This window comes from Drosophila persimilis, unplaced genomic scaffold (assembly GCF_003286085.1).
Source record: "Drosophila persimilis strain 14011-0111.01,24,50 unplaced genomic scaffold, DperRS2 tig00000124-arrow-pilon, whole genome shotgun sequence".
Taxonomy (NCBI): domain Eukaryota; kingdom Metazoa; phylum Arthropoda; class Insecta; order Diptera; family Drosophilidae; genus Drosophila; species Drosophila persimilis.
In genome coordinates, this window is record NW_020825294.1 from 14,820,507 (window position 1) to 15,285,545 (window position 465,039).

The 465,039-nt window shown below is 44.8% G+C and overlaps 1 protein-coding gene and 1 long non-coding RNA gene across 2 annotated transcripts; both read left to right on the forward strand.

Annotated features, from left to right (window-relative positions):
- The first annotated feature begins 53,885 nt into the window (after window positions 1-53,885).
- Window positions 53,886-121,682, forward strand: LOC113565504. The gene is made up of 3 exons (XR_003408631.1): window positions 53,886-53,929; window positions 55,476-55,539; window positions 121,582-121,682. It is a non-coding gene; the product is annotated as an uncharacterized LOC113565504 (long non-coding RNA).
- On the forward strand, window positions 121,680-311,596 carry LOC113565547 (mitochondrial basic amino acids transporter). The gene is made up of 3 exons (XM_026987857.1): window positions 121,680-121,686; window positions 238,152-238,613; window positions 311,003-311,596. The coding sequence occupies exons 1-3, from the start codon at window positions 121,680-121,682 to the stop codon at window positions 311,572-311,574; spliced, it is 1,041 nt and encodes a 346-aa protein (XP_026843658.1). The 3' UTR covers window positions 311,575-311,596.
- Window positions 311,597-465,039: the final 153,443 nt, after the last annotated feature.

The window sequence follows — 465,039 nt, forward strand, 5'->3', positions numbered from 1 at the left end:
TGCACGATGATTCTACTGCTGTCAATAATGGCAATTGTTTACAGTGCGAAGAAATGCGAATTCGGTGGTGTAATCATTTGTGGTTCATTCCTTAGCTGTTGGCTGTGCGACAATTTTGCCCACATAAAATGTGCTGGTGGCGGAAATTTCAGCCGGCTAAACGATCTGATCTCGAAACGTATGGTCCTGTCTTGGTCATGTCTGGCTTGTCGGGAGATTGAGGCCGAAATGCGACATGAGACAGACTCGAACTGGGTTTCTGGATGTTCGGAAACATTTTGTGGATCTCAATGAGAAATTTCTAGCCCTTGAAATCACAGTTTCTTGGGCTCAAACTCTTGAGCGAATCGCCTAGACGGAAAATTCCGTATAATGATACCAATCTCTTGTACCCTAATCCGATTGGTACGCCTGCCTCCCACCTTCATCCATCGGAAGCATTTGTTACTCCGTGTAGTCATACCACGCCGTTATCTGTAAATCCGCCAACGGTGGCTCCGGTGTTCTTTACACCGAGCAATTGCTTCCTTCGAGCATCCAAGTTCCCAACAGCATCAATCCCATCCCTGCAGTTTCTGTTGCCGTCACTTCTGACGCGGTGAGTGCTCCTAGTGCGGGTGTGTTGGTTGCTGGTGATGTCTTGCCAATTCCTGATCCAGCCGTTGCTGCCAATTCTTCTGCCCCAGGACCGATATCTCTTTTAGGAGTGGCTCCACCATCACGATCTCGCTCGAGACTTCAACTTATAGCAGTGGCCCCTCGGAAAGCAATATTTGTTTCTCGTCTTATTCCTGAGGCTTCAACGAAGGACGTTAAATAACATATTTCTTCTAAACTTAACGCTTCGCCTGATAATATAGTTGTGACTAAATTTACATTTAAACATAAGCGCAACATATCATCTTTTAAAATTCTTCTCCCTGATTCTTTACTATCCAATTCTCTAGAACCGTCAATATGGCCGGAGCATACAATTATGCATGAGTTCCATCTCAAAGATTCGAACTCAAATCCCAGAATTACCGAACCTGCTGCAGCAAAAAACAGATGTACCTATGTACATAGATGTATCTATGCACTATCAGAACGTTCGCAGTTTGTTGGGCGAATTCCGTCAAATTCATACTAATAGTGAGTCTTTTGATTTCGATGCCATCGCGTTTACCGAAACCTAGCTTAACTCCCCTGTCAATGATCATGAAATTTTCATTGATAGTTACACTATTTATAGAATGGACCGCCCATCTTTTGCAGGTGGGGTTCTGATAGTAGTTAAATCTGTTTTCTCATCTGAGTTATTCCCCATTCAATAACATCCATGGAATTGAATTTCTTGCAGTCAAAGTTCGTGTAGGCTCCGCATTTTTCTATTTAACCTGCTCTTACATTCCTCCCAGGTCTGATGCTGAGCTTTACTTACACCACCTCTCAGCAATTAATACTGTCGTATCTTCATTAGGGTGCAATGATCGAATTATTGTCATGGGGGACTTTAACCTCCCATTTCTTTCTTGGCTGCCTTGTGATGACGCTAACCTGTTGTTTCCCAATTGCCATAATGACTTTATCAATGGGCTAACGGATATTTCCCTTGGCCAAAAAAATGCCGTTAAAAACATTAGGGACAGACTTCTTGACCTCGTTTTTGTTAACGATGCTTCTCTTGCTACGGTATCTAGAGCAAGCCCAATATCAATCCCTGAAGATCCTTACCATCCAACTTTGTTGATATCCATGGAGTGTACACAATCTGGAGGTGCTGACAGTTCCATGGCTCCTTGTCACATAAAGTGTTTTCGCAAAACAAACTTTATCGGTTTAGATCTACATCTCTCGCGTGTTTATTGGTCGTTTCTTTATTCATTACCGAACATAGATGCAACTGTTAACTCGTTTTATAGTTCTATTTACTCCGCCCTTAATACTTTTGTTCCAGATATCACTGTACCTGTATCGTCCAAGCCTCCCTGGTTCTCCAAGTATTTGTCATACTTAAAAAATAATAAATCCCGGCTCTATAAAAAGTACCAGAAGTCGGGCTCCACGTCGGCCTTAGCTCTATACTCCTCCGCTCGCTCTCTGTTCCTTGCCGTCAATAGTCAGTGTTATAATCATTACCTTTCACAATGTAGTAGTAACTTTCGTAGTGATCCTAAAAAATTCGTTCGTTAACTCTAAGCGCAAGTCAAACGCTTTTCCTTCGTCCCTTCATTACCAGAACAAAACAGAAGCTTCTGCGGATGGTATTGCAAATTTATTCGCTACCTTTTTCCAAACAACGTACTCGTCTCAAATTTACAACGCATCCACTCCGTATCCGTACCAGCTACCTCAAGCATTTTTCTGCCTTTTTTCGAGGAAAACGTTGTTCTGGAAGGTTTGTCATCTATGGACATATCGTTTTTTGCGGGTCCAGATAAGGTGCCAAGTTGCATTTTAAAACACTGTGCCCAGTACCTTTGCAAACCCTTGACCTTTCTCTTCAACCTCTCCTTGGAACAGTCTTGTCTCCCGGTAATTTGGAATGAGTCCTACATCATTCCGCTTCACAAAAAAGGTTCAAGATCAAACATTGAAAACTATTGTGGTATCGCAAAGCTTTCCGCCATCCCGAAGCTTCTTGAGTTCCTGGTAACCCGGCAAGTGCAACATCTTTGTTGCAGCTTGATATCTCCGTCGCAACACTGTTTTTTCAGACATCGTTCAACATCGACTAACCTTCTTGAGTTTTCTAACCTAATCCACCGTGGTTTTCAAATTGGTTTGCAGACGGATGTAGTTTTTACGGACTTCAGCAAGACATTCGATTCTGTGAACCATGCTCTGCTTATTCACAAGCTCTCTTTATTAGGCTTCCCAACGAATCTTCTAGATTGGATTTTGTCCTATCTCTCTAACCGTACTCAACGTGTTTTGTTTTCTAACCTGTTGTCAAATACTGTTAATGTTACTTCAGGTGTGCCACAGGGAAGTCATCTGGGCCCGCTTCTGTTTATTTTATTTGTGAATGACCTTCCTCAAGTTACACTACAAGTTACAAGTTACACTACTCTACTACACTAATGTATGCTGATGATGTTAAAATCTGTCTGTCTTACTCTGATTGGTATTTGCACACACGCCTTCAACTTGATCTAAGTGAACTACTATTGTGGTGTTCAACTAATCTTTTTTTTCTGAACCTTTCCAAATGCAAACTTATGACATTTTACCGTCGTGCTCCTCATATTCGCTTCTAGCTCTTGCTTAAGCCGGTTGTGTTTTTTTTCTTGCTCCCGCATTCTCCGCCCTTTGCCTAAATATCATACAACATTGTTGTGACTTTGTTTTGATATATTATCGCATCTCTTTAATTTGATTCTACTTTGTGTTAACCACCAGTGTTTTGTTAGTAAACAAGTGTTTAATATAAATTCAATATTGCAATCGTAACGCATCGGACTCGTGCAGGCAATTTGTTATAGTTTTTTTTGCTCAGTCTGCTTTTCGTTATCGCTTCTTCGGTGTGCACTGTTCTCGCGCATCAGCGTTTGCATCGCCCACACTCTCTCGTGAGCATAAACGGGACTGCTCGCATTGTTGCTCTCACTCTCTCTGGATTGCTTATACTCTCCCTCTCTGTGGACTTTTCTTTTGTGTCTCTGCTTTGGTGAGTTTACTGCTCGTTTTCTGCACTTCGTTGGATCATCTGCTTTGAATTATTGCTGCTGCAGCTGATTGTCTGGCTCGCTCTGCTGTCTGCTCTCCTACTTTACCTGCGATCTAACTCCGCTCTTTTATTATTCGTGCACAGTGATTCTACTTGCTGTCAATAATGGCAATCGTTTGTAGTGCAAAGAAATGTGAATTCGGTGGTGTTATCATTGGTGATTCATTTCTTAGCTGCTGGCTGTGCGACAATTTTGCCCACATAAAATGTGCTGGTGGTGGAAATTTTGGCCGGCTGAATGATCTAATCTCGAAACGCATGGGCCTGTCTTGGTCATGTCTGGCTTGTCGGGAGATTGAGGCCGAAATGCGCACAATTATGAGACAGACTCGAACTGGGTTTCTGGATGTCCGGAAACAATTTGTTGCTCTCAACGAGAATTTTCTTGCCCTTGAATCACAGTTTCTTGGGCTCAAACTCTTGAGCGAATCGCCTAGACGGAAAATTCCGCATAATGATACCAATCTCTTGCAATCTAATCCGATTGGTACGCCTGCCTCCCACCTTAATCCATCGGCAGCATTTCCGTGTAGTCATGCCACGCCGTTGTCTGTAAATCCGCCAACGGTGGCTCCGGAGTTCTTTACACCGAGCAATGTGGCCGTCACTTCTGACGCGGTGAGTGCTCCTAGTGCGGGTGTGCTGGTTGCTGACGACGTCTTGCCAACTCCTGCTCCAATTCCTGCTCCAATTCCTGTTCCAATTCCTGCTCCAATTCCTGCTCCAATTCCTGCTCCAATTTCTGCTCCAATTCCTGCTACAACCATTGCTGCCAATTCCTCTGCCCTTGGACCGAGATCTCTTTTAGGAGTGGCTCCACCATCTCGATCTCGCTCGGGACTTCAACTTAGAGCTGTGGTCCCTCGGAAAGCAATATTTGTTTCTCGTCTTATTCCTGAGGCTACAACAGAGGATGTTAAACAACATCTCTCCTCTAAACTTAACACTTCGCCTGTTGATATAGTTGTGACTAAATTTACATTTAAACATAAGCGCAACATATCATCATTTAAAATTCTTCTCCCTGATTCTTTACTATCCAGTTCTCTAAAACCGTCAATATGGCCTGAGCATACAATTGTGCATGAGTTCCTTCTCAAAGATTCGAACTCGAATCCAAGAATAACCGAACATGCTCCAAAAAACTGATGTACTATTTTTCCATGCACTATCAGAACGTTCGCAGTTTGCTGGGAAAACTGCGTCAAATTCATACTAATAGCGCGTCCTTTGATTTCGATGCCATCGCGTTTACCGAAACCTGGCTTAACTCCTCTGTCAATGATCATGAAATTTTCATTGATAGTTACACTATTTATAGAACCGCCCATCTTTTGCATTATTAACAGATAATTTGTTAATTTAATAAAAAAATAAAATAAAAAAAAATTTGTGACCATTCTTTCCAAATGTAACATCGTCATCAAAAAGTGAGACTACCGATATTTCATCATATAGATACCATAAATGATTACAAAATATCTTTAAAGCTGCTTTTGCTATAGCTTCATCAAAAGTTTCATATTTTTCTTTTTAATTTTAATTATTTTTTTAAAATCCTGACACGGTGCTTTCACAGCCGAGGAACTTTCAAGCCATGGTTTCACGTAGGTAGAGACTATGAACAATGACAGGTCGTATATTGCTGCGATTTCTTTTTTAGTGAGCTTCAGCTGAGAGCTTAAAATTGCCAGTTTTAAAGTGTAAATGGCTCGTGCCATCCAAAGAGCTTGAGGCATCGCGCCAGGAGGTCTTACTCTCTGTTCCCGTCCAATGTCGCCACCTAGGAATATTATGGAGAGTTCAATTAACTCCCAAAAGTCTCCTCTAGCATAATTTTTTTTCAGTTTCGTTTGAAAAAACTCCATCCACTCATTATATTTAGAACGGCTAAAGTGCGCTTCCACAGTTTGTAGACCAGATTGTATTTTTGAAAGGTCCAGATTTTTCCAAGTGTCCCCCTTTTTAAAAAGGGGAATATCTGGACTTCTTGCTATTTCCGCAATACTCTTTTTTGTACAAGCTCGTTGATGTGAGGGCAACATGCAAAATATAGCAAATCTCTATAAAATTTTTGCTGTAACAATAAGCACGTGCCGTTAAACCGACCTGTGTTTGAAGCTGTTGTATCAAAACAAAGAATTTGTACGCAATCTTCAGGATTTCATTTGAGAACCGCATTCCAAACATCTTGTGCTTTCACTTTACCTGTCGAATTTTGCAGATGTGGCACTGCAATGAGTTGTTCGTTACTTTCATATGCGATTACAATTGGAAGACGTTCCTCCTTACAGCTTCGAGCATCTAGAGCTGGTAAAAGCTTTCCATCCCAGTGCAGACTTACAACTTGTGGAATATTATTGTTGAAATCCTCTTTTATCGCTAACGTGCATTTCTTCCGACTTTCTGTACGAATTCGTTGAATGGTAGAATTGTTAATAATAAGCTCATCAAAATTGTAACCAAGTGCCTTTACAGCTTAGCTTGAAGAACGTAAACAGAGTACCTTACACTAAGCTGGCACCTATCTAAGGCAGCCACGAGCTTCGGAGTGATTAAGTTTTTGCTACCACGTCTTTTTATGTTTTGACCACTTTCGATTATCATGGAGTTATGAGAGCTTTCTGCTATATCTTCCAAGCTTGACAGTGAATCATCCTACAAAGTTAAATAGTAAAGTTCTAAAAATCATGAAGAATAATTTCATATAAATTTCAGGTCATTGATATTTGCGGTCTTCTGTTTCCGGCTTTCGCAATGTTGCAATTTGGCGATGGGAAACTTTGGACCAGGTAGGGGCCGTTGAACTTCAGGGCTAGCTTTGCTGCAAAGCCCTCGGCGGTGTTTGAGAGGTGGTGTTGTCGTAGTAGTACCATAGTCGCCGGCGGCGGTTATAATGTCTCCCTTGCTCTTGACTGGCTCCCTGGATGTTGTTCCGGAGGCCTGCGAGTGTTGGCAGTTCCTCATGTAGAAATTCCCGTATTTTCGGCACGATGTCGGGAGGCCATGGGTCGGAGATTCGTTCCGAATCGTCCTCGGGTGGGACGTCGATTCCTGGGTCGCAAGTGTGTTCGGGGTTCTCGGGGAGGATTGTTGTGTCGAATGCGCTTGGTGGTTCGACTTCGCGAGTGTATTCGCTTATGCTGGCGACGACGGCGGGCGCTTTAATCATGAGTAGGGGCTCGTGTGTGTCCTGGGGGGTGCTTGCGCGACGTTGTACTTAGCGTGATGTACGAACGTGCGGGTCTCGATGGCGATCGTAGCGTTTGACGAACGGCTAGTTTGGGCGATGAAGGTCACCGACATGGCATGCCGGCGCCGTACGAGGTGTTGCCCGGAAGGCGTTCCATGATGTCGGGGACGATCGATAGTGCGTCGGCTCCAGGTACGTCGGGGTTCCGATGGGTGCCTCGTGTGGCAGTGATCGCCTTTCCCGGTTCCTGTCTGAGAGGATGCGGGAGTAGCGGGTCGGTCGGTGTCGTAGGGGTCGTTTTCGCTTCGAGGGCGGTGTCGACGCGGTCGTGGGCCATGGTGGCGGTCGGAGGTGGTACCTCGAGAGCCTGGCTGCTGCGTGGCGGCCGTCGTTGCTGGGGCCGGGTTATCTTCTAGAGGGGCGTCCTGGGTTCCTTTTCCTTCGTTGGTAGAACCGCGTCAGTGCCCTCGGGAGACCGGCTCGCTTTCTTCGCTGCTTTGCTTAGTTTTGGTTTTCTCGGTGTGGGCCTGGGGCTAGTGTGCCTCGTCGTGGGTTCTGTGTTCCTTGTTCCTTGTGCTCTTATCTCGTGTCGTGGCGAGTTCGTGGGTCCAGGGCGTGTACTTGGGCGGTGATCATCGGCATGTTTGGGATGGGGCGTCGGGAGTCTTGGAGTTGGAGGCGTGTGGTGCCACATTGTATTGTGGTTTCAATGGCGCACAGGAAATCCATCCCTATGATGGCTGGCTCTACCATGTTGGGTAGTACCAAGAGCGGCATCTGTACCTCTTGCTCGTCTAGTTTGACGCGCGCTAGCAAGATCTGAGTTATCTCGCGTGCCGAGCCGTCGGCTAGGCGTATCGGGACGCACGCATCGCGCAGGTCGTTCTCGTGGCCGAGTTGGCGGGCGAGGTCGGCGTTGATGAAACTTCGGGACGCCCCGGTGTCGACCGTGGCTTCCGTGCGCCGCCCTCCGATGGTCACTCTCGCTACTATCCGGCCGTCGTGTACTTGTAGCGGGTTTCTTAGTTTTCTTAGTCTTAGTCTGAGGAAGCGTCGTGCCCGGCTGTTCCCGTGTCAGCTGGGGACGCGAGTCGTTTCCCGACGGGTCCTGGCGGCAACAGCCCTCGGTGCGCGTTCCGCGCTTGCCGCATTCCCAACAGAAGAGGATCGATGGGTTGGTGCAGTCGCGAGATACATGTCCCGCTTCTCCGTAGCGTCGACAGACAGCGTGCGGGTTGGCGATGGGGGGTGGTGATCATTCGATGTGTCGCTTCCTGTGCTGAAGCGCCGGCTTGGTGCGGCTTCCTTGCGGGTTCCGAGGTGTTCCAGTGGGGCTTTCGGAATTGGGTCCGATTCACCCCGTTTTCGTTATGCACTTGTTGTGCCGCTGGCCGTGTGTACCTAGGTGGTTGTCGAGGGGGGATGAGGGTCGCCGGTATGTTCCGTTCCTGGATGCTCTCGAACTCTGTGGCCAACATCGTTAATTGCGTCAGACTTCTCAGTTCGTGTCTTCGCACGTACAGCTGGTATGCCGGGAGGGTGTTGTCATAGATCCGGCTAAGTTCTTTGGCTTCGTCGTACCCGGCGTGGTGCATGAGCAACCGGAGCTCGATGACGAAGTCCTTGAATGGTTCGCCCACCGCTTGTTTGCGGTCCCTGATCTGGTCTTCCAATTGCTCGAAGTACCGGGGAGGCAGGAAAAAGGCTAGGAATTCCTGGCGGAAATCGGCCCATGAGGCGCTCTGGAGTCGGCTGGTGCAGAACCAACGGTTGGCTCGGTCGGTGAGGAGCTCTGCCATGGTTCGCGGCACGTAGTTCACGTCTACCCCGTACGAGAGGGCACGCTCTTCCAGTAGTTCGACGAACAACAGTGGGTCGTCCTGCCCGTCAAACTGGATTCCCCACTTTCGGATCCGTTCCGCCATCTGTGCGGCGTGACTGTAGTAATGGCCGTCTGTGGGGCCATTCCTTCCTGCTGTTGGCAAGATCCTTCTCATGGGCGAAGGCCTTGGCTCCGGGGGCGGGGGCTTCGGTAGATCTTCGGCGGTTATCGATGTCGGTGAGGTGCTGGCTTTGCCTTCCATGATTCCTGGAACTTGTAGGCTGAGGTGTCGGGCTGGGGCGATCTGGCTCGTCCTGGCGATCTGGCGTACTGCCGCTCGAGCTCCGCCAACCTGACCCAGGCATCGTGTTCGAGGGGCCCGGCGACTAGTTCGGCGAAATTTCTCCGCAAATCTTCCACGTTACCCTCTCGGCTGAATCCGAATTCCTCCGCGAAGGACTCCAGCTCGTCTCGGCGACGAATTCTCCAGGGTAATACCCACTGGGCTGTTCCTCTGTATGGGATTCCATCGCTCCGATTGTTGCTCGAGTTGGCTGTTTCGATGGGCTTGCGATTTTCCTTCGCGGCTGACGCTTCGAATTTCTTCTCGGGGTGACTTCACTGTTCGCGTTTCTCTGTCGCTGTGTCGCGCTTTCGTCCGCTCGTTGCGCAACTCTTGCCGTTTATATTGCGCGAGGTCGGGGTTTTCTTTGGGTTGTTCTCTTGTGGTCTTCTTCAAACCCTCGCTGACGTTCCTTTGGGTCCCTGCTCGAGCGCCACTTGTGATGTACCTATTTCAGGCTGAGGTAAGCTCAGTCACGTCCAGGGGTCAATCCACAAGAAATTTGTAGAAATGGATGGAACCTTAAGGGCGGAATCGGGGGGTGGCCTATCGTAGAGAGGTGGATCGGGGCTGGAGTGAACGTCGCTCGTCGTGCATACGAAACGGCGTGCGTGGACTCGGCTAGTTGGAGTGAACTTACGCAATCGGGTGTTACTTTGATAATTCGGCACTTTAAATGAACTTAGTTTAATTGATCGCCGGTGTTTCTTGTAAGTTCCGGGTACAACGTCTGTACTCCGAACCAAGTTTCTGCGCAAGTCTCTGGTACAACATCTGTACTCTGAGCCGGGTTTCCGCGTAAACTGCTTTTTGGTTCTCGTCGTCGTCTTTTTATAGGCCCGTATTGCTGGGTCCGCGGGTTTGAAAGTTCTCTTCCGCGTCGGGGTGCACTTTGCCGTTCTTGGTGATCGTCGCAGATTTTCGCGGCGTCATCTTTCCGCAGTTGATGAACCCGGAAGACCGCACTTGGCCGATGGCTTGGCCTGGAGTGGGGGATGTCCGCTTGGCCTGAAGTCTTTGGTCAGCGTTATAGAGTCGGCGCGTGTTGATCGGTAGCTGCGTGTGGAGAGGGGGCGTTGGTTGCGGGGTGTGATGCGATACATTATATTCTATGTGATTAGTGTATTGGGTTCTATAAAGTTTATTTGAAAGTTTTGAAAAGTTTTTGAATATGGACATTTAGTGGGAGTTTGCATTAAAATTCCTTTTATACAATTGTCATTGGTTTTCAGTTTAGTTTCTTTAACAAATACTTCTTCATTTTGTATGTAGTACTTGTCGTATGTCATATCTGTTAACATGTAATTTAATTCGTCTGGATACGGAACGATTTTATAGATTGGTACTTTTGTAATGTCTTTGGGAAAGTTGGAAATTATTAAAATTTCGTAAGTATCGGTTTTTAGCCATCTGCAGGTTCCTACTATATTGATTAGGCCTCTTTTATTTCTTTTGGTTATTTTTAGCCCGTTCATTTCTCTGTGCAATTTGTTTACTAGATATTTTATTTGGATTATGTCCTGGAATTTAGTGACTTGAAATAACAAATTTTGGTATAGTTCTTCAGTTTTAGTTACATTAACAGTTAGATAATGGTATTCATAATTGATAGGTATGTTTATCGATCCAGTTTATCGATGGTTATTATAAGTAAGATGAGGATTTTAACTGTGTTGAGGTTGGCCGGTTCCATTAGCTTCCTCAGTTTCTCCGGAATTATTATATTAGCTTGTATTAGATTTCTTCTTTTTGTTGAACTTTGATTTATAATGAGTTATTTTCCTACCCCTATTCTTTTCTTCATAATGTTTTTCGTCTACCTGTCTAATTTCGCCCGTCCTTTTGAAAGGATTTGTTACCTTAGACTTAACTAGAGGTGATAGTTTATAGCGGGTATCTACTTCATACTCTATGCGGTTTTTATTTAATTGAGTGATTTTATTCACTTTATTTAGTTGTGTGTCATAATCAGGTGAGCCTGCATAAATGAATATATCAGCTGGAGTCCTGTTTGTGGTATTATGTTTGGTTTTATGATTATACGTGTAAAGAATTAATTCAAATTTCGTGAATCTATCTGCTGGGTTATCCTCGATATTAAATTATATTATATCCTCGATATTATTCGTAATTTTTCATTTATTGTTTTATGAAATCTTTCTACGTCGGATATTCCATTTTTGCTGGAAGTGATCTCTATTTTGACGTTTTCCGCATTCAGCCATGCTTGCGCACATAAAAGCTGAATCCTTGTCGACTTTGATTTCAATAGTTTTGTCCATCTCGTTAAAAACTTTCATGATGGCTCTTTTTGCTTCTAACCAGTCACGACTTTTTATACCCGAAACTCAAAATGAGTATTGGGGTATATTAGATTTGTGGTGAAAATGGATGTGTGTAACGTCCAGAAGCAATCGTTTCCGACCCTATAAAGTACATATATATATTCTTCATCATCATCAATAGCCGACTCGATTGAGCCCTGTCTGTCTGTCCGTCCCTATCAGCGCCCAGTGCTCAAAGACTACAAGAGCTAGAGCAACGACATTTTATATACGGACTTCTGTGATATGTCACTGTTACAAGAATGTTTCAAAACTTTGCCCAGCCCACTTCCGCCCCCACAAGGGGCGAAAATCTGGGGCATCCACAAATCTCAGAGACTATTAAGGCTAGAGTAACCAAATTTGGTATCCACACTCTTGTTTGATCTCACTATAAAACGTATATCTCAAAATTTGGCCCTGCCCCTTTCCGCCCCCTTAAAGGACGAAAATCTGTGGCATACACAATATTGAAGATTCGAGAAAACTAAAAACGCACGATGATAGAGAATGACAATATTACAAGATTGCCGAATCTGGATCAAATCGGATCATTTATATAGCCAAAAGGAACAAATCTATTTGCAGTGGTTACGCAGCGCCCGACGACACGTTCAGACTGATTTTCTGTCTTTCTCGCACGCACTCTTTGTCGTGTCGTTCAATATTAGCGGCGTCTGCCGAAGGAGAGCCATACTGACTAAGTATCGGGTATTAATGTACCAACGTTCCCCTTCGTTAAATTTAGTATTACATTTTTTTCTTATATATATATTAGCTTTTTTTCTGTTACCTATCCATTGTTTTATCTTTTTGATACACCAAACACCTTGATACGGGTTACGGTATAATTGAAAACCTTCTACATCTTTTAACAAAAAATCTGTAATTTTTTAAATTTTAAATTGAAAGATCAGGCGATGCGACGGTACAATGAAAAACGGTACACATCGTTGTATGCGTGTGCAGCTGCGGGCTTTAGCTATACGTGTGATAACATTAGATCTATGTTTTGGACACGAGCAATACCAACACAGCTATGCGCGAACTTTGTGTTAGCAGGTGGCCAAGTGCGATGTGATTGGGAAAGCCACGGTGGTCCATTCCACCACAGTTGATGTTCTACCAGATCCTTTGGTAGAAGTCCGCGTGATGCACGGCATTGTCCTCAGTGCGAATGTGTTGCCAGCAGCTACGTGGGCAAGCTTCCAGAATCCCAGCAGTGCGATTGCCAAACTAAGTGTTCCAGGTCCGTGGGGGTGATGAGAGCCAATGCAGTCCAATTTCTGAGTCGGACCAACACGATATACTGGAAATAGCAAGAGTTAGAGCTTACGGCAATGTGGGCCCCATCGGCGGAGCACAATCCTTTCTCTGATGTTGGACGATGTACACGCCATCGTTTCTGCGGGTGTGCGTATGAACGAAGTATTTCTCAGCGTGCTCACTAGCATCGATGGTAGCGTTACTTGGTTTAACTTGTTCCTTATCCATGATCGTTCGAACTAAAGAGTCCAGATCCTCGTGAGCTTGATATGCTAGTGCGTGGGTGTAAGCATCACTACTGAAATGGTAGCTGCCTGTAATGACCCAACCAAAATTAGTATGAAGTGCAATAGCATATTCTAGGCCAAACTCTTTGCGTTGTCCAGTGTAAATGTTCCAAAGCTGATCAGCTCCTAAAATCACGTCGATTTCGCCTGGTTTACCAAACGTAGGGTCCGCTAAGAGTAGATCACGAATCCTTTTCCACATCGGTGTGTTCGACTCGATCCGCTAGGCTGGAATCGAGGAGGTTAAAGTGTTCATAATCAGACCTGTGACCACCACTGAGGCTGAGCTTGTGTGGGAGAGCAACGTGAATGTGGCGCGACCTCCCTGTAACCCCAGCAGGGTTTTGCGCCTAGACCAACCACTGGTATATGAGCATGCGTGCGCGGCAATCCGATTCGTTGAATAAATGATTCGGCGACCATCGTTATAGTTGAACCAGTATCCAGCAGTATCCTGCAGGTTGTCTCGTTGCCCCTGGAGTCGACTATAGTGGCCAAAATCGTTGGCAATATAGCGTAACCATTGGCACCGAATTCCCTCTCCAATGTATGGTGGCTGACCACGGCAGGATCAGCATTCGCAGCGAACTTGGACGAGCGGAAGGTTGAGTCAGCGGATGTATTGACAGCAGCGGAAACCGGGACAGAGCGTATATCCTCAGGATGGACAAGACTGTGGTTCCTCAACTTACACAGACGGCACATGTTTATGGAATTACACCTATTTAATTGATGAGATCGGCTTAGACAATTGAAGCTCAAATTATTATCCATTGCGAACGTGCGGCGATCCACAACATCAAGAGCCTTGAATTGAGTACACGCATAAATAATGTGTTGCCCGTGACAATATACACAATCGCGAACATGCGTCTTTGGCTATACATACATAAAAAGTCCCAATCCATTATGGATATTTCCAATGGATCGCGCTACCCAAGTTCAGCGGAGACTAGACATTCCATGTTCACAGCTGTTATTGATAGTGAAGCTGAGCTGACTTCTATCGAGAAGTTACAGCATTTGCGGGTGCCATCTCACATCTTCGCGCGTTGTAAACGCTGGCTACTAAGGAGGTAATATTTGATTGCATCATTGTCCACGCACTCTGGAAGAATTTGGACAGGCAGAGATGTCGTACCCTTGAAGGAATTCATCACTCCATGCAATGGCAAGATGGTCAGGTTGGAAAGTCAAGGAAAACCGTGAGTACGCATCATCGAAAATCGTTTGTATCGTTCCTGCGCTCGTGTTTCCTGTGTGTTGTGTGAGGGCACCAATCATATTATTACCAATAATCAACGGTTCAAAACTCTATCGCCGAATGATCGTCACAAGGAAGCGAAGAGGCTCTTGTTATGCGTCAATTGCCAACGAAAGGGTCATCACGTGAAAGATTCTAAATCAGGTCTCTGCATTACTTGCAAATCGAAGCACCACACTCTTCTGCATTTCCTGCGTACTGTTTCTTCAATTGAGCCGCAGCCAAATCATACCGCCATGGTTGCATTGTCGCCCTCCTCGCAGCAAGCTAGTATATTCCAGCATCCATCTGATCATGTTCTGTTAGCCACCGTCGTCGTTCTCGTACTCTCGACGTATCATGCTCCACTCCGACAGCATGCGTTCCCAAAACTCATCCAATCGCTCTGGAGCAGACTCGTACTTTTTCAATGTTTTTTTTTAGATCTGCGCTATTGAGACGATTTTTCACGATTTTAGCCGTGAGCTTCGGGTTACCGTCTTGCTTGAAAGTATTCTCCAATATGGGTCAACAATATTACATATTTGTCTATAAAATTTGACAAATTGTTTTCCAAAATATGAAGACAATATTCTTTCATCATTATACCATCGATTTAACCAATTGGACAACGTTCCATGAGTGGACGCTCTGCACACTACCGGTCTGACAGCGGCTGTTAACCAGAAAAAACCTACCCTGTCTGACAGAAATTGCTGCGTGTCTTAAATTTAGCGAGGGGCACAGCAACTGGACTAGGGAAGATTGGAAGAAGGTAATTTGGTCAGATGATACCAAAAGAAACCGTTTCCAGCCTGATAGAAATGAATACCACTGGAACCGCCCAAGTGGAAAGCTAAAATATCATCAGTTCAAGGAAACAATAAAGCACTAGGTGGAAGCCCGACAGTGTTTGGCTGCTCCAATTGGTGGAAAGTTGAACATGTATCTATACGTGCTCGCCACTGTATATATAGGCGGACCATAGGAGATATTTCGGATCAAATTGAGCTTTTAGGAGGCCACAACAGTTGGCAGAAACAAATATTATTTAATTCGGATCTAGAGGTAGAGCTTGGAGGCGACCACTCGCACAAATAACTGCACACAAGTTGGCACACCGAAGAGTCGTACTTATCTATGGAAATTGGACTGAGGTTGACTTCTCCTTTTTATACCCGATACTCAAAATGAGCATTTGGGTATATTAGTTTTGTGGTGTAAATGGAAGAAGGAATCGTTTCTGACCCCATAATGTATATATATTCTTGATCAGCATCAATAGCCGAGTCGATTGAGCCCTGTCTGTCTGTCCGTCCCTATCAGCGCACAGTGCTCAAAGACTACAAGAGCTAGAGCAACGACATTTTATATCCGGACTTCTGTGATATGTCACTGTTACAGGTATATTTCAAAAACTTTGCCCCGCCCACTTCCGCACCCACAAAGTGCGAAAATCTGTAGCATCCACAATTTTAAAGATACGAGAAAACAGAAGACGCAGAATAGTAGAGGTTGACTATATCTTCTAGAATGCAAAATCTGAACCAGATCGTATAATTATAATAGCCAGAATCGAGAAAAAAATTTCATTCTCCCTCGCTCTGTCTCTCTTTATTGCAAAATATGAGTTCAAGGATCTCAGAGACTATAAAAGCTAGAGCAACCAAATTTGGTATCCACACTCCTGTGATATCGGACCTTGACCGTTTTGTGTCCAAATTTCGCCACACCCCCTTCCGCCCCCGCGAAGGACGAAAATCTGAGGCATCCACAAATCTCAGAGACTATTAAGGCTAGAGTAACCAAATTTGGTATCCACACTCTTGTTTGATCTCACTATAAAACGTATATCTCAAAATTTGGCCCTGCCCCTTTCCGCCCCCTTAAAGGACGAAAATCTGTGGCATACACAATATTGAAGATTCGAGAAAACTAAAAACGCACAATCGACCAGAGAACGACCATATCTACCAGATTGCCCAATCTGGATCAGATCGGATAATTTTTATACCCAAACGAAACAAATAAATTTTCAGTGGCTACGCAGCGCCCGACGACACGTTCAGACACGTTTTCTGTCTCTCTCCCACGCACTCTTTGTCGCTCAATGTAGCCACGCTGACTATGTATCGGGTATAAATGTAGAGTTGCGGTGGCAGCAGCAACTCACAACATTTTCCCTCGTTACTTCTACAAGAGTGGCAAACTTCGAGTATACGTCAATACATGATAGGAACTGTTGGTTACCAATCATATAGAAGTCCATGACGTATTTCTCTCTGATGTTCAGTATTTCAAGTGTGGTTTCGAATGCCAACTTTGTATTTCTATGCTCTGTTTTGTTGTTTACTTGTTTACAAGTCTTACTTCGTTTATGATGTTTAGTTTTTGATAGTCCGGGTAATAGTATTTTCCCCTAAACCAATTGACGGTTTTCTCCATCCCTGGGTGGAGTAAGCATTTATGATTTTTTAAAATGGATTCTTTAAATTCAGCGTTATTTTGAATATCTAGAAGATTCGTGCTTGATTTGACGGCTTTGGTTATATTGTTAGCATTAATGATTTCTAAATAGGATTTTTGGAATGGAGGAAAATCTATTTCGTTATGGAAATATAATGCACCAAAAAGAGTGCATAGATATTCCTTTATTAAATCCTTCGCTAAGGTGTTAGTCATTTCTTTATACGTAATCTTGATGATAAGCTTGTGAAAGTAACGAATTGTTTCTACCTTATCTTCAGTGCCCTTTATTAACTCGATTTGCCGGTTGTAATAGTTAATCGGTCTTTCCGTGATGGCAATGTGATTGAGATTGTCTTCCTGTGCGCTATGTACAGTTGCACCAACGCTATTGGAAGCTTCTCCAAGGAGATTTTCGTTAATCTTTACCCTTGATAAGGCATCCGCTACATGATTTTCTTTGCCTGGTAGATATTTTATCTTAAAGTCGAACTCATTCAGTTTTATTTTCCATCTTTGTAATTTCATATTTGGCTCCTTGAGGTTGTTCAACCAAATCAAGGGTTTATGATCGCTTTGTATCTCGAATGTTCTACCGAACAGGTATGAACGAAAATACTTGGTTGCCCATACGATCGCCAATAATTCCTTTTCGATGGCTGAATAGTTTATTTCGTGTTCCGATCGGTTTGTGTTCTTGTGACAAAACCGCTCCCAATGCTATATTACTAGCGTCGGTTGTAACCGTGAAAATTTTGTCGAAGTCTGGGAATGCAAGGATAGGGTCTGAGGTGATGAGTACTTTTAGTCTCTCAAATGCCTCGACGTACTTTTCTTCCTTGGGGTCTATGACAGCTCCTTTCTTTAGTTTGAGTGTCATGGGTTTTGCTATGTTTGCAAAATTAGGAATGAATTTCCTGTAGAGCCCGCACAGACCTAAGAATGACTTTATTTGCTTAGTCGTTTCCGGTATTGGAAATTTGACGATGGCAGAGATCTTGCCTGGATTTGGTACTATTCCTTCAGTAGTGACTACATGACCTAGGAATTCAGTTTCCTTTTTCATGAATTCACATTTATCCATTTGTAGCTTCAAGTTGGCGTCTCTCAACTTTCCAAATACTCTCCTTAGTGACAACAAGTGTTCTTCCAATGAGGTGGAAAATATAATGATGTCATCTAAGTATACAAAGCAATCTTTGAAGATTAACTCTTCTAGCAGATTGTTCATACATCTTTGAAATGTGGCGGGGGCAGTGGTTAGCCCAAAAGGCATACGAGTGAACTCGTAATGTCCATGCTTAGTGGAGAACGCAGTTTTGGGGATTACGCTAGGTTCCATGGGTATTTGATGGAAACCTTCTGCTAAATCGATTGTCGTAAAATACTGACATTTACCTAGTTTGTCTATGATTTCATCCATTCGTGGAGTTGGGAATTTGTCCTTAACTGTTATTTCATTTAGACTTCTATAGTCTACTACCATTCGATATTTTTGCTTTCCTGAAGCATCTATCTTCTTCGGAATCATAGATATGGGCGAGCAGTAAGGAGAATTCGACTTTCGAATTATTCCCTGCCTGATCATATCCCTGATTTGCTGGTTTACCTCCTGATCATGTATCTGGGCATATTTGTATGGTCGTCTGTAGACCGGGTCTTCTTGTTGAGTTTTGATCTCGTGCTTGATTGTACTTGTGAAAATCAAATTGTCACCTCCTCTGTACTGCACATCCTTAAACTCATATAAGACCTTCTTTAACTCTTCCCTCTCTTCGTCGTTTAAGTGTTCCAATCTTAATTGACTACATTCCCTTAATTCACTGTCTAGAGCGGAAGCGAAGTATTGATCTCCCCCTGGAGATGGGTCAAGGCACTTAGGTGCGATCTTCTCTTCTTTTGTAGAGGGATCAGTGCACTTCTGTGCGGTCTTGCCGGCTTCAATAGCTTCTCCACTCTGAATGATTGGGTACGACCTAGCTCCTAGTGTTACAGTGTCATTTCTGTAATTGATGACGGCTTTACTTGCCATCAAGTATTCTCTTCCTAATAAAATATCATAATTTTCGGAAAACTTATGTATGTAGAACTTTTGTTCGGACGGACATGTTTTGTTCGCATTCCTCATTATACTCTTAGTTAAACGGACAGGTCCATTGATGGTATGGACCGTAAGGTTATCGTCTTTTATCTCGGAATCTGTATAATTTTCTTTCATGATGTTGATCGATGATCCCGAGTCAGCGATACACCTTAATATTTTTTTATTAATGGTAATGTTTATATAGGGTCCTCCTCGGTTTGTTCCGAGGCGGCTTGATGAAAATTTACGTCCATCTTCGTTTGGCCACTCTGGCTCTCCCTCCCTCTTTTAGTAGGTTGGTTGGGTCCACTCCCACTAGCTTGGTTTTGAGATATTTGCTGATTGAATGGATTCTAAGCCCTACCTTGATTCAAGGCATTTTTGAACTCATTGTATAATCCAGGATTTTGGGAATTTTGATTTTGATTTGTTCGATTAGTCTGACCTGTTCCAGATGAACTCTGAGTTTCATTGTGATAGTTAGTAGTATTATAATTTGGATAATAGTTTCCAACATTCTTTCGATTTGATTGAGACGATTTCGATTGATCTTTATTTGTACCTGAATCTGTTGTACTAGCTTCGTACAATCCTTCTTCTTGTGCTGCCTTCTTAAGATTAGACAATGTGGTAATATCTTTTCTTGCTAAGGTCATGAACATTCTGTCAGGAAGTTTTCGAGTAATGACATCTTTAATTGTGTTGATCAAAGCGTTTTTATAAATGACATTATTTTCTGGTATGTTTTCTAAGTTTAGCTTATTGTTTATTAATAATTCTTTTATCTCTAATTCTTCTATAAACTTACGAAAACTGCCGTTGAATCTGGTGGTGTATAGTTGTCGTAAGAGTTCTTCATATGGTGTGTGATTTTTGAACTCGTTGATCAGCGCCGTCTTCAGTTCGAGCCACGTGTTGGGTTGTATCATTTGCGATATGCGTTGTGCCTCTCCTGACAGTTGGATCTCGGTCGCTCCAAATAGGATCCTTTGTTGGCGAAGATCTTCAGTTGGATATAATCCGCATACATATTCGATTCGTTTGATAAATGAGCTTAGCTGTCCAGATGAACCGTCATAGGCAGGTATTTGTCGGATCGACAGCAGTGCCTGGTTCAAGTGGATTTCGCTCAATGATAGTGGTGGTAACGCCATGTTGTTGGTGTTGATTGGGTTTTGTTTTGTTGTAGTTTTTAACTTTATTTTGGTTCACTTGTAAGTTTTTTTGATTTTGTATTAAGTGTTTCACTGTCCTTGGTGATTCACTATCTCCGCTTACTTCAGTTCACTTAAATTAGTTTTGCAAATCGTATGTGCTTGCAGCACATAGGTTCTTTGGCGGATTTCACAATTTTATTAACGATTCCGGGATTACATGATCACAGTAATTATAAATTACACAAGCTGACCATTACCGAAATATAGGTGTTAATTTTAAACGAAATCCTACCGACTTCGCCAGTTAAATATCCGCAACTCGATTTTAAGTTTTTAAAAAAGACTTTTATTTTACAAACTTAAATATCTTTATGTCACAAGATTTAAATGAATTCCCCGACTTGACTTTGGGTCTACTTGTCTCAAACGGAACTGATCTCTCTGCTGCTGGCTAGTTTCCATGAGCCCTTCTCTTGGAACTCCCGACTCTGGCTTCGGGCATTGCTTTCCTCGGCTGCATCTTCGTGTCGGTGGCGTACGTGCCTGGATCGATATTTGGGGATGCGTCGGCTTTGATGAAAGGCATCCACTGCTGGCGATCGGTGTTGCATTACATGACGGAGCTAGGAATGTGATACTCCTTGGTTTTATGTCTAGCTTTGATTGGTCCTCATGAGTGGCGTGATTCTAAAGAATCGATTTCTCGAGAGAGGCGTGATTCTAATGTTGATGAAACAATGGGGTCCATTGTTTATATTATGGGGGGCCCTAGCTTGGAGTATGGGAAGAAACAGTTATTGATTCTTGAGTGGGGTCCTGTTACTTGTGTGGATGGGGTGGATGAATTGTACATAAACATAATGTGTATGGGATGTGGGGAATTATGGATATGTCACTATATATATGTCGGAGATTATGAAATAATTCCAGTATTTTGAAATAAAATAGGTAATCGACTTACAATAAAATTAGTTACTACGATAGCTGTATCGATATATTCAATGATATTAAATGTTGCTGAGAGCATAGTCTAGCGTCTCATCTGAGCACTTTCTGTGCTACAGCGGTGAAACAAAATGGCGGATGAAAGTCAAGAGAACGATGTGCCGCATCAGGGTCTTCATGCTCCGACATCAGAAGTGGGATCGGCCTCGCCACCAGACCACTCTGACAAATACTGGCGTACACTTCTCGAGGCCCAGAACCGAAATTTCATGGAGCTTATTAAATCAATGCAGGCCTCAAAAAATTCGGAGGAAAAAGCCAAAGTTGTAACCTTGCCAAAGTACAACGCCGACGCTGTAGGTGCAGATTCCGCTGCTTGGTGCAAAACGGTGTATATAATCATGGCAGAGGATCCGCTAGAGGGCAGCGCACTTGTGATGGCACTCAGTGACTCGCTGGAGGGAGGAGCATCACAGTGGCTATCACAGATCTGTTACACTGGAATCAAATGGCCTGCGTTTCGAGATCTATTTGTTCAGCGCTAGGAAGGAATAGAGACGCCGGCAGCCATTTTGCTATACATAAAAGCAGCCCGAAGCCGAGCGAGTGTTTGTCGGTATATGGCAGCCGCTTGGTGACGTCACTACTATCAAAATGGAAAATGATGACTCTGGAGGAAATAGCAGTGTCTGATGTGCTCGCTCATACGTCTAAAATAGACAACAGATTGCAGCGCTTGATATTCACCACCAATATCAGAACACGTAGCGAATTGGAGCAGTAGTTACGAGCGTTTGCGTTTGGTAAACGGAGTGATCAGTATACGGCAGATCAAGGTCATGGCACTGAACGAAAGAAGCAAAAATTGACATCGCATATACGGTGCCATTCTTGTAGCAAAGTTGGACACAAAATTGCAGAGTGCCGAAACAGGAGAGCTGGAGAGTGGAATGCGTTCAAGGGTCATCAGACGCACGGCAACACGTCACAGGGCAAGGAACGAGCAGCAGTGACATGTTTTAAGTGTGGCAACCCTGGACATATTGCGTCTGTATGTACCTCAGCGTCAAGTAGGAGCAGCACATACGTGAAGCTGTTAGATGTCTGTACCGTGATGGAGCCGAGAGGAACCCTGTATCAGTTTGATGAGCCCGTTCCATTCTTCTTTGACTCAGGTGCTGAGTGTTCATTATTGAAAGAAAAACTGGCTGAAAAGTTTGCAGGCAAGAGATTGAACAATAAGGTAGTTTTAAAAGGAATTGGGGAAAATTCTATATCATGTAATTTGCAAATCTTATCAACAGTCCAAATTTGTGAATATTCCGTAGAAATCTTATTTCACGCGGTAATGAATGAATGTATAAAGCATGATGTGTTAATCGGCCGCGAGATTCTGAGTCAGGGTTTTAATGTTTCCATAGATGTCAACAAATTTGAGATATATAAGATCAAAACTGTCAACACGCTGTCCGACATTGCCAAAGTGGATTTTGCAATGCTCATAAATAATGATCCAGAGTTGCATGACTCAGACAAGGCCAAACTAGTCAAATTATTGGAGCCATACGCGCACAGATTCATAAAGGGTATCCCAAATAGTCGAGTAACAACTGGTGAGCTAGAATTCCGTTTGATGGATGCAAATAAAACTGTAATGAGGCGTCCGTATAGACTTAGCTCAGAAGAGAAAACGTTAGTGAGAGGCAAAATACAGGAACTCATAGCGACTGATGCCATCCGCCCGAGCTGTTCCCCATTTGCCAGTCCAATGCTGCTAGTAAAGAAGAAAGACGGAAATGATCGACTGTGTGTAGATTATAGAGAATTGAACGCGAATACGATTGCGGATAAGTACCCGCTGCCCTTGATATCTGACCAGATCAACAGACTGCGTTGCAGCAAATGCTTTTCAAGCTTGGATATGGCGAGTGGTTTCTATCAGGTACCCATACATTCGGACTCGATAGAACGCACAGCAGTTGTAACACCTGAGGGTCAGTACGAGCTTCTGTATGGACAGAAACCGTTTGGCTTGAAAAACGCATCATCTGTTTTTCAACGAGCAATAACACGAGCTTTGGGAGAACTGGCCTATTCGTATGCCATAGTTTACATCGATGATGTTCTGGTTGTTGCCGGCACGAGGGAGGAGGCGTATGAAAGACTTGAAAAGGTGTTGAACGTACTAATTGATGCCGGATTCTCATTTAATATGGCCAAGTGTACATTTCTGAAAACAAGCATAGAATATCTGGGGTTCCAAGTTGAAAATGGCGAATTAAGGCCGAATCCGCGTAAGATAGAAGCGTTGGCTGCTCTGTCACCACCACAATCTGTGACCCAAGTGAGACAGTTTATAGGGCTGTCATCCTACTTTCGGCAATTTGTTCCCAGATTCCCCGAGGAAATGAAGCCATTATATTTTCTTACCACTAAGAACAGCAAATTTGAGTGGGAACCAAAACATGACCAGGTGCGACAGAAAATTATATCAACGCTAGTTAGCGACTCCGTTCTGATAGTCTTCGATCCACAATACCCTGTTGAGTTGCATACCGATGCTAGTTCGATTGGCTATGACGCCATATTGATGCACAAGGTAAATGGCAAACCGAAAGTGATTGAATATTACAGCAAATGCACTACAGCAGCCGAATCAAAATACCACTCGTATGAGCTGGAAACACTAGCCGTGTTTAATGCCGTGAAACATTTTTGCCATTACCTACATGGCCGTGCTTTTGTAGTGTACACCGATTGCAATTCCGTAAAAGCTAGCCGCCATAAGATAGATTTGTTGCCTCAGGTACATCGCTGGTGGGCTTATCTGCAATCATTTGATTTTAGTGTGGAAAGGAAACATATGGCACATGCTGACTTTCTTTCACGCAATCCATTGTCGATTGAAAAACATGCGAATGCTGCGAATATAAATGAATTTCGTGTAGAACGAGCGGCAATAACGGATAATTGGCTCTTAGCAGAACAGCAGCGAGATCAAGAGTTAGCAGACGTAGTTTCGAAATTGCAAAATAATGAATAATGAGATTACAAGGACATATGAATTGAGAGCGGGTATGCTGTATAGGAAAATATAAAGAGATGGTCGAGCCAGATGCCTACCTGTAATACCTAGGGCGTTCAGATGATCAGCCATCAATCACGTACACGACGCTATAATGCATTTGGGCTGGGAGAAGACTTTAGATAAGGTTTACACACAGTATTGGTGCGAAAATATGTCAAAATATGTGAGAAAGTTTGTGGAAAATTGCATTACATGTAAATTGTCAAAACCGGCAACGGACAAAACACAAATAGAACTGCATTCCATACCTAAGATCAATATACCATGGCATACGGTACACATAGATATCAGCGGCAAGCTCAGTGGCAAGAGTGACCCAAAGAATACGTGATAGTGCAAGTCGATGCATTCACCAAGTACGTGTATTTTTATCACACTTTGAATCTCGATGCAGGCAGCTGCATTGAGGCAGTGAAATCTGCCATATCCTTATTTGGTGTTCCCGTAGTTTTGCGAGTAGTGATTTCCGACAGTTTTGCTTTGCACAAAAGATTGATTTTCATCTAATAGCAACTGGCGCGAATGGACAGGTAGAGCGCGTTATGAGTACCATGAAGGCAATGTTGACGGCTGTGGAAACAAGTAAACGATCTTGGCAGGATGCGTTGAAAGATGTTCAGTTGGCTTTGAATTGTACAACGAATCGAGTCACTAAGGCTAGTCCATTGAAAATGTTGATTGGGAAAGAGGCAAGGCCATTGGGTATGATGCCATTGATAGAAGAAGAAAATGTAGATGTAGAAGGTGTTAGAACTCGAGCGCGACGAAACACGATAGAAAATGTAGAATGTGACAAACAAAGATTTGATAAAAATAAGGCCAAAATTGTGAGATTTGGCGTAGGCGACCATGTCTTGCTCAAGTCTGAGGAACGTCACCAAACGAAGTTGGATCCTAAATTTAAAGGTCCATTTGCGATAATTGAAGTTCTTGAAGGTGATCGTTATATGTAAAAATCTTTATCAAGTAAGAGAACATTTAAGTATGCTCATTAACAGTTACGAGCTATGCCAAGTGAGCTAGTTGCGGCTGAAGTGGATTACCTGCTAGAGGGCATGGATGATGAAGAAGTACCATACACTTCGGCACCAGTGGGTGTGTTGAGATGAATCATACACGAAGGCTACGACTGCACCACGATAGTCAACCGATGGAACAAGTGTGGGCTAAGAGAGAGTCCAACATGGCGTGCGGCGCGGTTGATGTCGCGTGGCGGGGGTCATGAGGGTCTAGAGAGAGACCAGGACGCAAAATGTGCGTGAGAGCATTGTATTGAGACAGGAAGAGCCTGAGAACGTGGTATGAAGGATATGTGATTGAGAATCATGAGAGAATAGTGAGAGAAAGATGGTACGATGGTACAATAGCACAATGGTACTATAGATGTAAACGAAGCAAAAATTTAAGAGCACAATTGAAAAGAAGAGAATGTGGCTTTGGTATATTGTAAAAATTAAAAGATAAAGATTGAAGAATAAATTTAAATTTAAATGAGGAATTGAAAATTGCAATTGATTGGAAAATAAGTTTAAGTTGAAATAAGCAATTGATTAAAAACAAATAAAAGCGAATCTAAATAAAATGTTAAGTTACTTGAGCAAGGCAGGGACTACTATGTTTTTTTTTCGTTAATTGGTATGGCCAGGCCCACGAGGACGTGTGAGCGTCAGAAGGCCGTGTCGGAGATTATGAAATAATTCCAGTATTTTTAAATAAAATAATTATATAATAAAATAAAATTAGTTACTGCGATAGCTGTATCGATATATTCAATGATATTCAATGTTGCTTAGATCATAGTCTAAGCGAGAGAGAGTGCGTCTCAGATGAGCATATTGCTAGTGTTGTTGTGGTTGAAAGTCAGTCGAGATTGGACTACGAAAATAACGCGACGCAAGTGACTTGCTGTGCTACAGCGGTGAAACAAAATGGCGGATGAAAATCAAGAGAACGATGTGCCGCATCAGGGTCTTCATGCTCCGACATATACTAACTAGAATTAAGGAAATATAACCCACAAATTAGAACCTACGTCAATTGTTGTGTTTCTACAACTGCAACGTAATGAATATTGAAATTGAAGTCTCGCCTTATATTAAAATATTAATCGTTTTGAATTGAAATGAATCTTTAAAATCATAATAATGGTCTGTCGAGTATCCGTGCCAGGATCTTATAAAATGTGGTAAATCTTAGTAAATGATTGATCAAGGGACAATGCAAGAACTAGAACGCATTTTCATGGTAGGGTGAGTACAGAAGAGAGGGACAACCAACATCTAGGTTTCCTCCAAATAGACTTTCCTTAGACTTAGGAAATGGTGCTCCAGTCACCAGGAAGTACTTGAGGGAACCCCTGAAGATGACATAGAGAAGTTCCTAAAGTTTAATGATGGAAGCGACATAGCCAAAACTCTCGGCTTAGCGTGGGACCCTGCTTCGGATCAGCTGCTTTTTGCCTTGTCCGCACTGGACACAAACTCAAAGCCATCAAAGCGGTCGGTTTTATCTACGATTGCGCGGTTTTACGACCCTCTTGGATTGATAAATCCAGTTATTGTCAGGTGCAAAATCTTCCTTCAGCAGCTTTGGAGAGAAAATTTGGATTGGGATGAAAGCCTACCCTCAGCGTTGCATTCAACTTGGATGGACTTGAGAAATAGTTTGGCAAGCATTTCTCGGATCTCATTTCGTTCTTCGTTCTAGTGTGGCTACAGAAGTTCACGGATTCTGTGATGCCAGCTTAGAAGCATATGGCGCTTGCGTGTATGTCGTACCCAGGGAAGCCCAGTCTTCGAGCCACGTTTTGTGCTCAAAGTCGCGAGTGGCGCCGCTAAAGACTATATCGATTCCTAAGCTGGAATTAAGTGGAGCCCATTTGCTTGCGAAAATCATGCAGAATGTAAAGGACATGGGAATCTTTACAGGTCAGTTCTATTGCTGGTCGGATTCGTCAACAGCATTATCTTGGATTAGGGACGAGCCAGCTAAATTTCAAGTTTTCGTGGCAAATCGAGTGGCATCAATTCAGGAGTTGACGGCAGCCATGGAATGGCGCTATGTTCCCACATCTTTAAATCCTGCTGATATTCTCTCGAGAGGCTCGCTTCCCAACCATCTTATCCAGTCAGAGCTATGGTTTCACGGCCCATCCTTTTTGCTAGGCTCCAAGGATAAGTGGCCTGTATCTCCTGCTAACAACATAGCAACTTTGGAGCTTCGCAAGAGCTTCATGTCTCCACATCCCGATCTCACGTCCGGATGCAAATTTCCGAATTCATTCTTTCGCATGCAGCGCGCAATTCGACACATTCAGCTGGCAAATTTGTGGATGGAGATAAAGGAGATTCGGCGCAATGGTCAAGTCATGAAATCCAGTTCTATTAGCTCGCTCAACCCGTTCATCGATCATTCTGGACTACTTAGAGTTGGAGGTCGTCTTGGAAACTCATCACTAGGATTTGACGCTCAGCACCCGCTCATTCTGCCAAAGGGACATTCCATTACCTTTGCGCTGATAAGATATTATCACGAAAGAAACCTCCATGCCGGACCTCGCGCCTTGCTATCCAAAATTCGGCTGGAATATTGGCCCATTGGAGGTGTTAAAGCAGTGTCAAGGGTCGTCAGCAAGTGTGTGAGATGCTTCAGGACTAGGCCGCGCATGGTTGAACACATCATAGGAGCCCTACCTAAGGAACGTTTGGAAGGATCTCGAGCTCTTGAAGTCACTGGAGTAGACCTTCTTTCTACCGATCAGAAATCCGCACGAGGCCTCCGATGAAGTGTTACATTAGCGTATTCATCTGCTTCCCTTCTTAGGCTATACACATGGAGCTCGTTCAGGATTTGACCACCGCATCGTTTCTAGGCGAACTAAAGCGTTTTACTTTCCCTCGAGGAAGGCCAAGTCAAATTTGGTCGGACAATGCGACAAACTTCGTTGGGGCCAAGAACGAGCTTCTGGAGCTAAAGAAGCTTTGTCTGAGCGAACCGCATATGAAGGAGGTCCACGAATCCTGCTTGGCTGACTCGATCGACTGGCGTTTCATCCCACCTCGCTCTCCGCATTTTGGCGGGTTGTGGGAAGCGGCCGTGAAGACCGCAAAATATCACCTGTACCGCTCAGTTGGACCATCTGTGCTTAGCTTCGACGAGCTGCGCAATCTGATCTGTCAGATCACTGCAATTGTTAACTCTCACCCTTTGCTCTCGCTTTCAGAAAATCCTGATGATTTAGACGTTTTGACTCCTGCTCATCTGCTTTTAGGCGGCCCCCATGAGCAAATCCTCGAGCCTGACCTAACGAAGCTGAACTACAATCGTCTGGATGGCTGGCAGCGGGTCACCCAACTACAACAAATATTTTGGAGCCGTTGGCGCGAAGAGTATCTCACTCTTTTGCAAGAGCGCGCGAAGTGGCGTACCCCCGCGCAAAACATCTGCAAGAACGACCTCGTTCTGGTGAAGGACGAAAATCTTCCGCCAATGCGTTGGCCACTGGCTAGAATGGTCGATGTCGTTATGGGCAAGGACGGAGTGTGTCGCGTCGCTGACCTGAAGACATCCTCAGGAAACATCAGGAGGGCCGTCACTCGGCTATGTTTGCTGCCCCTTAAGGAATCTGTTGAGAGACTAGCTCCCAACGGGGGGAGTATGTTCGGGCCAGCCGCTGAAGAATAACCGTAACTTTAACATTATTATTGTATGAGCAGAGAGAGCCGCCTATGTTGTAAAATGTAGACTTTCTGCAGAGCTGCTGCGCTCTCCCGCTAAAGGGGCTCTCTGCCGCCGCCACTTCGGCAATTACTTTGATCTGCTGCCGCCACTTCGGCAGTCACTTTGATCTGCCGTCGTCTATAGTTTAGTTCTATGCTAACCCCTCTGCGCATTGGTTGCATATCGATCTCGCATAAAGTTTATCTGGCAATAGCAAGCAATCGGCTTCCGCTAAGCCACCAAGATTAAATACGAATTATAAAGTTTAACCCAAATTCTCTTTTCATTTTTGAAACACATAGGTGCCAAAAAAGCTTGGCATCTCAAACAATCATTATGAGGAGAAAAATTGAGGCAGGAAAATAACACATTATCAGGCAGGCTCCGTTTTTTATTTACTTTTGCGGATTACGTTTTCAGCCAAAACGTTTCGTTTTCGTTTTAAGGTGTTCCATTTTTCACATATTTTTTTTTATCGATATGTTACATTTTGAAGTCCGAATTAAATTGGGCGGGAAACAGCTGTGCTCACCCAGATGTTCTGTTAAGCGCATGTTACAGGCACAGTCTGAGCTGTTACATGCACATTTGTGCTGTTATACGCAAAAATTTAATAATTGCCAACGTTCCGATAACCAAATCGGAATGCGTCAGCTGCTTACACCAAAACGAAATTTGTTGTTGCTGTGGCCAGTTTTTTCCGAGCCAAATTTTAGGTTGGGTTAAAATAAAATTATTTATAAAGAAAGCACAAGTTAAATTACCCTGATATAGGTATCAAGTTTATGTTAATGCATCAATAAGTCATCTATTTTTTTCCTTTTGCAATTAAGGTTCGTTTTGTTGTATAAAAAGCCGTTTACTTTTCATTTCGTCAACGAAAATGTTTTCGTTTTGAAAACGATGAAATCTTGCGGAATGGGAAAAAGAGAGCCCCAATTTATGTGATTTCAAAAGTAAATCGGAAAACTTTTGTGAATGTGAAAAACGGAGCCTGGCTGTATAAATCAAAATTCAAAAAGAACGAGGGGGAACGTTGTGAGTTGCTGCGGACACCGCAACTCTACGGTTATACCCGATACTAAGTCAGTATGGCTCTCCTCCGGCAGACGCCGCTAATATTAAACGACACGACAAAGAGTGCGTGCGAGAGAGACAGAAAATCAGTCTGAGCGTGACGTCGGGCGCTGCGTAGCCACTGCAAATTGATTTGTTCCTTTTGGCTATAAAAATGATCTGATCTGATCCAGATTCAGCAATCTAATAGATATGGTCATTATCTATGATTCTGCGTTTTTAGTTTTCTCAAATCTGCAATATTGTGGATGCAACAGATTTTCGTCCTTTGTGGGGGCGGATGGGGGTGGGGCGAAATTCTGAGATATACGTTTTATAGTGACATCTTAAAGGAGTGTGTGCACCAAATTTGGTTACTCTAGCCTTAATAGTCTCTGAGATTTGTGGTTGCCTCAGATTTTCGTCCTTTGCGGGGACGGAAGGGGGTGTGGCGAAATTTGGACAGGAAACGGTCAAGGTCCGATATCACAGGAGTGTGGATACCAAATTTGGTTGCTCTGGCTCTTATAGGTTCTGAGATCCTTGAACTCATATTTTGCAATTGGCAAAACCGACCATGAAACCTGTGTGTTAGAGTGAGACAGAGCGAGAAAGAGTGAAATTGTTTTCGTGATTCTGGCTGTAATAATTATACGATCTGGTTCAGATTTTGCACTCTAGAAGATATTTTTGGAGCAGTGACATATCACAGAAGTCTGGATCCAAAACATCGTTGCTCTAGCTCTTATAGTCTTTGAGCACTAGGCGCTGAAGGGGACGGACAGACGGACAGACGGACGGACGGACAGACAGACAGGGCTCAATCGACTCGGCTATTGATGCTGATCAAGAATATATATACTTTATAGGGTCGGAAACGATTCCTTCTGGACGTTACACACATCCACTTTTACCACAAATCTAATATACCCCAATACTCATTTTGAGTATCGGGTATAAAAAAAGAAAACTAATAATAGTAAATACAATAATTACAGAGAATCGAAAGATAATGACAGGATTAATGAACCGCAACCTGATTAGATCAATGATCATCATGTTCGTGATTCTATTGGCAAGTGGACAAAATATTGAGGCCATAAATAATTTAAAAAAAAAAGAAATAAAAACGAAAAATTAGAAATTTTGATATTTAACCTCTAGCACTTTACAGAATACGTTGAGGATATAGAGTTGGGTATGCAGCTATCTAGACTTAGTATATTTAACCCAAAATTATTAAAGCAAGAAAATTTGAAACATGTAAATTCTGAGAAAATACTACACATTAAAACATCGACATGGCTAAAAGTAGATTCTAATGAAATATTAATAGTTTCCAGTATTCCAAGCAAAAGCATTAGCACCCCAATATTCAAGATAATTCCCTATCCAGATGAGAACAATAATATCTCAACAGAAATAACATCCTAAGAATATTATGTTGTTGAAGATAAAGTGTTCAAAAAGGACACTAGACAAGTAACAAATGACGAATGCATAAATGGCATCATACAACAAAAACCTACAAAATGCACCTATACAAAAACATATAAGAACATTCAAGTAAATTATACAGAACCAAACATTTTAATAACATGGAACCTCCCGAGTACCAAATTAAACCAAAACTGTCTAAATAAAGAGATCATTATAGAAAGAAATAATATCATCAAAATTTATAATTGCTCAATCCAAGTAAATGAGTTAATAGTAACCAATTCAATGCTTGATTTTACACAGAATGTCTACATTAGTAATAAAATAACTAGATTAAAGCCATTGTCCTATGTACAGGCAAAAGAAATAATCATAGAACACACAAAATTTTATACTGTGGTACAAACAATAATTATAATTGCATTTATTATAACAATAATAATTATAGTTGCATATTTAACCATTAAATTTAGAAAAATACCCAAAAACATAATTATTAATCATGTAAAACCCCAAAAGGTAGAAGAAAGAGTAGAAATATTAGACTCCCCAATCGTTATAGCAGAAACTCTATCCCTATACCCAAAGGTAGACGCCTGGTGACAGGCTAATGAGAAATGCCGAGGGAGTAACATATCCATAATACCCTACACCCACATACATATTATGTATACGTTAAACCCTGGACATATGCCCAGCACTAACCTTACCAAGTTAGAATAAACAAATAATAAGATCCCCAAAACTAGAGATCATAAGCTGTTCACAGGAAATCACACAAATTCCAAGATAATAGAATAAACAATTTTATTCCTACAACCAAATTGAGTCATAGATACCCAAGTAAACAAATTCGGCTCCCACACTCCGATCATATAAACAAGTGACCAGCCCAGATGAAAGATGATACAGATCACCAGCTGCAGCAACCCTTTAATCGAAGCCGACAATTTCCATACGTTGGCCAACTCACGTAGGTCAGCGCACCGAGAGCCAAAGCCGCGATCAGCCAAAGTGCAGCCGAAGAAGAAAGCTGCAGCCTAAGATAACTCGTTAAACATCCATTGTATTAAATATAAGTTTGGCTTAATTAAAAACCTCTTTTTTTTAAACCAAACTTCAACATTGGAATTGTTATTATATATATGTAAGAAGGAGTGGGCCAGCTGGCCTATTGAGGGGGCAGCGGTGATAAGCAACAGCAGTAATAACAGCAGCAGAGGAACAGCTGATGAGCAGCAACAGCAGCAGCAACAGCAGCAGCAACAGCAGTAGTAACAGCAGCAGATTAACAGCGGGCAGAGAAGAAGAGGAACCGAGCGAAGCAGTGAAAAGGAGAGAACAGCAGCATACGGACGCGACTCAAGCAGCAAAAGAAAATCAGCAGAAATAAGCCGTAACATTAAGAACTTTTGTAAGCACACATACCAGGCCACCGCGATAATAATACGAATAAACAATACTCTAAATAATATCTTACATTTGGGGGCTCAACCAGCCGTATTGCCTGTGTAAAATGGAAAAAATCAAAAATTGTGTGTCTCATGTCTCAGAAGCCGGCAGCAGACGAAGCGAGACGGAAAAGCAAAAATTCGGTGCAAAAAAACTGCGCATTAGACTCTCAGAAGCCGCAAGCAGAGGAAGCGAGACAGCGAGTGGGTGAAAAGAAGAACCGAGAAAAAGGGTTGTTTCAAGCCGACTGACCACAGGAGTATTGCGCAGTATAATTATAATGGAAAATACAAGTGGACCACCAGCCGGCAATATGCAGCAAAACGAAGGCCCAAGTGGATCAGAAGCAAACAGGATCAATCGCCAGAAAAACGAGGAAGCGATGAGGTCAACACTCCTAGAAGAAAACACACAGACGCTCCAACAGCTGGTTCAACTGCTCTCGATGAAAATAAATGCTGATGAAATAGACAAGAAAAATGATGCAAGGCTGGTAGTGGAAAATTTTGCCAAAATTATTCCAGAATTCAACGGAGAAAATATGTCGGTACAGCAGTGGTTTATTAACTTCGAGCTAAACGCTGAAGCATACGGACTAAATGACAAACAAAAATACGTGCAAGCCCGAGCAAAAATGACAGGTACAGCCGCTCTTTTTCTCGAGTCCACAGCAGTGTATGAGTACGGCCAATTGCGTCACCAACTTTTACAGGAGTTCGAGTGTGAGCGTTTATGCAGTGCGCAAATTCACAATAAATTGTCTATGCGAGTGAAGATTGCCGGCGAAAGTTTTCACGAATATATACTACAGATGAAACGCATTGCTGCACGTGGGACAACAGACACGGAGTCGGTGATTCGATACATTGTCGACGGACTGAATTTAAAAACGGATTATAAGAGTCCTCTTCAAAAACTCCCTCTCTTTACCAGTAAAGGTTTCTTCGGGAGTACCACAGGGCAGCCATCTAGGCCCCTTACTCTTCACACTCTTTATTAATGACTTGCCTTCAGTATTAACATACTCTCGAGTACTTATGTATGCGGATGATGTTAAACTCTGTGTCCAGTACAAGGACATTTCATTTCATTCTCGCTTGCAATCCGATCTCAATAGCTTTCAGTCATGGTGTTGTGCAAACTTGTTACACCTTAATGCCTCGAAATGCAAAGTTATGACATTTCATCGTTCTAGCCCTTTGTTGGCTCCCTACACCCTATTTGGGGGTTCTCTTGAGAGAATTACCCTGGTGGATGATCTGGGTGTTATGTTAGACCCCAAGTTAAAGTTTTCCGAACACATTTCTACCATGGTAAATAAGGCCATGGCCAATAAGATCGTCCGATCTCAGAGTACGGCTCCTGTGTATGGTGCCCTCAGTACAAAGTACACCAGGACCGTATAGAATCAGTACAGAAAAACTTTTTACTCTTTGCTCTGCGGGGCCTTAACTGGGATGCGGGTGTAAGACTCCCATCTTACTCTAGTAAACTATTATTAGTAAACCTCCCATCCTTAGTTAACCGTAGAAAAATGCTTGATGTGATATTTATGCACAACTTGATCAGGGGTGACATAGACAGCCCTGATCTGTTGAGCCGCATAAACTTCACAATTCCTATTAGACTGACTAGAAACTTTATACCGTTGTTCCTTCCACTTTGTAGATCGAATTATTCCTTGCATGAACCGTTTAGGGTCTTATGCTCGGATTATAATTCCCTCTACCATATTATATCAAACACTAATTCTCTTCCTCTTATTAAATTACTAATCCTTACACACCTTTCTAGTAATTAGTAATTGTAGTGGTTTTTGTATTTTGTATTTTATTGCATGCTTAATTTCTTAAAAAGTTTAGTGCTAATTTTCCTCGAATGTTAGTCTAATATCTATCTTTCTTGCATGCTCGCGTTTGGTTCGGCTACGCACCGCGCGTCATGCGGCAGCGCCCCTCGGTCGGTTGGGCGGGAGGAGGGCTGCGTTTTGCCTGGGATCCGCGCGTAACAGCCTTCTGCTGGTGTCACACGGGCCACTTGACGGTGCAGTAATTGCATCGCCTCTTGATAGATGCAGTCATTGCATGTCAACGTCCATAAGTACACCTTGTATGGATGCAGCTCATACAAGCAGCTGCGAGAGAAATACGAAATCTACGAAAGAACGCTCGCGGTTGATGGGGGTTTCGCCCCGAAACAAAAAGACTCACAGCCGTTCGGAAAGAAGTCCAATTTCACCAAATATGAAAGGAAGCAGCACTGCTACAATTGTGGATCCCAGGAGCATCTACGCAAGGATTGCCGATCTGCATTAAAGTGTTTTCGCTGCAATCAAACTGGACACATGTCTAAGGATTGCCCGAGTGCCGCTGCCGTAAACGTTGCATACGAGGAAAAACGCCTGAAGTCTCTAAAAATTAACGACGTGAAAGTCAAGCGGCTCATAGACACCGGTGCAGATGTTTCCCTATTAAAGATGTCAGTGTTCGGCAAAATGAGTGGTATCCATCTGCAAGCCAGTTCGTCAACTCTGAGGGGACTTGGAAACAACATCACATGCTCCGCTGGGCAGTTTACGGCAGAAGTGGAGATCGACGGAATGCGACTGGCACATAAATTCCTTGTGGTGGCCGATCATGCCGTCGGATGCGAATTGTTGCTTGGACACGTCTTTATATCCAAGTTCACAATGACAACAACGCCAGGAGGATATAAGTTTTCTCCCCTGCCGGGGCAGGAAACTGAGGACACCAAACAGATAAGTATTTACAACGTGGTGGAAGCAAATACTGACATAAACATTCCATCGCAGTTCAGAGATGCCGTCCAATCAATGATTCAGGACTGAAAAGAAGCAGACTGCAGTGTGCCCGATCATGCTGAAGATCGTACCGGACGAGAAAATAGCGCCGTTTTGACGTTCGCCAAGTCGAGTGGCCATCAGCGAAGCCGACGTTGTCAAGCAGCAGATCGATGAATGGGCCAACGCTGGGATAATACGACGCTCATCATCAAATTTCGCCAGTCGGACTGTAATTTTCAAGAAAAAGGATGGGAGCAGCCGGGTCTGCGCGGACTATCGTCAGTTGAACAAGATGGTCTTGAAAGATTGCTTTCCCATTCCAATCGTTGAAGAGGTGCTGGAAAAACTGGAAAATGCTAAGGTGTTCACCATCATGGACTTAGAAAATGGGTTTTTCCACGTTCCTGTGGAAAAAAGCAGCAAAAAATATACGGCGTTCATAACGAAGGAAGGCCTCTTTGAGTTCTACCGTGCGCCTTTCGGTTTACACGCTGAAACCGCCGACGAATGCCTGGGAAAGCTGAAGGTTTTTGATTCTGCAGCTGAATACGGGCTGAAGATGAAGTGGAAAAAGTGCCGATTTCTGAAGTCGACCATTACATTTTTGGGTCATCAAGTTGGAGGAGGTGAAATCAAGCCTGGATTGGAGAAAACCAAAGCCGTCAGCCAGTTCCCGATGCCGAAAAACAAAAAGGCTGTGCAGTCGTTTTTAGGACTAACTGGGTTTTTCCGTAAATTCATAAGAAACTATTCGCTAATCGCCAAACCACTGACCAATCTGCTGCAAAAAGATGTCCCATTTAAAATTAGTCTGGAGGAGCAGCAGGCGGTCGCTACATTAAAGGAAGCATTGGTGAAAGAGCCGGTCTTGAAACTTTATCGCAGGAATGCAAAAACCGAGGTACACACTGATGCGTCAAAGGACGGGTTTGCAGCGGCGTTGTTACAATGGCACGAAGGACAATTGCATCCGATCTTATTCTGGAGTAAGAAAACCTCGGTTCAGACTCCGAGGTCTAGGTCGAGGTCTAGGTCTCCGAACACGACAGCATAGCTATATACAGGAAGCCAAAGCAATTTTCCTAGCGTGCAAAAAATTTCGTCAGTACATACTCGTCAACCAACTTTAAGCTCGTAACGGATTGCGCTGCTTTCAAGCAAACGTTAAGCAAGAAGGACGTTCCGCGGGAGGACCAATGGGTCCTGTACTTGCAGGACTACGACTTTGAAGTGGAACACAGACCAGGAGAACGGCTGAAGCATGTGGATTGCCTGAGTAGGTACCCAATTGATGTCATGATGGTATCTTCGGAAGTCACAGAAAGAATTAAGAAAGCCCAGCAGGAGGATACGATGATCAAAGCAGTTTCCGAAATTTTGAGAAGTAAACCATATGACAACTTTAAGTTGAAAGCTGGTCTCGTATACAAAGTGGTGCAAGGCACGGACTTGCTGGCAATACCGAAGTCATTAGAAAAAGAAATAATAACCGACGCTCACAACTCAGGACACTTTGCCGCTCAAAAAACAATGCATACCGTACAGCAGAGCTATTGGATTCCACATCTGGAAGGAAAAGTAATGCAGATCATAGGAAACTGTATGAAATGTATAATCTACTACAAAAAGATTGGCAAAAAAGAGGGATTTCTGCATCAATTCGACAAAGGATCACAGCCGCTGTATACTATACACGTGGATCACCTTGGGCCTATGGATGCTACTTCAAAGCAGTACAAGTACATCTTCGCAATGGTTGATAGCTTCAGTATGATCATATGGATGTATCCCACAAAAACAATAGGAGAAGACGAAGGGAGTGGTCTGATGTATTTGGTAATCCGGCACGCATAGTAAGCGATCATGGAGCAGCATTTACATCTTCAAGCTTTGAGGAGTTTGTCAAGGAAAAGAACATCGAACACATATGGAGAACCACAGGGGTACCAAGAGGAAACGGACAAATTGAACGCGTAAGCCGATCTATTCTGAGCATCATTTCCAAATTGTCGTCGGAGGAACCTTGAAGTTGGTATAAGTTCGTACCGCGAGTTCAGAGGGCACTGTTCATCTGTCTACAAAGCGTTGTCCATTTGAGCTTATGATCGGGGTAAAAATGCGTTGTGGACCGGATAGCGACATACTTCAGCTAATAAAAAAAGAGATGGTTGATAATTTTGAAGACGAGAGACAAAAGATGCGACAAGAGGCAAATGAAAATATTCAGCAGGCCCAGGACAGATACAAGGAACAATTCGATAAAAAGCGGAAATGCGAATACGGATACAAGGTCGGAGATCTCGTAGCCATACGTAGAACACAATTTGTAACCGGAAGAAAGATGGCCAGCGAATTCTTAGGACCATACGAAATGACCAACGTGAAACGAGGCGGACGCTATAATGTTCGGAAGGCAACAGACGTCGAAGGACCAAGCAATACGACGACAAGCAATGATAACATGAAACTATGGAGCTTTTCTGAAGAAAACGAGGACGCATGGTCATCAAGGACTGATGACTAATCAGGATGACCGAGTGTAAGAATGAGTGGGCCAGCTGGCCTATTGAGGGAGCAGCGGTGATAAGCAACAGCAGTAATAACAGCAGCAGAGGTTCCTCTGATGAGCAGCAACAGCAGCAGCAACAGCAGTAGTAACAGCAGCAGATCAACAGCGGACAGAGAAGAAGAGGAAACGAGCGAAGCAGTGAAAAGGAGAGAACAGCATACGGACGGGACTCAAGCAGCAGCAGAAAATCAGCAGAAATAAGCCGTAACATTAAGAGCTTTTGTAAGCACACATACCAGGCCACCGCGATAATAATACGAATAAACAATACTCTAAATAATATCTTACATATATATAGTTAAATATGCGACACTGCAGTTTACGTTTTAAAAAAGATTTTATTCTTTCACTTAAACTTAGTGCACATTGATTAGTTATTTCCCCGACGATGACTGATGTCCGATGTCTTGAATGGAATTAACTTTTGTTGAATTCTCCGACGGTGTCGCGATTGACGTTTATCTTGAACAGAACTGACTTGCCTTCTTAGATGCAGACTATTTATATTATGATGCTCGGATTGGGATTCGGATTTGGAGTACGAGACTCGATCGATTCGAAGCTGATGGTGTCGGATTGTTTATAGTATTGTGGGTGCAGGGTAATAGACATAGACAAGGGTTTGCGGAGCATGGACTATAGATATGTCACTTCCCAATTGTTAGATTTAAGCCTGTCCTCAGGCGATTATCCTTGGATATAGTTCAGGTGCGTCTAAAACTGTGCCTGCTGGGGATTCGGTTTTAGGCTTATTGCTTTTACTTATATTAAACAATTTGTAGCTTAGTCCTATTATGATTATGACAAATAGTAGTATTAAGCTTCCATGTAATACATTATCGCGCATTTTCTATTACGATTTCTTTGGTTTGCAAATAAGACAGTGGTTTAATTTTTGTTACGTTATTGTTGATGTATATGCTTTGTGCAAATTCTGGTATTGAGTTGGATATTAAGAATTCATTTAATTGTACACTGCAATTATGTATTTTTATTAATGCGTTACCTTCTACTTTTATTTCTTGGTTTAGGCAATTTTGGCTTAATATGGTTTTTGGTAATTTCCAAGTTAACAATATATTGGGTTCTATGAAACCTATTTGAAAGTTTTGGTGTGCTTTGGTGTATGGACATTTTGCTTCTATTTATCATTTATATTTCGTTTTGATTCTTTTTCATATACCTCGTTTTCTAGAACGTAATAATTGTTTTGCGTTAGGTCAGTGAGGATGTTATTATCTTCATCTGGATATGGGACAATTATAAGTATAGGAATATTTCTGATCTCTCGTGGGATGTTGGAAATTATTAGTATTTCGTTAGTGTCTGATTTCAACCAGGTAGATGTTTTGATATTTAATAATTTCTCTGAATCGATGTGTTTCAGGTAATCCTGCTTCAATAATTTTAGATTAAAGATCCCTAAAGATCCTAATCTTGTTAGCTGCATGCCTTATTCAATATCCTCTATGTACTCAGTAAAATGTTGAAGGTTAAATAGTAATATTTCTAGTTGCTTATTTCTGTCATTATCCTTGTTTAATTTATTCTATGCCAGAATTTACTGCTTGAATTACTAAGTTTAATTCGTTAGCTTGAACACTGTGGCTAGCCAGATTGTCTATTTTCCCTTCTAGTTCGACCTTATCATCTTGATCTAACGTTCCAAATAGATATTTATATATTGTGCCTACTGCATTTATAAGGCGTCTTTTGTTTCTTTTGGCTATTTTTATGCCGTTGAATTCACGTTGCAATTTCTCGACTAAATATTGAACTTGGATTTCGTTATTAAATTGGGTTGCCTGTTCTAGTAAACTCTGATATGTTTCATCTGTTCTTTATATATTTATTGTTAGATAATGGTACTCATAATTAATGGGTATGTTAATGGTATTTGTTTTGAATATGAGACATCCATTCCTTGAGTTGATGGGATCTATCTCTATATTCTGTCCGGTAGACTGTAGGACGGTGAACATTAGTAAGATTATAATCTTAATCATGTTGTAGCTCCGGATTCCCAGTACTTTCTTCGGGTACTCTGCAATTATCGTATTTACTTTTATTAGATTTTTTCTTTCTTTTGAATTTCGTTTTATAGTGGGTGATTTTCCTCCCTCTATTTTTCTCTTCAAAGTGTTTTTCGTCTACCTGCCTAATTTCCCCTGTTCTTTTGAACGGGTTGGTTGTTTTTGTTTTAACTAGGGGTGCATTCTTGTAGCGTGTGTCTACTTCAAAGTCAATTCGATCGTTATTCAAATGATTGATCTTCCTAACTTTATTCAGTTGGGTGCTATAATCTGGTAGTCCGGCGTACAGGAAGATATCAGCTGGGGATCTTTTTGTAGTATTATTAACCGTTTTATGGTTATAAGTGTATAGAATTAACTCGAATTTTGGGAGCTTCTTTTCTATGTTATCCTCGCTTGAAATGATCCTTAATTTTTCATTGATCGTTTTATGTAGCCGTTCTACATCAGAAACTCCGTTCTTACTGGTAGTGATTTCGATTTTCACATTTTCCGCATTCAACCATGCTTGCAATGCTGCGCACATAAAGGCTGAATCTTTGTCGGCTTTAATTCCCTGTGGCTTGCCCATTTCGTTAAAGACTTTTATGATGGCTCTCTTTGTTTCTAACCAGTCACGACTCTTAACTTCTACAAGGGTAGCGAATTTAGAATATACATCAATGCATGATAGGAATTGTTGATTGCCTACCAAATAGAAATCCATGACATACTTTTCTCTGATATTTTTTATTTCAGGGGTGATTTCGAAGGTTAGATTGGTGTTACGATGCTCTGTTTTAGCAACGTTGCACGTAGGACATTCATTGATGATATTTTGGATTAACTTTTGATAATTGGGGTAGTAGAATTTTCCAAAAGAATTAGTGGTCTTTTCGATACCTGGGTGAAGTAGCTCTTTATGATTCTTAATATTTGTTCTTTGAATTCGGAGTAGTTCTGAATATCTATGAGTTTGGTACTGGATTTAATCAGTTTAGTGAAGTGATTTGGACTGATTATCTCCAGGAATGCCCTTTGGAACAGTGGGAAGTCTACTTCATTATGGAAATATAGTGCACTCTTTTTGGTACACACATATTCCTTTATTATATCTTTTGCTAATGACTCTGTCATTTCAGTATATGTGATTTTTATCAGTATCTTGTGAAAATAGTGGGATGTTTCTACCTTATCCTCTTTTCCTTTAATCAGTTCTATTTGCCTATTATAGTAATTGATTGGTCGCTCTGAAAGTGGAATATAATTTGTATTATCTTCTTGCGCGCTATGGACCGTTGCACAATCACTATTAATGGTTTCCCCGAGTAGGTTTTCGTTAATCTTTACTCTTGATAGCGCATCGGCTACATGGTTCTTTCCTGGTAAATATTTTATCTTGAAGTCAAATTCATTTAATTTGATCTTCCATCGTTGTAGCTTCATATTTGGTTCCTTGAGGTTATTCAACCAAATCAAGGGTTTATGATCACTTAATATCTCAAACGTTCTACCAAACAGGTATGATCTGAAATACTTAGTTGCCCAAACTATAGCTAGTAATTCCTTTTCTATTGCTGAATAATTGATTTCATGTTCGTTTAAGGTTCTACTTGCATAGCAAATTGGTTTGTGGTCTTGCAACAACACTGCTCCTAATGCAACTTGAATCGGTTGTTACCGTGAACATTTTGTTGAAATCTGGGAATGCGAGGATGGGGTCTAAGGTGATAAGAACTTTACACTTTTCGAAGGCCTCGACGTATTTTTCCTCGGTTGGGTCTATGACTGCTCGTTTCTTTAATTTGAGTGTCATTGGTTTTGCTATATTAGCGAAATTGGGAATTTATTTCCTATAAAATCCACATAAACCTATAAATGATTTTATTTTTGTGGTTGTATTGGGTATTGGGAAGTTTATTATGGCGGATATTTTCTTCGGATTAGGAACTATGCCGTTAGTTTTTACTACATGGCCTAGGAATTCCGTTTCTTTCTTCAGGAATTCACACTTATCCATTTGAAGTTTGAGGTTTGCATCTCACAACTTTCCAAAGACCCTTTTAAGAGACAACAGATGTTCTTCCAATGATGTGAAATAGATAATGATGTCGTCTAGATACACAAGGAAATCTTTGAAAATTAAATCTTCTAACAGATTTTTCATGCATCTTTGAAATGTGGCGGGGGCTGTGGTTAGCCCAAAAGGCATACGAGTGAACTCGTAATGACCATGCTTAGTGGAGAAAGCTGTTTTTGGGATTGAGCTAGGTTCCATAGGAATTTGATGGAATCCCTTAGCTAAATCGATTGTTGTGAAATATTGGCACCTACCTAGTTTATCTAGTATTTCGTCCATTCTGGGTGTAGGAAATTTATCCTTGATGGTCACCTCGTTTAGACTTCTATAATCTACTACCATACGATATTTCTGCTTTCCTGAAGCATCTATTTTCTTTGGTATCATAGCAATGGGTTCACAATAGGGAGAATTCGACTTACGAATCTGTCTAATCATATCTTTGATTTGTTGAGTCACTTCTTGATCGTGTATTTGAGCATATTTATATGGTCGACGATATACAGGATCTTCGTGATGGGTTTTAATTTGGTGCTTTATAGTACTAGTGAAGGTCAAAATGTCACCTTCTTTATACTGCACGTCCTTAAATTCATAGAGAACTTTCTTTAGTTTCTCCTTTTTTAAATGTTCCATCATCGTCATTTAAATGTTCCAACCTTAGCTGGTTACATTCCCTTAATTCATTCTCTAACGCGGAAGCGAAGTATTGCTCTCCTTCAAGAGATGGGTCAAGGCACTTAGGTGTAGTTTTATCTTCCTTTGAAGATGGCTTATCACCTTTGTGTGCGGTCTTGCCGTCGGCAATTGCTTCTCCACTTTGGATGATTGGGTATGACCTTTCTCCCAACGTTACCGTTTCATTTCGGTAATCGATGACGGCTTTGCTGGCTATCCAATATTCTCTGCCTAAGAGTATGTCATAATTTTCAGAAAAATTATGAATATACAATTTTTGTTTTGTCGGACAGATTTGGTTGCATTACGTGTAATGCTCTGAGTCAGACGGACGGGTCCATTGATGGTATGGACGGTGAGGTTGTCGCTATCGACTTTGGAATCTGTATAGTTTTCTTTTATTATATTTATTGACGATCCCGAGTCCGCGATACCTCTTAATTTTTTATTATTTACGATTATTTCTATACTACACTCTGCTGAAAATTTACATCCATTTTCATATGTCCACTTTGGCTTTCCCTAGATCGTTTGACTGGCTGATTCGGTGCACTACTACGTGCCTGAGTCTGATTGATTTTATAGTTAGGGATTCTGTACTCTGCCCTGGTTTAAGGAATTTCTAAATTCGTTAAATAATCCTTTATTATTTACGGCATTATTTCCTGAACTATTTCGATTCGATCCATGATTATTTCTAGAAGTACTTGGGTTTTGATTGTTATAATCGTTACTACTATAGCGAGGGTAATAAGTTCCAACGTTCCTACGATTGTTATTTCCGTTTCTTGAGTGTTCGGGATTCTTGTTATCATTTACGAAATTTTCGTAGATTCCTAACTCTTGAGCTGATTTTTCTAGTTTAGCCATAGTAGAAATGTCTTTCTTTGCTAAAATGATGAACAGTCTATTGGGTAGAGCATCTTCTATGGTATGTCTGGTGGTATTTTCCAGAGCGTTTTTAAAGATTGTCTTATTTTCTGCGCTAGTTTCCAGATTTAGTTTACTTACTATAACATTTGACTTAATTTCTAGTTCTTCTATGAACTTACGAATACTCCCAGTGAATTTGGTATCGTGTAATTGTTGTAGTAGCGTCTCGTATGGAGTGTGGTTGTTGAATTTACTGATTAGGGCTATTAGGGCTATTATTACATATGTAAATCTTTGAGTGTGACTTGGTTAATGACAAAATTTTCAAATATTATTTCAGACACACATACTTTAAGGCAAAAAAAAAAAAAAATAAGAGGGTATGTGTGATTAAATTCGAAAAAAAATGTTCCCCCATATAAGGGACACTCTAGTGTATATGCAGCTGTTTGAATGAGCCGTTATGGTTAGGAAGTGGGAGGGGGGCCAGCGAATGCAAGTGTTAAAGTGTTATAAATGCCCATAGAAAGAATGAGAATTGTCTCTCAGACAAGTGTTCTCTCAACAGAGCAAATGTCCATACATACTTCATTTGCAAATGTCTAACAAGGTGACGTCGTCACCACAGCTGCTCTCTTTCAACGATTATCATACGGCACCTTATTGGTGAATTCACCTTGTATGTCTATTTTGAGAACATGAGTTGAATTGTCCGTTTGTTCCGCATGCTTCTCTGCCCCACTCAGACAAGAGTTCTCTCAACTGTCTGTTTACATCCTTACACATTTACATATGGTTACAAATGGCTTTATTAACAAGATGACGTCATCACCACACTTGCTGTCTTTCGGCGATTATCATACGCAATCTTATTGGTGAATTCACCTTGTAAGTCTCTTTCCGCATGCTTTGACTTCGTTCGTTCTCCCTTGCACCAAATTCTTTCGTAAAAAAAAACGGGTCCAGTGGGACCAGTCGATATCTAGCCAGCGAGAGCGATAGAGACTTTTTGATAAGCGATTTATATTAATCCCATTCAAGTTGTGCTTGCTTAGTTCGTTAGTTAGTTAGAAACTAATAACAGTTGCTAACTTTCGTCGTTGCTTCGCGCGGTTTTCGATGCCTCTGCTGGTGTCGCTGGAGGCTGAGGCGGGCGTCGCTGCTGCGCTCGGCAGGGACGTCGCTGCCTGCATAGCGGCAGAGGACGGACGTCGCTACTGCTCTCGCTCTCATCGTTGCCACCGATTGCTGACGCTTTGGGGAGTAATAATTTAATTTACTTTAATATTATATTATTATATTATATACATATGTATGTAAAATATGCGACACTTGAGTTTAAGTTTTAAAAAAGGTTTTATTCTTTCACTTAAACTTAGCGTACAATGGTTAGTTAGTTCCCCGAAGATGACTGAGGCCCGATGTCTTGAATGGAATATCTTGGGTGAATTCTCCGACGGTGTCGCGATTGACGTTTGTCTTGAACAGAACTGACTTGCCTTCTTAGATGCAGACTATTTATATTATGATGCTCGGATTGGGATTCGGATTTGGATTCGGAGGATTCGTATAGTCGGTGTTGCATTACTTGGGGGTGGCTGAGAATAGGGCCTCTGATTGGTGAGTTAGGATGGTGCGGTTCTTGAGAATCGATTAGTAATTGATCTCTGGAGAGTGGCGTAATTCTAGTGCGGCTGGATACGCGGCATCTATTGTTTTATGTTTAACTTCTAGCTTAGGGTGTTTGTTTACATTACCTGCTATCGGCTACGCGTGATCCACTTCGAGCGTGAGATTGTTTATGGGGGTTCGAAGCTGAGGGTGTCGGATTGTGAATAGTATTGTGGGTGCAGGGTAATAGACATAGACAAGGGTATACGGAGCATGGACTATAGATATGTCACTCCGCCATTGTTAGATTTAAGCCTGTCCTCAGGCGATTATCCTTGGATATAGTTCAGATGCGTCAAAAACTGTGCCTGCTGGGGATTCCTCGTCTTCGTCTAAGGATGTTTCTATATGCGGGTCGGTTTTAGGCTTATTGCTTTTACTTAGATTAAACAATTTGTAGCTTAATCCTATTATGATTATGACAAATAGTAGTATTAAGCTTACATGTAATACATTATTTAATCGCGTATTTTCTATTACGATTTCTTTGGTTTGCAAATAAGACAGTGGTTTAATTTTTGTTACGTTATTGTTGATGTATATGCTTTGTGCAAATTCTGGTATTGAGTTGGATATTAAGAATTCATTTAATTGTACACTGCAATTATGTATTTTTATTAATGCGTTACCTTCTACTTTTATTTCTTGGTTTAGGCAATCTTGGCTTAATATGGTTTTTGGTAATTTCCAAGTTAACAATATATTGGGTTCTATGAAACCTATTTGAAAGTTTTGGTGTGCTTTGGTGTATGGACATTTTGCTTCTATTTATCATTTATATTTCGTTTTGATTCTTTTTCATATACCTCGTTTTCTAGAACGTAATAATTGTTTTGCGTTAGGTCAGTGAGGATGTTATTATCTTCATCTGGATATGGGACAATTATAAGTATAGGAATATTTCTGATCTCTCGTGGGATGTTGGAAATTATTAGTATTTCGTTAGTGTCTGACCTTATCATCTTGATCTAACGTTCCAAATAGATATTTATATATTGTGCCTACTGCATTTATAAGGCGTCTTTTGTTTCTTTTGGCTATTTTTATGCCGTTGAATTCACGTTGCAATTTCTCGACTAAATATTGAACTTGGATTTCGTTATTAAATTGGGTTGCCTGTTCTAGTAAACTCTGATATGTTTCATCTGTTCTTTATATATTTATTGTTAGATAATGGTACTCATAATTAATGGGTATGTTAATGGTATTTGTTTTGAATATGAGACATCCATTCCTTGAGTTGATGGGATCTATCTCTATATTCTGTCCGGTAGACTGTAGGACGGTGAACATTAGTAAGATTATAATCTTAATCATGTTGTAGCTCCGGATTCCCAGTACTCTCTTCGGGTACTCTGCAATTATCGTATTTACTTTTATTAGATTTTTTCTTTCTTTTGAATTTCGTTTTATAGTGGGTGATTTTCCTCCCTCTATTTTTCTCTTCAAAGTGTTTTTCGTCTACCTGCCTAATTTCCCCTGTTCTTTTGAACGGGTTGGTTGTTTTTGTTTTAACTAGGGGTGAATTCTTGTAGCGTGTGTCTACTTCAAAGTCAATTCGATCGTTATTCAAATGATTGATCTTCCTAACTTTATTCAGTTGGGTGTTATAATCTGGTAGTCCGGCGTACAGGAAGATATCAGCTGGGGATCTTTTTGTAGTATTATTAACCGTTTTATGGTTATAAGTGTATAGAATTAACTCGAATTTTGGGAGCTTCTTTTCTATGTTATCCTCGCTTGAAATGATCCTTAATTTTTCATTGATCGTTTTATGTAGCCGTTCTACATCAGAAACTCCGTTCTTACTGGTAGTGATTTCGATTTTCACATTTTCCGCATTCAACCATGCTTGCAATGCTGCGCACATAAAGGCTGAATCTTTGTCGGCTTTAATTCCCTGTGGCTTGCCCATTTCGTTAAAGACTTTTATGATGGCTCTCTTTGTTTCTAACCAGTCACGACTCTTAACTTCTACAAGGGTAGCGAATTTAGAATATACATCAATGCATGATAGGAATTGTTGATTGCCTACCAAATAGAAATCCATGACATACTTTTCTCTTTTTATTTCAGGGGTGATTTCGAAGGTTAGATTGGTGTTACGATGCTCTGTTTTAGCAACGTTGCACGTAGGACATTCATTGATGATATTTTGGATTAACTTTTGATAATTGGGGTAGTAGAATTTTCCAAAAGAATTAGTGGTCTTTTCGATACCTGGGTGAAGTAGCTCTTTATGATTCTTAATATTTGTTCTTTGAATTCGGAGTAGTTCTGAATATCTATGAGTTTGGTACTGGATTTAATCAGTTTAGTGAAGTGATTTGGACTGATTATCTCCAGGAATGCCCTTTGGAACAGTGGGAAGTCTACTTCATTATGGAAATATAGTGCACTCTTTTTGGTACACACATATTCCTTTATTATATCTTTTGCTAATGACTCTGTCATTTCAGTATATGTGATTTTTATCAGTATCTTGTGGAAATAGTGGGATGTTTCTACCTTATCCTCATTTCCTTTAATCAGTTCTATTTGCCTATTATAGTAATTGATTGGTCGCTCTGAAAGTGGAATATAATTTGTATTATCTTCTTGTGCGCTATGGACCGTTGCACAATCACTATTAATGGTTTCCCCGAGTAGGTTTTCGTTAATCTTTACTCTTGATAGCGCATCGGCTACATGGTTCTTTCCTGGTAAATATTTTATTTTGAAGTCAAATTCATTTAATTTGATCTTCCATCGTTGTAGCTTCATATTTGGTTCCTTGAGGTTATTCAACCAAATCAAGGGTTTATGATCACTTAATATCTCAAACGTTCTACCAAACAGGTATGATCTGAAATACTTAGTTGCCCAAACTATAGCTAGTAATTCCTTTTCTATTGCTGAATAATTGATTTCATGTTCGTTTAAGGTTCTACTTGCATAGCAAATTGGTTTGTGGTCTTGCGACAACACTGCTCCTAATGCAACTTGAATCGGTTGTTACCGTGAACATTTTGTTGAAATCTGGGAATGCGAGGATGGGGTCTAAGGTGATAAGTACTTTACACTTTTCGAAGGCCTCGACGTATTTTTCCTCGGTTGGGTCTATGACTGCTCGTTTCTTTAATTTGAGTGTCATTGGTTTTGCTATATTAGCGAAATTGGGAATTTATTTCCTATAAAATCCACATAGACCCATGAATGATTTTATTTTTGTGGTTGTATTGGGTATTGGGAAGTTTATTATGGCGGATATTTTCTTCGGATTAGGAACTATGCCGTTAGTTTTTACTACATGGCCTAGGAATTCCGTTTCTTTCTTCAGGAATTCACACTTATCCATTTGAAGTTTGAGGTTTGCATCTCACAACTTTCCAAAGACCCTTTTAAGAGGCAACAGATGTTCTTCCAATGATGTGGAATAGATAATGATGTCGTCTAGATACACAAGGCAATCTTTGAAAATTAAATCTTCTAACTGATTGTTCATGCATCTTTGAAATGTGGCGGGGGCAGTGGTTAGCCCAAAAGGCATACGAGTGAACTCGTAATGACCATGCTTAGTGGAGAACGCAGTTTTGGGGATTGAGCTAGGTTCCATGGGTATTGGATGGAAACCCTTTGCTAAATCGATTGTCGTGAAATACTGACATTTACCTAGTTTATCTAGGATTTCATCCATTCGTGGAGTTGGGAATTTGTCCTTAACTGTTATTTCGTTTAGACTTCTATAGTCTACTACCATTCGATATTTCTGCTTTCCTGAAGCATCTATCTTCTTCGGAATCATAGATATGGGCGAGCAGTAAGGAGAATTCGACTTTAATTGTGTTATTCAAAGCATTTTTATAAATGACATTATTTTCTGGTATGTTTTCTAAGTTTTGATTATTGTTTATTAATAATGCTTTTATTTCTAATTCTTCTATAAACTTACGAAGACTGCCGTTGAATCTGGTGGTGTATAGTTGTCGTAAGAGTTCTTCATATGGTGTTTTATTTTTGAACTCGTTGATTAGCGCCGTCTTCAGTTCGTGCCATGTGTTGGGTTGTATCATCTGCGATATGCGTTGTGCCTCTCCTGTCAGTTGGATCTCGGTCGCTCCAAATAGGATCCTTTGTTGTCGAAGATCTTCAGTTGGATATAAACTGCATACATATTCGATTCGGTTGATGAACGAACTCAACTGTCCAGATGAACCATCAAAAGCAGGTATTTGTCGGATCGACAGCAGTGCCTGGTTCAAGTGGAGTTCGCTCAATGTTGGTGATGGTAACGCCATGTTGTATTTGTTGGTGTTGATTGGGTTTTGTTTTGTTGTAGTTTTGAACTTTATTTTGGTTCACTTGTAAGTTTTTATACCCGATACTCAAAATGAGTATTGGGGTATATTAGATTTGTGGTAAAAGTGGATGTGTGTAACGTCCAGAAGGAATCGTTTCCGACCCCATAAAGTATATATATTCTTGATCAGCATCAATAGCCGAGTCGATTGAGCCATGTCTGTCTGTCCGTCTGTCCGTCTGTCCGTCCGTCCGTCTGTCCGTCTGTCCGTCTGTCCGTCCCCTTCAGCGCCTAATGCTCAAAGACTATAAGAGCTAGAGCAACGATGTTTTGGATCCAGACTTCTGTGATATGTCACTGCTACAAAAATATTTCAAAACTTTGCCCCGCCCACTTCCGCCCCCACAAAGGGCGAAAATCTGTGGCATCCACAATTTTAAAGATATGAGAAAACAAAAAACGCAGAATCGTAGAGAATGACCATATCTTTTGGACTGCAGAATCTGAATTGGATCGTATTACTATTATAGCCAGCATCAAGAAAACAATTTCATTTTTTCTCGCCCTGTCTCTCTCTAACACACAGGTAGCATAGGCGGCTTTGCTTAGAGTAAAACATTAGCGCCTAGATCTCAGAGACTATAAAAGCTAGAGCAACCAAATTTGGTATCCACACTCCTAATATATCAGACCGAGACGAGTTTGTTTCAAAATTTCGCCACACCCCCTTCCGCCCCCGCAAAGGATGCAAATCTGGGGATATTCACAAATCTCAAAGACTATTAACGCTAGAGTAACCAAATTTGGAATCCGCACTTCTCTTAGATCTCACTATAAAACGTGTATCTCAAAATTTCGCCCCACCCCCTTCCGCCCACACAAAGGACGAAAATCTGTTGCATCCACAATATTGCAGATTCGAGAAAACTAAAAACGGGGAATCATAGATAACGACCATATCTATCAGATTGCCAAAAGGAACAAATCAATTTGCAGTGGCTACGCAGCGCGTGACATCACGCTCAGACTGATTTTCTGTCTCTCTCGCACGCACTCTTTGTCGTGTCGTTTAATATTAGCGGCGTCTGCCGGAGGAAAGCCATACTGACTTAGTATCGGGTATAACTGTAGAGTTGCGGTGTCCGCAGCAACTCACAACGTTCCCCCTCGTTTGATTTTGTATTTAGTGTTTCACTGTCCTTGGTGATTCACTATCTCCTCTTACTTTAGTTCGCTTAAATTTAGTTTTGCAAATCGTATGTGCTCGTAACACATACATAGGTTCTTTGGCGGATTTCACAATTTTATTAACGATTCCGGGATAACGTGATCACAGTAATTATAAATTACACAAGCTGACCATTACCGAAATATAGGTGTTAATTTTAAACGAAATCCTAACGACTGCGCCAGTTAAAAATCCGCAACTCGAAATTTAATTTTTAAAAAAAGGTTTATTTTTACTACTTAATTTCTTTATGTCACAAGATTGGTTGAATTCCCCGACCTAACTTTACGTCTGCTTGTCTCAAACGGAACAGACTTCTCTATTGTTTGCTAGTTTCCATGAGCCCTTCTCTCGACTCTGGCTTCGGGTGCTGCTTTCCTTGGCTGCATCTTCGTGTCGGTGGCGTACGTGCCTGGACCGATGTTTGGGGATGCGTCGGCTTTTGATCAAAGGCATCCGCTGCTAGCGATCGGTGTTGCATTACATGAGTGAGCTAGGTATGTGATACTCCTTGGTTTTATGACTAGCTCTGATTGGTCCTCATGAGTGGCATGATTCTAACGGATCAATTTCTTGAGGGTGGCGTGATTCTGGCGTTGATGAATCAATAGGGTCCATTGTTTAGATTAGTGGACTCTAGCTGGAGTGTGGGAAGAATCAGTTATTGATTCTTCAGTGGTGTCCTGTTACTTGTGAGGATGGGGTACTTGTGTGGATGAATTGGACATAAACATAATGAGTATGGGATGTGGAGAATTATGGATATGTCACTATATGTATGTTATATATATTTAAAATATATACTTTTAAATGTATATATATGTTTTATATATTTTATTTAGTCAAATAAGGAATACAAATTAAATTTGACGCGAGTAACAAACAGGTTGTCAGAAACATATATACATATACACATGTATAAATTATAAATTTTATACATACTATATAATGTTTATTTATTTACATATTTATGATTATTATTTTACATTTACATCCATATATATGTATGCACATAGCTCTTGTCGTAACGGGCGGTGTGCGGTAATCGTTTTGTTTTGGACAAGTGATATTTCTGGGCATGCTGTGTCTCTCTCTCTATTTGGTCTCTTTGTAGACAAATTATTTGTTAATGTGGGAGGGGGTGAAAGAGGGGGTAGAAAGCGCGAACGCATAGCTGCGCAGCCACTGCCAATTGTTTTGCTCCTTTTGGCTATAAAAATGATCCGATCTGATCCAGATTCAGCAATCTCATAGATAGAGTCATTCTCTATGATTGTGAGTTTTTAGTTTTCTTGTATCTCCAAATTGTGGATGCCACAGAATTTCGTCCTTTGTGAGGCGGAAGGGGGTGAGGCGAAATTTTTAGATATACATTTTATAGTGAGATTTAACAGGAGTGTGGATACCAAATTTGGTTGCTCTAGCTTTTATAGTCTCTGAGATCCTTCAACTCATATTTTGCAATAGGCAAAACTGACCATGAAACCTGTGTGTTAGAGAGAGACAGAGCGAGAGAGAACGAAATTGTTTTCTTGATTCTGGCTATAATAATTATACGATCTAGATCAGATTTTGCATTCTAGAAGATTTAATCATCCTCTACGATTCAGCGTTTTCTGTTTTCTCGTATCCTTGAAATTTTGAATGTCAGAGACTTGCGCACTTTGTGGGGGCGAAAGTGGGCGGGGCAAAGTTTTGAAACATACTTGTAAGAGTAACATATCAAAGAACTCCGGACATAAAATGTCGTTGCTCTAGCTTTTATAGTCTTTGAGCACTATGCTCTCATATAGACGGACAGACAGACAGGGCTCAATCAACTCGGCTATTGATGCTGATTAAGAATATATATACTTTATGGGGTCGAAAACGATTCCATCTGGACGTTACACACATCCATTATTACCACTAATCAATATACCAATATACTCTTCGAGTACAGAGTATAAAAACGAGGTGGAACGTTATGCTCTACATTTATACCCGATACATAGGTAGTATGGCTACATTGAGCGATAAAGAGTTCGTGCGGGAGAGACACGTAGACTGCGTAGAAAATTGATTTGTTCCTTTTGGCTATAAAAATGATCCGATCTGATCCAGATTCGGCAATCTGGTAGATATGATATGATATTTTCTATGATTGTGCGTTTTTAGTTTTCTCGTATCTTCAATATTGTGGATGCCACAGATTTCCGCCCTTTGGCACGGCTATTGATGCTGATCAAGAATATATATACTTTATGGGGTCGAAAACACTTCCCTCTGGACGTTACACACATCCAATGTCACCACAAATCTAATATACCACAATACTCATTTTGAGTATCGGGTGTAATAAGTATTTTGTGTCTCGAATTGGTAGAATCTTTAATCCAAGATCGTTTGTTAGACATTGCCTTAACAAGAATGTATAGTATTTATATTCAATTAATGATTCGCACCAGACGGAATAAATGGCTAGGTCAGCTTTTGGTGATCAAAAAGATAGAATTTTCTTTCTTTTTTTTTATATAAAATACAAATACCCTTTGGTATCAAAGTAAATATATACTTTTCGAAAATAATGCATACTGTGTATATTAAAACATTCTAGATTCGAGGATTAATTTTAACGTTGACGAATAACAAACAACGGTATATTTTTGACAGACTTAGCTAGGTATCCCTAATAATGTCATATTTAAAGAGACAAAATTAATTAAGACTAACTAAAATTAAGAAGAGGAGAATAGTGCGCTTTAGTTCAACCCAAAGTAAAAACCCATCGAACTGACAATGTGCAATATGTGTTTTAAATGTTTTCATAGCAAAAATAGTTAACAGGGTATGAATTCCTCGGCTACTCCTCAACTATATTTTCTCGCTCATTAATTGATAAATCGTAGGCTTTGATACATATGTACATATGTAAACCTGTACATAGACGCTTATCAGCGCTTACGAAATCGTTTTAAATATAGACATTGAATGTGGCTTTGCAACGACGGGAATGTTTTTTAAAAAAGTGAAAAGAAGTTAAAGAAGCGATAAGTGAAGTAAAGTAAAATAATAGTCAATATTGTATTTCTCTTCTTTATTTTATAGAAGACGTTTAAGTGTCATCGATCTTTATCGAAAAAGACGATAATATCGTGCGTCAGGTTATAAAATTGCACTTGAAATTTATACAAATTTTTTAATTTAATACGTACGTAGTAAATACATTCCGTGCCAGACAAAAGTGTTAGCACAGCAACAACTTTTCAGTAAACTTCTGACTTAAAAGCTTTTTCATCGCGAATTTTAAAGGAAAGATAATGTTTTTCGATAAACTAAATAATTTTCTGTTATATGGCTTTTTTTAGACTTGTGGTGGAACTGTGTAAATGTGTAAAACACCCACAATGAATGTTTTTCGACCCCATAAAATATACATATTCTTGATCAGCTTCAATAGCCGTGTCGATATAGCCATGTTTGTCTGCCCGTCCCGATGAGAGAGACTATAAGAGCTAGAGCAACCAAATTTTGTATATACAAGCAGGCTCCGGGTCGCTTACTTTTTGCGATTTACGTTTTCAGCCAAAAAGCTTAGTTTCAAGGTGCTCCAGCTTTCACAAATGTTTGTTATTGACGTCTTGTTTGACACCTAGTTCTCAGAAACTATAAAAACTAGAGCAACCAAATTAGGTGTAGAGATTCCTGTGGTATCACACTGAAACAAGTTTGTTCAAAATTTTTCCACGACCTTTCCGCCCTTATAAAAGACGAAAACCTGTTGCACCCACAGTTTTAAAGATACAATAAAATCGAAAACACAGATCACTGGAAAAATATTATATCTGCCAGAATGCAGTATCTGGTTTAGATCAGCTTATTTTTGTAGCCAGAAGGAACAAATTAAACTTCAGTGGCTACGTTTACTCATTCTATTTCTCTGACACAGGCCCACTAGCGGAGGGGAGTGAGATTCAATCAATAATAGCTGAGTATCGGGAATAAATGTGGAGCCGCGGCCCTTACGCCCTTTCTTTGTACGAAAAAAGTTATAAAACGAGGGAGAACGTCGTAAGTCGCCGCTACGGTCAGGGCTCTACATTTATACCCGATACTCAGTCAGTATGCTTCTCCTCCGTCAGAGTCCGTACACTAAACGAAATAGAGTGTGTGTGAGAGATAGAAAGATAGAGTATAAGTAATCGCGTGGAAGGCGTTGCGTAACCACTGGAGATTCATTGGTTGCTTCTGGCTATAATAATAATCCGATATTATCTAGATCAAGCAACATGATAGACATTCGCATTCTCTATATTTCTGCGTTTATAGATTTTTCGTACCTTCAAAGAGGTCCCAGATTTTCATCTTTTGTGGAGGTTGAAGGGTTACTTGTTACTTGTAACAATGTGATATCACAGGAATCTGAATAAAATATTTATTTTCTCTTGCTCTTATGGTCTCCGACATCTAGGCGCTCATTTGGACCGACGAAAGACAAAGAGACAGACATGGCTACACCGACTTGGCTATTGATGCTGATCTAGAATAGACATACACTATGGGGTCGGAAACGCTTCCTTCTGGGCGTTACACACATCCACTTTCCCCACATAACTAATATACCCCTGTTTTATATCATGTATATATATCAAAATTGGAAGATAAGATTAGTTGTTATATTACATCATTCTAATTAAATCTGGCCCATAGGACGAACTATTTGTCAGACGGGTATAAACGGCAGATGGTGATTTGGATGCACATATTTACAAATGTAAGTACATAAGATTGATTTGCATATAAAAATTACTCGACTTAAAATCTAGCCCTTGCGTTCTAGGGTCATAATGTTGTCATAAATATATAACCTATCAGCGCTTAAAATGTTTTGAATTTTCTTAGACGTTGACATGCAATGACTGCATCTTGCAAGAGGCGATGCAATTACTGCACCGTCAAGTGGCCCGTCTCAAACCAGCAGAATGCTGTTACGCGAGCATGCAGGCAAGATAGCTGTTAGACAAATTTTCGAGGAAAATTAGCACTAAGCTTGGCATGCATTTAAAATACAAATGCCACTAAAATTACTAATTACTAGAAAGGTGTGTAAGGATTAGTAATTTAATAAGAGGAAAAGAATTAGTGGTAGATATAATATGGTAGAGGGAATTATAATCCGAGCATAAGACCCTAAACGGTTCATGCAAGGAATAATTCGATCTACAAAATGGAAGGAACAACGGTATTAAATTTCTAGTAACTCTTATGGGAATCGTGAAGTTTATGCGGCTCAACAGATCAGGGTTGTCTATGTGTATTGGTACGGATGAAAAATTTGGCAAAAATTTGGAAAAATTGGGCAAAAAGATCGGCAATTGCCTGATCATTATTTTCCTGCGTATTACAAAATCATGGGGAGGATGTGTATGCGCTCGTTCTACGCTTACTGTTTATGAAGCAGTAAAACTGTTTAGGGTCCTGGGAAAAACGTATCCTGCATCGAGATATGTAGTTGTTATAGCATTGAGCATTAAGAACTGAAAAGTTTGACCGTGCTATTATATAGCGAGAGTGAGAAGTAGGAAAACGAACTTCTTAAACATCTTTATAGTCTTGATTTTACATTTTTAAGACTGGATAACTCTTTGGTAAAGCAAGGGGGTTTTCCAGTTCCAGTTGGCCAAGTGCATTGTACAAATCGTTTGTGCCTCTTATAACATCAGTGCACAAGTACAAGGCGTACCAATCAAAATCCCTAATGAAGTTATTAAGCTTCGCAAACTCGGCTTTACGAAAGCAGCGTTCAGGTAGCCTACTCGACCGATCCAATACCGTTGGTCCTATATCTAGCGACAGTAGGATGGTGTCTTCAGGTATAGTGAGCGGAAGGGCTCGGGTTAAAAACACTATGGTCGGATCCGATACAAAGCATAGATCAAGCAATCGACCCAAGGAATTTTTCACATGATTGACTTGAGACAGGGATAGCTCAATCAAGCCGTCAACAAAGTCATGTCCTGTCATGGCCACTAGGATACTAGACTCTTTTACCGAAGACCAAACAGCTCCTGGCAAGTCACCTAGTTCTTGGATCATACGATCTTTATCTGATAGCGAGGAAGAAACAGCGGTTAAAGCGGACAAATTCTGCTCATAAATTGAGATTTCCGAAGAAGGTTGAATATACGAGCAAGTAATGAATATAGCGAAAGCGGGAAGAATCAGTTTTATTACAATAAATTTGAAGTACGATTCTTTTTTATTTTATTGTAAACTTTAAATTGACAATATTCTTAATCAAAATTGTCCGTCCGTCTCGATGAGCTCCTAGATGTTACGGACTACAATAGCTAGAGAAAACAAATTGTGTATCCGAACTCTTCTGACATCACACTGTTACAAGATTATTTCGGAATTATGCCCTGCCCACTCCACAAAAGACGAAAATCTGTGGCATCCACAATTTGGAAGATACAAAACATCCAGAATCATAGAAAATTACAATATGCACCAGATTGCCGAAACAAGATCAGATCGGATTCTTATTATACGCAATTGCGTAGCCAATTCGAATTATGAATTATATTAAATTAAATAGAATACTTTATTTTAACCAATGTTAATTTTACCAGTTAGTAATGCCCATTAAATATTACCATGGCCGTCAATATATTTCATTAATGATTCTTAATCAAAGAATTACAAAGAAACATTATTGTGTTTGTGTGACAAAATTAAATTTGACTGGTCTTTGTATTTTTTAATATTTGAGAACATAAAATAAATTCTATCGGAACAGAGTGAGCTCTACTATAATAGGACAATCATAGAAAAATTGTATTTTTAACTTTCAGCTAAAATATATAACTTTATATTTTATTGTTTTATACTACTTTCGAGCCAAGAAAAATCCAAATCCTAATATATACATATATTTTTTTTTATTCTAGAATATTTATCCATCAGATTCATGAGGGAGTTTCGAACAAAAATTTTCTTTCGCAAGATTATATAATTAAAACTAAAAAAGTTGTTTATTATTATGTTTTTTTTTTTTATTTTAGTTACGCGTATTTTACCTAAATATGTATTATTTTTTAATAATATTAATAAAAATATATGTCATAGCCTGAACAAATTCGGCCACCGAATATAAGGTTATTCAGTGTAAAGTTCATATACATAAGCCTGACAAATCAAATTTTAATTAAAAATAAAGCGTACAAAGCAACATCGACAAACATAGTAAGGCTGTTACGGCAGAAACCGCATAGGCAGCTCTAAATATCACTGCGGCTAAGAGCACAGACATTAATAGCACTCAGAAAAGTGTTAATCAGCGCGAATGGCAGACATAAGAAGGGCAAGGAAGAACAAGAACGAAAAGAAAGACAGCGGCGAAAAGTAAAACTGAAGCGGAAAAAGTTTTTTAGCCCCTTAATCGAATACCCTGCCCCGATCTTTGTAACTGAAAACACCTGAATAAAAGCAAAAATTGAAAAATAAACCACGGCAGGCCTATTAAAAGTGGGAGACTTGACAAACGTACGGCCCCAGATTTGGAGGCGTTGCCTGGTAATTTTAAAGGTAATTTTATCTATATTGGAAGATTTGATAAGTTATTCAGGCAGGCTCCGGGATTTCTTTACTTTTGCGGATTACGTTTCAGCCAAAATGTTTCGTTTTCGTTTTTAGGTGCTCCCGTTTTCACAAAATTTTTGTATTGATATGTTGTATTTTCTCATCAATTTTGGCAAACAAAAATAGCTGACCTTATTGCTTCGTCAACAAACAGCGTGATAAAACCTTTTCTTTATTCAGTTTAATTTATTTTGTATTTTTTTCTATTACGCGATTTAAGAAGATCTAGACCTTTTAGATGCAACACCTGTGTATTTAAAATGTCTAACCAAGTGTGAATAACAGTATGTATATTGAAAATAAAATTGCAAATGGTCAAAAATATAATTTGAAATTCTCAGTCTAATTTTTTTTCTTCATAAATGCCAAAAATTTTGAATAGGAACTGGATTTTACGTGAACTTGGACTGCAAATTTTTCAAGTGCTACTTAGCTGGCAAGTAAGAATCGCCCAACGACTCCAAACTCCGACTCCAGACTCCGACTCCGACGCGGCTTATGGTACGAACGGTCAGCAAGCTAATCAAGACGCACGATAGATTGTCTGTATTCTCTGGGCAACGCCGGCACTGATTCTAGTGCTGAAATCTGAAATCCGCGATTTTTGAACGAGAACCAATGAGATTTTTTTAACGCTTTGGATACAATTACGCAAACCGTTTTTCGAGCGAGATTGTAGCAGATAAATCAGTATAGAAGCCAAACGGCTCGGAGCGCCGAATGCGCTTGTAGACTTTGGTATTAAATAGTTCAAAGAACATATAGAAAAAAAATCTCGGAAAAATTTAGGGATATATTTTTGTAAAGTCCAGTCAAAATTGAAAAACTGCACAAAAGTTAGGTACGAATGAATCAATTTCACGCCACCTCAATTATGTTGTTGGATTTTGGATGAATATGCAGGCTAATAACCTTAACCTGTCTTTTTGACCAGGTTTTGCATGCAAGAATTAGATGTATGGAGCTGATTTTAAACCACATACCATTCCGGGAGAGGCAGAATCTTTTGAACACGCCAGTCAAGGAAATGCAAAAGACTAGGAAAAAAATCGTTCAAGAAAAATTCGTATGCAAACTATTACTGAAGGTGGACTGCCCTAAATAAGTATTTGGAAACACAATCGATGGAAACTCATCACGGACATTCTTCGAAAAAAACTAAATTAGTGCAGAGATAACCAGGGTATCAAAATATTAGGTGTCATTTTTAATGTTTTACACTGCAAAGAAAACATAAATACCCGCAAGTTTGGTGAATATGCCTCGAAGACTGCAAAGCTGTTACTGGGTACATTTTTTTAGATTAGTTGTAGTGGCGCCTGTCCAACCAAAAATATCGGAAAACCGTTCACGGTTTCCCCTTCCCTTAGACATGCACCTTGCACCTTTTGGGAAGTTACGCGCAGGAAAAAAAAAATGACATAAGTTAACAGCGGCTACTGTCAAGGTGTGGTGAGAAAAGGGGAATGAGAGAACCAAGGGCTCAAGCGGAAGGAGAGTGGCTTGGACATGTTCTTTCCAATTGTACTCGCGATCCCAGACGGACGTCTGAAGAAAATACTCAAGTTAGTGCAGTGAAAGAAACAATTCTAACCTCGACCGTAATTACCGCGTGTCCATCTTGGCTAAGATCTAGTCAAAAGATCAGCCGACCATTCCTACGTTTATTAAGCGAAGGCCGAACCCATCGGGTGAGTGAAATTGTACGAGTGCAGTGACATACATATGTACATATGTGTGAAGTTGACTATTCCCTCTTCAGTGACTTTCGTCATTGCTAAGTCGCTTACGCCGCCCGCATACGAACAGTAACGCCGTTTTTCTCAGGACCCTAAACAGTTTTACTGCTTCGTAAACAGTAAGCGTAGAACGTCCGCACACCCATTCTCGCTATCAGTTTTCACCGGGTCCAGACGGATTTCCAGGTTGTGTACTCAGGTACTGCGCCGAGGCGCTGTGTGGACCCTTGCTCAAACTATTCACCCTGTTCTTTGATTCTCTTGCTTCCCCCCGATCTGGAAGGAATCGTTTATAATTCCTCGCCATAAAAAAGGTAGCAAGTCTGAAGCAAAAAATTATAGAGGTATAGCGAAGTTATCCGCTATTCCCAAAATGTTTGAGAAGGTATTGACTCCGCACTTATAACATCTCTGTAAGAGTTGCCTTTTAAAGTTGCCGCCCAACATCCTGAGATGGATTTCTAGCTATCTTTGATACAGGTCTCAAAGAGTCGACTTCAAAAACTCACTCTTCACCAGTAAAACAGGTTGAGTACGGTTAGAGAGATAGGACAGAATACAATCTAGAAGATTCGTCGGGAACCCTAATAAAGAGTGCTTGTGAATAAGCAGAGCATAGTTCACAGAATCGAATGCCTTGCTGAAGTCCGTAAAAACTACATCCGTCTGCAAACCAATTTGAAAACCACGGTGGATTAGGTTAGAAAACTCAAGAAGGTTAGTCGATGTTAAACGATTTCTGAAAAAACCGTGTTGCGACGGAGATATCAAGCTGAAACAAAGATGTTGCAGTTGCCGGGTGGCCAGGAACTCAAGAAGCTTCGGGATGGCGGAAAGCTTTGCGATACCACGATAGTTTTCAATATTTGATCTTGAACCTTTTTTGTGAAGCGGAATGATGTAGGACTCATTCCAAATTACTGGGAAACAAGACTGTTCCAAAGAGAGGTTGAAGAGAAAGGTCAAGGGTTGCAAAGGTACTGGGCACAGTGTTTTAAAATGCAACTTGGTACCTTATCTGGACCCGCAGAAAAACGATATGTCCATAGATGACAAACCTTTCAGAACAACGCTTTCCTCGAAAATGGGCAGAAAAATGCTGCTAGCTTGAGGTAGCTGGTACGGCTACGGAGTGGATACGTTGTAAATATGAGACGAGTACGTTGTTTGGAAAAAGGTAGCGAATAAATTTGCAATACCATCCGCAGAAGCTTCTGTTTTGTTCTGGTGATGAAGAGACGAAGGAAAAGCGTTTGACTTGCGCTTAGAGTTAACGAACGAATTTTTTAGGATCACTACGAAAGTTACTACTACATTGTGAAAGGTAATGATTATAACACTGACTATTGACGGCAAGGAACAGAGAGCGAGCGGAGGAGTATAGAGCGACGTGGAGCCCGACTTCTGGTACTTTTTATAGAGCCGGGATTTATTATTTTTTAAGTAGGGAGAACAGGGGAGGCTTGGACGATACAGGTACAGTGATGTCTGGAACAAATGTGTTAAAGGCGAAGTAAATAGAGCTATAAAACGAGCTAACAGTAACATCTATGCTCGGTAATGAAGAAAAAAACGACCAATCAACACGCGAGAGATGTAGATCTAAATCGATAAAGTTTGTTTTGCGAAAACACTTTATGTGGCAAGGACCCATGGAACTGTCAACACAACCAGATCGGGTATCGACAAATATATTGGGCTTGCTCTGGGTACCGTAGCAAGAGAAGCGTCGTTAACAAACATGAGGTCAAGAAGTCTGTCCCTAATGTTTTTAACGGCATTAATTTGGATAAGGGAAATATGGGCTAACACATTGATAAAGTCATTGTGGCAATTGGGAAACAACAGGTTAGCATCATCGCAAGGCAGCCAAGATAGAAATGGGAGGTTAAAGTCCCCCATGACAATAATTTGATCATTGCAACCTAATGCAGATAGGACAGTATTAATTGCTTTGAGGTGGTTTAAGTAAATCTTAGCATCAGACGTGGGAGGAATGTAGGAGCAGGTTAAATAGAAAATGTCGAACTAATACGAACTTTGACTGCAACAAATTCAATTCCATGGATATTATTGAATGGGAGTAACTCAGATGAGAAAACAGATCGTAAAAGATGTTGGGAAAGTTTGGGGGAAAGTTTGCGGTCCATTCTATAAATAGTGTAACTATCAATGAAAATTTCATGATCATTGATAGAAGAGTTAAGCCAGGTTTCGGTAAACGCGATGGCATCGAAATCAAAAGTCTCACTATTAGTATAAATTTGGTAATTCGGTAATTCTGGGATTCGAGTTCGAATCTTTGAGAAGGAACTCATGCATAATTGTTTGCTCCGGCCATATGGACGGTTCTAGAGAATTGGATAGTAAAGAATCAGGAAGAAGAATTTGAAAAGATGATATGTTGCGCTTATGTTTAAATGTAAATTTAATCACAACTATATCATCAGGCGAAGCGTTAAGTTTAGAGGAAATATGTTATTTAACGCCCTTCGTTGAAGCCTCAGGAATCAGACGAGAAACAAATTAAGTCCCGAGCGAGATCGTGATGGTGGGGCCTCTCCTAAAAGAGATCTCGGTCCTGGGGCAGAAGACTTGGCAACAACGGCTGGAGCAGGAATTGGCAAGACATCAGCAGCAACCAACTGTTGGGAACTTGGATGCTTGAAGGAAGCACATTGCTCAGTGTAAAGAACACCGGAGCCACCGTTGGCGGATTTCCAGATAACGGCGAGGCATGACCACACGGAGTACCAAATACTTCCGATGGATGAAGGTGGGAGGCAGGCGTACCAATCGGATTAGGGTACAAGAGATTGGTAACATTATACGGAATTTTCCGTCTAGGCGATTCGCTCAAGAGTTTGAGCCCAAGAAACTGTGATTCCAAGGGCTAGAAATTTCTCATTGAGAGCCACAAATTCCTTCCGGACATCCAGAAACCCAGTTCGAGTCTGTCTCATGAATGTGCGCATTTCGGCGTCAATCTCCCGACAAGTCAGACAAGACAAAGACAGGCCCATACGTTTCGAGATCAGATCGTTTAGCCGGCTGAAATTTCCGCCACCAGCACATTTTATGTGGGCAAAATTGTCGCACAGCCAACAGCTAAGGAATGAATCACAAATGATTACACCACCGAATTCGCATTTCTTCGCACTGTAAACAATTGCCATTATTGACAGCAGTACAATCACTGTGCACGAATAATAAAAGTACAGAGTGAGAGCGCAGGTAAAATGGGAGAGCAGACAGCAGAGCGAGCCAGACAATCAGCTGCAGCGGCAATAATTCAAAGCTGATGATCCAACGAAGTGCAGAAAACGAGCAGTAAACTCAACAAAGCAGAGACACAAAAGAAATGAGAGTGAGAGCAACAATGCGAGCAGCCCGCTAATGCTCACGAGAGAGTGTGGGCGATGCAAACGCTGATGCGCGAGAACAGTGCACACCGAAGAAGCGATGACGAAAAGCAGACTGGGCAAAAAACAATAACAAATTGCCTGCACGAGTCCAATGCGTTACGTTGCGAATATTGAATTAATATTAAACACTTGTTTACAATCGAAACACTGGAGATTAATACATAGTAAACTCAAAGTAAAGAGATCCGATGATATATCAAAACCAACTGACGGCAATGTTGTATGTTATTTAAGCAAAGTGCGGAGAATGCAGGACCAAGAAAAAACACATCCGGCTTAAGCAAGAGCTAGAAGCAACCTGGGATGCCATTTGGATTGGGAAGACTTGACTTTGGATGTTGTTAAACTCTGTGTACAGTATAAGGACATTTTATTTCATTCTCGCTTTCAATCCGTTCTCAATAACTTTCAGTCATGGTGTTGTTACACCTTTTTTCTTTTCTTGGACGTTGACATGCAATGACTGCGTCTTTCAAGAGGCGATGCAATTACTGCACCGTCAAGTGGCCCGTGTGAAACCAGCAAAAGGCTGTTACGCGCGGATTCCAGGCAAAACGCAGCCCTCCTCCCGCCCAACCGACCGAGTGGCGCTGCCGCACGACGCACGGTGCGTAGCCGAACCGAACGCGAACATGAAAGAAAGATAGTTATTAGACTAACATTTGAGGAAAATTAGCACTAAACTTACTAAGAAACTAAGCATGCAATAACAATTCAAATACCACTACAATTACTAATTACTAGAAAGGTGTGTAAGGATTAGTAATTCAATTAGAGGAAGAGAATTAGTGGTGGATATAATATGGTAGAGGGAAATATAATCCGAGCATAAGATTCAAAACGGTTCAAGCAAGGAATAATTCGATCTACAAAATGGAAGGAACAACGGTATTAAATTTCTAGTAAGTCTTATGGGAATCGTGAAGTTTATGCGGCTCAATAGATCAGGGTTGTCTATGTCACCCCTGATCAAGTTGTGCATAAAAATCACACCAAGCATTTTCTACGGTTAACTAAGGATGGGAGGTTTACTAATATCAGTCTACTAGAGTAAGATGGGAGTCTCACACCCTCATCCCAGTTAAGGCCCCGCAGAGCAAAGAGTAAGAAGTTTTTCTGTACTGATTCTATACGGTCCTGGTGTACTTTGTACTGAGGGCACCGTATACAGGAGCCGTACTCTAAGATTGGACGAACAAGCGAGGTATAGAGAGTCTTTGTTATTTATATTTATTTATAAACCTATTTATAAACCAAAGCACACCCATGGCCCTATTTACCATGGGAGAAATGTATTCGTAAAACTTTAACTTGGGGTCTAACATAACACCTATATCATCCACCAGGGTAATTCTCTCAAGAGAACCACCAAATAGGGTATAGGGAGCCAACAAGAGCTAGAACGATGAAATGTCATAACTTTGCATTTCGAGGCATTAAGGTGTAACAAGTTTGCACAACACCATGACTGAAAGCTATTGAGATCGGATTGCAAGCGAGAATGAAATGAAATGTCCTTGTACTGGACATACAGTTTAGCATCATCCGCATACATAAGTACTCGAGAGTATTGTAATATGTCACTTGTTCAATTATAACAAGGGCACTTCTGTGCCGTTTGACTTCGGTTTTTAGAATATCTTTATTGAATTTTTTCTTATAACTCAAACCGCATAGCTGCGCTGCCGGTTACGCCAACAGCGGAGCGGCTTCATACATATTTGTCTTATCAGCAAAATCGAGAGGGCAAGAGTCGTATGTACACATGTATGTGTATATATATAGTTAAATATCCGCAACTCGATTTTAAGTTTTTTAACAAATACTTTTATTTTACAACTTAAATATCTTTATGTCACAAGATTTAAATGAATTCCCCGACTTGACTTTCGGTCTGCTTGTCTCAAACGGAACTGATCTCTCTGCTGCTGGCTAGTTTCCATGAGCCCTTCTCTTGGAACTCCCGACTCTGGCTTCGGGCGTTGCTTTCCTCGGCTGCATCTTCGTGTCGGTGGCGTACGTGCCTGAATCGATATTTGGGGATGCGTCGGCTTTGATGAAAGGCATCCACTGCTGGCGATCGGTGTTGCATTACATGACGGAGCTAGTAATGTGATACTCCTTGGTTTTATGTCTAGCTTTGATTGGTCCTCATGAGTGGCGTGATTCTAAAGAAACGATTTCTCGAGAGTGGCGTGATTCTAATGTTGCTGAAACAATGTGGTCCATTGTTTATATTATGGGGGGCCCTAGCTTGGAGTATGGGAAGAAACAGTTATTGATTCTTGAGTGGGGTCCTGTTACTTGTGTGGATGGGGTGGATGAATTGTACATAAACATAATGTGTATGGGATGTGGGGAATTATGGATATGTCACTCCCCCAACGTTTGTTATTAGCCTGTCCCTAGGCGATTACCCTCGGGTATAGTGACGGGGTGTCAAGTGCGGTGGCTGAGGTTGGTTCCTCTTCTGCTTCTATTATAGGGTTAATACATTTAACCGTGACTCTTTTAGAAGTTTTCGTAAATTTAACAGCTACATAACTTAGTAGTACTAATATAATTATGACAAATGAAATTAGTAGACTTATTTGTAATAGGTTACTATATGTGGTGTATTGCATAATTATTTCATTTGTTTGGACATACGACAGTGGTTTTATTTTAGTTATGTTGTTGTTGACATAAACATTCTGGGCAAAATCTAACATTGTGTTTGATATTGTAAATTCATTTAATTGGATTGAACAGTTGTAGATTTTTATAATGGTATTTCCTTCCGCTATGATTTCTTGGTTTACACAATTCTGATTTAGCGTTGTTTTTGGAAGATTCCACGTGATTAGTATATTGGGTTCAATAAAGTTTATTTGAAAGTTTTGAAAAGTTTTGGAATATGGACATTTAGTGGGAGTTTGCATTAAAATTCCTTTTATACAATTGTCATTGGTTTTCAATCTAGTTTCTTTAACAAATACTTCTTCATTTTTTATGTAGTACTTGTCGTATGTCATATCTGTTAACATGTTATTTAATTCGTCTGGATACGGAACGATTTTATAGATTGGTACTTTTGTAATGTCTTTGGGAATGTTGGAAATTATTAGAACTTCGTTGGTATCGGATTTTAGCCATTTATTTGTTCCAGGTAGTCTTGTTTTAATAATTTTGGATTAAATATACCGAGCCTAGTTAATTGCATACCTAGTTCTATATCTTCGATATATTCTGTAAAATGTTGTAGATTGAATATCAAAATTTCTATTTGCTGATTCCATTAACTTCCTCGGTTTCTCTGGAATTATTATATTTGCTTGTATTAGATTTCTTCTTTTTCTTGAATTTTGATTTATAATGAGTTATTTTCCTACCCCTATTCTTTCTTTTGAAAGGATTTGTTACCTTAGACTTAACTAGAGGTGATAGTTTATAGCGGGTATCTACTTCATACTCTATGCGGTTTTTATTTAATTGAGTGATTTTATTCACTTTATTTAGTTGTGTGTCATAATCAGGTGAGCCTGCATAAATGAATATATCAGCTGGTGTCCTATTCGTAGTATTATGTTTGGTTTTATGATTATAAGTATAAAGAATTAATTCAAACTTCGTGAATCTATCTTCTGTGTTATCCTCGCTAGATATTATTCTTAATTTTTCATTTACTGTTTTATGAAATTTTTCTACGTCAGATATTCCATTTTTGCTGGAAGTGATCTCTATTTTGACGTTTTCCGCATTCAGCCATGCTTGCAATGCTGTGCACATAAAAGCTGAATCTTTATCGGCTTTGATTTCAATTGGTTTGCCCATCTCGTTAAAAACTTTCATGATGGCTCTTTTTGCTTCTAACCAGTCACAACTTTTTACTTCTACAAGAGTGGCAAACTTCGAGTATACGTCAATACATGATAGGAACTGTTGGTTACCAACCAGAAATCCATGACGTATTTCTCTCTGATGTTCAGTATTTCCGGTGTAGTTTCGAATGCCAACTTCGTATTTCTATGCTCTGTTTTGGCAATATTACAAGTAGGACATTCGTTTATGATGTTTTGGATTAGTTTTTGATAATCCGGGTAATAGTATTTTCCCCTAAACCAATTGACGGTTTTCTCTATCCCTGGATGGAGTAAGCCTTTATGATTCTTTAATATGGTTTCTTTAAATTCAGCGTAATTCTGAATATCTAGGAGTTTCGTGCTTGATTTATTAGCTTTGGTTATATTGTTAGAATTAATGATTTCTAAATAGGCTTTTTGGAATGGAGGAAAATCTGTTTCGTTATGGAAATATAATGCGCTCTTTTTGGTGCATAGATATTCCTTTATTATATCCTTCGCTAAGGTGTTAGTCATTTCCTTATACGTGATCTTGATGATTAGCTTGTGAAAATAACGAATTGTTTCTACCTTATCTTCATTGCCTTTTATTAGCTCAATTTGCCGATTGTAATAGTTAATTGGTCTTTCCGTGATATCAATGTGATTTAGATTGTCTTCCTGTGCGCTATGTACAGTTGCACCAACGCTCTTGGAAGCTTCTCCAAGGAGATTTTCATTAATCTTTACCCTTGATAAGGCATCAGCTACATGATTTTCTTTTCCTGGTAGATATTTCATTTTAAAATCAAACTCATTCAGTTTTATTTTCCACCTTTGTAATTTCATGTTTGGCTCCTTGAGGTTGTTCAACCAAATCAAGGGTTTATGATCGCTTTGTATCTCGAATGTTCTACCGAACAGGTATGAACGGAAATACTTGGTTGCCCATACGATCGCTAATAATTCCTTTTCGATGGCTGAATAGTTTATTTCATGTTCATTTAGGGTTCTGCTAGCGTAGCAGATCGGTTTGTGTTCTTGTGACAAAACCGCTCCCAATGCTATGTTACTAGCGTCGGTTGTTACCGTGAACATTTTGTCAAAGTCTGGGAACGCTAGGATAGGGTCTGAGGGGATTGAGCTAAGTTCCATGGGTATTTGATGGAATTTGCTAAATCGATTGTCGTAAAATACTGACATTTACCTAGTTTGTCTAGGATTTCATCCATTCGTGGAGTTGGGAATTTGTCCTTAACTGTTATTTCATTTAGACTTCAATAGTCTACTACCATTCGATATTTTTGCTTTCCTGAAGCATCTATCTTCTTCGGAATCATAGATATGGGCGAGCAGTAAGCAGAATTCGACTTTCGAATTATTCCCTGCCTGATCATATCCCTGATTTGCTGGTTTACCTCCTGATCATGTATCTGGGCATATTTGTATGGTCGTCTGTAGACCGGGTCTTCATGTTGAGTTTTGATCTCGTGCTTGATTGTACTTGTGAAAATCAAATTGTCACCTTCTCTGTACTGCACATCCTTAAACTCATATAAGACCTTCTTTAACTCTTCCCTCTCTTCGTCGTTTAAGTGTTCCAATCTTAATTGATTACATTCCCTTAATTCACTGTCTAGAGCGGAAGCGAAGTATTGATCTCCCTCTGGAGATGGGTCAAGGCACTTAGGTGCGATCTTCTCTTCTTTTGTAGAGGGATCAGTGCACTTCTGTGCGGTCTTGCCGGCTTCAATAGCTTCTCCACTCTGAATGATTGGGTACGACCTAGCTCCTAGTGTTACAGTGTCATTTCTGTAATTGATGACGGCTTTACTTGCCATCAAGTATTCTCTTCCTAATAAAATATCATAATTTTCGGAAAACTTATGTATGTAGAACTTTTGTTCGGACGGACATGTTTTGTTCGCATTCCTCATTATACTCTTAGTTAAACGGACAGGTCCATTGATGGTATGCACCGTAAGGTTATCGTCTTTTATCTCGGAATCTGTATAATTTTCTTTCATGATGTTGATCGATGATCCCGAGTCAGCGATACACCTTAATATTCTTTTATTAATGGTAATGTTTATATAGGGTCCTCCTCGGTTTGTTCCGAGGCGGCTTGATGAAAATTTACGTCCATCTTCGTTTGGCCACTCTGGCTCTCCCTCCCTCTTTTAGTAGGTTGGTTGGGTCCACTCCCACTAGCTTGGTTTTGAGATATTTGCTGATTGAATGGGTTCTGAGCCCTACCTTGATTCAATGCATTTTTGAACTCATTGTATAATCCAGGATTTTGGAAATTTTGATTTTGATTTGTTCGATTAGTCTGACCTGTTCCAGATGAACTCTGAGTTTCATTGTGATAGTTAGTAGTATTATAATTTGGATAATAGAGTCCAACATTCTTTCGATTTGATTGAGACGATTTCGATTGATCTTTATTTGTACCTGAATCTGTTGTACTAGCTTCGTACAATCCTTCTTCTTGTGCTGCCTTCTTAAGATTAGACAATGTGGTAATATCTTTTCTTGCTAAGGTCATGAACATTCTGTCAGGAAGTTTTCGAGTAATGACATCTTTAATTGTGTTGTTCAAAGCGTTTTTATAAATGACATTATTTTCTGGTATGTTTTCTAAGTTTAGCTTATTGTTTATTAATAATGCTTTTGTCTCTAATTCTTCTATAAACTTACGAAGACTGCCGTTGAATCTGGTGGTGTATAGTTGTCGTAAGAGTTCTTCATATGGTGTGTGATGTTTGAACTCGTTGATCAGCGCCGTCTTCAGTTCGAGCCACGTGTTGGGTTGTATCATTTGCGATATGCGTTGTGCCTCTCCTGACAGTTGGATCTCGGTCGCTCCAAATAGGATCCTTTGTTGGCGAAGATCTTCAGTTGGATATAATCCGCATACATATTCGATTCGTTTGATAAATGAGCTTAGCTGTCCAGATGAACCGTCATAGGCAGGTATTTGTCGGATCGACAGCAGTGCCTGGTTCAAGTGGATTTCGCTCAATGATAGTTGTGGTAACGCCATGTTGTTGGTGTTGATTGGGTTTTGTTTTGTTGTAGTTTTTAACTTTATTTTGGTTCACTTGTAAGTTTTTTTTGATTTTGTATTAAGTGTTTCACTGTCCTTGGTGATTCACTATCTCCGCTTACTTCAGTTCACTTAAATTAGTTTTGCAAATCGTATGTGCTTGCAGCACATAGGTTCTTTGGCGGATTTCACAATTTTATTAACGATTCCGGGATTACGTGATCACAGTAATTATAAATTACACAAGCTGACCATTACCGAAATATAGGTGTTAATTTTAAACGAAATCCTACCGACTGCGCCAGTTAAATATCCGCAACTCGATTTTAAGTTTTTAACAAAGACTTTTATTTTACAACTTAAATATCTTTATGTCACAAGATTTAAATGAATTCCCCGACTTGACTTTCGGTCTGCTTGTCTCAAACGGAACTGATCTCCCTGCTGCTGGCTAGTTTCCATGAGCCCTTCTCTTGGAACTCCCTACTCTGGCTTCGGGCGTTGCTTTCCTCGTTTATATTATGGGGGGCCCTAGCTTGGAGTATGGGAAGAAACAGTTATTGATTCTTGAGTGGGGTCCTGTTACTTGTGTGGATGGGGTGGATGAATTGTACATAAACATAATGTGTATGGGATGTGGGGAATTATGGATATGTCACTATATATATGCTTCAAGTGTGAATGCTGACTTAGCTTAGCGCATAAACGGCGATCATATTGCACGCTTACTTGAAATGGTTTTGTTTATGTACAGCAACAATGTTTATTGTTAACGATTGGGTACAGTGTACACTCAATATATGCACATACTACATCTCCCTCCTTTTGAAAAATAACGTAATTAAATGGAGTTATTTTACTTAAATTTATTTTATATATATAAAAAATTTTATTTTTATTTTTTTTTACACTATTTTGTGTATTTTATGAATTACAAATTTTTAACCTATCTTTATGAACTGTTTGTTTTTTATTCTTATTTCCGGAAATAACTATATTATCATTATCTTCGATTTTTCAACTATATAGGGCCCTGTGTATTTAAGATCTAGCTTATGGCCTACTTCATTTTTTAGTACAACTTTATCTCCTATTGATAGCGTTATGTTCCTAGTTTTTAAATCAAATAATTCCTTATTTTTCTGTTTATTTAACTCGAGCATATTTCTTGCTCCTTTGTATGCTACTTCTAATCTATATCTACTTTCTTTAGCGTAGTCTTCTATGTTATATATAGGTTCTATATTACTTATGCTGTCAAAATACTTTGGTAGATTATTAGACTTACCAAATACTAACTCATATGGACAATAATTATGTGCCATAGAGGGGGTTGTATTGAAACAATAAACAAAATATGGAAGCCAGTGTGCAGTTTCTGTTATATTTTTTATTTTTAAATATTTGCACAAATCGTTTATAATTGAATTTTTATATTCCGTTCCCATGTCCGAAATGAACGTCTTCATTGGACCGTACTTGAGAATAAATGATTCAAATATTGCCGTTGCAACAGTTGCTGAGCTTTTATTTCCGACAGGTATAGCAACTAGATATTTAGTCAAGTCACATATGAGCGTGACTGCATATTCATTGCCTTTTTCTGACTATGGTAGTGGACCAATTGTATCCACTATCACTCTGTCAAAAGCCTTCATCGGGGTTTCAGTAATTGTTAAAGGGGTCTTTATTTTTGTTGTTGTTTTTGTTTTTGACATTCCTGACATTTCCGGATGTGCTCTGTTATATGTATCACGAGTCATACCTTTCCAGTAATAATGTCTTTTGACCTTGGCCAAGGTTTTTGCAATGCCTGTGTGACCTCCTTGTACTGGATCATCATGTAGTGTAGACAATATAGCTTCTTTCTCTTTAACATTTGTTAATGTGGTCACCGGGTTGAGTAGCGCTACTATCAATGTTTTCAATATTTTATTGCCCATCATTTTGAAATTATCTATTGAAACTTTCTCAAAGATATTTTCCCACGGTGCCATTTTCAATTGGCTGATTTTTAATATACCGGCTTCTTTTTCTAGCCTTGGAAATAGTTGTCCTAAGTCAATATTTCCATTATTAGTATATAAATCTCCAATATCAATTCTTGCTATAATTTTCTTACCATGTTTAAAGAAACATAGCATATCTTTTATATGCAAGGTCACTACTTAACGTACTTCATCATTATTAATGACTTCGTATACGTTGGGCTGAGAAGCTGTTTCGGTAGATTGATTTGGCATCTCTACTTTGTTGTTTTCTGCGCAGAATTTTTTACTACTTTGATACCTGGTAGTGACTTTCAGGACTTTATTTTGTATGTCTTTTAGTTCAGATATTGTTATCCGTGACAATGCATCGGCTACAAAATTATCTTTGCCTCTTAGGTACTCTACAGTAAAATTATACTCTTCTAATTCAAGTCTCATACGCGTTAATTTAGAACTGGGGTTTGTCGTTGAAAACAAAAATGTTAGTGGTCTATGGTCTGTTTTTACTATGAAATGAGTTCCGTAGACATACGGTCTAAATTTGGTGATTGCCCAATAAATACCTGTTAACTCTTGTTCCGTCGTACTTTTGTCAATTTCTCCTTTGGTAAATGCTCTCGATGCGTAAGCTATTGGGAGTTGAGTTCCTTTGGGGGCTTGTGTAAGCACCTTGCTTACTATCATCTGTTAATATACAACATTCTTTAGTAAAATCTCGATATTGTAACAGAGTAGGCTTTATTAATTGAGCTTTAAGGTGTTCAAATGCATTTTGACATTCATCAGTCCATTCAAATGGAACATTCTTTTTATTTAATCTTGTTATATGCCTAGAATAATCGGCGAAATTTTTGATGAATCGTCTGTTGTAATTACAAAATGCTATAAAACGTCTAACGCTATCAGAATCATGTGGAACTGGATAATTTAATATGACGTCAACCTTTTTTTCATCTGGTAAGATTCCCTTATCTGTGCATTTGTGGACCAAAAATGTGACTTCATGCATGAAAAATTAACATTTTTTAGGATGTAGCTTCAAGTTGTGTTTCCTACACATGTCAAAAACACTAATTAAATTGTTAAGCATGTGTTTTTCGGAACAACCGATTACTATTAAGTTATCCATATAGAGGAATGCTTGTGATGGTTCAAGTCCAGAGAATGCGATAGTCATCATTCTTTGGAATGAATTGGGAGCTATTTTCAAACCAAATGGTAATCGCGTGAAGCGATAAGAGCCATTGCTCGTTGAAAAGGATGTTATATCTCTAGAGTTTTCGTCTAGCTCAATCTGATGGAATCCTGACATTAAGTCAAGGCAAGAGAAATATTTTGCTCTTCCTAGTTGATCCAAGATATCATCGATCTTAGGAAGTGGAAATTTATCGGATAGTAATTTTTTATTAATTTGGCGATAGTCAACTACTAATCGCCTTTTTTTCTTTTTGTTATCTATGGATTTCTGTGGTACTAGTAAAAGTGGACTGTTGTATTCTGAGGCTGACGGTTCAACTATTCTATCTTTGATTAGTTTATCGACTTGAGCTTGGATCTCGTCTTTTTGACTATGAGGATTTCTATAATTTTTTATATATACAGGTTCATTATCTTTTAATCTTAGTTTCTGCTTGTAAAAATTATTAGTTGTTATTGATTCGGTATCAAGTCCGAATATGTCTGCGTAGTTACAACAAAGTTCTTTTAATTGTTTATTAAATAGATTTGGAAAGTTTTTAGATAACTTTGATATAACATCGTTCGTTCTAGTTTCATTATTTATTTCGGATATATCATAATTTGCTAATGGTTCATAATTCAACTTATTTATATTAATAATTTTGGCGGTACTATTTGTATTAAGTAAATGGACGAATGCATTTGCAGTTGTTACGGCTGTGTTTGCTGCATATATACCAGGTTGAATTTCCTGGTTCGGAATTAAAATGCTATCTTCATTTGAAGTTAACTCAATTTTACGGACAACTTCAGATCGTGCTGGTAACACTATTGTATTGTTACCAGAGCTGTAATTGATGGGGACATGAATAGGATAGGTTAGATTGTCTGGTCTTATTATGAGCAGATCTTTTGAATGTGTGAAATCTAGTTCACACGGTATAGACAAAGTTGATTCGACAATATGGAAGTTGTGTGGAATTATATATTTAGTTGTTTGTATTTCTAAGGATGTCATTCCTTTAGATTGAATTAATCCTTGATTGATTCCCTGAATATTTATTTTGTTGTCCATGTTTATGTCATTAAAAGTGTCTGAATTGTCTTTTAACAGAGATATGTCTGCACCAGTATCTATCAAAAATATTAATTTCTTGCCTGTAGCTACGTTTGTGAATGTTACGAATATATTTACACTAAGATTAATCGAATGAACCGTTTTACTGTCTATTGCTGTGTACCTAAGGGCTGTTGTGAGTTTCCCGATGCATTCTGGGAAATTCTCACATTGTTGTTATTGCCATTATTATTGTTGTGGCCTCTGTATGAGTTACCGCGGCCTCTATAGTTTCCTCTATATTGGCCTCTATCTCTATTGCTGCCATAATTATTATTGTTGTTATACCTATTACCATTATTTTGGTAATTTCCACGGTAGTTTCCGCGGTTATACGCTCGGTTAGTGTTATATCTTTGTTGCGCAGCATATAGGACTGTATTAGGGTGTCCGAATGCGTCTGTGCAACTATCGACGAATACAGTTGTAATCTCACTCATTGTATTGAAATTTCGTGATTTCATTACAGACCTAACTTCGTCAATTGTGCTGTTTACTATGATTGATTTTACAGCAACTTGTAGGCTTAGTTCTTCAGCATATTCTTGCGATACACCGTTTATCATATGTGCCGATTGCAAAGCCCTTGTCAACTGTTCAACTTCTTGAATATATTGACTTGCTGTCTTTTGCTTTTGGCTGATTCGCATTTTATACCGCTTTTTAGTTTGTCTATTATGGACACTATTGTTTGTTCAGTGCTGATTAAGTTTCGAATATGGCCTTTGAGTTTAGTTTTTATTAGGTTTACTGCTGTAGTTTCATGTGTTCCTTTAAGTGAATCCACTAAGCTAAGAGCATCAATGAAACTTTGTAGATTCTCAGGCTTTCTACTAAACTCAGGTATGAGTGAAGCGGTTAGCTTAAGAAATTCTAGTTGTGACATGGCCATTTTTAGAGTTTTTACTTTAGTAATAGACTCTGATTCAGAATCAAATAGATTGGCCAGTGTGATTACCGCTGGTATAGTAAGTGATTACCGCTTGCGATTCACTCTCTAAATCTGTGTTTGTGTCTTCCTCGATTAATACTGGAGTATTCAAAATCGAAGGTATAGTTATGTCTAGTGAATATTTTGATTTAATGCTATTTAAATTTGTTTTTAATCTATTCAAAAATCTTGATACATACGACCAATGCTGAGTATTTAACTTTTCTTTACTGTCGTGAATCAGGGAACGAGCTTGGTTAAAATATGCAACTAATATTGTCGCGTGCCTACTTATAGTTTCGTTTGAAATATTCCTATTTTGTGCTAGACACTTGTATGATTTATCAAAATTTTCTTTTATTTTAACTAATGCGGCATTAATATTTTGCCATTCCATTTCATTTTAAAATAAATTATTAATACTGAAGGCAAGTAATTAATAAAGAGTGTGAAGAGTAAGGGGCTGCCCTGTGGTGCTCCCGAAGACACTTTTACTGGTAAAGAGAGGGAGTTTTTGAAGAGGACTCTTTGAGACCTACAACAGAGATAGCTAGAAATCCAGCTCAGGAGGTTGGGCGGAAACCCTATAAGGTCAAGTTTATGTGCTAAAAGGGAATGGTTTACAGAGTCGAATGCTTTATTGAAGTCGGTGTAAATAACATCCGTCTGTAAGTTACCTTGAAAGCCTTTAATAATGAAAGAGGTAAACTCTAACACGTTCTTGGTGGTTGATCGCCGCCTTCTAAGTCCATGCTGAGTTGGGGACTTGAAGAGATGTTGCAAGTGCGGAGTTAAAACCTTCTCATACATTTTCGGAATAGCGGATAACTTTGCTATACCTCTACAATTTTTTGCATCACACTTGCTACCTTTTTTATGGAGAGGAATTATAAACGATTCCTTCCAGATCGGGCGGAAGCAAGAAGAATCAATGGACAGGGTGAATAGTTTAAGCAAGGGTCCACATAGAACCTCGGTGCAGTACCTGAGTACACAACCTGGAACCCCGTCTGGACCCGGTGAAAACACCGGCTTAACTAGTCGAAGATCATGAAGTAGGGAACATTCACTTAACAAGGGCCTGAAAATGCCGTTCGACCTCGGAAAACCATATGGGTACGGATAACCAGAGTAGGTTTCCTCAGAATAGGTGGCTTTGAAAAATTGGGCAAAAAGATCGGCAATTGCCTGATCATTATTTGCCGACGTATTACAAAATGATAGCGAGGATGGGTGTGCGCACGTTCTACGCTTACTGTTTACGAAGCAGTAAAACTATTTATGGTCCTGAGAAAAACGTATCCTGCATCGAGATACGTAGTTCTTATAACATTGAGCATTAAGAACTGAAAAGTTTGTCCGAGCTATTACATGGCGAGAGTGAGAAGTAGGAGAACCCACTTCTTGACATTTTTTATAAAGTCTTGATTTTAAGTTTTTTAGACTGGATAACTCTTTGGTAAGCCAAGGGGTTTTTCCAATGCCAAGAGCATTGTAAAAAATGTTTGTGCATTTTATGAAATCTGTAACGAACCCAAAAGGGTTCGCTACAACGCCTCTCCCAACGCCCAATAAAAACCCGGCTACTAAATTGCGACACCTCGCCCAACGTACTACACGAACACCCCCCCTCCACACATAACCACCGATTGACACGCGCCGTCTTCACAACGCTGACCAAACACACCAGATCGCGCGGACTTCCACCACTCCAGACCAAGCAACCGGCCAGGCGCAGTCTTCCGGCTTCATCAACTACAAAACGATGACACCGCGGAAGCCCACGACAAGCACCCAACGGCAAACCCGCAAGCTCGCCAAAAACACGAAGGGACGGAACTAGGTCAACCCGCTATCGCCAGAACGGCGAAGTACACCCCGACGCGGAAGTGCACTTCCGAACCCGCTGACACAGCGCCCATTGGCGTATAAATAGACGCCGACTGAGAACCAGAAAGAAACTTACGCAGAGATCCGGCTCGCAGTACGGTCGTTGAACCAAAACTTACGCAGAGACCCAGTCCGGAGTACAGACGCGGTACCCGGAACTCACCAGAAGACATCGGTGCCCAATTAAAAATAAGTCATTTAAACCGCTAAGAAATACAATAAAGTGTCAAACTTGCAAAGTAAAAACACTCGATTGCGTAAGTTCACCCCAATCAGCCGATGCACCGACGTCACCCCACTCCAAGCCCCCACGGTCGTTTCGTATACACGACGAGCGACCCCCATTCTAGCCCCGATCCACCTCTTTACGACAGGCCGACCCCTGACGCCGCCCTTAAGGTTCCATCACATTTCTAAAAATTTCTTGTGAATTGACCCCTGGACATGACTGAGCTTACCTCAGCCTGAAATAGGTCCATCACAAGTGGCGCCCGAGCAGGGACCCAAGGGAACGTCAGCGAGGGTTTGTGGAATAAAACCCCTCGGCCACTAGACCAAGAACACAAGAGAACAACCCAAAGAAAACCCCGACCTAGCGCAATATCAACGGCGAGAGTTGCGCAACGAGCAGACGAAAGCGCGACACAGCGACAGAGAAACGCGAACAGTGCCGTCACCCCGAGAAGAAATTCGAAGCGTCAGCCGCGAAGCTCGACACAGTGCCCTAGTGAAGGAAAAGCGCAAGCTCAGCGAAACAGCCAACTCAAGTAACGATCGGAGCGATGGAATCCCACACGGAGGAACAGGCCAGCGGGTATTACCCTGGAGAATTCATGGCCAACCCAGGGGTGAGTACCGGCTGGATACACAAACGTCGCCGAGAGGAGCTGGAGTCCTTCGCGGAGGAATTCGGATTCAGCCGCGAGGGGAACGTGGAAGATTTGCGGAGGAGTTTCGCCGAACTAGTCGCCGGGCCCCTCGAACACGATGCCTGGGTCAGGTTGGCGGAGCTCGAGCGGCAGTACGCCAGATCGCCAGGACGAGCCAGATCGCCCCAGCCCGACACCTCAGCCTACAAGTTCCAGGAATCATGGAAGGCAAAGCCAGCACCTCACCGACATCGATAACCGCCGAAGATCTACCGAAGCCCCCGCCCCCGGAGCCAAGGCCTGCGCCCATGAGAAGGATCTTGCCGACAGCAGTAGGAAATGGCCCCACAGACGGCCATTACTACAGTCACGCCGCACAGATGGCGGAACGGATCCGAAAGTGGGGAATCCAGTTTGACGGGCAGGACGACCCACTGTCGTTCGTCGAACTACTGGAAGAGCGTGCCCTCTCGTACGGGGTAGACGTGAACTACGTGCCGCGAACCATGGCAGAGCTCCTCACCGACCGAGCCAACCGTTGGTTCTGCACCAGCCGACTCCAGAGCGCCTCATGGGCCGATTTCCGCCAGGAATTCCTAGCCTTTTTCCTGCCTCCCCGGTACTTCGAGTAATTGGAAGACCAGATCAGGGACCGCAAACAAGCGGTGGGCGAACCGTTCAAGGACTTCGTCATCGAGCTCCGGTTGCTCATGCACCACGCCGGGTACGACGAAGCCAAAGAACTTAGCCGGATCTATGACAACACCCTCCCGGCGTACCAGCTGTATGTGCGAAGGCACGAACTGAGAAGTCTGACGCAACTGACAATGTTGGCCACAGAATTCGAGAGTATCCAGAGCATACCAGCGACCCTCATCCCCCCTCGACAACCACCCAGGTACACGCGGCCAACACTACCCCCAGGCCCACTCCGAGGAACACAAAACCAAGCAAAGCAACGAAGAAAGCGAGCCGGTCTCCCGAGGGCACCGACGCGGTTCCACCAACAATGGGAAAGGAACCCAGGACACCCCTCCAGAAGACATCCCGGCCCCAGCAACGACAGCCGCCACGCAGCAGCCAGGCGCTCGAGGTACCACCTCCGACCGCCACCTTGGCCCACGAACGTGACGACACCGCCCTCGACGCGAAAACTACCCCCACGACACCGACCGACCCGCTACTCCCGCGTCCTCTCAGGCAGGAACCGGGAGGGGCGATCACCGCCGCACGAGGCATCAATCGGAACCCCGCCGCACCTGGAGCCGACACACCATCGATCGTCACCGACATCATGGAACGCCTCCCGGGCAACACCTCGTACGGCGCCGGCATGCGGCCCAGCACCACGCCTAGAGCCATGTCGGTAACCTTCATCGCCCAAACTAGCCGTCGGTCAAACGCTACGACCGCAATCGAGACCCGCACGTTCGTACATCACGCTGAGTACAACGTCGCGCAAGCACCCCCCAGGACACACACGAGCACCCCACACCTGAGCGACGCACCCGCCGTCGTCGACGGCATAAGCGAATACACTCGCGAAGTCGAACCACCAAGCGCATTCGACACAACGATCCTCCCCGAGAACCCCGACTACACTTGCGACCCAGGAATCGACGAACCACCGGAGGACGATTCGGAACGAATCTCAGACCCATGGCCTCCCGACATCGCGCCGAGAATACAGGAATTTCTAGACGAAGAACTGCCGACACTCGCAGGCCTCCGAGGGACGACGGATCTAACAGAACACACCATCGTCATGAGAGACAACCGACCCATAAAACAGCGGTACTACCCGAAAAATCCAGCCATGCGGCGGATCATCGATGAACAGGTCGACCAGCTGATAGCAGAGGACCTAATCGAACCATCCCGGAGCTCCCACAGCGCGCCAATCGTCCTGGTCCGCAAAAAGGACAGGAGATGGCGCATGTGTGTAGATTATCGGCAGCTTAACGAGCGTTCTCTCCCGGACGCGTACCCGCTACCCAGGATCAACTACATACTAGAGCGACTCCGAAATGCCCACTTCATCACGACCCTGGACCTGAAAAACGGGTACTGGCAGATACCAATGGCCCGGGACAGCCGGGAAGCCACGGCATTCACGATACCCGGCCGAGGATAATACCAATGGAAAGTAATGCCTTTCAACGGACCCTCGACGCCGTTATCGGCGCAGAGATGGAACCATTCGCGTTCGCATATCTCGACGACATCGTCATCGTCGGGAAAAGCTTCCAGGAACACCTGAACAACGTAAAAGAAGTTTTCGCACGACTGCGAAAGGCAAACCTACGGGTCAACACGGACAAGTGTGCCTTCTTCCAGCGCCGGATAAAATACCTGGGCCACGTGATCAGCGAAGAAGGTATCCACACGGACCCCGAAAAAATCGCAGCCGTACAGGATCTGAGGCCGCCGTCCAACCTGAAGGAGCTACGACAATGCGTAGGCATAGCCGGTTGGTACCGCAGATTTGTCCCAAACTTTGCCACCGTAGTCCAACCAATGTCACTGCTGCTGAAGAAAGGGAAAGCATGGATATGGGGTCAAGAACAACAAGACGCCTTCGACGAGCTGAAAACACTGCTCACCACCGCACCAGTACTCGCCTGCCCAGAATTTAACGTAAAATTTTCCCTGCAGACGGACGCAAGCAACCTTGGAGTAGGCACGGTCCTCACCCAAGAGATCGAATCGCATACGTCAGTCGACGCCTCAACAAGGCAGAAGAAAATTACTCGGCCACCGACAAGGAATGCCTCGCCGTCATCTGGGCGATCCGAAAACTGCGATGCTATCTCGAAGGCTACCGATTCGACGTCATAACCGATCATCTCGCACTAAAGTGGCTGAATACCCTCGAGAGCCCTTACGGTAGAGTAGCAAGATGGGCGCTCGAACTACAGCAATACCAATACGACGTGCAGTATCGGGCCGGCAACCAGAACGTAGTCGCTGACGCGCTGTCAAGACAACCATTGGAGACCCTCTCCCGCATCGAGGATGAAGACAACACAGCATGCACCTGGCTTAAACAAAGGATCCAGCAAGTCCAAGACGAACCCCAGAAATACCCGGACTACACGCACGAAAACGGGCAGCTATACCGCTATCTAGGACACGGAGCCGACGACGACGACCACATACCGTGGAAACTATGCGTGCCTAAAAACGGCCGAACGAGAGTACTCCGCGAATGCCATGACGAACCAACAGCAGGACACCTCGGCGTCCGGAAAACCATCCTGAGGACAACGCAATGATATTACTGGCCAGGACTACACCGAGACGTACGACGGTACGTGCAGGGCTGCATAAGCTGCCAGAAGCTCGAGGCCACACAGCGCAAGGCCGTGGGCAGGATGCTCACGCGCAAAGCCGAAGAACCCTTCGCCACCCTGTGTGCCGATTTCGTCGGACCATTACCACGGTCCAAGCACGGGAACACCATCTTACTGGTATTCTTCGTCAATTTCTCCAAGTCGGTCGAACTGGTACCCCTCAAGAAAGCGACAACAGCAAACCTCGAACGAGCCTTCAGAGAACGAATACTGAGCAGCTTCGGCGTGCCGAAACTATTCGTGTGCGACAACGGAACCCAGTTCACCAGCCGATCGTTTAAAACATTCCTGCGAACCGCAGGCGTGGACCTACAACACACAGCCCCGTATTGCCCCCAAGAAAACCCGACGGAGAGAGCCAATCGGACTGTGAAAACGATGATCGCACAGTTCGTCGACGACCACCAGAACACGTGGGACGAACTCCTACCCGAGATGACATTGGCGATCAACTCCAGCGTCTCCGAGACGACCGGATTCAGCCCCGCTTTCCTCCTGCAGGGAAGAGAACCCCGACTCCCCGGCACCCTTTACGAGGAAGTCACGCCCGGGACAGGGAGTACATAAGAGACGGCCAGCAGCAAAGCGACGAGACTAAAAGAAGTATTCGCCATCGTCCGAAACAACATCCAGAGAGCCAGCCAAGAGCAAGGGAGACATAACAACCTCCGCCGTCGACTATGGCGCCCCGCCATCGGATCATTGGTACTACTACGCCAACACCACCTCTCAAACGCCGCCGAGGGCTTCGCGGCAAAGTTAGCTCCGAAGTTCGACGGCCCCTACCGAATCAACCGTTTTCCATCGCCAAATTACAGCATTGCGAAAGCCGGATACAGAAGACCGCGAATATCAACGACCTGAGAGAGTTCCACGACCACGAGCCCGACGAGCCCACTGGCCTACACAGGAATGCCGACATCGCGGAAGAAACCAATGAAACAGCAACCCGTGCACTCTCACCAGAAGAAGGCGAAGCCATCCGAGCCAACAACCCACCGCCGCACGCCTCACGCACGGGTCTTCGTAACTCTCGTCGGGGAAGAAAGGGGAGGGTGTAACGAACCCAAAAGGGTTCGCTACAACGCCTCTCCCAACGCCCAATAAAAACCCGGCTACTAAATTGCGACACCTCGCCCAACGTACTACACGAACACCCCCCCTCCACACATAACCACCGATTGACACGCGCCGTCTTCATAACGCTGACCAAACACACCAGGTCGCGCGGACTTCCACCACTCCAGACTAAGCAACCGGCCAGGCGCAGTCTTCCGGGTTCATCAACTACAAAACGATGACACCGCGGAAGCCCACGACAAGCACCCAACGGCAAACCCGCCAGCTCGCCAAAAACACGAAGGGACGGAACTAGGTCAACCCGCGATCGCCAGAACGGCGAAGTGCACCCCGACGCGGAAGTGCACTTCCGAACCCGCTGACACAGCGCCCATTGGTGTATAAATAGACTCCGACTGAAAACCAGAAGGCAACTTACGCAGAGATCCGGCTCGCAGTACGGTCGTTGTACCAAAACTTACGCAGAGACCCAGTCCGGAGTACAGACGCGGTACCCGGAACTCACCAGAAGACATCGGTGCCCAATTAAAAATAAGTCATTTAAACCGCTAAGAAATACAATAAAGTGTCAAACTTGCAAAGTAAAAACACTCGATTGCGTAAGTTCACCCCAATCAGCCGATGCACCGACGTCACCCCACTCCAAGCCCCCACGGTCGTTTCGTATACACGACGAGCGACCCCCATTCTAGCCCCGATCCACCTCTTTACGACAGGCCGACCCCTGACGCCGCCCTTAAGGTTCCATCACATTTCTAAAAATTTCTTGTGAATTGACCCCTGGACATGACTGAGCTTACCTCAGCCTGAAATAGGCCCATCACACATCAGTACACAAGTACAAAGCGGACCAATCAAAATCCCTAATGAGGTTATTACGAAAGCAGCGGACACGTTCAGGTAGTCCACTCGACCGATCCAATACTGTTGGTCCTATATCTAGCGAAACGTCGAAAGTATGGTGGTAGGCGTCTTCAGGTATAGTGCGTGGAAGGGTTCGGGTTAACAACACTATGGTCGGATCCGATAAAAAGCACAGATCAAGCAATCGACCCAAGGAATTTTTCACATGATTGACTTGAGACAGGGACAGGTCAAGCAAGCCGTCAACAAAGTCATGTCGTGATATGGGCACTAGGATACTAGAAGACCTTTACCGAAGACCAAACAGTTCCTGGCAAGTTGAAGTCACCAAAAACTATCATGCGATCTTTATCAGATAGCGAGGAAGAAACAGCGGTTAAAGCGGACAAGTGCTGCTCATAAATTGAAATATCCGAAGAAGGTGGGATATACGAGCAAGTAATGAATTTAGCGAAAGCGGGAAGAATCAGATTTACACACAGGAATTCCAGTTCCTGTTGAACTTGGACTGTGATGTGTTCCGACGTGAAGTAAGAGTCCACTGCAATTAGAACCCCCCTGCACGTCGAGACGAACGGTCCTTTCTAAAAGTTGTATACCGACCTGCCAAAACCTCGGAACTAAGAATGTCTGGCTTTAACCAGGTTTCAGTAAACACAATAACGTGGGAAGCAAATGCAACACTATCCCGGTAAAGAATGCTGAGCTTACTACGCAAGCCTCTTACATTCTGATAGGTTACTAAGAGAAGTTAGTTTTTGGGAAGGGTGGAAGCAGGACGGGAAGATGAGGATGGCGCATTGGGATGATTTGTAAGTGTTATGGGGGGCCTATTTTTTTTCTTGGCCTTGAACTTCTGCACCACCAAATGCTCTGGCCAAAATTTGGCGGAGCAAATGGTGTCAAATTGAGTTGAGGAGATGCTTATCTTAAACGAGGCTATCTCCCTGGCATAAGAGAAGTTGAATTTCCCCACCTTTAAACACACAGCTTTTATTTTGCTTTGAATAAAAGCAATTACATCATTAGATGTGAGGTCAGGGGCCAGCCGTGAAACAAAAACTTGTCGTTTTGGTGTTACTCCCACCAGTGGTTTAGTCACCACAGGTCTAGTACCTGTGGTGGCAATATCCGGAGGTCCGGAACGTCTATTTACTAGTGGGATCGGGATAGAAGGGACAACTAGCGAACTTGCGGACTCCACGGACACGGACGCTGCAGACGTACTTGGCTGCACGGTCTCGGCTACCGAATCTGCATCGCCAGAAGCTGTCGTTGCCCTTGGAGTGGCAAACGAGATCAACTGCTGCACACTTGGAGTGGTCGAAGTCAGTTTTTCGGCGGCGCACGGCTTAGTGACGGTTGGCACTTGCAGATCCCGCGGAGTGACCTTTTTACGCCTCGGAGACTCATTCAGCCAACGGTCGGCTCCTTAAAGCCCTTCCGCGTCTGCCTCATAAAAGCCACCATGTCACTCTCCACCGCACGGCATGCCTCGCAACTGTAATGCAACCCATTACATTTAGCTGTAGCATCACTCACGAGGCCAGAAAATCCAGCGCATTTTGTGTGCACTACGCTGTCGCAGAGCCAGCAGGGCACATTCGGCTGATCGTGAGTGATCGGCTTCTTACAGGTTTTTTTTGGCACAGACCACAGCGTATTCCATTTTTATTATTTATTGGCTCAAGAAAATTTACGAAAAAAAAGAAAATTTCCAAAACAAATTGGTATCAGACCAATGTGCCAGACAACGCTCAAAGTGGAATTGGTAAAAAATGAGAGCAGAGTGGAGAGCGGTTATAGCGAGCGGTACTGAGTAGAGAGCGCTATTGCTCAGAGAGAAAGAACACTTATTGAAGTTGAGGTGATAGCGAGAGAGTGATAAAACAACAAAAGCTACAAGACGAAAGACGAGAGCTGTAATGCAATGTAATTTACTCACGTCAACAACACAAACACAATAACCTGACGCCGAACAATTTTAAGTTCAATAAATACTAATTAAACACAAATCAAAAGGCATGCACTCGCGGAATAGAATAGGTTTCCAGATAGTAGGTGGATTAGGAAGGTATTTAATGTTTATTTAAGAAAACACCGGTTGTTTATGTAAAACAAAGGGAAAATATGCGGAGCGCAAAACAAAAACGCGTCTGATCTACGAAAGAGAACGAACGATTTTGTAATACAAAGTGCGAACTTTGTGCCTCGAAATGCAAAGTAATATCATTTCATCGTTCTAGCCCCTTGTTGGTTCCAAATGTGGTGGTTCTCTTGAGAGGATTACCGTGGTGGATGATCTTGGTGCTATATTAGACGGCAAGTTAAAGTTTTCTGAGCACATTTCTACCACGGCAAAAAACGTCATGGGCGTGCTTGGGTTAATAAAGTAGTGGCTAAAGAAACTTGACGACCTCTATATAACAAAGACTCTCTATACCTCGCTAGTTCGTCCGATCTAGGAATTCGGCTCCTGTGTATGGTGCCCTCAGTACAAAGTAGACATATACATTATGGGGTCAGAAACGCTTCATTTTTGACGTTACACACATCCGTTTTCACCACATATCTTATATACCCCTTTACTTATTTTGAGTATCGAGTATAATAATATTAATCTTCTCCTTGCCAAAACAGCGGGAACTGTAACGTGTTATATAAACGATATGTTTCAGATATTATTTGAAGTTGACCAGTATCGCGACGTGCATTCACTATATCACGTCTTCCCATGTTTTCATGGAATTTCACGCAACTTCATCTATTGTTGGAGAGTTAAATGTGCGCTCGTGTGTTTCAAATGGTCATTTATCCGCTTTGATCACTGCTTTGTAGTCATCATTTGGCATACGCTCCTATGCACTCTTGAACATCCTGACCAAAGCATGATGCTCATAAGTAGTTGCTGCAGATCTTTTAAAATTTATCTTTTTATTGCTGCATTTATCTCTTGACATCGATTAAGTTTTTCTTCCATGTTTCTCATGAAGTAGTATATTGCAATGATCCAATTCGATAGTGAATCTGTCCTTGTAAACTACCATTGTATTTTTCAGTATTTCGAGTGTTTTGAGTGCTGTTTCGCCTGAAAGAAATGATCGCAGTGGCTCAGGTGGCGAAGTCAATAATGCAAATTTCACTTCAATGTTCCACAATATTCCCAAACAACATCCATTTTCCCAATGCCAACGTTAGGATGCAAGCAATAGCAGCAATTGTTGCAATTGCTGCAATTGTATCGAACCGCTGTTCGATTCAAATCAGCCCATGATAAATCGCTTCTTATGCGGCGAAAATTATCTACTTGTTGATTTCTGTTCTTCGCTCGACGATTTCGCATTGCCAACCAAGGCGTTGCAAGGGCTCCCTTTGCTCTTGTGTTTGAGAAGCACGATTTCGAGCCATACCAACTCTGCGCTCTGCGGTCAATTTGTTTTTCTTCAGTAGTTTCATTCGCTATATATCGTAATCTTCTTGAATTGCGACCTTTTCGGTAAAGATTTGATCGTCTTGGTAGTGGCATTTTTAAAGATGAATTTAAAAAAATACAAATTACTTACACAGCTAAAACAAAAAGTATATTTATTTGACGCGTACACGTCTCAGTGTCAAAAAATAAAAACAACAAATGACATGTTTTAGTTTTGATTCAAAATCAATTCAAAACAATTTTATGAATTTTTGAGATGGTTCCGTATCTGTGACTTGTGACACACAGCTTACTGTGCTGACGTTTATGTCATGCCACACAAGAACGTGATCGAATGGGATGAAAAGCAGTCTACTGAATCTAATCTAGTTACCCACCAATTTTCAGTCAAATCGGTTCAGCCTCTCTTGAGTTATAAATGGTGTAACTTACTACAAAATATGATTTTTTTAACCTTGCTTGTATCGTATTCTTATTGTTTATTCTCCCATGAATTTAATGTAAGGATTGTGAGTTTTAGAAATAGCAAATAGCTGATTTCAAAATTTTAAGGTTCATTTATTATTACTTAATTTTTAGATGTATGTATAAACACTGGAAATTTATTGGAATGTCATGAAATATCATGGAAAAACTACCACTAGTTAATGTACATTGTTTTAATTTTACGGAAAAATCGTACTGATTTGATACAAAATCAGCTATTGAAAAAACACTGCTGGACACGTTGAACGTGGTACGAAAACTAGCAGTGAGACAAATGTTAGGAAGAAGATTCAAAAATTTAAAAAAGTGTATAAAAAGGAGACGATATAAAGATAAGACGATAAGCGCGGATGGATTCGTTGCAGGTGTGTGCATATTTAAATTATGAGTCTTAGCACTAACCATACAGTATATAAGTGTGCCAGTTCATACAGCGAACATGTCTCAAACAAACTTTCTGGATTAGATCCGAGGGTAATCGGCTCTGGCATTCGTATTCATGGGCCGCCGCGTCATCATGGGCCAGCCAGCCCGTTTTGCATGTGTTTGTTCTCACAAAAACATGTGATTGTATCTTTTTATACCCGATACTCAAAATGAGTATTGGGGTATATTAGATTTGTGGTAAAAGTGGATGTGTGTAACGTCCAGAAGGAATCGTTTCCGACCCCATAAAGTATATATATTCTTGATCAGCATCAATAGCCGAGTCGATTGAGCCATGTCTGTCTGTCCGTCTGTCCGTCCGTCCGTCTGTCCGTCTGTCCGTCTGTCCGTCTGTCCGTCCCCTTCAGCGCCTAATGCTCAAAGACTATAAGAGCTAGAGCAACGATGTTTTGGATCCAGACTTCTGTGATATGTCACTGCTCCAAAAATATTTCAAAACTTTGCCCCGCCCACTTCCGCCCCCACAAAGGGCGAAAATCTGTGGCATCCACAATTTTGACGATACGAGAAAACTAAAAACGCAGAATCGTAGAAGATGACTATATCTTCTAGAGTGCAAAATCTGAACAAGATCGTATAATTATTACAGCCAGAATCACGAAAACAATTTCACTCTTTCTCGCTCTGTCTCACTCTAACACACAGGTTTCATGGTCGGTTTTGCCAATTGCAAAATATGAGTTCAAGGATCTCAGAACCTATAAAAGCCAGAGCAACCAAATTTGGTATCCACACTCCTGTGATATCGGACCTTGACCGTTTCCTGTCCAAATTTCGCCACACCCCCTTCCGCCCCCGCAAAGGACGAAAATCTGAGGCAACCACAAATCTCAGAGACTATTAAGGCTAGAGTAACCAAATTTGGTGCACACACTCCTTTAAGATGTCACTATAAAACGTATATCTCAGAATTTCGCCCCACCCCCTTCCGCCCCCACAAAGGACGAAAATCTGTTGCATCCACAATATTGCAGATTTGAGAAAACTAAAAACGCAGAATCATAGATAATAACCATATCTATCAGGTTGCTGAATCTGGATCAGATCAGATCATTTTCATAGCCAAAAGGAGCAAATCAATTTGCACTGGCTACGCAGCGCCCGACGTCACGCTCAGACTGATTTTCTGTCTCTCTCGCACGCACTCTTTGTCGTGTCGTTAAATATTAGCGGCGTCTGCCGGAGGAGAGCCATACTGACTTAGTATCGGGTATAACCGTAGAGTTGCGGTGTCCGCAGCAACTCACAACGTTCCCCCTCGTTTTTGTTTTTGTTGTTGGCGAGAAAATTACCGTGTGCTTAAGCACGTCTAATCCAGTTGCTCTCACACCCACCCACGATATAGTATATAAGCCACTGGATTCTCACAGAGGTTATCAGATCTTTTTGTCGATGCTCTTTCTTGATATCTAGGTATTGATGCTCTTAGGACTTTTTGCTTCAGTCCACTTTCTGTATTACGTCTTGAAACTCCTGAGTAGGACTTCTTATTCCTCGTTGATAATTCTTCCATCGCTTGCTTGGCGATCTTAAAGAATTCCTTGGGGTTTTTAATTTGGAGAGATATGTAGGTCCCGGATCAATCAGAGTGTGTTTATCTTATTTTTTGATCTCGTGGGTGAATAAGATGCGTGGTAAGCGTCCTGTATTTTTTTTGGATAGAGTCTCTAGGGAAGTCTATATATCTTTCGTGTATTTCTCGTCTTCGCCTGACAGGCGGCCAAATATGGCCCGCGTTGCCGCTTGCTCGCTTGAGAATCTTTTGCAGCACTCTCGGTCGAGACTTTCCTTTTGGTGGCCAGCATTTCCGCTACCTTATTGGCGGATCTGCCGTTTATTTTATTTATTTATTTAAGTCAAGTCTAAGGCTAAGTCGACGATGGCGTCCGTGCTGCTTAACTTGCAATCAAAAATTTTCATTTTAGTATATTAGGTAGATTAGATTTGTGGTGAAAGGGGATGTGTGTAAAACCCAGAAGGAAGCGTTTCCAACCCCGTAAAGTATATATATTCTTGACCAGCATCAAGATATAGCAACGTCTGCCTGTCCGCCTGCCCGGCCGTCCATCCCGATGAGCATTAGATCTCAGAGACTACAAGAGCAACCAAATTTTATATCCAGACTCCTGTCATTCTAAACTATTATACGTGTATGTAAGTATATTTCGAAATTTCGCCCCACCCGCTTACCCCACAAAAACCGTTTAACTGTGTCACCCATAATTTTGAAGATAAGAGAAAACAAAGAACGTGGAATCGTAAAGAACAACCTTATCTACCATATTGGGCTTTTGCAAGAAGCTAGAAAATTGGTGCCTGCGGCACTCTTCTTTTACAGAAAAATAAATCAAGTCGTTGTTTCTTTGGATCTGTGGGCCAATATGTAGGCTTAATCGGGGAAAAAAAGTATAGCTTGTGGGATCATGATGTGATTATAGCATAATATAGTGTAACGAACCTAAAAAGGTTCGATACAATCCTTCCCCCGAAGTATTATATGCATAAAACCGGCTACTAAATTACAGCGCCCCGCCAAACGTAAATTGATTGCATGTATTATATACCACACGAACACCGCCCTTCCACACATAACTACTCGACACCCGACGAACGCCAACACAAGAAGCGAAACCGGGTCAAACCACGATCGCCAAACTGGCAAAAAGCAAGCCCTACGCGGAAATGCATTTTCGTGACCTCCGCTGACACAGCAACGACAGGCATATATATAGGTGCCAGCCAGAACCAGAAGAGCGGCTTGCGCAGAAACCCGGCCTCGAGTGCAGACGTTGTACAAAAAACCATCGTACTAATCTATGAATTAAAAAGTGCTGAAATATCCGTAATAAAGTGGCTAATGATCAGAACAATATCCAACTGCGTAAGTTCAATACAACTAGCCGAGACACCGACACTACCCCGCTCCACGTCTACACACACCACTTAATACACACGACGAGCAGCACTCGCCCTAGCCCCGAACCACCCTCTCTTCGATAAGCCAACCCCGACGTCTCCCTCAAAGTTCCATCTACTTCCACAAATTTCTTGTGGGTTGACCTCTGGACGTGACTGAGCTTATCTCAGCCTGAAATAGGTCCACAATTTTCCTGGGTTGCTGAGTCGAGATCACCAATGGGTCTGCTTGGCATTTAATTTTTGTTTTTGAGGTGAGTCTCGTATATGGCTTCAATGTCATGTCGATTGAGGAACTGCAACTGTGAAATGCGGATGGCATTTCAGAAAGATGTTATGCGAAAAACCAGTTAAGCAGATTTCTGTTTGATTAGGAGCTCCAAGAGGAGATTTTGATTGGGCATAAGTTTCTGTATCGTTTGTTGTATTGCTACCCATTTTATTTGTTATAGTTACCAGCATTGATTCAATTCCAATTAGCCACTGTTGGTTTATAGACTGAGGCGTAGGCTCGCTTGTATAGCTTAACGTCTTAGCAGAAGAAACTCCTGGGGTCGTAGTTGATGGTATACACGGTTTGGTATACAAGTTTTGTTGGAAGACTGTTGGTTTGGCGTTTTTTTACCCACTTTATAGACAGGGAAATCTCTACAGTTGCCAGTGTGGTATTCCCCAAAATTGCCACATTTTTTGTTTGTTTTCTTCATTCCGGCTATAATAATAATACGCTCTGGTTCGGTTTTTGGTTTTCTTGTATCTTTGAAACTGTGGATGCCACAGATTTTCTTCCTTTGTGGGGGCGGGGCGAACATATCATAGAAGTCTGTATAAAAAATGTCGTTGCTCTAGCTCTTATAGTCTTTGAGCACTAGGCGCTGATAGGGACGGACAGACAGACAGGGCTCAATCTACTCGGCTATTGATGCTGATTAAGAATATATATACTGTATGGGGTCGGAAATGCTTCTTTCTGGAAGTTACACAAAACCACTTTCACCACAAATCTATTATACCTCTATACTCATTTTGAGTATCGGGTATAACAAGTCTGCCGTTGATGATCGTTTTCGGTTCGAATCTTAATGGAGGAGATGTTGCGCTAATGTCTAAATGCAAATTGGGTAACAATTGTTTAGATCAGGCTAATCTAGGAGAGTGTAGAATGAGAAAGGGAAAAATTGAGTTCCTCAGTAAAAAACTGAGCTCAAAAATTGAGGAGCTATGAAACAAACGACACCTTCGACTAGTTAGGATGCAAACCGTAGCTGAGGAAAAAAATAAATGAGGCAATACATGTAATCAAATTAAAGTCACATGTCGCGCATGCAGTGTTGAACAAATTTAATAAAGATGCCTTACATTTGTATACAAGTCATAAAAAAAGGACAAAAGAGATCAGTACTTGGATGTACTTACCAGATGTAATGGAATTTTTAGAATAACGGTACTTCTCTTTACACCTCGCAGGATAAAGAGGGAAAACCGTAGAAAAAGTAGTGCAATATGTCGGCATAAAAGAAAATTGTCAGGTATATAAAATGGCAGGACGTACCATAATTCACTGCTATAAGTTTAAGAGAACAAGTCCGATAGATAGAGGCCAGTTTGCAAAAAATGCTGTAGGCGTGATATGTATTAGAAATGCTCAACTAAAATTTTTTTCGGATTTGTAAAAAACCTCATATGGATTCCCTACAAAATGAGGGAAAATGTGAATACTTGCTTGACAAAAGAAAAGCCAAGGCACTTATAAAAGTAAGGGCAAGGAATGGTGGCTTAGGGCTCTAATTGATTGTGTGTCACAATGTACCACAATTTCAGAGGAATCTGCGCAAATATTAAACTTAGAAAGAAAGCTCAGCAATAATAACATTTTAAAAGAAAAGTACATAAAGTTTGAATTCAAAAATTTAGGACACATGCTAGAGTCCAAAGAAGATAGGAAAGATTATTGCCCAATCAAGGAGTCATAAAAGATTCCAGTCTAACGACAAAGCTGAGGGTGGTTTTCGGTGCTTCAGCAAAAACTACAGAGCAAACAAAATTAAAAATGATATCATGTGACCAAGAGTCCAAAAAGATATCTTCGGCCATTTGTAATATCTGCGGACATTGAAAAAATGTACCCGCAAATTAATATTGATAAAGACGATCAACCATATTTGTGTAAGAGTATAAACGCACAACTGTTGCGTACGACACAGCCAGCTTCAGCCCTCTACTTAGCAAAAATCACGCAATTATGAAAATCATAAAGAATGACTTTTATATGGACGACATGTAAAGGAAGTTACCCGGGAGCTTTCTAGGGTTGGTGGCTATGAATGAGGTATACATATTACTAGGTTTTATTTAATATATTTAATGATTATATAATATCGGCGATTAGTTATGTGTGAATAGCGGGAATTGATTTGCGGCGGTACAGCGATATGCGAGCAGTTGATTATGATTATATTTTCCTACTAACTTCCACTCCACAAAAAAAGTCGAGGAAAAGGGAATTGAAAGATCATGCGATGTGACAGTCCAATGTAAAACGGTACACATCGATGTATGCGTGTGCAGCTGCGGGCTTTAGCTATACGTGTGAGAACGTTACAGCTATGTTTTGGACACAAGCAATAACAACACAGCTATGCCCGTAAAAATAATTACTTAAGTGGTGCAATACAATCATGAGCATATGAATAGGGCAGTTGTAATATAAATGAACATTGCACTAAAACGTGACTAATTTCTCAACATACCGACCCCCCTGAACGACTGTTCAGAGCAAGGGAAACACAGAAAGTTTGGTAATAGGTCTTCTCTAAACTCCTCGGGCTGTTTTTATGGTGACCACTCGAACCCTCTCGTCTTGGCCAGGATGAACTTCGGTGATTCGTCCAAGCAGCCACTTGGTAGGCGGTTGATAAGGCTCCTTCACCACAAGAGTGTCCACAGTTATGTTGTTGGACTCCTGCTGTCATTTCGTGGGATTTTGCAAGGAAGCAAGGTATTCAAGACTCCAAAGTTTCCAGTATCCTTGAACCTTGGCTTGCAAGGGGCGGATCGAAGCTCAACTCTCCCACAACGCAATTGATGTAGCCGTCATAAGAAATGAAAACCGTTATGTTTCGTGGTATATATATAATTATGAGTGTGTATTTGGTTGGACGGTCGCGCGGTAGATCGGCCGTCTGAAGCGGGTGTGAAATCGTAACTGCTTAACTCTATGCCTTATGGTGCTTTTTCTGCCGTGAGCGCCGTGTGGATCCGAGCGGCCCTCCGAGCGCGCGAGAGCGAGTTGGGACCGGGGCGCACGGAGTTGGCACAGTGCGCGGAAATTGTTTACGGCTAGCCTGAACAGTCTCCAACGCTGCAGTCTGTAAATGTTGACGCTTAACAATGACGGCTCCGGCACCGACATGTGAGGTTGACCTGTAAGAAAATGAGCAGGGGTAAGGGGATCCAAGCGAAAGTCAACGCACTGCTACCAATTACTCGGCAAGGTGGAGCTTGATAGATCATACGCCGGTCTCCCAAATACTTCCAAAATGCGGGGCAGACGGCGGAATGAAGTGCCAGTGGATTTCCTGACTCGTAAAGAAAATTAGCAATTTCCTCGTTCTGACTTTGAGATACAGCTCACCGTTGCTTCTCCGTTAGTTCCTTTCTGGATCCATGGAATGTTGTGCCATTGTCTGAGTACAAGTCGGATATAGGGCCACGTCGAGACCAAAACCGCTTGAAAGCGGTGATAAATGCAGGGGTCGTCAAATCACTGACGAGCTCGAGATGAATTGCTTTGGTGGACAGACAAACAAAGAGGGCAAACCAAGCTTTGCCAAACTTCGGTGTCCGACCTGCTGATGTCTTGATGGTAACTGGTCCAGCGTAGTCCAATCCAGTATGTAGAAACCAGCGGGTGGGCAAAAGGTGCGCGAAAGGCGGGAAGATCAGCTATGAGTTGTGTGCTCGTAACTTTGCGCTGGAGGAAACATCTTGCGGTTGAATACAATTTTGCGGACTATGTAACGGACTCCAAGGATCCAATACTTCTGTCTCAGCGTGTAGCTATGTGACGTGCTGGTGTCTGGCTAGTAAAATGGCGACTGGTGATTCCCTTGGAAGGAGTTTGGGCATTGCCCATGCGTCCTCCTACGCGCATAAATCCTGGGTCGTCAACAAATAGAGTGTAGAGAATCCACTTGAATTTTTTGAAAGTGGTTGTCCAGTGCTCAGCTGCTTTTACTCCACTTAGAATAGAACAGCATCTGGAAATGTTTGATTACCCTAGAGCGGGCTTATTGAAGCTCCCATTACGATAAAAACGATGACAGGCGGTCTTTCCAACGAAGTCGATGTACAAAGCGAAAGCAAAAGCTAATTGTCCGCAAAAGATGTGACCAGGGGGACCAGGGCCTTATTGCTTTCTGTAAGTACGCTCAAGCTGAGTTTAGCCCGCTCTTATCCCGTAGCTTGTGCTGTAGCTATCACTCTCTCCCTATTATCTCTCCCTAACTCAAACAACTGTTCTTTCTCTCTCTCTCTTGAAACTTTCTGAGCAATAGCACTCTCTGTTTAGTAGCTCTCGCTATAACCGCTCTCCAACCTGCTCTCTTTTTTAACTAATTCCGCTTTGAGCGTTGCCTGGCACATTGGTCTGATACCAATTTGTTTGAAATTTTTTGTTGCAAATTTTAAACTAAATAAATAATAAAAATGAAATACGCTTTGGTCTGCTCCAAAAAAAAAAAACTTGTACGAAGCAGATCTCCCACGATCAGCCGAATGTCCCCTGCTGGCTCTGCGACAGCGTAGTGCACGCAAAATGCGCTGGATTTGCTGGCCTCGTGTGTGATGCTATAGCCAAACGTAATGGCTTGCATTACAGTTGCGAGGCATGCCGTGCGGTGGAGAAAGACATGGTAGATTTTATGAGGCAGACGCGGAGTGGCTTTAAGGATCTGACCGTTGGTTTTAAAAACCAATACGATCGGCTCCTAGCCATGGAGGCTCAGTTAAGTGGTTTAAAACTGCTGAATGAGTCTCCGAGGCGCAAAAAGATCACTCCGCGGGATCTGCAAGTGCCAACCGTCACTCAGCCGTGCGCCGCCGAAAAACTGACTCCGACCACTCCAAGTGTGCAGCAGTTGATCTCGTTTGCCACTCCAAGGGCAATGACAGCTGCTGGCGATGCAGATTCGGTAGCCGAATTCATCGCTTCGGAGAATGTGCAGCCAAGTACGTCTGCAGCGTCCGTGCCGTGGTGTCCGCAAGTTCGCTAGTTGTCCCGTCTATCCCGATCACACCAGTAAATAGACGTTCCGGACCTCCGGATATTGCCACCACAGGTACTAGACCTGTGGTGACTAAACCACTGGTGGGAGTCCCACCAAAACGACAAGTTTTTGTTTCACGGCTGGCCCCTGACCTCACATCTAATGATGTAATTGCTTTTATTCAAAGCAAAATAAAAGCCGTGGGTTTAAAGGTGGAGAAATTTAACTTCTCTAATGCCAGGGAGATAGCCTCGTTTAAGATAAGCATCTCCCCAACTCAATTTGACACCATTTGCTCCGCCAAATTTTGGCCGGAGCATTTGGTGGTGAAGGAGTTTAAGGCTAAGAAGAAGAATATGCCCCCCATATCCCTTCCAAATCTTTCCAGTGTGCCACCCTCAACCTCAACTTCCTCTTCCTCAACTTCCCGTCTTGCTTCCACCTTTCCAAAAAACTAACTTCTCTTTTAGTAACCTATCAGAATGTAAGAGGCTTGCGTAGTAAGCTCAGTATTTTTTCCGGGATAGTGTTGCATTTGCTTCCCACGTTATTGTGTTTACTGAAAGCTGGTTAAAGCTTCCTGGTTCCGAGGTTTTGGCAGGTCGGTACACAACTTTTAGAAAGGACCGTTCGTCTCGACGTGCAGGAGGGGTTCTAATTGCAGTGGACTCTTACTTCACGTCAGAACACTTCACAGTCCAAGTTCAACAGGAACTGGAATTCCTGTGTGTAAATCTGATTCTTCCCGCTTTCGCTATATTCATTACTTGCTCGTATATCCCACTTTCTTCGGATATTTCAATTTATGAGCAGCACTTGTCCGCTTTAACCGCTGTTTCTTCCTCGCTATCTGATAAAGATCGTATGATAGTTTTTGGTGACTTCAACTTGCTAGGAACTGTTTGGTCTTCGGTAAACGAGTCTAGTATCCTAGGGCCCATATCACGACATGACTTTGTTGACGGCTTGATTGACCTGTCCCTGTCTCAAGTCAATCATGTGAAAAATTCCTTGGGTCGATTGCTTGATCTGTGCTTTTTATCGGATCCGACCATAGTGTTGTTAACCCGAACCCTTCCGCTCACTATACCTGAAGACGCCTACCACCCTACTTTCGACGTTTCGCTAGATATAGGACCAACAGTATTGGATCGGTCGAGTGGACTACCTGAACGTGTCCGCTGCTTTCGTAATAACCTCATTAGGGATTTTGATTGGTCCGCTTTGTACTTGTGCACTGATGTCATAAAAGGCACAAACATTTTTTACAATGCTCTTGGCATTGGAAAAACCCCTTGGCTTACCAAAGAGTTATCCAGTCTAAAAAATGTAAAATCAATACTTTATAAAAAATGTCAAGAAGTGGGGTCTCCTACTTCTCACTCTCGCTATGTAATAGCTCGGTCAAACTTTTCAGTTCTTAACGCTCAATGTTATAAGAACTACGTATCTCGATGCAGGATACGTTTTTCTCAGGACCCTAAACATTTTTACTGCTTCGTAAACAGTAAGCGTAGAGCGTCCGCACACCCATCCTCGCTATCATTTTGTAATACGCAGGAAAATAATGATCAGGCAATTGCCGATCTTTTTACCCAATTTTTCATCCGTACCCATACGGTTTACCGAGGTCGAACGGAATTTTCAGTCCCTTTTTAAGTGTTTGTTTTTTACTTCATGATCTTCGACTAGGTAAGCCGGTGTTTTCAGGGGGTCCAGACGGGGTTCCAGGTTTTGCACTCAGGTACTGCGCCGAGGCGCTGTGTGGTCCCTTGCTTAAACTATTCACCCTGTTCATTGATTCTTCTTGCTTCTCCCCGATCTGGAAGGAATCGTTTGTAATTCCTCGCCATAAAAAAGGTAGCAAGTCTGAAGCAAAAAATTATAGAGGTATGGCGAAGCTATCCGCTATTCCTAAAATGTTTGAGAAGGTTTTAACTCCGCACTTGCAACATCTCTGCAAGTCACTTATATCTCCAACTCAGCATGGATTTATAAGGCGGCGATCAACCACCACGAACTGGTTCGAGTTTACCTCTTTCATTATTAAAGGCTTTCAAGATAACTTGAAGACAGATGTTATTTACACCGACTTTAGTAAAGCATTCGACTCTGTAAACCATTTCCATTTAGCGCACAAACTTGACCTCTTACAGTTTCCGCCCAACCTCCTGAGATGGATTTCTAGCTATTTTTATTCCAGGTCCAAAGAGTCATCTTCAAAAACTCCCTCTCTATACCAGTAAAAGTTTCTTCGGGAGTACTACAGGGCAGCCATCTAGGCCCCTTAATCTTCACACTTTTTATTAATGACTTGCCTTCAGTATTAACATACTCTCGAGTACTTATGTATGCGGATGATGTTAAACTCTGTGTCCAGTACAAGGACATTTCATTTCATTCTCGCTTGCAATCCGATCTCAATAGCTTTGAGTCATGGAGTTGTGCAAACTTGTTACACCTTAATGCCTCGAAATGCAAAGTTATGACATTTCATCGTTCTAGCTCTTGTTGGCTCCCTATATTCCATTTGGCGGTTCTCTTGAGAGAATTACCCTGGTGGATGATCTGGGTGTTATGTTAGACCCCAAATTAAAGTTTTCCGAACACATTTCTCCCATGGTAAATAAGGCCATGGGTGTGTTGGGTTTATAAATAGGTGGTCAAAGGAAATTGACGACCCCTATATAACAAAGACTCTCTATACCTCGCTTGTTCGTCCGATCTCAGAGTACGGCTCCTGTATACGGTGCCCTCAGTACAAAGTACACCAGGACCGTATAGAATCAGTACAGAAAAACTTTTTACTCTTTGCTCTGCGGGGCCTTAGCTGTGATGAAGGTGTGAGACTCCCATCTTACTCTAGTAGACTACCATTAGTAAACCTCCCATCCTTAGTCAACCGTAGAAAAATGCTTGGTGTGATTTTTATGCACAACTTTATCAGGGGTGACATAGACCGCTCTGATCTGTTGAGCCGCATAAACTTCACGATTAGACTTACTTTAAACTTTATACCGTTGTTCCTTCCACTTTGTAGATCGAATTATTCCTTGCATGAACCGTTTAGGGCCTTATGCTCGGATTATAATTCCCTCTACCATATTATATCAAACACTAATTCTCTTCCTCTTATTAAATTATTAATCCTTACACACCTTTCTATTAATTAGTAACGGTAGTGGTATTTGTATTTTGATTGCATGCTTAGTTTCTTAGTAAGTTTAGTGCTAATTTTCCTCGAATGTTAGTCTAATAGCTATCTTTCTTGTATGTTCGCGTTTGGTTCGGCTACGCACGGCACGTCATGCGGCAGCGCCCCTCGGTCGGTTGGGTGGGAGGAGGGCTGCGTTTTGCCTGGGATCCGAGCGTAACAGCCTTCTGCTGGTTTCACACGGGCCACTTGACGGTGCAGTAACTCCATCGCCTCTTGAAAGATGCAGTCATTGCATGTCAACGTCCAAGAATAAATTTCTCAACAGTTGGGTTTAACCTAAAAAAGTGGATAACAAATATCCCAGAAATTATAGAAGGCGTTAGAGACCAAGAAACTAAAGAATTAATCATTGAGGAGAATGAATCCGTCAAAACAAGAGGACTCCAATGGGAATCGGTTAGAGACTACTTTAGATTCAATATTGAACCAATAAAGAACGAGGGGGAACGTTGTGAGTTGCTGCGGAGACCGCAACTCTACATTTATACCCGATACTTAGTCAGTATGGCTCTCCTCCGGCAGACGCCGCTAATATTAAGCGACACGACAAAGAGTGCGTGCGAGAGAGACAGAAAATCAGTCTGAGCGTGACGTCGGGAACTGCGTAGCCAGTGCACATTGATTTGTTTCCTTTGGCTATAAAAATGATCTGATCTGATCCAGATTCCGCAACCTAATAGATATGATCATTATCTATGATTCTGCGTTTTTAGTTTTCTCGTATCTTCAAAATTGTGGATGCCACAGATTTTCGTTCTTTGTGGGGGCGGAAGGGGGCGTGGCGAAATTCTGAAATACAGTTGTGACAGTGACATATTAAAGAAGCTTGAATACAAAATGTCGTTGCTCTAGCTTTTATAGTCTCTGAGAAATAGTGTCATTGAATGTGTATTGAGGTTTCGAAATCAAAACCAAAAAGATAGAGTTTCCCCATTTTTGAGAGTGAAGGATATTAAAAACGCCAAAGTGTTACATGTAAAAAAAGAACAAGCTATCCATTCAGTTTTCAAATAGCTAGCTTAATTAATAAAAAGCACATAGAAACAGAAAATAAACTATTAAGCTTAAATCCGTTCTAAGATAAAGACGGATTGTTACGAGTTGGAGGTAGATTGCAAAACTCCAACGCGGAATTTGAGGTTAAACATCCCTTGATTTTAGATAAGTGTCACTTGACGTCTTCAATTATCAAGAATGCACATAAAGAAACATTGCACGGTGGAATTAATCTGATGCGAAACTATATCCAGCGAAAGTTTTGGATATGTGGGATAAGAAATTGCTTAAAGAAAAAACTTAAAGAGTGTGCTAGGCATCGACAGAATACTGCAGTACAAATTATGGGAAATCTGCCGAAACACAGAGCTACAATGGCGTTGGAAGTCGTCAACGATATCACTTCAAATGCATTTCCACCTGCACTTAGAAGATTTGGCTCAAGAAGAGGAAAATGTGCAAAAATCTTTTCCGATAATGGAACCAACTTTATGTGTGGGGGTGTGGGAGCTTCGCACAAATTAGACGAGGAATACCAGACAGCCCTTAAGGACAACATAAAAGTGGTGTCAATATTAGAAAGAGAACAGATCGAGTGGCATTTCATTCCCCGGCAGTACCTCATTTCGTAGGTATTTGGGAAGCTGGGGTAAAATCAGTAAATTACCACTTAAAAAGAGTAATTGGGGACAATAATTTAACATATGAGGAAATGGCAACTCTATTATGTCAAATTGAAGCGGTACTAAATTCACGGCCTTTGTAAACAGTTGAAGATATTGACGATCTGGATGTATTAACACCAGGTAATTTTATTATTGGATGGCCACTATTTGGCCCGATTGAGACAATTTCAGAGGAACAAATGGGGAATCTGGATAGTTGAAGATTAATTCAGAAAACAAAAAGAGAATTTTGGATCAAATGGAAAGATTAATTACACACTCTGAAACAACGAAATAAATGGATAATAGGAATGCAGAATATTAAAAAGCGACAGATTGTATTAATAAAAGATGAAACCTGTCACCCATCTAGATGGCCCACAGGAAAAATATAAGAAATACATAATGGTAGGGACGGTAGAGTCCGAGTAGTAACCAAAAAAACATCAAAAGGGGGTGATAAAACGACCTATAACTAAAATTTGTCCATTAGCTGGAATTGAGTCAGAAGAGCAAGACTCAGAAATGACTCCAAAAGATACAATGACTGTAATGATAATGCAATGACTGCATCTTCCAAGTGGCGATGAAATTACTGCACCATCAAGTGGCCCATGTGACACCAGCAGAAGGCTGTTACGCTCGGATCCCAGGCAAAACGCAGCCCTCCTCCCGCTCAGCCGACCAAGGAACGCTGAGGCATGACGGGCAGCGCGTAGCCGAACCAAACCGAACCAACGCGAACATGCAGGAAAGTTAGCTATTATTCTTATATGCGAGGAAAATTTACACAAAACTTACTAAGAGAACTTAGCATGCACTCCAAATACAAACACCACTACAATTACTAATTACGAAAAAGGTATGTGAGTATTAGTAATTTATCAGCAGGAAGGGAATTTGTGGTGTATATAATATGGTAGAGGGAATTATAATCCGAGCATAAGATCCTAAACGGTTCATGCAAGGAATTATCTCAGATCGGACGAATTAGCGAGGTAAAGAGAGTCTTTGTTATAAAGGGGTCGTCACCTCTTGACCACCTCTTTATAAAACCAAAGCACGCCCATGGCCTTATTTAAAATGGTAGAAATGTGTTCAGAAAACTTTAACTTGGGGTCTAACATAGCACCCAGATCATCCACCAGGGTATTTCTGTCAAGAGAACCATCACATAGGGTATATGGAGCCAACAAAGGGCTAGAACGATGAAATGTCATAACTTTGCATTTCGAGGTATTAAGGTGTGACAAGTTTGCTCAACATCATGACTGAAAGTTATTGAAATCTGATTCCAAGCGAAAATGAAATGAAATGTCCTTATACTGGACACAGATTTTAAAATCATCCGCATATATGAGTACTCGAGAGTATGATAATACCGGAGGCAAGTCATTAATATAGAGTGTGAAAAGCAAGGGGCCTGTTGGCTGTCCTGTAGTACTCCCGAAGAAACCTTTACTGGCGAGCAGAGGGAGTTTTTGAAGACGCCTCATTGAGACCTGTAGCATTTTGAATAAATCTTGATTTTAAATTTTTAGACTGGATAACTCTTTGGTAAGCTAAGGAGGTTTTCTAGATTTAGAATTAATTAAGAAACTAACATCAGTGGTAAAGAACTACCAGTTAGCTCTTCAAATTTCATGTATACACTAATGCTAGAATTCAATGTATTAGCTCAATCAAAGACTAATTGATATTCATAAACAAGGAATTTTAACAATAATACATGGTTTTACTGTGCAAACCGATGGTAAAATACTAGTACCTGATCACAGTATTCCAAAACAAAGCCACGAGCCAATTTCATCATTTTATATAAGTAAATTACTAATTTAATTTAAATTAGTAATTTAACTCTACCAATAATTATGAAACGATTTCAAATTATTAAAAGAAGGTCATCATGATTTAAATGGACTTAAGTTCCATTATATATGTGGACATGCGGCCTTTATTATCGGAATCATAAAAATAATAATATTAATAATCTATGCCATAGGAATGGAAATTTTAGAATAGTTTTTCTAAATATGAAAAGACCGAAAACTTGGGTGGCTGAAAATTATTGTAGTTAACGACGAAAAAAGAATGGTGCGTGCGTTCGTTTTCAATAGATTTGTTTGACTCCCTCCAATGTATTCAAACAATTTCTTCTTAGCCTAGCTTACCTACACTGGCAAAGCGGGCGAATTCGCCAAGAGCGAGAGAGCGAGCTTTTATTGCGCTCCCGCTTTGCTATAGCCTAACTTAAACTAGACTTCATAATATTCAACCCTAATAAAAATTAGAATCCAGATCGGACGCCAAATGGCGCTACAGGAATAATAAAAGTAGCTCGTTGCTTTCCTATCCACTGTAATTGACTGTAAATGATTTTCCGTACTTGTAATTATAGCTATAAGAAAATGTACATAAAAAGATTCAGAATATTCTAAATACAAAACCATACCACTTTCGGCCCCTTGCAAAGTGTTCAAATATGAACATATTATCGTCGAAACCATGCTACTTTCGGCCCACTTCCAGAATTTTCGAACATGAACATATAATTGTACTCGAACCATGGAATCTCAGGGAACCAAAAAAAAAAACCGATCTCTTAAGTATTCAAATAAAGTAGATAAGCTATGACTGCTCAGCCTTAAGCAGAGATCTTAAAAAGCATTACAAAATACGTCAACAAATACAAGTGGAAACGAGAGGGAACGTTGTGAGTTGCTGCGGACACCGCAACTCTACATTTATACCCGATACTTAGTCAGTATGGCTCTCCTCCGGCAGACGCAGCTAATATTAAGCGACACGACAAAGAGAGCGTGACTTCGGGCGCTGCGTAGCCAGTGCAAGTTGATTTGCTCCTTTTGGCCATACAAATTATCCGATCTCATAGAGATTCCGCAACCGGATAGATATGGTCATTTTCTATGATTGTGCGTTTTTAGTTTTCTCGAATCTGCAATATTGTGGATGCAACAGATTCTCGTCTTTTGTGGGGGCGGAAGGGGGTGGGGCAAAATTCTGAGATATACGTTTTATAGTGAGATCTAACAGGAGTGCGGATACCAAATTTAGTTGCTCTGGCTCTTAGAGGTTCTGAGATCCTTGAACTCATATTTTGCAATTGGAAAAACCGACCATGAAACCTATGTGTTAGAGAGAGACAGAGCGAGAAAGAATGAAATTATTTTCTTGATTCTGGCTATAATAATTATACGATATGATTCAGATTTTTCACTCTAGAACATATAGTCATCTTCTACGATTCTGCGTTTTTAGTTTTCTCGTATCGTCGAAATTGTGGATGCCACAGATTTTCGCCCTTTTTGTGGCCGGAGTGGACGTAAAGTTCTGAAATATACTTGTAGCAGTGACATAGCACAGAAGTCCGGATATAAATAGTCGTTGCTCTAGCTCTTATAGTCTTTGAGCACTAGGCGCTGATATGTACAGACGGACGGACGGACGGACAGACAGACGGACAGACAGACAGGGCTCAATCGACTCGGCTATTGATGCTGATCAAGAATATATATACTTCATGGGGTCGGAAACGATACCTTCTGGACGTTACACACATCCACTTTTACCACAAATCTAATATACCCCAATACTCATTTTGAGTATCGGGTATAAAAATACTTAACCAGTGCAGTCCTAAAATATCACTAATGTAAACATGCACTCAAATTGCCGCCCGCAGTAAAAATGTATCCTTTATGCAGGTCTAACGATAATAATAGAATAGAATTGTATCGCATGTCTCACTGTCAAATCACATATAAGGTTCTGATTTTAATAATAACATTTTGGTCCGAATTTACAATTCAATTCGCAAATGTCTAGATTTTTCTTTAAGGTCTTAACAGAATCAACATATTATTTTCACTGACAGTTTTCTAAGACCTCTAGTTTTTAAGTCCTACACATATGTTTCCATAATAGGCATATATGTTATGAGGCAAAAGAAAAACAGCGTCACAGCGGAACACTTGCTCCACATATATAATGACTGATTATTGCGTATATGGATAAGTAGAGCTTTAATTCTTGCCTAAAAAAGTACACCAGGACTGTATAGAATCAGTCCACAAAATATATTTTATATATTACTTTATATTTCTTTATTGCTCTGCGAGGACTTAGGTTAGGTTAGGTTAGGTTGAGGTGGCTGCCGGGCTCGCGCAGTCATTAAGTCGCATAGTGTTTGGGGGTATTTCCCTGAGAAGATAATCGCAACGTCGTCCGCATAGGCCACGACTTTGCAGCCCCCCCCCCTCTAGGTCACATAGAATCTTGTTGACTGCCATGTTCCCCAGAAGAGGAGACAGGACACCACTTTGCGGGGTGCCTCTGTTGACATACCTTGACTGGGCGGACGATGATGTCACCGTCCTGCATGTGAATTGCTCAATGAGCATCACATGCTCAATGACGGTCCACCCCCAGGTCAGTCAGGGCTTCTGTAATGGCACCCGGTACAACGTTGTTGAAAGCTCCCTCAATATCGAGAAAGGCTATGAGTGAGTACTCTTTGTGATGCAGAGATTTCTCTACCGCTGAGATCAATTCATGAAGAGCCGTTTCCGTAGATTTTCCTTTCCGGTAAGCATGCTGTGCGCCTGACAGCAACTGAGGGTGTATAGTTGTCCTCAGTTGCAGCCCGACGAGTCTCTCAAAGGTTTTGAGGAGGAAGGACGATAGGGTGATTGGGGTAAAGTCTTTTGCAGTTGAGTGCGAGGCTTTCCCTGCTTTGGGAATGAAGACTGTCTTTGCCTTAAGCCATGCTCGCGGGATTGTACCCACAGCCAGTATCTTCCTGAAGGTACCTTGTAGCCAGTTGTTGGCCGTATCCCCGGCCTTCTGAAGTTGGGCCGGGATTACATGGTCTGGGCCTGGCGATTTGAACGGGTTGAAGCTGTTTATTGCCCAGCTTATGTTACGTTTTGTGAGGATGTGATCGATCGAGGTTACCGGTCCCTCTTCTGGGAGATGTTACCGTCTCGATGGTTGTGCACCCTGGAAAATGTGTGTCTAGTAGAATGTGCAGGGACTCCTCACTGGAGTTAGTCCACGTGCCGTCATTCCTTTTAAGATACCCTACCGAGGGGTTAGTTTTAGAGAGAATCTTGTGAAGCCTTGCGGCCTCTGATGTTTCCTCAATTTCCGAGCAATATTTTTGCCAAGAGGCCCTTTTTGCTTTCCTTGTTTCCTTTTTATATAGTGACAGACTGATTTTGAAGTCTGCCCAGTGGTTCTCCTCGTTCGCGCTTTTGGCCCTGTTGAAGAGGGTCCTGCAGATTTTACGTAGGATGTCTATTTGTTTTGACCACAAGGGGGGTTTCTTTTTCCTCCTAAGTTTGCTAGAGGGGCATGCTGCCGCGAAGGCTTTGTTGCATGTATCTGTTAACCTGTTAACGATCTAGGTCGTCTTTTGTGTCCGGGCATGTTGGTGCTTTGGAGGGGTGTAGGCCCTCCAGGGCTGAGATATATCTTTCCCCGTTGGCTTTCCTGGGATTAATATAGTCCTTATGTTTTGGACACTCGAGGGATAGTGTGGTCTCGATGTACCTGTGGTCAGAGAAAGAGTGGTCATCAAGGACTTGCCAACTCTTGACTATGTCCAACAGTTTGTGAGACACTAAGGTGAGGACAATAACCTCCTGTCGATTTTTAATTATAAAAGAGGGGTCGTTGCCCCGATTACAAATAATTAGATTTGAGTTAAGGATGAAGTTGAAAAGTGACTCACCCCTTACATTTGTGTTCGAGCTCCCCCATTGAGTGTGGTGAGCGTTGGCGTCGCAATCTATTAGTAGGTCTATGTCCAACTTATCGCTGTCGCTGACTAGTTTGCGAACAAGGTCGTTGGAAGGATCGTTTTCCTCATGGGCCATGTAGGACGACACCAGCCTTAGATGTGTCCCTTTCAGCTCTAGGCTTGCCGCCGTGTTATCGCTATCGCTATAATTATGGAGCAGAAAGATATTAAGGTGCTTTCTGGCCAGAATGCAGGTGCGGGTTTCCAGACAGCTTTTCCAGCCGCTCGAAGCACCGGTCGGCCAATTCCGCTTCCACCCACTTCCACTGGTTCTTGGGAATTCGGGAGTCCGCGCTGCCTTTGTCCAGGACGCCAATCAGCGTGCTTTCTCTGGCAATCTGCGCGAACGATGTATTCGGCAGTACTCCGGAGCGCTTCGGTGTTGGTCCAGGAGTCTCCTGCGAGCGCTGCCTCTTTGGCTGAGGGGCTTCCTTTTTCGGTGCTTCCTTGCCAAAGTTCGGCAGCACCTTCGAGGCCCACTCCACCTTCTTTAGCCATTTATGCGTAGGGTTGGACATCTGGCTTGCGTTCTGCCGACGGAGTATGTTGCCAGCACTCCTTCTGTCGGTATATGTGAATGTCTTGGCTTGGACGCTTGTAGATGGTCACTCGTCCCCCGCCACTTTACCAGCAGGCAGAGCAGCCGCAGCAATGTATAGCCACTCTGCCAAGATATCGGTTTTGGGAGCTGATTCACCACCCACCCCGAATCCGGGATGGAACCTTTTTGGGCTCTCACTAGCGACTTCCGCAGTGCATGATTTCCCTGCCGATTTGCGGGTTGGGCCAGGCCTTTGGGCCGCTGCCTTCCCCTGTTTGAGATTGCTCCCTGTTGGCATTTGGGTAGTGCCAGACTCATTTTGATTTTTATACCTGGTACTCAAAATGAGTATTGGGGTATTTTAGATTTGTGGTAAAAGTGGATGTGTGTAACGTCCAGAAGGAATCGTTTCCGACCCCATAAAGTATATATATTCTTGATCAATAGCCGAATCGATTGAGCCATGTCTGTTTGTCCGTCTGTCCGTCCCCTTCAGTGCGTAGTGCTCAAAAACTATAAGAGCTAGAGCAACGATGTTTTGGATCCAGACTTCTGTGATATGTCACTGCTACAAGTATTTCAAAACTTTGCCCAGCCCACTTCCGTCCCCACAAAGGGCGAAAATCTGTAGCATCCACAATTTCGACGATACGAGAAAACTAAAAACGCAGAATCGTAGAAGATGACTATATGTTCTAGAGTGCAAAATCTGAATCAGATCGTATAATTATTATGGCCAGAATCAAGAAAACAATTTCATTCTTTCTCGCTCTGTCTCTGTCTAACACACTGGTTTCATGGTCGGTGTTAAGCTAATAAGCGTTTTTAACAACTGTTGCAATTTGAAGTTAATGAAAGTCTAGAGGCTGTTTATAATTCACAATTTATTTGTGTATATATAAACCAACTTATCGCGTATGTACATATGGGAATGATTGGGGCGAACGATTGATGCGAGGATGTTAGTCTAATAGCTGCGACGATTAGCTCAAGACTGCCCATGCAAGGGCTGACGGGCCAAATTGCCGGGCCCTATGCAGCAAGCTTAGACGCGAGCGAGAGCGTATGATAGCTCGAGAGCGTTAGAGCTGCTCGGGGACGCTGTTAAGCCGAGTACGAGAGATTGCGACATAAGGAGACGAAAGAATTCCGCTGCATGCGCATATGCGGTACCAAATGATCTTTGCAGTGGGGGCATTGGAAACGACAACACCAAAATGCATTTCCTTTGGGCCGCACCACTGGCAATAATTTAAAATATTTAAGCTGCTTGACCCGACATACTCCCCCCGTTGGAAGCCTGACTTTCAACAGCATCTTTAAGGGGCAGCAGGCACAGCTTGTTAACGGCGCGCTTGGTGATTCCAGATGACGTCTTCAGCACAGCAACTCGGGAAACGCCATCTCGTCCAGGCAAAAGCTCGACCACTCTCGCCAGTGGCCACTTCATGGGAGGAAGATTCTCATCCTTGACAAGAACCAAATCTGCGACAGCTAAACTAGGCTTCGCAGTGCCCCACTTTGAGCGCTGCTGCAGTGAAGTTATGTACTCCTCCTCCCACCGGGACCAAAAGAGCTGCTGCAGGTACGAAACGCGCTGCCAGCCGTCCAGGCGATCGAAGTTTAGCTGCGTGACGTCAGGCTCAGCGAACGAAGCAGGAGGGCCACCATTCAAGAAATGCGCTGGAGTTAGAACATCTAGATCGGCAGGGCTCTCTGAAATTGAAACTAAAGGTCTTGAATTAATCACTGCCGTGATGTGGCACAACAGCGTCCGCAGCTCGTCAAATCCAAGAACCGAGTTGCCTATCGCACGGTAGAAGTGGTACTTGGCCGTCTTCACTGCAGCCTCCCATAGAACACCAAAATGAGGGGAGCGCGGAGGAATGAAATGCCAGTCTATAGCCTCGACCAAGCAAAAATTCAGCAGCACCTTCTGATGGTCATCGCTGAGGACCAGGCGCTTTAATTCCATCAGCTCATTCTTAGCGCCGACAAAATTGGTTGCGTTGTCTGACCAAATTTGCCGAGGCTTTCGTCTGGTACATATGAAGCGCTTTAGTCCATGTAGAAAAGCAACTGTGTATTAGTCCTGTGATGGACCTATTTCAGGCTGAGGTAAGCTCAGTCACGTCCAGGGGTCAGTTCACAAGAAATTTGTAGAAAGGTGATGGAACCTTAAGGGCGGCGTCAGGGGGGCGGCCTGTCGTAGAGAGGTGGATCGGGGCTAGAATGGGGGTAGCTCGTCGTGTATACGAAACGACCGTGTGGACTCGGGATGGGGCGACGTCGGTGCCTCTGCTGATTGGGGTGAACTTACGCAATCGGGTGTTTTTACTTTGCAAATTTGACACTTTATTGTATTTCTTAGCGGTTTAAATGACTTATTTTTAATTGGGCGCCGATGTCTTCTGGTGGGTTCCAGGTACCGCGTCTGTACTCCGGACTGGGTCTCTGCGTAAGTTGTGGTACAACGACCGTACTGTGAGCCGGATCTCTGCGTAAGTTGCCTTCTGGTTTTCAGTCGGCATCTATTTATGCGCCAATGGGCGCTGTGTCAGCGGGTTCAGAAGTGCACTTCCGCGTCGTGGAACTCTCTCAGGTCGTTGATATTCGCGGTCTTCCCTTTCCGGCTTTCGCAATGTTGTAATTTGGCGATGTTTGGCGATGGAAAACTGTTGACTCGGTAGGGGCCGTCGAACTTCGGAGCTAACTTTGCCGCGAAGCCCTCGGCGGCGTTTGAGAGGTAGTGTTGGCGTAGTAGTACCAATGATCCGATGGCGGGGCGCCATAGTCGACGGCGGAGGTTGTTATGTCTCCCTTGCTCTTGGCTGGCTCTCTGGATGTTGTTTCGGACGATGGCGAATACTTCTTTTAGTCTCGTCGCTCCGACGAAATCGGCACACAGGGTGGCGAAGGGTTCTTCGGCTTTGCGCGTGAGCATCCTGCCCACGGCCTTGCGCTGTGTAGCCTTGAACTTCTGGCAGCTTATGCAGCCCTGCACGTACCGTCGTACGTCTCGGTGTAGTCCTGGCCAGTGATATCGTTGCGTTGTCCTCAGGATGGTTTTCCGGACGCCGAGGTGTCCTGCTGTTGGTTCGTCATGGCATTCGCGGAGTACTCTCGTTCGGCCGTTTTTATGCACGCATAGTTTCCACGGTATGTGGTCGTCGTCGTCGGCTCCGTGTCCTAGATAGCGGTATAGCTGCCCGTTTTCGTGCGTGTAGTCCGGGTATTTCTGGGGTTCGTCTTGGACTTGCTGGATCCTTTGTTTAAGCCAGGTGCATGCTGTGTTGTCTTCCTCCTCGATGCGGGAGAGGGTCTCCAATGGTTGTCTTGACAGCGCGTCAGCGACTACGTTCTGGTTGCCGGCCCGATAGTGCACGTCGTATTGGTATTGCTGTAGTTCGAGCGCCCATCTTGCTACTCTACCGTAAGGGCTCTCGAGGGTATTCAGCCACTTTAGTGCGAGATGATCGGTTATGACGTCGAATCGGTAGCCTTCGAGATAGCATCGCAGTTTTCGGATCGCCCAGATGACGGCGAGGCATTCCTTGTCGGTGGCCGAGTAGTTTTCTTCTGCCTTCTTGAGGCGTCGACTGACGTATGCGATGACCCGCTCTTTCCCTTCGATCTCTTGGGTGAGGACCGCGCCTACTCCAAGGTTGCTTGCGTCCGTCTGCAGGGAAAATTTGACGTTAAAGTCTGGGCAGGCGAGTACCGGTGCGGTGGTGAGCAGTGTTTTCAGCTCGTCGAAGGCGTCTTGTTGTTCTTGACCCCATGTCCGTGCTTTCCCTTTCTTCAGCAGCAGTGACATTGGTTGGACTACGGTGGCAAAGTTTGGGACAAATCTGCGGTACCAACCGGCCATGCCTACGCATTGTCGTAGCTCCTTCAGGTTGGACGGCGGCCTCAGATCCTTTACGGCTGCGATTTTGTCGGGGTCCGTGTGGATACCTTCTTCGCTGATCACGTGGCCCAGGTATTTTATCCGGCGCTGGAAGAAGGCACACTTGTCCGTGTTGACCCGTAGGTTTGCCTTTCGCAGTCGTGCGAAAACTTCTTTTACGTTGTTCAGGTGTTCCTGGAAGCTTTTCCCGACGATTAAGATGTCGTCGAGATATGCGAATGCGAATGGTTCCATGTCTGCGCCGATAACGGCGTCGAGGGTCCGTTGAAACGTGGCTCCCGCGGAGTGTAAACCGAAAGGCATTACTTTCCATTGGTATAATCCTCGGCCGGGTATCGTGAATGCCGTGGCTTCCCGGCTGTCCCGGGCCATTGGTATCTGCCAGTACCCGTTTTTCAGGTCCAGGGTCATAATGAAGTGGGCATTTCGGAGTCGCTCTAGTATGTAGTTGATCCTGGGTATCGGGTACGCGTCCGGGATAGAACGCTCGTTTAGCTGCTGATAATCTACACACATGCGCCATCTCCCGTCCTTTTTGCGGACCAGGACGATTGGCGCGCTGTGGGGGCTCCGGGATGGTTCGATTAGGTCCTCTGCTATCAGTTGGTCGACCTGTTCATCGATGATCCGCCGCATGGCTGGATTTTTCGGGTAGTACCGCTGTTTTATGGGTCGGTTGTCTCTCATGACGATGGTGTGTTCCGTTAGATCCGTCGTCCCTCGGAGGCCTGCGAGTGTCGGCAGTTCTTCGTCTAGAAATTCCTGTATTTTCGGCGCGATGTCGGGAGGCCATGGGTCTGAGACTCGTTCCGAATCGTCCTCCGGTGGTTCGTCGATTCCTGGGTCGCAAGTGTAGTCGGGGTTCTCGGGGAGGATCGTTGTGTCGAATGCGCTTGGTGGTTCGACTTCGCGAGTGTATTCGCTTATGCCGGCGACGACGGCGGGTGCGTCGCTCAGGTGTGGGGTGCTCGTGTGTGTCCTGGGGGGTGCTTGCGCGACGTTGTACTCAGCGAGATGTACGAACGTGCGGGTCTCGATGCTAGCGTTTGACCAACGGCTAGTTTGGGCGATGAAGGTTACCGACATGGCTCTAGGCGTGGTGCTGGGCCGCATGCCGGCGCCGTACGAGGTGTTGCCCGGGAGGCGTTCCATGATGTCGGTGACGATCGATGGTGTGTCGGCTCCAGGTGCAGCGGGGTTCCGATTGATGCCTCGTGCGGCGGTGATCGCCCCTCCCGGTTCCTGCCTGAGAGGACGCGGGAGTAGCGGGTCGGTCGGTGTCGTGGGGGTAGTTTTCGCGTCGAGGGCGGCATCGACACGTTCGTGGGCCAGGGTGGCGGGTGGAGGTGGTACCTCGAGCGCCTGGCTGCTGCGTGGCGGCTGTCGTTGCTGGGGCCGGGTTGTCTTCTGGAAGGGCGTCCTGGGTTCCTTTCCCGTTGTTGCTGGAACCGCGTCGGTGCCCTCGGGAGACCGGTTCGCTTTCTTCGTTGCTTTGCTTGGTTTTGGGTTTCTCGGAGTGAGCCTGGGGCTGGTGTGCCTCGTTGTGGCCATAGGTTCTGTGTTCCTTGTTCCTTGTGCTCGTGTCTCGTGTCGTGGCGGAGGGTTCGTTGGCGGCGGGGGTTTCAAGTTCTGGGGTCCGTGGGCGTGTACTTGACTGGCGGTGATCATCGGCGGGTTTGGGAGGGGGCGTCGGGACCCTTGAAGATGGAGGCGTGTGGCGCCACATTTTATTGTGGTTTCGATGCCGCACAGGAAATCCATCCCTATGATGGCTTGCTCTAACATGTTGGGTAGTACCAAGAGTGGCATCTGTACCTCTTGCTCGTCTAGTTTGACGCGCGCTAGCAAGATCTGAGTTATCTCGCGTGCCGAGCCGTCGGCTAGGCGTATCGGAACGCACGCGTCGCGCAGGTCGTTGTCGTGGCCGAGTTGGCGGGCGAGGTCGGCGTTGATGAAACTTCGGGACGCCCCGGTGTCGACCGTGGCTTCCGTGCGCCGCCCTCCGATGGTCACTCTCGCCACTATCCGGCCGTCGTGTACTTGTAGCGGGTTTCTTAGTTTTCTTAGTCTTAGTCTGAGGAAGCGTCGTGCCCGGCTGTTCCCGTGTCAGCTGGGGACGCGAGTCGTTTCCCGACGGGTCCTGGCGGCAACAGCCCACGGTGCGCGTTCCGCGCTTGCCGCATTCCCAACAGAAGAGGATCGATGGGTTGGTGCAGTCGCGAGATACATGTCCCGCTTCTCCGTAGCGTCGACAGACAGCGTGCGGGTTGGCGATGGGGGGTGGTGATCATTCGATGTGTCGCTTCCTGTGCTGAAGCGCCGGCTTGGTGCGGCTTCCTTGCGGGTTCCGAGGTGTTCCAGTGGGGCTTTCGGAATTGGGCCCGATTCACCCCGTTTTCATTATGCACTTGTTGTGCCGCTGGCCGTGTGAACATAGGTGGTTGTCGAGGGCGGATGAGGGTCGCCGGTATGTTCCGTTCCTGGATGCTCTAGAACTCTGTGGCCAACATCGTTAATTGCGTCAGACTTCTCAGTTCGTGCCTTCGCACATACAGCTGCTACGCCGGGAGGGTGTTGTCATAGATCCGGCTAAGTTCCTTGGCTTCGTCGTACCCGGCGTGGTGCATGAGCAACCGGAGCTCGATGACGAAGTCCTTGAATGGTTCGCCCACCGCTTGTTTGCGGTCCCTGATCTGGTCTTCCAATTGCTCGAAGTACCGGGGAGGCAGGAAAAAGGCTAGGAATTCCTGGCGGAAATCGGCCCATGAGGCGCTCTGGAGTCGGCTGGTGCAGAACCAACGGTTGGCTCGGTCGGTGAGGAGCTCTGCCATGGTTCGCGGCACGTAGTTCACGTCTACCCCGTACGAGAGGGCACGCTCTTCCAGTAGTTCGACGAACGACAGTGGGTCGTCCTGCCCGTCAAACTGGATTCCCCACTTTCGGATCCGTTCCGCCATCTGTGCGGCGTGACTGTAGTAATGGCCGTCTGTGGGGCCATTTCCTACTGCTGTCGGCAAGATCCTTCTCATGGGCGAAGGCCTTGGCTCCGGGGGCGGGGGCTTCGGTAGATCTTCGGCGGTTATCGATGTCGGTGAGGTGCTGGCTTTGCCTTCCATGATTCCTGGAACTCGTCCTGGCGATCTGGCGTACTGCCGCTCGAGCTCCGCCAACCTGACCCAGGCATCGTGTTCGAGGGGCCCGGCGACTAGTTCGGCGAAACTCCTCCGCAAATCTTCCACGTTCCCCTCGCGGCTGAATCCGAATTCCTCCGCGAAGGACTCCAGCTCCTCTCGGCGATGTTTGTGTATCCAGCCGGTACTCACCCCAGGGTTGGCGATGTATTCTCTAGGGAAATACCCGCTGGCCTGTTCCTCTGTGTGGGATTCCATCGCTCCGATCGTTACTTGAGTTGGCTGTTTCGCTGAGCTTGCGCTTTTCCTTCACTAGGGCACTGTGTCGAGCTTCGCGGCTGACGCTTCGAATTTCTTCTCGGGGTGACGGCACTGTTCGCGTTTCTCTGTCGCTGTGTCGCGCTTTCGTCTGCTCGTTGCGCAACTCTTGCCGTTGATAAACCCTCGCTGACGTTCCCTTGGGTCCCTGCTCGGGCGCCACTTGTGATGGACCTATTTCAGGCTGAGGTAAGCTCAGTCACGTCCAGGGGTCAGTTCACAAGAAATTTGCAGAAAGGTGATGGAACCTCAAGGGCGGCGTCAGGGGGGCGGCCTGTCGTAGAGAGGTGGATCGGGGCTAGAATGGGCGTCGCTCGTCGTGTATACGAAACGACCGTGTGGACTCGGGGTGGGGCGACGTCGGTGCCTCGGCTGATTGGAGTGAACTTACGCAATCGGGTGTTTTTACTTTGCAAATTTGACACTTTATTGTATTTCTTAGCGGTTTAAATGACTTATTTTTAATTGGGCGCCGATGTCTTCTGGTGGGTTCCGGGTACCGCGTCTGTACTCCGGACTGGGTCTCTGCGTAAGTTTTGGTACAACGACCGTACTGTGAGCCGGATCTCTGCGTAAGTTGCCTTCTGGTTTTCAGTCGGCGTCTATTTATACGCCAATGGGCGCTGTGTCAGCGGGTTCAGAAGTGCACTTCCGCGTCGGGGTGCACTTCGCCGTTCTGGCGATCGCGGGTTGAACTAGTTCTGTCTCTTCGTGTTTTTGGCGAGCCGGCGGGTTTGCCGTTGGGGGCTTGTCGTGGGCTTCCGCGGTGTCATCGTTTTGTAGTTGATGAAGCCGGAAGACTGCGCCTGGCCGGTTGCTTGGTCTGGAGTGGTGGAAGTCCGCGTGACCTGGTGTGTTTGGTCAGCGTTATGAAGACGGCGCGTGTCAATCGGCGGCTATGTGTGGAGGGGGGGGGGGGGGGGGGGGGGGGGGTGTTCGTGGAGTAAATCAATTTACGTTGGGAGAGGTGTTGCAATTTAGTAGACGGGTTTTTATGTTTGGCGTTGAGAGGCGTTGTAGCGAACCCTTTTGGGTTCGTTACAGTCCTTTATAAGCTCCAGATGAACAGCCTTGGTAGCGAAACAAATGAAGATGCAGACGTAGCACTTGATTGGAGCCTTGTTGCGTGCCTCCGGTTTGTAGAAAAACGGCCCACAGAAGTCCACGCCTGTGATCTCAAAGGCATGAGAACCATCGAGCCGCTCCTTTGAAATATTCGCCATAATATGCTCCAATACCCTGGGCTTCAGTCGAAAGCATCTTACGCACCTGTTTACTGCCTTGTTTACCGTCTTCCTCCCCCCAATAGGCCAATATTGGGATCGAATTAGTCCAAGCAAAGCTCAAGGACCAGCGTGCAGATTCCGCTCATGAAAATGGGAGATTATTGCAAGAGTAAGTGGATGGCTGCTGGGCAAGATGATTGGATGACGGCCATCAAAATTCAACGAAGAGTTTTTCAGTCGACCATCTACCCTGAGAAGTCCAAACTGATCCATGAATGGCGATAACGATGCGATTGAGCTCGATGAGCAGACTGCTCCCCTTGCCCGCAGTGACTTCATGTCCTCCCATAGCTGAGTACGCTGGACTAGTCGTAGCAATACCTGGGTTCCATGTTCAATGTCTGAGACAGTGAGTCCGGGGCGCCGAGTTCGGTTGCAAAACTTGTGAATGTATCCGAAAACGCGTTGCAAAGAAGCAAATGAATTCGCATACTTGGGATCAGCAATAATGTCCATGTAGGGCGATTTGACCAGAAGAGCCTTCCGACGCAGTTCAAGGGCTGGCTTATCAGATAGCACAGTGGGTGGCCAGTCATCTGAGGAGCCGCAAAGAAATGGAGGACCATGAGCCGAAAGAGGTGACTCATTCAGCTCAGTCGGATGAGCCCCTCGAGACAGAATGTCGGCTGGGTTTAAAGCTGTGGGAACATAGCGCCATTCCATTTTTTCGGTCATTTCCGGAATCGTTGACACTCTATTTGCAACAAAAATATTAAATCTTGACGGCTCGTCCCGAATCCAAGAGAGCGCAACGGCAGAATCACACCAACAGTAACACCTTCCCTTGAAGATATTCATTCCAGCTATCTCAGATATGAGCCTAGCCAGCAACTCCGCTCCACAAAGCTCCAACTTTGGTACTGTAAGTGTTTTCAAAGGAGCCACACAAGATTTGGCACAAATTAAGTGACTGCTGGAATGCTGACCCTTGGGCACCACATAAATGCATGCACCATAAGCCTCGATGTACCTCGAGTACCTCGAGTACCCGCCGAGGAAATTCAAGTCGACGAATCTGACCAAAACTGGTGCATATTTCTTGCCACTCGGTGTTCAGTGCGACTGGAAGGCTTTCATCCCAGGACAACTTCTCTTGGCACAAACGCTGGAGAAAGATTTTGGATTTAGTAATTACGGGACCAGCTAGTCCGAGAGGATCGTAGAATCGCGCTATGGATGACAAAACAGAGCGCCTGCAAGAATTCAAAGAAGATTGAAGGGCCGACAACGAAAATAATAGTAGATCAGAAACCGGATCCCACGCAAGTCCTAAAGTTTTAGTGACATGGCTGCCATCGTCGAACTTCAAAAATGTTTCCTTGTTCTCTTCCGGAACTCCATCCAGCACAGCAGGGACGTTCGAACACCATTTCCTCAATCTGAACTGACCTCTAGACAAAATTCCAGTAGTTTGCTCACGAATTCGGATAGCCTCCTCCTGCGAGCTGGCTCCAGATATCAAGTAATCCACGTAGAAGTCAGAAGAAGTCACGGCGAAGGATTTCAGCTCTAACTGGAAACGCCATCTGCTCGTCCATTGCCAACTGATGCATTGCTCGCACAGATAAATAGGAGGCAGGCTTCGTCCCATAAGTAACGGTGTCTAATTGAAACACACGCAAGTCTTCTTCCCTGGAGTTTCTCCACAGAATACACTGCAAGTTTCTATCCTCGGTCAAGACTCTTACACAACGATACATCTTACAGATATCTCCCGTAACCGCAACGGCGTATGACCGAAATCGAGCAAGAATATGAAACAGTTTGGGTTGGATTACGGAACCAGCCATTAAAACGTCGTTCAGGGAATATCCAGATGAAGTTGAAGCGGATCCATCAAAAACGACGCGAAGCTTGGTCGTAGAACTATCTTCCTTCATGACGCAATGGTGTGGCAAAAAATATCGGCAGTTGCTGATTGACTGGGTAGGAACCTGAGACATATGGCCTAAATCAAGGTACTCCTTTATAAATGCTGCATACTGAGATTTAACATCAGGGCGACGATCTAACTTTCTCTCAAGGGTCAGGAATCTACGAAGCGCTTGATTGTAAGATTCTCCAAAGATATCCAAATTATATTTTGCTGGCAGCCGAACACAATAATCGCCTTTTTGTAGTCGACGGAAATGCTGCACAAAGTGTGCTTCACAATCTAGCCCTTCTTTGGTAGACTTTATTATTGGTTCGATGCAATTTTCTACCTCCCAAAACCTACGAAGTAGCACCTCAAGCCAATCCTCTGGACTATTATCCTCAGCAGCTACGGCCCGAGCGCGAGAGGCCATCAACGAGGAACCTTTTTAACGCGAACAACTTCCAGACACGACCCATCCCAAGCGCGTTTTCTGAATTGAAGGCAATCTTGGCAGTAGCTTGACCTGACCAACACACAGGATCTCGAAAAACAGACTTGCGCCAATTAGCAGATCGACGCGCTGCGGCTTATAAAACTCCGGATCAGCTAGTGGTATGTTAGATGGAATGTTCCAGTTTTGAGTGTAAATTCCAAAGCTTGGCTGTCGATCGGTTATGCTAGAGGCTACACTGGCAGTGATGAGAGTTGAGATAATCCGATGAGCGAGAGTGCAGGCTAACGTTGACCGAAAATCCATCCGTGACGAAGCTAGAGTCGCCTTTTCCCGAGACTGCAGTCGATGATTTCATTTTTCGAAGCTGAAGCTGATTCGCGAAACGAGAAGTTATTAGATGCAACTGGGAGCCGGAATCCAGCAACGCTCGGCAGGGAACTAAAACTCCGGAACGATTTTTGACTAAGACCGTGGCCGTGGCAAGTAGAACAACACCATTCCTGAGATCTTGGGCAATAAGGGCAGACGAGGTAGCCGCTGAAGTAGAGGGCTCAGTGGTATGCTCAGACGGCGTAGACTCAGACAGCGCAGACTGACATGGAGTATACGGCGCTGATTTCCCTTAGACTGCGGTATCTTCAGGGCTATCAAAATGAAGGAGGTTATGGTGTCTACCCCCGCAGGTACGACAGTTGCTCGAGGTGCACTGAAGTAATCAATGCCCTGTTCTGAGACAATTTATACACAACGAAAGCCGCTTGGCTTCTTTATGGCGATTTGTGGGCGCTTTAAACTTCTGACAGTGCTGGACCTCGTGAGCACCATCGTTGCACAGCGCGCAGCGTGCTACGGTTTGGTTCGTTGTAACCAATGTGGACCTAGAATTATTATGCTTTCTACTTCTGCCCACCTGATTGCTCAACGCATAGCTTGCCATAGAAAAGTCCATCGTCTCCAATGATCTGCATCGCTGCTCCAAGAACGAGGCCATAGATTCCCACGACGGAATTAAGTTGGCGAATGCGGGGTCGTTGAATCGTTCCTCCCACTTCTCTTCGCTCGCTGGATCCAGTTTTCGGAGAAGCTCCTGCACGATGATGCATCCTGCGATCTGCTCAGTGGTGCCCAAACCCAAGTGCCCAAATTCCGCTGCATGCGCATATGCGGTACCAAATGATCTTTGCAGTGGGGGCATTGGAAACGACAACACCAAAATGCATTTCCTTTGGGCCGCACCACTGGCAATAATTTAAAATATTTAAGCTGCTTGACCCGACAGTCGGCTTTGCCAATTGCAAAATATGAGTTCAAGGATCTCAGAACCTATATTAGCCAGAGCAACCAAATTTGGTATCCACACTCGTGTGATATCGGACCTTCACCGTTTTATGTCAGAATTTCGCCACACCCCCTTCCGCCCGCGTAAAGGACGAAAATCTGGGGTATCCACAAATCTCAGAGACTATTAACGCTAGAGTAACCAAATTTAGTATCCGCACTCCTGTTAGATCTCACTGTAAAACGCATATCTCAAAATTTCGCCCCACCCCCTTCCGCCCCCACAAAGGACAAAAAACTGTTGCATCCATAATATTGAGGATACAAGAAAACTAAAAACGCAGAATCATGGATAATGATCATATCTATCAGATTGCTGAATCTGAATCAGATCAGATCATTTTTATAGCCAAAAGGAACAAATCAATTTGCAGTGGCTACGCAGCGCCCGACGTCTCGCTCGTCGTTTAATATTAGCGGCGTCTGCCGGAGAAGAGCCATACTGACTTAGTATCGGGTATAACTGTATAGTTGCGGTGTCCGCAGCAACTCACAACGTTCCCCCTCGTTTGTTTTGTTTTTAAAATCTTCCATTCTTTCCCACGAGCTGCAGAGAAGGGGTACGGTCCGTCCGGGCAGAGATCCGCGTTGCCCGGATAAGGCATACTTAGAACAGGTGGCTGCCAAGTCCCTGAGCTCTCCGTTATCGACTGGGCTAGTTTTATATACCGGGCCCCCAGCCAGGCTGACTCTCGGCACGGGTCGAATAACACTTTTAGTCCGGCCCGGTGTGAGCTGAATGTGGGGGCTGGGATGTGGGTAGGTAGTGTGTAAGCGGCACCACAATCGCATCGTCAGTGTTGCTACTTCGCGAACACCCGTGGCTGTCCGGGTCTGCTTGTTTTCGATACTCTCCCTAGGGATGTCCACTTATTCGCAGCTGACCTACCTATATGATCTATATAAGTATAGGTAGGTCGTTCGCTATCCGCAACCTGCGACCCGTCCGGTGGCCTCTGCTAGGCCCCCTTTGAGCCACCTCACCAGCTCATCAAACCGGATGCGGGGACTCAACTGGGATGCATGTGTGAGATTGACATCTTACTCTAGTAGATTGCTATTAATAAACCTTGAATCCTTAGTTAATCGTAAAGTTAATCTTAAAATTTTTCGTGCGATTTTTGTGCAAAACTTTATCAAAGTAACGTAGATAGCCTTAGTTTCTTGATCCGCATTAACGAATCGATTTCATTTAGATACGATTGAAACTACAAATCACTGTCACTTCCTTTTTCTAGATCGAATTATTCCTTCCATGAACCTTTAGGGTCTTATGATCTGGTTATAATTCTCTCTGCCATATTATATCCACCACTAATTCCATTCCTTTTCTTAAATTCCTAATACTCAAATTTCTCGCAATTAGTAATTGTATTTGTACTTTGAATGCGCTCTTAGTTATTTTTGTAATGTTAGTTTTAACTTTACTCGAATATTAGTCTAGCACCTATCTTCCCTGCATGTTCGCATTTGATTCGCTTAATGCCTGGCGCGTCATGCAGAGCGCCACTCGGTCGGTTGGGCGGGAGGAGTGCGGCGTTTTTGCCTAGGTCGAAATTAATTTTAAACAAAACACATTATCAGACAAATCAGAGAAATCGATTATGTACAACTTTTCACAATAGCCAGTAGTTAAAAATGTGATAATTTTTTTGATCTGATTACTATGCCACACAATGTACCAACTCGTTTTGGTGTCGTAATCTGAATACTTATTATTATGTCACTCGTTAAATTATTTATTGGGCTGATTAAAACAAAATATTTTTCAACAAATTTTCAGAATATATTTAACAAAAAACCCCCGAGGACTGATAATAAATTCAATCTTTGGTTGAAGTCTGGACACAAAGAATGTTTGTGGATTTTATTGCTGGCCTCATGGGAGGTAAGTATTCACTTGTTTGTATAAATTTAATTCTTAATGTTATGGAAATTTTGTGTGGCCCTTTTCGGCTCGATTCAATCAATTTATAATGTTTCCTCGGCGACAATTAAGTACACGGTCGTGGTTAACTGCACATTTATTCGTATCATCAGATTGCTAAGGATTGCTTGCGTTGATCCAAACTTGCCAAACTTGGAAAGGCTCCGTGATCGTTTCCTCACTCAATTAGTGTGCTAGGATGGGTTGATCAATGGCCTTTTGCTGCTCCTTTCAATCTTAGCGCCTTAGCGCTGCGCTAGCCTTCCATGCCTTCGGAACTTCGAGCAAACGCCCAGGATTCCGCCGACTAGACCCGCCCACATGCTTTCACGGACCTGACCGCTCAACAGACCTATGATCCGTCGATACTCCTTGCTTTTGACCGAGAGCATCCGCTCTCCTCTCATCGGTAATCGTCGCTAAGCTTCGTTGCTGGCGTCGCGCATATGCTCGCTGTCTCCTCTAACACCTCTGCCAGCGTTTTTTGCCTCCGAAGCCTTAGTTTGCCTCCCTGTTGCCCAAAAATTTGGACAGATCTTTGTTTTCTCACAACAGGGAATTGTAAGGGAAATAATTTCAGTTTCGAATTAACGTAGTTACGTAGAATTTCGAAACATAGTTAGAGAGAAAAGATTTGCAAATCGTCATTATTAGTAATAGATATGAATATACAATAAAGTCATAGATAACGTAGAATAATAAAATTACATTACAGAGCTTAGTACAATCCGTTAAGTAAGATTTGTATATTTCGCTTTAAGCTTTATAGTTTCGATCGCATGGCTACTGCTATACAAAATTTCGGGATCATAGCCTTGGCCATGTCCTCTCCACTCTCTCTCTTCTCCGAAGAGAGAAATTAAAGCAGACACCCTGAGAACAATTGCATAGATAAGCATTAATCCAAAAAAGTAGTTTAGTCGGAAACTAAAGAAGAGATAGTTTATGGATATGATGATTATGGGTTAAGCTTTACTAAAATCTAAAAAATGTACTTTATCAGGTTTACACTGTTTTAGGAATCCAGAAGTTAAAAGGATGGAAAAGTCAACCAGGTGTGTAGAGACAGAGGGACGTTTCACAAATACGGGCTAAAATTGCGAAAAGAATGAACTACGGAAGTTATGAAGATTAGAAGTAATAATTATTTCAAAAAGTTTAGGAATGACAGATATGTATGTTGGAAACACAACGGCAATATGAAACATCCGATAGCTCCCTTTGATTATGTACAATTTTCTGATAGGAGTTTCTCCAAATGTTATCCGATTCGTCTAAGTCTACTTTTTGGTCATTTGAAATACACTTGTGCAGGTCCGATATCACAGGAGTGTGCATAACAAATTTGGTTGCTCTAGCTCTTATAGGTTCTGAGTTCCTTGAACTCACATTTTGCAATTGGCAAAACCGACCATGAAACCTGTGTGTAAGAGAGAGACAGAGCGAGAAAGAATGAAATTGTTTTCTTGGTTCTGGCTATAATAATTAAACGATCTGATTCAGATTTTTCACTCCAGAACATATAGTCATCCTCTACGATTCTGCGTTTTTAGTTTTCTCGTATCGTCGAAATTGTGGATGCCACAGATTTTCGCCCTTTGTGGGGGCGGAAGTGGGCGGGCAAAGTTTGAAATATTCTCGTAATAGTGTCACGACCGGACGGAGGGACGGACGGACAGAGAGACAGGGCTCAATCGACTCGGCTATTGATGCTGATCAAGAATATATGTATATACTTTATGGGGTCGGAAACGATTCCTTCTGGACGTTACACACATCCACATCGGTGCTCGACTGCGCCCATCTGGCTTATAGTAGAAGGGACCGCCGAATGCAGACGAATCCTGTACTCGATCCTTCAGTAGGTCAGCAATGATGTGTTCCACAAGACGCGGTCTGGACCGGCAGCAGATGACGCTTTTTCGCAGGGCGCGAGCCACAGTTTTATGCCACCGTTGGGCCAAAACTGTAAGGGAATCGCTCCAAGTAGCGACTGCGGACCAGTATAGTGATGATTTCGATGAAAGTGCGTAATGATGGCGAACGTCATTGGATGATCCTTGGCCAAAATTATTGAGAGATCCGGTGACTTCGTCCTACTGATGAACTTCTGAACGTAACCAAAAATTTGCATCATGACTCCAAATGAGTTGATGTGCTTAAACGAAATTGAGATGTCGCTCATACGAAAGCAATACCCGATGTCGAATTTCCGAAAGATTGACTTGGTCTAACGAAACACCAGATGTGGTTGCTGCAGAGCCGGCGAATACAACCCTCAGCTTTATTGTGTCAGCTGTCCTCTTTGCAGACGCAATGATGTGGCAAGAAATATTTGCACTTGTGCCTATCTTCCTAGGGCACCAGAAACATATGATCGAGGGACAGGTACTCCTTCATTAATGCCGAATATTTTTCATGAAGAGCACGAGCAGATTACGCACGAACTTGCGCTCCAAGTTTTCCAAGCGCCGCTTTGCTTGCAAATAGGAATGTCCCAAGGACTTTAAACTTCGCTTCAATGGCAAGCGGACAGAGGGTAAGCGAGTGTGATGGTTGACGAAAAGTTCCTCCTTTGTTGCCCTGAAAACGGCTCAAAGATGTGCTCCACTTCCCAAAATTGACGAGCCAAGTCATCGAGCTGAGTGCTGCGATTGGTGTTATCCGAAGATTGGGGTGCGATAAACGACGAGCAGTTGGAGGCCGAGTGCGCACCACCAGATAGAATCCATCCGAGATGTGTCTTCTGCAGCAAGGGCAATCCAGCTGAATTTGTCCCACACAGAGCAACTCAAAGAAAAGTCCGTCTCCGATGAGCAGATCTATTCGCTCCGGCTTATGGAACGACGGGTCAGCAAGCTGGATATTCAAAGATATACGCCATTTAGCAATACTAATTGAGACGCGAGGTTGACTGTCCGTAACTTTTTGGGCGACGGACGGCAGTGATGCTAGTGCCGCGATTTCAGAACGAGATCCACCGAGATACCTTCAGTTGAGAAGCTAGCATCTCTTGGTTGGTTTTTCGCAGTTAAAGCTGATTAGCTAGACGAGTAGTTACGAAATGCAATTGCGAGCCCGAGTCCAACAATGCGCGACATGGCATGAAAGTTCCAGCGCTCTTATTGACGGGAACGACTACGGTGGCTAATAGAACAGGCTCAGACGGACGCTGGGATATATGAGATGGCGTCGAGGAGGGCGACAATGTTACCATGGCGGTATGATTTGGCTACGGCTCAATTGAAGATATAGTATGGAAGGGCTCTGTTGGACGAAGGAAATGCAGAAGAGTGTGGTGCTTCGATTGGCTAGTACGGCAGGGACTTGATTTACAATCTTTCAAGTGATGACCATTTTCGTAGGCAATTGACGCATAACAAGAGCACCCTTGCTTCCTTGTAACGAACATTCAGCGATAGAGTTTTGAACCGTTGACAATTGGCAATCATATGGTTCGCGTCCTCACAAAACACACAGGAAACAGGAGCACACGATGCTACAAACGACTTTCGATGATGCGTACTCACGGTTTTCCCTGACTTGCCAACCTGACCATCTTGCCCTTGCATGGAGTGGTGAATGCCTTCAAGGGTACGACATCTTTGTTCCAGAAATGCAGATAATTTCTCCCAGGATGGAAGATTGTGATTCGACGAAGCCGCTGCCCATTTAACTTGAGTCTGCGTATCCAAATTCTTCCAGAGTGCGTGGACGATGATGCAATAAGGTTTTTCCTCCTTAGTTGCCAGCGCATCCAACGCGCGAAGATGTGAGGCCCGCAGCGAAACAACAGATGAGTCCCCACGCGCCAGCCCAAATATTTCTCTAATGTGTGCCTATAGAATGAGACTGTTCGGGCCAGCCGCTGAATAATAAACGTAACTTTAACATTATTATTGTATGAGCAGAGAGAGCCGCCTATGTTGTAAAACGTTGACGTTCTGCAGAGCTGCTGCGCTCTCCCGCTAAAGGGGCTCTCTGCCGCCGCCAATTCGGCAACTACTTTGATCTGCTGCCGCCACTTCGGCAATCACTTTGATCTAACGGCGTCGTCTATAGTTTAGTTCTATGCTAACCCCTCTGCGCATTGGTTGCATATCGATCTCGCATAAAGTTTATCTGGCAATAGCAAGCAATCAGCTTCCGCTAAGCCACTAAGATTAAATACGAATTATAAACTTTAGCCAAAAATCTCTTTTCATTTTTGAAACACATAGGTGCCAAAAAAGCTTGGCTTGTCAAACAGAGACGTTTATTAGCAAATCGTTTTTTGAAAATATCTAATATTTTAATTAGCCTCGCTCATCTCCAACGAACTAATTGTGTACAACGCCGTTCCGCTCAAACAAGACCGCAAATGCTGTAACTCTCGATGGAAGTCAGCTCAGCTTCACTATCAATCACAGCTGTGAACATGGAATAGAAGCTTGTCCATTCTGTATAGGCTCCGCTAAACTTGGGCAGCTGCAGCTGTCACTGTATCACTGCCATAGCCAACGTTCCACTCCTTCTATTATTTTTCGTTTTTCCCATGGTTTTGGCTATAAATTGTTGACGCGAAGTCTGTGAGTCGATCACAGTTGAATAAAAATGATGCAATGCGAGATTTCAGAGAAGTTCAAAATGTTTTTGCAATCACTTTTGCCGCACTTTTGTGTATTTGTGTATTTGTGTATGTCCAAAATGTATGCGCCGGCAAAGCAATGAAGCGACGACCGAATAAGAACCAAAAGTTATGCACAAGAGAACGACCGAGATGATTTGCACTGTTTCAAGTTCGAATTCGAGAGCTGGCTGAAGCAAAACGACGAAAGAGGAGGCGAAGAAAACTAACGGACCACGCTTGGAACTCTATGCTGCAAGTCTTGACAGTGGGTCGCTAGAACTGTCGGCGACAACGCTCTTTGGTTCACTACTTTTCGACAAATGTTACGTTAAACCTTCGAATTTGATTTAACGAACTATTTGAAACACTACTAACACACGACAAGTCCACGGCGAGCACGTCGGGGTCACCAAAATGTTGGAAGCTGCCGAGCTTTTTCGGCAACTCTGACTCCAAAATTTACAAGAAAAAAATTGCTCCGTTTTTAAGGTTACAATTTGGCGTTTATTGTTTGATATTGTTTGTGTGTTTTTTGTTCGAGGCAGTGGCCGTGGACTTAGATTTAGGTGTTAGGCGTTTTGGGCGACAAAGAGTACTGCTGACCGACTGCGTCGAAGAGGAACGACCGACTAGAGAGAAGAAAGGGTCGAAGCACTGGCTTATAACAAGTAATAACTTTACATAGGTGTGTGCGTGTATGCACTGAGAGCGTACATAGGATGAACGCGATAACAGAAATCTTAAGAGAGACGTGACTTAAGAGTTATTAACGGCTGCTTCTCCGAACAATGGGTTTTAGATATTTTTTGCAGTGGCCCATTATCACGACGTGCAATTACAATATCGCGTCTTTCCATGTTTTCACCAACAGTCAGGATGGCAACTTCATCTATTGTTGGAGCGTTAAATATGCGTTCGTGTGTTGCGATCGGCTGAGCTTAGACCGACGAAGAAGAGGAAGAAAGCACAATGGAGAAAAATTTAGGAAGAAACTGCTGTAAGCAAGAGCTCTAAACCGAGCTCTACAGTAATCACATAAAGAAGGCTGTTCGGGTAGGATACAATTTTCTGGTAGCTTTCCATTTGAATGCTGTGATGAGGTTCTAGTATTTTATCATCGGTTCGCACAGTAAACCATGTATTATTGTTAAAATTCTTTGTTGCGGAAGATCAATTAGTTCTTTATTTGAGTTACTACATTGAATTCTAGCGTTAGTGTTTAGAAGAACTTTGAAGGCCTAACTACCCTGCCTTTCTAATTCGACTCTGTCTCTGCTATCTTTCTATTAACGCAATTTGAAATACTTCCCATTATCCCAAACGATTTCCTTTCACTTTCTTATCATTTAAAAGCACGGGTCCATGTTCTAATAAACAATTAGATCTCAAGATGAGACACGACTATCTCAACGTCGCCCATCGGATCCAAATATATCGAAGTGGAACTGTTCATGTTTTCGATTGACCACTTCGCTTGTCCTCTGGAGCCAACGGAATCAAAAAATCCTTATCTGGCTAGACTAACTTATTTCAAACTTAAGAGAACAGAAAACAGAGAACTTAAGTAACAGAAAATAACAAAATTAATTAAAGAAAAGGAAGAAATCTACAAACAACCGTCTGACGGCTCCCTTTCCCTGGCATCCCAGCTGGCAGCGCATTGTGCCGCCGAAGCGCCCTACAAATGGGGTCGTCAAGGCCATAATTGGTCCGATGGAGATCACCCTTTAAAGGGTGCTTGGATCCTTAGGCTCCTGCTAGCCGCTCTGAAGCTAATCCTACTTGGCAGGTCGGGACAATCGATACCTACTAGAAGGTCATTAATAAAGATCTGAGCCGCAATGGTCCTTCGAACCTCGAGAGAGGAGAGATGCAACGGAATAGAAGAGGTTAAAGTCTGAAGTGCATTGGCCTAATCCTCGACAGAAAGCTCGATTAGAAACTAAACATAGAGTAAAGAAGGCCACAGTGGCCCTCTATATATGCAAGAAAGCAATCGGACTAAAATGGGGAATGAATATAGTTCGGTGTCTATACACCGCCATCATACGACCAATCATGCTCTATGGAGTGGTAGTATGGTGGCCAGCCCTATTGAACTTGTCTGAACAGACTCTAGTGTTGTGTTGCTCATTAGTGAGTGAACAAAAAAGAGTTGTTCACTTAAGTGAGCAACTGAACATGTTCCTTCCAAGCTGTTCTTTTTTGTTCACTTGTTCTTTGTTGTTCACTTGTTCTTTGTTGTTCACTTGTTCTTTTTTGCTCACTTGTTCTTTGTTGTTCACTTGTTCATTTTTGTTCACTTGTTCTCTACTCACTTTTTGCGCAATTTCACTCCTCAAAGGTCATTTTGCGATCTGGCAGCTGTTGCTCATATTTGCAACTGAGTAGATTAAGTAGATTTCAACGCTTGGCAGAGCTATGCATAACTGGCGGGCTACGACTACTCCAGGGGATGCCCTGCATACCGTGCTGGACCTCCTCCCCGTGGATGTCATCGGAAAGAAGGTGGCAACACTTTCCGCCCTTAGAATGAGAGAGGCCAAACTGTGGAAAGCGTCCGCGCTTTGGCACTCGGGAATCCTGACGAGACTCCCGCAACTACCGCAGAGGACATTTTATTGTATCCCTAGTGATCACCTCTCGTCACCACTCCACTCTAGTATGCTCATATTAAATTAAATATAATATACACATTCACGTAAAGTATTCATTATTTCGAATACCCACGGTACCGACGGTACTTAAAGAATACACACTGTAACACTTTGTTTCAGTGTTTACGTAACAATAAAGTCCCAGACATTCTGGGTGATCGTATTACGATTCACTCAAGAATGCCTCGAGCGACCCAAGTGCAGCGTCAGCATGTTCCCATGACTTGACGGCACTAATATACATGCATACACACATATATCTTCCCTCGCGCTCTCGCTGCCAACAGCGCTGAGCATATTCACACATATACATACTAACATATAAGAGATAAGAACACATAGTTCTGCCGCTCCGCTGCCGGCGTCACTGGCAGCGCAGCTCCGCGGCTTTTGGCTTACAAAAGCCCAAAACACAATTGTCAAATTCAGAATATAAAAACCAATAAAACAGATCGGAGGGTTGACTCCCAAAGATCAGAGAAAGGATTGTACGTTGATTACATGGCGACCGTGACAGGACCTACGCGATGGATCGATTTCAGGATTGCTAAAAAATACTAAAATGTGTTAAAAATAATAAAAAACGAGGGGGAACGTTGTGAGTTGCTGCGGATACCGCAACTCTACGGTTATACCCGATACTAAGTCAGTATGGCTCTCCTCCGGCAGACGCCGCTAATATTTAACGACACGACAAAGAGTGCGTGCGAGAGAGACAGAAAATCAGTCTGAGCGTGACGTCGGGCGCTGCGTAGCCACTGCAAATTGATTTGTTCCTTTTGGCTATAAAAATGATCTGATCTGATTCAGATTCAGCAATCTAATAGATATGGTCATTATCTATGATTCTGCGTTTTTAGTTTTCTCAAATCTGCAATATTGTGGATGCAACAGATTTTCGTCCTTTGTGGGAGCGGATGGGGGTGGGGCGAAATTCTGAGATACACGTTTTATAGTGACATTTTAAAGGAGTGTGTGTACCAAATTTGGTTACTCTAGCCTTAATAGTCTCTGAGATTTGTGGTTGCCTCAGATTTTCGTCCTTTTCGGTGGCGGAAAGGGGGGGGGGGAGCGAAATTTTGACACAAAACGGTCAAGGTCCGATATCACAGGAGTGTGGATACCAAATTTGGTTGCTCTAGCTCTTATGGGTTCTGAGATCCTTGAACTCATATTTTGCAATTGGCAAAACCGACCATGAAACCTGTGTGTTAGAGTGAGACAGAGCGAGAAAGAGTGAAATTGTTTTCGTGATTCTGGCTGTAATAATTATACGATCTGGTTCAGATTTTGCACTCTAGAAGATATAGTCATCTTCTACGATTCTGCGTTTTTAGTTTTCTCGTATCGTCGAAATTGTGGATGCCACAGATTTTCGCCCTTTGTGGGGGCGGAAGTGGGCGGGGCAAAGTTTTGAAATATTTTTGGAGCAGTGACATATCACAGAAGTCTGGATCCAAAACATCGTTGCTCTAGCTCTTATAGTCTTTGAGCATTAGGCGCTGAAGGGGACGGACAGACGGACGGACGGACAGACAGACAGGGCTCAATCGACTCGGCTATTGATGCTGATCAAGAATATATATACTTTATAGGGTCGGAAACGATTCCTTCTGGACGTTACACACATCCACTTTTACCACAAATCTAATATACCCCAATACTCATTTTGAGTATCGGGTATAAAAAGGTCGACATTTAAAAAAAAAAACATTATAATGATAAAAGTTATAAAAGTGATATATCTGCATGTGTACACCGAGCCGAATTACAGCAGAAACAAATCTGTTAATGTGACAATCAAACCAAATGCCACAACAGATATAATGGATTATAATGTATACCCTTCAATTTGAGGACTACAATGCAGCCAGAAATATACACTACCCAAGAAAATTAAACAGCCTGTGCGAAGACCAGCAAGGGCCAATAATAAAAGTGCGAGTGGCATAGGACCGCCCCTTGCACCGTCGATGGACAGTAACACGAAAACACCAGCAGCAGAAAATGTACACGACTTCGCCGACGCTGCTCCTACCGAGCAAAGGGACGCACTCAGCCTACAAGAGGCCTTAGAAGTGTATCCAAACGATGGACCACGCCCACTCACAATAGCTGAGTACAGGGCAAGACGAGAAAAAAGGCCAAGGAAGAAAACAAAGAGGGGCGGCCGGATCAAACGGCTGCTTCAACAACGACATCTGGAGCGGGACCTGGAAAAAACCTGTAAAAATGAAGAGGACCGACAACGCTGCCAAGAGCGCATCAAGGAAATTAATAAACAACTTCGCCAATAAAAGAGCGAAGTAACGCAAATGAGCTGCAGAAATGCCATGCCTCATATTGCCAATAATTATAATTTTCTAACTCAAGTTGAAGCACCCTTAAAGTGCAACTTGAAAATACTAACCTCTGTTAGGCTATTACTAAAACCATGTGATCGATGTTGAATTATATAATGAAAAACCTGTAAATCGATCACATGTCCCTTAACATTTTTTTTCCTTCCTTCATTTTGGTCAAATATTAAAAAAAAAAAATATATATAGTGACATATCCATAATTCCCCACATCCCATACACATTATGTTTATGTACAATTCATCCACCCCATCCACACAAGTAACAGGACCCCACTCAAGAATCAATAACTGTTTCTTCCCATACTCCAAGCTAGGGCCCCCCATAATATAAACAATGGACATCATTGTTTCAGCAACATTAGAATCACGCCACTCTCGAGAAATCGATTCTTTAGAATCACGCCACTCATGAGGACCAATCAAAGCTAGACATAAAACCAAGGAGTATCACATTCCTAGCTCCGTCATGTAATGCAACACCGATCGCCAGCAGTGGATGCCTTTCATCAAAGCCGACGCATCCCCAAATATCGATCCAGGCACGTACGCCACCGACACGAAGATGCAGCCGAGGAAAGCAACGCCCGAAGCCAGAGTCGGGAGTTCCAAGAGAAGGGCTCATGGAAACTAGCCAGCAGCAGAGAGATCAGTTCCGTTTGAGACAAGCAGACCGAAAGTCAAGTCGGGGAATTCATTTAAATCTTGTGACATAAAGATATTTAAGTTTGTAAAATAAAAGTATTTTTTTAAAAACTTAAAATCGAGTTGCGGATATTTAACTGGCGCAGTCGGTAGGATTTCGTTTAAAATTAACACCTATATTTCGGTAATGGTCAGCTTGTGTAATTTATAATTACTGTGATCACGTAATCCCGGAATTGTTAATAAAATTGTGAAATCCGCCAAAGAACCTATGTGCTGCAAGCACATACGATTTGCAAAACTAATTTAAGTGAACTGAAGTAAGCGGAGATAGTGAATCACCAAGGACAGTGAAACACTTAATACAAAATCAAAAAAACTTACAAGTGAACCAAAATAAAGTTAAAAACTACAACAAAACAAAACCCAATCAACACCAACAACATGGCGTTACCACCACTATCATTGAGCGAAATCCACTTGAACCAGGCACTGCTGTCGATCCGACAAATACCTGCCTATGACGGTTCATCTGGACAGCTAAGCTCATTTATCAAACGAATCGAATATGTATGCGGATTATATCCAACTGAAGATCTTCGCCAACAAAGGATCCTATTTGGAGCGACCGAGATCCAACTGTCAGGAGAGGCACAACGCATATCGCAAATGATACAACCCAACACGTGGCTCGAACTGAAGACGGCGCTGATCAACGAGTTCAAAAATCACACACCATATGAAGAACTCTTACGACAACTATACACCACCAGATTCAACGGCAGTCTTCGTAAGTTTATAGAAGAATTAGAGATAAAAGCATTATTAATAAACAATAAGCTAAACTTAGAAAACATACCAGAAAATAATGTCATTTATAAAAACGCTTTGAACAACACAATTAAAGATGTCATTACTCGAAAACTTCCTGACAGAATGTTCATGACCTTAGCAAGAAAAGATATTACCACATTGTCTAATCTTAAGAAGGCAGCACAAGAAGAAGGATTGTACGAAGCTAGTACAACAGATTCAGGTACAAATAAAGATCAATCGAAATCGTCTCAATCAAATCGAAAGAATGTTGGAAACTATTATCCAAATTATAATACTACTAACTATCACAATCAAACTCAGAGTTCATCTGGAACAGGTCAGACGAATCGAACAAATCAAAATCAAAATTCCCAAAATCCTGGATTATACAATGAGTTCAAAAATTCCTTGAATCAAGGTAGGGCTCAGAATCCATTCAATCAGCAAATATTTCAAAACCAAGCTAGTGGGAGTGGACCCAACCAACCTACTAAAAGAGGGAGGGAGAGCCAGAGTGGCCAAACGAAGATGGACGTAAATTTTCATCAAGCCGCCTCGGAAGAAACCGAGGAGGACCCTATATAAACATTACCATTAATAAAAGAATATTAAGGTGTATCGCTGACTCGGGATCATCGATCAACATCATGAAAGAAAATTACACAGATTCCGAGATAAAAGACGATAACCTTACGGTCCATACCATCAATGGACCTGTCCGTTTAACTAAGAGTATAATGAGGAATGCGAACAAAACATGTCCGTCCGAACAAAAGTTCTACATACATAACTTTTCCGAAAATTATGATATTTTATTAGGAAGAGAATACTTGATGGCAAGTAAAGCCGTCATCGATTACAGAAATGACACTGTAACACTAGCAGCTAGGTCGTACCCAATCATTCAGAGTGGAGAAGCTATTGAAGCCGGCAAGACCGCACAGAAGTGCACTGATCCCTCTACAAAAGAAGAGAAGATCGCACCTAAGTGCCTTGACCCATCTCCAGAGGGAGATCAATACTTCGCTTCCGCTCTAGACAGTGAATTAAGGGAATGTAATCAATTAAGATTGGAACACTTAAACGACGAAGAGAGGGAAGAGTTAAAGAAGGTCTTATATGAGTTTAAGGATGTGCAGTACAGAGAAGGTGACAATTTGACTTTCACAAGTACAATCAAGCACGAGATCAAAACTCAACATGAAGACCCGGTCTACAGACGACCATACAAATATGCCCAGATACATGATCAGGAGGTAAACCAGCAAATCAAAGATATGATCAGGCAGGGAATAATTCGAAAGTCGAATTCTCCTTACTGCTCGCCCATATCTATGATTCCGAAGAAGATAGATGCTTCAGGAAAGCAAAAATATCGAATGGTAGTAGACTATAGAAGTCTAAATGAAATAACAGTTAAGGACAAATTCCCAACTCCAAGAATGGATGAAATCCTAGACAAACTAGGTAAATGTCAGTATTTTACGACAATCGATTTAGCAAAAGGTTTCCATCAAATACCCATGGAACCTAGCTCAATCCCCAAAACTGCGTTCTCCACTAAGCATGGACATTACGAGTTCACTCGTATGCCCTTTGGGCTAACCACTGCCCCAGCTACCTTCCAAAGATGTATGAACAATCTGCTAGAAGAGTTAATCTTCAAAGATTGCTTTGTATACTTAGATGACATCATTATATTTTCCACTTCATTGGAAGAACACTTGTTGTCACTAAGGAGAGTATTTGGAAAGTTGAGAGACGCCAACTTGAAGCTACAAATGGATAAATGTGAATTCATGAAAAAGGAAACTGAATTCCTAGGTCATGTAGTCACTACTGAAGGAATAGTACCAAATCCAGGCAAAATCTCTGCCATTGTCAAATTTCCAATACCAGAAACGACTAAACAAATAAAGTCATTCTTAGGTCTGTGCGGGTTCTACAGGAAATTCATTCCTAATTTTGCAAACATAGCAAAACCCATGACACTCAAACTAAAGAAAGGAGCTGTCATAGACCCCAAGGAAGAAAAGTACGTCGAGGCATTTGAGAGACTAAAAGTACTCATCACCTCAGACCCTATCCTTGCGTTCCCAGACTTTGACAAAATGTTCACGGTAACAACCGACGCTAGTAACATAGCATTGGGAGCGGTTTTGTCACAAGAACACAAACCGATCTGCTACGCTAGCAGAACCCTAAATGAACATGAAATAAACTATTCAGCCATCGAAAAGGAATTATTAGCGATCGTATGGGCAACCAAGTATTTCCGTTCATACCTGTTCGGTAGAACATTCGAGATACAAAGCGATCATAAACCCTTGATTTGGTTGAACAACCTCAAGGAGCCAAATATGAAATTACAAAGGTGGAAAATAAAACTGAATGAGTTTGATTTTAAAATGAAATATCTACCAGGCAAAGAAAATCATGTAGCTGATGCCTTATCAAGGGTAAGGATTAATGAAAATCTCCTGGGAGAAGCTTCCAATAGCGTTGGTGCAACTGTACATAGCGCACAGGAAGACAATCTAAATCACATTGCTATCACGGAAAGACCAATTAACTATTACAATCGGCAAATTGAGCTAATAAAAGGCAATGAAGATAAGGTAGAAACAATTCGTTATTTTCACAAGCTAATCATCAAGATCACGTATAAGGAAATGACTAACACCTTAGCGAAGGATATAATAAAGGAATATCTATGCACCAAAAAGAGCGCATTATATTTCCATAACGAAACAGATTTTCCTCCATTCCAAAAAGCCTACTTAGAAATCATTAATTCTAACAATATAACCAAAGCTATTAAATCAAGCACGAAACTCCTAGATATTCAGAATTACGCTGAATTTAAAGAAACCATATTAAAGAATCATAAAGGCTTACTCCATCCAGGGATAGAGAAAACCGTCAATTGGTTTAGGGGAAAATACTATTACCCGGATTATCAAAAACTAATCCAAAACATCATAAACGAATGTCCTACTTGTAATATTGCCAAAACAGAGCATAGAAATACGAAGTTGGCATTCGAAACTACACCGGAAATACTGAACATCAGAGAGAAATACGTCATGGATTTCTATATGGTTGGTAACCAACAGTTCCTATCATGTATTGACGTATACTCGAAGTTTGCCACTCTTGTAGAAGTAAAAAGTCGTGACTGGTTAGAAGCAAAAAGAGCCATCATGAAAGTTTTTAACGAGATGGGCAAACCAATTGAAATCAAAGCCGATAAAGATTCAGCTTTTATGTGCACAGCATTGCAAGCATGGCTGAATGCGGAAAACGTCAAAATAGAGATCACTTCCAGCAAGAATGGAATATCTGACGTAGAAAGATTTCATAAAACAGTAAATGAAAAATTAAGAATAATATCTAGCGAGGATAACACAGAAGATAGATTCACGAAGTTTGAATTAATTCTTTATACTTATAATCATAAAACCAAACATAATACCACAAATAGGACACCAGCTGATATATTCATTTATGCAGGCTCACCTGATTATGACACACAACTAAATAAAGTGAATAAAATCACTCAATTAAATAAAAACCGCATAGAGTATGAAGTAGATACCCGCTATAAACTATCACCTCTAGTTAAGTCTAAGGTAACAAATCCTTTCAAAAGGACGGGTGAAATTAGACAGGTAGACGAAAAACATTATGAAGAAAAGAATAGGGGTAGGAAAATAACTCATTATAAATCAAAATTCAAGAAAAAGAAGAAATCTAATAGAAGCAAATATAATAATTCCAGAGAAACCGAGGAAGTTAACGGAATCAACAAATAGAAATTTTGATATTCAATCTACAACATTTCACAGAATATATCGAAGATATAGAACTAGGTATGCAATTAACTAGGCTCGGTATATTTAATCCAAAATTATTAAAACAAGACTACCTGGAACAAATAAATTCTGAGCAAATACTAAATATAAAAACCTCCACATGGCTAAAATCCGATACCAACGAAATTCTAATAATTTCCAACATTCCCAAAGACATTACAAAAGTACCAATCTATAAAATCGTTCCGTATCCAGACGAATTAAATAACATGTTAACAGATATGACATACGACAAGTACTACATAAAAAATGAAGAAGTATTTGTTAAAGAAACTAGATTGAAAACCAATGACAATTGTATAAAAGGAATTTTAATGCAAACTCCCACTAAATGTCCATATTCCAAAACATTTCAAAACTTTCAAATAAACTTTATTGAACCCAATATACTAATCACGTGGAATCTTCCAAAAACAACGCTAAATCAGAATTGTGTAAACCAAGAAATCATAGCGGAAGGAAATACCATTATAAAAATCTACAACTGTTCAATCCAATTAAATGAATTTACAATATCAAACACAATGTTAGATTTTGCCCAGAATGTTTATGTCAACAACAACATAACTAAAATAAAACCACTGTCGTATGTCCAAACTAATGAAATAATTATGCAATACACCACATATAGTAACCTATTACAAATAAGTCTACTAATTTCATTTGTCATAATTATATTAGTACTACTAAGTTATGTAGCTGTTAAATTTACGAAAACTTCTAAAAGAGTCACGGTTAAATGTATAAACCCTATAATAGAAGAATAGAAGAGGAACCAACCTCAGCCACCGCACTTGACACCCCGTCACTATACCCGAGGGTAATCGCCTAGGGACAGGCTAATAACAAACGTTGGGGGAGTGACATATCCATAATTCCCCACATCCCATACACATTATGTTTATGTACAATTCATCCACCCCATCCACACAAGTAACAGGACCCCACTCAAGAATCAATAACTGTTTCTTCCCATACTCCAAGCTAGGGCCCCCCATAATATAAACAATGGACATCATTGTTTCAGCAACATTAGAATCACGCCACTCTCGAGAAATCGATTCTTTAGAATCACGCCACTCATGAGGACCAATCAAAGCTAGACATAAAACCAAGGAGTATCACATTCCTAGCTCCGTCATGTAATGCAACACCGATCGCCAGCAGTGGATGCCTTTCATCAAAGCCGACGCATCCCCAAATATCGATCCAGGCACGTACGCCACCGACACGAAGATGCAGCCGAGGAAAGCAACGCCCGAAGCCAGAGTCGGGAGTTCCAAGAGAAGGGCTCATGGAAACTAGCCAGCAGCAGAGAGATCAGTTCCGTTTGAGACAAGCAGACCGAAAGTCAAGTCGGGGAATTCATTTAAATCTTGTGACATAAAGATATTTAAGTTTGTAAAATAAAAGTATTTTTTTAAAAACTTAAAATCGAGTTGCGGATATTTAACTATATATATATATATATATATATATATATATATATATATATATAAATTATATTGATAAAATTTTAAAGAGTATAAAAAAAAAGAAAGGGTATATAGATATGAGTGTTCATGAAAAGAAAATTTTTAATAATTTTTTTTATTATTGAAAAGAATAAACGAATAGCAGATAATTTAAAAAAAAAAACCCCCAATATTGTAGAAACCAATTTTTGAGAGAAAATCATCACCATGGGTTGGTTCGGCTCTGACGATAGTCAGACCAAAGACAATACGGCCAATGTGGTCAATAATGTCAAAATAATAGACCACAGGGATGATCTCAATGCACTCTGGTTATTACTTCTGATTTTAACCATTGTCAGTGTTTTACAATTTCTTTTAACATTGTATGTAAAACATAATAAAATAATTAAAAAGAGATATATGAGTAGGGCAAACAATTTAGATAAAGTCTAAAAAATTGGTCTCAACGACCCCTAGGAGCATAATAGAGCTCGAATACATGTACATGGGTACATTTCAGGTAGAATTCCCGCCTTTAATATACTGTTACAAAGCCAAAATAAAATGTCTCGTAGAACATCAGCAGCCATTAGGGCTACCCACGATAGAAATGAAAATTTCGAATATAGAGCTAAAGCAATCTTAGCCGTATTCCCAAATCCAATTAGCATATACAAGTTCGAATACTCATATATGAACGAATATAATTTACCTTTTTCACCACTAATTCATTGTGATGCCACACTAAAGCGTATCGTATTATCAACCATACCCGGCATCCTCGTAAACAGACAAATAATAGAAAATGAAATTCTAGGAAGAATTGTGATTGCTAATGTTAGATTGTCTTCCAATCGGAATGGACAACTTTAAAAAACACATATGGACTGGCTTACGATCTGAGCTAAAGTTTGCACTCTAAGAGCAGAATTCGATAAGTCATATAAACGCTTAACGCAGAACAAACCTACTCAAAATAGTACGGTCATTAAACATACAACTAATTTTGTAAACAAATATAATGAGGTCAGAGAACTTTTTCTAGAGAACAAACAAAGACTTACTGATATACATTGGTTTCAAGCTACAGACGTTTTCAAACGTCTAAGGGAACGATTAGTATTCGTTAGAGAAAAATTTAATCTTGACATACACATACCAAATCTTCTAAACACAGCAGCGACATATATACCAGCTGTAGAATCGTAATCAAGGCCAATAAGTCCCAGGCCCCCGAATGTAAAAAATATTATCATCATATCGGAAGACGATTCTCGATCAAATAGATCGAACCATCCGGTAAACGACGACAAACCGTCGACTAGTTCAGCGAACCAACCACAATGGCAGACGAAAAAATTGCCAAACGGGCATATATCAAAGATATTTCGCACGCCATTACGGAATTTAATGGACAAAAACTCCATTTACAAAGATTCATTACGGCAGTCAAATTGGTCAATCTAACGAAAGGACCATACGAAAATTTAGCTATAGAAGTAATTAAATCAAAAGTAATAGGAACTACATTGTATAAAATACAAGATGAAACCACCATTAACGCAATAATAAAGAAATTGCAAGACACTATTGTCGAAGAGTCATCAGATGTTATAAAGGCTAAAATGGCAAAAGTATGCCAAAAAGGCAAAACAGCCGCCCAATTCACAACAGAGATTGATGATATGAGAAAACTTCTAGAAGCATCATACATTGATGAGGGTTTGCCAGCGGAACACGCTGATAAGTTCAGCTGCAAAGAGGCCATTAGTACAATGGTTAAAAATTGCGAGCACGGCAGACTAAAAACAATACTAGAAGCAGGCACATTCCCAACAATGAATGATGCCGCAACAAAATATATACAGTGTTGTACAGAGATGACTGGTAGTGCAAGTTCAATATTGTACACCAGACAAGGACAAGTCTACCGCGGTAGTAACTTTCGAGGTAACTATCGTGGTAGAGGAAATGGTCGTGGTTACAACCACAACCATATTTACAACAACAATAATTATAATAACAATAGAGGTCGTGTTGGCTATAGGTGAAATAACCGTAATAACGGTGGAACCTATAACAAGCAAAGATACAATAGCAATGGAAACACACGACAGAACAATGTTCGTGTTATCCAGACCGCTTCGGGAAACTCCCAAGATCCTTTAGATATACTAAATTAAAAAATCCAGCGGTTCACACAATCAACCTCAATCTCAATATATTCGTGGCATTCCTCAATTCTAAAACAGGAAAACAACTTGCATTCCTTATAGATACAGGTGTCAATATATCACTATTAAAAGAAAATTCAGATGTCTTTAACGACATTAAAAAAAACGAGGGGGAACGTTGTGAGTTGCTGCGGACACCGCAACTCTACAGTTATACCCGATACTAAGTCAGTATGGCTCTCCTCCGGCAGTCGCCGCTAATATTAAGCGACACCACAAAGAGTGCGTGCGAGAGAGACAGAAAATCAGTCTGAGCGTGACGTCGGGCGCTGCGTAGCCACTGCAAATTGATTTCTTGCTTTTGGATACAAAAATGATCCGATCTGATCCAGATTCAGCAACCGGATAGATATGGTCATTCTCTATGATTCTGCGTTTTCAGTTTTCTCGAATCTGCAATATTGTGGATGCAACAGATTTTCGTCCTTTGTGTGGTCGGAAGGGGGTGGGGCGAAATTTTGAGATATACGTTTTATAGTGAGATCTAACAGAAGTGCGGATACCAAATTTGGTAAGCCTTAATAGTCTCTGAGATTTATGAATATCGCCAGATTTTCATCCTTTGCGGGGGCGGAAGGGGGTGTGGCGAAATTTTGAAACAAACTCGTCTCGGTCCGATATATTAGGAGTGTGGATACCAAATTTGGTTGCTCTAGCTTTTATAGTCTCTGAGATCTAGGCGCTAAGCAAAGCCGCCTATGCTACCTGTGTGTTAGAGAGAGACAGGGCGAGAAAAAATGAAATTGTTTTCTTGATGCTGGCTATAATAATAATACGATCCAATTCAGATTCTGCAGTCTAAAAGAAATGGTCATTCTCTACGATTCTGGTTTTCTCGTATCTTTAAAATTGTGGATGCCACAGATTTTCGTCCTTTGTGGGGGCGGAAGTGAGCGGGGCAAAGTTTTGAAATATTTTTGTAGCAGTGACATATCACAGAAGTCTGGATCCAAAACATCGTTGCTCTAGCTCTTATAGTCTTTGAGCACTAGGCGCTGAAGGGGACGGACAGACGGACGGACGGACGGACGGACGGACGGACGGACGGACGGACGGACGGACAGACAGACATGGCTCAATCGACTCGGCTATTGATGCTGATCAAGAATATATATACTTTATGGGGTCGGAAACGATTCCTTCTGGACGTTACACACATCCACTTTTACCACAAATCTAATATACCCCAATACTCATTTTGAGTATCGGGTATAAAAATAAAATAGATATTCAAGGAATAGGGGAAGGTATAATAACATCCCAAGGCCTTGCCCTAATAGAGCTACAGACAGATAAGTTCATAATTCCACACAATTTCCATTTAGTTAATCAGAATTTTGCAATTCCGTGTGATGGAATAATAGGCATTGATTTCATAAAAGAATTAAACTGCCTAATAGACTTAAAACCTTCAGAGGATTGGGTAATAATACGACCAAATAATATAAAAATTAAAATTTATGTTCCAATAACATACAGTTCTGGTAACAATACAATTCTTCTACCAGCAAGATCCCAAGTTGTCAGAAAAATAGAATTAACGTCCGATATAGAAACCATATTAATCCCAAACCAGGAAATTCAACCTGGTATTTATGTAGCAAATACAATAACTTCAAAATAACATACAATATGAATCACTTTCGAATTACAAGGTAATTCAAACAACTCAAAAAATCCGAGAAAAAACTGCCATAGCTGAATTAAGCAAACATTTCCCAGTACAATTCAAGAAGCAATTAACTAAACTATGCACCAATTTCAGTGCCGTATTCGGGCTTGAAACCGAATCAATCACAACAAATAATTTTTATAAACAGAAATTGAGATTGAGGGATGACGAACCTATATATATAAAGAACTATAGAAGCCCGCATAGCCAAGTTGAGGAAATTAAAAAACAAGTAGGAAAATTAATCAACGACAATATTGTCGAACCATCTGTATCAGAATACAACCGCCCACTTCTACTCGTCCCAAAGAAAGCCCTTCCGGGTTCAGAACAAAAGAAATGGCGATTAGTAGTTGACTATCGTCAAATAAACAAAAAACTCCTGGCCGACAAATTTCCACTACCTAGAATTGATGACATTTTGGATCAACTAGGTAGAGCAAAGTATTTCTCATGCCTTGACTTAATGTCAGGTTTTCATCAAATCGAACTAGAAGAAAGTTCGGGAAATATAAAGTATTTTTCAACGAGCAATGGCTCATATCGCTTCACGCGACTACCATTTGGTTTAAAAATTCTCTGGACTTGAAGCTTCGCAAGCCTTCCTGTATATGGACGATCTAATAATCATGGGTTGTTCCGAAAAACATATGCTTAAAAACTTAACAGATATTTTTGAGATATGTAGGAAACACAACCTAAAATTACATCCACAAAACTGTTCATTTTTTATGCATGAAGTGACCTTTCTTGGTCATAAATGCACAGATAAAGGAATCTTGCCAGATGACAAGAAATATGACGTCATCAAAAACTATCCAGTCCCACATGATGCGGACAGCGCTAGACGATTTATTGCATTTTGCAATTATTATAGACGTTTTATTAAAAACTTCGCCGACTATTCCCGGCACATAACTAGATTATGTAAAAAGAATGTCCCCTTTGAGTGGTCAACTGAATGTCAAAATGCATTCCAATATTTAAAAGATAAACTTATGGTACCCAGATTTTCAGAAATAATTTTGCATAATCACCGATGCTAGTAAACAAGCATGTGGAGCGGTTTTAACTCAAAACCATAACGGACTCCAACTCCCATTAGCATATGCATCACGTTCATTCACAAAAGGTGAAAGTAACAAAAGTACTACAGAACAGGAATTAGCAGCAATTCATTGGGCAATTACCCATTTTCGACCATATATCTATGGTAAACACTTTACAGTAAAAACGGATCACAGACCACTAACATACCTATTTTCAATGGTCAATCCCAGCTCAAAACTCACACGCATGCGGCTCGAATTAGAAGAATACGACTTTACAGTCGAGTATCTAAAGGGTAAAGATAATCATGTAGCAGATGCGTTATCAAGAATAACCATCACAGACCTGAAAAACATACAAAATACGAATAAAGTCCTGCAAGTCACTACCAGGCAACAGAGTAGACAGAAATCCTGCGCAGGAAAAGAACAAATAGAATTGCCTAGGCAATCTCTAACAAAAGCTTCAAAGCCCAACGTATATGAAGTCATCAACAATGACGAAGTACGTAAAGTAGTGACCTTGCATGTAAATAATAATTTATGTTTTTTCAAACATGGAAAAAAAATTACTGCAAGATATGATGTTAGCGATTTTTATACTAATGGAACCCTTGACCTAGGTCAGTTTTTCCAAAGGCTTGAAACGCAAGCCGGTAAACAAAAAATCAGCCAACTCAAAGTGGCACCGTGGGAAAATATCTTTGAATACATTTCAATAGATAATTTTAAAAATATGGGCAATAAAATATTACGAACAATTAAAATTGAATTAATTAATTAAAAATGAATTAAAATTAAAAATGAAAAAGAAAAAGAAGCAATACTGTCTACATTACATGATGATCCCATACAAGGAGGACATACAGGCATAACAAAAACCTTGGCCAAGGTCAAAAGACATTATTTTTGGAAAGGTATGACTAAAGAAATAACCAATTACATACGAAAATGTCCAAAATGCCAAAAAGCTAAAGTAACCAAGCACACAATAACCCCATTGACTATTACAGAAACACCATACATGGCTTTTGATAGGGTAATAGTGGATACGATCGGTCCACTTCCTAAATCAGAACAAGGAAATGAATATGCAGTCACCTTAATATGTGACCTGACAAAATACCTTGTCGCCATACCCATTAGAAACAAAAGTGCAAATACAGTAGCTAAAGCTATTTTTGAAAATTTTATTCTAAAGTACGGTCCAATGAAGACGTTCAGTTTTCTAGTTTTCTGTAAGACTTCAAACTTACCAGTTCAATTTAACACTATAGATAGAATAGCACCTCTATATAACATAGATGATTACTCTAAAGAGAGTAAATATAGATTAGAAATAGCATATAAACGAGCAAGGATTATGCTCGAGGGGCATAAAATTAAAAGGTTAAAGATTTGCAATTCTTAATAATTTTTAGTATGGCCATACATAAATATAAACCATAAAAATATATTATTCTGCATTTATATTCAAATAACTTTTAAATTTTATCAATATTAATTCAAGTTAAATACTCTAATAATTGACTAAAAAAAAAAACAAAAATATATATATATATATATATACATTTTCTTTTTATACCCGATACTCAAAATGAGTATTGGGGTATATTAGATTTGTGGTAAAAGTGTATGTGTGTAACGTCCAGAAGGAATCGTTTCCGACCCCATAAAGTATATATATTCTTGATCAGCATCAATAGCCGAGTCGATTGAGCCATGTCTGTCTGTCCGTCCATCCGTCTGTCCGTCCCCTTCAGCGCCTAATGCTCAAAGACTATAAGAGCTAGAGCAACGATGTTTTTGATCCAGACTTCTGTGATATGTCACTGCTACAAAAATATTTCAAAACTTTGCCCCGCCCACTTCCGTCCCCACAAAGGGCGAAAATCTGTGGCATCCACAATTTCGACGATACTAGAAAACTAAAAACGCAGAATCGTAGAAGATGACTATATCTTCTAGAGTGCAAAATCTGAACCAGATCGTATAATTATTACAGCCAGAATCACGAAAACAATTTCACTCTTTCTCGCTCTGTCTCACTCTAACACACAGGTTTCATGGTCGGTTTTGCCAATTGCAAAATATGAGTTCAAGGATCTCAGAACCCATAAGAGCTAGAGCAACCAAATTTGGTATCCACACTCCTGTGATATCGGACCTTGACCGTTTTGTGTCAAAATTTCGCTCCCCCCCCCTTTCCGCCACCGCAAAGGACGAAAATCTGAGGCAACCACAAATCTCAGAGACTATTAAGGCTAGAGTAACCAAATTTGGTACACACACTCCTTTAAGATGTCACTATAAAACGTATATCTCAGAATTTCTTCCCACCCCCATCCGCCCCCACAAAGGACGAAAATCTGTTGCATCCACAATATTGCAGATTCGAAAAAACTAAAAACGCAGAATCATAGAGAATGACTATATCTATCTGGTTGCTGAATTTGGATCAGATCAGATAATTTTTGTAGCCAAAAGGAACAAATCAATTTACATTGGCTACGCAGCGTCCGACGTCACGCACAGACTGATTTTCTGTCTCTCTCGCATGCATTCTTTGTCGTGTCGTTTAATATTAGCGGCGTCTGCCGGAGGAGAGCCATACTGACTTAGTATCGGGTATAACTGTAGAGTTGCGGTGTCCGCAGCAACTCACAACGTTCCCCCTCGCTAAGAATACATAACTACATATATAGTAAAAGCTAAAAATAAAATAACTTCATTAGATTACGTTATTTTTCAAAAGGAGGGAGATGTAGTATGCTCATATTAAATTAAATATAATATACACATTCACGTAAAGTATTCATTGTTTCGAATACCCACGGTACCGACGGTACTTAAAGAATACACACTGTAACACTTTATGTCAGTGTTTACGTAACAATAAAGTCCCAGACATTTTGGGTGATCGTATTACGATTCACTCAAGAATGCCTCGAGCGACCCAAGTGCAGCGTCAGCATGTTCCCATGACTTGACGGCACTAATATACATACATGCATACACACATATATCTTCCCTCGCGCTCTCGCTGCCAACAGCGCTGAGCATATTCACACATATACATACTAACATATAAGAGATAAGAACACATAGTTCTGCCGCTCCGCTGCCGGCGTCACTGGCAGCGTAGCTCCGCGGCTTTTGGCTTACAAAAGCCCAAAACACAATTGTCAAATTCAGAATATAAAAACCAATAAAACAGATCGGAGGGTTGACTCCCAAAGATCAGAGAAAGGATTGTACGTTGATTACACCACGTATCAATCCCACCTAGAAAGCACTGGGAGATGGGCGAACCAGGACCTGCAAATGCGGTCCACTTCTACACTGATGGCTCAAAGTTAGACGGCCACTTGGGGGGCGGAGTGTGTAGCGAGCTGAACAGCAGTCATTGCTTCAGGCTCCCGAATCACTATAATGTGTTCCAAGCGGAGGTTGTGGCCATCAAGGAGGCCATTTATATTGTCTCCAAACAACTTCGTAGCTCGCCAGTTATGCATAGCTCTGCCAAGCGTTGAACTATACTGACTCTGTTGAGACAAGTTCAATAGGGCTGGCCAAAGTACTACCACTCCATAGAGCATGATTGGTCGTATGAAGGCGGTGTATAGCCACCGAACTATATTCATTCCCAATTCATAACTGAGGGAAGAAAGCTCGTCGACCTTTCAGAATTTACGAAATACTAAAACAACCTGGGATTGATTTTAAGTCCCCTTTCTACGTCGGCAAAGACTGGTTATACAAAAACTTGCTTAAAAAAGCAAACTCCCTCGCAGCATAAGAGGAACCTGGGTAGCTTGAGCGCTAATACGGATAGTGGTATAGCAAACCTTTTTGCTTCTTTTTAGCTCAAATTTTGATCCATACGCAGCTTGGCATAGTATCGTTGTCCTAAACGTTATTCCCTCGGTGATCAATATTTGCAGACTATATGTATCGGAGGTGGATATTTTGGGACAACTGATGAGTTCGTTAATTCTAATAAACCTAATGACTACGCGCGGCTCGCAAGCAAATCGCAGCCCAGCTCCCGCCCAACCAACCTGGGGGTCGCTGCCGAATGACGCGCGGCGCGTAGCCGAACCCAACGCGAACATGCAGGAAAGATAGCTTTTAGACTAATATGCGAGGAAAATGAGCACTAACTTTATTAAGGAACTAAGCATGCATTCAAAATACAAATACCACTACAATTACTAATTACTTGAAAGGTGCGGAAGCGCACTAATTAGTAACTTAATAAGAGGAAGAGAATTAGTGGTGGATATAACATGTGTAAGGAAGTTCTCAGGCCGAGGTACAGCTTCTCAGTCTGTCCAGGGCCCGGTCCTTCCACACAGCAAAATTTGTTGGGTGAGGACCTAAGGGGAGAGCCGTTCGTGGCGAAAGCGCACCCGTGGGGTGGATCGAGGCGTGGGTGAACCCGTGCTTGGGGAGCTGCAGGGACGCGCGTTGGGGTTCATGCGTGGCGGGAGGAGGGGGTTTGGGTCAGGGGTCGGAAGGGTACGGGAGAGGGGAGCCCAGCTTAGCAGATGCCGCATGATCCACGACTCACATCTGCGTCGCCGGGTCCCCAGGGCGAGGGTGTAGGAGAGGGAACCCAGTTTTGCGGATGCCGCGTGAATCCACGACTCACATCCAGCATCGCCGGGTCTCCAGGGGAGAAAGGTATGGGAGAGGGAAGCCCAGCTTGGTGGATGCCGCATGATCCACGACTCACATCCACTTCGCCGGGCCCCCAGGGAATAGGGAAGAGAGGGGGAGGGGGTGAGGGACTCCTACGGGCGAAAGTTCGGAAACCGGTGGGTTGAGGTGGGTGTCTTTATTCTGAGGGAATACGTCAAAAATATCCTAAAAACCATGTGGATATCGCTTTCATTTAACATTTTGGGAAACTTCTGCACCGATCTATCCCCCCCAGAGCTCACATACGGGAGGTGGCTCACCCTTGTTTTCCCTTCTTTGGGTCCTGCGGCGGGTCCTCGTCACGGTGGTCACGACTTATTTTTTCCACTTCTCGCGGGGTCGGGGCACTGTTTATTTTGTACAACCGTTCTGGCTCAGCGCTCGGAGATCACTCCCGAGCCTGGCCCGCGCTGGACCGTGCCAGGCCTCTGCTTTTCGTTTTCGCAGCTTCTCTGCCGCTTCGATGCTGCGCAGCTTTCGGCTGCCGGCCTCGGATCGGGAGTGTCTGCATGGTTCGCCGTCGGCTCTCTCCCTCGGCTGCGTGGGCGTAAGACCGATCGACGGCTTCTCTGCCGATTCGCTCTCTTCCATGCTGGCTCTCTTTGCTGCGTAGTATGCGTCTCTCTTTCGTGTTGGTTCTCTTAACTCTACTACTAAGAAAAAAGGCCTCACTATTTGGGGTTCTCTTAGCCTATTTCTTACTTTAATTTGGGGAAAATAAAGATTTTCAGCGTTGTCTTTGTTATAATGATAATCATAGTAGTACTAAAAATGAAGTAATAATGAGATAATAAGCCCCCCGGGGCTGTCCCTTCAGGGGAAGGTGTTGTGGTCAGGTTTTTCTTTTGTGGAGGCTTATGCCTTCAAACTCCCTTCCTACTTCGGGGTGGGCGCGGTGAAATGCGCACCAAATTTCCGCTAATGGATACGCGGAAGCGTTGGCCGTCGTGGTATTCTAGGCTGCGGATTCGGCTGTGCCTATGTCGCGCCGCGTTTGCCTGAGCGCTGGCGCCTTCCAGCAGGCTTTGCGGGATGCGGCGGTCAGGCGTGCTTACCCGCCAGGCGCCTGGGGCGATTGGCCATGCCTGTTCCTCCTGCAACACGTTCAGCTCGGGCATCTCCTCGAACGCTGTGAGCAGTACGCCCGCCTCTGCCTCTTCCAAGCCCAATGACAGGTCGCTGTCTTCCTTAGGGTGACTCGGGTTTCCTGGTTCGGCCTCTCGGGCCGTGCAGCTCGTCGGGTCCGGGTTCGGGGCGTCGTGGTCGGTGGGAGCTGGCGATAGCCAATTCATTGGTGCGTAGTCCAGCGGCTGTCAATCGCTATTCTCCTTTCTTTCCGGGGCTGCCGCCTCCTCCTGCGCGTCCTACTCCTGCAGTTGGGCGTGCCAACCGTCGTCCCAGCTGGTGTCCGGGATCGGGCCGTTTGGGTTCTCCTGCCCTCCCAGAATGCGGGCTATCTCCTCGTCCCCGTCATCCCTGGGTATCGGGGACACGGGTCCGTCCTCCAGGCCGAGTTCCTAGAGTAGCTGGGGCAGCTCATTGCCGGTTACGCGTCTCGGTGGCCCGTCCTCGCCCTGAAGGGCGATGTTCCGGAGCCGTCGGGGCCAGGCTTCGTCCAGACTGCTGTCGCGGATCCGTAGCGGAGTGGTGTCGTCCTCTCCTAGGAGCTGTACCTCGTCGCTGCTTGCTGTGTCGTTGTCCGACGCAGGGATGATCTCCCTGTCGGGCCTGGGTGGGGTGATGGGTCGTGGATGGGCGAGCAGCAGCTGCAGGGTCTTGTTGGCGTCCTTCCAGGTGGTCCAGGGTGCCACGTCAACCGCGATGTTGGCTAGAGCGCTCTTCTGGCAATCGGTCGGTCCATCTTCGTCCTCGCACACGGCCCAGTATGGGCCAGTCGTGGCCCGCTCGGCCTCCAGTTGGCGGTTTAGGTCCAGGACGGAGTGCTTGACCCATGGGCGGCCACCCGCTTTTCCGAAACGTTGGTCATGCAAGACCTCTTCATCGGTGATTGCCAGATGGGTCGGCTCCCAGTGCTTATCGGCCTCCATAGTCGGGCTGGTGAACCCCTCGTCGGAGCTGCTGTCGTAGTTTGGTCGTGGGGTCTGCGGGTTTCCCATGCGGTACAGGTAATAGGGCGGTGGTGGTGGGGACCGCAGCCGCAGTTTGTGCGCGACTGGGGAGCTGTTCTGCTCCTCGGAGTTGGGGTCCAGGTCGACGTGTCCTGGCTCGAAGCGTCTTCGAGTCGCGCGTGGGGTGACGGCGGTGCCTGCTCCTTGGCCTGGATGCTTGCGGCGGCGTGGGCGTCTGGGGGCTCTTGCTGGGCCCGGCCTGCTCGGACCTCCTCGTCTGAGTCCGATGTTCGCATCGCCTCCATTGTGATGATCCCAGACGGGTTGACTCGCGACCTGCTCGGATGGACGATGTCGTTGAGCAATGCCCAGGTCATGGTTGTCGCACGGCGGGGCGACGGTGGGCCTTCGGGGCGGGCCCGACGTCGGGATGGCCTAGGCCGGCCTGGGTGGTCGCGGTATCGCTCCAGTTGATGGGCCCTGCTGCGTGGTGTTGCCCGGTTCTGCTTGCGGGGTCGGGGAGCGGTGTCTCGTTTGTGTTTGGCTGGTCGTGGACCGTGGTTGCCCTGAGCTGGGCGGCGACGCACCCCTAGGATGCCCCTCCGTGCCATCCTCTGCCTCTAGAGGCTGTGCGTCGCTCGTCCTTGGGTTGTCCATGTCGGATCTGGTGGGGGGAAGAAACCTTGTTTGGTTAGAACCTGACCTGTGCCACTGGTGTGCCCTGGGCCCTGGGTTTCCCTGATCGGTGCGTTTTCTAGTTTCTGGCTATTCTTTACTCTAATCCCTTAAGGGGAGTTAAGCTATCTTACTGCGTGTGTACGCGGTTGCCCCTTGTGGGGCGAGGACATTATGGCAGTGCACTACCATAAGTGGCCCTCATGAACTCGCGGTTTTCCTGGTGCTGGGGTCGTCCTCATCGTTGTCTTCTTCGTCTTCGCTGGTGAGGGTGTGCTCGTTTTCGTCGCTGGTGAGGGTGTGCTCGTGGTCGTGGTAGGCATTGAGGTCGGCTTGTCCGGCCGTTCGTCGTTGTCTTCCCGGATGCTTCTGGAGTCGTTCTTTGGTGGGGGAAATAAATTTAATTACTTTGTAAGGCCCCTCATATTTGGGAGCCAGTTTGGCAGCGAAGTTGTCCGCCGCTTTGGACAGGTGATGTTGGCGTAGCATCACGAGCGTCCCGATCGTGGGTCTCCATTCGCGTTAACGTAGGTTGTAGGTCCTACTCTGCGTCTGTGATGCCTGCTGGGTATTTTCCTGTACGATGGCGAAGATTTCCTTGAGTCGCTTGGCCTTGTCGGTTGGGATCTCTGTCACTTCGCCTAGTCCTGGGGTCGCCTCTTCGTACAAGGCTCCAGGCACCCGAGGTTCCCGGCCGAGTACGATGAATGCTGGGCTTAAGCCTGTGGTGTCCGATGTGCTGCTGTTGATGGCTAGGCTGAGTTCGGGCAGCAGCTCGTCCCATGTCCGTTGGTCTCCATCGATGTACTGGGCGATCATGGTTTTGATCGTCCTGTTGGCTCGTTCCGTGGGGTTTTGTTGTGGGGTATAGGGCGCCGTATACTCCAATTCCATGCCTGCTAGTTTGCAAAACTTTCGGAAATAGCGATTTGTGAATTGGGTCCCGTTGTCGCATACGAATTTCCGTGGGGTTCCGCGATGGGGAAGACTCCAGCTAGTCCGTAGAATTTCGCCAATTCTTCTTCCAGAAACTTGCCTGCCCACGGCGTGGGGGTGGTTCGGGATCTTGCTGCCACGGTGAAAGGTCCTCCAGTTCCAGGGCGGTAATGGCGGCAAAGATCGCGTTCTCGTAGTCGTCCGAGTCGGCTGGGCGAAACGGGTTGCGTTAACGAGCTGTCTCGGCGTCGGCTAATGGCTCCAGTTGGTAGTCCGTCGTTGGGGTTTCTGTGATCTCGTCCTGTGGTATCGGGGTTCGTGGCTTGCGTGATGTCTGCAGTGTTGGGTTACTACGTGGTGACTCCCGGTTCGATGAGCTGGCCCTGGATTGATCCCGCGGGGCCGCAGCTATCTTTGCTGGAGTATCCTGGTGATTCCATGGTCCTGTTGCTGACTCCCGGTTCGACGAGCTGGCCCTGGATTGATCCAGCGGAGCCGCAGCTATCTCTGCCGAAGTCTTCTGCTTTCTGCGGTGTCCTGTTGGTGGCTCCTGGTTCGACGAGCTGGCCCTGGATTGATCCAGCGGAGCCGTAGCTGTCTCTGCCAAAGTCGTTTGCTTCCTGCTGTGTCCTGCTGGTGACTCCTGGTTCGACGAGCTGGCCCTGGATTGATCCAGTGGAGCCGTAGCTGTCTCTGCCAAAGTCCCTTGCTTCCTGCTGTGTCCTGTTGGTGACTCCTGGTTCGACGAGCTGGCCCTGGATTGATCCAGTGGAGCCGTAGCTGTCTCTGCCAAAGTCCTTTGCTTCCTGCTGTGTCCTGTTGGTGACTCCTGGTTCGACGAGCTGGCCCTGGATTGATCCAGTGCAGCCGTAACTGTCTCTGCCAAAGTTCTTGTTGTGTTGCGTTGTCCTGTTGGTGTCGGGATTCGTGCCGGGGAACTGGCCATGGTTGGATCCATCGGTGTCGCAGTTCTTTCCGTCGTAGCTTTCTTCGTGTCCTGTTGTGGTGGCGTAGTCCTGGGGTTGTTGCTTGATCTTGTCGGGTAAGGTCTTGTTGTCGCGGCGGTTGGATGGTTCGTAGTTGGCTGTGGGGTGTTGGTCTGGGCTGGTCTCGGATGGCAGTGGAGTCCGCAAACGTGACGGCCCGTGGGCGTGGTTGGGCGGTACATGATGGTATCGTCCCAGCGGGTTTCTGCTGCAACTTCAGCTGTAGATATGCCCGTCCACAGTGGATCCTTGCGCGGATGCCACAGAGGAAGTCGAGTCCCAAGATGAAGTCGTCTAATACCGTGGGGAGTATAAGAAGAGATACCTGTGTTTCTTGTTGATCCAGGCGAACGGTGACTGCTATCGCTTGGTTAATCTCCTTCCTGGTTCCATCTGCCAGGCGGATCCTGGTCCTCACCTCTCGCCTGTTGGTTTGCCGGTGAAGGCGGCACGGGGTCGATGGTTCTGCGCAGTCCCGATGCTGCGAAGTGCTTCTCGGTCCCGCGCGGTTTCGTAGGCAGAGACAAGCTGGGTCAATTCTGCGAGGGATCGGAAATTTGTACATTTGATACTCCGGGCGGAGATTTTCGTAGATCCGCTCGAGTTCCTGTTCCCGAGTGTACTGGGCTCGCTGCATCAGCAGACGTAATTCGATAAGGTAGTCTCGGAAGTATTCCTTGGGCTTCTGTTCCCGACTTCGTATGGTGTCTTCCGGTCGCTGGAAGTATCTGGGGGCAGGAAGAATTCTAGTAATTCTTTCCGAAAATCTGTCCAATTCTGTTCCTGCATCTGAAAAGTTCGGAACCATCCTTCGGCCTTACCTGTAAGGAGACCGGAGATGGCTCGCGGAAACTGCTGTGGGCTCCCGCCGTATGATTCCAATCGCTCCTCGAGCCTTTCGATGAACGCTAGTGGGTCCGCGTGGCCGTCGAAAGTAAATCCCCATTTCCGGAGTTTGTCCGCCAGTAACGAGATCTTACCCCCTCTGGGGCGTGAGACCCGATGTCCCTGAGGAAAACGTGGCTGTTCTCCTTCCGTGGTTGTCTGGTGGCTAGGCGTGGCCAGGGGTTCAGTGGTAGTGGGTCCTGGCTCGTTGTTCTTGCTGGACGTCCAGCCTTGCCTGCACGGCTTCGGGGTGCCCAGGGCGTGCGATGAATGCGGTGATCCGGCTCCGTAGATCCTCTACAGTCCCAGTTTCTCCTAGTCCAAGCTCACTAGCCAGGCTCTGCAGCTCGTGCTTCCTGCGGGACGCTATCCAGCGGATGTTCATCCTGATCCTGTTCGACTAATCGGGGCACCGGTGCGAGTCGTTATCAACACGGTACTGGGTCAGGGCTCCTATGCTAGGATACACGGCACTGAGGTGGGGGGTCCTGTTCGAAGGACACGCGGCACGGTACTCGATCGTTGATCCTGTACTAGGATACTCAGCACTGGGTTGGATGATCTTGTCGAAGGATACGTGGCATGGTACAGGGAACGGTTCCCTGTGGAAGCTCGGTAATAACTCTCTCTGACTGCTCGGTATTAACTGTCTGACTGTCCGGTGGTAACTCTCTGACTCGTGTTCCTGCTCCGCCTTATATTGGCCGTGGCCATTCCTTTGTGACCGAGGGCTCCTCTGCCATGTAGCTGCTCCTCTGCCTTCGCCCTCAGTCCCTCGCTGCTCTGCTGCTTTGCTGCTCTTCTCCGCTCTGCCGCTGTCTCGCAGTTCCGTCGCTGCTGCTTTGCTGCTATTCTCCGCTCTGCCGCTGGCTCGCTGCTGCTTTGCTGCTCTTCTCCGCTTTGCCGCTGGCTCGCTGCTCTGTCGCTGCTGCTTTGCTGCTCTTCTCCGATCTGCCGCTGGCTCGCTGCTGCTTTGCTGCTCTGTCGCTGGTGCCGCTTTGTCGCCGTCGCGTGCCAAAGTTTTAGGCACATTTCCGTCCGCGGCCATTTTCACCCGGCACGCGGTGTCTTCGGCGTCTCTCTCCGTCTCTTTCTACTGCGTAGGTGGCTGGCCGCGTGGTTTCCCGCGTCTCTCCCCGTCTCTTTCTGCCGCGTATGTGGCTGGCTGCGTGGGTTTCCACGTGGTTTTTCGCCGGCGCGTCTGGGACACGTGCCGGTGGTTGTTGCTTGGGGGGGTATTAGGTAAACCAGCCTCAGCTGTACACAAGTCGAGGGATCAAAGATTGGTGCTGGCTATTCGACGGGGCTCTGATTTTGGGCTGCTAATACCTGATTTGAAGTTTTCTGCTGCTGCTTAGTTCCCTTTTCACTTTCACTGCTTTTCACTTATTCCCTATGCTCACCGACTCTCCCCTCGTGAGTCCCTGCTCGGGCGCCATCTGTAAGGAAGTTCTCAGGCCGAGGTACAGCTTCTCAGTCTGTCCAGGGCCCGGTCCTTCCACACAGCAAAATTTGTTGGGTGAGGACCTAAGGGGAGAGCCGTTCGTGGCGAAAGCGCACCCGTGGGGTGGATCGAGGCGTGGGTGAACCCGTGCTTGGGGAGCTGCAGAGGAGGGAGGGGTGAGGGACTCCTACGTACGAAAGTTCGGAAACCGGTGGGTTGAGGTGGGTGTCTTTATTGTGGGGGAATACGTCAAAAATATCATAAACACCATGTGGATATCGCTTTCATTTAACATTTTGGGAAACTTCTGCACCGATCTATCCCCCCCAGTGCTCACATACGGGAGGTGGCTCACCCTTGTTTTCCCTTCTTTGGGTCCTGCGGCGGGTCCTCGTCACGGTGGCACGACTTATTTTTTCCACTTCTCGCGGGGTCGGGGCACTGTTTATTTTTTACAACCGTTCTGGCTCAGCCCTCGGAGATCACTCTCGAGCCTGGCCCGCGCTGGACCGTGCCAGGCCTCTGCTTTTCGTTTTCGCAGCTTCTCTGCCGCTTCGATGCTGCGCAGTTTTCGGCTGCCGGCCTCGGCTCGGGAGTGTCTGCATGGTTCGCCGTCGGCTCTCTCCCTCGGCTGCGTGGGCGTAAGACCGATCGACGGCTTCTCTGCCGCTTCGCTCTCTTCCATGCTGGCTCTCTTTGCTGCGTAGTATGCGTCTCTCTTTCGTGTTGGTTCTCTTAACTCTACTACTAAGAAAAAAGGCCTCACTATTTGGGGTTCTCTTAGCCTATTTCTTACTTTAATTTGGGGAAAATAAAGATTCAGCGTTGTCTTTGTTATAATGATAATCATAGTAGTACTAAAAATGAAGTAATAATGAGATAATAAGCCCCCCGGGGCTGTCCCTTCAGGGGATGGTGTTGTGGTCAGGTTTTTCTTTTGTGGCGGCTTATGCCTTCACACATGGTAGAGAGAATTATAACCCGAGCATAAGACCCTAAACGGTTCATGCAAGGAATTATCTAAGATCGGTCGAATTAGCGAGGTATAGAGAGTCTTTGTTATAAAGGCGTCTTCAAACACCAATAACATAACACCAAGATCATCTACCACATAGGGTATAGGGAGCCAACAAGGGGCTAGAACGATGAAGTGTCATAACTTTGCATTTCGAGGCATTAAGGTCTAACAAGTATGCACAACACCATGACTGTGTGATGGACCTATTTCAGGCTTAGGTAAGGGTCCAGGGGTCAATCCACAAGAAATTTGTAGAAATGGATGGAACCTTAAGGGTGGCGTCGGGGGGGCGGCCTATCGTAGAGAGGTAGATCGGGGCTGGAGTGAACGTAGCTCGTCGTGCATACGAAACGGCGTGCGTGGACTCGGAGTGGGGTAGTGTCGGTGCCTCGGCTAGTTGGAGTGAACTTACGCAATCGGGTGTTTACTTGGATAATTTGACACTTTATTATAATTCTTAGCACTTTAAATAAACTTAGTTTAATTGATCGCCGGTGTTTCTTGTAAGTTCCGGGTACAACGTCTGTACTCCGAACTAGGTTTTCTGCGTGAGTTTTGGTACAACGACCGTACTGTGAGCCGGATTTCTGCCTAAGTTACTCTTTGGCTCTCGTCGCCGTCTTACGAGGACTCGTGGGTCGGGCTCTTGTGGTTTCTTCTGTGGTCTGCGTTGGGGTTTCCGCGTTCTCTTCGCTTCGTCAACGGATTTGTGGGGCGCGCAGTCGTGAGCGTTACGTTACTTCTCTCGCTGGCGTCAGCGCTGTTCGATTAATTGGTGGTCGCGCGGTTCGACGCGCTTGCATTCTCGGCGGTATTATGCCATCGGGCTCGTTTTTCGCCGGTGCTGTCTTTTGGCCGGGTGTTCCGGGTTTTGCTGACTCTGCGCTGCCGTGGTTGGGGCGTCGGGTTAATGTCTCGTTGCTTTCTTCGTCGATGTTAGCATTCTCGAGTAGGTCAGTGGGTTCTTCGGCCTCGTGATCGTGGAACTCTCTCAGGTAGTTGATATTTGCGGTTTTGTGTTTCCGGCTTTCGCAATGTTGTAATTTGGCGATGTTTGGCGATGGAAAACTCTTGACCCGGTAGGGGCCGTCGAACTTCGGGGCTAGTTTTGCCGCAAAGCCCTCGGCGGCGTTCGAGAGGTGGTGTTGGCGTAGTAGTACCAGTGACCCGACGGCGGGGCGCCATAGTCGCCGACGGAGGTTGTAATGTCTCCCTTGTTCTTGACTGGCTCTCTGGATGTTATTCCGGACGATTGCGAATACTTCTTTCAGCCTCATCGTAGAGGGCGCCGGGGAGTCGGGGCTCTTTTCCTTGCAGGAGGAAGGCGGGGCTGGTATTCTGGTGGTCGTCGACGAACTGGGCGATCATCGTTTTCACAGTCCGCTTGGCTCTCTCGGACGGGTTTTCTTGGGGGCAGTGTGTTTCAGCTCGACGCCTGCGCTGCGCATGAATGTTCTAAATGATCGGCTGGTGAACTGGGTTCCGTTGTCGCAGACGAATAGTTTTGGCACGCCGAAGCTGCTCAGTATTCGTTCTCTGAACTCGTTCGAGGTTTGCTGTTGTCGCTTTCTTGAGGGGTACCAGTTCCACCCACTTGGAGAAAGTGTCGCAGAATACCAGTAAGATGGTGTACCCGTGCTTCGACCGTGGTAATGGTTCGACGAAGTCGGCACATAGGGTGGCGAAGGGTTCTTCGGGTTTACGTGTGAGCATCCTGCCCACGGCCTTGCGCTGCGTGGCTTTGAATTTCTGACAGCTTACGCAGCCCTGCACGTACCGTCGCACGTCTCTGTGTAGTCCTGGTTAGTAGTATGGTTGTGTTGTCCTCAGGATGGTTTTCCGGACGCCAAGGTGTCCTGCCGTTGGTTCGTCATGGCATTCGCGGAGTACTCTCGTCCGGCCGTTTTTAGGCACGCATAGTTTCCACGGTATGTGGTCGTCGTCGTCGGCTCCGTGTCCCAGATAGCGGTATAGCTGTTCATTTTCGTGCGTGTAGTCCGGGTACTTCTGGGGTTCGTCTTGGACTTGTTGGATCCTGTGTTTGAGCCAGGTGCATGCTGTGTCGTCTCCCTCTATGCGGGAGAGGGTCTCTAGTGGTTGTCTCGACAGTGTCTCGCGACTACGTTCTAGTTGCCGGCCCGATATTGCACGTCGTATTGGTATTGCTGTAGTTCAAGCGCCCATCTTGCTACTCTACCGTAAGGGCTCTCGAGGGTATTCAGCCACTTTAGTGCGAGATGATCGGTTATGACGTCGAATCGGTAGCCTTCGAGATAGCATCGCAGTTTTCGGATCGCCCAGATGACGGCGAGGCATTCCTTGTCGGTGGCCGAGTAGTTTTCTTCTGCCTTGTTGAGGCGTCGACTGACGTATGCGATGACCCGCTCTTTCCCTTCGATCTCTTGGGTGAGGACCGCGCCTACTCCAAGGTTGCTAGCGTCCGTCTGCAGGGAAAATTTGACGTTAAAGTCTGGGCAGGCGAGTACCGGTGCGGTGGTGAGTAGTGTTTTCAACTCGTCGAAGCCGTCTTGTTCTTGGCCCCATGTCCATGCTTTCCCTTTCTTCAGCAGCAGTGACATTGGTTAGAACGCGAATGGTTCCATGTCTGATAACGGCGTTGAGGTTCCGTTGAAACGTGGCTCCCGCGGAGTGTAAGCCGAAAGGCACTACTTTCCATTGGTATAATCCTCGGCCGGGTATCGTGAATGCCGTGGCTTCCCGGCTGTCGCGGGCCATTGGTATCTGCCAATACCCGTTTTTCAGGTCTAGGGTCGTGATGAAGTGGGCATTTCGGAGTCGCTCTAGTATGTAGTTGATCCTGGGTAGCGGGTACGCGTCCGGGATGGAACGCTCGTTTAGCTGCCGATAATCTACACACATGCGCCATCTCCCGTCCTTTTTGCGGACCAGGACGATTGGCGCGCTGTGGGGGCTCCGGGATGGTTCGATTAGGTCCTCTGCTATCAGTTGGTCGACCTGTTCATCGATGATCCGCCGTATGGCTGGATTTTTCGGGTAGTACCGCTGTTTTATGGGTCGGTTGTCTCTCATGACGATGGTGTGTTCCGTTAGGCCCGTCGTCCCTCGGAGGCCCGCGAGTGTTGGCAGTTCCTCGTCTAAAAATTCCCGTATTTTCGGCGCGATGTCGGAAGGCCATGGGTCGGAGATTCGTTCCGAACCGTCCTAGGGTGGGTCGTCGATTCCTGGGTCGCAAGTGTGGTCGGGGCTCTCGGGGAGGATCGTTGTGTCGAATGCGCTTGGTGGTTCGACTTCGCGAGTGTATTCGCTTATGCTGGCGACGACGGCGGGTGCCTCGATCATGAGTAGGGGGCTCGTGTGTGTCCTGGGGGGTGCTAGCCGGACGTTATACTCAGCGTGATGTACGAACGTGCGGGTCTCGGTGCCGATCGTAGCGTTTGACCAACGGCTAGTTTGGGCGACGAAGTTCACCGACATGGCTCCAGGCGTGGTGCTGGGCCGCATGCCGGCGCCGTACGAGGTGTTGCCCGGAAGGCGTTTAATGATGTCGGGGACGATCGATGGTGTGTCGGCTCCAGGTGTGTCGGGGTTCCGATGGGTGCCTCGTGTGGCAGTGATCGCCTTTCCCGGTTCCTGCCTGAGAGGACGCGGGAGTAGCGGGTCGGTCGGCGTCGTAGGGGTCGTTTTCGCGTCGAGGACGGTGTCGAGGCGTTCGTGAGCCAGGGTGGCGGGTGGAGGTGCTACCTTAAGCGTCTGGCTGCTGCGTGGCGGCTGCCGTTGCTGGGGCCGGGTTGTCTTCTGGAGGGGCGTCCTGGGTTCCTTTCCCTCCCGGTGCCCTCGGGAGACCGGCTCGCTTTCTTCGTGGCTCAACTTCGTTTTTGGTCTCTCGGAGTGGGCCTGGGGCTGGTGTGCCTCGTCGTGGCCATGGGTTCTGTGTTCCTTGTTCCTTGTGCACTTGTTTCGTGTCGTGGCGGGGGCTTCGTTGGCGGCGGAGGTCTCGAGTTCGTGGGTCCGGGGGCGTGTACTTGGCAAGCGGTGATCGTCGACGTGTTTGGGGTTGGGCGTCGGGAGCCTTGGAGATGGAGGCGTGTGGCGCCAAATTATATTGTGGTTTCAATGGCGCACAGGAAATCCATCCCTATGATGGCTTGCTCTACCAAATTGGGTAGTACCAGGAGTGGCATCTGTACCTCTTGTTCGTCTAGTTTGACGCGCGCTAGCAAGATCTGAGTTATCTCGCGAGCTGAGCCATCAGCTAGGCGTATCGGGACGCATGCGGGTAGCAGGTCGTTGTCGCGGCCGAGTTTGCGGGCGAGGTCGGCGTTGATGAAGCTTCGGGACGCACCGGTGTCGACCGTGGCTTCCGCGCGCCGTCCTCCGATGGTCACTCTCGCCATTATCCGGCCTTCGTGTACTTGTAGCGGGTTTCTTAGTTGGTTGAGGGAGCGTCGTGCCCGGCTGTTCCCGTGTCAGCTGGGGACGGGTCGGGACGGACGGGTCCCGGCGGCAACATCCCACGGTGCGCGTTCCGCGCCTGCCACATTCCCAACAGAAGAGGATCGATGGGTTGGTGCAGTCGCGAGAAACATGTCCAGCTTCTCCGCAGCGTCGACAGGCTGCGTGTGGGTTGGCGATGGGGATGGTGATCATTCTATGTGCCGTTTCCTGTGCTGGAGCGCCGGCCTGGTGCGGCTTCCTTGCGGGTTCCGAGGTGTTCCAGTGAGGCTTTCGGAATTGGGCCCGATTCGTCCCACTTTCGTTTTGTTATGCCGTTGGCCGCGTGTACCTGGGTGGTTGTCGAGGGGGGATGAGGGTCGCTGGTACGTTTCGTTCCTGGATGCTCTCGAACTCTGTGGCCAACATTGTTAATTGCGTCAGACTTCTCAGTTCGTGTCTTCGCACGTACAGCTGGTACGCCGGGAGGGTGTTGTCATAGATCCGACTAAGTTCCTTGGCGTGGTGCATGAGCAACTGGAGCTCGATGACGAAGTCCTTGAACGCTTGTTTGCGGTCCCTGATCTGGTCTTCCAATTGCTCGAAGTACCGGGGAGGCAGGAAAAAGGCTAGGAATTCCTGGCGGAAATCGGCCCAAGAGGCGGTCTGGAGTCGGCTGGTGCGGAACCAACGGTTGGCTCGGTCGGTGAGGAGCTCTGCCATGGCTCGCGGAACGAAGTTCACGTCTACCCACTACGAGAGGGTATGAGGTTCATCGATGATCCGCCGCATGGCTGGATTTTTCGGGTAGTACCGCTGTTTTATGGGTTGGTTGTCTCTCATGACGATGGTGTGTTCCGTTAGGCCCGTCGTCCCTCGGAGGCCCGCGAGTGTTGGCAGTTCCTCGTCTAAAAATTCCCGTATTTTCGGCGCGATGTCGGAAGGCCATGGGTCGGAGATTCGTTCCGAACCGTCCTAGGGTGGGTCGTCGATTCCTGGGTCGCAAGTGTGGTCGGGGCTCTCGGGGAGGATCGTTGTGTCGAATGCGCTTGGTGGTTCGACTTCGCGAGTGTATTCGCTTATGCTGGCGATGACGGCGGGTGCCTCGATCATGAGTAGGGGGCTCGTGTGTGTCCTGGGGGGTGCTAGCCGGACGTTATACTCAGCGTGATGTACGAACGTGCGGGTCTCGGTGCCGATCGTAGCGTTTGACCAACGGCTAGTTTGGGCGACGAAGTTCACCGACATGGCTCCAGGCGTGGTGCTGGGCCGCATGCCGGCGCCGTACGAGGTGTTGCCCGGAAGGCGTTTAATGATGTCGGGGACGATCGATGGTGTGTCGGCTCCAGGTGTGTCGGGGTTCCGATGGGTGCCTCGTGTGGCAGTGATCGCCTTTCCCGGTTCCTGCCTGAGAGGACGCGGGAGTAGCGGGTCGGTCGGTGTCGTAGGGGTCGTTTTCGCGTCGAGGACGGTGTCGACGCGTTCGTGAGCCAGGGTGGCGGGTGGAGGTGATACCTCAAGCGTCTGGCTGCTGCGTGGCGGCTGCCGTTGCTGGGGCCGGGTTGTCTTCTGGAGGGGCGTCCTGGGTTCCTTTCCCTCCCGGTGCCCTCGGGAGACCGGCTCGCTTTCTTCGTGGCTCTACTTCGTTTTTGGTCTCTCGGAGTGGGCCTGGGGCTGGTGTGCCTCGTCGTGGCCATGGGTTCTGTGTTCCTTGTTCCTTGTGCACTTGTTTCGTGTCGTGGCGGGGGCTTCGTTGGCGGCGGAGGTCTCGAGTTCGTGGGTCCGGGGGCGTGTACTTGGCTAGCGGTGATCGTCGACGTGTTTGGGGTTGGGCGTCGGGAGCCTTGGAGATGGAGGCGTGTGGCGCCACATTATATTGTGGTTTCAATGGCGCACAGGAAATCCATCCCTATGATGGCTTGCTCTACCAAATTGGGTAGTACCAGGAGTGGCATCTGTACCTCTTGTTCGTCTAGTTTGACGCGCGCTAGCAAGATCTGAGTTATCTCGCGAGCTGAGCCATCAGCTAGGCGTATCGGGACGCATGCGGGTAGCAGGTCGTTGTCGCGGCCGAGTTTGCGGGCGAGGTCGGCGTTGATGAAGCTTCGGGACGCACCGGTGTCGACCGTGGCTTCCGCGCGCCGTCCTCCGATGGTCACTCTCGCCATTATCCGGCCTTCGTGTACTTGTAGCGGGTTTCTTAGTTGGTTGAGGGAGCGTCGTGCCCGGCTGTTCCCGTGTCAGCTGGGGACGGGTCGGGACGGACGGGTCCCGGCGGCAACATCCCACGGTGCGCGTTCCGCGCCTGCCACATTCCCAACAGAAGAGGATCGATGGGTTGGTGCAGTCGCGAGAAACATGTCCAGCTTCTCCGCAGCGTCGACAGGCTGCGTGTGGGTTGGCGATGGGGATGGTGATCATTCTATGTGCCGTTTCCTGTGCTGGAGCGCCGGCCTGGTGCGGCTTCCTTGCGGGTTCCGAGGTGTTCCAGTGAGGCTTTCGGAATTGGGCCCGATTCGTCCCACTTTCGTTTTGTTATGCCGTTGGCCGCGTGTACCTGGGTGGTTGTCGAGGGGGGATGAGGGTCGCTGGTACGTTTCGTTCCTGGATGCTCTCGAACTCTGTGGCCAACATTGTTAATTGCGTCAGACTTCTCAGTTCGTGTCTTCGCACGTACAGCTGGTACGCCGGGAGGGTGTTGTCATAGATCCGACTAAGTTCCTTGGCGTGGTGCATGAGCAACTGGAGCTCGATGACGAAGTCCTTGAACGCTTGTTTGCGGTCCCTGATCTGGTCTTCCAATTGCTCGAAGTACCGGGGAGGCAGGAAAAAGGCTAGGAATTCCTGGCGGAAATCGGCACAAGAGGCGGTCTGGAGTCGGCTGGTGCGGAACCAACGGTTGGCTCGGTCGGTGAGGAGCTCTGCCATGGCTCGCGGAACGTAGTTCACGTCTACCCACTACGAGAGGGTACGCTCTTCCAGTATTTCGACGAACGACAGTGGGTCGTCCTGTCCGTCGAACTGGATTCGCCACTTTCGGATCCGTTCCGCCATCTGTGCGGCGTGACTGTAGTAATGACCGTCTATGGGGCCATCCCTTCCTGCTGTTGGCAAGATCCTTCTCATGGGCGAAGGCCTTGGCTCCGGTGGCAGGGGCTTCGGTAGATCTTCGACGGTTATCGATGTCGGTGAGGTGCTGGCTTTGCCCTCCATGACTCCTGGAACTTGTAGGCTGAGTTTGGGGTCCGTCTTCCGCTTCTCTGTTGGTGCTGAGATGTCGGGCTGGGGCGATCTGGCTCGTCCTGGCGGGGCCCGGCGACTAGTTCGGCGAAATTTCTCCGCAAATCTTCCACGTTACCCTCTCGGCTGAATCCGAATTCCTCCGCGAAGGACTCCAGCTCGTCTCGGCGGCGTTTGTGTATCCAGCCGGTACTCACCCCTGGGTTGGCGACGAATTCTCCAGGGTAATACCCACTGGGCTGTTCCTCTGTATGGGATTCCATCGCTCCGATTGTTTCTCGAGTTGTCTGTTTCGATGGGCTTGCGCTTTTCCTTCACTAGGGCACTGTGTCGAGCTTCGCGGCTGACGCTTCGAATTTCTTCTCGGGGTGACGGCACTGTTCGCGTTTCTCTGTCGCTGTGTCGTACTTTCGTCCGCTCGTTGCGCAACTCTTGCCGTTGGTATTGCGCGAGGTCGGGGTTTTCTTCGGGTTGTTCTTTTGTGTTCTTGCTCTAGTGGCCGTGGGGTTTCATTCCACATACCCTCACTGACGTTCCCTTCGGTCCCTGCTCGGGCGCCACTTGTGATGGACCTATTTCAGGCTGAGGTAAGCTCAGTCACGTCCAGGGGTCATTCCAGAGAACTTGGACTGTGAAGTGTTCCAACGTGAAGTTAGAATCCACTGCAATCAGCACCCCTCCTGCACTTTGAGACGAACAGTCCTTTCTAAAAGTTGTGTACCGACCTGTTAAAGCCTCGGAACTAAAAATATCCGTCTTTAACCGGGTTTCAGTAAACACGATAACGTGGAAAGAAAATGCAAAACTATCCCGGAAAATAATGCTGAGCTTACTACGTAAGCCTTTAACATTCTTCTCTAACTAAAAGAGAAGTTTGTTTTTTTAGAAGGGTGGAAGCAGGACGGGAAGATGAGGAAGTTGAGATTGAGGGTGGCACATTGGGATGATTTCAAGAGTTATGGGGGGGGGGGGGGGGGGGGGGGCTTTTCTTCTTCTTAGCCTTAAACTCTTTCACCACCAAATGCTCTGGGCAAAATTTGACAGAGCAAATTGTTTTAGAGAGTTGGAGAGACACTTATTTTAAATGCTAAAAGCTATCTCCCTGGCATAAGAGGAATTAATCTTCTCCACCTTTAATCCGACTAGCTTTGTATAAAAGCAGTTACATCATTAGATGTGAGGTCTGGGGCCAGCTGTGAGACCCAAACTTGTCGATTTGGTAGGATCCCCACCAGTGGTTCGGGCACCACAGGCCAAGTACCTGTGGTGGTAACATCCGGAGGTGCGGAACTTCTATTTACTGGTGGGATCGGAATAGACGGGGCAGCTAGTGTGAGCTTGCGGTCACCATGGACGCGGTCGCTGCAGACGTACATGGCTGCACGTTCTCCAAGGAACTAAGTCGAATTCCTTGGAGCAGCGTCCGTGAAAAGCCTTCCCCCTCATTTTCTTCGCCCGAGAATGTGCTTACTTCTTTTTTATCGTTGCCGCTTTACTATCCTCGCTGTTTTCCTCAGCTACTGAGGAACTCAATTTTACCCTTTCTCATTCTACACTCTCCTTGTTTAGCCTGATCTAAACTCTGCTTGATTTGCTCTAAGCACTTTTTCAGGTTTTCCACTATTCTGCCGATTCCTTCAGATACTTTTTCCAAGCTATGTTAAATTTTATGTTCTATGTCTTCATTTAAAGTTCCAGTCTCCACTGCTTGTAACTTTGCTATTTCTACCTTCTCTTTCTGTGGACGTTGACATGCAATGAGTGCATCTTTCAAGAGGCGATGCAATTACTGCACCGTCAAGTGGTTCGTCTGACACCTGGCACTGGGTTCCGTTGTCGCAGACGAATAGTTTTGGCACGCCGAAGCTGCTCAGTATTCGTTCTCTGAACTCGTTCGAGGTTTGCTGTTGTCGCTTTCTTGAGGGGTACCAGTTCCACCCACTTGGAGAAAGTGTCGCAGAATACCAGTAAGATGGTGTACCCGTGCTTCGACCGTGGTAATGGTTCGACGAATTCGGCACATAGGGTGGCGAAGGGTTCTTCGGGTTTACGTGTGAGCATCCTGCCCACGGCCTTGCGCTGCGTGGCTTTGAATTTCTGACAGCTTACGCAGCCCTGCACGTACCGTCGCACGTCTCTGTGTAGTCCTGGTTAGTAGTATGGTTGTGTTGTCCTCAGGATGGTTTTCCGGACGCCAAGGTGTCCTGCCGTTGGTTCGTCATGGCATTCGCGGAGTACTCTCGTCCGGCCGTTTTTAGGCACGCATAGTTTCCACGGTATGTGGTCGTCGTCGTCGGCTCCGTGTCCCAGATAGCGGTATAGCTGTTCATTTTCGTGCGTGTAGTCCGGGTACTTCTGGGGTTCGTCTTGGACTTGTTGGATCCTGTGTTTGAGCCAGGTGCATGCTGTGTCGTCTCCCTCGATGCGGGAGAGGGTCTCTAGTGGTTGTCTCGACAGTGTCTCGCGACTACGTTCTAGTTGCCGGCCCGATATTGCACGTCGTATTGGTATTGCTGTAGTTCAAGCGCCCATCTTGCTACTCTACCGTAAGGGCTCTCGAGGGTATTCAGCCACTTTACTGCGAGATGATCGGTTATGACGTCGAATCGGTAGCCTTCGAGATAGCATCGCAGTTTTCGGATCGCCCAGATGACGGCGAGGCATTCCTTGTCGGTGGCCGAGTAGTTTTCTTCTGCCTTGTTGAGGCGTCGACTGACGTATGCGATGACCCGCTCTTTCCCTTCGATCTCTTGGGTGAGGACCGCGCCTACTCCAAGGTTTCTAGCGTCCGTCTGCAGGGAAAATTTGACGTTAAAGTCTGGGCAGGCGAGTACCGGTGCGGTGGTGAGTAGTGTTTTCAACTCGTCGAAGCCGTCTTGTTCTTGGCCCCATGTCCATGCTTTCCCTTTCTTCAGCAGCAGTGACATTGGTAATGAACGCGAATGGTTCCATGTCTGATAACGGCGTTGAGGTTCCGTTGAAACGTGGCTCCCGCGGAGTGTAAGCCGAAAGGCACTACTTTCCATTGGTATAATCCTCGGCCGGGTATCGTGAATGCCGTGGCTTCCCGGCTGTCGCGGGCCATTGGTATCTGCCAATACACGTTTTTCAGGTCTAGGGTCGTGATGAAGTGGGCATTTCGGAGTCGCTCTAGTATGTAGTTGATCCTGGGTAGCGGGTACGCGTCCGGGATGGAACGCTCGTTTAGCTGCCGATAATCTACACACATGCGCCATCTCCCGTCCTTTTTGCGGACCAGGACGATTGGCGCGCTGTGGGGGCTCCGGGATGGTTCGATTAGGTCCTCTGCTATCAGTTGGTCGACCTGTTCATCGATGATCCGCCGCATGGCTGGATTTTTCGGGTAGTACCGCTGTTTTATGGGTTGGTTGTCTCTCATGACGATGGTGTGTTCCGTTAGGCCCGTCGTCCCTCGGAGGCCCGCGAGTGTTGGCAGTTCCTCGTCTAAAAATTCCCGTATTTTCGGCGCGATGTCGGAAGGCCATGGGTCGGAGATTCGTTCCGAACCGTCCTAGGGTGGGTCGTCGATTCCTGGGTCGCAAGTGTGGTCGGGGCTCTCGGGGAGGATCGTTGTGTCGAATGCGCTTGGTGGTTCGACTTCGCGAGTGTATTCGCTTATGCTGGCGATGACGGCGGGTGCCTCGATCATGAGTAGGGGGCTCGTGTGTGTCCTGGGGGGTGCTAGCCGGACGTTATACTCAGCGTGATGTACGAACGTGCGGGTCTCGGTGCCGATCGTAGCGTTTGACCAACGGCTAGTTTGGGCGACGAAGTTCACCGACATGGCTCCAGGCGTGGTGCTGGGCCGCATGCCGGCGCCGTACGAGGTGTTGCCCGGAAGGCGTTTAATGATGTCGGGGACGATCGATGGTGTGTCGGCTCCAGGTGTGTCGGGGTTCCGATGGGTGCCTCGTGTGGCAGTGATCGCCTTTCCCGGTTCCTGCCTGAGAGGACGCGGGAGTAGCGGGTCGGTCGGTGTCGTAGGGGTCGTTTTCGCGTCGAGGACGGTGTCGACGCGTTCGTGAGCCAGGGTGGCGGGTGGAGGTGCTACCTCAAGCGTCTGGCTGCTGCGTGGCGGCTGCCGTTGCTGGGGCCGGGTTGTCTTCTGGAGGGGCGTCCTGGGTTCCTTTCCCTCCCGGTGCCCTCGGGAGACCGGCTCGCTTTCTTCGTGGCTCTACTTCGTTTTTGGTCTCTCGGAGTGGGCCTGGGGCTGGTGTGCCTCGTCGTGGCCATGGGTTCTGTGTTCCTTGTTCCTTGTGCACTTGTTTCGTGTCGTGGCGGGGGCTTCGTTGGCGGCGGAGGTCTCGAGTTCGTGGGTCCGGGGGCGTGTACTTGGCTAGCGGTGATCGTCGACGTGTTTGGGGTTGGGCGTCGGGAGCCTTGGAGATGGAGGCGTGTGGCGCCACATTATATTGTGGTTTCAATGGCGCACAGGAAATCCATCCCTATGATGGCTTGCTCTACCAAATTGGGTAGTACCAGGAGTGGCATCTGTACCTCTTGTTCGTCTAGTTTGACGCGCGCTAGCAAGATCTGAGTTATCTCGCGAGCTGAGCCATCAGCTAGGCGTATCGGGACGCATGCGGGTAGCAGGTCGTTGTCGCGGCCGAGTTTGCGGGCGAGGTCGGCGTTGATGAAGCTTCGGGACGCACCGGTGTCGACCGTGGCTTCCGCGCGCCGTCCTCCGATGGTCACTCTCGCCATTATCCGGCCTTCGTGTACTTGTAGCGGGTTTCTTAGTTGGTTGAGGGAGCGTCGTGCCCGGCTGTTCCCGTGTCAGCTGGGGACGGGTCGGGACGGACGGGTCCCGGCGGCAACATCCCACGGTGCGCGTTCCGCGCCTGCCACATTCCCAACAGAAGAGGATCGATGGGTTGGTGCAGTCGCGAGAAACATGTCCAGCTTCTCCGCAGCGTCGACAGGCTGCGTGTGGGTTGGCGATGGGGATGGTGATCATTCTATGTGCCGTTTCCTGTGCTGGAGCGCCGGCCTGGTGCGGCTTCCTTGCGGGTTCCGAGGTGTTCCAGTGAGGCTTTCGGAATTGGGCCCGATTCGTCCCACTTTCGTTTTGTTATGCCGTTGGCCGCGTGTACCTGGGTGGTTGTCGAGGGGGGATGAGGGTCGCTGGTACGTTTCGTTCCTGGATGCTCTGGAACTCTGTGGCCAACATTGTTAATTGCGTCAGACTTCTCAGTTCGTGTCTTCGCACGTACAGCTGGTACGCCGGGAGGGTGTTGTCATAGATCCGACTAAGTTCCTTGGCGTGGTGCATGAGCAACTGGAGCTCGATGACGAAGTCCTTGAACGCTTGTTTGCGGTCCCTGATCTGGTCTTCCAATTGCTCGAAGTACCGGGGAGGCAGGAAAAAGGCTAGGAATTCCTGGCGGAAATCGGCACAAGAGGCGGTCTGGAGTCGGCTGGTGCGGAACCAACGGTTGGCTCGGTCGGTGAGGAGCTCTGCCATGGCTCGCGGAACGTAGTTCACGTCTACCCACTACGAGAGGGTACGCTCTTCCAGTATTTCGACGAACGACAGTGGGTCGTCCTGTCCGTCGAACTGGATTCGCCACTTTCGGATCCGTTCCGCCATCTGTGCGGCGTGACTGTAGTAATGACCGTCTATGGGGCCATCCCTTCCTGCTGTTGGCAAGATCCTTCTCATGGGCGAAGGCCTTGGCTCCGGTGGCAGGGGCTTCGGTAGATCTTCGACGGTTATCGATGTCGGTGAGGTGCTGGCTTTGCCCTCCATGACTCCTTGTAGGCTGAGTTTGGGGTCCGTCTTCCGCTTCTCTGTTGGTGCTGAGATGTCGGGCTGGGGCGATCTGGCTCGTCCTGGCGGGGCCCGGCGACTAGTTCGGCGAAATTTCTCCGCAAATCTTCCACGTTACCCTCTCGGCTGAATCCGAATTCCTCCGCGAAGGACTCCAGCTCGTCTCGGCGGCGTTTGTGTATCCAGCCGGTACTCACCCCTGGGTTGGCGACGAATTCTCCAGGGTAATACCCACTGGGCTGTTCCTCTGTATGGGATTCCATCGCTCCGATTGTTTCTCGAGTTGGCTGTTTCGATGGGCTTGCGCTTTTCCTTCACTAGGGCACTGTGTCGAGCTTCGCGGCTGACGCTTCGAATTTCTTCTCGGGGTGACGGCACTGTTCGCGTTTCTCTGTCGCTGTGTCGTACTTTCGTCCGCTCGTTGCGCAACTCTTGCCGTTGGTATTGCGCGAGGTCGGGGTTTTCTTCGGGTTGTTCTTTTGTGTTCTTGCTCTAGTGGCCGTGGGGTTTCATTCCACATACCCTCACTGACGTTCCCTTCGGTCCCTGCTCGGGCGCCACTTGTGATGGACCTATTTCAGGCTGAGGTAAGCTCAGTCACGTCCAGGGGTCATTCCAGAGAACTTGGACTGTGAAGTGTTCCAACGTGAAGTTAGAATCCACTGCAATCAGCACCCCTCCTGCACTTTGAGACGAACAGTCCTTTCTAAAAGTTGTGTACCGACCTGTTAAAGCCTCGGAACTAAAAATATCCGTCTTTAACCGGGTTTCAGTAAACACGATAACGTGGAAAGAAAATGCAAAACTATCCCGGAAAATAATGCTGAGCTTACTACGTAAGCCTTTAACATTCTTCTCTAACTAAAAGAGAAGTTTGTTTTTTTAGAAGGGTGGAAGCAGGACGGGAAGATGAGGAAGTTGAGATTGAGGGTGGCACATTGGGATGATTTCAAGAGTTATGGGGGGGGGGGGGGGGGCTTTTCTTCTTCTTAGCCTTAAACTCTTTCACCACCAAATGCTCTGGGCAAAATTTGACAGAGCAAATTGTTTTAGAGAGTTGGAGAGACACTTATTTTAAATGCTAAAAGCTATCTCCCTGGCATAAGAGGAATTAATCTTCTCCACCTTTAATCCGACTAGCTTTGTATAAAAGCAGTTACATCATTAGATGTGAGGTCTGGGGCCAGCTGTGAGACCCAAACTTGTCGATTTGGTAGGATCCCCACCAGTGGTTCGGGCACCACAGGCCAAGTACCTGTGGTGGTAACATCCGGAGGTGCGGAACTTCTATTTACTGGTGGGATCGGAATAGACGGGGCAGCTAGTGTGAGCTTGCGGTCACCATGGACGCGGTCGCTGCAGACGTACATGGCTGCACGTTCTCCAAGGAACTAAGTCGAATTCCTTGGAGCAGCGTCCGTGAAAAGCCTTCCCCCTCATTTTCTTCGCCCGAGAATGTGCTTACTTCTTTTTTATCGTTGCCGCTTTACTATCCTCGCTGTTTTCCTCAGCTACTGAGGAACTCAATTTTACCCTTTCTCATTCTACACTCTCCTTGTTTAGCCTGATCTAAACTCTGCTTGATTTGCTCTAAGCACTTTTTCAGGTTTTCCACTATTCTGCCGATTCCTTCAGATACTTTTTCCAAGCTATGTTAAATTTTAGGTTCTATGTCTTCATTTAAAGTTCCAGTCTCCACTGCTTGTAACTTTGCTATTTCTACCTTCTCTTTCTGTGGACGTTGACATGCAATGAGTGCATCTTTCAAGAGGCGATGCAATTACTGCACCGTCAAGTGGTTCGTCTGACACCAGCAGAAGGCTGTTACATGTTACAAAGATATCTGTTAGACTATTATTCGAGGAAGATTTGCACGAAAGTTTCTAAGAGAACTTGACATGCATTAAAAATTAACATAAAAATAAAAATACCACTACAATTACTAATTACTAGAAAGGTGTGTAAAAATTAGTAATTTAATAAGAGGAAGAGAATTAGTGGTGGATGGTAGAGGGAATTATAATCTGAGCATAAGACCCTTAACGGTTCATGTTGTGAAATCCTCGATACGAGATTTCAATGTTGAGCAGAAATGCTCTGGGGAATCTTTGCGTTTAATAAGGTACTACACGATATAGACAATTCGAGATTTATTCATTTGGACTTCAATCAACTTAAACTTTAATCGTAGTCGCGTATAGAGTACAATGTAATGGGTAATACGGGTTTAAGCGCGGCCGGCTGCAAACTGCTAATTGTCGTTGTGATTTCGTCGACACGCAAACGAAGACTCTTCTTGGTGATCGGAGACGAGGTTACGCCGCCCTAGCATGAAACGACGCCGTTCTCCGAGTGGGCAATCGCAGTTAGAGCGCTCTCACTCTCTTTTTAGTTTAGCCCTTAGAAAACCGTCCATGCCGCCCCCAATACTGGGACCAGTATTAGAAACCAAAGGATGTCACATGTGAATTCTCTGTGAATAAATAAAGTGTTCGTTATGGTACATGTATGGTCGAATGGAGCTAGCAACGGTGGAAGGATTATTCTGAGGTCTGTGGCAACGGTAGCCGACATAGTTTAGAGACCGATCGTTTGTATACGCCTGATGCTGTTTTAACAGTTGCGACTCTGACTAAACTGTCAGCTCCAGGGTGAACTTCTATTATCCTTCCCAGTTTCCACTCGTTGGGTGGCAGTCGGTCATCCTTGACAATTACTAGATCGCTGACTTGTAGATTGTCGGTTTCATGTCGCCACTTTGGACGGGCTTGAAGATGTGATAGCCAATCCGAACTCCAACGCTTCCAAAATTGCCGGATCATTTTCTGTCCTTCCAGAAATTGGACTGTGAGTGGATCATCCCTTGTCGTTACATCCGGCGGAGCTAATAATGAATCTCCAATAAGAAAATGTGCCGGGGTGAGGACAGCTAGGTCCTCCGGCTCCGCGCTTAGGCTTCAATTTGTGTTAGCACGGTAGCAAGTTGGTCATTTTATATCCTGAAAAAGCTCGATAGAGATGTGTTTTGACAGACTTTACATTTGCCTCCCAAAGGCCTCCGAAATTAGGACTATGCGGTGGATTAAAATGTCATTGGACGTTTCGGGCCGCTAAAGCAGGTATTACAGTTGTGGGGAGCTCTCGTTTCAAATGTATTTGCCAGGTTTGAAGAGCCCGGTCGGCACCAATGAAGTTCGTGCCGCAGTCGCTTACATGTGTTGACAGTAGCCCCGACGCGCGAGGAAACGTTGTAGGGCCATGAGAAAGTGTTCGGTGGTTAAGCCCGTGACCGCTTCAAGATGAATTGCTTTTGTAGCCAAACAGATGAAAACTGCGATATACGCCTTGTAGTTTGTGTGTCCACGGAATCAGGATGCTTGAATTTCGAACGCGCCTGTATAGTCCACTCCGGTGGCGATGAATGCACGAGTTGGCGGATTGACTCTATGTAGGGGAAGATCGGCCATCAATTGTGCTGCTGGTTTCGGTCGGTGACGAAAACATCGGACGCATTGTCGAAGAATGCGTTTGACAGTTTGTTTTCCGTTGACTATCCAGAATTTGTGTCGAATAGTGGCCAGCGTTAATTCGGTGCCGACGAGATCGGTAAAATGATGATGATTGGGAATGATCATTGGTTGTCGCTGGCTTATTGGAAGGTGCATTGTATTTCGCAGTCGACCTCTGACTCGTAGAATTTGTTGGTCATCTAGAAATGGGGATAATTGACACAGCTTGTGTGTGCCCGATAGCGCCTTGTTTCCCTTCAACCTCAATATTTCTGTCGCGTAGACCTCCTGTTGAATGCTGCGAACGAGATGAATTAAAGCGTTGTCGAGCTTTTGCACACTCAGTGGTCCAGACAGTTTATCCCCTTTGGATTGAATGTTATGTATAAACCGTAGAACATATGCCATGACTGATATTAACCTGTCGTATGAGGACGAGTTTTGGATGAAGGCGTCTGGAGCCTCCGAGACTTGCACAGCATTTTGGAACAAAGCTGATGGTTTCTCCTCGATTATAGTCCTGTCGATGTCCTGACTGGGAACTCCGTTTGCCGGCCATTGGCTTTCCGGCTGCTGTAGCCATGATGGTCCAGACCACCATAATGGATGTACTGCTAACTCTTGTGGTGTTAAGCCACGATTTGCGCAGTCCGCTGGGTTTACCGCAGTAGGTACATATCTCCACTGAGTTGATGTACTATGCTCCAAAATCTGTCCAACGCGATTTGACACAAAGGTTTGCCATCGGTGGGGATCTCCATTTATCCAAAACAAAACGATAGTAGCATCTGACCAATAGAAGGTTGACATAGGTGGTCCTGCAGTGCGAAGTTGGTCCCGGATCCATTTTGCCAGTTTAACTGCCAGCAGCGCACCCGAAAGTTCGACTCGTGGAATTGTGATCGGTTTCGTGGGTGTGACTCGACTGCGTGCAGCTAGCAAATGAGTTTGAATCATTCCGTTTGGTAGCTCTGCACGAATATATGCACATGCTGCATACGCCAGTGATGATCCATCGCAGAAAACATTTAGCTGTAATGACGCAAGCTCGTGGATGTTGAAGCGCAGCCATCGTGGTACTTGAATTTGCTCGACATATGGCAAGTTCTGTATGAATCCCTGCCATCTATCAAGCAGTTCGGTTGGCAGCGGTTCATCCCAGTCCAGTTGTGCTAGGCTGCCATCGTTGCGTTTGATGCGGGCCATCCATGAGTCCTTGAGTATCGCCTTCGCGGTCATGACACAGGGCGTGATGAAACCTAATGGGTCGTACAGTCGGGCGACTGTGGAAAGTAAAGAACGTTTAGTATGTGCGTGACTGATTTCAAAATTTATCTTGAACCCAAAATAGTCTTGATTTGGATGCCAATAGAGGCCTAAGGTTTTAACGGGATCTTGGTACTCAAACTCTAATAATGTCTTATGAGATAAATGGTCTGGAGGTATGTCTTGTAGCAGAGAAGCGTCATTCGCAGACCACTTTCGAAGTTCCATTCTTGCTGATCGTAAGGCTCCGATCAATTGATTTTGAATTTCTAATGCTCCTTCGCGAGTGGAAGCTCCGCTTTGTACGTCATCAACGTATATTTCGTGTCGAAGGACCCTTTCCGCGAGTGGGTATCGGTCGCGTTCATCCTGCGCCAGTTGATGTATGACGCGAATGGCTGTGTAAGGAGCTGAAGCGGTTCCAAACGTAACTGTGTTGAGATAATACTCAGCTACTTGGTTGTGTTCGTCATGCCAAAAGATGCGTTGATATTGCGAATCCTCTGCATTCATGTCAATGCATCTATACATCTTCTGAATGTCGGCAGCAAAAACAAAACGATGGAAACGCCAATTCAGGACCACGCCGGCTAGATCGTTTTGGAGCGCTGGTTCGGTGCAAAGGACGTCATTGAGCGATTTTCCGTTTGACGTTTTACAGGAGGCGTCATATACTACTCTAACCTTCGTAGTGACACTTTCCTCTTTGAATACTGCGTGATGAGGCAAGGTGCAACATGTGGACTCGATTCCATTCTCCTTGCTAATGATGCAATGCTGCTGCTCCTTGGTTGTTACTTTGGTCACCTGGCCTAGTTGAAAGTACTCATTCATGACTTCCGAATATTTGGCTTGCAGCTCCGGCTGCCTTTGGAATCTTCGTTGAAGCATTTGGAATCGATTAATCGCGATTTGACGTGATTTGCCTAGCACCTGCGAAGGGTCAAACAAACGCTTAAGTGGTAACCGTACCAAGTACTTGCCGTTTCGTTGACGGATGTGAGTTCGTTTAAAATGCTCCTCGCACCATCGCTCTTCTGGTGTGAGCTGTTTTGCAGAACCGAGATGCTCCATTTCGAAGAATTTCTGGACGAGATTCTCTAGCCTGTTGTGGTGACATCTAATGGTGACAGCGTGTGAGCGTGTGGAAGTGGCTCGACCAAAGACTATCCAGCCAAGCTGGGTGTGCTGTGCAATTGGTTGGTTCTCCTTTCCTCTGCGAATATCTGAAAGCAGGATCTGTGGGATTACGTCCGCTCCCAGCAGAAGATCAATCCGTTGTGATTTGTAGAACCTGGGATCGGCGTTCAAATGAGGACATTGCTGCAATTTGATGGATTTTGAAGGTAATTGCGATGTAAGCGTTTTAAGTATAAACGCAGTATCAATGGTAGTACAAAACTGCGAAGTACAAGAACTTAATGACAATTCTGTAGTGTAGGTACACCTGTTCTTGGAGGTGGTCCCAACTCCAGCAATTTCTGCTGAAATTGGATGCCGCTTGAGGTTGAGAGCCTGCACTGTGTGCTCTGTAATGAGGGTTCCTTCCGAGCCTAAATCCACTAACGCGCGTACCACAGCTGATTGGCCAGTGTGGGGGTTGTGGATTGTGACCAGGGCAGTGGCCAGAAGGACAGTGCTGGGTCCGCGATGCGTTGCCGTAGCGGAGACTAGTTGCGCAGAGTGTGTTCTCACAGACGAGTCGGTCGCTGCAGACTGTGGATGACCACCGGAACTAGTGTTGGGAACAACTGGGAGAGGCTGTGCAGTGCTCTGAGTAGGAAGTGGGGTCCTAGCGTAGAGTTGCGTAGGTGTAGCCCTGCCAGATGAGTCGCTCGTTGTATACTGCCAGGAGTGACCGGAACGAGCGCTATGGGAGGCTGCGTGAGGCTGTGTTGCCATCTGAGCAGGAGTTGGGAATCGCAGCAGTGTATGGTGTCTTTGACCACACTGCGTGCAGTTCCTTTTACTGGTACATTTTGAAAGTGCATGGGAACGGCTCAGACAGTTGAGGCATGCCTTTGCATGATCGACGATGGCTTTCCTTGCAAAGCAGTCCTTGGACAAAAGGTCCGGGCAATGCCGAAGATTGTGACTGTCGCTACAGTGAGGGCAGCGAGTGTGTTCGGCAACCGCAGCCTTGGCGTGGAAACTGTTGCCCTTGTATGTTACGTTGCCAACTGACTTCTTCGGGTGCCTTTGATTGACAGGCTGCGGCACAGGTGTCCGCGTCGTGGAGTGGCCTCGATTTTCGAACACATCGATGCTGACGAGACGGTCGTTGAGAAATGATTGTAGCTGAGAAAATGTGGCAAGTTCGGCAGAGCTACCGAGATGGAGCTCCCAAGCTTGCAGGGTCGGGCTTGGCAGTCTGGAAGTGAGATGATGAGCCATCCAATGCTGAACATCTAGATTCTTGAAAGCATTGAGACAAACCGTCGCAACATTAAGCATATGTTTTATATCAGCAGACTGCTCCTTTGTCAACTGTGGCAAGTCATGCAAACCGTTCCTATGGTACATAAACTGCAGCCGTTTGTTGTCGTATCGCTTGAGGACAAGACTCCAAGCTGTTGCATAGTTATTTCCCGCAAGCGCCATCTGCTGAATATCCTCGTCGCGATCCGAGGGAAGAGCTTGCTTCAGGAAATGAAACCTTTGGACGTCGGACAGTTTCTGGTTGTTATGGATGAGTTGAACAAATGCATCGTGAAATGCCGGCCAATCCACAAACTTGCCTGTAAATGTCGGTACAGGTAGCTTGGGCAATTGCACTGATGATACCGATGGATTTGCTGGCTCTGGATTCTGCTGTACCGGTGGTGCTCTTGGACATACATTTTCGTAGTCCTCTGATATGATGCTGAATGCCGTTGTATAGTCTTCATCAAAGCGAAAGGCCACTTCGCTGGACACATAACTATGCGTACTTGGACATCGAAGTATTAGTAAACGTTGATGATTTTGCTCAAATTCACCTAAGAACCGTTGCAAAGTTTGTAAGCGCGTTTGAAAATAAGCTTTTGTTTTCCGATCTGCGCTATCCTTTCTGAAATTACGCACCGTTTGATTAACCCTCGCAATGAGATTTGTCTGAATAACACTGAGATTGTCGATCTCCACCTGAGGATCGGCTTCGAGATCGTGGGACTCGGCTGTTGACATGTTGCTGTTATATGTGTATGTACCTTTCTCACCCTTAGTTGCACTCTCTTTGACCTTGTACAAAATACCCACAACGAAACACTTACTCTGGTACTCGGGAGTGCTTCTCTTTGCTTAAAGCGTAGCTTAAGAGAACTTGCGAGTCGTTGTTGTTGGTGCTGTCCGAGCGGAGAGCAGAAACTGTGCGACTGTGAGCGTTGAGTTGAGGCCTTGTGTCTAGAGATGATGTGCAGCAACAGAACGCTCGTTGGTCTCTTGGTTTCTGCTTTGCACGAGAGAGAGGCTGCTGTCTAACCGTCGGCTTGAGTTGCTTTTTGTGTGCTGCAGTGAGGCTACTGTCCAGGCGCAGAGCTATCGTCTGGTCTTCTTTGTCCCTGCTTCGTGCGAGAGATAACGGCTGTTGGATAAACCGTTGGTTTGCGTTGTGTTTGCCGTTTACAGTTGCAGCCGGTAAAATATGATTTTATTTGTACCTTTAACTGAACGCGGAACGAGGTAGAATCATATGCGGATAGTACGAATTAAACGCGGATCCCCTCATGGGCCACCAAAAATGTTGTGAAATCCTCGATACGAGATTTCAATGTTGAGCAGAAATGCTCTGGGGAATCTTTGCATTTAATAAGGTATATATAGACAATTCGAGATTTATTCATTTGGACTTCAATCAACTTAAACTTTAATCGTAATCGCGTATAGAGTACAATGTAATGGTTAATACGGGTTTAAGCGAGGCCAGCTGCAAACAGCTAACTGTCATTGTGATTTCGTCGACACGCAAAGACTCTTCTTGGTGATCGGAGATGAGGTTACGCCGCCCTAGCATGAAACGACGCCGTTCTCCGAGTGGGCAATCGCAGTTTGAGCGCTCTCACTCTCTTTGTAGTTTAGCCCTTAGAAAACCGTCCAGTTCATTCAACGAATAATTCGATCTACAAAGTGTAAGGAACAACGGTATAAAATTTATAGTAAGTCTATAGTATAGTATATCACCCCTGATCAAGTTGTGCATAAAAATCACACCAAGCATTTTTCTACGGTTAACTAATGATGGGAGGTTTACTAATAGCAGTCTACTAGAGTAAGATGGGAGTCTCACACCCGCATTCCAGCTAAGGCCCCGCAGAGAAAAGAGTAAAAAGTTTTTCTGGACTGATTCAATACGGTCCTGGTGTGCTGTGTACTGAGGGCACCTTACATAGGAGCCGTATTCTAAGATCGGACGAACAAAGGCAACGAAAGCTGCTGGCGATGCAGATTCGGTAGCCGAATTCATCGCCTCGGAGAATGTGCAGCCAAGTACGTCTGCTGCGTCCGTGTCCGTGGTGTCCGCAAGTTCACTAGTTGTCCCGTCTATCCCGATCCCACCAGTAAATAGACGTTCCGGACCTCCGGATATTGCCACCACAGGTACTAGACCTGCGGTGACTAAACCACTGGTGGGAGTCCCACCAAAACGACAAGTTTTTGTTTCACGGCTGGCCCCTGACCTCACATCTAATGATGTAACTGCTTTCATTCAAAGCAAAATAAAAGCCGTGGGCTTAAAGGTGGAGAAATTTAACTTCTCTTATGCCAGGGAGATAGCGTCGTTTAAGATAAGCATCTCCCCAACTCAATTTGACACCATTTGCTCCACCAAATTTTGGCCGGAGCATTTGGTGGTGAAGGAGTTTAAGGCTAAGAAGAAGAATAGGCCCCCCATATCGCTTCCAAATCTTTCCAGCGTGCCACCCTCAACCTCAACTTCCTCTTCCTCAACTTCCCGTCTTGCTCCAACCTTTCCAAAAAACTAACTTCTCTTTTAGTAACCTATCAGAATGTATGAGGCTTGCGTAGTAAGCTCAGCATTCTTTTCCGGGATAGTGTTGCATTTGCTTCCCACGTTATTGTGTTTACTGAAACCTGGTTAAAGCCGGACATTCTTAGTTCCGAGGTTTTGGCAGGTCGGTACACAACTTTTAGAAAGGACCGTTCGTCTCGACGTGCAGGAGGGGTTCTAATTGCAGTGGACTCTTACTTCACGTCAGAACACTTCACAGTCCAAGTTCAAATTCCTGTGTGTAAAACTGATTCTTCCCGCTTTCGCTATATTCATTACTTGCTCGTATATCCCACCTTCTTCGGATATTTCAATTTATGAGCAGCACTTGTCCGCTTTAACCGCTGTTGCTTCCTCGCTATCTGATAAAGATCGTATGATAGTTCTTGGTGACTTCAACTTGCCAGGAACTGTTTGGTCTTCGGTAAACGAGTCTAGTATCCTAGTGCCCATGTCACGACATGACTTTGTTGACGGCTTGCTTGACCTGTCCCTGTCTCAAGTCAATCATGTGAAAAATTCCTTGGGTCGATTGCTTGATCTATGCTTTGTATCGGATCCGACCATAGTGTTGTTAACCCGAGCCCTTCCGCTCACTATACCTGAAGACGCCTACCACCCTACTTTCGAGGTGTCGCTAGACATAGGACCAACTGTATTGGATCGGTCGAGTAGACTACCTGAACGTGTCCGTTGCTTTCGTAAAGCCGAGTTTGCGAAGCTTAATAACCTAATTAGGGATTTTGATTGGTCCGCTTTGTACTTGTGCACTGATGTCACAAAAGGCACAAACATTTTTTACAATGCTCTTGGCACATTTTTTGATTCTTGTGTCCCGCTTTCTTGTCCGATTAGATCTGGAAAACCCCCTTGGTTTACCAAAGAGTTATCCAGTCTAAAAAACTTAAAATCAAGACTTTATAAAAAATTTCAAGAAGTGGGTTCTCCTACTTCTCACTCTCGTTATGTAATAGCTCGGTCAAACTTTTCAGTTCTTAATGCTCAATGCTATAAGAACTACCTATCTCGTTGCAGGATACGTTTTTCTCAGGACCCTAAACAGTTTTACTGCTTCGTAAACAGTAAGCGTAGAACGTCCGCACACCCATCCTCGCTATCATTTTGTAATACGTCGGCAAATAATGATCAGGCAATTGCCGATCTTTTTGCCCAGTTTTTCCAAACCACCTATTCTGAGGAACGCTACTCTGGTCACCCGTACCCATACGGATTACCGAGGTCGAACGGCATTTTCAGTCCCTTGTTAAATGAATATTCCCTACTTCAAGATCTTCGACTAGTTAAGCCGGTGTTTTCACCGGGTCCAGACGGGGTTCCAGGTTGTGTACTCAGGTACTGCGCCGAGGCTCTGTGTGGACCATTGCTTAAACTATTCACCCTGTCCATTGATTCCTCTTGCTTCCCCCCAATCTGGAAGGAATCGTTTATAATTCCTCTCCATAAAAAAGGTAGCAAGTCTGACGCAAAAAATTATAGAGGTATAGCAAAGTTATCCGCTATTCCCAAATTGTTTGAGAAGGTTTTAACTCCGCACTTGCAACATCTCTGCAAGTCACTTATATCTCCAACTCAGCATGGATTTATAAGGCGGCGATCAACCACCACGAACTTGTTAGAGTTTACCTCTTTCATTATTAAAGGCTTTCAAGGTAACTTACAGACGGATGTTATTTACACCGACTTTAGTAAAGCATTCGACTCTGTGAACCATTCCCTTTTAGCACATAAACTTGACCTTTTAGGGTTTCCGCCCAACCTCCTGAGATGGATTTCTAGCTATCTTTGTTCTAGGTCTCAAAGAGTCCTCTTCAAAAACTCCCTCTCTTTACCAGTAAAGGTTTCTTCGGGAGTACCACAGGGCAGCCATCTAGGCCCCTTACTCTTCACACTCTTTATTAATGACTTGCCTTCAGTAATAACATACTCTCGAGTACTTATGTATGCGGATGATGTTAAACTCTGTGTCCAGTACAAGGACATTTCATTTCATTCTCGCTTGCAATCCGATCTCAATAGCTTTCAGTCATGGTGTTGTGCAAACTTGTTACACCTTAATGCCTCGAAATGCAAAGTTATGACATTTCATCGTTCTAACCCTTTGTTGGCTCCCTACACCCTATTTGGGGGTTCTCTTGAGAGAATTACCCTGGTGGATGATCTGGGTGTTATGTTAGATCCCAAGTTAAAGTTTTCCGAACACATTTCTACCATGGTAAATAAGGCCATGGGCGTGCTTGGGTTTATAAAGAGGTGGTCAAAGGAATTTGACGACCCCTATATAACAAAGACTCTCTATACCTCGCTTGTTCGTCCGATCTTAGAATACGGCTCCTGTGTATGGTGCCCTCAGTACAAAGTACACCAGGACCGTATAGAATCAGTACAGAAAAACTTTTTACTCTTTGCTCTGCGGGGCCTTAACTGGGATGCGGGTGTAAGACTCCCATCTTACTCTAGTAGACTATTATTAGTAAACCTCCCATCCTTAGTTAACCGTAGAAAAATGCTTGGTGTGATATTTATGCACAACTTGATCAGGGGTGACATAGACAGCCCTGATCTGTTGAGCCGCATAAACTTCACGATTCCTATTAGACTGACTAGAAACTTTATACCGTTGTTCCTTCCACTTTGTAGATCGAATTATTCCTTGCATGAACCGTTTAGGGTCTTATGCTCGGATTATAATTCCCTCTACCATATTATATCCTCCACTAATTCTCTTCCTCTTATTAAATTACTAATCCTTACACACCTTTCTAGTAATTAGTAATTGTAGTGGTATTTGTATTTTGTATTTTATTGCATGCTTAATTTCTTAATAAGTTTAGTGCTAATTTTCCTCGAATGTTAGTCTAATATCTATCTTTCTTGCATGCTCGCGTTTGGTTCGGCTACGCACCGCGCGTCATGCGGCAGCGCCCCTCGGTCGGTTGGGCGGGAGGAGGGCTGCGTTTTGCCGGGGATCCGCGCGTAACAGCCTTCTGCTGGTGTCACACGGGCCACTTGACGGTGCAGTAATTGCATCGCCTCTTGTTAGATGCAGTCATTGCATGTCAACGTCCAATTATAAAAAAAACGAGGTATAAAGAGTCTTTGTTATATAGGGGTCGTCAACTTCCTTTGACCACCTCTTTATAAACCCAAGCACGCCCAAGGCCTTATTTACCATGGTAGAAATGTGTTCGGAAAACTTTAACTTGGGGTCTAACATAACACCCAGAACCTCCACCAGGGTAATTCTCTCAAGAGAACCACCAAATAGGGTATAGGGAGCCAACAAAGGGCTAGAACGATGAAATGTCATAACTTTGCATTTCGATGCATTAAGGTGTAACAAGTTTGCACAACATCAGGACTGAAAGTTATTGAGATCGGATTGTAAACGAGAATTAAATGAAATGTCCTTATACTCTATACAGAGTTTAACATCATCCGCATACATAAGTACTCGAGAGTATGTTAATACTGAAGGTAAGTCATTAATAAAGAGTGTGAAGAGTATGGGGCCTAGATGGCTGCCCTGTGGTACTCCCGAAGAAACTTTTACTGGTAAAGAGGGGGAGTTTTTGAAGAGGACTCTTTGAGACCTGGAACAAAGATAGCTTGAAATCCATCTCAGGAGGTTGGGTGGAAACTTTAAAAGGTCAATTTTATGCGCTAAAAGGGAATGGTTTACAGAGTCGAATGCTTTACTAAAGTCGGTGTAAATAATTTTGTGTGTCCTCTATAGTTTTTTTCGTACTGCTGATTCTTATAGTAGATTGAATCCTCCATATGCTACCACCTTAATCACCTTTGGATTAACCCCGTCAAATGATCAGCTTTAATCTTATTAATTTCTTTCGCTATCGTGGCCTGAGCTTTTAATAGCTTAATGGTTTTTCCGATAGCATGTTGCGTTAATTATTTATTATACCCGATACTCAAAATTAGTATTGGGGTATATTAGATTTGTGGTAAAAGTGGATGTGTGTAACGTCCAGAAGGAATCGTTTCCGACCCCATAAAGTATATATATTCTTGATCAGCATCAATAGCCGAGTCGATTGAGCCATGTCTGTTTGTTCGTCTGTCCGTCCGTCCGTCTGTCCGTCTGTCCGTCCCCTTCAGCGCCTAATGCTCAAAGACTATAAGAGCTAGAGCAAAATCTGTGGCATCCACAATTTCGACGATACGAGAAAACCAAAAACGCAGAATCGTAGAGAATGACCATATCTTTTAGACTGCAGACTCTGAACTGGATCGTATTATTATTATAGCCAACATCAAGAAAACAATTTCATTTTTTCTCGCCCTGTCTCTCTCTAACACACAGGTAGCATAGGCGGCTTTGCTTAGAGTAAAACATTAGCGCTTAGATCTTAGAGACTATAAAAGCTAGAGCAACCAAATTTAGTATCCACACTCCTAATATATCGGACCGAGACGAGTTTGTTTCAAAATTTCGCCCCGCAAAGGATGCAAATCTGGGGATATTCACAAATCTCAGAGACTATTAAAGCTAGAGTAACCAAATTTGGTATCCGCACTTCTGTTAGATCTCACTATAAAACCTTTCTCTCAAAATTTCGCCCCACCTCCTTCCGCCCACACAAAGGACGAAAATCTGTTGCATCCACAATATTGCAGATTTGAGAAAACTAAAAATGCAGAATCATAGATAACGACCATATCTATCAGATTGCTGAATCTGGATCAGATCAGATCATTTTTATAGCCAAAAGGAACAAATCAATTTGCACTGGCTACGCAGCGCGTGACGTCACGCTCAGACTGATTTTCTGTCTCTCTCGCACGCACTCTTTGTCGTGTCGTTTAATATTAGCGGCGTCTGCCGGAGGAGAGCCATACTGACTTAGTATCGGGTATAACTGTAGAATTGCGGTGTCCGCAGCAACTCACAGCGTTCCCCCTCGTTTAATTAGGTTAGGTTAACCCGGACGGCCCTCAGCGGGGCCACGCATAGGCTAATATGGCCGTTAGCTATCCGGATTGGGGGGGCATGAACCATAGCTGGAGTGTTTATGTGGTCTTAAAGTCCCCGAGAATCGAGGTGCTTTAAGCATAGGCCAGCAGTTCCTATGGCGTACTCTTGGAGGCAGGAGAGCCGGACAGATGCAGATGAGATGTTCCAGGGTTTCGATAACCCCAAGATCATCACATTTCCTACAACTGTCTCTGTTGGTGATGCCTAGCTTTGTTGCCTGTGCAGCAGCCCCAGACAGTGACCTGTTAGTAGTCCCACTAACAATCTACAGTCCTTTCGTGGTAGCTGCAGTAGGTAGTCGCTAAGTTTCTCGTTGCGTTCCTTGCACATTATTTTCGAGGTTCTGCAGGTGGTGCTACTCCTCCACCTGCTTTCGGTTTGCGATCTAGTGCGCTTCTCTACATCGCTTTGCTGCGTTCTAAGGGAGACAGGCACATTTTCGGCTCTCCTATTCTCCAGCCCGACGCCTTCTTTAGCTAGTACGTCCACCGCCTCGTTTCGCACTGACGTTGTAGTGCTTAGGGTATCTAGTGGCTCCCTCCTCGCCAAGACACTTCTGGAACTGACCGCGGACGCTTGCATAGATCTGATTACCGCTTGGCTGTCGACGAATAGATTAACCGCATTGTATGCTCGCTCTATAAGCTGAGCGACATCTGCTGCTTTCGTCCTGGTGAAAACTTCTGCCTGAAATATGCTGCATCGGCTCGGTAGCTTATATGACAGCCATATCTCAGGGTCTGTGCAGAATAAGCCCGCTCCTACTCCTCCGTCGATCTTGGAGCCGTCCGTATATATGTTGAGGTGTTTAACTTGGTCCCTTCCCTTTTCCAGTCTTCGGGTCCCAGAGATGAGATAGTTTTGATGTCGAGGCAAGTTTGGGGGATCATGTAATCAGTCGATCTGCTTATGTCCCTGCCAATTGAACTGTGCCCGTATATCTGTGGCGACATATTTCCTGGTGCGATTAGGCGCTGTGTTGCCAAGGGGTCGATTCCGAGTACAGTTTCGAGTTCTTTTGTTGGGGTGACCTCAGCGCCCCTGTAATACAGAGCAGAGCCTATTGCTGAATCTTTTCCATAAGCTTATGGTATGTCTTCTTTTCAGTAGCTTGCCGCCACACTAAGGCTCCATACAGCAGAGTTGGTCGCACCACTGAGATGGGAGGCCCCTTGTGCTGCTGAGCATCTTCTTTGATGCATAAAGCGCAATGGTGGCCTTCTTCACCCTTTCCACTACATTAGGTCTACATGCCAACTTGCTGTCCAGTACTGTGCCTAGGTACTTCACCTGTGCTCTTGGGTTCAGCCAAGTTTGGTCACCTTATACCTCTTCTGAAAGAGGATGAGGTCCGTCTTGTCCGCGTTGATACTGAGTCCTACTTTTTCCGCCCACTCGCGTATCTCCCTGAGTATACGTTCCATTAAGGAGCTGAGGGTCGATGGACACACACATCCGTAATAAATATGCTTATGTCATCTGCATAGGCTGTTATCTTTGGGGCCTTCCATTCAAATCTCTTGATGAGGTCGTCGACCACCAGATTCCACGTCTGCGGCGACAGGGCTCCACCCTGAGGTGTGCTCTGAGTGCCCCCTTAACCATGGAAGCGGTGCCCCACTCCGATTGCACCCGTCTACAACTTAGGAGGTTTTTGATCCAGACGTTGATTGCAGGGTGTATGTTATGCGCTTCTAGGCGACTTGTTATTGCGGTTGTTGGAACGTTGTTGAATGCTCCTGAGATGTCCACAAATGCTCCCAAAGCATACTTTTTGTTGTGAAGGGCGCTCTCGATGGTGGCTACTAGCGAGTGTAGTGCCGTCCGTTGTCTAGTTTTAGTTGGCTCTGTACTGTGGGCTGCTTTGAGAGCAGCTTCCGGAGCCTAGCGGTTTCGAACACTTTCTCGATGTTGGAGCAGAAGTTCCTCCACGAGATCCTTTGTGCCTTGGGTATTTTCTTCTTGGTGATCTTGAAGAATTCATTGTGATTGTGCCTTTGGAGAGAGAGAGATCTCCGATAGGGTCTTTAATAAGTTCTCTATAGCCCGGATTCGCGAGCTTCGAAGTAACTGTCTTTTTAAACTTTAACCAGTTTGTGTTTCGGTGGTTTCAGTAGACTGTTATATTCGAAGAGTGTTCGAATTCGCACTTGAACTGAATGTACTTATGGTCTGAGAAGGATGGTCTTTCGAGGACTCTCCAGTCAGACACCAAAGTACTCCTTCCCGGGACGAGAGTTAGGTCTAGCACGTTTGCCGAGGTGGAACCTACGAAGGTGTGTTCCTTCCCCACGTTTGCTACGTCTAAGTTAGTGGATAAGATGAAGTCTAGGAGTGACTCACTTCTATCATTGATGTCGGGGCTTTCCCACACATTGTGATGGGCGTTGGCGTCTGCACCGATGAGGAGTTGGAGATTTTTGGAGCCGGCTTCTGTCACCAGACTCCTAAGTTCTTCCGGTGGGGCGGGCCTGGCGTGTGCCATGTAGCAGGAAGATACCATAAGGCGCTTTTCCTCGCTCTCCAGCATCACTACCGTCAGGTCAACCGTGCTGTAATGAGACATAAGATGAGCATGGATCCCCTTCCGAATGAGTACGGCGGTTCTGTTCCTGCTTACCGATGTTGAGTAGAACAGGTTGTAATTTGAGGACTTTAGTCCGGCCACAGAGTTGCCTGACGCAATCCACGGCTCCTGGACTAAAGCTATGTCAGCGGTCCCTTGCCCCATGGCAATGAGGAGCTCCGCCGACGCTATTTTGCTTTTATGGAGGTTGAGCTGCAGCACCCTTAGCGTCATGGGTGGCTAACTCAACCTCACACGACAGGTTGACTATGATTGTCAGGTCACCGTCCTCCTCCTCCTCCGAGTCGTCCAGCGCAAGACCCTAGGCGGCCTCCACTATGGTCTCGAGACCTAGGTCTTTTTCGACTTCGCCTGCCTGGAGGGTGTGCGCATCTTTGTCCTCGGGGTGGCGCTTTTTATACCCTATACTCAAAATGAGTATTGGGGTATATTAGATTTGTGGTAAAAGTGGATGTGTGTAACGTTCAGAAGGAATCGTTTCCGACCCCATAAAGTATATATATTCTTGATCAGCATCAATAGCCGAGTCGATTGAGCCATGTCTGTCTGTCCGTCCGTCCATCTGTCCGTCCCCTTCAGCGCCTAGGGCTCAAAGACTATAAGAGCTAGAGCAACGATGTTTTGGATCCAGACCTCTGTGATATGTCACTGCTACAAAAATATTTCAAAACTTTGCCCCGCCCACATCCGCCCCCACAAAGGGCGAAAATCTGTGGCATCCACAAATTCAGAGATACGAGAAAACTGAAAACGCAGAATCGTAGAGAACGACTATATCTTCTAGAGTGCAAAATCTGAACCAGATCGTATAATTATTATAGCCAGAATCACGAAAACAATTTCACTCTTTCTCGCTCTGTCTCACTCTAACACACAAGTTTAATAGTCGGTTTTGCCAATTGCAAAATATGAGTTCAAGGATCTCAGAACCCATAAGAGCTAGAGCAACCAAATTTGGTATCCACACTCCTGTGATATCGGACCTTGACCGTTTTGTGTCAAAATTTCGCCACACCCCCTTCCGCCCCCGCAAAGGATGAAAATCTGGGCATATTCACAAATATCAGAAACTATTAAGGCTAGAGTAACCAAATTTGGTACACACACTCCTTTAAGATGTCACTATAAAACGTATATCTCAGAATTTCGCCCCACCCCCTTCCGCCGCCACAAAGGACGAAAATCTGTTGCATCCACAATATTGCAGATTTGAGAAAACTAACGAGGGGAACGTTGTGAGTTGCTGCGGACACCGCAACTCTAGAGTTATACCCGATACTAAGTCAGTATGGCTCTCCTCCGGCAGACGCCGCTAATATTTAACGACACGACAAAGAGTGCGTGCGAGAGAGACAGAAAATCAGTCTGAGCGTGACGTCGGGCGCTGCGTAGCCACTGCAAATTGATTTATTCCTTTTGGCTATAAAAATGATCTGATCTGATCCAGATTCAGCAATCTAATAGATATTGTCATTATCTATGATTCTGCGTTTTTAGTTTTCTCAAATCTGCAATATTGTGGATGCAACAGATTTTCGTCCTTTGTGGGGGCGGATGGGGGTGGGGCGAAATTCTGAGATATACGTTTTATATTGACATCTTAAAGGAGTGTGTGTACCAAATTTGGTTACTCAAGCCTTAATAGTCTCTGAGATTTGTGGTTGCCTCAGATTTTCGTCCTTTGCGGGGGCGGAAGGGGGTGTGGCGAAATTTGGACATGAAACGGTCAAGGTCCGATATCACAGGAGTGTGGATACCAAATTTGGTTGCTCTGGCTTTTATAGGTTCTGAGATCCTTGAACTCATATTTTGCAATTGGCAAAACCGACCATGAAACCTGTGTGTTAGAGTGAGACAGAGCGAGAAAGAGTGAAATTGTTTTCGTGATTCTGCTATAATAATTATACGATCTGGTTCAGATTTTGCACTCTAGAAGATATAGGCATCTTCTACGATTCTGCGTTTTAGTTTTCTCGTATCGTCGAAATTGTGGATGCCACAGATTTTCGCCCTTTGTGGGGGCGGAAGTGGGCGGGGCAAAGTTTTGAAATATTTTTGTAGCAGTGACATATCACAGAAGTCTGGATCCAAAACATCGTTGTTCTAGCTCTTATAGTCTTTGAGCATTAGGCGCTGAAGGGGACGGACAGACGGACAGACGGACGGACGGACAAACAGACAGGGCTCAATCGACTCGGCTATTGATGCTGATCAAGAATATATATACTTTATAGGGTCGGAAACGATTCCTTCTGGACGTTACACACATCCACTTTTACCACAAATCTAATATACCCCAATACTCATTTTGAGTATCGGGTATAAAAACGCAGAATCATAGATAATGACCATATCTATCAGATTGCTGAATCTGGATCAGATGAGATCATTTTTATAGCCAAAAGGAACAAATCAAGTTGCACTGGCTACGCAGCGCCCGACGTCAGGCTCAGACTGATTTTCTGTCTCTCTCGCACGCACTCTTTGTCGTGTCGTTTAATATTAGCGCCGTCTGCCGGAGGAGAGCCTTAGTATGACTTAGTATCGGGTATAACTGTAGAGTTGCGGTGTCCGCAGCAACTCACAACGTTCCCCCTCGTTCAGTCGTAGGTATACGCTACCTACGCCCCACGCCATCTTCTCGAACTTGGGATACAAGATATCCTCTGCCTCCTTGCTGATCTGGAGGATAACATGCTGGCCCCCCTCGTTGGGTATTGGGCTACGCATACAACACCTTCCAGTCAGCCGTTGGCACGTCCGGATTTTGCCTCTGCAACAGCTTCAATGCTTGCTCCCCCTGGACAGCTATGGGGAAGAGCACCTTCGCCTTTGGTATGGACGGGATCAGCTCCCTGTTTACCATCTCCAGCTTGGCCCCCTCCCACAGAGCTTCCAGTAGGGAAACCTTCTGCACCAGACACTGCCGCGTTGGGTCGTCGTTGCATTTAAGGACCTTGACCCCGTTCAGCCATACCGCTCCATTAAACGTGGGCATGGGAGCGCTGGGGTCTTCCTATATTCGCGAGAAGAGCGATTCGACAAGCTGCGCGTGGACTAGCTTCCACTGCGCCGCCGTCATCTTCCGTTCTGGTCATTGGGTCAATCAAAGCGACAATGAGGTGTCTCTTGGACTCCTCGCTAATGCCATTCTTCCTATGCTTCTTAGGCTGTGGCACCTTGGGCCCGTGTTCTCGATGGAGCATTGCCTCTTGGTGGCCAACATCTCCTCCACCATGTTATCGAATCCACCGTTTGTTGCCTTCAGCTGGGGCAGCTGCGCGTAGTGTTCGCGGCCCTCCTGTACCCGTTGCTCAGCCCAGGCTAGCTTAGACTTTTCCTCTTGGGAGATATCCGCCTTGCCCTGGAGCCAGATCAGTAATTGAGGGCCGCCTTATACAGAGCTTTTGCCTTCATCCCCTCCCTGGAACGCTTCGGCCCTTCCCTACGCAGGGAGCTGGTACCGGCGAGCGGAGAAGGCTTACCTCTTCTGTCATGCTAATGGATAGCACGCCCTCCGGGTCCGAGTCTTTGTCGACAACGGCACCCACGCGGCTCCCCCTGCAACATGTAACAGATAACGAAGAAAGAGGCTAGGATCTGAAACGGTAGACGAGCAGATGGAGGGTATGATCGAGATCCATGCACGCGTTGCTGCCGGTCTCATGGTTAGTCGGGTAGAGTGGGGGTGGGGTAGGGAGAGATCGCGTCACGAGCTCGAGCATTAGGAGCAAAGACAATAAAATTAAGTTTCGCGTGCGGTTCAAGGTTCAGACGGAAGAAATTTACAGAGAAATGACAGTCTAGGGAGATGAGTCAGCGGAACAAATTCGAGCGGGAGTTGCTTGCGGTGTCATTGCAACTCGGTATGCCCACCCTTCCTTGATCGCACCAGTCCAAATAGGCTGAGTAATGGGTAACGATCCCTAAAATAAACGCTCTACTTCTGCTAGGTTACGTCATCTCGGCGCCACATGATCCTTTAATAACGGCAACAATCAACGGGAATTCATTACAAACAGTTTATTCATTAAACTTTCCTACAAGCTCTCATGGCTGCTAAGAGGGTAGATATATATATATAAAGGCTATTAAAGTAATAAGGATAATATGTTCAAATAAGCTGCAATTAAGATTAATTATATATATAACGAGGGGGAACGTTGTGAGTTGCTGCGGACACCGCAACTCTACAGTTATACCCGATACTAAGTCAGTATGGCTCTCCTCCGGCAGATGGCGCTAATATTAAGCGACACGACAAAGAGTGTGTGCGAGAGAGACAGAAAATCAGTCTGAGCGTGACGTCGGGCGCTGCATAGCCAATGCAAATTGATTTGTTCCTTTTGGCTACAAAAATTATCTGATCTGATCCAAATTCAGCAACCGGATAGATATAGTCATTCTCTATGATTCTGCGTTTTTAGTTTTTTCGAATCTGCAATATTGTGGATGCAACAGATTTTCGTCCTATGTGGGGGCGGATGGGGGTAAGGCAAAATTCGGAGATATACGTTTTATATTGACATCTTAAAGGAGTGTGTGTACCAAATTTGGTTACTCTAGCCTTAATAGTCTCTGAGATTTGTGGTTGCCTCAGATTTTCGTTCTTTGCAGGGGCGGAAGGGGGTGTGGCGAAATTTTGACACGAAACGGTCAAGGTCCGATATCACAGGAGTGTGGATACCAAATTTGGTTGTTCTAGCTTTTATGGGTTCTGAGATCCTTGAACTCATATTTTGCAATTGGCAAAACCGACCATGAAACCTGTGTGTTAGAGTGAGACAGAGCGAGAAAGAGTGAAATTGTTTTCGTGATTCTGCTATAATAATTATACGATCTGGTTCAGATTTTGCACTCTAGAAGATATAGGCATCTTCTACGATTCTGCGTTTTAGTTTTCTCGTATCGTCGAAATTGTGGATGCCACAGATTTTCGCCCTTTGTGGGGGCGGAAGTGGGCGGGGCAAAGTTTTGAAATATTTTTGGAGCAGTGACATATCACAGAAGTCTGGATCCAAAACATCGTTGCTCTAGCTCTTATAGTCTTTGAGCATTAGGCGCTGAAGGGGACGGACAGACGGACGGACGGACAGACAGACATGGCTCAATCGACTCGGATATTGATGCTGATCAAGAATATATATACTTTATGAGGTCGGAAACGATTCCTTCTGGACGTTACACACATACACTTTTACCACAAATCTAATATACCCCAATACTCATTTTGAGTATCGGGTATAAAAATATCATGATGAAAGATCTTATTAGACTAGGGTCAACTAATTATAAAGAGTATATTCAGGAATAATGGTAATTACGTTACACAAATAGAAATATATTCGAATGGTTTTCAGTTTAAATGCAAAAACAAGGGACGGATGGATGCATCTTTAAAGTGCACAGTAATTGCTTGTGGGGTAATCCCAACCATAAGTTCGGTTGTCGATAGATTCGGAATTGCAGAAAGTTACATTGCTTGCGAAAGAGCAGAACAAAACAAACACGTGAACAATTGGATTGGTCAGCGTTACAGTACGGCTGGGAAGTTTACGGTCGAGGCATGGAATCTTTAATGTTGCTTCGACTTGCGTAAAATTTTGAATTCACATATAGCAGACGTTCACAGGTTATCACTCACATTACGATCAAATCCAACGATGAAAGCGCTTCCATGTGGTCGATGAGGGTGGCTGAAAACTTGTAAATATCAGTGTGTCAGAGTAGATAAGCGATATGCGCGAGTATTAGTTTTAGTTCCTTTCCTTCTAACTGCACATTTCTTTATGATAATCCAAACAAACCGAATCACACAAATTTAACTTTTAATGTTAATCCAAGGGTCAGAAGAATAGTGGGGTTCCAAAGTATTATTCTAATATGAAGAAATGCATGGGCATAGCCATCATGATCGAGACACCGAATGAATTCATCAGCAACGCAAACAGTATAACGGCACCGGTAATTGTCTTCTCCTTTAGCGTTACTGTTCGTATGCGGGCGGCGTAAGCGACGTAGCAATGACGAAAGTCACCGAAGAGGGAATAGTCAATTTCACACATATGTACATATGTATGTCACTGCACTCGTAGATAAAAGCCCATCGACCGTTTTTCACTGGGGTAGGCCGAGCAAGGCTGGTATGTGTGTGGACCCACGCCGGTACACGCTGCGGTAAATACAGTGATGCTCACATGTATGCAGACGCCACGCCGAAAGAAGATTTGGGGTCGAAGACGGCTAACACATACAGTAGTCGATCGGTACGATGGATACTTATATGTGTGGTAAGGTGACGAGACTGTAGTGGGTACGGCTTACGGCACTACGACAAGCGTTTCGTGCGGTATTACGTACGGCCGAACCTATGGTTAGGTTTTTAAGAAAAAAAACGAGGGGGAACGTTGTGAGTTGCTGCGGACACCGCAACTCTACGGTTATACCCGATACTAAGTCAGTATGGCTCTCCTCCGGCAGACGCCGCTAATATTTAACGACACGACAAAGAGTGCGTGCGAGAGAGACAGAAAATCAGTCTGAGCCTGACGTCGGGCGCTGCGTAGCCAGTGCAACTTGATTTGTTCCTTTTGGCTATAAAAATGATCTCATCTGATCCAGATTCAGCAATCTGATAGATATGGTCATTATCTATGATTCTGCGTTTTTAGTTTTCTCAAATCTGCAATATTATGGATGCAACAGATTTTCGTCCTTTGTGGGGGCGGAAGTTGGTGGGGCGAAATTTTGAGATAAAGGTTTTATAGTGAGATCTAACAGAAGTGCGGATACCAAATTTGGTTACTCTAGCTTTAATAGTCTCTGAGATTTGTGAATATCCCCAGATTTGCATCCTTTGCGGGGGCGGAAGGGGGTGTGGCGAAATTTTGAAACAAACTCGTCTCGGTCCGATATATTAGGAGTGTGGATACCAAATTTGGTTGCACTAGCTTTTATAGTCTCTGAGATCTAGGCGCTAATGTTTTACTCTAAGCAAAGCCGCCTATGCTACGTGTGTGTTAGAGAGAGACAGGGCGAGAAAAAATGAAATTGTTTTCTTGATGCTGGCTATAATAATAATACGATCCAATTCAGATTCCGCAGTCTAAAAGATATGGTCATTCTCTACGATTCTGCGTTTTTGGTTTTCTCGTATCTTTAAAATTGTGGATGCCACAGATTTTCACCCTTTGTGGGGGCGGAAGTGGGCGGGGCAAAGTTTTGAAATATTTTTGTAGCAGTGACATATCACAGAAGTCTGGATCCAAAACATCGTTGCTCTAGCTCTTATAGTCTTTGAGCATTAGGCGCTGAAGGGGACGGACAGACGGACAGACGGACGGACGGACAGACAGACAGGGCTCAATCGACTCGGCTATTGATGCTGATCAAGAATATATATACTTTATAGGGTCGGAAACGATTCCTTCTGGACGTTACACACATCCACTTTCACCACAAATCTAATATACCCCAATACTCATTTTGAGTATCGGGTATAAAAACGAACTTTAATTTTCTGTTGGCCGTCAGTTGGGGTACAATTTTCACTCACCCGATGGGTTCGGCCTTCGCTTAATAAACGTAGGAATAGTCGGCTGATCTTTTGACTAGATCTTAGCCACGATGGACACGCGGTAATTACGGTCGAGGTTCGAATTTTTTTCTTTCACTGCACTACTTGAGTATTTTCCTCAGACGTCCGTCTGGGATCGCGAGTAAAATTGGAAAGAACATGCCCAAGCCACTCTCCTTCCGCTTGAGCCCTTGGTTCTCTCATTCACCTTTTTTCACCACACCTTGACAGTAGCCGCTGTTAGCTTATGTCATTTTTTTCTTGCGCGTAACTGCCCAAAAGGTGCAAGGTGCATGTCTAAGGGAAGGGGAAACCGCGGGACGGTTATCCGATATTTTTGGTTGGACAGGCGCCACTACAACACCCCCCTACCAAGATCACACTTGGCAGTGATACACTGAAAAGAGTGATCCACGCGTGAAACCTCATTGTTTTAAATCTTTAGCATGAAATTTCCCTAGGAGTCGTCCATGTAGGTCCTCAAGTTCGTAGTAACTTTTACCAAGTCTTTATCTCACCCGGGCTTTCACGAAAGTAGATGCCAGCTTGGCATTAAAGCCTCTGCTAATGTTACTTTGCTGGAAGTTTCTTTTATACACATCCTGACCAACGACAAACTAGACGTCTCGACTACGCAAATTATATACTTTTTCGTTGCGACTATGCTGCTGTTGAGCTGAATGCATAGCTTTTTGCCGAATGATATTGAACGAATCGTCTCGCGAAAACTGTACTGTTCGATCCTCCAGCATTTCTAACTGTCTTAATAGTTGATAGCTAGAGCCATTGGTAACCATATGTTGACCAAACGCTATTCTGTACGGGGTTGAATTAATGGCGGTATGTGTGCTCGAACGTAGTGCACAGGCAATATGGCTTAACTTTTCATCCCAATTGGACCTGTCTGGTTTTATATAGGCCTTTATCGCGGCAATGACCGAACGATTCACACGTTCTGACGCAGTTGCTTGGGGTGCATGCACGGCTGTAAACATATGTTTGACACCGTAGTTTTGCAGCAAGCTCTGGAATACCTGTGATTTAAACTGAACTCCATTATCCGATACTACCGTCTCGGGTACGCCGAAGCAGTGAAACAACTCTTCCTCGATAAATCGGATGATCCGCTGTAAACTTCTTTACGGGTTTGAGAAATGGGAATTTGGCGAAATGATCCCGGACTATAAGGATTCCTATGTTCCCTGACTTACTACGCGTATACGGTCCCAAGAAATCTACATACAGTTTCTGAAAGAATCTGTTAGTTCCCTGAGTTTTCCCATGGGAGGTCGTAAACAATAATTTGGATGTTTTGAACATTTGCATACCTCGCACTGATTAACATATGCCTTTACATCGGTGACCAAATTCGGCCAATAGTAGTATCGCCGTATTCGCTCCATCGTTTTGTGGCTACCACCTAGTGAGGAGAGAGGATGTTCGTGTGCTTGCCTCAGCACAACGGACGTTAGGGCGGATGGTACCTATAACATTCAGCAGAGGTCATCGGATACTTTTTCTCCTACTGCATGTTCAGCACGACGATAAATGAAACAATCAATTACTTTGACATCAGGCATTTTCGTCTGGTTGGCGGTTATTTTGGTTTTTAGATCCTCATACTCAACTGAGTGAAACTGTGGTGAACTGAGATCTAGCAGACTGTCCATTTGGAGCTCGGACAGGTCTTCAGTATAGGCTCGGGACTGGGCGTCTGGCACTTTGTTGTTGACTCCTTTTCGGTGATGAATTTGGAAGTCAAAACCTTGTAATTTTAACGACCATCTGGCGAGTCTAGAGCTCAAATCCGATTGACTCATAAGCCATTTTAACGATGCATGGGCGGTAATAATGACAAATTCATGCCCTTCGATGTAGGCGCGAAACTTTTTAACACACAGTACAGCTGCTAAACACTCTTTTTCTGTAACCGAGTAATTTCGTTGGCATTGATTTAGCTTTCTATACATATATGCGATCGGAACCTCGTTACCTTCTATATCTTTTTGCATAAGTACTCCGCCCACGCCAGTATGACTCGCATCGCAGTGAATAGCGAATGGAATCCGAAAATTTGGACTATGCAAAACAGGAGCACTGCAAAGTTTACCTTTCAGGTCTTCAAATGCAAGTTGGGCCTCATTCGTCCATTCAAACTTACGTTTCTGTTTCAACGTGTCCGACAATGGAGCGGCCAGACCGGCATAATTTCGAATGAATTTATGATACCAGCCAGTTACTCCTAAAAACCTTCGTACCTGTTTGACTGAAGGAGGTGTTGGGAATTCTCGAATGGCTGAAACTTTTTCTGGATCGGTTTTAATAGTTCCATCCCCAATGACATGGCCAAGGTATCTTACTTCCTTCAAACAAAATTTTCTTTTTTTCGACATTAATTGTTAACCCAGCTTGTTTTAACCGAGATGCTAGCTCGAATAACACACGCACATGGATTTCGAAAGTAGAAGATACAACGAGCAAATCATCTAGATAGACGAACACTTCATGTCGTAACTGAGAGGGTATAACTTTATCCATTAATTTACACATGGTTTGTGCAGCGTTGGTTAGTCCAAATGGCATCACTGTGTATTGATACAATGGTCTCCCCGGCACGGTGATCGCGGTCTTTTCGCGAGCGTCTGAAGTCAATGGGATCTGTCAATAGGCATCCTTCAGGTCGATGCTGGACATATATTTAGCTTTTGGTAGTCGGCTTAATATTCCATCGATCAAAGCCATGGGATATGCGCTCTTCACTGTGACTTCGTTGACCTTACGGCTATCGAGACATATTCTCACCTTTCCAGGTTTCCTAACGAGAACGACTGGTGACGACCATGGACTATCGGACTCCTCAAGCGCTATCATTCTATCTACTTCCTCAAACATGACCTTTTCGACGGCAGGAGATACCGAATAGTGCCGCTGTTTAATTGGCTTTGCATCCCCTATATCGATATCGTGACTTATCCAGCTGGTTCGACCTAGACCTTCTTTGGCGAATGACGGGAACTTTTGGATAGCCTCTGACAACATGGCCTGTTGCGAATCCGATAGGCTTATATGCATATGGTCATCCTTGGCTAAGGCAGCAACTTCGGGCTTGGCATTCTGGGTTACTACACCTGGAGGTAACAATTTAAATGCAGCCCAAAAGTCCATGCCAAGGTATAATTCTTGAGCGAGTGATGGTACTAAATACAATGTTATGGGTTTAGTTTCATCTCCAAACAGCACGGGAGTAGATATTTTGCCTACAATTTTCTGCGCAGCTCCATCAGCAGTTCGCACAGCTGCATTAACGGTTTTGACGGTCGCATGACTAACTTTCAACGCTAACTCCCCTCCTATACAACTGATTGTTGCTCCTGTATCCAAAAGACCAGTGACTGTTCTCCCCAATAGTTGGACCTCTGCATACGGTCTTATGTCCTGCGCATTCCCAACTACGGCGGATAACAAAACTTTTCGTTCTTTCGTGCTACATTATACGCACATCTACGCAACTTCCTTCGTAGGGAGCGTTGGCTACCATTCTCTATCTCTGTCCTGGTTGGTAAGTCTGGTATTTGTGACATGGCCGGTTGAAGTGGTAGCGAGTTTGTTTTTGAACTCGTTACTCCGTATTGGTGGCTTTCGATACCATCGGTCTGCGTGCACTGATCAACGGTGCACGAGCTGCCAAGTTTTTTGGATTGCATTTTCTACAAGAGGGCTTGTAAGTGTCAGCTTTCCCACACCCATAACAAAAAACCCTCCGCTCTCCAGTACATTCTTGGTAATGGTGACCTAACTTCCCACAATTCCAACAGTTAAGGGTCATGACATCAATACTTGCATCATCTACACCATCAGCATCGTCATCCGTCTCACTGAACGTTTGATGCATCTCATTAATATGTCGTTTAGACGCAGCACGCTGCAACGTCGTCGTAGATTTGGACAAGTTCTGCAAGAATCGCTCGCGAGTACGAACTATATGACGTAGCTCTGCGATACTCTTGATGGGTACATACAAGATTTCGTGTTGAATTTCTGGAACTAAATTGGCTTTAAGAGCTTCTAACAGATAGGGCTCAGTCATTGGCTGTACTAGTTTGTCTGCCAATGCGACTATTGCTTCATAAAATAAATCAAACGGTTCATTTGGCTTCTGTTTCCGCTGCGTGATCGCTGAGCGGATATCCAAGTCGGTACGTCCGATTGAGTGGAGATCCTGGAGTCTTGAGTACTACGCACAGGTCGGACCATCGGATGAGGGGGACACTCTTGTGGTATCGCCAGAACCATTCACTGGCACTACCCTCAAACAGGTTGCTCGCATATCTGGCTAACAGTTCAAAATTTCCATTTAAGGATTGGTTGCTCATGGCATTTACCCTATAAATGAAGTCGTCCACGCCAATGGAGGAATGACCTGAAAACCGAATTTTCCAATTTGAAATGATTTGGCTTATTCTATCAGCTCTTAGCTCTGAGACTGGCGGGGTCCCTCCTAGACTATATCTAGCTGGCGGCTCTCTGGCCGTCTGTCTTTCCGAACTACCCCCGAACAGTTGCTGAAACGTTTGTTGTTCTACCTCGTCGATGGTTTGTGTATTGATTGGTTGTGAACGAACACTTTCAATACGCCGTTTGCTGAATCGATAATTTCTGCAGGCCAGTTTCTATGGTCTGCGCTAATATGTGGGTTTGAGCCTGCATTGCAGCTGCCAAAGCATCGGCAATAACCTGGTGTAGACTTGCATTGGTCGAAGCTGCATTTGCATCCATTTGTACTTCCGAGTTAGTCTCACTAACAGTTGACCCGCTTGGGACGTCTGCGTTGGGATCGGTTGCCCTACCCTTAGACCTAGTCTGGTGCATGGTTGAGCTGGGGTCTTGGCTTGCAGTCTGGGCTGCGGCAATCTCCTCAGCTAAATTCAAAGCCGATGCATGCAAGCTAACGTGGCGGATAGGACAAATCTTTTTGACTAGAGCTTTACAGTTAAAACAGACTCGGTGGAATTGGTGTCAACAGCTGGTGGTAATTAACTGAGCTAGGTAGTCAACTTCCTTGGCGCACGTGCTACAAATTATTCCCTGATTCTCTATTTGAGCGAAATTCTCGGGACTACGACTTAGGGGCATGATTATCGTACATAATCTCTTACCCGCCGATCTTTTATAGATAATTACGACACTAAATACGGACTAATTTATATATCAAGGCAAAGGAATACAAACGACGAAATGTTTTTAAATAAAAGGATCATGATTCTGCTTCGATGCACATAAGAGATAGACTGAATCTCGTTCGCTATCTACTCTCACTGTCTAAGAGACGAATTCGTGTAGAAAACAAAGATACTGTGTCGAACAGGTTCTTTTTAACGCGAGACAGGCGATAGCGTTTTGCCATACTTTTTGCCACCTGATTTCTATCAACGGCTGAATCCTATCAAAAAAAAACTGGACCAAGTAGGTCTTACTTTGCATCAACTCGACCAAGAGCTTACTCTAACAGCTTCAGGATTTCGACAGTCGACGACGCTCTTTATAGTTGGGAGGATGATAGAAAATAGAAAAAAACTGCAAATAAACTTCCTTGCGCATACTCTCAACTCCGCGAGATAGGTTATAGCTTGTCGCCATAAATTAACCCAATTTCGATCGACGGAGGGAATATCTACTTGCACTCGATCGATAAACCGGCAGTGGTTAAGTCAGATGCAGCTTAAGTGGACTTGACCAAGAGCTTAATGGAAAACATCAGGATTTTAACAGTCTCTCTCGCTACACTATACCTTCACAACCGATATTGAGGAAGTTAACAAGGTTGTCTGAATCCAGAAGGATAAGGAATTTCCAGTCGGGTGTAGTTAACTGTCTTTCGGACATTTACTGGGGCTGTGACAGATCGGGCCCCACGTTGGGCGCCAATTATTTTTACGTTTCTTTTAAATTTATTATATATATAAATATATATTGATAATACTGTAACAGATAACGAAGCAGGAGGCTAGGATCTAAAACGGTAGACGAGCAGATGGAGGGTATGATCGAGATCCATGCACGCGTTGCTGCCGGTCTCATGGTTAGTCGGGTAGAGTGGGGGTGGGGTAGGGAGAGATCGCGTCACGAGCTCGAGCATTAGGAGCAAAGACAATAAAAATAAGTTTCGCGTGCGGTTCAAGGTTCAGACGGAAGAAATTTACAGAGAAATGACAGTCTAGGGAGATGAGTCAGCGGAACAAATTCGAGCGGGAGTTGCTTGCGGTGTCATTGCAACTCGGTATGCCCACCCTTCCTTGATCGCACCAGTCCAAATAGGCTGAGTAATGGGTAACGATCCCTAAAATAAACGCTCTAAAGGCTATTAAAGTAATAAGGATAATATGTTCAAATAAGCTGCAATTAAGATTAATTATATATATAACGAGGGGGAACGTTGTGAGTTGCTGCGGACACCGCAACTCTACAGTTATACCCGATACTAAGTCAGTATGGCTCTCCTCCGGCAGATGGCGCTAATATTAAGCGACACGACAAAGAGTGTGTGCGAGAGAGACAGAAAATCAGTCTGAGCGTGACGTCGGGCGCTGCATAGCCAATGCAAATTGATTTGTTCCTTTTGGCTACAAAAATTATCTGATCTGATCCAAATTCAGCAACCGGATAGATATAGTCATTCTCTATGATTCTGCGTTTTTAGTTTTTTCGAATCTGCAATATTGTGGATGCAACAGATTTTCGTCCTATGTGGGGGCGGATGGGGGTAAGGCAAAATTCGGAGATATACGTTTTATATTGACATCTTAAAGGAGTGTGTGTACCAAATTTGGTTACTCTAGCCTTAATAGTCTCTGAGATTTGTGGTTGCCTCAGATTTTCGTTCTTTGCAGGGGCGGAAGGGGGTGTGGCGAAATTTTGACACGAAACGGTCAAGGTCCGATATCACAGGAGTGTGGATACCAAATTTGGTTGTTCTAGCTTTTATGGATTCTGAGATCCTTGAACTCATATTTTGCAATTGGCAAAACCGACCATGAAACCTGTGTGTTAGAGTGAGACAGAGCGAGAAAGAGTGAAATTGTTTTCGTGATTCTGCTATAATAATTATACGATCTGGTTCAGATTTTGCACTCTAGAAGATATAGGCATCTTCTACGATTCTGCGTTTTAGTTTTCTCGTATCGTCGAAATTGTGGATGCCACAGATTTTCGCCCTTTGTGGGGGCGGAAGTGGGCGGGGCAAAGTTTTGAAATATTTTTGGAGCAGTGACATATCACAGAAGTCTGGATCCAAAACATCGTTGCTCTAGCTCTTATAGTCTTTGAGCATTAGGCGCTGAAGGGGACGGACAGACGGACGGACGGACAGACAGACATGGCTCAATCGACTCGGATATTGATGCTGATCAAGAATATATATACTTTATGAGGTCGGAAACGATTCCTTCTGGACGTTACACACATACACTTTTACCACAAATCTAATATACCCCAATACTCATTTTGAGTATCGGGTATAAAAATATCATGATGAAAGATCTTATTAGACTAGGGTCAACTAATTATAAAGAGTATATTCAGGAATAATGGTAATTACGTTACACAAATAGAAATATATTCGAATGGTTTTCAGTTTAAATGCAAAAACAAGGGACGGATGGATGCATCTTTAAAGTGCACAGTAATTGCTTGTGGGGTAATCCCAACCATAAGTTCGGTTGTCGATAGATTCGGAATTGCAGAAAGTTACATTGCTTGCGAAAGAGCAGAACAAAACAAACACGTGAACAATTGGATTGGTCAGCGTTACAGTACGGCTGGGAAGTTTACGGTCGAGGCATGGAATCTTTAATGTTGCTTCGACTTGCGTAAAATTTTGAATTCACATATAGCAGACGTTCACAGGTTATCACTCACATTACGATCAAATCCAACGATGAAAGCGCTTCCATGTGGTCGATGAGGGTGGCTGAAAACTTGTAAATATCAGTGTGTCAGAGTAGATAAGCGATATGCGCGAGTATTAGTTTTAGTTCCTTTCCTTCTAACTGCACATTTCTTTATGATAATCCAAACAAACCGAATCACACAAATTTAACTTTTAATGTTAATCCAAGGGTCAGAAGAATAGTGGGGTTCCAAAGTATTATTCTAATATGAAGAAATGCATGGGCATAGCCATCTTGATCGAGACACCGAATGACTTCATCAGCAACGCAAACAGTATAACGGCACCGGTAATTGTCTTCTCCTTTAGCGTTACTGTTCGTATGCGGGCGGCGTAAGCGACGTAGCAATGACGAAAGTCACCGAAGAGGGAATAGTCAATTTCACACATATGTACATATGTATGTCACTGCACTCGTAGATAAAAGCCCATCGACCGTTTTTCACTGGGGTAGGCCGAGCAAGGCTGGTATGTGTGTGGACCCACGCCGGTACACGCTGCGGTAAATACAGTGATGCTCACATGTATGCAGACGCCACGCCGAAAGAAGATTTGGGGTCGAAGACGGATAACACATACAGTAGTCGATCGGTACGATGGATACTTATATGTGTGGTAAGGTGACGAGACTGTAGTGGGTACAGCTTACGGCACTACGACAAGCGTTTCGTACGGTATTACGTACGTCCAAACCTATGGTTAGGTTTTTAAGAAAAAACGAGGGGGAACGTTGTGAGTTGCTGCGGACACCGCAACTCTACGGTTATACCCGATACTAAGTCAGTATGGCTCTCCTCCGGCAGACGCCGCTAATATTTAACGACACGACAAAGAGTGCGTGCGAGAGAGACAGAAAATCAGTCTGAGCGTGACGTCGGGCGCTGCGTAGCCACTGCAAATTGATTTGTTCCTTTTGGCTATAAAAATGATCTGATCTGATCCAGATTCAGTAATCTGATAGATATAGTCATTCTCTATGATTCTGCGTTTTTAGTTTTTTCGAATCTGCAATATTGTGGATGCAACAGATTTTCGTCCTATGTGGGGGCGGATGGGGGTAAGGCAAAATTCTGAGATATACGTTTTATATTGACATCTTAAAGGAGTGTGTGTACCAAATTTGGTTACTCTAGCCTTAATAGTCTCTGAGATTTGTGGTTGCCTCAGATTTTCGTCCTTTGCGGGGGCGGAAGGGGGTGTGGCGAAATTTGGACATGAAACGGTCAAGGTCCGATATCACAGGAGTGTGGATACCAAATTTGGTTGCTCTGGCTTTTATAGGTTCTGAGATCCTTGAACTCATATTTTGCAATTGGCAAAACCGACCATGAAACCTGTGTGTTAGAGTGAGACAGAGCGAGAAAGAGTGAAATTGTTTTCGTGATTCTGCTATAATAATTATACGATCTGGTTCAGATTTTGCACTCTAGAAGATATAGGCATCTTCTACGATTCTGCGTTTTAGTTTTCTCGTATCGTCGAAATTGTGGATGCCACAGATTTTCGCCCTTTGTGGGGGCGGAAGTGGGCGGGGCAAAGTTTTGAAATATTTTTGGAGCAGTGACATATCACAGAAGTCTGGATCCAAAACATCGTTGCTCTAGCTCTTATAGTCTTTGAGCATTAGGCGCTGAAGGGGACGGACAGACGGACGGACGGACAGACAGACATGGCTCAATCGACTCGGATATTGATGCTGATCAAGAATATATATACTTTATGAGGTCGGAAACGATTCCTTCTGGACGTTACACACATACACTTTTACCACAAATCTAATATACCCCAATACTCATTTTGAGTATCGGGTATAAAAATATCATGATGAAAGATCTTATTAGACTAGGGTCAACTAATTATAAAGAGTATATTCAGGAATAATGGTAATTACGTTACACAAATAGAAATATATTCGAATGGTTTTCAGTTTAAATGCAAAAACAAGGGACGGATGGATGCATCTTTAAAGTGCACAGTAATTGCTTGTGGGGTAATCCCAACCATAAGTTCGGTTGTCGATAGATTCGGAATTGCAGAAAGTTACATTGCTTGCGAAAGAGCAGAACAAAACAAACACGTGAACAATTGGATTGGTCAGCGTTACAGTACGGCTGGGAAGTTTACGGTCGAGGCATGGAATCTTTAATGTTGCTTCGACTTGCGTAAAATTTTGAATTCACATATAGCAGACGTTCACAGGTTATCACTCACATTACGATCAAATCCAACGATGAAAGCGCTTCCATGTGGTCGATGAGGGTGGCTGAAAACTTGTAAATATCAGTGTGTCAGAGTAGATAAGCGATATGCGCGAGTATTAGTTTTAGTTCCTTTCCTTCTAACTGCACATTTCTTTATGATAATCCAAACAAACCGAATCACACAAATTTAACTTTTAATGTTAATCCAAGGGTCAGAAGAATAGTGGGGTTCCAAAGTATTATTCTAATATGAAGAAATGCATGGGCATAGCCATCTTGATCGAGACACCGAATGACTTCATCAGCAACGCAAACAGTATAACGGCACCGGTAATTGTCTTCTCCTTTAGCGTTACTGTTCGTATGCGGGCGGCGTAAGCGACGTAGCAATGACGAAAGTCACCGAAGAGGGAATAGTCAATTTCACACATATGTACATATGTATGTCACTGCACTCGTAGATAAAAGCCCATCGACCGTTTTTCACTGGGGTAGGCCGAGCAAGGCTGGTATGTGTGTGGACCCACGCCGGTACACGCTGCGGTAAATACAGTGATGCTCACATGTATGCAGACGCCACGCCGAAAGAAGATTTGGGGTCGAAGACGGATAACACATACAGTAGTCGATCGGTACGATGGATACTTATATGTGTGGTAAGGTGACGAGACTGTAGTGGGTACAGCTTACGGCACTACGACAAGCGTTTCGTACGGTATTACGTACGTCCAAACCTATGGTTAGGTTTTTAAGAAAAAACGAGGGGGAACGTTGTGAGTTGCTGCGGACACCGCAACTCTACGGTTATACCCGATACTAAGTCAGTATGGCTCTCCTCCGGCAGACGCCGCTAATATTTAACGACACGACAAAGAGTGCGTGCGAGAGAGACAGAAAATCAGTCTGAGCGTGACGTCGGGCGCTGCGTAGCCACTGCAAATTGATTTGTTCCTTTTGGCTATAAAAATGATCTGATCTGATCCAGATTCAGTAATCTGATAGATATAGTCATTCTCTATGATTCTGCGTTTTTAGTTTTTTCGAATCTGCAATATTGTGGATGCAACAGATTTTCGTCCTATGTGGGGGCGGATGGGGGTAAGGCAAAATTCTGAGATATACGTTTTATATTGACATCTTAAAGGAGTGTGTGTACCAAATTTGGTTACTCTAGCCTTAATAGTCTCTGAGATTTGTGGTTGCCTCAGATTTTCGTCCTTTGCGGGGGCGGAAGGGGGTGTGGCGAAATTTGGACATGAAACGGTCAAGGTCCGATATCACAGGAGTGTGGATACCAAATTTGGTTGCTCTGGCTTTTATAGGTTCTGAGATCCTTGAACTCATATTTTGCAATTGGCAAAACCGACCATGAAACCTGTGTGTTAGAGTGAGACAGAGCGAGAAAGAGTGAAATTGTTTTCGTGATTCTGGCTATAATAATTATACGATCTGGTTCAGATTTTGCACTTTAGAAGATATAGTCATCTTCTACGATTCTGCGTTTTCAGTTTTCTCGTATCGTCGAAATTGTGGATGCCACAGATTTTCGCCTTTTGTGGGGGCGGAAGTGGGCGGGGCAAAGTTTTGAAATATTTTTGTAGCAGTGACATATCACAGAAGTCTGGATCCAAAACATCGTTGTTCTAGCTCTTATAGTCTTTGAGCATTAGGCGCTGAAGGGGACGGACAGACGGACAGACGGACGGACGGACAGACAGACAGGGCTCAATCGACTCGGCTATTGATGCTGATCAAGAATATATATACTTTATAGGGTCGGAAACGATTCCTTCTGGACGTTACACACATCCACTTTTACCACAAATCTAATATACCCCAATACTCATTTTGAGTATCGGGTATAAAAACGCAGAATCATAGATAATGACCATATCTATCAGATTGCTGAATCTGGATCAGATGAGATCATTTTTATAGCCAAAAGGAACAAATCAAGTTGCACTGGCTACGCAGCGCCCGACGTCAGGCTCAGACTGATTTTCTGTCTCTCTCGCACGCACTCTTTGTCGTGTCGTTTAATATTAGCGCCGTCTGCCGGAGGAGAGCCTTAGTATGACTTAGTATCGGGTATAACTGTAGAGTTGCGGTGTCCGCAGCAACTCACAACGTTCCCCCTCGTTCAGTCGTAGGTATACGCTACCTACGCCCCACGCCATCTTCTCGAACTTGGGATACAAGATATCCTCTGCCTCCTTGCTGATCTGGAGGATAACATGCTGGCCCCCCTCGTTGGGTATTGGGCTACGCATACAACACCTTCCAGTCAGCCGTTGGCACGTCCGGATTTTGCCTCTGCAACAGCTTCAATGCTTGCTCCCCCTGGACAGCTATGGGGAAGAGCACCTTCGCCTTTGGTATGGACGGGATCAGCTCCCTGTTTACCATCTCCAGCTTGGCCCCCTCCCACAGAGCTTCCAGTAGGGAAACCTTCTGCACCAGACACTGCCGCGTTGGGTCGTCGTTGCATTTAAGGACCTTGACCCCGTTCAGCCATACCGCTCCATTAAACGTGGGCATGGGAGCGCTGGGGTCTTCCTATATTCGCGAGAAGAGCGATTCGACAAGCTGCGCGTGGACTAGCTTCCACTGCGCCGCCGTCATCTTCCGTTCTGGTCATTGGGTCAATCAAAGCGACAATGAGGTGTCTCTTGGACTCCTCGCTAATGCCATTCTTCCTATGCTTCTTAGGCTGTGGCACCTTGGGCCCGTGTTCTCGATGGAGCATTGCCTCTTGGTGGCCAACATCTCCTCCACCTTGTTATCGAATCCACCGTTTGTTGCCTTCAGCTGGGGCAGCTGCGCGTAGTGTTCGCGGCCCTCCTGTACCCGTTGCTCAGCCCAGGCTAGCTTAGACTTTTCCTCTTGGGAGATATCCGCCTTGCCCTGGAGCCAGATCAGTAATTGAGGGCCGCCTTATACAGAGCTTTTGCCTTCATCCCCTCCCTGGAACGCTTCGGCCCTTCCCTACGCAGGGAGCTGGTACCGGCGAGCGGAGAAGGCTTACCTCTTCTGTCATGCTAATGGATAGCACGCCCTCCGGGTCCGAGTCTTTGTCGACAACGGCACCCACGCGGCTCCCCCTGCAACATGTAACAGATAACGAAGAAAGAGGCTAGGATCTGAAACGGTAGACGAGCAGATGGAGGGTATGATCGAGATCCATGCACGCGTTGCTGCCGGTCTCATGGTTAGTCGGGTAGAGTGGGGGTGGGGTAGGGAGAGATCGCGTCACGAGCTCGAGCATTAGGAGCAAAGACAATAAAAATAAGTTTCGCGTGCGGTTCAAGGTTCAGACGGAAGAAATTTACAGAGAAATGACAGTCTAGGGAGATGAGTCAGCGGAACAAATTCGAGCGGGAGTTGCTTGCGGTGTCATTGCAACTCGGTATGCCCACCCTTCCTTGATCGCACCAGTCCAAATAGGCTGAGTAATGGGTAACGATCCCTAAAATAAACGCTCTACTTCTGCTAGGTTACGTCATCTCGGCGCCACATGATCCTTAATAACGGCAACAATTAACGGGAATTCATTACAAACAGTTTATTCATAAAACTTTCCTACAAGCTCTCATGGCTGCTAAGAGGGTAGATATATATGTATTAAGGCTATTAAAGTAATAAGGATAATATGTTCAAATAAGCTGCAATTAAGATTAATTATATATATAAAAATATCATGATGAAAGATCTTATTAGACTAGGGTCAACTAATTATAAAGAGTATATTCAGGAATAATGGTAATTACGTTACACAAATAGAAATATATTCGAATGGTTTTCAGTTTAAATGCAAAAACAAGGGACGGATGGATGCATCTTTAAAGTGCACAGCAATTGCTTGTGGGGTAATCCCAATCATAAGTTCGGTTGTCGATAGATTCGGAATTGCAGAAAGTTACATTGCTTGCGAAAGAGCAGAACAAAAGAAACACGTGAACAATTGGATTGGTCAGCGTTACAGTACGGCTGGGAAGTTTACGGTCGAGGCATGGAATCTTTAATGTTGCTTCGACTTGCGTAAAATTTTGAATTCACATATAGCAGACGTTCACAGGTTATCACTCACATTACGATGAAAGCGCTTCCATGTGGTCGATGAGGGTGGCTGAAAACTTGTAAATATCAGTGTGTCAGAGTAGATAAGCGATATGCGCGAGTATTAGTTTTAGTTCCTTTCCTTCTAACTGCACATTTCTTTATGATAATCCAACCAAACCGAATCACACGAAATTAACTTTTAATGTTAATCCTAGGGTCAGTACAATAGTGGGGTTCCAAAGTATTATTCTAATATGAAGAAATGCATGGGCATAGCCATCATGATCGAGACACCGAATGACTTCATCAGCAACGCAAACAGTATAACGGCACCGGTAATTGTCTTCTCCTTTAGCGTTACTGTTCGTATGCGGGCGGCGTAAGCGACGTAGCAATGACGAAAGTCACCGTAGAGGGAATAGTCAATTTCACACATATGTACATATGTATGTCACTGCACTCGTAGATAAAAGCCCATCGACCGTTTTTCACTGGGGTAGGCCGAGCAAGGCTGGTATGTGTGTGGACCCACGCCGGTACACGCTGCGGTAAATACAGTGATGCTCACATGTATGCAGACGCCACGCCGAAAGAAGATTTGGGGTCGAAGACGGATAACACATACAGTAGTCGATCGGTACGATGGATACTTATATGTGTGGTAAGGTGACGAGACTGTAGTGGGTACAGCTTACGGCACTACGACAAGCGTTTCGTACGGTATTACGTACGTCCAAACCTATGGTTAGGTTTTTAAGAAAAAACGAGGGGGAACGTTGTGAGTTGCTGCGTACACCGCAACTCTACAGTTATACCCGATACTAAGTCAGTATGGCTCTCCTCCGGCAGACGGCGCTAATATTAAACGAAACGACAAAGAGTGCGTGCGAGAGAGACAGAAAATCAGTCTGAGCGTGACGTCGGGCCCTGCGTAGCCAGTGCAAATTGATTTGTTCCTTTTGGCTACAAAAACTATCTGATCTGATTCAAATTCAGCAATCTGATAGATATGGTCATTCTCTATTATTCTGCGTTTTTAGTTTTCTCAAATCTGCAATATTGTGGATGCAACCGATTTTCGTCTTTTGTGGGGTCGGAAGGGGGTGAGGCGAAATTTTGACACAAAACAGTCAAGGTCTGATATCACAGGAGTGTGGATACCAAATTTGGTTGCTCTAGCTTTTATGGGTTCTGAGATCCTTGAACTCATATTTTGCAATTGGCAAAACCGACCATGAAACCTGTGTGTTAGAGTGAGACAGAGCGAGAAAGAGTGAAATTGTTTTCGTGATTCTGGCTATAATAATTATACGATCTGGTTCAGATTTTGCACTCTAGAAGATATAGTCGTTTTCTACGATTCTGCGTTCTCAGTTTTTTCGTATCTCTGAATTTGTGGATGCCACAGATTTTCGCCCTTTGTGGGGGCGGATGTGGGCGGGGCAAAGTCTTGAAATATTTTTGTAGCAGTGACATATCACAGAAGTCTGGATCAAAAACATCGTTGCTCTAGCTCTTATAGTCTTTGAGCACTAGGCGCTGAAGGGGACGGACAGACGGACGGACGGACAGACGGACAGACGGACGGACGGACAGACAGACATGGCTCAATCGACTCGGCTATTGATGCTGATCAAGAATATATATATTTTATGGGGTCGGAAACGATTCCTTCTGGACGTTACACACATCCACTTTTACCACAAATCTAATATACCCCAATACTCATTTTGAGTATCGGGTATAAAAAAACGAACATTAATTTTCTGTTGGCCGGCAGTTGGGATACAATTTTCACTCACCCGATGGGTTCGGCCTTCGCTTAATAAACGTAGGAATGGTCGGCTGATCTTTTGACTAGATCTTAGGCACGATGGACACGCGGTATTTGCGGTCGAGGTTAGAATTTTGTTCTTTCACTGCACTACTTGAGTATTTTCCTCAGACGTCCGTCTGGGATCGCGAGTAAAATTGGAAAGAACATGCCCAAGCCACTCACCTTCCGCTTGAGCCCTTGGTTCTCTCATTCCCCTTTTTTCACCACACCTTGACAGTAGCCGCTGTTGACTTATGTCAGTTTTTTCTTGCGCGTAACTGCCAAAAGGTGCAAGGTGCATGTCTAAGGGAAGGGGAAACCGCGGGACGGTTATCCGATATTTTTGGTTGGACAGGCGCCACTACAAACGCGTAATTTTTGTGGCAGTAGTATTACAACTGACATGGCCTGCTCCCGCCATGCCCGAGGTGTGACCGCTGGCGACACACAGAGAGGACTGCACCTCCCCGTGCCCGCCGGTGGTAGCAGTCACGCTTTCCACCGACGTTTGGGTTGACATCCCAACCCGTGCTTGCTCCTTTTCAGCCTCCATGTTTGGCCCGAAGGTCCATCCCGGCTAATATTTTTCGGGGGGACCACCCCTAGCGTTTTATGCCTGGCCGCCAGGCACCTCTAGCCGTGGCCCTAGTTCAGTTCCCCCGACTTTAGATCGGGAAGACGATGCATCATTACCTTAGCTGGACACTGCATTACCCCGGACAGGTAATAGGCATTACACCGGACAGGTAATAGACATTACCCCGGACAGGTAATGCAGTGTCCAGCTAAGGTAATGATGCATCGTCTTCCCGATCGTCGTGGAGGGTTCCGCTAGAGGTTTTTTGCCAGCCATTTATTTAATTAAGCTTAAACAACAATTTGAAATATCTGACTTAGATGATGAATTCTGATTCTGTAGTTGTTACCGCTGCTGCTGCTACTGCTGGGGTTGCTGCTGCTTATATCGCTGCTGTTATTGTCTATGCTACTGATATCGATGCCGTCGCTGGGGTCACTGCAATTATTGTCGCTGCTGCTAGGGTCGCTGCAAATATTGTCGCTGGCATAGTGGGCACACTACAAACCATTTTTTTTTCACAGTCACAGTTATTGCCGATTTAATTTTCATCAATTTCCGGCTATTAAGAATTTTCGATATTGCGAGTTATATATATTATTCTTTCGATTTTTTGGACTCGAAAACGTGGCGTTTTTCGAACGTCACGAACATATTTTTCTTTTTCCAAATTTTTCCAATCTATAATTATCTTTACAGATCGCTGTTTACACCCAAGCAGTCATAACTTGTCTACTTTATGTGGTTTCTTTAGAGCTCTGTTTTTTGGTTGCATGGGTAAATGTGTACATTCTGCAAGAGGGTCAAAAAAGGCATGGTTTTGACGTTAATATGTTCATGTTTCAACAATAGGAAAAAATGAAGGGCCTTGTCTTATCCCTGTCTCATGTCAATTATGTGAAAAATTCCTTGGGTCGATTGCTGGATCTGTGCTTTTTATCGGATCCGACCATTATATTGTTAACCCGAGCCCTTCTGCTCACTATACCTGAAGACGCGTACCGTCCTACTTTCGAAATGTCGCTAGATATAAGATCAACTGTATTGGATCGGTCGAGAAGATTATCTGAATGTGTCCGCTGCTTTCGTAAAGCCAAGCTTGCGAATCTTTATAGCTTCATTAGGGATTTTGATTGGTCGGCCTTGTAATTGTGCATTGCTGTTATAAAATGCACAAACATTTTTTAATATGCACTTGGCACATTTTTGATTCTTTGATTTTGATTCTAAACAGTTTTACAGCTTCGTAAAAAGTAAGCGTAGATGAAAGCTCTATGTTTGTCATCTTCTTAATACGGTGTTTTCACCAGTTCCTGACGAAGCTTCCGTCTGCATAATCAGTTATTGCACCGAGGCTCTGTGTGGATCCTTGCTAAAACTTTTCACCCTGTCCATTGATTCTTCTTGTTGCCCCCCGTTCTGGAAGGAATCGCTTATAATTCATCTCCATAAAAGAGGTAGCAAGTCTGATGCAAAAAATTATAGTGGTATATAATAGTTATCCGATATTCCTAAAATGTTTGAAAAAGTTTTAATTTGTTAGATTCTACCGCTATCCTAATTAAAGGTTTTCAAGGTAATTTACAACCGGCTTCGACTCTGTAAATCATTCCCTTTTAGCGCATAAACTTAACCTTTTAGGGTTTTCGCTAGCGATCTTTGTTCCAGGTCTCAAAGAGTCCTATTCAAAAACTACCTCTCTTCACCAGTAAAGGTTTCTTCGGGAGTACCACAGGGCAGCCATCTATGCCCCTTCCTTTTCAAGCTCTTTATTAATGACTTGCCTTCGGTATTATCGTACTCTCGAGTACTTATGTATGCGGATGATGTTAAACTCTGTGTTCAGTATAAGGACATTTTATTTCATTCTTTTGCAATCCGATCTCAATAACTTTCAGTCATGGTGTTGTGCAAACTTGTTACACCTTAATACCTCGAAATACCTATATCTCTATACCTCGCTTGTTCGTCTGATCTTAGAATACGGATCCTGTGTATGGTGCCCTCAGTAAAAAGTAAAACAGGACCGTATAGAATCAATACAGAAAAACTTGTTATTCTTTGCTCTGGAATGCGGGCGTGAGACTCCCATCTTACGCTAGTAAACTACTATTAGTAAACCTCCCATTCTTAGTTAGCCGTTTAAAAATGTTTGGTATGATTTTTATGCACAACTTCACGATTCCTTTTAGACTCACTAGAAACTATATACCCTTGTCCCGTAGCATGCCTTTCCCGTAGTTAGAATCAGTAGTTATACTTTTTGAATGCATGCTTAGTTCTTTTAGCAAGTGTTGTTCTAATATTCCTCGAATGATATTGAAATCATTACAATAATGATCCGATCTGATTCAGACTCGGCAATCAAGATAGATATGATCATTTTATAAAGTTGTGCGTTTTTAATTTTTTCGTATCTTCTAAATTATGGATACCACAGGTTTTTGTCCCTTTTGGGGGCGGAAGGAGGCTTTGCTCATTTAAAAATACACTTGTAATAGTAAGATCTAACAGGGGTGTGGATACAGAATTTGGTTGCTCTAGCTTTAATAGTCCCTGGGATCTGCGGATGCCACAGATTTTCGTACTTTGCGGGATGGGGCGTAATTTTGAAAATATACTTGTGTAGGTTCGATATTACAGGAGTGTGGATATCAAATTTGGTTGCTCCAGCTTTTATAGTCTCTGAGATCTTTATTTAGCGATAGGCAAAGCCGACCATGAAACGTGTGTGTTATAGAGAGACAGAGTGAGAGAAAATGTTTTCTTTATTCTGGCGATAATAATGGTCCGATCTGGTTCAGTCTTAAAGATATATTAATTCTTTACGATTCTGCGTTTTTTGGTTTTCTCGTATCTTTAAAATTGTAGATACCACAAATTTTCGCGGAAGTGGGCGGGCGAAGTTTTGAAATACACTTGTAACAGTGATATATCACAGAACTCTGGATACAAAATATCGTTGTTCAAGCATATATCTACTTTAACGGGTCGGAAAAGCTTCCTTATGGACGTTACACACATCCATGAACCGTCGCGGGAGTGTTTAGGTGGTTTTAAAGTCCCCGAGAATCGAGGTGTTTTTAGCATAGGCCAGCAGTTCCTGTGGCGTCCTTTTGGAGGCATCTTCCAGTGATGCCAGCACTGGGGCGCCCAGGTATCTCCTCCTTGCCCTTGAGAGAGCCGGACAGTAGCAGATGAGATGTTCCAGGGTTTCGATAGCCCCAGGTTCATCACATTTTCTACAACTGTCTCTGGTGATGCCTAGCTTAGCTGCATGTGCAGCAGCCAGACAGTGACCTGTAAGTATTCCCACTAGCAATCTACAGTCTTTTCGTGGTAGGTGCAGTAGGTAGTGGCTAAGTTTCTCGTTGCGTTCCTTGCACATTATCTTCGAGGTTTTGCAGGTGGTGGTACTGTTCCACCTGTTATCAGTCTGTGCTCTAGACTGCTTCTCTAGATCGCATTGCAGCGTTCTAAGGGAGACAGGCACGTTCTCGGTTCTCCTATTCTCCAGCCCGACGCCTTCCTTAGCTAGTACGTCCGCCGCTTCGTTTCCTTCGATGCCCTGGTGGCTGGGAACCCAATAGATCCGCACTGTCTTTCTCGTGCTTAGGATGTCTAATGCCTCCCTGCTCGCCAAGACACTTCTGGAACTGACCGCGGACGACTGCATGGATCTTATCGCCGCTTGGCTGTCGACGAATAGGTTGACCGCATCGTGTGCTCGTTCTGTTAGGAGAGCGACCTCCGCTGCCTTCCCGATGGCAAAAACTTCTGCCTGGAATATGCTGCATTGGTCCGGTAGCTTATAGGACAGCCTTATCTCAGGGTCTGTACAGTATAGGCCCGTGCCTACTCCTCCTTCCATCTTGGAGCCGTCTGTGTATATATTGAGGTGCTCAGTTTGGTCCCTTCCAATTTTCCAGTCTTCAGGTCCCAATGATGTGGTTGTTTTGACGTCAAGGCAAGTTTGGGGGGTCATGTAATCAGTTGATCTGGTCATGTCCCGGCCAATTAAACTGTGCCCGTATCCTTGTATGGATAGGTTTCCTGATGCTATAAGGCGTTGTGCTGCCTTTCCCGCAATCAGGCGAGCATGAATGTCCAGGGGGTCGATTCCGAGTATATTTTCGAGTGCTTTTGTTGGGGTTGACCTCAGCGCCCCTGTAATACAGAGCAGAGCCTGTCGCTGAGTCTTGTCCATAAGCTTATGGTATGTCTTCTTTTCAATAGCCTGCCACCACACTAAGGCTCCATACAGCAGAGTTGGTCGCAACACCGAGATGTAGATCCAGTGCATTAGAGCAGGTAACAGGCCCCATGTGCTGCTGAGCATCTTCTTGGATGCATAAAGCGCAATGGTAGCCTTCTTCACCCTTTCCACTACATTGGGCCTCCATGCCAGCTTGCTGTCCAGTACTGTGCCTAGGTATTTCACCTGTGATTTTGGAGTCAGCCTAGTTTGGTCAATTTTCGGGGGGGTCCATATCGGTACCTTGTACCTCTTGGTAAAGAGGATGAGGTCCGTCTTGTCCGCGTTGATACTGAGTGCTACCTCTTCCGCCCACTCACGTATCTCCCTGAGTGTACGTTCCATTATGGAGCTGAGGGTCGATGGACATACACCCGTAATAAGAATGCTTATGTCATCTGCATAGGCTGTTATTTTTGGGGCCTTCTGTTGGAATACGCCTATTCCCACATTCAAATAATAACATTAAATAATATTATCGATATGTTAGGTATTATTATTATGAGTTAGTCTGGTCACACTTGAAGTGTCGACTCTCTCTCTTCTTTTGTGATCTCAAGTGTGTGGACCGGTGTTGCAGCAAAAAGTAATCAAGAAATACATAAATAATCTTTAAAGAAAAACATAACTTGGTACTGTCTTCCGTTTACTAATTGTCATAGCCAGTCTACTGATAGGTTATGGGCCCAGTCCACGCCAATTTAAATAAATTAAATTAATAACAAATAGTTGTGAAATTAGTTGCGCGTGCGTTCTTGTGTAGTTTTTTTTTGTAGTGTGTGTGTATATAATATATACATACATAGAAAATGGAAAGAAATGAGCAACATATTAAGCCTTTTTGTGGCGAGAAATATTCTATATGGAAATTTAGAATCAGAGCCTTGTTTGCTGAATTAGAGGTGCTCCAAGTAGTCGATAACATAATGCCTAACGAAGTAGATGATAATTGGAAAAAGGCAGAGCGATGTGCGAAGAGCATTTTAATTCAATATTTAGGCGACGCATTTCTAAACTTCGCGGCAGGCGACATTTCGGCACGTGATATTCTGAAGAATTTAGACGCCATATATGAGCGTAGAAGCCTTGCGTCGCAATTAGCTGCACGTAAACGTTTAATAACTCTCAAGTGAAATGACACTTTCGAGTCATTTTGTTATTTTTGATGAAACAGTGAGTGAGTTGTTAGGGGCGGGCGCTAAAATGGATGAGATGGACAAAGTGGCACATTTGCTGCAGACTCTACCTTCAACCTATAATGGTGTCATCACGGCAATCGAAACTTTGTCAGATGAAACTATCATTAGCGTTTGTAAAAAATAAATTGTTCGACTACGAGACCAAATTAAGAAATGAAAGTACTGATACAAGTAGTAAAGTCATAAAGGCAGTTGTAAGAAATAATAACAATTTTAATAATCGTAAAACGTTTGGATCTAGAAACACACGGCAAAAGATATTATTTAAGGGAAAAGCTAGAAGTAATATTAAATGCCATCACTGTGGCAAAGAAGGGCACATGAAAAAAGACTGTTACCAGTTTATAAGTTTAAATCAAAACAAAGAAAATTATAAACATAATAAACAAGCTCAGCTTGCAGCATCGGGCCACGGGTTCGCATTTATGATGCGGAAAATGAAAAAGAGTGATCAAATAAATAATGAACTCGGTTTTATACTCGATTCTGAGTTTTTATATGCCACTAAGCGTGGAATTGTGCGGCTGCACAATGGACACAATATCACACTGGAGGATGTGCTCTACTGCAAGGAGGCAGCAGGAAACCTCATGTCTGTCAAGCGTCTGCAACAGGCAGGGATGTCAATTAAGTTTGACTGTGGTGGTGTCTCCATATCAAACGAGGGGGAACGTTGTGAGTTGCTGCGGACACCGCAACTCTACAGTTATACCCGATACTAAGTCAGTATGGCTCTCCTCCGGCAGACGCCGTTAATATTAAACGACACGGCAAAGAGTGCGTGCGAGAGAGACAGAAAATCAGTCTGAGCGTGACGTCACGCGCTGCGTAGCCACTGCAAATTGATTTGTTTCCTTTGGCTATAAAAATGATCTGATCTGATCCAGATTCAGCAATCTGATAGATATGGTCGTTATCTATGATTCTGCGTTTTTAGTTTTCTCAAATCTGCAATATTGTGGATGCAACAGATTTTCGTCCTTTGTGGGGGCGGAAGGGGGGTGGGGCGAAATTTTGAGATATTTTTGTAGCAGTGACATATCACAGAAGTCTGGATCCAAAACATCGTTGCTCTGGCTCTTATAGTCTTTGAGCATTAGGCGCTGAAGGGGACGGACAGACGGACGGACGGACAGACGGACAGACGGACGGACGGACAGACAGACATGGCTCAATCGACTCGGCTATTGATGCTGATCAAGAATATATATACACAAATCTAATATACCCCAATACTCATTTTGAGTATCGGGTATAAAAATGGAGTAATTGTTGTTAAACATACAGGTATGTTGGATATACCTGTAGTCAAATTACAAGCATACAGTGTAGATGCTAGGAACAAAAATAATTATCGATTATGGCATGAGAGGTTGGGGCATATAAGCAATGCAAAATTGCTTGAAATAAAGAATAATAATTTATTTAATGACAGTAATCTTCTTGTTAATTTAAAAATATCAGATGAAGTTTGTGAGTCATGTTTAAATGGGAAACAGGCTAGGTTGCCATTTAAGCAATCTAAAGATAAAAGTTATATAAAACGACCCTTGTTTGTAATACATTCAGATGTATGTGGCCCCATTAAACCAGTTACACTAGACGATAAAAATTATTTTGTGATCTTCGTAGATCAATTTACACATTATTGTGTAACCTATTTGTTAAAATATAAATCAGATGTATTCAATGTATTTAAAGATTTTGTAGCAAAGAGCGAGGCTCATTTTAATTTCAAGATTGTCAATTTGTACATTGACAACGGTAGAGAATACTTGTCGAATGAAATGCGTGAGTTCTGCGTTAATAAAGGAATAAGTTATCATTTGACAGTGCCACATACACCTCAGTTGAATGGTGTTTCGGAGCGAATGATAAGAACCATTACAGAGAAAGCTCGTGCTATGGTAAATGGTGCAAAATTAGACAAAAGTTTTTGGGGTGAAGCTGTGCTAACTGCAACATATCTAATCAACAGAATTCCAAGCAAAGCACTTGGTGATTGTAAAATGACCCCATATGAGCTGTGGCACAATAGAAAGCCCAATTTAAAATTTTTAAGAGTGTTCGGTTCAACCGTGTATGTGCACAACAAAATTAAAAAACGTAAATTTGATGAAAAATCATTCAAAGCTATCTTGACAGGGTATGAACAAAATGGACTCAAATTGTGGGATGTCATTAAAGGAAAAGTTATTGTTGCAAGAGATGTTGTCGTAGACGAGACTAATATGCTTTATTCTAGAAGTCAACAAGAATTCCTGAATGAGAGTAAGGAATGTGATCAGTTTAATTTCCCGAATGAAAGTACGGAATGTGAAATCCTGAATGAAAGTAAGGAATGCGATAAGCTGAATTTTCCGAATGAAAGTAGGAAAAGAAAAACTGATTTCCTGAATGATAGTAAGGACTTATATATCCCGAATGAGAGTAAGGATTGTGAAAAAGCTGATCAGCCAGATAATTGTCATGAAGAAAATAAGGATACTAATATAATTAGTAGAAAAAGTGAGAGGTTAAAGTCTAATCCGATGGTGTCTTATAAAGAACATGATAAAAGCTTTAACAAATTTATATTAAATGCCCATATAATGTTTGATGAAGTTCCAAATTCTTTTGATGAAATAAATTTTAGGAATGATAAATCTGATTGGGAGGAGGCAATAAATACAGAGTTAAATGCCCATGAAATTAATAACACCTGGACAATTATAAAGAAGCCAGAAAACAAAAATATTGTAGACAGTAGATGGTAATGAACTAGGAGTCCCAATAAAATACAAAGCTAGACTGGTTGCAAGAGGATTTACTCAAAAGTACCAAGTAGACTATGAAGAAACATTTGCTCCCGTTGCTAAAATTGCCAGTTTTAGGTTCGTACTATCATTGGCAGTCCAGTTTAATTTGAAAGTCCATCAGATGGATGTTAAAACAGCTTTCCTCAATGGTACATTAAGTGAGGAGATATATATGCGGCCTCCTCAGGGCGTATTATGCGGTGCTGGGCATGTATGCAAACTGAACAAAGCCATTTATGGGCTCAAACAAGCAGCTAGATGCTGGTTTCAAGTATTTGAGCAAGCATTGAAAGAATTCGATTTTGTAAACTCTCCCGTGGATCGTTGCATATATATTCTTGATAGAGGTGACATAAAGAAAAACATATATGTATTATTATATGTTGATTATGTAGTAATAGCGACAAGGGATATGGATAGAATGAATAATTTCAAAAATTATTTAAGCGAAAGATTTAGAATGACTGACTTTTTTCATCGTTCTCTTTCGTAGTGATCAGACGTGTTTTTGTTTTGCGCTCCGCATTTTTCCTTTTGTTTCGAATAAACAGCCGGAGTTTTCCTAATTAAATTCTAAATATACTTTCTAACCAGACAACAATCTGGAAACCTATTCATTTACGCGAGTGCATGCCTTTTGATTTGTGTTAAAATATTATTTAACTTTTTATTTTTCGGCGTCGGCTTGTGTTGTGTTGTGTTGTTGCAGTGAGTGAGTATTGCATTGCAGTCCGCTCTCGTCTGGTAGCTTTTGTTGTCTTATCACTCTCTCGCTATCACCTCAACCTCAATAACTGTTCTTTCTCTCTCGCTCTTTCAACTTTCTGAGCAATAGCGCTCTCTGTCTAGTAGCTCTCGCTATAACCGCTCTCCACTCTGCTCTCTTTTTTTTCTTACCAATTCCGCTTTGAGCGTTGTCTGGCACATTGGTCTGATACCAATTTGTTTTGGAAATTTTTATTTTTTTGATTTTAATAAAATATTTGAATAATAAAAATAAAATGGAATTCGCTGTGGTCTGCGCCAAAAAAACCTGCAAGAAGCAGATCACTCACGATCAGCCAAATGTCCCCTGCTGGCTCTGCGACAGCGTAGTCCACGCAAAATGCGCGGGATTTTCTGGCCTCGTGAGCGATGCCATAGCCAAACGTAATGGCTTGCATTACAGTTGCGAGGCATGCCGTGCGGTGGAGAAAGACATGGTGGCTTTCATGAGGCAGACGCGGAGTGGCTTTAAGGAGCTGACCGTTGGTTTTAAAAACCAATACGATCGGCTCCTAGCCATGGAGGCTCAGTTTAGCGGTTTAAAACTGCTGAATGAGTCTCCGAGGCGCAAAAAGGTCACTCCGCGGGACCTGCAAGTGCCAACCGTCACTCAGCCGTGCGCCGCCGAAAAATTGACTCCGACCACTCCAAGTGTACAGCAGTTGATCTCGTTTGCCACTCCAAAGGCAACGAAAGCTGCTGGCGATGCAGATTCGGTAGCCGAATTCATCGCCTCGGAGAATGTGCAGCCAAGTACGTCTGCTGCGTCCGTGTCCGTGGTGTCCGCAAGTTCACTAGTTGTCCCGTCTATCCCGATCCCACCAGTAAATAGACGTTCCGGACCTCCGGATATTGCCACCACAGGTACTAGACCTGCGGTGACTAAACCACTGGTGGGAGTCCCACCAAAACGACAAGTTTTTGTTTCACGGCTGGCCCCTGACCTCACATCTAATGATGTAACTGCTTTCATTCAAAGCAAAATAAAAGCCGTGGGTTTAAAGGTGGAGAAATTTAACTTCTCTTATGCCAGGGAGATAGCGTCGTTTAAGATAAGCATCTCCCCAACTCAATTTGACACCATTTGCTCCACCAAATTTTGGCCGGAGCATTTGGTGGTGAAGGAGTTTAAGGCTAAGAAGAAGAATAGGCCCCCCATATCGCTTCCAAATCTTTCCAGCGTGCCACCCTCAACCTCAACTTCCTCTTCCTCAACTTCCCGTCTTGGTCCAACCTTTCCAAAAAACTAACTTCTCTTTTAGTAACCTATCAGAATGTAAGAGGCTTGCGTAGTAAGCTCAGCATTCTTTTCCGGGATAGTGTTGCATTTGCTTCCCACGTTATTGTGTTTACTGAAACCTGGTTAAAGCCGGACATTCTTAGTTCCGAGGTTTTGGCAGGTCGGTACACAACTTTTAGAAAGGACCGTTCGTCTCGACGTGCAGGAGGGGTTCTAATTGCAGTGGACTCTTACTTCACGTCAGAACACTTCACAGTCCAAGTTCAACAGGAACTGGAATTCCTGTGTGTAAAACTGATTCTTCCCGCTTTCGCTATATTCATTACTTGCTCGTATATCCCACCTTCTTCGGATATTTCAATTTATGAGCAGCACTTGTCCGCTTTAACCGCTGTTGCTTCCTCGCTATCTGATAAAGATCGTATGATAGTTCTTGGTGACTTCAACTTGCCAGGAACTGTTTGGTCTTCGGTAAACGAGTCTAGTATCCTAGTGCCCATGTCACGACATGACTTTGTTGACGGCTTGCTTGACCTGTCCCTGTCTCAAGTCAATCATGTGAAAAATTCCTTGGGTCGATTGCTTGATCTATGCTTTGTATCGGATCCGACCATAGTGTTGTTAACCCGAGCCCTTCCGCTCACTATACCTGAAGACGCCTACCACCCTACTTTCGAGGTGTCGCTAGATATAGGACCAACTGTATTGGATCGGTCGAGTAGACTACCTGAACGTGTCCGTTGCTTTCGTAAAGCCGAGTTTGCGAAGCTTAATAACCTAATCAGGGATTTTGATTGGTCCGCTTTGTACTTGTGCACTGATGTCACAAAAGGCACAAACATTTTTTACAATGCTCTTGGCACATTTTTTGATTCTTGTGTCCCGCTTTCTTGTCCGATTAGATCTGGAAAACCCCCTTGGTTTACCAAAGAGTTATCCAGTCTAAAAAACTTAAAGTCAAGACTTTATAAAAAATTTCAAGAAGTGGGTTCTCCTACTTCTCACTCTCGTTATGTAATAGCTCGGTCAAACTTTTCAGTTCTTAATGCTCAATGCTATAAGAACTACCTATCTCGTTGCAGGATACGTTTTTCTCAGGACCCTAAACAGTTTTACTGCTTCGTAAACAGTAAGCGTAGAACGTCCGCACACCCATCCTCGCTATCATTTTGTAATACGTCGGCAAATAATGATCAGGCAATTGCCGATCTTTTTGCCCAGTTTTTCCAAACTACCTATTCTGAGGAACGCTACTCTGGTCAACCGTACCCATACGGATTACCGAGGTCGAACGGCATTTTCAGTCCCTTGTTAAATGAGTATTCCCTACTTCAAGATCTTCGACTAGTTAAGCCGGTGTTTTCACCGGGTCCAGACGGGGTTCCAGGTTGTGTACTCAGGTACTGCGCCGAGGCTCTGTGTGGACCATTGCTTAAACTATTCACCATGTCCATTGATTCATCTTGCTTCCCCCCAATCTGGAAGGAATCGTTTATAATTCCTCTCCATAAAAAAGGTAGTAAGTCTGATGTAAAAAATTATAGAGGTATAGCAAAGTTATCCGCTATTCCCAAATTGTTTGAGAAGGTTTTAACTCCGCACTTGCAACATCTCTGCAAGTCACTTATATCTCCAACTCAGCATGGATTTATAAGGCGGCGATCAACCACCACGAACTTGTTAGAGTTTACCTCTTTCATTATTAAAGGCTTTCAAGGTAACTTACAGACGGATGTTATTTACACCGACTTTAGTAAAGCATTCGACTCTGTAAACCATTCCCTTTTAGCACATAAACTTGACCTTTTAGGGTTTCCGCCCAACCTCCTGAGATGGATTTCTAGCTATCTTTGTTCTAGGTCTCAAAGAGTCCTCTTCAAAAACTCCCTCTCTTTACCAGTAAAGGTTTCTTCGGGAGTACCACAGGGCAGCCATCTAGGCCCCTTACTCTTCACACTCTTTATTAATGACTTGCCTTCAGTAATAACATACTCTCGAGTACTTATGTATGCGGATGATGTTAAACTCTGTGTCCAGTACAAGGACATTTCATTTCATTCTCGCTTGCAATCCGATCTCAATAGCTTTCAGTCATGGTGTTGTGCAAACTTGTTACACCTTAATGCCTCGAAATGCAAAGTTATGACATTTCATCGTTCTAACCCTTTGTTGGCTCCCTACACCCTATTTGGGGGTTCTCTTGAGAGAATTACCCTGGTGGATGATCTGGGTGTTATGTTAGATCCCAAGTTAAAGTTTTCCGAACACATTTCTACCATGGTAAATAAGGCCATGGGCGTGCTTGGGTTTATAAAGAGGTGGTCAAAGGAATTTGACGACCCCTATATAACAAAGACTCTCTATACCACGCTTGTTCGTCCGATCTTAGAATACGGCTCCTGTGTATGGTGCCCTCAGTACAAAGTACACCAGGACCGTATAGAATCAGTACAGAAAAACTTTTTACTCTTTGCTCTGCGGGGCCTTAACTGGGATGCGGGTGTAAGACTCCCATCTTACTCTAGTAGACTATTATTAGTAAACCTCCCATCCTTAGTTAACCGTAGAAAAATGCTTGGTGTGATATTTATGCACAACTTGATCAGGGGTGACATAGACAGCCCTGATCTGTTGAGCCGCATAAACTTCACGATTCCTATTAGACTGACTAGAAACTTTATACCGTTGTTCCTTCCACTTTGTAGATCGAATTATTCCTTGCATGAACCGTTTAGGGTCTTATGCTCGGATTATAATTCCCTCTACCATATTATATCCTCCACTAATTCTCTTCCTCTTATTAAATTACTAATCCTTACACACCTTTCTAGTAATTAGTAATTGTAGTGGTATTTGTATTTTGTATTTTATTGCATGCTTAATTTCTTAATAAGTTTAGTGCTAATTTTCCTCGAAGGTTAGTCTAATATCTATCTTTCTTGCATGCTCGCGTTTGGTTCGGCTACGCACCGCGCGTCATGCGGCAGCGCCCCTCGGTCGGTTGGGCGGGAGGAGGGCTGCGTTTTGCCTGTGATCCGCGCGTAACAGCCTTCTGCTGGTGTCACACGGGCCACTTGACGGTGCAGTAATTGCATCGCCTCTTGTTAGATGCAGTCATTGCATGTCAACGTCCAATAGAAATGAGATAAAACATTTTATCGGTATCAGAGTAGAAATGTTTGAAGACAAAATATATTTGAGTCAAGCTGCATATGTAAAAAGAATTTTAAATAAATTTAACATGGTGTAATATGTCACTATTGTAATTATAACACTGGCACGTCTGTGCCGTTTGACTTCGGTTTTTTGAATGTCTTTATTGAATTTATTCTTATAACTCAGACCGCATAGCTGCGCTGCCGGTTACGCCAACAGCGGAGCGGCTTCATACATATTTGTCTTATCAGCATAATCGAGAGGGCAAGAGCCGTATGTACATATGTGTATATATATATATGCTTCAAGTGGTCAGCGTGGGAATGCTGACTTAGCTTAGCGCATAAGCGGCGATCATATTGCACGCTCACTTGAAGTGGTTTTGTTTGTGTACTGCAACAATGTGTTGCTGATACATTTATTGTTAACCATTGGGTACAGTGTACACTCAATATATGCACATACTACATCTCCCTCCTTTTGAAAAATAACGTAATTAAATGTAGTTATTTTACTTAAATTTATTTTATATATATAAAAATTTTGATTTGAGGATTTTTTGTATTTGTAATGTATTTAATGTTTTTTTTTTTGTGTATACATATCTTTTTGCACATCTTGTATAATTAAATTTTTTTTTTTTGTATTTTTTTTTTGTTTTATTTTGTGTCTGTTATGAATTAAAAAATTTTAACCTATCTTTGTGAACTGTTTGTTTTTTATTCTTATTTCCGGAAATAACTATATTATCATTATCTTCGATTTTTTCAACTATATAGGGCCCTGTGTATTTAAGATCTAGCTTATGGCCTACTTCGTTTTTTAGTAGAACTTTATCTCCTATTGATAGCGTTATGTTCCTAGTTTTTAAATCATAAATTTCCTTATTTTTCTGTTTATTTAACTCGAGCATATTTCTTGCTCTTTTGTATGCTACTTCTAATCTATATCTACTTTCTTTAGCGTAGTCTTCTATGTTATATATAGGTTCTATATTACTTATGCTATCAAAATATTTTGGTAGATTATTAGTCTTACCAAATACTAACTCATATGGACAATAATTATGTGCCATAGAGGGGGTTGTATTGAAACAATAAACAAAATATGGAAGCCATACGTCCCAATCAGTTTTATTTACTGATATATAGGATCGTATGTATTCGTTAAATGTTCTGTGGCTTCTTTCTATTGTTCCAACAGTTTGATGATGGTGTGCAGTTGATGTTATATTTTTTATTTTTAAATATTTGCACAAATCGTTTATAATTGAATTTTTATATTCCGTTCCCATGTCCGAAATGAACGTCTTCATTGGACCGTACTTGAGAATAAATGATTCAAATATTGCCGTTGCAACGGTTGCTGCGCTTTTATTTTCGACAGGTATAGCAACTAGATATTTAGTCAAGTCACATATGAGCGTGACTGCATATTCATTGCCTTTTTCTGACTTGGGTAGTGGACCAATTGTATCCACTATCACTCTGTCAAAAGCCTTCATCGGGGTTTCTGTAATTGTTAAAGGGGTCTTTATATTTGTTGTTGTTTTTGCTTTTTGACATTTCTGACATTTCCGGATGTGCTCTGTTATATCGCGAGTCATACCTTTCCAGTAATAATGTCTTTTGACCTTGGCCAAGGTTTTTGCAATGCCTGTGTGACCTCCTTGTACTGGATCATCATGTAGTGTAGACAATATAGCTTCTTTCTCTTTAACATTTGTTAATGTGGTCACCGGGTTGAGTAGCGCTACTCTCAATGTTTTCAATATTTTATTGCCCATAATTTTGAAATTATCTATTGAAACCTTTTCAAAGATATTTTCCCACGGTGCCATTTTCAATTGGCTGATTTTTAATATACCGGCTTCTTTTTCTAGCCTTGGAAATAGTTGTCCTAAGTCAATATTTCCATTATTAGTATATAAATCTCCAATATCAATTCTTGCTATAATTTTCTTACCATGTTTAAAGAAACATAGCATATCTTTTATATGCAAGGTCACTACTTTACGTACTTCATCATTATTAATGACTTCGTATACGTTGGGCTGAGAAGCTGTTTCGGTAGATTGCTTTGGCATCTCTACTTTGTTGTTTTCTGCGCAGAATTTTTGTCTACTTTGATACCTGGTAGTGACTTTCAGGACTTTATTTTGTATGTCTTTTAGTTCAGATATTGTTATCCGTGACAATGCATCGGCTACAAAATTATCTTTGCCTCTTAGGTACTCTACAGTAAAATTATACTCCTCTAATTCAAGTCTCATACGCGTTAATTTAGAACTGGGGTTTGTCATTGAAAACAAAAATGTTAGTGGTCTATGGTCTGTTTTTACTATGAAATGAGTTCCGTAGACATAGGGTCTAAATTTGGTGATTGCCCAATAAATAGCTGTTAACTCTTGTTCCGTCGTACTTTTGTTACTTTCTCCTTTGGTAAATGCTCTCGATGCGTAAGCTATTGGGAGTTGAGTTCCGTTGTGGGCTTGTGTTAGCACTGCACCACAGGCTTGCTTACTAGCATCTGTGATTATACAAAATTCTTTCGTAAAATCTGGATATTGTAACAGAGTAGGCTTTATTAATTGAGCTTTAAGATATTCAAATGCATTTTGACAGTCATTAGTCCATTCAAATGGAACATTCTTTTTATTTAATCTTGTTATATGCCTAGAATAATCGGCGAAATTTTTGATGAATCGTCTGTAGTAATTACAAAATGCTATAAAACGTCTAGCGCTATCAGAGTCATGTGGGACTGGATAATTTAATATGACGTCAAACTTTTTGTCATCTGGTAAGATTCCCTTATCTGTGCATTTGTGGCCCAAAAATGTGACTTCATGCATGAAAAATGAACATTTTTCAGGATGTAGTTTCAAGTTGTGTTTCCTACACATGTCAAAAACACTAATTAAATTGTTAAGCATGTGTTTTTCGGAACAACCGATTACTATTAAGTCATCCATATAGAGGAATGCTTGTGATGGTTCAAGTCCAGAGAATGCGATAGTCATCATTCTTTGGAATGAATTGGGAGCTATTTTCAAACCAAATGGTAATCGCGTGAAGCGATAAGAGCCGTTGCTCGTTGAAAAGGATGTTATATCTCTAGAGTTCTCGTCTAGCTCAATCTGATGGAATCCTGACATTAAGTCAAGGCAAGAGAAATATTTTGCTCTTCCTAGTTGATCCAAGATATCATCGATCCTAGGAAGTGGAAATTTATCGGATAGTAATTTTTTATTAATTTGGCGATAGTCAACTACTAATCGCCATTTTTTCTTTTTGTTATCTATGGATTTCTTTGGTACTAGTAAAAGTGGACTGTTGTATTCTGAGGCTGACGGTTCAACTATTCTATCTTTGATTAGTTTATCGACTTGAGCTTGGATTTCGTCTTTTTGACTATGAGGATTTCTATAATTTTTTATATATATAGGTTCATTATCTTTTAATCTTAGTTTCTGCTTGTAAAAATTATTGGTTGTTATTGATTCGGTATCAAGTCCGAATATGTCTGCGTAGTTACAACAAAGTTCTCTTAATTGTTTATTAAATAGTTTTGGAAAATTTTTAGATAACTTTGATATAACATCGTTTGTTCTAGTTTCATTATTTATTTCGGATATATCATAATTTGCTAATGGTTCATAATTCAACTTATTTATATTAATCATTTGGTCGGTACTAGTTGTATTAAGTAAACGGACGAATGCATTTGCAGTTGTTACGACTGTGTTTGCTGCATATATACCAGGTTGAATTTCCTGGTTCGGAATAAAAATGCTATCTTCATTTGAAGTTAACTCAATTTTACGGACAACTTCGGATCGTGCTGGTAACACTATTGTATTGTTACCAGAGCTGTAATTTATGGGAACATAAATAGGGTAGTTTAGATTGTCTGGTCTTATTATGAGCAGATCTTTTGAAGGTGTGAAATCTAGTTGACAATTAAATTTTTTAATAAAATCTATTCCTAAAATTCCATCACACGGTATAGAAAAAGTTGATTCGACAATATGGAAGTTGTGTGGAATTATATATTTAGTTGTTTGTATTTCTAAGGATGTCATTCCTTTAGATTGAATTAATCCTTGATTAATTCCCTGAATATTTATTTGGTTGTTTTTGTTTATGTCATTAAAAGTGTCTGAATTGTCTTTTAACAGAGATATGTCTGCACCAGTATCTATCAAAAATATTAATTTCTTGCCTGTAGCTACGTTTGTGAATGTTACGAATATATTTATACTAAGATTAATCGAATGAACCTTTTTACTGTCTATTGCTGTGTACCTAAGGGCTGTTGTGAGTTTCCCGATTCATTCTGGGCAATTCTCACATTGTTGTTATTGCCATTATTATTGTTATGGCCTCTGTATGAGTTACCGCGGCCTCTATAGTTTCCTCTATATTGGCCTCTACCTCTGTTGTTGCCATAATTATTATTTTGGTAGTTTCCACGGTAGTTTCCGCGGTTATACGCTCGGTTAGTATTATATCTCGGTTGTGCAGCATATAGGACTGTATTTGGGTGTCCTACTGCGTCTGTGCAACTATCGACGAACACAGTTGTAATCTCACTCATTGTATTGAAATTTCGTGATTTCATTACAGACCTAACTTCGTCAATTGTGCTGTTTCCTATGATTGATTTTACAGCAACTTGTAGGCTCAATTCTTCGGCATATTCTTGCGATACACCGTTAATCATATGTGCCGATTGCAAAGCCCTTGTCAACTGTTCAACTTCTTGAATATATTGACTTGCCGTCTTTTGCTTTTGCTGCAGATTGAACAATTTAGCTGATATTGCTTTGGCTGATTCGCCTTTTATACCGCTTTTTAGTTTGTCTATTATGGACACTATTGTTTGTTCAGTGGTGATTAAGTTTCGAATATGGCCTTTGAGTTTAGTTTTTATTAGGTTGACTGCTGTAGTTTCATGTGTTCCCTTAAGTGAATCCACTAAGCTAAGAGCATCAATGAAACTTTGTAGATTCTCAGGCTTTCCACTAAACTCAGGTATGAGTGAAGCGGCTAGCTTAAGAAATTCTAGTTGTGACATGGCCATTTTTAGAGTTTTTACTTCAGTAGTAGACTCTGATTCAGAATCAACTAGATTGGTTAGTGTGATTACCGCTGGTATCGTAAGGTCGCCTAGGTCTTCTTCTTTTATATGTGTATCTGAACCGCTTGCGATTTCAGATTCGCCCTCTAAATCTGTGTTTGTGTCTTCCTCGACTAATACTGGAGTATTCAAAATCGAAGGTATAGTTATGTCTAGTGAATATTTTGATTTGATGCTATTTAAATTTGTTTTTAATCTATTCAAAAATCTTGATACATACGACCAATGCTGAGTATTTAACTTTTCTTTATTGTCGTGTATCAGGGAACGAGCTTGGTTAAAACATGCAACTAATAGTGTCGCGTGTCTACTTATAGTTTCGTTTGAAATATTCCTATTTTGTGCTAGGCACTTGTATGATTTATCAAAATTTTCTTTTATTTTAACTAATGCGGCATTAATATTTTGCCATTCCATTTCATTTTAAAATAATTATTAAAATGTGCAAAAACATTTATAGGTTTTCAATCAAATAATGATATATTTTTATTCATGATTCGTTTTGGACTTTTTCTTTTATTTTTGGCCAATTTTCGTTACCATTATAAATTTGTTTTAAATTTTGTCCAGGTCATCTGCCCGGCTTTGATAGCGTTTCTTTATGCATCTATTATGTAGTTTATACAATTTATATAATAGATGTCCTATGATTATAATGAAAATAATAGCAATAAGTATTGTTATTAACTTTAGGTCGGTGTTATTGACTTCGACTTTGTTTATTACATTCGCTGTCGAATCTACCGATTTTACATCTACTAAACCCATTGTGTAAAAATTTTCGAAATTTTCTTCAAATTTACTTATTTTGTTTGTTCGTGACATATGTATATACAAATTTCCTTTTTTTTCCTTTTATACTACTGTATAAATTCTTTGTTAATTGTTGAAATTAATTTATAATTTATATATTTTTTTTTTTCAGTTTTTACATTTCTTCCTGCCTAGTGTTTGTGTGGCTTTACAGGCCTCACTCTAATTGGGCAGATGTTATTCCGCTCAATTTTACAATTTTAGATCTTACAGTTAAGTTGTATGCATCGCAGGCATTAAAAAAAATTTTGTTTGGCGGTGGGCGCTCTAGGAAGCGCTGTCGGTTCACTGCTCCGGGTCTAGCTTGTTGCGCTAGACGAGGCCGGTGCTGGCTGCACAGGCTGCTACTGCTTCTCTGTTGGGGCACCGGTGCAGGCTGCACAGGTGTACTCGCAATGCGGCGAGTGTAGAGGTCCCTCGCAGTCGTTCGGGCAGGTCTTCCTTGGCTTTGCTGTTTCTGTCGTTTGGGGTGGTGGAGTTACGGTTAATATTTTACTGATATTTCGTATTGCAGTGTAGGTGGTTGTGTGCATGGGCTCTTTCATTTTCTTTTCTGCTAGCAACAATTTGATGTGATCGAGCTCTGTGTGTAATTTCACAGATGTGCTCCACGGCAAATTATCGTTGCTATTTAGCAGTTTTAGTAGTGTTGCCCTTCTGGCTCTCAGGCGTTTTACTACGCCGCCTCTTTTGCCACACATACCACTCTACTTACTGCGTTCAGTTCCGCTCCATTTCCTGCTGCTTCCAGTGGTGCCTGCTGTTGTTGTCCGCTCTCGCCGCTCTCTCTCTCGCTCTCCGCTTTTTTTTTTTTTATATGATTTATTTTAACATATTTTTGTTTCCGAACATCTACATGTTCGTGACACTTGTCACGGTCGCCATGTAATATGTCACTATTGTAATTATAACACTGGCACGTCTGTGCCGTTTGACTTCGGTTTTTTGAATGTCTTTATTGAATTTATTCTTATAACTCAGACCGCATAGCTGCGCTGCCGGTTACGCCAACAGCGGAGCGGCTTCATACATATTTGTCTTATCAGCATAATCGAGAGGGCAAGAGCCGTATGTACATATGTGTATATATATATATGCTTCAAGTGGTCAGCGTGGGAATGCTGACTTAGCTTAGCGCATAAGCGGCGATCATATTGCACGCTCACTTGAAGTGGTTTTGTTTGTGTACTGCAACAATGTGTTGCTGATACATTTATTGTTAACCATTGGGTACAGTGTACACTCAATATATGCACATACTACAATGGATAGTTGCAATTCAGTCAGTACTCCATTACTAAATAAACTAAATTATGAGTTACTTAACTCAGATGAAGACTGCAATGTCGTAACCTTATTGGCTGTTTAATGTACATAATGCTGTGTACACGACCAGATTTAGCTACCGCTGTAAATATCTTGAGTAGATATAGTAGCAAGAACAATGCTGAGTTATGGCAATGTTTAAAAAGGGTTATTAGATATTTAAAGGAAACTATTGATATGAAGCTTATATTTAAAAAGAATACATCATTTGAAAATACATTAGTTGGCTATGTAGACTCCGATTGGGGTAGTAATGAGATTGATAGAAAAAGTACAACGGGTTATTTGTTTAAAATGTTCGATTCCAATTTAATTTGTTGGAATACAAAAAGACAGAATTCAGTGGCAGCTTCATCAACTGAAGCTGAATATATGGCCCTATTTGAAGCTGTAAGAGAAGCTTTATGGCTAAAGTCTCTTCTAAATAGTATTAATCTTAAACTCGACAGACCCATTAAAATTTATGAAGACAACCAAGGCTGTATTAGCATTGCAAATAATCCCTCATGTCATAAAAGAGCAAAGCATATTGATATAAAATATCATTTTTCAAGAGAACAGATAGAAACTAATGAGATTTCTCTTGAGTATATTAATACAGACAACCAACTTGCTGACATCTTCACGAAGCCACTACCTGCTGGAAGATTTGCGGAACTGCGGAACAAATTAGGACTACTACAAGAAGAATGATTCCAATTTAATGAAAACATGAACATGAAGCTATATTAACGAATTTCTTACATTAATTCATATTTAATTTTATTTTTTTTTTTTGTTTGATTTGAACCAAAAGAACCAATGAATTGTTAAAGTAATTTAATTTTATGTTAATCTAATTTTAAAGTGATCTGATCGGGTTTTTCTGGGTTTTCCCCGTATCCTTAGAGCAAATGCTAGATCACATAACACTTCCCAGAATGCACACCAACCACATTAGAATAACAATTGAATGTTACCTTTTTGATTTAAGGATGAAAAACTTTTTTTTTATATTTTTTATTTTTATGATTTTGATAATTAATGTTATTTTTGAGGGGGGCGTGTTGGAATACGCCTATTCCCACATTCAAATAATAACATTAAATAATATTATCGATATGTTAGGTATTATTATTATGAGTTAGTCTGGTCACACTTGAAGTGTCGACTCTCTCTCTTCTTTTGTGATCTGTGTGGACCGGTGTTGCAGCAAAAAGTAATCAAGAAATACATAAATAATCTTTAAAGAAAAACATAACTTGGTACTGTCTTCCGTTTACTAATTGTCATAGCCAGTCTACTGATACCTTCCTTTCAAATCTCTTAATGAGGTCGTCGACCACCAGATTCCACAGTAGTGGCGATAGGACTCCACCTTGAGGTGTGCCTCTGTGTGCCCCCTTTACCATGGAAGCGGTGCCCCAATCCGATTGCACCCGTCTACAACCTAGGAGGTTTTTGATCCAGACGTTGATTGCAGGGTGTATGTTATGCGCTTCTAGGCGACTTGTTATTGCGGTTGTTGCCACGTTGTTGAATGCTCCTGAGATGTCCACAAATGCTCCCAAAGCATACTTTTTGTTGTGAAGGGCGCTCTCGATGGTGGCTACTAGCGAGTGTAGTGCCGTCCGTTGTCTAATTTTAGTTGGCTCTGTACTGTGGGCTGCTTTGAGAGCAGCTTCTGGAGCCTAGCGGTTTCGGGCACTTTCTCAATGTTGGAGCAGAAGTGTCTCCACGAGTTCCTTTGTGCCTTACGTATTTCCTTCTTGTAGCTCCTAAGTAGGATTTTATATTCCTCATTGACAATCTCTTCGTTCGCTTGTTTGGCGATCTTGAAGAATTCCTTGAAGTTGTTCCTTTGGAGAGAGAGATCTCGGTTCCACCAGAGTGGCTTGGACCTCCTCTTCGTTCTCAAGGGTTTGCATGATGCATGGTAGGCGTTCAGTAACTCGTTGGATAGGGTCTTTAGGGACTTCTCTATATCCTCCGCGGATTTCACTGAGCCAGATTCCAGATTCGCGAGTTTCGTAGTAACAGTCTTTATAAACTTTACCCAGTTTGTGTTTCGGGGGTTTCTATAGACTGTTATCTTCGAAGAGTGTTTGAATTTGCACTTGAACTGAATGTACTTATGGTCTGAGAAGGATGGTCTTTCGAGGACTCTCCAGTCAGATACCAAGGTACTCTTTCCCGTGACAAGAGTTAGGTCTAGCACTTTTGACGAAGTGGGACCCACGAAGGTGTGTTCCTCCCCCACGTTTGCTACATCTAAGTTAGTGGATAAGATAAAGTCTAGGAGGGACTCACCTCTATCGTTTGTGTCAGGGCTTCCCCACACATTGTGATGGGCGTTGGCGTCTGCACCGATGAGGAGTTGGAGATTTTTGGAGCCGGCTTCTGTCACCAGACTCCTAAGTTCTTCCGGCGGGGCGGGCCTGTCGTGTGCCATGTAGCAGGAAGCTGCCATTAGGCGCTTTTCCTCGCTCTCCAGCATCACCACCGTCAGGTCATCCGTGCTGTAATGAGACATAAGATGAGCATGGATTCCCTTCCGTACGAGTACGGCGGTTCTGTTCCTGCTTACCGATGTTGAGTAGAGAAGGCTGTAATTTGAGGACTTTAGTCCGGCCACAGAGTTGCCTGACGCAATCCACGGCTCCTGGACTAAAGCTATGTCGGCGGGCCCTTGCTCCATGGCAATGAGGAGCTCCGCCGACGCTACCTTGCTTCTATGGAGATTGAGTTGCAGCACCCTTAGTGTCATGGGTGGCTAACTCAACCTCGCATGACGGGTTGACTTTGATTGTCAGGTCACCGTCACCGTCTTCCTCCTCCTCCGAGTCGTCCAGCGCAAGACCCTGGGACTATGGTCTCCAGACCTAGGTCCTTCTCGACCTCGCCTGCCTGGAGGGTGTGCGCATCTTTATCCTCGGGGTGGCGCTTTTTCAGCCGTAGGTATACGCTACCTACGCCCCACGCCATCTTCCCGAACTTGGGATACAGGATGTCCTCCGCCACCTTGCTGATCTGGAGGATCACGTGCTGGCCCCCCTCGTTGGGTAGTGGGCTACCGGCATGCAGAACCTTCCAATCAGCCGTTGGCACGTCCGGATTTCGCCTCTGCAGCAGCTTCAATGCTCGCTCCCCCTGGACAGCAATGGGGAAGAGCACCTTTGCCTTTGGTATGGACGGGATCAGCTCCCTGTCTACCACCTCCAGCTTGGCCCCCTCCCACAGAGCTTACAGTAGGGAAACCTTCTGCACCAGCCACTGCCGCGTTAGGTCGTCGTTGCACTTAAGGATTTTGACCCCGTTCAGCCATCCCGCTCCATCGAACGTGGGCATGGGAGCGCTAGGGTCCTCCTCCATTCGCGAGAACAGTGCCTCGACGAGCTGCGCGTGGACTAACTTCCACTGCGCCGCCGTCATCTTACCGTTCTCATCGCTGCGATCGATCAAGGCTACAATGAGATGTCTCTTGGACACCTCGCTCATGGCCTTCACCCTCGGCTTCCTCGTCTTCGGCTGGGGGGTGGCCACCTTGGGCCCACGTTGCCGCTTGCTCGCCGGAGTGTCTTTGGCAGCACTCTCGATCGAGCGTTGCGTCTTGGTGGCCAACATCTCCTCCACCTTGTTGGCGAATCCACCGTTTGTTGCCTTCATCTGCGGCAACTGCGCGTAGTATTCGCGGCCCTCCTGTACCCGTTGCTCAGCCCAGGCTAGCTTGGACTTCTCCTCTTGGGAGATATCCGCCTTGCCCTGTAGCCGGCTCAGTAACTTGAGGGCCGCCTTATACTGAGCTTTTGCCTTCATCCCCTCCCTGGAACGCTTCGGCCCTTCCCTACGCAGGGAGCTGGTACCTGGTTCCGGCGAGCGGAGAAGGCTTTCCTCTTCGGTCTTGCTAAGGAATAGCACGCTCTCCAGGTCCGAGTCTGCATCGACAACGGCACCCGCGCGGCTCACCCTGCAACGCGTCGTTTTTGTGGCAGTAGTATTACAACTGACATGACGTGCTCCCGCCATGCCCGAGGTCTGACCGCTGGCGACACGCAGAGAGGATTGCTCCTCCCCGTGCCCGCCGGTGGTAGCAGTCACGCTTTCCACCGACGTTTGGGTTGACATCCCAACCCGTGTTTGCTCCTTATCTACCTCCATATTTGGCCCGAAGGTGCATACCGGTTAATGTTTATCGGGGGGACCACCCCCTAGCGTTTTATGCCTGGCCGCCAGGCACCTCTAGCCATGGTCTTGGTTCAGTTCCCCTGACTTTAGATCGGGAAGACGATGGACCATAGCCTTAGCTAGACACTGCATTACCCCGGGCAAGGCAAGTGCATTATCCTCGCCCGGGATAATGCAGTGTCCATTGCCCAGCCGGCACCCTCGTGGAGGGTTCAGCTAGAGGGTTTTTGCCAGCCTAAAATAGATATAGATGTATGAATAAAATATAAAACAACAAGACACTAATGTAAATTCCGTGAAATAAAATAGTCAAAAGGTATCGGCTTGGATTTTAAAGCTTAGAGTTTTCCCAGATGGTAACCTACAACGCTAAAACCGAAGCTACAACGCTTTAAGGGCCGATTCATTAGCTCTACAGAATTGAAGTTCTTAAACACCCAGATGGTGTAGCATTTTTTTGCTTGTTTGTTTCTCCCTCAGATTTTAGTTGTTGTATCGCCCTTTCTCGACGTTCGTTGTCCGACAAAAGCTGCGAGGGAGGATCGTCTGCATAGCAGTAAACACATCAAGATCGATCATCACCGGAATTACATGTTTCGTCGTCTGGAATAGTGGCCTGTCTGTCTCATATTCCAAACGGTCATAAACTAAATTAAAACTCGGTTTCTTATCGCTTAACCACAGGCCGTAATCGGGTTCCCCTATTTAGACAGAAAATATTTCGCGTTCTAAATCCACGCTGCAGAAGAAGCTCAGTATTTCACCAGAATTCTTATGTTATATGGAAAAATGGAAGCTTACGTCTGCAAAGACATTACATTCAAATACATACAAACAACAAAATTGTTTGTTTTTAATTTTCAAATAAATCCATAAATAAAAAATTTGTTTAAGTCGGTTTTGTTTAAAAAAGTTTGAGTTTATTGCATAGCTGTGTCTATGATGCCACAGACAACCTACAGCAATACATCAAGGTGTTTGAAAACTAGGCCTGTCGATGGAACATCTCCATAAACCCTGATAAGTGTGCAGTGGTGACGCACACTTTAGGAATGGGCTCTAGCTCTGGTGTCTTCCTGCTTGGGAAAATCGTGGAGCAGCGTAGGAATCACACACACGAAATTCTGAGATATACGTTTTATAGTGAGATCTAACAGAAGTGCGGATACCAAATTTGGTTACTCTAGCGTTAATAGTCTCTGAGATTTGTGGATGCCCCAGATTTTCGTCCTTTGTGGGGGCGGAAGGGGGTGCGGCGAAATTTTGACACAAAACGGTCAAGGTCCGATATCACAGGAGTGTGGATACCAAATTTGGTTGCTCTGGCTCTTATAGGTTCTGAGATCCTTGAACTCATATTTTGCAATTGGCAAAACCGACCATGAAACCTGTGTGTTAGATAGAGACAGAGCGAGAAAGAATGAAATTGTTTTCTTGATTCTGGCTATGATAATGTTACGATCTGGTTTAGATTTTACACTCAAGAACATATAGACATCCTCTACGATTCTGCGTTTTCAGTTTTCTCGTATCTCTGAATTTGTGGTCCACAGATTTTCGCCCTTTTTGGGGGGCGGAAGTGGGCAGGGCAAAGTTTTGAAATATACTTGTAGCAGTGACATATCACAGAAGTCCGGATATAAAACGTCGTTGCTCTAGCTCTTATAGTCTTTGAGCACTAGGCGCTGATACGGACGGATAGACAGACGGACAGACGGACGGACGGACAGACAGACAGGGCTCAATCGACTCGGCTATTGATGCTGATAAAGAATATATATACTTTATGGGGTCGGAAACGATTCCTTCTGGACGTTACACACATCCATTTTCACCACAAATCTAATATACCCCAATACTCATTTTGAGTATCCGGTATAACAACGTCCTAATCTACAAAGCCATACTACCCCCTGCCTGGAAGTACGACATTCAGGTGTATGGGATTGCCGCCAAAACTAACCTCGCGAGGATCATGACATTCCAGAGGAAAGAGCTGAGTAGTATATCCGTAACCGGGACATCGCCAAGGACCTTAACGTCCATCTTGTTGGTAATAATAATAAATTGTTTTCCTTTGACTGTTGTATAAGTGGTTTAAGCAGTAATTTGAGTGCATGTTTATATTAGTGCTATTTTAGGACTGCACTGGTTAAGTATTTTTATACCAGATACTCAACATGAGTATAGGGGTATATTAGATTTTTGGTGAAAATGGATGAGTGTAACGACCAGAAGGAAGCGTTTCCGACCCCATAAAGTATATATATTCTTAATCAGCATCAATAGCCGAGTCGATAGTGCCATGTCTGTCTGTCCTTCTGTCCGTCCGTCCGTCTGTCGCTATGAGCGCCTAATTCCCAAAGACTATAAGAGCTAGACCAACGAAATTTTGTATCCACACTCAGAGTTAATATGGTTTATTTATATGCATAGTTTATTTATTGATTAGGACTTTATAGTGTAGGACTAAATACAATTTGCATTTTTTTATTTAAAGGTGCTGCTGGAGTACTTGTTGGCCACCCATTAGATACTGTGAAAGTTCATTTGCAAACTGATGACCCTAAGAATCCGAAATATAAAGGAACATTTCATTGCTTAAAAAAAATAATAAAAAAAGATAATATTCAAGGTTTATATAGAGGAATAAGCAGTCCAATGTCAGGAATTGGATTAGTAAACTCAATCGTTTTCGGAGTATATGGAAATATTCAACGTTTGTCAGATGAACCCAATTCACTCCTTTCACACTTTTATGCTGGTTCCATTGCCGGACTAGCGCAAAGCTTTGTATGTGCACCGATGGAGCTGGCGAAAACAAGGCTTCAATTATCGTCACAGATTGACAGTGGAATTAAATTCACTGGGCCCATCAACTGCATTAGATATATAATAAAAACAGAAGGTGTACGTGGAGCGTTTAAGGGCTTAACGGCCACCATTTTCAGAGATATTCCAGGTAAGACTGTGTACCAGTTACTCGTAGATTGAGAGAAGTATGTATTTAACAAGCACAAGATAATCGGATAATTATTACAACAAGCATTGTCATGTTTTGTCGGTTTGAACTTTTATACACGGTATTAAAAATGAGTATAGGTATATTAGATTTGTGGTGAATGTAGATGTGTGTAACGTACAGAAGAAAGCGTTACCCATAAAGTATATATATATTCTGTCTGTCATGTCTGTCCGTCCCGCCCAGCTCCGCCCAGCTCCGCCCTCTTAAAGGACGAAAATTTGTGGCATCCACAATTTAGAAGATACGGGAAAAATAAAAATGTACAATCATAGAGAATGACAATACTGTACTAGTTGCTAGCGCCCGACGACACATTCAGGCACGTTTTCAGTCTCTCCCGCGCGCACACTTTGTCGCTCAATGCTGACTAAGTATCGGGTATAAATGTAGAGTTGAGGTCGCAGCAGTAACTCACAACGTTCCCCCTCCTTATAAGTCGGTTTGGTTCAAAGAGAAAATAAGTACTTCAATTTTGTTACCCATTATCGGTCGAATTCTTGGGCGACGACTAGAAATAGTGCCGGTAAATAATAAATAAATAAATAATCCCGTTGTTCAAATGCTGTAGGTATCTCTGACGTGATGCGGTTGACATGCGCAATTGTTCCTTACTTCTCTCGAAAATCGAATTGGTGAGATCGAACTATGTTGCTAGTTGTTGCTATGTTGCTATGTTGGATGTCTGAGCTGATGCGCAGCAGGATGACTTTTTCAAATAGCTTTGAAAGATACTTACCTGCTTACTTAAGCAGGCTTATTGGTCTGGACGACGATGGCTGCGTTTTGTCTTTTCCTGGCTTAGGAAGTCGTGTGATTGCATTGAAAGCCCTGAACCTGTCTTGGATAGCTGTCTTTCGTTGAACAACTATGCTTCTGTCTAAACTTTTAAATTGGTAGCCGATTACCTATATGTAATACACATGCAAGGCAACGAATGGAACTATGCCAGGTCGACGGTCCGTCGAAATAAAATTGTGCTTGCATATGTTGTGTTCGGCAGCTCACAAAGATTGATCAACGATTTCGACTTTAAAGATTTTGATATTGTTAATGTGTGTGTGTGTGTGTAGGAAGCTGGGTTGCATACGGTACATAAACCGTCTACAGTTTGGTCGTCGAAACTAGAACTTGAACCTGTTAGACTGCGGAGTGGGTATCCTACGGTGCGCAAGGGAGGGTCTGAAGACACGGCGACAGATGAGTGACAGCCAGTTATGGTACTGTTTCTGATACTGATTTTATTGATAAAACTGATTCTTATTTATAGGCAATAAAAGGTACAAAAGTGCTGAGTCTGTAAAATATATGTTTTGTGTATTATGGATAATTTTAGTGTCTGGTGGGCAATTGCGATATTTTGATGGTCAGCAACTGCCCCGCTGTCTTCGCCGTCTGCGGAGAGAGTGCATTGTCAGCAGAACTCACTGCAGTGGCCAGTGTGTTGTCGTGAGGTATTATATTACATGTTAAATAGAACACTGTGTCACGGTGCCACTGTGTTATGCCGACGTGTATTATAAACTATTGCTTAAGCATATTTCTGCAACTGAACAGATATTATTTCATAAATAAAATGTTTGGGATAGCCGGGAAATACAAATTTGATGGTTCTTAAAAGCTGAAAATTTGTATTTCGTTACTTTTGGAAGCTGCCGAGCTTTTTCGGTAACTCTGACTTCACATTTATAAATTAAAAATTGTTCCTTTGTTAAGGTTAGAATTTGGCGTTTATTTGGGTGAAAACCGACTGACTTTTTTGGTGTTATGTGCCTTCGCCCGAAGAGGACTGACCGACTGTCTTGAAGAGTGCTGACCGACTCAACGAGGACTGACCGACTGCCTGACCGAAGGGCTCCAGTATGGGCTCCCCTCCGCCATAGAGCGAACATAAGGCACGATAAAGAGTGTGTGAGAGAGAGACAGAAAATGAGGAAGCGGAAATCCGTCTGGCTATAATAATTATCCGATCTAATTCCGATTCTGCAGTCTAGTCATTCTCTATGAGTCTGCGGTTTTGGTTTTCTCCTATCTTTAAAATTGTGGATGCCATAGATTTTTGTCTTTTTTGAGGGCGGATAGGGGCGTTGAAACAAAGTCGATTCAGTGTGATATCACTGGAGTCTGGATACAAAATTTCGTTGGTCTAGCTCTCATAGTCTCTGAGAGCTATGCATCAAACAAGACGGACGGACAGACATATGTGGCTCTTTCGCCTCGGCTATTGACGCTGATCCAGAATAATAGGCGTGCCGAGTGGATGTTCCTTTGAGGTTGGGGGGATTGTAGAACAGATGAGGCAGGGCAGCCACGATAGGGTATCCGTCCGTAAGAAAAACACTCAATCTTCTCTAAGTCTTGCCGGCTTATTTATTTTTGTACGTAACCTGTTCCTTACACTTTTCCTTCAATGTATTTTCTTCTTCTTTTTCGACGGTCCAAGTTCAGTGGATCGAGAACTTCTGATAAGCTGGATCAAGGGATCTAAGGGCGCCAAACTTCAAAAACGACTTTTCGTTCTTAAAGTCGAAACATGTTCTATGTAGACAGCGAGTCTTTTAACGTGTATCGCATTTCATAGACTAAGTCGGAATTACTGCAAATCACGGTGGCAGGTCTTAATTAAGATGCCTGTTCCAGCCTCTGCTTTTCCACGAATGATCTGTAGTACAAATAACCCCTTATTTGAAAGTTGTATTTGCTTTAAAGGTGAAGTGCGTCTCTGAAAGAAGTACTATGGAATTGATCCTCCGGATTGATCCACACTTGCCGGTACATCTTTTCTATGTCCGCAGTGAATACGTACTTATGAATTCGAAATCGTAGCAGAATGGACATAAGTTCGCTCTGAACGGTGGGTCCAGCCTGCAGAATGTCGTTCAAAGATTTCCCGCTTGTTGATTTGCATGAGGCATCGAATACTACCCGAAGCTTTGTGGTGGTGCTCTCAGGTTTGAGTACACAATGATGTGGAATGAAGTAGTGCCTTTTGGGAACTTTTGATGCTGGCACAATCTTCATATGTCCTAGTCCTTCATACTCTTCTATGAAGTTCACATAACTCTTCCAAGTTTCTGTTGAGCTTCGCCGCTCCAACGCTAGGAATCTTTTTGTTGCGGCTTTCAACGACTCCTTCAGGGCTGAAGGGTGTTCGGAAAATGGGAGCTTTACAATAAAACAGAAACACTGTGTCAGGTAACACACACAAAGGCTGACACGGTGTGGCTAAAAACTCAGCATCCAAATAAATGGATCTTCGCAACGCTCCGGCTCAAAGGACCAGCTGTCTGAAGATTTTCTGTAAAATGAGCTTCGCACCGTGCTTCCACTGGAGTGCGTGGTTGGTCTTCCGTCTCTAGATTGTCCAGAGTCCAGAATCTTTCCATGAGCTCGTTTACTCCCGTTGCACAAATGGGTGAGGAATTGTGGGCAGATTTGACTTTTCCTGCCACAATCCATCCCAGTTTCGTGTTTTGTAGCAACGGCCCTCCTGTCCTTAGCTGATCTGGTAGCAGCAGCGAGTAGTAATGCTCGGCTCCGATTAGCATGTCGATTTTGCCTGGCTTATGGAAGTTTGGATCTGCCAGTGAGATCTTGCTTGGTACGTTTAAGCTCTCTGAATCGAGTGCCTGAGCTGGCTGATCAGCTATTATCTGTGGTAATACGAAAGCTTCAATTCTTTGCGTAAAACCATTGTGAAGGGATTTCATGAGCACATTTACTCGTACTCTGCTGGTCTTTGATTAACCTCCAATTCCTTCGATCCGTAATGTTGTGTCTTTTAGTTTGAGTGACAACATTGATGCCATTCGTTCAGAGATCAAGTTTATCTGTGATCCTGAATCTAGCAGTGCTCTGAAATTAGCAACCTGCCCGTTGTTGGGTTCTACTGCCACCTTTGCTGTGGCCAGAAGATTGTAACTATTGTTACTTGCTGCACCAACCGTCGGGCCTCTTGATTCTGAAGCTGCGCCTGATGCTGTTTCCAAATGCTTCTTGTCACACTTGAAGCAGTTTCGACCAGGGCATGCGTTTGTTTTGTGATTTGTTCTAAAACAATTAACGCACATTTTTTGTTTTTGTACCCAATTTAGTCGTTCTGATGGAGATTTGGAGCGAAATTCTTCGCATCCGTAGAGCCAATGGCTTGCTTTCTTGCAGAATGTGCATAAGGGTGCTCGCGCTCTCCCTGTGTTTGCTGATGCACATGTCGTGCCTTTTGGCTCTCTCCTTGATGCTGGTGGCTTCTTACTGGTTCCTAGAACCCGAATTCTTTGCTCCAAGAACTGAAGCATCGTATCCTGCGCCTGAATGTCCTTTGAGCTTCCCAATGATTGCTCATAAAAGGCCTTATTTTTTCCATCCAGTTTGTTTCTGATAATGACAATCAATATCGGATCCCATGTAGATATTGTAGCGGCAGCTTCTGCCTCCATATGTGTATCCATTATATCTGTTTGTACTTATTACTTTTGACCCGTTGGGAGTGTTTTATTTGCTTTGCAGCTGGATACGCTCCGAATCGCAACCGTTGTCGGTCAGAGAGGTAATAGTACAGGTGATGTGTTGGATGGAGGGATTTGTGCTGTTTCCAATCAGTGTAACGCACGGAACAACAAAAATTGATTACTTTGGTGGTAATCGAATTCTATAGCTGTTTTTCTGTTGGATGATAACCTGAATATGTGAGATTTGCCAAAGTGATACTTATTGGTAGGAGATGCTACCGTAAGTTTATGGCCTGGTGCCAAATTTTTATTGAAGATGTCCTGTTGACTGCTTCAATCTGATGTCCAGATCGAATCCTTTCACTGTAGCTTGTCTGACAGTTTGAAAGGTTTGACCAAGTTCGGGGTCACCATATGTTAATGTGTGTGTGTGTGTGTGTAGGAAGCTGGGTTGCATACGGTACATAAACCGTCTACAGTTTGGTCGTCGAAACTAGAACTTGAACCTGTTAGACTGCGGAGTGGGTATCCTACGGTGCGCAAGGGAGGGTCTGAAGACACGGCGACAGATGAGTGACAGCCAGTTATGGTACTGTTTCTGATACTGATTTTATTGATAAAACTGATTCTTATTTATAGGTAATAAAAGGTACAAAAGTGCTGAGTCTGTAAAATATATGTTGTGTGTATTATGGATAATTTTAGTGTCTGGTGGGCAATTGCGATATTTTGATGGTCAGCAACTGCCCCGCTGTCTTCGCCGTCTGCGGAGAGAGTGCATTGTCAGCAGAACTCACTGCAGTGGCCAGTGTGTTGTCGTGAGGTATTATATTACATGTTAAATAGAACACTGTGTCACGGTGCCACTGTGTTATGCCGACGTGTATTATAAACTATTGCTTAAGCATATTTCTGCAACTGAACAGATATTATTTCGTAAATAAAATGTTTGGTATAGCCGGGAAATACAAATTTGATGGTTCTTAAAAATTGAAAATTTGTATTTCGTTACTTTTGGAAGCTGCCGAGCTTTTTCGGTAACTCTGACTTCACATTTATAAATTAAAATTTGTTCCGTTGTTAAGGTTACAATTTGGCGTTTATTTGGGTGAAAACCGACTGACTTTTTTGGTGTTATGTGCCTTCGCCCGAAGAGGACTGACCGACTGTCTTGAAGAGTGCTGACCGACTCAACGAGGACTGACCGACTGCCTGACCGAAGGGCTCCAGTATGGGCTCCCCTCCGCCATAGAGCGAACATAATGCACGATAAAGAGTGTGTGAGAGAGAGACAGAAAATGAGGAAGCGGCGTTGCCCCGATACGTAACCACTGAAATTTCTTTTGTTCCGTCTGGCTATAATAATTATCCGATCTGATTCCGATTCTGCAGTCTAGTCATTCTCTATGAGTCTGCGGTTTTGGTTTTCTCCTATCTTTAAAATTGTGGATGCCATAGATTTTTGTCTTTTTTGAGGGCGGATAGGGGCGTTGAAACAAAGTCGATTCAGTGTGATATCACAGGAGTCTGGATACAAAATTTCGTTGGTCTAGCTCTCATAGTCTCTGAGAGCTATGCATCAAACAAGACGGACGGACAGACATACGTGGCTCTTTGACGCTGATCCAGAATAATAGGCGTGCCGAGTGGATGTTCCTTTGAGGTTGGGGGGATGGTAGAACAGATGAGGCAGGGCAGCCACGATAGGGTATCCGTCCGTAAGAAAAACACTCAATCTTCTCTAAGTCTTGCCGGCTTATTTATTTTTGTACGTAACCTGTTCCTTACACTTTTCCTTCAATGTATTTTCTTCTTCTTTTTCGACGGTCCAAGTTCAGTCGATCGAGAACTTCTGATAAGCTGGATCAAGGGATCTAAGGGCGCCAAACTTCAAAAACGACTTTTCGTTCTTAAAGTCCAGCCTCCTGGCTGACTTATTTCGAAACATGTTCTATGTAGACAGCGAGTTTTTTAACGTGTATCGCATTTCATAGACTAAGTCGGAATTACTGCAAATCACGGTGGCAGGTCTTAATTAAGATGCCTGTTCCAGCCTCTGCTTTTCCACGAATGATCTGTAGTACAAATAACCCCTTATTTGAAAGTTGAATTTGCTTTAAAGGTGAAGTGCGTCTCTGAAAGAAGTAATATGGAATTGATCCTCCGGATTGATCCACACTTGCCGGTACATCTTTTCTATGTCCGCAGTGAATACGTACTTATGAATTCGAAATCGTAGCAGAATGGACATAAGTTCGCTCTGAACGGTGGGTCCAGCCTGCAGAATGTCGTTCAAAGATTTCCCGCTTGTTGATTTGCATGAGGCATCGAATACTACCCGAAGCTTTGTGGTGGTGCTCTCAGGTTTGAGTACACAATGATGTGGAATGAAGTAGTGCCTTTTGGGAACTTTTGATGCTGGCACAATCTTCATATGTCCTAGTCCTTCATACTCTTCTATGAAGTTCACATAACTCTTCCAAGTTTCTGTTGAGCTTCGCCGCTCCAACGCTAGGAATCTTTTTGTTGCGGCTTTCAACGACTCCTTCAGGGCTGAAGGGTGTTCGGAAAATGGGAGCTTTACAATAAAACAGAAACACTGTGTCAGGTAACACACACAAAGGCTGACACGGTGTGGCTAAAAACTCAGCATCCAAATAAATGGATCTTCGCAACGCTCCGGCTCAAAGGACCAGCTGTCTGAAGATTTTCTGTAAAATGAGCTTCGCACCGTGCTTCCACTGGAGTGCGTGGTTGGTCTTCCGTCTCTAGATTGTCCAGAGTCCAGAATCTTTCCATGAGCTCGTTTACTCCCGTTGCACAAATGGGTGAGGAATTGTGGGCAGATTTGACTTTTCCTGCCACATCCCAGTTTCGTGTTTTGTAGCAACGGGCCTCCTGTCCTTAGCTGATCTGGTAGCAGCAGCGAGTAGTAATGCTCGGCTCCGATTAGCATGTCGATTTTGCCTGGCTTATGGAAGTTTGGATCTGCCAGTGAGATCTTGCTTGGTACGTTTAAGCTCTCTGAATCGAGTGCCTGAGCTGGCTGATCAGCTATTATCTGTGGTAATACGAAAGCTTCAATTCTTTGCGTAAAACCATTGTGAAGGGATTTCATGAGTACATTTACTCGTACTCTGCTGGTCTTTGATTAACCTCCAATTCCTTCGATCCGTAATGTTGTGTCTTTTAGTTTGAGTGACAACATTGATGCCATTCGTTCAGAGATCAAGTTTATCTGTGATCCTGAATCTAGCAGTGCTCTGAAATTAGCAACCTGCCCGTTGTTGGGTTCTACTGCCACCTTTGCTGTGGCCAGAAGATTGTAACTATTGTTACATGCTGCACCAACCGTCGGGCCTCTTGATTCTGAAGCTGCGCCTGATGCTGTTTCCAAATGTATCATCGTGTTGTGCTTCTTGTCACACTTGAAGCAGTTTCGACCAGGGCATGCGTTTGTTTTGTGATTTGTTCTAAAACAATTAACGCACATTTTTTGTTTTTGTACCCAATTTAGTCGTTCTGATGGAGATTTGGAGCGAAATTCTTCGCATCCGTAGAGCCAATGGCTTGCTTTCTTGCAGAATGTGCATAAGGGTGCTCGCGCTCTCCCTGTGTTTGCTGATGCACATGTCGTGCCAGAGAGAGAGCCATCCTTGATGCTGGTGGCTTCTTACTGGTTCCTAGAACCCGAATTCTTTGCTCCAAGAACTGAAGCATCGTATCCTGCGCCTGAATGTCCTTTGAGCTTCCCAATGATTGCTCATAAAAGGCCTTATTTGTTCCATCCAGTTTGTTTCTGATAATGGCAATCAATATCGGATCCCATGTAGATATTGTAGCGGCAGCTTCTGCCTCCATATGTGTATCCATTATATCTGTTTGTACTTATTACTTTTGACCCGTTGGGAGTGTTTTATTTGCTTTGCAGCTGGATACGCTCCGAATCGCAACCGTTGTCGGTCAGAGAGGTAATAGTACAGGTGATGTGTTGGATGGAGGGATTTGTGCTGTTTCCAATCAGTGTAACGCACGGAACAACAAAAATTGATTACTTTGGTGGTAATCGAATTCTATAGCTGTTTTTCTGTTGGATGATAACCTGAATATGTGAGATTTGCCAAAGTGATACTTATTGGTAGGAGATGCTACCGTAAGTTTATGGCCTGGTGCCAAATTTTTATTGAAGATGTCCTGTTGACTGCTTCAATCTGATGTCCAGATCTAATCCTTTCACTGTAGCTTGTCTGACAGCTTGAAAGGATGACCAAGGTCGGGGTCACCATATGTTAATGTGTGTGTGTGTGTGTGTAGGAAGCTGGGCTGCATACGGTACATAAACCGTCTACAGTTTGGTCGTCGAAACTAGAACTTGAACCTGTTAGACTGCGGAGTGGGTATCCTACGGTGCGCAAGGGAGGGTCTGAAGACACGGCGACAGATGAGTGACAGCCAGTTATGGTACTGTTTCTGATACTGATTTTATTGATAAAACTGATTCTTATTTATAGGTAATAAAAGGTACAAAAGTGCTGAGTCTGTAAAATATATGTTGTGTGTATTATGGATAATTTTAGTGTCTGGTGGGCAATAGCGATATTTTGATGGTCAGCAACTGCCCCGCTGTCTTCGCCGTCTGCGGAGAGAGTGCATTGTCAGCAGAACTCACTGCAGTGGCCAGTGTGTTGTCGTGAGGTATTATATTACATGTTAAATAGAACACTGTGTCACGGTGCCACTGTGTTATGCCGACGTGTATTATAAACTATTGCTTAAGCATATTTCTGCAACTGAACAGATATTATTTCGTAAATAAAATGTTTGGGATAGCCGGGAAATACAAATTTGATGGTTCTTAAAAATTGAAAATTTGTATTTCGTTACTTTTGGAAGCTGCCGAGCTTTTTCGGTAACTCTGACTTCACATTTATAAATTAAAAATTGTTCCGTTGTTAAGGTTACATTTGGCGTTTATTTGGGTGAAAACCGACTGTCTTTTTTGGTGTTATGTGCCTTCGCCCGAAGAGGACTGACCGACTGTCTTGAAGAGTGCTGACCGACTCAACGAGGACTGACCGACTGCCTGACCGAATGGCTCCAGTATGGGCTCCCCTCCGCCATAGAGCGAACATAATGCACGAGTGTGTGAGAGAGAGACAGAAAATGAGGAAGCGGCGTTGCCCCGATACGTAACCACTGAAATTTCTTTTGTTCCGTCTGGCTATAATAATTATCCGATCTGATTCCGATTCTGCAGTCTAGTCATTCTCTATGAGTCTGCGGTTTTGGTTTTCTCCTATCTTTAAAATTGTGGATGCCATAGATTTTTGTCTTTTTTGAGGGCGGATAGGGGCGTTGAAACAAAGTCGATTCAGTGTGATATCACTGGAGTCTGGATACAAAATTTCGTTGGTCTAGCTCTCATAGTCTCTGAGAGCTATGCATCAAACAAGACGGACGGACAGACATACGTGGCTCTTTGACGCTGATCCAGAATAATAGGCGTGCCGAGTGGATGTTCCTTTGAGGTTGGGGGGATGGTAGAACAGATGAGGCAGGGCAGCCACGATAGGGTATCCGTCCGTAAGAAAAACACTCAATCTTCTCTAAGTCTTGCCGGCTTATTTATTTTTGTACGTAACCTGTTCCTTACACTTTTCCTTCAATGTATTTTCTTCTTCTTTTTCGACGGTCCAAGTTCAGTCGATCGAGAACTTCTGATAAGCTGGATCAAGGGGATCTAAGGGCGCCAAACTTCAAAAACGACTTTTCGTTCTTAAAGTCCAGCCTCCTGGCTGACTTATTTCGAAACATGTTCTATGTAGACAGCGAGTTTTTTAACGTGTATCGCATTTCATAGACTAAGTCGGAATTACTGCAAATCACGGTGGCAGGTCTTAATTAAGATGCCTGTTCCAGCCTCTGCTTTTCCACGAATGATCTGTAGTACAAATAACCCCTTATTTGAAAGTTGTATTTGCTTTAAAGGTGAAGTGCGTCTCTGAAAGAAGTACTCATTCGATATATTTGTCGTAGAGGAATTAGGTTTGGTTTTGAATAAGACTTTACATAGTTGTTCTCATGAATGATATAAAGTCCTTCATACTTTGTAAATATTATCACTTCAATAGGTATTTGTTGCTTCTCCTTGGGCTGCTGAGAGTTTACAATATTCGGCTGGGTAGGCTTGGTAGTTGGTAGCTGGGTAGTTGCAAAGGAGACTACTTTCAAGGTGTTTGCGGGACCAAATAATGACCTGGCTGCTGCTGCGTCCTACTACTTTCGCCCACTCACCTATCTCCCTGAGTGTTGGTTACATTATGTAGCTGATTGTCGATGGAAATACACCCGTAATAAGTATGTCATCTGCATAAGCTTTTATTATTGGGGCTTTCATTTCATATCTCTTTCTAAGGTCATCGACCACAAGATTCCACAGGAGGGGCGACAGGACTCCTCACTGTGGTGTGCACACTTCCATAACTTAGGAGGCTCTTTATCCACAGGTTGATTGCTGGGTGTATGTTAGTCGCTTCCAGGCGAATTTTTATTGCGTTCGTAGCGACGTTATTAAATGCTCCGGAGATGTTAATAAATACTCCCAGCGCATACTTTTTATTGGGAAGGTCGTTCTCAACGGTAACTATTGCCGAGTGTAGTGCCGCCTCCACCGATTCCCCTTTGGTACAGGCATGTTGGTTAGTTGACATCAGTCCCTCTACCTCATTCCTGATGTGTATATCCATTCGGTTGGTTGGCGATCTTAAGGAATTGATTGAGTTTGTTCCTTTGAATCAGTGCTGCCAGAATCTTCTAAGCAAAAATTGCTAGATTTGGGAAAAATTAGTAAAAATGTTGTGAAAATTTCAAAAAAATAATTTCTAAAGCACTAAAATTTTCAACAAATATACATATGTATAATGTCACGCTTATAACAGTAGAATCGTCTAACAGAAGGCTAAAAGAGTGTCTCACCTCTGTCATTGATGTCTGGGCTTCCCAACACATTATGGTGGGGAAGCTTGCCCCCCTCCCTCAGCATTTCCAGTTGGCAAACCGTACGCATCAGCAGCCTAAGTGTTTTGTCGTCGTTGAACTTTAAGATTTTTACCCCACCCAGTACCATCGAAGGTGGGCATAGGGGCCGCGGGGTCTTCATTCATCCGAGCGAACAGTTGGCGAGGCGCCCATGCACCTGCTTTGTAGCGTGCAGGTGTGGGATAGCTGCCGTTTACCCATACTAGTATGAAGAGATTTCGTGTGCACCTCTAGCTATGCTCTGACTAAGCTCGCCGGATTGTCGGGGTTCGTTCTACTCTCTCCTATCACATACTGACACACACTCGCATAATGTTTTAGGTGCACATTTAAAAATAAAAAAAAAGAAGAATCAAGAAACAAACATAAAACTAACAACAGAATCCAGGTTTAACCGGAGCAAGGAATTGGTTATGGGACTAACAAGTTGGTTGTGGAAAATGTGGACATACTTATCAATTACTCTACTCAAATGATGAGAAACTCCGGTGTTAGTGAGAATCTCTATCTTCTCTACCCTCCCAACCTATGCTATACAGGTAACCTGACCGTATAGACCCTTGAATAACGTTAAGCAGTTATCATCCCACCACTTCGATCATGCCTTTCTGAGGACGGACTCCTGAATTTAGTTCGCCGTTGTACCTCAAAATCAATATCATTATATATATATTTCAATAAATCCCTAATCATATAATTAAATTCTTGGAGCGGGAAGTTTCTTAACTTATAATTAAATTCATTTTTGCTGTGTCTCGATAGGTTAATATATTAGTAAAAAAATTTAGAAGAAATATTAGGAAAAATAAATATTTAAAAAATGTCCATCATATATGGGTAACAGATTCTAAAGGGGTGAGAGGTACCAATACATTATGGTTACGGATATATAAAGGTGATATCAATAGAAAAATATATGTAACACGCAGGTTACTTCCCAGCTCAGTGCATATATGTACTTGTTTTTATTTACAAACTCACAGCGCTTTTGGTAGGCTAGTACCGCTTATTCAATTCGAGTTCATTATTGGGTGTCGCTGGCACAGCTAAATCAGTTGACGATGGGGTACATTAGCCCCTTAGCTTGACTTCAGGTTGCCGATCTGATTCGACGTCGGTCTGCGGACTACACTTTCATTGGAGGCTCGATAACGGGTGGCATCAATGACGCCAAAAAAAAAGTTCCGGAGGCACCTCTTGGTTTTCGCCGTGCATCCACATTTGTTGAGGCTTTCGACAGACGACGTCAAGCTGCAGGTCTCGCTGTTCGGTGTTTTCCCGCGGGTTCACTACTTGTCTTTTCGATCCGCCCCACAACTCTCGTAAACCACACCGTATATGCACTCGTATGCAACTGATGATCGCACGAGCAGTACCGTGGCTACGGGCCGCCGTCCTATAACACAAATTCTTATATATATATTACCACGAACACATTCCAAATTAATCACGGACATACCAGCTGGGATTTCTTTATACCGCTTTCCTGGGTAAATCTCCTGGTTCTCGGTCTTAATTGAAACTCAGCTCACGAGGTATGGCGTAGATGCCAGAACTGTTCGTTGGCTAAATATATATATATATATATATTTATTTATTCCCGAATATAGCACAAACACGTCCGCTTTAATCAATCGATTCTCAGTCAATAACTCCAGCCCAACTTCTGCAAGTTCAGCTAAGCGGTACCGAACCAAAAGCTCGAAGATCGGATAATATTTGGAAATATATTTCCATAATATTTGCATAATCGGATGATCTTAGGAACTTTACCTGCATAATCGGATGATCTTTCGCCCAATTGAGCGAGATTTTGGTCAAGCTTTTAATATATGCTCTCCCTACGCTACGCTACTCTCTTGGGTCAAGGTAAACGTGACGTCTTTCGCTTAAATGCGTGCGCTGCGCGCCGACTCTTTTTAGAAAGCTTTTCGGAAAGCTTGCAGCTTACGATCCACTTTCGGAGTTACTATGTATCTGCACTTTTAAGCATTACCAAAAGAAAACTGTACTTATCCGTGAAATTACATACTCTTTCCCTGAATTCGGCCCCTACAGCTTGCACTGTGTCATCTTGCCATTCTCAACGCTACGGTCGATGAGTGCCACGATCAAATGTCGTTTGGTCACATCACTGAGCTCCGCTGTGAGCTTTGTTGTTGCCTTCTTGGCCGTTTTGGGTGGAGGGGCTGCAATCTTGCGCCCGCGTCGTCGCTTGCTCGCCGAGTTTTCATCATGGCAATCTCAGTCGATCTTTCGCTCCTGGTGGCCATCATCTCCAACACCTTATTGGCGAATTACGTTGTTTTCAATAAGTTCAATAAAATTTTTAGCCACCGCACTGGAGCTTATCAGTACGATGTATACTGCTATATTGCTTGGCCTTGGCTTTTGTAAAATTTTGCGGTAATTTTTATGTTAGTTGATTTTAATCAGGCTTCGGATACTAGGGACTCTCGTGGTAAACCAGAGCTGTGGCCAACCCAACACGACCGTTTCTGATCAATTCGATATTTTATGTTGCTCAACATCGTTATGGTGCTTCAAGTGTGAATTCATATGTACAGATGTTAGGCGGTAAATCTTAGGCGGTAACGAATTCACTTCTTCTTTAATTTTAATTTATTTCGTCAAATTCCTTTGACCACCTCTTTATAAACCCAAGCACTCCTATGGCCTTATTTACCATGGTAGAAATGTGTTCGGAAAACTTTAACTTTTCGAGGCATTAAGGTGTAACAAGTTTGCACAACTCCATGACTCAAAGCTATTGAGATCGGATTGCAAGCGAGAATGAAATGAAATGTCCTTGTACTGGACACAGAGTTTAACATCATCCGCATACATAAGTACTCGAGAGTATGTTAATACTGAAGGCAAGTCATTAATAAAGAGTGTGAAAATTAAGGGGCCTAGATGGCTGCCCTGTAGTACTCCCGAAGAAACCTTGACTGGTGAAGAAAGGGAGATTTGAAAAGGACTCTTTGAGACCTGGAACAAAGATAGCAAGAAATCCATCTCAGGAGGTTGGGCGGAAACGCTAAAAGGCCAAGTTTATGTGCTAGAAGGGAATGGTTTACAGAGTCGAATGCTTTACTGAAGTCGGTGTAAATAACATCCGTTTGTAAATTACCTTGAGAGCTTTTAATAATGAAAGAGGTAAACTCTAACAAGTTCTTGGTGGTTGATCGCCGCCTTATAAGTCCATGCTGAGTTGGAGATATAAGTGTCTTGCAGAGATTTTGCAAGTGCGGAGTTAAAACCTTCTCAATCATTTTAGTAATAGCGGATCACTTTGCTATACCTCTATAATTTTTTGCATCAGACTTGCTACCTTTTTTGTGGAGGAATTATAAACGATTCCTACCAGATCGGTGGGAAGCAAGAAAAAGCAATTGTCCACACAGTGCCTCGGCGCAGTACCTGAGTACACAACCAGGAACCCCGTCTGGACCCGGTGAAAACACCGGCTTAACTAGTCGAAGATCATGAAGTAAGGAACATTCATTTAACAAGGGACTGAAAATGCCGTTTGACTTCGGTAAACCGTATGGGTACGGGTCACCAGAGTAGCTTTCCTCAGAACAGGTGGTTTGGAAAAATTGGGCAAAAAGATCGGCAACTGCCTGATCATTATTTGCCGACGTATTAAAAAATGATAGCGAGGATGGGTGTGCGGACGTTCTACGCTTACTGTTTACGAAGCAGTAAAACTGTTTAGGGTCCTGAGAAAAACGTATCCTGCATCGAGATAGGTAGTTTTTATAACATTGAGCATTAAGAACTGAAGTTTGACCGAGCTTTTACATAGCGAGAGTGAGAAGTAGAAGAACCAACTTCCTGAAATTTTTTATGAAGTCTTGATTTTAAGTTTTTAAAACTGGATAACTCTTTGGTAAACCAGGGGGGTTTTCCAGATCTAATCGGACAAGAAAGTGGGACACAAGAATCAAAAAATGTGCTAAGAGTATTGTAAAAAATGTTTGTGCCTTTTAGTGCAAAAGTGCAAAAAATCAGTGCAAAAAAAGCGGACCAATCAAAATCCCTAATGAGGTTATTTAGCTTCACAAACTCGGCTTTACGAAAGCAGTGGACACGTTCAGGTAGCATACTCGGCCGATCCAATACAGTTGGTCCTATATCTAGCGACACTTCGAAAGTAGGATGGTAGGGGTCTCCAGGTATAGTGAGCGGAAGTGGTCGGGTTAACAACACTAAGGTAGGATCCGATACAAAGCACAGATCAAGCAATCGACCCAAGGAATTTTTCACATAGTTTACTTGAGACAGGGACAGGTCAAGCCAGCCGTCAACAAATTCATGTCGTGACATGGGCACTAGGATACTAGACTCGTTTACCGAAGACCAAACAGTTCCTGGCCAGTTGAAGCCACCAAGAACTATCATATGATCTTTATCTGGATATGGAAGAAACAGCGGTTAAAGCAGACAAGTGCTGCTCATAAATTGAAATATCTGAAGAAGATGGAATATACGAGCAAGTAATGAATAAAGCGAAAGCGGGAAGAATCAATTTTACACACAGGAATTCCAGTTCCTGTTGAACTTGGACTGCGAAGAGTTCCGACGTGAAGTAAGAGTGCACTGCAATTAGAACCCCTTCCTGCACGTCGAGACGAACTATCGTTCCTAAAAGTTGTGTACCGACCTGTTAAAACCTCGGAACTAAGAATGTCCGGCTTTAACCAGGTTTCGGTAAGCACAATAACGTGGGAAGCAAATGCAACACTATCCCGGAAAAGAATGCTGAGCTTACTACGCAAGCCTCTTACATTCTGATAGGTTACTAAAAGAGAAGTTAGTTTTTTGGAAAAGTGGAAGCAAGACGGGAAGTTGAGGAAGAGGAAGTTGAGGTTGAGGGTGGCACACTGGAAAGATTTGTAAGGGATATGGGGGGCCTATTCTTCTTCTTAGCCTGAAACTCCTTCACCACCAAATGCTCCGGCCAAAATTTGGCGGAGAAAATGGTGTCAAATTGAGTTGGGGAGATGCTTATCTTTAACGAGGCTATCTACCTGGCATAAGAGAAGTTAAATTTCTCCACCTTTAAACCCACAGCTTTTATTTTGCTTTGAATAAAAGCAATTACATCATTAGATGTGAGGTCAGGGCCAGCCGTGATACAAAAACTTGTCGTTTTGGTGGGACTCCCACCAGTGGTTTAGTCACCACAGGCCTAGTACCTGTGGTGGCAATATCCGGAGGTCCGGAACGTCTATTTACTGGTGGGATCGGGATGGACGGGACAACTAGCGAACTTGCGAACACCACGGACACGGACGCTGCAGACGTACTTGGCTGCACAATCTAGGCTACCGAATCTGCATCGCCAGCAGCTGTCGTTGCCCTTGGAGTGGCAAACGAGATCAGCAGTTGCAGACTGCCAAATTGAGACTCCATGGTTAGGAGCCGATCGTATTGCTTTTTAAAGCCAACGGGGGGTTCGATTCTGCGGCGGTACAAAGTCAGCGTGCGGTCGGCTTCGTCTAGAAGTTTCTACTGCGGTACAAAGTAAGCGTGCGGGCGTCTTCGTCTAGAAGTTTCTACTGACTCAACTCAGCGAAAAGAAGTCGAGCAAAAGGGAATTGGAAGATCACGCGATACGACTCGACGCGATGGTCTCAATTCAAAAATAACGGAACGCATCGCTGTGTGCGTGCGCAGCTGCGGGTCTGGCCATGCGTGTGAGAACATTACAGCTATGTTCTGGACCCGAGCAAACAACAACACAGCTATGCGCGTAAAAATAGTTACTTAGGCGATGTACTACAATCATGAGCGTGTGAATAGGTCAATCGCGATATACATGAACATTGAATTAAAAACTACGAGGCTCATTTCTCAACATACCGGCCCCCCTGAACGACTGTTCAGAACAAGGGAAGCACAGCAAGTTTGGTAATAGGTCTCTTGTACACTCCTCGGGCTGTTTTGACGGTGACCACTCGAACCCTCTCGTCTTGGCCAGGATTAACTTCGGTGATTCGCCCAAGCAGCCACTTGCTAGGCGGTTGATTTGGCTCCTTCAGTACCACAAGAGTGTCCACGGCTATGTCGTTGGACTCCTGCTGCCATTTCGTGTGAGGTTGCAAGGAAGTAAGGTATTCCAGATTCCAACGTTTCCAGAATCCTTGAACCTTGGCTTGCAGTTGTCTCCAACGCTGCAGTCTGTTAATGTTGGCGTCTAACAAGGACGGCTCCGGCACCGACATGTGAGGTTGACCTGTAAGAAAATGAGCGGGGGTAAGGGGATCCAAGCTGTGATCGTTGGGCGCGCACAGTGGGCGAGAGTTGAGTAACCCTTCAATCTGAGTTAAAATTGTTGAATATTCCTCGAAAGTCAACGAACTGCTACCAATTACTCGGCGAAGGTGGAGTTTGATGTTGTGCCATTGTCCGAGTACAAGTCGGATATAGGGCCCCGTCGAGACCAAAACCGCTTGAAAGCGGCGATAAATGCAGGGGTCGTCAAATCACTGACGAGCTCGAGATGAATTGCTTTGGTGGACAGACAAACAAAAATGGCAAACCAAGCTTTGCCAAACTTCGGTGTCCGACCTGCTGACGTCTTGATGGTAACTGGTCCAGCGTAATCCAATCCAGAAAGCAGCGGGTGGGCTGAATGCGAAACGCGGGAAGATCAGCTATGAGTTGTGTGCTCGTTCCTTTGCGCTGGAGGAAGCATATCTTGCAGTTGAATACAATTTTGCGGACTATGTTACGGGCTCCAAGGATCCAATACTTCTGTCTCAACGTGTGAAATATAAAGACGACTCCAGCGTGTAACGATGTGACGTGCTGGTGTCTAGCTAATAAAACAGCGACTGGTGATTACTTTGGAAGAAGTATGGGATGTTTTGCCTCATAGGTTGCCATCGAATTTCCAATGCGTCCTCCTACGCGCAGAATTCCTTGGTCGTCAACGAATGGAGTGTAGTGAATCAACTTGGATTTTTGAGAAAGGGCTTGTCCAGTGCTCAGCTGTCTGTACTCCACTTGGAAGAACTCCATCTGGACATGTTTGATTACCCTAGAGCGGGCATATTGAAGCTCCCATGACGATAAAAATGATGACAGGCGGTCCTTGCAACGAAGTCGATTTACGAAACGAAAGCAATAGCTACGTGTCCGCAAGAGACGTGACCAGGAGGAAGCTTTGTTGATCATACAGTTAAGATCATTTCCTTCATTGGAAATGTGTAGATTAACTTTACTTCCATCCGCTCAGCGTCCTCAGTCGACAGTGCGAACTTGGCCTTAGCAGGTGGCCAGGTGCGATGTGATTGGGAAAGCCACGGTGGACCATTCCACCACAGTTTATGTTCTACCAGATCCTTTGGTAGAAGTCCGCGTGATGCATAGTCCGCGGGATTGTCCTCAGTGCGAATTTGTTGCCAGCAGCTACGTGGGCAAGCTTCTAGAATCTCAGCAGTGCGATTACAAACATAAGTGTTCCAAGTCCGTGGGGGTGATGAGAGCCAATGTCTGAGTCGGAGTCTGACCAACACGAAGTACTGGAAATAGGAATAGTTAGAGCTTGCTTAACCAGAGACATCAATTTCGACAGAAGATGGGCGGCATTCAATTCGAGCCGTGGGATGGAGATAGGTTTGATGGGTGCCACACGGGTTTTTGCAGCGATCAGTGTTACAGCATAGTCATTATTGAATCTCACGCGACTGTAGATTACAGCGGCGTATGCATGAGATGAAGCATCGGCGAATCCATTCAGCCCCGTTGCTTGAAGTGGCGAGGATAGGTAGCGAGGTATGCGACAGCTTTCCAGTAAATGAACTTCAGTTACAAACTGTTGCCACCGTGCGCATAGCTGCGTGGGTAGTGGTTCGTTCCATTCGACCGCGCTCAGCCAACTATCTGGAAAGAGAACCTTTAGGAATACAGTTGTGGGGGCAAGCAACCCCAGTGGATCGTAGATCTTGGCAAGCTCGGACAGCAAAATCCGTTTTGTCAGAACCCTTGTGGCGTCAGGAATGGTCAACTTGAAGAAAAGCTCGTCCACAGCCGGGTATTCCCAGCGTATTCCAAGAACCTTGGCATATTGAGTTTGGCTATCTCCCTCTAGGGCTTCAAGTGGATACTCACAAATGTCCTTTGGCAGCGATTTGAGTAGTGACCAACAGTTTGAACTCCATTTTCGAAGTTGAGCTTGGCTCAATAGCAAAATTAATTCATCTTTGAGTGCAATGAGATCGTCGATATTATCGCAATCAGTAGGAATATCATCTACGTAAGCGTCTCGTACAAGCACAGCAGCAGCCTTCGGATACAAATCGGCATGATCTTGCGCGATCGGCTTAAGAACTCGAACAGCCAAGAACAGTGACGACACTTAACCATACGTCACGGTCAGCAATCGATAATGATCGAGTGTAGCAGTCTCCTCCTTTCGTCAGACAATCCGTTGGTAATGCGTGTGATCTTCTGAAACCAGGATGCCTCTAAACATTTTCTCAATGTCCGTACAAAACACATAGAGATGCTGACGGAAACGTAGACATACTTCAAGTAAATCCCTTTGAATAGGTGGTCCGATGTGTAGTCGTGAATTAAGTGAAGATCCATTGCAGTCCTCCCCAGAGCCATCGAATACAACTCGGCATTGCGTGGTGGTGCTATGTGGTTTAAAAACTGCGTGATGTGCTAAGTAAGTGTGATTGGCGGGATCGTTTTCTACGGTAGTAGAAGGAATCACCTCCATGTGTCCTCGTTGTATATAATCCTCCATAAAGTTGACATACTGTTGTTTGAGCGCAGGAAATTTTCGAAATTTCCGCTCGAGAGAAGGAAAGCGGCGTAGTGCTTGTGGCAGTGTGGACCCCATCGGAGGGGCAGATTCCTTGAACGGGTATTGGACGATGTACACGCCATCGTTTCTGCGGGCGTGCGTATGAACGAAGTGTTGCTCAGCGGGATCACTAGCATCAATGGTAGCGTCACTTGGTTGAACTCGTTCCATGTCCATGAACGATCGAACCAAAGTGTCCAGATCCTCGTGCGCGTGATGTGCTAGTGCGTGGTTGTGAGCATCACTACTGAGAAGGTAGCTGCCTGTAATGACCCAACCAAAATTAGTATGAAGTGCAATAGGATAGTCAGAACCAAACTCTTTGCGTTCTCCAGTGTAGAGGTTCCAAAGCTGATCAGCTCCTTAAATCACGTCGATTTCGCCTGGTTTAGAAAATGTACCAAATGCTAATGGTAGATCACGAATCCTTTTCCACATCGGTGTGTTAGGAGGAGGTTAAAGTGTTCATAATCAGACCTGTTACCACTACTGAGGCCGAGCTTGTGCGGGAGAGCAGCGTGAATGTGGCGCGACCTCTAGTAACCCCAGCAGGATTTGCGCCTAGACAACCACTGGTATACGAGCATGGGTGCGCGGCAATCCAATTCGTTGAATAAATGATTCGGCGACCATCGTTATAGTTGAACCAGTATCCAACAGTATCCTGCAGGTGGTCTCGTTGCCCCAGGAGTCGACTATAGTGGCCAAAATCGTTGGCAATATGGCCTGACTCTTGGTCACGAATTTCCTCTCCAATGTATGATGGCTGACCACGGCAGGATCAGCATCAGCAGGGAAACTGGACGAGCGGACGGGTGAGTCAGCGGATGTATTGACATCAGCGGAAGCCGTGACAGAGCGTATGTCCAGACGGCACGTGTTTGTGGAATTACACTCCTTGACTTGATGAGATCGGCTCAGACAATTGAAGCACAAATTACCATCCCTTGCGAACTTGCGGCGGTCCACAACATCCAGAGCCGTGAATTGAGTGCACGCATAAAGACTGTGTTGCTAGTGACAATATACACAATCACGAGCAGACGTATTTGGCACGTCAACATGATGAGAAATTGCACGACGTTTATTCAGCACCGTGTGTGTATCCTGGATTAGCCCTGGATCTTGACAAGACTCAAGTGCATCGCAACGGGCGAAGACAAAGCCGAACGGGTCATTTATGGTCACATTTTCCTTGCCCGATTCACTGGAGGTGGCCCAAGCTTTGTTGCATTCCGGGTCTTTGAGAGCAAGATATGGATCAGCCACACATCGCGGCTGTCGCAGCTCAGCGCATGTAGACCAAGTCTACTTTCGTCGGCGGTGTCGACTATTTTACGCAACTCGGCGATGTTTGAACCCTTTGCGGTTGGAAACGAAAGAAAGTTTTGAATTAACGAACGAGCAATCAGTGACTTCTTGTTATAGCGATTTTCGAGCCTCTCCCATGCCTCCTGGTAATTGGCATCCGATACGGGAATATGTTTTATCAGAGACAACGCTTCACCGTCCAGATAGGATTTCAAATAATGAATCTTTTGGCACTTGGACAGACTACTCTTCTTGTCGACTGAGCCTAAGAACAAGTCACTAAACTGACACCAATCCTCGTATCTTCCCGAAAACGTCGGAATGCGTATTTTCTCGAACTGCAGCTCTGTGGTTCCCGATGAGTCCCGAATCCTCTCCAGAAGTTGAGTTTGTCCCTCAAACAAGCGTTCCACAGTGTTCGATAGCAGTAGATTTGAGTCGTGACTGCTCAGGTCACGTATGGCTTCAGTGAAAATACTATGCGCACTAAAGAACCTTTTCTCATATTCGGGGATGTCCAAATCCGGATCCACGTATTCATCTTCATCATTATATTGGACCAGCTCTTCAGACAGCTCCATAAAGCGGTTGAAAGTTGCAACAAGTCGGTCCAACTTATGCTCTAATGTTTGCACAGAAGTACATGACTGTACAAACTCTTGAGCGTCCGCAGCCACGCGAGTTAATTGGGATTTGCAGGCACCACGTTGCTGAATTAGACGATGCACTAGGGCCTTCATGGCAAACAGCGGTTAACGGTATCACTCAATATGTATATAAATAGACTCAAACGCGGAGATCCTGCTCGAAGGACCAAAATTTGCTATGGTTATGAATTAGTGGACTGTATAATCGTTTATATCTTGAGCTTATTTAGTTTTGTTGATTATTTAATATTGGTGGTTATAGTACAATTATATTACAAGAACAGCGGGGGGTTCGATTCTGCGGCGGTACAAAGTATGCGTGCGGGCGGCTTCGTCTAGAAGTTTCTACTGCGGTACAAAGTAAGCGTGCGGGCGGCTTCGTCTAGAAGTTTCTACTGCGGTACAAAGTTAGCGTGCGGGCGACTTCGTCTAGAAGTTTCTACTGCGGTACAAAGTAAGCGTGCGGGCGGCTTCGTCTAGAAGTTTCTACTGCGGTACAAAGTAAGCGTGCGGGCTGCTTCGTCTAGAAGTTTCTACTGACTCAACTCCGCGAAAAGAAGTCGAGCAAAAGGGAATTGGAAGATCACGCGATACGACTCGACGCGACGGTCTCAATGCAAAAACAACGGAACGCATCGCTGTGTGCGTGCGCAGCTGCGGGTCTGGCCATGCGTGTGAGAACATTACAGCTATGTTCTGGACCCGAGCAAACAACAACACAGCTATGCGCGTAAAAATAGTTACTTAGGCGGTGTACTACAATCATGAGCGTGTGAATAGGTCATATCGCAATATAATCATTCCCTGAAGATCCTTACCATCCAACTTTGTCGATATCCCTTGAGTGTACGCGATCTGATTGTGCATTGCTCCTTGTCACATAAAGTGTTTTCGCAAAACAAACTTTATCGATTTAGATCTACATCTCTCGCGTGTTGATTGGTCGTTTCTTTATTCATTACCGAACATAGATGCAACTGTAGGGTACCAAGTTGCATTTTAAAACACTGTGCCCAGTCCCTTTGCAAACCCTTGACCTTTCTCTGCAACCTCTCCTTAGAACAGTCTTTTCTCCCAGTAATTTGGAATCAGTCCTACATCATTCCGCTTCACAAAAAAGGTTCAAGGTTCAAATATTGAAAACTATTGTGGTATCGCAAAGCTTTCCGTCATCCCGAAGCTTCTTGAGTTCCTGGTCACCCGTTTTTTCAGACATCGTTCAACATCGACTAACCTTTTTGAGTTTTCTAACCTAATCCACCGTGGTTTTCAAAGTAGTGTGCAGACGGATATAGTTTTTACGGACTTCAGCAAGGCATTCGATTCTGTGAACCATGCTCTGCTTATTCACAAGCTCTCTTTATTAGGGTTCCCAACGAATCTTCCAGATTGCATTTTGTCCTATCTCTCTAACCGTCCGCAACGTGTTTTGTTTTCTAATGTGTTTTCAAATATTGTTAATCCTACTTCAGGTGTGCCACAAGGTCATTAATGACCTTCCTCAAGTTATAACATACTCTACTACACTAATGTATGCTGATGATGAAAGCTAAGTTCACGACCACGGCGTCTAACAAAAACAAAATGTGACCCCGACGTGATAGCCGTAGGCTTGTCGTGTGTTTCATGTAGTTCGTTAAATCAAATCCGAAGGTTTAACGTAACAATTGCCGAAAAGTAGAGAGCCAGAAATCGCTGTGGCAGAAATTGGCAGCTCTGGCGTTCCGCTATTCGTTTTCGCATCTTTTTCGCCGTCATCTTCAGCCTGCATAGCGCACAGTCGAGACGGGCTGTGTGGTACGTTAGTTTTCTCCTCTTTCGTTGTTTGCTTCAGCTAGCATTCGTGGTCGGATGCACATATCTCTCTCTCGAATTCGAACTCGAAACAGTACAGAACATCTCGATCGTTCGCTTGTGTATAACTGTTGGTTCTTTTCCGGTCGTCGCTTCGTTGTTTTGCCGGCGCATACATTTTAGACATACATACATAAAAAGTGCCGCAAAAGTGAACGCAAATACGTTTTGATCTGGTCTGAACTCACGCGTGGCATCATTATGTTTAACTGTGATCGACTCCCCGTCAACAGTCTATAACTGAAACCATGGTCAAGAAGAAAAATAATAGGAGTGGATTGTGGCTACGGGCAATGATAGTGATACTGTGACAGTTGGCGATGTTCAATCTGGTGAAAGGGCTAGAGTCCATACGCACAGAGACGCATAGTGAAAAACTGCGCCAAATGGTTGAATATGATCTGCGAGGATTGTTGGAATCATCGACGTAACTGAAATCTAATTTTATTGTGGCACACACCAGTTTGGAGGAAGTGGATTTTGAGTCTATGTCCAGTGAAATACCATGAAAATTTGACTCCTCCATCTTATATTTGAGCATGAGTTGGGCAAGCGTTCACAGCCCACGTATTGCTCCACGTTTCACATGAACCCAAGTGAATCCCAATCCATTATGTACATGGCCAATCGATCGCGCTTGCCACAGCTGGAGCTGCCCAAGTTCAGCGGAGACTATACAGAATGGAAAAGCTTCTATTCCATGTTCACAGCTGTGATTGATAGTGAAGCTGAGCTGACTTCTATCGAGGAGTTACAGCATTTGCGGTCTTGTTTGAGCGGAACGGGGTTGTACACAATTAGTTCGTTGGAGATGAGCGAGGCTAATATATAGGCTAACAATATTAGATATTTTCAAAAAACGATTTGCTAATAAACGTCTCATTCTATAGGCACACATTAGAGAAATATTTGGGCTGGCGCGTGGGGACTCATCTGTTGTTTCGCTGCGGGCGTCACCTCACATCTTCGCGCGTTGGATGCGCTGGCAACTAAGGTGGAAATACCTTATTGCATCATCGTCCACGCACTCTGGAAGAATTTGGATAGGCAGACTCAAGTTAAATGGGCAGCGGCTTCGTCGAATCACAATCTTCCATCCTGGGAGAAATTATCTGCATTTCTGGAACAAAGATGTCGTACCCTTGAAGGCATTCATCACTACATGCAAGGGCAAGATGGTCAGGTTGGCAAATCAGGGAAAACCGTGCGTACGCATAATCGAAAATCTGTAGCATTTTGCACGAACCAATTGCCAATTTTCAACGGTTCAAAACTCTCTCGCCGATCGTCACAAGAAAGCAGCGAGGCTCTTGTAATGCGTCAATTTTCTACGAAATCATCACGTGCAAGATGGTAAATCACTTCCCAACCGAACTTGCCAATCGAAGCACCACACTCTTCTGCATTTTCTTCGTCCAACAGACACATTCCATACTGTTTCTCAATTGAGCCACAACCATATCATACCGCCATGGTTGCATTGTCGCCCTCCTCTCCGCAAGCTCACCGTCGTCGTTCTCGTCAAAAACAGCGCTGTAACTTTCATGTCATGTCGCGCACTGTTGGACTCGTGCTCGCAATTTGCATTGCAAAACTAACGCTAACTGCAGTCCCTGGCATAGGAGACGCTTGCTTCTCAACTGAAGGTATCTCGGTGGATCTCGTTCTAAAATCGCGGATTTCAGATTTCACCACTATCATCACTGCCGTCGTTGCCCAGAAGATAACAGACAGTCAACCTTGCGTCTCAATTAACACTGCTAATTTGCCTATACCTGTGAATATTCAGCTTGCTGACCCTTCATTCCATAAGCCGCAGCGAATTGATCTGCTCATCAGAGCCAGAATTTTCTTTGAGTTGCTGTGTGAGGGACCAATTCAGCTGGCGCCTGGATTACATATGCTGCAGAAATGGCCCCCTCTCCTCGTCGTTTATCGAAACACAATCTTTGGATGCCACCAATCACAGAACTCGGCTCGATGACTTGGTTCAACAATTTTGGGAAGTGGAGCACATCTTTGAGCCAATCGATAGGCCGACAAAGGAGGAACTTCACTGCGAGGAACACTTCGTCAACCATCACACTCGCTTACCCTCAGGAAAATACTCTGTACACTTGCCTATGAATCGAGTTGAGAGTCCTTGGGCGATTTGCAAGAAAAGCGCAAGTTCAAATATTCGGCATTAATGAAGGAGTACCTGTACCTCGATCATATGTCTCTGGTGCCCAAGGAAGATAGGCACCTGTGCAAATATTTCTAGCCACGTCACTGCGTCATCAAAGAGGACCGCTCCACAACAAAGCAGATAGTCGTATTCGACGGCTCTGCAGCTACCATATCTGGTCTTTCGTTAAATAATCTGCTTATGTCTAATCCAACCATTTTTTTATAAATGGACGTTGACATGCATTGACTGCATCTTTCAAGAGGCTATGCAATTACTGCGCCTTCAATTGGCCCGTGTGACACCAGCATAAGGCTGTTACGCGCGAATCCCAGGCAAAACGCAGCCCTCCTCCCACCCAACCTACCGAGGGGCGCTGTCGCATGACGCGCGGCGCGTAGCCGAACCGTACGCGAACATGCTAGAAAGATAGTTGTTAGACTAATATTCGACGAAAATTTGCACACTTACTACTAAAGCAAACAATTTGCAGCAAGTTGAAAATAATTTGCAGCAAAAGTTTGCACATATGTTCACACCAATGCAAATATTGCATGAAAATTTCTTGCTTCAATCAATTTTTGTTTTACACGCAAACCTTTGCATGGCTATTTCGTGCAATATATTGCGTTAATGTCTACACGTGTTTTCATTTTTTGTTTGCAGTGCTTGCAAGTGACACGAATAACGACGTGTTTAATTATGTCGGCACAAAAATCGAGAGTTGCTGCTATTGCTATATTAGAAACTTTAATAAAACGTAAAAAAGTGAGAAGATTAGAGTCTGCAAAAAAAAGAAAGTGTTAGGTGAAAGAGTGGATTTCCAAAAGCGATGAAAAAGGAGTGCATCAGAACCTTTTAAAAGAGCTAAAAATGGGGATGAAACAAACTATAACAATTTTTTTCGCATGTCAGTCAGTGATTTCAGTTTTTATTAAAAAAATTAAAAAACTACATAACTAAACAAGACACTGCTGGTATAGTTGTCCGATGTACCCTGTCCACTCTTTTTATACCCGATACTCAAAATGAGTATTGGGGTATATTAGATTTGTGGTAAAAGTGGATGTGTGTAACGTCCAGAAGGAATCGTTTCCGACCCCATAAAGTATATATATTCTTGATCAGCGTCAATAGCCGAGTCGATTGAGCCATGTCCGTCTGTCCGTCCCCTTCAGCGCCTAGTGCTAAAAGACTATAAGAGCTAGAGCAACGATGTTTTGGATCCAGACTTCTGTGATATGTCACTGCTACAAAAATATTTCAAAACTTTGCCCCGCCCACTTCCGTCCCCACAAAGAGCGAAAATCTGTGGCATCCACAATTTCGACGATACGAGAAAACTAAAAACGCAGAATCGTAGAAGATGACTATATCTTTTAGAGTGCAAAATCTGAACCAGATCGTATAAATCTTATAGCCAGAATCACGAAAACAATTTCACTCTAACTCGCTCTGTCTCACTCTAACACACAGGTTTCATGGTCGGTTTTGCCAATTGCAAAATATGAGTTCAAGGATCTCAGAACCCATAAGAGCCAGAGCAACCAAATTTGGTATCCACACTCCTGTGATATCGGACCTTGACCGTTTTGTGTCAAAATTTCGCCGCACCCCCTTCCGCCCCCGCAAAGGACGAAAATCTGGGGCAACCACAAATCTCAGAGACTATTAAGGCTAGAGTAACCAAATTTGGTATCCGCACTTCTGTTAGATCTCACTATAAAACGTATATCTCAGAATTTTGCCCCACCCCTTTCCGCCCCCACAAAAGACGAGAATCTGTTGCATCCACAATATTGCAGATTCGAGAAAACTAAAAACGCAGAATCATAGAGAATGACCATATCTATCCGGTTGCTGAATTTGGATCAGATCAGATAATGTTTGTAGCCAAAAGGAACAAATCAATTTGCACTGGCTACGCAGCGCCCGACGTCACGCTCAGACTGATTTTCTGTCTCTCTTGCACGCACTCTTTGTCGTGTCGTTTAATATTAGCGCCATCTGCCGGAGGAGAGCCATACTGACTTAGTATCGGGTATAACTGTAGAGTTGCGGCGTACGCAGCAACTCACAACGTTCCCCCTCGTTTTGCTTCACTCTGCGCACTTCTTGCAAAAATTGAGTGCGCAAATGATGAATTTTTGTTTTTATTTCATCATCACTTTTGTCTAATTTTTCAGCAATTTCGCAATAAGCATTTTGCTTTTTATGCTTATTTTTATAGTCTGCTGACGAGACATCCCATAAAACAGAATAATTCTCGTACAAATCAATTAATTTTATCGTTTTCTCGCGATCCCACATGTTGCTTTGCTTGCTGCAATATTTCGACTGAAAGCAAACAGCACATGCGAAAAAGCAAGCAACTGACGCAACCAAGTTAACCGTAAAATTCTGTATACAGACGAAAATAGTTGCCGCAAACAGTTATTGCAAATTTTTTGTTTGCAGCAAAGTGCTTGCACTCGTGTTCAAACGTGCAAATTTGATCGCAGCAATCAACTTGCTGCAAATTGTTTGCATCGTGTGTACCTAGCTTAAGATACTAAGCATGCAATCAAAATACAAATAAAAATACCACTACAATTACTAATTACTAGAAAGGTGTGTGAGGATAAGTAACTCAATAGATGAAGAGAATTAATGGTGGATATAATATGGTAAGGGGAATTCTAATCCGAGTAAAAGACCCTAACCGATTTATGCAAGAAATAATTCGATCTACTAAGTGGAAGGAACAACGGTATACAATTTCTAGTAAGTCTTATAGTAATCGTGAAGTTTATGCGGCTCAACAGAGCAGGGCTATCTACGTCTCCCTTGATCAATTTGTGCACAAAAATCACACCAAGCATTTTCCTACGGTTAAGTAAGAATGGGAGGTTTACTAATAGCAGTCTACTAGAGTAAGATGGGAGTCTCACACCCGCATCTCAGTTAAGGCAAAATGATAGCGAGGATGGGTGTGCGGACGTTCTACGCTTACTGTTTACGAAACAGTAAAACTGTTAGGGTCCTGAGAAAAACGTATCCTGCATAGAGATAGGTAGTTCTTATAGCATTGAGCATTAAGAACTGAAAAGTTTGACCGAGCTATTACATAGCGAGAGTGAGAAGTAGGAGAACCCACTTCTTGAAATTTTGTATAAAGTCTTGACTTTAATTTTTTTAGACTGGATAGCTCTTTGGTAAACCAAGGGGTTTTTCCAGATCTAATCGGACAAGAAAGCGGGACACAAGAATCAAAAAATGTGCCAAGAGCATTGTAAAAAATGTTTGTGCCTTTTATGACATCAGTGCACAAGTACACAGCGGACCAATCAAAATCCCTAATGAGGTTATTAAGCTTCGAAAACTCGGCTTTACGAAAGGTAGTAAGGTAGTCTACTCGACCGATCCAATACAGTTGGTCCTATATCTAGCAGGGGACATTCGGGTGATCGTGGGTGATCTGCTTCGTACAAGTTTCTTTTTGGCGCAGACCGCAGCGAATTCCATTTTTAATATTTTTTTATTTAAAAATTTGCAACAACGTTGTGAGTTGCTGCGGACACCGCAACTCTACGGTTATACCCGATACTAAGTCAGTATGGCTCTCCTCCGGCAGACGCCGCTAATATTTAACGACACGACAAAGAGTGCGTGCAAGAGAGACAGAAAATCAGTCTGAGCGTGACGTCGGGCGCTGCGTAGCCACTGCAAATTGATTTGTTCCTTTTGGCTATAAAAATGATCTGATCTGATTCAGATTCAGCAATCTAATAGATATGGTCATTATCTATGATTCTGCGTTTTTAGTTTTCTCAAATCTGCAATATTGTGGATGCAACAGATTTTCGTCCTTTGTGGGGGCGGATGGGGGTGGGGCGAAATTCTGAGATATACGTTTTATAGTGACATCTTAAAGGAGTGTGTGTACCAAATTTGGTTACTCTAGCCTTAATAGCCTCTGAGATTTGTGGTTGCCTCAGATTTTCGTCCTTTGCGGGGGCGGAAGGGGGTGTGGCGAAATTTGAACATGAAACGGTCAAGGTCCGATATCACAGGAGTGTGGATACCAAATTTGGTTGCTCTGGCTTTTATAGGTTCTGAGATCCTTGAACTCATATTTTGCAATTGGCAAAACCGACCATGTGAGACAGAGCGAGAAAGAGTGAAATTGTTTTCGTGATTCTGGCTGTAATAATTATACGATCTGGTTCAGATTTTGCACTCTAGAAGATATAGTCATCTTCTACGATTCTGCGTTTTTAGTTTTCTCGTATCGTCGAAATTGTGGATGCCACAGATTTTCGCCCTTTGTGGGGGCGGAAGTGGGCGGGGCAAAGTTTTGAAATATTTTTGGAGCAGTGACATATCACAGAAGTCTGGATCCAAAACATCGTTGCTCTAGCTCTTATAGTCTTTGAGCATTAGGCGCTGAAGGGGACGGACAGACGGACAGACGGACGGACGGACAGACAGACAGGGCTCAATCGACTCGGCTATTGATGCTGATCAAGAATATATATACTTTATAGAGTCGGAAACGATTCCTTCTGGACGTTACACACATCCACTTTCACCACAAATCTAATATACCCCAATACTCATTTTGAGTATCGGGTATAAAAAGAGAGCAGGGAGGAGAGCGGCTATAGCGAGAGATACTGAACAGAGAGTGCTATTTCTCAGAAAGTTTTAAGTGCGAGAGAGAAAGAACAGTTGTTTGAGTTTGGATAATAGGGAGAGAGTGATAGCTACAGCAAAGGCTCCGGGATAAGAGCGGGCAACACTCAATGAAAATAAGAGGAGCGCAAAATAAAAACACGTCTGGTCACTGCGAAAGAGAACAAACGATTTTAAGCCAAGCTATTTCACATAATGTGAAATCGGAGACAATTCGGGAATTGGTGGATATTATTCGGCAAGCTACGGATCTTCTTGCTCAAGGGAATTTTGAGTTGCGAAAATGGTGTTCCAATTCCCTTGATGGGGGTTTTCTACAAAGGTTCCCAGAGACCGAAAGGTTTCACTTTCTGAAGCGGCTGGGCTCATTTGACAGCCACATAAGGACAACTTTTTGTATATATTTGCTCCTCGTTTCGGGGTTGGTAAGCTTAGTAATCGTTCGATGTTGTCACTACTGCTATGATCCTTTTATTGGACCTACATTGACTAAAGTGAACATAATCACGCAGCGCATGTGGACAGACGAGTTGCATTGTGATGAAAGCCTTCCTCAGCTTTTGGATTCGGCATGGACTCAGTTTTGCAAGGATTTCGCTACTGAGGGTTACGCTACATATCCTCCGTACATACTTCAACCTAAGGCAACCTAACGTTTGAAATGCATGCTGAAAATTTAGAATAGTTTTTCTAAATAAAAGAGACCGAAAAACTTGGGTGACTGCAAATTATTGTAGCCTAGCCTAACTTACACTAGACTTCATAAAATTCGATCCTAATAACAATTATTATACGCCAAATGGCGCTACACCGGCCCCATTGAAGGCCTGGAAGGCTTCAAACCAGTGGCGGAAGCGCAAACTTGTGAATTGGCCTCCTGAACGTGGCTCCGCTGCTCGTCCTTAGCTCGGCCACTCTGACCCTTCCGTCCTGCCCGGCGGTTGTTCCGACCACCCTTCCGAGGAGCCACTGTTGAGGGGGGACGGTTGTCCTCGGCGACGATTACGAGGTCGCCTTCCTTGATGTTTGGTTCCTGGTGCCACTTGCATCTTATTTGCAATCCCAGCACATACTCCCGGGACCATCGCAGCCATACATTTGCCTGGCTGACGAGACAAGCTGCCATCGCTTTAAGCAGCTCAGACCCTCCTGGTCTGGGGTCCTGGGTGCTGGGGGTGCGATGAGCGGCCCGCCTGTCAGCAGGTGCCCGGGAGTCAACGCGTCTCCGTCGCTTGGGTCTGGGCGTTGGGGTCCTAGCGGGCGCGAGTTGAGTACCGCCTCGATCCCGACCAGCACGGTCTCCAGCTCCCCTGCGGTGAGGAGAGCGCTTCCGACTGCCCGTAGGAGTAGGCCCTTGGCAGAACTCACACCGACCTCCCAAAGTCCGCCCATGTGCGGTGCTCGAGGCGGTATGAAGGCAAACTCGCACCCGCTTCTTGACGCGAATTCGCGTATCGCGTCCGCTTCCGCTTCTATCTTCTTCCGCAGTTCGCTGAAGTGGCGACTTGTTCCGACGAAATTTGTCGCGTTGTCGCAGTTCACGCGTTGCGGATATCCTCGACGACCGACGAACCTTTGGAATGCCAACAAGAAGGAATTAGTCGTAAAATCGGAGACAATTTCTAAATGAACCGCCTTGGACGCAAAACAGACAAATAACGCTATGTAGGACTTATAAGGGGGCCTTCCACGAATTTTCAGAGTCGTATAGACTGGGCCACAAAAATCAACGCCACATACTGAAAATGGGCGGAGAGCACGGAGCCGGTCTGCGGGTAAGTTGCCCATCATTTGGGTGTGGAGTAGAGGCTTGCATTTACAGCAACGAATACACGACCTAACTGTCGCCCTGCAGACCGCCTGAGCATTCACTATCCAAATGCGCTGTATAAGGATACTCACGAGTGCTGGTGGGCCGGCATGAAAATTCGTTTGATGCAGATAGCGAACGTATGTCTGCACAAACTGCGAGCGTTTTGTCAATAAAAAGGCAAACTTGGCATTATATGACATAGGAGCGTTAACTAGTCGCCCCCCAACTCGCAACAACGAAAAAGAGCACCAAGTCCCAGCCTCTTCATGGATGAAGGGATTCAAACGCTGAAGACTGGGGCCTAACTTGGTGCCTTTACGAACCCTTTCAATATCTTCTTGAGACTCATTTTTCTGTGTTATTTCAACTATTTTTAGAAACGCCTCGTCGTATTCTACGGATGACGGAATTTTTCCAAAGTTGAGACTTTTGTCTTTGCATTTTCGAATGAAGCGGAACACGAAAACGAACACTCTTAGCAGTTTGAGGTGTGACGAGTATCCCTCGATTACATCCACTAAATAATTTGGCTTGGCCGCGACGGTCAGTCCGACCGATTTCTTCCGACTTTCCATCTGTAGCTCTTCTTCGGAAAGCTTGAAGTGTGGATTTCTGGGCCAGCTCTCTTCTTCAAACTTTAAGAACGCTGGTCCACCAAACCAGATCCACTGCAGGATTTCCTCTACGTCACAACCTCTCGAAACTATGTCTGCTGGGTTCTGTTTTGTTGGCACATGCCGCCACGTAGCTTCACTTGACCACTCTTAACTCTCCGCTACTCAGTTCGCAACGAATGTTGACAACGACGAAGGGTGGGATCTTATCCAATGAAGAGTAACTTCTGAATCTGACCAGTATATCATTTTCTCAATTGGAACCTTGAGTAGCGATTTGCTTCGGTGACAAGAAGGTATGCAAGAAGGTGAGCGGCACATAACTCAAGCCTTGGGAGAGTTTTCGCCTTGAGCGGCGCTACTTTCGACTTTGCAGTCAACAAGGAGACTTCGAAACCTTCTGCAGTCATTCTACGGATATGGACGCAGGCTCCATAAGCTCTCATGGATGCGTCGGCAAAGGCATGTACTTGAATCGGTGACATGGGATCAGTATGCACAAATCGAGGTATGGTAATCTTCTCCAACTGACCCAAGGATTCTTTTAATAAGTTCCATGCTGTTTCCAAGTTCATTGGAATTGACTCATCCCAATCTAGCTTGTTAAGCCAAAGCTCCTACAGTAGGATCTATCCCTTAATTACTGAAGGACTTAACAAGCCAAGGGGTTCAAACAGCTTTGATGTCACCGATAATATGCTCCGTTTTGTCGCTCGGAGACCCATAACTGACGTGTCAGTTTGGAACTAAAAGACGTCTTCGTGTGGCAGCCACGATATTCCTAACGCCTTAGTTGATTTTGAGTCAGAGATCGTTATCGGTTTAACTGTGCTCTCGGATGCGGTGACCTCAGGTGAGTTCGAAAACCATTTAGTCAATTCAAACCCAGCAGTTTAAAGAACCTGAGCCACATCAGACTTAATTGTCTTTAGCTCCTCTACGCAACCAGCACCAGTCAACATGTCATCGATATAGAAGTCGGAGTCAATAACTTTAGCAGCTTTAAGGAATGAGAGTTTTGCAGACTCACTCAACCTCTTCAAACACCGAATAGCCAAAAATGGGGCTGGTCCAGTCCCATATGTTACGGTGTTGAGCTGGTATATTCTCAAGGACTCAGACGGGTTTCTTCTCCACACTATGAGCTGGAATTGTCTATCCGCATCAGCGACCCAGACTTGGCGATACATCTTCTTGACATCAGCTGTCAAGGCGTACCTGTGTAGTCTGAATCAGAGCAATGTCGAATACAGCTCATCCTGTATCGTAGGACCGACCATCAAGATGTCGTTTAAGGCCACCTGAGAGGACGTTTTACAAGACGCATCGAAAACGACACGGACCTTGGTCGACGTGCTTTGGGGCCTCAACACACACTGATGTGGAATGAAATAATGTGGAGTTTTAGGGATTGTGTTGTCTGTGGTAGACATGTGAGCCAATGAGAGGTACTCTTCCATGAACTTCCATGAACAAGTACATTTTCTGTAACTCGGGGTCACGAGACAATCTTTTTTCAAGCGATAAAAACCGCCGTTTAGCCACTTCAAAGGAGTTGCCTAAGATACTGGGATCTGATTTGAACGGCAGTCTTACTTCAAACCGACCTGAAGGCACGACCTGAGTAGTCCCCACATAACTTGTGTTCAGGAGATAAAGACTCTTGAGAAGACGGCAATTCTTCCAGTGACCAAAACGTTTGTAATGTGCTGTCGATGTGTATCACTGACTCTTCTCGACAACTCAAACAATTCCTCGCTTCTTGGGTGGCAGTCACCTTTGGAGTGTATCTGCCCGACACAATCCAGCCGAGAAGCGTTTTCTGCAGGGTTGGATAGTCAGGACCTTGTCTAATTTGACCAACAGATAAAAGTTCGAAAATGTTTCTGCACCTATCAACATATCTATCTTCTGTGGCTTGAAGAAATATGGGTCTGCAAGTGGTAAGTTCTTCGGGATTTTCCAGTCACTCAAGTTTAGTGTTTGATCAGGGTGATACCCCGAAATGGACCTTAAAATCCAGAAATCGACCGAAAACTCACTACCAGTAATTCGCGACTTCACCACCGTATGTCTCTTTTTCTTGACTTGTGAATTGGATTCACCAATACCAAGCAAGTTGATACACGACTCCACCCTACGGATCTGTAAGCGCTGTGCTAAGTCCTCAGTTATAAAATTGGTTTGAGACCCCGAGTCAAGCAGAGCTCGGGCCAAAACATGTTCACCATTATTTGTTCGGACGCTTACGATCGACGTAGCCAGAATAACTCTATCCATAGCTGTCGCATGGAGAGCATCCGAAGTAGAAGGTTGATTCTGATTGGGAGGAGGAGAAAAATTCCCGGGGGGTGATGGTAACGCCACACTTTTATTCGCCACTGTGTACCTATGCAATAAGGTATGGTGTGAGCAGCCACACACTCGACACTTCTTAGCTTTGCATCGTAATACAGAGTGGCCTTGTTGCAGACAATTGATGCACAGGGATGCAGTTTTTGCGAATTCGAACCTTTGCATTACTGCCAGCCGACCAAATGGACTGCAATCTGTCAACAAATGGTCTTTCGCATTGCAGTAGCTGCATTGTTGATTTTTGATATTCGCGGTAGAACACGCGAATGAGCTCCAATTATGCGGCTTGCTTAGCACAGCTTTCTTCTCCTGCTTTGGTTTGTCCGAATTTTCGGCGGAAAGATGCTGATGTCTGCGATTAAGCAACTTTTCACAGTCAGCCCAAAGTGGCAGCTTCTCATAATCGAGCTGTTCTTCCCATTTCTCTTTGGTCACCGGAATGACTCTGCTCAAGACGAGATGAATAATCATCGAATTCGAGATCTTTTTATCATCGCCTATCGACATGAACCATATATGGATGAGGCGGTATCGATAAGGTTCCTTAAGGACGATGCTGATTGCTGTTTCATTTTGGGAAGACTAAATAGGGCATCAATGTGATTTTTAAAGATCAGACAATCATTATCGTAGACCCGTTTTAAGCTAGCCATTGCTTTCTCATAGTTGGTCTCGGTTACTTGGAAAGCCCTAACTGTTCCCAACGCTTCACCGGAGAGACATGAAATCAAATGGTTGAACCTTTCGATAATTGGAATGCTTTCGTCATTGTGAACTAGAGTCTCAAATAAACCTATGAAGTTTTTAAAGTCCGAAAAGTTGCCGCTGAACTGCGGCAAAGCTAACTTCGGAAGGCGAGCACGAGTTGGGCCACCATAAGCTGGTACTGCCGGTATTGTCTCATCAGCTGTCTTTAATGCGCAAATGAGAGACATTAATTTTGCCTTTGTGACAATTGAGAGTTCTTCCAACTCGACTCCAAATTCATCGTCAATGTCTATATCTTCAATCTTCTCTTGAAGTTCGCGTGCCGTGTCAATGCTACGCATCAGCGTTTCGAGTCTGCACTCGAGCTCCGTCAATACCAGCGGAATATCCCCCGCTTCTAAGCGGTCCGCTAATAAACGAATGCCTTTGACACGGCAACTGCGCTTTTCAAGGGCGATATTGGTGGCTTTTGAGGTCAAATTGATTCTCAATACAAGCAACTGAAGGTGAAAGGTCGTTTCTAATAATCGTATTCAATGCCGAGTCACTCAATGAAATAATGAATATGTATATTTGACACAACGAAAACGAGAAAGGGGGAAGTGGTGACAGCGATTGCAGTTAAATGAGTTACATATATGTATTGCGTCCAAGATGGTTAGGTGTATGCATATGTATTAATATATGTATATGTATGCTCAACTCTAACTACAGCATGCAAATCTAGCTCTACTATGTCATACGTATGTGCCAAGAATTGAAAGCGAGGTGCAATTGTTTCAGCACAAGACACAATTGCGAGTTTTTTAATATTTGCGTCTGCACTCGAGCTTTCATCTTTTTGCACAGATACCTCTTTATCAGATTGGAAATTCCAGTTGCTGTACTCTCCTCTTCTGATGCTGGATGCTCCACTTGGATCTCCTTTGGTAGATGGTATATACTCGTATATCTCCTTTGGTATATAGCTGCAGACAGAGTATTGCACGACCGACGCGGTGATTTTCAGTTTGTTTGTTGTATTCTTTGCACACACGTCGCGGTCAATTTGGCAATTTAGCTGTAGCACATATGCATGTACATAGGTATGATAGATTTAGGCTATTGATCTATTCTCCACTGTGTCACTGTCACTTTTGCCTTCCACTTTTAATTAATTAATTAATTTGCAAGTCCACCCGGGGGCGCCATGAAAATTTAGAATAGTTTTTCTAAATAAAAGAGACCGAAAAACTTGGGTGACTGCAAATTATTGTATTTTACGACGACGAAAAAAGGAGTACGTACGTTCGTTTCAATAGATTTTTCGACTTCTCCATATGCCTTCTATGATGCCAGCCTCCAGCTATATGGGGCTAGGGTTGCCCCACTGAAAAACATCACGGTGCCTATGCTTTAACTATGGGCAGCGTTCTTATTGGCCAATTTGTCGTCGGATGGTCGGATTCAACTGTGGTCCAGTCTTGGCTACGAGAGGAACTATCCAAATTGAACGTTTTTGTTTCTAACAAGATCTCGGCCATACAACAACTTACGAGGGGCATGAATTGGCGCTATGTACCAACTGAGGGGAGTCGCGCCACAGGAGCTCTTGAATTCTAATTTGTATATAAATGGACCTGCCTTCTTCCACGGCGGAAGAACGGTGCCTCAACGGTGCTCGCCAGAAGTCAATCTTCCCGAAATTCGACATAGGGTATTGCTTTCGTCTGAGCGTGTTGACATCTCGCTTTCGTTTAAGCAATCAACTCATTTGGAGTCATGATGCACACTTTTGGCTACATTCAGAAGTTCATCAGTAGGAAGTCATCGTATCTCTCATCTGAGCACCTTCGCAAAGGATCGCATTTGATTTGTCGCAGTGTTCAACGAGCCCACCTGTATCCTGAGTACCATGCTCTGCGGGAAATGCGAAAAGACTTCCAACAGAAGCATCTCGCTCTCGCCTTTCATTGATGACTTTGGTCTAATTCGTGTTGGTGGCAGCCTGCGTCACTCAACTCTCGGCTTCGAAGCACGCCACCCAATCCATTGACGTTCGGAATCATTTCGCACTTTCATAGGAATCATCACCATGCTGGTCCGCAGTCGCTACTTGGAGCGATTCGCTTACAGTTTTGGCCCATCGGCGGCATGAAAAGTGTGACTCGCGCTTTGCGAAAATGCGTCATCTGCTGTCGGTCTAGACCTCGTCGTGTGGAACAAATGATGGCTGACCTACCGAAGGATCGAGTACAGGATTCGCCAGCATTCAGCGTCACTGGAATTGATTACTGCGGTCCCTTCTACTATAAGTCAGATGGGCGCAGTCGAACGCCGAATAAATGTTACATCTGCGTGTTCATCTGTTTTGCAACAAAGGCCGTCTGGATGGAATTGGTGAAGGACCTAACCACTGATGCTTTCTTTTGCGCCCTCAAACGCTTCGTTGCCACGCGCGGTATTCCCCGATGCATTTGGTCGGATAATCCCAACAATTTTGTGGGTGCAAGAAACGAGTTAGAGGACCTTCGGTGACTATTTATGAGCGAGAAGCATCGTGCTGAAGTTCATAATCATTGCATCAACAATGGTTTCGATTGGAGATTCATACCGCCCCGCTCGCCGCATTTTGGCGGCTTGTGGTAGGGCAGCATTGAAGACTGCCAAACAGCATTGGGCCTTGGGATCGTCACTTTTTAGATTCGACGAGCTGCGGACACTGGTCTGCCAAATCCAGAATTCATTCTCGTCCTCTTATCTCTGCTTCAACAACGTACCAAATGGCGCACACCACAATCGTCGATCCGGGTCAATGACGTCGTCGGTATCAAGGACAAAATGGATGGGTGATGAAGGCTATCGCGGCAAATGGCGCTGTACGAGGTGCCATCCTGCGGACCCCATCTAGAACCACTCGTCGAACCGTCAACAAGCTGTGCGTCCTTCTAATTGAGGATCCTGTTGAACGTCTTTCAACAGGGTGAATGATGTTCGGAACAGCAGTTAACGGCTGCTCTTAAGTAACGTCAAGAACCTCTCTCTTAAGCTTTCTATTATTGCGCTCATCTCATGTTTGCTATCATTTCATACAAGCACACACATATGCAACGTTCCTATTTCTTATATTCTACTGCTTAGACCCTTCCGCCAGCCAATCTGTCAGTCCTACTCGTCTAAAGCACTTGTTTGTGGGGGGCTGATCGAGACGTAATTATCTAACGAAGAGGACGGTGTTGTAGAATAACACCAAGCACTAGTCGTAATAAAAAATGCATATGTATATATGTCGCATATTTGGTCATTCGTGTTGTATGTTGACCGGTTGAAACGGGGGTGAAATCGTTACTAAAACTTAGCTTAAGCGTTACGCTGCGGTGAACGCCACGTGGATAGCGTGCACCGAGCGCCCTCGACCGCACGAGAGCGAGTTGGGTCCGGAGCGCACGGAGTTGGCACAGTGCGCGGCAATTATCTGCTGCTGCCCTGAAAATCGTCCCCCCCCCCATGCGGGATTGCAAAAGTGTAGTTGCGGACCTATGGCTTAGTGCACGCCCCGGACACGATCCATCCGAAAACGGTGCTCTGGGCCATCGGCAAGGAAGCTGGGCTGGAGCACCTCCGGGTAGACGCCCGCTTCCAAGATGAGCGAGCTTGATGCCGGTCATGGAACTGCTCATCGGTAAGCCTCAGGTCGCCGAAACACACCCGGACGGAATTGCTCAGCTGTCGGATTGGCGTGCCGATTCCCAAAGCGGGCTCGATCTTAAGCACCGTCTCCATCTGGAAGTCGCCCATTTTGGGGCGTATCGCGGTACACACCTTCTCGTCCCCTACACAAGTGGTGGGCAACTTAAAGGCTCTGGCCAAGGAGTCGTCGATGCAGCTCACCGGCGTGCATGGGTCGATGAGCGCCGCCGTCTCGTAGTTTTTGGAGGATGTTGAGGTTTGGGGTTTGTTGATGGTGCTGGGGTTCCTGGGGCGGCTCACAGAGAGACGAGGGTGGCGCTCAGCTTGGGACGCTGGAGTCACAGACGATGGTGTTGCGGACGGGACGACGAGGGCGTTGTTTGGCGCGGGACACTGTAGATGGCAACGATGGTCCTGAGCCGAGCGGGCTGGACGTTGAAACTTGGGTACGAGCCAGGCAGTTCCGGCAGTTTTTATTAATTAGGACGGCACGGAGTCTCTTCTCGGGGCTCAGCCGAAGAAAATGGTGTCCGTAGGGGATGGACTCCTCAGCAGACCTGCAAACGGTAAAAGGTAATCCATCGAGCACGACGGCTCTCCGTCGTGCGGTTGGCGCGTAAAAGTGGGTCCATGTCTGGAGGAAAAAAAATTGAGCGTAGAAAAAAACGAGGGGGAACGTTGTGAGTTGCTGCGGACACCGCAACTCTACAGTTATACCCGATACTAAGTCAGTATGGCTCTCCTCCGGCAGATGGCGCTAATATTAAGCGACACGACAAAGAGTGTGTGCGAGAGAGACAGAAAATCAGTCTGAGCGTGACGTCGGGCGCTGCGTAGCCAGTGCAAATTGGTTTGTTCCTTTTGGCTATAAAAATGTCCTGATCTGATCCAAATTCAGCAACCGAATAGATATGGTCATTCTCTATGATTCTGCGTTTTTAGTTTTCTCGAATCTGCAATATTGTGGATGCAACAGATTTTCGTTCTTTGTGGGGGCGGATGGGGGTGGGGCGAAATTCGGAGATATACGTTTTATAGTGACATCTTAAAGGAGCGTGTGTACCAAATTTGGTTACTCTACTTACTCTTTGGTTACTTACTCTTTTTTTCTGTCGAAGCTCATAACAATATTGAAATTATAGCAGTTAAACTTCGACTCTCCACGATAAATCTATTTATATCGTGGCCCTACATCCCACCGTCCTCTGAATGTTCAACCTACATACTTCACGCAGCCCATTTTCGAACTGTTTCGTCCCAACTTAATGAGATTTCAATCTTCCAAATATTTCCTGGTCTCCATCCGAAGAGAGACCATCATCAAGAGATGAAGCAAAATCAATTGCAAAATCTAAATTTTCCATTTTTAATATTCTATGATATAACAGTTATTTGTTTAAATGCAAGCTCAACGTTAAACGAGATCCTAAACAATTCTTTAAGTTTGTTAACGCCAAACGTATTTCTTCACAATATCTCTCTTCTTTACACTTATATGGTACTTATGCAGATAACAATTCCGATATCGCTAACCTATTTGCCTAATTTTTTCAACGTTACTACTCTGCTCCTTCTAATAACATGCCCTCTATTCTCGCTTCACCTAACGACTATCCTGCCGTGCACTCATATCCTATCCCTTTAAATAGCGCAAGTTGTATCCATCCCCCCTTTATCGATTATGATGGCCCTCTAACTAATTTAAAAGCGTGTAAATTTTCTTTCAGCACTGATCCACATTTGGTTCCCAGTGCCGTGGTTAAACTTTGTGTGGATTCACTTTGCGTGCCTCTCTTAAAACTCTTCAACCTCTCTCTCGAGTTTGGTGATTTTCCCACTGTCTAGACGGAGTCATACATAATTCCTATTCATAAAAAGGGGTCTAAATCAGACGTCTCAAACTACCGTTGTATCTCAAATTTATCTGCCATTACTTCTCAGCTCCAACACTTTTGTAGTTCCCTGTTATCAGAATCACAGCACGGATTTCTAAAACGTCGCTCAGTTTCGTCAAACCTCCTTAAATGTTCCTCTTATGTAACTGCCGGATTTGCAAAGCAATGCCAAAGTGACGTAGTTTATACTGATTTTAGTAAAGCTTTCGACTCAGTTAATCACTGTCTCCTCATCCACAAACTATCTTTATTAGGATTTCCGACCAAACTTCTTCTTTGGACTAATGCGTACCTTTGCAATTTGGTTACTCTAGCCTTAATAGTCTCTGAGATTTGTGGTTGCCCCAGATTTTCGTCCTTTGCGGGGGCGGAAGGGGGTGTGGCGAAATTTGGACACGAAACGGTCAAGGTCCGATATCACAGGAGTGTGGATACCAAATTTGGTTGCTCTAGCTCTTATGGGTTCTGAGATCCTTGAACTCATATTTTGCAATTGGCAAAACCGACCATGAAACCTGTGTGTTAGAGTGAGACAAAGCGAGAAAGAGTGAAATTGTTTTCGTGATTCTGGCTATAATAATTATACGATCTGGTTCAGATTTTGCACTCTGTAAGATATAGTCATCTTCTACGGTTCTGCGTTTTTAGTTTTCTCGTATCTTTAAAATTGTGGATGCCACAGATTTTCGCCCTTTGTGGGAGCGGAAGTGGGCGGGGCAAAGTTTTGAAATATTTTTGTAGCAGTGACATATCACAGAAGTCTGGATCCAAAACATCGTTGCTCTAGCTCTTATAGTCTTTGAGCACTAGGCGCTGAAGGGGACGGACAGACAGACGGACAGACGGACATGGCTCAATCGACTCGGCTATTGACGCTGATCAAGAATATATATACTTTATGGGGTCGGAAACGATTCCTTCTGGACGTTTCACACATCCACTTTCACCACAAATTTAAAATACCCCAATACTCATTTTGAGTATCGGGTATAAAAATTCTACGGAGGAAGCTGGAAGGAAATTACTTTCGTAGTAAGACCCCGAGTCTTCTACCAGTTTGAGGCGTTATTGAGGCCGGAGACCTTTTCCTGGATACGTTGGAATGGCAATTTGATCAGTTCAACAAGAAGTTCCGTATTGAACGTTTCCTCATAGCCAGAGTCAATCAGACGGCGGTGACAAATATTAACGATTGACGGGCCTAGAAGGACAGCACTTGTACCGGAGGCGAAACAATATTGAACGTTTATCTGAGCTTCAGACAAACTTGGATTTTGTGAGCTTGGTAGTCGTAGACTTAGCTCGGGCTAAGCTGGGGAATTTTGTACCGTTGTGGAAATCGGCACGCTGGAGATTGCTGGATTGCTGGATTGGTTTGCAGAGCAGTTCAAACAAAGCTGCTTTTGCTTATTGTAGTCGGAGCGAGCGTCAGCGGGAATTTGAAGGAAGTGAGGATTGGATGATTCTGTTTGGAGCACAGATCTCACGTGCTCCTCTTTTGATGCACTGTGGCCTCGAACGAGTGAACCCTCCTTGGATAAGGACTTCCTTGGAACTGAAAAGGATTGCTTCTGGAGTTGTGTCAAGTGGAGAGCTGTCTGTGGAGAGCTCGGAGTGGTTGAGTGCCGTGAGGCACTTGTAAACGGCCCTCTGGAGCTCTGAGCTTCTGGTCGAAGCAGGTCAGTCTGCTTGCAGCCAAGTCAAACATAGTTCTAGGAACCGTGCGAGGGACTACCGAGCAACAAGGTCTCGAAAGCAGCTGGCCTGATACCCCTGGACGTGGTCGGGCCTCGCTAAACTGGGGCCGGACGGGAAGATGTGGGCGTAGTGACTGAGCCGTTGGATCTGGGTGGATGGGTCAAACTCAGCGAACCCACCCGCTTAAACTTCCTGCGAGACTTCTCAGCAGTGGGCATGTTTGGCTTGGATTAACGATAACTCGTATCATAGTCTCACAGGCAGGTGAGCGGAAATGAGACGTGGAAGTTCTGAACTACGAACCGTAGATATGTGGTTTTGCTGGAATTTATTGCAAGTATAAACTGCGAATATAAATATTATGGAAATCGTACACCGTGGCCGCTAACGCTGGCGTCCGGAGGATTGTCGAGGTTCCCTCAACCTCAACTCCCGTAACTACTACTCTTCCAACTGACACCTCTACGTCCACTGCTCCCGTCTCAACAAATAATTCTGTGACCCCTCCCTCTGTTCTTACTGCGGTTGCTCCTCTAAAACCTATTTTCGTCTTTCGACTAATGTCATCGGCTACGGAGGTCATGGTTCGGAACTTCATATTGTCTAAGCTCAACAAAGATAGTTCTTCGGGTCTTGTAGTTACCAAATTTAACTTCAAGGTCAAGCGAACGAGGAGACTCTTTTACAATTCTCGTCCCGGATAAGCATGTAAATAGTTTGCTTGCCCCCTCTTTCTGGCCGGTGCACGCGGCCTTTACAAATCGTCCCACTAGCCCTGAACATCGAGCTAGTATTCTGCCTACTCCATCTCCGTCTGCTACATCCTCTCTAGCAAAAAACTAGCTTCTCCTAGTACGTTAAAGATTGCCTATCAGAACGTTCGTGGTTTGGGCAGCAAACTCGACAAGTTACATACTGATAGTGCAACTTTTGGGGCCGACATTATCGCTTTCTTCGAAACCTGGCTTCATTTCTCAATCTCTGATTCCGAAATCCTTATTAACAAATTTAACATTTAGAGATCGGAGCGTCCATCTCGCGGTAAAGGTGTTCTGATTGCTGTGTGCTCTGACATAACATCCCAATTTTTTTTCTGTCGAAGCTCATAACAATATTGAAATTATAGCAGTTAAACTTCGACTCTCCACGATAAATCTATTTATATCGTGGCCCTACATCCCACCGTCCTCTGAATGTTCAACCTACATACTTCACGCAGCCCATTTTCGAACTGTTTCGTCCCAACTTAATGAGATTTCAATCTTCCAAATATTTCCTGGTCTCCATCCGAAGAGAGACCATCATCAAGAGATGAAGCAAAATCAATTGCAAAATCTAAATTTTCCATTTTTAATATTCTATGATATAACAGTTATTTGTTTAAATGCAAGCTCAACGTTAAACGAGATCCTAAACAATTCTTTAAGTTTGTTAACGCCAAACGTATTTCTTCACAATATCTCTCTTCTTTACACTTATATGGTACTTATGCAGATAACAATTCCGATATCGCTAACCTATTTGCCTAATTTTTTCAACGTTACTACTCTGCTCCTTCTAATAACATGCCCTCTATTCTCGCTTCACCTAACGACTATCCTGCCGTGCACTCATATCCTATCCCTTTAAATAGCGCAAGTTGTATCCATCCCCCCTTTATCGATTATGATGGCCCTCTAACTAATTTAAAATCGTGTAAATTTTCTTTCAGCACTGATCCACATTTGGTTCCCAGTGCCGTGGTTAAACTTTGTGTGGATTCACTTTGCGTGCCTCTCTTAAAACTCTTCAACCTCTCTCTCGAGTTTGGTGATTTTCCCACTGTCTAGACGGAGTCATACATAATTCCTATTCATAAAAAGGGGTCTAAATCAGACGTCTCAAACTACCGTTGTATCTCAAATTTATCTGCCATTACTTCTCAGCTCCAACACTTTTGTAGTTCCCTGTTATCAGAATCACAGCACGGATTTCTAAAACGTCGCTCAGTTTCGTCAAACCTCCTTAAATGTTCCTCTTATGTAACTGCCGGATTTGCAAAGCAATGCCAAAGTGACGTAGTTTATACTGATTTTAGTAAAGCTTTCGACTCAGTTAATCACTGTCTCCTCATCCACAAACTATCTTTATTAGGATTTCCGACCAAACTTCTTCTTTGGACTAATGCGTACCTTTGCAATCGTTCTCAGCGTGTCTGCTTCCAATCTTCTCTTTCTAAGCCAGTTTTTATCTCTTCGGGTGTGCCGCAAGGTAGCCATCTCGGGCCCTTATTATTTAACCTCTTTATCAATGATCTTCCCCTAGTCTTAACTAATTCTCGAGTCCTAATGTATGCTGATGATGTCCAGCTATGTTTGTCCTACAACAACCCGGTGTCCCAGTTATTTCTTCAATCGGATCTAGACGCTCTCAACAATTGGTGTACTATTAACGGTCTTCCTCTAAACATTTCCAAATGTAACGTCATCACCTTCCATCGCAACAAGACTTACCTTTTTGACTTCACTATTAATACAATTTCCTTGGAACGCCTGTACAAAGTTTATGACTTAGACATTATCTTCGTACCTAACTTATGTTTTAATTTTCATATATTCCTTATCTTTGCCCTGAGCGGTCTTAATTGGGACCCCTCTCGTCATCTCATCATCGTCATCTTAACTTGCACGCTCTTGAAAGCCGTAGGACTTGTCATGGAGTTCTCTTTCTCCACAAACTTCTCCTAGGCGAGGTTGAATCCTCGTCCCTCATTAGCCTTCTCAGCATTGTTGTCCCATCCCGCCCGACTAGGCATTACTTTCCTCTCCGTCTTCCTCTCTGACCTTCAAACTACTCTAATCTTTCCGTAGCCTTTGCCGCGACTACAATACATTTTTCCATGTTTTTTCGTTTGATACTTACGCTCCTAAAGTAAAATCTTCTTTAATGAATAATTTAAGTTAACTTTCTTCTGCCTTGTATTGTGATAATTTTATAATTTGTATATTCCTATTTATATACAGTTTAACTGTAAATAGTTGAACTCTAAACACTAGACATATAGAGTCGGTTGCAAACGGCCGTTCAAAAAAATATACTCCGAAATGCAGGGTAGCGCGACGTTCCGTTACGGTCAAGCGCGGCACCGCAAAATATTCTCCCAACAACTAGGTTAGGTTAGGTTAAGGCGGTAACCGGGAGGGGGAATGTGAGCCTCCCGCCCCCGAGCTCACTTGGACATATAAAAGGTCCGTTGTGTTGCCGCATGCGCATGTGCCCCTTCTCGTTGCCTGAACCGTGAGAGCAGACTACTACAGGTTAAGGGCAGTCCCATCCGGAGGCTTGGATGTATTTGGACAAGGTGCCTGGTTTGATTTCGGACAGGTCCGAAATGTCCGTGAGGAAAGCGGCCCCGAGAATACGAAGACGACGATTTCCAAGGGCTGGGCAGTGGCAGAAGAAGTGGGTATTCCTTCTCCTCCTCGTCGAGACAACTCCTGCAGAAGTCGTTATGAGGGATTGACAGTCTGGAGGCATGAGTGCCGATCTGCCAGTGTCCCGTAATTGCTCGAGTAACTGCAGAGCACTTTGCTCTGCTGAGTTTATACAGCTCTGCTGAGCGCTTCTTCGATCGATATGGCCATATCAATCTTGAGACTTTACAGGAAACGGTTTGTAGCCAAGGGCATCGCTACTTGCTCCCTCTCCGATAGGAGAGGAATCGTAGTACCCTGCCTGGCTAGCTCGTCGGCGGCGTGGTTCCCCTCGATTTCCTTGTGGCTGGGGACCCATATAAGGAAGAGATCTAACTGCTCTGCCATCTCATGCAGAGACCTGCGGCAGTCATTTACAGTCGCTGAGTTCGACGATATTGAGCCTAGAGCTTTAATAGCTGCTTGGCTGTCCGAGAAGACGCACACTAAGTGCGTGTCTAGACGTAGTTTGGAGACGATAGAAATGGCCTCCTTGATGGCTTCCATCTCTACTTGGAACACACTACAGTGATCCGGGAGCCTGAAGCAATGACTGATGTTCAGCTCGCTGCAGTAGACTCCGCCTCCCACGCTGCCGTCTAGCTTTGAGCCATCAGTGTAGACGTGGACCGCATTTGCAGGTCTGGTTCGCCCATCTCCCAGTCCTCCCTAGATGGGATTGATACCTGGAAGGGCGTCGAGAGGTGATCACTGGGGATACAGTAATCTGTCCTCTCTGGTAATTGCGGGAGTCTCATCAGGATTCCCGAGTGCCTAACCGCTTTACTCTATCCTCTATGCTCAATTTCCAATCGAGCTTTCTATCGAGGATTAGGCCAAGATACTTGGCGTTGTTGCTTAAGACTAGCGTTTCCCCACATAGTCTTGGGGGAATCAGTGCCGGAACTTTGTACTTCCTAGTGAAAAGCACCAGTTCCGTTTTAGACGGGTTGACGCCTAACCCCCATTTTTCTACCCATTTCGACATTTTCGTGAGAGTACTGGTCATGCACTCACACAAGGTCTGCGGAAATTTTCCGGCGAGTACTATAGCAACATCGTTCGCATACGCCACCACACGGCAGCCGCCCCCCTCTATCTCCCGCAGCAGTGTGTTCACTGCCACGTTCCATAGGATAGGCGAGAGGACTCTGCCCTGCGGTGTGCCTCTGCTGACAAATCAGGTGAACGTTGACGTCCCCAATGATGCCTCAACGGTCCTGCATTGTAGCATCTGATCGATCAGGGTCACCGTCCTGGAGTCAACCCCCAGATCCGTCAGTGCGCCCGTGATGTCGGTCGGAAGGATGTTGTTAAAGGCGCCTTCTATATCGAGGAAGGCTACTAGGGTGTACTCCTTCAAGTTAAGGAACGCTTCGATAGTTAAGGATGTAATCGATAGTCATGCTGGGAGTCTGAGATCAGACTGGACGGAATACACGCTGTGAGATGCAGCCCCAGGAGCCGTTCCATCGCCTTTAGAAGAAAAGACGATAGACTAATGGGCTTGAAATCTTTTGGGGCAGTGTGCGAGGGATTGCCTGCCTTGGGTATGAATACGGCTTTGGTCTGAAGCCAGGTGTCAGGTGAGAAAATTCCCTCGTAAATTATTTTCAGCCAATTAATGGCTCTATGTCCCGCGTGAATCAGTTGGGCCGGGAAAATGCCGTTTCTCCCCGCGGACTTGTAAGGTTTAAAGCTTCTGATCGCCCAGGAAATGTTCTCCTGGCTTAGCAGGCTCAGGAGGGCATTTGAGACGACAGAAGGAGGCGCTGCTGAAGGAGCTACTCATCGCTGGACGTAGTCCACGACTGGTCGGTGTTCTTCAAGTAGCCCAGGGTGTGTGTTGTCTTCGAGAGAACTCTGCGCAAGCGCGAGGCTTCTGAGTTACTCTCGATTTCGCTGCAGAACTTATGGCAGGAGGTGCGTTTAGTCGCTTCTAAGTTCTTTGTTGTAGGTTGACAGACTGGCCTTGTATTGGGCCCAGTTTTGCTCAACGTTCTCAGCCTTAGCTTTATTGAAGAGTCCGGGAGGCTTTCCGGAGTTCACCCATTTTCGGATACCACCGGCCTCTGTTCTTGCCAGAGGGGCATGCTTTGTGGAGCGCCTTATTGCAGGCGTCGGTAAAGATCTTAAAAAGTCGGGTCGTGGCCTCCGTGGAGAACTCCTCCTCAGACGGGGGCTCAGTGAGAACACGACAGAGGTAATCAGAGTACCGAGTCCAGTTTGTCCGCCTGATGTTCCGGAATCGAACTGGCCTAGGTACTGAGAAGGAAAAAACAGTTTCCACGTACCTGTGGTCCGAGTAGGAGTGCTCTTTCCGGATCCTCCAGGATACAATGTTACTCTGTATCTCATGAGAGGCAAGCGTGAGGTCCAGGACCTCCTTGCGGTTTTTAATAAGAAAGGTGGGATCACTACCCCGGTTTAATAAGACCATCTGAGTGTTCAGTAAGTAACTGAAAAGGTACTCATCCCTTTCGTTTGTGTCAGTGCTTCCCCACTGACAGTGATGTGATGTGCATTGGCGTCGCACCCCACAATTAGGCCGATGTCCTTGGCCGAACAGTCTGCGATTAGAGCCCGGAGAGGCGCGTGTGGAGGGGGCTCTGGGTGATCATGCCCCATGTATGCGGAGCAGATCCTCAGTGAGCGCTCCTGGCCTTCGAGGCACACTGCGGTGTGGTCTTCATTGCTGAAATTTGGGAGCAAACATAAGTGCAACTCTCTTTTTGCAAGAATGCAGGCACGGTTTCAGCTGCGGTTTCAGCTACGTATAGCTTGTAGTCAGAAGTCCTCAGACCGGAGACCCTGTTTCCGAGGATCCAGGGCTCCTGAATGAGGACTATATCGGCTCCACCCTTGGCCAGGTGGAGCAGTAGAGCAGCGCATGCCGCCTTACAATGGCGGAGATCTATCTGCAGGAGCGTCAGCGACATTCCTGAGGCTCGCCTCCACCATTGTTGCTTCTAGATCGCTGTCAGGAGACTCCGGCTCCTCCCCGACAACGATGTGGCTGAGACCTCTGGCTAGGTCGCTCTAGTCGAACGCGTAGTCGTCCAGGATGTCGTCCGATATCATGGACGCCGCATCCGACGCCGGGTTGTCTTCCTCGCACGAGGCCCCCTCCGCTTGTCTGCCCTTGCGATCCGACTTATAGGTGGATATGGTGACCTTTTTGTACTTTAAGAGGAGTACCGAGCTCCTTTGCGGTGTTTTTGTTTTTTATATCTAATTGATTTGGCATTGTTGTTCCCACGAGTAGGCGGGAAGGGGTTGGTCACCCGAGGCATAGCCCGCTTGCCCCGGGAAGCCTAATTTAAACTGGAGGTCGGCAAGTATCCAGAGTCCGCATATTAGCGACCGGGCACCCCTCCCGGCCATGCTTCCCTCGGCATATAACATTGTCACCTTGGATTGGGGTAATTTCACTGAGAGTTTTCTTCTCTCCGCCCGACTACCATTCGCCAGCATCCTGGCAGAGACATGACCGTGCCAGGACCTGTTTCCAGCCGCCCTCACGGGGAGAGTATAGTCGCACTTCCACCGGTGTGTACAGTTACGGCGGGTAACGGTTCGCTCGCAACCCTCCGTGTCCTAGGGGTGTGGGACGCAGGTCGCACCGGGTATTACTAGCTGGAGCGGCTGCGCCTCAATTCCGAGTTCACAGTTGTGCGAGCCGACCCGTCATCCGTTTGTCCCCCTGTAGCACCCGATGGCTGACGGTGCAAGCAAACGGTGGAGAAGCAAAAGCGAAAAGAAAAACGAAAAGAATGCATCGCTCCTGATGCTTGTATGTGTGTATAGCTGCAAGTGCTGTGTAACGAACCACCATTTTGGCGAGATTTAAAACAACGCTTAAAACGGTGTATAACCGTTTCATATAAAACATATATTCATATATACGGATGTCCAGAATATGCTAATATAAAATGCGTACGTATATGTAAGATAAATACATATGTGCCGTATGGATGGAATCGTGTGTTATTGTTATTGGCAATATAATTAGTTAAATAAAAAAAACGCAGTGATGTGTTATTTTATATCTTTGTAACTAACCTAAAAGGGTTCGATACAATCCAACCCCCGACTTATAATGAGCATATCGCACCACACCCCGCAACCAACGCCCCCTCTCCGGACGCAGCCACCGATTAACACGCGGACTTTCCCCACTCCAGGCCAAGCCATTAGCCAAGTGCGGTCTTCCGGGTTCATCAACTGCGGAGAGATGACACCGCGAAAGTCTGCGACGGTCACCAAGAACGAGAACAATCCATTGGTTCCGCACCAGCCGACTCCAGAGCGCCTCATGGGTCGATTTCCGCCAGGAATTCCTAGCCTTTTTCCTGCCTCTCCGGTACTTCGAGCAAATGGAAGACCAGATCAGGGACCGCAAACAAGCGGTGGGCGAACCGTTCAAGGATTTCGTCATCGAGCTCCGGTTGCTCATGCACCACGCCGGGTACGACGACGCCAAGGAGCTTAGCCGGATCTATGACAAAACCCTCCCGGCGTACCACGAACTGAGAAGTCTGACGCAATTAACAATGTTGGCCACAGAGTTCGAGAGTATCCAGGAACGAAACGTACCGGCGACCCTCATCCCCCCTCGACAACCACCCAGTTACAAGCGGCCAACGGCGCAACAACTGCAAAACGAAAGCAGGACGAATCGGGCCCAATTCCGAAAACCTCATTAGAACACCTCGGAACCCGCAAGGAAGCCGCACCAGGCCGGCGCTCCAGCACAGGAAACGGCACATCGAATGATCACCACACCCATCGCCAACCCACACGCAGCTTGTCGACACTGCGGAGAGGCTGGACATGTTTCTCGCGACTGCACCAACCCATCGATCCTCTTCTGTTGGGAGTGCGGCAAGCGCGGAACGCGCACCGTGGGCTGTTGCCATCGAGCAAGAGGTACAGATGCCACTCATGATACTACCTTGGTACTAGAGCAAGCCATCATAGGGATGGATTTCCTGAGCACCATTGAAACCACAATACAATGTGGCACCACGCGCCTTCATCTCCAAGGCTCCCAACGCCCCATCCCAAACACGCCGATGATCACCGCCAGCCAAATACACGCCCCCGGACCCACGAACTCGAGACCTCCGCCGCCAACGAATTCCCCTCCACGACACGAGACAAGAGCACAAGGAACAAGGAATACAGAACCCATGGACACGACGAGGCACACTAGCCACACTAGCCACTCCGAGAAAACCAAAACTAAGCAAAGCAACGGAGAAAGCGAGCCGGTCTCCCGAGGGCACCGACGCGGTTCCACCAACGAAGAGAAAAGGAACCCAGGACGCCCCTCCAGAAGACAACCCGGCCCCAGCAACGACGGCCGCCACGCAGCAGCCAGGCGCTCGAGGTACCACCCCCGACCGCCACCCTGGCCCACGAACGCGTCGACACCGCCCTCGACGCGAAAACGACCCCTACGACACCGACCGACCCGCTACTCCCGCGTCCTCTCAGGCAGGAACCGGGAAAGGCGATCACTGCCACACGAGGCACCCATCGGAACCTCGACGCACCATCGATCGTCCCCGACATTATGGAACGCCTCCCGGGCAACACCTCGTACGGCGCCGGCATGCGGCCCAGCAGCACGCCTGGAGCCATGTCGGTGACCTTCATCGCCCAAACTAGCCGTTGGTCAAACGCTACGATCGGCACCGAGACCCGCACGTTCGTACATCACGCTGAGTATAACGTCGCGCTAGCACCCCCCTGGACACACACGAGCCCCCTACTCATGATCGAGGCACCCGCCGTCGTCGCCAGCATAAGCGAATACACTCGCGAAGTCGAACCACCAAGCGCATTCGACACAACGATCCTCCCCGAGAGCCCCGACCACACTTACGACCCAGGAATCGACGACCCACACGAGGACGGTTCGGAACGAATCTCCGACCCATGGCCTTCCGACATCGCGCCGAAAATACGGGAATTTCTAGACGAGGAACTGCCAACACTCGCAGGCATCCGGAACAACATCCAGGGAGCCAGTCAAGAGCAAGGGAGACATTACAACCTCCACCGGCGACTATGGTACTACTACGACAACACCACCTCTCAAACACCGCCGAGGGCTTTGCAGCAAAGCTAGCCCTAAAGTTCAACGGCCCCAACCTGGTAAAAAGTTTCCCATCGCCAAATTGCAACATTGCGAAAGCCGGAAACAGAAGACCGCAAATATCAATGACCTGAGAGAGTTCCACGATCACGAGTCCGAAAAATCCACTGACCTACCTGAGAATGCTGACATCGACGAGGAAAGCAACAAGACATTAACCCGACGCCCCAACCACGGCACCGCAGAAACCCGGAGCAAAACCTGGGAGACCCAAAAGACAGTATCGGCAAAAAGCGAGCCCGATAGCATAATACCGCCGAGAATGCAAGCGCAGCGAACCGCGCGACCACCAATTAATCGAACAGCGCTGACGCCAGCGAGAGAAGTAACGTAACGCTCACGACCGCGCACCCCACAAATCCGCTGACGAAGCGAAGAGAACCCACGAGTCCTCGTAACTCTCGCCGGCGAAGAAAGGGGAGGGTGTAACGAACCCAAAAGGGTTTGATACAATCCGTCCCCCGACTTATAATGAGCGTATCGCACCACACCCCGCAACCAACGCCACCTCTCCACACGCAGCCACCGATCAACACGCGCCGACTCCATAACGCTGACCAAAGACATCAGGTCACGCGGACTTCCCCCACTCCAGGCCAAGCCATCGGCCAAGTGCGGTCTTCCGGGCTCATCAACTGCACAAAGATGACACCGCGAAAGTCTGCGACGGTCACCAACGGCGAAGTGCACCCCGACGCGGAAGTGCACTTTCAAGCCCGCGGACCCAGCAATACGGGCCTATGAAAAGACGACCAATTAAACTAAATTCATTTAAAAGTACTAAGAATTATAATAAAGTGTCAAATTATCAGAGTAACACCCAATCGCGTAAGTTCATTACAACTAGCCGAGGCACCGACACTACCCCACCCCGAGTCCACGTTCGCCGTTTCGTATACACGACGATCGACGCCCACTCTAGCCCCGATCCACCTCTCTATTATTAAGGTTCCATCTATTTCTACAAATTTATTGTGCATTGACCCCTGGACGTGACTGAGCTTACCTCAGCCTGAAATAGGTCCATCACATCTTTATAAAACCCAGACAAACTATGGAACGCTGAGCATGCCCGGACTAAACAACAAAGTAATTGCAAGAATATGGCTTTATGTTTGTTGCCAGCCGCTTGTATTGCGTTGCTTACATATATGTATGTTTGTATGCAGCTGTAACATATACAGCAGCAACGAAAGCTCAGCTGGTAGCTGGAAGAGGTAGGAATATTATTTACAGACAGCTATATATGATTGTGGGAACTAGATCGGGACCCAGGAGCTAGATCGCATCAAATTAAACCTTTGGCGAAGTAGGAGGCCTCATGAAAACGTCCGCCTGAAATGTGCTGCATCGGTCTGGTAGTTTGACCCATATCTCAGGGTCTGTGCAGAATAAGTCCTCTCCTATTCCTCCGTCCATCTTGGAGCCGTCCGTATATATGTTGAGGTGTTTAACTTGGTCCCTTCCTTTTTCCAGTCATCGGGTCCCAGAGATGAGATAGTTTTGATGTCGAGGCAAGTTTGGGGGATCATGTAATCAGTCGATCTGCTTATGTCCCTGCCAATTGAACTGTGCCCGTATATCTGTGGCGACATATTTCCTGGTGCGATTAGGTGCTGTGTTGCCAAGGGGTCGATTCCGAGTACAGTTTCGAGTGCTTTTGTTGGGGTGACCTCAGCGCCCCTGTAATACAGAGCAGAGCCTGTCGCTGAGTCTTTTCCATAAGCTTATGGTATGTCTTCTTTTCAGTAGCCTGCCACCACACTAAGGCTCCATACAGCAGAGTTGGTCGCACCACCGAGAGCATTAGAGCCGGTGACAGCCCCCATGTGCTGCTGAGCATCTTCTTGGATGCATAAAGCGCAATGGTGGCCGTCTTCACCCTTTCCACTACATTAGGTCTACATGCCAACTTGCTGTCCAGTACTGTGCCTAGGTACTTCACCTGTGCTCTTGGGTTCTGCCTTGTTTGGTCAATTTTCGGGGGGGTCCATATCGGTACCTTGTACCTCTATTCTTGGACGTTGACATGGAATGACTGCATCTTGCAAGAGGCTATGCAATTACTACACCGTCAAGTGGCCCGTCTGAAACCAGCAGAAGTCTGCATGCAGGAAAGATAGCAGTTAGACAAATATTCGAGGTAAATTAGCGTTAAACTTACTAAGAGAACTAAGCATGCATTCAAAATACAAATACCACTACAGTTACTAATTACTAGAAAGGTGTGTACAGATTAGTAATTTAATAAGAGGAAGAGAATTAGTGGTGGATATAATATGGTAGAGGCAATAATAATCCCAGCATAAGACCCTACACGGTTCATGCAAAGAATAATTCGATCTACAAGGTGGAAGGAACAACAGTGTAAACAGTAGACATTTTTCTAGTGAGTCTTATAGGAATCGTGAAGTTTATGTGCATAAAAATCACACTAAGCATTTTTCTAAGGTTAACTAGGGATGGGAGGTTTACTAATAGTAGTCTACTAGAGTAAGATGGGCGTCTCACACCCACATCCCAGTTAAGGCCCCGCAGAGCAAAGAGTAAAAAGTTTTTCTTTACTGATTCTATACGTTCCTAGTGTACTTGGTACTGAGGGCACCATACACAGGAGCCGTATTCTAAGATCTGACGAACAGGCGAGGTATAGAGAGTCTTTTTTATATAGGGGTCGTCAAATTCCTTTGACCACCTATTTATAAACCCAAGCACGCCCATGGCCTTATTTGCCATGGTATAAATGTGTTCAGAAATATGTGGACACACAGTTTAACATCATCCGCATACATAAGTACTCGAGCGTATGATAATACCGAAGCCGAGTCATTAATAAAGAGTGTGAAGAGTAAGGGGCCTAGATGGCTGCCCTGTGGTACTCCCGAAGAAACCTTTATTGGTGAAGAGAGGGAGTTTATGAAGAGGACTCTTTGAGACCTGGAACAAAGAGGAGAGAGTAGCTCTCTCTCTCTCTCATTAGCTGCTGCTGCAACTGTTCTCCTATCCTCCTATTAACATTTGTCTGGCTCGCTGGTTTGATAGCCATTTGTTTTGAAAAATAATTTGATTTTAATTTTGTTCAAATTTTTTATTATAGAGTTTTCTATTGTGCCAAAATATCCTGTCGGAAGCAGATCAGCCGAGTATCTCCTGATGGCTCTGCGATAGCGTAGTGCACGAAAAATGCGCTGGGTTAACGGGCCTCGTGGGCAATGCCATGTCAAAACGTAATGGCTTGCACTACAGTTGCGAGGCATGTCGTGCGGTTGAGACTGACATGGTAATATTTATGAGGGAGACGCGGAAGGGCTTTAAGGAGCTGACCGTTGGCTTTAAAAAGCAATACGATCGGCTCCTAGCTCGGAGTCTCAATTTGGCAGTCTGCAACTGCTGATTGAGTCTCCGAGGCGTAGAAGGGTCACTCCGCGGGATCTGCAAGTGCCAACCGTCACTCAGTCGAAAAATTGACTCCGACCACTCCAAGTATGCAGCAGTTTATCTCGTTTGCCACTTCAAGGGCAACGACAGCTGCTGGCGATGCAGATTCAGTAGCCGAATTCATCGCCTCGGAGAATGTGCAGCCAAGTGCGTCTGCAGCGTCCGTGTCCGTGGTGTCCGCAAGTTCGCTAGTTGTCCCGTATATTCCGATCCCACCAGTAAATAGACGTTCCGGACCTCCGGATATTGCCACCACAGGTACTAGGCCTGTGGCAAAATAAAGCAAAGCAAAATAAAAGCCGTCGGCTTAAAGGTGGAGAAATTTAATTTCTCTTAACACCATTTTCTCTGACAAATTCTTGCGAGAGCATTTGATGGTGAAGGAGTCCAAGGCTAAGGGCCACCATAACTCTTAAAAATCATCCCAATGTGCCCGACATTCTTAGTTCGGAGGTTTTGGCAGGCCGGTAAACAACTTTTAGAAAAGACCGTTCGTCTCGACGTGCAGGAGGGTTTCTGATTGCAGTGGACTGTTACTTCACGTCGGAACACTTCACAGTCCAAGTTCTACAGGAACTGGAATTCCTGTGTGTAAAACTGATTCTTCCCGCTTTCGCTATATTCATTACTTGCTCGTATATCCCACCTTCTTCGGATATCTCAATTTATGAGCAGCACTTGTCCGCTTTAACCGATGTTTCTTCCTCGCTATCTGATAAAGATCGTATGATAGTTCTTGGTGACTTCAACTTGCCAGGAACTTTTTGGTCTGCGGTAAACGAGTCTAGTAACCTAGTGCCCATGTCACGACATGAATTTGTTGACGGCTTGCATGATCTGTCCCTGTCTCAAGTCAACCATGTGAAAAATTCCTTGTGTCGATTGCTTGATCTGTGCTTTGTATCGGATCCTACCTTAGTGTTGTTAACCCGACCACTTCCGCTCACTATACCTGGAGACCCCTACCATCCTACTTTCGAAGAGTCGCTAGATATAGGTCCAACTGTATTGGATCGGCCGAGTATGCTACCTGAACGTGTCCACTGCTTTCGTAAAGCCCAGTTTGCGAATCTTAATAACCTCATTAGGGATTTTGTTTCGTCATCTTTGTACTTGTGCACTGATGTCATAAAGGGCACAAACATTTTTTACAATGCTCTTGGCAAATTTTTTGATTTTTGTATCCCGCTTTCTAATCCGATTAGATCTGGAACTCTTGGTTTACCAAAGAGTTATTTAGCATAAAAAACTTAAAATCAAGACTTTTTAAAAAATTTCAAGAAGTTGCTTGTCCTACTTCTCACTCTCGCTATGTAATAGCTCGGTCAAACTTTTCAGTTCTTATGGCTCAATGCTATAAAAACGACGTATCTTGATGTAAGATACGTTTTTCTCAGGATCCTAACCAGTTTTACTGCTTCGTAAACAGTAAGCGTAAAACGTCCGCACATCCATCCTCGCTATCATTTTGTAATACGTCGGCAAATAATGATCACGCGATCTACTACTGTAAGCTACTCTGGCCACCCCTACCCATACGGTTTACTGAAGTCGAAGGGCATTTTCAGTCCCTTGTTAAATGAATGTTCTTTACTTCATGATCTTCGACTAGTTAAGCCGGTGTTTTCACCGAGTACAGACGGGGTTCCAGGTTGCGTACTCAGGTACTGTGCCGAGGCTCTGTATGGACCCTTGCTTAAACTATTCACCCTGTACATCGATTTTTCTTGCTTCCCACCCGATCTGAACGGAATCGTTTATAATTCCTCTCCATTAAAAAGGTAGCAAGTCTGAAGCAAAGAATTATAGTGGATCCGAATTCGATCTTTTGCGCAATTTAGAGCTCTTGGAAGATCGAACCGTGCGGTTCAATAGGGAAGATTCATTCGACTTGATTCGCTGAAAAGCGAAACAGTCTATGCAACAGCAACGCATAAGAAATGAGTGAAATTATAATCGCCGAAGCCGAGAAACTTCCTTTGCCGTTGGTCAGCGGCCTCGGGATCCTTCTGGGCTACAAACTACGGGAGGCGATGACATGCGGGAGCGCCGACAGGGGGCATCGAGAGCGCCTAGGCAATCGCCGGACAGCGGCCTCGGGATCCTGCCAGGCTACGAACTGCTGGAGGGAGTCATGCGGGGTACCGACGGACATCTGTAACGAATACGGATCACCACGTGGGTGGGGCAAGAAGCGACTCGGGCAAGAGGCGTAAGGATGTACAGAGAAGGCGAAGCCCCGGACATCCAGTTTCCCTAGTGTATAGACTGTTGGTGACCAAGCTATGTTTTCATTATATCCATTATTTTTCACTTTATTCTCTTATTGCCCTACCTATCGCACCGCTTAGCAGCCCGCTACATGACTAGAGACTCGCTTACCCTGAATTCCCACGCTTATAGTTTCCGGCAGCTTCCTCTCCTCAGTAGTCAGTACAGGATCCTTCCTTTTCCTCCACTGGTTGCAATCTTCCCGTTACACTCTGATTCTTTTCAGCAGCCACTCGGTGTTAATAATTTTCTCCGCGAACACTTCTATTCAATTCGGCACTCTCTGATCCACTCTCCTTTCTCCACGTTTTCCCAGCTCAGAACCGGCGTTCTGCTGGCTCTGCTGATACAGCGTCAGCGTGGGAGGCCAGCGTCGCCTGGCGGCTGGCGCCGTTGTTTCCGCTCTCTTTTCCGCTGCTGGCGCGTCGCTGCTTGCTGGGTTTTGGTTTTCAGTGTTTCTCTTCCGCCGTTGCTGCGTTGATGCTGTTTGCTTACTGCTGCTACGTCGATGCTGACAGCTTGCTGTTCTCGGCGTTTCTCTTCTGCCGCTGCTGCATCGATGCTGTTTGCTTATCGTTTTCAGCTCTTCTCCTCTGCCGTTGCTGCGTCGGCTCGCTGTTCTCGGCGTTTCTCTTCTGCCGCTGCTGCGTCGTTGTCGTTGGCTTATCGTTTTTGGCGTTCCTCTTCTGCCGCTGCTGCGTCGTTGTCGTTGAGTTTTTGGTTCTCGGTGTTTTCCTCGTCTCTCTTCTGCCGCTGCAGCTGCTTCGTTGTTGATGGGTTTTTTGGTTCTCGGTGTTTTCCTCGTATTTCTTCGGCCACTGCTGCGTCGTTGTCGTTGTTGGTTTACCGACCTTGAACAGCCAGTGGCGTCTGCCGTGATCGTGACTTGCGAATTAGAATTGCCAATTCGATGGATACAATTGATAGATCAAATAAAATAAACTATGGGCATTAATATGAATTCCTGCTACAGCAACTACTAGGTAGAGGTCATGCGTCGTGTTGTGGATAAATACATGCTTAGGTAGACCAGATAGACTTTTTTGGGATTTATTCATTTCACATTTTTATACCCGATACTCAAAATTAGTATTGGGGTATATTAAATTTGTGGTGAAAATGGATCCTCTGGACGATCCAGAAATAATCGATTCTGACCCCATAAAGTATATATATTCTTGATCAGCATCAACAGCCGAGTCGATTGAGCCCTGTCTGTCTGTCCGTCCGTCCGTCTGTTCGTCTGTCCGTCCGTCTGTCTAGAGCAACGACATTTCAAATCCGGATTTCTGTGATACGTCACTGCTACAAGTATATTTCAGAGCTTTTCCCCGCCCACTTCCGCCCCCACAAAGGGCGAAAATCTGTGGCATCCATAATTTCGACGATACGAGAAAACTGAAAACGCAGAATCGTAGAGGATGTCTATATGTTCTTAAGTGTAAAATCTAAACCAGATCGTAACATTAAACAATTTCATTCTTTCTCGCTCTGTCTCTATTTGCAAAATATGAGTTCCTAGATCTCAGAGACTATAAGAGCTAGAGCAACCAATATTTTGATGGACACTCCTGTGATATCGGACCTTAACGAGCTAGTTTCAAAATTTCGCCACACCCCCTTCCGCCCCCGCAAAGGACGAAAATCTGGGGCATCCACAAATCTCAGAGACTATTAAGACTAGCGTAACCATATTTGGTATCCACACTTCTGTTAGATCTCACTATAAAAATCTGAAAAAAAATCCGTTCTCTTTCGTAGTGATCAGACGTGTTTTTGTTTTGCGCTCCGCATTTTTTCCTTTTCTTTTGAATAAACAGCCGGTGTTTTCCTAACTAAATTTTAATTATACTTCCTAACCAGACAACAATCTGGAAACATATTCTATTACACGAGTGCATGCCTTTTGATTTGTGTTAAAACATTATTTAACTTTTTATTTTTCGGCGTCGGCTTGTGCTTGTGATTGTGTTGTTGCAGTGAGTGAGTACGCATTACATTGCATTGCAGTCCACTCTCGTCTGGTAGCTTTTGTTGTTTTATCACTCTCTCGCTATCACCTCAACTTCAATAACTGTTCTTTCTCTCTCGTTCTTTAAACTTTCTGAGCAATAGCGCTCTCTGCTTAAGAGCTCTCGCTATAACCGCTCTCCACTCTGCTCTCTTTTTTACCAATTCTGCTTTGAGCGTTGTCTGGCACATTGGTCTGATACCAATTTGTTTTGCAAATAATAGTAAATAAAGTTTTTCCCAGTTCTGCCAAACCTCCTATTCTGAGGAAACCTACTCTGGTCAACCGTACCCATACGGATTACCGAGGTCGAACGGCATTTTCAGTCCCTTGTTAAATGAATGTTCCCTACTTCATGATCTTCGACTAGTTAAGCCGGTGCTTTTACCGGGTCCAGACGGGGTTCCAGGTTGTGTACTCAGGTACTGCGCCGAGGCTCTGTGTGGACCTTTGCTTAAACTATTCACCCTGTCCATTGATTCCTCTTACTTCCCCCCAATCTGGAAGGAATCGTTTGTAATTCCTCTCCATAAAAAAGATAGCAAGTCTGATGCAAAAAATTATAGAGGTATAGCAAAGCTATCCGCTATTCCCAAAATGTTTGAGAAGGTTTTAACTCCGCACTTGCAACATCTCTGCAAGTCACTTATATCTCCAACTCAGCATGGATTTATAAGGCGGCGATCAACCACCACGAACTTGTTAGAGTTTACCTCTTTCATTATTAAAGGCTTTCAAGGTAACTTACAGACGGATGTTATTTACACCGACTTCAGTAAAGCATTCGACTCTGTAAACCATTCCCTTTTAGCACATAAACTTGACCTTTTAGAGTTTCCGCCCAACCTCCTGAGATGGATTTCGAGCTATCTTTGTTCTAGGTCTCAAAGAGTCCTCTTCAAAAACTCCCTCTCTTTACTAGGAAAGGTTTCTTCGGGAGTACCACAGGGCAGCCATCTAGGCCCCTTACTCTTCACACTCTTTATTTATGACTTGCCTTCAGTATTAACATACTCTCGAGTACTTATGTATGCGGATGATGTTAAACTCTGTGTCCAGTACAAGGACATTTCATTTCATTCTCGCTTGCAATCCGATCTCAATAGCTTCCAGTCATGGTGTAGTGCAAACTTGTTACACCTTAATGCCTCGAAATGCAAAGTTATGACATTTCATCGTTCTAGCCCTTTGTTGGCTCCCTACACCCTATTTGGTGGTTCTCTTGAGATAATTACCCTGGTGGATGATCTGGGTGTTATGTTAGACCCCAAGTTAAGGTTTTCCGAACACATTTCTACCATGGTAAATAAGGCCATGGGCGTGCTTGGGTTTATAAAGAGGTGGTCAAAGGAATTTGACGATCCCTATATAACAAAGACTCTCTATACCTCGCTTGTTCGTCCGATCTCAGAATACGGCTCCTGTGTATGGTGCCCTCAGTACAAAGTACACCAGGACCGTATAGAATCAGTACAGAAAAACTTTTTACTCTTTGCTCTGCGGGGCTTTAACTGGGCCACAACTTGATCAGGGGTGACATAGACAGCCCTGATCTGTTGAGCCGCATAAACTTCACGATTCCTATTAGACTGACTAGAAATTTTATACCGTTGTTCCTTCCACTTTGTAGATCGAATTATTCCTTGCATGAACCGTTTTGGGTCTTATGCTCGGATTATAATTCCCTCTACCATATTATATCCAACACTAATTCTCTTCCTCTTATTAAATTATTAATCCTTACACACCTTTCTATTAATTAGTAACTGTAGTGGTATTTGTATTTTGATTGCATGTTTAGTTTCTTAGTAAGTTTAGTGCTAATTTTCCTCGAATGTTAGTCTAATAGCTATCTTTCTTGCATGTTCGCGTTTGGTTCGGCTACGCACCGCGCGTCATGCGGCAGCGCCCCTCGGTCGGTTGGGCGGGAGGAGGGCTGCGTTTTGCCTGGGATCCGCGCGTAACAGCCTTCTGCTGGTGTCACACGGGCCACTTGACGGTGCAGTAACTGCATCGCCTCTTGAAAGATGCAGTCATTGCATGTCAACGTCCAAAAATATATAAAAACGTATACCCCCTTCCCTACCGCCAAATCTGTTGCATCCACAATATTAAAGATATGCATGAATTGAAGATATTGAATGAATGCATTGTTCCAATCATCTTGGTCTGAATTATGTAGCTAATTATGTAGTATTACATCGTAGTAATTACATCACATTACATTGTAGTAATTATGATGAGCTCGTCTTTTGACAAAGCTTGAGAAATTCTGAGGAAATGAAATCAATCCGCTCGATTCATCGACTCAGAAATCTTCAGCAGATGTATAATTTTGCAATGCAACTCTCATTTTTGTTGTCAACTGAAGTTTCTTCACATAGATTCGATGATTTTAGGCATGCGTTTATTTTATTGGTAGGCGTTGATCTTGTAATGTGTGTTTAGCGAAAATAGCAAGACAGTAGAATCATAGTGCCTGCAAAATATCTCGAGTTATTGCGTAGATCTTTTAATGCGCAGTTAACTGCTTTTGACTGCGCCATTATGCATTCGTCGCAGTTTATGATTTTCGATGCTGACAAAACTATTGCCACTGCGGAGTTTTTTGCAATATTATAAATAGGGTCTTGAATATTTTAAAGATTTAACGGCAGTTTTAATGTCGTATCCCAATGTGTATCGTTTTCTAGTAAATTGAGTTCTTCACATGCTGCACGATCTTGGACGTATCTTTCCATAACTGCATCTTTTAAGATGCGATGCACTTACTGCACCATCAAGTGACCCGTGTGACGCGCCGGTCCCAGGCAAAGCGCAGCCCTCCTCCCGGCCAACCGACCGAGGGGCGCAAGTATTAACTTGCTAAGAAAACTAAGCATGCATTTTAAGTACAAATACCACTATAATTAATTATAACGAGAAAGGTATGTGAGTATTAGTAAATTAATAAGAGGAAGGGAATTAGTGGTGGATATAATGTGGTAGACGGAATTATAATCCGAGCATAAGACCCTAAAAGGCTTATGCAAGGAATAATTCGATCTAAAAAGTGGAAGGGACAACAATATATATTTTCTAATGAATCTAATAGAAATTACGACGTTTATGCGACACCCTTGATCAAGTTGGCAGATGGCATGTTTACTAATAGCAGTCTACTAGAGTAAGATGGCATCCCAGTTAAGGCTCCGCAGAGCAAAGAGTAAAAAGTTTTTCTGGACTGATTCTATATGGTCCTGGTGTATTTTGTACTGAGGGCCGTACAGAGGAGCCGTAATCTATGATCGAACGAACTAGCGAGGTATAGAGAGTCTTCGTTATGGTCGTCAAATACCTTGTACTGAAAGTTATTGAGATCGGATTTCAAGCGAGAATGAAGTGAAATGTCATTCGCATCCGAATACGAGAGTATTTTAACTCCGAAGGCAAGTCATTAATAAATAGTGTAAAGGCTCTTACATATATGGCTTAGATGGCTGCCCTGTAGTACACCCGAAGAAACCTTGACTGGTGAAAAGAGGGATTTTTTAATATGTTGGGAATATTGTTCCATTCACAGTGCGTAGTGACTCAAATTACGTTGACCCACGCACATTAACCAGCAAAAACCGCAAAATATAAGCTGTAGAAGCAAATGTATACATACGACCAAGACCATCAGTAGAACGCACATTCGGATAACCAGGAACTGCATCGCCATACTTTCGTCGTTTAAATATCTTCGATGCAGCATTCCAAGTGTAATAGCGTGACATCTCCGAGTAAAGCGATAGTTCGACCGTTATCGTCGGGTTATCTGCGCCGATGCAGTGGATAACCGTCGTTCCCAGTGAAGGTCTCCGCCATTAATCTCTGCGGATATCGTTTGGAAAACTGGTCGTCGACCAAGCTAGATGATTGGGGATTGATGACGCCTCTCGGTCTGTGAATCATATTTGCAATTACGCCATCATGTAGGTCTAGATCGGCTTCGTAATCAGGAATATCAGTACATGTGAGTATCGAGTATCTCCAAAGACGCGTCTTGAACACTTTAGTTCGTCAAGGACCTCATTTTATACCCGATACTCAAAATGAGTATATGGGTATATTAGATTTGTGGTTAAAGTGGATGTGTGTAATCTTCAGAAGGAAGCTTTTTCGACCCCATAAAGTGTATATATTTTTGATCAGCATCAATAGATGAGTCGATTGAGCCATGTCTGTCTGTCTGTCCGTCCGTCCGTCCGTCCCTATGAGCGCCTAGTGCTCAGAGACTATAAGAACTATAGCAACGATATTTTGTATCCAGACTTCTGTGATATGTCACTGTTACAAGTGTATTTCAAAACTTCGCCCCGCCCCCACAACGGACGAAAATCTGTGGCATCCACAATTTCAAAGAGACGAGAAAGCCAAAAACGCAAAATCGTAAAGAATGACCATACCTTCTAGACTGCAAAATCGGAACCTGATCGTATTAATATTATAGTCCGAATGAAGAAAACAATTTCATTCTTTCTGGCTCTATCTCCCTCTAACACACACGTTTCATGGTCGACCTTGCCTATTGCTAAAAGTGAGCGCAAGAGCAACCAAATTTGGTATCCAAACTTCTGTTAGATCTCACTGTTACAAAATTCTTCCGTTTTCCAAGCAGCGATACCAAAAGTTTGAGAGAGAAAAACCATGCGGCAATCATCGTCTCCGATACCAATTCTGGCGCGTACGAACAAATTCGTATCGGGTAAAGAAGAAAAGCTACGGGCCTTGCCATTCAAAATGTTCTAGCTCGTTTTCGATACAGTATTGTGATCCATAACACCCTAACTCCTTCGTTGCAAAGATTTGAGCAAGGAGTAACACAATAAATCATAAACTTTGCGTATAAAAACGTAATATTTCCCAGTCGGTAAGCTTGGGCAACAAATTTATAATTATAATTATTAAATTATTAATTAAAATCGCCGAAAACTTTGGGTGGCTGTAATTTAATTATGTGTATTTGGCGGGGCGAAAATTATTGCGCTCGATCTGTTTCAATATTAAAGATAGACTATATTTCCTTCACAATTAAATTTCTTATTTTAGCTAATCTACGGTAGCAAGAGCGAGAGAGCGAGCTTTAATTGCGCTCCCGCTTTGCCCTAGCCTAACTGAAACTAGACTTCATAATTACGATAAAAATAAACAATTCAAGCGATTAGATGAAGGTCACGAAACACCGGCCTCGTTGAAAGCCTGCACGGCTTCAACACATTGGCAGCGGCGGAAGCTTGTGTATGGTCCGCCGAAAAACCGCTCCAGTGCTAGTTCTTATTTCGACCACCCGGACCATGGCGTCCTATCCTTCGTGCTTGGCGATGACCCTCCCCACGAGCCACTCCTGAGGCGGCAGATTGTCCTTGGCCACGATGACCAGGTCTCCTTCCTCGAGGTTCGGTTGCCGCTGGTGCCATTTGCCCCGAATTCGCAACCCCAGCACATACTCGCGGGACCATAGCTACCAAAACACTTGCCTGACTGACGAGACAAGTCACCATCGCCGCAAGCAACTGAGATTCTCCTGGTACGGAGCCCACAGTGCTGTGGGGGCGATAAGCGACCCGCCTGTTAGCAGGTGCCTTGGTGTAAGGGCCTGGCCGTCGCTTGGATCTTGGCTGATGGCTCCCAGCGGCCTCGAGTTCATTATTGCCTCGATACCGACAAGGACTGTGGCGAGCTCTTCGGCGGTTAGGAGCGCGCTGCCTACCGCCCGTAGGAGTAGGCTCCTGGCAGCTTTTCACCTGTTCGCGGCGGTATGTACGTTCCCTTGCTCCCTGAGCCTAATCCGCAGATCGCTGAGGTGGCGGCTCGCTCTGACAAAGTTCGTCCCGCTGTCGGAATAGACGACTTGGGTATATCCTCGGCGCCCGACGAACCTTTGGAAAGCCAATAAAAAAACTATCAGAGGTTAGATGAAGCTATTTGTATGTGAACCGCCTTGGACGCAAAACAAACAAAAAGCGCAATGTATGACTTGTTTGGGGGCCTTCCGCGAGTTTTCAATGTCCTGTGCACTGGTCCACAAAAATCAACCCCGTGAATTGAAAATGGGCGGAGAGCACGGAATCGATCTGTGGGTAAATTCTCCATAATTTGCGTCAACAATCGAGGTTTGCATTTAAAACAGCGCATACACGATCGAACTGTCTGACGCAGAAGTGGTCAGTCCAACCGCAGTCTTCCTCTTTTCCAGTTGAAGATCTTCGAGAGGTTCGAAATAAGCGTTCTTGGGCCAGTTTTCTGCTTCCTCTTTCAGAAATGATGGTCCCTCGAACCAAATTGACAACGATTTCGTCGACGTCAGAACCTCTTGAGACAATATCTGCTGGGTTCTGTTTCGTGGGTACATGACGCCACGTAGCATCATCTGACCACTCTTGAATAACAGCCACTCTATTCCAAACGAAAGTCGACAACGACGATGGATGAGACGAAATCCAATGAATAGTTACCTCTGAATCCGACCAATAAACGACTCGTTCAATGGGTACGTTTAATAACGGCTTGATTCTGTGACAGAGATCTGCGAGAAGGTGAGCGGCACATAACTCAAGCCTTGGGGGCGTTTTAGTCTTGAGCGGCGCTACTTTGGATTTAGAAGTCAACAATGATATTTTTAAACCTTCTGCAGTTCTGCTACGTATATAGACGCACGCTCCATACGCTCTCATGGAGGCGTCAGCAAAGGCATGAATTGAACCGGTGACATCGGACCGGAATACAGATATGGATATGTCTTCCAATTGAGATAGTGTATTTTTCAACCTAGCGGGAGCTCCTGCAATATGTCTTTGATGTCACCGATAGTATGTTCCGTATTGTCACTCTGAGACCCATACCTGAATTGTCAATTTTGAACGTAAAGGAATCGTCAGTAGGTAACCATGAGATTTGTAACGCCTTTGTCGACTCTGAATCCGAAATTGTTATGGGTTTGGCTGTGCTCTCAGATGCGGTGATCTCGGGTGAGTTTGAAAACCACTTAGTCAACTCAAACCCTGCGGCCTGAAGAACTTGAGACACTTTGGACTTAATTTCCCCTAGCTCCTCTACTCATGCAGCACCAGTCATCAACTCATCGACGTAAAAGTCGGACCCAATAACGATAGCAGCTCTGGGGAATGAGAGCTTCGCAGACTCACTCAACCTTTTCAAACACCGGATGGCTAAGAATGGGGCTGGTCCAGTCCCATATATTACAGTGTTGAGCTTGTATAATCTCAAGGATTCAGAAGGGTCTCTTCTCCACACTATGAGCTGAAACTAACGATCCGCTTCGTTCACCATCACGATACATCTTTTTAACATCGGCGGTCGCTGCAAACCTGTGCAGACGAAATCGGAGCATTGTCGAGTATAATTCCTCTTGAATGGTATAGGTCCCACCATCAGAATATCATTCAAGGAGAACGTCTTGGACGAAGCATCGAACACGACTCGGAGCTTGGTAGACGTACTTTGGGGCCTCAGAACATACTGATGAGCATACGTAGTGCGGAGTAGAAGGAATCGTAGTGTCAGTAGGAGACATATGACCTAAGGAGAGGTACTCTTCCATGAATTCCAAGTACATTTTCTTCAACTCAGAGTCACGATGCAATCGTCTTTCAAGCGACAAAAACCGCCGTTTAGCAACCCCAAAGGAGTTCTAAACAATTTGGATCTGACTTAAACGGGAGCCTTACTTCGAACCGAGCTGATGATAGTACCTGAGTCGGCTTACAATAGTGTTCTTCACATAGCTTGTGCTCAGGTGTGGCAATTTTCTTGGTAGATGGCATTTCTTCCAGTGACCAAAACTTTTTCAAGGTCCTATCGATGGATACTAGCAACTCTTCACTGCAACTCAAACTGTTTGTAATTTGAGGAGCAGAACTCTTGGAAACATATTTTCCCGACACAACCCAACCAAGAAGGGTTTTCTGAAGAGTTGGAAAGTCAGGACCTTGTTTAATTTGACCAACAGCTAATAATTCAAAGAACGATTCTGCTCCAATTAACATATCTATTCTTTGTGGCTTGTAGAAATAAGGGTCTGCCAGTGGTAGGTTCTCTCGGATTCGCCAGTCAGTCACATTCACTGACTGGTCAGGGTGATAACCTGAAATTGATTTCAGGATCCAAAAATCAAAGCAGAACTCACTACCATTTATTCGCGACTTCACCACTGTGTGTATTTTATTCTTTACTTGAGAATTAGATTCACCAATTCCAAGCAAGTTAATACAGGACTCCTCTCTACGGATCTGTAAGCAATTAGCGAGGTCCTCGGTAATGAAATTTGTTTGAGATCCAGAGTCGAGCAGAGCTCTGGCCAGAATGTGTTCATCGCTCTTAGTTTGGACGCTTACAATCGACGTAGCCAGAATTACCCTGTCCAACGCTGTCGCATGCAGAACATGTGACGTGGAAGGTTGATTCTGATTTGATGGAGGAGAAGGACTCTCTTGGGGTGGTGGCAACGCGAGACACTGTGTATCGATGCAATAATGTATAATGTGAGCGGCTACACACTCGACATTTATTGGCTTTGCATTTTACAACAGCGTGGCTTTTTCGCAGACAGTTTATGCATAAGGATGCTGACTTGGCAAACTCAAACCTTTGCATCACCGAGAGACGCGAAAATGGAGGGAAATTTGACACTACATGGTCTCCTGAATTGCAGTAGCTACAAGTTCGCTGAGTTCTACTGTTGGTGGAAGTGGAAGAACAAGCAAATGAACTGCTATTATGTTGCTTGACTTTGTCCTGCCTTGGCTTCGTCGATTCTTCAGCAGACAGATGCTGGTATCGACGATTCAAGACTTTCTCAAAGTCTCAAAACGAGATGAATAAGCATTGCATTCTGTTTGTAGGAGGGCGGATCACCGGAGCGGGTTTCCAGCGACGAGTGGGAAAATATCCAAATGAAGAAGTCAGAGTGTTTCCAATAAATATGTTCCATGTATTTATGTATATATGTAGATCGTAGGTGCGCGTATGTGCACGACGGCAGCTTATAGCGGGGTGGGAAACGTAACTCCTTGTAGCTTACATGCTAAGACTACCGTGAGCGTCGTGTGGATCGTAGGAGCGCACCGAACCGACAGCTCGAGAGCGAGGCAGAGGGCTATGTAACTGGCTGTTAACTGAGCGCGGCACCCAGCAGCGATAACAGGCTGTTAGCCTGGCGTGCTAACAGCTCGGTTGCCCTGTTACAGCTTCTGCTCTGAACACATTCGAAATTTTTGTATCGTCTCCGATCGACAGTAACGATCCGTAAATCGACGAAACAGTATCGATTATCGACATATAACTTTTGCGTCCAAATAGCGGTTCACATATGTCTGTATGTGTCGATTTGTATGTATTTATGTGTATTTTGCTATATTTATAAGAAATCATTAATAAATTCCATGCAATCTAGCTCCACTATGTATCATACGTCTGTGCCTTGAATTGAAATCGATGTGCAAATACCTCTGATTCCTCTTTTGGATTGCTACTTGCTACTACTCCAATTGCTACTTTCCTGGCTTTATCGCAGGGCATCCCTCGGCGGTAGCAGAAATTTGCACAAAAATTAATATTGGCGCGACCGACGCGATGATTATGCAAATGGATTGGTAGGACACAAACACCACGACGCGGGCAACGATTGTGTTTGCATATACTGCAATTTCTTGTGTTACTGTCACACTTTGTTGTTGCCTACAATTAACTTTACAGTCCATCCGGGGGCGCCTTGAAAAATTAGAAGAGTTTTTCTAAATGAAGATCACCGAGAACTTTGGGTGGCTGTAATTTAATTATTTATAGGCGGGGCGAAATTGAATACGCTCGATCTCCTTCAATATTAGCAAACAACTATATTTTCTTCACAATTCAAATCTCTGACTCTAGCTAACCTACGGTGGCAAAGCGGGACGAAATCGCCAAGAGCAAGAGAGCGAGCTTTTATTGCGCTCCCGATAAAAATAAACAATTCAAGTAGTATGACGATTAGATGAAGGTCACGCAACAGACGGATTGATAGCTGTATTCATAAACTTACAAAGCTTTTAATCTACAGTGGCGAGCACGTGTGGATACATGTTTATCACTTTTCACTTTAAGCGCCTGTAAAGTCTTTAAAAATCAATCAATCCTTGTGATTTTTTTTTTAAAGATTCATTAATTTATTGAGAATGAGAAAAGACAACAATTTCAATTCAAAGATATCCTTTTCCTCAAGAGATTTTAATTTGTTCAAAAAATTAGCATGTATCAACTTTTGCACGTTTCAAATTTTTTTACTTTAATAATTTTTTAAAAATATTTGTTCCAAAGGGCCTTAGTATTTATCATAGCAGTGTAGCAGCCCTACACCGTCAGTCTTCCTCGTCCATGCTTTATTGTTTCCTTGACCTGATGATTTTTTAGCTTTCCACATGAGCGATATCAGTAGTTTTCGTTTCGATCAGACTTAAAACGGTTTATTTTGGTATATCTAACCCAATTACCTTCTTAAAATTTTCCCTGGTCCAGTTCCTATGCTCCTCGGTAAATATAAGATGCGCAGCCACTTTTTGTGAGAGAGGGCAGGTTTTTTCTGGCTATCTGCCGGTGTCAGGCCGATCGTAAGCAGAGCTTCCACTCATGGGACGTTCTCCAATTGGTTGAAATCGATGGAATAATGAAGAAAGAATATTATCTTATTATTTAGGAACCCATTTTGTCAAATTTTATAGAGAAATGTGACTTCCCCATATCCGAGATCACTTTCCAGCCAGACGGTAGCAATAATTCGAGTTTTCACTTAATCCAGTGGCCTGCTGAATAGTCCAGATCTAAATCCCATTGAAAATCAATGGGCTCTGTTTAAAAAACATTGGAAAAGTACGAAACGTGCAAAAGTTGATACATGCTCATTTTTTGAACAAATTAAAATGTCTTGAGGAAAAGGATCTCTTTGAATTGAAATTGTTGTTTTTTTTTCATTCTCAATAAATTAATGAATCTTTAAAAAAAAAAATCACAAGGATTGATTGATTTTTAAAGATTTTACAGGCGCTTAAAGTGAAAAGTGATAAACATGTATCCATACGTGTTCGCCACTGTAGATATAACACAAAAAAAAGTTATGAACAATATATTATTTTTTTTTAACTTTAAGAAATGTTTTGAAAGATAAAATACATAGTTCCTCTTGGAGTAAATATCAATGGGATAGTTGGTTCTAAATATAGCACTTATACTATTTTTTGTCTTTTTTCATATTATCTTAGGATTTTCCAGCTACTTTGTATCTTATGAGTATTTGATGCGGCAAAGGGATAGTCCTAATATCCCATATACTCTTATGGCCGGAGGCTGTGCTGGAATAGCGTCATGGCTAGCCTGCTATCCAATTGATGTAATTAAAACGCATATGCAAGCGGACGCCCTAGGAAAAAATGCTAAATACAATGGATTCATAGACTGTGCGAAAAAGGGCTTTGAAAAAGAGGGTACTCTCTTTTTCTTTAGAGGATTGAACTCTACTCTGATAAGAGCTTTTCCAATGAACGCTGCTTGCTTTTTTGTGGTTTCCTGGATAATGGATCTTTTTAATAAAAATGGAATGGATATGGCAATGAGCTCTGATAACCCACTATATCTTGTAAACTTAGAAAATACGACCCTGGCTAATCTGGGGAACACGTCCTCAAAAATTGAAGAATTAGTAAGGAACATTATAACTGACAACTCTATTTTAGTCCAATTAATTTCCACTCATCAGGACATAACACCAAACCAATTTACAAATAATATTTATAACGACTCTGATAATTTTAAAAGCCAAATGGAGTCTAAATAAAACTTATAATAAAAAACCAAAACCTCAATGCTATCCTATTAGTCTGTGCTACTCACCATCCACACTATCCGCTTCTGGTTCTATAGTTGAAATTTTATATATTCCTTGTACTGAACGAGTACAGGGGGATATTAAATCCGTGTAGATTTATTTAATGAACATGAGGACACGTTACCGACCCCATACAGTCTATATACTAAATTCTTGATAAACATTATTAGTCGATATAGCCAATTCTGTCACACTGTCTTGTCGCCTAATACTCTGAGACTTAAGGTCTAGATTTTTTACGAAGCTCCTTGCTGTCCGAGCATAACTCCAGGGCATAGCGTTGTCGGACTGTGGGACTGTACGGTTGTCTCAGTAGAAGCATTAAATTCTGTCAGCTGTCGGGAAGAGGTGCATGGAGTCCAACGAATCATCCAATTACATGATTTACTTTTGTGCCACGAACACGGCTTGAATATTTTTAAATTGAAAATCGTCCTGAATATAGCGAATTATTTAAGTTTACACTAACCTGCATTCGGACTAAGTCACAGTGCCTGAAATAACCACTCTAGACGGAATTTATAATAATAAATAAATATTTTTATTTATTAAATAAATATTTTATTTTATTGTTTAATAAAACATAAATTGGAGCGTACAGAAAAAGTACAGAATGTAGAGAAAAAACTAAAGCCTTTTTTTAAGAAAAAAAATCATTTTTTTATTCTAATTTTTTTAATTTTAATTTTAAAAGCCAAAAAAAATTGTATTTTCTATTTTTTAAATTAAGTTATAGTCAAGTAATACAAACAAAATATTTAGATAAATTATTGTCGCTGTACAAATTGAAGTTGCTATGTTTATTTGCTATGTTTCTACATTTACTTTGAATAACGACAAGCTCTAAAATATTTGTTTTTAACGGGAATACATTTTTGTATTCTTTCTTTATACCATACGGAAAATAAAGATTGCTATGGAACGGACATTGAAAAATAGCACTAATTCAAGGTTAGTAGCTATTAGCAAACAATTTTATTTGTTTAAATTCACAATAAACAAAACTAACTGAATATGTGTGTCTTTCGGGTGCTGGGAGGTGCTAGTAGGCGGGCCGAGCGGATGTTCCTCTCAGGTTGGGAGATGGTACAATGCTGAGGAATGCAGCAGCTATGTTTTAGTAGACCTCCGATTCAGTATTATGAACACTTAATCTTCACAAATTCTTGGTGGCGTATTTATTTTTGCACTTAACCTCTTGCTTACTACTTTTTCTTCCTACATGTAACTTCATCTTTTTCTTCCGCTCAAGTCCAGCCAATCGAGATGGTATATAACTATCGATAGAGCGGACCGAGGGCTCTAAGGGCACTAAACTTTAAAAACGACTTTTTGTTACATTGCACTCTTCATAGAGTCGAGCCTCCTGCCCGACGTATTTCAAAACGGGTCATTTATATGCAACGAGTCCGTTAAAATGGTTGTCTAGGTGGTGCGCATTCCGGAAAAGCATATTTCGTAGACTAGGTCGGAATGATTGCGAATTGCCCATCTAGTCTGATTGGAGTTTCGGACATTGGCCCACTTTCCGGACAGGTGCATACAGCCATACAAGCTCGCCCTTAGATGTTCCCTTGTCGCGTGGTGCCTGTCCCGCAATTGAGATTTATCCACAAAGGCCAGGTAGCCTTCCACGTCGGCTTTTGGCCTGCCATTCAATAGCTCGTACGGCAATCGGGTTAGGGTTAGCTTCGTAGGAGAGAATGCTTTAGCCTCATGAGGGGCGGTCCAATAAGCCCACAGCGCCCATGGCAATCGTTTGCCACAATTCCATTGATTGTTGGCTCCGAATTTAGCAAGGTAACTGAACAGCGTACGGTTAAAAAGATCAATCATTCCGTCCCATTAAGGGTAAAGATGGGTGGTGCGTGTTTCAGATCAAAAATTGCGTCCTTGGGCCGAGTGAAACAGGAAGGGAACACCATATTAGCAACCATCTCTGCCATCTGATCCGGTAGAGCTAAGAATTCTGCCTACTTTGTAAAGTAGCACATGATGACACAGGACACATGAAAGACAGAGTGCTTATGATCACAAGCCAAGACGGCGATCAGGTTCCTGTCATTCCGTCCACAGTACAGCTGGCAATACTACAAAGCGTCCACCAATCCTCCAGGCCACTTCGGCGTATAGAAAACTGGCTAAGGCTAAGAAACGGTTTTAGTGGATCGAACTAAGCGCTGTCAATATTTTGCACCCAATGCTTGGCGTTTCATGCTCGAAGCGGTCCCACCAGGCGAACGGTCTCCGGGCTTAATCTCAGGGCAATCGGTGCCCCATTCGAAAGGAACACCTTTTCAAAATACTTCAGATGCTCTTCCGCAGTGCGTGAATGTAGAATGATGTCATTTAAGTTTACCAGCGGCGATCTCTAGGTTTGGCCAGCGAACAATTAGTCCATTAGTCTCCCGAAAGTGGCTGCAGCGTTATCCTAACGGCATTACGTTAAACTCGAACAATCCACAGCCACAGGCAAAGTCAATCTTGGGCCTAGCTTGGGCTCGGCTATCTTCATCTGACAGTAGCCGCTCTACTACAAAGGACGGTTGAGGCATCACTGCCCACGTATACCAGCGGCAGTGAACGTACTGCTGCGGGAGATAGAGACGCGTGGTTGCCGCGCCCCGCCTGCCCATCAGAGTGTGTCTAAGTGGTGATCCACATCCACCGGCGGAATCTAGGTGGGAAGTGCGAGCCGTAGCGTGCGGATTAGAGTGGCGGGCCAAAGCAGACGCTGAGGTCGATTTGCCCCTAACCTCACTCGACGAGAGCCCCGCGTGTGGTGAAAACCCATAGTTAAGAGACCTAAGTCTTAGTATATAAATATAATATAATATAAATAAAGCGCACTTATATTACCGAAGTAAGAGTTGTTGTAATTTGTCGTTGTGGCAACCGCTGAGCGAGCCCAGCTAACTCGAGCGGGCCAAAAAGAAGGTTCGATACAACAGGCGTCCAACATGGGGCCTACAGCGACAAATAACAAAACAAAGGGAGGATAGGTAAAGACTCTGAGCCGATTGGGCTGACCTGCTTGAGGTGTGGGAGTGTCGGGCGGACAGGTCCTCGCCGACACCCCGTGCGGACGACAAACAGGCCGCATACGAACACCTGGCACCCCCGACCAGCGCTGCCATGGCGGCGCTATGGAGGTCCCCGGCCAAAATAAACAAGAATTGGTCGCAAGTCTGTCGGTGTCGGTACCGGATCGCTCGCACACGGTGACGCCTAGCAGGCCCCGCCATGCGGGTAGGGAACGAAGCCGACAGGTGAAAGGGGGAGGACCGAACCAGCAACCGTATGGCCGGCACACCTGGACTATGCCAGAATGGCTATACAGGTGAGAGAGTGGTCGTTCCGTTTCGACGTAATGACGAAGCCTCTCGAGTTCTTGGAGGAGATCGAGTGGTCCGCCGAGACATAAGGTCTGGATCCTGATCTAATCCCAAGGGCGATGCCAGAGCTGCTGAAGGAACGGGCGCTGATGTGGTTTGTGGCAAACAACCGGCAGTGGAGAACGTGGAAAGAGTTATCAATCAGCTTCCAGGCCTATTTTGTGCCGCGGAGATACTTTGAGAAGTTGCTGCAGGAAGTGAGGACGAGGAACCAGAAATTGGGAGATCCCTTCAAGGAATACATGGTGGAGATGCAGACGCTTATGCGACTGAAATGTCCCCAGGAGGAGCAAACGGAGGTGATCCGGGAGAATAACATGCCAGAATTGAGGGCGTACATGAGATGCAGGGATCTGGACACCATGGTGGAGTTGGCAGACGAGTTCGAGGCGCTGGAAAGGGACCGCCTAGCCGGCCGAGACGACGGTGTGTCGACGGTGCAAAGACCAGTGGACGGACCAGTGCGAGCAATATCGAAAATGGATAGGTCAAGAATCCGGCCAGGCATGCCGGAGGTGTGGGAGCGCGGAGCATTGGAGCCGGGAGTGCAACGCCCGACCCCTCACCTACTGGTGGAGATGACGAAAATTGGGGATCTCGGCGTGGCAGTGCTGCCGGAAGACGGGAAACGCACCGCAACCCACGCCGCGCCCCCCTCGCAAGATGCTGTCCCTCAAGCCTAGTCGGCAGGATGACCAGCGAAGAAGCGCCACTATCTGCAGTAGTGGAAGTTGCGGGCATTGAGCTGTGAGCCACGGTAGACACAGGGGCATTATAAGCAGTTTCGTGAGCCGCGAGCTGGCGGATCGACTGACAGGTGAAGGCCGGGAGGCGGCAGCAAGGAAACGGGTGAACAGATCGAGGTAAAGGTAGGTTTTGGGAAGAAGAAGATCCCAATGGCATTACTCGTGTTACCGGGCGTAATAGATGAATTGGTTTTACGATGGGACTTCCTCAGCGCGGTCGGGGCAGTGGTGACCTGTGCAGGGCACGTGGAAGTCAGGAGGAAAGACTGTCCGTGGCGAAGGCCGAGGCTGGGGACACGGCCCCAGAGCCTAACGAAAAAACGGAAATGACCCAGGAAGCGGCCGCCATAGAGGAGGAATTCCTATCCCGAGAGTTGGAGGCGTTCTCCAAGATCGAGGGAGTATCCAATGTGGCGGTGCACACAATCACCATGAGTGATCTGCAACCGATTAAGCAAAGATATTACCCGAAGAACACCAAAATGCAGGCCGAGATTAACCAGAAAGTGGACGAACTACTAGAAATGGGATGCATAGAGCCGTCAAGGAGTCCCTACAGTTCGCCTATAGTGATGGTAAAGAAGAAAAATGGCAAGTGGAGATTGTGCGTGGACTTTCGTCAAGTAAACGCGAAATCAATAAAAGACGCGTACCCAATGCCATGAATCGACTACATCGGGCGAACAGAGGAAGAACACCGAAGAAACCTGAAAGAAGTGTTTCGACAGCTGCGGCTGAACGCAGACAAGTGCGAGTTCTTCAGAAAAGAGCTGCGGTATCTGGGCCACAAGGTGACCGGCGAGGGGATATGTACAGGCCCCGAGAAAGTCGCAGCCATAGCCGAACTGAAACCGCCGACAAATATCAAGGAGCTGAGACAATACTTGGGAGTGGCCTCATGGTACAGGCGGTTCGTGCCCGACTTCGCCACCCTCGTGCAGCCACTCACCGGGCCCCTCAAGAAGAAGACGGAATGGGTCTGGACACAGGAACGGCAGGAAGCGTTCGAGGAGGTGAAAAGACGACTAGTGGCGGACCAAGTGCTGGCGTTCCCCGACTTCTCGAAGAAGTTCATCCTACAGACAGACGCCAGTGATTACGGTGTGAGGGAGCGTACGCTCCACCCACATTTTTTCGCCCATCAACTCGCCGGCATTTTCCCATTGGAGGGACCCGAAAATACTTTATTAGAATTAAGATTTTTGACTTTTCTTCGTTTTCTAGGTTTAAGCATTGACTTTTCAGTTTTAGGTTAAGGGGGAGGGGGGAAGGCCACGAAGGCTACATGGTATTCATTTTATATATTATACGGCCCGAGGGGTCTCTAAGCCCCACGTAGCTTATTATCTTCTTTAAATGGGGGGCAAGTCGCGATCACGGCGGATGCCACTGGCTTTTCAGAACCAAAACCCAACAACAACGACACCGCAGCGGCCAAAGGGAGACGAGGTAAACACAGAGAACCAAAACCCAACAACAACGACGCAGAAGCTGCCAAAGAGAGACGAGAAATACGCCGAGAACCAAACCCAACAACAACGATGCAGCAGCGGCCAAAAAGAGTCGAGGAAAACACCGGGACCCAGCGAGCCGCTGGCATCGACGCGGCAGCGGCAGCAGAGAAACGTCGGGAACAGCGAGCCGCCGGCATCGACGCCGCAACGGCAGAGGAGAAGCGCTGAAAAGATAAGATCACAGCATCAAGCCACGGCAGAAGAGGACCGCGGAGAACAGCAATCAAGTCCAGCAACGACGCACCAGCAGCGGAAAAGAGAGGCGAAAGTCACCGGCGCAGCTACAGACGACGAAAGAGAGGGGAGACAACGGCGCCAGCCTTCTGCCGCAGCGAGGATGACGACGCTAGCCGCCCACACTGACGCTAGATCGGCAGAGCCAGCAGAACGCCGGCTCTTAGCTGGGAAAATGTGGAAAGAGAAAATTCGATTGGGAGCAGTCGTAGGAGTCGGACGTGTTCGCGGAAAAAATTCGAGTGGCTTGTGAAAAGTAAAACACGTGGCGGACCTGATCCACGCCAACGCGATCAGTGACACGAAGAAGATCCTGCATCGACGTTGCGCTTACGGCGAGAAGACCCTGCATCGATACTACACTTACGGAGAGGAGATCCTGCATCGACGCTGCACTCACGGGGAAGAGGAGGCTTTCGACGAGTACAAGCGTGGGAGTTCAGGGGTAAGCGAGTCTATAGACGTGTGTACGGGCTGCTGAGCGGTGCGATAGGTAGGGGACCAAGAAAGAATAAAGTGAAATGTAACGAATATAACGGAAACATAGCCTGATCACCAACAATCTATACACTAGGGAACCTGGAGGCCCGGGGCTTCATCTTCTCTGCCCTTCTTCACGCCTCTTGCCCGAGTCTGTGTGATTCCATCCAGTAGTTCGTAGCCCGACAGGACCCTGAGGCCGCTGTCCGGCGATTGCCTAGGCGTTCTCGGTGACACCTGTCGGCGTTCCCTCCGCATGATTCCCTCCAGTAGTTTGTGACCCCGCAGGGTCCCGAGGCCGCTATCCGCTATCGTAGTAATTCTTAGGCCTAGGTACTCTCGGTGATACCTGTCGGTATTTCTGCATAGCAAAGCCCCCTTCCGCTTCGTGGTAACTCTCAGGCCGGCGGGGTCTCGTAAGTACTGTCCGGCGATAGCCTAGGTACTCTCGGCGAGATGGGCATTAGAGCTACAGCAGTACGACTTTGAAGTCGCGTACAGGAAGGGTCAGCTCAATGTGGTAGCCGACGCACTCTCCGTTGGAGGAACAATACCGTCGGATAGGACATGAGGAGGGAACACAACCGGTGAACGAGCCGCCCTGCAAGTGGTTAGAGGGCATGGTAGAACAGATCAGAAAGGAATCCCCGAAGTACCCCGACTATGTGGAGAAGGGGGGAAACTTGTATCGGCACACTCCTCACCGGGCAGGGAGCGAAGAGGTCGCCTCGTGGAAACTATGTGTGCCGAAAAATGCCCGGGAAAGGGTTTTAAAGGAAAGCCACGATAACCCGGAAGCAGGCCACGCCGGCGGAAGGAGGACCACGGGACGGGTGGCGGCAAGATATTACTGGCCAGGAGTGCATAGGGATGTTAGGGCCTACGTGCGGAAGTGCGAACTATGCCTTCGTTTCAAGCCAAGCCAGCTACAAGCAGCAGGGGAAATGTTGACACGGCCGGAAGAGCCGTGGGCGACGGTATACGCTGACTTTGTGAGTCCTTTGCCGAGGTCGAAGCATGGGAACTCGATGCTGCTGGTATTAGCGAACCGATTCTCTAAATGGACTGAGTTGGTTCCGCTGAGGAAGGCCACAGCCGAGGCATCGATAAAGGCCTGTCGTGGGGCGCCTAAAGTCTTCAATACGGACAATGGAGTGCAGCTCACGAGCAGGACATTTAAAAGATTCCTGTAGCAGCTGGGAGTTCGCCACCAATATACTGCGCCAGTATATCAACAGGATATTCACCGGCGCTCATGGTGCAGGCAAGGGAGCCGAATAGAGGACTTCATATCTCCAGTCATATGCCGCCTAAGGAAGGAAGGCGACAAAAAGCAATGAACGGCACACATCCGAGACCTGAAACCCCAACCCGAAGAGCAAGAGACACAGGGGTGAAGGGGAAGAGCTATAATAGGCCACGCAGGGCACATGATAGGCTACGCAGGCCGCGCAAAGGGGTCACGCAGGACCAGTAAAAGTAAAGGATGTCACGCAGGACACTCAGAAAAGGTGCCACGCAGGACACGCACGAGACTCGTCAGCACGCAGGCTGACGGAGCCTGGTGGGGGAGGGGGATCTCGGCCAATGGGTGACAAAAACCAAGGGCCAGGCTCACGCCTCAGCGCCTCAGCCTCAGGACGCGCAGGGCAACTACGAGCTTCGGGCCAGACCGACGGGTGCCGCTCATGCGTGTACTACCGGGCGAGGAGTCGGATGATTCTTAGGTCCGAGACACTGTGTGAGGGAGACACCCGTGAAATGAGTCCGGCCGAAGGCGCATAAAAGTGTCCTGGGCCGTGGGTCGGACCACCTGTTGCTCACGGGCGGAATCGCGGCAAACGGCCCACGCTGAGGGCAGAGGGCGAGCTGTAAGAAGGGAGAGGTTTGAATATAGTCATACAGGGCGAAATAACTTACCCAGACGCAGGAAGAACCAAGCGGTATGGGATGACGAGGGCAGGGTGAGCGGTAGCGTGTCTAAAACAAAAGAGAAAACATATAAAAATAAGCATAAATTAAGTGTCAGCTGTAGCGTGTCTGAAACGGAAAAAAATATAGAAATATATAGTGTCTAAAATAAAAAAGAAGGAAAAATACGTCAATAAATATGAGATCGAAGGGCCTCTTCTGATCAAGAAACGACTCAGGCCCGAATACATACGCACCAATGACCCGCAGGTTGCCAGAGTCTTCAGGACAGTGGCTAACCGGGTAAGGAAGAAATTGGCGAAACAGAAAACCGAGGACACGGGACTGCTATCGCAGGGCACAGTAGACTCAAACTACGCTCTTTGGCAACTGACAGGACGCTACAAGCGGCAACCTACACCTCGCTTTCCGGTAAGGAAGGCTGACGGCTCATGGGCAAGAACAGCAATAGACAGAGCGGAGGCTTTTGCGACGAACCTGGAAGAAAGATTCACACCATTCCGGACGACATCTAGTAGCAGAGCAATGATGGTCACTGAGACGCTGAATGAGACCCACCAGATGGAGGTCCCTGTGGCGTCCCTGTCACTTTTCAAGAAATCTCGGTAGACATAAAGAAACTTAAGTCCGAGAAGGCCCCTGGCGACGATAAGATTGACAATGTTGTGGCAAAGGCGCTACCAAGCAGAGCGATTCTGTATCTGTTGCTAATCTATAACGCGTCGCTGAGATTAGCATACTTTCCCAAAGCCTAGAGATGTGCCAACATAATCATGTTGCCAAATCCAGAAAAGCCACCGGACCTCAACAGACCTCAACAACAATAGATCAATTAGTCTCATTTCAACTTTTGGCAAAATGATTGAGCGATGCATCCTACGAAGGGTAATGGAGTCGCCGCGGCACACCCAAAAAACTGCACAGGGTAGTGGGACACATACTAGACGGCTTCCAAAACAAGCAGTACACTGTAGCTGCTTACCTGGATATTTCGCAGGCTTTCGACCGAGTGTGGCACGAGGGATGACTCGCTAAAATCAAAGTGATGCTGTATGAAGTTATCAAAAGCTTTCTGACGGGGAGGAACTTCCGTATAGTCCAGGATGGTGTAGCATCTTTGACCAAGACCATCAAGGCAGGAGTACCGCAGGGCAATGTGCTTGACCCGACACTATACTGCTTATTCACCCACGACATGTCAAATCCCTCTACAGTCCGAGATGCCAAGCTTTTTTGGCACCTATGTGTTTCAAAAATGAAAAGAGGTTTTGGGTTAAACTTTATAATTCGTATTTAATCTTGGTGGCTTAGCGGAAGCCGATTGCTTGCTATTGCCAGATAAACTTTATGCGAGATCGATATGCAACCAATGCGCAGAGGGGTTAGCATAGAACTAAACTATAGACGACGGCGTTAGATCAAAGTGATTGCCGAAGTGGCGGCAGCAGATCAAAGTAATTGCCGAAGTGGCGGCGGCAGAGAGCCCCTTTAGCGGGAGAGCGCAGCAACTCTGCAGAAAGTCAACGCTTTACAACATATGTAGGCGGCTCTCTATGCTCATATAATAATAATGTTAAAGTTACGGTTATTCTTCAGCGGCTGGCCCGAACATACTCCCCCCGTTGGGAGCTAGTCTCTCAACAGATTCCTTAAGGGGCAGCAAACATAGCCGAGTGACGGCCCTCCTGATGTTTCCTGAGGATGTCTTCAGGTCAGCGACGCGACACACTCCGTCCTTGCCCAAAACGACATCGACCACTCTAGCCAGTGGCCAACGCATTGGAGGAAGATTTTCGTCCTTCACCAGAACGAGGTCGTTCTTGCAGATGTTTTGCGCGGGGGTACGCCACTTCGCGCGCTCTTGCAAAAGAGTGAGATACTCTTCGCGCCAACGGCTCCAAAATATTTGTTGTAGTTGGGTGACCCGCTGCCAGCCATCCAGACGATTGTAGTTCAGCTTCGTTAGGTCAGGCTCGAGGATTTGCTCATGGGGGCCGCCTAAAAGCAGATGAGCAGGAGTCTAAATCTTCAGGATTTTCTGAAAGCGAGAGCAAAGGGCGAGAGTTAACAATTGCAGTGATCTGACAGATCAGAGTGCGCAGCTCGTCGAAGCTAAGCACAGATGGTCCAACTGAGCGGTACAGGTGATATTATGCGGTCTTCACGGCCGCTTCCCACAACCCGCCAAAATGCGGAGAGCGAGGTGGGATGAAACGCCAGTCGATCGAGTCAGCCAAGCAGGATTCGTGGACCTCCTTCATATGCGGTTCGCTCAGACAAAGCTTCTTTAGCTCCAGAAGCTCGTTCTTGGCCCCAACGAAGTTTGTCGCATTGTCCGACCAAATTTGACTTGGCCTTCCTCGAGTGGAAGTAAAACGCTTTAGTGCGCCAAGAAACGATGCAGTGGTCAAATCCTTTACGAGCTCCATGTGTATAGCCTTAGAAGTGGAGCAGATGAATACGCTAATGTAGCACTTGATCGGAGGCCTTGTGCGGATTTCTGATCGGTAGAAAAAAGGTCCACAGTAATCTACTCCAGTGACTTCAAAAGCTCGAGATCCTTCCAAACGTTCCTTAGGTAGGTCTCCCATGATGTGTTCGACCATGCGCGGCCTAGTCCTGAAGCATCTCACACATCTGCTGACGACCCTTGACACTGCCGTAACACCTCCAATGGGCCAATATTCCAGCCGAATTTTGGATAGCAAGGCGCGAGGTCCGGCATGGAGGTTTCTTTCATGATAATATCTTATCAGCGCAAAGGTAATGGAATGTCCCTTTGGCAGAATGAGCGGGTGCTGAGCGTCAAATCCTAGCGATGAGTTGCCAAGACGACCTCCAACTCTAAGTAGTCCAGAATGATCGATGAACGGGTTGAGCGAACTAATAGAACTGGATTTCATGACTTGACCATTGCGCCGAATCTCCTTTATGTCCATCCACAAATTTGCCAGCTGAATGTGTCGAATTAGAAGATGCGTTCCTTGCCGAATATCAGAAACGGTGAGTCCTGGATGCCTAAGACGATGTATAAATTTATGCATGTAGGCGAATGTGCGCTGCATGCGAAAGAATGAATTCGCAAATTTGCATCCGGACGTGAGATCGGCATGTGGAGACGTGATTAGCAATCCTCTCTTGCGAAGCTCCAAAGTTGCTATGTTGTTAGATGGAGATACAGGCCACTTATCCTTGGAGCCTAGCAAAAAGGATGGGCCGTGAAACCATAGCTCTGAATGGATAAAATGGTTGGGAACCGAGCCTCTCGAGAGAATATCAGCAGGATTTAAAGATGTGGGAACATAGCGCCATTCCATGGCTGCCGTCAACTCCTGAATTGATGCCACTCGATTTGCCACGAAAACTTGAAATTTAGCTGGCTCGTCCCTAATCCAAGATAATGCTGTTGACGAATCCGACCAGCAATAGAACCGACTTGTAAAGATTCCCATGTCCTTTACATTCTGCATGATTTTCGCAAGCAAATGGGCTCCACTTAATTCCAGCTTAGGAATCGATATAGTCTTTAGCGGCGCCACTCGCGACTTTGAGCACAAAACGTGGCTCGAAGACTGGGCTTCCCTGGGTACGACATACACGCAAGCGCCATATGCTTCTAAGCTGGCATCACAGAATCCGTGAACTTCTGTAGCCACACTAGAACGAAGAACCAAGCGAGGAAATGAGATCCGAGAAATGCTTGCCAAACTATTTCTCAAGTCCATCCAAGTTGAATGCAATGCTGAGGGTAGGCTTTCATCCCAATCCAAATTTTCTCTCCAAAGCTGCTGAAGGAAGATTTTGCACCTGACAATGACTGGATTTATCAATCCAAGAGGGTCGTAGAACCGCGCAATCGTAGATAAAACCGACCGCTTTGATGGCTTTGAGTTTGTGTCCAGTGCGGACAAGGCAAAAAGCAGCTGATCCGAAGCAGGGTCCCACGCTAAGCCGAGAGTTTTGGCTATGTCGCTTCCATCATTAAACTTTAGGAACTTCTCTATGTCATCTTCAGGGGTTCCCTCAAGTACTTCCTGGTGACTGGAGCACCATTTCCTAAGTCTAAAATTACCACGGGACAGTAAAGCTGATGTTTGGTGCATCTTGTCCATGACCTGTGCGACCGAATTACCGCCCGAAATAAGGTCATCCACGTAAAACTCCTGCCGCAGAGCAGCTGAGCCAAGAGGGTAGGATTCACCCTCGTCGATGGCCAGCTGGTGCATTGCGCGGACCGCTAAAAATGATGCAGCCCTCGTCCCGTATGTGACGGTGTCTAATGTGTAGACTTGAACCTCGGACTCGATGGAATCTCGCCATAGGATGCACTGATACAAATTGTCGGGTGGAGAAACTCGTACGCAGCGGTACATTTTACAAATGTCCCCAGTGAGAGCGACTGGATATGTTCGAAAGCGAATCAATATGTTAAACAATGCAGGCTGAATAACAGGGCCTGTCATCATCACATCATTTAGAGAATATCCAGTTGATGTAGCTGCGGATCCATCGAAAACGACACGGAGTTTTGTCGTCGTACTGTCCTCCTTTAGAACACAGTGATGAGGCAAGAAATATTTGCAGAGGCTACGGGAATCAGGGTTGACTTGGTGCATATGATGCAAATCAATGTACTCCCTCAAAAAGGCGGAATACCGCTCCTTGAGTGTAGGATTACGCTCCAGTTTTCGCTCCAGACTGATGAACCGTCGATAAGCCTGAGGATAAGATTCTCCTAAACGATCAGTATTGTTATTTAGCGGCAGACGAACTGCATACTCCCCGGATGGCATCCGTGAAAGGTGGCTTACGAAATGTGCTTCACAATCGTCTTCTTCTTTGGTATTCAACCCAGCCTCCACACAATCCTCGACTTCCCAAAACATACGAAGAGTTTTATCCAACCTTGCTTCCATCTCAGCTATCGAATCTGGACAATTGTGCGTGGCCAAAAACGCCGAGCTTGATACCTTCTGTCCACCGCCAGATACGATCCACCCAAGCCGGGTCTTCTGCAGAAGAGGCAGTCCATTGGTGAGTTTGATTTGCCCTACGTAGAGGAGATCATAAAAAACGCTCGCACCAATGAGAAGATCAACCCGTTGAGGATTGAAAAATGCAGGATCAGCGAGCTGAATGTTAGATGGAATACGCCAATCGGATACATTTACTGTCATACTTGGTTGAGAATCGGTAATCGTGGGGGCGATGAGAGCAGTAAGTGTAGTTGTGTAAGCAGAGGTGCGAGAATGCATACAAATGCTTATGGTGGATCCCTAAGTAGAAACGCTGGTATCGCCCAGCCCAGACACAAGTGCAGACGATTGAGCTCCTAAGCTGAAGCTGCTGGGCGAACCTGGATGTGACGAGATGCAGCTGCGATCCTGAATCTAAGATGGCACGACAAGGAACTAAAACGCCAGACCGATTCTTCACCTGAACCACGGCTGTAGCCTGAAGCACGACATCAGAGTGAAGACCTTGGGCAGCAAGAGAGGTAGACGAAGGTAGAGACGAGCTGCTAGCAGAATTTTGAGCAACGGAAAGAGTGTCCGGTTGAACGGCCAGATCGGGAGGAGTAATACCTGGGCAGCCTTGTGTTGTGGTCTGTATACTATCGAAGTGCATCAAACTAGGATGCCTACCGCCGCATACTCGACATTTTCCACTATTGCATGCGCGGGTCCGGTGCCCCGGTTTTAGGCAATAGGCAACGAGTATATTCCATGGCCCGCTGAGTGGCAAAAGACGCATACAGACGGGTCGGCGGAAGAGTTGGAAGCTACAAACGTTTTCTTAACCTGCGTATAGGAATGGTTTTTTCCCACCTGATCGCTACTAGCGTGTGTCGCTGCAGCATATTCCAATCGCTCCATTTTCTGGCAGCGTTGCTGCAAGAATTCGAAGAATTCCTCTGCGGTAGGTATAGCATCCGACGATGTGTGCTCCTCCCATTTGGTTTGCGTCTTCGAATCCAACTTCTGCAGCAGCATGTTGATAACCATGAATCCTGAAATCTCCTCAGCAGTTCCCAATGTCTGCAACGCTCGCATGTGTAAATTGACTGCATCCGAAAACTCCCGAAGCCTTTTAGCAGAAGGCGAGTCTACCCTCTTTAGCCCAAGAATCTTCTTGATGTGTGCCTGGAAAACAAGTCTTTTGTTATTAAAGCGTTTATTAAGTATATCCAGAGCCGCACGATAATTGGCACTGGAGAGCTCCAACGATCGAACCGAATCCAAAGCCGCATCAGCGAAGCAAGAGCGAAGGTGCTGAAATTTCTCGATGTCACTGAGATCCGCATCCGCTTCAATCACCGATTTGAACATTGCCATAAAATCCGAGAACTCGACGTATCCACCAGAAAACTTAGGCACCTTCAGCTCAGGAAGTCGCTGCTTGTGAGCCATGATGATGGTACTATGTCCGGAATGGCTTGGCAGAGTCGTAGAATGGGCAGCGGCGTTTGACTGGCTTACTTCAACAGCAGCCAGCAACTCAGCTTTCAACGATATGAAAAGAGTATCGAAGATTTCGCGCAGCTCACTCCCAATCTCGTTTTGATCGAGAGCCTCCAATTCATTATGGGCCTTATTAAATTCCTCTCGAATTTCTGCCAACATATCAAGGCGCACCTCGACTTCCGCGGCGGTCAGCTTATCGATTTTATTCCCCGCGAAGGATTCGCCAAGCCTGTGCAATCGATCATATAATGACTGACTTTTACGCTTATACAGACTCAGTCTGGAATCCGCCACCACAATATTTCCGCCCGCGCCTGTATTTGGATCGTTGTCCATGTTAACCGTTGTGCAATCGACACAACAACGGAAAATGAAATACCGCTTAAGCGACGATGTATAGACGCGAGAGCGAGAATGCAAGACACGAAAAGTCAAGAACCGCGGCTGCAGCTGCGCAGAGAATGAGAGATTCGACGCTTAAAGTACCGGAATTTGTCTATAAATATTCCAGCCGCACTCTCACTGAATTTGCACTTTAAACTGTTTTTAATGTGCACACAAATGTATTTGTTGGTAGTTAAACTACCCAACAACACAATATTGTATAATTAATAAGTGTTTTAACGGAACGCGATTAAGAAATGGTTTTATATCACGTCGGGGGGTCACCAATGTGAGATGCCAACCTTTTTCGGCACCTATGTGTTTCAAAAATGAAAAGAGGTTTTGGGTTAATCTTTATAATTCGTATTTAATCTTGGTGGCTTAGCGGAAGCCGATTGCTTGCTATTGCCAGATAAACTTTATGCGAGATCGATATGCAACCAATGCGCAGAGGGGTTAGCATAGAACTAAACTATAGACGACGGCGTTAGATCAAAGTGATTGCCGAAGTGGCGGCAGCAGATCAAAGTAATTGCCGAAGTGGCGGCGGCAGAGAGCCCCTTTAGCGGGAGAGCGCAGCAGTCAACGCTTTACAACATATGTAGGCGGCTCTCTATGCTCATACAATAATAATGTTAAGGTTACGGTTATTCTTCAGCGGCTGGCCCGAACAGGCAACCAGGACAGACCCTCAAGGTAGCAACATTTGCTGACGACACAGCAGTACTATCGAGGGCTAGCTGTGTTTATGATGCCAGAGGCAATCTACAGCAATACCTCAAGCTATTTGAAAACTGGCCCTGCCAATGGAACATCTCCATAAACCCTGATAAGTGTGCAATGGTGACGCACACTTTAAGAATGGGCTCTAGCCCTGGTGTCTTCTTGCTTGGGAAACTCGTGGAGCAGCGTAGGAATCACACATACCTCGGAGTTACACTGCATGCACGCTTAACTTTCGGCAATCACATGAGAAGCAATTTGATGGGTAAGGCCCAGAAAATGTTCTGGCTACTTAAACAAAGCAGTTTAAAAAACAGATATGTGATATACAAAGCCATACTAGCACCTGCCTGGAAGTACGACATTCAGGTGTATGGGACTGCCACCAAAACTACCCTTGCTAGGATCATGACGTTCCAGAGTATATTTCTGTGTAGGATCTCCGGAGCTGAGTGATATATCGGTAGCCGGGACATTGCCAAGGACCTTAACGTACCACTTGTTGGTGATGTTATCAACAATCAAGCAAAGAACCATATGTGTAAGCTCAGAAACCTCCATAAAATTCTGGCGAGACGTCTTGCAAGAACAAGATACCGGCGTAGGCCGGCAAGAATACACCCAGTCAACCTGCCCAACAGGATGATCTAAGAGGACCTCTACCCTAGAAACCTGAACAGATATTTGAACCAAATAATATCTCCCTCCAAATTCTTTCTTATTTTTTTTCTTTCAATCATCAAATTTTTTCCTGACTGTTGACTGTTGTATAAGTTGCTCCAAAAGTATAAGCAAACAACAATATGTATTCGTTCGTTCTCTTTCGTTCTTTTGTTTTACGCTCCGAATATTTTCCCTTTGTTTTGCATAATCAACCGGTGTTTTCATAAATAGACTTTAATTAACTTGCTAACCAGCTTCCAATCTGGAAATATATTCTATTCCGCGAGTGCATGCCTTTTTATTTATGTTAAAACATTATTTATTTAAATATTTCTTATTTATTTTTTCGGCGTTGGCTTATCGTGTTTGTGTTGTTGCCGTGAGTACGCATTACATTGCATTACAGCTCTCGTCTCTCGTCTTGTAGCTATTGTTGTATTATCACTCTCTTGCTATCACCTCAACTTCAATAACTGTTCTGTCCCTCTCGCTCTCGTAACTTTCTGTTCAGCAGCTCTCTCTCTCTCATTAGCTGCTGCTGAATCTGTTCTCCTCTCCTCTTATTAGCGTTTATCTGGCACAATGTTTTGATAGCGGGCCTCGTGGGCGATGCCATATCAAAACGGAATGGCTGGCAATATAGTTGTGAGGCATGCCGTGCGGTTGAGACTGACATAGTCATATCTATGAGGCAGACGCGGAAGGGTTCGCCGAAAAACTGACTCCGACCACGCCAAGTGTGCAGCAGTTGATCTCGTTTGCCACTCCAAGGGCAACGACAGCTGCTGGCGGTGCAGATTCGGTAGACGAATTCATCGCCTCGGAGAATGTGCAGCCAAGTACGTCTGCAGCGTTCGTGTCCGTGGTGTCCGCAAGTTCGCTAGTTGTCCCGTCTATCCCGATCCCACCAGAAAATAGACGTTCCGGACCTCCGGATATTGCCACCACAGGAACTAGGCCTGTGGTGACTAAACCACTGGTGGGTGTCCCACCAAAACGACAAGTTTTTGTTTCACGGCTGGCCCCTGACGTCACATCTCATGATGTAATTGCTTTTATTCAAAGCAAAATTGGATTGGTCGTGTAGGCGACCTGAACGTGTCCGCTGCTTTCGTAAAGCCGAGTTGCGGAGCTTAATAACCCCATTAGGTATTTTGATTTATCCGCTTAGTACTTGTGCACTGATGTCACAAAAGGCACAAACATTTTTTACAATGCTCTTTTTGATTCTCATGTTCCGCTTTCTTGTCCGATTAGATCTAGAAAACCCCCTTGTTTTACCAAAGAGTTATCCAGTTTAAAAAACTTAAAATCAAGACTTTTTAAAACATTTCAAGAAGTTGGTTCTCCTAATTCTCACTCTCGCTATGTGATAGCGGTCAAACTTTTCAGTTATTAATACTCAATGCTATAAGAACTACCTATCTCGACGCAGGATACGTTTTTCTAATGACCCTAAACAGTGTTACTGTTTAAGTAAGCGTAGAACGTCCGCACACCCATCCTCGCTATCATTTCGTAAAACGTCGGCAAATAATGATCAGGCAATTACCGATCTTTTTGCCCAATTCATCCAAACCACCTATTCTGAGGAATGCTACTCTGGTCACCCGTACCCATACGGTTTACCGAGGTCGAACGGCATTTTCAGTCCCTTATTAAATTAATGTTCTTTACTTTAAGATCTTCGACTAGTAAAGCCGGTGCTTTCACCGGGTCCAGACGGGGTTCCAGGTTGTGTACTCAGGTACTGCGCCGAGGCTCTGTATGGACCCTTGCTTAAACTATTCACCCTGTCCATTGATTCCTCTGGCTTCCCCCAATCTGGAAGGAATCGTTTATAATTCCTCTCCATAAAAAAGGTAGCAAGTCTGATGCAAAAAATTATAGAGGTATAGCAAAGCTATCCGCTATTCCCAAAATGTTTGAGAAGGTTTTAACTCCGCACTTGCAACATCTCCGCAAGTCGCTTATATCTCCAACTCAGCATGGATTTATAAGGCGGCGATCAACCACCACGAACTTGTTAGAGTTTACCTCTTTCATTATTAAAGGCTTTCAAGGTAACTGACAGACGCATGTTATTTACACCGACTTTAGTAAATCATTCGACTCTGTAAACCATTCCCTTTTAGCACATAAACTTGACCTTTTAGGGTTTCCGCCCAAACTCCTGAGATAGATTTCTAGCTATCTTTGTTCTAGGTCTCAAAGAGTCCTCTTCAAAAACTCCCTCTATTTACCAGTAAAGGTTTCTTCGGGTGTAACACTGGGCAGCCATCTAGGCCCCTTACTCTTCACACTCTTAATTAATGACTTGCCTTCAGTATTAACATACTCTCGAGTTCTTATGTATGCGGATGATGTTAAACTCTGTGTCCAGTGCAAGGACATTTCATTTCATTCTCACTTGCAATCCGATCTTAAAAGCTTTCAGTCATGGTGTTGTGCAAATTTGTTACACCTTAATGCCTCGAAATGCAAAGTTATGACATTTCATCGTTCTAGCCCTTTGTTGGCTCCCTACACCCTATTTGGTGGTTCTCTTGAGAGAATTACCCTGGTGGAGGTTCTGGGTGTTATGTTAGACCCCAAGTTAAAGTTTTCCGAACACATTTCTACCATGGTAAATAAGGCCATGGGCGTGCTTGGGTTTATAAAGAGGTGGTCAAAGGACCCCTATATAACAACGACTCTCTATATACCTCGCTTGTTCGTCCGATCTTAGAATACGGCTCCTGTGTATGGTGCCCTCAGTACAAAGTACACCAGGACCGTATAGAATCAGTACAGAAAAACTTTTTACTCTTTGCTCTGCGCGGCCTTAACTGGGATGCGGGTGTAAGACTCCCATCTTACTCTAGTAGACTACTATTAGTAAACCTCCCGTCCTTAGTTAACCGTAGAAAAATGCTTGGTGTGATATTTATGCACAACTTGATCAGGGGTGACATAGACAGCCCTGATCTGTTGAGCCGCATAAACTTCACGATTCCTATTAGACTGACTAGAAATTTTATACCGTTGTTCCTTCCACTTTGTAGATCGAATTATTCCTTGCATGAACCGTTTAGGGTCTTATGCTCGGATTATAGTTCCCTCTACCATATTATATCCAACACTAATTCTCTTCCTCTTATTAAATTATTAATCCTTACACACCTTTCTATTAATTAGTAACTGTAGTGGTATTTGTATTTTGATTGCATGCTTAGTTTCTTATTAAGTTTAGTGCTAATTTTCCTCGAATGTTAGTCTAATAGCTATCTTTCTTGGATGTTCGCGTTTGGTTCGGCTACGCACCACGCGTCATGCGGCAGCGCCCCTCGGTCGGTTGGGCGGGAGGAGGGCTGCGTTTTGCCTGGGATCCGCGCGTAACAGCCTTCTGCTGGTGTCATACGGGCCACTTGACGGTGCAGTAACTGCATCGCCTCTTGAAAGATGCAGTCATTGCATGTCAACGTCCAAACATAACATTTATTTAATTTTGGTTGGATCATTGCAGGCAGCTACCATCTCAGTTGTGATGCTCATAACCACGCACTAGCACGGACATGGACCGAGTTCAACCAAGTAACGCTACCATTGGTGCTAGTGGGGTGGGATAGCGTCGGTGCTTCGGCTCTTTTAGCTCTTTCTTAAGTTCTTAGATTAATACGACGCACAGAGACGATTTCGACGAAAGAGGTTGCAAAAGTCGGAGATTTTTTAGCGCTTTGGATACAATAAATACACGCATCTAATAGAGATGCGCTTCGGAGCCGTTTGGCATCTATACCGATTTAACTGTCACAACCTCGCACGAAAAACGGTAAAAACCCGCTATCACAGCTCTTAAATCCCATACAAAATCATATTTTTACCGTTTTACGGTTGTGACAGGTAAATCGGTATAGAGGCCAAACGGCTCCGAAGCGCAGAAAGGGCTTTTAGACTTAGGTAATAAATTGTTCAAAGAACGTATACAACAAAAATCTCGGACAAATTTAGGTATATAGTTTTGTAAAGTCCAGTCTAAGGTGAAAAACTTCTCAAAAGTTAGGTACTAAGAATCCATATGCTCAGGTACACTCAATATTAGAATTATTTTCCATTTCGCACTACCTTTATTATGTTGTTGGTTATGAATGAATATGCTGGCTAGTATTTCTACCTTTACCTGTCTTTTTGACCAGATTTTGCATGCCAGAATTAGATGTATGGAGTTTGTTCGGGCCAGCCGCTGAATAATAACCGTAACTTTAACATTATTATTGTATGAGCAGAGAGAGCCGCCTATGTTGTAAATCGTTGACTTTCTGCAGAGCTGCTGCGCTCTCCCGCTAAAGGGGCTCTCTGCCGCCACCACTTCGGCAATTACTTTGATCTGCTGCCGCCACTTCGGCAGTCACTTTGGTCTGCCGTCGTCTATAGTTTAGTTCTATGCTAACCCCTCTGCGCATTGGTTGCATATCGATCTCGCATAAATTTTATCTGGCAATAGCAAGCAATCGGCTTCTGCTAAGCCACCAAGATTAAATACGAATTATAAAGTTTAACCCAAAATCTCTTTTCATTTTTAAAAAACACATAGGTGCCAAAAAAGCTTGGCATCTCAAACATTGGTGACCCCGACGTGATATAAAACCATTTCTTAATCGCGTTCCGTTAAAACACTTATTATTTATACAATATTTTGTTGTTGGGTAGTTTAACTACCAACAAATACATTTGGGTGCACGTTGAAAAACAGTTTAAAGTGCAAATTCAGTGAGAGTGCGGCTGGAATATTTATAGACAAATTCCGGTACTTTAAGCGTCGAATCTCTCATTCTCTGCGCAGCTGCAGCCGCGGTTCTTGACTTTTCGTGTCTTGCATTCTCGCTCTCGCGTCTATACATCGTCGCTTAAGCGGTATTTCATTTTCCGTTGTTGTGTCGATTGCACAACGGTTAACATGGACAACGATCCAAATACAGGCGCGGGCGGAAATATTGTGGTGGCGGATTCCAGACTGAGTCTGTATAAGCGTAAAAGTCAGTCATTATATGATCGATTGCACAGGCTTGGCGAATCCTTCGCGGGGAATAAAATCGATAAGCTGACCGCCGCGGAAGTCGAGGTGCGCCTTGATATGTTGGCAGAAATTCGAGAGGAATTTAATAAGGCCCATAATGAATTGGAGGCTCTCGATCAAAACGAGATTGGGAGTGAGCTGCGCGAAATCTTCGATACTCTTTTCATATCGTTGAAAGCTGAGTTGCTGGCTGCTGTTGAAGTAAGCCAGTCACACGCCGCTGCCCATTCTACGACTCTGCCAAGCCATTCCGGACATAGTACCATCATCATGGCTCACAAGCAGCGACTTCCTGAGCTGAAGGTGCCTAAGTTTTCTGGTGGATACGTCGAGTTCTCGGATTTTATGGCAATGTTCAAATCGGTGATTGAAGCGGATGCGGATCTCAGTGACATCGAGAAATTTCAGCACCTTCGCTCTTGCTTCGCTGATGCGGCTTTGGATTCGGTTCGATCGTTGGAGCTCTCCAGTGCCAATTATCGTGCGGCTCTGGATATACTTAATAAACGCTTTAATAACAAAAGACTTGTTTTCCAGGCACACATCAAGAAGATTCTTGGGCTAAAGAGGGTAGACTCGCCTTCTGCTAAAAGGCTTCGGGAGTTTTCGGATGCAGTCAATTTACACATGCGAGCGTTGCAGACATTGGGAACTGCTGAGGAGATTTCAGGATTCATGGTTATCAACATGCTGCTGCAGAAGTTGGATTCGAAGACGCAAACCAAATGGGAGGAGCACACATCGTCGGATGCTATACCTACCGCAGAGGAATTCTTCGAATTCTTGCAGCAACGCTGCCAGAAAATGGAGCGATTGGAATATGCTACAGCGACACACGCTAGTAGCGATCAGGTGGGAAAAAACCATTCCTATACGCAGGTTAAGAAAACGTTTGTAGCTTCCAACTCTTCCGCCGACCCGTCTGTATGCGTCTTTTGCCACTCAGCGGGCCATGGAATATACTCGTTGCCTATTGCCTAAAACCGGGGCACCGGACCCGCGCATGCAATAGTGGAAAATGTCGAGTATGCGGCGGTAGGCATCATAGTTTGTTGCACTTCGATAGTATACAGACCACAACACAAGGCTGCCCAGGTATTACTCCTCCCGATCTGGCCGTTCAACCGGACACTCTTTCCGTTGCTCAAAATTCTGCTAGCAGCTCGTCTCTACCTTCGTCTACCTCTCTTGCTGCCCAAGGTCTTCACTCTGATGTCGTGCTTCTGGCTACAGCCGTGGTTCTCGTGAAGAATCGGTCTGGCGTTTTAGTTCCTTGTCGTGCCATCTTAGATTCAGGATCGCAGCTGCATCTCGTCACATCCAGGTTCGCCCAGCAGCTTCAGCTTAGGAGAACTCAATCGTCTGCACTTGTGTCTGGGCTGGGCGATACCAGCGTTTCTACTTAGGGATCCACCATAAGCATTTGTATGCATTCTCGCACCTCTGCTTACACAACTACACTTACTGCTCTCATCGCCCCCACGATTACCGATTCTCAACCAAGTATGACAGTAAATGTATCCGATTGGCGTATTCCATCTAACATTCAGCTCGCTGATCCTGCATTTTTCAATCCTCAACGGGTTGATCTTCTCATTGGTGCGAGCGTTTTTTATGATCTCCTCTGCGTAGGGCAAATCAAACTCACCGATGGACTGCCTCTTCTGCAGAAGACCCGGCTTGGGTGGATCGTATCTGGCGGTGGACAGAAGGTATCAAGCTCGGCGCTTTTGGCCACGCACAATTGTCCAGATTCGATAGCTGAGATGGAAGCAAGGTTGGATAAAACTCTTCGTATGTTTTGGGAAGTCGAGGATTGTGTGGAGGCTGGGTTGAATACCAAAGAAGAAGACGATTGTGAAGCACATTTCGTAAGCCACCTTTCACGGATGCCATCCGGGGAGTATGCAGTTCGTCTGCCGCTAAATAACAATACTGATCGTTTAGGAGAATCTTATGCTCAGGCATATAGGGTTAATACATTTAACCGTGACTCTTTTAGAAGTTTTCTTAAATTTAACAGCTACATAACTTAGTAGTACTAATATAATTATGACTAATGAAATAAGTAGACTTATTTGTAATAGGTTACTATATTTAGTGTATTGCATAATTATTTCATTAGTTTGGACATACGACATACGACATAAACATTCTGGGCAAAATCTAACATTGTGTTTGATATTGTAAATTCATTTAATTGGATTGAACAGTTGTAGATTTTTATAATGGTATTTCCTTCCGCTATGATTTCTTGGTTTACACAATTCTGGCTTAGCGTTGTTTTTGGAAGATTCCATGCGATTAGTATATTGGGTTCAATAAAGTTTATTTGAAAGTTTTGAAAAGTTTTGGAATATGGACATTTAGTGGGAGTTTGCATTAAAATTCCGTTTATAAAATTGTCATTGGTTTTCAATCTAGTTTCTTTAACAAATACTTCTTCATTTTTTATGTAGTACTTGTCGTATGTCATATCTGTTAACATGTTGTTTAATTCGTCTGGATACGGAACGATTTTATAGATTGGTACTTTTGTAATGTCTTTGGGAATGTTGGAAATTATTAGAATTTCGTTGGTATCGGATTTTAGCCATGTGGAGGTTTTTATATTTAGTATTTTCTCAGAATTTATTTGTTCCAGGTAGTCTCCAGACATCCAATATTTATAATCACCTTTTTTGATTGGTCCGCTTTGTACTTGTGCACTGATGTCACAAAAGGCACAAACATTTTTTACAATGCCCTTGGCACATTTTTGGATTCTTGTGTCCCGCTTTCTTGTCCGATTAGATCTGGAAAACACCCTTGGTTTTCCAAAGAGTTATCCAGTCTACAAAACTTAAAATCAAGACTTTATAACAAATTTTAAAAAGTGGGCTCTCCTACTTCTTACTCTCGTTATGTAATAGCTCGGTCAAACTTTTCAGTTCTTAATGCTCAATGCTATAAGAACTACCTATCTCGTTGCAGCATACGTTTTTCTCAGGACCCTAAACAGTTTTACTGCTTCGTAAACAGTAAGCGTAGAACGTCCGCACACCCATCCTCGCTATCATTTTGTAATACGTCGGCAAATAATGATCTTTTTGCCCAGTTTTTCCAAACCACCTATTCTGAGGAAATCTACTCTGGTCATCCGTACCCCTACGGTTTACCGAGGTCGAACAGCATTTTCAGTCCATTGTTAAGTGAATGTTCGTTACTTCATGATCTTCGACTAGTTAAGCCGGTGTTTTCAACGGGTCCCAAATCTGGAAGGAATCGTTTATAATTCCTCTCCATAAAAAAGGTAGCAAGTCTGATGCAAAAAATTATAGAGGTATAGCAAAGTTATCCGCTATTCCCAAATTGTTTGAGAAGGTTTTAACTCCGCACTTGCAACATCTCTGCAAGTCACTTATATCTCCAACTCAGCATGGATTTATAAGGCGGCGATCAACCACCACGAACTTGTTAGAGTTTACCTCTCTCATTATTAAAGGCTTTTAAGGTAACTTACAGACGGATGTTATTAACACCGACTTTAGTAAATCATTCGACTCTGTAAACCATTCCCTTTTAGCACATAAACTTGACCTTTTAGGGTTTCCGCCCAAACTCCTGAGATAGATTTCTAGCTATCTTTGTTCTAGGTCTCAAAGAGTCCTCTTCAAAAACTCCCTCTATTTACCAGTAAAGGTTTCTTCGGGAGTAACACAGGGCAGCCATCTAGGCCCCTTACTCTTCACACTCTTAATTAATGACTTGCGTTCAGTATTAACATACTCTCGAGTTCTTATGTATGCGGATGATGTTAAACTCTGTGTCCAGTGCAAGGACATTTCATTTCATTCTCACTTGCAATCCGATCTTAAAAGCTTTCAGTCATGGTGTTGTGCAAATTTGTTACACCTTAATGCCTCGAAATGCAAAGTTATGACATTTCATCGTTCTAGCCCTTTGTTGGCTCCCTACACCCTATTTGGTGGTTCTCTTGAGAGAATTACCCTGGTGGAGGTTCTGGGTGTTATGTTAGACCCCAAGTTAAAGTTTTCCGAACACATTTCTACCATGGTAAATAAGGCCATGGGCGTGCTTGGGTTTATAAAGAGGTGGTCAAAGGAATTTGACGACCCCTATATAACAAAGACTCTCTATACCTCGCTTGTTCGTCCGATCTTAGAATACGGCTCCTGTGTATGGTGCCCTCAGTACAAAGTACACCAGGACCGTATAGAATCAGTACAGAAAAACTTTTTACTCTTTGCTCTGCGCGGCCTTAACTGGGATGCGGGTGTAAGACTCCCATCTTACTCTAGTAGACTACTATTAGTAAACCTCCCGTCCTTAGTTAACCGTAGAAAAATGCTTGGTGTGATATTTATGCACAACTTGATCAGGGGTGACATAGACAGCCCTGATCTGTTGAGCCGCATAAACTTCACGATTCCTATTAGACTGACTAGAAATTTTATACCGTTGTTCCTTCCACTTTGTAGATCGAATTATTCCTTGCATGAACCGTTTAGGGTCTTATGCTCGGATTATAGTTCCCTCTACCATATTATATCCAACACTAATTCTCTTCCTCTTATTAAATTATTAATCCTTACACACCTTTCTATTAATTAGTAACTGTAGTGGTATTTGTATTTTGATTGCATGCTTAGTTTCTTATTAAGTTTAGTGCTAATTTTCCTCGAATGTTAGTCTAATAGCTATCTTTCTTGGATGTTCGCGTTTGGTTCGGCTACGCACCACGCGTCATGCGGCAGCGCCCCTCGGTCGGTTGGGCGGGAGGAGGGCTGCGTTTTGCCTGGGATCCGCGCGTAACAGCCTTCTGCTGGTGTCATACGGGCCACTTGACGGTGCAGTAACTGCATCGCCTCTTGAAAGATGCAGTCATTGCATGTCAACGTCCAAACATAACATTTATTTAATTTTGGTTGGATCATTGCAGACAGCTACCATCTCAGTTGTGATGCTCATAACCACGCACTAGCACGGACATGGACCGAGTTCAACCAAGTAACGCTACCATTGATGCTAGTGGGGTGGGATAGCGTCGGTGCTTCGGCTCTTTTAGCTCTTTCTTAAGTTCTTAGATTAATACGACGCACAGAGACGATTTCGACGAAAGAGGTTGCAAAAGTCGGAGATTTTTTAGCGCTTTGGATACAATAAATACACGCATCTAATAGAGATGCGCTTCGGAGCCGTTTGGCATCTATACCGATTTAACTGTCACAACCTCGCACGAAAAACGGTCAAAACCCGCTATCACAGCTCTTAAATCCCATACAAAATCATATTTTTACCGTTTTACGGTTGTGACAGGTAAATCGGTATAGAGGCCAAACGGCTCTGAAGCGCAGAAAGGGCTTTTAGACTTAGGTAATAAATTGTTCAAAGAACGTATACAACAAAAATCTCGGACAAATTTAGGTATATAGTTTTGTAAAGTCCAGTCTAAGGTGAAAAACTTCTCAAAAGTTAGGTACTAAGAATCCATATGCTCAGGTACACTCAATATTAGAATTATTTTCCATTTCGCACTACCTTTATTATGTTGTTGGTTATGAATGAATATGCAGGCCTTTACCTTTACCTTTACCTGTCTTTTTGACCAGATTTTGCATTCCAGAATTAGATGTATGGAGTTTGTTCGGGCCAGCCGCTGAATAATAACCGTAACTTTAACATTATTATTGTATGAGCAGAGAGAGCCGCCTATGTTGTAAAGCGTTGACTTTCTGCAGAGCTGCTGCGCTCTCCCGCTAAAGGGGCTCTCTGCCGCCGCCACTTCGGCAATTACTTTGATCTGCTGCCGCCACTTCGGCAATCACTTTGATCTAACGCCGTCGTCTATAGTTTAGTTCTATGCTAACCCCTCTGCGCATTGGTTGCATATCGATCTCGCATAAAGTTTATCTGGCAATAGCAAGCAATCGGCTTCCGCTAAGCCACCAAGATTAAATACGAATTATAAAGATTAACCCAAAACCTCTTTTCATTTTTGAAACACATAGGTGCCAAAAAAGCTTGGCATCTCAAACATTGGTGACCCCCCGACGTGATATAAAACCATTTCTTAATCGCGTTCCGTTAAAACACTTATTAATTATACAATATTGTGTTGTTGGGTAGTTTAACTACCAACAAATACATTTGTGTGCACATTAAAAACAGTTTAAAGTGCAAATTCAGTGAGAGTGCGGCTGGAATATTTATAGACAAATTCCGGTACTTTAAGCGTCGAATCTCTCATTCTCTGCGCAGCTGCAGCCGCGGTTCTTGACTTTTCGTGTCTTGCATTCTCGCTCTCGCGTCTATACATCGTCGCTTAAGCGGTATTTCATTTTCCGTTGTTGTGTCGATTGCACAACGGTTAACATGGACAACGATCCAAATACAGGCGCGGGCGGAAATATTGTGGTGGCGGATTCCAGACTGAGTCTGTATAAGCGTAAAAGTCAGTCATTATATGATCGATTGCACAGGCTTGGCGAATCCTTCGCGGGGAATAAAATCGATAAGCTGACCGCCGCGGAAGTCGAGGTGCGCCTTGATATGTTGGCAGAAATTCGAGAGGAATTTAATAAGGCCCATAATGAATTGGAGGCTCTCGATCAAAACGAGATTGGGAGTGAGCTGCGCGAAATCTTCGATACTCTTTTCATATCGTTGAAAGCTGAGTTGCTGGCTGCTGTTGAAGTAAGCCAGTCACACGCCGCTGCCCATTCTACGACTCTGCCAAGCCATTCCGGACATAGTACCATCATCATGGCTCACAAGCAGCGACTTCCTGAGCTGAAGGTGCCTAAGTTTTCTGGTGGATACGTCGAGTTCTCGGATTTTATGGCAATGTTCAAATCGGTGATTGAAGCGGATGCGGATCTCAGTGACATCGAGAAATTTCAGCACCTTCGCTCTTGCTTCGCTGATGCGGCTTTGGATTCGGTTCGATCGTTGGAGCTCTCCAGTGCCAATTATCGTGCGGCTCTGGATATACTTAATAAACGCTTTAATAACAAAAGACTTGTTTTCCAGGCACACAACAAGAAGATTCTTGGGCTAAAGAGGGTAGACTCGCCTTCTGCTAAAAGGCTTCGGGAGTTTTCGGATGCAGTCAATTTACACATGCGAGCGTTGCAGACATTGGGAACTGCTGAGGAGATTTCAGGATTCATGGTTATCAACATGCTGCTGCAGAAGTTGGATTCGAAGACGCAAACCAAATGGGAGGAGCACACATCGTCGGATGCTATACCTACCGCAGAGGAATTCTTCGAATTCTTGCAGCAACGCTGCCAGAAAATGGAGCGATTGGAATATGCTACAGCGACACACGCTAGTAGCGATCAGGTGGGAAAAAACCATTCCTATACGCAGGTTAAGAAAACGTTTGTAGCTTCCAACTCTTCCGCCGACCCGTCTGTATGCGTCTTTTGCCACTCAGCGGGCCATGGAATATACTCGTTGCCTATTGCCTAAAACCGGGGCACCGGACCCGCGCATGCAATAGTGGAAAATGTCGAGTATGCGGCGGTAGGCATCATAGTTTGTTGCACTTCGATAGTATACAGACCACAACACAAGGCTGCCCAGGTATTACTCCTCCCGATCTGGCCGTTCAACCGGACACTCTTTCCGTTGCTCAAAATTCTGCTAGCAGCTCGTCTCTACCTTCGTCTACCTCTCTTGCTGCCCAAGGTCTTCACTCTGATGTCGTGCTTCTGGCTACAGCCGTGGTTCTCGTGAAGAATCGGTCTGGCGTTTTAGTTCCTTGTCGTGCCATCTTAGATTCAGGATCGCAGCTGCATCTCGTCACATCCAGGTTCGCCCAGCAGCTTCAGCTTAGGAGAACTCAATCGTCTGCACTTGTGTCTGGGCTGGGCGATACCAGCGTTTCTACTTAGGGATCCACCATAAGCATTTGTATGCATTCTCGCACCTCTGCTTACACAACTACACTTACTGCTCTCATCGCCCCCACGATTACCGATTCTCAACCAAGTATGACAGTAAATGTATCCGATTGGCGTATTCCATCTAACATTCAGCTCGCTGATCCTGCATTTTTCAATCCTCAACGGGTTGATCTTCTCATTGGTGCGAGCGTTTTTTATGATCTCCTCTGCGTAGGGCAAATCAAACTCGCCGATGGACTGCCTCTTCTGCAGAAGACCCGGCTTGGGTGGATCGTATCTGGCGGTGGACAGAATGTATCAAGCTCGGCGCTTTTGGCCACGCACAATTGTCCAGATTCGATAGCTGAGATGGAAGCAAGGTTGGATAAAACTCTTCGTATGTTTTGGGAAGTCGAGGATTGTGTGGAGGCTGGGTTGAATACCAAAGAAGAAGACGATTGTGAAGCACATTTCGTAAGCCACCTTTCACGGATGCCATCCGGGGAGTATGCAGTTCGTCTGCCGCTAAATAACAATACTGATCGTTTAGGAGAATCTTATGCTCAGGCTTATCGACGGTTCATCAGTCTGGAGCGAAAACTGGAGCGTAATCCTACACTCAAGGAGCGGAATTCCGCCTTTATGAGGGAGTAAATTGATTTGCATCATATGCACCAAGTCAACCCTGATTCCCGTAGCCTCTGCAAATATTTCTTGCCTCATCACTGTGTCCTAAAGGAGGACAGTACGACGACAAGACTCCGTGTCGTTTTCGATGGATCCGCAGCTACATCAACTGGATATTCTCTAAATGATGTGATGATGACAGGCCCTGTTATTCAGCCTGCATTGTTTAACATATTGATTCGCTTTCGAACATATCCAGTCGCTCTCACTGGGGACATTTGTAAAATGTACCGCTGCGTACGAGTTTCTCCACCCGACAATTTGTATCAGTGCATCCTATGGCGAGATTCCATCGAGTCCGAGGTTCAAGTCTACACATTAGACACCGTCACATACGGGACGAGGGCTGCATCATTTTTAGCGGTCCGCGCAATGCACCAGCTGGCCATCGACGAGGGTGAATCCTACCCTCGTGGCTCAGCTGCTCTGCGGCAGGAGTTTTACGTGGATGATTTTATTTCGGGCGGTAATTCGGTCGCACAGGTCATGGACAAGATGCACCAAACATCAGCTTTACTGTCCCGTGGTAAATTTAGACTTAGGAAATGGTGCTCCAGTCACCAGGAAGTACTTGAGGGAACCCCTGAAGATGACATAGAGAAGTTCCTAAAGTTTAATGATGGAAGCGACATAGCCAAAACTCTCGGCTTAGCGTGGGACCCTGCTTCGGGTCAGCTGCTTTTTGCCTTGTCCGCACTGGACACAAACTCAAAGCCATCAAAGCGGTCGGTTTTATCTACGATTGCGCGGTTCTACGACCCTCTTGGATTGATAAATCCAGTCATTGTCAGGTGCAAAATCTTCCTTCAGCAGCTTTGGAGAGAAAATTTGGATTGGGATGAAAGCCTACCCTCAGCATTGCATTCAACTTGGATGGACTTGAGAAATAGTTTGGCAAGCATTTCTCGGATCTCATTTCCTCGCTTGGTTCTTCGTTCTAGTGTGGCTACAGAAGTTCACGGATTCTGTGATGCCAGCTTAGAAGCATATGGCGCTTGCGTGTATGTCGTGTCCAGGGAAGCCCAGTCTTCGAGCCACGTTTTGTGCTCAAAGTCGCGAGTGGCGCCGCTAAAGACTATATCGATTCCTAAGCTGGAATTAAGTGGATCCCATTTGCTTGCGAAAATCATGCAGAATTTAAAGGACATGGGAATCTTTACAAGTCAGTTCTATTGCTGGTCGGATTCGTCAACAGCATTATCTTGGATTAGGGACGAGCCAGCTAAATTTCAAGTTTTCGTGGCAAATCGAGTGGCATCAATTCAGGAGTTGACGGCAGCCATGGAATGGCGCTATGTTCCCACATCTTTAAATCCTGCTGATATTCTCTCGAGAGGCTCGGTTCCCAACCATCTTATCCAGTCAGAGCTATGGTTTCACGGCCCATCCTTTTTGCTAGGCTCCAAGGATAAGTGGCCTGTATCTCCATCTAACAACATAGCAACTTTGGAGCTTCGCATGAGAGGATTGCTAATCACGTCTCCACATGCCGATCTCATGTCCGGATGCAAATTTGCGAATTCATTCTTTCGCATGCAGCGCACATTCGCCTACATGCATAAATTTATACATCGTCTTAGGCATCCAGGACTGACCGTTTCTGATATTCGGCAAGGAACGCATCTTCTAATTCGACACATTCAGCTGGCAAATTTGTGGATGGACATAAAGGAGATTCGGCGCAATGGTCAAGTCATGAAATCCAGTTCTATTAGTTCGCTCAACCCGTTCATCGATCATTCTGGACTACTTAGAGTTGGAGGTCGTCTTGGCAACTCATCGCTAGGATTTGACGCTCAGCACCCGCTCATTCTGCCAAAGGGACATTCCATTACCTTTGCGCTGATAAGATATTATCATGAAAGAAACCTCCATGCCGGACCTCGCGCCTTGCTATCCAAAATTCGGCTGGAATATTGGCCCATTGGAGGTGTTAAGGCAGTGTCAAGGGTCGTCAGCAGATGTGAGATGCTTCAGGACTAGGCCGCGCATGGTCGAACACATCATGGGATACCTACCTAAGGAACGTTTGGAAGGATCTCGAGCTTTTGAAGTCACTGGAGTAGATTACTGTGGACCTTTTTTCTACCGATCAGAAATCCGCACAAGGCCTCCGATCAAGTGCTACATTAGCGTATTCATCTGCTTCACTTCCAAGGCTATACACATGGAGCTCGTAAAGGATTTGACAACTGCATCGTTTCTAGGCGCACTAAAGCGTTTTACTTCCACTCGAGGAAGGCCAAGTCAAATTTGGTCGGACAATGCGACAAACTTCGTTGGGGCCAAGAACGAGCTTCTGGAGCTAAAGAAGCTCTGTCTGAGCGAACCGCATATGAAGGAGGTCCACGAATCCTGCTTGGCTGACTCGATCGACTGGCGTTTCATCCCACCTCGCTCTCCGCATTTTGGCGGGTTGTGGGAAGCGGCCGTGAAGACCGCAAAATATCACCTGTACCGCTCAGTTGGACCATCTGTGCTTAGCTTCGACGAGCTGCGCACTCTGATCTGTCAGATCACTGCAATTGTTAACTCTCGACCTTTGCTCTCGCTTTCAGAAAATCCTGATGATTTAGACGTTTTGACTCCTGCTCATCTGCTTTTAGGCGGCCCCCATGAGCAAATCCTCGAGCCTGACCTAACGAAGCTGAACTACAATCGTCTGGATGGCTGGCAGCGGGTCACCCAACTACAACAAATATTTTGGAGCCGTTGGCGCGAAGAGTATCTCACTCTTTTGCAAGAGCGCGCGAAGTGGCGTACCCCCGAGCAAAACATCTGCAAGAACGACCTCGTTCTGGTGAAGGACGAAAATCTTCCTCCAATGCGTTGGCCACTGGCTAGAGTGGTCGATGTCGTTTTGCGCAAGGACGGAGTGTGCCGCGTCGCTGACCTGAAGACATCCTCAGGAAACATCAGGAGGGCCGTCACTCGGCTATGTTTGCTGCCCCTTAAGGAATCTGTTGAGAGACTAGCTCCCAACGGGGGGAGTATGTTCGGGCCAGCCGCTGAATAATAACCGTAACTTTAACATTATTATTGTATGAGCAGAGAGAGCCGCCTATGTTGTAAAGCGTTGACTTTCTGCAGAGCTGCTGCGCTCTCCCGCTAAAGGGGCTCTCTGCCGCCGCCACTTCGGCAATTACTTTGATCTGCTGCCGCCACTTCGGCAATCACTTTGATCTAACGCCGTCGTCTATAGTTTAGTTCTATGATAACCCCTCTGCGCATTGGTTGCATATCGATCTCGCATAAATTTTATCTGGCAATAGCAAGTAATCGGCTTCTGCTAAGCCACCAAGATTAAATACGAATTATAAAGTTTAACCCAAAATCTCTTTTCATTTTTGAAACACATAGGTGCCAAAAAAGCTCGGCATCTCAAACAGAGTTCATTAAAACTTTCATATACCATTCCGCGAGAGGCACAATCTTTTGACAAGAGCACGCCAGTCAAGGAAATACAAAAGACTAGGAAAAAAATCGTTCAAGAAAAATTCGTATGCAAACTATTACCAAAGGTTGACTGCTCTAAACAACGATTTGGAAACACAAACGATGGCAACTCATCTCGGACATTAATTGCAGAAATAAATGGGGTGGATAATGACATCAAAAGCTTAGGTGTCATTTTTGATATTTTAAGCTGCAAAGAAAAAATAAATACCCGCAAAGCTAACTAAGAAGCTAACTCCCACGCATCATAAAATTCTGGCACATTGTCAAATTTTAATTGAACATCAGGTCATACCAATTGGAGAGATGTCAGAGGAAGCCCAGGAAACAAAAAACAAAGATTACAAAAAAATATGAATATGAATATGAATGCGTGCAAGACATCACGAATTAAGCAAAACCAAGACGTTTTAAACTTGTTGGCAGCCTCTTCAGGTCCATATATTTCATCCATTAGATATGTGAGATAACAAATTAAATCGGCAAACAGTTATTCTTCAGAAATTATAAGTTTATTGGATATTCCTTTTTATTATATATTATTAGATATTATTTTACAGAAATAAAAAAACCAAACATTCTTTAAATTCAAAAAAAAATTTTTTTTCCTGTTTTAAATTTATTTAAGTTGAAGTTTAAGGTTAAGTTGAAAAATAAATTTTAGAAATAATATTTTATAGTAAAATCCAGAATTACAAATACTTTCTTGATAAAAAAAAAAACGAGGGGGAACGTTGTGAGTTGCTGCGGACACCGCAACTCTAAGGTTATACCCGATACTAAGTCAGTATGGCTCTCCTCCGGCAGACGCCGCTAATATTTAACGACACGACAAAGAGTGCGTGCGAGAGAGACAGAAAATCAGTCTGAGCGTGACGTCGGGCGCTGCATAGCCAATGCAAATTGATTTGTTCCTTTTGGCTACAAAAATTATCTGATCTGATCCAAATTCAGCAACCGGATAGATATAGTCATTCTCTATGATTCTGCGTTTTTAGTTTTCTCGTATCCTCAATATTGTGGATGCAACAGATTTTCGTCCTTTGTGGGGGCGGATGGGGGTGGGGCGAAATTCTGAGATATACGTTTTATAGTGACATCTTAAAGGAGTGTGTGCACCAAATTTGGTTACTCTAGCCTTAATAGTCTCTAAGATTTGTGGTTGCCTCAGATTTTCGTCCTTTGCGGGGGCGGAAGGGGGTGTGGCGAAATTTGGACAGGAAACGGTCAAGGTCCGATATCACAGGAGTGTGGATACCAAATTTGGTTGCTCTGGCTTTTATAGGTTCTGAGATCCTTGAACTCATATTTTGCAATTGGCAAAACCGACCATGAAACCTGTGTGTTAGAGTGAGACAGAGCGAGAAAGAGTGAAATTGTTTTCGTGATTCTGGCTATAATAATTATACGATCTGGTTCAGATTTTGCACTCTAGAAGATATAGTCATCTTCTTCGATTCTGCGCTTTTAGTTTTCTCGTATCGTCAAAATTGTGGATGCCACAGATTTTCGCCCTTTGTAGGGGCGGAAGTGGGCGGGGCAAAGTTTTGAAATATTTTTGGAGCAGTGACATATCACAGAAGTCTGGATCCAAAACATCGTTGTTCTAGCTCTTATAGTCTTTGAGCATTAGGCGCTGAAGGGGACGGACAGCCGGACAGACGGACGGACGGACAGACAGACAGGGCTCAATCGACTCGGCTATTGATGCTGATCCAGAATATATATACTTTATAGGGTCGGAAACGATTCCTTCTGGACGTTACACACATCCACTTTTACCACAAATCTAATATACCCCAATACTCATTTTGAGTATCGGGTATAACAATACTCATTTTGAGTATCGGGTATAAATATTGCATTTTACATAGGAAAATATGCACCGGCAACAAAGTTCAAATTTAACCCATTATTGTGAAGTTTTTAGACACTGTAGCATAATATACTTAAGCAGACTAAATTTTCAAAGATTTGTCTTTCATGAAGATATTTTTATTTGTTCAGAAGTTATTAATTTAGCAAGCTGAAACGGCAAATTCCCCACTGTGCGACGCTAGTACTCAGGGCCGGGTTTCTTCGTAAGTCCTCTTCTGGTTCCATCTCGCGACCGTCTTCCGCGGTCTTCTAGTTTTTTAGTGGGCACCGATCGGTCTCTCTGCTGGAGTTCCTAGAATTAATTTCTAATGTTTATTGTTTGGAGTTCAACTATGGACAGTTAAGCTGTGTAAAAATAGGAAGAGCAAGTATCAAAGGAAAAATATGGAAAAATGTATTGTAATCGCGGCAAAGGCTACGGAAAGATTCATGGTCAGTTTGAAGGACAGAGAGGAAGACGGAGAGGAATGTAATGCCTAGTCGGGCGGGATGGGACAGCAATACTGATAAGGCTAATGAGGGCCGAAGATTCAACCTCGCCTACGAGAAGCTTGTGGAGAAAGAGAATTCCATGACAAGTCCTACGGCTTTCAAGAGAGTGCACGTTAATGAGACTCTTGTAAGAAGGAAGATGACGAGAGGGGTCCCAATTAAGACCGCTCAGGGCAAAGATAAGGAATTGTTTTTGAACGGACTCAAGCATATCTTGATATTTTTGGTAATGGGGAGACCAGATACAGGAACCATATTCCAGAGAAACGTAGAGTAGTTTAGTGGTATAGGGGTCGGAAAATTCTTTCGACCATCTTTTGATAAAGGCAAGGACTCCTTTGGCTTTATTCAAAATAGCGGATATATGAGATTTAAAACATAAGTTAGGTACGAAGATAATGCCTAAGTCATTAACTTTGTACAGTCGTTCCAAGGAAATTTTCTTAATTGTAAACTCAAAAAGGTAAGGCTTGTTGCGATGGATGGTCATGACGTTACACTTGGAAATGTTAAGAGGAAGAGCGTTAATAATACACCAATTGTTGAGCGCGTCGAGATCCAATTGACTTAAACTTATAGCAGTGGTCCGTCGGAAAGCAATATTTGTTTCTCGTCTTATTTCTGAGGCTTCAACGAAGGACGTTAAATAACATATTTCCTCTAAACTTAACGCTTCGCCTGATGATATAGTTGTGACTAAATTTACATTTAAACATAAGCACAATATATCATCTTTTAAAATTCTTCTCCCTGATTCTTTACTATCCAATTCTCTAGAACCGTCAATATGGCCGGAGCATACAATTATGCATGAGTTCCATCTCAAAGATTCGAACTCAAATCCCAGAATTACCGAACCTGCTGCTGCAAAAAACAGCTGTACCATTTATCTATGCACTATCAGAACGTTCGCAGTTTGTTGGGCGAATTCCGTCAAATTCATACTAATAGTGAGTCTTTTGATTTCGATGCCATCGCGTTTACCGAAACCTGGCTTAACTCTTCTATCAATGATCATGAAATTTTCATTGATAGTTACACTATTTATAGAATGGACCGCAAACGATCCCCCAAACGATCTTTTGCAGGTGGGGTTCTGATTGCAGTCAAATCTGTTTTCTCATCTGAGTTATTCCCATTCAATAATATCCATGGAATTGAATTTGTTGCAGTCAAAGTTCGTGTTAGTTCGGCATTTTTCTATTTAACCTGCTCCTACATTCCTCCCGGGTCTGATGTTAAGCTTTACTTACACCACCTCTCAGCAATTAATACGGTCGTATCTTCATTATGGTGCAATGATCGAATTATTGTCATGGGGGAATTTAACCTCCCATTTCTTTCTTGTTTGTCTTGCGATGACGCTAACCTGTTGTTTCCCAATTGCCATAATGACTTTATCAATGGGCTAACGGATATTTCCCTTGTCCAAATTAATGCCGTTAAAAACATGAGGGACAGACTTCTTGACATCATTTTTGTTACCGATGCTTCTCTTGCTACGATACCCAGAGCAAGCCCAATATCATTCCTCGAAGATCCTTACCATCCAACTTTGTCGATATCCCCTGAGTGTACCCGATCTGGTGGTGCTGATAGTTCCATGGCTCCTTGTCACATAAAGTGTTTTCGCAAAACAAACTTGATCGATTTAGATCTACATCTCTCGCGTGTTGATTAGTCGTTTCTTTATTCATTACCGAACATAGATGCAACTGTTAGCTCGTTTTATAGCTCTATTTACTCCGCCCTTAATACATTTGCTCCAGATATCACTGTACCCGTATCGTCCAAGCCTCCCTGATTCTCCAAGTATTTTTCATACTTAAAAAACATACATAAAAAAAAACTCTCATACTCTCTGTTCCTTACCGTTCATAGTCAGTGTTATAATCATTACCTCTCACAATGTAGTAGTAACTTTCGTAGTGATCCTAAAAAATTCTATTCGTTCGTTAACTCTAAGCGTAAGTCAAACGCTTTTCCTCCGTCCCTTCATTACCAGAACAAAACAGAAGCTTCTACTGTTGGTATTGCAAATTTATTCGCTACCTTTTTCCAAACAACGTACTCGTCTCATATTTAAAACGCTTCGAATCCGTATCCGTATCAGCTACCTCAAGCTAACAGCATTTTTCTGCCCATTTTCGAGGAAAGCGTTGTTCTGGAAGGTTTGTCATCTATGGACATATCGTTTTCTGCGGGTCCAGATAAGGTACCAAGTTGCATTTTAAAACACTGCGCCCAGTCCCTTTGCAAACCCTCGACCTTTCTCTTCAACCTCTCTTTGGAACAGTCTTGTCTCCCATTAATTTGGAATAAGTCCTATATCATTTCGCTTCAGAAAAAAGGTTCAAGATCAAATATTGAAAACTATCGTGGTATCGCAAAGCTTTCCGCCATCCCGAAGCTTCTTGAGTTCCTGGTCACCCTGGTAACCTTCTTGATTTTTCTAACCTAATCCACCGTGGTTTTCAAGGCAATCGATTCTGTGAACTATACTCTGCTTATTCGCAAGCTTTTTTTTAGGGTTCCCAACGAATCTTCTAGATTGGATTTTGTTTTATCTCTCTAACCGTACTCAACGTATTTTGTTTTCTAATGTGTTGTCAAATATTGTTAATGTTATTTCAGGAGTGCCACAGGGAAGTCATCTGAGCCCGCTTCTGTTTATTGTATTTGTGAATGACCTTCCTCAAGTTATAACATACTCTACTACACTAATGTATGCTGATGATGTTAAAATCAGTCTGGCTTACTCTAATTGGTATTTGCACACACGCCTTCAACTGGATCTAAGTGAACTACTATTGTGGTGTTCAACTAATCTTCTTTGAACCTTTTATGGTTTTATGCCATAATTATAACTCCCTCTGCCATAACCTATCCCCTGAACTGTCTCTTGAACTAATTGCAATATTTATAATCACTTAAATTTAGCTAACTTTTAACTTCTCTTTTTCCGCCTTTTGTAATTAAGTACCATTATTAACAGATACCATACTCGTATACCAGTGCTTGGTGCAAATCCTGTTGGGGTTACTAGAGGTCGCGCAACATTCACGTTGCTCTCCCGCACAAGCTTAGCCTCAGTGGTGTTAACAGGTCTGATTATGAACCCTTTAACCTTTAACCCTCCTCGATTCCAACACAGAGGATCGAGTCTAACACACCGATGTGGGAAAAGATTTGTGATCTACCCTTGGCGGACCCTAAATTTGGTAAACCAGGCGAAATCGCCGTGATTTTCGAAGCTGATCAACTTTGGAACATTTACACTGGGCAACGCAAAGGGTTTGCTTTTTTATACTAATTTTGGTTGGGTCATTACAGGCAGCTACCATCTCAGTAGTGATGCTCACAACCACGCACTAGCACGGACATGGACCGAGTTCAACCAAGTAACGCTACCATTGATGCTAGTGATCCCGCTGAGCAACACTTCGGTCATACACACACCCGCAGAAACGATGGCGTGTACATCGTCCAATATCCGTTCAAGGACTCTGCCATTACTTAGCCCATCATGCAGTATTTAAACCAGTGATAGACCTTTTCAGGCTGAGATAAGCTCAGTCACGTCCAGGGGTCAATCCACAAGAAATTTTGGATGGATAGAAATGGATGGAACTTTGAGGGGGACGTCAGGGCTGGCCTGTCGTAGAGAGGATGGAGAGCCCCGGGCAAGCGTTGGTGGTGGTGTGTATCGAATGGTGTATGTGGACGTGGGGTGGGATAACCGACGCTAGAAATGGCTTAAGCTGTTGATATTATTTGGATACTTTATTATAACTACTTTTAGCTCTTTCTTAAGTTCTTAGATTAATACGACGCACAGAGACGATTTCGACGAAAGAGGTTGCAAAAGTCGGAGATTTTTTAGCGCTTTGGATACAATAAATACACGCATCTAATAGAGATGCCCTTCGGAGCCGTTTGGCATCTATACTGATTTAACTGTCACAACCTCGCACGAAAAACGGTCAAAACCCGCTATCACAGCTCTTAAATCCCATACAAAATCATATTTTTACCGTTTTACGGTTGTGACAGGTAAATCGGTATAGAGGCCAAACGGCTCCGAAGCGCAGAAAGGGCTTTTAGACTTAGGTAATAAATTGTTCAAAGAACGTATACAACAAAAATCTCGGAAAAATTTAGGTATATAGTTTTGTAAAGTCCAGTCTAAGGTGAAAAACTTCTCAAAAGTTAGGTACTAAGAATCCATATGCTCAGGTACACTCAATATTAGAATTATTTTCCATTTCGCACTACCTTTATTATGTTGTTGGTTATGAATGAATATGCAGGCTAGTATTTCTACCTTTACCTGTCTTTTTGACCAGATTTTGCATGCCAGAATTAGATATTGTAGTTAATTTTAAAACTTTCATATACCATTCCGCGAGAGGCACAATCTTTTGACAAGAGCAGCTAGTCAAGGAAATACAAAAGACTAGGAAAAAATCGTTCAAGCAAAATTCGTATGCAAACTATTACCAAAGGTGGACTGCTCTAAACAACGATTTGTAAACACAAACGATGGCAACTCATCTCGGACATTACTTGCAGAAATAAATGGGGTGGATAATGACATCAAAAGCTTATGTGTCATTTTTGATATTTTAAGCTGCAAAGAAAAAATAAATACTCGCAAAGCTAACTAAGAAGCTAACTCCCACGCATCATAAAATTCTGGCACATTGTCAAATTTTAATTGAACATCAGAGCATACCAATTGGAGAGATGTCAGAGGAAGCCCAGGAGACGAAAAACAAAGATTACAAAAAATACAGGAATATGAATGCGTGCAAGACATCACGAATTAAGCAAAACCAAGACGTTTTAAACTTGTTGGCAGCCTCTTCAAGTCCATATATTTCATCCATTAGATATGTGAGATAAATTAAATCGGCAAACAGTTATTCTTCAGAAATTATAAGTTTATTGGATATTCTCCCACTAAACAGGAAGAAAACAGAAAAAAACCAAACATTATTAAAGTTAAAAAAAAATGTTTTTTCTTGTTTTAAATTTACTTAAATTAGGTTAAGTTGAAAAATAAATTTTAAAAATAATATTTTATAGTAAAAACCAGCATTAAAAATACTTTCTCGATAAAAAAAAGAAACAAAACAAAAAAAATAAAAATATTGCATTTTACATAGGAAGATATGCACCGGCAACAAAGTTCAAATTTAACCCATTATTGTGAAGTTTTTAGACACTGTAGCATAATTTACTTAAGCAGACTAAATTTTCAAAGATTTGTCTTAGGTTAGGTTAGGTTGAGGCGGCTGCCGGGCTCGCTCGGAGCCCGTCACACTTAGGCCGGTTTCGGCCCGTTGTGATACCGCATAGGATCATTTCCTTCCTGCGTTGTGAGACTTCCTGTCAGCAATTATCCCATCCAGATTCTCTCACAAAGTCCGCTATCCTCCTGGGACATAGTTTGGACATCTCTGAGATGTCGTGTAGAAAGGCTGAGCCCAGGTGCTGTAGCCTTCTTCTGCTGAGAGCCGGACAGGAGCAGAAAAGATGTTCCACTGTCTCCTTCTCTTCCTCGTCTCTACAGCTGCGACAAAAATCGTTATGTGGGGCCCCCAGCCTGTTAGCGTGGGTGCCTATTAGCCAGTGTCCCGTGAGGGAACGTGTGACTACGCTGCACCTTTTCCTGCTTAACTTGAGGAGCTCGGAGGTGCGCTTCATGTCCATGGTCGGCCATGTTTTCCGAGTTGTGCGACATCGTGGCACTGTTTGCCACATATCGTTTTTTAGTCGCTTGTATTGCTCCCTTATAATGAGCTTACAGGTGGCCATTGGCATACAGATATCCTCCTTGTCTTGGAGAAGGGGGATTGTAGTGCCAGATCTGGCCAGCTCGTCCGCTATACAGTTGCCCTCGATGTCCCGGTGGCCCGGGACCCAAATTAGGCTAATAGCAAATTGCTGAGCCATCTCGTGCAGAGATTTGCGGCAGTCTGCCACGGTGGCCGAGTTCGAGGAAATCGCGCTTAGCGATTTGATCGCAGCCTGGCTGTCGCTATAAATGTTCAGCTTGGTTGCCGTGACGGCAGCCGCTTGTAGGCAATCTAGTGCCTCCCTGATTGCTATGACTTCCGCTTGAAAGACACTGCAATGATCTGGGAGTCTGAAGGAATGCCTTATGTTTAGCTGTTCAGAGTAGATTCCCCCACCGACTCTGTCGTCCAGCTTTGATCCATCTGTGAAGATGTTTATGGCCCCATCAGGGCCTGGGAGTCCCTCGAGCCATTCGTCTCTATGAGGGATGATTGTGTCGAAGGGAGTGTCTGTATACTCTCTTGGAACTTGGTAGTCTGTTTTTGAGGGGACGGTACTGTTATTTAATATGGCTGAGTGACCTATGCACTGTGTCACCCATTGATCTGAGTCTCTTAGACGTATTGCTGCTGCTTCTGCCCGTTCCTTTCCTGCGAGTTCAAGGCTCTGTAGGCATAGGATGGCATTTAGCGCATCATTTGGGGTGGTGCGAAGAGCTCCGCTGATGCATAGGGCGGCAGTCCGCTGGACTTTGCCCAGTTGCTTGGTGATCGCCCTTTTTGATAGGGCCGGCCACCACACCGTAACTCCGTAGAGTAGTATTGGTCTAACTATAGCTTGATATATCCATTGGACTATGCTTGGGATCATACCCCATCTTAGCCCAATAGCTTTTTTGCATGTATAGAGTGCAGTCATTGCCTTCTTCACTCTGTCTTTGACATTCAGGTTCCAGCTAAGCTTCTTGTCAATTACCAACCCTAAGTAGCTGGCACTGTCGCTAAAGGAGAGCCTGCATCCTTGTAGTATTGGAGGGTTGAGGGCCGGGACCTTGTATTTATTTGTGAATAATACGAGTTCCGTTTTTGAGGGATTTACTCCCAGACCGCGCGATTCCGTCCAATCCGACAGTTGCGCTAGCTTTGTGGACATTAAGTCGCACAGTGTTTGGGGGTATTTCCCCGAGAAAATAATCGCAACGTCATCCGCATAGGCCACGACTTTGCAGCCCCCCCCCCCCCCCCCCTCCAGGTCCCATAGAATCTTGTTGACTGCTATGTTCCACAGAAGAGGAGACAGGACACCACCTTGCGGGGTGCCTCTGTTGACATACCTTGACTGGGCGGACGATCCCATCGATGATGTCACCGTCCTGCATATGAGCAATTGATCAATGAGCATCAACAAGTGACGGTCCACCCCCAGGTCAGTCAGGGCTTCTGTAATGGCACCCGGTACAACGTTGTTGAAAGCTCCCTCAATATCGAGAAAGGCTATGAGTGGTGCTTTGGAGGGGAGTAAGTCCTCCAGGGCTGAGCTATATTTTTCCCAGTTGGCTTTCCTGGGATTAATATAGTCCTTAGGTTTCGGACACTCGAGGGATAGTGTGGTCTCGATGTATCTGTGGTCTGAGAAAGAGTGGTCATCAAGGACTTGCCAACTCTTGACTATGTCTAACAGGTTGGAAGACACTAGGGTGATGTCAATAACCTCCTGTCGATTTTTAATTATAAAAGTGGGGTCGTTGCCCCGATTACAAATAAATAGATTTGAGTTAAGGATGAAGCTGAAAAGTGACTCACCCCTTACATTTGTGTTCGAGCTCCCCCATTGAGTGTGGTGAGCGTTGGCATCCCAACCTATTAATAGGTCGATGTCCGACCTCTCGCTGTCGCTGGCTAGTTTGCGAACAAGGTCGTTGGGAGGATCGTTTCCCTCATGGGCCATGTAGGACGACATCAGCCTTAGATGTGTCCCTTTCAGCTCTATGCTTGCCGCCGTGTTGTCGCTATCGCTATAATTATGGAGCAGAAAGATATTAAGGTGCTTTCTGGCGAGAATGCAGGTGCGGGTTTTACCTTCATGTTGAGCTACAATTATCTTGTACTCCTTCGACCCTAGTCCACAAACCTTGTCTCCCACTATCCAAGGTTCCTGGATCAGGGCTACGTCTGCTCCGCTCTCTTCGAGGCGGAGTATAAGAGCAGCGGATGCTGCTTTACAGTGGTGGAGATTGATCTGAAGGAGCCTCAGGGACATCCTTAGTGTTCTCCACCACTGTAATGTCGGCATCCGGATCGTCCTCGACTTCCTCGTGGCAACACATCGCCTCGAAGTCGCATCTCAGCGTGCCATCGGTGGAGTAGCCCTCTGGGTCTATCTCTGTGTGATCGTCGGGTGCTTCGATCTCCGAGGCAGCGTCCTGCTCGACTGGCTTGTCGACAGGACGTGCCTCGGCCGCCGCATCCGACTTGTAGACCTTTACGGTCACAGAGCTGAACCCAAAATTGAGCTCGCCTTTGGCAGCCTCAATCGGGGCCAGCGACTCTTTGTTGAGGACGACCACCGCCTGGTTTGTGGGGCCCTGTGTCGTCTCAACTTTGACCACCTTCCAATCCGCTGTTGGGAGGTGGGGGTTGCATCTTTGCAGCATTTTTAGGATGCGCTCCGGCTCCTTCATGGAGGCGGGCACCCAGACTCTCGCCCTTGGTCTACTGGGCACTTCGCTCCAGTCTACAGCGACGAGCTTCGCCCCTGGGTAGACTTCCCCGACTTGCGCTACCGCTGCTTTGTACAGCTGTACGGAGCGCTCATCTTCACAGGCTACGATTTTTATGCAGCCCTGGTACCAGCCCATGTCTCTGCAGACGGGGGGGGGGGTCCAGGCTGCTTTTCCAGCAGCTCGAAGCAGCGGTCGGCCAGTGCCGCTTCCACCCACTTCCACTGGTTCCTAGGGATCCGGAAGTCCACGCTGCCTTTGTCCAGGACGCCAATCAGCGTCCTTTCTCTGGCAATCTGCGCGAACGATGCGTTAGGCAGCACTCTGGAGCGCTTCGGTGTCGGCCCCGGAGTCTCCTGCGAGCGCTGCCTTTTTTGCTGAGGGGCTTCCTTCTTCGGTGCTTCCTTGCCAAAGTTCGGCAGCACCTTCGAGGCCCACTCAACCTTCTTAATCCATTTGTCCGTCGGGCTGGACATCTGGCTTGCGTTCTGCCGACGGAGTATGTTGCCAGCACTCCTTCTATCGGCATATGTAAAAGATTTGGCTTGGACACTAGTAGATGGTAACTCATCACCCGCCACTTTACCAGCAGGCAGAGCAGCCGCAGGATTGCATAGCCACTCTGCCAAGGTATCGGTTTTGGGAGCCAATTCACCACCCACCCCGACACCGGGATGGGACCCCTTTGGGCTCTCCCTAGCATCTTCCGCCGCGCAGGTTTTCCCTGCTGATTTGCGGGTCGGGCCAGGCCTTTGGGCCGCTGCCTTCCCCTGTTTGGGATTGCTCCCTGTTGGCATTTGGGGAGTGCCAGACTCATTTTGTTTGTTTTTAAATTCTTCCATTCTTTTCCCACGAGCTGCAGAGAAGGGGTACGGTCCGTCCGGGCAGAGATCCACGTTGCCCGGATAAGGCATACTTAGAACAGGGGGCTGCCAAGTCCCTGAGCTCTCCGTTAACGACTGGGCTAGTTTTATATACCGGGCCCCCAGCCAGGCTGACTCTCGGCACGGGTCGAATAACACTCTTAGTCCGGCCCGGTGTGAGCTGAATGTGGGGGGTTGGGATGTGGGTAGGTAGTGTGTAGGGATAGGGGAGTGTGTGAGCTACTTATACGAGGCGGCACCACAAGCGCATCGTCAGTGTTGCTACTTCGCGAACACCCGCTGGCTGTCCGGGGCTGCTTATTTTTGGTACTCTCCCTAGGGATGTCCGCTTATTCGCAGCTGACCTACCTATATGACCTGTATATAGGTAGGTCGTTCGCTATCCGCAACCTGCGACCCGTCCGGAGGCCTCAGCTAGGCCCCCTTTGAGCCACCTCACGAGCTCATCAGACCAGAAAGATTTGTCTTTCATGAAGATATTTTTATTTGTTCAGAAGTTATTAATTTAGCAAGCTGAAACGGCGAAATTCCCCACTGTGCGACGCTAGTACTCAGGGCCGGGTTTCTTCGTAAGTCCTCTTCTGGTTCCATCTCGCGACCGTCTTCCGCGGTCTTCTAGTTTTTTAGTGGGCACCGATCGGTCTCTCTGCTGGAGTTCCTAGAATTAATTTCTAATGTTTATTGTTTGGAGTTCAACTATGGACAGTTAAGCTGTGTAAAAATAGGAAGAGCAAGTATCAAAGGAAAAATATGGAAAAATGTATTGTAATCGCGGCAAAGGCTACGGAAAGATTCATGGTCAGTTTGAAGGACAGAGAGGAAGACGGAGAGGAATGTAATGCCTAGTCGGGCGGGATGGGACAGCAATACTGATAAGGCTAATGAGGGCCGAAGATTCAACCTCGCCTACGAGAAGCTTGTGGAGAAAGAGAATTCCATGACAAGTCCTACGGCTTTCAAGAGAGTGCACGTTAATGAGACTCTTATAAGAAGGAAGATGACGAGAGGGGTCCCAATTAAGACCGCTCAGGGCAAAGATAAGGAATTGTTTTTGAACGGACTCAAGAATATCTTGATATTTTTGGTAATGGGGAGACCAGATACAGGAACCATATTCCAGAGAAACGTAGAGTAGTTTAGTGGTATAGGGGTCGGAAAATTCTTTCGACCATCTTTTGATAAAGGCAAGGACTCCTTTGGCTTTATTCAAAATAGCGGATATATGAGATTTAAAACATAAGTTAGGTACGAAGATAATGCCTAAGTCATTAACTTTGTACAGTCGTTCCAAGGAAATGTTATTAATTGTAAACTCAAAAAGGTAAGTCTTGTTGCGATGGATGGTCATGACGTTACACTTGGAAATGTTAAGAGGAAGAGCGTTGATAATACACCAATTGTTGAGCACGTCGAGATCCAATTGACTTCAACTTATAGCAGTGGTCCCTCGGAAAGCAATATTTGTTTCTCGTCTTATTCCTGAGGCTTCAACGAAGGACGTTAAATAAAGCATAATAAACATAAGCACAACATATCATCTTTTAAAATTCTTCTTCCTGATTCTTTACTATCCAATTCTCTAGAACCGTCAGTATGGCCGGAGCATACAATAATGCATGAGTTCCAGCTCAAAGATTTGAACTCAAATCCCAGAATTACCGAACCTGCTGCTGCAAAAAACAGCTGTACCATTTATCTATGCACTATCAGAACGTTCGCAGTTTGTTGGGCGAATTCCGTCAAATTCATACTAATAGTGAGTCTTTTGATTTCGATGCCATCGCGTTTACCGAAACCTGGCTTAACTCTTCTATCAATGATCATGAAATTTTCATTGATAGTTACACTATTTATAGAATGGACCGCAAACGATCCCCCAAACGATCTTTTGCAGGTGGGGTTCTGATTGCAGTCAAAGTTCGTGTTAGTTCGGCATTTTTCTATTTAACCTGCTCCTACATTCCTCCCGGGTCTGATGTTAAGCTTTACTTACACCACCTCTCAGCAATTAATACTGTCGTATCTTCATTAGGGTGCAATGATCGAATTATTGTCATGGGGGAATTTAACCTCCCATTTATTTCTAGGTTGCTTTGCGATGACGCTAACCTGTTGTTTCCCAATTGCCATAATGACTTTATCAATGGGCTAAAGGATATTTCCCTTGTCTAAATTAATGCCGTTAAAAACATTAGGGACAGACTTCTTGACATCTTCTTTTCCGGGATAGTGTTGCATTTGCTTCCCACGTTATTGTGTTTACTGAAACCTGGTTAAAGCCGGACATTCTTAGTTCCGAGGTTTTGGTAGGTCGCGAAGCTTAATAACCTAATTAGGGATTTTGATTGGTCCGCTTTGTACTTGTGCACTGATGTCACAAAAGGCACAAACATTTTTTACAATGCCCTTGGCACATTTTTTGATTCTTGTGTCCCGCTTTCTTGTCCGATTAGATCTGGAAAACCCCCATGGTTTACCAAAGAGTTATCCAGTCTAAAAAACTTAAAATCAAGAATTTATAAAAAATTTCAAGAAGTGGGCTCTCCTACTTCTCATTCTCGTTATGTAATAGCTCGGTCAAACTTTTCAGTTCTTAATGCTCAATGCTATAAGAACTACCTATCTCGTTGCAGGATACGTTTTTCTCAGGACCCTAAACAGTTTTACTGCTTCGTAAACAGTAAGCGTAGAACGTCCGCACACCCATCCTCGCTATCATTTTGTAATACGTCAGCAAATAATGATCAGGCAATTGCCGATCTTTTTGCCCAGTTTTTCCAAACCACCTATTCTGAGGAAAGCTACTCTGGTCAACCGTACCCATACGGATTACCGAGGTCGAACGGCATTTTCAGTCCCTTGTTAAATGAATATTCCCTACTTCATGATCTTCGACTAGTTAAGCCGGTGTTTTCACCGGGTCCAGACGGGGTTCCAGGTTGTGTACTCAGGTACTGCGCCGAGGCTCTGTGTGGACCATTGCTTAAACTATTCACCCTGTCCATTGATTCCTCTGGCTTCCCTCAAATCTGGAAGGAATCGTTTATAATTCCTCTCCATAAAAAAGGTAGCAAGTCTGATGCAAAAAATTATAGAGGTATAGCAAAGTTATCCGCTATTCCCAAATTGTTTGAGAAGGTTTTAACTCCGCACTTGCAACATCTCTGCAAGTCACTTATATCTCCAACTCAGCATGGATTTATAAGGCGGCGATCAACCACCACGAACTTGTTAGAGTTTACCTCTCTCATTATTAAAGGCTTTCAAGGTAACTTACAGACGGATGTTATTTACACCGACTTTAGTAAATCATTCGACTCTGTAAACCATTCCCTTTTAGCACATAAATTTGACCTTTTAGGGTTTCCGCCCAAACTCCTGAGATGGATTTCTAGCTATCTTTGTTCTAGGTCTCAAAGAGTCCTCTTCAAAAACTCCCTCTATTTACCAGTAAAGGTTTCTTCGGGAGTAACACAGGGCAGCCATCTAGGCCCCTTACTCTTCACACTCTTAATTAATGACTTGCCTTCAGTATTAACATACTCTCGAGTTCTTATGTATGCGGTTGATGTTAAACTCTGTGTCCAGATCTCAATAGCTTTCAGTCATGGTATTGTGCAAACTTGTTACACCTTAATGCCTCAAAATGCGAAGTTATGACATTTCATCGTTCTAGCCCTTTGTTGGCTCCCTACACCCTATTTGGTGGTTCCCTTGAGAGAATTACCCTGGTGGAGGTTCTGGGTGCTATGTTAGACCCCAAGTTAAAGTTTTCCGAACACATTTCTACAATGGTAAATAAGGCCATGGGCGTGCTTGGGTTTATAAAGAGGTGGTCAAAGGAATTTGACGATCCCTATATAACAAAGACTCTTTATACCTCGCTTGTTCGTCCGATCTTAGAATACGGCTCCTGTGTATGGTGCCCTCAGTACAAAGTACACCAGGACCGTATAGAATCAGTACAGAAAAACTTTTTACTATTTGCTCTGCGCGGCCTGAACTGGGATGCGGGTGTAAGACTCCCATCTTACTCTAGTAGACTACTATTAGTAAACCTCCCGTCCTTAGTTAACCGTAGAAAAATGCTTGGTGTGATATTTATGCACAACTTGATCAGGGGTGACATAGACAGCCCTGCGTTAATAATACACCAATTGTTGAGCGCGTCGAGATCCAATTGACTTCAACTTATAGCAGTGGTCCGTCGGAAAGCAATATTTGTTTCTCGTCTTATTCCTTAGGCTTCAACGAAGGACGTTTAATAACATATTTCCTCTAAACTTAACGCTTCGCCTGATGATATAGTTGTGACTAAATTTACATTTAAACATAAGCACAACATATCATCTTTTAAAATTCTTCTCCCTGATTCTTTACTATCCAATTCTCTAGAACCGTCAATATGGCCGGAGCATACAATTATGCATGAGTTCCATCTCAAAGATTTGAACTCAAATCCCAGAATTACCGAACCTGCTGCTGCAAAAAACAGCTGTACCATTTATCTATGCACTATCAGAACGTTCGCAGTTTGTTGGGCGAATTCCGTCAAATTCATACTAATAGTGAGTCTTTTGATTTCGATGCCATCGCGTTTACCGAAACCTGGCTTAACTCTTCTATCAATGATCATGAAATTTTCATTGATAGTTACACTATTTATAGAATGGACCGCAAACGATCCCCCAAACGATCTTTTGCAGGTGGGGTTCTGATTGCAGTCAAATCTGTTCTGTTGCAGTCAAAGTTCGTGTTAGTTCGGCATTTTTCTATTTAACCTGCTCCTACATTCCTCCCAGGTCTGATGTTAAGCTTTACTTACACCACCTCTCAGCAATTAATACTGTCGTATCTTCATTAGGGTGCAATGATCGAATTATTGTCATGGGGGAATTTAACCTCCCATTTATTTCTAGGTTGCTTTGCGATGACGCTAACCTGTTGTTTCCCAATTGCCATAATGACTTTATCAATGGGCTAACGGATATTTCCCTTGTCCAAATTAATGCCGTTAAAAACATGAGGGACAGACTTCTTGACATCATGTTTGTTACCGATGCTTCTCTTGCTACGATACCCAGAGCAAGCCCAATATCATTCCTCGAAGATCCTTACCATCCAACTTTGTCGATATCCCCTGAGTGTACCCGATCTGGTAGTGCTGATAGTTCCATGGCTCCTTGTCACATAAAGTGTTTTCGCAAAACAAACTTGATCGATTTAGATCTACATCTCTCGCGTGTTGATTAGTCGTTTCTTTATTCATTACCGAACATAGATGCAACTGTTAGCTCGTTTTATAGCTCTATTTACTCCGCCCTTAATACATTTGCTCCAGATATCACTGTACCCGTATCGTCCAAGCCTCCCTGATTCTCCAAGTATTTTTCATACTTAAAAAACATACATAAAAAAAAACTCTCATACTCTCTGTTCCTTACCGTTCATAGTCAGTGTTATAATCATTACCTCTCACAATGTAGTAGTAACTTTCGTAGTGATCCTAAAAAATTCTATTCGTTCGTTAACTCTAAGCGTAAGTCAAACGCTTTTCCTCCGTCCCTTCATTACCAGAACAAAACAGAAGCTTCTACTGTTGGTATTGCAAATTTATTCGCTACCTTTTTCCAAACAACGTACTCGTCTCATATTTAAAACGCTTCGAATCCGTATCCGTATCAGCTACCTCAAGCTAACAGCATTTTTCTGCCCATTTTCGAGGAAAGCGTTGTTCTGGAAGGTTTGTCATCTATGGACATATCGTTTTCTGCGGGTCCAGATAAGGTACCAAGTTGCATTTTAAAACACTGCGCCCAGTCCCTTTGCAAACCCTCGACCTTTCTCTTCAACCTCTCTTTGGAACAGTCTTGTCTCCCATTAATTTGGAATAAGTCCTATATCATTTCGCTTCAGAAAAAAGGTTCAAGATCAAATATTGAAAACTATCGTGGTATCGCAAAGCTTTCCGCCATCCCGAAGCTTCTTGAGTTCCTGGTCACCCTGGTAACCTTCTTGATTTTTCTAACCTAATCCACCGTGGTTTTCAAGGCAATCGATTCTGTGAACTATACTCTGCTTATTCGCAAGCTTTTTTTTAGGGTTCCCAACGAATCTTCTAGATTGGATTTTGTTTTATCTCTCTAACCGTACTCAACGTATTTTGTTTTCTAATGTGTTGTCAAATATTGTTAATGTTATTTCAGGAGTGCCACAGGGAAGTCATCTGAGCCCGCTTCTGTTTATTGTATTTGTGAATGACCTTCCTCAAGTTATAACATACTCTACTACACTAATGTATGCTGATGATGTTAAAATCAGTCTGGCTTACTCTAATTGGTATTTGCACACACGCCTTCAACTGGATCTAAGTGAACTACTATTGTGGTGTTCAACTAATCTTCTTTGAACCTTTTATGGTTTTATGCCATAATTATAACTCCCTCTGCCATAACCTATCCCCTGAACTGTCTCTTGAACTAATTGCAATATTTATAATCACTTAAATTTAGCTAACTTTTAACTTCTCTTTTTCCGCCTTTTGTAATTAAGTACCATTATTAACAGATACCATACTCGTATACCAGTGCTTGGTGCAAACCCTGTTGGGGTTACTAGAGGTCGCGCAACATTCACGTTGCTCTCCCGCACAAGCTTAGTCTTAGTGGTGTTAACAGGTCTGATTATGAACCCTTTAACCTTTAACCCTCCTCGATTCCAACACAGAGGATCGAGTCTAACTCACCGATGTGGGAAAAGATTTGTGCTCTACCCTTGGCGGACCCTAAATTTGGTAAACCAGGCGAAATTGCCGTGATTTTCGAAGCTGATCAACTTTGGAACATTTACACTGGGCAACGCAAAGGGTTTGCTTTTTTATACTAATTTTGGTTGGGTCATTACAGGCAGCTACCATCTCAGTAGTGATGCTCACAACCACGCACTAGCACGGACATGGACCGAGTTCAACCAAGTAACGCTACCATTGATGCTAGTGATCCCGCTGAGCAACACTTCGGTCACACGCACACCCGCAGAAACGATGGCGTGTACATCGTCCAATATCCGTGACACCCAGGGGTCAATCCACAAGAAATTTTGGATGAATAGAAATGGATGGAACTTTGAGGGGGACGTCAGGGCTGGCCTGTCGTAGAGAGGATGAAGAGCCCCGGGCAAGCGTTGGTGGTGGTGTGTATCGAATGATGTATGTGGACGTGGGGTGGGATAGCGTCGGTGCCTCGCCTCTTAGAAATGGCTTAAGCTGTTGATATTATTTGGATACTTTATTATAACTACTTTTAGCTCTTTCTTAAGTTCTTAGATTAATACGACGCACAGAGACGATTTCGACGAAAGAGGTTGCAAAAGTCGGAGATTTTTTAGCGCTTTGGATACAATAAATACACGCATCTAATAGAGATGCCCTTCGGAGCCGTTTGGCATCTATACTGATTTAACTGTCACAACCTCGCACGAAAAACGGTCAAAACCCGCTATCACAGCTCTTAAATCCCATACAAAATCATATTTTTACCGTTTTACGGTTGTGACAGGTAAATCGGTATAAAGGCCAAACGGCTCCGAAGCGCAGAAAGGGCATTTAGACTTAGGTAATAAATTGTTCAAAGAACGTATACAACAAAAATCTCGGAAAAATTTAGGTATATAGTTTTGTAAAGTCCAGCCTAAGGTGAAAAACTTCTCAAAAGTTAGGTACTAAGAATCCATATGCTCAGGTACACTCAATATTAGAATTATTTTCCATTTCGCACTACCTTTATTATGTTGTTGGTTATGAATGAATATGCAGGCTAGTATTTCTACCTTTACCTGTCTTTTTGACCAGATTTTGCATGCCAGAATTAGATATTGTAGTTAATTTTAAAACTTTCATATACCATTCCGCGAGAGGCACAATCTTTTGACAAGAGCAGCTAGTCAAGGAAATACAAAAGACTAGGAAAAAATCGTTCAAGAAAAAATTCGTATGCAAATTATTACCAAAGGTGGACTGCTCTAAACAACGATTTGTAAACATAAACGATGGCAACTCATCTCGGACATTACTTGCAGAAATAAATGGGGTGGATAATGACATCATAAGCTTATGTGTCATTTTTGACATTTTAAGCTGCAAAGAAAAAACAAATACTCGCAAAGCTAACTAAGAAGCTAACTCCCACGCATCATAAAATTCTGGCACATTGTCAAATTTTAATTGAACATCAGAGCATACCAATTGGAGAGATGTCAGAGGAAGCCCAGGAGACAAAAAACAAAGATTACAAAAAATACAGGAATATGAATGCGTGCAAGACATCACGAATTAAGCAAAACCAAGACGTTTTAAACTTTTTGGCAGCCTCTTCAAGTCCATATATTTCATCCATTAGATATGTGAGATAACAAATTAAATCGGCAAACAGTTATTCTTCAGAAATTATAAGTTTATTGGATATTCTCCCACTAAACAGGAAGAAAACAGAAAAAAACCAAACATTATTAAAGTTAAAAAAAAATGTTTTTTCTTGTTTTAAATTTATTTAACTTAGGTTAAGTTGAAAAATAAATTTTAAAAATAATATTTTATAGTAAAAACCAGCATTAAAAATACTTTCTCGATAAAAAAAAAACAAAACAAAAAAAATAAAAATATGGCATTTTACATAGGAAGATATGCACCGGCAACAAAGTTCAAATTTAACCCATTATTGTGAAGTTTTTAGACACTGTAGCATAATATACTTAAGCAGACTAAATTTTCAAAGATTTGTCTTTCATGAAGATATTTTTATTTGTTCAGAAGTTATTAATTTAGCAAGCTGAAACGGCGAAATTCCCCACTGTGCGCTAGTACTCAGGGCCGGGTTTCTTCGTAAGTCCTCTTCTGGTTCCATCTCGCGACCGTCTTCCGCGGTCTTCTAGTTTTTTAGTGGGCACCGATCGGTCTCTCTGCTGGAGTTCCTAGAATTAATTTCTAATGTTTATTGTTTGGAGTTCAACTATGGACAGTTAAACTGTGTAAAAATAGGAAGAGCAAGTATCAAAGGAAAAATATGGAAAAATGTATTGTAATCGCGGCAAAGGCTACGGAAAGATTCATGGTCAGTTTGAAGGACAGAGAGGAAGACGGAGAGGAATGTAATGCCTAGTCGGGCGGGATGGGACAGCAATACTGATAAGGCTAATGAGGCCGAAGATTCAACCTCGCCTACGAGAAGCTTGTGGAGAAAGAGAATTCCATGACAAGTCCTACGGCTTTCAAGAGAGTGCACGTTAATGAGACTCTTATAAGAAGGAAGATGACGAGAGGGGTCCCAATTAAGACCGCTCAGGAAAAAGATAAGGAATTGTTTTTGAACGGACTCAAGCATATCTTGATATTTTTGGTAAAGGGGAGACCAGATACAGGAACCATATTCCAGAGAAACGTAGAGTAGTTTAGTGGTATAGGGGTCGGAAAATTCTTTCGACCATCTTTTGATAAAGGCAAGGACTCCTTTGGCTTTATTCAAAATAGCAGATATATGAGATTTAAAACATAAGTTAGGTACGAAGATAATGCCTAAGTCATTAACTTTGTACAGTCGTTCCAAGGAAATGTTCTTAATTGTAAACTCAAAAAGGTAAGGCTTGTTGCGATGGATGGTCTTGACGTTAGACTTGGAAATGTTAAGAGGAAGAGCGTTAATAATACACCAATTGTTGAGCGCGTCGAGATCCAATTGACTTCAACTTATAGCAGTGGTCCCTCGGAAAGCAATATTTGTTTCTCGTCTTATTCCTGAGGCTTCAACGAAGGACGTTAAATAACATATTTCCTCTAAACTTAACGCTTCGCCTGATGATATAGTTGTGACTAAATTTACATTTAAACATAAGCACAACATATCATCTTTTAAAATTCTTCTCCCTGATTCTTTACTATCCAATTCTCTAGAACCATCAATATGGCCGGAGCATACAATAATGCATGAGTTCCATCTCAAAGGTTTGAACTCAAATCCCAGAATTACCGAACCTGCTGCTGCAGAAAACAGCTGTACCATTTATCTATGCACTATCAGAACGTTCGCAGTTTGTTGGGCGAATTCCGTCAAATTCACACTAATAGTGAGTCTTTTGATTTCGATGCCATCGCGTTTACCGAAACCTGGCTTAACTCTTCTATCAATGATCATGAAATTTTCATTGATAGTTACACTATTTATAGAATGGACCGTAAACGATCCCCCAAACGATCTTTTGCAGGTGAGGTTCTGATTGCAGTCAAATCTGTTTTCTCATCTGAGTTATTCCCATTCAATAATATCCATGGAATTGAATTTGCTGCAGTCAAAGTTCGTATTAGTTCGGCATTTTTCTATTTAACCTGCTCCTACATTCCTCCCGGGTCTGATGTTAAGCTTTACTTACACCACCTCTCAGCAATTAATACTGTCGTATCTTCATTAGGGTGCAATGATCGAATTATTGTCATGGGGGAATTTAACCTCCCATTTCTTTCTTGTTTGCCTTGCGATGACGCTAACCTGTTGTTTCCCAATTGCCATAATGACTTTATCAATGGGCTAACGGATATTTCCCTTGTCCAAATTAATGCCGTTAAAAACATGAGGGACAGACTTCTTGACATCATGTTTGTTAACGATGCTTCTCTTGCTACGATACGCAGAGCAAGCCCAATATCATTCCTCGAAGATCCTTACCATCCAACTTTGTCGATATCCCCTGAGTGTACCCGATCTGGTGGTGCTGATAGTTCCATGGCTCCTTGTCACATAAAGTGTTTTCGCAAAACAAACTTTATTGATTTAGATCTACATCTCTCGCGTGTTGATTAGTCGTTTCTTTATTCATTACCGAACATAGATGCAACTGTTAGCTCGTTTTATAGCTCTATTTACTCCGCCCTTAATACATTTGCTCCAGATATCACTGTACCCGTATCGTCCAAGCCTCCCTGATTCTCCAAGTATTTTTCATACTTAAAAAACAATAAATCCCGGCTCTATAAAAAGTACCAGAAGTCGGGCTCCACGTCGACCTTAGGTCTATACTCCTCCACTCGCTCTCTGTTCCTAACCGTTAATAGTCAGTGTTATAATCATTACCTCTCACAATGTAGTAGTAACTTTCGTAGTGATCCTAAAAAATTCTATTCGTTCGTTAACTCTAAGCGTAAGTCAAACGCTTTTCCTCCGTCCCTTCATTACCAGAACAAAACAGAAGCTTCTGCTGTTGGTATTGCAAATTTATTCGCTACCTTTTTCCAAACAACGTACTCGTCTCATATTTAAAACGCTTCGAATCCGTATCCGTATCAGCTACCTCAAGCTAACAGCATTTTTCTGCCCATTTTCGAGGAAAGCGTTGTTCTGGAAGGTTTGTCATCTATGGACATATCGTTTTCTGCGGGTCCAGATAAGGTACCAAGTTGCATTTTAAAACACTGTGCCCAGTCCCTTTGCAAACCCTTGACCTTTCTCTTCAACCTCTCTTTGGAACAGTCTTGTCTCCCATTAATTTGGAATGAGTCCTACATCATTTCGCTTCAGAAAAAAGGTTCAAGATCAAATATTGAAAACTATCGTGGTATCGCAAAGCTTTCCGCCATCCCGAAGCTCCCTGAGTTCCTGGTCACCCTGGTAACCTTCTTGAGTTTTCTAACCTAATCCACCGTGGTTTTCAAAATGGTTTGCAGACGGATGTAGGTTTTACGGACTTTAGCAAGGCAATCGATTCTGTGAACTATACTCTGCTTATTCGCAAGCTTTTTTTTAGGGTTCCCAACGAATCTTCTAGATTGGATTTTGTTTTATCTCTCTAACCGTACTCAACGTGTTTTGTTTTCTAATGTGTTGTCAAATATTGCTAATGTTATTTCAGGAGTGCCTAACCGTACTCAACGTGTTTTGTTTTCTAATGTGTTGTCAAATATTGTTAATGTTATTTCAGGAGTGCCACAGGGAAGTCATCTGAGCCCGCTTCTGTTTATTGTATTTGTGAATGACCTTCCTCAAGTTATAACATACTCTACTACACTAATGTATGCTGATGATGTTAAAATCAGTCTGGCTTACTCTAATTGGTATTTGCACACACGCCTTCAACTGGATCTAAGTGAACTACTATTGTGGTGTTCAACTAATCTTCTTTGAACCTTTTAGGGTTTTATGCCATAATTATAACTCCCTCTGCCATAACCTATCCCCTGAACTGTCTCTTGAACTAATTGCAATATTTATAATCACTTAAATTTAGCTAACTTTTAACTTCTCTTTTTCCGCCTTTTGTAATTAAGTACCATTATTAAAAGATAATTTGTTATTTTAATAAATAAATAAATCGGATTGCCGCGCTCGCATGCTCGTATGCCAGTTCTTGGTGTAAACCCTGTTGGGGTTACTAGAGGTCGCGCAACATTCACATTGCTCTCCCGCACAAGCTCAGCCTCAGTGGTGTTAACAGGTCTGATTATGAACCATTCAACCTTTAACCCTCCTCGATTCCAACACAGAGGATCGAGTCTAATACACCGATGTGGGAAAAGATTTGTGATCTACCCTTGGCGGACCCTAAATTTGGTAAACCAGGCGAAATCGCCGTGATTTTCGAAGCTGATCAACTTTGGAACACTTACACTGGGCAACGCAAAGGGTTTGCTTTTTTATACTAATTTTGGTTGGGTCATTACAGGCAGCTACCATCTCAGTAGTGATGCTCACAACCACGCACTAGCACGGACATGGACCGAGTTCAACCAAGTAACGCTACCATTGATGCTGGTGATCCCGCTGAGCAACACTTCGGTCATACGCACACCCGCAGAAACGATGGCGTCTACATCGTCCAATATCCGTTCAAGGACTCTGCCATTACTTAGCCCATCATGCAGTATTTAAACCAGTGATAGACCTTTTCAGGCTGAGATAAGCTCAGTCACGTCCAGGGGTCAATCCACAAGATATTTTGGATGGATAGAAATGGATGGAACTTTGAGGGGGACGTCAGGGCTGGCCCGTCGTAGAGAGGATGGAGAGCCCCGGGCCAGCGTTGCTGGTGGTGTGTATCGAATGGTGTATGTGGACCTGGGGTGGGATAGCGTTGGTGCCTCGGCTCTTAGAAATGGCTTAAGCTGTTGATATTATTTGGATACTTTATTATAACTACTTTTAGCGCTTTCTTAAGTTCTTAGGTTAATACGACGCACAGAGACGATTTCGACGAAAGAGGTTGCAAAAGTCGGAGATTTTTTAGCGCTTTGGATACAATAAATACACGCATCTAACAGAGATGCGCTTCGGAGCTGTTTGGCATCTATACCGATTTACCTGTCACAACCTCGCACGAAAAACGGTCAAAAACCGCTATCACAGCTCTTAAATCCCATACAAAATCATATTTTTACCGTTTTACGGTTGTGACAGCGAAGCGCAAAAGGGCTTTTAGATATAGGTAATAAATTTTTCAAAGAACGTATACAACAAAAATCTCGGAAAAATTTAGGTATATAGTTTTTTAAAGTCCAGTCTAAGGTGAAAAACTTCTCAAAAGTTAGGTACTAAGAATCCACATGCTCAGGTACACTCAATATTAGAATTATTTTCCATTTCGCACTACCTCTATTATGTTGTTGGTTATGAATGAATATGCAGGATAGTATTTCTACCTTTACCTGTCTTTTTGACCAGATTTTGCATGCCAAAATTAGATGTATGGAGTTCATTTTAAAACTTTCATATACCATTCCGCGAGAGGCACAATCTTTTGACAAGAGCACGCCAGTCAAGGAAATACGAAAGACTAGGAAAAAATCGTTCAAGAAAAATTCGTATGCAAACTATGACCAAAGGTGGACTGTTCTAAACAACGATTTGGAAACACAAACGATGGCAACTCATCTCGGACATTACTTGCAGAAATAAATGGGGTGGATAATGACATCAAAAGCTTATGTGTCATTTTTGATATTTTAAGCTGCAAAGAAAAAATAAATTCCCGCAAGTTTGGAAAAATATCCTGAAAAGAAGCTAACTCCCACGCATCATAAAAGATCATCAAAGATTACAAAAAATACAGGAATATTAATGCGTGCAAGACATCACGAATTAAGCAAAACCAAGACGTTTTAAACTTGTTGGCAGCCTCTTCAGGTCCATATATTTCATCCATTAGATATGTGAGATAACAAATTAAGTCGGCAAGCAGTTATTCTTCAGAAATTATAAGTTTATTGGATATTTAAATTAGGTTAAGTTGAAAAATAAATTTAAAAAATAATATTTTATAGTAAAAACCAGCTTTAAAAATACTTTCTCGATAAAAAAAAACAAAAAAAAAATAAATAACGAGGGGGAACGTTGTGAGTTGCTGCGGACACCGCAACTCTACAGTTCTACCCGATACTAAGTCAGTATGGCAGCTGGCGAAAATTCTCTAGATGAACCCTCCACGAGGGTGCCGGCTGGGCAATGGACACTGCATTACCCCGGACAAGGGTAATGCACTGTCGCTTGCTCTGTCCGGGGTAATGCAGTGTCTAGCTAAGGCTATGGTCCGGCGTCTTCCCGATTCAAAGTCGGGGGAACCGAACCAGGGCCATGGCTAGATGTGCCTGGCGGTCAGGCCTAAAACGCTAGGGGGTGGTCCCCCCGAAAAATATTAACCAGTATGGACCCTCGGGCCAACTATGGAGTCGAAGAAGGAGCAAGCACGGGTTGGGATGTCAACCCAAACGTCGGTGGAAAGCGTGACTGCTACCACCGGCGGGCACGGGGAGGAGCAGTCCTCTCTGCGTGTCGCCAGCGGTCACACCTCAGACTTGGCGGGAGCAGGCCAGGTCAGTTGTACAGCTACTGCCACAACAACAACAACAAAAACAACTCACTCCGTAGCCTGCAAGTTGATCCGCACAGATGCCGTAGTCGATACAGACACGGATCTGGAGAGCGTGCTCTCTCTAAGCAGGACGGATGAAGAGAGCCTTCTCCGCTCGCCGGAACCAGGCACCAGCTCCCTGCGTAGGGAAGGGCCTCTGTGATGGACTTATTTCAGGCTGAGGTAAGCTCAGTCACGTCCAGAGGTCTGTTCACAAGAAATTTGTAGAAATGTGTTGGAACCTTGAGGGTGCCGTCGGAGGGCGGCCTGTCGTAGAGAGGTGGACCGGGGCTCGGGCGGGCGTTGCTATCGTTGTGTATATGGAATGACCGTGTGGACTCGGGGTGGGGCGACGTCGGTGTCGTGGCTGATTGGGGTGAACTTACGCAATCGGGTGTTTTTACTTTGCAAATTTGACACTCTATTATATTTCTTAGCGGTTTAAATGACTTATTTTTAATCGGGCGTCGATGTCTTCTGGTAGGTTCCGGGTACCGCGTCTGTACTCCGGGCTGGGTCTCTGCGTAAGTTGTGGTACGAGTCTAACACACCGATGTGGGAAAAGATTTGTGCTCTACCCTTGGCGGACCCTAAATTTGGTAAACCAGGCGAAATTGCCGTGATTTTCGAAGCTGATCAACTTTGGAACATTTACACTGGGCAACGCAAAGGGTTTGCTTTTTCATACTAATTTTGGTTGGGTCATTACAGGCAGCTACCATCTCAGTAGTGATGCTCTCAACCACGCACTAGCACGGACATGGACCGAGTTCAACCAAGTAACGCTACCATTGATGCTAGTGATCCCGCTGAGCAACACTTCGGTCATACGCACACCCGCAGAAACGATGGCGTGTACATCGTCCAATATCCGTGACGCCCAGGGGTCAATCCACAAGAAATTTTGGATGAATAGAAATGGATGGAACTTTGAGGGGGACGTCAGGGCTGGCCTGTCGTAGAGAGGATGGAGAGCCCCGGGCAAGCGTTGGTGTTGGTGTGTATCGAATGGTGTATGTGGACGTGGGGTGGGATAGCGTCGGTGCCTCGGCTCTTAGAAATGGCTTAAGCTGTTGATATTATTTGGATACTTTATTATAACTACTTTTAGCTCTTTCTTAAGTTCTTAGATTAATACGACGCACAGAGACGATTTCGACGAAAGAGGTTGCAAAAGTCGGAGATTTTTTAGCGCTTTGGATACAATAAATACACGCATCTAATAGAGATGCCCTTCGGAGCCGTTTGGCATCTATACTGATTTAACTGTCACAACCTCGCACGAAAAACGGTCAAAACCCGCTATCACAGCTCTTAAATCCCATACAAAATCATATTTTTACCGTTTTACGGTTGTGACAGGTAAATCGGTATAGAGGCCAAACGGCTCCGAAGCGCAGAAAGGGCTTTTAGACTTAGGTACAATTGTTGTAACGTATACAACAAAAATCTCGGAAAAATTTAGGTATATAGTTTTGTAAAGTCCAGCCTAAGGTGAAAAACTTCTCAAAAGTTAGGTACTAAGAATCCATATGCTCAGGTACACTCAATATTAGAATTATTTTCCATTTCGCACTACCTTTATTATTTTGTTGGTTATGAATGAATATGCAGGCTAGTATTTCTACCTTTACCTGTCTTTTTGACCAGATTTTGCATGCCAGAATAAGATATTGTAGTTCAGTTTAAAACTTTCATATACCATTCCGCGAGAGGCACACTCTTTTGACAAGAGCAGCTAGTCAAGGAAATACAAAAGACTAGGAAAAAAATCGTTCAAGAAAAATTCGTATGCAAACTATTACCAAAGGTGGACTGCTCTAAACAACGATTTGTAAACACAAACGATGGCAACTCATCTCGGACATTACTTGCAGAAATAAATGGGGTGGATAATGACATCAAAAGCTTATGTGTCATTTTTGATATTTTAAGCTGCAAAGAAAGCTCGCAAAGCTAACTAAGAAGCTAACTCCCACGCATCATAAAATTCTGGCACATTGTCAAATTTTAATTGAACATCAGAGCATACCAATTGGAGAGATGTCAGAGGAAGCCCAGGAGACAAAAAACAAAGATTACAAAAAATACAGGAATATGAATGCGTGCAAGACATCACGAATTAAGCAAAACCAAGACGTTTTAAACTTTTTGGCAGCCTCTTCAAGTCCATATATTTCATCCATTAGATATGTGAGATAACAAATTAAATCGGCAAACAGTTATTCTTCAGAAATTATAAGTTTATTGGATATTCTCCCACTAAACAGGAAGAAAACAGAAAAAAACCAAACATTATTAAAGTTAAAAAAAAATGTTTTTTCTTGTTTTAAATTTATTTAACTTAGGTTAAGTTGAAAAATAAATTTTAAAAATAATATTTTATAGTAAAAACCAGCATTAAAAATACTTTCTCGATAAAAAAAAAAACAAAACAAAAAAAATAAAAATATGGCATTTTACATAGGAAGATATGCACCGGCAACAAAGTTCAAATTTAACCCATTATTGTGAAGTTTTTAGACACTGTAGCATAATTTACTTAAGCAGACTAAATTTTCAAAGATTTGTCTTTCATGAAGATATTTTTATTTGTTCAGAAGTTATTAATTTAGCAAGCTGAAACGGCAAATTCCCCACTGTGCGACGCTAGTACTCAGGGCCGGGTTTCTTCGTAAGTCCTCTTCTGGTTCCATCTCGCGACCGTCTTCCGCGGTCTTCTAGTTTTTTAGTGGGCACCGATCGGTCTCTCTGCTGGAGTTCCTAGAATTAATTTCTAATGTTTATTGTTTGGAGTTCAACTATGGACAGTTAAACTGTGTAAAAATAGGAAGAGCAAGTATCAAAGGAAAAATATGGAAAAATGTATTGTAATCGCGGCAAAGGCTACGGAAAGATTCATGGTCAGTTTGAAGGACAGAGAGGAAGACGGAGAGGAATGTAATGCCTAGTCGGGCGGGATGGGACAGCAATACTGATAAGGCTAATGAGGCCGAAGATTCAACCTCGCCTACGAGAAGCTTGTGGAGAAAGAGAATTCCATGACAAGTCCTACGGCTTTCATTTAAACATAAGCAAAACATATCATCTTTTAAAATTCTTCTCCCTGATTCTTTACTATCCAATTCTCTAGAACCGTCAATATGGCCGGAGCATACAATACATGTCAAAGTTCGTGTTAGTTCGGCATTTTTCTATTTAACCTGCTCCTACATTCCTCCCAGGTCTGATGTTAAGCTTTACTTACACCACCTCTCAGCAATTAATACTGTCGTATCTTCATTAGGGTGCAATGATCGAATTATTGTCATGGGGGAATTTAACCTCCCATTTATTTCTAGGTTGCTTTGCGATGACGCTAACCTGTTGTTTCCCAATTGCCATAATGACTTTATCAATGGGCTAAAGGATATTTCCCTTGTCTAAATTAATGCCGTTAAAAACATTAGGGACAGACTTCTTGACATCTTCTTTTCCGGGATAGTGTTGCATTTGCTTCCCACGTTATTGTGTTTACTGAAACCTGGTTAAAGCCGGACATTCTTAGTTCCGAGGTTTTGGTAGGTCGCGAAGCTTAATAACCTAATTAGGGATTTTGATTGGTCCGCTTTGTACTTGTGCACTGATGTCACAAAAGGCACAAACATTTTTTACAATGCCCTTGGCACATTTTTTGATTCTTGTGTCCCGCTTTCTTGTCCGATTAGATCTGGAAAACCCCCATGGTTTACCAAAGAGTTAAAATTTCAAGAAGTGGGCTCTCCTACTTCTCATTCTCGTTATGTAATAGCTCGGTCAAACTTTTCAGTTCTTAATGCTCAGTAAGCGTAGAACGTCCGCACACCCATCCTCGCTATCATTTTGTAATACGTCAGCAAATAATGATCAGGCAATTGCCGATCTTTTTGCCCAGTTTTTCCAAACCACCTATTCTGAGGAAAGCTACTCTGGTCAACCGTACCCATACGGATTACCGAGGTCGAACTCCGCACTTGCAACATCTCTGCAAGTCACTTATATCTCCAACTCAGCATGGATTTATAAGGCGGCGATCAACCACCACGAACTTGTTAGAGTTTACCTCTCTCATTATTAAAGGCTTTCAAGGTAACTTACAGACGGATGTTATTTACACCGACTTTAGTAAATCATTCGACTCTGTAAACCATTCCCTTTTAGCACATAAACTTGACCTTTTAGGGTTTCCGCCCAAACTCCTGAGATGGATTTCTAGCAATCTTTGTTCTAGGTCTCAAAGAGTCCTCTTCAAAAACTCCCTATATTTACCAGTAAAGGTTTCTTCGGGAGTACCACAGGGCAGCCATCTAGGCCCCTTACTCTTCACACTCTTTATTAATGACTTGCCTTCAGTATTAGCATACTCTCGAGTACTTATGTATACGGATGATGTTAAACTCTGTGTCCGGTATTAGGAAATTTCATTTCATTATCGCTTGCAATCCGATCTCAATAGCTTTCAGTCATGGTGTTGTGCAAACTTGCATTTCGAGGCATTAAGGTGTATAATGCCTCGAAATGCAAAGTTATGACATTTCATCGTTCTAGCCCTTTGTTGGCTCCCTACACCCTATTTGGTGGTTCTCTTGAGAGAATTACCCTGGTGGAGGTTCTGGGTGTTATGTTAGACCCCAAGTTAAAGTTTTCCGAACACATTTCTACCATGGTAAATAAGGCCATGGGCGTGCTTGGGTTTATAAAGAGGTGGTCAAAGGAATTTGACGACCCCTATATAACAAAGACTCTCTATACCTCGCTTGTTCGTCCGATCTTAGAATACGGCTCCTGTGTATGGTGCCCTCAGTACAAAGTACACCAGGACCGTATAGAATCAGTACAGAAAAACTTTTTACTCTTTGCTCTGCGGGGCCTTAACTGGGATGCGGGTGTAAGACTCCCATCTTACTCTAGTAGACTACTATTAGTAAACCTCCCGTCCTTCGTTAACCGTAGAAAAATGCTTGGTGTGATATTTATGCACAACTTGATCAGGGGTGACATAGACAGCCCTGCGTACAAATATGCATGAGTTCCATCTCAAAGATTCGAACTCAAATCCCAGAATTACCGAACCTGCTGCTGCAAAAAACAGCTGTACCATTTATCTATGCACTATCAGAACGTTCGCAGTTTGTTGGGCGAATTCCGTCAAATTCATACTAATAGTGAGTCTTTTGATTTCGATGCCATCGCGTTTACCGAAACCTGGCTTAACTCTTCTATCAATGATCATGAAATTTTCATTGATAGTTACACTATTTATAGAATGGACCGCAAACGATCCCCCAAACGATCTTTTGCAGGTGGGGTTCTGATTGCAGTCAAATCTGTTTTCTCATCTGAGTTATTCCCATTCAATAATATCCATGGAATTGAATTTGTTGCAGTCAAAGTTCGTGTTAGCTCGGCATTTTTCTATTTAACCTGCTCCTACATTCCTCCCGGGTCTGATGTTAAGCTTTACTTACACCACCTCTCAGCAATTAATACTGTCGTATCTTCATTAGGGTGCAATGATCGAATTATTGTCATGGGGGAATTTAACCTCCCATTTCTTTCTTGTTTGCCTTGCGATGACGCTAACCTGTTGTTTCCCAATTGCCATAATGACTTTATCAATGGGCTAACGGATATTTCCCTTGTCCAAATTAATGCCGTTAAAAACATGAGGGACAGACTTCTTGACATCATGTTTGTTAACGATGCTTCTCTTGCTACGATACCCAGAGCAAGCCCAATATCATTCCTCGAAGATCCTTACCATCCAACTTTGTCGATATCCCCTGAGTGTACCCGATCTGGTGGTGCTGATAGTTCCATGGCTCCTTGTCACATAAAGTGTTTTCGCAAAACAAACTTTATTGATTTAGATCTACATCTCTCGCGTGTTGATTAGTCGTTTCTTTATTCATTACCGAACATAGATGCAACTATTAGCTCGTTTTATAGCTCTATTTACTCCGCCCTTAATACATTTGCTCCAGATATCACTGTACCCGTATCGTCCAAGCCTCCCTGATTCTCCAAGTATTTTTCATACTTAAAAAACAATAAATCCCGGCTCTATAAAAAGCACCAGAAGTCGGGCTCCACGTCGACCTTAGGTCTATACTCCTCCACGCGCTCTCTGTTCCTTACCGTTAATAGTCAGTGTTATAATCATTACCTCTCACAATGTAGTAGTAACTTTCGTAGTGATCCTAAAAAATTCTATTCGTTCGTTAACTCTAAGCGTAAGTCAAACGCTTTTCCTCCGTCCCTTCATTACCAGAACAAAACAGAAGCTTCTGCTGTTGGTATTGCAAATTTCGCTACCTTTTTCCAAACAACGTACTCGTCTCATATTTAAAACGCTTCGAATCCGTATCCGTATCAGCTACCTCAAGCTAACAGCATTTTTCTGCCCATTTTCGAGGAAAGCGTTGTTCTGGAAGGTTTGTCATCTATGGACATATCGTTTTCTGCGGGTCCAGATAAGGTACCAAGTTGCATTTTAAAACACTGTGCCCAGTCCCTTTGCAAACTCTTGACCTTTCTCTTCAACCTCTCTTTGGAACAGTCTTGTCTCCCATTAATTTGGAATGAGTCCTACATCATTTCGCTTCAGAAAAAAGGTTCAAGATCAAATATTGAAAACTATCGTGGTATCGCAAAGCTTTCCGCCATCCCGAAGCTCCTTGAGTTCCTGGTCACCCTGGTAACCTTCTTGAGTTTTCTAACCTAATCCACCGTGGTTTTCAAAATGGTTTGCAGACGGATGTAGGTTTTACGGTTTTAGCAAGGCAATTGATTCTGTGAACTATACTCTGCTTATTCGCAAGCTTTTTTTTAGGGTTCCCAACGAATCTTCTAGATTGGATTTTGTTTTATCTCTCTAACCGTAATCAACGTGTTTTGTTTTCTAATGTGTTGTCAAATATTGTTAATGTTATTTCAGGAGTGCCTAACCGTAATCAACGTGTTTTGTTTTCTAATGTGTTGTCAAATATTGTTAATGTTATTTCAGGAGTGCCACAGGGAAGTCATCTGAGCCCGCTTCTGTTTATTGTATTTGTGAATGACCTTCCTCAAGTTATAACATACTCTACTACACTAATGTATGCTGATGATGTTAAAATCAGTCTGGCTTACTCTAATTGGTATTTGCACACACGCCTTCAACTGGATCTAAGTGAACTACTATTGTGGTGTTCAACTAATCTTCTTTGAACCTTTTAGGGTTTTATGCCATAATTATAACTCCCTCTGCCATAACCTATCCCCTGAACTGTCTCTTGAACTAATTGCAATATTTATAATCACTTAAATTTAGCTAACTTTTAACTTCTCTTTTTCCGCCTTTTGTAATTAAGTACCATTATTAACAGATAATTTGTTATTTTAATAAATAAATAAATCGGATTGCCGCGCTCGCATGCTCGTATACCAGTGCTTGGTGTAAACCCTGTTGGGGTTACTAGAGGTCGCGCAACATTCACATTGCTCTCCCGCACAAGCTCAGCCTCAGTGGTGTTAACAGGTCTGATTATGAACCATTTAACCTTTAACCCTCCTCGATTCCAACACAGAGGATCGAGTCTAACACACCGATGTGGGAAAAGATTTGTGATCTACCCTTGGCGGACCCTAAATTTGGTAAACCAGGCGAAATCGCCGTGATTTTCGAAGCTGATCAACTTTGGAACATTTACACTGGGCAACGCAAAGGGGTTGCTTTTTTATACTAATTTTGGTTGGGTCATTACAGGCAGCTACCATCTCAGTAGTGATGCTCACAACCACGCACTAGCACGGACATGGACCGAGTTCAACCAAGTAACGCTACCATTGATGCTAGTGATCCCGCTGAGCAACACTTCGGTCATACGCACACCCGCAGAAACGATGGCGTGTACATCGTCCAATATCCGTTCAAGGACTCTGCCATTACTTAGCCCATCATGCAGTATTTAAACCAGTGATAGACCTTTTCAGGCTGAGATAAGCTCAGTCACGTCCAGGGGTCAATCCACAAGAAATTTTGGATGGATAGAAATGGATGGAACTTTGAGGGGGACGTCAGGGCTGGCCCGTCGTAGAGAGGATGGAGAGCCCCGGGCCAGCGTTGCTGGTGGTGTGTATCGAATGGTGTATGTGGACGTGGGGTGGGATAGCGTATGTGCGTCGGCTCTTAGAAATGGCTTAAGGATATGGATATTATTTGGATACTTTATTATAACTACTTTTAGCGCTTTCTTAAGTTCTTAGGTTAATACGACGCACAGAGACGATTTCGACGAAAGAGGTTGCAAAAGTCGGAGATTTTTTAGCGCTTTGGATACAATAAATGCACGCATCTAATAGAGATGCGCTTCGGAGCTGTTTGGCATCTATACCGATTTACCTGTCACAACCTCGCACGAAAAACGGTCAAAAACCGCTATCACAGCTCTTAAATCCCATACAAAATCATATTTTTACCGTTTCACGGTTGTGACAGCGAAGCGCAGAAAGGGCTTTTAGACTTAGGTAATAAATTGTTCAAAGAACGTATACAACAAAAATCTCGGAAAAATTTAGGTATATAGTTTTGTAAAGTCCAGTCTAAGGTGAAAAACTTCTCAAAAGTTAGGTACTAAGAATCCATATGCTCAGGTACACTCAATATTAGAATTATTTTCCATTTCGCACTACCTCTATTATGTTGTTGGTTATGAATAAATATGCAGGATAGTATTTCTACCTTTACCTGTCTTTTTGATCAGATTTTGCATGCCAAAATTAGATGTATGGAGTTCATTTTAAAACTTTCATATACCATTCCGCGAGAGGCACAATCTTTTGACAAGAGCACGCCAGTCAAGGAAATACGAAAGACTAGGAAAAAATCGTTCAAGAAAAATTCGTATGCAAACTATGACCAAAGGTGGACTGTTCTAAACAACGATTTGGAAACACAAACGATGGCAACTCATCTCGGACATTACTTGCAGAAATAAATGGGGTGGATAATGACATCAAAAGCGTAGGTGTCATTTTTGATATTTTAAGCTGCAAAGAAAAAATAAATTCCCGCAAGTTTGGAAAAATATCCTGAAAAGAAGCTAACTCCCACGCATCATAAAAGATCATCAAAGATTACAAAAAATACAGGAATATTAATGCGTGCAAGACATCACGAATTAAGCAAAACCAAGACGTTTTAAACTTGTTGGCAGCCTCTTCAGGTCCATATATTTCATCCATTAGATATGTGAGATAACAAATTAAGTCGGCAAGCAGTTATTCTTCAGAAATTATAAGTTTATTGGATATTTAAATTAGGTTAAGTTGAAAAATAAATTTAAAAAATAATATTTTATAGTAAAAACCAGCTTTAAAAATACTTTCTCGATAAAAAAAAAACAAAAAAAAAATAAATAACGAGGGGGAACGTTGTGAGTTGCTGCGGACACCGCAACTCTACAGTTCTACCCGATACTAAGTCAGTATGGCAGCTGGCGAAAATTCTCTAGATGAACCCTCCACGAGGGTGCCGGCTGGGCAATGGACACTGCATTACCCCGGACAAGGGTAATGCACTGTCGCTTGCTCTGTCCGGGGTAATGCAGTGTCTAGCTAAGGCTATGGTCCGGCGTCTTCCCGATTCAAAGTCGGGGGAACCGAACCAGGGCCATGGCTAGATGTGCCTGGCGGTCAGGCCTAAAACGCTAGGGGGTGGTCCCCCCGAAAAATATTAACCAGTATGGACCCTCGGGCCAACTATGGAGTCGAAGAAGGAGCAAGCACGGGTTGGGATGTCAACCCAAACGTCGGTGGAAAGCGTGACTGCTACCACCGGCGGGCACGGGGAGGAGCAGTCCTCTCTGCGTGTCGCCAGCGGTCACACCTCAGACTTGGCGGGAGCAGGCCAGGTCAGTTGTACAGCTACTGCCACAACAACAACAACAAAAACAACTCACTCCGTAGCCTGCAAGTTGATCCGCACAGATGCCGTAGTCGATACAGACACGGATCTGGAGAGCGTGCTCTCTCTAAGCAGGACGGATGAAGAGAGCCTTCTCCGCTCGCCGGAACCAGGCACCAGCTCCCTGCGTAGGGAAGGGCCTCTGTGATGGACTTATTTCAGGCTGAGGTAAGCTCAGTCACGTCCAGAGGTCTGTTCACAAGAAATTTGTAGAAATGTGTTGGAACCTTGAGGGTGCCGTCGGAGGGCGGCCTGTCGTAGAGAGGTGGACCGGGGCTCGGGCGGGCGTTGCTATCGTTGTGTATATGGAATGACCGTGTGGACTCGGGGTGGGGCGACGTCGGTGTCGTGGCTGATTGGGGTGAACTTACGCAATCGGGTGTTTTTACTTTGCAAATTTGACCCTTTATTATATTTCTTAGCGGTTTAAATGACTTATTTTTAATCGGGCGTCGATGTCTTCTGGTAGGTTCCGGGTACCGCGTCTGTACTCCGGGCTGGGTCTCTGCGTAAGTTGTGGTACGACGACCGTACTGTGAGCCGGATCTCTGCGTAAGTTTTGGTACGACGACCGTACTGTGATCCGGATCTCTGCGTAAGTTGTCTTCTGGTTTTCAGTCGGCGTCTATTTATACGCCAATGGGCGCTGTGTCAGCGGGTTCGGAAGTGCACTTCCGCGTCGGGGTGCACTTCGCTGTTCTGGCGATCGCGGGTTGACCTAGTTCTGCCTCTTCGTGTTTTTGGCGAGCCGGCGGGTTTGCCGTTGGGGGCTCGTCGTGGCTTCCGCGGTGTCATCGTTTTGTAGCCGATGAACCCGGAAGACTGCGCTTGGCCGGTTGCTTGGTCTGGAGTGGTGGAAGTCAGCGTGACCTGGTGTTGGGTCAGCATTACGAAGACGGCGCCTGTCAATCGGTGGCTATGTGTGGAGGGGGGTGTTCGTGTAGTAAATCACTTTGGGCAAAGTTTGTAATCTAGTAGCCGGATCTTTATTGGGTGTTGGGGGAGGCGTTGTAGCGAGCCCTTTTGGGTTCGTTACACCCTCCCCTTTCTTCCCCGACGAGAGTCACGAAGACCCGTGCGTGGGGCGCGCGGCGGTGGGTTGTTGGCTCGGATGGCGTCGCCTTCTTCTGGTGAGAGTGCACTGATTGATGGGAGCCAGAGTTGCGGCTATTTAAGCCGTTCTGCAGGGTCCGTATTTGCGGAGCAAGCTTTTCTTCTCTCTTCCGTGTTGCACCGGGGGTGCGTTTTGGGGTCGCCGCCGACTTGCGATCATCTCGTCCCTTGCCTCGCTAGCGGGTCTGTTTACTTCGTTGTCAAGGGGTTTGTTGCGCTCGCGTTGTTGTTGGCGTGGCGCCGCCGGTCGGTGTTTCGCTGACGTTGTCTCTCTTGGCCGGGTGCCCCGGGTTCTGCCGACTCTGCGGTGCTGCGGTCGGGGCGCCGGGTTGCTGTTTCATTGGTTTCTTCCGCGATGTCGGCATTCCTGTGTAGGCCCGTGGGCTCGTGGTCGTGGAACTCTCTCAGGTCGTTGATATTCGCGGTCTTCCGTTTCCGGCTTTCGCAATGTTGTAATTTGGCGATGTTTGGCGATGGAAAACTGTTGACTCGGTAGGGGCCGTCGAACTTCGGAGCTAACTTTGCCGCGAAGCCCCCGACGGCGTTTGAGAGGTGGTGTTGGCGTAGTAGTACTGTAATGTCTCCCTTGCTCTTGGCTGGCTCTCTGGATGTTGTTTCGGACGATGGCGAATACTTCTTTTAGTCTCGTCGCTCGACCGTGGTAATGGTCCGACGAAATCGGCACACAGGGTGGCGAAGGGTTCTTCGGCTTTGCGCGTGAGCATCCTGCCCACGGCCTTGCAGCTTATGCAGCCCTGCACGTACCGTCGTACGTCTCGGTGTAGTCCTGGCCAGTAATATCTTTGCGTTGTCCTCAGGATGGTTTTCCGGACGCCGAGGTGTCCTGCTGTTGGTTCGTCATGGCATTCGCGGAGTACTCTCGTTCGGCCGTTTTTAGGCACGCATAGTTTCCACGGTATGTGGTCGTCGTCGTCGGCTCCGTGTCCTAGATAGCGGTATAGTAGCCCGTTTTCGTGCGTGTAGTCCGGGTATTTCTGGGGTTCGTCTTGGACTTGCTGGATCCTTTGTTTAAGCCAGGTGCATGCTGTGTTGTCTTCCTCCTCGATGCGGGAGAGGGTCTCCAATGGTTGTCTTGACAGCGCGTCAGCGACTACGTTCTGGTTGCCGGCCCGATAGTGCACGTCGTATTGGTATTGCTGTAGTTCGAGCGCCCATCTTGCTACTCTACCGTAAGGGCTCTCGAGGGTATTTAGCCACTTTAGTGCGAGGTGATCGGTTATGACATCGAATCGGTAGCCTTCGAGATAGCATCGCAGTTTTCGGATCGCCCAGATGACGGCGAAGCATTCCTTGTCGGTGGCCGAGAAGATTTCTTCTGCCTTGTTGAGGCGTCGACTGACGTATGCGATGACCCGCTCTTTCCCTTCGATCTCTTGGGTGAGGACCGCGCCTACTCCAAGGTTGCTTGCGTCCGTCTGCAGGGAAAATTTGACGTTAAAGTCTGGGCAGGCGAGTACAGGTGCGGTGGTGAGCAGTGTTTTCAGCTCGTCGAAGGCGTCTTGTTGTTCTTGGCCCCATGTCCATGCTTTCCCTTTCTTCAGCAGCAGTGACATTGGTTGGACCACGGTGGCGAAGTTTGGGACAAATCTGCGGTACCAACCGGCCATGCCTACGCGTTGTCGTAGCTCCTTCAGGTTGGACGGCGGCCTCAGATCCTTTACGGCTGCGATTTTGTCGGGGTCCGTGTGGATACCTTCTTCGCTGATCATGTGGCCCAAGTATCCGGCGTTGGAAGAAGGCGCACTTGTCCGCGTTGATCCGTAGGTTTGCCTTTCGCAGTCGTGCGAAGACTTCTTTTACGTTGTTCAGGTGTTCCTGGAAGCTTTTCCCGACGATGACGATGTCGTCGAGATATGCGAACGCGAATGGTTCCATGTCTGCGCCGATAACGGCGTCGAGGGTCCGTTGAAACGTGGCTCCCGCGGAATGTAAACCGAAGAGCATTACTTTCCATTGGTATAGCCGGGTATCGTGAATGCCGTGGCTTCCCGGCTGTCCCGGGCCATTGGTATCTGCCAGTACCCGATTTTCAGGTCCAGGGTCATGATGAAGTGGGCATTTCGGAGTCGCTCTAGTATGTAGTTGATCCTGGGTAGCGGGTACGCGTCCGGGATAGAACGCTCGTTTAGCTGCTGATAATCTACACACATGCGCCATCTCCCGTCCTTTTTGCGGACCAGGACGATTGGCGCGCTGTGGGGGCTCCGGGATGGTTCGATTAGGTCCTCTGCTATCAGTTGGTCGACCTGTTCATCGATGATCCGCCGGGTAGTACCGCTGTTTTATGGGTCGGTTGTCTCTCATGACGATGGTGTGTTCTGTTAGATCCGTCGTCCCTCGGAGGCCTGCGAGTGTCGGCAGTTCTTCGTCTAGAAATTCCTGTATTCTCGGCGCGATGTCGGGAGGCCATGGGTCGGAGATTCGTTCCGAATCGTCCTCCGGTGGTTCGTCGATTCCTGGGTCGCAGGTGTAGTCGGGGTTCTCGGGGAGGATCGTTGTGTCGAATGCGCTTGGTGGTTCGACTTCGCGAGTGTATTCGCTTATGCCGGCGACGACGGCGGGTGCGTCGCTCAGGTGTGGGGTGCTCGTGTCTGTCCTGGGGGGTGCTTGCGCGACGTTGTACTCAGCGAGATGTACGAACGTGCGGGTCTCGATTGCGGTCGTAGCGTTTGACCGACGGCGCCGTACGAGGTGTTGCCCGGGAGGCGTTCCATGGTGTCGGCGACGATCTATGGTGTGTCGGCTCCAGGTGCGGCGTAGTTTTCGCGTCGAGGGCGATGTCGACACGTTCGTGGGCCAGGGTGGCGGTCGGAGGTGGTACCTCGAGCGCCTGGCTGCTGCGTGGCGGCTGTCGTTGCTGGGGCCGGGTTGTCTTCTGGAGGGACGTCCTGGGTTCCTTTCCCATTGTTGGTGGAACCGCGTCGGTGCCCTCGGGAGACCGGCTCGCTTTCTCCGTTGCTTTGCTTAGTTTTGGTTTTCTCGGAGTGGCTAGTGTGGCTAGTGTGCCTCGTCGTGTCCATGGGTTCTGTATTCATTGTTCCTTGTGCTCTTGTCTCGTGTCGTGGAGGGGAATTCGTTGGCGGCGGAGGTCTCGAGTTCGTGGGTCCGGGGGCGTGTATTTGGCTGGCGGTGATCATCGGCGTGTTTGGGATGGGAGCCTTGGAGATGGAGGCGCGTGGTGCCACATTGTATTGTGGTTTCAATGGTGCTCAGGAAATCCATCCCTATGATGGCTTGCTCTAGTACCAGGGTAGTATAAGGAGTGGCATCTGTACCTCTTGCTCGATGGCAACAGCCCACGGTGCGCGTTCCGCGCTTGCCGCACTCCCAACAGAAGAGGATCGATGGGTTGGTGCAGTCGCGAGATACATGTCCCGCCTCTCCGCAGCGTCGACAGGCTGCGTGCGGGTTGGCGATGGGGGTGGTGATCATTCGATGTGCCGCTTCCTGTGCTGAAGCGCCGGCTTGGTGCGGCTTCCTTGCGGGTTCCGAGGTGTTCCAGTGGGGCTTTCGGAATTGGGCCCGATTCGTCCCGCTTTCGTTATGCACTTGTTGTGCCGCTGGCCGTGTGTACCTAGGTGGTTGTCGAGGGGGGATGGGGGTCGCTGGTATGCTCCGCTCCTGGATACTCTCGAATTCTGTGGCCAACATTGTCAGTTGCGTCAGACTTCTCAGTTCGTGCCTTCGCACGTACAGCTGGTACGCCGGGAGGGTGTTGTCATAGATCCGGCTAAGTTCTTTGGCTTCGTCGTACCCGGCGTGGTGCATGAGCAACCGGAGCTCGATGACGAAGTCCTTGAATGGTTCGCCCACCGCTTGTTTGCGGTCCCTGATCTGGTCTTTCAATTGCTCGAAGTACCGGGGAGGCAGGAAAAAGGCTAGGAATTCCTGGCGGAAATCGGCCCATGAGGCGCTCTGGAGTCGGCTGGTGCGGAACCAACGGTTGGCTCGGTCGGTGAGGAGCTCTGCCATGGCTCGCGGCACGTAGTTCATTTCTTCCCCGTACGAGAGGGCACGCTCTTCCAGTAGTTCGACGAACGACAGTGGGTCGTCCTGCCCGTCGAACTGGATTCCCCACTTTCGGATCCGTTCCGCCATCTGTGCGGCGTGACTGTAGTAGTGGCCGTCTGTGGGGCCATTTCCTCCTGCTGTCGGCAAGATCCTTCTCATGGGCGAAGGCCTTGGCTCCGGGGGCGGGGGCTTCGGTAGATCTTCGGCGGTTATCGATGTCGGTGAGGTGCTGGCTTTGCCTTCCATGATTCCTGGAACTTGTAGGCTGAGTTTGGGGTCCGTCTTCCGCTTCTCTGTTGGTGCTGAGGTGTCGGGCTGGGGCGATCTGGCTCGTCCTGTGGATCTGGCGTACTGCCGCTCGAGCTCCGCCAACCTGACCCAGGCATCGTGTTCGAGGGGCCCGGCGACTAGTTCGGCGAAACTCCTCCGACAATCTTCCACGTTCCCCTCGCGGCTGAATCCGAATTCCTCCGCGAAGGACTCCAGCTCCTCTCGGCGACGTTTGTGTATCCAGCCGGTACTCACCCCTGGGTTGGCGATGAATTCTCCAGGGTAATACCCGCTGGCCTGTTCCTCCGTGTGGGATTCCATCGCTCCGATCGTTACTTGAGTTGGCTGTTTCGCTGGGCTTGCGCTTTTCCTTCACTAGGGCACTGTGTCGAGCTTCGCGGCTGACTCTTCGAATTTCTTCTCGGGGTGACGGCACTGTTCGCGTTTCTCTCTCGCTGTGTCGCGCTTTCGCCTGCTCGTTGCGCAACTCTCGCCGTGGATATTGCGCGAGGTCGGGGTTTTTTTTTTTGGATTGTTCTCTTGTGTTCTTGCTCTAGCGGCCGTGGGGTTTTATTCCACAAACCCTCGCTGACGTTCCCTTGGGTCCCTGCTCGGGCGCCACTTGTGATGGACCTATTTCAGGCTGAGGTAAGCTCAGTCACGTCCAGGGGTCTGTTCACAAGAAATTTGTAGAAATGTGTTGGAACCTTGAGGGTGGCGTCGGAGGGCGGCCTGTCGTAGAGAGGTGGACCGGGGCTCGGGCGGGCGTTGCTATCGTTGTGTATATGGAACGACCGTGTGGACTCGGGGTGGGGCGACGTCGGTGTCGTGGCTGATTGGGGTGAACTTACGCAATCGGGTGTTTTTACTTTGCAAATTTGACACTTTATTATATTTCTTAGCGGTTTAAATGACTTATTTTTAATCGGGCGTCGATGTCTTCTGGTAGGTTCCGGGTACCCCGTCTGTACTCCGGGCTGGGTCTCTGCGTAAGTTGTGGTACGACGACCGCACTGTGAGCCGGATCTCTGCGTAAATTTTGGTACGACGACCGTACTGTGATCCGGATCTCTGCGTAAGTTGTCTTCTGGTTTTCAGTCGGCGTCTATTTATACGCCAATGGGCGCTGTGTCAGCGGGTTCGGAAGTGCACTTCCGCGTCGGGGTGCACTTCGCTGTTCTGGCGATCGCGGGTTGACCTAGTTCTGCCTCTTCGTGTTTTTGGCGAGCCGGCGGGTTTGCCGTTGGGGGCTCGTCGTGGGCTTCCGCGGTGTCATCGTTTTGTAGCCGATGAACCCGGAAGACTGCGCTTGGCCGGTTGCTTGGTCTGGAGTGGTGGAAGTCAGCGTGACCTGGTGTTGGGTCAGCATTACGAAGACGGCGCCTGTCAATCGGTGGCTATGTGTGGAGGGGGGTGTTCGTGTAGTAAATCACTTTGGGCGAGGTGTTGTAATCTAGTAGCCGGATCTTTATTGGGTGTTGGGGGAGGCGTTGTAGCGAGCCCTTTTGGGTTCGTTACACCTCCAAATAAACAAGGAAGCAGAGGATCTGCTATACCCCAAGTTCGGGAAGATGGCGTGGGGCATGGGTAGCGTCTACCTGCGCCTCAAAAAGCGCCACCCTGAGGACAAGGACGCGCATACCCTGCAGGCAGGCGAGGTGGAAAAGGACTTAGGTCTCGAGTCCATCGTGGAGGCCGCCCAGGGTCTTGCGCTTGAAGACGAAAAAGAGGAAGACAGTTACCTGACGCTGGTAGTCAACCCGTCAGGTGCAAGTGAGCCAGCCACCCATGCTGAGTGTGCTGCAGCTCAACTTGCATAAAAGCAAGGTAGCGTCGGCGGAGCTCCTCATCGCCATGGAGCAAGGGCTCGCCGACATAGCTCTAGTCCAGGAGCCCTGGATTGCGACAGGCAATTCAGTGGCCGGACTAAAGTTCTCAAATCATAACCTGTTCTACTCAACATCGGTAAGCAGGAACAGAACCGTCGTACTCGTACGAAAGGGAATCCATGCTTACCTTATGTCTCATTACAGCACGGATGACCTGACGGTTGTGATGCTGGAAAGTGAGGAAAAGCGCCTTCTGGTGGCTTCCTGCTACATGGCTCACGACAGACCCGCACCACCCGACGAACTCAGGAGCCTGGTGACAGAAGCCGGCACCAAAAACTATCAACTCGTCATCGGAACCGACGCCAATGCCTACCACAATGTGTGGGGAAGCACCGACATCAATGACAGAGGTGAGTGACTCTTAGACTTTATACTAGCAACTAATCTATATATAGCAAACGTTGGGGAGGAGCACACCTTCGTAGGTCCGACCTCATCCAACGTGCTTGCAACGGGAAACAGTACTACGGTATCTAGCTGGAGGGTCCTCGAAAGACCATCCTTCTCAGACCATAAGTACATTCAGTTCAAGTGCGAATTCAAACACCCTTCGAAGACAACAGTCTATAGAAACCCCCGGAACACAAAATGGGCAAAGTTTAAAAAGACAGTTACTTCGGGTTAGGGTAAAGACCCTATCCAACGAGTTACTGAACGCCTACCATGCATCGTGCAAACCCTCGAGAACGAAGAGGAGGTCCAAGCCACTCTGGTGGAACCGAGATCTCTCTCTCCAAAGGAACAACCTCAAGGAATTCTTCAAGATCTCCAAACAAGCGAACGAAGAGATTGTCAATGAGGAATATAAAATCCTACTTAGGAGCTACAAGAAGGAAATACGTAAGGCACAAAGGAACTTGTGGAGAAACTTCTGCTCCAACATCGAGAAAGTGCCCGAAACCGCTAGGCTTCGGAAGCTGCTTTCAAAGCAGCCCACAGTACAGAGCCAACTAAAACTAGACAACGGACAGTGGACAGAGGGCAGTAAAGAAGCTCCTCCTTTCTACTAAAAACACTAGAAAAGCTGTTGGATTTACACATCAGGAATGAGGTAGGGGGACTGATGTCAACAAACCAACACGCCTACACCAAGGGGAAATCAGTGGAGACGGCACTACACTCGCTAGTAGCCACCATCGAGAGCGCCCTTCACAACAAAAAGTATGCGTTGGGAGCATTTGTGGACATCTCAGGAGCATTCAAAAACGTGGCCACAACCGCAATAACAAGTCGCCTAGAAGCGAACAACATACACCCTGCAATCAACGTCTGGATCAAAAACCTCCTATGTTGTAAACGGGTGCAATCGAAGTGGGGCACCGCTTCCATGGTGAAGGGGGCACACAGAGGCACACCTCAGGGTGGAGTCCTGTCGCCACTACTGTGGACTCTGGTGGTCGACGACCTCATCAAGAGATTTGAAAGGAAGGCCCCAAAGATAACAGCTTATGCAGACGACATAAGCATACTTATTACGGGTGTATGTCCATCGACCCTCAGCTCCATAATGGAACGTACACTCAGGGAGATACGTGAGTGGGCGGTACCGAAACCCCACCTGCTCTAATGCACTGGATCTACATCTCGGTGATGCGACCAACTCTGCTGTATGGAGCCTTAGTGTGGTGGCAGGCTACTGAAAAGAAGACATACCATAAGCTTATGGAAAAGACTCAGCGACAGGCTCTGCTCTGTATTACAGGGGCGCTGAGGTCAACCCCAACAAAAGCACTCGAAACTGTACTCGGAATCGACCCCCTGGACATTCACGCTCGCCTGATTGCGGGAAAGGCAGCACAACGCCTCATAGCATCAGGAAATCTATCGATACAAGGATACGGGCACAGTTCAATTGGCAGGGACATGACCAGATCAACTGATTACATGACTCCCCCAAACTTGCCTTGACGTCAAAACAACCACATCTTTGGGACCTGAAGACTGGAAAATTGGAAGGGACCAAACTGAGCCCCTCAATATATACACAGACGGCTCCAAGATGGACGGAGGAGTAGGAGCGGGCCTACACTTTACAGACCCTGAGATAAGGCTGTCGTATAAGCTACCGGACCAATGCAGCATATTCCAGGCAGAAGTTTTTGCCATCGGGAAAGCAGCGGAGGTCGCTCTCCTCACAGAACGAACACACGATGCGGTCATCAGTCTGAGCGTGACGTCGGGCGCTGCGTAGCCACTGCAAATTCATTTCTTGCTTTTGGCTATAAAAATGATCCGATCTGATCTACCGGAAAGATATGGACATTCTCTATGATTATGCGTTTTTAGTTTTCTCGAATCTGCAATATTGTGGATGCAACAGATTTTCGTCCTTTGTGTGGGCGGAAGGGGGTGGGGCAAAATTTTGAGATATACGTTTTATAGTGAGATCTAACAGAAGTGCGGATACCAAATTTGGTTACTCTAGCCTTAATAGTCTCTGAGATTTATGAATATCCCCAGATTTTCATCCTTTGCGGGGGCGGAAGGGGGTGTGGCGAAATTTTGAAACAAACTCGTCTCGGTCCGATATATTAGGAGTGTGGCTTTTATAGTCTCTGAGTTCTAGGCGCTAATGTTTTACTCTAAGCAAAGCCGCCTATGCTACGTGTGTGTTAGAGAGAGACAGGGCGAGAAAAAATGAAATTGTTTTCTTGATGCTGGCTATAATTATAATAAGATGCAATTCAGATTCTGCAGTCTAAAAGATATGGTCATTCTCTACGATTCTGCGTTTTTGGTTTTCTCGTATCTTTAAAATTGTGGATGCCACAGATTTTCGCCCTTTGTGGGGCGGAAGTGGGCGGGGCAAAGCTTTGAAATTTTTGTAGCAGTGACATATCACAGAAGTCTGGATCCAAAACATCGTTGCTCTAGCTCTTATAGTCTTTGAGCATTAGGCGCTGAAGGGGACGGACAGACGGACGGACAGACGGACGGACAGACAGATATGGCTCAATCGACTCGGCTATTGAAGCTGATCAAGAATATATATACTTTATGGGGTCGGAAACGATTCCTTCTGGACGTTTCACACATCCACTTTTACCACAAATCTAATATACCCCAATACTCATTTTGAGTATTTTGAGTATAAAAATATTGCATTTTACATAGGAAAATATGCACCGGCAACAAAGTTCAAATTTAACCTATTATTGTGAAGTTTTTAGACACTGTAGCATAATTTACTTAAGCAGACTAAATTTTCAAAGATTTGTCTTTCATGAAGATATTTTTATTTGTTCAGAAGTTATTAATTTAGCAAGCTGAAACGGCGAAATTCCCCACTGTGCGACGCTAGTACTCAGGGCCAGGTTTCTTCGTAAGTCCTCTTCTGGTTCCATCTCGCATCTATTTATACGCCTGTTGTTGCCGGGTCAGCGGGATCGAAAGTGCATTTTCGCGTCGGGTTTCATTTCACCGTTTTGGTGATCGTGGGTTGACCTGGTTCTCTTTCTTCACGTTTTGGCGACTTGGCGGATTTTCCGTAGGCGGGTGACGCGACCTTCCGCGGTCTTCTAGTTTTTTAGTGGGCACCGATCGGTCTCTCTGCTGGAGTTCATAGAATTAATTTCTAATGTTTATTGTTTGGAGTTCAATTATGGACAGTTAAACTGTGTAAAAATAGGAAGCGCAAGTATCAAAGGAAAATATGGAAAAATGTATTGTAATCGCGGCAAAGGCTACGGAAAGATTCATGGTCAGTTTGAAGGACAGGGAGGAAGACGGAGAGGAATGTAATGCCTAGTCGGGCGGGATGGGAAAGCAATACTGATAAGGCTAATGAGGGCCGAAGATTCAACCTCGCCTACGAGAAGTTTGTGGATAAAGAGAATTCCATGACAAGTCCTACGGCTTTCAAGAGAGTGCACGTTAATGAGACTCTTATAAGAAGGAAGATGACGAGAGGGGTCCCAATTAAGACCGCTCAGGGCAAAGATAAGGAATTGTTTTTTAACGGACTCAAGCATATCTTGATATTTTTGGTAATGGGGAGACCAGATACAGGAACCATATTCCAGAGAAACGTAGAGTAGTTTAGTGGTATAGGGGTCGGAAAATTCTTTCGACCATCTTTTGATAAAGGCAAGGACTCCTTTGGCTTTATTCAAAATAGCGGATATATGAGATTTAAAACATAAGTTAGGTACGAAGATAATGCCTAAGTCATTAATTTTGTACAGTCGTTCCAAGGAAATGTTCTTAATTGTAAACTCAAAAAGGTAAGGCTTGTTGCGATGGATGGTCATGACGTTACACTTGGAAATGTTAAGAGGAAGAGCGTTAATAATACACCAATTGTTGAGCGCGTCGAGATCCAATTGAAGAAATAACGGGGACACCGGATCGCTGTTTGGCAAAACACAGTTAAAAGTTAGCTAAATTTAAGTGATTACAAATATTGCATGCAATAAGTTTAAGAGACAGTTCAGGGGATAGGGTTTGGCAGAGGGAGTTATAATTATGGCATAAAACCCTGAAAGGTTCATGATCAGCATAATTAGACCTACATATGGGTAAACGGATATGCCAAAAAGTACGTGTACGTCTAGATGGAACGGCCAAGGCAATCTGACCCAAGAGAGTTTGGGAGTCAACAGTCCCGAGAAGGAGCTTGTGCACGAACATTACGCCATTGCATAATCTGCGATGGTGGAACGATGGCAGGTCAATAAGATTTAGCCTAGACCGGTAGGGTGGCAAGATTCTACCCGAGTCCCAGTTAAAGTTACGAAGGGCAAAAATTAAAAATTGCTTTTGCACGGATTCAATGACAACCTGCAGCTCTTTATACTGTGGGCTCCACACACAAGAACAATACTCCAATATAGGACGTTCTAACGAGATGTACAGTTGTTTCGTAACGTACGGGTCGTCAAACTCCTTGGACCAACGCTTTATGAACGCTAAGACACCCTTAGCTTTATTTACAGTTGCAGCTATATGTCTGTTAAAACACATTGCAAAATTAGAAGAGTTTTTCTAATTGAAATTAACCGAAAACTCTGGGTGGTTGTAATTTAGTTATTTATTCGGCAGTCGAAAATGGATACGCACGATCTCCTTCAACGTTAGCGAACAACTATATTTTCTTCACAATTCAAAATCTCTTACTCTAGCTAACCTACGGTGGCAAAGCGGGGCGAATTCGCCAAGAGCGAGAGAGTGGGCTTTTATTGCGCTCCCGTTTGCCCTAGCCTAACTTACACTAGACTTCATAATTACGACCAAATAACAATAATCGCCGCATAGAGGGAAGGTCACGCAACATCGGCCCCGTTGAACGCTTGCATCGGCTTCAACACATTGGGAGCGGCGCCAATTTGTGTATGGCCCGCCGAAAAACCGCTCCAGTGCTAGTCCTTATTTCGACGACCCTGACCATGCCGTCCTCTCCTTCGTGCGTGGCGATGACCCTCCCCACGAGCCACTCCTGAGGCGGCAGATTGTTCTCGGCCACGATGACGAGGTCTCCTTCCTCGAGGTTCGGTTGCCGCTGGTGCCATTTGCCCCGAATTTGCAGCCCCAGGACATAGCCGCCAAAACGCTTGCCTGACTGACGAGACAAGTCGCCATCGGTCGCAAGCAACTGAGACTCTCCTGGTCCAGAGTACGCAGTGCTGAGGGGGCGAGGAGCGACCTGCCCGTTAGCAGGTGCCCGGGTGTTAGGGCCCCGCCGTCGCTTGGATCTTGGCTGATGGCTCCCAGCGGCCTCGAGTTCATTATGGCCTCGATGCCGAGGATGGTGGCGAGCTCTTCGGCGCTTAGGAGCGCGCTGCCTACCGCCCGTAGGAGTAGGCTCTTGGCAGTTTTTACACCTGCCTCCCATAGCCCTCCCATGTGAGGAGCTCGCGGCGGTATGAACCCAAATTCGAATCCGTTCTTTGACGCGAGGTCGCGAATTGCGTCTCCTTGCTCCTTGAGCCTGATCCGCAGAGCGCTGAGATGGCGGCTCGCTCCGACGAAGTTCGTCTCGTTGTCGCAATGGACGACTTGGGGATATCCTCGGCGACCGACGAACCTTTGGAAAGCCAACAAAAAACAGTCAGTGGTTAGATCGGAAACTATTTCTAGATGAACCGACTTGGACGCAAAACAAACAAAAAGCGCAATGTATGATTTGTATGGGGGCCTTCCGCGAATTTTCAATGTCGTGTGCACTCGGAGTCGATCTGCGGGTAAATTCCCCATGAGTTGCGTCAGCAATCGAGGATTGCATTTAAAACAGCGCATGCACGATCGAACTGTCTGACGGCAGACCTCTTGAGCGTTCACTATCCAAACGCTCTGTCGAAGGATGCTCACAAGTGCTCGTGGGCCGACATGAAAATTCGAATGGTGCAGATTACGAATATAGCATCGCACAAATTGCGAGCGTTTAGTCAAAAGCAGAGGGAACTTGGCATCGTATGAAACAACGAAAAGTTACGCCAAGTCCCTGTGTCTTCATGGATGAATGGGTTCAACCGCTGAAGACTAGGACCAATTGTAGATCCTTTCCTAACCTTTTCGATTTCTCCTTGATACTCGTGATGCTGGACGATTTCGACAATTTTATAAAAGGCTTCATTGTATTCCGTCGGTGAGATAGTTTTTTCGAAATTAAGGCGTGGGTTCTTTCTTATAAAACGGAACACATACACGAACACTCTAAGCAGTTTGAGGTGTGACGAGACTCCCTCGATGACATCTAACAGCTCCGAACTTCGCACAGCAGTGGTCAGCCCGACCGCAGTCTTCCTCTTTTCCAGCTGATGATCATCGGAGCTGTTCGAAATGAGCGTTCCTGGGCCAGTTTTCTTCTTCCTCTTTCAGAAATGATGGTCCTTCGAACCAAATTGACTGAACGATTTCGTCGACGTCACAACCTCTTGAGATAATATCTGCTGGGTTCTGCTTCGTGGGTACCATATCTGACCACTCTTGAATCTCAGCCACTCTATTTGAAACGAAAGTCGACAACGACGATGGATGAGACCGGATACAATGAAGAGTTACCTCTGAATCCGACCAATAAACGACTCGTTCAATGGGCGCGTTTAATAGGGGCTTGATTCTGTGACAGAGATGTGCGAGAAGGTGAGCGGCACGGATTTCGAAGTCAACAATGATATTTTTAAACCTTCTGCAGTTATGCTACGTATATAGGCGCACGCTCCATAGGCTTTCATGGAGGCGTCAGCAAAGGCATGTATTTGAACCGGTGACAATGGATCGGAATACACAAACCGAGATATGGATATGTCTTCCAATTGAGATAGTGTATTTGTCAACTTATTCAACTCTGTTTCCAAATGCAGCGGGATCGACTCATCTCAATCTAGTTTGTTAAGCCAAAGCTCCTGCAATAGTATCTTGCCTTTAATGACGATAGGACTTCACAAACCAAGGGGGTCAAACAACTTTGATGTCACCGATAGTATGTTCCGTTTTGTCGCTGGGAGACCCATAACTGAATTGTCAATTTTGAACTTAAGGGCATCGACAGTAGGTAACCATGATATTCCTAACGCCTTTATCGACTCTGAATCCGAAATTGTTATGGGTTTGGGTGAGTTTGAAAACTATTTAGTCAACTCAAACCCTGCGGTCTGAAGAACCTGAGACACTTCGGTCTTAATTGCCCTTAGCTCCTGTACGCATGCAGCACCAGTCAACAAGTCATCGACGTAAAAGTCGGACCCAATAACGTTAGCAGCTCTAGGGAATGAGAGCTTCGCAGACTCACTCAACCTTTTCAAACACCGGATAGCTAAGAATGGGGCTGGTCCAGTCCCATAGGTTACAGTGTTGAGCTTGTATAATCTCAAGGATTCAGAAGGGTCTCTTCTCCACACTATGAGCTGAAACTGCCGATCCGCTTTGTTCACCATCACTTGGCGATACATCTTTTTAACATCGGCAGTCGGAGTAAACCTGTGCAGACGGAATCGGAGCATTGTCGAGTATAATTCCTTTTGAATGGTAGATGGCATTTCTTCCAGTGACCAAAACTTTTTCAATGTCCTATCGACGTGGCCCTATGGCGTGGGGCGTAGGTAGCGTATACCTACGGCTGAAAAAGCGCCACCCCGAGGACAAAGATGCTCACACCCTCCAGGCAGGCGAGGTCGAGAAGGACCTAGGTCTGGAGACCATAGTGGAGGCCGCCCAGGGTCTTGCGCTGGACGACTCGGAGGAGGAGGAGGACGATGACCTGACAATCATAGTCAACCCGTCGTGCGAGGTTGAGTTAGCCACCCATGACACTAAGGGTGCTGCAACTCAATCTTCATAAAAGCAAGGTAGCGTCGGCGGAGCTCCTCATTGCCATGGAGCAAGGGCCCGCCGACATAGCTTTAGTCCAGGAGCCGTGGATTGCGTCAGGCAACTCTGTGGCCGGACTAAAGTCCTCAAATTACAGCCTTCTCTACTCAACATCGGTAAGCAGGAACAGAACCGCCGTACTCGTACGGAAGGGAATCCATGCTCATCTTATGTCTCATTACAGCACGGATGACCTGACGGTGGTGATGCTGGAGAGCGAGGAAAAGCGCCTAATGGCAGCTTCCTGCTACATGGCACACGACAGGCCCGTCCCGCCGGAAGAACTTAGGAGTCTGGTGACAGAAGCTGGCTCCAAAAATCTCCAACTCCTCATCGGTGCAGACGCCAACGCCCATCACAATGTGTGGGGAAGCCCTCGAAAGACCATCCTTCTCAGACCATAAGTACATTCAGTTCAAGTGCGAATTCAAACACCCTTCGAAGACAACAGTCTATAGAAACCCCCGGAACACAAACTGGGTAAAGTTTAAAAAGACAGTTACTTCGAAGCTCGCGAATCCGGGCTCAGTGAAATCCGCGGAGGATATAGAAAAGTCCCTAAAGACCCTATCCAACGAGTTACTGAACGCCTACCATGCATCGTGCAAACCCTCGAGAACGAAGGGGAGGTCCAAGCCACTCTGGTGGAACCGATATCTCTCTCTCCAAAGGAACAACCTCAAGGAATTCTTCAAGAACGCCAAACAAGCGAACGAAGAGATTGTCAATGAGGAATATAAAATCCTACTTAGGAGCTACAAGAAGGAAATACGTAAGGCACAAAGGAACTTGTGGAGAAACTTCTGCTCCAACATCGAGAAAGTGCCCGAAACCGCTAGGCTTCGGAAGCTGCTTTCAAAGCAGCCCACAGTACAGAGCCAACTAAAACTAGACAACGGACAGTGGACAGAGGGCAGTAAAGAAGCTCCTCCTTTCTACTAAAAACACTAGAAAAGCTGTTGGATTTACACATCAGGAATGAGGTAGGGGGACTGATGTCAACAAACCAACACGCCTACACCAAGGGGAAATCAGTGGAGACGGCACTACACTCGCTAGTAGCCACCATCGAGAGCGCCCTTCACAACAAAAAGTATGCTTTGGGAGCATTTGTGGACATCTCAGGAGCATTCAAAAACGTGGCCACAACCGCAATAACAAGTCGCCTAGAAGCGAACAACATACACCCTGCAATCAACGTCTGGATCAAAAACCTCCTATGTTGTAAACGGGTGCAATCGAAGTGGGGCACCGCTTCCATGGTGAAGGGGGCACACAGAGGCACACCTCAGGGTGGAGTCCTGTCGCCACTACTGTGGACTCTGGTGGTCGACGACCTCATCAAGAGATTTGAAAGGAAGGCCCCAAAGATAACAGCTTATGCAGACGACATAAGCATACTTATTACGGGTGTATGTCCATCGACCCTCAGCTCCATAATGGAACGTACACTCAGGGAGATACGTGAGTGGGCGGTACCGAAACCCCACCTGCTCTAATGCACTGGATCTACATCTCGGTGATGCGACCAACTCTGCTGTATGGAGCCTTAGTGTGGTGGCAGGCTACTGAAAAGAAGACATACCATAAGCTTATGGAAAAGACTCAGCGACAGGCTCTGCTCTGTATTACAGGGGCGCTGAGGTCAACCCCAACAAAAGCACTCGAAACTGTACTCGGAATCGACCCCCTGGACATTCACGCTCGCCTGATTGCGGGAAAGGCAGCACAACGCCTCATAGCATCAGGAAATCTATCGATACAAGGATACGGGCACAGTTCAATTGGCAGGGACATGACCAGATCAACTGATTACATGACTCCCCCAAACTTGCCTTGACGTCAAAACAACCACATCTTTGGGACCTGAAGACTGGAAAATTGGAAGGGACCAAACTGAGCCCCTCAATATATACACAGACGGCTCCAAGATGGACGGAGGAGTAGGAGCGGGCCTACACTTTACAGACCCTGAGATAAGGCTGTCGTATAAGCTACCGGACCAATGCAGCATATTCCAGGCAGAAGTTTTTGCCATCGGGAAAGCAGCGGAGGTCGCTCTCTTCACAGAACGAGCACACGATGCGGTCAACCTATTCGTCGACAGCCAAGCGGCGATAAGATCCATGCAGTGGTCCGCGGTCAGTTCCAGAACTGTCTTGGCGAGCAGGGAGGCATTAGACATCCTAAGCAATGCGAATCTATTGGGTTCCCAGCCACCAGGGCATCGAAGGAAAAAAAGCGGCGGACGTACTAGCTAAGGAAGGCGTCGGGCTGGAGAATAGGAGAACCGGGAACGTGCCTGTCTCCCTTAGAACGCTGCAATGCGATCTAGAGAAGCAGGCTAGAACACAGACTGATAGCAGGTGGAGTAGTACCACCACCTGCAGAACCTCGAAAATAATGTGCAAGGAACGCAACGAGAAACTTAGCCACTACCTACTGCACCTACCACGAAAGGACTGTAGATTGCTAGTGGGAATACTTACAGGTCACTGTCTGGCTGCTGCACATGCAGCAAAGCTAGGCATCACCAACAGAGACAGTTGTAGGAAATGTGATGAACCTGGGGCTATCGAAACCCTGGAACATCTCATCTGCTACTGTCCGGCTCTCTCAAGGGCAAGGAGGAGATACCTGGGCGCCCCAGTGCTGGCATCACTGGAAGATGCCTCCAAAAGGACGCAACAGGAACTGCTGGCCTATGCTAAAAACACCTCGATTCTCGGGGACTTTAAAACCACATAAACACTCCCGCGACGGTTCATACACCCCCCTATCAGGATAACTATGGGCCAGATTGGCCTATACGTGGCTGAGGGCCGTCCGGGTTAACCTAACCTAACCTATCGATGGATACTAGCAATTCTTCACTGCAACTCAAACTGTTTGTAATTTAAGGAGCAGAGCTCCTGGAAACATATTTTTCCGACACAACCCAACAAGGAAGGGTTTTCTGAAGAGTTGGAAAGTCAGGACCTTGTTTAATTTGACCAACAGCTAATAATTCAAAGAACGATTCTGCTCCAATTAGCATATCCATTCTTTGTGGCCTGTAGAAATAAGGGTCTGCCAGTGGTAGGTTCTCTGGGATTCGCCAGTCAGTCACATTCACTAACTGGTCAGGGTGATAACCTGAAATTGATTTCAGTATCCAAAAATCAAAGGAGAACTAACTACCATTTATTCGCGACTTCACCACTGTGTGGACTTTATCCTTTACTTCAGAATTAGATTCACCAATTCCAAGCAAGTTAATACAGGACTCCCTAGGGATCTGTAAGCGATTAGCGATGTCCTCGGTAATGAAATTTGTTTGTGATCCAGAGTCGAGCAGAGCTCTGGCCAGAATGTGTTCACCGCTCTTAGTTCGGACTTTTACAATCGACGTAGCCAGAATAACCCTGTCCAACGCTGTCGCATGCAGAACATGTGACGTGGAAGGTTGATTCTGATTTGATGGAGGAGAAGGACTCTCTTGGGGTGGTGGCAACGCGGGACTATTAACCGACACTGTGTATCGATGCAATAATGTATGATGTGAGCGGCTGCACACTCGACATTTATTGGCTGTGCATTTTACAACAGCGTGGCCTTTTCGCAGACAATTAATGCATAGGGATGCCGACTTAGCAAACTCAAACCTCAGACGAGAAAATGGAGGGCAATTTGACACTACATGGTCTCATGAATTGCAATAGCAACAAGTTTGCTGAGTTCTACTGTTGGTGGAAGTGGAAGAACAAGCAAATGAACTGCGATTATGTTGCTTGCTGGGCATGACTTTGTTTTGTCTTAACTTGGTCGATTCTTCAGCAGACAGATGCTGGTATCGACGATTCAAGACTTTCTCAAAGTCGGCCCAAAGCGGCAACTTCTCATAAGTAAGCTGTTCATCCCACTTTTCTTTCGTTACTGGGTCGACTCTGTTTAAAACTCTGTTGTATCATCTTCGATCGATAGTAACGATCCGTAAATCGACGAAACAGTATCGATTAGATTTCTTGGAGATGATACAGATTGATGCGATATTCTCGGCAGATTGAACAATGTGGAAATATTATTCGTGAAAATCAAATAATCGTTGTCATATACTCGTTTTAGGCCAGCCATGGCCTTTTCATAATTTGCCTCGGTGACTTGGAACGCCTTTATTGTTCCTAATGCTTCATCAGAGAGGCACGAAATCAAATGATTAAATTTTTCGATCACCGATTTGTTGTTGTCGCTGTGGACTAGTCTCTCAAAAAGGCTAATGAAATTTTTGAGCTCCGAGTGTTTCCCACTAAATTTGGGTAATGCCAATTCCGGAAGAATGAGTTGGGGCTTAAGAGCACACTGGCTTCGTCTCTCTAGGTGCATCAAAGGCGGCGATAAGCGACATTATCTTTCCCTTGGTTACAATCGACAGCTCTTCCAACTCAGCTGCATATGCATCATCACCTGTTATGTCCTCGATTTGGTCCTGCAAATGGTTCGCCTTTTCAATTGAAGCATTCAAACAATCTAATCTACATTGTAATTCCGGTAATTGCAAAGGATCGACCCTTGATCTAATCGATCCTCTAAGCGGCAAGTGCTTTTTACTCGACTTTTGAGCTTAATCTTTAAGGCTTCGAGAGTGGATTTACTGTTTTCTGCCATATTATTTGTGTATGTTGATTTTACGCAACAAACCACTAATTTTTCTATTTATTATTTAATTTTTTTTTTTTTTAAATGTTTGAACGAGAACGATAATTGAAAGCGAATTTTAATTGAATGTCGAGGCACGAGGTATCAAGGGAAAGAGTAGTTGCAAGTGACGTTCGAAAACAATATACCCTTAGAATGGAGGGTATCGCGTCACTTGGCAAGTAACAGTGAAAACAATATACCCTTAGAATGTAGGGTAGCGAGTCACTTGGCGCACCGTTAAGCTCAAGAGCGGCAACGAAAATTCTCCCAACAAATACAACGCAAGCAGCAACGAAATAATGCACCGGTGCTGTTGGTTGTATGTATGTGTGGATACTTTCTATACGCCGTGGCTTGGGTGAACGAACGAAAAAACTTTCTTGTGAGGTTCTAACGACGAGAAAGGTAGAACAAAATAAAGGGGGGGGCGACAGTGATTGCAGTAAACGATAGATAGATAGATAGATAGTAGGTTAGGTTACCCGTCACACTTAGGCCGGTTTCGGCCCGTTGTGATACCGCATAGGATCATTTCCTTCCTGCGTTGTGAGACTTCCTGTCAGCAATTATCCCATCCAGATGCTCTCACAAAGTTCGCTATCTTCCTGGGACATAGTTTGGACATCTCTGAGATGTCGTATAGAAAGGCTGAGCACAGGTGCTGTAGCCTTCTTCTGCTGAGAGCTGGGCAGGAACAGAACAGATGTTCCACTGTCTCCTCCTCTTCCTCGTCTCTACAGCTGCGACAAAAATCGTTATGTGGGGCCCCCAGCCTGTTAGCGTGCCTATTAGCAAGTGTCCCGTGAGGGAACGTGTGACTACGCTGCACCTTTTCCTGCTTAACTTGAGGAGCTCAGAGGTGCGCTTCATGTCCATGGTCGGCCATGTTTGCCGAGTTGTGTGACATCGTGGCACTGTTTGCCACATATCGTTTTTTAGTCGCTTGTATTGCTCCCTTATAATGAGCTTACAGGTGGCCATTGGCATACAGATATCCCCCTTGTCTTGGAGAAGGGGGATTGTAGTGCCAGATCTGGCTAGCTCGTCCGCTATACAGTTGCCCTCGATGTCCCGGTGGCCCGGGACCCAAATTAGGCTAATAGCAAATTGCTGAGCCATCTCGTGCAGAGATTTGCGGCAGTCTGCCACGGTGGCCGAGTTCGAGGAAATCGCGCTTAGCGATTTGATCGCAGCCTGGCTGTCGCTATAAATGTTTAGCTTCGTTGCCGTGACGGCAGCCGCTTGTAGGCAATCTAGTGCCTCCCTGATTGCTATGACTTCCGCTTGAAAGACACTGCAATGATCTGGGAGTCTGAAGGAATGCCTTATGTTTAGCTGTTCAGAGTAGATTCCCCCTCCGACTCTGTCGTCCAGCTTTGATCCATCTGTGAAGATGTTTATGGCCCCATCAGGGCCTGGGAGTCCCTCGAGCCATTCGTCTCTATGAGGGATGATTGTGTCGAAGGGAGTGTCTGTATACTCTCTTGGAACTTGGTAGTCTGTTTTTGAGGGGACGGTACTGCTATTTAATATGGCTGAGTGACCTATGCACTGTGTCACCCATTGATCTGAGTCTCTTAGACGTATTGCTGCTGCTTCTGCCCGTTCCTTTCCTGCGAGTTCAAGGCTCTGTAGGCATAGGATGGCATTTAGCGCATCATTTGGGGTGGTGCGGAGAGCTCCGCTGATGCATAGGGCGGCAGTCCGCTGGACTTTGCCCAGTTGCTTGGTGATCGCCCTTTTTGATAGGGCCGGCCACCACACCGTAACTCCGTAGAGTAGTATTGGTCTAAATATAGCTTGATATATCCATTGGACTATGCTTGGGATCATACCCCATCTTAGCCCAATAGCTTTTTTGCATGTATAGAGTGCAGTCATTGCCTTCTTCACTCTGTCTTTGACATTCAGGTTCCAGCTAAGCTTCTTGTCAATTACCAACCCTAAGTAACTGGCACTGTCGCTAAAGGAGAGCCTGCATCCTTGTAGTATTGGAGGGTTGAGGGCCGGGACCTTGTATTTATTTGTGAATAATACGAGTTCCGTTTTTGAGGGATTTACTCCCAGACCGCGCGATTCCGTCCAATCCGACAGTTGCGCTAGCTTTGTGGACATTAAGTCGCACAGTGTTTGGGGGTATTTCCCCGAGAAAATAATCGCAACGTCATCCGCATAGGCCACGACTTTGCAACAGGACACCACCTTGCGGGGTGCCTCTGTTGACATACCTTGACTGGGCGGACGATCCCATCGATGATGTCACCGTCCTGCATGTGAGCAATTGATCAATGAGCATCACGGTCCACCCCCAGGTCAGTCAGGGCTTCTGTAATGGCACCCGGTACAACGTTGTTGAAAGCTCCCTCAATATCGAGAAAGGCTATGAGTGAGTACTCTTTGTGATGCAGAGATTTCTCTACCGCAGAGATCACTTCATGAAGAGCCGTTCCCGTGGATTTTCCTTTCCGGTAGGCATGCTGTGCGCCTGACAGCAACTGAGGGTGTATAGTTGTCCTCAGTTGCAGCCCGACGAGTCTCTCAAAGGTTTTGAGGAGGAAGGACGATAGGCTGATTGGTCTTAAGTCTTTTGCAGCTGAGTGCGAGGCTTTCCCATCTTTGGGAATGAAGACTATCTTTGCCTTAAGCCATGTTCGCGGGATTGTACCCACATCCAGTATCTTCCTGAAGATACCTTGTAGCCAGTTTATGGCCGTATCCCCGGCCTTCTGAAGTTGGGCCAGGATTACCTGGTCTGGGCCTGGCGATTTGAACGGGTTGAAGCTGTTTATTGCCCAGCTTATGTTATGTTTTGTGAGGATGTGATCCATCGAGGTTACCGGTCCCTCTCCTGAAAGATGTGCCGTCTCGATGGTTGTGCACCCTGGAAAATGTGTGTCTAGTAGAATGTGCAGGGACTCCTCACTGGAGTTAGTCCACGTGCCGTCATTCCTTTTAAGATACCCTACCGAGGGGCTAGTTTTTGAGAGAATCTTGCGAAGCCTTGCGGCCTCTGATGTTTCCTCAATTTCCGAGCAAAATTTTTTCCAAGAGGCCCTTTTTGCTTTCCTTGTTTCCTTTTTATATAGTGACAGACTGATTTTATAGTCTGCCCAGTGGCTCTCCTCGTTCGCGCTTTTGGCCCTGTTGAAAAGGGTCCTGCAGCTTTTACGTAGGATGTCTATGTGTTTTGACCACCAGGGGGGTTTCTTTTTCCCCCTAGGTTTGCTAGAGGGGCATGCTGCCGCGAAGGCTTTGTTGCATGCCTCTGTGAACCTGTTCACTAGGCGATCTAGGTCGTCTTTTGTGTCAGGGCATGATGGTGCTTTGGAGGGGAGTAAGTCCTCCAGGGCTGAGCTATATTTTTCCCAGTTGGCTTTCCTGGGATTAATATAGTCCTTAGGTTTCGGACACTCGAGGGATAGTGTGGTCTCGATGTATCTGTGGTCAGAGAAGGAGTGGTCATCAAGGACTTGCCAACTCTTGACTATGTCTAACAGGTTGGAAGACACTAGGGTGATGTCAATAACCTCCTGTCGATTTTTAATTATAAAAGTGGGGTCGTTGCCCCGATTACAAATAAATAGATTTGAGTTAAGGATGAAGCTGAAAAGTGGCTCACCCCTTACATTTGTGTTCGAGCTCCCCCATTGAGTGTGGTGAGCGTTGGCATCGCAACCTATTAATAGGTCGATGTCCGACCTCTCGCTGTCGCTGGCTAGTTTGCGAACAAGGTCGTTGGGAGGATCGTTTCCCTCATGGGCCATGTAGGACGACATCAGCCTTAGATGTGTCCCTTTCAGCTCTATGCTTGCCGCCGTGTTGTCGCTATCGCTATAATTATGGAGCAGAAAGATATTAAGGTGCTTTCTGGCGAGAATGCAGGTGCGGGTTTTACCTTCATGTTGAGCTACAATTATCTTGTACTCCTTCGACCCTAGTCCACAAACCTTGTCTCCCACTATCCAAGGTTCCTGGATCAGGGCTACGTCTGCTCCGCTCTCTTCGAGGCGGAGTATAAGAGCAGCGGATGCTGCTTTACAGTGGTGGAGATTGATCTGAAGGAGCCTCAGGGACATCCTTAGTGTTCTCCACCACTGTAATGTCGGCATCCGGATCGTCCTCGACTTCCTCGTGGCAACACATCGCCTCGAAGTCGCATCTCAGCGTGCCATCGGTGGAGTAGCCCTCTGGGTCTGTCTCTGTGTGATCGTCGGGTGCTTCGATCTCCGAGGCAGCGTCCTGCTCGACTGGCTTGTCGACAGGACGTGCACCGGCCGCTGCATCCGACTTGTAGACCTTTACGGTCACAGAGCTGAACCCAAAATTGAACTCGCCTTTGGCAGCCTCAATCGGGGCCAGCGACTCTTTGTTGAGGACGACCACCGCCTGGTCCAGGCTGCTTTTACAGCAGCTCGAAGCAGCTGTCGGCCAGTGCCGCTTCCACCCACTATCCACTGGTTCCTAGGGATTCGGGAGTCCGCGCTGCCTTTGTCCAGGACGCCAATCAGCGTCCTTTCTCTGGCAATCTGCGCGAACGATGCGTTAGGCAGCACTCTGGAGCGCTTCGGTGTCGGCCCCGGAGTCTCCTGCGAGCGCTGCCTTTTTTGCTGAGGGGCTTCCTTCTTCGGTGCTTCCTTGCCAAAGTTCGGCAGCACCTTCGAGGCCCACTCAACCTTCTTAATCCATTTGTCCGTCGGGCTGGACATCTGGCTTGCGTTCTGCCGACGGAGTATGTTGCCAGCACTCCTTCTATCGGCATATGTAAAGGATTTGGCTTTGACACTAGTAGATGGTGACTCATCCCCCTCCACTTTACCAGCAGGCAGAGCAGCCGCAGGATTGCATAGCCACTCTGCCAAGGTATCGGTTTTGGGAGCCAATTCACCACCCACCCCGACACCGGGATGGGACCCCTTTGGGCTCTCCCTAGCATCTTCCGCCGCGCAGGTTTTCCCTGCTGATTTGCGGGTCGGGCCAGGCCTTTGGGCCGCTGCCTTCCCCTGTTTGGGATTGCTCCCTGTTGGCATTTGGGGAGTGCCAGACTCATTTTGTTTGTTTTTAAATTCTTCCATTCTTTTCCCACGAGCTGCAGAGAAGGGGTACGGTCCGTCCGGGCAGAGATCCACGTTGCCCGGATAAGGCATCCTTAGAACAGGGGGCTGCCAAGTCCCTGAGCTCTCCGTTAACGACTGGGCTAGTTTTATATACCGGGCCCCCAGCCAGGCTGACTCTCGGCACGGGTCGAATAACACTCTTAGTCCGGCCCGGTGTGAGCTGAATGTGGGGGGTTGGGATGTGGGTAGGTAGTGTGTAGGGATAGGGGAGTGTGTGAGCTACTTATACGAGGCGGCACCACAAGCGCATCGTCAGTGTTGCTACTTCGCGAACACCCGCTGGCTGTCCGGGGCTGCTTATTTTCGGTACTCTCCCTAGGGATGTCCGATTATTCGCAGCTGACCTACCTATATGACCTGTATATAGGTAGGTCGTTCGCTATCCGCAACCTGCGACCCGTCCCGTGGCTAGATAGATAGTATGTACATATAACTGTTGCGTCCAAAAAGCGATTCAAATATGTCTGTATGTGTCGATATGTATGTATTTATGTGTGTTTAGTTATAATTATGCAATTACTAATAAAATGCATGCAATCAAGCTCTACTATATGTATATAATACGTCTGTGCCTAGAATTGAAGGCGATGTGCAATGTTTTCAGCACAAGACACCTCAAAGAGAGATCTGAATGTCTTTTGCTCAGCCTTCAATTTTCTGCACAAATACCTCTGATTCCTCTTTTGGATCTTTGAATCAATTTGCGACTTTCCTGGCTTTATCGCAGGGCATCCCTCGGTGGTAGCAGAAATTTGCACAAAAATTATTGTTGGCGCGACCGACGCGATGATATTATGCAAATTGATTGGTTGGACACACACACCACGACGCGGGCGGCGATTATTTTTGTATATACTGCAATTTCTTGTGTCACTGTCACTTATTGTTGTTGCCTATAATTAACTTTACAGTCCACCCGGGGGCGCCATGAAAAATTAGAAGAGTTTTTCTAAATGAAAATCACCGAAAACTTTGGGTGGCAGTAATTTAGTTATTTATTCGGCGGGGCGAAAATGGATACACTCGATCTCCTTCAATGTTAGCGAACAACTATATTTTCTTCACAATTCAAAATCTCTTACTCTAGCTAACCTACGGTGGCTAGGCGAATTCGCCAAGAGCGAGAGAGTGAGCTTTTATTGCGCTCCCGCTTTGCCCTAGCCTAACTTACACTAGACTTCATAATAACGACCAAACAACACTAATAGCCGCATAGAGGGAAAGTCACGCAACACACATCTTCTGATCAAAAAGGACTCCGAGGTCATTTGAACTCGAAATACGCTCGAAGACATGATTTCCTATAACATATGAGACAAAATGTGGAGCGCGACGGTAAAATGTCATAAGTTTGCATTTGGAAAGGTTCAGAAAAAGAAGATTAGTTGCACACCACAATAGTAGTTCACTTAGATCCAGTTGAAGGCGTGTGTGCAAATACCAATCAGAGTAAGACAGACAGATTTTAACATCATCAGCATACATTAGTGCAGTAGAGTATGTTATAACTTGAGGAAGGTCATTCACAAATAAAATAAACAGAAGCGGGCCCAGATGACTTCCCTGTTGCACACCTGAAGTAACATTAACAGTATTTGACCACTCGTTAGAAAACAAAACACGTTGAGTACGGTTAGAGAGATAGGACAAAATCCAATCTTGAAGATTCGTTGGGAACCCTAATAAAGAGAGCTTGTGAATAAGCAGAGCATGGTTCACAGAATCGAATGCCTTACTGAAGTCCGTAAAAACTACATCCGTCTGCAAACCAATTTGAAAACCACGGTGGATTAGGTTAGAAAACTCAAGAAGGTTAGTCGATGTTGAACGATGTCTGAAAAAACCGTGTTGCGACGGAGATATCAAGCTGCAACAAAGATGTTGCAGTTGCCGGGTGACCAGGAACTCAAGAAGCTTCGGGATGGCGGAAAGCTTTGCGATACCACGATAGTTTTCAATATTTGATCTTGAACCTTTTTTCTGAAGCGAAATGATGTAGGACTCATTCCAAATTACTGGGAGACAAGACTATTCCAAAGAGAGGTTGAAGAGAAATGTCAAGGGTTTGCAAAGGGACTGGGCACAGTGTTTTAAAATTCAACTTGGTACCTTATCTGGACCCGCAGAAAACGATATGTCCATAGATGACAAACCTTCCAGAACAACGCTTTCCTCGAAAATGGGCAGAAAAATGCTGTTAGCTTAAGGTAGCTGGTACGGATACGGAGTGGATGCGTTGTAAATATGAGACGAGTAGGTTTTTTGGAAAAAGGTAGCGAATAAATTTGCAATACCAACAGCAGAAGCTTCTGTTTTGTTCTGGTAATGAAGGGACGGAGGAGACTTTGACTTACGCTTAGAGTTAACAAACGAATAGAATTTTTTAGGATCACTACGAAAGTTTCTACTACATTGTGAGAGGTAATGATTATAACACTGACTATTAACGGTAAGGAACAGAGAGCGAATGGAGGAGTATAGAGCTAAGGTCGACGTGGAGCCCGACTTCTGGTACTTTTTATAGAGCCGGGATTTATTGTTTTTTAAGTATGAAAAATACTTGGAGAACCAGGGAGGCTTGGAAGATACGGGTACAGTGATATCTGGAGCAAATGTATTAAGGGCGGAGTAAATAGAGCTATAAAACGAGCTAACAGTTGCATCTATGTTCGGTAATGAATAAAGAAACGACCAATCAACACGCGAGAGATGTAGATCTAAATCGATAAAGTTTGTTTTGCGAAAACACTTTATGTGACAAGGAGCCATGGAACTATCAGCACCACCAGATCGGGTACACTCAGGGGATATCGACAAAGTTGGATGGTAAGGATCTTCAGGGAATGATATTGGGCTTGCTCTGGGTATCGTAGCAAGAGAAGCATCGTTAACAAACATGATGTCAATAAGTCTGTCCCTCATGTTTTTAACGGCATTAATTTGGACAAGGGAAATATCCGTTAGCCCATTGATAAAGTCATTATGGCAATTGGGAAACAACAGGTTAGCGTCATCGCAAGGCAAACAAGAAAGAAATGGGAGGTTAAATTCCCCCATGACAATAATTCGATCATTGCACCCTAATGAAGATACGACAGTATTAATTGCTGAGAGGTGGTGTAAGTAAAGCTTAACATCAGACCCGGGAGGAATGTAGGAGCAGGTTAAATAGAAAAATGCCGAGCTAACACGAACTTTGACTGCAACAAATTCAATTCCATGGATATTATTGAATGGGAATAACTCAGATGAGAAAACAGATTTGACTGCAATCAGAACCCCACCTGCAAAAGATCGTTTGGGGGATCGTTTGCGGTCCATTCTATAAATAGTGTAACTATCAATGAAAATTTCATGATCATTGATAGAAGAGTTAAGCCAGGTTTCGGTAAACGCGATGGCATCGAAATCAAAAGACTCACTATTAGTATGAATTTGACGGAATTCGCCCAACAAACTGCGAACGTTCTGATAGTGCATAGATAAATGGTACAGCTGTTTTTTGCAGCAGCAGGTTCGGTAATTCTGGGATTTGAGTTCGAATCTTTGAGATGGAACTCATGCATAATTGTATGCTCCGGCTATATTGACGGTTCTAGAGAATTGGATAGTAAAGAATCAGGGAGAAGAATTTTAAAAGATGATATGTTGTGCTTATGTTTAAATGTAAATTTAGTCACAACTATATCATCAGGCGAAGCGTAAAGTTTAGAGGAAATATGTTATTTAACGTCCTTCGTTGAAGCCTCAGGAATAAGACGAGAAACAAATATTGCTTTCCGAGGGACCACTGCTATAAGTTGAAGTCCCGAGCCAGATCGTGATGGTGGAGCCACTCCTAAAAGAGATCTCGGTCCTGGGGCAGAATAATTGGCAGCAACGGCTGGATCAGGAATTGGCAAGACATCACCAGCAACCAACACACCCGCACTAGGAGCACTCACCACGCAGGAATGACGGCCGCAGAAACTGCAGGTATGGGATTGATGCTGTCGGAAACTTGGATGCTCGACGGAAGCACATTGCTCGGTGTGAAGAACACGGGAGCCACCGTTGGCGGATTCATCCATGCTTCCGATGGATGAAAGTGGAGGGCAGGCGTACCCATGCCTGATTAGGTTGCAAGAGATTGGTATCATTATAAGCAATTTTCCGTCTAGGCGATTCGCTCAAGAGTTTGAGCTCAAGAAACTGCGATTCAAGGGCAAGAAATTCCTCGTTGAGAGCCACAAATTGTTTCCGGACATCCAGAAACCCAGCTCGAGTCTGTCTCATAAATGTGCGCATTTCGGCCTCAATCTCCCGACAAGCCAGACATGACCAAGACAGGCCCATGCGTTTCGAGATCAGATCATTTAGCCGACCAAAATTTCCGCCACCAGCACATTTTATTTGGGAAAAATTGTCGCACAGCCAGCAGCTAAGGAATGAATCACCAATGATTACACCACCGAATTCACATTTCTTTGCACTACAAACGATTGCATTTATTGACAGAGAGCAGACAGCAGAACGAGCCCGACAAATCGCTGCAGCGGCAATAATTCAGAGCAGATGATCCAACGAAGTGCATGAACGAGCATTAAACACACCAAAGCAGAGACACAAAAGAAAAGTCAACAAAGAGGGAGAGTTTAGGCAAACCAGAGAAAGTGAGAGCAAAAATGCGAGCAGCAGGCCCGCTTATGCTCACGAGAGAGTGGGAGCGATGAAAACATTGATGCGCGAGAACAGTGCACACCGAAGAAGCGATAACGAAGAGCAGACTGTGCAAAAAACAATAACAAATTGCCTGCGTTACGTTGCGAATATTGAATTTATATTAAACACTTGTTTACAAACAAAACACTGGTGATTAACACAAAGTAAAATCAAATTAAAGAGATGCGATGATATATAAAAACAAAGTCACAACAATGTTGTATGATATTTAAGCAAAGTGCGGAGAATGCAGAAGCAAGAAAAAAACACAACCGGCTTAAGCAATGAGGACTCGAATTTGTTAGGACTCGAATTTGGACTCGTGATCTAGTTAAAACTTGGGGAAGGTAATTGATAAAGAGTGTTCGGAGCAGAACCCAGCCGATTAACTGCTTGCCAAATAGCACCTAATTCTTGGCTAGCCGCTTATTTTGATTGTTTATAATGCCTATGTTTGTCAAAACTTTGCGCTTGCTTGCGCTGCGAAGCGCTCTTTGTCTTCTCTGCTTTGTGTCGGCCTGCCCACGTCTGCCGAGCGAAGCTGCGCTTAGCGATCGGAGCTGCAATGCAAATGGTAGGCAAGCTTCACTTGCAATTTGCATATCACGCATTAAAGTACATATCGTAATTTTATTTCTGCGCCGAGTTTTATTTAAATCGAAATAATTAGTCGGCCGATCGGGGATAAAAACATTATCTCCACAAAGAGTGTTTGAGATGCCAAGCTTTTTTGGCACCTATGTGTTTCAAAAATGAAAAGAGATTTTGGGTTAAACTTTATAATTCGTATTTAATCTTGGTGGCTTAGCAGAAGCCGATTGCTTGCTATTGCCAGATAAAATTTATGCGAGATCGATATGCAACCAATGCGCAGAGGGGTTAGCATAGAACTAAACTATAGACGACGGCGTTAGATCAAAGTGATTGCCGAAGTGGCGGCAGCAGATCAAAGTAATTGCCGAAGTGGCGGCGGCAGAGAGCCCCTTTAGCGGGAGAGCGCAGCAGCTCTGCAGAAAGTCAACGCTTTACAACATAGGCGGCTCTCTCTGCTCATACAATAATAATGTTAAAGTTACGGTTATTATTCAGCGGCTGGCCCGAACATACTCCCCCCGTTGGGAGCTAGTCTCTCAACAGATTCCTTAAGGGGCAGCAAACATAGCCGAGTGATGGCCCTCCTGATGTTTCCCGAGGATGTCTTCAGGTCAGCGACGCGACACACTCCGTCCTTGCCCAAAACGACATCGACCACTCTAGCCAGTGGCCAACGCATTGGAGGAAGATTTTCGTCCTTCACCAGAACGAGGTCGTTCTTGCAGATGTTTTGCTCGGGGGTACGCCCCTTCGCGCGCTCTTGCAAAAGAGTGAGATACTCTTCGCGCCAACGGCTCCAAAATATTTGTTGTAGTTGGGTGACCCGCTGCCAGCCATCCAGACGATTGTAGTTCAGCTTCGTTAGGTCAGGCTCGAGGATTTGCTCATGGGGGCCGCCTAAAAGCAGATGAGCAGGAGTCAAAACGTCTAAATCATCAGGATTTTCTGAAAGCGAGAGCAAAGGTCGAGAGTTAACAATTGCAGTGATCTGACAGATCAGAGAGCGCAGCTCGTCGAAGCTAAGCACAGATGGTCCAACTGAGCGGTACAGGTGATATTTTGCGGTCTTCACGGCCGCTTCCCACAACCCGCCAAAATGCGGAGAGCGAGGTGGGATGAAACGCCAGTCGATCGAGTCAGCCAAGCAGGATTCGTGGACCTCCTTCATATGCGGTTCGCTCAGACAGAGCTTCTTTAGCTCCAGAAGCTCGTTCTTGGCCCCAACGAAGTTTGTCGCATTGTCCGACCAAATTTGACTTGGCCTTCCTCGAGTGGAAGTAAAACGCTTTAGTGCGCCAAGAAACGATGCAGTGGTCAAATCCTTTACGAGCTCCATGTGTATAGCCTTGGAAGTGAAGCAGATGAATACGCTAATGTAGCACTTGATCGGAGGCCTTGTGCGGATTTCTGATCGGTAGAAAAAAGGTCCACAGTAATCTACTCCAGTGACTTCAAAAGCTCGAGATCCTTCAAAACGTTCCTTAGGTAGGTCTCCCATGATGTGTTCGACCATGCGCGGCCTAGTCCTGAAGCATCTCACACATCTGCTGACGACCCTTGACACTGCCTTAACACCTCCAATGGGCCAATATTCCAGCCGAATTTTGGATAGCAAGGCGCGAGGTCCGGCATGGAGGTTTCTTTCATGATAATATCTTATCAGCGCAAAGGTAATGGAATGTCCCTTTGGCAGAATGAGCGGGTGCTGAGCGTCAAATCCTAGCGATGAGTTGCCAAGACGACCTCCAACTCTAAGTAGTCCAGAATGATCGATGAACGGGTTGAGCGAACTAATAGAACTGGATTTCATGACTTGACCATTGCGTTGAATCTCCTTTATGTCCATCCACAAATTTGCCAGCTGAATGTGTCGAATTAGAAGATGCGTTCCTTGCCGAATATCAGAAACGGTGAGTCCTGGATGCCTAAGACGATGTATAAATTTATGCATGTAGGCGAATGTGCGCTGCATGCGAAAGAATGAATTCGCAAATTTGCATCCGGACGTGAGATCGGCATGTGGAGACCTGATTAGCAATCCTCTCTTGCGAAGCTCCAAAGTTGCTATGTTGTTAGATGGAGATACAGGCCACTTATCCTTGGAGCCTAGCAAAAAGGATGGGCCGTGAAACCATAGCTCTGACTGGATAAGATGATTGGGAAGCGAGCCTCTCGAGAGAATATCAGCAGGATTTAAAGATGTGGGAACATAGCGCCATTCCATGGCTGCCGTCAACTCCTGAATTGATGCCACTTGATTTGCCACGAAAACTTGAAATTTAGCTGGCTCGTCCCTAATCCAAGATAATGCTGTTGACGAATCCGACCAGCAATAGAACCGACCTGTAAAGATTCCCATGTCCTTTACATTCTGCATGATTTTCGCAAGCAAATGGGCTCCACTTAATTCCAGCTTAGGAATCGATATAGTCTTTAGCGGCGCCACTCGCGACTTTGAGCACAAAACGTGGCTCGAAGACTGGGCTTCCCTGGACACGACATACACGCAAGCGCCATATGCTTCTAAGCTGGCATCACAGAATCCGTGAACTTCTGTAGCCACACTAGAACGAAGAACCAAGCGAGGAAATGAGATCCGAGAAATGCTTGCCAAACTATTTCTCAAGTCCATCCAAGTTTAATGCAACGCTGAGGGTAGGTTTTCATCCCAATCCAAATTTTCTCTCCAAAGCTGCTGAAGGAAGATTTTGCACCTGACAATGACTGGATTTATCAATCCAAGAGGGTCGTAGAACCGCGCAATCGTAGATAAAACCGACCGCTTTGATGGCTTTGAGGTTGTGTCCAGTGCGGACAAGGCAAAAAGCAGCTGATCCGAAGCAGGGTCTCACGCTAAGCCGAGAGTTTTGGCTATGTCGCTTCCATCATTAAACTTTAGGAACTTCTCTATGTCATCTTCAGGGGTTCCCTCAAGTACTTCCTGGTGACTGGAGCACCATTTCCTAAGTCTAAAGTTACCACGGGACAATAAAGCTGATGTTTGGTGCATCTTGTCCATGACCTGTGCGACCGAATTACCGCCCGAAATAAGGTCATCCACGTAAAACTCCTGCCGCAGAGCAGCTGAGCCAAGAGGGTAGGATTCACCCTCGTCGATGGCCAGCTGGTGCATTGCGCGGACCGCTAAAAATGATGCAGCCCTCGTCCCGTATGTGACGGTGTCTAATGTGTAGACTTGAACCTCGGACTCGATGGAATCTCGCCATAGGATGCACTGATACAAATTGTCGGGTGGAGACACTCGTACGCAGCGGTACATTTTACAAATGTCCCCAGTGAGAGCGACTGGATATGTTCGAAAGCGAATCAATATGTTAAACAATGCAGGCTGAATAACAGGGCCTGTCATCATCACATCATTTAGAGAATATCCAGTTGATGTAGCTGCGGATCCATCGAAAACGACACGGAGTTTTGTCGTCGTACTGTCCTCCTTTAGGACACAGTAATGAGGCAAGAAATATTTGCAGAGGCTACGGGAATCAGGGTTGACTTGGTGCATATGATGCAAATCAATGTACTCCCTCATAAAGTCGGAATACCGCTCCTTGAGTGTAGGATTACGCTCCAGTTTTCGCTCCAGACTGATGAACCGTCGATAAGCGTGAGGATAAGATTCTCCTAAACGATCAGTATTGTTATTTAGCGGCAGACGAACTGCATACTCCCCGGATGGCAACCGTGAAAGGTTGTTTACGAAATGTGCTTCACAATCGTCTTCTTCTTTGGTATTCAACCCAGCCTCCACACAATCCTCGACTTCCCAAAACATACGAAGAGTTTTATCCAACCTTGCTTCCATCTCAGCTATCGAATCTGGACAATTGTGCGTGGCCAAAAGCGCCGAGCTTGATACCTTCTGTCCATCGCCAGATACGATCCACCCATGCCGGGTCTTCTGCAGAAGAGGCAGTCCATCGGTGAGTTTGATTTGCCCTACGCAGAGGAGATCATAAAAAACGCTCGCACCAATGAGAAGATCAACCCGTTGAGGATTTAAAAATGCAGGATCAGCGAGCTGAATGTTAGATGGAATACGCCAATCGGATACATTTACTGTCATAATTGGTTGAGAATCGGTAATCGTGGGGGCGATGAGAGCAGTAAGTGTAGTTGTGTAAGAAGAGGTGCGAGAATGCATACAAATGCTTATGGTGGATCCCTCAGTAGAAACGCTGGTATCGCCCAGCCCAGACACAAGTGCAGACGATTGAGTTCTCCTAAGCTGAAGCTGCTGGGCGAGCAAGGAACTAAAACGCCAGACCGATTCTTCACGAGAACCACGGCTGTAGCCAGAAGCACGACATCAGAGTGAAGACCTTGGGCAGCAAGAGAGGTAGACGTAGGTAGAGACGAGCTGCTAGCAGAATTTTGAGCAACGGAAAGAGTGTCCGGTTGAACGGCCAGATCGGGAGGAGTAATACCTGGGCAGCCTTGTGTTGTGGGAGGTATACTATCGAAGTGCAACAAACTATGATGCCTACCGCCGCATACTCGACATTTTCCACTATTGCATGCGCGGGTCCGGTGCCCCGGTTTTAGGCAATTGAAGCATAGGGAAAGCTTCTTCACTTCTTTGTGGCGCAGCAACGGTGAGAGATTTCCGAATATCTTGCACGAGTATATTCCATGGCCTGCTGAGTGGAAAAAGACGCATACAGACGGGTCGGCGGAAGAGTTGGAAGCTACAAACGTTTTCTTAACCTGCGTATAGGAATGGTTTTTTCCCACCTGATCGCTACTAGCGTGTGTCGCTGTAGCATATTCCAATCGCTCCATTTTCTGGCAGCGTTGCTGCAAGAATTCGAAGAATTCCTCTGCGGTAGGTATAGCATCCGACGATGTGTGCTCCTCCCATTTGGTTTGCGTCTTCGAATCCAACTTCTGCAGCAGCATGTTGATAACCATGAATCCTGAAATCTCCTCAGCAGTTCCCAATGTCTGCAACGCTCGCATGTGTAAATTGACTGCATCCGAAAACTCCCGAAGCCTTTTAGCAGAAGGCGAGTCTACCCTCTTTAGCCCAAGAATCTTCTTGATGTGTGCCTGGAAAACAAGTCTTTTGTTATTAAAGCGTTTATTAAGTATATCCAGAGCCGCACGATAATTGGCACTGGAGAGCTCCAACGATCGAACCGAATCCAAAGTCGCATCAGCGAGGCAAGAGCGAAGGTGCTGGAATTTCTCGATGTCACTGAGATCCGCATCCGCTTCAATCACCGATTTGAACATTGCCATAAAATCCGAGAACTCGACGTATCCACCAGAAAACTTAGGCACCTTCAGCTCAGGAAGTCGCTGCTTGTGAGCCATGATGATGGTACTATGTCCGGAATGGCTTGGCAGAGTCGTAGAATGGGCAGCGGCGTGTGACTGTCTTATAGCCTGTCTTCAACAGCAACCAGCAACTCAGCTTTCAACGATATGAAAAGAGTATCGAAGATTTCGCGCAGCTCACTCCCAATCTCGTTTTGATCGAGAGCCTCCAATTCATTATGGGCCTTATTAAATTCCTCTCGAATTTCTGCCAACATATCAAGGCGCACCTCGACTTCCGCGGCGGTCAGCTTATCGATTTTATTCCCCGCGAAGGATTCGCCAAGCGTGTGCAATCGATCATATAATGACTGACTTTTACGCTTATACAGACTCAGTCTGGAATCAGCCACCACAATATTTCCGCCCGCGCCTGTATTCGGATCGTTGTCCATGTTAACCGTTGTGCAATTCGACACAACAACGGAAAATGAAATACCGCTTAAGCGACGATGTATAGACGCGAGAGCGAGAATGCAAGACACGAAAAGTCAAGAACCGCGGCTGCAGCTGCGCAGAGAATGAGAGATTCGACGCTTAAAGTACCGGAATTTGTCTATAAATATTCCAGCCGCACTCTCACTGAATTTGCACTTTAAACTGTTTTTCAATGTGCACCCAAATGTATTTGTTGGTATAATTAATGTTGTATAATTAACAAGTGTTTTAACGGAACGCGATTAAGAAATGGTTTTATATCACGTCGGGGTCACCAATGTTTGAGATGCCAAGCTTTTTTGGCACCTATGTGTTTCAAAAATGAAAGAGATTTTGGGTTATACTTTATAATTCGTATTTAATCTTGGTGGCTTAGCAGAAGCCGATTGCTTGCTATTGCCAGATAAAATTTATGCGAGATCGATATGCAACCAATGCGCAGAGGGGTTAGCATAGAACTAAACTATAGACGACGGCGTTAGATCAAAGTGATTGCCGAAGTGGCGGCAGCAGATCAAAGTAATTGCCGAAGTGGCGGCGGCAGAGAGCCCCTTTAGCGGGAGAGTGCAGCAGCTCTGCAGAAAGTCAACTCTTTACAACATAGGCGGCTCTCAATGCTCATACAATAATAATGTTAAAGTTACGGTTATTATTCAGCGGCTGGCCCGAACAAAGAGGTTAAATAATAAGGGCCCGAGATGGCTACCTTGCGAAGAGACAACTGTGATTTATATTTTATATGTGATTTATGTACAATATGTACAATTTGGTAGTCTATAATTATCGTTAGACCTACGCAGAGGATACACTTTACTGAGGGTGTCTATTTGAGTACATGCTTACATTAGTTTTATTTTAGGACCGCATTTGTTAAGTGTTTTCTCCACTTGTGTTTTGTTGTCGTATTATGGGTTACAGATCTCTGTTTACACCAGTGCAGTCATAACTTGTCTACTTTATGTGATTTCTTTAGAGATCGGTGTTGTTACATGAGTGAATGTGTACAATAATCTATTTACGTTTAAACATTCTACAAGGGGCCGAAGGTGGCATTGTATTGACGATAATATGTTCATGTTTTGAACATTCTTCAAAGGGCCGAAAGTGGCATTGTTTTGTATTTTGATTCTTGTGAACCTTTTTGTGTAGATTTTCTTTATAGCTATAATTACAAGTACAGATAATCATTTACAGTCAATTACAGTGGGTAGGGAAGTGCTATCGTTTGCAGTCGTCGTGCTACTTTAATTCTTCTTATGGCATAGATTATTAATATTGTCATTATTATGATTCCGATAATCAAGGCCGCATGTCCAGATACATGATGGAACTTAAGTCCTTTTAAGTCGTGATGACCCTCGTTTAACAATTTTATTTCGTTTCTTAACTTATCCATTTCTTCTGTATGGTTAATTAATGACACTGTTAATGGATTCCAAACAATTTTTGGTATTTTGCTTATATTACTTATATAAAAGGATGAAATTGGCTCGTAGCTTTATTTAATTAAATGTATTGACTCATTTATAGAATCAGAAAACCATTTAATATGTTTCGCTGAATCGTGATCTAGCATTGGTAAGTCTAGCAAACGATTCAGCTGATCCGAAAAAATGTTTCGCTTATTTTCATACCGCTTGGTCAGCAATTCCCAAGCGGCATTATAATTCTCCAGCGGCCCAGTTAAAAGGTGAGCTACCATACTCCGTGCCTCACCCTTTATGGCGATTTTCAAATAATTGAATTTTAGAGATGTACTCAGACTATCTCTGTTATGAATTAATTCACAAAATATTTGTGAAAACCCGCCCCACTCTTTTTCTTCGCCCGAGAATGTAGGTACTTCCACTTTCGGAAGATCAGGAAAATCGATATCTTCTTTTTTTACCGTTGCCCCTTTAGTATCCATGCTGTTTTCTTCAGCTATGGTTTGCATCCTAACTTCTAGGTTGCTCAACATGTTTTGCATATCAAATTCCAAATCTCCGATCTGGTTGTCGAAGCTGTCGTTTGTTTCATAGCTATGATAATACTCCTCAATTTTTGAGCTCATTCTTTTACTGAGGAACTCAATTTTTTCTTTTCTCATTCTACACTCTCCCATTTTAGCCTTATCAAACCTCTGCATGGTTTGCTCTAAATATGTCCTCAGGTTCACACTATTCTGCTTTCCACTATTCTGACGATTTCCTCAGATACTTTTTCTATACTATTGTCAATTTTGGTCTCTATATCTTCCTTCAAAGTTCCAGTCTCCACTGATTGTAACTTTGTTTTTTCTACCTTCCCTTTCATTAGGGTTTCATTATTTTTTGACTCTACATACTTTTTATGTATGTCCTCTACATATTTAATCATTTTTTCGTACTGCTGTCTCTTATAGTAGTCATGATCGACTACTCCATATGTTAACACTTAGCTGATGAATTCTGCTTCTGCTGTTGTTGTTACTGCTGCCGCTGAAGTCGCTGCTTCTGATACCGCTGTTGCTGCTGCTGGTGTTGCCTCTGCTTAAGTCGCTGCTGCTGACATCGCTGTTGCTGTTATATATTTATTTTTCACATTCACAGTTATTTGCCACTTTTTTTCAATTCTAGCCATTAAGCACTTTCGATGTTTCGGATTATTATTTTTTCTCTTTCGATGTTCCGGCCTCGAAAACGCCACCGTCGCGAAAAATTTTTATTTTTCAGTTACAATAGATATACATATTTCGTTATCTATTAAAATACAGCCTGTCCAGCTCGTATTTTTCAAAATTATTAGTTGAAACTTCCGTTTCATTAATTTTTATTTATTTTTTTTTTTTTTGTCTTCTCCGATCACATTAGATATACCCAGATATCTATTAAAAATACAGCCTGTTTAGCTCGTATTTTTCCAAATTATTAATTGAAACTTTCGTTTCATTAATTTATTTTATACTCTGTTCCTTCCTATAGGAGGGAAATCAAAGTTTTTTATTTTGCTACCTTTAGCTGTTTGTGAACTAGATAGACACTTGTTCAGTCTCAAGGAAGCTGGTTTAACTGCGTGCTTTTACCACAGGGGGGAAACAACGGAGAGTCTCGAAGGACCAAAATGTTAAGACCTTAAAAGAAAAGTCTAGACATTTACGAGTTGAGTTGTAAATTCAAACTAAATTTTATTCTTAAAATCAGAGCCTTATATGTGATTTATGTACAATATGTACAATTTGGTAGTCTATAATTATCGTTAGACCTACGCAGAGGATACACTTTACTGAGGGTGTCTATTTGAGTACATGCTTTCATTAGTTTTATTTTAGGACCGCATTTGTTAAGTGTTTTCTCCACTTGTGTTTTGTTGTCGTATTAATGGGTTACAGATCTCTGTTTTCACCAGTGCAGTCATAACTTGTCTAGTTTATGTGTGTTCAGCCACAGACATGTATTTAATGAATATTAGGAATATACAGTTCAATCTCATACACAAATACTCATAAATAAAATTGTTCATGTCATTTCATGTAACTGAATATGACGACACGAAAAATACATTAGCAACTAAGAATAGACAATAGCACTTGTAAACTCGAACCCACCAAAAGGGATCAAGCAATAAACTATCTACTTTATTGCTGCCAAGTACCTAAGTAAATACATTGAAATATAACCCCCGCACAGAGTAAGTGTACCCAATCTAAAAATACACTCACAAGGAGCCTGTGCGTTCCTTCCCATAGAATAAGAATTTCACTGTTAGCTATATAAGGAGATGCATTTATTCAATAAAGTGAGTATCAGAAACAGTACCATAGCTGCCTGTCACTCATCTTCCATCGCAATCAACAGAGGCTGTCGCTGTGTCTTCAGATCCTCACTTGCGCACCGTAGGATACCCTCTCCGCAGTCCAACTGGTTCAAGTTCTAGTTGCGACGAGGCAGAAAAGGAAGAAAATTATGAAGCCGCTTGGGAAATACTAGTTGACGCATACAACAATCCCAGAGATGTTTCGAACACGGTACTGAACCGCTTCCTCAATCACCAAACAATTAATGACGATCCAAAGTCATTAAAAGAATTATATATAACAACCATAGAATCCCTTGCATCACTAAAGGGATTGGGCATCAATATATCTACATGGGATCCGATATTGATTGCCATTATCAGAAACAAACTGGATGTAACAAATAAGGCCTTGTATGAGCAATCATTGGGAAGCTCAAAGAACATTCAGGCGCTGGATACGATGCTTCAGTTCTTGGAGCAAAGAATTCGGGTTCTAGGAACCAGTAAGAAGCCACCAGCATCAAGGAGAGAGCCAAAAGGCACGACATGTGCATCAGCAAACACAGGGAGAACTCGAGCACCCTTATGCACATTCTGCAAAAAAGCAAGCCATTGGCTCTACGGATGCGAAGAATTTCGCTCCAAATCTCCATCAGAACGACTAAATTGGGTACAAAAACAAAAAATGTGCGTTAATTGTTTTAGAACAAATCACAAAACAAACGCATGCCCTGGTCGAAACTGCTTCAAGTGTGACAAGAAGCACAACACGATGCTACATTTGGAAACAGCATCAGGCGCAGCTACAGAATCAAGAGGCCCGACGGTTGGTGCAGCAAGTAACAATAGTTACAATCTTTTGGCCACAGCAAAGGTGGCAGTAGAAGCCAACAACGGGCAGGTTGCTAATTTCAGAGCACTGCTAGATTCAGGATCACAGATAAACTTGATCTCTGAACGAATGGCATCAATGTTGTCACTCAAACTAAAAGACACAACATTACGGATCGAAGGAATTGGAGGTCAATCAAAGACCAGCAGAGCACGAGTAAATGTGCTCATGAAATCCCTTCACAATGGTTTTACGCAAAGAATTGAAGCTTTCGTATTACCACAGATAATAGCTGATCAACCAGCTCAGGCCCTCGATTCAGATAGCTTAAACATACCAAGCAAGATCTCACTGGCAGATCCAAACTTCCATAAGCCAGGCAAAATCGACATGCTAATCGGAGCCGAGCATTACTACTCGCTGCTGCTACCAGATCAACAGCAGCTAAGGACAGGAGGCCCGCTGCTACAAAACACGAAACTGGGATGGATTGTGGCAGGAAAAGTCAAATCTGCCCACAATTCCTCACCCATTTGTGCCACGGGAGTAAACGAGCTCATGGAAAGATTCTGGACTCTGGACAATCTAGAGACGGAAGACAAACCACGCACTCCAGTGGAAGCACGGTGTGAAGCTCATTTTATAGAAAATCTTCAGACAGCTTCAGACGGCCGTTTTATTGTAAAGCTCCCATTTTCCGAACACCCTTCAGCCCTGGGGGAGTCTTTGGAAACCGCAACAAAAAGATTCCTAGCGCTGGAGCGGCGAAGCTCAACAGAAACTTGGAAGAGTTATTTGGACTTCATGGAAGAGTATGAACGACTAGGACATATGAAGATTGTCCCAGCATCAAAAGTTCCCAAAAGGCTACTTCATTCCACATCATTGTGTACTCAAACCTGAGAGCACCACCACAAAGCTTCGGGTAGTATTCGATGCATCATGCAAGTCAACAAGCGGGAAATCCTTGAACGACATTCTGCAGGCTGGACCCACCGTTCAGAGCGAACTTATGTCCATTCTGCTACGATTTCGAATTCATAAGTACGTATTCACAGCGGACATAGAAAAGATGTACCGGCAAGTGTGGATGAATCCGGAGGATCAATTCCATCAGATGATAGTCTGGAGAAACAATCCATCCGAAGAGATCAGGTACTATCGCCTGAAAACAGTAACATATGGAACAACAGCTGCTCCGTTCCTAGCAACGAAATGTCTGGATCATTTGGCAATACAATACAAAGACAGACTACCAGTAGGATCCACAACATTAAAAACAGATTTCTATGTTGACGACTGTCTAACTGGAGCAAACACGATTCCAGAAGCAATTCATGTTCGACAAGAACTAAATAAGATATTGCTACCGTCCGGTTTCAAATTGCGCAAGTGGTGCTCCAACAATGAGCAACTTCTCCAAAGAATCCCCAAAGAGGATATTGTAACCGATGTAAAACTAGGAGAGACACTAGAGCACTACAGCGTGAAAACTCTGGGTCTCATCTGGATGCCGAAGAAGGATACATTGTGTGGACGAACACAGAAAAGCCAGGCTACACGCATCACCAAACGGGTGGTATGTTCCGAACTGGCCCAAATCTTTGACCCACTAGGACTCTTTGCACCGGTGGTAGTAAAGGCAAAAATCTTCATGCAACAACTTTGGGAGCTCAAACTGGATTGGGATGACGAATTACCATTACAACACCAAATCGAATGGAAAGAATACCGGGACGACTTACAAACATTGAACAAAATGCAAATTCCCCGGCATATCTACGATGGTAAAATTCCAGTTACCCAAGAACTCCATACGTTTGTAGATGCATCTGAACAAGCATATGGCGCAGCTGTATATGTACGCGCTACATACAAAAACAACCAAGTGTCAGTAAGACTGCTCTGTTCAAAATCACGTGTGGCACCGACAGCCAAACAATCGCTACCACGGTTAGAACTTTGTGCTGCAGTCCTCGGTGCCGAGCTCACAAACCGAGTCCGACAGGATCTGCACATGGACATTAACACGGTTTCAGGATGGTTTTGGAGTGATTCTACCGTTGTGTTATCCTGGATAAACGCATCGTCATCAACATACCATACCTTTGTGGCAAATCGAATAGCCAAAATCCAGGCATTAACAAACCAGTCACAATGGCGTCACGTGTCATCGGCCAACAACGCAGCCGATGTCCTGTCGAGAGGAATCGCAGCAAGCAGACTGGCAGATCACAATCTGTGGTTATATGGACCATTATTCCTGCACGGATCTCGAGACAACTGGACGAAGGCACCCAACATAGAACCCAGCAATCTTGAGAGAAAAGCTAAACATGTAAGCTTGCCAATCACACCCAGCGCACTTGGGGATGAACTATATACTTGCAGACATAGCAACTCGTTTCACAAGCTGCAACGCATTGTGGCATATATGTTACGCTTCTGCTACAAAACCAACAGAGCGAACACCACGACGCTCTGCGCAGAAGAACTGACTCACGCCCGCACTATAATCCTGCGAACCATACAACAAGTCGAGTTTACAGCAGAGCTAAAACAGTTCCAACGATATAAGGCTGTGGATAAAAAGAGCTCGATCATATCGTTATCTCCCTTCCTAGGAGACGATGAGCTCATCCGAGTTGGTGGTAGACTTGAAGAAGCTCTACTTCCATACAACGCAAAACACCCAGTCTTGCTGCCTTACAATGACCCAATCGTCAAAATGATTTTGCGGGAGCCACATGAGGAGAACATGCATTGTGGTGCTCAAGCATTAAGGGCAATCGCAAGACAACAATATTGGATTATCAATGACAAGACAATGGCTAGAAGCATCATCCACAGCTGTGTTAGATGCAACAAGGCTAGGCCAAAGCTGATGCACCAAATCATGGGCAATCTCCCAGCACAACGAGTCACACAAGCACGCCCGTTTCTTAATGCAGGCGTCGACTACTGTGGACCAATCTCGATCCACCATAAGATCCGAGGCAAAAGACCAGATAAGGCGTACATCGCCGTGTTCTGCTGCTTTTCCACAAAGGCAGTACACCTGGAGCTGGTAAGCGACCTGACCACAGATGCATTCTTGGTCGCCCTGCGTCGATTCTTAAGCAGACGTGGGAAGTGCCAAACTATTCATTGCGACAATGCAACGAACTTTGTGGGTGCAAACAATCAGCTTAAAGAATTAGAAGACTCTATATTCAGCTCAAAGGCAAGTGCTCTGATCACGAATCATTGCAACAAAAAGCAAGTGGATTTTAAATTCATTCCTCCCAGGGCTCCATCGTTTGGCGGTCTCTGGGAAGCGGCGGTAAAATCAGCAAAAAAGCTGTTGATAACAACCACCAACACAGCCTCATTGACATTTGAAGAACTAAACACAGTGATAATCGAAATTGAAGCAATTCTCAATTCTCGACCCATCACTCCAATGTCAAATGATCCCACTGATACAACAGCGCTCACCCCAGGACACTTCTTGATTGGTGAACCATTAACAACGCCTCCTGACGTCAATACTGATCATCAAGGAAGAACATTGGTCAAGCGCTGGGAATTGGTATCGCGCCTAAAGCATTCATTCTGGAAACAATGGTCTACAGAATACCTCCAAGAATTGCAAGCTCGGCATAAATGGAAGACCGCTTCACCAAACGTACCTGAAGGATTATTAGTTTTGGTTAAGGAAGACAACCTTCCTGTAATGAAGTGGCCAATGGGTCGCATCATTAAGACATATCCTGGACAGGACAACCACGTACGAGTAGTTGACGTTAAGACAGCATCTGGCGTATACAAGCGCCCGATCACTCGTCTAGCGCCGCTCTTTCCAGAAGATGTGGCAGTCAAACGTTCCCACAACATGATCAGTGACACCACGGAGATTGATGAGCCACCCACACAGCGAACAACAAAAATTTCACCTACATTAACGTCAACATTAGTGGTGCTGTTGCTCATGCTTCCATTAGCATTATCACAGTCAATAAATGTGACACAATTCGCAAACAAGCCTGGAATATTTTATGAGAAACTTGGAACATCAAGAATAGCAACGTCTGAGTGGACCATGATCGTATACTATGACTTGGACCCATATTGGCAGGATATGCAGCTAATATCTGCTGGAATTTCAGAGTTACGATACATGTGCCCTGAATTAAAAAATGTTCCGGCATGTATCTCCATAGTTCAACACTTTCAACATGTGCGTAACGAGCTACAAGCAGGAAGCGTTTTAATGAAAACCTCTCGAAAACGCAGATCGCCGCTGGACATCATAGGAAACGTAGCAAGCAGCCTTTTTGGTGTTCTCGACGCAAAATACGCAGAAGAGATGACTCAAGTAATTGAGAAAGTGAAAACCAATGAAGACTTTCTACTACATCTGCTCCAAAACCAAACATCAATTGTCGACGCGACAATAAACGTAGTCAGAAAAGACAAAGTAACAACTGATAATCGCCTAAAAATTTTGGAACAGCATATGGCTACTATCAACCGAGAAAGAGGGTCATATCACAGCGATCATTTGACTCAAGCGTACTTAGGACTAATAGCACAATTAACCCTGCTCACAACAACTCTCCAACGAATGCAGTCCGACATATCTGATGTCCTAATCGGTATTCATCATCGGAGAATAAGCTCCACGCTGGTGTCTCCCGAGCAACTAATAGACCAACTAGACCAGATACGGGATCATTTGCCACAAGATCAAATGCTGCCGGTCACAACGAAGGAGGTGATTCAGCTATACAGAATCATGCGAGCCGAAGGAACCCCGACTGCAAAACACGTCATCTTCAAACTGACGCTACCACTGGTTTCAACAGCTCAGTTCGAAGTTTTCAGCATCATCCCAATTCCGTTTTGGGATTCAACAAGCTGGAGTCTATTTGACCTCAGAACCACCATAATAACGGTGAACATCCACCGAGACCAGTTCATGGGCACTACCCAAGAGGAATTCCGACGTTGTCTTAAAGTACACAACGAGGAGTTCATCTGCTTTGACCATCAGACGATCTTCAATGTAGACAATCGCTGTGAGTTTCAACTGTTTAACAATAAAACAGAAACACTGTGTCAGATAACACACACAAAGGCTGACACGGTGTGGCTAAAAACTCAGCATCCAAATAATTGGATCTTCGCAACGCATTCTACAACCAAACTTCAAGCAGTATGCAACGGAGTTCCGTCAACCATAACACTGGAAGGAACTGGGCTACTCTCCATGTCCCCTGGTTGCACTGCTCGCAATACTGAAGTAAGCATCAGCACCTTCAGCACCACAATCAGCGAAGTAAAATCGACTTACACTCGTTTTGATGACTTGAGCCCACCGGAGACATCACCCTCGCCACCAATGTGGCAACTGAAGAACCAGACATCAGACTTTCTTCAAGAACTTGATGTTCTACGCCAGCAACTATCAACCATCAATCATCACGAGCTGCCACACCATCTCACCACCGTGCAGCACCATCAACTCGCTGCTTACGCAACCCTAGCAATATTAATTTTATTGATCATTGCCTTCATTTTCCGGGAGAAATATCAACTATGGAAACCAAGGCCATCAAATCCCGATCCAGCCATGTCATCACCGCCTATACCCCCTGCTCGCCGGTTTGCCGTCGACTTGAGCGATGGTTGAACACCAGTTCAACGGCCGGGAGAATGTTCAGCCACAGACATGTATTTAATGAATATTAGGAATATACAGTTCAATCTCATACACAAATACTCATAAATAAAATTGTTCATGTCATTTCATGTAACTGAATATGACGACACGAAAAATACATTAGCAACTAAGAATAGACAATAGCACTTGTAAACTCGAACCCACCCAAAAGGGATCAAGCAATAAACTATCTACTTTATTGCTGCCAAGTACCTAAGTAAATACATTGAAATATAACCCCCGCACAGAGTAAGTGTACCCAATCTAAAAATACACTCACAAGGAGCCTGTGCGTTCCTTCCCATAGAATAAGAATTTCACTGTTAGCTATATAAGGAGATGCATTTATTCAATAAAGTGAGTATCAGAAACAGTACCATAGCTGCCTGTCACTCATCTTCCATCGCAATCAACAGAGGCTGTCGCTGTGTCTTCAGATCCTCACTTGCGCACCGTAGGATACCCTCTCCGCAGTCCAACTGGTTCAAGTTCTAGTTGCGACGACCAAACTGTAGACGGTTTATGTACCGTATGCAACCCAGCTTCCTACACACACACACACATACACATTAACAATGTGATTTCTTTAGAGATCGGTGTTGTTACATGAGTGAATGTGTACAATAATCTATTTATGTTTAAACATAATAATAAAGATAGTTTGTGGATGAGGAGATAGTGATTAACTGAGTCGAAAGCTTTACTAAAATCAGTATAAACTACGTCAGTTTCACATTGCTTTGAAAATCCGGCAGTTACATAGGACGTTCTACAAATCCGTGCTGTGATTCTAATAACAGGGAACTACAAAAGTGAGCTGAGAAGTAATAATTTTTCGAAGACTTTAGGAATTTATTTATTAAATGAACAATTAACAAATGGCAGATAAATTGGAGATACAACGGTAGTTTGTGACGTCAGATTTAGACCCCTTTTTACGAATAGGAATTATGTATGATTCCTTTCAGACGGTGGGAAAATCACCAAGCTCGAAAGAGAGGTTGTAAATCCGCACAAAGTTTAAGCACGGCACTGGGAACCAAATCTGGACCAGTGGAGAAAGAAAATTTACACGATTTTAAATTAGTAAGGTTAGGTTAGGTTAGGTTGAGGCGGCTGCCGGGCTCGCTCGGAACCCGTCACACTTAGGCCGGTTTCGGCCCGTTGTGATACCGCATAGGATCATTTCCTTCCTGCGTTGTGAGACTTCCTGTCAGCAATTATCCCATCCAGATGCTCTCACAAAGTTCGCTATCTTCCTGGGACATAGTTTGGACATCTCTGAGATGTCGTATAGAAAGGCTGAGCACAGTTGCTGTAGCCTTCTTCTGCTGAGAGCTGGGCAGGAGCAGAACAGATGTTCCACTGTCTCCTCCTCTTCCTCGTCTCTACAGCTGCGACAAAAATCGTTATGTGGGGCCCCCAGCCTGTTAGCGTGCCTATTAGCAAGTGTCCCGTGAGGGAACGTGTGACTACGCTGCACCTTTTCCTGCTTAACTTGAGGAGCTCAGAGGTGCGCTTCATGTCCATGGTCGGCCATGTTTGCCGAGTTGTGCGACATCGTGGCACTGTTTGCCACATATCGTTTTTTTAGTCGCTTGTATTGCTCCCTTATAATGAGCTTACAGGTGGCCATTGGCATACAGATATCCTCCTTGTCTTGGAGAAGGGGGATTGTAGTGCCAGATCTGGCCAGCTCGTCCGCTATACAGTTGCCCTCGATGTCCCGGTGGCCCGGGACCCAAATTAGGCTAATAGCAAATTGCTGAGCCATCTCGTGCAGAGATTTGCGGCAGTCTGCCACGGTGGCCGAGTTCGAGGAAATCGCGCTTAGCGATTTGATCGCAGCCTGGCTGTCGCTATAAATGTTTAGCTTGGTTGCCGTAACGGCAGCCGCTTGTATGCTGTCTAGAGCCTCCCTAATTGCTATGACTTCCGCTTGAAAGACACTGCAATGATCTGGGAGTCTGAAGGAATGCCTTATGTTTAGCTGTTCAGAGTAGATTCCCCCTCCGACTCTGTCGTCCAGCTTTGATCCATCTGTGAAGATGTTTATGGCCCCATCTGGGCCTGGGAGTCCCTCGAGCCATTCGTCTCTGTGAGGGATGATTGTGTCGAAGGGAGTGTCTGTGTACTCTCTTGGAACTTGGTAGTCTGTTTTTGAGGGGACGGTACTGTTATTTAATATGGCTGAGTGACCTATGCACTGTGTCACCCATTGATCTGAGTCTCTTAGACGTATTGCTGCTGCTTCTGCCCGTTCCTTTCCTGCGAGTTCAAGGCTCTGTAGGCATAGGATGGCATTTAGCGCATCATTTGGGGTGGTGCGAAGAGCTCCGCTGATGCATAGGGCGGCAGTCCGCTGGACTTTGCCCAGTTGCTTGGTGATCGCCCTTTTTGATAGGGCCGGCCACCACACCGTAACTCCGTAGAGTAGTATTGGTCTAACTATAGCTTGATATATCCATTGGACTATGCTTGGGATCATACCCCATCTTAGCCCAATAGCTTTTTTGCATGTATAGAGTGCAGTCATTACCTTCTTCACTCTGTCTTTGACATTCAGGTTCCAGCTAAGCTTCTTGTCAATTACCAACCCTAAGTAACTGGCACTGTCGCTAAAAGAGAGCCTGCATCCTTGTAGTATTGGAGGGTTGAGGGGCGGGACCTTGTATTTATTTGTGAATAATACGAGTTCCGTTTTTGAGGGATTTACTCCCAGACCGCGCGATTCTGCCAATCCGACAGTTGCACTAGCTTTGTGGACATTAAGTCGCACAGTGTTTGGGGGTATTTCCCCGAGAAGATAATCGCAACGTCGTCCGCATAGGCCACGACTTTGCAGCTATGAGTGAGTACTCTTTGTGATGCAGAGATTTCTCTACCGCTGAGATCAATTCATGAAGAGCCGTTTCCGTGGATTTTCCTTTCCGGTAGGCATGCTGTGCGCCTGACAGCAACTGAGGGTGTATAGTTGTCCTCAGTTGCAGCCCGACGAGTCTCTCAAAGGTTTTGAGGAGGAAGGACGATAGGCTGATTGGTCTAAAGTCTTTTGCAGCTGAGTGCGAGGCTTTCCCAGCTTTGGGAATGAAGACTATCTTTGCCTTAAGCCATGTTCGCGGGATTGTACCCACAGCCAGTATCTTCCTGAAGATACCTTGTAGCCAGTTGATGGCCGTATCCCCGGCCTTCTGAAGTTGGGCCGGGATTACCTGGTCTGGGCCTGGTGATTTGAACGGGTTGAAGCTGTTTATTGCCCAGCTTATGTTACGTTTTGTGAGGATGTGATCCATCGAGGTTACCGGTCCCTCTCCTGAAAGATGTGCCGTCTCGATGGTTTTGCACCCTGGAAAATGTGTGTCTAGTAGAATGTGCAGGGTCTCCTCACTGGAGTTAGTCCACGTGCCGTCATTCCTTTTAAGATACCCTACCGAGGGGTTAGTTTTTGAGAGAATCTTGCGAAGCCTTGCGGCCTCTGACGTTTCCTCAATTTCCGAGCAAAATATTTGCCCTTTTGGCCCTTTTTGCTTTCCTTGTTTCCTTTTTATATAGTGACAGACTGATTTTGTAGTCTGCCCTGTGGCTCTCCTCGTTCGCGCTTTTGGCCCTGTTGAAGAGGGTCCTGCAGCTTTTACGTAGGATGTCTATTTGTTTTGACCACCAGGGGGGTTTCTTTTGCCCCTTAGGTTTGCTAGAGGGGCATGCTGTCGCGAAGGCTTTGTTGCATGCCTCTGTGAACATGTTCACTAAGCGATCTAGGTCGTCTTTTGTGTCAGGGCATGATGGTGCTTTGGAGGGGAGTAAGTCCTCCAGGGCTGACCTATATTTTTTCCAGTTGGCTTTCCTGGGATTAATATAGTCCTTATGTTTCGGACACTCGAGGGATAGTGTGGTGTCGATGTATCTGTGGTCAGAGAAAGAGTGGTCATCAAGGACTTGCCAACTCTTGACTATGTCTAACAGGTTGGAAGACACTAGGGTGATGTCAATAACCTCCTGTCGATTTTTAATTATAAAAGTGGGGTCGTTGCCCCGATTACAAATAAATAGATTTGAGTTAAGGATGAAGCTGAAAAGTGACTCACCCCTTACATTTGTGTTCGAGCTCCCCCATTGAGTGTGGTGAGCGTTGGCATCGCAACCTATTAATAGGTCTATGTCCGACCTCTCGCTGTCGCTGGCTAGTTTGCGAACAAGGTCGTTGGGAGGATCGTTTCCCTCATGGGCCATGTAGGACGACATCAGCCTTAGATGTGTCCCTTTCAGCTCTAGGCTTGCCGCCGTGTTGTCGCTATCGCTATAATTATGGAGCAGAAAGATATTATGGTGCTTTCTGGCGAGAATGCAGGTGCGGGTTTTACCTTCATGTTGAGCTACAATTATCTTGTACTCCTTCGACCCTAGTCCACAAACCTTGTCTCCCACTATCCGAGGTTCCTGGATCAGGGCTACGTCTGCTCCGCTCTCTTCGAGGCGGAGTATAAGAGCAGCGGATGCTGCTTTACAGTGGTGGAGATTGATCTGAAGGAGCCTCAGGGACATCCTTAGTGTTCTCCACCACTGTAATGTCGGCATCCGGATCGTCCTCGACTTCCTCGTGGCAACACATCGCCTCGAAGTCGCATCTCAGCGTGCCATCGGTGGAGTAGCCCTCTGGGTCTATCTCTGTGTGATCGTCGGGTGCTTCGATCTCCGAGGCAGCGTCCTGCTCGACTGGCTTGTCGACAGGACGTGCCTCGGCCGCCGCATCCGACTTGTAGACCTTTACGGTCACAGAGCTGAACCCAAAATTGAGCTCGCCTTTGGCAGCCTCAATCGGGGCCAGCGACTCTTTGTTGAGGACGACCACCGCCTGGTTTGTGGGGCCCTGTGTCGTCTCAACTTTGACCACCTTCCAATCCGCTGTTGGGAGGTGGGGGTTGCATCTTTGCAGCATTTTTAGGATGCGCTCCGGCTCCTTCATGGAGGCGGGCACCCAGACTCTCGCCCTTGGTCTACTGGGCACTTCGCTCCAGTCTACAGCGACGAGCTTCGCCCCTGGGTAGACTTCCCCGACTTGCGCTACCGCTGCTTTGTACAGCTGTACGGAGCGCTCATCTTCACAGGCTACGATTTTTATGCAGCCCTGGTACCAGCCCATGTCTCTGCAGACGGGGGGGGGTCCAGGCTGCTTTTCCAGCAGCTCGAAGCAGCGGTCAGCCAGTGCCGCTTCCACCCACTTCCACTGGTTCCTAGGGATCCGGGAGTCCACGCTGCCTTTATCCAGGACGCCAATCAGCGTCCTTTCTCTGGCAATCTGCGCGAACGATGCGTTAGGCAGCACTCTGGAGCGCTTCGGTGTCGGCCCCGGAGTCTCCTGCGAGCGCTGCCTTTTTTGCTGAGGGGCTTCCTTCTTCGGTGCTTCCTTGCCAAAGTTCGGCAACACCTTCGAGGCCCACTCAACCTTCTTAATCCATTTGTCCGTCGGGCTGGACATCTGGCTTGCGTTCTGCCGACGGAGTATGTTGCCAGCACTCCTTCTATCGGCATATGTAAAAGATTTGGCTTGGACACTAGTAGATGGTAACTCATCACCCGCCACTTTACCAGCAGGCAGAGCAGCCGCAGGATTGCATAGCCACTCTGCCAAGGTATCGGTTTTGGGAGCCAATTCACCACCCACCCCGACACCGGGATGGGACCCCTTTGGGCTCTCCCTAGCATCTTCCGCCGCGCAGGTTTTCCCTGCTGATTTGCGGGTCGGGCCAGGCCTTTGGGCCGCTGCCTTACCCTTTTTGCAGAGATTACCCTGTTTACCCGGGCAGAGATCCACGTTGCCCGGATAAGGCATACTTAGAACAGGGGGCTGCCAAGTCCCTGAGCTCTCCGTTAACGACTCGGCTAGTTTTATATACCGGGCCCCCAGCCAGGCTGACTCTCGGCACGGGTCGAATAACACTCTTAGTCCGGCCCGGTGTGAGCTGAATGTGGCGGGTTGGGATGTGGGTAGGTAGTGTGTAGGGATAGGGGATATACGAGGCGGCACCACAAGCGCATCGTCAGTGTTGCTACTTCGCGAACACCCGCTGGCTGTCCGGGGCTGCTTATTTTCGGTACTCTCCATAGGGATGTCCGATTATTCGCAGCTGACCTACCTATATGACCTGTATATAGGTAGGTCGTTCGCATTTTATTAGAAGGAGCAGAGTAGCAACGTTGAAAAAATTAATCAAATAGATTAGCAATATCGGAATTGTTATCTGCATAAGTACCATTTAAGTGTAAAGAAGAGGGATATTGTGAAGAATTACGTTTAAAGTTAACAAACTTAAAGAATTGTTTGGGATCTCGTTTAAAGTTAAGCTTGCATTTAGAGAAATAACTGTTATAGCATAGGATATTACAAATGGAAAATTTGAATTTTGCAATTGAATACTTAGAAAAATCTGACTGCGAGCCAGAAAGTATAAACTTTTTATATAAAAGAGATTTTAAATTCCTTAGCTTTATTAGCCGCTGAGTGAACCAAATGGGGCCAGAAAGATTTCTGAGAGGGGAAACTAAGGGAACAAAGGAAGGAGAGATGGAAAAAAACAGGGCTGTAGAATGCGTTAGTGGCGGGTTCGATCTCATGAAAGTCGTCGAGGAATGACCAATCTATCAGAGAAAGTGATAAAATTCAAAGAGATAAAATCAGACCTCTTGAAGCAAAATATAGCCGAAGGCTTTAAGCACGATTTTGTGGGACCAGGAGAAGGCAGCTGGACATCAATTTCCAGGGTGGGATGGTAGAGGTCTTCGAGAAAAGATAGAGGGGAACCTCTGTGGACTAGAGTTTTTTTGAGTCATTAGTAAGGACAAGGTCTAAAATCCTACCTATGCTATTACATATGACGTTTACCTGACCCAATGATGGGTCGGACAGAGAATCAACGAAATCGTGCTGCATGAATGGAAACATCGGGTTTAAATCTTCGGATGGAGACCAGGAAATATTTGGAAGATTGAAATCTCCGAGTACGACAAGACAATCGGACTCATTAAGTTGGGACGAAACAGTTCGAAAATGGGCTGCGTGAAGTATGTATGTTGAAAATTCAAAGGACGGTGGGATTTAGGGCCATGATATAAATAGATTTATCGAGGAGAGTCGAAGTTAAACTGATATAATTTCAATATTGTTATGAGCATCGACAGAAAAAAGTTTGGGTGTTATGTCAGAACGGACAGCAATCAGGACAACACCACCACGAGATGGACGATCCGATCTATATATGTTAAATTTGCCAATAAGGATCTCCGAATCTCAGATTGAGGAGTGAAGCCAGGTTTCGGAGAAAGAGATAATGTCAGCCTCAAAAGTTGCACTATAAGTATGTAACTTGTTGAGCTTTCTGCCCAAACCACGAACGTTCTGATAGAAGAAGATGTAGCAGACGGAGAAGGAGTTCGAAGAATACTAGCTCGATGTTCAGGGCTAGTGCGACGATTTGTAAAGAGGTGACAAATCGTATGCACCGGCCAGAAAGAGGGGTTTTAGAGGAGCAACCGCAGGGGTCACAGAATTATTTATTGAGACGGGAGCAGTGGACGTAGAGGTGTTAGTAGTTATGGGCAGGTTGAGGTTGAGGGAGCCGCATCATCCCTCCGGACGGCAGCGCTAGTGACTTTAGGTATGACCACAGAAGCGCTTGCTACGGCTTCCTCGTTGACTTTCGGGCCGACATCTTGGTCAGACACTGGAGCGGGAGGGGCGGCAGGTGCGACTGCAGGAGAGACTGCAGATAAAGCCGATAAACCATTAGAACAAAGGTCCATGGCAAAAAAATTTATTAATGACGGTGATCGAGATTGAGGTGATCCCGGGACTGGAAAGAAACGACCGGATTAAAGTTTGGCAAATAATTGTTAACCTTCTTTCGCTTTGGCGACTCAGTCAAAATTTTATAGTCGCTATAAACTTATCCTGTAGCATGTTGAATCCGGAGTTAAGCGCAGCGAATTCAGTATGAGTCTGTCTCATAAAAATCCGCATGTCGGTCTCAATAGCACTGCAGTCCCAACAGGTCTAGTTGAGACCGCAACGAGTGTTATGAGGTCGACTACGCATCCTCCAATTTGGCCAAAGTCGGCGCAAACAGTGCATTCCAAGTTTTCACAACCAAGAGAAGGTGAAAGTAATAAAGCACAAATTGGATTAACAATTGGAAATAACTACATGAAAACACGAGTACTGGTTATGCACATGTAGCAAGCAGAATGTACCATCTGTTACAAACACAATACATTTTTTAGAATGCTATTACTCTCCTTAAATCACCCCTCACTCTCCTAAAAGAGCGAATGATAGATATCGATAGATGAAGTACGTATGGCGAATAATATATGTATTATTCCATGTTGTGAGAGGCGTTGTAGCGAATCCTTTTAGGTTCGCTACAAACCAGATAGCACCACTACGCGATGCCGAGTTGCATCCAATGGCTCTGGAGAGGAGCTGCGTGGATTCGCCGATGCGTCGTCTCATGCATACGCCGGTATCATCTACAGTCGCGTGAGTCTCAACAATGACTATGTTGTAAAACTGATCGCCGCAAAAACCCGTGTTGCACCCATCAAACCTATATCCATCCCACGGCTCCAAATTGATGTCTCTGGTTAAGCAAGCTCTAACTATTCCTATTTTCAGTACTTCGTGCTGTCCAGACTCCGAAATTGTACTAAATTGGCTCTCATCACCCATACGGACTTGAAACACATATGTTTGTAATCGCACTGCTGAAATTCTGGAAGCTTGTCCACGTAGCTGCTGGCAGCACATTCGCTCGGGGATCCCGCATAAGCTTCACGATTCCTTTTAGACTCACTACTTTTTGCATGTAGACGGTAGAGGTAAAGGGAATTATAATCCGAGCATAAGACCCTAAACCGTTCATGCAAGGAATAATTCGATCTACTGTGAGCAACCGCGGTTCCCACAGGCCGAAATCGGCCGAAGCACAGCCGGATAAGGCTGAAGAACGGCCGGATAAGGCGATCGTCACTCCGGATACCCGCGGATATCCGGATGCGGCGAAGGGGCCAAGGGCCTCCAAAGAGAAGAAGTGTCCCGCTCTCGGAGAGGTAGAGACGCCAGAGGCAGAAGAGACGGCGGGATCGGGCCGGCAGTAGGCCGACGCATGACCAAATAAGGTCATGGGATCACGCCACCGGCCTGGTCCCGTTACGAATGCCGTGGAAACCAGGAGACGGCAATGGAAAGTGACCGACGCCGAGCCGAGGTCCCGTTAAGGCGGGGTTATAAAAGAAGGCTGCGGCGACGGAGCGAGATCTTTCGCGGATGAGTGTGTGTACCAAATTTGGTTACTCTAGCCTTAATAGTCTCTGAGATTTGTGGATGCCTCAGATTTTCGTCCTTTGCGGGGGCAGAAGGGGGTGTGGCGAAATTTTGACACAAAATGGTAAAGGTCCGATATCACAGGAGTGTGGATACCAAATTTGGTTGCTCTGGCTCTTATAGGTTCTGAGATCCTTGAATTCATATTTTGCAATTGGCAAAACCGACCATGAAACCTGTGTGTTAGAGAGAGACAGAGCGAGAAAGAATAAAATTGTTTTCTTGATTCTGGCTATAATAATTATACGATCTGGTTCAGATTTTGCACTCGAGAAGATATAGTCATCTTCTACGATTCTGCGTTTCTGCCCTTTGTGGGGGCGGAAGTGGGCGGGGCAAAGTTTTGAAATATTCTTGTAGCAGTGACATATCACAGAAGTCTGGATCCAAAACATCGTTGCTCTAGCTCTTATAGTCTTTGAGCACTAGGCGCTGAAGGGGACGGACAGACGGACGGACGGACAGACGGACAGACAGACGGACAGACAGACATGGCTCAATCGACTCGGCTATTGATGCTGATCAATAATATATATACTTTATGGGGTCGGAAACGATTCCTTCTGGACGTTACACACATCCACTTTTACCACAAATCTAATATACCCCAATACTCATTTTGAGTATCGAATATAAAAATACGTTGCATCGAATCTGCCGACCGCTGAGCGAGCCCAGCGAACTCAAGCGGCCCAAAAACCAAGTCCGGTACAACTGGCGCCCAACGTGGGGCCTACAACGACGAATAGTAAAACAAAGGGAGGAGAGATATAGACGAGGGGATGGGGAAGGGACAATGGATCCACCGGTTGGAAAAGAAGAAGCTTTTCCAATGCGGCCACGCCTTCGGAATGCGGCTGGAGGGCACAGTGGATGAGATGAGAAGAACATTCAATGAGTGGATGAGGGAACACGAGGATGAGTCAGATTGGGCTGACCTGATGAGGTATGGGAGCGTCGGGCGGACAGGTCCTCGTGCGGACGACAGCCGCTGCGGCGCTGTGGAGGTCCCCGGTCGAAATACAACGAGAATTGATCGCGAGTCTGTCAGTGCCGGTACCGGAACGCTCGCACACAGGGACGCCTAGTAGGTCCCGCCACCAAGGGAGGGATCAAAGCCGAGAGGCCGAAAGGGGAGGACCGAACCAGCCCCTGTACGGCCGGTGCACCTGGACTACGCCAGAGTGGCGAAACAGGTGAGAGAGTGGTCGTTCCGTTTCGACGGGACGACGAAGCCTCTCGAGTTCTTGGAGCAGGTCGAGTGGTCCGCCGAGACATGCGGTCTGGATCCTGATCTAATCCCAAGGGCGATACCAGAGCTGTTAAAGGGACGGCGCTGATGTGGTTTGTGGCGAACAACCGACAGTGGAGAACGTGGAAAGAGTACTCGACCAGCTTCCAGGCTTACTTTCTGCCGCGGGGATACTTTGAGAAGTTTCTGCAGGAAGTGAGAATGAGGAAACAGAAATGGGGCGAGACCTTTAAAGAATATATGGTGGAAATGCAAACACTTATGCGACCCCCAGGAGGAGCAAACGGAGCTGATCCGGGAGAATAGCATGCCAGATCTGAGAGCCTATATGAGGCCACACAGGTGCTGGGATCTCGACACCATGATGGAATTGGCAGACGAGCTCGAGGCGAGGAGAGGGACCGCCTAGAGTTCCAACGGGAGAATCAAACCGTTAAGCCCGGGCTGCAAATCCCTTCCACAAGCCGGCCGAGACGACGGCATGTCGACGGTGCAACCACGGCCCACTGGACGGAGCAGCACGAGAGGAGGGGGGAGCGTGTGTCCTTATGCCGACACCGACCAATGGCAATATCGAGAATGGATCCGGCCCTGTCGTTCCGGAGGTGTGGGAGCGCGGATCATTGGAGCCGGGAGTTCAACGCCCGACCCCTCACCTATTGCTGGAGATGCGGAAATTTGGGCATCTCGGCGTAGCAGTGCTGCCGGAAGACGGGAAATGCCCCGTGAGCCACGCCGCGGAGGGCCGTGCCAGGGTCGCAAGAAACTGTCCCTCAAGCCTAGTCGGCAGGCTGACCAGCGAAGAGCGAGGAGGTCGCGGGATAAGACCTGCAAGCCAAAGTGGATACAGGAGCTACCAGCAGTTTCGTGAGCCGCGAGCTGGCGGACCGACAAAAGGGTGAAGGCCGGGAGGCGGCGGCAAGGAAAAGGGTGAGGTTGGCGGATGGCCATAGCCAGGAGGTCACGTGCCAGATCGAAACGAAAGTATGATTTGGGATCAAGGAGATCCCAATGGTGTTACTCGTGTTGCCGGGTATGATAGATGAGTTAGTTTTAGGATGGGATTTCCTCCGCGCGGTCGGCGCAGTGGTGACCTGTGCAGGGCACAGGGTGGTGATCCCTGCCCAAGATCGGGAACGAGGAGATCAGGAAGAAAGACTGTCCGTGGGTAAGGCCGAAGCTGGGGACACGGCTCCAGAGTCCGACAAGAAAACGGAAACGACACTAAGAATGGCCGCCAGAGAGGTGTCCGCGGGCATGAGGCTTGATGAGGGGGCGAGGGAAGAGCCAGTGGAGGAATTCCTAGCCCGAGAATTGGAGGCGTTTTCCAGAATCGAGGGGGTGTCTAATGAGGCGGTGCACACAATCACCATGAGTGACTCGCAACCGATTAACCAAAGATACTACCCGAAGAACCCCAAAATGCAGGCCGAGATTAACCAGTGTTCAGGCCAGCAGCAGATGAGTGCCGCGCACTGTGCCAACTGTGCACCGTGGCAATCCAATCGCCCGTGATTCCACTTCCCCAGTCGTACCGAGTCCAAGTTCTTCCGACGCGCCACCCAGCATTCAAAATTATTTCGCCTCCGGCCAAAGACCTGTCCTTCTGGGAACAGCAATCATTAATATTTGCCACCTGGGGACAAATTTCCGCGCCCGCGCTCTAATCGACCCGGGATCCGAGGCAAAGTTTATCACGGAACGTCTTTTTAATATAATCAAGTTGCCTCAATCGGACAGTATCCGCTCCACGAAGATCTGTCATTTTGCCATCCATTCCACGACGAGGCCGGACTTGCACTTAAACGGCCTATGTTCTGCCGGAACTGGCTGGTCACCTGCCATCCTATCCGATTCCGCAAACTTCGTTGCGAGACCTGCCGAGCCTTGCATGGGCAGACCCGACCTTCCACGAGAGTTCACAAATAGATGTCCTGATTGGAGCGGATATCCTTCCGTCCATCCTGTTAAGCGGCTCACAGACCAACATCTGTGGCTCTCTCCTCGGGCAGGAAACCATTTTCGGGTGGATACTTACCAGCCCAGTGCCCAATACTGTAGAAAGCAGTATTTCATCCTTCTCTACGCAAGTTTCGAACGAGCTAGAGGCTCCCTTAGACCAGCTTCTTACCAAGTTTTGGGAGGTGGAGACACTACCGGTGAAAATCGTAGGCGAGTCGGATGCCTACTGCGAAAGCAATTTCCTCCGAACCACTTCGAGAACGTCGAACGGAAAGTACGTTGCCGTTCCGTGACCCAGATCGTCTCGGATCCGATCTGGGGTATTCAAGGTTGATTGCCCTGACTCAGTTTCTGCGGAACGAAAATCGTTCAAAAAGAGACTCTACCTTACAAGCGCAATACGACTCCGTGATCCAAGAATAGCTAGACCTTGATCACATGACAGAAGTTCCTCCGATTCATGGCCGGAGGAACCACGAAAGTCCGCGTTGTATTTAACGCATTCAGCCCGTCGACTAACGGTATCAGCTTTAATGATCTTCTGCACCCCGGCCCTGTTCTCCAGTCCGACTTAACCCTTCAGATCCTGAAGTGGCGCTACTACCGGTACGTCTTCAATGCTGACATCAGCAAGATGTAACGGCAGATTTGGGTAGATCCGAAGCACACCCCCTTCCAGCGAATATTGTTTCGCAACAAGGAGGGCGAGATACGCGACTATGAGTTGCAAACTGTTACCTTTGGAGTCAATTGTGCTCCCTTTCTCGCCATCCGGGTGTTGCAACGGCTTGCAGACGATGTCCAGTCCCGATTCCCGAGAGCCAGTCACATCATTCGGTCCTGTATGTATGTCGACGACGTCCTAGCGGGGGCAGACTCTCCCACTGAGGCTCAACTAGCTATCCGCGAGTTACAGGCCGCCCTGAGCTCTGCCGGGTTTCCACTGAGAAAATGGACGTCCAACCACAAGGATATCCTGACTACCATTCCGAATGACCATCTCCTTCACACCGACTTCCTTGAAATTGAGGCAGAAAGCACAGCCAAGACTCTCGGAATTTGCTGGAAGGCGACAACAGACGATTTCTTCTTCGTTCCGCCAGAACTGGCATTTACGGCATCCTATACCAAGCGAGCGGTGCTTTCCCAGATAGCAAGGTTATTCGACCCTGCGGGCTGGTTGGCTCCTTTCATTGTCCGGTCAAAGATCTTCATGCAAGAGATCTGGTTGCAAGAAGTGGGATGGGACGAAGATCTTCCGACCGTGATGCGTCAGCGCTGGCAGAGTTTTCTGCAGAGCTACTCCGCTCTCGACCAGATCCGCATTCCAAGGTGGATTGGCTCCGAACCATCTGTAAGGGTCGAGCATCATGGATTTTGCGATGCGTCCGAAAAGGCGTACGGTGCGGCGATCTACGTACGCATCGAGACTTACCACCTGGTCAAGGTGCAGTTGCTCACCGCGAAAACACGAGTCGCACCCGTTAAGACTGTATCGCTCCCCCAGTTAGAGCTATGCGGCGCCGTGCTACTGTGCGAAATGGCGACGGCTGAAAAAGCCTGCTTGCCACTGGACTTCCTTCGTGGCCAACCGTGTGACCAGAATTTCCCAAGCCACCGAGGTCGAGAATAAGGGTCACGTTCCGTCCGCACAAAATCCCGCCGACCTCGCCAGCAGGGGCGTATCCTTACAGGAGCTCGTCGAGAACCAACTCTGGTGGCACGGACCAGCGTGGTTGCAAGGGACCCGGCATCAATGCCCAGCCCAAGGCAGGGACGATCCCGTGATAACCCTCGAGCAACGTGCTATGAAGGTTAATTTTGCACCGAGCCCATCCGAAGAATTCCTCGATCGGTTCTGCCGGAAGCTGGTCGTCGGACAAGAGGACCACCTTGTAAGCGAAGACATTACCAAAGCTGAGCGCACTATTATCCTAGAGACTCAGCGCAGGGAATACTCCCAAGAGTATCACTGCCTAAGCGAGAAGCGGCCAGTGCCAAGGTCAAGTTCTATCCTGAATTTGAACCCGTTCCTAGAACAACATGTGGCCGTATCGCAACTTCTTCCTTTCTGAAGTACGACGAATGGCATCCCATTATTCTGCCGTACCGCTGCCGGCTATCCCGCCTTCTCGCGCAATTCACCCAACGGATAACTCTTCATGGCGGGAACCAACTAATGGTGCGACTTATCCGATCCAAGTTCTGGATTCCCAAGGATCAGAAACTCATGAAGGGGGTGGTAAACTCCTGCAAGGTATGCGTCATCCATAGACAGAAGTTGCAAGCCCAAATGATGGGTGATCTTCCCACGGAACGAACGTCCTTTTTCAGACCATTCACGCACACCGGAATTGACTACGCGGGTCCCTTCGAAATACGGAATTACACAGGCAGAGCGTGCCTGATAACCAAGGGGTATGTGTGTGTGTTCGTGTGTTTTTCCACGAAGGCGATCCATTTGGAGCCCACGTCGGATCTCTCGACCGAAAAATTTCTTGCAGTCTTCGCTCGTTTCGTCGCACGACGAGGGTGTCCGCAGCGCATTCACTCCGACAGTGGCAAAACTTTCGTTGGTGCCGCCAAGGTGCTTTCCCGTGACTTCCTAGAAGCATTCAAGGGCTCGATAACTGATGCGTGGCGTTTCATCCCACCAGGAGCTCCACACATGGCAGGTCTGTGGGAAGCCGGGAAGAAGAGTTTCAAAACTCTCTTCTACAAAGCCACGTCCACTCGGAAGTACACTTTCGAAGAGAGTGGTTGCCAGCGGTGACAGTTTTGCCAGCGGTGGAAAGAGGAATACCCTTAAAGAGCTCCACAAGCGCACTAAGTGGCAGACGCCGACGACAAACCTCCAGGTTGGGGATATGGTTGTCGTCAAAGAAGACAACCTGCCCTCCTATGAATGGCGGCTCGGGAGAGCCCAGTCCGTGTATCCCGCCGCTGACGATAGAGTCCGTGTGGCAGATATCCTTACTGCCCGCGGGGTCCTTAGAAGGCCTGTTGTAAAGGTTGTTCTCCTCCCAGTAGAACGCCCTAGTTCCGTCCAACAATAACGCGAATGTACCTTCCAAAGCTCCAAGTTTCATTACTAATACTTCTTCGACCACTTTCCTTCCTCCTAGTTCATCGTATCCAGACATGGCCCCACGCTCACGCGCCAACCGCACCGGGGAGAGCCGGCGTCCACGGGGTAGCACCTACCGCTACAGTTGCCGAGTCAGGAATACCGTCTGCTCAGGAATACACCCGCTACGGACCTGCCACGTGTTTCTGCGCCTGAGCCCTGAGAAGAGGCTTCGAGCCGTCCTGAGAAACAAATACTGCGCCAACTGCCTGGCGCACCAGCACTCCGGGAAAGACTGCCTCAGTGGCGGTGCAGGGTGTGTGGCAAGAACCACCACACGCTACTCCACATATACGCGCTTCGCTGTCCAGCCCGCTCAGCCTCGGGAATACAGTCGACAGCTACATCGGCCCACGCCGGACGCCGCCCTCGTCGTCCAGCCCCGGCTGCAACGCCGCCATCTACGCCGGCTCACGCCGAGCGCCGTCCTCGTCGGAGCGTCAGCCGACCGGTCGTAGGAACAGCGACCTCATCGTTTTCGAGCCCAGCGTCTCAAGCTGAGTGCCGTCCCCGTCACCCCGTGAACCGCCCCGTCGTAGGAACCCCGGCGCCCCCCGTAAGCTCCCTTCTACAACATAGGAGCCTCAATATCCTCCCGACGGCGCTGGTGGTCCTGGATACGGGCTCGAAGGATTTCGAAACGGGCGCGCTCATCGACCCATGCACGCCGGTGAGCTGCATTGACGACTCATTGGCCTCCGCCTTCAAGCTACCTACTACGCGCGTCGGCAACGAGAAGGTTGCCACCGCGGTCATTCGTACCAAGACGGGCGACTTCCCACTGGAAGCCATCCTGAAGGTCGAGCCCCGTTTGAAGATCCGCACGCCGATCCGATCCGCGTATCCGGTGCATGCACACAGCCATAGACACCGATTGGGCTTTGCATCCTGCAGGGGGGGGGAGATATTCATCAGCAGATGAGTGCCGCGCACTGTGCCAACTTCGTGCGCTCCGGTCCCAACTCGCTCTCACGCGCTTGGAGGGGCGCTCGGGAGATTTTACGACCCACGATCTACCCGGCGCTCAAGCCATCATAGAGCATAGATCATAAGGCCTAGTTTAGTTACGTTTCAACCCCCGTTTCAAACGCACGATCTACCGCGCGACCCCCGAAATAAATACTACATATTTACCACAAACCACCACGGCATTTCATTTCTTGCGACGGCTACTAGGAGGTTTCACTTCATCATCCATATCGTCGTTGGAGACAACAACCAGAAAGTGGACGAACTAGTGAAAATGGGATGCATAGAGCCGTCAAGGAGCCCCTACAGTTCGCCTATAGTGATGGTGAAGAAAAAGAATGTCAAGTGGAGACTGTGCGTGGACTTTCGTCAAGTAAACGCGAAATCAATAAAAGACGCGTACCCAATGCCAAGAATCGACAACATACTCGATCAACTGCGGGAAGCAAGAATCATCAGTAGCCTGGATCTGAAGGATGGATATTGGCAGATCCCGCTGGAAGAGAGCAGCCGGCCGATCCCGGCGTTCACGGTGCCCGGAAAGGGGTGCCCAATGGAAGGTGATGCCGTTTGGGTTACACTCCGCGCCGGCCACATTTCAACGGGCGTTAGACCAAGTGATTGGGCCAGAAATGATGCCGCACGCGTTCGCGTACCAGGATCACATAGTGGTCATCGGGCGAACGGAGGAAGTACACCGAAGAAACCTGAAATAAGTGTTTCGACGGCTGCGCATGGCTAACCTGCGGCTGAACACAGACAAGTGCGAGTTCTTTAGAAAAGAGCTGCAGTATCTGGGCCACAAGGTGACCGGCGAGGGGATATGTACAGACCCTGAGAAAGTCGCAGCCATAGCCGAACGGAAACCGCCGACAAATATCAAAGAGGTGAGACAGTACTTGGGAGTGGCCTCATGGTACAGGCGGTTCGTGCCCGACTTCGCCACCCTCGTGCAACCACTCACCGGGCTCCTCAAGAAGAACACGGAATGGGTCTGGACACAGGAACGGCAGGAAGCGTTCGAAGAGGTAAAAAGACGACTAGTAGCGGACCCCGTGCTGGCGTGCCCCGATTTCTCGAGGAAGTTCATCCAGCAGACGGACGACAGTGATTACGGGCTGGGTGCGATTCTCACGCAGGAGAAGGAAAGGGGCGAACGGGTGATATCGTATGCTAGCAGGACGCTGAACGGACCCAAAAGAAACTATTCGGCGACCGAACAAGAATGTCTGGACATTGTATGGGCTCCGCCGGCTGAGGCCATACTTGGAAGGATATCGCTTTAAGGTGGGCACGGACCACATGGCTCTGAAGTGGCTCAATAGTATAGAAAGTCCGTCGGGGAGGGTGGCGAGATCGGCATTAGAGCTACAACAGTACGACTTTGAAGTTGCGTACAGGAAGGGACAGCTCAATGTGGTAGCCGACGCACTCTCCAGACAAACGCTGGAGGAACGATGGCGCCGGATAGGACATGAGGAGGGAACCCAACCAGTGAACGAGCCGCCCTGCAAGTGGTTAGAGGGCATGATAGAAAAAATCAGAAAGGAATCCCAAAACTACACCGACTATGTAGAGAAGGGGGGAAACTTGTATGTGTGCCGAAAGATTCCCGGGAAAAGGTTTTAAAGGAAAGCCACGATAACCCGGAAGTAGGCCATGCCGGCGGAAGGAGAACCGCGGGACGGGTGGCGGCAAGATAATACCGGCTAGGGATGCACAGGGACGTTAGGGCCTACGTGCGGAAGTGTAAACTATGTCTTCGTTTTAAGCCAAGCCAGCTACAAGCAGCAGGGGAAATATTGACACGGCCGGAAGAGCCGTGGGCGACGGTATACGCTGACTTTGTGAGTCCTTTGCCGAGGTCGAAGCATGGGGACTCGATGCTGCTGGTATTAGTGAACCGATTCTCTAAATGGACTGAGTTGGTTCCGCTGAGGAAGGCCACAGCCGAGGCATCGATAAAGGCCTGTCGAGAGCGCATAGTGGCCCGTTTTGGGGCGCCCAAAGTCTTCATTACGGACAATGGAGTACAGTTCACAAGCAGGATAATTAAAAGATTCCTGAAGCAGCTAGGAGTTCGCTACCAGTTTACGGCGCAGTAGAATCCGACAGAGCGAACAAACAGAACGGTAAAGACCATGATAGCCCAGTTCACCGAGGGTGATCAAAGGTGTTGGGACGAAAAATGGCCGAAGCTGGCCATGAATTTGGGAGTGTCAGATACAACAGGATAACCGGCGTTCGTGGTGCAAGGAAGGGAACACCGGCTGCCAATGGCCCTTTACGACCAGGAGACGGTAGGCACAGGACAAGGCACGGAGACGCCGGATGAAAATGCGAGGAAATTGAAGGAGCTGTTCCAGTTAGTTCGACGCAACTTGGAAAAGGCGGAACAGAATCAAGCCAGGCACTATAATCTGCGAAGAAGACCGTGGAAGCCCAAAGTGGGAGAGGTCTTATGGGCCAAACAGCACCACCTTTTCAATGCAGCGGAGGGATTTGCCGCGAAGCTGGCACCAAGGTACGATGGGCCATACCGGATAGAGGAATTAATATCTCCAGTCATATGACGCCTAAGAAAGGAGGGCGACAAGAATGAGAGATCGGCACACATACGAGATCTGAAACCGCAACCCGAGGAGCGAGAAATACAGGCATAAAGGGGACAGTCTATAATGTTCCGCGCTAAGGGGTCACGCAGGACCACTAACGGTAAAGGTGCGACGCAGGACACTGGGGAAGGTTGCCGCGCAGGACACGCACGAGACTCGTCAGCACGCAGGGTGACGGACTCGTGCACTTAGATTTAAAAAAAAAGGGGAACAGGAAGACCGCGGTTGGAGAAATCTGGAAAAAAGGAAGAAAATTAGTTAAAATAAAAATACAACAAGAAAAAAAAAACAAAACAAAAACACAGCAAACCTGAACAGGAAACTCGTCACCCAAACCTGGGAAGCGAATCCTTGGTCGGGGAGGGGGATATCAGCCAGTGGATGAACAAAAAAAACCGAGGGCCAGGCTCACGCCTCAACGCGGACTCACAGGGCAACTACGAGCGTCGGGCCGGAACGACGGTGCCGCTCATGCGTGGAGGCGAGGAGTCGGATTATCCTCGGGTCTGAGCCACTGTGTGAGGGAAACAACCGCCAAATTAGTCTAGCCGAAGGCGCATAGGAGTTGCCCTGGAGTGTAAGCCAAAGATTCCAGCCCGGGCGGAGGGTCGGACGACCGCGGAATCGCGGCATACGGCCCGCATTGAGGGCAGAGGCCGAGCTGGAAATGGAGAAAGGTTTGAATAAAGGCATCCGGGGCGGGAGAACTCACCCAGGCCAAGGAGGGTCCAATCAGCACGGGACGACGAAGATGGATCAACGTTAGCGTGTATGAAGTAAATACAAGTTAACATAAACTGATTAAAGGGTTAAATAAAAACTAAAATAAGCAAAAATAAAGGGTTAAATGAAAATTAAAATAAGCAAAAATAAAGGGCTTGAATAAAAATCAAAATAAACATAAACGGGAAGGGGGTGGGTCCATCAAAGATGGAAAATTGTTATATCCAATATCCAACAAAGAAACGCGGCGAGAACACAACAATATACAAAAAAAAAGAAGAAGGGATAGCGGAGAGCGCGAAGGCACTCAACACGTGAGGGGATCTAACAACAAGGGGAAAGATGCCGTTAGAGAGCGCGGCCGTCAGAGAGACGGGGCTGCGGGCAATGAATACAAACTCAACAACCGTTATAACCAGGCAAAAGAGACCGAAACACGGAGTCACAGTTAGGGGAACGATTGGCAATGCAACGCGTGTATATAGGTGGGTGGAAAACGGACCAACGAACACTTTGAGGTAATTATCACCCGAAGGAGCACACGCACAAAAAAAAAAAAATCATGGAGATGAAACGCGGATTCGACCACGAGGAGAGCGAGAACAAATGGAGAACAAAATCCCCCTTCGGAGAAGGGGGATATCGCGCCGATTCTCCTCGTCAGCGACGGGCGTCCTTGCTCTCGCGTAGCGACGAGGAGGATTGGTGCGATGGCTCCCAGTTCCTACAGCTGCTGGCGTCGCCACTGGTGTCGCCTGCACCCTCGGGACGCGACTCGGTGTCGCCGACGGTGTCGTGGGAGGATAGCGCCGATGACGATAGCGGAAAAGAGAGAAGGCCAGATGGAGGCAGCAGCGAAGGGCGGAGCCGGACGGAGGAGCCAAAAAGCCACTGACCCTACGCGACAGATTCGCGGCGGTGAACCGTAGGTTTCTGCAGGCGACGCCGGAGGAAAAGCGCAGAATCCACCGGGTGCTGGAGGCGGCGCTGGCGATGAGGCGTCGGAGGTGCGAGCGGAAGGAAGCGCTGCGACGACAGGCTGAAGAGGGCACCGGCACAAAGAAGTCCGGCGAGGAGAGCGACGAAGAGCCGCCACCCCACCATTCCGGGCCGAGGAGCCGGAGACCAATGGGGCGCAATCTCACGCCCCGGGCGAGCTGCCGGGGTCGACCCAAGCCCCGCCCACGGATCACGAGTGCGAGTGGCAGCGGCGGCTGCAGCAGGCCGAGGAGCAGGAGGAGGAAATGTGGCAGCCAACGCCACAGTCCGAGGACGACGAGGGCCCAGCGCGGCATGAACAGCAGGTCGAGGAGAAAGAGCTCTGGAAGCGCCGTGCACCTGGGCAGCAGCATCAGCAGTGGCAGCACCAAGGGCAGCAGCACCATCAGCAGCAGTGGCAGCACCAAGGGCAGCAGCACCAGCAGCAGCAGGGGCAGTGGCAGCAGCAACAGCAGTGGAGAGGACCCGAGGCGGCAGTGATGTCAATACGTTTCGCAAGAAGTGGGCCACGCGCACGGAGGTGTTCCGGGAGCACAACCAGTGAAAAAAAAAGAAAACAAAAAAAAAAAGGCAATTAAAAAAAAAGAAAGAAAGAAAAGGAAAAAAATTAGAAGAAAAGAAAGTGAATAAACGACCAGAGAATGGCGAAAAGAAAAAGAAACTGAATACTTACTTGAGGAAAGAAAGGGGGGCGAGGAGGATCGCAGAGACAATAAAGAGCGCGCGCAGAATGGGGCCGTTTGAATTGGGAATGCACACTCCGCCGCAAGGTCGCGGAAAACAGTAGTATTCCGCAACGGAAAAAAGAGGGGGCTGTGAGGAACCGCGGTTCCCACAGGCCGAATCCGGCCGAAGCACAGCCGGATAGGGCTGAAGAACGGCCGGATAAGGCTGATGGCTGGCCGGATAAGGCGAACGTCACTCCGGATACCCGCGGATATCCGAATGCGGCGAAGGGGCCAAGGGCCCCCAAAGAGGAGAAGTGTCCCGCTCTCGGAGAGGAAGAGACGCGAGCGGCAGAAGAGGCGGCGGGATCGGGCCGACAGTGGTCCGACGCATGACCAAATAAGGTCATGGGACCGGCCTGGTCCCGTTACGAATGCCGTGGAAACCAGGAGACGGCAATGGAAAGTTACCGACGCCGAGCCGAGGTCCCGTTAAGGCGGGGTTATAAAAGGAGGCTGCGGCGACGGAGCGAGATCTTTCGCAGATGAGTGGTCGCGCGCGTACGTTGAACCCCGCTAAAACGTAGAAGTGATCCCCGGTACGATTCGTAGAAGTGTAGTGAAGTGCATACAGAAGCAGAGAAACAGGACCCGCCTGCCCCCAGAGTGAGTCTAAGATAAGTGGTGATCCACATCCACCTGCGGAATCTAGGAGGGGAGTGCGAGACGTGGAGTGCGGACTTGAGTGGCGGGCCAAAACAATCGCTGAGGTTAACTTGCCCCAATCAGTAGCCTCAACGCTTTCACACTCGACGAGAGCCCCGCGCGTGGTGGAGATCCGTAGCTAAGTAACATTGTCATATATAGCCCTAAGTCCTAATATAACGCCATACGAATAAAACAAAATTAGATTACCGAAGAGAAAGTCTTTATTATTTGTCGTTGCGGGCAACAATAAAAATACGTTGCATCGAATCTGCCGACCGCTGAGCGAGCCCAGCGAAAAAGTAGGTCCGTTACACTACAAAGTGGAAGGAACAACGGTATACAATTTCTAGTAAGTCTTAGAGGATTCGTGAAGTTTATGCGGCTCAACAGATCACGGCTGTCCATGTCACCCCTGATCAAGTTGTGCATAAAAATCACACCAAGAATTTTTCTACGGTTAACTAAGGATTGTAGGATCACTAATAGCAGTCTACTGAAATAAGATGGCAGTCTCACACTTTCATCCCAGTTAAGGCCCCGCAGAGCAAAGAGTAAAACGTTTTTCTGCGCTGATTATAGACGGTCCTGGTGTACTTTTTACTGAGGGCACCATAAGATCGGACGAACAAGCGAGGTATAGCGAGTCTTTGTTATGTAGGGGTCGTCAAATTCATCTCTTTATAAACCCAAGCACGCCCATGTCCATGGTAGAAATGTGTTCATAAAACTTTAACTTGTGGTCTAACATAACACCAAGATCATCCACCAGGGTAATTCTCTCAAGAGAACCACCAAATAGGGTAGAGGGAGCCAACAAGGGGCTAGAACGATGAAATGTCATAACTTTGCATTTCGAGGCATTAAGGAGTAACAAGTTTGCACAACACCATGACTGAAAGTTATTGAGATCGGATTGCAAGCGAGAATGAAATGAAATGTCCTTATACTGGACATAGAGTTTAACATCATCCGCATACATAAGTACTCGAGAGTATATTAACACCGAAGGCAAGTCATTAATAAAGAGTGTGAAGAGTAAGAGGCCTAGATGGCTGGCCTGTGGTACTCCCGAAGAAACCTTAACTGGTAAAGACAGGGAGAAGACTCTTTGAGACCTGAAACAAAGATAGCTAGAAATCCATCTCATCCATCTGGGCGGAAACCCTAAAAGGTCAAGTTTATGTGCTAGAAGGGATTGGTTTACAGAGTCGAATGATTTACTAAAGTCGGTGTAAATAACATCTGTCTTCAAGTTATCTTGAAAGCCTTTAATAATGAAAGAGGTAAACTCGAACCAGTTCGTTGTGGTTGATCGCCGACTTATAAATCCATGCTGAGTTGGAGGTATAAGTGACTTGCAGAGATGTTGCAAGTGCGTAGTTAAAACCTTCTCAAACATTTTGGGTATAGAGGATAACTTTGCTATACCTCTATAATTTTTTGCGTCAGACTTGCTACCTTTTTTATGGAGAGGAATTATTAACGACTCCTTCCAGATCGGGGGGAAGCAAGAAGAATCGATGGACAGGGTGAATAGTTTAAGCAAGGGTCCACATAGAACCTCGGTGCAGTACCTGAGTACACAACCTGGAACCCCGCCTGGACCCGGTGAAAACACCAGCTTAACTAGTCGAAGATCACGAAGTAAAAAACATTCATTTAACAAGGGATTGAAAATGCCGTTCGACCTCGGTAAACCGTATGGGTACGGATGACCAGAGTAGCTTTCCTTAGAATAGGTGGTTTGAAAAAATTGATCAAAAAGATCGGCAATTGCCCGATCATTGTGTGCCGACGTATTACGAAATGATAGCGAGGATGGGTGTGCGGACGTTCTACGCTTACTGTTTATGAAGCAGTAAAACTGTTTAGGGTCCTGAGAAAAACGTATCCTGCATCGAGATAGGTAGTTCTTATAGCATTGAGCATTAAGAACTGAAAAGTTTGAACGAGGTATTACATAGCGAGAGTGAGAAGTAGGAGAACCAACTTCTTGAATTTTTGTATAAAGTCTTGATTTTAAGTTTTTTTGGCTGGATAACTCTTTGGTAAACCAAGGGGGTTTTCCAGATCTAATCGGACAAGAAAGCGGGACACAAGAATCAAAAAATGTCCCAAAGCCATTGTGAGTTGCTGCGGCGACCGCAACTCTACATTTATACCCGATACATAGTCAGTATCGCTACATTGAGCGACAATGTTTGCCTGCGGGAAAGACAGAAAACGTGTCTGAACATGTCGTCGGGCGCTGCGTAGCCACTGCAAATCAGCAATCCAGATTCAGCAATCTCATAGATAAGGTCATTCTCTACGATTCTACGTTTTTGGTTTTCTCGTATCTTAAAACTTGTGGATGCCACAGATTTTCATCCTTTGTGGGAGCGAAAGTGGGCGTGGCGAAGTTCTGAAATATTCTTGTAACAGCGACATATCACAGAAGTCTGGATACAAAACATTTATCTAAAAGCGAGGAAGAAACAGCGGTTAAAGCGGACAAGTGCTGCTCATAAATACAGACATCCGAAGAGGGTGGAATATACGAAAATGTAACGAAAATAGCGAAAGCGGGAAGAATCAGTTTTACACACAGGAATTCCAGTTCCTGTTGAACTTGGACTGTGAAGTGTTCTGACGTGAAGTAAGAGTCCACTGCAATTAGAACCCCTCCTGCACGTCGAGACGAACGGTCCTTTCTAAAAGTTGTGTACCGACCTGCCAAAACCTCGGAACTAAGAATGTCCGGCTTTAACCAGGTTTCAGTAAACACAATAACGTGGGAAGCAAATGCAACACTATCCCGGAAAAGAATGCTGAGCTTACTACGCAAGCCTCTTACATTCTGATAGGTTACTAAAAGAGAAGTTAGTTTTTTGGAAAGGTTGGAGCAAGACGGGAAGTTGAGGAAGAGGAAGTTGAGGTTGAGGGTGGCTCGCTGGAAAGATTTGGAAGCGATATGGGAGGCCTATTCTTCTTCTTAGCCTTAAACTCCTTCACCACCAAATGCTCCGGCCAAAATTTGGTGGAGCAAATGGTGTCAAATTGTGTTGGGGAGATGCTTATCTTAAACGACGCTATCTCCCTGGCATAAGAGAAGTTAAATTTCTCCACCTTTAAACCCACGGCTTTTATTTTGCTTTGAATGAAAGCAGTTACATCATTAGATGTGAGGTCAGGGGCCAGCCGTGAAACAAAAACTTGTCGTTTTGGTGGGACTCCCACCAGTGGTTTAGTCACCACAGGTCTAGTACCTGTGGTGGCAATATCCGGAGGTCCGGAACGTCTATTTACTGGTGGGATCGGGATAGACGGGACAACTAGTGAACTTGCGGACACCACGGACACGGACGCTGCAGACGTACTTGGCTGCACATTCTCCGAGGCGATGAATTCGGCTACCGAATCTGCATCGCCAGCAGCTTTCGTTGCCTTTGGAGTGGCAAACGAGATCAACTGCTGCACACTTGGAGTGGTCGGAGTCAGTTTTTCGGCGGCGCACGGCTGAGTGACGGTTGGCACTTGTAGATCCCGCGGAGTGACCCGTTTACGCCTCGGAGACTCGTTCAGCAGATGCAGACTGCCAAATTGAGACTCCATGGCTAGGAACCGATCGTACTGCTTTTAAAAGCGAAATCCCTTCCGCGTCTAACTCATAAATATGACCATGTCAGTCTCAACCGCACGGCATGCCTCACAACTGTAGTGCAAGCCATTATGTTTTGATATGGAATCGCCCACGAGTCCCGTAAACCCAGCGCATTTTGCGGGCACTACGCTATTGCAGAGCCAGCAGGGGATACTCGGCTGATCATGGGTGATCTCTTTCCGACAGGATTTTTTGGCTCATACCACAGAAAACTTCATAATACAAAATTTAAACAAAATTAAAATCAAATAATATTTCAAAACAAATGGCTATCAAACCAGTGTGCCAGATAAACGCTAATAGGAGGAGAGGAGAACAGTTGCAGCAGCAGCTAATGAGAGAGAGATAGCTAGTGAACAGAAAAATACTAGATCGAGAGAGAAAGAACAGTTATTGAAGTTGAGGTGATTGCGAGAGAGTGATAAAACAAGAAAAGCTACAAAACGAGAGCTGTAATGCAAGCCGACGCCGAAAAATTAGAAGTTAAATAAATTATGTTTACGCACAAATCAAAACGCATGCACTATCCGAGTAGAATAGATTTACAGATTGTAGGCTGGTTAGGAAGTTAATTTAAGTTTATTTACAAAAAACAAATGGCAATTTATGCAAAACAAATGGCAAATATGCGGAGCGCATCTACGAAAGAAAACAAACGTGAACTGTTACTATTACGTGCGTATTACCTTGCGCACCCCTTTCGTAATTTATACCGTTTGGACGCACAGACAGTTAGGTTGCGGTATGTATGAATCGATGGCCTTTAAGATCAAGGAGCAAGTAGAAGTAAGTCAAAAAGTTATAAAACACAAGCTGAACTTCCGGCGTAGGTTGAAGTCTTCACATCACCCACAGCTAAATCGAGACGATACTATCACCCGAGAGCCCTAAACCTACTGACTATATTAACCACAGAAAAGCCAGCTACTTCCCTCTAAGGCACCAATATGTCCGGATGACCCAAATGGTCCTGTGAACACCCTGTTGGATGCATGCCCTCCAAACAAACGTAGGGAGAAAAAGAACCCCCTAGTGGTCAAAACAAATAGATATCCGAAGTAAAAGCTGCAGCACTCTCTTCAACAGAGCCAGCAACGGAAACGAGGAGAAGCACCGGGCAGACTACAATCCCTACACATTTTAATCGCTACTCAACACCCCGAGCCTGCACTCCCTCTTTAACTTCGGTGGACCGCATCCATACAAAACGGCATACAAACAGCTTTAACCCGTTCAATTCGCCAGGTCCGGACCAGGTAATTCTGGCCCAACATCAAAAGGCCGGTGACATGGCCTTGGTGGCTGTAAAGATTAGCTTAAGGCAAAGATAATTTTCCTCCCCAAAGAAGGGACAGCTTCACACTGAGCTCCAAAAGACTTTAGATCAAGCAGTCCATCGTCCTTTCTTCTCAAAATTTTTAAGAGACGTGTTGGGATACAACTGAGGACAACTAAGATCCTCACATGCATTCAGGCACACAACATACCTACCGGAAAGGAAAATCCCCGGAAACGGCACTCCATGAAGTAATCTCCGTATTATAGAAATCTCTGCGTCTGAAAAAGTTCTCATTAATGGCTCGTAAGGAATGTGCCGAAAAGAAACTGCACACTTTGTTTTTCTTATAACTTCGATGTTTTCGTTCCGCTTTCAATTTTTATTTTTTTTAATTTTAGAGAAAAACATTAACTTTCAATTTTGTTAATAAATTTAAAAAAATGTCTAGCCTTTTATTTTTGATTGAATTGTTTGCTTAACACCGCTCATTAAGTTCTGCACACACTCTTTGGAAATCCTACGGGTCGCACGCATCCAGTTTTTTTTTATATCTTCCATGTTTTCGGAGAGACTACCATCCTTCTTTAAATTTCTTTTAACTAATGCCCCATATCGCTCTATTGGCCGGAGCTCTGGGCAATTTGGTGGGTTCTCCTCTTTTGACACGAAATTGATGCCTTTTGAGTCAAGTAGCGCTAACGTTGAGCGGGCATAGTGCGCGGACGCCAGATCTAGCCAAAATATTCTTGACACATTGTGTTTTTCATAAAAAGGTATAAGACGCTTTTTCAAACGCTCCTTCATGTACACATCGGCGTTGATTGTCTCCTTTGTGAAAAAAGCACTGCTTCTTAGGCCACAGGTGCAAATGGTCTGCCATATTAGCACTTTCTCTCCAAATTTATCGACTTGAATTGTTGACACCGACTCGTCAACAGTTCCACCTTTAACTTTTGTATAAAACTGAGGGCCGGGTAAAGTTTTCGAGTCCAATTTGACATACGTTTCGTCGTCCATAATAACGCATTGAACTGCATCATTGAGCAAGCGATCATAAAGCTTTCGCACTCTCGTTTTGCCGACTTCTACTTGTCGCAGACTTTTTTTCGGAACTTTTTGTTTTTTGTATGTCTTTAAATTATGGCGTTGCTTTTTTTTTTTAACCATACTCATACTTGTTCGCGCTTTTTTGCCAATTCTCGAACGAACATCGTGTTATGTTTGTGGATTAAGGCTATTGCTTTTTCATCAATATTTTGATCCCTTGGACCCTTTTTTCTCCCAGTTTTTGGTAAATCTTTTAAAGAACATGTCTCTTCAAACTTAATTATAATATTTTAAACACTATTAACACTAACTTTGTAGCGTTTAGCTAATTGTCTGTAAGACACACCTTTTTCTGTGCAATAATTGTGCAAAATTTTTTTGCGAACTTGCTCTTTAAATCGAGGCATCCTTGAAACTGATAAGTGAATAGTGAAAAATGAACATGCAAACAAGGCAGAATTTCTCAAGCTTTCTAACGGTGCATCGAACGGCATGATCGAAAGCTCGCACTGCGAGAAATTGACGATTGTAAGTGTGCAGTTTCTTTTCGGCACATTCCTTAATCGAGAGAGCCTTTAGCAACGTTGACCGGGAGCCGTTACGGAAGCCCTGACTGACCTGGGGTCGGACCGTCACTTGGTTATGCTCATCGCCAAAATGCTTACATGCAGGATGACGACATCATCAATGGGATAATCTGCCCAGACAATATATGTCAACAAAGGCACACCGCAAGGTGATGTCCTATCTTCGCTTCTGAGGAACATAGAATTCAACAAGTTTATATTCGACCTGGAAGGGGGGCCGGAAAGTCGTGAAATACCCGGACGACGTTTCGGTTATCTTCTCGGGGAAAAACTTTCAAAAACTCTGCGACATGACCAAAAAATATGAGCGACTGTCAGAATCGACGGACTGGAAGAATCACCCGAAAACGGATCTCGTCTTATTTACAAATAAATACAACTCCGCCTCTCAACCACCCAAATATTAAATGGATCCAGGATGCGAAATTGTTTAATTGGAACATGAACTGAACGACAGCATATATAGTAGTCGATCATGACTACTATAAGAGACGGCAGTACGAAAAAATTATTAAAAATATGGAGGAAATACATAAAAAGTATGTAGAGTCCAAAAATAATTAAACCCTAACGAGAGTGAAGGTAGAAATAGCAAAGTTGCAAGTGGAGACTGGAACTGTGAAGGAAGACATAGAACCCAAAACTCACAATAGCATAGAAAAATTATCTGAGACAATCGACGGCAAAGTGGAAAACCTGAAGACGTATTTAGAGCAAACCAGTCTAAACTTGGAGAATGAGAAAGGGAAAAATTGAGTTCCTCAGTAAAAAAACTGAGATCCAAAACTCAGGAGTTTTATCATAGCTATGAGACAAACGACAGCTTCGACGACCAAATCGGCATGTTAAGCAACCTAGAAGTTAGGATGAAAACCGTAGCTGACGAAAACAGCGTGGATAGTAAAGCGGCAACGATAAAAAAGAAGATATAGATTGGCCTGATCTTCCAAAAGTAGAAGTACCCAGAAAAAAGGAAAAGAGTGTGACGGCTTTTCACAAATAGTTTGTGAATTAATTAATAACAGTAATAGTCTCATTACGGAAGTATGGTAGCTCACGTTTTAACTGGTCCGCTGGAGAATTATAATGCCGCTTGGGAATTGGTGACAAAGCGGTATGAAAATAAACGCACAATTTTTTCGGATCAGCTGAATCGTTTACTAGACTTACCAATGCTAGATCACGATTCAGCGAAACATATTAAATGGTTTTCTGATTCTATAAATAAGTCAATACATTTAATCAAATTAAAGTCACAATTAACAGAAGAAGTTCATGTGTAAGATGCCTTACAATTATTTGAAAGTCATATAAAAAGGACAAAAGAGATCCAAGCAGTGCCAGATGTAATGGAACAACGAACAACAACACCGAGGTGAGTCATCTACAGACTCTTGCACTTCAAAGTTTAAAGTTACTTTATCGGTAAAACTCGTGACTATAATAAAAGTCCTCTAAATATTGAAGCTATAATTCTTCCGAAACCGAGATACCCATAAAGTCTTTCAATATGGACAAAACGAAGTGGCAAGATTATGTGTTGGCAGACCAATATATTTGAATGAATACATTGTTTCAATGATCTCGCTTTGAATTATATAGTTAAAATCATCTCACTCAACCATTCATTATTTTTGTAGTTGGAAATTATGTTTGGAAATACTTTGTTGATGAGATCGTCTTTTTTTGCGACAAAGTTAAAGGAATTCTGAGAAATCAATCAGTTCGATTCGTCGACAGGTACTCGACCATTACCGATAGTCTTCAATTACACTGAGAAATTTTCAGCAGATGTATCATTTTGCAATGCAACTCTCGTGTTTGTTGTCAGCTGAAAATTCTTCACATAGCGTCATATATTCGCAAGGGTTTATTTCATCGGTAGGTGTTTCTCTTGAAATTACTGGCAGTGTTTGGCGGAAATCGCCAGACAGTAGAATCATAGCGCCTAAAAATATCTCGAGTCCTTGCTTAGACCTTTCAATGTTCGGTTAACTGCTTCTAATTCACGTTTATGCGCCATTGTGCATTCGTCCCAGATTATGATTTTCGATGCTGACAAAACTTTTGCATTGCGGTGTTTTTTGCAATATTACTGAATGAGCCGCACGGCATTCTTCTAACAATGTGTCTGCTCTTCCAGAAGAAGCCACTGCAACCGCAATAATGAAATCCTTTTGTGGAAGATTTAACAATTCAAATTAAATTCCAGGTGATTATATTCACTTTCCCGTTCCAATTTTCGATGAAATGCGTCATTCATTCCACGATTTGGTGATGGCATGGAATAACCAAACCTGTGTAATAAACTAAAGCATATGAGGTAACACATATGATTATATGTCTCCTCATTCATTTCAAGAACGCGATTTCTGGGAAATACACGATTTTGATCTGAAGTATTTTCTGACATATTACCCTTGTATTTGTGGCACAGGTTAGATGGAGAGCATGTCGAGGGGCAATTTGTCGTTCTTCTTCAGTATTTTCCTTCTCTATACTTCGTATATTTCTTGAAAGATACATTAAAAATAACACAAATTACACAATTTAAAAAATTTAAAACAAAAAAATAAGTATTAAACGCGTACACGTTTCTGTTTTGATTAAAAATTCATGATTTCATGTTTTAAAAAACACAGCCGGTTGTAAGCAACGATCATAACGTATTCTATTATTATCGTTAAAAATGTTATCTCATAACTCATTGTCAAATTACATATAAGGCTATGATTTTAAGAATAAAATTTATTATGAATTTACAACTCAACTCGCAAATTTCTAGACTTTTTTTGTAAGGTCTTAACAGTCACTTTTCAGCTTCATCCTTAACTCAAATTTATTTATTTGTAATCGGGGTAACGACCCCCCTTTTATAATTACAAATCGGCAATAGATTATTGACCTCACCGTAGTGTCACACAAATTGTTAGGCATAATCAATAGTTGGGAAGTCCTAGAGGAGCATTCCTTCTCTGACCACAGAGATGACCACCATAAGATGGTCAAAACAAAGAGACAACCTCCGCAAAAGCTGCAGGACTCCCTTCAACAGAGCTAAAAGCGCGAAGGAGGAGAAGCACTGGGCAGACTATACAATCAGTCTGGCACTATATAAAAAAGAAACAAGAAAAGCAAAAAGGGGTTCTTGGCAAAAATTTTGCTTGGAAATAGAGGAAACGTCACAGGCAAAAGGCATAACAAGAATTATGGTACGTGGACCAACTCCAGTGAGGAGTCCCTTGTCGACACGCATTTCCCCGTGTGTACAACCATCGAGCTGGCACACCTCCCAAGAGAGGGATCGGTAATCTCGATGGATCACATCCTTACAAAATATCTTTATAAGCTGGGTATTAAACAGCTTCAACCCGTTTAAATTGCCAGGCCCGGACCAGGTAATCCCTGGTAATCAGCTGGATGCAATGTATCTTCAGGAAGATACTGGCTGTGGGTACAATAACGCGAGCTTGGCTCAAGGCCATCATACCCAAGGCAGGGAAAGTCTCACACTCAACTTCAAAAAACTTTAGACCAATCAGCCTATCGTCCTACCTCCACAAAACCTTTGAGAGACTTGTCGGGCTGCAACTGAGAATACCTATACATCCTCTGTTGCTGTCCGGCGCAAGCCCTGACTAACCTGGGGGTGGACTGTCACTTGGTTATGCTCATTGGTCAATTGCTCATATGCAGGACGGTGACATCATCGATGGGTCACCGATGATGATCATCGTCCGCCCAGTCAAGGTATGTCAACAGAGGCGCCCCGCAAGGTAGTGTCCTGTCTCCTCTTTTGTGGAACATTGTTATAACCTGGAATGGAGGGGACGTGGCTTACGCGGTCGACGTTGCAATTATGTTCTCGGGGAAATACCCTCAAAAACACTCTGCAACTTCATGACCGGAAAGCTAAAGTGGGGCATGAACCAAAGTATTATCTTAAGGATGCATCTAGCAATAGTTAGTACTACTTTTACTTTACGCAGTTAGAGTGTAGTGAACGGCTCTACAGATCTGGTACTACAATCTCTCTTCTCCAAGACATGGAGGATTTCGTATGCCAATGGCCTGTAAGCTTATCATAAAATAACAATGCTAGCGAAAGTCAAACATGGCGGACTATAGACAGGAAGCGCACCACCGAGATATGCAAACTAGGTTTTTGTACTTAGCTCAATTTGGTGAGCTCTCAAAGTAAACAAAAAGTTTCCCAGTTTACTATCGCTTGCAGCTTGTCAAACAGATGACTTTAAGACTTTGCAAAAAGCCAGGGATGCAATAAAAACAAGACATAATTTTTTGAAATTAAAGAATATTCTATTTAAATTTTATATTAATATTATGTTTTATTTATACATGCAAAAGCATCCAGCGTGTGGAATTTAATTTATTTGTCACTGAGGTTGAGCTCAATTATGAAAAGCTGCTCAATGAAAACCACTTTGACAATAATCGAAGCATCGCAGCGCTTTCGGGTTGGACTTTCGCAAAACTGAAGGCATACAATGTAATAGCAAAGACTATACAATACCAAGATGTTGCATGAGGAACAAATTCTTTTTCAATTTTCGTTTGACGCTTCATGGTACGGGCGCGCGGGGCTATTATTTCAATTCTCTTTTACGCTACCTTCGCCTCCGAAATGCTACTCGGCTTCGTCAATGCCTCGGTCAGCGTCGAGTCGGTGTGTCTCGAGAGAAAGAATACAAAAACATAATATGAATCGTCTGCGTGCCGAAACCGTAGGGCAGCGTGGTCGCTGATGTCTTTGGCGCGGCACAGTGGGGACTCAGTCGAAATTGTAAAAAAATTGTATGAGTGCTTCAGATAAATTTAATGTACGCATCTAATAGAGAATTTTCCAATCGAATTTTCAAGATAGTTTTAGTTTAGAAGATATAAGCACTCAAAGTTTAACATTTTTTCAGTGTGCAAATATTTATTGAACTAATTTAGCAAGCTGAGACGGCCAAAGGTCCCACTGTGCCGCTCCAAAGACATCGGCGATCCGCGACCACCGCTTCGACGGTGCTAAGGCTCGAGAGTCCAGAATTGCCGAACAGACGAAACCGATGGGCAGCGGGGTCGCGGTAGAGACAAAGTACAGGCGAAAAGGGAATTGAAACCCCGCGCGCTCCCTCGTGCCTTTTGAGTTCTAATGTTAGGACCCGCCATAGAACAGCTTTTTGGTCGCTCATGCAACATCTTGGTATTGTATAGTCTTTGGTAATAGGCTCTGCACACTGAGCCCATCCCGGGGGAATGGTGGGATTTTCTGTCAGATGTGAAACTCCGATTCACACTGGCACCATCCACCATCCGTCAACAACAGCTAATGCCAATAACAAGTACATTAAATTTGAGCGAAAGATTTATTAATTTTTGTTCTTATAATGGATGATGAAGATGTAGCAATTACTTCGGCCGCGGTTCAATAGCAAAATATGCGAACAGCCTGAAAGCAGCAACAGTTCTGGTAATTTTAATCAGTCAACAGAACAGATACGATCTGCCAACGCAAAATATTGTATTATAACCTTATTTATTTTTATTTCTCAGCACTTCCAATAAATCATTTTTTTTTTTGCGTGTTAATGAGGTCCTCGACCATCTTTTCCTTCTTTCATTTCATGTTCTTCCTTCTTCCTGTTAAGGTCCGTCTGCTCTTCGAGTCGCTCTCTGGTTATCTCTGCCAGCCAAGAAGTGTCGTCTTTTTGGCTCGCTTTGGTGGGGCCTTTGCTGCCAGAAAAGGTGCTGGAGCTACATGATCCGTCCACATCCAACTCGATAATGCCCGAAAAAAACTCATTATCCAAGAATAAATTATGCATAACATAAAGCATTTACAAAGCATAAAAATATTTGTTCTATGTTGTCAGTCGTCTGCCATTTATTCGCTACACACTTGCAACTTCAGCCTGGCAGACTCGGTAACGCCGCATTCCATCTCATCGCCAGCCTTAATGATCCGAGCCATTGGGCATGATTGTTGTTGTTTTTTGTTTATTTTGTCACAATCAATATTTACGTTTTCGTAGTAACTACCATTTTTTCGTTGTGAATGACAATTTTTCAGAGTTGCATTTGAACACCATCGGCGAGCTGTCGCATAGAAACGTGCGGTTTAGCAACATCCAAAATGGATGGTAGACTAACTGGGAACGGCAAAACCTTACGGACCATCCCCGAAATGGATGGTGGATGGTGGATGGTCGTCAGTGTGACTAGACTATAAGCACTGAGAAAAAGAAATAAATAAATAATAAACTAAGCTGCTTTTATCTACACATAAAAAGTATTTGGCAAAATTCGGGAGAAGCCTGTCTTCATGTCAGATGGCTTCTGTCCAAGATGGTTATCAAAGTTGAAAGCACGTTTAGCATAATGGACTACGTGTTAACAATCAACAGAAGCGAATCTTTTCTTATATGGGCGGTAGTAGTGGCCGTGGTGGGATCGGTCTAAAACTAGGATATATATGTCGGAGCATGCTAATTATGATACGGCACATCGTTCTCTTGCATCTCGTCAGCCTTCTTTTGCCGATGTAGCACAAAATAAATATTGTGTAGCAAATTTGAAGTTACTAACTTTACTATTTCAATTTTCGTCAAAAAATTGATTTCTGGCCCACTGTGCAGTTCACCAATAAATATTTCCAAGGGAGCCACTTTAAGGATATACATTTTTCCAGAAAGGATACGTAAATAGATCCAATTTCACGTCATTCTATGTACATTTTCTTTATATATAAGATTTTATTTGAAAAGAAAGGAGTGTACCAATATTAATTTCAACCCGGTATTGATCGTTCTCGTGGAGTATTGTTCATTATTATAATAAGTACTTATTCAAAAACTTCTTTGGCTTCTTGACCCGCAAATGTATGAATCTATCCTGAATCCCTTCAAACATCGATGAAGGCCTTATTCACATCGATGTTTTCGATACTTGAAAATATCGATGATCACATGGTGACATCGATATTTGCCCGTCTCTCTTATCAGACTTCTAACAATTTGTGAGCACGGTAGGTTTAAACAAGAAAAATAATAAAAAGCATAATACTTAAATTTCTCCGTGTAAGAATATATTTAAGTGTGTGAAGAAAGGCTTTAGAGCTTTTCCTTTACTAATTTCGAGCTTTAAAAAAATATCTTTACATACATATGTAGATACAGCTTATAACGTTCAGTTATAAAAATCTCACTGCCTAAACTGTTCAAAATAATAAAAACAAGAATATAGCAACGCATTGTTTTAGATATTTTCTTTATAAAGTCAACTAAAAAAGCATAGACTTAACGCCCAGCTTTTAAAATGTAGAATCTACATGTTAGCATCCCGTGAGGAAATAGTGGCTTTTATGGTGTATCGTAAGCTTTAGCTAATGGCCTTTAACATTTGAGTTATATTTTAATGATAAATATCTGAATATTTTTCT

Bases quoted from the DNA above. Each gene is read 5' to 3' on its own strand.
- LOC113565547 (XM_026987857.1), top strand. The intron at 238,614-311,002 runs GTAAGACTGTGT...ATATTATCTTAG, and splicing joins CATTTTCAGAGATATTCCAG to GATTTTCCAGCTACTTTGTA.